General features: G+C 46.7%; 1 protein-coding gene and 2 pseudogenes across 1 annotated transcript; 1 reads left to right on the top strand and 2 right to left on the bottom strand.

The window, feature by feature from the left end:
* Positions 1-208486: 208486 nt before the first annotated feature.
* On the top strand, positions 208487-524264 carry LOC144807632 (protein mono-ADP-ribosyltransferase PARP12-like). Its single transcript, XM_078673255.1, has 12 exons — positions 208487-209105; positions 233663-233798; positions 250650-250917; positions 276431-276532; positions 290360-290480; positions 326019-326187; positions 371459-371579; positions 396529-396625; positions 402670-402745; positions 423069-423199; positions 471907-472058; positions 522112-524264. Exons 1-12 carry the CDS (start codon positions 208738-208740, stop codon positions 522420-522422), a joined length of 2052 nt encoding a protein of 683 aa, XP_078529381.1. The 5' UTR covers positions 208487-208737; the 3' UTR covers positions 522423-524264.
* Positions 493502-494306, bottom strand: LOC144824605 (putative C-mannosyltransferase DPY19L4 pseudogene; annotated as a pseudogene).
* On the bottom strand, positions 494408-512337 carry LOC144823903 (putative C-mannosyltransferase DPY19L4 pseudogene; annotated as a pseudogene).
* Positions 524265-576716: the final 52452 nt, after the last annotated feature.

Raw genomic sequence — 576716 nt, 5'->3', positions numbered from 1 at the left:
GTAGAAACCAGCAGAGCGTATTCATTTTGTTAATGATGACTGTATTACTTTATATTTCTCTATATCTAAGTTCTAGAGGGACTAGATGGGTAACTATTGTCTCAAGATAATAGATGAAGCAGAGGGAATTCAGGTCTATGACGAGGCAGATTTTTATCTACACATGTTATTTAATCATTAGGGGTTTATTTTTCATAGACAGGATCAAAGGTCATTATGAGAATTATCTTCCCAGTCTAATAGAAGTGCATTATTAAGTAATCAAAGAAACCACAGTATATATTCACCATCATTTAGTTGCAGCTATTCGAGAAACTTGAGTTGGGAATGAGGCACCTTCTCTTTGTTAGATGAGGACGGTATGTGATATCTGTTTAGTAAAGAGGTAGATCGTTTTGGGATTAAACAGTTCTTGTTACATATTTTAGTTTTTTTTAAAATAAAACCAGACCGGTTGCCAAATTTGACCCCTATTTCATTATAAAAAATATATCTTTATTGGAGGTTTTACCTGTAGGGTGGATTTGTTTGATCCTTATGGATCTTGGGTAGTCCATATATGCAAGAGGTTTTTCTTTCCGAATTATTTAGATACTCGAATTCTTTTTTATTTATGATACCTTTATTCAAAGCCTTTGTTGTTAGTTTATTTATGGTTCTAACTATTCTTTCCGTAGGATTCGAATGGATCCTTTTGTAAAAATTTGTATCATTAAGCATCTTTCGCATATTTTCCTCATATATGGTACAGTCCAAAAGGACTATCCCTCTCACGTATGATTAAAACAAGAATTACAGAACATAGGTCAGCAGTGAAAACAAAACGACTGGCAGCCCCACTTGTCAGTCATTTTGTGGAGTACAAACATAAACCGGAGGACATAAAATGGCGCGTCCTGGAGAAAATACATTTGCCAGAAAACCAAGGTGGTAATCAAATTCGAAAGAAACGTGAGGTCTTTTGGATCTTTACCCTTGGGACGTTTAACCGGGGTTTGAACCAAGATCTACCCTGGGAGAACGCAATAATCTAAGAAAAAAGTAATCGTTATCAAGCACTTTACCCACAACCTAAACTTCAAATAATTTTATTTGAACATTTAATTGTTGGTTAAAGTATCGGGACATTTACGTTTTAAATATTGAGACCCGCCCATCCCAATCTTTAGGTTAAACTGTGAATTAGGTAATATTCTTTTAAATTTTGACCCCGCCTTCATTTTTGGGATCACATTTAAAGGAATAGAAGAAGGACTTTTTGTTATCGTTCATTCAATCGCTTGAAGCCCTGACGGAAGGAGACGCGCCGGATCCCGCTATCTCAAACACGGTAAGAGCCGACTCGACTCTGTGCCATACCTGCTCCACTGCAGGTCAGCGGGCTCTATTTTGCACTGGAAGCCGCTTTAGTGAGGCTCCGCCCTGGGGATTTTAGCAGTTAGTTAACTATAGAATATTTACCATGGACAATATCCTCTTTTTTGTTATATCACCCCCAGATTCTTGAGCCATTACCACACTATAATCGGTATCGAGCATAGCACAATTGATACCTTTGCGGGAACACCACACGAAGATAAGACCCTGAAAAGCGACTAACACACGGACGTCTTCGTCTCCGCTCATCAAACCGGATTAAAGCTGCCAGGTAAACAAAACGTTAAGGGACTAGGGTGAAAAGCTCATGAGTATCTAGCTAGATCATCGACCAACCCTAAGGGAAAAATAACAAATAATTGTTACTCTTTCCCTTTCCCTTATTCTAGAATGATCCTGGAAGAATGTAACAATCAGTGTTTTTAACTTTGACCAAGAGTTCGTGTAAGACGCGGGACAGGGCGAAGTTGAACCACGTCCATACAAACCGTAGCTTCAGATAGATACGAAGCCATCAGCACGCTCTGTGTTATTTACAGCAACTATAGCTAATAAATAAGGTAAATCATGAAAGAATAGAGAATGATAAGCGTGAACATTACCCGAGACTGTTAAATAGCATAAGTAACGAAATAAATAGATTTGAGTCTGTGCTTGTCATATTTTCACAGGAACTTTCCCTTTTATGAATGAATAAGTACAGAAATTGGGTCGCGGCATTATTTAACGCTGAAGACTCATAAAAACTGAACAGAGGAGGAAGTGAGAAGCTTGCAGTGAATACTGCCATACCAGGTAAAACCTCCAATAAAGATATATTTTTTATAATGAAATAGGGGTCAAATTTGGCAACCGGTCTGGTTTTATTTTACAAAAAACTAAAATATGTAACAAGAACTGTTTAATCCCAAAACGATCTACCTCTTTACTAAACAGATATCACATACCGTCCTCATCTAACAAAGAGAAGGTGCCTCATTCCCAACTCAAGTTTCTCGAATAGCTGCAACTAAATGATGGTGAATATATACTGTGGTTTCTTTGATTACTTAATAATGCACTTCTATTAGACTGGGAAGATAATTCTCATAATGACCTTTGATCCTGTCTATGAAAAATAAACCCCTAATGATTAAATAACATGTGTAGATAAAAATCTGCCTCGTCATAGACCTGAATTCCCTCTGCTTCATCTATTATCTTGAGACAATAGTTACCCATCTAGTCCCTCTAGAACTTAGATATAGAGAAATATAAAGTAATACAGTCATCATTAACAAAATGAATACGCTCTGCTGGTTTCTACAATTCTGTATTATCATATATATGCAAATACAAGTCTGGCTAAGGAAATGAATTTATTTCTGATTCTTTTAGAACGGATGTATAATACTTTTTAATTATCAATGGACTGTTATGCACTATTGGAATGTAATGGTCACTTTCGGTTATTCAAAATAAGAATTGTTAACTGTAACCAAGAAAGTGTTAGCTAAATATTCATCTAAATATTGTTTTATTTTGTTTAGAAAAAAAGTGGCTGCATATTCTAAAAAGTCCTGATGAAGACAAAAGATTGTCGAAACGCGTTGACACAGCCCAAGTCCAACAAAAATTTAGAGAAACATCTCTGAAACTGAATCTTAACTGCTTTATTCTTTTTGATTTTGATTTTATCAATATATTATGGAATTGTTATTTAATATCGATGCATCAAATTTATAAACATCATACTCCATATATATTCAAGTGATATTCACTGATTCGTCTTTTTATAATGTTTTAAATGAATTTAAAATTAAAAATATATTTTTTGATAACAGTCTGTTGTACCTATTGTTCTTTTTGTGTATTTATCCTAATGTGTTCACACAAATATGTTGTGATTTAGCCAGTTCTTTGTAGCCTAAGTCTGCCTGGGTGTGTGCTTTTTCAAAATTATTGAATGCAATTGGTACCTTTTCTCCCTCATTAGAGGTTAGGTATGTGAATCCGCATCTCCCTGGGATGACTCGAATCACAAGATTGCGTGTGTTATCACGTGTTTCTAATTTTGTTTTAATTAGCATGTCTGTTTGTAAGGATCTCAAATTTCTGTGTGTGTTTGAGTCCAACAGGATCTTTTAAAGTCTGGTTTAATTAGATCATAAAGGGGTTTGACCCTTTCTGCGTAATTTGCAATGTATGTTCTTCCGAAATTTAGGAAACCTAGAATCGACTGTAAGTTTTTTAGTGTTCTAGGTGCTTGGAGTACGGCACATTTCTCTAGAAAATTGTCAGCCAGGCTTTTGCCTTCACTTGATAACTCATATCCTAAGAATAGGACCGTCAGATGGGCAATTCTGGACTTTTTAAAGTTGAATTTGTAACCCTCTGCAGCGAACCCAAGTATTATGGTGTTCACTCTTTTCAAGTGAGTCTCCAAGTCATCATCTGTTAAGTAAATGTCATCGACATAAGATAATGCTTCATCATCATATAGTTGTAGTAATTCTGTTACTCTCGCTGAGAATACCCCCGGGCTGTTCTTGTACCCCTGGGCTAACCGACAGAATTGTTTTTGAGTGCCATTTACTGAGAATTCAGTTAAATATCTGCTCTCTGGTGCTATGTTTTGACAAAAGAATCCATTGGAGATGTCCAAGGTTGTTTTGTATTTTTTGCGCACTATGTTATTCATTAGTGCAGCACTGTGTGAGTTTTGCACTGCAAAAGTTTTGCAACATGTGTTAAGGTGTCGGTAATCCAAAACTAGACGATATGAATTGTCTGGTTTGGAGACTGGAAACAAAGGATTGTTCATTTGTGAGGTGCAAGTTTCAATCACCCCCTGGTATTCTAGCTGATCTAATATTTCATTTACCTGTTTTTTAGCTTCTTGCTTAATTGGGTACTGCCTTTGTGCAGTTGGTTGTGATTTTAACTGGATTTTATGAGGAGGAGAATCCTCATCCCATCCTACATGATTTTTATATAAAGCAGGTGCTAAGGCCACTGCCCACTTTCTAGCAAGTGTATATTTTTTATGAATCGGGATTTGATTCGAGAAGGCAGGCATAATTACTTCTTCGCCATGAGGGCACTCCCTGACAAACTCTGGTGGCCAGTCTTTTTCAGCTAGAAGGATGTCATAACCCTTGGAGAGGTTATCCCAAAATAGTCCCCTTATTTTCCTAGTCTTATCTCCCTCTATACGTAATGTTATCTCGTATATCTTGTGGGGTTTGCTAACTCTGGTGTCTGCAGTTTCCACTTGAAGATATTCATTCGTGTCCACTGTCTCCAGATGATTTATAAGGACTTTGCGAGCTATGCTCACCTCTGCTGCGCTGTCTAGCATTGTCTGAGCCCACTCTCCGTTTTTCAGTTGTGTCCTCAGTAGTCTCGGCATTGTTAACTACCTTGATACTGGCTACCTTCTTTTTTGGAAATTGTAATTTCTTTTTTAGTTGAGCAGGTTCCTTGTCTTTGGACTTGGCGTGCTCTTCTCTTTGTTCTGATCGTCCTCTTCTTTCCGATTTCTGCGAGGAAGTCTGAAAAGATTGAGAGGGACGTGTATCAATGTCTTGATATCTATCAGGTTTTTTAATATTATCCCTATTTCTAAGGTTATATCTTTTCCCAGAGGGGTCACTCTGGGGTGACCTGTGTCTCTGGTTCGGAGATTTCTCCCTTCGCCTAGGAGACCTTCCTCTGGACTGGAATTTCTTTTCTTTAGGATTGGATTGTTTGTTTCCATCCCAGTTCTTTTTTGGTGAATTATTATTAAAAAATATTTTTTCAGGACTTTCAGTCAGTTGCGGTTTTACTGGTATTCCACCTAAACTATCTCTACCTAGTTCTTCATAGGATTTTTCTATGATTCTGGCAATTTCAGCTGGTTGGTCTGCTATATCTGTCTCTTTTAACCTCTGGCGGATCGCTACGTTTGCTGCTTCACCTTTTATGTTGGCTAATAATATAGCCGAGACCTGCTTGAAGTCTTTCAGTAATTTCATACCAAGAGTTAAAGCAGGTTCTGGACCGTATTCGTCTTGAATTTGTTTTAGCACATCTGGTATTACCGAAATGGACGGAACACCGTGCGTTTTTGTGTAGATGGAAGCAAAGACTGTACCCCAAGTGTCACAGTCCTCAATGTGTGGTGCGATTCCCATTGGGAGACATATAGTCAGAATCCTGTGTTTTTCTAGCGGGGTGGTGTCAGGAAACACCGCCTCTATTTGGGTAATTTTCTGTGCCAACCAGAATGGTATTTGCTCCCGTTTAGCCGGAACTTTACCTAAGCAGGATTGGATGTTCTGTGGTGTGATTTTATTTGTGTTCCCCTGGTGAGGGGTCAGCTGTGGAAGTTTAATCGCTGGCTGAATTGTTGAAGTCCGCATTACATACTGAACTAATTGTCTATGAATTTTTAGTAATTGTTTTAGCTGTATTAACAGCTCTCCTGTAGACATCCCTTCGATGTCTGGGTGTGGTGTGTATCCGGCTAAGACCGGCCACGTTGCTCCTGGTCTACCTAAAGGACCGAGCCTGGTGATGTGATTATTGTGTTTTAGGGCGCCATCAAATAAGAGCAAATGCTCTTGGAATATGAGTGGTACTTCCACCTCCTCGAAAGGAGTGTACTCATTAGGAGGTTCCTCTACTTTGTAATAGTGGAAGTACTTTGTTACAGCATTAGCTGCTGGAAAATGTATCCACGAATAATATACCTCTGTCTGCCGATAATCGTGTGCCTCAATTACGAATATGACTGTGCCACCTCTAGGTGTCAGTCCATTTTCTATAAGTTTTAAGGTTATAGATCTCCTTTTAATGACCGGAATGAGTGTTATATTTGGGTCTGCGTCTTGCATAGTAGCATCCGCTGTTGCGAGTTCAGTTGCTAATCTAACTGCCTCTCTTTCTTCATCACTGTCTCCCATTTTACCGACAGGATGGTTATTTTGTTTGTTTGCAGATCAGGTTTCTTTATGGAAACAGAGATTAGATGCACAATATTTTGGAACAGTGTATCCTTCAACGTTGACTATACCAAGAACCATACATAGGAGTTCCCTCCTGCGAGGTTTTGGAGGATATAACCTTTCACCCACTCCAGACGTCTTTGGAGTATAATGGGAAAAGGGGTCTGAGTGAGAAAGCACGACTGAGTTACTTTAAATGTCTTACGTTAGTTTTATCGCCCTTTCCAAACGCGTTGGGCGCCATGTAGTGTAGCTCCTATCTTCCCAATAGGCTCTGTGCATTGGAATAATACCTACAGCAGTAAAGGCCTAGACCAGACGTTAACTAGGTCTACTACTGTCGATACTAGACTTAATTTTTGGGTTTGCCAGCGTAGCTCAGAGTTCGCTAGAAACTTTCTCGAATGTTCAAGGAAGAATTAACTTCCCTGATTAGACAAGAAGGGATTTAGTTTCTGACAACCATAGAACATGACAACTTTGCTCTCCCCTAATCAAGAGTCAATCTCGAGAGTCGTGTGAGCACAAGGCAATTATTTTACTCAGTCAGTACGTGCATTCTTAGTCTCATCAGATTGTAGAGAAAAGGAAGAGACGGGCGTGTTCAATAAAAAGGTGTTATTTATTGATCAGTCTCTTTTCTCGTACAAGAGAAATGGATCGATATTATTGCAATACTTATAGTTAAGTAAAGTGCATACATTAAAAGCAATAGTATAAAATAATACTGTAAAAACATTGATATGGTTTCTGAGCCATATGATGTTTAGAATGATTAAAATATATTTACATACACATATACATTTGACTAAACGTACTCAACTGGTGTTTCTAAATACGCCTACCCCGTGTACCTGACCTAAGTCTAATGCGTGGGCGGGAATAGAAAGTTACAGTTTAAGTTAAGTTTGTTTTTGCCAAGTGAATAACTAAAGAATTCTCTTTGAGGGGTTATTCAGTTCTGTACCTGGAATTTAGGATGAATGAGGAATGGTATCTCTTTCTCTGCTCTCGATATTCCAGGCCGCCTGCGAGGGCTGCCCGAAAGCGCCGGTGCTGGGTCTCTCGGCTTGAGATAGCAGCGCGTCTCTCAGCGCGTCAGGAAGGCGGGGCTGCTGCCAGCGGGGTCTGCTCTGCTTGTGGGCTTCGGCAAGTATGGCTGCTCCGTCTCGTCACCACGCGTGTGTTTGCATAGGGCAAGATCGGTAATATTTATACCTTAAAGGTGCCGAGATTGACGTAAGGATGGACATAGATACGTCAATAAAGATGTCATACGACTTGCTCGTTAGCACATTCTTTACTAAAGTTCTCGGTGAAATCAAAACAATGGCCGCAGGGTTTTTCCCAGGTTGTCATAGGTTTGATTTGTTATGAGAACGTCGTATGCCTTATCAGGGGCTGGAGGAATGTCGCTTGTCTAATTAGATCTCAAGCGTTATGACCTAATCAGATAACACGTTCCTGTGCCGTAGTGTGACTGCGTCAGATAACGGTATCTGCATCATGGGGGCTTGTCTTGCCTCATGGGCTGACTGTTAGTTAACTTGATAGTTAGTTTAACCAGAATAGGGTCAGGAATAGGGGGATCGATTCAGAACCTATAGGAATACACGACAGTATTAGTACATTATTATTAATAAATTAATAAATATTTAATGATGTAACATGTGTAAATAATACCATTTAAAGATGTAATTTTAGATATGTGTTGTGTGCTTTGTAGAAATATAGGGTAGAAAGTCATTTAAGAAATAATAAATGTAAAAATTGATAGTTAATTTTTTATAAATATGTTAGTTATTATTCTATGTGTTATTTGTGTTATGCTTTTGAAATGTAAATAACATTGTATTTATAGGTTAAAATTAATTTGAGAATATAGTTTTGTATTTTAATTATAATAATATTAGTAGTTATTTATTATGTGTATTAAACACTGTAATAAAGATTTAATTTGATTTAAAAAAATAGATTTTTTTTATATTGACATTTATATTTTCTTGTTCTTTCATGTATTTTTTAATTATTCGATTTTTTTCAAGTTAGTCTGTTCTAATGTTGCACTGACTGGAGTGGGGATAGTACATTTTATCCCTCTGCAATCCAACACTTTCCCTAGTGTTGCAGTAACTGGAGTGGGAAAAGTAGAATTAAACCCTCTGCTATCCAACACTTACCCTACTGTTGTACTGACTGTAGAGGGAATAGTACATTTTACCCCTCCGCTATCCAACACTTTCCCTACTGTTGCTCTGACTCGAGTGGGAATAGTACATTTTACCCCTCCGCAACCCAGCACTTTCCCTACTGTTACACTCACTGGAGTGGGAATGGTAAATTTTAACCCCTCCACAATCCAAGCCTTTCCCTACTGTTGCACTGACTGGAGTGGGAATAGTAAACTTTCCCCCTCTGCGAATCAGCACTTTCCCTACTGTTACACTGATTGGAGTCATTGCATTCCCACTGACTGGAGAGGGAACAGTAAATGTTACCTCTCCACTATCCAACACTTTCCCTACTGTTTTTTCTGACTGGAGTTGGAATAGTATATTTTACCCCTCCACAATCCAGCACTTTCCCTACTGTTAGACTGACTGGAGTGGAATAGTAAATTTTAACCCCTCCACAATCCTACCCTTTCCATACTGTTGCCCTGACTGGAGTGGGGATAGTAAATTTTACCCCGCCACAATCCAACACTTTCCCCACTGTTACATTGACTGGAGTGGTAAAAGTACATTTTTCGTTTCTGCAATCCAACTCTTTCTCTGCTGTTGCAGTGACTGGAGTTGGAATAGTATATTTTAACCCGTCAACGATCCAACTCTTTCCCTACTGTTGCACTGACTGGAGTGGGAATATACATTTTACCCCTCCACAATCCAACTCTTTCCCTACTATTGCACTTATTGGAGTGGGAATAGTAAATTTTATGCTTAACAAAAAGCAAGAGGGGGTCCAAGGGAAATGTAAAGACCTGCAAGGATCAAGTCCCTAAACAGTTACTCAAAAAACAACAAGGAAATCCTTGGGTCAGGGATGCCTGGGCAAACAGAAAGAGGCACTAATGGTTATCTGGAGGAGCTTGAAGGGGAATCCCTTTACAGACGAAATCCCTCACTCACCAAAGGTGGCATGCTTCATCATCTGGGATTCTCTTCTTGTCCCGCCAAGGGCTACGATTCCTCTCTGAGAGGAAGGAGCTATGGGATCTTTTATTCCATAGGTAATAGCTCGATTCCACAACCCTTGTTCCCTTTTAAAAGGAGCACAAACCTCAAGGACCAGCTTGTCCACACCCACCCAGACTTAAGAGAACTGCCCTCCAGGAGACACTTTGGGGCTTTCCAGCAATGAAAGATCATTTTCCTTGAGGGCCTTTTGCAGCATGCCCGCATACCAGACACACCATCTCAATTGACATTTGCTCTGATAGACCTTGGGTACTATCCCACCACATGAACTGTAACAGTGAAAGGCTGATCTATTTGATCAGCTGCCCATGCGGACTTAGGTACGTGGGCATGACGACATGCAAGATCATGCACGAAAGCATCAACCGCTGTAGGAAACAGTCTACTAAGTTCCCAAATCATTTCCTTGAAAAAAATCACTCGCAAGATGGAATAAGCTGGACGGTGTTGGAACAACCCCATATCCCTCCCCACGTAACAGACATCACCAAATACCGGTTTCAATGAGAACAAAGATGGGTCCACAGATTACATAGTGACAGCATAGGGCTTAATGATGAGATCCCGTGGACATCATTATAAGGTGATGCCCTTCATTACAGTCACCTCCTCCTGCATTCGGTAGTGTCACATACTGTACATGCACTACTAGGGCCGTTGACATGGCAGTATACGGGTAGCACCCACCATCTTCACACTAGCCATCATCGCATCAACATAAAGGGTATTCCCTCAGAGAGACTTGAAGCACATTAACACACACATTCATGACAGGTTTGGATGTATCTTAAGTCACAAATACCAATAATGCAAATGATGTGGGTGGAACCTATTCAATGGGATAGACTCCTGCTTCACTAATAATGACTCCAGCGGCCAGGGTATATAACACTCTCTTTTTTCTCTAACACTGCCTCCCGTAGCTTAGACGCACGACGAATCAGGAATATCCGTATCTCTGGATATGTTTTGTCAAAGCACCTCACTCGATGATCATATAAGAGGGCAGGACATAATCACAACCATACCCCTATATACACTGCGATACACGCTGAACCATCATGTTCTACTATGTTTCGTCTCCAAAACAATATTTGGACAGAATATTATATTCTAAGGTTTATGTCTTTGAATTACACATATTGTAGTTCACTTCACTCTGAGCATGCGCTGTCTCCCCAGCAAACACCAACACGCCTCGGAGGCCCATAAACTACAATTCCCGTCAGCCCCGGGTGACGCATGTCGACGTATTGAAGTCACGCGTACCAGTACCAATTCCCGGCATGATATAAAACAAGCAGGTATTTGGCTATCCCCTACCTCCGGTTGCAGCTCGTGTACTGCCTGTGTACCGATGAAGAGGTAAGTGGGAAGCAGCTAAACGTAGGAAATATGTTGCCGATATTGTTGTGCATGCGTACCTTTAACATCAAGGGAGAGGGCTTTTCTAATAAGCAGCGTTATGCTCCAGCACCTCCGTACTAAGGCATTACTATTTTCTTCCATCCACAACCGTGAGGAGCTCACACTGCTCATTATGGCTGTAATGGTGTAATGGCTGTAATGGTGGGCATGCCGTTATCGCATGCGTAAATTGCACCTCCACCTACCTAGTACTATATTTCAGCTGCGAACTCCAGGGACCAGACAACATTAATTACCAGCTCTGGTACGCCACACGAAGGGAGCACCGATACTAACCCTGAGCAAAGCACTACGCTACACTTGCGTAGTTTGCAAAGTTTCCGCTACTTCGCACTACGTGAATTGCACGTAGCACAGTGCAAACACGCGTAGCTTGCTCCCAGTCCTCAACGTCAAGTTGGCGACCGCGAGCAAGCAAAATGACAACTCAACGAGACTTTTTCCTCGTTCGTGACCAGCAACAGCACGTTCCGGATCACGAGCTTGGAAAATAAACCTCCTGGCGAGATTCTCAATGCGGGGAGGTAAGTTTTCTTATTGCGAGTGGTTGCGTATTCTCACGACCACTCGCGATGAGAAACTACCAGTCCGAATTGAGAAAGTTGCCGCTTGAGTAAAAATCTACTCGAGCGACAGAAAACTACAGCTCGCACTGTGCAAGATGCCGTTTTCAATGATTGCACAGTGCCGGATTCCTGCCCGCACTGTGCAATCATCTTGCACATTGCGAACAGGCTACTACGCAGTTCGCAAAGTGCTACGCAAAGCTCGCGTGGTGCAAAGAGTACTTTGCGTAGCTTCGCGTAGTACTACTTCGCGAACTACGCCTAGCCCTACGATACGCGTATGTGACTTCCCCGTAACAATTGAGTTTAAGATTGAGGGTGTTTGAGAACTAGTACCATGGTTTTCAACCATTAGGAGGATCGAGCCTCTGCAGCGCAAGCTTTGGCACTTAACTTGGATTTATTCACAGTATAGGTGCGCGGACAACGCCTCTAGAGACTCCTCTTGCAGTCCTCTACGGCCCCTCCCCAGTTTTAGAATCAAACTTTTACTTTGTCAAGATTGCAACAATACTGCCATTTTTTTTAAAATATATTTTTATTGCAGATTTACAAACAAAACAGTGAATTGGGCGACCTTCCCGCCCCTGAGCATCAAAAGACACAATACCAGAACAAAATATCACACAGCCATTCAGCCCATATCCCGGAGGCTGGGCGGCGTACGTGTCCAGTCCTTATAAGATGTCCAGGAAGCCACCTCATAGAGGTGTTCAGTCAACGACACAATTTGGTATCTGCTTTTCCAGAAACTTCAAAACAAACCCCCTCCCTCGTACCCCCATCCGACTACAGCTTCTCACCAGTTAAGAGCAATACCATCAGCAACACAATCCGCACCTTGCAGTCATACTCCCTAATCTCCCTGTGTCAGGGCTCCTAATCCATGGGTCAACCGGAGCCCCGGTCTACGGGCGTTCTCCCTTCGTCCACATCCAAGTCTCTCTGTTGCCGGTGTCCCTCTACTTCCTGCAATGGACCCCTGCTAACCCTCCCATTGACCCTCCCCCCCAACCGCTGCTGATGTGGGCAATAAACACCTCCTAACTCAAGAATGTGCTACCTATGGGGCTACATATCCATTCCTTCATGTCCTATGGAGCCCTCTGCCCGGCCCATTCCTTAAACTTCCTCCCCTGTCAGGTGGTCCTTCAGGGCCTGCCCTATTGCCTCCCAGGCCCTCACCATCTCCAGACCCTTCTCATCTGCTGTCCGAGTGGCCTGCCTCAGCCTAACCACACCCTCGCATCTGGCCCATTTCTGCAGCTCATTCATCCACCTCCTGAATGAGGGGCCTTCCTTTGACTTCCAGTGCCAGGTGATCTCCCTCTGTGCCAGTATAAGCCCGAGGTCAATAAATTTACTCGTGAGTTTCGTTTTGGGCGTGTGGGGAAACCAAAGCAGCAGACATGCTGCCATGTCATATTCCACTTGTCGATCTGTAACTGCATTAAGGAGCTCCCCCACCTCCACCCAACACGACCCCAATTTCGGGCACCCCCACAGTAAATGGTCCAGCTCTACCTCCAGCGCCAAGCATCTCGGGCATGCCGCGTCCTGCACTTGGAAAAACCTCTGTAGTTTCCCCGGGGTCAAATAGGCCCTGTGGAGAATAAAAAAATGCACCTGCTGAAAGCGGGCATTTCTGCACCCCTTCCACGTCCTTCCCAGGATCTGGCCCCAGACCGTGTCTGGTATGGTCTTCCCTATGCTCTCTTCCCATTTCTCTTTCAGGGCCATAAGCGGCTCCAGCTCCTCCCGCAACATTCTAGAGTGGAGGCAAGTAACCGCCTTGATCGTACCCGCGGCCATCACCACATACTGACAGGCCAAAGTCGTGTCGGGCTCCGCCAATCCTCCTCTCCAGTGTTTCTGCATTGCTGCCACTATCGCCGCATGCAACAGGTAACTTCCATCAGGTAGTCCAAACTGCTCCTGAAGTGCTCCAAAGGGGACCAAGACCCCATCAGTATACAGGTCTCCTACCACCTGAAGGCCCAAATCCTCCCATTCCATTAAAGGAGACCAGTCTCCCCCATTTGGCAGCGCCGTCAGCATCCCCAGAGGGATCTCCGGCGCATAAGGGCGCGCTGCTTTCACTCTCTTTAAGCTCCTATGCCAGCACAGCTGCAATGTCCTTTCCTCCATAGTCAAGCCTCTCAACTCTAGTTTCTGCTGCATGATCATATACGATAAAATGTGTCTTTGAATGCCTGTTCCTCTAACTTGATCCGGTCCTCGGAATTCCTTAGCGACATGTTGGGTTAGCACCTGCAACTGTGCCGCCAGGTAGTACAGCTCAAAGTCAGGGACCGCCATCCCTCCTTCAAGCTTGGGTCTCATCAGTGTGTTCAGTGCCACCCTGCGCCTCCCATGGTCCCAGAGAAAGTCAATAATCATCGTCCTAAGTTCTTTAAAAAACCGTTGGGGGATCCACACCGGCAAGGTGCAAAAGTAGTAGAGCAGCCTGGGCATGGCCACCATCTTTAACAGTGCCACCCGGCCCTGTACCGAAAGTGGGAGAGACGCCCAGAAAGTCATGCAGCCCCTCAAGGCCCTAATGCAATGTCCCACATTACCTTCCAGCATATCTAGAGCCTCGTGGTATATGCGGACCCCTAAATAAGTGAAGCAATTACCTTCCCACACAACAGCCACTGTTAGTGGCGGGTAAGGCACATCCTTCCGCAATGGAAAAACACACGTTTTGTTCCAATTTACCTTAAGGCCCGACAGTTTCCCAAAGCTTGATAACATTGCAACTGCGCCTTCCAGCGCCACTCTCGTATCCTCCAAGTACAGCAACAAGTCGTCCGCATACAATGATATGTGGTGAAGTCCACCACCATTGCCAATCCCATTGTACATCCCCCCTATCCGCGCCTGGTCCGCCAGCGGCTCCATTGCCAATGCGAATAACAGTGGAGATAGCGAGCATCCCTGTCTTGTCCCTCTATGCACCCGATAATCAGAGGATATCACAGAACCCAGTTTCACCCTAGCCGTTGCAGAAGAGTAGAGAACTCTCGTCCAGCGGCCGAATCGTTCACCCAAGCCAAATTTCTCTAGTACTCTATCAAGGTACACCCATTCTAGGCTGTCGAAGGCTTTCTCGATATCAACCGTCAGCACTGCTGGTTTTTGCTCCGGTTCCAGTTGGCTCTCCAATATCCGCACCAAACGGCGAATATTATTGGAGGTATTCCTAGTGGGAATGAACCCCGCCTTGTCCGTGTGTATGAGAGTTGTCATGTGCGGCAACAGTCTAGTGGCCAAGATACGACTTAGGATTTTATAGTCCACCGTCAGCATAGACAACGGTCTATATGACGTAACATCTGTAGCCTCCCTGCCCGGTTTCAGCAGCGGGACCACAAGCGCCTCCCTCATTGATCGGGGCAGGCACCCCTTCGCCAGGGCTTCAGAATATACTCCCAGCAGCTTGGGTGCCAAGACATCTGTATACTTGGCATAGAATTCAATCGGTAGGCCATCAACACCCGGCGTCTTATTCCTAGCCATTTGTTTAATGGCTACCCTGATCTCCGAAATCGTGATGTCCCCTCCCAAGTCCTTCGCAGCAGCGTCATCCAGCGCCGGGAGTCGAACGCCCGCCAGGTAAGTCCCAATCTCAGAGGCGTCGGCCTCCAACTGACTTTCATATAAAGTCGAGTAATAATTCAAGAAGCACGACTGGATTTTGGTCTGCGAGTAGACCACCTCACCTGTCACCCCTCTTATACTCATGATTGGGCTCCCTCTAGGTTCTGGGTTAGCTAGTTTCGCTAGCAGCGTGCCCACCTTGTCCCCTTCCGCATGTACCTTGGCGGCATATAACTTATAATCATAGCACCTCAATCGTTCCGTCTCCGTTGCAACCAACTCCCTCGCTTCCTGCAGCCTGGATTGCAATTCTGGACGTTCAGGCCTTTGCCGTTCTAGGTCCCTCAATACACTCTCCGCTTTCTCCAAATCAGACAGGACTGTCATTCTCACATTCGAAAACTTCCCTATGCAGAGGCCCCTCACCACCACCTTCATAGCATCCCATTCTACTGATCTAGAAGTGGCCGTACCCTCATTCTCATCAAAATAATGCTCAATGCCCTGGCGGACAGTATCGCTAAACGCCTGGTCCTCCAGGGCGTCAGGCCGCAACCTCCATGTGGGGACCGCTGACCTCACTCGCTGCCATTGAACAGATACCAACAGGGGATTATGATCTGAGATGGTCCTAGCTAAATACTCCGTATATGTTACCATGGCGGCCAGCGGACCACTGCACAAAACAGAATCTATCCGCACATGTAAAGCGTGTAGTGCCGAGAAAAATGAGTAGTCCCTAGAATCAGGATGTTGTTCCCGCCACACATCAATAAGGCCCCACTTCTCTTGCCAATCCTTCCTGTATGCAGCTAGTCTGCGCACCGGGGAGTCTGCCAATGGTGGGTGTGATCTATCTAGCAGTACCTCTGTAATGGAGTTAAAGTCCCCCCCCCAGTATTAAGGGACCTGCCAGATAATGAGCCAACTAACCAGACAACCCTCCAAAAAAGCGAGTCTGATCCGTGTTGGGAGCGTACACACTGCATAAAACCACATCACGGCCGTACAACCTCCCCTCTACCACTACATATCGACCTTCAGGGTCCACCACATGGTTCGTGGCCTGAAAAGGGACTCCCGCTCTTACCCACACCAATGCTCCCCTTGCAAACACCGAATAGGATGTGCCAAATACCTGGCCATGCCATCTCCTCTGTAAGGCAATGCATTCCTGTTTGGTTAAATGGGTCTCTTGCAGCAGCGCTATCTGGATTCCCCGCCTCACCAGATAAGCATGCACCTTATAGCGCCTTGACATAGTCCGAAGACCACGGACATTCCATGTTAGACATTTCAAATTAGGTAACGTCCCCATGGAAGGCAACATTCAACCACCCTATCAGTACCTCCTGATCGCCCACATCATTGCAGCACAACCCCTCACCCGAAACCCCCTTACAAACACCCACAATAACTCCCACATCCCCCCCCCCCCAGAACAGGACCTAAGAACACATCATCAGTCCCCATCCAAACATCAAACATAACACCCAATCCTCTATTCTGCAGTAGCCACTACAGATGGCCTTAAGGGCAATGGGAGGGCGACCCAGGGCCAACCGGGGGCAGACCAAGCCCCCATCCCACGCCCATGATCCCATATAATAGATCAACACAGTACCTTCTGCCCTGCGGAGCACCAGGGTCAACAAACCCAACATAGTTAGTCAGCGTGGACCGCATCCGGAATCATCACTCATTAAAGAGCCCATCTGCCGTCTGGGGGGTGACTAGTGGTCCACCAGCGCCGTCTATGTCCGATATGTCACCTCCAGACTGCCTTTCTTCTCCGTCAGACTCTGACACCCTCAATTGCTCCTCTCGTTGCGAGCCCGTTATCACTGCAGTTGCTACCAGAGCCCCCTTCTTGTCCGCCGCTATTTGACTATCCTGCAGCGCCCTCTTAAGTCTGTTGCGCTTTCGGATGCGTTGCGATTTTCGTACCTGGGTAGGTTTCTGCCTCTCACTCTCTCCTCTACCTCTGCGGTCCGTCCCAGCTCTGTACGACTCAAGCCAGGTCCAAGCATTGTCGGGAGTCTGAAAAAAATGGGTTGAGCCGTCCAAAATCACTCGCAGCTTAGCAGGAAAGAGTAAGGAATACTGTAACCCCTCATCTCTTAGTTCTTTTTTCACAGCTAAATAAGAGGCTCTACGCTTTTGGACCTCCTGCGTGTAGTCCGGAAAGATCGTGACCGGGCTGTTATCCACCTGGAACGGACCTGTTGAACGTGCTCTTTGTATTAGCAGGTCCCTGTCCTTGAAATGTAGTACCTTTACCACCACCGGCCGCGGCGGGCGGCCCTGCAAAGGCGGCTGAGCTGGAACCCTATGTGCCCGTTCCAAAGAAAAGAAGGGGGATAGGCCCTCTGGGGCCACCACTGTCCTGAACCAATTCTCCATATAGGCAACCGCGTCACTCCCTTCAACTTTTTCCGGCAAACCTACGACCCTTACGTTGTTCCTCCTATTTCGGCTTTCGGAATCTTCCGCTCTCTTCTCCAGTGTCGTCAAGCGCATGAGTATATCGGTTAGCTTATGTTCCGCCGTCACCACCGCAAGCTTGAGTTCCTGGAGCAGTAGCTCATTTTCTTTCACCCTATCTGTTAACTTAGCGTGGTCCGCCCTCAAGAGGCCCAGGCCCGTGGCGACCTGTGCAATATCCTGATGTAAGGACTCCTTAGTGGCTGTGATAGCCTCCAGAATTCCATCCAATCTTTTGTTCAGTCTCTGCTCCTGCGCCGAACCCACTGGGTCTGGTTGAGCCTTATGGTCTGTCACCGGCTCGTTCGCCTGGCCTTGCCCCTGTTTAATTTTCAGTTCTCGACCTTTCGCGGTCATCTCCAGCGCCAAAATCGCCGTTTCCGGATGGGTCGCCCGTACCTCTGTCTACTGCCAGCCCGGCGTTCCTCCGAGTATATGCTTTGTTTAGCAGCTACCACTCCTGGAAAAGTAGTTGCCCGGAAGCCACCGCGCTCTCCCCCGCTCCGCCTTCAGATGGGCAAGCACCTGTCAATTGTTCCGTGTGCCCGTACCTCAGGCCATCTCCCTTACTCCGTACGCTGTCCCTCGCTCCAGCCCTGACCTCGCCACCACAGCACGCTGTGTATCGTTGGGACCCAGCAGCGGGTCGATAAGATCTTCCAGGCGCCCGCAAGTCAGGGGCTCCACCGCTAGCCTCAAAATGGCCGTTCCTGATCAGATGCCACCTCCGCCGGTGGGACAGCGAGCACCGCCCAAGGGTCCGCCACCAGTCTCCAGCAGGGAGTCAACGGCTCGTGAGCTTCCCCCTGTCTGGTAGGCCCCCCAGCGTGTCCACCGCACCCCCCAGACGCACTGTCCAAAGAAGCCCCGTGCCGTCGCACTGTAATTGTCATGCAACCGCGGGGGGTCCAATTGGGCACGCCCGCAGCATGTAGCGAGAGTCCGTTGCCGTTCAAGGAGCAGCGCCGTGCGGTTCCCGGGCCCCGTCCCCCTCCTTCGATCCAGGTGCCAGCAATGCTGATAGTCCGACCACGCCACGCCGGAGACTCGCCCCGTGGTGCCGATCTCGTGAGTGGGTGCCAGCCCGTGCCACTGCGTTCATCTGGGGCGGGTCCTTCAGCGCCGTCCCCCCAGTCAAGTGTGTATTCACCCCCGTGGGCCACTGCGCTACACAGGGGCGTGAGGATGTACCGGGGCCACGACACCAGTTTCAGGGTCGGCGTTCCTCCTCGGAGCTCCGCCGCAGCTTCCCGCTATCTGGTCCTCCTCACTAGCTGCCGCCGCAGGGCACACTCGGAAACAGAGGTCTCCCCCACACGGCCGCCATTTCAGGCATCAGGCGTCACACCAGCGATCGTCGTCCCTCGAGGCAGCGGGAGGTTCCACTTCTCCCCAGCCTCAGGTGTTGTCCCTTACGGGGCGTAGGCACTCCTCCGCTCGTCTCTCCAGCCGCAGTTCACCAAGGTTAGCTCCACATTCCACTTCGCCACTCCGCTTTCACTTTCCCCGGCCCGGGGCCGCCGCCATCTTGCCCACAGACCGCCGCACCGTCAGCCCCGAACTCGGTTCTCCACACGCCGTTCGGGTCTCCGCTTCTACAGAAGTGGGCCCCAACTGCGCCTCCGGTGCTCCGAGCAGAGTGCCAGCGCCGCAAGCGGCTCCTAGGCGAGGTTAAGCAGGAGAATTGCGGGATCAGGCGCGGAGCTACGGGCTCACGCCGCCATCCCCATTGGCGTCCAAGCCACGCCCCCTTGCAACAATACTTCCATTTGGGCACTTGTATGTGACATGGCCTCAGTAGATGGGGCAGTGACGCAAATGACTAAAAGAAGCAGGATCCTATCTTTCATTCTATAGGAGCGTCTAGCTAATGCAATTTGCTTTGGGGCACTTGTTTCTCAACTTGGTTGTACAAACGCGAGGAGTACGCCCGACGAGACTCCTTCTGTGCCACAGCGTCTCGTTGTACCAGTACTGACATGGCACCACCAATGCAGATTATCACACTAATGCATATTTTCTGCTTATGGCACCGACACCATGCACAAAGCACAGAACTTTAGTGCTGTGTACGCTTTCCTGCCCGTTTCTGTGGGCAGCCTTGCACCAATAATCTTGTCTATAATGTGCAGTATTTCAGCGGTAACCAGTATTTACACAACGCTAATGAGGGTGTATATATTGGTGCATCCTTTAGAGCCATTCACATGGGCTTAGTTAGATGTACTTATTCACAGTGTTGCTCACACACGCCCCAGACTTTATGCCATCGGATCTGAAGTTTGCTACAACTACTTGGCCTTCTAACTAACAAGCGTGTTTGTGTACGTGGTTTCTTTGTGAACAGTATTTCTTAAAACATTGTCTACAAAGAGTTGTGTCAATTCCATTTTTGATATGCTTGACACATCCACAGCCTTTCTTTAATAGCGGTGCCCGTCCCTGAGCTGTCGCCAGGTTGAGGTGAGGCTTCTTATCCGGAGACTACGGGTAAGGAAATATTGGCAGCAACTACAAGTTTGAGACACATTGTATATGTGGCGATAAATAGTATTCCACATGATTCTCACTATGTACTCACAAACATGTTTAGAGTCACTTATCTATTGGTTTCCTCTGGTTGCTTGTGTTTTTCTCTACAGGTACGACCAGTAAATCAGGCACTGAAAACAGCAGGATTACTGGTTTTGTATTTACTTCTTATCAATATTTTTTTCATCACAGATCACGTGCTATTTTCGCAGTAGCATTTTTTGAGGTCCTGACGAAAGCCATGACACCATTTTGGGTCTTAAAGGCTGAAACATGTAGACCTGTTTTCGACTGACACATGCAGTTATAAATCCATACTGCAGGTGCACTGTTTTTAATCCTGGCAACGAGAACGAGCTAATAAAGGCAACTTCATCACTCTCGTTAGCTAGTTTTAACATCACGACCCACACAGTTTGATAACTATTTGTTGCGCTGCACCCTTGCCTAAACCAGGCTTTGTTCTTCTCATCTGCAGGATTTAGTATATCCTAAACAGAGTAGTAATAAAACATCCCTGAGCTCCTTCCTCTCAGAGAGGAAGTCGTAGCCCTTGGCGGGACTAGGCGTTCCCGCCAAAAGGAGAATCCCAGATGATGAAGCATGCCACCTTTGATGGGTGAGGGATTTCGTCCTGAATCGGATTCCCCTTCAAGCTCCTCGAGATAACCTTTAGTGCCTCTTTTTGTTTGCCCAAGCATCCCGGGCCCAAGGATTTCTTTGTTGTTTTTGCCTTTTAGGAATCAATCTTTTTATTGAAAGGAAGAAATACTTGTGAAACACAGCTTTCTGACTACATCCAGTGGCCGGCAGAGCGAGCATTGTGAGCACTTACACAGCGTTTAAGCCACAACCTGGAGGCTAGCCGCGTGCATCTATAGCTAACAAGCTACTAGGAGCGTCATTCATTTTCCGACGAGTATAACAAGAAAATTTACAGAAAGGTATAACAATCAAGAACAAAGGAGAAAACAACTCCTTCCACCCAGCACCCCTCCCACCACCCCATCCTCCGCACAGGTGAAAGCCTCCCTAGGCGATATTAAGCATCAACAGTGAACTTTGGATGAGTCCCCTCTTCACTCCAGTGGGGGAGCGTCTGCAGATGATTGCTCCATTGGTAGAAGGTGTAGGACCTGCAGATACTTGGGGAACGTAACTTCCGTCATATCTTGTGACAATAGACTCACAAAAGGACCCTACAGAGTTGTGAAGTCTCTCCCCCGCCCCTCCGCTCCCAGAGACAGACGCACCATAGCTCATAGGTTCCATTAACGATGTAACCAGAACAGTAGCTCTGGGACTGCCACAGTGCTAGGATGACCTGCCTGGCCGCCAACAATGCTAGTGCTATTTGTCTACCCCTGAGGGATGTCAGTGGGAAGGCCTTAGGATGTGAGAGGCCAAGGAGAGTATACTCCAGGGCGCGGGGCAGTGAAATGTCAAACGCTGCATCTATGTTATCTAAGACCTCACCCTAATATCTTTGAAATTTCGGGCAATGCCAGAGTAAGTGCACAAGGGTACCAGTCATTGGGCACCCCCGCCAGCAATGGTCTGTCTTGCTTTTATCCCAGCTATGGATTTGTGCAGGTGTATAGTACCAATAAGAGAGAATCTTGAAGGAGTATTCAGCCCCCGCTACACTGTGTGTGGTGTGGTGTGCGCTATATAGGATACGTTCCCATTCCTTGGAGGAGAGCGGTCGACCCAATTCTATTTCACTCTGAACCTGTACTTTTGTGCGACGTCCGTTCGGCCCCTTCAAAAGCATGTTGTCCTCCTTACTCACCAGCCACTTCTCAAATGACGTAAGCAATCTTGACATTCGCACATAGTTAGCAGGCCCCGTGAACCAGTGTGTTAGTTGGCGATATGAATATGCATCAGCAGCGGGCAAATCATAATCCTGTCAGAGCTGCGGGAATGGGATCAACCCTTCTACATCTACGGGGGGAAGTCCGGATTATCCATAATGGGGGTCATCGGCAAGGGGAAAGAGGTCCTGCCCCTCTGTACCCCCACTCTGTCCCAAACCTTGAGTGTGGGCACCGTAACCGACGAAGAGTACAAGCCCTAGGCCCGGTGTTTACGGGGTAGCCATAGTTCTCCCCAGATGTTTTTGCCCGCCACAGACTGGTCCATAAAGTTCCACTGCTTCTCTGATAGCGGCCTATTCCATTCAACTAAATATCTAAGGCATGTGGCTTGGTAGTAGCGACCAATGAGTGGCAAGCCCAACCCAGCTTGCATTTTCGGGGGTGTCATCTGTGCAAGTGAAAGGCGTGGCCTCTTCCCCCCAGACAAACTTATTAATGAGGGCATGCAATTGTGTGAGTGATCGAGGTGGGGGCGCCATGGGTATCATTTGAAATACATAGAGAATGCGCGGGAGAATTGACATTTTCACTGCCGCTATGCGTCCAAACCATGCGAGGCACGGTTTTGACCAGGTGTCCAGCACCTTGGTCGTCTGTTCCAACAGTGTTGAATAGTTGAGCTTCACTGTACGGTAGCCAGCTGTAGACCCAGGTACTGTATATCACCCTGCGTCTAATAGAATGGGAATTGCTGTTCCATAGCAATCACTTCCTCAGGGGGTATGGCTACATTCAGGATAACGGATTTGTGCAGGTTTACTTTAAACTCCGACACTTCCCCAAAAGCCGCAATCTCATCCATCAGCACCGGCAGGGAGGTCTGCGGATGCATGATCAGATGTATTGGTTGATAAAATGTTCCTGTTTTACGTAAATCTTCTAGGGTTACTCGTAGTCCTTCTTATCTTCAGGGTAAGATCACGTCATCGGCATAAAAACTTATTTTGTGGATATCCGCCCCAAACTTCATACCTACAATGCATTTGCCCGCCCGGATACGCTGAGCAAAAGGCTCCATGTAAAGCGCAAATTTAATTTAATTTCATTTAATTTAATTGCGGGTTTATATAGCGCTAGGAATCGACTCCCGGAGGAGTATCTCCACGCTTCGACCGCTGGGGAACCCGTCCTGGCTCACCCTGAGAGATGGTCCCTGATGGGTATCTCTAAGGTGCGACCAAGCATCCCCGGCGGTCTGGGGGGGCCGTTGTGAAGATGAGGCAAGCTGATGCCCAGAGTTGCCGAGTGTGGTTTCTGACTAGAGTAGGCACCGAGGCGAGAATTATCGAGTCCGCTGACCCTGGTCCACGACCCTGCCGCGTCGGGAATCGAACCCTGGTCCCGGGCCGTTCTCTGCTTACGGGTCTGCCGCCTCTAACCAGTGAGCCACACTTCTCCACGAAACAGGAGTGGTGACAAGGGACACCCCTGTCTAGTCCCTCTGGAGATCGGGAAAAGCGAGGATCTACAGCCATTCGCGCATACAAAGGCTGATGGGGCCCAGTATATACACCAAATCCACTTAAGGAAGTTTTACCCAAGGCCAAAGTGGCGCAAGGTCTCGAACAGATAGCCCCAATCTACCAGATCAAAGACCTTCTCGGCGTCAATAGCTAACAGAAAGGCCTTCCGATCCGATCACCGCACACTATCTAACAGTTAAAAGAGCTGTTTGGTGTTATCTCCCCCCTGGCGAGTGGGGATAAAGACCGCTTGATCAGGATCTATTATTCCTGCCATTAGGGGCTTAAGGCAGGCTGCTAATACCCCTTCGAAAATCTTCGCATCGGTATTAAGGAGGGAGATGGGTCTGTATGATCCACACTCCTTCGCATCTTTGCCCGGTTTCGGGATAACGGCAATGGCCGCCTCAGACATGGAAGGGGTCACTTTCTCAGTCTCTAAAAACAAATTGAACAGTCTAGTTAAAAGGAGAGCCAGCTCCACGCAAAAGGCCTTGTAAAAGGAGGCTGTAAATCCGTTGGGCCAGGGGATTTGGCCACCTTCAATCGAGAAATAGCCGAAATCGCCTCTTCTATTCTGATCTCTGTGCAAATTCGCAAGTGGCTAGATAAGCTCGGGGATCGCGAGTTGGCGTGTCCTGACCAGTATAAAGGGCACTATAAGACTGGCTAAAAGCATCGACTATATTTTCATCTGTCGTGTGTTCCACCCCTTTGTGATCACGAATCACCGAGATATGCGAGGCTTGTGTTTTGGTACGAAGTCGATGAGCTAACATCTTGCCGTATTTGTCGCTGCTTAAAAAGAATTTACGACGCAGGCAGATAAGAGCATATTCGGCCTTATCTAGGTCTAGGTGCTTTAACATGCGCCTCCTATTTTCTAATTCTTTCCAGACTCTCGGAGCACTGGTGCACTTATGGATCGTTTCAAGTACTAGAACCTCTTTCTCAAGCTTCTCACGCTGCTCTTTGTTAAGCGAATAGTGTGGCGCTGAAATAGCAATAAATTCTTCTCGCGTGACTAGTTTCAGCGTCTCCCAAATGGAGGACAGGGGTGTAGTTGCGGTGTCGTTGTGTGTTAAGTAGTCTGTGATCGTCGCTCTAATGCGCTGCGTCATCTCCTCTGAATTTAGTAGGGACTCGCGAAGACGCCAGCTCAGGGGGAAGTTGCGCGGGCGCTGCACCGGGATGTGAACAGAGAGGGGTGCGTGATCTGAGAGAGAGAGGGCTTCTATCGCTGATGAGTGCAACAAAGGGAGCAGAGCTCCAGAGGCCAAGTAGTGGTCTAATCTTGAGTACGTTTTATGGGCTGCTGGTATAATCCCGCTCCCCGGGATGTTGATCGCGCCAAATATCGTGCAATCTGTTATCTCTTAACCATTCCTGCCCTTTAGCAGAAAGCTCTCTCGCCTGGACTGTGCACTGCCCTGACCTGTCTGTATCAGCATTCATGATCAGATTCAAATCCCCTCCCACTAGACTGGCTGCATCAGGTGTAGAAAGAATGTCAGTAAGTGCGGAGATGAGGAAGGGTTCCTTTTGTGTATTAGGGGCGTATAAGGAAGCAATAGTGAAATGAGTTTCCCCCCAGAGTACCCTGATGGCCAAAAGGCGGCCCTTCAGTTCAGCTGTTGTTGCCACCACCTTCCCGGAGAAGCGGGCTCCTAGCATAATGGCCACCACATTTCTCTTAGACGGTCCTGCAGACCAGAATTATTGGGGAAAGTGCCTATCGCGCATCCATTTGGTATCTTTTGAAAGGAGGTGAGTCTCCTGCAGGAGACAGATGTCGCCCTCGAGGCCTGCCAGGAGGGACAGCACTGCTAGTCTTTTCCTTGGGTTATTGAGGCCTTTAACATTCAGGCTAACTACTTTAAGGTCGCTTCCCCTCATATCGGTGCGGGGCCCTGGTGGTGGGCCGGTAAAGCAAACTGTAGCTTATGACTACATGGCGTGTGCTGTGACAGAATGGAGTTACAGAGGCAATATGAACAAACTGACCGGTGCAGAAGCCCAAAAATAAAACCTCACCAACCCACCCAAAAACAAACCCAAAAGCATGAAGCAATAGCCTAAAAACAGCAACGACTAAAGTCTGTCAAAGGAAGGAAAGCCCACTGGGGCATGGCACGGGGGATGAGTTGGGCTACCAGAGTCCAGCCCCATACCCATCCGCCAGCGGCCTAGGAGCCGGAGAGCAACACCATCCTCAGACCCCCTCCCAGGGCCCATTCTGGGTAACTCATGTAGGACCTCTTCGTTCCCTTAAGGCCCCCGCCAGGGCCTCGCAGGGTCTACCTCAGGCATCTGTGACCTTAGCAGGTTCAGTGATCACCGCCGCCCTCTCCTTGTTCATCTCCGCAAGATCAGGCTTCTGGATCACTCAGTTGCACGACGAGGTGTCGATTTCTGTTGTTGGGTTGCTGAATCCTTAGACGTGTCTGCGTTGAGCCCGAGCAAGTTCAAAGCCTCTGCCAGTGAGCGATTAGGTGCAGCTTCCCGTTAAACTTGAAAATAAGTCGAACGGGGTGACCCCACGAGTAGAGGATGCCACGCTCTCGTAGGAGTGAGGTAACTGCTCGAAAATCTCGCTGCTTGATGAGCGTGGAAAACGATAGGTCTTGATAAATTGCTGAAGTGCGCCCACGAAAGTTCAGGGGTTGCAGTTCTCGTGCTTTGCGGATAATACACTCTTTTAATTGAAAATCGTGGACGCACACAAGAATGTCCGGTGCCGGTGAGCTGGCCCCCCCGCGGAAGGCCCAACCTGTGAACCTGATCCATCTGAATGTTCCAGCACCTGTTGGAAGAGCTCAATCAATCAATCAAGCATTTGTATAGTGCGCTACTCACCCGGAGGGTCTCAAGGCGCTTGGGGGAGGGGGGTCTGCTACTGCTCGAACAGCCAGGTCTTGAGTTGCTTCCTGAAGGCGAGGTGGGCTTGGGTCAGGCGGAGGTGGATGGGGAGGGAGTTCCACGTCTTGGCAGCCAGGTAGGAGAAGGATCTTCCTCCCTTCGCGGCTCTTCAGATGCGGGGGACGGCGGCGAGGGCATGGCGGGTCGATCGTAGCTGGCGGGTGGGAGTGTAGAAGGTCAGGCGGTCGTTGAGGTAACTGGAGCCTTGGTTGTGGAGAGCTTTGTGTGCGTGGGTGAGGAGTCGGAACCTGATTCTCTTGCTGACGGGGAGCCAGTGCAGGTCTCTCAAGTGTCCGGAGATGTGGCTGTGACGGGGGATGTCCAGGATGAGTCGTGCTGAGGCGTTCTGGATCCGCTGGAGTCTCTTCTGTAGTTTGGCTGTCGTTCCGGCATAAAGGGTGTTACCGTAGTCCAGACGGCTGGTGACGAGGGCCTGGGTGACCGTCTTCCTGGTTTCGGTTGGGATCCACCGGAAGATCTTCCGTAGCATGCGTAGGATGTTGAAGCATGACGAGGAGACGGCGTTGACTTGTCTGGTCATCGAGAGGGAGGAGTCCAGGATGAAGCCCAGGTTGCGTGTGTGGTCCGTTGGTTTGGGTGCGCTGCTCAGGGCAGGGGGCCACCAGGAGTCGTCCCAGGCGGAGGGTGATGATCCCAGGATGAGGACTTCCGTCTTATCTGAGTTCAGTTTCAGGCGGCTGTTCATCATCCAATCGGCTACGTCTTTCATCCCTTCGTGTAGGTTGGTTCTGGTGGTTGCGGGGTCGTTGGTGAGGGAGAGGATCAGCTGGGTGTCGTCGGCGTAGGAGATGATGTTGAGGTTGTGTTGGCGTGCGATGGCCGCGAGGGGGCTCATGTAGATGTTGAACAGTGTGGGGCTGAGCGATGATCCTTGTGGTACGCCGCAGATGACTTTGGTGGCCTCTGATCTGAACGGGGGGAGGCGGACTCTCTGTGTTCTTCCGGCGAGGAAGGAGATGATCCACTCCAGTGCCTTCTGCTGGATTCCGATGTTGTTGAGGCGCTGCACTAGGGTGCGGTGGCAGATCATGTCGAACGCTGGGGAGAGGTCCAGGAGGATGAGGCCGCTGTTTCCTCGTTGTCGAGCAGGGCTCGGATGACGTCGGTGGGTGCGATGAGGGCGGTCTCGGTGCTGTGGTTGGCCCGGAAGCCGGACTGCGAGTGGTCGAGGGATCCGTTCGTCTCGAGGAAGGCGGCCAGCTGTCTGTTGACGGTCTTCTCGATGACTTTGGCAGGAAAAGGAAGGAGCGAGATGGGGCGGTAGTTTTTGAGGTCGGTGGGGTCCGCTGATGGTTTCTTCAGTAGGGCGCTGAGTTTGGCGTGCTTCCAGCTCTCTGGGAAGGTGGTGGTGTCGAAGGAGGCGTTGATGATGTCCCGGAGATGGGGTGCGATGATGGAGTCGGCCTTGTTGAAGACGTGGTGAGGGCAGGGGTCAATTGGTGATCCGGAGTGGATGGAGTTCATCGTGCGGATGGTGTCTTCAGTGTTGACCGGGGTCCAGGCGCAGAGGGTGGTGGTGGGGGGCGTTGGTGCGGTCATCGGGTGCGTTGGCTGTGTGCTGAAACTGTTGTGTATATCTGAGATCTTGCTGTGGAAGAACGAGGCGAGCGAGTTGCAGAGGTCTTGCGAGGGGGTGATGTCGTTGTTTCCGGCGCTAGGGTTCAAGAGCTCTTTGACGATGTTGAAGAGTTCCTTGCTGTTGTGGGCGTTGTTGTCTAGTCGTTCCTTGAATGCGGATTTTCTTGGTGGTGTGGATCAGCTGGTGGTGTTTTCGGGTGGCGTGCTTGAGGGTGGTCATGTTGTCTGTAGTCGGGTCTCTGCGCCAGGCTTTCTCGAGGGCTCGGCAGTTCTTCTTGGACCTCTTGAGTTCGTCGGTGAACCAGGATGCTTTCTTGCTGCCGGGTCTGGCGGGGGGGTCTTCAGTGGAGCGAGGTCGTCTGAGCAGTTGGTGATCCACCTTGTGAGGTTGTTGGCGGCTTGGTTGGGGTTCGTTGAGCTGGCAGGAGGGTTCTGGCTCAGGGATGTGGTGAGCTGGTCGGTGGTGATCTTGTTCCAGCTTCTGCAGGGAACCTGTTGCGGGTGGTGGTGGATCGTGGTCCTTCTAAAGCTGAAGTGGACGCAGCTGTGGTCTGTCCAGTGGGGTCCGGTGGCGTGGCTGAAGGAGATGTCTTTGCTGGAGGAGAAGACGGGGTCAAGCGTGTGGCCGGCATAGTGGGTGGGGGTGGTCACCAGTTGCTTGAGTCCGAGGTTGGCGAGGTTGTCCAGCAGGGTGGTGGTGTTGCTGTCGTTGTTGTTCTCCAGGTGGAAGTTGAGGTCCCCTAGGAGGATGTAGTCAGCGGAGGGGAGGGCGTGCGGGCTGATGAAGTTTGCGATGTCTTCGCTGAATTGTGCACGAGGTCCTGGGGGTCTGTAGATGAGGGTGCCTCTGAGGGTGGTCTTGGGGTCGGTGTGTATCTGGAAGTGCAGGTTTTCAGCGGTTGTGAGGGTATCGTCGGAGTTGGTCGTGATGCGGACGGTGTTCTTGTGGACGATGGCAATTCCTCCTCCTGTCTGGTTGACGCGGTCCCTCCAGGTGATCTTGTATCCGTCCGGGATGGCGATGGCGATGTCGGGCGCTGTGGAGGCGTTCATGCATGTTTCCGTGAGGAAGGCGACGTCTGGGGATGTGGAGTCCAGGAGGTTCCAGAGTTCGATGGCGTGTCTGTGGATGGAGCGGGTGTTGAGCAGGATGCACTTCAGGTGGTTGCTGCTGGGGGTCGACCTGGCGGGTGCAGTGCAGGTCCGGATGCAGGAGAACTTGCAGGATTGGCAGGTGAAAGGTCCGAGGGTGCGTCCTGGGGTGGCTCGGTGGCAGCCCGGGATCCGGCCAGTGTTGAGTGCGTTGAGGGAGGCGGCGTCGTAAGTCCGGCGGGTGGGCTGGCATCTGCGGGGGCTAGCGGTTCTGGCTCTGGGCGCGGTCCAGGTGCCGATGGGCGCAATCGGCGCGCCCGCTGCGCGTACGCATGCACTCTGCCATAATGGAGAGTGGGGGGGAGGGGCGAGGGAGGAGCAGCTGGGATGCGGGAGCGGGGTGGCGAGTGGGGGGGAGTGGTGCGGTGGTGCTGGAGGGGGTGGGGCCGCAGGGGAGCAGCGGCAGGGAGCGGTCACGCAGGACAAAACGGTACAGCACAAACTGGGAGAAAACGAATGCAGGCACTAAGAAAAAAACGAAGGCAGTACAATGAAAAATGAGTGAGGCACAGAAGGGCAGTCAAGGGCAGGGGGCCAAGGCAAACAGGGGCAAAACGGGCACAGAGGTACAGCACAAACTGGGTAAAAACGAAAGCAGGCACTAAGAAAACGAAGGCAGTACAATAAAGAACGAGTGAGGCACAGAAGGGCAGTCAAGGGCTTATCCACTTATGCTTGTAAGTCCATCCCCTCTTCCTTCCACGGCATGCCTCTGATTAGCACGTTGTTGATCTATTCTCTAGGTCTTCGGCATGGGCTTGCAGGTCCAAATGCTGTTCCTGGAGGTGCAGCATATCTTGCTGCAGCTGGTGGAGTTCCTCTCCCTGTCCGAGGTCATGCTCCTCCAGCATGGCCACTCTCTCCCCCAGACAATCTACATCTCTTCGCACTTCTCTGAGGTCTGCAGCCAATTGACCCTTGAGCTCCTGAATGTCCTCCTTGAGAGCAGAGAACAGCTCCAACATGAATGCTTTGGTTGCCGACGTTTCGTCTCCATCCTCAGGCCCCTGGTTCTTCTCACCGGTAGAAGCGGAGGAACCTTGTTGCTTCATGAGCATTTCTTTCAGCATCTTTTCCCTCCTAGCACGAGAAGTGGCCATAGCTGGTTCGTAGCGGTGGGGTCCCGCGCCGCAGTCACCAAAAAGCCGTTTTAGTACTGTCGTCAATGTGGGCCAACCCCTAGCCACCCCGTAGCCCGCCGCATGTATCAGGGGCAAATCCCTACAGCGTTTCACCGCCTCTGGAGCCCGACTTCAGGGGGAACCCCGAATGCCCCCGGTGTTCAAGGTCGCAGCGGACTGCAGGCACTTGTGTAGACCGTACTCTGCCTCAAAAAATTACGGTTCGCCACCGCTGCTCTTCAGCCATCAGAGATGTGTCGTGATGGTACACCCCCCTCAGGGTCGCTCCAGCATATGCCTCCTAACCTCAGCGTTGCCCTATGAGCAGCTGCAGGTTGCGTTAGTCTGGCATAGCACCAGGTGTTAAGCATATGCCCTGGCGGTCGTCTACAGGCTGCCCTGCTAATGTTGATGCTCTGGCCCGGTCAATTTATTCACCCCCGGGTCCCAGGCAGTGTTACATCCACGATCACAGTCTCAAAGGCCGCAAGTGCCAGGCAGTTCCGCTGTGGATGTATCCATTAGGCCGAGGGGATGCAGCGTGTGTTTCTGCCACTCCAGCCCCCGAAGGGCCCAGACCAGCAGCGACCGCTCCCAGGGACTAGGCACCCGGTCTCTGTCGTCAGGCCCAGCCAAAATGGCGGTACTAGGAGAGCTCACCAAACAGTTGCAGAGTTGCCAGCAATTAGACTCAGGGCAGCACTCCCCCCTCTATCGACAACCTTACTAGAGAGAGGGATTGAGTCCGCCGCTCACTGCTTCTTGCCAGGGAACTCCCTCCTCAACCCGGCCTCCACCCGCCAGTCACTGCACTTTTACTGCCGCCCAGCCGCACGGCAAGATGGCGGACACTCCCGTGCAGCCCCAGCGAGGCACCCACAGTGCTCCGGGTGGTGCTCGCTGCCGCTTCATCCTTTCCGCCACTGGCATCTGCTCTCAATATCTGTGCCAGCGGCCGCGTCTATCTAGAACGCACAGGAGGCGCTCCACGCACCACGCTGCCGGTAGACGCCACACAGAACTCCCGGATTGCCTCTGTCAGCCTCCGCTCACGGCTACGTCCTCAGGCCGGAGCCCAGCACCCTCCAGCTGCGCCAGTCACAGACCCGCCGCGGCACCGTTCAACGCAGATCCCGAGCCTCGGGATCGCTCAGCAGGTACGGTGCAGCGCTCGGGAACGGGCAGGTTTCGATGCATAGTTGCAGGCCCCGGGAAAAAGGTGCTAACTCAATGTAGCAGGAATAATAATCCACGAAGAAGGTGAGGTTTAAGATGAAGTTTATTTCATGTACTCCACCCCAGCGCAATGCATCCCGACAGCGAAGAGCCCAACGGTGACTGAAGGACGTTAAGGCTCTTCCACTGAACGGACATGCCGCACGGGGACATTGCATTTAAACCATAACAAACATAGCATGTTGGGCATCGCGCGGCGCTCCACGCGAAGCTAGAGAGCATCGCGTGGCACCTCGTGCGATTCACAATAAGCACGCCACTACACCACCTTCCCCCTTACAATAAAGCGAAACAAATACATTCACAATATTTAAAATCTCACAAAACCATCAAACTTCCTGGGAACTATAATGTTCCTGCCTCTAGAAGAACATCTAGAGACATTCTGCATATTGGAATGAACATTTGACTGAGACTGGGACCCAACAGCAGGAACAAGCCTCGTGTGAGCCACCGAGGTATCCAGCCAATGGCTCCAATCCAAATCCTCAACAGATTCCCTCCGCTTATCTCGTATGATCCCGGCCTGCTGATGAGAAAGTTTTACCAGATGACGCTTGTTCCACCAACCTTTGCCATCAACAAATGCAGCTCCCTTACTCACTTTAAGAACTTGAGTTGGTTCAAGGAACTTTGATTCCCCTTTCTTAACTCTGACAGGTTTCTTTATCAAAACCCAATTCCCTACCAAAACATCCACATTCCCGGGACTCACATTTTTATCAACATTTTTTTTCATTTGATTTTGTTTCTCTTCCACCTTTCTACGAATAATACCTAAGTCAATGTTCTCTACACCTGACAAGTTTTGTAACCAATAAGGAAACAAATTTGAATGAGCTTCTCTGCGCCTTAGGAGAGTAAAAGGAGATATGCCAGTAGTACAGTGTGGAGATGTATTATAATGCCAAACCTTATCTCTAATGAAATCTTCTACATTGAGGTTGCACGATAAAGCCGTTTGAATTCCTTCTTTAATTACTTTATTCCCTCTCTCGACCAGTCCGTTGGACGAGGGAGAATACAAAGCAACCTTCAATTGTTTGATCTCCAAATCATTCAGGAATTTGCACATTTTCTCAGAAGAGAAATGAGTGCCGTTATCAGTGACAATCATCCTCGGGGTACCTTCCACATTAAAAACTCTCCTTAAGAAATCGATTGTTGAATCAGATTCAGGATTCTTAACGAATTCGTGGTACATCCATTTTGAATAATAGTCAACTAATAAAATCACATATTTCTTTTCTTGATCCAAAATAGAATAGGGCCAAGAAAAATCTATACCCACTTTCTCCCAAGTGCTATGTGGAAACTTGGTTGGGTGTAAGGGAACTTTTAATGTTTGCCAATGTTTGTCCGATAACAAACATTCAGGGCAGGAATCAATTAATTTCCTAACCTGAACTTCCATAGAAGTCCACCAGTAATGATCCTTAATCCTCATGACCGTCTTGGTTACCCCCAAATGCCCCTGATGAGCCTTGTTGATAATTGTAGACCTTAAACCAAAAGGAGGAACAAAATTGTTTCCCTGTGAATAATTCCATTCTCAACAGATAGTTCCTCGGATACCTGAGCGAACCTACGTAACTCACCATCTAAACCTCTAGGCTCAGGCCAATGATGAGTTGAAAAATCAATGACTTTCTGCAAGATTGCGTCACTTTCAACAGCGGACTTCCAATCAGACTCAGTTAAAACCGTACTCAATTCACTCACCGCATCAACCACAGCAACACACTCAATATCTTCCCCTGAGACATCCTCATCATCATCCTTCACCATGGAGAGTCTAGAAAGCCAGTCGGCGCGGAAATTCTTCCCCCCTTGAATATGCTTTACCTCAAAATGGAACTCTTGTAATTTAGAAACAAGCCTCATCAACCTTGCAGACATACAGGAAGAGCCCACTTTATTGAAAATGTAAATCAGAGGCTTATGGTCTGTGACCAGTTCAAACCTCCTTCCCCAAATATACATCCTGAACTTTTGCACCGCCCAGGAGCAAGCTAACGCTTCTCGCTCGATAGTACTCTACTTTGTTTCAAAGGATTTAAGCGACCTAGAAGCGAAAGCAACAGTCTGCTCGTGTCCATTCACTCTTTGTGTAAGCACAGCCCCAAGTCCAGACATACTAGCGTCAACGGTAATGATTGAAACACAATCCTCTCTAAAAGCATGAAGAGCTTTAGCAGACACAATCATCTTTTTCACATCTTCAAAGACCTTATCCAAATCTTGAGACCAAACAAAACTACAACCTTTCCTTAACAGCATGCCTAGGGGTTCAACTAATTGGGAATAAGAAGGTACGAACCTAGCATAGTATTCGGCCAAACCAAGGAAAGACCGAAGGGAATCCTTATCAGTAGGATGTTTGGCATCCTCAATTGCTCGGATCACAGAAAACTTAGGTTTAATTCCCTCTTGAGAAACAGTGTGCCCCAAATATTCTAGTTCGCTAACTGCAAACTTACACTTGTCACTACGAACAGTCATATTCCTGGCCATCAAAATTGTGAGAACCTGTTTTAAAATTGAATTATGCTCATCTAAGGACTTTGCGAAAATTAAGATATCATCAAGATATGCCTGAACTCCCCTAACCTCATGAAAAAGAGAATCCATTTGTTTCTGAAAAACGCTTCCTGAAGACGCCAACCCAAACGGAAGGCGTAAAAACTTATATGCCCCAAATGGGGTAGTGAAAGTTGTCAATTCTTGAGACTCTTTTGATAAAGCGACTTGATGATAAGCCGATTTTAAGTCAATCAGCGAAAAACATTTGGCTCCCCCCAGATTTGCGAGAAGCTCATGTATCTTCGGCAGAGGATGGCAATCTATAATGATATTTTTGTTTAAAGTGCGCAAGTCCGCGCAAAGCCTAATTTCGCCGGACTTCTTGCGTGCGACCACAATGGGGGCCACCCACTGGGAAGAGTCAACAGGTTCTATTATCCCCTGAGCGCATAATTCTTTAAGTGATTTCTCTAGATCTCCACGTACACTCAGTGGAACGGATCTTACTCTATGTGTAACGGGTTAGGCACCTGAAATTAATCTTATCTTGTGCTCAAATCCTTTCACTGTGCCGATATTACCACTAAATACAGGTTTGAATTCGTCCAAAATCTGTTTTAGAGAAAAAGAAACAGAACCAGAGGGGTCACAATCAATACTAGATACGGGTAGTTCCCTGACCTTAATAGGGTTCTCATCCCCAGGAACTAGGTATAGACCCATGCGAGCGAGATCCTTCCACCCAAAGATGTTTTTCCCTTTTTCAGCAACATATATTTTTGTAACAGTTTCTCTACCCAGGCATTGCACTAAACCTGTAAAATATCCTAACATGTTGATATCTTTTTCGCCAAAGGCTTTTGGGTTTATGTCAGAATCTACCTTTCTTTTCCATAAATCGTAAAATGTTGAATCTCTCAAGATGGTAAATGGAGATCCAGAATCTGCCATCACCTGTAAAGGAACATAATCGATTATTGCAGAACACAAAGGGCCCTTAATATAGTTGATTTGACCATCACAATCTAAGGTGACAACAATGTTGCTAATAGAATTGCTGCAATATTCCACTTCTGAATCAACGCAATTTACATTAGGTGGTTTTCTCACATTCCTACAAACTCCTTGAAAATGCCCCACCTTTTTACAAATTACGCAACGTTTGTTAATAGCAGGACATCCTTGAAAATCCCAATGTGGGATTTGGAGCCACACCTATAATAGAACAAATTCAGTTTTTTCTGAGGAAATTTCACATTTTTGTTCTTATAACTTACTGCACAAATAGGTCTGTCATGGCAATAATCAGTAGGGTTGATCAGATTAATTCCAACCTTAGCAGCATCAGACATCACCTTGCCAGTAAGGGTAGAACGTTCAATACTTAAAGAAAGATCAATAACTTCAGTTAAAGAAGGGTTCTTGCAACTAAGAATTCGTTCTTTGATTTTTCTAGAAGAACAATTAAAAACTAATTGATCCCTGATATAATTGTCAGATAAAGGACTAAAGTCACAAGTTGTTGCTAAAACCCTAAGAGCATAAATATATTCTTCTACTTTTTCTTAATCTTTTTCTTTCCTAGCGTAGAAATTATGACGCTCCAACATAATGTTTGGTTCTTCGGCGATTTGCTTTTTTAAGCGAGCTACAGCTTCAAGATAAACGTTCCTTCGCTGATCCCCAGACTGAGAAGCCGGAGGAGGAATAGGTGTAACACTTTTAAAAATCATTCGTGCCGCTTGTCCAAGACAACCAAAAAGAATGGCAAACTTACGTTCCGGTGAGTAAGCTGCAGCATCTATTGCGACTCGGTGATTTTCAAAAAGAGCAAACCATTCTTTCCAAATAATATCAGGGCTCCCAGGTTTACTTAAGAAAGGAGGTGGTTGGGTAATTTGTTGCAACTGTAAATTGGCCCATAACTTAGTTAAAAAACGAATTTTGATAAATGCTAATACAAACATGTTACTCAAAAAAAATGTTAAATGCAGAATTATACCTTCATGCAATACTAAGATTTTACACAATATAACTAAATACATTTTAAATCCCTCAAAGTATCAAGCGTGCATATCGCTGCAGACACGCAGAATATCAAGGCAGAATTAAAATGTAAGCGTGCGTGTCGCTGTGTAAATACGCTGTTCATCAAAATAACAATTAAATAGAAGTGAGCGTATCGCTGTAGTAATGCGCTAATAATGCGTGCGCATCGCAGTAACCACACAAAATAATAAACAGTAGCGATGTAGGCATGCGCTAGCCAAGTGTGGAAATCGCAATATAAAAAGAAGGACGAGAAATGAATTAAGGCTCTGCTAATCCACAGAAGTCTTCAGCGAACGACAAGCGGCGCTCACTCGGTTAATTAAAGCGTGGGGGTCGCTGTGGAAACACCGAAGAGCATTGAATTTCGCTCGAAGCGTTGGTTGAAAATGGACCAATGGAAAATAAGTACTGTGGTCAAAGCAGACACTGAATCCTTCCAATGTGAGCCACAGGCTAACTTCAACGGCCAATCATCCAGCAGGTTAAAAATGGCCAATCATAAAGAAGTCGAAATGACGAGGTAATTGGGCTAAATGTCAAGCAATCACGCTTTACCATACATTCTTCACGTACCTCCTTGAAACAATATTTAAATCGATAGTCCTACCGGGATACTCTTTCCCTTGAGATCGACCGGATAATGATGTAGGTACGATGAAGTTGAAACGTAGAAAATTGAAGAAAATCCTTTGTGTGGGTGTGGGTGGAGTCTCCCGATCGTCGCCAAATGTAGCAGGAATAATAATCCACAAAGAAGGTGAGGTTTAAGATGAAGTTTATTTCATGTATATAACTCCACCCCAGCGCGATGCATCCCGACAGCGAAAAGCCCAACGGTGACTGAAGGACGTTAAGGCTCTTCCACTAACCGGACACGCCGCACGGGGACATTGCATTTAAACCATAACAAACATAGTATGCTGGGCATTGTGCGGCGCTCCACGCGAAGCTAGAGAGCATCGCGTGGCACCTCGCGCAATTCACAATAAGCACGCCACTACACTCAAAGCTATAATTGCGACGGTGTCGGAGGGACACAAATTTGCATCCTACCAAGCACCATCTTGGCCACACACCCCTTTTTTTGCCTTTTATAGTGTCTCTGACTAGAATGTCCTGGAAGAGGAAGTGGTTTCATGACCTGTAGTGCCATCTTGGATTGGGTAGTAGTATGGTAATAGTCAGTGACTTTAGAAGTAAGCCGCACCTTCTTGGAAAAGGAACCAAGCAGACCATGTCCAGCTATGTTCTAGTTGCCCCAGCCTCTAATTCCCATAGTGGCTTACTCCGACCAATGTCCATGGGCTATCTTGATGTGTGCATACCCGTACCCTGTTGTATGTTCTGGCACTTTAAGGTGAAAAGGTATGGCTCAAAAATGCCAGGGATCCCATGGTCTACAAATACTCTATTAAGTGTGTTTCCTCCAAAATGTGTTGGAAAAGTTGCAAACATTCCTAGGTGTAGTTGAGTGATTTAGTCAAATCTATGTCAAAGCGGTAGAACTGAGATTTGAACTCAATGAGAATGCTCAGCATAGGGTGGTTGAGCATAATAGTCATGATGGGTATATGAAGAGAAATCAATATTTTCTGTTTGATGGAAAGTTGTATCTTACAAGGAAAGTGGCGTATGACAGCGAGAGAGCAGAATAATAAAGAGTAAATTATTCAGAGGAGTAGAATAGGAAGGTAGACGCCAGGAATGCTAAAACCTTTGTGATATGTATGATTAGCACGGAAGATGGAAGGGATTATAGGTAAATAAGGATAGATGGGGCAAGATAAAGGTGAGAAGGGGTGATGGAGAGAGAAAAGTCCAGGACTGGATGTCAGAAGAGGGGTGTCTAATAAAGTTGAAAGAGAAGGATGTGAGTCAGGAAAATGTGGATGCAGAAAGAGTGCAGATGATCTCTTCAATCACTCACTAACATGGCCGGGATCAGCTATCAGGAAATATGTAGTAGATTAAGTAGATTCCTTCTTAAGTCTACTAGGACGAGATATACAAATATACACAGAGGTAATTGAGAATTGCACAGAACATACAGCTATCATGCATTCCACCAGCGTGAAGTACCCCGAGATGTTCAGAGGTGGCTGGAATCATTCAGAGCACAACTTCTTAAAAGGCTGCCCAGGTGAGGTGCATATGGAATATCAAGTCCACCGAGATAAGGTATACTAGGATATACAGTTTTGAAAAATTAAGAATCACACACAATCCTTATGCCACCAAATTAGATGATGTATCCAGAGATATTTAGAGGAATCTGGGAATTACTGTTATGAAGCATACAGTGATCTAGTGAGAGCACAGTCTCTGGAGAGGTTCCCCCAGAGTAGGAGTACTCAAAACCAATACCCAATGTGAAGCCCACTCAGATGAGCATATACAGACAGGTTAATGCAGTGCTGGAAATGGACAAAATATATTTTTGTGCAGGCGTGTATAGGGCTGTCAAAAGGGGGAGGAGATGAGAATGTCAGATTTCTAAACCACGGAGTAAGTGACAGTGATCATGTGGTTGTCGGTCACATATGTAGAACTTTCAAAAACTTTGTTTCCAAAAACAGACCGCAGGTAAAAACACAATAGTAAAATTGGTTAGGCTTACTTTATTTGTCAGAAGAAGACTACAGCTTAAGAAACTTTACAGAATTAAAGCATCTGATGTAAAAATCTAAGTCTATCAAGCAAGTTCCAGGATATGATACAGGGTGAATTTGTCTGGTTACTACATGATCTTTAACAAAAAGAGAGGGGCTCTATGTGACCCAAGGGAAAATGGAGCTCCAGTGTACTGTTGAGTAAAAAAAGTTTGTTTCCGTTGGGAAGACAATACGTCACAGGTTACAGGTTACACACATTCACTAGACTCTTTCATTCGTTCTTCACACTTATAACCAATATATTGAGGTTTTGGCAAACACTTAACAAGGAAAAAAACCACGTGAGGTCAAATAACGTACATTTATTTATAATTAAAACTATGAATCCATTTACAAATACATTAAAATTCATTAAAAACACAAAGAGACACCTAATGTGAAAGGTGGAGAAGAGAAAACGAGACAACACACTTTGTCTTGTTATATGGTCAATTCAAATCATTTGTTGGCAACAATGGGGAGGCTTTCCCTTCCTATACCCAATACTCTGTTGACAACTTAGAATTTTAACCCTTCTGTAATGCGTCGACGCGTTTCGGAAGCTTTAGATGATTATGGCTTCCTTCTTCAGGACAGTTTCAATATATTTCTCCACTGCCAAATTGTCACCTAATACATAAATAAAACATTCTTTACTAATCACGATTTAGTTGGATCTATACATAATCCAATTAGACATTTTTAAACCGAAATCCTTATTACATCGGTAATAATTTGTTAAAAAACATATTAAACACCATGATGTCTAAACAGTCAGTGTTTTCCCCTTTTTTTATAAAAAAAAATGTTTTCATCACCAATGCTTCCTGCTTTTTTCAAAACGTTTTTTCAAACCATGGTAATTGTTATGCCAACATGCCACTGATCTCACAACCACTCTTACTCAATCCATACGCACATCATTTTACCATTCCATGTAACTCACCAGTGTAATAACATCTTGGTGAATAAGTTTATAATTAAACTTATTATCCTTGCGGTGAGAGGATCTCCCCCACAACTGTAAGGCATAAATAGGTACAGCTTTTAAAAAAAACATGGCTACAGATAGGTGTGAATGACCTTTTATTAATAACTGGTTTGCAGTTACCTGTATTGATCTAAACTTAAGTTCTATTATTCACTTCAAAGGTCCTCCCGGAATAGTTCGTAGGTACCTGATAATAGATGGAGACGTATTATTTTATCTCCCTGTATTTGTTCAAAACTGGATTAGTATTCAATTGGCTAAAAATAATTACCTCAGTAGCTTCCTTATGTATCTCACTACCGAGTAATTATTTAGTCATTGCAGTTGTCGCCCTTTATTTCTGTAAAACATAAACATGATATGGCTGCTAAGTGTTTTTAAATCGCCATGAACCTATTTTGTATTCTTATCACTCGAGCATTTTTATGGCCGCTCACCTTATTTAAAACCAGCTTTTCAGTCCAATGTTTATCTTCATCGGCCCGGGTACTCCACGTTTATGGCTGCATGATTAATACAAAATGGGAAGTTAAGTTCACTATTTTATACCGACTAAACCGCTAACTTTTTGGTTATCGCTAAATATAGGATACAAGTTGTGTTCATATCCTTAAGAATGCTATTGCGTGCATACGGCACTGCTCTATTGCCGAGCAGTCTCTGTTTTCCGTAATAACCACTTAAGTTAAACTATTTTCTTTGCAGAGAGTGGTATTATTTAGAGTTTAAGTTTAACTCTAACCCTTCGTTTTAAGCTTAAATTGAACTCTCAGGGTGAGAAGGAAAAACAAAAAAAATATTTTTAGAAAATTGAGAAGGGTACATCTATGTATTGAGATTTAACTTGCTTTCTTCCCTTTCCAAAACATGATTATTGTTAAAATAATGAAAGGAAGATGAGCCCAGGATCATTTACTGATTTTGCCTCAAAACGTAGAAAACAACACATCTAAAAATTACACTTCTCAATTATTAGTTCTGAAAAGAAATACTTTGAAAACAGAAAGGTTTTTAGGCTGCCACATTCAACAAGACACACAATGATTCGAGTTTAATTTACCAGCAATGCAAAAAAGATATAGTGCAATTATATCATCATGTGACTAAGGCAAGTCCTGGTACTTTCAGTGAAGCACTTCAAATAGTCTTCAGCGACAAGACTAGTCGCTGGGAAAGGTATCTTGTGTCAGCCAATAATACACTGTGCCTGCGAGCTGATTTTCCAACGGACACCCAACTGACAACAGCTAGCTTAAAAACCTGCTAGAAAAGGAGGGAAATATCATTTCAAGGCACCAGGATATCGAAAGGATCAGAGCCATTTGTGGTGCAGATGGCCTTGTTCTCTCACACAAAGCTACTCTATGCCAACCATACTTGAAAGCAGATCTGGGCAGGCAACAAGCTCTTCAGAATCTTTCGAGGATCAGGCTACTAACTTTACCAACAAAGGACTACAGGGCACACTGGAAGACCACACCAACAGGAAGGAGTGGATGTTGCGTGTGCAAATATTACACAGAACCCGCAGAGCATGTCATCTGCTGTTGTCCATTTTTGTTAAGCCAGAGGCACCTATATCTAAGAACAATGTTCATCCAAAACAATGTAAGAACATGCAAGGAGGCTCTAATGTTTAGCTATACCACCACGGTGCCAATGGAGCTCACACGAGTTGGGAAGTTCTTTGACGTAGCTGGAAAGACTCTATGCCAAATGCAAGAACAAAAGACAATAGCAAAATAACACACTAGCTACACATCTCCTGCTGGTGTGCATTACAACTCTACTATCATTACTGTATCACTTTGCATTATGTCTTAACTTTTAGATGTACTTATAACATTGCACTGATTCACGACTTAAAAGCCATCAGCTGTTTTTCATAATCCTTTTGATTACTGTATCACTTTGCATATGACTTATCTTTTAGATGTATTAATAACATTGTACTGTTTTAGGATGTAAAAGCTATCAGCTGTTTTTATAATCCTTTTAGATTTCCTCTTTTTAACCCTACCAAACATTTTTGTTTCTTTTAAATTATGAACGTAATATGTATCGCATTTGTAAATGATTTTAGGTAATCATACAATAAAGAATTTTGATCTTTAAAAATCCTTTGAAAAAAAATATTTCACAATTTGTTTGTTCCTAAACTCACTCTCTCTCTCTCTCTCTCTCTATATATATATATATATATATATATATATATTACCTACTGGCGACCGCCAGTAGGTAGTTATAGTTAGGACCAAGTTTCCATAGGAAGAGCATTTTTTGTTTTGGTTATAACTTTGGCGTCGTTTGATGAATCTTCATGACATTTTCAAAACAAATTCTTTGAGCATATCAGCTCCTATGTTGAAAGTTTGAGGGTGATTCATCAAGGGGGTGGAGAAAAAAGGGGGGTCCCAAAACGTGTTTTCTCCATGCAATTTCCGTAGGAAACTTTAGACAAGGCTACAGGTCGAATGGGTGAACGGAATTACACCAAATTTGGCAGGGAGAAGGGTCTTGGTCTAGAAAGCATGCTTTTGTTTATTTGGTGTAAATCTGTTCAGTAGTTTTGGAGAAATATCGAAATTTACAGATATCTATATTTGGGAATTCTGCCATCTGATTGGCTGAGGCGTTACCAGCACGAACTTGCTGCTTATTGGTTGCGAGCGCTGCGAGCGGTTGCAACTAGGAAGTGTTGGCCGCCATTTTGTGATTTCGTTGAAATTAGTAAGGGGACAAAAGGGCAAAAAGAGTAGGAAAGAAGAGGATAGGAGCACTATTACCTCTGTGGGTGTCTGAAAGTGTGGTGTTGCTCAGAGTGACATGGTGCTGAGATGAGATGCTGCTACACTCTGGTATGAAACCGAGAGCCTAAACCGTGAGCTCATTACTGTAAAGTGATGTGCTCTGGTCTTTGTAGCATACGTGTGCGAGTAGTGTTAGTAGGCGTTTATACCATACAGGGATTGGGAAGCGAACTACTGCCTGCTACAGTGCGTTTATACTATCCCGGAAGTGAAGTACTCATGCCTACTGGTGTGAAGACTCGGGGATAAAACCAAGCTGACTGCTGTAAAGTGATGGGCTCAGGGCGCTATAGCATACTGGCTGCTGTAGTATAACTGTGCAAGTAGTGTTAGTATGCGTTTATACCATACACGGAGTGGGAAGCGAACTACTCACCCCTACTGATCTGAAGACTCAGGGATTAAACCGTGAGCCTAAATCGTGAGCCCAATGTTGTAAAGTGATGTGCTCTGGGCGGTGTAGCATACCTGTGGAAGTAGTGTTAGTTTGCGTTTATACAATACAGGGAGTGGGAAGCAAACTACTCACCCCTAGCGGTCTCAAGACTCCTGGATGAAACCATGAGCTCATTGCTATAGAGTCAGGTGCTGGAGAAGACGGTTGCCTTGCTGTCTGCTCCTGTTGGTGACTGTTTAAGCTGTCTTGTTTTCCTGCAATAAATCTACTTATTGGATCCACTGCTGTCTGCCTCTTCACTACATAAATTTGGCGACGAGTGGGAGAAGGTAAAAAGAATGCAGCACTCACCAATATTTTGAGCTTGCTTGCGTTGTGCTGAAGACCTGTTTTCTTCGTGAAGCTGTTTTTACTCATCCCAGGCTCATTGAACTATGTCATCCGACCTCTGGTAGGATTTATATTTTTAGAATTTGGGCATCCTCTGCCTCTTCAGTAGACTTTTGTCGCTGTACTACACATGTGCAAGTAGTGTTAGTATGCGTTTATACTAATTTTGTAGTCATGCATCATGGTACTAGGGAGCACAACCTCCCAGGCGCAGCTCATACAATGTCCCGGGTTGTGTATCTGCGGGACATTTATGTTTGCTATTAGAGGGCGGGTGCATGGCTTCCACCCTGTGATAGCAAATCCTTGTTTGCCTCGTTGAAGCGAGAGGAGGAAAACCTTGTATCGCTTTAATAGAGCGGATCCGGATGGTAAAAATGGAGAGAAAAAAATGAAGCGGGGTCTCACCAGTTCATTTAAATGAGCCTCCTGGTGGGTAATGTTCTGGGGCCAATTCTCTTATATTGCAGGGTCTCTACAGCACTGGAGACCTTAATCTCACATGTAAATTAGGCGTGGGAGGGCACAGAGACATTTCGCAGCCTAGGGGATCGCCACGTCCCCGGGTATTGTTTCCTAATTGTTCAGGGGGGCTTCGAGGCCAACTCAAGTCTGGGGATCGCCACTCTCCGGGGCTTTACTTAAATATGCAGGGTGGGCATTGCCAATCCCTGAAGCCTCGGTGGCCCTAGGCAGTGCCTTATTGGTTCTGTAATCACACGGGCAGTACTCATGGTGTTATAAAGTGATAAACTCATAGAACCCTTGCAGTTGTAGAATTATGCAGGCTTCATCTCTGTAATAGTCTGTTGGTTTATATTTGGTAGGTGTACCGCAAAATTACAAATGTTTTCTCTCATAACCTCCTATAAACAGCCGATTTTCACAATAAACTACAGACAAGTGTTGTCAGAAAAAGAAGACCCATACACTCACTTTTTGGTATTGGTAAAAAAAATAACCTTTGTTAAAACAACACAAATAAATGGAAACACAACTTTATTCGAACAAACAACTGTATAACATGAAATAAGTGGGTGGGACTCCTCCGGAAGCAGGGTACAAAAAAGATAAATTAAGTATGTGTGCCATGTCCAAGAGGAAAAGAAAAGTAGTCAGAATGAAAGGAAGATAGTGAGAATGGGGCAGAGAGAGAGTGGGTGGAAGGGAGAAGAGGAGGGAGAGTCAAAAGAACAGAGGGAGGAGGAGACAGAGCGTCGGCCTTCCACACCCAGCCCTCACTGTTTATCTCCCGTCACCGTGTGTCTAGGATGCTGGGGTCCGCGAGAAAGAAAGAGTGAGGTCCAGCAAGTCCTTAAAATGAAACAGATATGAATGAGGCCAGAGATTACATTATTATCTACGGCAACATCGCTTGCCTGCACCTGTGCACCCAGGCTGCTGCACCCCAGCCCCTTCCCTTGCACTGTGCTCAATTGCAGCTCCTGCGCACCGAGGCTTCACTGCTCACCTGCTACCACCGGTGTGTCCAACGACATGCCGGTGCGAGCTCCGACTCCGGGTTACCTTTGTCAGGGTGTCACAGCAGGTCTCCGGTAGGAGACGGTGTCTTGATACCACGATGGAACGGCGTCAGATGGCCCAGGGCATCGTCACGGGGTGAGCACCCACTCCGCCCATTTTGGTGTAAGCAACTCAGTGTCTGAATAGGGAGAAATAATGTAATGCTGGAAACGTCTTGAGGTAAATGAAGGTTTATTTCAAGCTTAATGGAGAACACCAGTTGAGTGCATCCTTCCTTCTTGAAGTACAATCTACCAACTACTAGTGGTAATCGTGGTTGAAAGAGCAGTTGGAGTGCACGAGAATAGACAAGGTTAAATAATAAAGTGTTATGCCAACGTTTACATACAAAGTAACAGAGCGCATGCTAGAAGCATAATGTGGGCGTGTAATGCAGTGACGTTAGCCTGTGTGCATGTACACTTAGCAGGGCCGGACTGGCTACCGGGCGGTTGTGTGTGCTGCCAAGCTGGGGGCTGATTTTGTTGATGGGGACCTGCGTGTGCTGAACAATATTTGTTTTGCTTTTTTTATTTCAAAACTCACGCAGGCCCCCTTCAACGAAATCAGCCCCCACTGCAGAGAAATCAGCCCCCAGTTCTGCAGCACACACAACCGCCCGGTAGCCAGTCCGGCCCTGACACTTAGTAATTGGCTCACTACAGTGTTCCAAAAGCCAACACCACATGTCTGAAGGGCAGCAGTGCCCGCTGGCCCAGGCCTACAGTACGGTCCAGCAGGTCCTTAAAATGAGACAGAGATGTGACTGAATGAGGTCAGAGATCACATCATTGCGCACAGCAACATCGCTTGTCCGCACCTGCGCACCCAGGCTGATGCACCCCACCCCTCTCGCAGCACAGCACACAATTGCAGCCCCTGTGCACCCAGGCCCCACTGCTCACCTGCTGTCATTGTTGTGTGTCCAAACACGACGGGCAGCAGTGTTCACAATTTATATGCAGTGTTGATTGCCAGGATGGTGTATACCTCATGGATCCCTTTTGTTTTATTGCGCATTTTGATATACGAGGTGGATGCGGCCATATCACCTGAGGCAGTGTGGAAGAACGGGGACATGTGGCGTCGTCGTTATCCTATTTATACGTACGCTAAGTGGGCTGGGCTTGCGTACGCTATGCCAGCGTAGGGTTGTGAATAATTATTCCGGGGACCTGGGCGTTGTTCAGTTTCTTCCTGGCCAGGAAGTGTACTTATGTGGGATTCCGTTGCAGTTTTGACATCGCAGAATGTGCAATTTACATTAATGTAGCATGTACCGGGAGGGCAGCAACTATCTCTAATGCGATGCTGTTTGAAAACATTGAATGGCCAACATCATTACATGTTATTGTCAAGGTTGTGGAAATGCGCAGACATGGATGTCAATGGTGTGCGGTATTATTGAAACTGTTGCTATCGCGAAGCGCACACATGTGAATGTGCTCAGATGGAGGGAGGATCAGCAGTGAGGCTACGTCATACATAGTGATAACGCTCATTACAGTCAAGAAATGCATGTCAAACGTAAATCTGAAAGTCTCACATATGACACACTACTATACTGGTAAAGCCTGACAACAGAGCATACTGCAATACAAATCTACACATTACTCTTTACTGGTTGTCACATGTGATCGAGATGCGCACTCTGCCCGTGGCTGATGATACCCCTTCGAGCCACCAATACCCAGGCCGAAAGGCAGCACAATAATGTGCACACACACACACACCAGAGGCATCGTGTAACACACATTTGTTTTTTGATGTAACGTTTCAGATGCATTGCCATCACACATGGAAGGCTAATGTACAGACCTTGAATATTGCTCAAGATGATCGTTGAAAGTTGTGTGTAGTATAAGATATGTGTACACAGCAAAAAAACTTTTCAAAAAAGCTCTCTAAGCGAAAGGGGTGTGTCTCATCAAATGCTGTAGAGAGAATGACCGAAATGGGTGGGTTCCTCCAACTGTTACAATGGGAAATGCTATGAACTAATCAAATGCTTTTTTTAAGGTCACATGGCAATTGTGCATCAAGCGCAACCTTAAATTGCAGGGAGTCCCCCCATTTGACTACATAATATTTACCATCCTCCTGGTGACCCTTTTCCATTTGTTGAGGAACTGTCTGACCTACTCTCACAATACTCGATTTCCAATTCCCAAAAAATTTTCATCGGAGACTTTAATATTCACTGGAACAATAAGACTGATTTCTCGGTTAACATCCTCAATGACCTCCTCGAGGTCACTGACTTGACTCAACTGTGCCATTCTCCAACACATTCCAAAGGGGCTACCCTTGACGGTATCATTACTAGTAAAGATCTGGCTTCCCTTTCTTACATTGTCCCTATTGACTGGTTGGACCATCATCTTATCCTCTTCGTAATTAACAGCGCTGTTCCTCCCCATTCCCCCAAAAAATCAAACATGAGAGATTAACCAGAATTCTTCACCTTATTCCTCCTGGCGAATTGGAGAATAAGATCAGAGCTAAACTTCAACTTCCACCTCCCTCACAAAATGTTAATGACCTGACCGAACACTACAACAAATCCATCATTGAGGTTCTTAACTTAATTGCTCCAGGCAAATTAAAATAAAAAAAAAACATCCCTGCCAAATCATGGTATATGCTGATCTCAATAATGAGCGACGCGCCCTTAGGATGACCGAACAGACGTGGAGACAACATCCATCCCCCTCAAACCTTGCCCTCCTCAGAGCTGCTAGGGTTAACTATAAAAAGCACTTCCTCAATGAAAAGGTCTCCTTCTTCCGCACACAACTCGACCGAGCTAAGAATAGACCTAGAGAACTATTTAGCATCATCAAAAATCAAACAGCCTCTGCCCCTCCGAAATTGAAGGCCTCGACCGAAATTTGCTGAGAAATTGCGAACTTCTTCTACGATAAAATCGCTAAGATCCTATCTCTAATCTACCTCTTCTTTCCAGGCCCTTGAAAAATGAGCCTTGTTACAACTGAACAAACACATTGACTCATTTACCCTTCTGGACACTTTCCAGTCTGGCTTCCCAAAAGGCTGCAGTACGGAAACTGCGATGCTCAACATTGTTGATGATATCCACCACTCCCTCGACAAGGGGGAGGCCTCCCTTCTCATTCTTCTTGACCTATCGGCTGCTTTCGATACTGTAAACTACTCTGCTTACTCAACGCCCTCAAGGATCGGTTTGGCTTCAATGGCCCTGTTCTCAACTGGTTTACCTCCTTCTTCCAGTTCAGAACCCAACAGATTAAAATCAGCAATTGTCTTTCTAAACCGAAACCAGTCTCCTTGGGTGTCCTCCAGGGCACTATCCTCTCTCCTTCTTTATTTAACCTCTTCATGGAACCCCTCACACTCATTCTCAAGCAAGCTGGAATCAACTATCACGTCTATGCTGATGATACCCAGCTCTACTATAAAATCAACTCCCATTCAGACATTCTTCACCTCAACGATGCTCTGACTAAGATTCAGCAATGGTTCCATCTCAATCACCTGAAACTCAACCCCAGAAAAACAGAAGTCATCCTCTTTGCTCCTAAAAATAATCGACTTCCAATATATCTTTGGATCTCTGATCTTAAAGCCCTTAACTGCTCCTTGTCCACCTCCAGCTCAGTTAAATCTCTCGGAATAAGTATTGATCAAAACATCGGCCTCTCTCCCCACATCAAAAATGCAGCGAAAGGCGCTCTCTTTTCTCTTCATCACCTCAAGAAAATCAAACCCTTCATTCCTGTTGACGACTTTAAATCGGTTGTCCAATCATTAGTACTCTCCAGATTGGACTATGGAAACGCTGTTCTCGCCGGAACTCCTAAAGTCCACCTAGCCCCAATCAAGTCGGTCCTCAATCTCGCGGCTAGGCTTATCTCTGATCGCAAGAGGTTTGATCACATCTCTCCTGTCCTCAAAGATCTCAAATGGCTCCCTATTGATGGCAGATCCCTTTGTAAGAATGCGTGCATTACACATAAATCCTTGCATCTTCAAACCCCACTGTATCTCTCTTAAAAACTCCATAAAGCGGGCTGTGCCAGAGAATTGAGGAGCACTAATTCTCTCATGCTGATACCTCCCTTGGTTAACAAGAAGTCAACCCAATCTTGCGCTTTCTCCGGAAACGCCCCTACTGTCTGGAACTCACTCCCCAAAGATCTTTGTTGCAACCCCTCCTACTTCAGCTTCAAAAAAGGCCTCAAACAACATCTTCTCCAGAAATTCTGGGGTCCTTAATCCCACCACCATACAGGGTCTCTCAACCCGCCCATGAGAGTACCACACTCCTCTCCACATTATAATCTACTTACGTCCTCACGCCTCTCCTCCACACAAATACTCCCACCCTCCTTCTATTAACTCTCATACAACCTCCACCTCCACCTACATGTGATGTACCTCCTTGGTTCCGCCCTACCCCCTCACTTTCCCCCCATCCTCCCTGGCTACCTACGCTTGCTCAATTCTCCAAATAATAGTGTTGGACTTCCTTTACTTTTGATCTACTTGTCCATGTATTTATTGTTCTTTGAATTCTGATTATGTGGTCTTTTACACCATACATTTCCAGACCTACCCCAGTCAAAGTGCACAGGTCATTTCCACCACAGTGCACAATTATGAAGTCAGGGTGTGGGAGATGCAAAAAGGATTTTAACAATGGCATCAATTGGTGACATCTCAATCCTCTTTGGCCAATCCACATAATATCCACATTTGGTAAATCAAGGTTGAGAAAGCATCTATTTGCTGCATACCTTTCACTCCAGAATATAAAACTGTGTCCTACAATCCACACACTAAGCATCTTGAAGGCAGATCTGGTTGTACTCAGATGGGCTCTGGAAATTAAATGGAAGTTTGAAAACTTGGAGTTTAGAAAAAAATGTGGATGAGATTGAGTGTACTTGAAAAACAAAGAAATGATTGGTGGTTTCTGATAATTTAACATTGAAAACTAGGGTGCATAATACTGGTTTTTAAAAGGAATAATACTATTGGTTTAGAAAAAGTCATTGAAAAGAACATTGCACAGGATAAGCTGGAATATTGAGAAGTCAAACACACTTGCTGCTTTGGTTTGCAACATTGAGTGATGAACTTTTCACCTTTGAGTACAGTTAGGTGTTCTATGGAGAGTTACCATGGTAACAGGCAGAGAGAGCAGTGGGGGAAGGTTGAAAGTGTTGAAATGTACAACCAATTAAAATGTTAGTTTGGTTTTGAATTTGTATGGGAAGAAATTTCATTGGTTATGTACAGGGATATGTGTGAAAAATTAGAGGGAATCAGGGCCATTTTGTGGTTGCAGTGTCTGAGGTACATTTCAGAGATTCTGCTTAAGAAAATCTGGTGTGTGATTGACACTGTTCTAAATCTTCAAAATCTTTGTCTCTCATTCCCCTTTCGTCACCCTCATACCCATTCTCTCACTGTTACTGCCTTTCACTCACCCTTAGTACTTTTCCCTCACTCCCATTCGTTTACTCCCTCACTCACTTTTTTTTTCATCCATGTTTCTCTCCCTGTCTCTTGCTATCCCATTCACTCTAACTGCCTCACTCCTTCTCAGTTCCTTGCTCTCCCTCGCTCTCATTCTGTCCCTCTCTCTCCCTGACCCTTAAACTCCTTTCCTCTCTCTTTTTTATCACACCTTCTCTCTTCCTTACTCATTTTCCCTCTCTCTTAATTTTGTTCCTTCTTTCACATTCATCTTCCCTCACCCTTATACTCCTTCCCTAACTGTCACTGCTGTTCACTCACCGTCACTCCCTTTCCCCCTCTCCACTTCCTCCTGTCTGTATTTCTCACCCTTTCACTTTCCCATTCCCTTTTCCTCACTCCCCCTCGCTCTCTTTCTCACACTCCATTCCTTACTCCCCTTCTCTCACTTCCCTTTACTAACTCCCTCCATCCCCTCACCTCACTACTCTGTCCCTCACTCCCCATCTCTCACTTTCCCTTACTCCCCTTTTGTCATCCTCATACCCCTTCCCTCACCTTCACTCCACTTCTCTTACCTTCACTCCCTTTACTTGGCTCTACTTCTCCCGTTCCATCTCTTACTTCCCTTCCTTGTCTCTGTTCCATGCTCCCCTTTTCTCATTGTTCCTCCCTCACTTTCCTTTCCTTACTGCCCTTTCTTAACTCTTTCTCTCCACTTACCTCACTCCCCTACCCTTAGTCCCATTGTTTCAGTCACTCTTTGACTCCCCTTTCCTCACTCATCACACTACCCTTTCCTCATTCATTCCATCAGTCCCTTCCTCCCCTACACTTAGTCATTTCAGTCATTCATTTATAATCTACACATTCATTCAAAAAATGTATGACACAGTATATAAGAGATATAGCTCTTCGTGGAGAAGTGAAGTGAGTTCTGAAAAGAACAGTTTTTTTGTCTTTTTTGTTTTGTATTTTGTTTGTAGTTTTTTAACAATTTTATATTTTTTGGGTATTTTTTAGAACAAAAATAAAAAACAGGTAACAAAAAACTGCTCAACAGGAACAAAAAATAATTAAATGAAAAAAATGATTTGCGGGAGCATTGGTGCTGGCTGATTCTCAGCTCCATTAAATTTAAACTTTGCTCACCATAGCAAAGAATTTCATTGCACATGTTGCAACGGAGGTGGACCTTGGGGAAAAGTGGCCTGATATTAATAGATGATGTAGAAGGACATACTCCTCCAGATGAAGTGCTGGGGACATCAGGTGGTAGTTGTGTCGCCAGGGCTCTTGTAGAAGCCTGTGCATATTGGTGAGGATGCGCATTCCTCACATGCCCCAACATGGTATGTATGCTAAATGAGTATTTTTTCTGAGGGTTTCCCCTCGACAGCACACTCCCACAGATGGTGCAGGATACTTTCGGCGCATTCACCTTTTTCTGCCCCTCATGAAAAGTGAAAAACTTCCATATGAAGGAATCCTTAGATTTCTTTGCAGGTGGTTGTTGTTGCTAGACATCTGAGTCAGAAGAGGAGGAATCCTGTGGCTGCTGTCTCTGTGCCATCTTTTCCAAAGAAATCCTGCAATAAACTCCAAAGCTGTAACAAAGCTGCAAAGGTCCTACTCCCAAGCAAGTGAAAGAGATAGTGGGGGAAGTGGGTGGGGTTTTTGAAGATTCTGGAACAGAAACTTCTATAAACCAATCAAAAGTGTTGTTTTGAAATCACATGACTTTACGTGCGCGCACGGGTGCCCGCACAGGTGGGTGCACGGTGCGCGACCCTCGTATATAAATGACGATTATCCAATTTTCGTAAAAGCTTAAAAACGTGAAAAGGAGGCAGGGAAGAGACTCCATGACCCCCTAGGCCTTCTCATGGGGTTCCTGAAGGACCCCGAAGGACAAAACAAACGTTAAAAAAAAAAACAAGTTGCAAGGTGCGCGCACGGGGGTCCCTGAAGGACCCCGAAGGGCAAAAAACCCATTTAAAAAAAACAAAAAAAAACGCGAGGTGCGTGCACGGTGCTCGCACCCCCGAGGCACAAGAGTGTGAGAAAACAATAGTGGAGAACGTAGAAAAGGGGCAGGGTAGAGACTCCCTGACCCCCTATGCTTTCTCAGGGGGTTCCTAAAGGACCCCGAAAGGCCCCAAAAACCTTTTTTTTTTTTAAATCATGAGGTGTGCGCACGGTGCACGCACGTTGGAAAAAACAATAATTGACAAATTCGACTGTTTATATTATGATTGAAGATGTAGACTATACAATTCAACTTTATACAAATCATAAAAACTAGCGGTGCCATTGCATATTATAGGATATAGTCAATGTATTACAATATACAAGGACAGTTTGTTGAAAAATAAATATATAAGAAAATTAAATATTGATACTGAAATTAGAATTTTTTAAAACCTTTGAAATTCACTGAAAAAACCATAGGTTTAACACACGTTATAGTTAGGAATTAGCATTGAAAAAACCTTAGAAATTCACTGAAAAAAACCATAGGTTTGACACACGTTATAGTTAGGAATTAGCATTGAAAAAACATTTGAAATTCACTGAAAAAACCATAGGTTTGACAAACGTTATAGTAAGGAATTAACATTTAAAAAATGTTAGAAATTCACTGAAAAAACCATAGGTTTTACACCAGTTATAGTTAGCTGTACATTTTACTCATACAAAACCATTGAAATTGGCCCGTTATAGTTAGTTGTACTCACTATAACTCGCGCACCCGCAATCCACTTGTGATGATGTCACATATTACATCATTCATGACATGGTCAGTGACATCACTGATGACATCACTGATGACATCTCAAATGACATCACTGATGACATCACTGATGACATCATCCATGTGACAATGAAATACACCTCATCACACACTAGTATAATATTTTTCACTCACTGTAAAATAGAAAGTGCCATATTTCAAACCATTGACACACCAATAGTATTTTCAAAACATCCACTCAGTGAATCAAAGAACTATACACACAATTAATCACTTACCTATAGATTCAGTGTTATATGCAGTGAATAATCACCAGGACACTATCAAATATACTTATACGCCTATTTCAACGTTACACACTAGCACACATTGTATTCACTTATAAAGACATCCTTCTGACTTATGCAAACAATTGATTATGTTTACATTTACTCACCTACACACTTATACAAACACCACTTCATCTATTTATACAGATAGTAACTCACACTTAGTGTGTTATAAAATCACTATTACAAGTATACAGTTATCCATATAGTGACTCATACAATCACTAAGTCTTAGGCACACTTAATTAGATATAACTGTCACATACACTGCCTTTTTTTTCAAGTTTAATGGAGATGTACCATTGAGAGAAATATTTCATCACCACCACACCCAGAAACATATACACTCACTGAAACAACTGTTATAACATGTAGTCTTAACCTCATATACCTACTGAATGAACTATTCACACATTTTCTGGCAATCACACACCCCTCACCAAACCACATAGACATTCATTTACCCATACAAATACTCAGTTAAGAAACCAATAACAAATATAGTCTTTAACATAGCAATTAAGACAAAGCAATAAAGAGTTTCACACAGTTTAGTAACTACACATTATAAATAGTGAGACTCTACAAATTAGTCAAGGAAACAATCAATGACACTGTTATTAAATCCACCATCCACTCATTTATATTTATATATCCACTCATTCTTCAATGCAAAGTAGTGTAGTTATAATAAAACATATTTAAATATCAAAGCAAACCACATTCACTGGATGATGTCATCAGTGATGTCATCAGTGATGTCATTTGAGATGTCATCAGTGATATCATCAGTGATGTCACTGACCATGTCATGAATGATGTAATATGTGACATCATCACAAGTGGATTGCGGGTGCGCGAGTTATAGTGAGTACAACTAACTATAACGGGGGAATTTCAATGGTTTTGTATGAGTAAAATGTACAGATAACTATAACTGGTTTTGAAGTATAAGGGTTTGGGAGTTAGGCGCAGCGGCGGCTCCTTCGTTATGGCGGAGGAGCGTCGCCGCACTGCTGAGAGCCAGCAGATGAAAAATAACTGAATAATAAAGCAATTTCATTATTATTTTATTTTTCACTGACTGAGCAGAGTCTGAGGGGAGCCATCCTCTACAAACAGCAGCATGGCGGAGGAGTGGTGGGCACTGCAAATGCGCATGCCAGCTTGGCCAGCTGTCTTGGGAAGGCCAAACCAACATGCGCACTTAGATTTCGCCAACCCGAGCTGTGTTGCACATCAGGGTGGAGAAGAGGCACAGGGTCCTTGTCCCTGAGCAAACATCAAATTAGCCCACACAGTCCAATTCCGTCGCTTCTCTCATGCTGAATACTAGCATTACCATCATGTGAGCAGCACCTGGATTGGGTGGAGAGTCTGGGAGCCTATGCAGTGTGGCCCATGGCTGCTGGGAACAGAGGAGCACCGAGGGGGCAGCTGGCAGCGGCAGATAAATACTTAATTTTTTAAAATAATTTCCCCCTGGGATGCCCCACCACATTATATATGAGTAAAGGATTAGGGCTATCAGTTTAATGGTACAGGACATAGCATATAGGCATTAGGGGGTAAGGGCATGGGTTTAAAGGTGTAGGGATAAGGGTTTAGGGTACAGAGTTAAGGATTTCGGATGTAGGATTAAGGGATTATGGTTTAGGGTTTGGGTATAGATTTGTATTAGGTATTGGGTTAGGGCACATGCTAAGTGTATAGGGTTAGGAGTATAGAGTTAAGAATATAAACTACAGGGTTGCGAATAAGGGTTAAGACTATAGGTTGAAGGTTTCTAAAGTGAAGGTTTAAGAGTTTGGAATATAAGGTTCCAGGAATAGCGGTTACGGCTATAGTGTTAAATGTATTGATACAGGGGTTATGTCAATGGCATTTGGGTTGATAGGTTAAAGATTAAAAGAATGGTGTCTAGGGTTAATGGGTTACGTTTAAGGGTTAGCAAGTGAAAGTACTGGTTTTCTTGCCAAAACTGTCTTCAAAAGAAGAAGCCAAACAAAAGGGCTTTATTTCCTATCACCCATCAGCACAGGATATCCTATCATCCACCTGTAAAGGAACTGAAATCACTGAATTTCCTAACATCTGGACAAGAAGTGCCATTACTGGTTTTCCTACCAACACCATCCTTAAAAAAGAAGCTAAGCAAGAGGACTTAATTTCCCTTCACTCATCAGCAGAGGAAGTGGCATCGTGCACCCTGCAATCCACTCCCCTCCAAGGACCTACTTAATGGCAACTTCAGTGTGACTGTGCGCAGTAGGCGTGAAAAATGCAACCCTGTGAGCACCTGGACAGTGCCCAGCGCCAGGAACCCTGGTCCGATCACTGCCCAGTGCTACTCCCCAGCACTCAATAGGTCGCTAGACTCTGGATCGCAAATCCCCCAACTGCTGCCACACCGGACACCACGGTGGAAGATTTCACTAGCACTCACTGCAGGTTTTCCAGCTGCCACCCACCCACACCCCATTGCAAATACTAACAACGCCCTCAACACCCCCTCCCAACACATGTGCCACACAGGCACCAACAACAACTACCCCCCTCATCCTATACAACAGCAAACATGCACGTCAATACCCACTCGAATGCATACTTCTCAATACACAATCAGTCAGCAAACACACAACTGAAATATGAGACCTGCTGAGAAGTGACTCACCTCGTCATCCTCTTTATCACAGAGACCTGGCTCAAGTCCTCATCGACTCCCAACATTACCAAAGTGATCCAAGCTTGCTACAAGATCACTTGACATGCCCACGTTCACAAGCTGGAAGGACTCACAATCATCCACAAAGAATCCATCAAATGCACAACATCCACAGAGAATGCTACTCCAGTCATGGAACACTTGCACTTCAAGGTACAATTCTCTGAAAACTTCACCTTGAACAGAACGCTTGCCTACCAACCACCCGAAGCATGAGCAACTTTTACCAACCTTATCACTTACCTTATCACCCCGCTCACCATTGACTCCAGAGCCTACATTCTCCACGGTGACCTCAACTTTCACCTGGAAGACTGAAACAACCCCTTCTCCACAGGACTCCTCGAAGGTTTGAGCAATATTGGACTTAACCAGCTCATCTCAAAACCAACATACACTTCAGTACAGACACTGGACCCCATCTTCATCACAAGCGACAGCATCAACTACAACTCCAATACTCCGCTCACATGGATCGACCACTCTGTAACGCACTTCCAAATCAACACACCTCAAGGCAACACCCCAACCAGGTTCAGCAATCCAAGCCTCTGATGAAGCAAAAACGCAGAAACTGACTGGCTCAGCACTCCCAGCACAGATCAACCTAGCCCACCTTGACAAAGGCAACACGATCTTCAACAACTGGATCAAGAGCAGTGTGGACTCCTTTTCACCCCTTAAGCCCAACAAGCATAGTAGATCAGACAAGTAGGCCAGCTAGTACACAGAAGACCTCCAAGACACTAAAAACCACACTGTAAACAGCTATATAGGAAATGGAGAGCTAGCCACAACACCACGACAGAACTACCTAAAAGGCTGCACTCAAATGCTACCACCAGCAAATAAGAGACACCAAGGAAAAAACAAAAGTGGACCGCATTGAAGGAATCTCCAAAAGCTGCAAGGAGCTCTTCTTGATTGGCAAGGATTTCACCGCACCACGAGCCACTACCAAAACATTGCTGCCTCCCAACAACTTCGTGACAACCCATCCAACTCCTTCCACAGCAAAAACTCAAACATCTACAGCTATTTTGCACACCAACCCAACCACAAAGAACTCATCACTAACCTACCCACTGCCAACCAAGACAGCCACCCCACTGAATGGACAACCCTCACTAGAAACGACACTGTGGCAATCATGCGGACCATCCAATCAGGAGCCCTAACGGACCCATGCCACCACCACATCTACATCTTAGGAACATCACAAATCAGTACCACTCTGGCCCACATCATCAACACCTCCATCACGTTGACCACTTTCCCGGATGAATGGAAACTTGCAGAAATTAACTCTCTCCTCAAGAAGCCCACAGCCGATCCAAATCAACTGTGCAACTTCTGTCCCATCTCCCTGCTCCCCTACCCAGCCAAAGTCATTTAGAAGGCCATCAAAAAGCAACTCACAACCCAACTCAAACTCCTCCATCTTCTAGCCAGCACTCAATCAAGATTTAGAAAGAACCACAACAACGAAGCAACACTCATCTCGGCAATCAACGACATTTGAATCATCCTGGACCGAGGAACAGCAGCCCTCATCCTATTCAACCTCTCCGCCGACTTTGACACTGTCTTCCACAACACCCTCATCAGAAGACTCCACAAGATTGGCATACAAAGATCAGCTCTCAAAAGGATCTGTTACTTCCTCACAAGAAGAACCCAAAGGGTCAGGCTTCCACCCTTCACATCAGATACCAAGTAGCTGATATGCAGAGTCCCACTGGTATCGTCCCTCAGCACCACCCTTTTCCACATATACATGACACCAGTTGCCAACATCCTCACAAGACATCACCGTCATATCCTACGCTGATGACACCCAACTTGGCCTGGGCGGGGTGACCAAAAACCTCTGTGGCACTATGCAGAGTTCCGCAAATGGTGGAGTGCGTTTCGTCATGCCGTTTGCATTGATTTTTAGCACCGGGTGTTTGTCCCGCGCTCTAAAATCAGCGCAAACAGCACCATGCAGAGGACAAGAGGGAGCTGCTTCTTTACTTGCTGCTCAAGTAGATTTTCTACCTGAGTGGCAGCTCTCTCAACGCAAACGGAAGGTTTCTCAATGTGAGCGGTCGCGACCATCTGCAACCGCCCGTGTTGAGAATTCTGACCGCCTGCATTGAGAAATCTCACCGGGTGGTGGATTTTCCTCACTCACCAATTTGACATCGGCGAGCAAGGAAAAAAACTCTGCTCAAAGTCTTTCAGACCTCTGCCTGCTCCGCAGAGCATGGAGTGCAGAAAACTCTGCAAACTCCGCGAAATGAGTGGAGTTCACCGCCCAGGCTTACAGTCAACCCATCCTTTACCTGACAGACAAGACAACCACAACAAGAACAGCAGCAGCTCCTCCACAATGGCTGAGGAGCATCGCCCCTCTGGCTTTTATTTTCCAGCTGCTGGCTGAGCCTGCGTATGCAGGGATGGGTGGGGCTGGGCCATGCGCGGGGGAGGAGAAGTGGTATATGCCTTCCTAAGTGCGCATGTCCGATTGGCCAGCTATCTTAGGCTAACCAAACTGACTTGTGGACTTGGGTTTCTTCAACCCAGCTGTATTACACAGCACAGACTCGTGTGCTTGAGTGAACGTTAATTCAGCCCACTCAGGTTAATTCGCAAGCTGCTCTCATGCTTGAGAGCAGTGTGGGGATTAGAATGGGAGTTTGCAATGCCAGGAACTGGAAGCAGAGTAGTGCGAGGTGGCCGGCAGCACAAGGTAAGTCTTTTATTATTATTTTGTATTATTAAACCCCGCCTCGTACTCCCCAGCACACAAACTCCACCTGCTCACCACTCTTTATCTGCATCAGGCGCCACTGAACCAAACTTCACTACCTGCATGACCATGGTAGCAGACTGAATGTGAACCAACTGCCTGAAGCTCAACTCCAACATGACGGAAGTACTGATCTTTAGCAACAAGACCTCCCCAAGCAACTCCACCTGGCGACTATTGGAGCTAAGACCAACACAAACACTCACCGACCACACAAGAAATCTAGGGATCATCCTAGATGATAAGCTCAACATGACGGCTGAAGTGAACGCAGTGTGCACCTCCTGCTTCCACATCTTACACATGCTGCTAAAGATCTTCATTTTTTTAAAAAATATTTTTATTCAAAAAAAATTTACAACGTTTATTCCCCTAACTCCTCCCCCCTCCATCCCCCGCACAGGACATGAAAAATGCAAAAAACAAATACAATCAAATTTTGTTTTTTCCACAACATTTCTATATCTCAGGTTACAAGAACTCTGCCTGGCAAATTATACTGGATAAGTTAGAGCATCAATCAAAACAGCTGGGAAGAGAGAAAAAAAAAAAAAAGAAACCCAAGAAGTGCGAACAACTAAACATAACCCCATGGATACAGCTTGATTAGTATTCCTGATTTTCATTACACACCCGACTTGAGGCCCTATGGAAATTCTATGTTTCCTGCCACCCTATTCTTCCAATCTGTTATTGGTTTCCAGATCTGCCGACTGAGGGATCTGCCCTTCTTCCCTTTTCTGGCGTATAACGCTTTTTCCATGTTGTATATATGTAAAAGCCTGGCCAACCATTGCTGCATAGTGGGGGGGTGCTTATCTCGCCATGCTGAAGCTATGCATAGACGAAATACTGCCATGGCTACAAACAAAAAGTTCTCAAACTGTGATTGCTCTCCAGTCCCGTCAAGTCCCATTAATATTACTTCGGATGTCATCGTTAACTTACAATTCAGCGATCGATCTAAAAACCCTTCGATTTCTTTTTTCAGAGGGACCAGGTTGGGGCATTCGCCGAACATGTGGACTATGTCTCCCTCCTGGCTATCACATCTTGGGCATGTTATCCCTTGTGTGCCCCCCCCACTGTGCAATTCTGGCTGGGGTGTAGTATAGCTTGTACAAGGTCTTATAGTGCTGGGCTTGCAATGAAGAAGAGCGGAGAACCTCCTGTCCCATCTGCAATGACTTCTCAAAGATCCCCTCAGTAATCCCTAGCGCATCAATCCATTTTGCTTCAAATTTACCCAGGTCATCTCCCCTGTGTGCTATAAGTTCAGCATAGAACCTTTTTATCGTACAGCCGTGTCCCCCTTCTATTACTTGTAATATTGTATTGTCTCCAAATCATAGAGGTCCTCCTCTCTTTCCAAGCCAATAAGCTTCTTATCTGTAAATATTTAAAAAACGTCCTTGTACTGAGCCCAAATTTTCTCTGTATCTCTGAGAATTGGCGCACTCCTAGCGGGCCTATCAAATCCCCCATTCTTTTCACTCCTAACCGTCCCCATTCCTTGAAAACAGTATCAGAAAAGATCTCTGGGGGTAATGTGGGGTCGTTCCCTAACCTAGTATATGCATGGTATCTACCCATGGTTGCCTCAGAACACCAGAAGTACCGTCATGCAAGCACTCATCACCAGCAGACTGGATTATGCTACTACTCTCTACACCGGAATCTCCAAATGACTCCTACACAGACTCTGGACCAAGACTCATACTCAACCTCCCACATTGCATCCATATCACACTGCACCTCAGGAAGCTTCACTGGCTCTTTGTTCACAAGCACAGCCAATTCAAACTTCTCACACACACGTGCAAAGCCCTACCCAATGTGGTAAATGAACTCCAATGGCCAAGTAGATAAAATCAGAAGGGTTCTTTATTTGAGATAAAGAGTAGAATAAGAGCGGACCCTTCACTGCAGCAGCAACCTGTAAACTGCCAAATAGTAGAATACAGAACATACAAGACACAGAATATGGAATACAGAATACCATACAAGTAAGTTCCCTAAAAGACTAGAAAGATAACTTGTAATGTACTGCACATCTTCTCCCTTTCTTTTTTTTAAAACAAATACAAAGAAAAGGGAAAAAAACAATTTAGCAAATAAAATCCTTCAAATAAGCAGGTGCTCGACGAGACCTTGCAGAACGTGCGCACAATAAATCATTCGGAACAGAAGAAGTATTGCACAAAGGGGCAGGAGCATCCCCACCACCAGAATTACTGAGCTCACTGTAGGGCAAGGACGCAACAGGGGTAGGAGCAGCTAGCAAATACCCACTGGTAGAAGGAATCAAAGTGCTAGGAGAATCACGACTATTACTTGAAGGAGAGGAGGGAGCATTACCTGGAGAAACAGACTTGATTTTCTTATAAAGAGCTACCCTCCTAAAATTCCAACACTCTCCATTGTTAAGTATGACACAATGATTAAGAACGTTTTTCACTTTGAAAGGACCCTTAAATTTTGATAAACCCTTTTGTACTCTCCCAGTTTTAACTTTGACCAAGTCTCCAATCGAAAAGGGAGCAGAATCAATTGTAACAGTAGGGGAAATGACATCACCTGGTTGAGCTTGTAGAGTGACAACATTTTTCATCCATGAGGGAAACAACTTCAAACTAGGATCACGCCCCCTCATTAGTTGAAAAGGAGATTGGTGTCCATGGGCTGAAGGAGTTGTGCGATAAGCCCACAACATCTCACTCACCATCTTTCTCACAATACCCCCATTGCTGGAAGTCATCTGAATAATACCTTTCACAACCTTGTTGGCTCTCTCACATACTGCATTGCCTTGTGGATTACATAAAGATGTACGGTAATGTGAAATGCCACAGTCCTTTAAGAATATCTGCATATCTCTAGAAGTGAGTTGAGTCCCATTGTCAGTAATTATGACTGAAGGTAATCCCTCATCTTTAAAAAGATTCCCTAAGAATCTGATTGTGTTTCCTGTAGTAATGTCGTTAGTGAAATGCACAACTGACCACTTTGAAAAAACATCCACAACAACCATAGCAAACCTATCCTTCTCATTGAGTTCACCCATTGGACCAATAAAGTCAAGGCAGATGGTGTGCCAAGGTAAATCAGGACTTTGTATAGGCGCATCAGAATTATATTTGGGTCCTGTCTTTAGACGTTTCTCACCTTCTCTGCACATAAGACAATTCTCAACCCATTCCACAACCTGGGCATCAATGCCTGGCCACCAAAAGTGATCCTTAATGCGATGTTGCGTAAGAGTCTGTCCCATATGGCCCTCATGTGCTAAGGCTAACACTTTATTCCTCAGACCAAAAGGAGGTATGAACTTCTCTCCTTTAAGCAATATGTTATTTACAAGTGAAAGTTCATCCAACACCTTAATGAAAGGCCTGACTGAGACGGAAACTGAACTCTCACGCCTAGGGCCTAGCTTGATGAGTTTAACTACCTCTTGTAGAATGTGGTCATCAGCCATTTCCTTTAACCAGTCACTAGCTGAAAAAACACCCTCACCAACGAAGACAGCATCTTCAACCGAGGCAACAGCCACATCATCCATACCCCGAGATAGCTCCGAGCCATAGAAAGTACGCCAATCTAAAGAGAACCTCGGAAGGCAATCTGCCTGAACGTTTTTCCATCCTTGGATATATTCCACTGAGTACTGAAACTCCTGAAGCTTAGCAGCAAGTTTCATAAGCCTCGCAGAACCCTTTCCAGCACCACCAGGAGAAAGAACTTTGATGAGAGGCTTATGATGATTTTCATTCCCCACAGATAGGTGCGAAAATACTCAACGGCCCAAGAAGCAGCCAACGCCTCCCTTTCGATGACTGAATAGTTCTTCTCGGACTCAGTGAGAGTCCTCGAGGTAAAAGCAACAGTGACTTCAGATGTACCCTTGATCTGCGAGAGCATAGCCCCTAAGCCAGTCGCACTGGCATCTACTGTGACAATGGACTTATTGTGGACATCAAAAGAAGACAATACCTTTGCATTACATATCTCATTCTTGATGTTGTCAAAGCATTCCTGCTGTTGGACATCCCAGGTGAAGCTAACGCCACATTTTAGCAAAGATCTAATACAGACAGTCTTATCTGAAAAGTTTTTGACGAACTTTGAATAGTATTCAATAAGTCCCATAAAGGAACGTAGTTGATCCTTATCCACTGGTTGAGGGGCAGAACGAATAGCCTCACATAAATCTCTTTTTGGCTTGATACCGAAAGGAGTGATGGTATATCCTAAGTAATCCACCCGATCCACTGAAAACAAACGCTTATCCCTACGCAAAGTAAGACCAGCAGTAGAAAACTTGTCAAGAACAACTTTGAGCGTGGAATTGTGTTGGTCTGCAGTTTTACCATAAATTAATATATCGTCCTGAAAATAAACAACATTTTCTACCCCCTCAAAAATGCTCGAGACCATGCGCTGGGAAACACTAGCAGCAGAATTAAGGCCAAACGGGAGTCGTTTGAATTGAAAAGTGCCCCACGGAGTAATGAAAGCTGTTAAACCCTTTGAATCTTTATGTAAATCAATCTGGTGGTAAGCGCTTCTAAGATCAAGTTTAGAAAAAAACTTAGCTCCCTTGAGTGTAGTGACAAGTTCTGCGATGTTTGGCAGAGGAAAGGTGTCAGCCACAACACATTGATTCAAAGACCTATGGTCCACACAGAGGCGGAGCTTGCCATCCGATTTTTTCATGACAACAATCGGCGAAACCCAAGGCCTCCACGGGTTCAATCACACCAGAAAGCAACATGTCATCAATTAAACGTTTTACCTCATCCCTGATGACAATAGGTATTCGTCTTACTTTATGTTGCACAGGAATTGAATCTTTTTTTAGAATAATCCTATGGGAATAACCTTTGAGACGACCCAAACTCTCACCAAAGACATGTTTGAAGTTTGAAATGATCGAGAGTAATTCATCATCTTCAACTACCATCACCTGTGGGTCGGCACGGGCATTGACAACGATGCAAAGGTCGTACTGGTGAACCCACCCTAAGATGGCAGGACCTGTCACAGAAACATACACCTTCCCTTGGATTTGCCTAGTGGAAAACCTGATATTTGCTTCAAAATATCCAAGAATGTCTAAGGGTTCTCCTTGGTAGCCACCAGGAGAAATGACTTTTATGAAGAAGTGGCCCCGTGCCCCACAACTCAACATAAACACTATTAGGAATAATAGGGTAGCGTGAACCAGTGTCCACCATTAAATAAACATCTTTATCATTAATGGTAAACAACGCTTTGGCCTATTTCTCCTTTTAGGTTCATCCTCATGAGAACAGTCATCAAGTCCCACAGTCAAAATCTTACTATTTTCATCAGTGACTCCGGAAATGTCACTCACACAAGACACAGAAGAGCGAGCTTTACCCCTACACACTCTTGCATAGTGTCCTAATTTACCACACTTCATGCATTCTTGCTTAGCAGCAAAACAACATTTCGAGTCAGACGTGTGACCAAGACTACCGCACCTGTTACATTGTTTTGCATTGAACGGTCTGTAAACATTTTGAGATTTCACCTGAACAGTTTTTTTGTTAAAGAACTTCTTGTTTTTAATTTCAAAGTATTTTTATTGAGTTTTAAAACAGAAAAAACAGGCAGGGCATAGCAATGAACAATCAGCAGGCAAAGTAGGCAAGCGAGACAGACAGACACGTCTTCTCTAATAAGCATTAGGTGAGCAGGATGATCATGCCCGGATGGAGAGGCGTTGCCCGGAAATCGAGAGAAGCCCCTAGTCGGAGCAACAAATAAATAAGCCAGCCCTGAAAACCCGCCTCCCCCCTAACACCCAACTCTAACGCCCTCCCCCCACCCCACCAGTACGCCATTCTTCCATAGTAATCGTGTGAGCTATAACTAATCGAAGTGCATCAAGGTATCTCGGGTCGCGTTTGGTCCACCATGCAGGCTGTAAGGCGTAGGATGCGAAGGTACTTCGGGCAGGTGATTTCATGGAATTCCCTGGAGAGCAACGTCAGGAGCGGTTGCCAAGTAGTTCGGAATGAGTCAGATGTATGTGTGAGCGTGGCCTGAATCCGTTCCATACCTAACGTGAACCACAACTTGTGTAGCCAGCCAGTGTGGGTGGGTGGACTAGTGGAGCCCCAGAGCGACAGGATGTGTTGTGACGCTGCCTGCATAGCGATGCCCATCTGTTTGCCGCAAACTGATCTCAGGGGGAATGTAAGCGCATTGGGGAGCCCTAGGAGTGTGTACGCTGGGAAGCGTGGGATCTCAGTGTTGAACGTGGAATCAATGTCGTCCAGGATGACTTTCCAGTACTCTTGCAAGGCGGGACATTCCCACAGGAGGTGAGTCAGTGTGCCCCGGCTGCCACATACTCTCCAACACAGCGCGCTTCGGGTCGGGTTGCCTTGATTGAGTCTCGCTGGGGTAAGGTGCCAGTAGATAGCCAATTTTATCGCCGATTCCCTGGCTTTGGTATTGCGGGTAGTGTGGGCGGCCCTGTAGTATATGTGGTTCCATTCTATGGGGGAGAGAGGTCTTCCAAGTTCGGCTTCCCATCGCCGCTGTCCAGCAGTTTTAGCAGGGTCGGCAGCAGGGGAGAGCATCCGATAAAGGTCTGAGATAAGATGTTTATCTGAGTCCTTGGACACAAGCCAGCGTTCGAACGTCGTCATTTGCCGGCCGACCAAAGGGGCAACCTCCGGCTGCAAGAGCCAGTGGCGGATTTGGAAATATTGAAACATGTGAGGTTTATCCACTCCATAGTCTCGCGAAATGTCGGCTAGAGAGAGGAACCCCTCCACGTCAAAGAGGTGCCCAGCCGATCGGCAAGGTGTGTCACGCCATTGCAGGAAAGCTCGAGTGTCCGTGCCGGGCGGGAATGCGGGGTTGTCAAAGAGCGGGGTAAGTGGGGATGGGAAGGTTGTGAGGCCCCTTTTGACCGCCACCATGTCCCAGGTCGCCATAGTGGTTCGGGTGATAGGGGAGCGGAGGAGATAACGCGGCCTGTGCTGGCGAGCAAGAAACGGTATCTTCCACAGGGAGGTCTGTGCCATGGCCCTGTCCTGAAAGAGCCATCTCTTCTCTGATTCGGGTCGGTACCACTCCACTAGATATCGAACTTGCGAGGCCTGGAAGTATTGCAACAGGTTTGGGATCCCGAGGCCGCCCTCGTCAACAGTCCTGTGAGCTACTCGTTGATGCAGCCTGGCGCGTTTCTTCTCCCACACAAATTGGTGAATATCGTGTTGGAGGTCAGCTAGCATTCCCGGTGGCGGGGACACCGGGAGGGTCTGAAAGATGTATAATATCTTGGGTAGGACCGACATCTTTAGCGCCGCGATCCTGCCAAGTAAGGAGAGGGGCTGCTTTGACCAACGCGCGAGATCGGCCCAGATCTGGGATGATAAAGTAGAGTAATTGTGATTGACCGTCGAGACCGTGGAGGAGGTCAGGGTAATCCCTAGGTACGGAAGCCGGGTGGTGGACCGCAATTGGCATCCGAAGGTAGGTGATGGGTTATTAGGAAGAGCATGGCTGCCAAGGGGCAGTATCAGGGACTTCCCCTGGTTAACCTTGAAACCTGATACCGCGCCGAACTGTTCCAGCTCCGCCAGAAACGCCGGTATGGAGCTAGATGGGCGGTCCAAAGCGGCGATTATGTCGTCCGCGTACAGTCCTACCACGTGGGGTTCGTTGCCGAAAGACATTCCCGTAATGTGGGGATTATCGCGGATTTTCTGCGCTAAAGGCTCCACGTATAGAGCAAATAAGAGGGGTGAGAGAGGGCATCCCTGGCGGGTACCTCTCTGTATCTCGAAGGGGTCTGACTTGAGGGCACCCAGCCGGACACGGGCCAAGGGACGGTGATAGCAGCTCGCGATCCAGGCCTGAAACCGGTCTCCCAGGTGATAGCGCCGTAGCACAGCACGTAAATAGGTCCAGTCGACACGGTCGAAAGCCTTCTCTGCATCGATGGCTAATAGGGCAGAGTCTGAAACCTGAAAATGAGCTTTGTCCACGAGGTGCAGGTGTCTTTTGGTGTTATCACTGCACTGGCGGTTTGGGACAAAGCCCGATTGGTCTGGTTCGAGGATGCCCGGGAGGCAGGGACCTAGGCGAGCCGCCAGTACCCCCGTGAACAGCTTCAGATCTAGATTGAGTAAGGAGATGGGGCGGAACGCGGAGCAATGCGTCGGGGGTTTGCCCGGCTTAGGCAGGACCACGATGTCGGCTGCAAGCATATCGGGCGGGATGGAGCTCGGGCCTTCAAAGGAATTAAACAGCCTGGCGAGGATAGGCGCCAGGACATGGCCAAAGGACTTATAAAAGCCCGACGAAAAGCCGTCAGGGCCCGGGGATTTAAGCGGACGGAGGCGCGCAATGGCAGCGAGGATCTCGTCGGTGCGAATGGGGGCATCTAGGGCTTCCACGCTCGCCGAACATAATGGCGTGATATCGGCAGATTGCAAATAAGTGTCAATGGCTGTTGGTGATGCCTTATCCGCGCTGTATAGAGAGGCGTAGAAAGAGCGAAAGGCTGAGGCTATCTGAGCGTCCTCAGTAACTGCATCGCCGGCGTCATCCAGTAGCGTCGTAATTTTGGAGCGTTGGAGTTTGGCTTTCAAGGCGCTGGCCAGGAGCCGGCCAGTGCGGTTGCCCCCCACGTAATACGTGTGACGGAGGCGAAGAGCGGCAAATTCTGCCCTGTCGGTGTCGAGGCTAGCCAACTGAGCCCGGGCAGCCTTAAGTTGGCGCCAAATTCTCGGGGCACCAGTGCGGCTGTGAACTCTCTCCTGCTCCGCAACTTTGTCGGAGAGGTCGCCCCTCTTTTCTTTGCGAAGTTTGGCGTCCGCAGCTGATATTGCTATCAGCTCCCCCCGAACGACCGCTTTCAAGGCTCCCCACAGGGACGACACTGACACACCAGGGGTGTCGTTGATGGCCAAGTAGTCTGATATGCATTTATGAAGCTGGTGGGCTACCGCCGGCTTCTGTAAGAGGGTTTCATTAAGCCTCCACGACCCCGGAGTGCGCGGCGACCTGGGCACGCTAAGCGTTAGTTCCACTGCCTTATGGTCGGAGAGGGCTGCCGGGACAATTGACACTGTAGCAATGTGGGGAATGAGGCCCGATGAGCCCAGGAAGTGATCTATGCGTGCGTAAGTGTGGTGTACGTGTGAGTAAAATGTGTACTGCGTTGTGAGTGGGTGTGCGTGTCTCCAAAGGTCCGAGATGTCTCTATCATGCAGCCAAATAATGCCCTTCTGTGAAATCGCCCGGTGTCTCCATAGCGGCGCCCCGATCTATCCTTGTCGGTATCCATGACGAGGTTGAGGTCCCCCCCCAGGAGCATGTGGGTGTGAGGTGCTTGAAGCGTTTCTGAGATTGCGGACAGTAAGAAGGGTTCCTGACCTGTGTTGGGGGAATAGATGGAGCCTATCGCGTAAGTGGTGTTGCCTATCTGGAAAGTATGAGCTAGAAGGCGTCCCTTAATTTCCCCTATTTTGGCCCCTACCTTGCCTTTGAAGCGCCGTGATATGAGTATAGCCACCCCAGCCTTCTTTGATGGGAGAGAGGAGAAGAATTGCTGTGGGAAAGCGCGGGAGCGCAGCCGGTGCCAGTCCTTAGCCAAGAGGTGGGTTTCTTGCAGCAGGCAGACATCGGCTTCAGAGTTCTCTAGGTAGGAGATGATAGCCCTGCGCTTGATCGGGTTGTTGAGTCCCTTGACATTAAGAAACAGGATTTTGAGTGTATCAGCCATCGCTAAGGCACGTGGGGGTGAACGGGCTCAGTAGTGCAAGACTCTGCGCAGTGATGGAGAACTTAGGCAATCCCTGGTGTTTGCAAATATCCCATGGCGTACTGGACCCCCCCAACAGTTCCCCCCCCCGAGGCCACCCTAACCCCAACAGAGTGGACCAGCCCAACCCTCCCCAAGTATTGAACCCCCATCCCCCAAATCCCCCGCCCCCTCCCCGAACGATCCCCCCAACAGAAACTGGTAAAAGTCTTGGGCCTAGTCGTGCAGGGCACAGGTCCGTAGAAAGTCAATGAAAGGGGTACCGTGGCTGCAGCCCAGTTGGCGGCTCCCCGGCCCAAACCCCAGTTAAGCCATGTGCGAGTGAGAGAACACCCCCAAAAAGGTCAATGTTCTACAGATCAGGTGCTGTGTTATCTGCCACTTCCTGTACTGCTGCTTCACGTTCCTGGGCGACTGTGGCCGGGTCTGGTTTCGGGATAGGTCTCGGCGTTCTCCTCCTGCGGACCGTCTGCCAGCCATCTCTCGTAGGGCGAGACGGGTCCTCCTGCGACCGGGACGGAGAGGCGTCTCTGGAGGGTGAGCCTTCCGGCATTTCGATCCCCAGTAGGGAACAGGTGTCTCGAAGCGATCTGAGCTGGTGAAGAGAGCCGTTCCATCTGAAGATCAGACGGAACGGGTGGCCCCAGGAGTAGGGTATCCCAGCATCTCGCAGGAAGTTCGTTGCGGGCCGGAAAGATTTGCACTTTTGTAGGGTGATGTTAGAAAGATCTTGAAAAAGGGCTACAGGGTCATCTCGAAATCTGATGGGTTGCGCTTTTCTGGCTTCACGAAGGATGCGTTCCTTCAGAGGAAAGTCCGGGAGGAACGCCAGAATGTCCGGAGGTGGTGCAGGTGCTCTGCATGCCATTGTGGTAAATAAATAATTAAATACCGGTTCTATTTTTCAGGATACTCATACAAACAGATAGCTCAATAAATAAGAGTCAGGATTCGAGGTATCTTGAGTTTGCAGGTTTTAATAAAGCATAAAGGACAGGAACAGGACAACCTGCACGGGAATAGGATGGCAGCTGCCGGGGGCAGGAACGGGATGGCTAGCAACTTTTAATAACAGTGCATAACATATATATACTAAAACAATTGCATTACATTCAATACAGTAGGCGTAGCAGTGGGCGTTTCTAGTAGCAGTCGCGAAAGATAAGGCAAGATAAGGCATAAAATAAGTGTAACAAGAGGCGTGTACAGGGCGTATACATAGACATGTGATGTGAACGTAACAGAAGTGTCATGAATGGGGCGGAAACATGGAGGGGGCTACCTCTACCTCATGGAGGAGCTGGGACCTCTAACCTAGTGGTGCGCGCAAACGGGCAATGACGTGTTACCAGGGAGAACTGGGGGCTATGACTTCTGTGCTAGAAGAGGAGACTAAAAGTCTGCGGAGTCGGAGCGACATGCACCTAAAACCTATCTGGTATCTGGTGTTTGGAGAACATGTTGATAGAATCCAAAAGTTATCAGGGCAAAGGCTACTTGACACTAAGGCTGGTGCATGCATTATTCTACATGTATTGCGTGTGCGAGGAATATTCTATGAATATTAATACAGTATTTCTCTTAAATGGAGACGGAAAGGCTAGACTATGACTGAATCTATTGATGTGATTCAGTAGCTTAGGAATGCAGAGAAGGAGGGCTGGACTGATAACTAGAAGCATAACATATTCTTGGCAGACTGGGAGGCAGAGCCAGGCCGGGCCGGGCACTGTGCGGCAGGAAGTAAGTGAAGGGTCAGGGATGCAGGTGGGGGCTGTATCGCTCCTCGAAGAGGGTTCAGGAGACAGGAGCTGAATCTGGTGTCCGGGCCCTTTTGAGGCCTAGAAACGGGGACTTTTTCTGAATTAACGTGCACACTGTGAAATGTGGCAACATAGGTTTACATAGGCCTAATACTCGTAGCTTTCACGAGAACTGGAAACTGGCATACTAGAGTTGGACACAACTAGAATTGCGTCTTTAATCGATCATAGGGGAATACATATGCATATTAATCATGCACATATAACATAGGATGGGGAACACGTAGGGACACAGAACATGGCAAAATTTACTTTTCCACATTCCCTCCTTGTGCCCTACGTTTCCATCAGGAAACATCAATATTCATGATACCATCTATCATTTCATACAGTATCATTTGCTCGTCTCGAATTGTCTTGGAACGGGACTTGGGACTAGGACTAGGAATACAAGAGGTAGCACAAATGCCGCAAATCGCAGGGCCACATTGTAAACAGAGGCAGCAACTGAATATGATCATTACTGCTATACCTAGGAATGACAATACTTTCCATCCCCAGGCAGAAATAATACTCCAGAGCCAACCGGACCATGTCCAGGTGCCTGGATTCTGGTGTAACTGATGGGCAATTTTATGAAGTCTGGTTATAGCTAAATAAACAGACGGCGCGTTATTAGGAATGAAAATGCAGCAACTAGATCCGATGACTCTACATGCTCCTCCTCTATCGGCCAGTATGACGTCAAGAACGAGACGATTTTGGAGCACGACAAATCTCATAGCAGATTGCTCTTCGGTTAAGTTACCTAGAGCAGAAGTAGTCTCATTCACTACTGCTTCAAGGGTTCTGGTTAACCTACGTATTAACTTACTATTCTGGATAGGTCCTATAAAGAAGAAGAAACCTCTATTGAAGTCTGTATACTGTTCTAAAGCAGTTTCAGTTTGATCGACAATTGGGGACTCGATCTCCCTTTTATGTCTAACGTGTACTAGATGTGTATTTCTATGATAATCAGATGGGGCTAGAAAAACTGGTGGCAGTAGGAAGGCAATGTAACATGTTCCATCCCAATCGAGGGGCAGACGAACATATGCGGTCTGACCACAAACAAAATAAGAATGACGTGAGGCTTTGAAAATAGATTTCCCACTGTCACTATACTTGACAATAGTAGCACAATCACTATGTCCTACATGTGCGGAACCATTCTTTCTGACACATAATTCGCCTTTGACTGGCAGTACTGAAATAGCAGGCAAATCTGGAGTAGTATCGGACTGAACATTCAGAACCATGAAATTCGAAGAATAATTACCTAAATCATATACTTCATTTTCTAGATCTAACCCTGTTCTATGGGAAAGACCTTGCTTGTCTGGAAAACATGTTCTATTCAGGAAGGACATATCAGTAGAGGATGACGTTAACGTGGACCATGCTCCACACGAACCATTATGTGAAAATGGGTAAGGAAAGAGTGGCAGAACTCCCTTCGGTGTCTGGAAAGGGGGGAGTCGACCACACACCCAACAATTAGTGGCATTGCTGGTCTGGTGTGAATAGTGTAACATTCTGATAAACGTGTTATTACGCATAGCAAGACGATAGGATAGCTCTTGAGGAGGCAGATCACTAAATGTGTGCTCTACTGTAGCATTGGAAATCATATGTACATGTGAAATTGGAAAACATAAATGTAATGCATAACTTGTGCAGGTAACCATAAGACTTAGAAACAATAAGAAACTTAGAATGACGATACATCTTATAGAGTTTTGACTAACTCTCTCACTATGGGGGTCTATCTCATACATGTCAGAAACCTGTCTAACCGTTTCACCCGAGAGGGACTTAGACAATTAAACTGGCTGACTTATTTTACTAGACCTGAGTTTCTTTTTATACTCCTGCTGCGGAGTTTTCTCTAACAGGGGAACTTTACGTTCAGAATCAAGTTCAGGGTCTGGTTTCAGGCAGTCGTTAGAATTTTGGCAGTCCTTTACAAATGTCTTTTTACGAATTCCATGGAATTTCTTTATATGGGACAGATGGACCCAGCCTTTTCTTCCTTCTAGCTTGGCCGCCGTCCTCGTTGTTAACAAGACAAGACGTGGCTCCTTCCAGCGGGGCTCCAGCGGGCTTGAACGATCAAAATTTCGCACCAAGACGAGGTCGCCTGGAATGACCTCATGCGGTTTCACCTCGGTATTGTCTGGAAATGCGGCGGCAACCTGTGAACGACAAGAGTGTAGGGCAGACATCAAGGAAGCTAGGTAATCTGTCAGCATATTACTGGAAACATCTGTAATACTGCGGGGTCTAGGTGTACCCCACATGTTTGGGGGGCGGCCGAATACGACCTCATACGGGGACAGACCTGATCTGGAATGTGCAACCATCCTCATAAAAAACAAAGCAACTGGCAGGGCAACTAGCCAGTCCACACCTTTCTCTTTACATATTTTTGCAAGGCGGATTTTCAACGTCTGATTATGTCTCTCTACGAGACCGGCTGCTTCAGGATGGCGCACACAATGGAACTTCCACTGGTACCCTAACAGAAGGGAAACATGTTTCATTAACTCAGATGAGAATGGCTGGCCGTTATCTGAATACACGACCCTAGGGAGTCCATAACGGGGAAAGAATTCACGGACCAACTGCCTGGCAGTGGTCGCGGCGGTGTAATCTGGGACTGGATATGCCTCTGTCCACCTGGACAAGGCGCATACAACTACGAGGACATACTTGAAACCTCGACATCGCTCCATCTGAATATAATCCATCTGGAGGACTTCAAAAGGGTGGTCAGGAGGTTGGAAACCACCTTGTTCCACCGGGACACTTTTACCTGGATTGAACTGGCAACATATCATACAGGTACGGACTTTCTGCTTGGCTGCAGCTCGTAAATGCTTGTTGAACCAAACGTTCTGGATACTGTCTAACATAGCCTTTTCTCCTAAATGTGCAGGACTATGTGCGGTATTAATAATGACTTGAACCATAGAGTCGGGGAGAAACCATGTGGCTTTTCCCTTCGTCAACCATCCCTGATCTGTCTGGACCCCTCCTTTTTCGGACCATTTCTTGATTTCTTCGGGAGTAGCATGTAACTGTATGTCTATGACATCTTGTGTAGGGTCCTTAACTGTCATACAAGTAGTCTGATCTGGAGTGTGTGTCAGTGTTATGTTAACTGGAATGTCTGGAGTCTGAGCTGTAAGCTTGGCTGTTCGATCGGCTAGATCGTTACCTTGGGAAATGATGTCAGTGACTTTCGTATGTGCTTTGCACTTCATGATAGCGATAGCTGTCGGTAAATGTATTGCATCTAACAGAGCTTGAATGAGGAGACCATGCTGAATCTTGGTTCCATGAGAAGTCATAAAACCTCTTTCTTGCCAGAGCACTCCAAAGTCGTGTACGACTCCGAATGCATAACGTGAATCTGTGTATATGTTTACTTTCAGGTTCTTGGCACGTATGCAGGCTTGGGTCAGAGCGACTAGCTCTGCTGCTTGAGCAGACAGGGTGTCAATACGGTGGGTCTCTATAACTTCGGTTTCAGTAGTCACTGCATAAGCGGCTACTAGTTCTCCTGTACTCGTTCTCATACATGAACCATCCACGTAAAGTGTAAGGTCGGGATTAGGTAATGCAATATCTGTCAGGTCTTGTCTTGGCTTGGTCATAGTGTTAACAACTTCCACACAGTCATGTGTGGCAGGATTTGAAGTAACTGACGGTAACAGTGTAGCAGGATTCAGAATGTTGCAGCGTCTGATTTCTATGTGTGGCTGGAACAGTGTCAGTTCATAACCTGTTAAACGTGCAATTGTCAAGTGCTGAGTCTGTGTTCGGTTTAAAAGAACTTCCACGGAGTGTGGGACTTGTACTGTCAGGGAGTGTCCTAATACTATGGAATCACTTTGTCTAATAGCTAGTGCTGTGGCTGCAACTGACTGAAGTTTGGGTGAACGTTGTAACGCTCGTTCATGTAGCTCGAGTAACGTTAGACGTCTGTGTTGAGGCGGGGTATGAGGAGAATCTCCCCCCGCGGCTCCTAAACTGAAATCGTCGGTGGGTACTGTACGGGCTGGGAGAGTGACTGATGTAGCGGGTACTTGTACTGTGGGCTGGACCGGGGGAACTGTAACAGGTGCTGTAACATTAACTGGACCCACGGGGCCAGCAACTGGAGGAACAGGAATTACATTATTTACGGGAGCTGGCGGAACAGGATTAGCATAATCTGGGACTGTGTCGTCCAAGTAGGACGAGAGAAAAATATCAGCTGCGGTCGGTTTGTGACGTAGCTTAATCGGAACTAATGGCGGCGGGAAACTACTGGATGCTTCCGGGGTTGCTTTTGGCAAGCCCTCGGCAAGAAGAGGATACATACCCTTAATAAGGGCATTTCTCTGTCTGTCTGACTGTTCGGCTTTAACTCGTTCACCTACTTCGATTAATTCCCTTTCTTGGGCTTTCTCTAGGGATTCCCTACTTAATTCTGTTTTTCTGAATTCTTTTTCGGTTCTTTTATGAGATTCCTTGCGCCATAACTCGATGGCATCTTTCTGTGACTGTCTGGCTTTCTTTTTCCATAATGCTTCTTCTACTCGCATGATGCACTCGGCATCCCATGTGCCTGATACAGGCCATCTATACTTCTCTTCGAGATGTCTGGTATAATCTGACCATAAGTCTAGATATATTATGGCACTTAAGCCATGCTTATGATACATAAAATGACCCGGACTGTCCCTAGGAGGGACAGGGACTGCTTCCTCGAGCAGCCCTTTTCTAGTCTTTAACTGACGTAATTTAGAGAATAGAGGCATGACTTAGACTGGAATCTAGACACAATACAATACACAATAAGCACAATAATAACTTGAAAAACAAATCACTCATACCACAACATTGAAAACACATTGAATGACATTAAAATAACAGTTCGGACAGAATATTACCTGGAATACTGAGAACAGAAACACATGAATTTCTCGAGAACGGAACTTACTAGAATTACTAGATGCACTGCTGAAACAGTACGAAACATACCGGTCCCATAAAGAGACACGTCAGGACCCGTATCCACCTAGGTGGACACTTCGTGTTGGATTTGCGTACCCAAACCCACGAACCAGAGACAAATTAATTGACCCTGTTTAGATACTACCCCAGCAACGGTACTCACCGGGCAGCAAGAACGGAAGGCCTCGGACTGGACTGGACTGCTACGACGACGGACTACGAACTTCGGACTTCAGTTACAGGTGGGCCTCCGGATACCTCGGACCTTGTACTCTCGGCTTGGGCTCTGGTCGGGACTCGCCGCGTTCCACACCGCCTCGTCTGGATGCTGGACCGCAACCTCCGTCTCCTCCGTGGGCCTGAGGGATACTTGAAGCAGAAATATCTGCCGCTGCGCAGGATGGTTCCGTCACGGCTGCAGAGGGTCAGGGGGCTTGCGTGGCTTCGCCGGCGCGTGGGGAAAGGGCAAGTCCCTGTTCGGGCGCCATTATGTGGTAAATAAATAATGAAATACCGGTTCTATTTTTCAGGATACTCATACAAACAGATAGCTCAATAAATAAGAGTCAGGATTCGAGGTATCTTGAGTTTGCAGGTTTTAATAAAGCATAAAGGACAGGAACAGGACAACCTGCACGGGAATAGGATGGCAGCTGCCGGGGGCAGGAACGGGATGGCTAGCAACTTTTAATAACAGTGCATAACATATATATACTAAAACAATTGCATTACATTCAATACAGTAGGCGTAGCAGTGGGCGTTTCTAGTAGCAGTCGCGAAAGATAAGGCAAGATAAGGCATAAAATAAGTGTAACAAGAGGCGTGTACAGGGCGTATACATAGACATGTGATGTGAACGTAACAGAAGTGTCATGAATGGGGCGGAAACATGGAGGGGGCTACCTCTACCTCATGGAGGAGCTGGGACCTCTAACCTAGTGGTGCGCGCAAACGGGCAATGACGTGTTACCAGGGAGAACTGGGGGCTATGACTTCTGTGCTAGAAGAGGAGACTAAAAGTCTGCGGAGTCGGAGCGACATGCACCTAAAACCTATCTGGTATCTGGTGTTTGGAGAACATGTTGATAGAATCCAAAAGTTATCAGGGCAAAGGCTACTTGACACTAAGGCTGGTGCATGCATTATTCTACATGTATTGCGTGTGCGAGGAATATTCTATGAATATTAATACAATATTTCTCTTAAATGGAGACGGAAAGGCTAGACTATGACTGAATCTATTGATGTGATTCAGTAGCTTAGGAATGCAGAGAAGGAGGGCTGGACTGATAACTAGAAGCATAACATATTCTTGGCAGACTGGGAGGCAGAGCCAGGCCGGGCCGGGCACTGTGCGGCAGGAAGTAAGTGAAGGGTCAGGGATGCAGGTGGGGGCTGTATCGCTCCTCGAAGAGGGTTCAGGAGACAGGAGCTGAATCTGGTGTCCGGGCCCTTTTGAGGCCTAGAAACGGGGACTTTTTCTGAATTAACGTGCACACTGTGAAATGTGGCAACATAGGTTTACATAGGCCTAATACTCGTAGCTTTCACGAGAACTGGAAACTGGCATACTAGAGTTGGACACAACTAGAATTGCGTCTTTAATCGATCATAGGGGAATACATATGCATATTAATCATGCACATATAACATAGGATGGGGAACACGTAGGGACACAGAACATGGCAAAATTTACTTTTCCACACCATGCCTACCCTGTGAGCCCTGTCAATGCGGATTTCAAAGTCGCTCGGCTCACCCAGGATGTCTCTGAACAGGTCTTGGAGGTAGTTGGTCACATTGTCCTTTTCAGCTTTCAACGGAACACCCCGGACCCGTATGTTATTCCACCTGGAGCGGTTCTCCAAGTCTTCGGAGTGCGATTGTAGATCCACCTGCTGATCCTGAAGTCGCAGGATTTCTTGCTGGAGTCTCTCCACCTCCCCACTGCGGGATTGATCAGCATCCTCCAGAGAGGCTACCCGCTCCCCTAGGCCATCAATGTCACGACGGAGTTCACGTTGTTCCCCTGCCAGGTCCTGTTTCAAAGTCTGAAAGTCTTCCCGCAGCGTGTTGAAAAGGGAGGCCAGGAAGGTTTTAGTGATTGGAGCGGAATCGTCGTCCGGCGCTTGGGGGCTCGCAAGGGGCTTCGGGGACGGCTGTGGTTGGCCCTTGTCCCCTTTCGACGCCGCTTTGTGCATGAGTTCCACCACATTCCGGTTCCCTTTGCGAGTAGAGTGCGTCATGATGTCCAGAAACGGGTAAGGGGTCCAGTCGACGGGTGTCTTCAGGGGCTGTCGAGTGATCGCCCAGCCACGGGCGCGAGGCCAATCGTGAGGGGCAGCAGGCGACGCAGAGCCGGTCCGGGGCCAATGCGAATGGTCAGACTCGGCGTCCCGGGAGGAGGGTCTGCAGGCCGTTCCAGGGGCGGCGAACTGGAGCAAGAGTCCTTCGTGGGGCGCTGCGAAGGCGATGCTCGGAGTGTGTAGTGGCTAGCAAGGCAGCGATGGTATAGGTGACCAGGTCATTCGGGCTGGGGCCCACGTGTTACGCCGAGAGAAGTTGTGCTCGGTGGAGGGAGGGCGGCGCGGACCCAGGAAGAGCGCCCGGACGCCAGGCCAAAGAGCAGCGCCCCGGTGCCAGCAGGAGGAAGGTCCCGCAGGTTGGACGTCGCGGAGAGGTCCCAGTGGCTGAGTGGGGGACCCCGGTGGACGGCAGGTGGCAGGCAGCAGGCAGGGAGCCTGAGTCAATGGCCCGGCACAGCGTCTGGCAGGACTGCGTCCCCGTCAGCAGCAGCCGGGGGTCTCCCGACAGGGAGTGCAGGGACCGGGGGGGGGGAGAGTGCTCAGTAGTCCAGGTAGCAGGGCGCGGCTCACCTTGTGCCTCCCGTCCAGGAGACCGTGTCCAATGCGGGGAGATGCGGCTGGGTGGAGTCCTCCGTCGCCGGTGCTCTCTCTCCGCCGGCAGGTTAGGGGGTGGGGAGGCTCCGGGGCGCGCCCGGTGGCAGGCTGTCGTCGCCTCGTGTGATGCTAGCTGTGGATGACGCGATGGGCGGTAATCACTCCGGCCGCCCAGCGGACCCACGCCGGGGTGCAGAGTAGTCAGAGGCCCCCAGCGGGGCTCGCAGTGATCGGAAGGGCCGGTGTGAGGAGGCTTCAGCGCAGTTGGGGCTCCCCCGCCGGGGGCCGGAGGTGCGAGGTGGAGTCCGGCGGGTCGTGGGGGGCGGGCGACCGGTGCCCTGCCCGGGGTAAGTCTTCGTGGGGGCGGCGGGAATGGTCTTGCGCCACCGCCCGGTAGGCCCGCGCCGGGGCCTAGATTGTTCAGAAGGCCTCCGCTGGATTGTCCAAGGCCCCGAGGGGGCGTGCTCCCCCGGGGGGGCAGCCGAAGAGGTGGGGGAAGACCAGTGGGTATGCGGGGCCGATGGTCAGTGTGCCGCGTAGGTCGAGCTTCCGCAGGGCCGCTAGGAGGAGGCCCGGGTGGTTGCCTGAAGGCCCGCGCCGGGGCCTGTAGTTGTCGGTCGGCCGCCGGCTGAGCTCGTTTTGTCCGGAGGGGGCCGGAAGTGCTGATCTTCCCGGCTATCCGCTGCCAGGCGTTCAGATCGCCCCTCCGTAGCTCGCTGCCCGCCTGTAGGGTTCTCCGGCCCATCGTCCGCAGCCGCTGAGGTGTGGTTGTGCGGCGGAAGGGCTCTAACCTTCGTCGCCGGCACACAGGCCGCGTCAGTGGCGGGAGAAGCGGGGCGCCAGCGGTCGTCGGCGCAGAGAAACCCGGCTGGCGATCCCTCAAGTGAGCAGGGTCGTTTTGCGCTGGGTCCGGGCAAGAATTCAAGGGGGTGGCTGCCAGAAAAACGTGCGATAGGGGCACCGGGCCGGGGAGCCTCGCGATTTACGTCCTATCAAGCCGCCATCTTGGCCACGCCCCTGAACTTCTTGTTTTTAACAACAGAAATGTCATCTTCTTCATCTTGAGGACCTCAGTAGAATTATGAAGAGATACTTCACTAACATCACTCGAAACCATCCTTTTTTCAAGCTCTTTCAAACATCCCTCAGATTGTTCTACGATCTTTGCCAAGTCAATAGCTGTTTGTAAATTCGGATTTTTGGCCGCCCACAACCGTTCCTGGATTTTTTTATTGTTGCACTGGACTATAAGTTGGTCTCTAATCAACTCATCCGTCATGTTACCAAACTTACACTTTACAGACATTTCGCGAAGTCTGGACACAAAGTCATCAATTGACTCACCCCTCTTTGACTCTTTGTGTAAAACTTATACCTATTCATAACTAGGTTTTCTTCTTTTGAATACCGCACTTCCAAGCGGGAAATAGCTACCCTATATTCATCTAGAGGAGCTTGCGCACTGGCTTGAAGAACCTGTGGTAAAAACTTAAACACACGCTGACCTTCTTTCCCAAGTGAGCTCAATAAAAGAGCCTTTTTGCGTTTTGCAGAATAATCTTGTGCATCTAATGCATCCAAGCAGTTATCAAACATTGGGAACCAATCTTCCCAAGAGATGGTAGGTTGACCTGGGCTTTGAAGAAAACTGAGTGGCAATATGACAGAACAATTTTGAGAAACAGCTTGGTCAGACATAATGAAACAATATGCACACTGAAACCAAATAGAGCTGAAGAAAAAACTGTGAATTAAAACAAATGAAGTCGTATTTGCAAAGACAACAATTAAGCAATGATGTTCTTCAAGCTTGATAACTCCCACAATGTACCTGAGATTGACGTGTATATCGTCGTAGACATACACTGACAAATTGAGGTCAAATGCATGTGAAACCGTAGACTGTAAAGTTCACAACTCGCCGATAAACTATGAGTGAAGTCGAGACGTGTGTAGCATAAGTCTCGTGGAAGAGAAAGAAGCGAAGCCGGGTACACAACTGGCATGTGTATCGCCGAATAAATCCACAAAGTTTAATACACAACAGACGAGTGCATCGTCGGAGAAGATTGCGTTGCTGGAGGTGATCTCGTCGGGTTTCCACAGCAACCCAAAATGGCTTCCTTACGGCTGCATTGCGCGGTGACGTGTCTTCTCCAGAATTGACGTTACGGCCTGAAGCACCACAAAGGAACTGGAGATGGAACTGCAAAGCGGTGATTGGATGGTAAAACAAGCGTTATCCAAGGATCCGCCAACTCCTCCAGGGTATTCTAATACGTCATCAGATCATTGCGGGGAGCGGCGAAGGCAGAGCAGGACAGCCAAACAGACACCGATGGCTTGAAGGGCAGAGTGAGGTAAGCGGGTAGAATAAAGTTACGAGAAGAATTCCAACATAAAATGAGAGACACTGTTGTCCGGTGACAATAATAAAATCCACACGTTTAAAAGTATGAAATGTATAAAAATGTCACCTTATGATCAATTTGTTGGAAAAAAATAAAATAAACTGCACGTGGTAGTCCAAGTATTATGACGAAGTTCTAAGCACTAGAAGAAAACGAGGTACTCACTCGGTCAAGAGAAGTAGACTTCTAAGCGCTTGAAAGAAGCGAGACACTCACTCTGCCAACGGAAACCACAGAATAAAGTCAGGAGAAACACCTCAGTTTAGTCCGCTCTTGGCTCCAAAAGGTTGCACGACTCTGATGGGTTCGAGTAGATGTCTCCAAAAAGTTGTAGTAAATGAACTCCAATGGCCAAGTAGATAAAATCAGAAGGGTTCTTTATTTGAGATAAAGAGTAGAATAGAGCGGACCCTTCACTGCAGCAGCAACCAGTAAACTGCCAAATAGTAGAATACAGAACATACAAGACACAGAATATGAAATACAGAATACCATACAAGTAAGTTCCAAAAAGACTAGAAAGATAACTTGTAATGTACTACACCCAACATAGGACCAGAATACCTGAACAGCGTTCTCCAACCCATCAGAGACCTATGCCCTGCCTCACGTTAACTCACACACATGCCCCGCATTTGCAGAACCAAGACATGGAAGGACCTCCCTCAACACATTAGAGTCTCCTTCTTGAGTTTCCCAAAAATCTGAAGACCTGGCTCTTTGTATAATCCCCTTGGAGACCACACATTTACACAACTGTCCAAGCGCCTCAATATTCTCTCAGGTGATTAGTGCACTGTAGAAATTGACATAATATACAATAACATAACAACACATTTGAGATACAAGGTTACTGTTTTGTGTTGCAGGATTAAGGGTTTTCGAAGTCAAGTAAAGTGTCTAGGATAAAGGGATTAGGTACTAGGAGTATATCGTTAACTCCATTGATTATATTTGTTTAGTGGCACATTTGTTTTGATGAGTGTCACAGTTATTGCAGCCTATTTGTAGGACAAAAATACAAAGTGTTGCTTTTCACAGTTACACTGCTCTTGATTTCAAGAGAGCAAACTTCTATTTCGTAGTAATGCAATCAGTAAGTGTTAAAAGCTAACTAATGCAAGTTCTCAGAAACGACTTTGAATGAAAAAGGTACAACCCAATCATTGCAATGTTAATGTTAATTATTTATTCCAAAGTGATTAACTGACCGAACAAAAATATGGAATCCAGCATTAGTCAGACAGCTAGGGTGGTTAGTGTGTTGCTCACTGCCGAGATGCGTGTGTAACATGTGTCAGACCAGCAGCAGAAGAATGCATTTATCTTGAAGGTCATATATGTTTAATTCTAGAAAGAAAGTTGAAGGGGTTAATATGTTTGTTGCAGAGATCCTTGTGCTACACGCAGACCACAAGTTCCAATCCAAGTAGCAATGCTCACTGAACCCCGTGCTCACTGCAAACATCTAAATGTGACCTTCAAGGCATAACTTTGAATCTATCCAAGTTTTAATGCACTCTTCCAGTTTCCAAGTGACTGCATTCTGAGTGTCACTGTAATGGATAAATGGGTGCAAACAGCAGTTGCATGTGATTTCGAACTACAAGTTGAACACAAATTGTGCTGTGTCCTAGGCTTTTGCTATGCAAATTCCTTCACGAGGAACTTGCATTGATAAAAGAGAGCAAAAACTGTATAACATGGTGGCTATGCCTGTCACAATAATCGTTCTCACATCTTACTGTCCATTCCTACTGGTGAAAAATGGGATGGCATCGGGTGTTGAACCCACTCAGGGTCCTACTATTGTTGTGCAGTAACGGCATTTCTGTGGGTGATTTAAGCACCCAGTTCTAGCACAGCAATTAGATGACACAACTGAGTACCATTAACAACTATGGCTAAATTGTAAAAAATAATACAATTTAGTTTATATTTTCCAACTTGTCAGTCGAAGTATATTTAGGCATAGAAACCAAAATATCTACATATTTTACATAATGTGTCCATTTAGAAGACATTATCCGTAGTTATCGCAAAAGCAGTGTAACATATCTTACAGCAAGTTTCTTATTCAGGTTATCTTATTATCAATTTTAAGATTTGACGCCTAATTCATCGACAAAATTCTGCAAAAAGTTAAATAATGTATTGAAAATAACTCCTCCTGTAGCTCATGTTATTCACGGTTCACTGATAGAATATCAAAGTAACAAACATCAATGTTCTAAATATCAAACAAAGCATATAGAATGCAAAAATATCGACTCCCTATACTTAAATAGGTAGGTACAAAAATGTTGATTCAAAAATATCGAAGTAAAAAATATAGATGTAAAAAAATAACGAATTAATAATATATATCAAATAAAATATATTAAATATATTAAATAATATTATTTTTAACAAACTAAATTCAAATTAATGAACATTTTAACTAAATATTATAAATAAACTTAAATTAAAAAAATATAAACAGAAACATAATATTTTATACATTTATATATATATTTAAATGTTATCTTTGTTTAATTTGTAAACTTTAAAATTATATAAAAATAATATATATATATCAATATTTTAAAATAAAAACATTCTATAATAATTTAAAACAGTAAATTATTTAAAAAATCAAAACATACAATAAATGCAACAGTAGGGAAAATGTTGGATAGCGAAGGGTAAAAAATACTACTCCAACTCCAGTGAGTACAACAGTAGGGTAAGTGATGGATAGCAGAGGGGTAAAAATTACTTTTGCCACTCCAGTGAGTGCAACAGTAGGGAAAGTGCTGGATACCGGAGGGGTAAAAATTACTATTCCCACACCAATTAGTTTAACAGTAGGGAAAGTGCTGGATAGCGAAGGAATAAAAATTACTATTCCCACCCCAGTGGGTGTCAACAGTAGGGAAAGTGCTGGATAGCTGAGGGGTAAAAAATTACTATTCCCACTCCAGTAAAAGAAGCAGGAGGGAAAGTATTGGATAGCGGAGAGGAAAAAATTACTATTCCCACACCAATGAGTACAACAGTAGGGTAAGTGATGGATAGCAGAGGGAGAGAGAGAGAGAGAGAGAGAGAGAGAAACTCTGTTTATTTAGACCATAGTCTTTAAACACCGAGATCTTATAAAATACCAACACTGTACATATCTATTGGTAACATAAGAATACACAAATAACGTTTAAAATCATACAGTTACTTTCTGGGCTGCTCTACTTAAAACATCTGTAGTAGAGGGTATACAACGGTTACCACGCATTTTTTACAACGCGGTACCGTTACCACGCTACTTTTACCATGCAAGTCGTTACCACGACTTGCGCTGGGGGGCGCTCCAGGATAGTAAATTGTTTAATTTACTATCCAACTCCTTCCCTAGAGTCCACGGGGACTGGAGTTGGAATAGTAAATTAAAAAATTTACTATCCAGCGCCCCTCCACGTAAGTCGTGGTAACGACTTGCGTGGTAAAAGTAGCGTTGTAACGGTATGCGTTGTAAAAGTACGCGTGGTACCGTCATACATCCGTAGTAGAGCGGTGGCTGCCGTCGCCCCTTGCAAACCTCTAAATTTCTAGTTTTTATAAAATCAATTAAGAAGATAAAAACCTCATAAAACCTTAATAAAACAGAAATAGCAAATCTCTTAAGGTTAAAAAGTTCTTTACATTCATCATTCTTCATTAGCAGCAATAGATTAGACAATTTGGAGTAAAATGACTTTGGTCTTAAGCCTTTAACTCCTGAGTGGGGGGTTTAAGAATAAATTCATCGCTGTCATTGGTTAAGTTTTTCCCTTGCAAACCGATTTACCCCTCTTATTTAATTTCCTAGTGCAATTGCAGTATCCAGATTTTCCATTTCTATCAATAATGCAATGGCTTGTGCTCGAGACCTTATTCCATATTTTATAAATAGTGGCCGTAGAAATAATTTTCTCGCTTCTAGCATCAGAAGGCAATCTACCAAAATTTGCAATATTTCACACTTTGTCCCCAGCCCACATTTGCATAGTCCATCGGGGTATAGCATTTCTGCCTTTAATCTCCCCTCCATTAGCCATGGGTTAATGCCAATTCGTATTTTCAAAATTTCGTATCTAAGTCCATGGTTTGGCAAGGTTTCTAGATACGGATACCATGCATCATTTTCCCACACTTTTATCATGCATTGGACTGACATTTTCTTTTTCAGGTATTCTAGGTCCTGCTTCCTTGATTGCTCCATACCTTGAGCTCTAAGTAGACTCTTGGAGAAGGCGACGTCAAAGGGATTCTGGTTTGCTCTCACATTTAAGCTCCCAGTTATCTCCTTAATTTTCCTTCTCGCTTCTATTGCCCATTTTAGGCTACTATGCCTGATTTTCTCACTGCACCAATGTGAAGACTTCTGTGCGCCCCCTTGGGATTGGCGTTTCCAGAATCTTGCCAGGGACATTTGGGCCTGGATATTCCATGCTATTGTTCCTGTCTCTATTCTTATTGCTTGTATCATAGCAGACTTGGGTAGGGACAGTAGCATTTTTAGGGCCTTGCCTTCCTCCCGATCCCACCCTCCTTTACCACTGAGATGTAGAACTTCTACTCCATACAGTACTTGGGGCGGGATCATAGCTTCATAAGCTTTTAGCAAAGGTTTGTGTGACATGGCCCCATAGTCTTTATTGAATTGTTTCAGGCCGCAAATGGAGGACGATGTTTTCGCTTTTTGGGCATCCAAATGTGTCCCCCCTTTTAAGGAGCTTTCAAACTATAGGCCTAGGTATTTATATTCCTTTACAGTTTCCAGTTTTGTTTGACCTAGATACCAGCTAAAGTTTTTGGGCTTTTTACCAAAAGTCAAAATCTTTGTTTTGTCCATGTTTACCACTAACAGTTTGGTCTTACAGTATTCACTAAAAGCATTTAATTTTCTCTGTAGCCCTAGCTCCGTCTGATCAATTATCACTAGATCATCTGCGTATAGCAGGCTTGCTACCTTCCTACCTTTCATTCTGGGGCTCGCACTTCTTTCCACTTCCAGTGCTGCTGGTAGGTCAGCTAAGAAAATTGAAAAGAGGAGAGGGGCCAGGACACAGCCCTGTCTTAGCCCGTTCCCATTGGCTATTTTCTTTGTCAATGCCCCTTGAGTGTCTTTAATCACTTGGGCCCAGTTTCCTCTATGCAATTCTTTTAGAATTGCAAGAAGGCCTGCTGGGATCTTATATTTAATCAAGCACTCCCACATCCTCCTACGATCCACCAAATCAAAGGGCGCCCGGAAGTCGACGAAGCAGCAGAACATTTTCCCCTCTTGTTCTAACGACTTCCGGGCAAGTGCCCAAAGGGCATAACAGTGGTCCACTGTAGAGTGCCCTTCTTTAAATCCCCCCTGTTCTACTGGGACAATTGAATTCACTTCTACCCAATTTTTTAGTTTACCTAGCACTATTTGTGCAAATATTTCCTCCCCGATGTCTAACAGGTTGATTAATCTGTAATTTTTTGCGGTGTGCATATCACCTTTCTTGTGTATGGGCCTTATTATTGCCACTTTCCAGTTATTTGGGAACCTCCCAGTGTCCAAAACAACTCGGGACATTTTAGCAAACAATTCAGCCCACCAATCTGTCTGGGTTTTAATTATCAGGGCAGGGAGGTTATCTGGGCCTGCTGCTCTTGTTAAATTCAGACTTTTTATCGTACTTTTAACTTCAGGGACCGAGGAATCAAGTTTTATATCTGCTACCAGAGCGCTCCAGTCTGTGTGCTGATTCTCTTCCCGGTTACTCCCAGGGCTATATAGGTCCTGCAGATAATCCTCCCAGGCTGCTTCTGCTACTATACAGTTCATTGTGGCTGTCTGGCGGTCCGCAGCAGACTGAACTAATTTCCAGAACTGGCGTAGGTTCCTTGCCTCAATTGCTTCAAGTAATTGTAACCAACAGGCTTCTTTATATTCTCTTTTTGCCCTCCTAATTAACATATTGTATTCTCTATTTAGACTTACAAGGTCGTTTCCACTACCCTGCCCGCCCTTTAAAAGTTGGCGGCGCGTCATTCTTCTCACTTCTCTTTTCTTTCCCAGGCATTCCTTGGTGAACCACCGTCCTTGTAACTCCGGCTTTGGGTGGATCTTTTTAACCTTTTTTTGATTGTTTCTCAGCCCCTCACTCAGGGTTTGGACCACATCCTCGATTTTTCCCATGTACCACTCTAACCCCTGGCAGCTTACTGTGTCCAGATCTAGATTCTGTTGTAACTTTACTAGCCTAGCCACATATTCTTCCGTAAGCCTTAGTGTACGTCGCCTGGGGTATTCCATCTGTTGTTCCGTAACTTGGGAACAGGACATTTGCTGTGCATCAGGGATTTCTAGAGATAAAATGTTATGGTCACTCCCTTCTCTATTTAAAATCCTAAACCCTGTGATTAGTTGGATAGCAGAGGGGTATAAATTACTATTCCCACTCCAGTAAAAGAAACAGTAGGGAAAGTATTGGATAGCGGAGAGGAAAAAATTACTATTCCCACTCCAATGAGTACAACAGTAGGGTAAGTGATGGATAGCAGAGGGGTAAAAATTACTATTCCCACTCCAGCGAGTGCAACAGTAGGGAAATTGCTGGATAGCGGAGGTGTCAGCGTCCGGCCACTCCTCGGATTCCGTGTGATGCCAAAAGGGGTCCACCTCCAGACTTCCCCAACTCTGGAATGATGCAACTCAGAGTAGTGAGGTAGTCAGGCGAGGGAAAATGTGAGTAAGGCTGGTACCAGTGGGAAGCGAGAGACCTGCAACAAAAAATACAGCTTTAATACATATCCTAGCAATACTACTACTCTCATATAATTCTCACTAGAATTCACTAATACCTTTCCACTGGCTGTGTACTCCTGTAGTGAAACTTCTAATAGGTAGGGACTCCAGCTTCAACTTAAAGTTTCCTATAACAATAAACCACAATGATTAACTCTTCATTCCGCTACAAGCACTTACTCACAAACTGAAAGTAGTTTAACATACATACCGATATTCACTCATCCAGTTACAACATAAGCACTGCTCCCAGAAAAGGGCTTTCTTCCCATCCAGGAATGAGATTAGAACGAACCCCAAACAAAGGTGCTCCGTCAGTTCGGAGTAGAAGGCAAGTGAATATATAAAATAATAAACTCAGGGACCATAGAATTGGTAGTAACTAACTCCACAGGAGTAACAGTAATTAACTCAACAACGCTTCCTTCAGCGCTGTAGTGGAGATGGATCAGCTCCGATTCAAGCACACAGTTAACAACCTACTTGCTCCAATTGAATTCAAAGGAAATTATAGGCTTACTGTAGGTGAAAGATTGTCTCCGGAAAGATAAGCGCTTCCACAGTGCTAGGGAAAATATACAGAACGCCAAATCCAAAGTCACTTCGGTAAGAGTCCCCCCTAGAGTTCCAGGCAGGCGAAATGGCGTTGAATGGATAAGCGTTTCCTTCAGCACGAACGATATCCACACAAGCTGATGCTTTCCAGCATCAACGATAATCGACACACCCCTTGTCACAGCCAGGCTATAGCTTATGAGGAATAGGGTTTGGGACTGCATATCCCAAAATGCTTGCAACTTTAGTCCTACTACTCTTTTCTCCGTTTTGCTATCTAAGCCCCTTTCTCCTTCACTCCGGTGCTTGTCACCTGAGTATTTTCATTCGGGACTTGTTGGAGGAGGAGTTTGTATATTGAGAAGCGTGTTCAGTCGGAATTGTTTGGAGTTTTGGCTGTTTGGATTGACACGCATTCGGCGGTTACACTACGGCGTGTCAGAGCCATTTGTGGTACAAGACTTTCCTTTTTTTTGGAGCAAGCGCTGAAGCGCGAACACGGCGGCTGCCGTGTTCATTAATCCATTTAGTATTTCCTGACCTTAATTTACTCTGCTTCTGGAGAGACTCGGAGTTCATCAAGGCAAAGTCCGAGGGGGGCTATTGTCGGAAGAGGGCGTTGTCTACGCTGTCAGCTGGAAGAGAAGTTGCATAGTTACAACGGAAGTAACATTTCACCGGCTTTCACAGAACTGCAGAAATGAAAAAAGAAAGTTTTTTTTTTTCTTCGATTCCACTGGGCAGTTTAAATTTCGTCTGCCAGCTAAGTACTGTTCGTTGACAATTTTGTACAGTACTTCTCCTGCTTCCTTGATCTGCTTCCCTGACCTGTGCTCTAGAACACCATGGCGTTCCTTGTTCTGGAGTTTCCTTCTGCCCTGTTGGCAGTTGGAGCTCTGGCCAGGCAGGGGATAGACCTGTCTACTCTTTACTGCAATAAAGCTGTTATTCTACTACATCCTACTTCAGACTATATGTACTTACATTACAACAATTGGCGACTTGGACACGGATGTCTTGCTTGGCCACAGCTTAGCAGAATTGCAGCGGAGGAAACAACAGAGAGGCAGCGATCTCATCAACCCGAACCCTGTGCGGCGTGCAGACGAGGCGAAGTGTGTCTACAACCCTTCATTACTCTACGACGAGACCAATCCCGAGATCTTCCCCAGTACCGTCGAATAAGGGTATGGCTGTGATTTAGAAGACTCGAAGGCCTCATGAAAGATCTCTGGAAGGAGTTCTCGCCCTCGGCGCCCACCCACTTACTTAGATGATTATATACATTGATTCTTTAGACGACTTCACATGTTTAATCTTTGCTATGCTGTATTAAGTTCATTGCTCTGTGTTTTATTTGCTAAGGGGGGTAGATATGTTGTACAGTACTTCTCCTGCTTCCTTGATCTGCTTCCCTGACCTGTGCTCTAGAACACCATGGCGTTCCTTGTTCTGGAGTTTCCTTCTGCCCTGTTGGCAGTTGGAGCTCTGGCCAGGCAGGGGATAGACCTGTCTACTCTGTACTGCAATAAAGCTGTTATTCTACTACATCCTACTTCAGACTATATGTACTTACATTACAACAACAATCCTTTACAGTTGGGTAAATCTTGGTGGAGTCTTTGCAGTAATCCGGACTTTACTAAGAAGTCAACACTTTTTGGTTCTTTATTTTTATTATTTCCTTCGTGCTTTCCTTGATTAAGGAGTTGGAGGCAGGTTACTATGTGAGTGTAGTGAATGCTTGAGTATTGGGATATTGATAGAGAGGAAGGCAGGGTAGGTTCCACTCATAGTATGTTCCTTTTTGTCTTATATGCAGGAATCCGAGAGCAAGCATAGAAGTGACGTTCCAACTTCTGCTTCATGATCTTCTTTGATTTCTCTGCCACAACTTTATTGTTTCCTTTGTTCCTTTTTACCCTTCCCCCCGCTGTGGTATATCTCTGGAGTGGTTTATACATAACTCAGAGAATACCAGAGAAGGGGTATTGGTAGCTTAGCATCGCTCCTGTTGTATCCAGCTGAAAGGTTAGTGGAACCTTCATTCTTGACACCCCTCTTCCGGTCAGGGAGCTTCTGAGCGGACCAAGACGCTTCCTTCAGCGCCCGAAGGGAAAACACACTAGAGAAGGCGTGAGCACGGCGCTTCCTCAGCGCAACACGGAAGGTCCGAAAAGTCACGCCTCACCGATCGATTCGAGAATCGAGGAGAGAGAGAGCCTCCACGCAGCCAGCGTGAGACTCGAAGCACGGACATCAAACAGCAAACGGCAGATTGCGCGCACCTCAGCCCATGCCTGACTGGGCATTATAGACGGTGCTCCTCCCCATCAGGCCTTCTGGGAGACGTAGTTCAGGGCGCATATCCTAGGCAATGTAGGCGCTTTGGTCACTGCAGGCTCCGGTCAGCGCCTGACAGGAGGGGTAAAAATTTCTATCCCCACGCCAATAGGTTTAACAGTAGGGAAAGTGCTGGATAGGGGAGGAATAAAAATTAATATTCCCATCCCACTGAGTGCAACAGTAGGGAAAGTGCTGGATAGCTGAGGGATAAACGTTACTATTCCCACTCCAGTAAACGAAACAGTAGGGAAAGTGTTGGATAGCGGAGAGGAAAAAATTACTATTCCCACTCCAGTAAAAGAAACAGTAGGGAAAGTGCTGGATAGCAGAGGGGGAAAAATTGCTATTCCCACTCCAAAGAGTGCAACAGTGGGGAAAGTGCTGGATAGCGGAGGGGGAAAAATGATTATTCCCACTCCAATGAGTACAACAGTAGGGTAAGTGATGGATAGCAGAGGGGTAAAAATTACTATTCCCACTCCAGTGAGTGCAACAGTAGGGAAAGTGCTGTACAGCGGAAGGGTAAAAATTACTATTCCCACTCCAGTGAGTGCATTAGTAGGGAAAGTGCAGGATAGCGGAGGTGGGAAAAATACTATTCCCACTCCAAAGAAAGCAACAGTAGGGATTGCAGAGAAACAATAATTACTAATAACATTTAAACAATAAAAAAATCATACAAATAAATAATCAATATTTAAAAAATATACATTTAAATATATTAAACATATAAAATTAACTCATATAATATAAATTACATATAACAAAAGCTACAAATATATACAAAAATTAAGAAATATATTTAAAAACAATAATTATTTAAAAGGAGCAAATATTAACAGAATTATGTAAAACATAAATGTATTTATTTTGTTTCCTACCCTAGAACAGCACACCAATTAAAAAAACACTTGAAACATTTTATTTAAATGTATTTCCATAATTAACATAATTAATAAACAAATTAAAAATATTATTAAAAAAACAAGAATAAACATTCATTAAATACACATGCGTTAACACTATAATTTGCACAATACACACCTAAAACTAATCACACAATTACCATATTTAATTTCTAATGAATTAATTTAAATTAATTATCTAATTAATGATGTATTAATTAAAAATAATTTACTTCCTATCCTTCGCACCATTTACCCCTATAAACACTACCACACACCTAAAACTAATTACACAATTACCAAAATTAATCACTAATTAAGTTTGTTAAATTAATCAACAACTAATTATGAAATCATCAATTAAAAATAAATTACTTCCCACCCTTCCCTTCATTTACACCTATACATACCACAACACACACCTGAAACTAATTACACAATTACTATAATTAATTACTTAAAATGAATTAACTAATTATTAAATCATCAATTAAAAATAAATTACTTCCCACCCTTCCCACCATTTACACCAATACATACCACAACACACACCTAAAATTAATTACACAATTACCAAAATTAATTAATTAAAAATGATTAACAACAAATTATTTATGAATTAAAAAAAAATATACACTTAACACTATAACATGTCAATTAAACAAATATTATTAAATAAAAAAATGTTCAATACATTCAATATAATGAAAATTACTTTCCACCCTATTCCCCTATAAACCCACAACCCGCTACGGTACTAAAAACGCAAAATTCAAATAAAAAATGAATTAATAACTACTAACAATTTTATACATTTAATAAAAGTACAAACAATTCTTATACAAAAAATACATCACACACACATCAAATATATACTAGATGCATAACATTAATAAAAAAATCGATAATTTAAACAACTATGAGGCCTATTAGGATGGCGGGCGGACCTGCGTCCGTCCGCCACCCCCGAGGTGGAGGGACCGTCCGCAGGGGCAGCGGCGGTCCCTCCGTTGGAATTAGGATGTGACCGCCACCCTGGCGGTCACATCCCGTATATGTGCTTTAAGCAGCACCCGCGGCAAAGAGAAATATGCATGCTGTGCATTTGCATGCACAAAGTGGCAGGCACCGCGCGGTGCCTGCCGCATTGTGCATGCAAATGCAGGGGGGTACCATAGGTACCCCCATGTGCACACCCCAACACCCTGGGGGTGCGCAACGGGCCCCCAAAAACAAAAGATCACATGCTTTTCCACGGCGGAAAAGCCGCCGTGGAAAAGCATGTTTCCGCCTGCATCGTAATATGGCTTGCAGACACCGCCACCATATTTGCGTACACCCACCGCGGATCAGTGGCGGACGGACTTGCCATCCGCCGCTGATCCCAACGCCATTGTAATGTGGCGGTTGGTGTTTTCCCTCGTCAAGGCGGTGAATCCGCATCATCCAGGCCGGCGGTGGCTTCCGCCGGCACGGAGGATGCGGATTCCACGCAATCCTAATCGGCCCCTATATTTTTACAAATGATATTAAACACTTCGATATTTTTGCAAATGATATTGAACACTTCGATATTTTAAATATCACCATTATTGATATTCTTGACCACGATATTTTTTCTGGCCATATTTTCACGTACGATATTTTTATCTCGATATTGGTGCAAGTCGATATTTATACATCGATATTAAGGGGGTCATTAGGATGACGGGCGGACTTAGTCCGCCCACCATCCTAACGTTATTGGGACCGCTCGCCATAAGGGCGGGGTTCGCCCCGTGGGGGGTATTAGGATGCACCTGCCACTGTGGTGGCGCGTCCTGCATTTTTAGCATTGTGGCGGGCGGTGCTCTCAGCACCGCCCGCCACAATGCTAAAAATGCACGTATGCATTTGCATAAACAAAGCGGCAGACACAGTGCGGTGCCTGCCGCTTTGTTTATGCAAATGCAGGGCGTGTGCACCCCCCACCTCTTCTTCACTCCGGGGGCCCGCAGGGGGCCCCCAAAGTGAAGACCGCATTCCTTGCCGCCACGGAAAGGCATCTGTTCAGGCCCATGATAATATGGCAGGCGGTATCTAAAAGACACCAACACCATATTAAACCTTTTCCGCCCTGGCTGCAAGGCGACCGGGGCGGAAAAGCGGCGGACGGTCTTTCCATCCGCCGCGGTCCCCCCCCCCGCCATAGTAATATGGCGGGGGTAAATGGGTGGCGGGCGGGTATGGATGTCTGAGGAGAGAAAGTGCTAAGTTTCTTTCTTTGATATTCGACTCCTGCTCTATAGCAGGATACTCAGAACAAGCATTTACAATGCAATGGTTTCGCCTTTGGAAAAGTTAGAGCTATTGGCATTGTAAATGACAAAATTTGTATTTATGTGTTGGTTTTTAAAACAGATAAATAAATGGCATTGTCATTTACATTGCCATTCGCTTAATGTCTCACAAATGTGAGACCTATTGTACCCTACGGACGAGCTCAGCAGACAGCAATTACTACCACACACACACACACACCCAGCCACACACACACCCAGAGCGCCACACACACACACACACCCAGAGCCACACACACCCCCAGAGTCACACACACACACCCCCAGAGCCACACACACACACACCACCAGAGCCACACACACACCCAGAGCCACACACACACACACACCCAGAGCCACACACACACACACACCCAGAGCCACACCCCCCCCCCAGAGCCACACACACCCCCCAGAGCCACACACACACACACACACCCAGAGCCACACACACACACACCCACACACCCCGAGAGCCACACACACACACACACACCCAGAGCCACACAAACACCTCCCGAGCCACCCCCCCAGAGCCACACACACACACCCCCAGAGACACACACACACACACACCCAGAGCCACACATACACACACAGCCACACAGAGCCACACACACACACACACACAGAGCCCCCCCACACACACACAGAGCCACACACACACACACAGAGCCACACATACATACACAGAGAGCCACATACACACAGCCACACACAGCCATACACACAGCCACAGAGAGCCACACACACACACACAGAGCCACACACACACAGAGCCACACACACACACAAACACACAGCCACAAAGAGCCACACACACACACACAGAGCCTTGCAGCCCCCGCAGTACAGAGCTGGGGGCTCTTTGGATTTAGCTAGTAGTTTAGCCACCTACAGGAGCTCCGCCAGGCCCCCGCTAAAACAGTAAACCCCAAAGACGAGCGTGTTTGGGGCATGTGGCGTCCCAGGTGCCCGCCTGCAATCGGCGCCCAGGGCACCCGGGCCAAGGGGTCAAGCAAGGGCCGGAAACATAGCCATCACTGAATTGTATAGATTGTTTTTTTGTTGTTGTTTTTTTTGCAATACAACACCAGTGATTCGAGTGGAAAATGGTAATTATAAAAGGCTTCATGCTAATTATTTAATCCCACATGTGCAAGCCAGGTAGTGGTACAATGCAAATGAGTGCCGGCCCAATTGCTCTGTCAGTGTGTTGCTGGCGGAAGTAACACGCATTGAAATGTGAAGATCGGAGCCCAGGACACCTAGCCTGAGCGTGAACAATAGGGGGCGAGGTTCAAGAGTTGCAACCTTGACCCGCGCGCTGGCACCAAATGCCGCACGGAGTTTTAATGGTGAATACCGGTCCCGCAAGAGGCCCCCCGCAGCTTGAGGACACATTGCGCATCACCAGTCAGTGTCGCTGCAGGGGGGAGAAGGAGAGCCACGTGCTCACCACCCTCCCCCTCACATGCCCCACTCGCCCTCCAACCCAGCACAACTCCCAGGTGGTGGCGGCGTCTTGGAGGGGCCGAGCCATTGTAATGCTGCACCCCCCCTCCCGCTACATGCTGTGTATGAGCAGCGGCTTGGACAGGCACCGCTCATAGGGCCTCGCTGATCTGGTGCGTGTCACCTGTGCGATTGGAGGGGACATGTTGGGTTAATTTAAGATTGAATTACCATGGCCTGTCAAAATTCAACAAAATGTAACATTGGCCCGTACGGGGATCGAACCCGAGACGTGTGTGTAATCGGCACCAAGCTCCAACCAACGGAGCTAACCGGCCCCGGGTACAGGCCGGCACTGTCGGGAAACTTTTCCACCCCCTCCTTGAGCAGCTGCTCTGAACGGGCGCTCTAGAAACATAGTGCCTCAGTCTGCTTCTGTCACCAAAGCCCGCTGTTTCCCATCCGCTTTGAGCCAATAGAAGGCCCAGAGGTCACTCTACGGACTATGTTTGGGACCCCGCTGCCGCGACTCCGAGCTGCACTGTGTGTGTGCAGATTGACGAGCGCCTGGCCTCTGAAGAAAGACCCAAACCACTTCATTATCGCTGGCAGGCGAGGTGTGGTTACTCCCTGTGCACGGCTAGAGAAATCCATGCCGACACCTACTATGGAGACAGTCTTTCCCACATGTGATATGCTTTAGTCATCTTGCAAGCAAAGGATAACATGGGGATGGCCCATTTGTAGCAAACTTGGACATCACATCAGTAGGGACACTATCCCGTCGCAGCATTGCTCGATAGCAGTGAAAACAAAGCAAATTCTTCGATAAAACCTGATGCAAGACAATCATTCAGCTGCAGGGATCTAGCCTAGTGGCAACTTCAAATATATCAGGTAATGTGTAGGATACATGGAAATATATGTTCTTCCTGGATGATTTGGAGTCACCTCCCAAAAACAAGCAACGGAGAGTGAAAGGGGAGGGGCGGCGGGAACGGGGACACGGGGAGGGGGGCGGAACGGACACACGGGTTGGGGGGCGGAACGGACACACGGGGAGGGGGGCGGAACGGACACACGGACAGCGGGAGGGGGGGTCGTTGCAATACAACACCAGTCATTGAAGTGGAAAATGGTGATTATAAAAGGCTTCATGTTAATTATTTAATCCCACATGTGCAAGCCAGGTAGTGGTACAATGCAAATGAGTGCCAGCCCAATTGCTCTGTCTGTGTGTTGCTGGCGGAAGTAACACGCATTGAAATGTGAAGATCGGAGCCCAGGACACCTAGCCTGAGCGTGAACAATAGGGGGCGAGGTTCAAGAGTTGCAACCTTGACCCGCGCGCTGGCACCAAATGCCGCACGGAGTTTTAATGGTGAATACCGGTGCCGCAAGAGGCCCCCCGCAGCTTGAGGACACATTGCGCATCACCAGTCAGTGTCGCTGCAGGGGGGAGAAGGAGAGCCACGTGCTCGCCACCCTCCCCCTCACATGCCCCACTCGCCCTCCAACCCAGCACAACTCCCAGGTGGTGGCGGCGTCTTGGAGGGGCCGAGCCATTGTAATGCTGCACCCCCCCTCCCGCTACATGCTGTGTATGAGCAGCGGCGTGGAAAGGCACCGCTCATAGGGCCTCGCTGATCTGGTGCATGTCACCTGTGCGATTGTAGGGGACATGTTGGGTTAATGTAAGATTGAATTACCATGGCCTGTCAAAATTCAACCAAATGTAACATTGGCCCGTACGGGGATCGAACCCGAGACGTGTGTGTAATCGGCACCAAGCTCCAACCAATGGAGCTAACCGGCCTCGAGTACAGGCCGGCACTGTCGGGAAACTTTTCCACCCCCTCCTTGAGCAGCTGCTCTGAACGGGCGCTCTAGAAACATAGTGCCTCAGTCTGCTTCTGTCACCAACGCCCGCTGTTTCCCATCCGCCTTGAGCCAATAGAAGGCCCAGAGGTCACTCTACGGGACCCCGCTGCCGCGACTCCGAGCTGCACTGTGTGTGTGCAGATTGACGAGCGCCTGGCCTCTGAAGAAAGACCCAAACCACTTCATTATCGCTGGCAGGCGAGGTGTGGTTACTCCCTGTGCACGGCTAGAGAAATACATGCCGACACCTACTATGGAGACAGTCTTTCCCACATGTGATATGCTTTAGTCACCATGCAAGCAAAGGATAACAGGGGATGGGCCATTTGTAGCAAACTTGGACATCACATCAGTAGGGACACTATCCCGTCGCAGCATTGCTCGATAGCAGTGAAAACAAAGCAAATTCTTCGATAAAACCTGATGCAAGACAATCATTCAGCTGCAGGGATCTAGCCTAGTGGCAACTTCAAATATATCAGGTAATGTGTAGGATACATGGAAATATATGTTCTTCCTGGATGATTTGGAGTCACCTCCCAAAAACAAGCAACGGAGAGTGAAAGGGGAGGGGGCGGGAGGGGGCACACGGCGAGGGGCGCGGAACGGACACACGGGGAGGGGGGCGGAACGGACAGCGGGAGGGGGGGTCGGGAACAGGATAAATATTAACAAGCACTCACCTGGGCTTCCTCCAGCAGCCGTGGTCGGCACGGAATGACAAAAACAAACCCAGACAAAAAAAAAAACGAAACTCCGCCCACCGCCGCGATGACGACATCGCAGAGGCGGAGAGCGAAAAAATCGCGGGAACGCCCCCGAATCTGGTCCGGCCTTGACGGACAGATCCGGCTCCCAATGGCTAGCCTCCATTTATGGAGCTAGCCAATGGGAGCCGGGGGACGTTCCTGAAGCACATATTGTAAACAATAGATTTCGCCTGCTCCGAAAAGCTGCGCAGAGCGCAGCCTTCGGCAGGCGAAACCTAAAAAGGAATCGGTTCATTTATTTAATGCAGAGTTTTATGACGTACTGGGTGCCTGTTTACGAGTATAATTGCTATTTATCACACATCATAAATAAGAGCACCACGGGCTATGCTAATTATCAACTGCGATGAATAGCATCCATTATGAGTTTCTCTGGAATACCATGCAGATTTTGGTGTTTACTACATCAAAAACGAATCATAGGGTTAATACCATGTGATGTGCTTTTCTGTTACGTTTCTGCAAGTTTGGCCTGGCAAAATTTAACTAAGGTTTAGGTATTTAATACATCCAATAATTATCAGATGTGTTAAATTCAGCCACACTTATAATTACGACCCCTTGTGTTAACAGTGGGTTACGCAGGAGCGGGAAAACAACAACCCACTCATAATCAGGCCATATGTGTCTCCTTTCAGATACTTCTTCAGAGTACTGCATTACCTTAAAGTGATGCATTCTAAGCTAAGCGAGCTCCTAGGGGAAAGAAGGGGAAAGAAGAGTCTTGAACAGATGCTAGGCATGCTCCTCTGCAGGCTGCAAAATGCCCCTATGTCAGTGCACAGGAGCAGAGACAATGAGGATGATTTGCACACTCCATTATATATCTGGAACTGGACTCCTACATGGTCCCACACTCATTGCTTCAAGAAGGCCAGGGGCTGCCAGGGCTCAGCCCTTGCAAAACTGGAAAAAACACAGGGCCTTCTGTTTCTATCCTTTGCCATCAGAAGAAAAGAAACTGCACTGCCTACTTAACTGTCACTATGTTGGAGGCCTTGTCCACAGTTTATCACAAATATATTTTAGAAAGCCAAGATTAAATGTGAAGTGTCAGGGGCCAAGTATGTTTGTGAAGGTAGTGCTGGCTGCCTGCCCACTGTGTTGTGTGTCCCATCTAGTTGTTTTTTTAAAACACACTTAACAACTAAATGTAGCCTCTTTCTGTGCACATCCAATGTTTGCTAATAAGGGGGTAAAGATAGACAGACATTGTGAGTCCTTTTTGCTGGTTCCTGTGATAGTAAGTTGTTACTGGACACCATCTGTTGTGGACACTGTTGTTTGTTGTTCCAGGGCCTAGAATAGTGTTTCATTTCAGTTTAATAACAAAGGGCCCGATGTAGGGCACCAAATACCGGTCGGAAACGGCCGATTTCGGCCGTAACCGACCGGTATTTGGCTTTTGAAATGTAGGGGGCCTTAAATTTACCGATTCGGTAAAATACAGAATCGGTAAATTTACCGAATCGGTAAATCTAGATGTACGTGGCACTGAAAACAGTGCCACAGTTCCTTAAGAATTCGTTATTTACCATGAAATACTATTTCATGATAAATAACGAATTCCTGTATACATGCACATCTGTGCATGTACACCTGTATGTGTGCAACATGGCACACAAGCCAGAATCAGGGGTGCAACAGGGTGTCAAAGTGACACCCTGTCCCCCTTGACAATTCGGTAATTTTACCGAATCGTTATTTACCGATTCGGTAATTGACATTGATTCCTATGGGCCTCAAGGCCCATAGGAATCAATGTCAATTACCGAATCGGTAAATACCGATTCGGTAATTACCGAATCATACCGATTCGGTAAAAATTACCTAATTTTTTCCTACATCTGATTTACCGAATCTAGAATACTGAATCGGTAAAATTCGGTATTCTAGAGTCGGTAAATCAGATTTACCTATATCGGACCCCTAGTCCTCACCTTTTTACAATTGACTCTATAAGGGTAGCAATAGAATGCAGGTGAGGTGCTGTTTAATTTTAATTTTACCTTGTCATCTTTTTATTGTTTATGGCCCAGGATAATGGAGCCACTATGTAAACATTTATATAAGTATGTTGTTGCTTATTGGGTTTGGATCTTCTTTGTCTACTAAGGCTGCATTATTAAATTTGTCAAGCGCAGAATTCTATTTTACATCCGTTAGACCAGGGCATTTGTTACACAGGGCAGACGTGTTGATGAGTCCGATTACAAGATGTGAGGAAATTGGGTCCATTTTATGGTGTGATTGTACAGTTTCACACTGAAATACACTCACAAACTGTGGAACAGAATTCCTTTTACCGGAATTGCTAACCTGATAATTGTTAGCATGATGTAGCTGCATACACGTATATTCATAGTTTATGTATCATTTAGGGGTCGATTCCGATCCGGTAAAATCCCCGTCCGTACGATTCGTATCCGGAGCCGTTTCCGTACGACTCGTACGGACGCCGTACGACCGGACGATTCCGATCCCGATCGTCCGACCTGCTCGCAATTCGTACGGTACACGTCGATTCGTACGGAAAAGCGCACGATCACCTACACACCGTACGGCGCATACCCCCCATGATCGCAGGGGTACGCGCCGTACCCCTGTGATCATGCGGGGTATGTGCCATACACCCAGCGTACATGGGGTACGTGCCGTACACCCAGCGTACATGGGTTACGGTGCGTACCCCATGTACGCTGGGTGTACGGCACGTACCCCGCATGATCACAGGGGTACGGCGCATAACCCTGCGATCATGCGGGGTACGTGCCGTACCCGGGGGGGGGGCGTTCCGTACCTGTTTCGGCACGAACTCTGCGTTTACGACTGTTTTCGGCTCCCGTAGGAAAAGGGTCGTCCGGTGCGTACCCGACACGAATCGTACTTGCTGGGTCGTAAAAACCAGCCGCGAACAGTAGTGATGTCACGTACAGCGGGTTCCGAGTGAGACTCGTACGGAGATTTGAGTCGTACGGAGTCCTGTACGACTCGTACGGAGTTCGGCTCCTGGTACGGATCGTACTTAGTCATACGTACGGGACGTTCACGGGTACGATTCGTACGGGGAAAAAACGCTCCGTACGACGATTCGGAGCGCATTTTACCGGATCGGAATCGACCCCTTAATGTTAGTAACAGAAAGTAGCTTTTGTTTCTAATATACAGGTTAAGTTGCGCAGTAGTTAGATAAACCACACTAACGCCATTTTGAATTTGTCGACTCTGGCCTGGGTAGTGATCACGTGTTGTTTTCCCTGTTACCGGGCAAGTCCTAATTAGTTGAGTTACAAGACAGCTGAATTCATGATGTTCTCTCTGCTCCAAGGCCCAAGGTCGCAACTGGCTTTAGAGGTGATAAGCACATTCTTGCCGGCGCCGGGCTGTTACTCCCATGTACCGAGCTGAAAGGGAGTTACCCTTTCTGACCTTCCGCATAATAGCAGAAACAGACTTCTGAGCAGGCTTTGTGTGCCATGTATGGTTCTTCCTTAAGATCTTGTATCTATTGGTAGGTTGCCAAATATGGTTATTTCATGTAATGTAGCTATGGTATAAAGGACTTGTCTCATATGTAAAGCATCAGTCTTCGCCGTGCACTGCTTGGGTGTGGACAAGGGGGCTCCTCTGCGCAGAGTCTTTTTGTTAATAAACAATTGCCTTTTCTTCACTGCCAACTGACTGGTTATTTGGTAATAGTTATTGGGCTATTGGTAAGTGTGGCCCTTCTCGATATTTTTCAAGTACTACAGTTGGTGACTCCGCCGGGACTCTGCGTTTGGGGTCGTCCTCCCGTAATACGGGGTGAAATAAGGACATTAGGGGGATTGCTCTGGTCGAGGGGGTGGACGGACTAACGATTTTGGCTGGACTCCGCTCTCGCGATCAGAGAGCCCCAGCTGCTAGTGACTCCTCGCTGGAGTCCTACGGGTGTAACTGATCCGAGTTGATCTTCAGGAGTGGGCAGTGGAGAACTCGCAATCCTATTTGAGTGCACCAGGTGAGTGTATTAGTTTATTGTTTATGGATTGTGCTGTTGAGCGATGTTTTGGAAACAGTTAACTAATTTTTGTGGTTTGGTGGTGGCGAACCACGAGGAGTTTTGGGGATCTGACGGGGCAGCATTGAGGTGGCATGGGCAGATGCTCCACGGACTTGTTTGGTGAATAATAGAGGTTGCAATCAGACGCCTTGGTGTGGCATTTCTTTAGTGCGTAGCCGGCTGGACTGCCCTCGGAAAAGCCCGTGGTTGTACCTGGGTGACTTCTGGACACATCTGAAGGGGCGCTAAGGTAGCAGGCTCAGTCAGAATAGTCCTGAAGGTGAACCAAGAAGATTGCGGGATGGTCTGTAGGCCGGTCTGTGGTTAATTCCTGTCTGATGACCTCTTGGTAGTCTCCGGACTGCCTGTTTTCTTTGTTACTGTTTGGTCCGGTGGCTGGAGATTCACAACTTCTCTATGAACGGGAGTCGACGGGCTCCGTTCTTTGGTAGTTTCATATTGATTGAGAATTGAAAAAGAAAAATGTTTTCCTTTTAAAGTGAAAGGTTGTGTGCTTAAACTTGTGTATATGGTTGGTGTGATGGATTAAAGAAGGCAAGTCGCATCTCCCTGAGGCGAAAAGCCGGGGAAAACAGCACAGATCGTTTTTAGAGATTTTAATTGTTTTAATTGCGGATTTGCACTTATTGCTAGTTGCACACATTGTTTTTGCACCTTACCTACACGCTCGAACCCTGGTCCCCACAGCCGATTAGGTGCTGCCGGGACACGCATTGGGCGGAGCGGAGCGGCCATATTTGAAGTATTTTGGCCGGCTGCACTAGCTTTTCTTTGAACCCGCCCCCCACCATTACTTAAGACACTGCTGCCCACATTGCCGGTTGATTAAAGAAGGCAAGTCGCATCTCCCTGAGGCGGAAAGCCGGGGAAAACAGCACAGATCGTTTTTAGAGATTTTAATTGTTTTAATTGCGGATTTGCACTGATTGCTAGTTGCACACATTGTTTTTGCCACATTACCTACACGCTCGAACCCTGGTCCCCGCAGCCGATTAGGTGCTGTCGGGACACGCATTGGGCGGAGTGGAGCGGCCATATTTGAAGTATTTTGGCCGGCTGCACTAGCTTTTCTTTGAACCCGCCCCCCACCATTACTTAAGACACTGCTGCCCACATTGCCGGTTGATTAAAGAAGGCAAGTCGCATCTCCCTGAGGCGGAAAGCCGGGGAAAACAGCACAGATCGTTTTTAGAGATTTTAATTGTTTTAATTGCGGATTTGCACTGATTGCTAGTTGCACACATTGTTTTTGCCACATAACCTACACGCTCGAACCCTGGTCCCCGCAGCCGATTAGGTGCTGCCGGTACACGCATTGGGTGGAGCGGAGTGGCCATATTTGAAGTATTTTGGCCGGCTGCACTAGCTTTTCTTTGAACCCGCTCTAACGGGCATAAAATGACAGTACACACCCGTGCACGCAGCGGACGGGCGTAGCGGGCGCGCCGGAAGCGCGCCTAAGGTAAGCCCGTCTGCGCCTGTCCCCGCCAGGCCCGCGCCTAGCGCTGGAAATTATGCCCAATTTCAGAGAATAGGCTACTCTAAATCGGAGTTGCTAATGCTGAACCAATCTCATTGTAATCACCGGGGAAGAGTAAACCCTGATGATTTTCATATTACCCTTAGCTGTTCCTTATGTGGTTTCCAGCCCCCTGCCACACCGTACACTCTGACCGACCCACCCGCGGAGATAAGGGATGACACTGTCTCATGCAATCAGAAGCAGGTTAATAACCACAGAAACGGATTAAAGTCACCGTCTAACAGAAATAGAGTTCTGAAATGTTTATTGCTGAATACCAGGTCTATGCCTAGGCATAGACTTGAAATTGAGGCTCTGGTTACTGACCATGTGGTTGATGTAATGTTCCTTATGGAAACCTGGGCGTCTGACGCCTCAGGTCCAGACTGGAACGTGGCTACTCCTCGAGGCTACAGTGTGGAATATGTAAATAGACCAGGCGCTGTTGGCGGAGGAGTGGCTATAATGCATAAGTCCCATCTAAAAGTATTTGCCCTCCCCCAACAGGACATAGAAGCCGAAGCCATGACGTTTAGAATTAAAGACAACAACTCCCTGATATTCGCAGGACTGCTTGTGTACCGCCCCCCTGGTTCTAGAGCTTCTTTCAGCAGAGCACTACACACGTTCTTAGAAACCACCTCGGATTCAGCCACATACACTATTCTGGGTGATTTTAATTACCACCTTGAGGCAAATAACGACTCGGACTCAGCCACACTACTTGATAATTTTCTTAGTTTTGGTATGAGTCAGTTAATCTCGACGCCCACGCATGTAGCAGAACACACCCTCGATGGAATCTTCACTAATAATATTCATATTAAAATTGTCTCGATTCTCCCGATATCCTGGTCTGACCACAGCGCTATCTTCTTCAATCTACAGCTGAATAACCCTGTAAATCACCGCAGAAATCTGACGCTCCCTGAAAAGATTCGCCCTTGAAAAAAGCTGGAACCTAACCTATTAGCCAACACACTTGCTAGAAATCCGCCGGATTTCGAATTTGGCAATAGTGAAATTGTAGCTATCAAATTTTATAACTGGATCAGCAATGCAGCTGATGAGCTGGCCCCACTAGAAACAAAAAAGCCCAGAAGACGCTTCACCACTGCACACTGGTATTCTACGGAGGTGAAAGCAATTAAAATTAAATGTCGGCGACTGGACCGGGTCTGGCGTTCAAACTACAGCCAGGAAAGCAAATTAGAATACACTAAAGCTCTGCAGGAGTACAAGTTGGCTATCGTTCATGCTAAATCAACCTACTTCACTAAGAAGATTTTAGACTCCTCAAATACCTCTAGGGAACTGTTTAAAACGGTCACCCACCTAGCAAAGAGTCCTCGGGATGTGATCTTTAGCCCTGATCAGAACTTTGTGAGTGGTATTGCCACCTTTTTCCAACTGAAAGTTCAGACAGTGTATGATGATCTTAGCACCCTAGTAGTAAATTCAACTACCACAAATATTGATAATTCCATTGGAACGGCCTCCTGCTACTCTAACTTCCCTCCGTTAGAGGAGAAGCAAGTCGGTGAGTTACTCACACAGATGAAATCTGGATCCCCCTTAGACCCTTGTCCCCCCTATGTACTGCATATGGTTCCTGATATCACTGCAGCTGTGCTAACATCTCTGTTAAATAAGATTATCAATCTAGGGGAATTTCCTGGCAGCTGGAAAAAACCTGTATCCAGCCTGTTCTTAAGAAGGACACTCTTGATCCCTCTGAATTTAAGCACTACCGTCCTATATCTTGTTTGCCCTTGCCTGCAAAAATTTTGGAAAAGGCCATGAATCAGGAAATAATGAGATATGTGGACGAGAATGAGCTGCTAGACCCATCACAGCACGGTTTTAGACCCTCTCATTCAACTGAATCCGCTCTCATCATGGCAACGGAAGAACTACGCAAGACCATGGATGAGGGTGGTCGAACGGCCCTGATTTTATTAGACCTCACAGAGGCCTTCGACACTGTGAACCACTCCGTCCTGTTAAATAGGCTAACTACTTTAGGTTTTTCGGGCCCTGCTTTGGCCTTAATAAAAAAAATTCTAAGCACCCGAATCCAACAAGTGCACTGGAATAGCCTGCAATCTGATGAATTCTCCCTTCCGGGAGGGGTTCCTCAAGGCTCGGCGCTCTCGCCCACGTTGTTCAACTTATATGTTACACCTCTAGCTGCCTTGATAAGATCTTATGGCTTGCGTTTAGTGTCCTATGCTGACGACACACAAATTGTAGTGTCGATTTCCCAATCAGTCGAAGCAACAGCGGAATGTTTCAGGAACTGCCTCATAGAGGTAAAAAATTGGATAAGCCACAACTATCTTAAACTAAACACGGATAAGACCGAGGTTATAGAGCTCGGTCACAAACCATCCGTTTGGAGTGATCTTTGGTGGCCTCCAGAGGCAGGGTCCTGTCCTAGCCCAGTAGACAAGGTCAGGAATCTTGGTTTCCTGCTGGATAAAGATCTCTCCTGCATGGCACAAATTAATCAGGTGACATCTGCCTGTTTTTACAATATCAAGGTGCTCAGGAAAATTCTACCTTATATTCCGCCCACGTTAAAAAAAAACGGTGATGGGAGCCCTTGTAATGTCCCGTGTGGACTATTGTAACTCACTTTATCTGGGATCTGGAGAAAAACAACTAACCAAACTGCAGGCAATTCAGAATGCCGCCGCCAGGGTTTTGTTGAATCTTCCAAAGCGCCACCCTACGTCTAAAGCCATACAGGAGCTCCATTGGCTCCCAGTCAGGCGCAGAGTACAGTTTAAGGCACTCTGCCTGGTTCACAGGTCCCTATATGGGAAGGGACCTGATGACCTCGCTAAACTCTTGTCTCGCTATGTACCTTCGCGAGCTCTGAGGTCAGCCAACTATGACCTAGTATGTCAGCCCAGAATTAGGAGAGCCCGATGGGGGGGGAAATCGTTCTCCTACCAAGCTGCAAAATTGTGGAACTCGTTGCCCCCCACACTTCGCTCACAAAAGTCGAAACCAAGTTTCAGGAAGGCTTTAAAAACCTGGCTTTTTTCCCTCCCCTAACTTGCGCTTGCCTGATTTTTCTGTACTACAGCGCCAAGACGCCGCGGCATTCAAGCGCTTTACAAACCCTTAAGTCAGTCAGTCAGTCAGTCAGTCAGTCAGTGTGACGTCGACGAAGATTGAGTGTGAATGAAACATGGCCATGTTCTGACTGTTTGTGACGAAGTGTGAACACTTAAAAATGTCGTGTTTTAGTAAAATATGTTTTGGATGTTGTTGTCGGCGGAAAAATACACGATTAGATGAAAGTCAGCCTGCCCCACCAGAAGGCATTTTATTTAGCAATCTATGGCATAAATATACCAAGGATAACAAAGAATTACAATGGTCCGTAACTGGGTCTTTTGATGAGAGGTAAATACAGTATTTACAGGATTGTTTGTTCTCTAAAAGAAGTCGGCAGAGAATGTTTGATTCTTTGCGATTATGGCAGAAGGAGGCAAAACGTCGCCGAATTAGAAAAGAAAATTTTTTAAAAATAAAGAATGGTCAGACCATAACTCAAAAGGCTATAGCGTATGATAAAGAACAAACTGAGAAAAAGATAGAATGTTTAGACAGACAGTTCCGATTACAGGCAGATAAAAGTTACACAGCTCGACCTGATGCGGAGGATGAAATAGAGGACTTATTGGATACTCGTCCTCCACCCCCTTATGCTCCGCAACGAGTGTATCCGGCGATACCTTTGGCCAGTGCCCCCGGTGCACCTGTTGTGTTAGCTACGGCCCCTGTGACTCCTGCCACTACTATGTCAACAGGAACTATTTTTACTCCTTCCTCTACGACACCTGCTATGGCTACTTTATTGACAGATGATTCATCGACCCCTGTCATGTCCCCAATGACATTGATCTCACCTTCGTCTCCTGCGGCTTGGCCTTCCCAGTCGGCCACTTCAACTCCTGCCAGGATGGATTCGACCCCCTCCCATGCTCCAGGGATGGGGGGGTGTTCGACGTTTATACACACGAGCTGTTGTAGGATGTAAGGAGAAGCAGATGGTGCTAGATCAGGCGTCCCAGTAGGTGCAGAATGCTATTTACACTATTGAGGACATTTGGGGAACTATGAAGGATTACGAACCGGTTATGCAGCAATATGCATTAGAAACTATGGCTAATCAGTTCATTTCTCTATGGGAACAATGTTTTGAGGATGGAGAGCCCCGCAGGTCCTATATGAAATAGTGGACCGGGCCCATAAGTTTGAACTAGGACAGGAACATGTATATGGGAACTTGGTCACCATTATGCGATATCGGCAAAGATTATTTACAAAATGTCCAACATGGGATTCTCAGCATCCCATGCGAGAAATCCATCCCATTTACCATCCCGAAATTCCAGAACTTAAGGATAATGCCAATCAGGTCATTCAGGCCTGTGTTGAATCCCGGTTTCAAGAACAGTGCTTATATACCCCTTGGAAGAGAAGTGAATTTCTCTCCCTAAAATCTAATTTACCGGATCAGCGTAAAAATCCCACCTCCTATTATAAAGAGCTTACTGAAGCGGCTTCTTCAGCTGTGATGACTTTGGCTGACATAGAATTATTTTTTGGACTGTTGGTTCCAGTTGATGTATGGCGCCAGGTACGTGACCAACCTCACGCTAATGAGTTAGGGGGAACGTGGGAGCAATTCAAGGTCTGGGATGGGGAACGGATACCTGGAGATAAACCTAGAGCTGAAATTTTGGCCCTGCCAGGTCAAATAATTACATATATGCCCACTTTAATCCCACCCCGGAAGGTGGATTGGGATAAACTGACTGCTTGTAAACAGAAAAAGGATGAAAGTGTATCAGATTTCTTTACTTGATTTTGAAGGTGTGTTTATTGATTTCAGTGGACAGGATTTATCGGTAGAAGGGGGGGTAAGATTGTTTGATAATCGTTTTGTGACTAATTTGTTGCCGGAAATATCAGCACGGCTCCAAGCTGCAGAAAGTACTTGGACCAGTTCTACTCCTTCAGTTATATTGAGTATGGCTCAATATTATGAGCATAGGGAGAATAAGAGTAAAGACAAATCCGATAAAAAGACTAAGGATCTTAAAATGTAGTGTAGTTCATATATTCCCAATAGGATCTGCGCATCGGAATAACATAAATAGCAGTTTAGACGTAGGACTGAGGTCATCTAGGTCTCTACTGACTATGTTAGACTTAATTAGTTTTGCCAGCTAGCTCAGAGGTCACTAGAAACTTTCTCGAGTGAACAGGAAGGGGTTAACTTTCCTGAATAGACAAGAAGGGATTAGTTTCTGACAACCGCATAAACATGACAACTTTGCTCCCTCAGAATAAAGAGCATACCTCTAGAGTTGTGTGAAAACAATAGACAGTTATTTCACTCAGTCAATCGTGCATGCTTAATTTCACCAGGAGTGCAGAGAAATAGAGAGACAGGCGTTTTCAATAAAAGGTGTTATTTATTGAGCAGTCTTCTTTGTCATGCAAGAGAAATGAGTTGCCACAATTGCAATACTTATCATAAAGTAAAGTGCGTACAGTAAAAGGAGTATTATGAAATAATACTGTAAAAGCATTGATATGGTTTCTTAGCCATATGACACTTTAAAACGGATAAAATATATACATACATAAAAAATTGACTAACTTACTCAACTGGTGCTTCTAAGATACGCCTACCCCGGTGTACCTGACCTAAGCCTAATACGTGGGAAGGAGTAAGTAAGTTGCAGTTTAAGTTAAGTTGGATTTTGCCAAGAATCTGAATCAAGAATTCTCTTAAGGGTTCAGTCAGCTCCGTACATTGGTAATAGAATGTAGGAGGTCTTGTATCTCTCTCTCAGGACTCGATCTCCCAGCAACCCGCAAGGGTGACTGGAAACACCGGAGCTGGACTTTCTCAGCAGGAGAAAAGACAGCGCCTCTCTCAGTGCATCAAATGGGAGGGTCGGCTTCCTTCGGCACTTGCATCAGCTGGGCGTCGGGCAAGTAGATAGCCGCTCTGCTCCAAACCACCGTGTGTTTGCTTACGGCAACTGTTGGTATATTTATACCTGAAAGGTGCTGAGTTTGACGTAAGGTTGGACATAAGACGTCACTAAGAAATAACGGTTCTTTCTGGACTCCAGGAGTTCTTGGGCAAATCAAAACAAAAGCAGGGGGATCTCCCGGGCTGCTGGAGGCTTGGTTTGTTTAAAGAACGCGTTGTACTTTCTAGGAGTTTATGAGAGTAGCCTTGCCGTATTTGGACTGCATGGGCTATGACTAGATATGGACATGATTCCTATGCCTTTATAAGGAAATGTTTTGTTATAACCATATAAGGGCATGAATCGGGGATATCTTGATTAGGGTCCTAGATAGATTCACAACACCCACTCCACGTATTAATGTCCATCATTACTTAAATACTAAGCAATACTAAACATATAACGATGCATGTGTTTTCCAACCCACCCCAAAATACATAAATTGCATTTGAAATGGTGTATGGTATATACACGACTGTACGTTTTTCAAGCAGTGTTATAATTCAGGAAATGCATATATAAATATTGGCTGAATGAATTGTGAAAATTACATTTATGAAATGGCTCTGAATACAGAAAAGAAGGTCTAGACCATTCCATCACATATTTATACAATACTGTACATGTGCTAGAGGTTGAGGTAAAATATTGTCTCTAGTATCTCTAAAAATAGAAGCTCTGTTCTTTAAGAATAGTTCTACTTTAAGCAGAGGACCATGTGCCAGAAAAGAGGTAAATATTTTGGAAGTGGAAAAAATAATTTCGCTTTCAGGGGAAAAAATAGTTCCAAATGTTTTCAGTAGTTTTGTTTATCAAAAAATAAAGGCCGAATTCAGAGTTCAGGGAACGCTGTGTGCTCGTTGTTTTAAAAGTTATTCTCGTTGTTCAGGGGAGAACATCATATAAGACAGGCTTGCGAAAAATTGGTCTACAACATCAGGTGAAAGTTCGACCAAATTCAGGTGAAATTGTGCATATGTGAGAATGATTGCTATCATGGATGTTTGGATCAGCAATGCTCACAGAAGGTTGTACCTGTTTGGTGCTGCTTTCCTCTCGTACTTCACCGCCACCTACTCGTAATGGTGAAGTCTCAACAAATGCCGTTATCAGAATAGGTAGCCGCAGGGGACAAAACGTTGCATGAGTCGTTACCGGACCTAGCAAAGTGTTGATATCCATTGGTACTGCTGATGGTAGTGTAAGACAGACGTCCAACACGCATTCTTCTCCGCATAGCAGACATCGAAGCACAGGTAAGATGCAATTCTGCCAGATGGGTCTGAATGAAAGAAACCATGTTGTATTCAGATCTCTTACCCGCGCTAATCCGAGGACTTTAGTGATTCCGTCTCGGTAGCGTATTGCTAGGATCGTCTCTTCCATTGTAGCTGGAGCTTTGTCTGTGGCTTGGCTTGCCATATCGGAGCAGAAGGATCAAAAATAAAATTCCTGCTACGAGTCTCAAAAGAAGAGGCAGGCCGCCGAAAAAGGAATGGACAAAATTCGGTAAAATGCCCAGAACTGTTTCAAAGGTTGCTAATAGTCCCGAAAGAATTGTCTTAAATACATGTGCGATGCCAGTGGTATCAGACATGTTTAAGATTTGACCTAACATTTCTACGAAATGCGCGGGGCAATTTGTCGATAATAGGGAATGTATCTCTGCCGCTGTCCTTGCAACTTGCAGATCATACGTCTCTTTGGACGTGGTTAAAGGCACCGTTGTCTGTAAAAGAATAAACTTCATTCTGCTTAAAGTATCAATTTGAATAGAAGAGATATTCAAAGAAGGCCATATTGCCGCCTCCATGTCTGGATTGCTGTTTGGATACAATACATGCATACAGCAAGTGACCATGGAAGTAACGCTCACGAGATAGGCTTTTCCTGGCACCATGCCACAACAGCTGTGGTCACTTATTAGAACGTAGCTGCCGTTGGAAAGCTGTCTGAAAAATGGCTCTATCTGTGTCGCAGGAGTGCCATGCAGGTGACATGAAAGGTTATTTGATGAACCTTCGCAGGCTCCATGTAAGTTAATACCTTGACACAGAAGTGTACCGCTTAGTGATTTTTTACAATTGTTACCACTAAGAAATAAAGTAAAGTCCACATTTGTAAAGCGCACAATCACCCGTAAGGGTCTCTAGGCGCTGGGGGCCGTTGGGAAGATTAAGCGAGCTATTGCCCAGAGTCACATGGTGCTGGGCTAACCTGCCGCCGGAGCCGGGGATCGAACCGTGGTCCCCAGATTCCAGCGTCAGTCGCCCTGGCCACGGCGCCACACCTCTTCCACGAAATACCTCCTTTTTTCCTTCATTATAACATTTGTGTGTATAAGGTAAATTCCATGTTGACTTGATGTATCCTTTACCCAACCTTTCATACAGGCCTGCTGGTATGTATTTTTGGCAATACTTAAACTGGAAAGTTGTTATCGGAATTGTAATTGTTCCGTGTATTATCCATTCAATGACAGGTCTCTCTGACATTGTCAATGGTAATCTCTCAAGTTTTTCAATGCTCAGAATCGTATAGTCTGCTCCTTTTTGTGCCAAACTGATTTGTTTATCAGTAAGGTTAAAGATAGAAAATAATGACGTTATGTTGATTAGACGCCATGGCACGTAGCCTGAACGCAGGTTTTGCAACGTCCAGCCAAGTTGTACAATAGAACGCAATTGGGACTGACCATGTTGTAACATTATCAAGTCTTGCTCTATTATATCAATAGCAGATGATACAATGCTGTCCAGTGAATATATTCTGGAGGACAGAGTCGTTAACCCATTGTCCACTACAGAAAGTGATTTTTCCAAATTTATACGATCAATTTCTCATATTTTTTCTGCAGTATCAATTTGTGTTACTTTCCAAGCTTCGTTGTAAGCAGCGTATATACCGGCGTATATGAAACGTTTTTGACGCTGTTTGCGTGGTCCCAGTATGAAATCACGCAAGTCAGCACCGTCTTTAAGTAAAGATAAGTGTTGCTTAATTTCAGCCAGTGTGGATTTTTGTAGCCATTCGAGGCATAGTTTCCCTACACTGTATGTTGTAACTATCCCTGGATGTTGTCTCTGGGAATATCTTGGGTCTGGCCTTGTCTGTTTGAACCTCTGTAATTTGTTCAGGAATCTATCTTGACAGTTATTTGTGTCTGTGGGCCAGATCAACCATTTTTTCCAATCAGTATTTGTTCTGTTTTGGTGTAAAATATGGGATACGTCTATCTCCTCATCTGTAGTGCTATTACTATCAGGTATGGGCTTTGGAATAGACGGTTTATTTAAACCTTTTATCTTGGCTAAACCAAGACAGGTTGTTTGCTGAATGGTGTCATTCAGGAATATTATCTGTTCTGGGATCATACAGGCTCTAAATAATGCTTCTAGACCTTGTACCTGCCAGTCTTTTGAACCCCAGATGGTTTTTGTTTCAATGTTGTTTTTCCAAAATCCAAAACCAAATGTAGACATTTTGTCATAAAAATTTTAAGAATAAATCAATTTAGTATTTGTCAACATTGTTTTCATTCCTGTCTTATTTAACATTTTAAAATAAAACGTTTCTGGATCACTGTTGTTAAACCCTGAGAAGTATTGGAATTTCTCATAAAATGTTTTCGAGCTGCCTTTTGGCGGAGTTGGACAATGTTCCCATTGATTATAATTGAAAACATTTCTAGGTTGAGCAGATTATGCAAATAGTGATGACCAAAATGATTATAGCAATACAATAATTTGATGAACCCTGTAAATAATCATGTTCTGTGAATTTAGCTGACATTACTAAATCTGACATCATATTATTAATATTTTGAAAGTCCCAATCATCAGAGAAAGTACTTGGTTTCACAAAGTCACTTAATGAAACCTTGAACTGATGTGGATATTTCAGGAGCTCAATCGGGCCATAGATTTCATAATCAGTTTTGTCCCATGCTACCCCACCGGGTATTGGATTGGCTGTGATGTTCACTGATGACAGTTCTCTTTTCTCAATGTGAGAGGATCTGTGAGGCTTTAGGACCAAGATGATGTTCTGACTTGCTGTGTCAATTGTACTATATTTTCCTTCAATGAATTTTTCCAAACATAGAACCATGATGAGCCAAAGTAGGAGGAAAAGTAGACCTAACACAATCCAAAATTCAATCCATGGTGAAATCAGTTATGTTTCTTTAAATTGATGAAAGAGTTCAGTCATTTTTCTTTGAAAGTTTTTGTTGCTGGCGTTTCTTCATGTTCAGTTGGATCATCAGAAAAGTAATCGAAATTGATGAAGTAGCCAGATGCAGTTCTGTCAATTGTTAGAATTGCTTCCGGATTCTCATTTGTCTTTGAATTTCTTTTGTCACATTAGTATGGTCTGAGGCTACATCGTTGTAGACAGGTGTTTCTTGACGAACTGTTGCAATTTGGGTTTCAAGTGGCACAAGTTCCATGGCTTTGTTGCATAGTCCTTTTTTATTTACCGCAGGTTTGTCAAAAGTGATTAGTCTTTCAGTTTGAACCTCTTGGATTGTAGCAAGGTTTGGTCTTCTGCTACTTCTTGGGAGTCTACTGGGCCTACTACTTATTATTGGCCACATGATTGTGGTTTTACCAGGTCGATTGATACAACTCTGTTCTCCTTTTTACCAGCAAGGCGCAGTAGTACTACTGATCTTGTTCCGCTGACAGCTAAGACAGGTACTGCTTTTCAGTAAGAAGGCCCAAATTCCTTCTTCACCGCGATCTTTTCTCTGACCAGATCCCCAATCTTTGGAATCCAGACAGGTCTTGCTGGGACAGGTGGTTTCTCTTCAGTGGCTGTTGGCTTTAACTTTATGTTACTTAGACTTCTTCTTGTTTCATTTAAGTCCTGTAAAACAGCCAAACGGTCTTTGATATCAAAGGATTTTTCATTCACCACTGAAGTCTGAAAATCTAAATCCTGGATGTGCATTCTAGTAAATGTAAATGTAAATGTAGTATATTTGTAAAGCGCACAGCTGCCCCAGCAACGGGGCGTCCCGGCGCTGTATAACTCTGGGGAACCCGTCCTGGCTTTCCCTGTGGGATGGTCCCTTGCTGGGAGTCCCCAAGGTGGAGCCAGGCGTCCCCGGAATTGGAGGGCCGTTGTGGAGATTAGGCAAGCTAATGCCCAGAGTTGCCGAGTGGAACCCCTGATTAGAGTAAGCACCGAAGCGAGAATTATCGAGTCCGCTGACCAAGGTCCACGACCCTGCCGCGTCGGGAATTGAACCCTGGTCCCAGGCTGACTTCTGCTCTCAGGCCTGCCGCCTCTAACCAGTGAGCCACACTACTCTACTACTAGTACCGACAATAGTTTGTATGGAGTGATACCTTTTAGAGAATTTCTTGGCAGATTGTTAAGACTATGTTGGACACTTGTTAAATGTTTGACCCACCCATCACCCGAACCTAATACCCTCACCGTTATAGATTGCTTTATGTCACGGTTTTTTCTTTCCACTACCGCATTTCCCTCAGGATGGAAGGGAGAAGAGTACCGCAATGCAATGCCCATGCTGGCCATGGCCTCTTTGTAAGCTCGAGACTAAACGCAGGACCCTGGTCAGAATGTAGCATGCCAATTGCGTATGTGCCGATAAAGACTCGCAAATCTTTTATAACAGTTCTGGCGTCAGCCGAGCGCTGGGGGCCTACATCTTAAGTGAATCTAGTCTTAATAATTTTGGGACCTTCTGGATTTTTGCGTATAGATAGCCTGATGCTTTCTAATAAGGGTATCTGGGCTGGTGTCTCGTCTGGTTCCCCACTGCAATCTCTATTGTAGTTCTGACAATTAGTCGCAAAGTTGTAAATTTGCACGCACATTCCCGGCCACCAGTATTGTGATTGTAATTCTATTACAGATGTCATGATCTCTTGGTGCCTCAGACCCTGTCCCATATGTGCTTCTTGAATCAAGTAAGCCCTCCGGTTTGTGTTTGGAATTACTCTATCCCCCACTCCAGGGATTTGAGCAAAAGGAACGGAGTTTGCATCAATTATGTATTTATTTCCGAGTGGATAATTTAGAGGTAACGCCGTATAGTTGCCTGTCATTGAGGCTTTTACTGCTAGTAGCGTTTCACCGTCTATTTGTTTTTTAGTACGCTTTTTTGTGACTACGGAAGCCGGTTGAACCGCTGCCGCTGTGGCTCTGTTAGCCAATGAATTCCCTGCAACGTGAACGCCATGACGTTGATGACTCAGTGTATGTATCACGTGAGTCTTTCGTAGTTCTTTATGCAAAAGAACTACTTGTTCCCATAGCTATTATGCTTTATTGTGGCACCTGTGTCATCTTTGTAACCGTTTTGAATCCAGGTCTGCATACTCTTATTGTAAGACTGGACGCAGTAATGCGAATCACACACTATTAGTGTGGGGAATTCGCGATCGGCATTTTCAAGCGCCATCTTTAAAGATCTTATTTCAGCTCGCTGAGCCGTACAGTTTCTGAGTGATTCAGTTTTGGTGATTATCGGTCTGAATTTACCAAAGCGCCAGCGACCTTTAACAATCGCGCACGCTGCATTGTAGGATTTTTTATCCACGTCGTAGTGTTGTGCAAATCTATCCATGTAGATTACACAGCTGTACTGTTCTAGAGGCAGAATTTCGATTGACAAAGGGTATTCTCGTTCGTATTCTAGATTTTCTAGTTTTTTCATTTTCGGGTCAAAATAGTGTTTCACGTCTTCTGCAGCAAGAGAATTTTCCCATTGTATCCATTTTGGATCTAATGCCACAGTTTTCAGATTGCGTGGACTTGTTAATGCCTCAAGCGCTGATTCTGCTGTTAAAACAGATATCCTTTTGCCTTGAGTTAGGGCTCTTTCTTTTGCTACAGAACTGAATCTCATTTCAGCTTGTGTGTACAAATGTGATTTGTAAGCTATTGGTACCGTTTCTCCCTCATTAGAGGTCAGGTACATGAATCCGCATCTTCCTGGGATGACTCGGATTACAAGGTTGCGTTCATTTTCGCGTGTTTGCAGTTTTGTTTTAGTTAACATGTCTGTTTGTAATGATCTTAAAATTTCTGTGTGTTTCTGAGTCCAATTGATTGGTTTGAAATCAGGTTTTATTAATTCATAGAGAGGTTTAACCCTCTCTGCATAATTTAGAATGTATGTTCTTCCGAAATTCAGGAAACCTAGTATTGATTGTAAGTTCTTCAGCGTTTTTGGTGCTTGGAGTACAGCACATTTCTCTAAGAAATTGTCTGCTAGGCTTTTGCCTTCACTTGATAATTTATATCCTAAAAACAGGACAGTTAGGTGAGCAATTCGTGACTTTTTAAAGTTGAATTTGTACCCTTCAGCTGCAAACACAAGTATTATGGTGTTCACTCTTTTCAAGTGAGTCTCCAGGTCATCATCTATTAGATAGATGTCATCGACATAAGATAATACCTCATCATCATATATTTGTAGTAACTCTGTTACCCTTGCTGAGAATAATCCTGGGCTATTCTTGAATCCCTGTGGGAGTCGACAGAATTGTTTTTGCGACCCCATTGTTGAGAAAGCGGTCAAATAGCTGCTTTCAGGTGCAATGTTTTGACAAAAGAATCCATTAGAGATATCTAATGTCGTTTTATATTTTTTGCGAACGATGTTATTCATTAGTGCTGCACTGTGTGAGTTCTGTACTGCAAATGTTTTGCAACAGGAGTTTAAGTGTCTGTAGTCCAAAACTAGACAATATGAATCGTCTGGCTTGGAGACAGGAAACAAAGGATTGTTCATTTGTGAGGTGCATGTTTCAATCACCCCCTGATATTCAAGTTGATCTAAGATCTCCCTGACTTGCTTTTTAGCTTCTTGCTTAACAGGATACTGCCTTTGTGCAGTCGGTTGACTTTTTAACTGGATTTTGTGGGGAGGAGAATCCTCATCCCATCCTACATGATTTTTATATAATGCAGGGGCTTGGGCCACTGCCCATTTTCTTGCAAATGTGTATTTTTTATGAATTGGAATATGATTTGAGAAGGCAGGCATAATCATTTCTTCGCCATGAGGGCACTCCCTGACAAACTCTGGTGGCCAGTCTTTTTCAGCTAACAGGATATCTTAGCCTTTAGATAAGTTATCCCAAAAGAGACCCCTTATTTTCCTAGTTTTGTCCCCCTCTATACGCAATGTTATCTCGTATAATTTATGGGGTTTGCTAACTCTGGTATCTGCAGTTTCCACCTGAATGTATTCATTCGTGTCCACTGTCTCCAGAAGATTCATCAGGATCTTGCGAACTATGGTTACTTCTGCTGCGCTGTCTAGCACTGTCTGGGCCCACTCTCCGTTTTTCAGTTGTGTCCTCAGTATCCTCGGCATGTTTTATTTTAATACTGGCTACCTTCTTTCTTGGAAATTATAATTTTTTACTTTGATGAGCAGGTTCCTTGTCTTTGGACTTGACGTGCTCTTCCTTGTGTTCTGACCGTCCTCTTCTTTCCGATTTCTGTGAGGAAGTCTGAAAAGATCGAGAGGGACGTGTATCAATATCTCGATATCTGTCAGGTTTTCTCAATTTATCCCTATCTCTAAGGTTGTATCTTTTCTCAGAGGGCTCCCTTTGGGGAGACTTGTTTCCTCGTTCTGGAGATCTATCTCTCCATTGAGGAGACCTTCCTCTGGGCTGAAAACGTTTTTCTCTGGGAGTGGATTGTTTATTACCATCCCAACTCTTTTTTGGAGTATTTAGATTATTTTTAAATAAAAGTTTTTTCAGGATTTTCAATTAGTTGTGGTTTTAGTGGTTTCCCACCCAAACTATCTCTACCTAGTTCTTCATAGGATTTTTCTATGATGCTGGCAAGTTCAAAAGGTTGTTCTGCTATATCTGTTTCTTTCAATTTCTGGCGATATTTTGTATCCTCAATTGCCAATTGAACTAATTCTCTATATGCCTTTGTTAATTCTTTTAGTTTAACTAAAAGTTCTTTGCTTGACATTTTGTTAATGTCGGGATCTGGTGTGTAGCTGGCTAGAACCGGCCATGTGGCTCCTGGTCTACCTAGTGGACCAAGCCTGGTGATGGGATTTTGATGTTCTAGGGCGCCATTAAACCAGAGCAGGTGCTCTTGGTAAGTTAGTGGGATTTTAACGTCCTCGAAAGGAGCGTATTTCTCTGGAGATTCCTCTATTTTGTAATAGTGGAATTCGTGTGTCACAGCGTTTGCTGCTGGAAAATGTATCCATGAATAGAATACCAGAGTCTGCCGATATTCATGGGCCTCCACCACAAATATGACTGTACCACCTCTCGATGATAGTCCATTTTCTATAAGTTTAATAGTTATAGTTTTTCCTACAGTAACCGGAATGATTATAACATTCGGGTCATTCTGTTGGAGAGTTGTGTCATTTAACAACAGTTGAGATGCTAAAACATCTCTTTCTTCGTCACCGTCCGGCATTTTACTGACAGAAAGTTTTTTGTTGCAGAGCAAGTTTCAAGGAAACAAAGATTAGGTGCACAATATTTTGGAACACTGTATCCTTCAACGTTGACTAAACCAAAAACTAATACATAGGAATCTCTTCCTACTAAGTTCCGGCGGATAATAACATTTTACCCACTCCAGACGTCTTTTGGAGTTTTTACGGGAAAAAGGGGTCTGTGTGAAAAAAAAGATACTCTAATGTCTTGCGTTAGATTATCGCCTTACCAAACGTTGGGCGCCATGTAGTGTAGTTCCTATATACCCCAATATGGTATACAACCTTTACAACTAAACTTTTACAACGAACTACCATTACAACGCAACTTTTACAATGCAAACTATTACAACGCATTGCTCTGGGGGGCGCTCTAGGATAGGGAATAGGTTAATTTACTATCCAATAGCCTTCCCTAGTGTCCACGGGGACTGGAGTTGGAATAGTAAATTAAACTATTCACTATCCAACACCCAAAAGCGCTATGCCTTGTAATGGTATGCGATGTAAAAACCGCGTTGTAAAGGTATGCGTGGTAAAAGTATGCGTTGTAACGTCATACATCCCCCCAATATATACCCCAATAGGCTCTGCGCATTGGAATAACATAAACAGCAGTTTAGACGTAGGACTGAGGTCATCTAGGTCTCTACTGACTATGTTAGACTTAATTAGTTTTGCCAGCTAGCTCAGAGGTCACTAGAAACTTTCTCAAGTGAACAGGAAGGGGTTAACTTTCCTGAATAGACAAGAAGGGAGTAGTTTCTGACAACCGCATAAACATGACAACTTTGCTCCCTCAGAATAAAGAGTATATCTCTAGAGTCATGTGAAAACTATAGACAGTTATTTCACTCAGTCAATCGTGCATGCTTAATTTCACCAGGAGTGCAGAGAAATAGACGGCGTTTTCAATAAAAGGTGTTATTTATTGAGCAGTCTTCTTTCCATTGCAAGAGAAATGAGTTGCCACAATTGCAATACTTATCATAAAGTAAAGTGCGTACAGTAAAAGGAGTATTATGAAATAATACTGTAAAAGCATTGATATGGTTTCTTAGCCATATGATACTTTAAAACGGATAAAATATATACATACATAAAAACATTGACTAACGTACTCAACTGGTGCTTCTAAGATACGTCTACCCCGGTGTACCTGACCTAAGCCTAATACGTGGGAAGGAGTGAGTAAGTTGCAGTTTAAGTTAAGTTGGTTTTTGCCAAGAAGCTGAATCAAAAATTCTCTTAAGGGTTTAGTCAGCTCCGTACCTTGGTAATAGAATGTAGGAGGTCTTGTATCTCTCTCTCAGGACTCGATCTCCCAGCAACCCGCAAGGGTGACTGGAAACACCGGAGCTGGACTTTCTCGGCAGGAGAAAAGACAGCGCCTCTCTCAGTGCGTCAAATGGGAGGGTCGGCTTCCTTCGGCACTCGCATCAGCTGGGCATCGGGCAAGTAGATAGCCGCTCTGCTCCAAACCACCGTGTGTTTGCTTAAGGCAACTGTTGGTATATTTATACTTGAAAGGTGCCGAGTTTGACGTAAGGGTGGACATAAGACGTCACTAAGAACTAACAGTTCTTTCTGGACTCCAGGAGTTCTTGTGCAAATCAAAACAAAAGCATGGGGATTTCCTGGGCTGCTGGAGGCTTGGTTTGTTTAAAGAACGCGTTGTACTTTCTAGGAGTTTATGGGAGTAGCCTTGCCGTATTTGGACTGCATGGGCTATGACTAGATATGGACATGATTCCTATGCCTTTATAAGGATATGTTTTGTTATAACCATATAAGGGCATGAATCAGGGATATCTTGATTAGGGTCTTAGATAGATTCACAACAAAAACCTGTGTATTATTATGGCATAAATATACCAAGGATAACGAAGAATTACAATGGCCTGTAACTGGGTCTTTTGATGAGAGGAAAATACAGTATTTACAGGATTGTTTGTTCTCTAAAAGAAGTCAGCAGAGAATGTTTGATTCTTTGCGATTATGGCAGAAGGAGGCAAGACGTCGCCGAATTAGAAAAGAAAAATTGTTAAAAATAAAGAATGGTCAGTCCATAACTCAAAAGGCTATAGCGTATGATAAAGAACAAACTGAGAAAAAGATAGAATGTTTAGACAGACAGTTCCGATTACAGGCAGATAAAAGTTACGCAGCTCGACCTGAGGCGGAGGATGAAATAGAGGACTTATTGGGTTCGCGTCCTCCACCCCCTTATGCTCCGCAACGAGTGTATCCTGCGATACCTTTGGCCAGTGCCCCCGGTGCACCTGTTGTGTTAGCTACGGCCCCTGTGACTCCTGCCACTCCTATGTCAACAGGAACTATTTTTACTCCTTCCTCTACGACACCTGCTATGGCTACTTTATTGACAGACGATTCATCGACCCCTGTCATGTCCCCAATGACATTGATCTCACCTTCGTCTCCTGCGGCTTGCCCTTCCCAGTCGGCCTCTTCAACTCCTGCCAGGATGGATTCGACCCCGTCCCATGCTCCCGGGATGGGGGGGGTTTGACGATTATATACACGAGCTGTTGTAGGATGTAAGGAGAAGCAGATGGTGCTAGATCAGGAGACCCAGTGGGTGCAGAATGCTATTTACACTATTGAGGATATTTGGGGAACTATGAAGGATTACAAACCGGTTATGCAGCAATATGCATTAGAAACTATGGCTAATCGGTTGATTTCTCTATGGGAACAATGTTTTGAGGATGGGAGAGCCCCGCAGGTCCTATATGATATAGTGGACCGGGCCCATAAGTTTGAACTAGGACAGGAACATGTATATGGGAACTTGGTCACCATTATGCGATATCGGCAAAGATTATTTACAAAATGTCCAACATGGGATTCTCAGCATCCCATGCGAGAAGTCCATCCTATTTACCATCCCGAAATTCCGGAACTTAAGGATAATGCCAATCAGGTAATTTAGGCCCGTGTTGAATCCCGGTTTCAAGAACAGTGCTTACATACCCCTTGGAAGAGAAGTGAAGTTCTCTCCATAAAATCTCATTTACCTGATCCGTGTAAAAATCGACCAGCCTATTATAAAGAGCTTACTGAAGCGGCTTCTTCAGCTTTGATGACTTTGGCTGACATAGAATTCTTTTTTGGACTGTTGGTTCCAGTTGATGTGTGGTGCCAGGTACGTGACCAACCTCACGCTAATGAGTTAGGGGGAACGTGGGAGCAATTCAAGGTCTGGGATCGGGAACGGAAACCTGGAGATAAACCTAGAGCTGAAATTTTGGCCCTGCCAGGTCGAATAATTACATATATGCACACTTTAATCCCACCCCGGAAGGTGGATTGGGATAAACTGACTGCTTGTAAACAGAAAAAGGATGAAAGTGTATCAGATTTCTTTACTCGATTTTGAAAGTGTGTTTATTGATTTCAGTGGACAGGATTTATCGGTAGAAGAAATGATTGTTTGTTAATCGTTTTGTGACTAATTTGTTGCCGGAAATATCAGCACGGCTCCAAGCTGCAGAAAGCACTTGGACCAGTTCTACTCCTTCAGTTATATTGAGTATGGCTCAATATTATGAGCATAGGGAGAATAAGAGTAAAGACAAATCCGATAAAAAGACTGAGGATCTTAAAACCCGTGTATTATTACAACAGGTGGCCCGGGGACGTGGCAGGAATGGAGGGGAGGAAGGGGTTTTCACAACTTCTCTATGAACGGGAGTTGACGGGCTCCGTTCTTTGGTAGTTTCATATTGATTGATAATTGAAAAAGAAAAATGTTTTCCTTTTAAAGTGAAAGGTTGTGTGCTTAACCCCTTCCATGCTCATGACGGAACGGTTCCGTCATGAGCGTCGGTTGAGCTGTGCTCATGACGGAACCGTTCCGTCATGGTTCCATAAGCCCAATGGAACGTTCAGCACAGCGCGAAAATTCGCGCCGCGCTGAAGCGGTTAAACTTGTGTGTATAGTTGGTGTGAAGTCGACGAAGATTGAGTGTGAATGAAACATGGCCATGTTCTGACTGTTTGTGACGAAGTGTGAACACTTAAAAATGTCGTGTTTTAGTAAAATATGTTTTGGATGTTGTTGTTGGCGGAAAAATACACGATTAGATGAAAGTCAGCCTGCCCCAACAGAAGGCATTTTATTTAGCAATCTATGGCATAAATATTCCAAGGATAACGAAGAATTACAATGGCCCGTAACTGGGTCTTTTGATGAGAGGAAAATACAGTATTTACAGGATTGTTTGTTCTCTAAAGGAAGTAGGCAGAGAATGTAGGATTCTTTGTGATTATGGCAGAAGGAGGCAAAACATCGCCGAATTAGAAAAGAAAAATTGTTAAAAATAAAGAATCTTCAGACCATAACTCAAAAGACTATAACGTATGATAAAGAACAAACTGAGAAAAAGATAGAATGTTTAGACAGACAGTTCCGATTATAGGCAGATAAAAGTTACACAGCTCGACCTGAGGCGGAGGATGAAATAGAGGACTTATTGGATATGCGTCCTCCACCCCCTTATGCTCTGCAACGAGTGTATCCTGCGATACCTTTGGCCAGTGCCCCCGGTGCACCGGTTGTGTTAGCTACGGCCCCTGTGACTCCTGCCACTACTATGTCAACAGGAACTATTTTTACTCCTTCCTCTACGACACCTGCATTTACCATCTCGAAATTCCGGAACTTAAGGATAATGCCAATCAGGTCATTCAGGCCCGTGTTGAATTCCGGTTTCACGAACAGTGGGTATATACCCCTTGGAAGAGAAGTGAAGTTCTCTCCCTAAAATCTCATTCACCTGATCCGTGTAAAAATCCCACCGCCTATTATAAAGAGCTTACTGAAGCGGCTTCTTCAGCTGTGATGACTTTGGCTGACATAGAATTCTTTTTTGGACTGTTGGTTTCAGTTGATGTGTGGCGCCAGGTACGTGACCAACCTCACGCTAATGAGTTAGAGGGAACGTGGGAGCAATTCAAGGTCTGGGATGGGAAACGGAAACCTGGAAAAAACCCTAGAGCTGAAATTTTGGCCCTGCCAGGTCGAATAATTACATATATGCACACTTTAATCCCACCCCGGAAGGTGGATTGGGATAAACTGACTGCTTGTAAACAGAAAAAGGATGAAAGTGTATCAGTTTTCTTTACTCGATTTTGAAGGTGTGTTTATTGATTTCAGTGGACAGGATTTATCGGTAGAAGATGGGGTAAGATTGTTTGTTAATCGTTTTGTGACTAATTTGTTGCCGGAAATATCAGCACGGCTCCAAGCTGCAGAAAGTACTTGGACCAGTTCTACTCCTTCAGTTATATTGAGTATGGCTCAATATTATGAGTATAGGGAGAATAAGAGTAAAGACAAATCCGATAAAAAGACTAAGGATCTTAAAACCCGTGTATTATTACAACAGGTGGCCCGGGGACGTGGCAGGAATGGAGGGGGAGGAAGGGGTTTTCACAACTTCTCTATGAACGGGAGTCGACGGGCTCCGTTCTTTGGTAGTTTCATATTGATTGAGAATTGAAAAAGAAAAATGTTTTCCTTTTAAAGTGAAAGGTTGTGTGCTTAAACTTGTGTGTATGGTTGGTGTGAAGTCGACGAAGATTGAGTGTGAATGAAACATGGCCATGTTCTGACTGTTTGTGACGAAGTGTGAACACTTAAAAATTTCGTGTTTTAGTAAAATATGTTTTGGATGTTGTTGTCGGCGGAAAAATACACGATTAGATGAAAGTCAGGCTGCCCCACCAGGAGGCATTTTATTTAGCAATCTATGGCATGAATATACCAAGGATAACGAAGAATTACAATGGCCCGTAACTGGGTCTTTTGATGAGAGGAAAATACAGTATTTACAGGATTGTTTGTTCTCCAAAAGAAGTCGGCAGAGAATGTATGATTCTTTGCGATTAAGGCAGAATTAGAAAAGAAAAATTGTTAAAAATAAAGAATGGTCAGACCATAACTCAAAAGGCTATAGCGTGTGATAAAGAACAAACTGAGAAAAAGATAGAATGTTGAGACAGACAGTTCCGATTACAGGCAGATAAAAGTTACACAGCTCGACCTGAGGCGGAGGATGAAATAGAGGACTTATTGGATACGCGTCCTCCACCCCCTTATGCTCCGCAATGAGTGTATCCTGCGATACCTTTGGCCAGTGCCCCCGGTGCACCTGTTGTGTTAGCTACGGCCCCGACTCCTGCCACTACTATGTCAACAGGAACTATTTTTACTCCTTCCTCTACGACACCTGCATTTACCATCTCGAAATTCCGGAACTTAAGGATAATGCCAATCAGGTCATTCAGGCCCGTGTTGAATCCCAGTTTCAAGAACAGTGGGTATACACCCCTTGGAAGAGAAGTGAAGTTCTCTCCCTAAAATCTCATTTACCTGATCCGCGTAAAAATCCCACCGCCTATTGTAAAGAGCTTATTGAAGCGACTTCTTCAGCTGTGATGACTTTGGCTGACATAGAATTATTTTTTGGACTGTTGGTTCCAGTTGATGTGTGGCGCCAGGTACGTGACCAACCTCACGCTAATGAGTTTGGGGGAACGTGGAAGCAATTCAAGGTGTGGGATGGGGAACGGAAACCTGGAAAAAAACCTAGAGCTGAAATTTTGGCCCTGCCAGGTCGAATAATTACATATATGCACACTTTAATCCCACCCCGGAAGGTGGATTGGGATAAACTGACTGCTTGTAAACAGAAAAAGGATGAAAGTGTATCAGTAGAAGGAGGGATAAGATTGTTTGTTGATCGTTTTGTGACTACATTGTTGCCAGAAATATCAGCACGGCTCCAAGCTGCAGAAAGTACTTGGACCATTACCCCCAGGTCCCTCCGTCCTCGACACCTTCATACTGAACAAGTGGAGATGACCATCTCCCGACAGAAAATAAAAACAAGAGGAATGCTGGGACACTAATACTGCCCCTCCCCCCGGGAGTACATAAGCAGTACTCACCCAGCAGAACTCCTGTTCTTTTTTTCTGTCTGTCGACAGTGTTGATGGTGTGCTGGTGCTGCTCCTGCTGGGCTTGAGTGGCGGTGCTTCTCTTCTCCCCCCGCCCTGCTGCCTGGCTGTGTGGGCGTGGGGTTCCCTGGACTGCCTCCTGGCCTGCCGGGCTTGCTTGGAGTCAGTCTTTCTCTGGAGCCGGTGTTTGGATTGGAGAGTTCCCGGCTTTGCTGTGTGCTGCCTGCACCTACCGGCCCTTTGTGGCTGGTGCTGGAGTTCCCGGTTGCTTCCGGGTCGCGGGCTGGGCTTCCCGAGCCTGGCCGGGGAGCCCTGCCTTGCTGGATGGGCTCCTGATGGACTGCTGCTCGGAGGTGCTGTGGGGGCCTTGTTCCTGGGGTTGGCCCCCACTCCTGGTGAGTCCCGATTTCGGGATCCCTTTTTTTCTTCTGCCTGGCGCTCGTGACCCGTTTTCTTTCTGTTAAAGAGGGTCCCTGATGTGACATTTGGAAATGCTTGTTCTTGTCACTTTCATGCGATGTGTTTGTTTCTTTCTCCTCATTTCGACGTGGATGTCTCTTTTGGAGCTGAGGGCAGCTGTGCTTTTTTGTGTTTCGTCCTGTATTTGCCAGCACGCATTCACGGCAGCTCCTGCACTGAATTATTTCAGTTTCAGTGTTGACAGTTCACGGAGTCCTGAACGCTTATTTCTTTTTTACTTTTCTTCAGCTCAGATCGGAACGCTTTACTTTACATTGCAGCTGGCTCCTGGCCTCGCTCCTATGGCTCTCTGAAATGCCCCGGAGGGTGAACTTCTGTGGGCTGCAGGGTCTCATGATGTGTGGGCTCCCCACGCTGTGCCGCTGGAAGCGCTGGGGTTTTTCCTGTTCCAATTCCTGGTGTCTCCTTTGGAGGGTTTATGACGGATGTCCGGGGCTGTGTTTTTTCCGTCCTTGTGGTGCTGTGGGCTCTGTGTGTGGGTCATTTCTTTTGGTCCTGTTACCTGCCCTCTGATCCGATGCTTTGTGGGGTATTGGCGCAATTCTTGCTGTGTGTTGGTCCTCCCTTTGCTGGCCCTCCTGAGTCATCTGCTGTGGGGTGGGGAGTTCGCCTCTCGGCTGGTGCAGTCCCCCTCCTGTCTTGTGTGCCGGGTTCGGGTCTCGGCGGTAACACGCTGCGTCCTGTGCTTCTGGGCGGGTCGCTTGCTATTCCCATGGCCTTGCGCATGTTCCTGTGCCCTCATGTGTCGCGCCTGGTGCCTTTGCTGCCCCTATGCCTCTCCTTTGCCTTGGGTGTCCTGGGAGCGGTGCCTCTGCTTTTCCCTGAGCTTTCTGTGCTCGGCAGGGGGGTGGGGGGGTGTTCAGGGATTTGCGACCCTGGTATGCCTTCTATTTTTTGCTTGCTTTTGTGGCATGCTTGTGTGGCATGGAGCGCTGGGGTGTCTTGTCCCTTTGCTGCTTGTGTATGTGTTTTTGTCACGTTTGCATTTCTGGTGGGGGCCTTGTTGTGTTGTTGGCCCCCGCTCTGGCTGTTTTCGCCCGCACTTTTTTCTTCTAGGTGCTGCAAGGCGCTGGGCTCCGTGGTTCTTCTTGTGCCTCTGGTGTCGCGGGCGCTCCTGCCCGTGGGTTCGAGTCCGAAAGGTGTCCTGCTGCTGTCTCTGGAGTACACGCTGCTTGCCTCCTGTGTGGCTTGTTCCTGGTCTGCGGCCTTGCTGCTGGCCCGTCCCGGGTCTTGCTGTTTTCGACTGGTGGGCGTTCCGGGGTCTGCTCCCTTTGGTGCTCTTCTTCTGGATGTGCCTGTGCTCTTGGCGGCTCTGTGGGTGTTCGCTCTTTCTGTTTGTGGCTTGCCTCGGGTTGGCGTGGGTTCCGGTCGCCTATGTGGTGGCTGGTTCCTTTTTTTCGCTGGCTCTGCCTTTGCTTGCTCCTGGGGTTCCCTGTGTTGTTGGGATTTTCCTGCGTGCTTGCTTGCTCCTTACTCTCTGCTGCGTGGCGTTCCTCTCTTCTTTGGCGACGGCCTGTGGGGGGTGCGTTCTGTTTCCCCCTCTGCTTCGGGATGCCTGCCCCGCCTAGTGGTGGGTCGGTGTTCCTGCTCCTCGGGCCGCTGCAGGGGTGGGGTCCTGTGGGCTCCCCTGGTTCCGGTTGGCCTGCCGTGCTGTTTTCCCTTTGTGGCCTTGCCTCAGCTGCAGGTTGGCTGTTGTGGCCTCTGCTCCGCTTGGGTGTCCTGGTTCTTCGCTTCCTGGCTTCTGTGTGGTTGGTCGCCTTTGGGGCTCCTGGTTCCTGGTCCTGTTCCTCCCGTCCCTTGGGCTGTGCCTGGTTCCGCTCATGGGTGCTTGCCTGTGTCTTGCCGGGGGCTCTTTGGGGTGGTCTGCCCCCTCTGCCTGCACTTGGGTGGCTTGTGCTGCCTTGGGATCGGCGGTTCTGCTTTGGCCCTGTCTGCTCCTGTTCTCGTCTGTTCCCCTGCTTGGTGCCTGTTTGTGGTGCCTGCCTGGGTCTTCCTGTTGGTGTGGGCTTCCCTTGCTCCCGCTTGGGGCTGCTGGTGTTGTCCGGGGGCTTTTTTCTGTGTGCTTGGCCTGGCTGCTTCTGCGCTGGCTCCCCCTGGGCTGGCTTTTGGCTGTCTGCCCCTCCTGTTTCTGCCGGGGTGCCTGCCTGGTTTGTTCCGGACTGGGGCCTATGGGCTGCTGCCAGTTCCTGTCATGCCTCCTGTTCTCCGGGTTGGTGTGCTGTCCCCGTGCTCCGCTGTCTGCTCTGTGTTATGCTTGGTCGGGCCGGGTTGGTCCCTGCCTGGCCTTCTGGGGCTGCTGGGGGCTGTTGGCTTCCGGGTCCGTCTCCTGTTGGGGGTGTTTGCTCCCTGAGTGGTTCTGGTCTCGTCTGGTTCCCTTGGTGGGTGCCTGGCTGAGGTTTTGGCTGGGGCGTGCCGCTCCTGCTTGTTGGGCTCCTTTTTGGGCTCTGCTTCCCTGCTGGTGTCCCTTTGGGTCCTGGCGGGGTGTTCTGCGTTGGGGCCGCTTCCTGGTGGTTCCTTCTGGGCCTTCTCCTGCTGTTGGTTCTCTACCCGGGCTTGTTTTCCCGGTGTTGTGGGCCTGTGTGGGGTTCTGTGGCTCCGGTTCTGCCGGCTTCTTGCTGGTTGTGTGTGGCTTCGGGCTGTGCCTTCTGGGTTTTCGGGCTGTGCTGCCCATTTTTGGCCTGCTCTGGGGGTTGTTGCCGGCCTTTTCCGGGTTCTTTCCTGGTTCTGTGGTCCTGGCTCGCTCCTTCCTCCCTTGCTTTCCCGGGCTTTGTTCCCGGTGTGGGTCTGTTTGGTTGCCCCTCCATCTGTGGTAGGGGTGCTGTTCTGTGGTGCTCGTGCCTCTGCGGGTCCCTCCCTCCTGGCTGCGGGTTGTCTGTGGTTTCCTGCTGCTTGGTCCTCTGCTCTTCTTCTGGGGTTTGTTTGGGCCTGCTGTTCCTCCTGCGTGGTCGGGTTGCTTGGCTCTGGTCCTGGCTTCCCGGTTCTGTTGGGGTTTGTTGGCCTCTTTTTTTGGGGTTTGCTTGGCTCCTCTCCGGCTTTGCTGGGTTGGGGCCTTGTGGTTGTGGTCTGGGTGCTGTGCTCCCTGGGCTTTCTTTTTCCCGCTGCTCCTGCCCTTGCTGCTTGCCTGGCCTGGGTTTGGGGTTCCTGGGTGGATCTGTGTCTTTTGGGCGCCTTCTTTGTGCTGCCCTCTGTGCCTCGTTGGCCGGCTGCTGGGGTTTCTCAGTTGCTCTGTGCTCCCCTCCTGCCTTGTGTTCCTTCCCTTTGGGGTTGGGGTTTTCTGGGCTTGTGGTCGCTTTCTCTGTTCCCGACCTGGTTGAGTTTTCTTTGTTCCTGGTTTCCGGTCTTGTTGGCCTCTCCTTGTTTGGTGGGCTTTCGGCTGGGTTCTGGGGTTCTTCCCCGTCCCTGAATTTTGGGTCGGGTTCTCGGTCCTGTTCGGCTCCTGGGTGCTTGTTGCTTCCTGGGCCTACTCGGCGGGGTTTCCTCCTCGGGTCTCTTGGGCTCGGGTCCTTCCTTTTTGGGAGTTTTGGCCGTGTTTCTGGCCTGTGCTTCTCCTTCCTTTTTGGGCTGGGTGCTTGTGCCTGCGCTCTGTTGGCCTTTTCTTCTTTGGCTTTCTTCCGGGTTGTCTCGTCTTCCTGGTGGGTCTGCCTGGCCCTGTGTGCCTTCCTGCTGGTTTTGGCCTGGGCGGTCTTCTCCGGTGGGTTGTTTTGGCTGGTCTTGATGTTCTGGTCCGGGTCCCGGTTGCCGGTTGCTCGGGTTGGCGGCCTCCTTTGTTTGGAGCCCTGGGTTTTTTCTTTCTCTCCGGCCCTTGTCCCTGCTGTCCTGTTCTGGGTTACGGGTCGGATGTTTTCTGCGGTCTTCCTTTCCTCCTTCTCGGTGCTCCCTTGGGTGGCTGCTTTTGTTGTGGTTTCCTGGGTGTGCTTGTGCGTGCGGAAGGCCGGGTTTCTGCTTTGGTATTCTCCACTTGTTCAGTATGAAGGTGTCGAGGACGGAGGGACCTGGGGGTAATGTCCTATTACTTACCGGTAATCTTCTTTACTCCGGGTCCCGTAGTCCTCGACACCTTCATACGCCCCTCCCTCCCTCCCGGGCGGCCGGCCTTCCTGTCTGGGCTTGTTAGTACAGGAGTTCTGCTGGGTGAGTACTGCTTATGTACTCCCGGGGGGGGGGGCAGTATTAGTGTCCCAGCATTCCTCTTGTTTTTATTTTCTGTCGGGAGATGGTCATCTCCACTTGTTCAGTATGAAGGTGTCGAGGACTACGGGACCCGGAGTAATGAAGATTACCGGTAAGTAATAGGACATTTCTACTCCTTCAGTTACATTGAGTATGGCTCAATATTATGAGCATAGGGAGAATAAGAGTAAAGACAAATCCGATAAAAAGACTAAGGATCTTAAAACCTGTGTATTATTACAACAGGTGGCCCGGGGACGTGGCAGGAATGTAGGGGGAGGAAGGGGTTTTGTTCCAAGAGGGGCAGGGACAGGACGGGGAGGAGGAGGTCCGGCTGTTGCTTTGGGCCAGAATCAGTGTGCTTATTGTAAGCAGGAAGGGCACTGGCTAGCTCAGTGTCCTTTCCTTTTAGCACAGAACGGAGCTGTGAGAGGCAGAGGTAGAGGAAGAGGGCGGGGAGGTGTTGATCGTGGTGACATGAAAAGAGACGAAGTGACACGAAGTGAGTCCAGAGGGAATTATTTTGATAATACCAAGGGGAGGCAGTATTAAAATGAAGATTATGGAACGGATGAATCAGATCGATATTTTTAGGAATAGGACAGCCACGGACAGAGAAGGGGCCAAGTGTCAGTACCCGTTGACCAAAAGGGGCCTTATGTTGAAGGACAAATAATGGGAATTTCTGAAAACTTTTTAGTGGACACAGGTGCAATGAATAGTTGGATTGCTCGTTCATTGTCCCAGGTACTGCTCTGTCCGGGCATAATAATGTTTCAGTTGGATTTTCTGGTATTCCAGTGGTAAGCTCCATTTCAAAGCCACTCTCATTCACGATAGGTCCAGTTACAGTAGATTCTCCATTTTTGTTGACAACGCAATGTGGGGAAAACTTATTGGGATTGGATCTGTTAAAAAAGATGCATGCTAAAATGTATTGTTCTCCAGATGGAGTATATTTGACGGTTCAATAACCAGAACAATGTACTAAACAGAAGTTCATGAAAAGCGAACAGCTCCCTCCGGAGCTGGCGGCCATTCCTTCTAATTTGTGGGCAACTGGTGATACTGATGTAGGCTTACTGAATATTCCACCAGTTTCCATTACGTTAAAATCAAATGCCCGGTTGCCTCGTATTCCACAGTATAAAATCTCCCCAGCAGGTGAAAAGGCATTAATGTCAATATTACAGGATTTGATAGACAAGGGCGTAGTGGAAGAGACAGCTTCTAACACATGTAACAGCCCCATATTACTGATTTTGAAGAAGGCTCCTATAGGGAGCAGTCCTGATTATGCTGATACGTACCGCTTTGTAATTGACCTCCTAGAGGTTAATAAGGTGGTGGTACCACAATATCCAGTAGTCTCGGATATTACAACGATACTTACTATGATTCCCCCCAATGCTAAATTTTTCTCAGTTATCGATTTAAAGAATGCTTTCTTTAGCATTCCTATACACCCCGAGAGCAGACATATATTCGGCTTTTCGTTATCAGGCCGCAGCATTAGATTTTGCCGGGCTCCTCAGGGCTATACAGAAAGCCCTAGCATTTATAGTCAGGCTTTGAAGGTAATTTTGGATGAATTGACCCTACCTCCAGGAAATGTTCTCCTCCAGTATGTCGATGATCTATTGGTGGCACGGAGGAGGGCTGCAAAGAGGCTACTGTTAAATTATTGTCCCATTTAGCAGCCCATGGAAATAAAGTATCTCTTTCTAAATTTCATTATTGTCAACAGGAGGTGACCTACCTTGGTCATCTACGGATGTATGACGATACAACGCATGCTATTACAACGCATGCCTTTACGACACAAGTTTTACGTAACGACTTGCGTTGGGGGGCCCTGGATAGTGAATAGTTTAATTTACTATTCCAACTCCAGTCCCCGTGGATAGTAGGGAAGGTGTTGGAAACTATTCCCTATCCTAGAGCGCCCCCCCCGCGCAATTCGTTGTAAAAGTTGCGTTGTAATGGTTGCGTCGTAAAGGCACTTCATTGTAAAAGTTGCGTTGTAAAGGATGTTCCCCTCATCTACTGTCGAAAGAGTGGAGGAAGTTGACTCCTGAACGTGTGTCTGCTATTTTTAACATGCCTGTTCCTCGTACTCAACGAGATGTTCGTGCATTTCTTGGCATAACCTCTTACTGTCGCCAGTGGATTCCTAATTTTTCTCTTCTTACCAAACCACTGTCATATTTGATTACGAAAGAAGTGCATGAACCCTTACCTTGGACGGATGAGTGTCAGAAAGCTTTTGACTCTTTGAAAACTGCTCTTTGTTCTGCACTTGTCTTAGGAACTCCTGACTACCGAAAACCTTTTGTACTTTACGTGCACAAGGTGGACGGTTGTTCGCTTTCAGTGTTAATGCAAGGATTTGGTGGTAAGCAAAGACCTTGTGCTTATTTTTCGGCAGTATTGGACCATGTCGCTAGAGCACTTCCTAGCTGTCTGAGGGCTACTGCCGCAGTGGCGGTGGCCATTAGGCAGTCGGAAGGACTCGTGCTAAATTCTGACCTCACAGTGATGGTACCGCACGCTGTGGACACGCTCTTGAATAAAACAAAGACACAGCACCTTACTAGTGCACGTCTTACTGGATATGAATTGACTCTGTTTGCTCCCCATATCACTATAAAAAGGTGTGCCACTCTGAACCCAGCCACGTTACTACCCCTCCCTTCGGATGAACCAAATAATGACATACATGATTGTATATTTCGGACAGAAGAAGAAACGAAGGGACGGGTGGACCTCACAGACACGCCCCTATCTGAACCCCAAAGGGAGCTGTATGTGGATGGCTCTTGTTTTAAGTTACCAGATGGCACGACGACAGCTGCGTACACAATTACCACTCTGCGTACTGTAGTTGAAACGTCTCGAGTTCCCTATCACTTTGCACAGGCAGCTGAGCTAAAAGCCCTGTTACGAGCATGTGAGCTAAGTGAGGGACTGGTGGTAAATATTTATACTGATAGCCAGTATGCCTTTGGCGTGGCTCATAGTTTTGGGAAGCTGTGGGCGGAAAGAGGAGTCTTCACTTCTCATGGCCAACGAATACAACATGGCCCTGTGATATTAAGGTTGTTAACTGCTTTGACCTTGCCACGGAAGGTAGCAATTGTTAAATGTAGTGCCCATAAAGCCATAGTGGATACTGTGGGAGAAGGAAATGCTTTCGCTGACCAAATTGCAAATGTCATGCACGCACCTGTTATGTCTCGGAAGTGCCCTGGATCCACGATGCTATTCACCCTGTTTTCCCCCTGTCACCCTCCGGGTGCCAGGAATTAACACTAACACCCAAAAAGTAACTAAGAGGAACACAGGGGAACAAAACAAGGGTAGGAGGGGTAAGAAAAGACAGACACTCCACAGTCTTCTTCCACGCTGGGGTATATGGTATCTTCTGTATAACACTGCAAGGATATATAATAAACAATTATGAGAAGAAACCCCTCCCTGTGTCTTTCTAGTAAAAGTAAGTAATGCGTGTCTAATGTACCTTGTGAACTGTGTAATGCTCTACGAATCCAAAGGAATATACATTTAACGAAAGGAACTCTGGTGAAGACTGGAACGGACTGTGTACGAAATGTCTGTACCCTTAAACACAACAATACTTATTACATGTCAGTATTCTCTATATGGACCAATAACTTCTTGACATAAAATGTACTGACACTCACCCTGCACACCTTCAAGGTGCGCCTCAATACTTTCACGAAATGCCCTCCACAGAGGGATATGACCATGCACGCTGCACCGAGCGTGAAAACTAAACGTAAACCCTCTATACTTCGAGGCAAATAGACCTAATACAACTGAAAGATAATACCGCACACCGCGATAAACAGAATACAAAAGGATAAGGCAAAGCAAAGACACTTCCGGAAGCAAACCGCTATACGGAAGAACGAATGAACCTACGAGTACTTGCACGCCGTGCACGCCGACCTTCTCCTAGCTCCTCGGACGCCGAAGTGAAACCCGGAACGGAATCAACACTCTCTAACTGAACGCGAAGCACTTCCTGTATGTCGGGGCGGGCTTATCACTAGAATACTACTCAGTTGCGCATGCGTGGTGTTAACGCATGCGCACTCTCCTCTCCAACGCTTCTTGCCAACCAAGCCAACCAACAGTAACCTGCCTGAACCACGGAACTGTTCTACTGCGCCTCGCCACTCGTATTGCAGGCATGACAGCAAAAGACACTGCTAAATCTAAAATGTCCCCGATGTATGTATATTCAGCCAGGTGGGCGGAGGAGTCTGATATATTTGATAATACCATGGAGAGTGTCCGAGAAATGCAGAAGGTAGCTACCCCTGCTGAAGTGGCCCGATGGGAGAATGAAGTAGGGAGGTTGGATGATAATGGTTGTTGGGTTGATTTAAGTGAGAAGCAGCGATGGATGCTTCCCAATGCTTTTGTTAATGCTGTAGTGACAATGGCCCATGGGACTGCACATATAGGAGCAAAGGGAATTTGTCATTTATTGGAACTAGTTTGGAATAATCCCATGGTAAACAGTCAAAATATCGAGTCCAAAATATTGATTGGACATAATATCGAGTTTTAAATATAGATTGGACAAAATATCGAATGGACAGAATATAGACAGCAAAAATATCGTTTTTAAGGTAAGTAATGTAATATCGAATGTTAAAAATATAGAAGTTAAAATATCGAAGTATATTATATAGGTTATTAAAATTATCGAATTTTTAATAATATCGAATTTTTTATAGTGTTTTTTTATGTTATTATATGTGTGAAAAGTGTGTATTTATGTCATAACTAATTGTAAAATAATGAATTTTGTGTTTTTTAATTTTTGCGTAATTTAATTCTGTAGCGGGTTGTGGGTTTATAGGGGAATAGGGTGGGAAGTAATTTAATTATAATTAATTAAATATGTACATTTATTTATTGGTATTAATTTTTTATTAATTGTTATTTAATTTTTATTTGGTAATTCATTAAATTTTAATTGGCAATTAATTTTAATTAATTGATTAATTGCTAATTATTTTAATTTTACTAATTTATTTTCTGTAGTGGGTTGTGGGTTTATAGGGGAATTGGGTGGGAAGTAATTTAATTATAAATAATTAAATATGTAAAATTAATTATTGGTATTTATTTAGAATTAATTGTTAATTAAGTTTTTATGTGTAATTAATAAAATTTGAATTGACAATTAGTTTAATTTAATTGAATAATTGCTAATTAGGTTAATTTTACTAATTTATTTTCTGTAGCGGGTTGTGGGTTTATAGGGGAATAGGGTGGGAAGTAATTTATTTATAATTAATTAAATAATTAATTTTTTTAATTGTATTTAATTAGAATTAATTGTTAATTCATTTTCAATTGTTAAATAATTATTTGTTAATTTGTAATTAATTTGTATTAATAGGTAACTTATTGTGATAATTAATGTTAATTAGTAATTTTAATAGGTTAATTATTATATTATATTAAATTGGTAATAACTTTTAATTAATGTTTTATAGATATTAATTTATATTTTTTTAAATAATATATGAAGTATTTACTTTCCCTACTGTTGCACTCTCGGGAGTGGGAATAGTAATTTTAACCCCTACGCTATCCAATGCTTTCCTTACTGTTGCACTCTTTGGAGTGGGAATAGTAATTTTTACCCCTACGCTATCCAATGCTTTCCCTACTGTTGCATTCTTTGGAGTGGGAATAGTAAGTTTTACCCCTACGCTATCCAACGCTTTCCCTACTGTTGCACTCACTGGAGTGGGAATAGTAATTTTTACCCCTACGCTATCCAACGCTTTCCCTACTGTTGCACTCACTGGAGTGGGAATAGTAATTTTTACCCCTACGCTATCCAACGCTTTCCCTACTGTTGCACCCACTGGAGTGGGAATAGTAATTTTTACGTCTACGCTATCCAACGCTTTCCCTACTGTTGCACTCATTGGAGTTGGAATAGTAATTTTTGCACCTACGCTATCCAACGCTTTCCCTACTGTTGCTCCCACTGGAGTGGGAATAGTAAATTTTACCCCTACTCTATCCAACGCTTTCCCTACTGTTGCACTCTTTGGAGTGGGAATAGTAATTTTAACCCCTACGCTATCCAACGCTTTCCCTACTGTTGCACTATTTGGAGTGGGAATAGTAATTTTTACCCCTACGCTAGCCAACGCTTTCCCTACTGTTGCAATCTTTGGAGTGGGAATAGTATTTTTTACCCCTACGCTATCCAACGTTTTCCCTACTGTTGCACCCACTGGCGTGGGAATAGTAATTTTTACCCCTACGCTATCCAACGCTTTCCCTACTGTTGCACCCACTGGAGTGGGAATAGTAAATTTTACCCCTACGCTATCCAACGCTTTCCCTACTCTTGCACTCTTTGGAGTGGGAATAGTAATTTTTACCCCTACGCTATCCAACGCTTTCCGTACTGTTGCACCCACTGGAGTGGGAATAGTAATTTTTACCCCTACGCTATCCAACGCTTTCCCTACTGTTGCACCCACTGGAGTGGGAATAGTAATTTTAACCCCTACGCTATCCAACGCTTTCCCTACTTTTGTACTCTTTGGAGTGGAAATAGTAATTTTTATCCCTACGCTATCCAACGCTTTCCCTGCTGTTGCACTCTCTGGAGTGGGAATAGTAATGTTTACACTTATGCTATTGTACTGTAATAATATTGGATATTATTTAATTATATTATGTTACTATATATATATATATATATATGTTTTAACAAATATGATGTAAAAATTTGTTTTAATAACTTTTATTAATTATTTAATTATTATAAGTTATAAGTTAATTTAAGTTTTTAAGTATATTTTAGTAATTAATTTTTAATATTAATTTAATTTAACATTGTTTTTAATAAATTCGATATTTTTATAAACTATATTGTAGTAAACGATATTTTTAACTCGATATTTTTGTACTTACCTGTTTGTAGATACAAACTCGATATTCTGTCTGTAGATATTTTGGCAACGATATTCTTGATAGTCGATATTATGTCCCTTGATATTATGTCAGTGATCCAATCCCAATATTTCTAAAATTGCCACCCATCTGGTTCAACACTGTATGGTTTGTCTACGACATAATCCTGGAGGAAGAGAACCTGTTCTTAGTGGGAATTTTGCACCACCCTCTTTACCTTTTGAGGTACTCCAAATGGATTATATTCAACTGGAGAGAGTGAATAATCTGAAGTACGTCTTGGTGGTGGTTTGTGCGTTCAGTAAGTGGGTGGAAGCTTAACCTAGCAAGGAAAATACTGCACTAGCAACTGCTAAAGCTCTAATCAAGGAATATTTTCCTAGCTACGGGGTCCCTCGGGTCATCTGGTCGGACAACGGGACCCATTTTAATGCTGAGCTTATCAGGCATATTTGTAACGGATTATACATAAAACAGAGATTTCATGCTGCTCGACATCCTCAGCCCGCTGGATTGGTCGAAAAATATAATGGGATTTTAAAGTTAACGATGGCTAAAATTCAGGAGAGTACTGGGTTGCGGTGGCCAGACACGTTGCCTTTGGCTTTAATGACCTTACGCATGGCCCCCATTCCCGTTCAGGTCCGTCCCCGTATGGGGTTATTTTTGGACGACCAGCTAATATATGGGGTGTTCCTCGTCCGAGAAGTTATAGAGAAATAGATTATCCAATGATGACAGATTATTTGTATGCATTGACTAAAGATCTTCGTTCTATCCACCAACAGGTATCTGATGTATTGCAGTCCCTGCCGGAGGGTTCGGGACATCGTTTGGAGCCCGGCCAGTGGGTAATGGTGAAGAATTATCAGCAAAAATCGAGCCTTGAGCCTAGGTGGACGGAACCAGTGCAAGTTTTACTGGCCACCCGAACAGCGGTGAAGGTGACTAGACGGAAGCACTGGATCCATGTTGCCCACGTTAAAAAGGTGCCTATTCCCCTTCCTTTTGATCGCCTGAATCCAAAAGGAATATTTACCCAAGAAAGGGAAAGAGCTCCTTGCGTGGTTCCTTTTTCCGACGCCCAGGAAATTGAAGGGCAAGGGGAGCCGAGGGCACGAGAGAGGCCGCATCACCAAGTGCGGAATTGGCCCCTGAATCTGTTGCTCCAGTTGGTGAACGAAAAGTTAATGGAACATTTGGCACCTTGGATGCTTCCTCATCTGTTTTGTTTAATGATCAAGGACTGCCAGGTCGGGCTCGATACAACCTGCGGTCCAAAAACCGACACGGTACCCCCAATAATTGCAGGAGATAGGGAAAGACTTTAGTAACAGGGGCTTGTTAGAGAATTTGGGGGTACTGAGTGAGACACTGGACTGAACCCGATGAGAGCTGGAACTTTGTGTTGCTCTGTTCAGAAAGAAAGACTGAGAAGCAAAGAAAGGGGCCCAGGTAGTAGTTGGAGAAAATAACCGACGAGAGGATTTGTTCTTTTGATGAACGATAGGAGCCTGCCTGTGAGGCTCTAGACGGACACAGGAAAGAAGCACTCTCTGGCAGGACGGACTGCATTTTTTAGAATAATTTGGACTTTAGTTAGAATGTATCCTTTTGGTTGATTTATTCCTGAGGAGGAGCGTCCCCTTGCTCCTCGATATATGCCCATTTATGTACCTGTGTTTTCATCATGGACAACCAGAGTGAAGGTTGCTTTCGTGATAACCATTGCAATGTTGTTTATCATAATAATGAGTGTCTTTTTATATTTAGAATTTCATCACCCCATGCATACTGTGATAGGGACTCCTACCCCGCCAATAGAGCACCACTTCTTTACGTTAGCCCCTTACAAAGAAAGACATCGTCAGACCTATGTTAAGAATGTATTTGTGGAAATTCTGCATCAGACTCACAGTGCTACCAATACGACAAATTGTTGGGTTTGCGGTCTATTACCCTCTGTAATGCATCGACATGATCTCTTTATCTCATTGCCATTATCCTATTTAGGAAGTTGTGAAGCCTGGTTTAAATTATTGAGTATGATGTACTTGCATTACACTGTAGATACCTCTCGATATACCGAGAGGGATTATGAGATGATTCTGAATTATATAGAAGTACACCAAGGCTTTGACCCACAGAAAAATAATGGGGAGGGGTCACTAGACCCCAAGGCTTGCATGAATATGTATACCGAATATGAGAATGTTACATGGTTGAAAACGGAGATACTGGATTTTGCTGAATTTAATTTCACCCAGTATTTCCAACACTTTCAGTATTGAAATGTTACCTATGACAAGCCAATCCTTGTGCCCATATTAAATAGCACCTCTGCATTTTGTGTACAAGGAAAAGGCCATATCCCAGTAGGAGACAGTCGGTGCAATTACACCTATCGATTACGTACCTTTAGGAGTCCATCATTGATAACACCCCCGAACGTTTACTTTGTCTGTGGAGAGAATGCCTATACTTGGCTACCCCGGGGGTGGATGGGCCGTTATCCTTCCTGTATCCACCTGTGTATATAGCTCCCTCAAATTATCATAAGGATCATCGGTTAGATGGACAAGGGACACTAATAAAACGTGATAAAAGAGAATTGGCATGTCTGAAGTAGATCAAAATGATACCCCATAGCAGCATTTTGTTGATATAGTAAAGGGAGTGTTTCCTATTTGGGGACCTATAATAACTAGTAAGGAGGTGGGGCGATTATCCAGAGTAAGTTGAAAGAGTCATTAAAACCTCTGTTGGTATATTGACAAATCTGACGGTAGAGCTTCAGACTATGAGACTTGTTTCTCTTCAAAATCGTATGGTGTTAGACGTCATCCTAGCAGATCGAGGAGGAGCTTGCCGCGTCATCGGAAGCTCCTGTTGTGTATACATCCCTGACTCTGCCCCCTCTGTCCATTTAGCCATTCAAAATTACACCGATTAGCAGCAGAAATACATGCTGATACAGGAGGTTGGTCCCTCTCCGGCTGGTTTTGGGGCCTACTGTCAGCCTGGGGATGGAAGATCTTAATGGTATTGGTAGGTATAGTGGGTGTCATTTTCACTTGTTGCCTATGTATACATTTTGGGCCTGCCTGTTGTTCCTATTGCGTCAGGAGAGTATCCTCTGCACTGGTACAGTCACCCTCGACGAAGGAAAAATCTCAGATGGTACAACAGGAAATTCGAGATTTGATGCAGATAGATGAGGGTATCTTTGAGGATTGATTTAGCTACATCACGCTAAAAGGGTGGTTCTTTGGAACAGAATTCCTTTTACTGGAATTGCTAACCTGATCATTGTTAGCATGATGTAGCTGCATACATGTATATTCATAGTTTATGTATCATTTGATGTTAGTAACGGAAAGTAGCTTTTGTTTCTAATATATAGGTTAAGTTGCACAGTAGTTAGAGAAACCACACTAACGCCATTTTGAATTTGTCGATTCAGGCCTGGGTAGTGATCACGTGTTGTTTTCCCTGTTACAGGGCAAGTCCTAATTAGTTGAGTTACAAGACAGCTGAATTCATGATGTTCTCTCTGCTCTAAGGCCCAAAGTCGCATCTGGATTTAGAGGTGATAAGCACATTCTTGCCGGCGCCAGGCTGTTACTCCCATGTACTGAGACGAAAGGGACTTACCCTTTCTGACCTTCCCCATAATAGCAGAAACAGACTTCTCAGAAGGCGTTGTGTGCCATATATGATTCTTCCTTAAGATCTTGTACCTATTGGTAGGTTGCCAAATATGGTTATTTCATGTAATGTAGCTATGGTATAAAGGACTTGTCTCATGTGTAAATCATCAATCTTCTCGGCACACTGATTGAGAGTCTTTTTGTTAATAAACAATTGCCTTTTCTTCACTGCCAACTGACTGGTTATTTGGTAATAGTTATTGGGCTATTGGTAAGTGTGGCCCTTCTCGATATTTTTCCAGTACTACACCAACCCCTTAGGGACCCTTAGGTTTCCTTTATCAAACCTTCAGCTCATCCCTGGGTAGCTGTGGCTCTGAGCAGCAAGGCTTACAGAAAGAAACAGGTGTAAAGCATTTAAACAGCCTGCAAATAATTGAAGAAGAAATTGACAAGACAATAAAGAAATCCGTCACCAATTTATAAAAATAGACTATATTTTTATGTATTTTTAGACACCCCTGTGAAACAGATCTACAGGAGGGTTACAGAGATATAGACTTTACAAGGTATATAGTAAATTAGTAAATCTAGGTCTTTTTCTATGCCACAAACAAGAAATTGTCAAATACAACGAATTTGAGCAAAAATTGGACAAGTTGTATGCCGTCAGTTAGTGTCACTTGGGGCAACCAACTCCAGTAGGGAGCCAGTCAGGGGGACCAACAAGGTCCTCAGAAACAGTTACCTCCACAGAAGAAGCAGTCTTCAGACAGTTCCAGGCACTTTATCCTGTATGCTGAAAGATATGCATGTATACTGTGTATGCAAAGCGGTAGACTGGAGTCGTACAGAAGAGACTCCTCGCTCCACAAAGGTGATGAGTAGGTCCTAGACACAGGGTCCTCTCCAGTCTGGCTAAAGTCCACTTCCAATCATCTGTTGTCGTGGTCTGAGCCAAATCGTTCTCCGGGCTGTAGCTTGCCTTCTGGGCGACCAGGCTGCACTTCAACAACTCTTCCAGGTCTAGGAGACTTGGGTGCAGCTTCTGAGCATCAGGTCCTTGTCCCTGATGCTGAATGGCGGTCAGGAGTGGCAATCCTGGTTTCTGGGCTACCATTTGCCGTTAGCAGGCTTCTCCAACTGTTGTGTCCCTGTGCTGCAAACAGGAGGTGAGTCGGCTGACACTTTGAGATCCTTGCCTTGGCTGTGCTCTGGAGACAACTCCCCCTTGAGCAGGACACAGCAGGTACAGTCCTTCTCCTTTGCTAGCCACCATGTACAGCAAGTGTTCCATGTCGGCGCAGCCTCTCTTTGCCAGGAACTAGGTGCAGCAGGGCAGTCCTTCTTCTGGTCCAGTCAAGATCTGAGTTCTGGGTGCCAGGGGTGTCCTATTTATGTACAGTAAATGGCCTCAGAGTAGGATATGGTTGGTAGCCAATGGGCTACGAGGTTCACGTCGTCCCAATGATCACATCCTGGAGAGTGTGGCATCTGGCTTTCCCAGAATGCATCATTTTGTCCACTCCCAAGATGGCAGAACCCTTCTCTCAGCCTCCAGAGGTCTCTAGCCCAACCCATAGGTGTGGCTACCAAGGGTGTTACACGCCCATGGTAAACCGGTTTGACTACATGTTTCCCCTTTTCTTTTCGGGTACCAGCTAGTCTGCCTAAACTATAGGGCTACCCCTTTCTCAAATGTTCCTCATTGGCTCCTCAAAGGCTGCCTCAGCTTTGAAGCCTACGTTTTGGGCCCACACCTGTGTGGCTTCCTGCAGGAGAGAGTTAATACCTCTTTCCAGTGCAGGCCCCTATCCTGTCCTTACCCGGGAGCTGTTAGCATGTCTCCAAAGGACGGCAGAGATCTGTCTCGGATTCAAGCTCTATTTGCACCGTTAAGTGCATAGGGGATTGAAGGCAACAAAGTGGCAACTGTGTAAATATTGCACAGTGTAACTTGTTACATTATTTTCACTTGAGAACCAAGTTGGGCTTAATGTAACGCGTTGTTTGATACCTTGGAGTAACAGGTTTGGTCGCACACTTCATGAGTTAGCGCAGCTGAGGAGTCAGCGTGTAACCCTGCACTCGCATACGGGGCAACCCAAGTCTTTCCACAGTAAAAACAACAGTTTCATATTTTTACTGTTAGAACATAAAAACCACATGTTCTACTTACGAAATGTGATGTACGTCTGCCTTGGGACACGTGAGATCTGCCATAGGAGTGACTTACGCATGTTTCAGGGGGACAGTGGATATTGCCATGGCATTTACTTGGCAAAGTTGGGTTAGCAGTTTGAAACAGCCCTTCCAGACTGAAAGGGCAGACTGTGAGACTCGTTTACTCTTGTCACCCCCAGGGTACCACAACCGGTGCAGCACTTGCTGAGGGTTGGGGGGATTTTTAACACAGACCCTGGGTACCATATACTAGGGACTTACAGGTAAGTTAGCCTATGCCAATTGGGTATAGCCAATGTAACATACATGTTTTGGGGTCAGGGCACTGGCACTAAGGTCTGCTTAGCAAGCCTCATTGCACTCTTAGAGTTGAAAAACCAGCATCATCTGTCGAGAAACCTGGGGGTGAGCATACAAATAGGGGCTTTTTTTGGGGGGGGAGGGGCTCTTTTTTTTTATTATTTGATTTTCTGGTTTTGTCAAAAAAAAATACACATACCTTACTACACAGTTACATTGCAGGAAGGTGCATCAGTACAACATATCACATAAGTACAAAAAAACTAAGAATTCTCAAAAGACATATATTAGGCATACATGGAGTTTCATGAATACAATTGCTTCTTAGATTAGTATGGCATCCCACGCGGTGTTATCATGTCTCTCTATAGATCAATGTCTCATATTAGGTCTACTCCTCGCTCATTGACCTTGCCATTGACCTTGCTAGCATAGTCTTGCCTCCTCCCATCAACCCAGCATCTGACTGAGTTCCTGTATCCTGTGACAATGCCTCAATGGCCGTAGTCTGCGGATCTGAGTTTGCGTTACTAGGTATGTTTAAGAGGTATGTTTTGTATGGCCCCCAATAATCCCTGGGACGACTTCTGGGAGGAAGCAGCCCACTATACGTGTCGGACTGCGTATTGCAGTACAGCATGTCTGCGTGCCATTTTTTAATCCGTGGAAGTGGGCCACCCGGCGCTTAGCTAGTAAGAGCCCAACAGCCACCAACAGGCGTACCTGCTTATCGATAAGAAGATACCACCCGAGAAGCTCCATCTTGGGGTCTGGTTCCCAATCTGCCCTAATAATGGTTCCCAACTCCTGGAACACTTTACCCCAGTATTGATAGATCCCCGGGCATTGCCAAGCTAAGTGCCAGAATCCAGCATCTCCCACTCCACATCTGTGGCAGCAAGAATTTTCTACCAATCCGTACCGCAACTGACACTCAGGGGTACAGTAAACTCTATGCAGAAACTTAAAATGGATGAGTCTATGCCTCCCATTTAGAGAGACCGATCGGGTACGGGTGCAGCAATACTGCACTCCTTGTCACTGAGGGGCGCACCCAGATCACGCTGCCACTCCAACCTAACTCTTAGAACTTCAGATTTGCACGTGTCTTGCAGGTTAGTGTACAATATAGTGATTAAAAGGTTCTTCCGTCTTAATAAGGTAGGTGAGTGCCTCCACAGTCTGCGGCTATGTAAATCATTGCCGAGAAGGGTGCGCCATTTGTGCCTAGCTCTAAATAAATTGAATAACGGTGCGCTCGTCGGCTGCCTGTCTTGCTGTTGTAACGCTTCCCAGGTTGCCAACACAGCATCTTTGAAGAAATCGCGCATAATGCTAATACCTATGGTTAGCAGTGCCTGCCTTGATCCAACCTCTTGGCCTAGCGGAAACCACAAACACCACTGCAGGGGCATTTCTTGAGGGTATAAGAAGGCACCTGCCTGCCTATATAATAATGTTTGCAAGGCTTGTGTAGTGACAGCTATAGAGTCAAAGACTTGCAGTTTCCGGGAAGCTGGTTGTGTGAGCGTTTGGAGCAGTGAGAGAGGTGCCACTTTGTTTCTTTCCAGGTATTAAAAGGGTGTGTCTTGTGGGCCATGTATCTTGTAGTGGGCAAATGTGTTATTCGCGGCTCTATAATACTTCTCCAAATCCGGAGCCCCCAGCCCGCCCAACTCGTATGGCAGAGTGAGTGACTCCCACCAAATGCGAGGCTGTTTGCCAGTCCATGCAAGACATATCAGCTGTGTACGCCGGCCTTTGAATAGATGTTTTGGCTGAGGAATAGGTATATTTTGGAATAGGAAGAGAAATCGTGAGAGGATCACCATTTTCATGAGATAAATTCTCCACATCAACGAGAGTGAAAGCTTAACCCATTTATCTATATTTTTGGTTAGCCGCTGAGTAGCCCTACCATACTTTTTCTGCATCACTACTACAGGGTCTGTATGGAATTGAATGCCCAAGTACCGAACCGCATCCTTGGTCCAGTGCAGCGGAAACTTCATGGTCGGCTTTGTGCTGTTGGGGGTCAGAAGTTAAAATTATGGATGTATCCCAATTTATTTGCAGCCCAGAGAAACCACCAAATTGAACCACCTCTCGCAGTATTGGGGAAAGGTTCACTTCTGGGTAGTAAATGTAGAGTAAGGTGTCATCTGAGTTGGCCGATAAATTTACGTGTATTCAGGGACCCTCAGCCCTCTGTGCGCGTGATATTCACGAATGGCACAAGCCTATGGTTTGGCAACTATCGCATACAATAAAGGGGACAGGGGGCAGCCCTGACGTGTTCCCCGGGTAAGTCAAATGATTGGGAAATCTCATCTCCTATCCTCATCTTAGCTGTGGGTAAAATGTATAATACTGCCACTAAACGGAGGACTGTATCTCCGACTCCTATCTTTTGTAGTACAGCGAACATAAAACCCCACTCCAAGGAGTCAAATGCCTTCTCGGCATCGAGAAATACTGCCCCTGCCTTGATGTAAGGATTCAAGATCTGTACAACACCAAACAGAGTTCTCAGTTTCTGAGACCAGTTACGACCAGGGACAAATCCTGCCTGTTCCGGCCGGACAATACCCGGCAACAGGAGTGCCAGTTTATCAGCCAAAATGTTTTCCTAGAGCTTGGCATCAACATTGAGCAGGGATAAGGGCCTGTAGGAGGAGCAAGTACTGGATGACTTTCCCGGTTTCAACAGGGTGACAATTATCGCTTCATGCATAGCGGGCGGCATGATGCCAGACTCTGCCATATCCTCGTATAACATTTTAAGGTAGGTGATCAACAGGTCTCAGAATTCCTCATAAAAGGCGACCGAGAGTCCATCCACCCCCGGAGCCTTTGCGGTTGCCATTCCCTGCAGTGCATCTCGTATCTCTTCAGATGTTAAGGGTGCCATCAAGTGTTCCCTGTGTTCAGTCACTAGCCATGGCATTTTGATATATGACAAATACTCCTTTAATGCAGACTTGTCTGTAGGGATTCAGGAAGTATATATTGTTTGGTAATAAGACCGAAAATGTGCAACTATATCTTCTGAGGTGCGTACCGGGTTCCCACTGTCATTAGTCATGGCCACCATTTTATCCAATTCCCTCTTAGGTCGCAATATCCCTGCCAAAGCTCGCCGTTGCATATTTCACCATATTTTTAACTTCATCATTGGCTTCAGCAATGAACTCAGACAATTTCTGTTTAAGGTCTGTGGTAGTTTGAGCGGCCCCAACTTCCGTCATATTCTGTTCAGGTGACCTATTTCCCGTTCCAGTGTCTCTAGTTTACCACGAATGAAGCTCAGTACACCCGCATGTTGGAGAACACTACCCCTCTAATGTAGACTTTAAATGTTTCCCACATCATGCCGAATGACGATAACGTCCCTATGTTGTCCGTGACAAAATTTACTATTGCTGTCGCTAATCCTTCTTTGAATACAGGGTCCAAGAGTGAAAAAGGTGTGAACCACCTTATGAATGGTGGGATTTGTGATACTCTGTATTGTAAAACAAGTTGGACAGGGGAGTGATAAGAATATGTTCATGGGAGGTGTGTACATGCCATAACGCTGGAGTCTAGACCCTCTGACACTAGCCAGTAATCTATTTGAGTGTGTTGTCACAGACAGAGGAATAATGTGTGTAACCCCTCAGGCTAGGCAACCTATATCTCCAAATATCTCTAAGGCCTTCTGTGTTCATTATATCTTGTATCGATACTGTGGCAGCTGCTGGTCGCCTGGGCGGGCCCTTGGATCTATCCACGTTAGGGTCTAATATGCAATTGAAGTCACCGCCCCACACCTGCGAGACCCCTTTTACACTGAGCTAGTCTAGTCGCTAATGAAGTATAGAAATGGAGATCATCGTAGTTTGGGCCATAAACACCCACCAGGAGGAACCTAAAGTCACTCCTTTTGCAAAGGGCTACCACATACCCGCCCGGCGAATCCCGTAGCAAGCCGGTCATCTCAACTCCCGCTTTCCTGTCAACCCATATCAAGACCCCTCTTGCATGGGATGTACAGTCCGCCGAATAACAGATCCCTTGTAATTTGCGATGTGCATCACCACTGCGCTCTGGAGTGATTTGCGCCTCTTGTAGAATTGTGATAGACACAGAATGACGTTTCAAATAGGCGCACACTTTCCTGACTTTCCTATTATCCTTTAAACCACGCACATTTCAGGTCATGAGTTGAAGGACCTGCACTGGCTCTCCTACCACAGCCATTTGTGATACCGACACATCTTTATTTATTTATTTATTTATATAGCGCCAGAATCGACCCTCGAAGGGGTATCTCTGCAGTTGGATGGGTGGCATGAGGAGGACTATCTGCTGAAAAATCAAAGACAAAAGAGAGTAGTCTTGAGCTGCTTCCTGAATTGAAGATCGTCAGAGCATTGCCTCAGATGTGGTGGAAGCTTGTTGCAATAGAGAGGGCCTAGATAGGACAGGGTCTTCCCACCCAAACTGGCCTACCTGATTCGAGGAACCACAAGAAAGGACTTGGATCCTGAGCGAAGGGACCTCAGAGGCATATACGGTATGAATTTGTCAGAAAGATAGATGGGACCGAGGTTGAGCAAAGCCTTATGGATGGTGTATCCTGGATAGCTTTCAGATCCTTACCGATTTCACTTTTAACATTCTGGTGCAAAGCATATCCTCAGGATCTCCCTCTGATCCCCTGCCTCAGAAAGTGTGGAAGACCTATGGTCAAATGAACTTTCCCTGGTTACGACAGATATGCAATCAGTCCCTGGAAGAAGGCACCGTCCCGGAAGGATGGAAGCAGGCGGTGGTGACGCCCCTGATTAAGAAGCCCTCTCTGGATCCGACAAATGCGGTAAATCTTTGACCAATTTCCCTCCTTCCCTTTCCAATCAAAATCTTGGAAAAGGTCATAAGCAGGTCTTTATCCAGCTTTTTGGAGGAATATCATCTATTGGACAAGGATCAGTTCGGATTCCGGCCCGGGCATGGGACGGAGTCAGCTCTGTGCACCATGATGGATAATCTACGGATGCGGGCCGACAACGGGAATGCCACTGTTTTAGTGCGTCTCGATATGTCTGCCGCGTTCGACACAGTGAGCCACCCAATCTTGTTAGAGAGACTTGAGAAAATAGGGGTTAAGGGACGGGCCTTGCAATGGCTGCGGTCCTATCTGACAGCGAGACAACAGACGGTAACCTTGGCACCATTCACATCCCCCAAATCACCTATAGTTTATGGGGTACCGCAGGGCTCTGCCATCAGCCTCATCCTCTTTATTTATTTATTTAGTGTGTTTTATATAGCGCACGGCTACCCCAACGGGGTGTCCCGGCGCTTCTGAGAGTGTATATGAATATTACTCCAGAGGGAATCAGCAAAAGAGAAGTGTTTTTAGGGCCTTACGGAAGGGGAACTCATCAGGAATAATCCTGATGGAAAGAGGTAATTCATTCCAGTGCGAGGCGGCACAGACCTGGAAGGTTTTCCCTCCAGAGCGAGTTTTATTGAATCTAGGAGTGATCAGGAGATTTTTGGTATCAGAGCGGAGAGCTCTCACATTTTTGTAGGGGCACAGACAAGACAACAGGTAGGCAGAGCCTTGACCTTTTATAGCCCTGTGGGCCAATGTGAGGGTTTTGAATTCAACTCTCTTCTGTATTGGCAGCCAATGAAGCGAGCGGCGATGGAAGGAAATGTGTTCTCTTAGGGAAATACCACAAACTAAACGAACTGCTGCATTTTGAACTGTCTGTAGTCGATGGCATAGCCCTGCGGCCAAACCGATGTACAGACCGTTGGCATAGTCCAAGTGAGAAGTAATCAGCGCTTGGACTATAGCTCTCCTGGTGTTATTGGGGAGGAAATTGATGAATTTTTTTACCATCCTAATTTTGGAGAAGCAAGCCGCTGATACTGTCTGTACTTGGTTTTGAAAAGAGAGGTTGGAATCCCATCTGACGCCCATGTGTTTTACAGATTCCTTAGGTGTAGCGGGGGCTTAAATCAAGTGGCCACCAAAGATTGGGGTCCAGGGGTGAAGGCTGATGGGAAAAAAAGGACCTTGGTTTTCTCGGCATTAAGTCGAAGGCAGTTGTTATCCATCCAGAGTGATATTTTTCGCAGGCAGTCTTTTAAAGGATCAAAGGTAGAATGGGAAAGTTTATCATAGGCGAACATAAGTTGAATATCGTCTGCGTATGAGGTGGCTTTAATTCCGGACTGGGCGATCATCTCGGCAAGCGGGGAAAAATAAACATTAAAAAGAAGGGGGCTTAAGGAGGAGCCCTGAGGGACTCCCCACTTAAGCGGCCAACTGTTGGACGTGTACAGGGGGTGAAGACCACCTGGGTCCTGTTAGTCAAAAAGGAGGATAGCCACCTCAAGGCCTGGCCTTGAATAACCTTGGAATGGAGCAGATCCAACAGGACAGAGTGGGAGACGGTGTTGAATGCTGCCGACAAGTCAAGCAGCACCAACACCGCCTTTTAGCCTCTATCAAGTTTCCAGCGGACAGCATCGGCCATCTCTATCAGAGCTGATTCTGTGCTGTAGCCATGTCTAAATCCGTGTTGTGAATCATGGAAGGCCCCATTAGATTCCAGGAAATTTGCAAGTTGTTTTTGTACTAGTTTTTCCAATACCTTGGCTGGAGACGGCAGCAGAGATATAGGTCTATAGTTTGCCGGCTCATTAGGATCAGCATTAGCCTTTTTCAGGATTGGAACTAGTCGTGCCTGCTTCCATGAGTCTGGAAAGATGCCAGTCTGGAGAGAGTCATTCCAAATACCGTTCAGGATAGGATTGAGTAGGGGAGCCAAGGCTTTATATTGTTTTGCCGGCCATGGGTCAGATGGCGAACCCGATTTGCATTTGGATAGTTCTGCCAGAGAGAGATCAAGGGAAATTTCTTCAAAGTTGGTAAAGGTCTTTGAAGGTACTATGTCAGGGATGGTGATTGGTGTGGACTTATGGAAAGGGTCAGGAGGATTTTTACTGGGGAAAGAATCATAGATAGTGGCAATTTTGTCCTCAAAATAGTCGGACAAGCGATTGCAAAGGGATTGAGATACAGGGGACTGGCGTTTGAGGGCCAGAGGATCGGTAAATGATCTCACAGTCTGAAAAATCTCCCTAGCAGAACCATGAGCTTTGTTAATTTTATCCTCAAGGTGTGCTCTTTTATGATCTATGATCTTTTTCCTGTACCTTTTAAGTGCTAGTTTATATTCTATTTTACTATCAGGAGAGTATGAGAGTCTCCAGCATCGTTCCAAGAGTTTGCAGGACGATTTACATTCACGTAGTTCTTCAGAGAACCACGGTGCTGAGGGGGCAGAGCGAAATGTTTTAATTGGCCTAATGGGGGAAATTGAGTCAATAGCCGAGGAGATCCAACTATTAAAATTGTTCAGCCTAGAGTCTAGATCAATGGCCTCCCTCTGGGCTGTGGTACCCAGGTGGGCTCCAAGACTGGCCGGAGACACATCACTCCAATTGCGCCCGAAGGTTTTAGCCTGAACACAAGGTCGTTTTTGATGGGATAAACAGATAGAAAACGGAATTAAAAAGTGGTCAGACCAAATCACTGGGTAAGGATGACCCATGATTAAGTCAGACAAATTAGAGCAAATCAGGTCGAGAGTATGTCCCGCCTTATGAGTGGGGTAACGGATCCATTGTTTTAGACCACCGTCCAAAAGTGTGGAGAGAAAGTTGGAACTTGTCAAATCCGAGGTGTCCTCCGCATGGAGATTAAAGTCTCCAAGAAGGGTGAAATTTGCATAACGCGAACTGGCCTGAAGAATATAGTCTAGTAGGTGTGGCAGGGAAAAGATCTTAGATTTAGGGGGTCGATAGACTAACAGGCCTGAAAGGGTAATATTAGCCGTAAAATGAATGCAAAAATGGAGGGCCTCAATAGAGTCTATTTGAGTATAGGGAAATGAGGAAATAGTCCATGTTGATCTATAGATTATGGCAATGCCGCCGCCACGGGTTCTGCTGTTTCTGTTCTCACAGAGAATGTTGTATCCTACAGGGATGGCAAGGGCTAGGGCGGGGTTGGAATCCTCTCCGAGCCAAGTTTCCGTCAGAAAAAGAATGTCCCAGTTATTGTCTGATAAGGAGGATACTATGTCAAGAGAATGTTTTACCAAGGAGCGACAATTAATGAGGCCTGACTTGATCCTGACATTTTTATTAATGGGAGTTGACCGCTTACGATTCATACTAAAGGGACTGCGGGAAACAGGAATGCCATCTGTCTGATCGGAATAGCAGGGCACACAAGGAAAGTTAGAGGTGGTCAAATCAGAGGGAAGGGAATGGGAAAAAACTCAATGGGAAGGTCGTAGATTAAATATTGTATTCCTATCATACCTATAAATATGAGGAACAACATGGTCTGTGGCCCTGACCACGGTCTGGTCGCGGACGGGCGCAGACGGGCAGGACTCTGGCACGACTCCGGCGCAAGTCCGGCGCATCCGCATTGCGCGTCCGCTGCGTGGAGTTATGCCTTTCCCTATTTATAGTCTCTGCTACAGAGCGAGAGTAGTCTTTCCCCAAACAAAGATGGCCGCACTACAATTCGGCCCGACCGGAACAGCACTGACTCAGCCCTGAGACGGCTGATGTAAGTCCGGGTCGTGGGGCGGTACGGGGAGGAGCGTAAAGCTCACCGTGCCTCCCAAGATCAAGCAAACGGTAGCTGGTGGTATATTAAGAGGTAAAAAACCGCTTTTAATGTCAGTGGATTTACAGAGAGCAGAGTAAATTATTTAAAAGCTTAATAATTAAGCAGATAATGCAGTGCAACTTGTTTTAAAAAGCAGTATATGACAGAATACAAAAAACACAACCTCTCGGCTTCCGCTTCAAGAGGGATTATAAACATAGCTGAGATGCGAGCCTTCAGCTGGGTGCCCTATTTATAGTCTCCGCTACAGAGCGAGAGTAGTCTTTCCCCAAACAAAGATGGCTGCACTACAATTCGGGCCGACCGGAACTGCACTGACTCAGCCCTGAGACGGCTGATGTAAGTCCGGGTCGTAGGGCGGTGCGGGGGAGGTGCGTAAAGCTCACCGTGCCTCTCAAGATCAGGCAAACGGTAGTTGGTGGTATATTAAGAGGTAAAAAAACGCTTTTAATGTCAGCGGATTTGCAGAGAGCAGAGTAAATTATTTAAAAGCTTAATAATTAAGCAGATAATGCAGTGCAACTTGTTTTAAAAAGCAGTATAGGACAGAATACAAAAAACACAACCTCTCGGCTTCCGCCTCAAGAGGGATTATAAACACAGCTGAGATGCGAGCCTTCAGCTGGGTGCCCTATTTATAGTCTCCGCTACAGAGCGAGAGTAGTCTTTCCCCAAACAAAGATGGCCGCACTACAATTCGGCCCAACCGGAACAGCACTGACTCAGCCCTGAGACGGCTGATGTAAGTCCGGGTCGTAGGGCGGTGCGGGGGAGGTGTGTAAAGCTCACCGTGCCTCTCAAGATCAAGCAAACGGTAGCTGGTGGTATATTAAGAGGTAAAAAACTGCTTTTAATGTCAGCGGATTTGCAGAGAGCAGAGTAAATTATTTAAAAGCTTAATAATTAAGCAGATAATGCAGTGCAACTTGTTTTAAAAAGCAGTATGTGACAGAATACAAAAACACAACCTCTCGGCTTCCACCTCAAGAGGGATTATAAACACAGCTGAGATCTTTAACATTTATTTGAAGCCGCTCTTCCCCATTAATAAATCGTTCGGGGTTAACTTGGTCAATTACACTGACGACACGCAACTGGCAGTTTCCTTGGAAGGAAAACAGGCAGTCTCAATGGATATGTTCCAAGAGTGCATGCGACAAACCGCAGACTGGCTGCGGAGGAATTCCCTGCAGTTCAATGGAGGGAAGACTGAGGTGTCATACTGCTCACTGGCGAAGCTGCCTACACATATACCGTTGGAGTTTAGACTCACTCCTGAGGAGGATCCGCTGACTCCGGCCAGTACGATACGCAATCTGGGGGTCCTGATCGATAAGGACCTCCAAATGTAGTCGCAGGCAAACTAGACAGCCAGTGTGTGCTTTGGTCTGTTGCGTTTGCTACGTCGGATACTTCCAATGCTACCGAAGGCTCTGCGTCCCCTGGTAGTAAGCAGTACAGTGTTGAGCAGACTGGACTATTGTAATTCCTTATATCTCGGGGCCCCTCAGTATATCTTTCAGGGTCTGCAGAGAGTCCAGTCAGCCGCGGCAAAACTGGTGCTGAATTTGCGACGTAATTCCTCATCTACCTACCCCCTGAGAGAATTACACTGGCTGCCAATTAAGGAAAGGGTCCTCTTTAAATCTTTATGCCTCGTTAACGGAGCCATACACGATTTGGGTCCAGTCCCATTACAGGAAAGATTTGCCTGTTATCTCCCTCGGAGGCAGCTTCGCTCCTCTGGTGCCACTTAGCTGGTGATTCCGAAATTCAAACTCTCTAGGTTGGGGGGCAGGGCTTTCAGTGTGGTCGGTGCTCATCTGTGGAATGAGCTACCACAGAGGATTAGACAGGCTGATTCTTTAATGGAATTCAGAAAGAGCCTAAAAACACGGCTATTTCCGATAGTTTGACCCCCTGTGCTCGCTCTCTTCGATTCTTTCACCTGATGGCTGTATGGTCCTATTCTGAGCGCCAGGATACCCATAGGGTGGCAGTAACGCTATACAAGAATACTTACAATACAATACAATGGTACAGCAGACTATAAACTTCACCCGTTCCCGTATTGGGAGCCAGTGCAGCTGGTTAAGAAGAGGATGGGAGGCTGTCCTGGGAGGGGCCTTAAGGACCAGACGAGCTGCAGTATTCTGGACTACCTGGAATCAGCCGTGGTCAGTAGTAGGAGTACCTGCCGGGCGGTGACGTGGGGAGGTGGAGGGGCAGGGTGGGGGGTAGTAAACTATGGATTATGGAGGTTTACACGTAAGTAAACATATAAATAAATAAAAAAAAATCGTTGAGCGCACTGCACCGCGTTTGGGGATGTAGTGCACGCAACGAAATTAGTTTTATTAATTTATATGCTTACTTACCTGTAAACCTCTGTAATCCATAGTTTACTACCCACCACCCTGCCCCTCCCCACGTCACCGCCCGGCAGGTACTCCCACTACCGACTGCAGCTGCCTGTAATCTGCTAAGTGAGAACTCATTAGCAGAGACCAACAGGCCATAGCAGTAGTCCAGACGGCTTAAAATGAGTGCCTGGGTCAGTGTCTTCCGAGTAGAGTCGGGAGCAATGGAAAGTCTAGGCGCAACAGACCCAGCATGTGGAAACAGGACCAGCTGTCTGAGCAGGTGCTCCTTCAAAGTAAGGGTCTGTTCCAGGTGAACGCCTAGATTCTTAACACAGGTTTTTGGAGCAGGGGAGTACCCAGATTGTCTGGCCACTATTTAGAGGTCCATAGGAAAGGGGCCTCTCCAAAGAGCATATTCTTCATCTTCCCCACATTGCATCGGAGGAAGATAATCCTCATCCAGTGTGAAATAGCTCTCATGCCTGAAGAGAAGGCCGACTGTACCGATGGAGTGAATTTATCTAAATGAAAGAGCAGCTGTGTATCGTTGGCGTAAGAGATGGGAATAAACCCACACGTCCTGAGAAGGTTGGCCAAGGGAGCCACATAGATATTAAACAGGATTGGGCTCAGGCAAGAGCCCTGGGGCACTCCCTTGGTCAGTTCTATAGGCACTGAACGATGCTGGGAAAGATTGATGGTCTGAGTGCGAGAAGATAGAAAGCTCGTCATCCACTGAAAAGATGAGTCTATAAGTCCGATCTCCTTTAATCTCCTGAGCAATAACTGATGTAAAACTGTGTCGAACATGGCGGATAGGTCCAACAGCACCAGAATCGTAGATTGGGCCCTGTCTAGGGTCATCCTGATGTTGATGAAAAAACTCCCCTCACCTATAGTATGTACTGTCTGTAACTGCTGCTGCATTTTTACATCAATGCGTGCCCCTTCTATTGCAACTAACATTCCCTCCCACGCCACGAGAACCCCCAACAGTCGCTGCTATCTGAACTACTCCTCCCCAATCCCTTAAAACAAAGAAGAACCCCCCAAAAAAAGTAAATGGTGTGATTCACTTGGGGGCAGATGTTACCATCTTGCCATTCTCCCTCCACCACCCTAATAATACTGATAATCAAATTTAACTGTGGTCAAGTGTCACTGTGAGGGGCTATGCCCTGTGGTATACGCATCAAGTGAGCCCATTGTCATATCAAGCAATCCAACATATTGCTCTGAACTAGTGTACAGTACCTCCTCAGTCCGTGCGTGCAAGTCTCAGCGGAGCTCACGAGTGACCCCCCTCAACATGTTATTGTGCACATGTTTTACATTCATAGTGTCTCTCTATACCATTTGTTATCCCTCATGGTGCTGTCACGACAGTCACTCCACCAAGTCCTGCTCTTCCAGAACCCTCAGGGAGCCCTCCATACGTGATTGAGCGGAGCTTGGAGAACTGTGCTGTTTCAAACGCTGTTCTTTGTCTTTGATGAAGCGTAGCACAGTTTTAGGATCTGTGAAGAACTGCATTTTACCGTCTATTTTGACCCTCAACTTTGCCGGGTACAGGATGCTATATTCCAGGTTTAGTTACGCAGTTTCTTTTTCGCCGGAATGAAGAGTCTTTGAGCTTCCTGCACTTGCATTGTAAAGTCCGGAAACAGGGATATTTCCATGCCTCTGTGACGTAGAGTTCCCAGCTCTTGAGCCTTACGCAACGCTGCATCACGGTCTCTGTAATTTGACAATCTAGCCATTATAGGCCGAGGAGCAGCTCCTGGTATCAGTCTGGGTGCCAAGGAACGATGCACACGTTCTACGACTAGTATGTCCGAGAAAGTGTTCCGAGCCAGCAGGTCTACGAGTAGCTTCTCTACAAACTGCTCCATATTTCCAACATTGGACAACTCAGCAACTCTTAGAATTTGAACATTGTTGCGTCTGGATCTCGCTTCGGGATCTTCTGCCTTGGATTGTAGAGCACACAAGATTTTATCCCTCTCTTTATCCATTTCTGCGTCTGCACGGATTACATCCTCCACATCTGAGATGTGCTGTTCAGCCGCATCGAGTCTGCCGCCATGTTTGTCCAGCCTCTCCGACATTCTGTCCATGCGTATTTTGCGGTCTAACTTGGAGAGACTCTGCTGGATAGTATAAAATGCCTATTTCATGTCTATATCTGCTCCCACATCCGGGTTGTCTGAAGCGAGATCATTTTTGACAGGCGTGGACTCTTTCGATCCAGGGGTTTTGCGGAGGTCGAATTGCAGCTTGGGCTGGAGTTTATCTGTTTTGCCCATGATGTACGGGCTGTCGCAGTGCGAATGTGCCTGTCATGGTATCGCAGTGGCGCAGATCAGTGTGCACTCAAGGGTCTGGCGCTGCTTGTGGATCAGGTACAGATCAGATGTCAAGGGCAGCCACCCACACTCTCGTATTGACACCCTCCAAACGTCTCTTGTGCTCAACAGTGGAGGGGGGATGTGATTATTTTATTGTTACCAATGATCACCCATTTTGAGGCCTCCTCCCGCCCTTGGGGGACTGAAGGTCGCACCGGAGCAACAGGTATTACTCTCTCCGCAATTACTCTCACCGCACTCTACTGCTCCTTCTACGGGTGCTCTTTGGACAGTCCAATGTTGAGGTTGTGCCTAATCTTAGCCTGCACACCTATGAGGGCCCACGCCCAGCAGTCTCAGCTGCCGGGCTTCGTGAAACTGGGCCTGCAGTAGCTCAGAACGCAGCAGCTAGTGTTCTAGAAAGCCACTTGGGCCTACACCCCCAATGTCTTAAGACCAGTGCGCCGCAGATCCTTCCCTCCGTGGCCACGGATGTTTATGTTTAGTTGCTTGTTGCTTGATGTGTCAGGAGCAGGCCGCTCGCCAAAGGAACAGAGCCCCCGCCCCATGATTTAGCTTACTGCAATCTCCAACATCTTTGAGGGAGTCCGCAGCACAGGCTTTCAATTGCCGACAGCACCCCGCTGATTCAGCCGCATCTCCCATTAGCCGGCAACGCTTGATCATGCGGTATCAGGCACACCGCCACCGGTCCCCGCTAGTTTCTTCTCGCCGTTCCGCGGGACTACACGTTTAGAGAGCACACACTCAGCAGGGCCGTGTTGATCCTCTGCCTACAGAACATACAAGACGCAGCAGCAAGACTTATCCTTGACCTCCCCCAAAGGACTCATATTACACCACACCTCAAGAAACTACACTGGCTCCCGATCCAGAAGAGAAGCCAGTTTGAGTTTTTGACCCAAGCTTACAAATCTCTGCACAATGAAGCACCAGCATACATCAACAAATGCAAAACCTTTCATCGACCGATCAGACACCTATGATCCGATGCCCTCTTCCTCGCAGACACCCCCATATCCGCCGTGGCAATAGCAGAGGACGCTCCTTCTCTCACCTAGCGGCCAAAGCTTGGAACGACCTTCCCCTACACCTCAGGTCCACCTCATTGCTCCGGGAATTCAGGAGGGCACTCAAGACCTGGCTGTTCGAATGAACAGATCTCAATGTAGCAGCTAGCAACTCCAGCGCCTCGAAACCCTCACAAGTGATTTGCCATGTTCCACAAATCCTTGATTGGTTGATGTATCCTCTTTCCAGTTGCAATGTTGATGTGATATTATCATTCTAGAGGTGTGTGGGAATTGTTTTCCTGAAAAGACATGCCTCCAGAATGTTCAACTTTTGAGCCAAAATGGCTGGCCATAAATACTTATTCTGCTTCACCCTCCTATGCAGGCACTGGAAATGGCCTCAGTCAGTTGGCCACCTGATGCATACTAGGGTGAAATGATGGTAGCTAGTTGTAATTGGTCAACAATTATTGGTGTGTTCATGTGATGGACCCATTGCCGCTGCGTAGAGAGCTTTGCTGTGGCATCACTCGTGCACAAACAAATTCTCCTCACCTTTAAATTCACCCAAACACTCATATTCCCTCTCCTGGGCTTCGCTGAGCTGGTGTGAAAATTAATGAGAGGTAAGATATACAATCTACACATGAAACAACAAGGATATGTAATACATATGTTTTGGGGTACATGGGTGGTATTGCAATGTAATCCTTATGTGTGTCCTGTGGAGCTGTCCTATCATCATGATGTGGCTCACAGCTGTTGTATGTGTTGATTGTGTTGTTGGCTAATGGGTTGTGCTGATACTTAGCTTTTGTTGTGGCCGCTGAAGACTTGACGTTGCTGGCCAGATGGATTCAGTGCACAGGAAAAAATAATTCTGGGCGTGTCTTCCCCTCTAAAATTACGACAACCCTGTCCTGAAGACGATCCCGACCCACGGGGATCGAAACGCAGTCGACATTACAGCGCAACTCTATGGCGCATTTTATACTTGGCTCTTGAAAAATGTTTAATCTATGACTAAAATTACCATAACCAATTCCTGCTGAGCCTCCACTGTATATATCTTTGTCACTTTGCGCCGCTCACGCTGTTCACGTTCAGCACTTGCACCATCACTTTTCACCAAATTGTATATATCACTATTCACCAAGTGCCTTCGGGTTGTCACATGATTTCCTCTGTTTAATGCTGCTTACCTGCAATTTCATGTGAAATACCCCTGATGAACTAGTGAATTACAAGCTCTTAAACTGCACGAGCCTCCTTGTTTCTTGTTCTTGTAATGCTGATTGCATACATTATTTGAACTGCCTTGAATTGATACCTGTTGGGAATTGTTTCTTATACACATTCTGTACCACTCGAACACACCTTTGACTGTCAATCAATGTCAGTCCTTCTTTCATTAATATGAGACACCTCATCTTGTGACTCAACTATGTTTCTATACTGTGTGCAAGAAAGAGGAGTTGTGTTTGGTTGTGCGCCAGTCATTGTTATCCTCTAGCAGCTGGCTTTTTATTAGTGCCAATTCACTCTTTGCATCTAATAGGCACTATGCTAACTGGCACAGTGCCTGCAGGCTCATTGGCTCTCTTTCTTCTCCTTTTCTTTTTTCAAAAGTTGGGTGAGCTGTATGTAGTGTTTATTGTGAAACTATTTTTGCACTTTGGGAACATAATGCATATACATTGATGAGATTGAATCACCCAACTTCTGTAAAGAAGGCTGGATGAGCTATATGCAATAATGCCAGATGTGCTGCTCTTCCTTGTAGTTTGGTAACAAACTGCACACCTATCCATGAAACTGATTCACCCAATTGATCTAAACATTTTTGCTCAACCTTCTATATTTTTCTCGATCTGATGGAAGAGTACGCTTTTCAGTCGCACAAGCCAATTCAACACTTCTGTGTGGACATGGCTAGTGGAGCTTGTTAGGCAACAAAGCAATGTGCAGCATTCCTCTGAGGTGTTTGCTCAGAATGCTCTCTTGTGGAGTGAAATAACAAGTGACAGATTCACACACAGCTTGCCACCATATATCAACCCTGGTCTGTTGTGAGACTTTGTCTGGATTTCCTGCGTGCGTTGTGCTCAAAACTTTAATCCTGCAGGTTGATGAGGAATGGGTTTATCTGTCACAAAGGCCCAATTGCACAGGGAGCCAGCACTTCATGATTTGGTGCAACGCAGCAAATGCAGCTTCCCAAATGAAGACACACACTCTCAGAGGTTCAAAGTATTCAGTTATGGGAGCACAATGAGCCGTGGAGCCCGTGTTAAAGCCCCTCATCTGTGCACAAACACTAGATTAATATTCATGAAAAAGACATGCCATGAGCACTCGGCAACAAGTCTGTCTCTATGTACAGGCCTTGTGGAGCAAACTGCAGCCCTTCCAGCAAATGCCTTACCCTGTAAAGCTTGCTGGAGTTTATTATAACTAGTGCTTAATTTGTGCCAGTGGGCGACACAGGCACTTATGACAGTCTGCCCCGTGATGGCGCTGTTTGTCTAAATTTGAACTGAGCACAAAACAGCTGTTAATAATATTAATAAGATTCATTGAAATGACTAATACCTGCTGCTCAAGCCATCGTATTGCTTTAGGTGGCATGGAATAGTCTGAACTGTTACCATTCTAGGAGTATGATGGTTAGTAGTTGCATTGGTACCGTCATTGACAGCGCAGGCAGGAGCAATGGGTGATGCAAGCTGCAGTGGGTTCCAGACAGGTGCCGTGCACTTATTATTTTTTTTACTATTTAAGCACCAATTATAACACCCCTTTAATGATTTCACTTTTGTACTTTGGTGTGTGAGAGTGTTACTGCTGTTACTCGCCGTCCAGCCAGAAGTATGTGTTCCAGCCAGCTCTGTTTTTTTTGTCTGAGTTATGGTTCCAGATTAGGGAGGTGTCAAGGTGGGCTGCTTTACAAACTGAGTCCTGACCAAGCACAGCTAACAGCTGTCCTGGTGACCTTTGCAGTAGCTGGAAAACCAAGAACACATTTCTTTGAACTGCGCTTCTTCCGAGTACAGAGGTGCACTGTGTGAATTTGAATTTGATATTATAGTAGTTGACACTCAGTATAGACATACAAACTAATAACAGTAAAAATAGAAAATAGTGATATGCATGGAGTGGGAAACAGCTGGCTTGTTCCGATGGCACCTTCATGTATGGTTTTTAGGGATCGGGCGGAGCTCCGAGATCCTAATGTTAAAGAAAAAAAAAAAAAGTTTCTTTAGGGCTCGGGAAAGACACATTCCTTAGTGCGCGTGTTTTTTTATTATTATCTGAATTGTGATTGGTCCTCGCGGTGATGTATTGTTAGTAGTCTTGATGCGATTGGGCAGATGTAATGTTAGGCGGCCATGTTGACATATTGTGTGTGGTTACGCGCACGGCAGACTATTAATCTTAATTAGGAGCTGTCAGAGTGCCCTTGTAATGCAATCCAGATGGTGGGAGCGCGTTCAATCAATCAATCAATCATCGCATTTATATAGCGCACTACTCACCCAGAGGGTCTCAAGGCGCTGGGGGAGGGGGGTCCGCTACTGCTCGAACAGCCAGGTCTTGAGCTGCTTCCTGAAGGTGAGGTGGTCCTGGGTCAGGAAGGTGGGTGGGGAGGGAGTTCCATGTCTTGGCGGCGAGGTAGGAGAAGGACCGTCCTCCTGTGGTGGCTCTACGGATGCGGGGGACGGCGGCGAGGGCGTGGCTGGTCGATCGAAGCTGGCGCTTGGGAGCGTAAAAGTTGAGGCGGCTGTTGAGGTATCCTGGGCCTTGGTTGTGTAGGGCTTTGTGTGCGTGGGTGAGGAGGCGGAAGGTGATTCTCTTGTTGACCGGGAGCCAGTGCAGGTCTCTCAGGTGACCGGAGATGTGGCTGCGACGGGGGATGTCCAGGATGAGTCGTGCTGAGTCGTTCTGGATCCGCTGGAGTCTCTTCTGTAGTTTGGCGGTGGTTCCGGCGTAGAGGGAGTTGCCGTAGTCCAGACGGCTGGTGACGAGGGCCTGGGTGACCGTCTTCCTGGTCTCGATGGGGATCCACCGGAAGATCTTGCGTAGCATGCGCATGATGTTGAAGCACGACAAGAAGACGGCGTTGACTTGTCTGGACATGGAGAGGGAGGAGTCCAGGATGAAGCCCAGGTTGCGTGCGTGGTCTGTTGGTTTGGGTGCGCTTCCTAGGGCGGGGGGCCACCAGGAGTCGTCCCAGGCGGCGGGTGAGGATCCCAGGATGAGGACTTCCGTCTTGTCCGAGTTCAGTTTCAGGCGGCTGTTCTTCATCCATTCGACTACCTCTTTCATCCCTTCGTGAAGGTTGGCTCTGACGTTGGCGGGGTCGTTGGTGAGGGAGAGGATCAGCTGGGTGTCGTCGGCGTAGGAGATTATGTTGAGGTTGTGCTGGCGTGCGATGTCTGCGAGGGGGCTCATGTAGACGTTGAAGAGGGTTGGACTGAGCGAGGAGCCTTGAGGTACGCCGCAGATGACTTCGGTGGCTTCGGATCTGAACGGAGGGAGGCGGACTCTCTGTGTCCTTCCGGCGAGGAAGGAGATGATCCACTCCAGTGCCTTCTCCTGGACTCCGACGTTGCTGAGGCGTTGTACTAGGGTACGGTGGCAGACAGTGTCGAAGGCTGCGGAGAGGTCGAGGAGGATGAGGGCCGCTGTTTCTCCGTTGTCGAGCAGCGCTCGGATGTCATCGGTGGCTGCGATCAGGGCAGTCTCGGTGCTGTGGTTGGCCCGGAAGCCAGACTGCGAGGGGTCGAGGGATCCGTTCGTCTCGAGGAAGGCGGCCAGCTGCTTGTTGACGGTCTTCTTGATGACTTTTGCAGGAAACGGGAGGAGCGAGATGGGGCGGTAGTTCTTGAGGTCGGTGGGGTCGGCCGATGGCTTCTTGAGTAGGGCGCTGAGTTCGGCGTGCTTCCAGCTCTCCGGGAAGGTAGCGGTGTTGAAGGAGGTGTTGATGATGTCCCGCAGGTGGGGTGCGATGACAGCGTCGGCATTGTTGAAGACGTGGTGAGGGCAGGGATCGGTCGGAGATCCGGAGTGGATGGAGTTCATCGTGCGGACGGTGTCTTCGGTGCTGATCGGAGTCCAGGCGTGGAGGGTGGTGGTGGGGGGCGGTGGTTCGGTCGTGGCGTTCGTTGGTTGAGTGCTGAAGCTGTTGTGTATGTCCGCGATCTTGTTGTGGACGTAGGAGGCGAGGGAGTTGCAGAGGTCTTGCGATGGGGTGATGTCGTTGTTTCGGCGTTGGGGTTGGAGAGCTCTTTGACGATGTTGAAGAGCTCCTTGCTGTTGTGTGCGTTGTTGTCCAGTCGTTCCTTGAATGCAGTTTTCTTGGTGGCGTGGATGAGTTGGTGGTGTTTTCGGGTGGCGAGCTTGAGGGCAGTCATGTTGTCCGGTGTAGGGTCTTTGCGCCAGGTTCTCTCGAGGGCTCGGCAGTTCTTCTTGGAGCTCTTGAGTTCGTCGGTGAACCATGGGGCTTTCTTGCAACCGGGTCTGCTGGGCGGGGTCCTCAGGGGGGCGAGCTCGTCTGCGCAGTCGCTGATCCACTTAGTGAGGTTGGTGGCCGCCTGGGTGGGGTTCGTTGTGCTGGTGGGAGGGTTCATGCTCAGGGAGGTTGCGAGCTGGTCGGCTGTGATCTTGTTCCAGCTTCTGCGTGCAACCTATTGCTGGTGGTGGTGGATCGTGGTCCTTCCGAAGCTGAAGTGGACGCAGCTGTGGTCTGTCCAGTGGAGTCCGGTAGCGTGGCTGAAGGCGATGTCCTTGCTGGATGAGAAGACGGGGTCGAGTGTGTGTCCGGCGCAGTGGGTGGGGGTGGTGACCAGCTGCTTGAGTCCCAGGTTGGCGAGGTTGTCCAGCAGGGTGGTGGTGTTGCGGTCGTTGTTGTTCTCCAGGTGGAAGTTGAGGTCCCCGAGGAGGATGTAGTCAGTGGAGCTGAGGGCGTGCGGGGTGATGAAGTCGGCGATGTCTTCGCTGAATTGTGTGCGTTGTCCTGGGGGTCTGTAGATGAGGGTGCCTCTGAGGGTGGTCTTGGGGTTGATGTGGGCCTGAAAGTGCAGGTGCTCGGTGGTTGCGAGGGTGTCGTCGGTGTTGGTCGTGATACGGATGGTATTCCTGTGGACGATGGCGATTCCTCCTCCGGTGTGGTGGATGCGGTCCCTTCGGATGATCTTGTAGCCGTCTGGGATGGCGATGGCGATGTCGGGTGCTGAGGAGGCGTTCATCCAGGTTTCCGTGAAGAAGGCGACGTCTGGGGCTGTGGTGTCGAGTAGGTTCCAGATCTCGATGGCGTGCCTGTGGACGGAGCGGGTGTTGAGTAGGATGCACTTTAGGTGGCTGCTGCTGTCGCTCGTCTTGGTCTTGGTTGGTGCTGGAGTGGTGCAGGTCCGGATGCAGGTGAATTTGCAGGAGTAGCAGCAGAAGGGTCCGTGGGTGCGTCTCGGGGTGGCTCGGTAGCAACCCGGGACTCGGCCGGCGTTGAGGGGGTTGAGGGTGGCGGCGTCGTACGTCCGGCGGGTGGGCTGGGGTCTGCGAGGGCCAGGGGTCCTGGCACTGGGCGCGGTCCAGGCGCGGACGGGCGCAGACGGGCTTACATTTGTCGCGCCTTCGGCGCACAATCGGCGCGCCCGCTGCGCGTCACCGCTGCGCGTTTGCCACTCTGCCATATGTGGAGAGTGGGGGGGGCGGAGCGAGGGAGGGTCAGCTGGGAGGCGGGAGCGGGGTGGCGAATGGGAAGGACGAGCGAGGGAAGGGGGTGGGGCCGCAGGGGGTGCAGCGGCGGGGAGGTGGCGGGAAACGCGGCAGGGACTGGGCACAGCAAACAAGGGGTGAACAACGGACGAAGGGTAACACGGCGGAAAAACTTTACACACACGGTGAAGAGAGCAAGTATGCAGAAGTGACAATACGCAGGGGGATGACGCGGCAGGGGCCAGGCAGAACAACAAGGGGGGAGGAGGGGGAGAGTCACAGAGAGCAAGGCGGCGTAAACACTGAGGTGAGATACAACACAACCAAAGGGGAGAGCAGGAGGAGAGTCACAGAGCAAAGCAGAGATACACGGAGGCAAAATGCGAGGTGAGATATAGCACAACAAAAGGGGAGAGCAGGAGGAGAGTCACAGAGCAAGGCAGAGATACACGGAGGCAAAATGCGAGGTTAGCAGGATTACAAAGTGCAAATGCGGCGGAAGTAGCTCCGGTGGTCGAGGGCCGAGTACAGCTGCGAGCAGTGGCGGCACTAGGCGGGAGCAGGCTCACTTACGGGGAGTGCGCACGGTGTGTGGGGTGACCGGCCCAGAGGGACGATGGTCACTGCTCACCACCGTGTTCACTCTTCCATTTATGGTCCAGTGGGAGAAAGGGACAGCTGGGAGGCGGGAGCGGGGTGGCGAATGGGAAGGACGAGCGAGGGAAGGGGGCGGGGAGGTGGCGGGAAACACGGCAGGGACTGGGCACAGCAAACAAGGGGTGAACAACGGACGAAGAGTAACACGGCGGAAAAAATTTACACACACGGTGAAGAGAGCAAGTATGCAGAAGTGACAATACGCAGGGGGATGACGCGGCAGGGGCCGGGCAGAACAACAAGGGGGGAGGAGGGGGAGAGTCACAGAGAGCAAGGCGGCGTAAACACTGAGGTGAGATACAACACAACCAAAGGGGAGAGCAGGAGGAGAGTCACAGAGCAAAGCAGAGATACACGGAGGCAAAATGCGAGGTGAGATATAGCACAACAAAAGGAGAGAGCAGGAGGAGAGTCACAGAGCAAGGCAGAGATACACGGAGGCAAAATGCGAGGTTAGCAGGATTACAAAGTGCAAATGCGGCGGAAGTAGCTCCGGCGGTCGAGGGCCGAGTACAGCTGCGAGCAGTGGCGGCACTAGGCGGGAGCAGGCTCACTTACGGGGAGTGCGCACGGTGTGTGGGGTGACCGGCCCAGAGGGACGATGGTCACTGCTCACCACCGTGTTCACTCTTCCATTTATGGTCCAGTGGGAGGGAGGGTCAGCTGGGAGGCGGGAGCGGGGTGGCGAATGGGAAGGACGAGCGAGGGAAGGGGGCGGGCCGCAGGGGGTGCAGCGGCGGGGAGGTGGCGGGAAACGCGGCAGGGACTGGGCACAGCAAACAAGGGGTCAACAACGGACGAAGGGTAACACGGCGGAAAAACTTTACACACACGGTGAAGAGAGCAAGTATGCAGAAGTGACAATACGCAGGGGGATGACGCGGCAGGGGCCGGGCAGAACAACAAGGGGGGAGGAGGGGGAGAGTCACAGAGAGCAAGGCGGCGTAAACACTGAGGTGAGATACAACACAACTAAAGGGGAGAGCAGGAGGAGAGTCACAGAGCAAAGCAGAGATACACGGAGGCAAAATGCGAGGTGAGATATAGCACAACAAAAGGGGAGAGCAGGAGGAGAGTCACAGAGCAAGGCAGAGATACACGGAGGCAAAATGCGAGGTTAGCAGGATTACAAAGTGCAAATGCGGCGGAAGTAGCTCCGGCGGTCGAGGGCCGAGTACAGCTGCGAGCAGTGGCGGCACTAGGCGGGAGCAGGCTCACTTACGGGGAGTGCGCACGGTGTGTGGGGTGACCGGCCCAGAGGGACGATGGTCACTGCTCACCACCGTGTTCACTCTTCCATTTATGGTCCAGTGGGAGGGAGGGTCAGCTGGGAGGCGGGAGCGGGGTGGCGAATGGGAAGGACGAGCGAGGGAAGGGGGCGGGGCCGCAGGGGGTGCAGCGGGGGGGAGGTGGCGGGAAACGCGGCAGGGACTGGGCACAACAAACAAGGGGTGAACAACGGACGAAGGGTAACACGGCGGAAAAACTTTACACACACGGTGAAGAGAGCAAGTATGCAGAAGTGACAATACGCAGGGGGATGACGCGGCAGGGGCCGGGCAGAACAACAAGGGGGGAGGAGGGGAGAGTCACAGAGAGCAAGGCGGCGTAAACACTGAGGTGAGATACAACACAACCAAAGGGGAGAGCAGGAGGAGAGTCACAGAGCAAAGCAGAGATACACGGAGGCAAAATGCGAGGTGAGATATAGCATAACAAAAGGGGAGAGCAGGAGGAGACTCACAGAGCAAGGCAGAGATACACGGAGGCAAAATGCGAGGTTAGCAGGATTACAAAGTGCAAATGCGGCGGAAGTAGCTCCGGCGGTCGAGGGCCGAGTACAGCTGCGAGCAGTGGCGGCACTAGGCGGGAGCAGGCTCACTTACGGGGAGTGCGCACGGTGTGTGGGGTCACCATTCTGCATTGCATGTATAGGGCGCGCGTTCGTCTGCAGCGTTTTTGGGGCTGAGAAATGTGGACGTTTATTGTATTGAACTTTTATGTGATTTATTATTGCTCTGAAAAATGTGTGTTTGCAAGGAAGTGTTCCCGATTACAAGGACATGGTGTTCGCTTATTTCCTTTGAAGCGCTGTCTGATATGTATTTCTCTTGAATAGCAACACGTACCACCACCACCAGTACTACCACCTAGTGTAGTAAGTGCAGAGTAGTGTGTGCAGAGTGCAGAGTAGTGAGTGCAGAGTAGTGAGTGCAGAGTAGTGAGTGCAGAGTGCAGAGTAGTGAGTGCAGAGTAGTGAGTGCAGAGTAGTGAGTGCAGAGTAGTGAGTGCAGAGTAGTGAGTGCAGAGTGCAGAGTGCAGAGTAGTGAGTGCAGAGTGCAGAGTGCAGAGTAGTGAGTGCAGAGTGCAGAGTGTAGAGTAGTGAGTGCAGAGTGTAGAGTAGTGAGTGCAGAGTAGTGAGTGCAGAGTGCAGAGTAGTGAGTGCAGAGTGTAGAGTAGTGAGTGCAGAGTAGTGAGTGCTGAGTGCAGAGTAGTGAGGGCAGAGTAGTGAGTGCAGAGTAGTGAGTGCAGAGTAGTGAGTGCAGAGTAGTGAGTGCAGAGTGCAGAGTAGTGAGTGCAGAGTAGTGAGTGCAGAGTAGTGAGTGCAGAGTGCAGAGTAGTGAGTGCAGAGTGGTGAGTGCAGAGTAGTGAGTGCAGAATAGTGAGTGCAGAGTAGTGAGTGCAGAGTAGTGAGTGCAGAGTAGTGAGTAGAGTAGTGAGTAGAGTAGTGAGCGTAGAGTAGTGAGTAGTGAGTAGAGTAGTGAGTAGAGTAGTGAGTAGTGAGTAGAGTAGTGAGTAGAGTAGTGAGTAGAGTAGTGAGTAGTGAGTGCAGAGTAGTGAGTAGTGAGTTGAGTAGTGAGTGCAGAGTAGTGAGTAGAGTAGTGAGTAGTGAATGCAGAGTAGTGAGTGCAAAGTAGTGAGTAGTGTAGTGAGTAGTGAGTAGAGTAGTGAGTAGAGTAGTGAGTAGTGAGTGCAGAGTAGTGAGTAGTGATTAGAGTAGTGAGTAGAGAGTAAAGTAGTGAGTAGTGAGTAGAGTAGTGAGTAGTGAGTAGAGTAGTGAGTAGTGAGTAGAGTAGTGAGTGCAGAGTAGTGAGTAGTGAGTAGAGTAGTGAGTGCAGAGTAGTGATTAGAGTAGTGAGTAGTGAGTAGAGTAGTGAGTAGAGTAGTGAGTAGTGAGTAGAGTAGTGAGTAGAGTGTAGTGAGTGCAGAGTAGTGAGTAGTGAGTGCAGAGTAGTGAGTAGAGTAGTGAGTAGAGAGTAAAGTAGTGAGTAGTGAGTAGAGTAGTGAGTAGTGAGTAGAGTAGTGAGTAGTGAGTGCAGAGTAGTGAGTAGTGAGTTGAGTAGTGAGTTCAGAGTAGTGAGTAGTGAGTAGAGTAGTGAGTAGTGAGTGCAGAGTAGTGAGTAGTGAGTGCAGAGTAGTGAGTAGTGTAGTGAGTAGTGAGTAGAGTAGTGAGTAGTGAGTAGAGTAGTGAGTAGAGTAGTGAGTAATGAGTGCAGAGTAGTGAGTAGTGATTAGAGTAGTGAGTAGAGAGCAGAGTAGTGAGTAGAGTAGTGAGTAGAGTAGTGAGTAGAGTAGTGAGTAGTGAGTAGAGTAGTGAGGTGAGTAGTGAGTAGTGAGTAGAGTAGTGAGTAGAGTAGTGAGTGCAGAGTAGTGAGTAGTGAGTAGAGTAGTGAGTGCAGAGTAGTGATTAGAGTAGTGAGTAGTGAGTAGAGTAGTGAGTAGAGTAGTGAGTAGAGTAGTGAGTAGAGTAGTGAGTAGTGTAGTGAGTAGAGAGTTGAGTAGTGAGTAGAGTAGTGAGGTGAGTAGTGAGTAGAGTAGTGAGTAGAGTAGTGAGTAGTGAGTAGAGTAGTGAGTAGAGTAGTGAGTGCAGAGTAGTGAGTAGTGAGTAGAGTAGTGAGTGCAGTGTAGTGATTAGAGTAGTGAGTAGTGAGTAGAGTAGTGAGTAGAGTAGTGAGTAGAGTAGTGTGTAGTGAGTAGAGTAGTGAGTAGAGTAGTGAGTAGAGTAGTGAGTAGTGAGTAGAGTAGTGAGTAGAGTAGTGAGTATAGTAGTGAGTAGAGTGTAGTGAGTGCAGGGTAGTGAGTAGTGAGTGCAGAGTAGTGAGTAGAGTAGTGAGTAGAGAGTAGAGTAGTGAGTAGTGAGTAGAGTAGTGAGTAGTGAGTACAGTAGTGAGTAGTGAGTGCAGAGTAGTGAGTAGTGAGTTGAGTAGTGAGTGCAGAGTAGTGAGTAGTGAGTAGAGTGGTGAGTAGTGAGTAGAGTAGTGAGTAGAGTAGAGTAGTGAGTAAAGTAGTGAGTAGAGAGTAGAGTAGTGAGTAGAGTAGTGAGTAGAGAGTAGAGTAGTGAGTAGAGTAGTGAGTAGAGTAGTGAGTAGAGTAGTGAGTAGAGTAGTGAGTGCAGAGTAGTGAGTAGTGAGTGCAGAGTAGTGAGTAGAGTAGTGAGTAGTGAGTAGAGTAGTGAGTAGTGAGTAGTGAGTAGGGAGTAGAGTAGTGAGTAGAGTAGTGAGTGCAGAGTAGTGAGTAGAGTAGTGAGTAGAGTAGTGAGTAGAGTAGTGAGTAGAGTAGTGAGTGCAGAGTAGTGAGTAGTGAGTAGAGTAGTGAGTGCAGAGTAGTGAGTAGAGTAGTGAGTAGTGAGTAGAGTAGTGAGTAGAGTAGTGAGTAGTGAGTAGAGTAGTGAGTAGAGTAGTGAGTAGAGTAGTGAGTAGAGTGTAGTGAGTGCAGAGTAGTGAGTAGTGAGTTGAGTAGTGAGTGCAGAGTAGTGAGTAGTGAGTTGAGTAGTGAGTGCAGAGTAGTGAGTAGTGAGTTGAGTAGTGAGTGCAGAGTAGTGCGTAGTGTAGTGAGTAGTGAGTGCAGAGTAGTGAGTAGTGAGTAGTGAGTGCAGAGTAGTGAGTAGTGTAGTGAGTAGAGTAGAGAGTAGAGTAGTGAGTAGTGAGTAGAGTAGTGAGTAGTGAGTAGAGTAGTGAGTAGTGAGTGCAGAGTAGTGAGTAGTGAGTTGAGTAGTGAGTGCAGAGTAGTGAGTAGTGAGTAGAGTGGTGAGTAGTGAGTAGAGTAGTGAGTAGAGTAGTGAGTAGAGTAGTGAGTAAAGTAGTGAGTAGAGAGTAGAGTAGTGAGTAGAGTAGTGAGTAGTGAGTGCAGAGTAGTGAGTAGAGTAGTGAGTAGAGTAGTGAGTAGAGTAGTGAGTAGTGAGTGCAGAGTAGTGAGTAGAGTAGTGAGTAGAGTAGTGAGTAGTGAGTGCAGAGTAGTGAGTAGTGATTAGAGTAGTGAGTAGAGAGTAGAGTAGTGAGTAGTGAGTAGAGTAGTGAGTAGAGTAGTGAGTGCAGAGTAGTGAGTAGAGTAGTGAGTAGTGAGTAGAGTAGTGAGTAGAGTAGTGAGTAGAGTAGTGAGTAGAGTAGTGAGTAGAGTGTAGTGAGTGCAGAGTAGAGTAGTGAGTAGTGAGTGCAGAGTAGTGAGTAGTGACTTGAGTAGTGAGTGCAGAGTAGTGAGTAGTGAGTAGAGTAGTGAGTAGTGAGTGCAGAGTAGTGAGTAGTGAGTAGTTAGTGCAGAGTAGTGAGTAGTGAGTAGAGTAGTGAGTAGAGTAGTGAGTAGTGAGTGCAGAGTAGTGAGTAGAGTAGTGAGTAGAGCAGTGAGTGCAGAGATGTGAGTGCAGAGTAGTGAGTAGTGAGTAGAGTAGTGAGTAGTGAGTAGAGTAGTGAATAGAGAGTAGAGTAGTAAGTAGAGAGTAGAGTAGTGAGTAGAGAGTAGAGTAGTGAGTAGAGTAGTGAGTAGTGAGAAGAGTAGTGAGTAGTGAGTAGAGTAGTGAGTAGAGTAGTGAGTAGAGAGTAGAGTAGTGAGTAGTGAGTAGAGTAGTGAGTAGTGAGTAGAGTAGTTAGTAGTGAGTAGAGTAGTGAGTGCAGAGTAGTGAGTAGAGTAGTGAGTAGAGTAGTGAGTAGAGTAGTGAGTGCAGAGATGTGAGTGCAGAGTAGTGAGTAGTGAGTAGAGTAGTGAGTAGTGAGTAGAGTAGTGAGTATTGAGTAGAGTAGTGAGTAGAGAGTAGAGTAGTGAGTAGAGAGTAGAGTAGTGAGTAGAGTAGTGAGTAGTGAGGCACTAGGCGGGAGCAGGCTCACTTACGGGGAGTGCGCACGGTGTGTGGGGTCACCATTCTGCATTGCATGTATAGGGCGCGCGTTCGTCTGCAGCGTTTTTGGGGCTGAGAAATGTGGACGTTTATTGTATTGAACTTTTATGTGATTTATTATTGCTCTGAAAAATGTGTGTTTGCAAGGAAGTGTTCCCGATTACAAGGACATGGTGTTCGATTATTTCCTTTGAAGCGCTGTCTGATATGTATTTCTCTTGAATAGCAACACGTACCACCACCACCAGTACTACCACCTAGTGTAGTAACTGCAGAGTAGTGTGTGCAGAGTGCAGAGTAGTGAGTGCAGAGTAGTGAGTGCAGAGTAGTGAGTGCAGAGTGCAGAGTAGTGAGTGCAGAGTAGTGAGTGCAGAGTAGTGAGTGTAGAGTAGTGAGTGCAGAGTGCAGAGTGCAGAGTAGTGAGTGCAGAGTGCAGAGTGCAGAGTAGTGAGTGCAGAGTGCAGAGTGTAGAGTAGTGAGTGCAGAGTGTAGAGTGTAGAGTAGTGAGTGTAGAGTGTAGAGTAGTGAGTGCAGAGTGTAGAGTAGTGAGTGCAGAGTAGTGAGTGCAGAGTGCAGAGTAGTGAGTGCAGAGTGCAGAGTAGTGAGTGCAGAGTGTAGAGTAGTGAGTGCAGAGTAGTGAGTGCTGAGTGCAGAGTAGTGAGGGCAGAGTAGTGAGTGCAGAGTAGTGAGTGAAGAGTAGTGAGTGCAGAGTAGTGAGTGCAGAGTGCAGAGTAGTGAGTGCAGAGTAGTGAGTGCAGAGTAGTGAGTGCAGAGTGCAGAGTAGTGAGTGCAGAGTGGTGAGTGCAGAGTAGTGAGTGCAGAATAGTGAGTGCAGAGTAGTGAGTGCAGAGTAGTGAGTGCAGAGTAGTGAGTAGAGTAGTGAGTAGAGTAGTGAGTAGTGAGCGTAGAGTAGTGAGTAGTGAGTAGAGTAGTGAGTAGAGTAGTGAGTAGTGAGTAGAGTAGTGAGTAGTGAGGCACTAGGCGGGAGCAGGCTCACTTACGGGGAGTGCGCACGGTGTGTGGGGTCACCATTCTGCATTGCATGTATAGGGCGCGCGTTCGTCTGCAGCGTTTTTGGGGCTGAGAAATGTGGACGTTTATTGTATTGAACTTTTATGTGATTTATTATTGCTCTGAAAAATGTGTGTTTGCAAGGAAGTGTTCCCGATTACAAGGACATGGTGTTCGATTATTTCCTTTGAAGCGCTGTCTGATATGTATTTCTCTTGAATAGCAACACGTACCACCACCACCAGTACTACCACCTAGTGTAGTAACTGCAGAGTAGTGTGTGCAGAGTGCAGAGTAGTGAGTGCAGAGTAGTGAGTGCAGAGTAGTGAGTGCAGAGTGCAGAGTAGTGAGTGCAGAGTAGTGAGTGCAGAGTAGTGAGTGTAGAGTAGTGAGTGCAGAGTGCAGAGTGCAGAGTAGTGAGTGCAGAGTGCAGAGTGCAGAGTAGTGAGTGCAGAGTGCAGAGTGTAGAGTAGTGAGTGCAGAGTGTAGAGTGTAGAGTAGTGAGTGTAGAGTGTAGAGTAGTGAGTGCAGAGTGTAGAGTAGTGAGTGCAGAGTAGTGAGTGCAGAGTGCAGAGTAGTGAGTGCAGAGTGCAGAGTAGTGAGTGCAGAGTGTAGAGTAGTGAGTGCAGAGTAGTGAGTGCTGAGTGCAGAGTAGTGAGGGCAGAGTAGTGAGTGCAGAGTAGTGAGTGCAGAGTAGTGAGTGCAGAGTAGTGAGTGCAGAGTGCAGAGTAGTGAGTGCAGAGTAGTGAGTGCAGAGTAGTGAGTGCAGAGTGCAGAGTAGTGAGTGCAGAGTGGTGAGTGCAGAGTAGTGAGTGCAGAATAGTGAGTGCAGAGTAGTGAGTGCAGAGTAGTGAGTGCAGAGTAGTGAGTAGAGTAGTGAGTAGAGTAGTGAGTAGTGAGCGTAGAGTAGTGAGTAGTGAGTAGAGTAGTGAGTAGAGTAGTGAGTAGTGAGTAGAGTAGTGAGTAGAGTAGTGAGTAGTGAGTGCAGAGTAGTGAGTAGTGAGTTGAGTAGTGAGTGCAGAGTAGTGAGTAGAGTAGTGAGTAGTGAATGCAGAGTAGTGAGTAGTGAGTAGTGAGTGCAAAGTAGTGAGTAGTGTAGTGAGTAGTGAGTAGAGTAGTGAGTAGAGTAGTGAGTAGTGAGTGCAGAGTAGTGAGTAGTGATTAGAGTAGTGAGTAGAGAGTAAAGTAGTGAGTAGTGAGTAGAGTAGTGAGTAGTGAGTAGAGTAGTGAGTAGAGTAGTGAGTGCAGAGTAGTGAGTACTGAGTAGAGTAGTGAGTGCAGAGTAGTGATTAGAGTAGTGAGTAGTGAGTAGAGTAGTGAGTAGAGTAGTGAGTAGTGAGTAGAGTAGTGAGTAGAGTAGTGAGTAGAGTGTAGTGAGTGCAGAGTAGTGAGTAGTGAGTGCAGAGTAGTGAGTAGAGTAGTGAGTAGAGAGTAAAGTAGTGAGTAGTGAGTAGAGTAGTGAGTAGTGAGTAGAGTAGTGAGTAGTGAGTGCAGAGTAGTGAGTAGTGAGTTGAGTAGTGAGTTCAGAGTAGTGAGTAGTGAGTAGAGTAGTGAGTAGTGAGTGCAGAGTAGTGAGTAGTGAGTGCAGAGTAGTGAGTAGTGTAGTGAGTAGTGAGTAGAGTAGTGAGTAGTGAGTCGAGTAGTGAGTAGAGTAGTGAGTAATGAGTGCAGAGTAGTGAGTAGTGATTAGAGTAGTGAGTAGAGAGTAGAGTAGTGAGTAGAGTAGTGAGTAGAGTAGTGAGTAGAGTAGTGAGTAGTGAGTAGAGTAGTGAGGTGAGTAGTGAGTAGTGAGTAGTGAGTAGAGTAGTGAGTAGAGTAGTGAGTGCAGAGTAGTGAGTAGTGAGTAGAGTAGTGAGTGCAGAGTAGTGATTAGAGTAGTGAGTAGTGAGTAGAGTAGTGAGTAGAGTAGTGAGTAGAGTAGTGAGTAGAGTAGTGAGTAGTGTAGTGAGTAGAGAGTTGAGTAGTGAGTAGAGTAGTGAGGTGAGTAGTGAGTAGAGTAGTGAGTAGAGTAGTGAGTAGTGAGTAGAGTAGTGAGTAGAGTAGTGAGTGCAGAGTAGTGAGTAGTGAGTAGAGTAGTGAGTGCAGTGTAGTGATTAGAGTAGTGAGTAGTGAGTAGAGTAGTGAGTAGAGTAGTGAGTAGAGTAGTGTGTAGTGAGTAGAGTAGTGAGTAGAGTAGTGAGTAGAGTAGTGAGTAGTGAGTAGAGTAGTGAGTAGAGTAGTGAGTATAGTAGTGCGTAGAGTGTAGTGAGTGCAGGGTAGTGAGTAGTGAGTGCAGAGTAGTGAGTAGAGTAGTGAGTAGAGAGTAGAGTAGTGAGTAGTGAGTAGAGTAGTGAGTAGTGAGTAGAGTAGTGAGTAGTGAGTGCAGAGTAGTGAGTAGTGAGTTGAGTAGTGAGTGCAGAGTAGTGAGTAGTGAGTAGAGTGGTGAGTAGTGAGTAGAGTAGTGAGTAGAGTAGTGAGTAGAGTAGTGAGTAAAGTAGTGAGTAGAGAGTAGAGTAGTGAGTAGAGTAGTGAGTAGAGAGTAGAGTAGTGAGTAGAGTAGTGAGTAGAGTAGTGAGTAGAGTAGTGAGTAGAGTAGTGAGTGCAGAGTAGTGAGTAGTGAGTGCAGAGTAGTGAGTAGAGTAGTGAGTAGTGAGTAGAGTAGTGAGTAGTGAATAGTGAGTAGGGAGTAGAGTAGTGAGTAGAGTAGTGAGTGCAGAGTAGTGAGTAGAGTAGTGAGTAGAGTAGTGAGTAGAGTAGTGAGTAGAGTAGTGAGTGCAGAGTAGTGAGTAGTGAGTAGAGTAGTGAGTGCAGAGTAGTGCGTAGTGTAGTGAGTAGTGAGTGCAGAGTAGTGAGTAGTGAGTAGTGAGTGCAGAGTAGTGAGTAGTGTAGTGAGTAGAGTAGAGAGTAGAGTAGTGAGTAGTGAGTAGAGTAGTGAGTAGTGAGTAGAGTAGTGAGTAGTGAGTGCAGAGTAGTGAGTAGTGAGTTGAGTAGTGAGTGCAGAGTAGTGAGTAGTGAGTAGAGTGGTGAGTAGTGAGTAGAGTAGTGAGTAGAGTAGTGAGTAGAGTAGTGAGTAAAGTAGTGAGTAGAGAGTAGAGTAGTGAGTAGAGTAGTGAGTAGTGAGTGCAGAGTAGTGAGTAGAGTAGTGAGTAGAGTAGTGAGTAGAGTAGTGAGTAGTGAGTGCAGAGTAGTGAGTAGAGTAGTGAGTAGAGTAGTGAGTAGTGAGTGCAGAGTAGTGAGTAGTGATTAGAGTAGTGAGTAGAGAGTAGAGTAGTGAGTAGTGAGTAGAGTAGTGAGTAGAGTAGTGAGTGCAGAGTAGTGAGTAGAGTAGTGAGTAGTGAGTAGAGTAGTGAGTAGAGTAGTGAGTAGAGTAGTGAGTAGAGTAGTGAGTAGAGTGTAGTGAGTGCAGAGTAGAGTAGTGAGTAGTGAGTGCAGAGTAGTGAGTAGTGACTTGAGTAGTGAGTGCAGAGTAGTGAGTAGTGAGTAGAGTAGTGAGTAGTGAGTGCAGAGTAGTGAGTAGTGAGTAGTTAGTGCAGAGTAGTGAGTAGTGAGTAGAGTAGTGAGTAGAGTAGTGAGTAGTGAGTGCAGAGTAGTGAGTAGAGTAGTGAGTAGAGCAGTGAGTGCAGAGATGTGAGTGCAGAGTAGTGAGTAGTGAGTAGAGTAGTGAGTAGTGAGTAGAGTAGTGAATAGAGAGTAGAGTAGTAAGTAGAGAGTAGAGTAGTGAGTAGAGAGTAGAGTAGTGAGTAGAGTAGTGAGTAGTGAGAAGAGTAGTGAGTAGTGAGTAGAGTAGTGAGTAGAGTAGTGAGTAGAGAGTAGAGTAGTGAGTAGTGAGTAGAGTAGTGAGTAGTGAGTAGAGTAGTTAGTAGTGAGTAGAGTAGTGAGTGCAGAGTAGTGAGTAGAGTAGTGAGTAGAGTAGTGAGTAGAGTAGTGAGTGCAGAGATGTGAGTGCAGAGTAGTGAGTAGTGAGTAGAGTAGTGAGTAGTGAGTAGAGTAGTGAGTATTGAGTAGAGTAGTGAGTAGAGAGTAGAGTAGTGAGTAGAGAGTAGAGTAGTGAGTAGAGTAGTGAGTAGTGAGGCACTAGGCGGGAGCAGGCTCACTTACGGGGAGTGCGCACGGTGTGTGGGGTCACCATTCTGCATTGCATGTATAGGGCGCGCGTTCGTCTGCAGCGTTTTTGGGGCTGAGAAATGTGGACGTTTATTGTATTGAACTTTTATGTGATTTATTATTGCTCTGAAAAATGTGTGTTTGCAAGGAAGTGTTCCCGATTACAAGGACATGGTGTTCGATTATTTCCTTTGAAGCGCTGTCTGATATGTATTTCTCTTGAATAGCAACACGTACCACCACCACCAGTACTACCACCTAGTGTAGTAACTGCAGAGTAGTGTGTGCAGAGTGCAGAGTAGTGAGTGCAGAGTAGTGAGTGCAGAGTAGTGAGTGCAGAGTGCAGAGTAGTGAGTGCAGAGTAGTGAGTGCAGAGTAGTGAGTGTAGAGTAGTGAGTGCAGAGTGCAGAGTGCAGAGTAGTGAGTGCAGAGTGCAGAGTGCAGAGTAGTGAGTGCAGAGTGCAGAGTGTAGAGTAGTGAGTGCAGAGTGTAGAGTGTAGAGTAGTGAGTGTAGAGTGTAGAGTAGTGAGTGCAGAGTGTAGAGTAGTGAGTGCAGAGTAGTGAGTGCAGAGTGCAGAGTAGTGAGTGCAGAGTGCAGAGTAGTGAGTGCAGAGTGTAGAGTAGTGAGTGCAGAGTAGTGAGTGCTGAGTGCAGAGTAGTGAGGGCAGAGTAGTGAGTGCAGAGTAGTGAGTGAAGAGTAGTGAGTGCAGAGTAGTGAGTGCAGAGTGCAGAGTAGTGAGTGCAGAGTAGTGAGTGCAGAGTAGTGAGTGCAGAGTGCAGAGTAGTGAGTGCAGAGTGGTGAGTGCAGAGTAGTGAGTGCAGAATAGTGAGTGCAGAGTAGTGAGTGCAGAGTAGTGAGTGCAGAGTAGTGAGTAGAGTAGTGAGTAGAGTAGTGAGTAGTGAGCGTAGAGTAGTGAGTAGTGAGTAGAGTAGTGAGTAGAGTAGTGAGTAGTGAGTAGAGTAGTGAGTAGTGAGGCACTAGGCGGGAGCAGGCTCACTTACGGGGAGTGCGCACGGTGTGTGGGGTCACCATTCTGCATTGCATGTATAGGGCGCGCGTTCGTCTGCAGCGTTTTTGGGGCTGAGAAATGTGGACGTTTATTGTATTGAACTTTTATGTGATTTATTATTGCTCTGAAAAATGTGTGTTTGCAAGGAAGTGTTCCCGATTACAAGGACATGGTGTTCGATTATTTCCTTTGAAGCGCTGTCTGATATGTATTTCTCTTGAATAGCAACACGTACCACCACCACCAGTACTACCACCTAGTGTAGTAACTGCAGAGTAGTGTGTGCAGAGTGCAGAGTAGTGAGTGCAGAGTAGTGAGTGCAGAGTAGTGAGTGCAGAGTGCAGAGTAGTGAGTGCAGAGTAGTGAGTGCAGAGTAGTGAGTGTAGAGTAGTGAGTGCAGAGTGCAGAGTGCAGAGTAGTGAGTGCAGAGTGCAGAGTGCAGAGTAGTGAGTGCAGAGTGCAGAGTGTAGAGTAGTGAGTGCAGAGTGTAGAGTGTAGAGTAGTGAGTGTAGAGTGTAGAGTAGTGAGTGCAGAGTGTAGAGTAGTGAGTGCAGAGTAGTGAGTGCAGAGTGCAGAGTAGTGAGTGCAGAGTGCAGAGTAGTGAGTGCAGAGTGTAGAGTAGTGAGTGCAGAGTAGTGAGTGCTGAGTGCAGAGTAGTGAGGGCAGAGTAGTGAGTGCAGAGTAGTGAGTGCAGAGTAGTGAGTGCAGAGTAGTGAGTGCAGAGTGCAGAGTAGTGAGTGCAGAGTAGTGAGTGCAGAGTAGTGAGTGCAGAGTGCAGAGTAGTGAGTGCAGAGTGGTGAGTGCAGAGTAGTGAGTGCAGAATAGTGAGTGCAGAGTAGTGAGTGCAGAGTAGTGAGTGCAGAGTAGTGAGTAGAGTAGTGAGTAGAGTAGTGAGTAGTGAGCGTAGAGTAGTGAGTAGTGAGTAGAGTAGTGAGTAGAGTAGTGAGTAGTGAGTAGAGTAGTGAGTAGAGTAGTGAGTAGTGAGTGCAGAGTAGTGAGTAGTGAGTTGAGTAGTGAGTGCAGAGTAGTGAGTAGAGTAGTGAGTAGTGAATGCAGAGTAGTGAGTAGTGAGTAGTGAGTGCAAAGTAGTGAGTAGTGTAGTGAGTAGTGAGTAGAGTAGTGAGTAGAGTAGTGAGTAGTGAGTGCAGAGTAGTGAGTAGTGATTAGAGTAGTGAGTAGAGAGTAAAGTAGTGAGTAGTGAGTAGAGTAGTGAGTAGTGAGTAGAGTAGTGAGTAGAGTAGTGAGTGCAGAGTAGTGAGTACTGAGTAGAGTAGTGAGTGCAGAGTAGTGATTAGAGTAGTGAGTAGTGAGTAGAGTAGTGAGTAGAGTAGTGAGTAGTGAGTAGAGTAGTGAGTAGAGTAGTGAGTAGAGTGTAGTGAGTGCAGAGTAGTGAGTAGTGAGTGCAGAGTAGTGAGTAGAGTAGTGAGTAGAGAGTAAAGTAGTGAGTAGTGAGTAGAGTAGTGAGTAGTGAGTAGAGTAGTGAGTAGTGAGTGCAGAGTAGTGAGTAGTGAGTTGAGTAGTGAGTTCAGAGTAGTGAGTAGTGAGTAGAGTAGTGAGTAGTGAGTGCAGAGTAGTGAGTAGTGAGTGCAGAGTAGTGAGTAGTGTAGTGAGTAGTGAGTAGAGTAGTGAGTAGTGAGTCGAGTAGTGAGTAGAGTAGTGAGTAATGAGTGCAGAGTAGTGAGTAGTGATTAGAGTAGTGAGTAGAGAGTAGAGTAGTGAGTAGAGTAGTGAGTAGAGTAGTGAGTAGAGTAGTGAGTAGTGAGTAGAGTAGTGAGGTGAGTAGTGAGTAGTGAGTAGTGAGTAGAGTAGTGAGTAGAGTAGTGAGTGCAGAGTAGTGAGTAGTGAGTAGAGTAGTGAGTGCAGAGTAGTGATTAGAGTAGTGAGTAGTGAGTAGAGTAGTGAGTAGAGTAGTGAGTAGAGTAGTGAGTAGAGTAGTGAGTAGTGTAGTGAGTAGAGAGTTGAGTAGTGAGTAGAGTAGTGAGGTGAGTAGTGAGTAGAGTAGTGAGTAGAGTAGTGAGTAGTGAGTAGAGTAGTGAGTAGAGTAGTGAGTGCAGAGTAGTGAGTAGTGAGTAGAGTAGTGAGTGCAGTGTAGTGATTAGAGTAGTGAGTAGTGAGTAGAGTAGTGAGTAGAGTAGTGAGTAGAGTAGTGTGTAGTGAGTAGAGTAGTGAGTAGAGTAGTGAGTAGAGTAGTGAGTAGTGAGTAGAGTAGTGAGTAGAGTAGTGAGTATAGTAGTGCGTAGAGTGTAGTGAGTGCAGGGTAGTGAGTAGTGAGTGCAGAGTAGTGAGTAGAGTAGTGAGTAGAGAGTAGAGTAGTGAGTAGTGAGTAGAGTAGTGAGTAGTGAGTAGAGTAGTGAGTAGTGAGTGCAGAGTAGTGAGTAGTGAGTTGAGTAGTGAGTGCAGAGTAGTGAGTAGTGAGTAGAGTGGTGAGTAGTGAGTAGAGTAGTGAGTAGAGTAGTGAGTAGAGTAGTGAGTAAAGTAGTGAGTAGAGAGTAGAGTAGTGAGTAGAGTAGTGAGTAGAGAGTAGAGTAGTGAGTAGAGTAGTGAGTAGAGTAGTGAGTAGAGTAGTGAGTAGAGTAGTGAGTGCAGAGTAGTGAGTAGTGAGTGCAGAGTAGTGAGTAGAGTAGTGAGTAGTGAGTAGAGTAGTGAGTAGTGAATAGTGAGTAGGGAGTAGAGTAGTGAGTAGAGTAGTGAGTGCAGAGTAGTGAGTAGAGTAGTGAGTAGAGTAGTGAGTAGAGTAGTGAGTAGAGTAGTGAGTGCAGAGTAGTGAGTAGTGAGTAGAGTAGTGAGTGCAGAGTAGTGAGTAGAGTAGTGAGTAGTGAGTAGAGTAGTGAGTAGAGTAGTGAGTAGTGAGTAGAGTAGTGAGTAGAGTAGTGAGTAGAGTAGTGAGTAGAGTGTAGTGAGTGCAGAGTAGTGAGTAGTGAGTTGAGTAGTGAGTGCAGAGTAGTGAGTAGTGAGTTGAGTAGTGAGTGCAGAGTAGTGAGTAGTGAGTTGAGTAGTGAGTGCAGAGTAGTGCGTAGTGTAGTGAGTAGTGAGTGCAGAGTAGTGAGTAGTGAGTAGTGAGTGCAGAGTAGTGAGTAGTGTAGTGAGTAGAGTAGTGAGTAGAGTAGTGAGTAGTGAGTAGAGTAGTGAGTAGAGTAGTGAGTAGTGAGTGCAGAGTAGTGAGTAGAGTAGTGAGTAGAGTAGTGAGTAGTGAGTGCAGAGTAGTGAGTAGTGATTAGAGTAGTGAGTAGAGAGTAGAGTAGTGAGTAGTGAGTAGAGTAGTGAGTAGAGTAGTGAGTGCAGAGTAGTGAGTAGTGAGTAGAGTAGTGAGTAGTGAGTAGAGTAGTGAGTAGAGTAGTGAGTAGAGTAGTGAGTAGAGTAGTGAGTAGAGTGTAGTGAGTGCAGAGTAGAGTAGTGAGTAGTGAGTGCAGAGTAGTGAGTAGTGACTTGAGTAGTGAGTGCAGAGTAGTGAGTAGTGAGTAGAGTAGTGAGTAGTGAGTGCAGAGTAGTGAGTAGTGAGTAGTTAGTGCAGAGTAGTGAGTAGTGAGTAGAGTAGTGAGTAGAGTAGTGAGTAGTGAGTGCAGAGTAGTGAGTAGAGTGGTGAGTAGAGTAGTGAGTAGAGCAGTGAGTGCAGAGATGTGAGTGCAGAGTAGTGAGTAGTGAGTAGAGTAGTGAGTAGTGAGTAGAGTAGTGAGTAGAGTAGTGAGTAGAGAGTAGAGTAGTGAGTAGTGAGTAGAGTAGTGAGTAGTGAGTAGAGTAGTTAGTAGTGAGTAGAGTAGTGAGTGCAGAGTAGTGAGTAGTGAGTAGTGAGTGCAGAGTAGTGAGTAGAGTAGTGAGTAGAGTAGTGAGTAGAGTAGTGAGTGCAGAGATGTGAGTGCAGAGTAGTGAGTAGTGAGTAGAGTAGTGAGTAGTGAGTAGAGTAGTGAGTATTGAGTAGAGTAGTGAGTAGAGAGTAGAGTAGTGAGTAGAGAGTAGGAGAGTGAGTAGAGTAGTGAGTAGTGAGTAGAGTAGTGAGTAGTGAGTAGAGAGTAGAGTAGTGAGTAGTGAGTAGAGTAGTGAGTAGAGTAGTGAGTAGTGAGAAGAGTAGTGAGTAGTGAGTAGAGTAGTGAGTAGAGTAGTGAGTAGAGAGTAGAGTAGTGAGTAGTGAGTAGAGTAGTGAGTAGTGAGTAGAGTAGTTAGTAGTGAGTAGAGTAGTGAGTGCAGAGTAGTGAGTAGTGAGTAGTGAGTGCAGAGTAGTGAGTAGAGTAGTGAGTAGAGTAGTGAGTAGAGTAGTGAGTGCAGAGATGTGAGTGCAGAGTAGTGAGTAGTGAGTAGAGTAGTGAGTAGTGAGTAGAGTAGTGAGTATTGAGTAGAGTAGTGAGTAGAGAGTAGAGTAGTGAGTAGTGAGTAGAGAGTAGAGTAGTGAGTAGTGAGTAGAGTAGTGAGTAGAGTAGTGAGTAGTGAGAAGAGTAGTGAGTAGTGAGAAGAGTAGTGAGTATTGAGTAGAGTAGTGAGTAGTGAGTAGAGTAGTGGGTAGTGAGTAGAGAGTAGAGTAGTGAGTAGTGAGTAGAGTAGTGAGTAGAGTAGTGAGTAGTGAGAAGAGTAGTGAGTAGTGAGTAGAGTAGTGAGTAGAGTAGTGAGTAGAGAGTAGAGTAGTGAGTAGTGAGTAGAGTAGTGAGTAGTGAGTAGAGTAGTTAGTAGTGAGTAGAGTAGTGAGTGCAGAGTAGTGAGTAGTGAGTAGTGAGAGCAGGGTAGTGAGTAGAGTAGTGAGTAGAGTAGTGAGTAGAGTAGTGAGTGCAGAGATGTGAGTGCAGAGTAGTGAGTAGTGAGTAGAGTAGTGAGTAGTGAGTAGAGTAGTGAGTATTGCGTAGAGTAGTGAGTAGAGAGTAGAGTAGTGAGTAGAGAGTAGAGTAGTGAGTAGAGTAGTGAGTAGTGAGTAGAGTAGTGAGTAGTGAGTAGAGAGTAGAGTAGTGAGTAGTGAATAGAGTAGTGAGTAGAGTAGTGAGTAGTGAGTGCAGAGTAGTGAGAAGAGTAGTGAGTAGAGTAGTGAGTAGAGTAGTGAGTGCAGAGTAGTGAGTAGTGAGTAGAGTAGTGAGTAGTGAGTAGAGTAGTGAGTAGAGAGTAGAGTAGTAATAGAGAGTAGAGTAGTGAGTAGAGAGTAGAGTAGTGAGTAGAGTAGTGAGTAGTGAGAAGAGTAGTGAGTAGTGAGTAGAGTAGTGAGTAGTGAGTAGAGTAGTGAGTAGAGAGTAGAGTAGTGAGTAGTGAGTAGAGTAGTGAGTAGTGAGTAGAGTAGTTAGTAGTGAGTAGAGTAGTGAGTGCAGAGTAGTGAGTAGTGAGTAGTGAGTGCAGAGTAGTGAGTAGAGTAGTGAGTAGAGTAGTGAGTAGAGTAGTGAGTGCAGAGATGTGAGTGCAGAGTAGTGAGTAGTGAGTAGAGTAGTGAGTAGTGAGTAGAGTAGTGAGTAGTGAGTAGAGTAGTGAGTAGAGAGTAGAGTAGTGAGTAGAGAGTAGAGTAGTGAGTAGAGTAGTGAGTAGTGAGTAGAGTAGTGAGTAGTGAGTAGAGTAGTGAGTAGAGAGTAGAGTAGTGAGTAGTGAGTAGAGTAGTGAGTAGAGTAGTGAGTAGTGTGTAGAGTAGTGAGTAGAGTAGTGAGTGCAGAGTAGTGAGTAGTGAGTAGAGTAGTGAGTAGAGTAGTGAGTAGTGAGTAGAGTAGTGAGTAGAGTAGTGAGTAGTGAGTAGTGAGTGCAGAGTAGTGAGTAGTGAGTAGAGTAGTGAGTAGAGGAGTTAGTAGTGAGTAGAGTAGTGAGTAGAGTAGTGAGTAGTGAGTAGTGAGTGCAGAGTAGTGAGTAGTGAGTAGTGAGTGCAGAGTAGTGAGTAGTGAGTAGAGTAGTGAGTAGAGTAGTGAGTAGTGAGTGCAGAGTAGTGAGTAGCGAGTAGAGTAGTGAGTAGAGTAGTGAGTAGTAAGTGCAGAGTAGTGAGTAGTGAGTAGTGAGTAGTGAGTAGAGTAGTGAGTAGTGAATAGTGAGTAGTGAGTAGAGTAGTGTAGTGAGTAGAGTAGTGAGTAGTGAGTGCAGAGTAGTGAGTAGAGTAGTGAGTAGAGTAGTGAGTAGTGAGTGCAGAGTAGTGAGTAGTGAGTGCAGAGTGAGTGTGCAGAGTAGTGAGTAGTGAGTGTGCAGAGTAGTGAGTAGTGAGTGCAGAGTAGTGAGTGCAGAGTAGTGAGTAGTGAGTGCAGAGTAGTGAGTGCAGAGTAGTGAGTGCAGAGTAGTGAGTAGTGAGTGCAGAGTAGTGAGTGCAGAGTAGTGAGTGCAGAGTAGTGAGTGCAAATTAGTGAGTGCAGAGATGTGAGTGCAGAGTAGTGAGTAGTGAGTAGAGTAGTGAGTAGAGTAGTGAGTAGAGTAGTGAGTAGAGTAGTGAGTAGAGTAGTGAGTAGTGAGTGCAGAGTAGTGAGTAGTGAGTAGAGTAGTGAGTAGTAAGTAGAGTAGTTAGTAGTGAGTGCAGAGTAGTGAGTAGTGAGTGCAGAGTAGTGAGTAGTGAGTGCAGAGTAGTGAGTGCAAATTAGTGAGTGCAGAGATGTGAGTGCAGAGTAGTGAGTAGTGAGTAGACTAGTGAGTAGAGTAGTGAGTAGAGTAATGAGTAGAGTAGTGAGTAGTGAGTGCAGAGAGGTGAGTGCAGAGTAGTGAGTAGTGAGTAGAGTAGTGAGTAGTGAGTAGTTAGTAGAGTAGTGAGTAGTGAGTAGAGTAGTGAGTAAAGTAGTGAGTGCAGAGTAGTGAGTAGAGAAGTGAGTAGTGAGTAGAGTAGTGAGTAGTGAGTAGAGTAGTGAGCAGTCAGTAGAGTAGTGAGTAGAAAGTAGTGAGTAGAGTAGTGAGTAGTGAGTAGAGTAGTGAGTAGAGTAGTGAGTAGAGTAGTGAGTAGTGAGTAGAGTAGAGTAGTGAGTAGAGTAGTGAGTAGAGTAGTGAGTAGTGAGTGCAGAGTAGTGAGTAGTGAGTAGAGTAGTGAGTAGAGTAGTGAGTAGTGAGTGCAGAGTAGTGAGTAGAGTAGTGAGTAGAGTAGTGAGTAGAGTAGTGAGTAGTGAGTGCAGAGTAGTGAGTAGAGTAGTGAGTAGAGTAGAGTAGTGAGTAGGACATCACAGGCAGCAGCAGTGCAAGCTTCTTACACTCACAAGGAGACCACAGGCAGCTGAGGTGCAATCTTCTCCCACTCACAAGAACGACATCACAGGCAGCAGCAGTGCAAGCTTCTTACACTCACAAGGAGACCACAGGCAGTAGAGGTGCAAGCTTCTCACACTCACAAGAAGGACATCACAGGCAGTAACGGTGCAATATTCTCACACTCACAAGGAGATCACTGGCAGTACACACCACATGCACACACTTGCTACCCGGCTCCCCTGGGGCGGCGCTGCGTGCCGATCTCGCTTCTGGGCCTTACGGCCTTGGGGGCGGGCTTAAGCCGGGAGCTCCATTTAGGCCGCGGCGGGGATGTGGTCCCGGCGCCAGGGGCGGATTGCTTTGCGGCTGGCCTGAGGGGCCGCTCTGGGTGCTGCTGACGCCGGCGCTGCCCGGCCTCGTGCCTGCGGCGCTACTGGCCTCTCCCTGCCCCCCGGAGCGCCTGTGAGAGGACAAACAACACACCGCCTGGCCTGACGGACCGCGAGGGTGCCCAGGCGAGCTGCTGCATGCTCGCCTGGCCCGCAGTACGCAGAGCACTCCCCATCGCTACCTGGAACTCGGACCAGGCTGAGGCTCGACCTGCCCCCACCGAGGGTGAAAATCCATTGCCCTGCACAACCCCATAGCCATATTGGAACACACTGGTGCGAAGGAGTGCGTAAATACAGGAGACACAGAGAGCTAGGCCAGGGGGCCCTGCAGCACGGCCACAATGGGAAAACGCGACCCAAATCAGCGAAAACTGAACTTTGCTGGAGCCTCCCTCCCCATCGCTAGAGGCCCGAACGGAGGCGACGGGGGGCGAAGACCAAGAGGATGCCACCTCCCTCATGACAGCCATGATGACGGAGATGAGGGCTGGTTTCAAGGCGCTAGATGGGCGATTTGACACTCTGGAGCGCCGCATGGCGGATATGGGCTCTAAGATCCAGGCGCACGACAGACGACTAGACCTAGTGGAATCCAGGATTTCTGATGTGGAAGACGGCGCGACGAAGTCCCTGAAAAGACTGGAGAGAGTGGAGAGAATCCTCAAGGAAGTCGCCATCAAAAATGAGGACCTCGAGGCCCGGGGACGAAGAAACAACGTGCGCATTACTGGCATGGCGGAGACGACACAAACTGGCCGGATGGACACATTTGTTGAACAATTGCTAATTGATCTATTTGGCCGGGACTCCTTCACTCAGGGATTTGTGGTAGAACGTGCCCACAGATCGCTAGGGCCCCGGCCCAGAACAGGTCTCCCGCCGCGCCCAATTATTGCTCGCCCCATGAACTTCAGAGACCGGGACACTGTCCTCCGGGCGGCGTGAGATCGTGGTGTGGTGACATGGCAGGGCAACACACTCTCCTTCTTTCCCGATTTCACTTTCACGGTCCAGGAAGCGCGCAAGAAGTTTAATGGGGTTAAAGCCACGCTCCGGAATCTAGGCCTTCGCTACGGAATGCTCTACCCAGCTAGACTTAAAGTGGACATTGATGGCAGGCCTCGCGTCTTTGAAACACCGACGGAAGCCCAGGAATTTTGCCAACGTTACAAGCGGCGAGACGTGAGCCCGTCCCAGTCAGGGGCGCAGCCGCCGGCCTCTCCAGTCAGAAATGCCTCCCAGGCCAGCGCTGATTTATTTGCCGAGACGGGCAATGGCTGAACATCATATCTAGACATTTGGGGCTGAAAGTCCACTCTCGTTGCCTCGCGGGCACCCAGACTGTTATGGTTACACAAGCTCCGATTCTCCAATATTGTTCACTCCCCGACCGGCGTGGCGTTGCCACACCCCATGGCGGATGCCACTGTTGTCTTACTACTCATACTCTTCTTGCAGCTGAGCTACAGTTTGTCAATGTACTTTGCAACCCTATGTTTTGTTTGGCTCGCTGCATGGTTCATGGGGATATGCCTCCCTGGGTTGTTTGGAGGCTGGGTGGGGGGAGGGGTTGGGGAAGGAATTTTGGTTAGTTTGATCTCATTCTAAACTCAGACAGCAGGCACACACCGCATTCCATCCCACGTTTCAGTAGACCTTGACACACCCTGGATTGGACATATAGGCACGTGCACTAATGGCTAGACAGCCCACGCAGGACGACTCGTCCCTCATTTCCCTGATATCATGGAATGTCAGGGGTCTAAACGACACGAGGAAGCGCAGACAGGTCTTCAACTATTTGGGCAGGCATAACGGTGACATTGTGTTTCTTCAAGAAACGCACCTGAGCCCTGCAGGGTCCCGGCTCCTGGCCAGAAGCTGGGATTCGCACCGCTTCTTCTCGGACTTTAGCAGATACTCACGGGGGGTGGCCATTTTGGTGCATAAACGAATACCCTTCATACTGCACTCCACGATAGGTGACCCGGGGGGTCGTTACTTGGTGGTGACAGGCTCCCTGTTTCATCAGACGGTTACCCTGCTAAATGTGTATGGCCCCAATACTGACACCCCTGCCTTCTTCCAAGACCTTCAGACGAAGCTAATCACGATAGCCGCTTGCCAGTTACTTGTCGGTGGGGATTTTAATTTACTCCTTAATCCCACGCGTGACGGGACCTCGGCTGCTGCAGACGCTAGGAAGCACTCCAGACCAGTCCTAGTTGACATATGTGATACCTATTCGCTCATAGACATCGAAGCTAGACTACACGGTGGGACCCCGGAGTACACACACCATTCCAGCTTCCATAACACTTGGACGAGACTGGATTACTGGCTGCTCTCCCCCGGGGTGGCTGAGTGGGTGACATCACACACTACGTTGCCGCGTACACTGTCGGACCACTCCCCGGTGGCGTTACGCCTGGGTATTCCACGACCAGGCGGCTTTGAGCGGCAATGGTGATTCCCCGGTAAGGCCCTCGCTGACACAGTGTTCACCGAAACAATCCGTACTGCCATCGTTGATTATTTTGAACTCAACACAGGGTCAGTAGAAACACATGCAACCTTGTGGGAGGGATTTAAGGCCACTATCAGGGGGGTATGCATTGCTACACATGTGGGAGTCCTGCGCTCTATTAGGTCCACACTTACCCGCATTGAGAATGATATCCGAACGTTGGAAGACGACCAGCTCCGGAACCCCTCTGAGACACTCGAGACGCGCCGCCTCTCCCTACTGCTGGAGTTTCGGGAAGAGGCTGATAGGGAGCTACACTTCCTAGCCACACAACACTCGGCACGGCAATATGGGGAGGGAGACAGACCCGGGAGGCTGCTTGCACACCTACTCCGCCCTCCGAGACAAGCGCAATACATAACGGGTATAACGGCCCCGGACGGAACACTGCTACACACCACCCCTGAAATCTGAAACACCTTCTTATCCTACTATACTGCACTCTATTCCTCGTCCATAGCCACTGACCTAAGTGATCAATGCTCTTACCTCGACGAAATTGCACTGGTTTTTCTGGAAAGACACATGCAAGAGTTCCTCGCCCACCTGATAACAGTCGACTCGGTGGTGGAAGCCATAGACGCCCTAAGAGGCTCAGCTGCTCCTGGTCTCGATGGCTTCTCGGCCGATTTTTACAAGGCTTACAAGGAGGAACTGGTGCCTGAGTTGATAGAGGTATACGCTGAAGCTCTAGAGACGGGGGTTTTACCCCCCACGTTTAGGGAAGCAGTAATCATATTGCTACCGAAGCCCGGAAAAGACCCGACCCTCTGTGGCTCCTACAGGCCTCTTTCGCTATTGAACACAGACTATAAAATCTTGGCGAAAATAGTGGCCACACGGCTGGCCCTCTTAATAGAATTCATCATATCCCCTGCCCAATCTGGATTCGTGCCACATCGATCCACATCGTTGAATCTGCGTACATTATTCGCAGTGATTCACCGGGTGGACCCCAGCACTCCGGCGTCCGCCGTGCTTTTAGACGCTGAAAAGGCGTTCGACTCCCTTGAATGGCCCTTTTTCCTATCGATTATGAGACGCATGGGCATGCCGGAGTGTTTTGTCTCCACAGTGGCGTTGCTATATACTAAGCCTACGGCTCGTATACGCCTGAATGGCACCATCACGGAGGCGTTCTCCCTATCCAGAGGCACGAGACAGGGGTGCCCATTGTCCCCCTTGTTATTCATATTGGCAATGGACCCACTGGTCCGTCACTTCCAGGAAAACCACATCTTTCGGGGCCTACAATTCCGCACGGGTCCTCTGCTTGCGTCGCTATATGCGGATGATTTAATTCTATATGTCCGTACACCTGCCGTAAACTTGATGCCGCTACTAGCGGAAATTACGCGGTTTGGCACTTACTTCGGGCTGCGCATGAACTGGTGCAAATCCCTCATTTTCCCGCTGACCGCCGTCACCACGCCCTGGGACTGTGAGTACCCACTGGAGTGGTGTGAGGATTCGGTTAAATACTTAGGTATACACGTCCATCTCAACACTGTGGACATTATTCGGCTCAACTATGGAAGAGCACTAGATTTTTTGGAAGATAACATTGACAAATGGCTCCGGCTGCCGCTATCTATGGTGGGACGCATTGCCATAGTGAAAATGGTGGTACTGCCCCGGTTTTTGGACTTATTTAATAACATTCCAATACCTCTGACTAAGATTTTTTTCACACAGCTCCGAACGTTGCTGCTACGGTTGCTATGGGGAAACAAAACCCCTCGAGTCGCGTGGCATGTTTTGACCCTGCCCTATGAGAGGGGTGGCCTGGGGGTGCCCGATTTTTATCTGTACTTTTTGGCAGCACAATGTTCCTACGCATATTCATAGTTCCACCCAGATGCGCGCATATTGTACTTGAAGCCAGAGGCTGACCTGGTGCTACCACACTCCTTGGCTACACTGCTCCCGAAGGGATTCCCACGCGACCGCCAAGATATCCAGACAGTATCCTCCACATGCTGGGCGTGGGAGAAACTCCGGAGGCTACTAAAACTAGATATACTCTACTCCCCACTCCTCCCTCTCCCTAATGCACACTGGCTCCCAATCACAGGTGAAACGGTGGTACGCACTACACTCTCCAAGTTCGGCTTAACTACAGTGGGTGACCTGTTCCCAGACGGACATGCCTTTAGTATGACGGAAGACCCCCGCTTCCTGGATCGCAACTTTATGGACTCCTTTGTACTGTCCCGACTGCGATCCTTGTTGAGGGCTACATTTCATACCTTCCCGCTGGCTCCGGAGGAGGCGCTGCCTCTGACTACTGTCATCCAACATCCCTCAGGGGCACACATGGTTACTAAACTTTACAGACTTAGCGTCGCAGCCACTCCCGCAGCGGATGCGAAGGTCCGCCTGGCATGGGAGAGGGATCTGGGGAAGCCGATCTCAGATGTGGAATGGGCTCAGTGCTGCGCTGTAACCAAAAGAGTGTCATTAAACAGCCGGCACAAACTCATTCATTTTAAATTCCTGAGGCGTTTGTACCACACCCCTGCTTTGGCCCATAGGATAGACCCCTCTCGCTCCCCTAATTGCCCAAAGTGTAAGGCTGTGGATGCTGATTTTGCACATTTATCATGGACCTGCCCCCGACTACATGACTATTGGCTTCAGATACACACCACATTTGGTAAAATACTAGGTGTCCCCCTGGTTCCAGCCCCCGAAATTGCTTTGTTGGGCTATGTGACGAACTTTCCGCAGGCAGTTCGTAGACTCGCAACGCTGGGCTTCTTGTTAGCTAAGAGAGAGGTGGCCTTGCTTTGGTGCTCCGGGAGAAGCCCGACGGTGAAATCCTGGCTAAAGAGCTTGGCCTCCTGCAATGTTAATTGTGTCGAATACTCCTCCACCATCCCTACATCATCTAGACCCTAGGACATATGGGGACCATACCGCAATTACATTGCTAAGCTCACAGCGGAGCGTCAGGCACAATTGGACAATCAACTATACCCAGAAGGAGTGGGCTAGCAAGTGATGTTGTCACACCTTATACGCTGTTACTGAGCACCAATTGTATATGTCGGGTGGGAATGTTATTGAGGCCGGGGCTATTTGGTGGCTGTGATCCGTTGCCGTGGACGACCCCCTTCCCTTTTGGTTTAACATTTGTTATTGGACCGAGGGCTGTCAAACTTGGTGTCTTGAACTGTAAGATGGTGTGTGCTTTTTCCATTGCTGATGGTTTATGTGTGATGCTTCTGAAAATGACAAATAAAGTTTTAATAAGTAATAACCCAATTTCTTACAAGAGGTATTGTAAAATCATTCAGTGGAGGCTCTTTTAAATATCGTTCATACCTCCAGGGTAATCATAATCAGGTCTTGTGTTTGCTTCTTGGCCACACCCATTGTAGAAGCCTTTCCACCCTGTTTTAATCCTACTTAAACCGCTACCCACACTAGGCCAGCACTTGGCAGCTTACTGTTATTCAGAACACAGACCCTTTGCAAGGTCTCAAGGTATATACAGCAGTGCTGATGATCACTCAAATCATGTTATCATTTAGAAATATCTGTTGAATTGCTTTTCCGCTACATTATGTTTGCTTTACTTTTATGTGTTATTATTGTACCAAGAGAATGTACAGGTGGTCCTCTTCAAGTTCCTGTCAATGTGTACAGCCTCTTAGTCAAGCAAATGTATAGACTCTTCTTGCAATGCAGCATTAGAGCAGCTAACTATCCACTTTTCATTGGGCTTTTTCCGCATTTGGATGGTGTGTTCTATTGTCTGCAGTGAGTTGGTGTTGCACACCAATCGTCCTGCCTTTTCTCACTTCCAGAATGAGCAAGGTATAATCTCATCAGCTGGATTTGAACTACCCGCAATACAGCACAAACTGCCGGCAAAGTAGCCCTATAGGAGCGGCAAACATGTACTTTTCCGCTGCAGCTATTTGTTTAAAGTGATTCTGAAAGAAAGGTCAATGGTAACCCTTCCCGGGCAAATGTCACTGTGTCACTGTGTTGTGGGCTTTGCAGGTTTTATAACTCAGTGCTTATTTCCAATATATTTAAGTAAAGTAGTCAAGCTGAGATTACTAGTCAGTTCTCCTAGTTACATGGCTAAAATGCATCCACTGGACCACATGTAGCAGTTGTATCAACTGTGCCCCGTCAATTGCCCACCTTGTTAGGGATTCTGTTGAGGTGATTTTTTTATATCCCTCACTACTTACATTGGGCAAACTTTTGAAGCTTCTGAAATATTTTCATATGATGGGGATAAAGCCAGAAGTGGATTGTGAGATATTGTCTTTGTGTCCAGGAGCAGTACGTGGTTAATGGGCGGTATTGTGGTGGATAGTGTTATTTACCATTGGTGTCCAGTGAGTGCTATTTCACTCCATTTACACAACTGAGTTATTAACATTGTAAACGTGTCTTGACAAAGGTGGAAATGGCAAGCAGATAATGCTTACTCCAGTGGTAGTAATGGGATTGGAACTCAAATGGAGCTCCACACAGTAATCAGGATTGATAAACTCAATATCTGGCTAAGTGATATCTATTAATAGGACTAATAAGACTTTAGGATTTAGAGGAGATGGTCATAGAATGAAATCTCAAAAGTACGCCACCACTCATAGTTACCCTTGCACTCCAACTGATGTCTTATGATGTCTCCACAGGCACAGGATGACAGATGGCTCCTTATCATCAGAACACCGGTTTTCGAGCCGTTACAATTAATTTAACAAATTGTTGCATTCTGCATAGCTGCCAGGTTTCCCGGGTCCAAATGTGATGTGCTGCTCCAGTCCATGCTTTTTTTTTTTATTCTGGAATGATTAGTCCTGTTTTGTTAAAGAATAAACATGGCTACAAGTCGTAGAATTCAAAGAAAAATGATGGACTGGAGTAGCTCATCACGAATGAATATGAACAAATTGCCAGAAGTAATTCTGGATAGGAGAGAACTGGCTTGAATCCATTAGGCAAATTGTACTAGTAGTTCTAAAATTGATTACTGGGGAAAGGAAAGCCCATGACTGGAATATTGGTGCCCTGGAGTCATCTGGCCATCTTACACATGCACAAAGCATTGCCAAATGAGTAAAATTTACTGCAAAGTAAAAATGGAAAGTTGAACATTGTATGACACATCGTACTGTTGGCTGCCCTATCTTTCCCACGCTCCTTGCACAATTCCTTCCAAGCCCTTCTCACAGAAGACTCCAATTCAGCCTATGCTTTAAGGGATTAGGCCCAGGACTTTAATTGGGCTGAGTCCTTCTGGGTCTCAGACCAAGCAGTCATTAAAAACAGGCATTGAAAGGGGTCCCTGTCGGGCCATTACATTTGCCTTTAAGTTTATAAGCAAAATCACAACAATTTATGATCAATGAATATAAAGACCGTTAAGCCAATGAATGTTAACAATGTTGTTTCTTTTTATATTTCACATATTTTACACAACCTTTCATTTCCTAAAAGTGTACTATTCCTGGTCCAATGTTTCTGTAGCTTTTTGTGTGCAGTATATTTTTCTTTTTGCGGTATTATATAGTGCAAGCTCAACCCGTAGGTAATGGAGGATTTTACATGAGCACCGGTTATGTTACACAATGACACAGGGGCGTAACACAGGCCTACGCAGCCCCCGTGATGCGGGGGGACCCAAGCTCCAGGAGGCCCCCTCAGCACAGCAATCTGGTCAGAGAGCTCCTGATTGAGCTTGGAGGGGGTCCCTCCACGTACCTTGCAGGGGGGCCCCTCAATTTTTGTTACGCCAGTGCAACAACACATTCACTTTTGGTAGGCACAGGGAGTTTAAGTGATTTGCCCAGAATCACAGGATGTAGAGCGGACACAAAGGCACAAACCTGGTTCACTATCCACAAAAAAGGGGAGAGGGTCAACTGTAAATACAACTCCACCACCCCAAACCCCCTAAGGCAACGTATACACACAAGAAGGGGTGGAGAGATCAAAGTACACATGTAACAACACGAAACAGAAAAAATACATCTGTTTTGAAAAACTGTCCTCACTCACACACCGAAGTGCGTGACCTGCTTCATCATCGGGTCTGCTTACAAAACACCCTGGTGTAGCCAAACTCAGGGCGGAGCATAGGGGAGGGGGTAAAAAATAATAAATGAGAGACCACAAGACACAACACCCTGTGACTGGGACTAGGGATACGACAAAGTGCAGTTAGTGGGAAAGTGCTTTAAAACTGGTTTGAGGATACCAATCAAACCTTTATTTATAGGTTCCACAACCAGGATTAAAAGAAATAGGATGGGTCGTGTTTAAAAGAGACAATTTAAGTTCTCAAAACACCCCTCCTGGTACTACTTGTGCCAACATGTTTCGACCGACTTACTGCGCCTCAAAGGTCACCCCGGTCTTCTTCAGGACGTATGTCGTTCCCAGTCCTGACACTGGCCCAACCGCAATTCGGTCGATGTGCCAAAGTAAACTATCTTTTATGTAACTCATGTAATCCTAAGTCCTTATGTTTTGCAACTGGTTCTTATGTAAAGCGCTCTGACACCTTCGGGTAAAGTTCGCTCTATAGAAAATCACATTTAATAAATAAATAAAATAAACCTCTGCCAGGACTTTCAAAACTGACCTCAAATCTCTACTCTTCCAAAGACACTTCCAGAATGCAGGCCGCCCGACTCGTCGCCGCAGGTGACCCTCATAAGAGGGCGGACACCGTAGTGCCACAAGATGGCAGGCGCACCAGCCTTCTGTTGTCCAGCGGCTGGGGCCGCTGCTGTGACGTCACGACCACTGGGGGAGGGGGTGCCTGGGGTATTTAGGCTTCCCCCCTCCCTCCGAGCGGCCTCTTTGTGCCCTTGCTGCCCTCGATGTTGGACCGTTGCCAGGACATTTAGGAGCAAAGGTGAGAGACCTTTCCCCCTTCGTGCTCGCTCCCCCCATTAGGGGGGTTGAGATGGGCCAGGCGGCCCGCTTAGTTTCGGGCCGCTGAAGCTGGGACATATTCTTGGCAGCTTTTTTCACTGTTTGCCCCCTTTTTGTGTATTTTGTTTTCGGGGGCCGGGCACCGGGCGGGCCTCCTTGCTTGGGGTAGCGTTTTCTTTAATTTGCCTGTTTAAGTAGTATGTTGCGTTATTTGTCTCCCGGTGTGCTTTTGAGTATCCTGTCCGGAACGCGTATGGGGCTGGGGCTGTGCGCGTGCCTCCGGCGCTGCAGATCGGGGCTATCCCGTGAGGGGAGGGGGCTCAGGGCTGAGCACACGCATTGCAGGTTTGTGGCCCCAGATTAGTGTTCCCAGGTAACCTTAGGTTGCAGCGCTCGCTCCTTTCGTTAGGCATCTTCAGGGTCTAGTGGGCATTAGCTAATTGTCGTATTATCGGGCTTTGGGTTCTAGTCCCGGCATCGGCCCTTGCACCCTGGGTGGCTATATTTTTTGCGAGAAGCATAGCGCGGCGTACAAAGCGGCGGCCTTTGGGCCGGTAGACTCTGGCCGAGCCCCGGCGTAGGCTTCCCATTTATTTGTTGCTGGCATTTTATAAACGTACCTGTGTTGCTTTTCCCTGCGAGGTACCTGGTCGCGGCGGAGACACCAACCTTAGCACTTGCGGGGGGGACGGCTGCCTTTTTTTCTGCTAACTGGGGGACACGCCTTACGCTAGGCTGGTCTGCCCGCGTGTGATTTCACTAGGTGGCCTCATCCTGTACCCCCCCTGGGCCCAGGAGCCTTCTGTCGCTTTTCGGTAGACCAGTTATGCACTCGGGAACAACTTTTAGCCGTGGGCGGCGGGGCTTGGCGGTGGCCATTTTTGAGGGCACCATCAAGTTCAAGTTCAAGTTCAGGCATTTATAAAGCGCACTACTCACCCAGAGGGTCTCAAGGCGCTAGGGGGAGGGGATCACTGTTTATCGAATAGCCAAGTTTTCAGTTCTTTTCTGAAGGAGGTGTGATTCTGAGTAATTGTGATTCTGACCGTCCTGCTTACAACAGACACGGCCGCTCCTCCACGCTGCTCCCCGACCTGCCTCCTCTAACAGACTGGTATCGTTGCTCTCCCCAGCTGCCTACACTCACCGCCATTATCGCTTAATTGCGCACAGCGCTGCATTTAATATAACTATCTCGCACTGTAGAAGCGCTTTATTTTGATAAAACCGCCGCGAGTAATTTAAAACATCCCGCTCTGAAGAACCACATTGCTGCACGCATCGCCGCATTTTGTGTAAAGCACCTCGCACTGCAAGACCAATTTGATTGCCAAGATCGCTGTTATTAATTTGGTCCACTTACACTGCAGGATCGTTTTCTCTGTACTTGTTTGTTCAGTGTGCCTCACAGCGCAGAACCACCTCTCCTACTAAGTGGCTGCTGATATTATTGTGCCATCGCTTTGTGTTGCCTTGACTGACTTAATTTAAGTGCCTTCTACACACTTTGCTTTACTTTGGCTGCTTCTCCGTCCGTCCCACGCTGCCGGCCATTTTGCTGCTGATGTTGTTGTTGTCTCGCCCTGCCTGAGTCTCCGCCCCGCTCCCACCTTCACAGCTGACCCTCCCTCCCACTGAGACTATCAGGCCCGCGCCGTGAAGATAGCGCTGTGACCGTCCTGCTTACAACAGACACGGCCGCTCCTCCACGCTGCTCCCCGACCTGCCTCCTCTAACAGACTGGTATCGTTGCTCTCCCCAGCTGCCTACACTCACCGCCATTATCGCTTAATTGCGCACAGCGCTGCATTTAATATAACTATCTCGCACTGTAGAAGCGCTTTATTTTGATAAAACCGCCGCGAGTAATTTAAAACATCCCGCTCTGAAGAACCACATTGCTGCACGCATCGCCGCATTTTGTGTAAAGCACCTCGCACTGCAAGACCAATTTGATTGCCAAGATCGCTGTTATTAATTTGGTCCACTTACACTGCAGGATCGTTTTCTCTGTACTTGTTTGTTCAGTGTGCCTCACAGCGCAGAACCACCTCTCCTACTAAGTGGCTGCTGATATTATTGTGCCATCGCTTTGTGTTGCCTTGACTGACTTAATTTAAGTGCCTTCTACACACTTTGCTTTACTTTGGCTGCTTCTCCGTCCGTCCCACGCTGCCGGCCATTTTGCTGCTGATGTTGTTGTTGTCTCGCCCTGCCTGAGTCTCCGCCCCGCTCCCGCCTTCACAGCTGACCCTCCCTCGCCCCTCCCCTTCCACTATCCACATATGACAGATGCATTTACGCGCAGCGTCCACGCGCTTCGGCCGCGCCGAAGGTGCGCCAAAGGTAAGCCCATCTACGCCCGTCCGCGCCTGGACCGCACCCAGCGCCAGACCCCCTGGTCCCCGCCGCTCCCAACCCTCTAGAGTCACATACGATGCCGCTACTCTCCTCGCCCTCAACCCCGGACGCACCCCACTCTGCTGCCAAGCTACCCCAGGACATACCCACGGCCCATTCTCCTGCCTCTCCTGTAAGTTCAACTGCGTCAGGACCCTCACCAAACACACTTCCTCCACACACAGCTCCGAACCCAACGACTTGAAATGCATCCTACTGAACACCCGCTCGGTCCACAGACACGCAACCGAACTCTGGGACCTAATCGACTCTACATCTCCTGACATCGCCTTCCTCACTGAAACATGGATGAATACATCTTCGGCCCCCGACATCGCCATAGCCATACCGGACACATACAAGATCATTCGAAAAGACCGCACCATTAACAAAACTGGAGGAGGCATAGCCATCGTCCATAGAAACACCATCAAAATTACAACCAGCTCTGACGACAATCTTGCAACCGCCGAACACCTCCACTTCCAGATCCACACCGACCCCAGGACCACACTCAGAGGAACCCTCATTTACAGGCCCCCAGGCACCCGATCTCAATTTAGTGACGACATCACTGACTTCATCAGCCCGCACGCCCTCGCATCCGAGAACTACATTCTCCTAGGAGACCTCAACTACCACCTTGACAACATTCTCGACAACAATACCACCACCCTTCTGGACAACCTGTCCAATCTCGGACTCAAACAACTTGTCGACACCCCCACTCACACAGCCGGACACACACTCGACCCTATCTTCACCTCCAGCAAGCACATCTCCTTCGATCACACTACAGCTCTCCACTGGACGGATCACAGCTGCGTTCACTTCAGCTACAAAACAACCCTGACCCACAACCGCCCACAACCCATTCCCCGAAGAAAATGGAAAAAAATCACCACCGACCAACTCCTCACATCACTCAGCCAAAACACTCCCACCCTAACAACGGACCCAGACCAAGCGGCCACAAACCTCAGGCAATGGATCACCAACAGTGCGGACGAACTAGCACCCCTGAAAAAACACCAGTTGAAATCATTCAGCAAAGGGGCTCCCTGGTTCAATGACGACCTTAAAAAGTCCAAGAAGACATGCCGCACCCTGGAGAAGAATTGGAGAAAAGAACCAACCTCAGACAACATGGCCTCCCTCAAGACAGCCACCCGCAAACACCACCAACTGATTCGATCAGCCAAGAAATCAGCATTTAAGGAACGTCTCGACAACAACTCTCATAGAATTCACCAACCCTCCCGCAGCATCCAACGACATCACTAACTCCCAAGACCTCTGCGATGCGCTATCCTCCTTCTTCTACAACAAAATCGCCGACATCCACAACAGCTTCACGAATACTCCCAATGACCAACTCACCCCACCCCCTTCTGTTCCCACCCCTCCAACTAACTACCTCAAGTCCTGGAACCCAATCACCATTGAAGATACCATTCGCCTCATGAACTCAATCCACTCTGGCTCACCCTCGGACCCCTGTCCCCACTACATCTTCAACAAAGCTGACTCCATCATCGCCCCCCAACTCCGCGATGTCATCAACTGCTCCTTCAACTCCGCCTCCTTTCCAGAAATATGGAAACACGCCGAACTCAGCGCCCTTCTGAAAAAACCAACAGCAGACCCCTCAGAACTGAAAAACTACCGACCCATTTCCCTCCTCCCTTTCCCGGCCAAAGTCATCGAGAAAGCCGTCAACAGCCAACTCGCAGCCTTCCTCGAATCCAACAACTCCCTGGATCCCTCACAAAACGGCTTCCGAGCCAAACACAGCACCGAAACCGCCCTCATTGCGGCGACCGACGACATCCGAGCACTCCTGGACAACGGTGAAACAGTGGCCCTCATTCTACTCGACCTCTCCGCCGCCTTCGACACTGTCTGTCACAACACCCTCATACAACGCCTCAGCAACATCGGCATACAAGGAAAAGCCTTGGACTGGATCATCTCGTTCCTAGCCGGAAGAACCCAGAGAGTCCGACTCCCCCCTTTCTACTCCGAGTCCACCGAAGTCATCTGCGGCGTACCTCAAGGCTCCTCACTCAGTCCCACCCTCTTCAACGTCTAGATGAGTCCCCTCGCCTCCATCGCACGTCAACACAACCTCAACATCATCTCCTACGCCGACGACACCCAGCTAATCCTTTCCCTCACCAAAGACCCCAACACCGCCAAAAACAACCTTCATGAAGGTATGAAAGAAGTAGCCGAATGGATGAAACAGAGCCGCTTAAAACTCAACTCAGACAAAACGGAGGTGCTCATCCTTGGATCCTCCCCCTCAGCTTGGGACGACTCCTGGTGGCCTTCCGCTTTGGGATCAGCGCCCACACCCACAGACCATGCACGTAACCTTGGCTTCATCCTAGACTCCTCTCTCTCAATGTCCAGACAAGTCAACGCTGTATCGTCCTCCTGCTTCAACGTCCTTCGCATTCTCAAAAAGATCTTCCGCTGGATCCCCCTCGAAACAAGAAAGACTGTCACCCATGCACTGGTCACAAGTCGACTGGACTATGGCAACACACTCTACGCCGGAATTACAACAAAACTGCAGAAAAAGCTCCAGCGCATTCAAAACGCATCAGCGAGACTCATATTAGACATCCCACGCCAAGAACACATCACCGGTCACTTAAAAAACCTCCACTGGCTTCCCGTCAACAAAAGAATCACCTTCCGCCTTCTTACCCACGCACACAAGGCCCTTTATAATCTAGGACCCGAATGCCTCAACACCCGACTGTCCTTCTACTATCCCACCCGCCAACTAAGATCATTCAATCAAGCCCTCGCCGCAGTCCCGCGCATCCGAAAAACCACCATGGGTGGCAGATCCTTCTCCTTCCTGGCTGCCAAGACCTGGAACTCACTCCCCACCCACCTCGTCCGGCCGCGTGGGTCAGGGCGCCCAAGCGGCCATTTTAGGGGGCAGCTGTCCACCCTGGCCATGGGGGAGGGGCGTGGGTGCGCGGCCATCTTGGGTTGCGTTGCCCATGCCCACCAAGATCGCTGGGACTGGCGCGGTACGGGGTCCCCGCCTCCGCAATGCTTCCTCTCCTCCTCCGTTGTGCCATGGTTTTTGTACCTGTTGTTCCCCTTTTTCCTCGCACCTCCCGTATCACCTTCGGCTGTGTCAGTGGTGTCGGGCTTGTAGGAGTTGCGCTGGATCGCGTACAGCCGGGGCTCTAGCGTGTTTCATCGGGGCGCTCGCTGGCCTGTTGGTGCGCCTCGCGCAGTTGTGGCCTTTATGATGGGGCGTGTTCCTTCGCTAGGGGGGCAGGGTCCCTTTTGTAGTCCCAGCGTGGGCACCTTCGGAGAGCCTTACTGTCTGCCTTTCACCCGTTTTCTAGGCGGTATCCCTCGTATCTTTGTACATTTTATAGCGTCTCTTTTCCCCGACGGGGGAGGTGATGAGCGGCCTTGGGCTGCGCTGCCCGGGATCGCCCCCGCCTACCCCTCCCCCCTCGCCTGGCATGCGGCGCACGGGAGATGATGCTGGCTCCCTCCGTGCGCCGCGCTGCTGCCGCAGGCGTCCACTAGTTCTGCGGCCTCGGGCCTGCTGATTCAGTCCCTCGTGGCGCCCCTCCTCCCGTGCACAGTGCTTGGGTGACACTCGCGACTGGCGAGTGGTAGCTTTTTCAGACTCCTGCATTATCGTACTTTAGCAATTTCCCCGGTCTGCTCCCCCCGGGGCTGTGAGCCGTCTGGTCCTGGGTCCTCGTTACCCGCAGGGCCTGCTTCGCCCGGGAGACAGGCTGGCCGTTTGTTGGAGCGCTGTTTCGAGCTCTGCTCGCCGCCCTACCGCCCGGGGTCTCTGGGTATTCTCCCTGTCCTGCATTTTGTCACTGCTTTTCCTTACACTGACCTGGGAGAGTGGGGGTGCACTCCTACCTGCCCCTGCCTGGGTTAGTATGTATTGCAGCGGCGGCTTAGCCTTGTGTCCTATTAACAGCGCTCCCCGGGCTGACATAGAGTCAATCCATGCCACTTATTTGCATCCTCCAGGCGCTTGGTTGTCTTCAAGCTTTGCAACATAACAGGTGTTGCAGTTAGGCAGTGGGTAGGTCGTAGTGTCACCAGGTTCACTGGGTGTTTCTGGTTTGAGAATATTTATGAGAACAAGCAGGGCTGTTACATGTTCAGTTATGTTGGCACTAACATGCGTGTACTTTCAGGAGAGTACGGATGCATCTGGCAAGGACGGGCTAAAAGAAGCTGGATGACGCTGGAAGCACAAGAAGAATAACTAATCAAAAGAGCTCATTGTAAATAAGGGAAGGAACGTTGTGACAATCTCTTTTATTTTTCAGATTTCACAGCAGAATTATCAACGCAAAGGACAACGAGGCCGCACAGGTGGCAACTGCGGGGACAGAGACAGGTATATGGGAACGACCAGTCTTTAGTGTGGACACGGAAGGGGGGCGCATACACCTGAAAGCAAGAGGGGACACGGCAGTGCGTTGTCTTTTAATTTGTCGCCTCTAAGTGCGCCAACTAACGTTACCCCTTTTTTACCTTCATAGCCCACTCTCACTCACGGAGTCTCTCCGAATCTATAGAATAATTTCATTCCACTTGTCGCACCTCTGTGATATCCCGTACGAGCGTTTTGAAGTGAAAATGGACAGCCAAAGTTCTCCTCCCCTCTTCCAAGAAAATTCCCAGGTGGAGGACTCGCTGCCAGGCACCTCCCAGGACGCAGTGTGGGCTGACTTTATGGAGCTGGCAAAGCTGAAAGGCCTTGCTTGGGCACAGAACTTGTTGAACACGCCTGAGCCGGAGGATTCTGGTTTCCTGGCTGAATCCCCTTCGTCCGACACCCAGAACAGTGCCGATACCGCTCCATCCAGGCCCAAGCGGATCAGAAAGCCCACTGTTAGGGATTTCCCCCTGGAATCTTTGCCGCTGACTCGAAGCAAATCGGTGGCAACCCCCCGTGAGGTCCCGTCACAGGGGGCAAGTGCTAGGCCACCGCCTCCGGTCCTCTCCAAGGACAATCAAGCGACCCAAGGTAATTTCGCCACCAGAGATGAGCTGACCAAAGTATTGGACACTTTGAACAATTTTATGGGACGTTTCCAAGGGGGGTTCGCTGCTGCTAGCCCTCCACAAGTTGGGGGTAGTAGCGTGGTTAGCGGGAGTCCTGTTCTGGCAGCCGCCACTGTTTGGTCTTCAGTGCAGGCTGCTAAGCAGGGGGATTCAGTACATGTTGCAACATCACCTGGGCTCCCTCAGTCTCGATTGGGGCAACTAGCGGGGCGCCGCTGGTGAGCTCCCCCGCCGCTCCTTCAGCGACCATTGCACAGGTTCCTATCACACCCTCTGCTGCCACAATCGCTCCTTCGGTGGTGCCTCCTGCTACCACCCCTTTGCTTGCTCCAGTGCCTGCCCCTGTCCCCACGATCTCCACTGCTCCGCTCCTTTCGGGGCGATGCTCTTTGGCTTGGCAGGTACCCCAAGCTGCCAAAGAGGGCATTTGGAAAAGGGATTTTATCGACATCTTTACCCATCTCATGTTAGGGCAGGAAGGCTTGGATGTTAGAAGGTTTGGGGCAAAAGAGGACGAGAAAAAGGTAAAGTACCAGCCTTGGCCTGAGAAGAACATTTCAAATTGGCTAGAAGCTTTCTCCATTCTAGCGGCTGTCATCATGGATCGTTTTCCTGAACAGGGCCCAGGCCTGGTACAGTATTCCAGGATCATCCACTCTGAGGCCTTGAAATGGGGTGGTAATGGTTGGTTAAACTATGATAGGGAGTTCAGAAGGAAAATGTCCCAGTGCCCAGAAATGAACTGGGACCAAAAGGAGGTGCAGCTATGGATGGAACACATGGGAGCACGGGGCCAGCTTGCAGTTGGTTCAACAAGCAGTTCTCCCAGTGGGCATTCTTCTACGGGGGGATCCTCCTTTTTTCGGGGTAAGGGTAAACATTCCTTTCGAGGAGGCCGTAGAGGAGGTGGGGCCAGAGGTGGCTTCAAGCGTTCTCCCCCCGGCACATGTCGCCTCTTCAACAATGGGTCTTGCTCCTGGGGGAAGACATGTAAATTCGTGCATGCATGCAACACCTGTGGGGGACCCCACCCTGCAACTTCAGCCTCTTGCAACTCCAAACAGAACTCCCAGCCAGCTAGCAAGGGGGGGCAGTAAGTTGAAGGCAGGCAGCAGGTATCCAGGTTTGGCTTCTCCTTGTACGCTCCCAGTCCCTCCCCTGCTGCAGTTTAGCGATCCTCCTGGGCGCACCCTTTCTCCAGGCGTACCTCCTCCTCTATCTAGTCCTTATCAGCTGGCGCCCCTGGGAGGGTCCCCTGTGATCCTTGAAAACATCACTCCTTTGCTCAGGCGTTATCCCTTAGAGGCAGACAGCCGGTTGCTTTTATTTGGTTTTCACGAAGGTTTTAGGATCCCGTTCACGGGGGCTCTGGGAAGCAGGGACGCTGACAACCTCAGATCTGCCAAGGAACAACCAGAAGTGGTGAGGGCGAAGGTAGAAAAAGAGAGATCCCTGAACAGAATAGGAGGTCCTTTCCTGCACCCACCTCTTGAGAATTTCGTTGTATCTCCCCTGGGGGTTGTACCCAAAAAGAATCAGGTGCCTTTAGACTTATCCACCATCTATCCTATCCTAAAGGGTCATCAGTCAACGACGGGCTAGAGGAGGAAGCATGCTCTGTGTCTTATGCCACGCTGGATGTAGCATTGGATCTAGTCAGGAGAGCGGGCGAGGGGCCTGGTTAGCCAAAGCAGACACTGAATCAGCTTTTAGGTTACTACCAGTCCACCCGAGCAGCTATCACCTGCTAGGTTTCAAGCTTGACGGCTTGTTTTACTTTGACAAATGCATGCCCATGGGTTGCGCTGTGTCCTGTGCATACTTCGAAGCTTTCAGTTGTTTCCTGCAATGGGCACTCCAAGACACGTACGGTGTAGAGGGGGTGACACATTACTTGGATGACTTTTTGTTTATCGGGAGTGACGGGACACAGCTGTGCTCACAGGCCCTGGCAGATTTTGTTCTCCTTACTGACCACATGGGGGTCCCCCTAGCCCCGGGTAAGACAGTGGGGCCAGCTCAAATCTTGACTTTCCTGGGAATAGAGATAGACACGATTGCAGGGGAGTCCAGATTACCAGAGGAGAAGGTGCGCGACCTGTCTATTAAGATTCAGGCGCTGGTAGGACTGGACAAAGCTTCCCTGGGCTGCATCCAGGGCATCCTAGGCCTGCTCAATTTTGCTGCCAGAATCATCCCAGCAGGTAGGGTCTTCGCCAGGAGACTAGCAAGGGCCACTGCGAATATATATTTATAAGAAACACCACATGGTGAAACTGAGCAAAGGGATTCAACATGATCTGGCCATGTGGGCTGAGTTTCTGCGCAATTTCAATGGGGCATTGATTTGAAGAGCACCCATGGCGGGTAGCCCTGACCTTGCCCTTTACACGGACTCCTCAGGCAGGCACGGCTTTGGGGCCATCTTAGACAGGGAGTGGTGCGCAGAGAAATGGCCCAACGCCTGGATTAAGAAGAAGGTCACCTCTAAGATCACAGTCCTTGAGCTCTTCCCTATTGTGGTGGCCTTCCACTTATGGCCTGCTATCCTGTCCGCCAAAAGGGTCCTGCTGTGGTCAGACAACTTAGCGGTGGTACAGGCCATCAACTCTCACTCTGCTTGTTGCCCCCTGGTTCTATGTCTGCTGCGCGAGCTGGTGCGTACTTGCCTTTATAACAATGTTGAATGCAGGGCGCATCACATTCAGGGTATCAAGAACATCGCTGCTGACGCTCTCTCTCGTTTTCAGTGGCAACGGTTCCGAGAAGCCTGGCCGAAAGCGAGAGAGGAAGCCACCCCCTTCCCAGCGCACCTCTGGTACCTTCTGAAGTGGTGAACAGGATGAGGGCCCTGGGGGAGATGTCTCTGGCGCCGAACACTAACAATAGATACATCTCTTGTGTTAAAAGATTTTGTGCCACTGTGGGGCCGTGGGAAGACTCTAGTGAGGCAGCAGAATTGAAAGTTCAGGCCTTCATCCTGTGGGCAAAGGATAACAATAAGAGCCATTCTTGGATTTCAGGCCACCTAGCAGCCATTAGTCACAAGGCCAAGTTGAAAGGACAGGCGGACCCTACCAGGGCATTTGTCATCAGGGCAGCTTTGAAAGGGTGGGCTAGAGGTGAACCCAAAGTACCCGACAACAGATCTCCTATTGATTTTTATAACACTCCAGAGAATGATCTTGTGTTTACCTCAGGTCACTTCATCCACCCACGAGTCTGCCTTGTTTGCAGCCGCTTTCAGTTTAGCATTCTTTGGTGCTTTTAGGATCTCTGAGCTGGTTGCCAAATCCAAGAATGACACGTCAGGTGTAGCATTGTCCCAACAGGATGTCTTGGTATTGGGGGACACTCTCAAAATAACCCTGCGCAAATCTAAAACTGATCAGAGGGGAAGGGGGATCGAACTTTGGTTACAAAGCCTAGGCTCGCCCCAGTTTTGCCCCGTGAGCCTCCTGACTGCCTACCTGACTATCCGTCCTCCCTGTGAGGGTTACCTCCTCTTACATTCACATGGGACACCGCTTACTAAATACCAAGTGGAACATATCTTGCACGCTTGCTTGATTTCGTCAGGTATCTCTACTGTAGGCAAAAAATTCAGCACCCACTCTTTCCGCATAGGTGCAGCCACAACTGCATCCTCGGAAGGGGTACGCGTAGAGGTCATCAAACAATTGGGGAGATGGTCCTCTGACTGTTACTAAAGGTACATCAGACCAGATAACAGCAGGTAGTGCTCTGCGAGCACTGGATATGTTTTAAGTTTTTATTCTGGGACGTGTAACACAACTGTGAATGTTGGGCCCTCTTGGCCCTGTCCCACGAACAGTGTTTGCAGTGTTTGTTTTGCAGTGTGGTGTTTTTACCAGTGTGTTTTATTGCATATTTGAATAAATAAGTTACATACAACACTTCTCTTTATTTACCAGGATCAACGGTCTGGGTGCTGGGCCACGAGGGGGTCTCCAAGGTGGCCCTGTGGGCAGAAAGCAGGAAGTGGAATCATGGGTTTAGTAAAACTCAGTTTGTATGGCGAGGAGTTGCTGGCTTGCGGTGGAGCGGGGTGCTGGGCTTACTAACTCAAGAATTACAAGGGAACGCCCACCCCCCAGACGTGCTTATCCTGTACCTGGGAGGGAATGACTTGCCTATCCTAGGTAAAAGGTTCCTTCTGAGGGACATGAAAGCGAACATTACCAAGATCAGCAATTTGTTAGGACCTTGCGAACTATGGTGGTCTGAGATCACACCACGCCGGGTTTGGCTAGGTGCTCGCTCTGGGCAAGCGATAGAAGTGGCGCGAAGGAAGGTTAATTGCGCAATGCGGAAGTTCGCAGAGCTGATGGGTTTTGGCTTCATTCGCCATGGGGAACTGCACGCCAAAGCCACTGGCTGCCTTGACGAAGAAGGAGTCCACCTTTCCAAAGTAGGCATGGAAGCCCTTCTCTCAGCAGGTTGTATCTAGGAGGTTAGCTCTGGTGGGGGGCCCTGGCTGTGACGGTCGCCACATCCAGGGCTGTGGAGGAGTTACAGGATGATCCAGAGGCGAAAGGTACTCAGGAGTACCTTATACAGAAGCACAAAGGGTGCTGAGACCCAATGTCCCTGGGAGATCTGGTCGGTGGACCCTGGGGGTGCGACGGCGCCCCGTTAGCCTACGGGCGGTTGGTTACCTGGACAACCGGGGGTCGCTTGAACGCTCCGCCCCTCGTAGGGGGGGGTGTGAGCTAGAGGGTGGACCAATGGTTCGCCGGACAGGTGAGGGGCTACCCTCTCACCACAACCGCTAAGCACCGTCTGGCCAAGGCCGCGGGCTACTTGGCCTATCAGGTGGCAAGCTGCGAGGGGCGGCTTGCCTTTGGATCATCTGTAAGATAACCCACCATGTTTTGGCATTTTATGCTAATAAACCTGCAGCTACTTTTTCCCAACAACAAGTTGTCTTGTCTACTTATTTATGATGTGCAAACTGTATTGTTGGTGGGATGGTGTGCGGGCCGATATTGGCACTATGCAGGCCGCCCGACTCGTCGCCGTAAGAGGGCGGACACCGTAGTGCCACAAGATGGCAGGCGCGCCAGCCTTCTGTTGTCCAGCGGCTGGGGCCGCTGCTGTGACGTCACGACCACTGGGGGAGGGGATGCTTGGGGTATTTAGGCTTCCCCCCTCCCTCCGAGCGGCCTCTTTGTGCCCTTGCGGCCCTCGATATTACCCTCCCTGCCGCTTACCCTACATCTCAGGAGGCGGGGGGGTGTATGCTTATAATACTTGTTATTTGTGTTGCAGGAGGAGTTATAGGATGATCCAGAGGCAAAAGGTACTCAGGAGTACCTTATGCAGAAGCACAAAGGGTGCTGAGGCCCAATATCCCTGGGAGATCTGTGCGGTGGACCCTGGGGGTGCGACGGCGGCCCGTTAGCCTATGGGCGGTTGGTTACCTGGACAACCGGGGTTCGCTTGAACGCTCCGCCCCTCGTAGGGGGGGGGGTGTGAGCTAGAGGGTGGACCAATGGTTCGCCGGACAGGTGAGGGGCTACCCTCTCACCACAACCGCTAAGCACCGTCTGGCCAAGGGCTACTTGGCCTATCAGGTGGCAAGCTGCGAGGGGCGGCTTGCCTTTGGATCATCTGTAAGATAACCCACCATGTTTTGGCATTTTATGCTAATAAACATGCAGCTACTATTTCCCAACAACAAGTTGTCTTGTCTACTTATTTATGATGTGCAAACTGTATTGTTGGTGGGATGGTGTGCGGTCCGATATTGGCACTATGAATACATCCCTTTTCATGTCCCTCAAGTCCGCTTTGCATTCTCCTGATGTTGTACAATGTTGTAAATATGTATTCTAGGTGCTGTGGCTGTACTAACCTAATCCTAATGTGTTAATTTTCTTTTTTTTTGTGTGATTGCCCCCTCTTATTTTATATCATTTTTTCAACTATCGCGTTTGTATCTGTAACGTGTATCTGTAACGTGTAAGTATGTAAATCTCCTCATGTAACGTACTTGGTTCTATTGTAAAGCGCTCTATCACCTTTGGTTAAAGTCCGCGCTATATAAAAATGCATTAAAGAAATAATCTGCGCCATGCATGGGAAGCGCTGTTTTAGTTTACATGTTTAAGCCACGCCCTAAATACATAGTTCACGCCTCTATGGAAAGACACCAAGTTTACAGTTCTTAGGCCACGCCCTCGCTTTTCCCATCCCACCTAAAGCTCAGACAAAAGTTCTTCCGTGTCTCTGGTTTTAGCCACGCCCCTCAGTTTAGTCGTGCTACCGGCTCTTCCTCTCTCATAGGCTCCGCTCTCCACTGAGCATCCTGCCGGTTTCGGTTTCGTTTTCCCGCTGGTCGCCGCTTTCTTCCACCTTAGCAACCGAGGGAGGAAAATAAGGACAGTGGGCGGAGTTGATGCTCGGTGCGATTGGGACTGAAAACATCGCTCTGGGGCACTCGATCCAGCCACGCCCCAGTAGGCCGCATAGACGCCGGGGTCTTGCGTGCTGCCATGTCCGCCCAGGTGTTACCGGGGGGCGGGCAAGTGAGGAAGCTTCTGCTGGTGTCTGGTGGTGCCCTGGAAGTGGGGGAACTGCGCTGCCTGCTGCAGTTGGACTCACGGGCGCTGACCGGCGTGCTGGAGGTGGGACAGCAGCGGGGCCAAGTGCTGCTGGTCACCCGCGAACAACCTCAGCTCTCCGGCCCTCGTCTCCTGGAGGGCCCTGGAAAGCAGCCGGCACCCGCCGGGGAGCAAGTGGCGCTGGCCTTGAGTGCCGTCCGGCTGTGCCGGGAGAGGCCCGGAAGTTGTGATGGAGTGTGCGGGAACCTTCATCTTTGTAGGTTTTTCGTCTTCGGCAACTGCAGGAACAATGTGAGCAGGTAAAGATGTTACCGATGGGGATATACTTAAGGAAAATGGCGCTACGACACATGGGTTATGGTGGTGTACGTGGCAAGGGTGGAACAGGTGGAGAGCAGGCGGCTTGCTCGTGAATGATCACTAAGGGAATATGCATGGCCAAAGATGGCAGTGGTAAAAAAAAAGCTCTGAATGGGAATAATCGGTGCTTTAAATCGAAAAAAATAAGTGCAGGTACTCATTAAAATGAGCTAGAGGTGTAATGCGGGGCTAGGGGCGGGGCTAAGGGTAAGACATGATGAAACTTAACTGCTATATTAGTTGCAGCACACAACTAAACACATGAGAAATGTGTTTCTATAAACAAAGCAGGTTAACTTATCACAAAAAATGAAAAAGAAATGAGATATGTTAACGTCCTTTTTTTTTTTTTTTTGCAATAGTTGCACCTTCTTAATGTCATACTGTTAATTGCTGTTCTTTGGCACAGTACTTTATATTTTTGAGCATGCGAGTAAAAGAAACTGAAAATACTACATCAAACCTCTTATGACACCAAGCAAATGAAGCTACTCATCATTACCCTCCCCAGAAAATGTCTTGTCTCTTCCATCAATCTATTCATTCATCCTTTCACCCTCCCCTTCACACCTCCCTCGCTCACATGCCCCTCTCTCTATCTCACACCCAAATGTGCTCTCTCTTCAATCCTCTTTCTCATGTTCACTCTGTATCTCTCGGTAGCCTCTGTAGCTGACATTGTCACCCTTGCGTCCCTCCCAGCTGCTTCTCTTTCTGTCTTTCACAGGCACCCCTCCCCTCTTGTTTTACGCACGCCAGGAGCCCTTCTCTGTTTCTTCCACATCTCTTTCGTTTTCATTTACACATCGGATTCTTTACCTGCTTCGCTTTCTTTTGCTGTCCACCCTCTCTCACCTCTCTGCTCGTCTGAGCAGACCCTGCTCCATGAAGCACATCACAGCGTGATGGCAAGCACCCGGACAATATTCAAGAGTGGAGAAGTGTGGCTCACTGGTTAGAGCGGCAGACTCTGAAGCAGAGATCAGGCCCGGGACCAGGGTTCAAGTCCCGACGCGGCAGGGTCTTGGGCTCAATGTCCGCGGACTCAATAATTCTCACATCGGCGCCTACTCTAATCATGGGTCCCACGCTGCAACTCTGGGCAATAGCTTGCTTAATATCCACAACGGCCCCTACAACACTGGGATGCCTGGCTTCACCTTGGGGGTGCCCAGGAGAGGCATCTCACAGGGAGAGCCAGGAAGGGTTCCACAGCGTTATACAGCGCCGGGACGCCCCGTTGGGGCAGCTGTGCGCTTTACAAAATACACTACATTTACATCTACATTTACACATTCAAAGGAAGCCCTGCTGAATAACTCAGCTAGGGCTCAGATCGACGAGACGGAAGCGGCGCCTTTGCTGCCAGAGGCACATTCCACTCCTGCTCCCCAGCACAGCCAGTGAGCCTACCTTTTTCATGAGTACCGGTACTCTCAAGGGCAGTAGAGAAGTGCCTGTACTCAGAGCGATAATTCTAAGAAGTGCCAGTACTCAGTACCGGCCCATTTAAAGCACTGGGAATAATGCATTGGGGTAACAGTCGCGCGAATTTGAAAGTCCGGTAACGAGTACTTGATTGTCCAGTGGACTCAGTTGCAATTAATATTGGGCATAACTGTCGCGATGCTTTAGGTAGGTAGTGTGTCTCTCTCTCTCTCATCTATCTTTATTTGGATGATTAATTAAAACCATTACACAATTCTCTATAAACAGACGATGTAAGCAAGCAAGCATTTAAAAAGTATTTGTATAGGTTAAAAAACATACCAATTTAAAATGTTAATGTTGGAACCTACAAGTTAGGCATGCACGGCCAAACATTTGCCTTGTTGAAAACGTGCTGGGCCCCTAAGGTGCAAAACGTGGTTCGATAATGTGCTATTTTAAAAGGGACCTCGCAAAGTCTCTGGAGAGCGGACTTGGAGGTGAACTGGGGAGCCACAGGTATTCTCTAGGACGATTATTTGGGTCTCTGGAAAGCATAAATAAAATAAAGCATGGAACTGTTTAGCTCCTCCCAGTCGCAGAGTTCACTATCGCATTGTTAGAGTAGGCGGAGAAGCATACGGTATATAATCTGCTGTTTTGACTGGGGGCATAAACTTTATTCGATCTCTAGGATCTTAACCCCTTCGCTGCAGGGGTTATTCCCCCGCTGTGCTGGGGGGAGGGAGGCGCGCACAGCGCCCCCATGCGCTCCGGTGCTCATGACGAGCTGAGCTCGTCACAGGTGCATTGGCTCCCGTGGAACGCTCAACACACCAGGGGAATTCTCCCCGCACCTGAGTGTTCCACGGGCCATGACGAGCTCAGTTCGTCATGAGCACCGGAGCGCCGTGGCTCATGACGAGCTCAGCTCATCATGAGCGTCGAAAAGGTTAAAAGCAGCTTGCAATACATAACAAAACAACAATAAATAGTTACACTTAGATTTATACATGGCTGCATGGTTAACACTTTTTAGGTCGAGCGACCTATCTCAATGCGCATTGAGCGGGAGCGAGATATATAGGGGCTTATCGAGAGTTTACCTAACTGGCGATTCCACTGGCGATTTGATGCTGTGCCCGTGCGCTTTTAGGTCAATGCGCAAGCGCATTGACCTAAAATGCGCGTGCACATCATCAAATCGCCAGTCAATCACCAGCAGCACTCCTCCCACACCTTTGAAGTGAAGCTTAGCTTCACTTCAAAGGCCCCTGCTGCTTCACACCCTCATGACGCTCTCCCCGCTCCGCCCCTCCCCTGCCCGCCGTGTCGCATTTCTCCTCCCCAAGATATCGGAGCGCTTTACATGAGCGCCAGTTGCATCATGGAGGGACACATTCATGTGTTTTTTTAGGCACGGGTAGAATAAGTGGTTTGCCCAGAATCACACTGATGTTGAGCCTCTAGCCAGACTCGAACCTGGATCCGCAGCTTCAAAGTCGGCCGATCTGGCCGTTAAGCCACACCCTCTTGAGGCATAGCCGGGCCACTCCTAGTAGTTGAGCACCGTATATTCAGCCCATGTATTTTTGCACGCCAGTGACCTTTTTAGGTCTCGCCTGTCGATGCGCATGCGCATCGAGCTTGCGAGCCTATTGCGGCTTATACAAGCTTTAACTAAGAAGCAAGGAATCGTGGCGATTCCTTGCAGTGCCCGTGACTTTTAAGCTCAATGCGCATGTGCATTGAGCTTAAAAGCGCGTGCACAGCCGCCCGCATTCCTCCGACACCTTTGAAGTGAAGCTTAGCTTCACTTCAAAGGCCCGGCTTCTTCACACCCACATGCCGCTCTGCCCCGCTCAGCCCCCTCCCCTGAGTCATCCTGCCTGCCCAGACTTCTCCTCCCCCCTAATTACATCCCGCTTTCACTTGTTTGTATTTACATCATGTTGATTTATGTGCAACATAAGTTTTATCACATTACTCGAGGCTTCGTGACGCTAAATGCGCTGACCAGCATTGCAATATTAGACCTTTCTTTTCTTTTTAGCTCCGGCCGACATATGCTGCGTGTTTTTTACAGCTACTTTACACGGCAGGGATGCACCTTCTTGTCGATGGCCCTCGGTCTGCCAACAGTTTGCCTCTTGCTTTGTTCGTACCGCACAAGTGGAAGGTTCAGTCTGATGAGTTTTTGCCCACTTGGCACAGCCACGAGTACAGTCTTTCTTATCGACGGCGCCACCATTTACAACTCATCAATAGCGCCTCAAGCTGCTCACTCTCCTTCTCCCCCACCCCCCACCCCATCCGACTTGTTTTTCTTTTAACTGTACCCCAACCGAAACGGACTCAGAAGGATGAAAGGCTTTTGCATGCGACTACCCAACTCATGCGAGCACTCCCCCAGTTCTTCCTGCGCCCCGCCGATTACCACCCCCCCCCCCGCATTCCTTCACTTCCATTGAACCACGCAGCCCGGGACACAATCCCCCTGCACCCATCCCCCTTTAGCCTCCTCCCGAGCCATGCGATCCTCCCCACGTCCCTCACTCATCCAAATTTGAACCCAACCCCGCTTACTGAAACTTCAGCTTCTCTCCCCACTCTCCACCACAAGCCCCCGCTAGCACATCGATCACGGGGGTGAAATATTCAGTTCACACTATTTATTTTGCTGATTTCTTCGTTTTCTTAGGTGCAAACCGCGTGCGCATTATAAACACTTTTTATTTGTCCTCTCTTTTGTGTGTTCTGTTACATTATATCTTTCCTTCCACTGTTATCTCCCTCGACTTACATGCGAAGCAAGCGCCCCTCACAAACAGGCTGTCTAGTCTCTCTTTAGTTTGCTGGCGCCATTCAATTCACACTATTTGTTTTTCTGCCATCTCCTTCTACTTACATGCAAAGCGAGTGCGTACTTCAAACACTTTGTATGGCCTCTGTTTAGTCTGCTGTCTACATTAAAATCACACTTGAATTTTAGGTTACCTTCATTTGCTAGTATACACATCGGGCGTGTATTACAAACAGTTGTATATTATATGTAGCTTTTGCAAGCACAAGTGATGTTGTTTACCTATATCTTAATGTCGATTAGAGCTGCTTATCATTAAAATATATAAAACCATTGATAGTATAAGGCATTTATTTTTTATATTTTTCTATGAATCGTCATGTGTAATATAAAACAAACTGATGTGTATAAACACATGCGCTCAGTGTTACAGTAGCGGACCATATTAATGCGATCTTCCTTGGTCTAATTTTTGCTGAGGCGGTTAAATAGGGTACTCTGTGGCAAAGGACCTTTGTTTTATATATCTTCCGCTTTTATTGTATCAGCATGGGGTCTGGCTTGTTAAAAGAACCATAACAAGAGCTGAGCCATACAAAGATGTTGCGCGTAAATCGGGGAACACTTGTCATGTAAACATACGAGAAAGATCATTCAAAATTAAAAAAGTTATTTATTTTTTAGCATTAGAATTTTATTTTGATGGACATTTATTGAAAGAAATTGTTTCAAATATGAAGCCTTCAAGAAAACCCCTGTACTCTAAAAACATTGCCACGCCACTCACCCACGCAACGCCACTCACCCACGCAACGCCACTCACCCACGCAACGCCACCCACCCACGCAACGCCACTCACCCACGCAACGCCACTCACCCACGCAACGCCACTCACCCACGCAACGCCACTCACCCACGCAACGCCACTCACCCACGCAACGCCACTCACCCACGCAACGCCACTCACCCACGCAACGCCACTCACCCACGCAACGCCACTCACCCACGCAACGCCACTCACCCACGCAACGCCACTCAGCCACGCAACGCCACTCAGCCACGCAACGCCACTCAGCCACGCAACGCCACTCACCCACGCAACGCCACTCAGCCACGCAACGCCACTCAGCCACGCAACGCCACTCAGCCACGCAACGCCACTCATCCATTTGCAAAACGAAAAATGTCAAACTCTTCTATTGCGAGACCTATTGCATTTTCAATGCTTGTTACTCTAGCTGCATGGGTTCGAATCCCACCTCAGCCACTTATTATCTTTTTTTGTTTTTGCAGTTTTTATACTGCTTGAACTCGACCCCAAGATATCGGAGCGCTTTACATGAGCACCAGTTGCATTATGGAAAGACACATTCATGTGTTTTTTTAGGCACGGGTAGAGTATTTTGTGGTCGCCTTTACATAGTGCATTACACAGTGAGTTACAGCCCTCAGTTCACGACAGGCAACACTGTTTCAAGCTGTTTTCATGCTTTCAAGCTTTATTACAAATCACAAAAAAGATGTTAATATTTCACTTCTGTTCTTGGATATAATCTTCACAAAAGTTATTTACAAAAGTTTAAGCTATTGCCATTAAAAATTAAATAAATTATTTAACAATTAATTTAACAAAAAAAATAAAAGCCATTGTTATTTGTAATATTAATACATCTAAGTCACGTAAATAAAAAACATGTTGCATTACAAATGCTATAGGTGTCACATTTGCGAAAGTTATAACTATTGGCATTGTAAATGACAGAGCTATTAATTTAGCTATTTTAACAAACACATAAATAAATAAAAAAATTAATTTATAAGACCAATAGCTCAAACTTTCCTAATGCGAGACCTATTGCATTTCCAATGCTTGTTATATAAAGTTGACTAGTTCCACGCCAAGCACAGCACAGTTTACGGGCCACCTGGGTGGTCCAGGCCACAGAGGGTGGTGCTTTTAACCTGATGCAGTTAGGCCGGGAGTTCGAAGAATGTTCAGTGATCTCCCAAACGCTTGCATATAAATCTCCCTGCCAGGATGGGGTGTTCAGTTGAAAGACAGGCCATCACAGCAGGTCTGCAGGATTGAATGCCCAGAGTCAGGCATTATGGTTCTAAAAGGTCCTGTCTTTCTTTCAAAAGGGCCGGGCAAGTGCAGGTGATATGCACAAGTGTTTCTTTACAAGAACGGCAGAGCCTGCAAAGATTGTTTAGCTGTTCTCTGTCTTTGGCTAGTAGGCAGTTCAGAGTCAGTGATTTAGCCCCCCCCCCCCCCCCCGTGAGAAGTTGGCCTGGTATATCAGGGGTGTGGAATTCAATAAAATATCCCTATTGGTAATGGCTCCACTTTGCATTTTAGGACCGTTTGTGTTACAGGTGCTAGCCTAAGCCCCACAAGAGGATTAGCATTTTTTAAAAATATATATATATTTTTTTATAAAGAATCCAATTGCAACCGCTGTTATAGGGTTAGCCAAGAACGGGAAGTAGTTGTTTATACATTAGTGCATATATAGCTAGCCCTTACTGCTTGTATTTTGAGAGCGAAAGAGACGTAAGAAGGAAAGTGGTGAAACAAAAGAGGAATAGGACAGGCACGTAGAGAGGTACTGTAGATGTACATTGGCATCAGCTGTACATACTGCATTACATCTGACACACTTTCAGGATGCTTGAGTCCGCATGCAGACCCTCCTGGGCTATGTTAGGGAACTACACTTTGGTTCGAGGGCCGGTCTGTTGTATGTGCAAACCAACTGTTTATGGGGGTTCATAAGAGTCTTGGTAAGTGTCCAGAGCTTCCCACATCCCCCTCGAGGATGCTTTCCAGGGTGAGTACTGTAGCGTAATATTGTCCGCTCCTCTGAGATGCGTAACCCAGTTGATCCATCCTTTGTAGCTAGTTTTGCTTGTCTTTCCAGTTGATTAGGACCATTTTCACAGCTGCTGTCAGTAAAAGGTCCATTAGGTCCTTATCTTGTTCAGTTCTCAAATTCGTGTGTATGAATGCCGAAGTGAGGGTGTAGAATTCCATCATTAATTCATCATTAATGAAATCAAAGATTTTCCACCAGAATACCTTGAGTGTTGGGCATTGGAAGATAAGGTGTGCTAGGTCCCCCTTCCATTTGTTACAGTTCCAGCAGAGTGAGTTCTCCCTGAGACCTAATGAGTATACTCGTGCTGGGGTCCAAAATGCCTTGTGAAGCAGCCAAAATTTATATTGGGCCCTTCAGCCCGTATCACAGTTAATGGCACACTCTCTAACCCGTTTACACTGCAACTACGAACCAGGCATGGATGTTCACTGTCGCCGGCGCTTTTCTTACTGGCCCTTGAACCCCTCATCCAGGACATAAAGCTAAAGACTAGCATAAAAGGGGTCGATATCAATGGAGTCGAACTAGCCGCTTACTCCAGACTATCAGGGTATGAACTAAACAAGGACAAATCTGAATGTAAACCGTTAAACATTCACTGCACGAGAGACATTCTAGAGGACTCTGGGTTGACCCGGCAGATGGGGCATATTAAATACCTAGGCATATGTTTCGGCAGTGACCTAATAAACACTCTTCACTACAATGAGAAGACCCTACTAGAAAAAATGAAGAAACGTTTGGACTCCTGGAGCCCAAAATTATCAAAATGATGATCACCACAATGATTAACTACTTGATAAGCATGCACCCACTCCTAATCACAGACGATTTCCACCGGAAAGTCGATATCATGCACACTAAATTCCTCTGGCGCGGAAAGAAGGCAAGGATAAGCATTAGGAAACTGAGATTGGAGAAAACCCAAGGAGGGGTAAACCTAGCAGACTTTAGGTTGTTCCAACTAGCCCTTCTAGCAAAACAGGGATCATACAGGGTTTCCCCGGTGACAGACTACATACCAGTATGACTTCAGGTAGAGAAAGCAATCCTGAACAGTCTGAGCCCACTGGCCCTCCTAATAACAAATACATAACCCCACTCATCCAAACCTATCTTTAAAAGCACAAACATCACACTTCTAAAAGTAGACAAGAAGATGGAGGTTAGCATCAAAGGGTCTATGACAGCAAGCAAAGGCCTTACCTCCGACACCTGGATGGAGAAAGGTATTTATTACCTGCACCAACTCTGACCTCAAATCAAGACACCACCTAAAAGACATAAAACTCGTACGTTTCTGAAAATAATAGCGGCCCTATTAAAGACGAAACTAACTCCACCCCAACCCTCAATCTTCCGATATGTATTAAACATTAACTAACTTGGACACCAAGTCTCGCAGCTCTACAAACTCTTACGCCCCAAAACCAACAAACTTAAAGATAAAACAATCACCTATTGGGATAAACAATCTAATAGCCCACTCAATGAACAGGAATGGGCAACACTGTGGTCCTTGCGTCGCATAAAAAGGATTAGCATTTTTACAAGGGACCAGGGTGGAAACACTGAGTAGTAGGAATTTTGTGGATAGACTGAGCTTCCTAAAGTGTCAGCCATAGAAATGTGAGTAACGTGATATAAACCATTAGGGACATTTGGACGATAGTTTGATAAGTGAATGGGATTAATGCATGTTACACTACCCTTGACACCTCTGGGTGTTCAGTTTTCAAAAATGTGAGGGGATATAAGTGTTCCTTCTGAGTCTATCTAGAACTCAAGAACAAATTCATACCGGTTGGTTTTGGAACTACCAGTATTAATAGAGTCAAAGTGTCAATATTAATAACAGTATCAAAATATTGAACCCATCACTTAATATTAGTGAGCCTTAAAGCCGGGTCAAGGCACCAACCCCCTTGCAGTTCATTCACATGCCTTTCATGTGCGCTTTCATACCGCCTGCCATGGACCCAACACACACAACACTCACATCAACAAAGCATTGCTATGCAAGGGCTCATCACATTCATACGCCGGCAGGACTGAAACTCCAACCATGCATTCCACCAGCCTACAGCCATACGTCCCGCCAGCCAACAGCCATACATTCTGCTATCCAACAGCCACACTTTCCACTAGCCAACAGTCACACATTCCAACAGCCACATAATCGCGATCACATGCATAGTGCCAGCTATGATTGGATTAGTGCCTTGACCACAGTTTTACTCCGACCATGGACATCTGCTTCTACCTACACAAGATCCCTATGAAAACAAACCTAGGTTATGGTTTGACTACCTGGTCATATCTATCTCACCTGCAGTCCTAATACTGCTAGGGTGGCAGGTGTACTTTAACTAAATCCTCACAGTAGAAGTCTGAGGCCCAGAAATATTTTTTTTCTTGCTCCTTCAGTGCACTCAATGCACTTAATCCAACAGCTTTCAGTGTATCGACGTAAGTTATGGGTGTCTAGGGATGCATTTGTGGCCCATTCCTCAGACTGTGTGATCAAATGTACCTTTGAAAATGAGACAAAAGTTTCTGGGGAAGACTACACTAAATTCTCTAAAGAACACTTCTATAGAAACTAAGGGTCTTAGGGTTTGGTGCACAGTGTACTCAATCAAATCATGGCCTGTCATGTCCACCGTTATGTGCAGTGCATTAACTGAAATGCACTAATTACACAGCGGACAGAAAGCTGCTATGTTTTGAAAGAGGATGAAGGTTGCAAACAGGCCACAAATATGCGTGACGAGTTCTAGGTACAGTGATCTGTATTTCATGCCTACCTACATGTCCTCCATATGACAACAAACCTAGGCTAACCTTTGGATACCTGTTCATATCTGTCTCTCAACTAGAGTCCTAATAACGCAAGGTTGCTATGTTCACATTTCCTAACATATCCCTATGGCATCCTGCTTACGTTCGGGAACGCTTGTCTTGTAACGCACCCAAAGCACTAAATCCATCTCCTTCTGCAGCAAAATGGTATCGCATGAAAATCATATAGCATCTACATGGCAGCCCTCTTCATACCAAATTACATACTAAAGGGAAAACCTTTAGCCTCCTTTTCATACTACTAGAACCACCCCTCTTGTATATAAAACATATACATAAAGATGTACAAGTCTACCACAAATGTGTTTCAACTACGTCCATTCAGAAAAGAAAATGCAATTAAATAAATAAAAACACCACCTTGGAACACACGCTTAGACAATCCACTGAATTTCAAAAATAGAGGTTTTTTTTAATGCTGCGCAAGTATTACTTCAAGCAAATGGTATCAACAGAGATTAGTTATTAGGTATTCAATCGAGTCATTGCAAAACTTGGTGTTTAGTGCCGTCACAACAAAGGTAACACATTTCCTATTTTGGGCATTAGAGAAACGTGGTGGTACTTTATCACAATTAAGTATGGTTAAGGCCAGCACAATGTTCGATCTTAAGTGCTTGATTTGTTTGAAGTATGTATCCCTCTCCATGTAGAAGTATATTTCTTAAGGGAATGAACCCACTGAAAAGTACACAGTAAATTGAACATGTGGCCACAAGATATTTGCAGTGTACCAGTGGGACTCATCAGCTCCTCAAATTAGTTCCTGCTAGCTGTGTAAGTTATCAACTTTTTGCACTGGAAATGCAAGAATACCATGCAACCAAAGTAGCTCCAACTAATTTAATACCAACATGTAAATGTAAATGTGCTGGATTTGTAAAGCGCACGGCTTCCCGTGAGCGTCCCGGCGCTTGCTTAGGGAACCCGTCCTGGTATTCCCCTGTGAGAAACACCGGCAGGGTGTCCACAAGGTGAAAGCCAGGCATCCCGCCGCGAGGGGCCGTAGTGGAGATTAAGCAGGCTATTGCCCAGAGTCGCAGAGTGTGACCCCGTGAGTTGAGTAGGCACCAGAGCGAGAAATGTCGAGTCTGTGGAATTTTTGAGCCCGAGACCCGCCGAGGCGGGGAATCGAACCCTGGTCCACGGTCGATCTCAGCTTCCGGGTCTGCCGCCTCTAACCACTGTGCCACGCTTCTCCACAATAGATTTTTGAAACTTAATAACCTGCCTGAAAATTGAATGTGTCCATCTGTAATGCAACTGGTGGTTATGTAAAGCACTCTGATACCTTCTGCCAAGTCTGCGCGATAGAACACTGCAAAAAAATAAAACCATAAAAAAGGCAGTGTTATGGGTGGGGTGTGGGAGGTGGTTGGGTGGTGGAAGACGGGCAAACAGTACAACAATTAAGCAGGCCAACAAAAAGAGTGCTCTCAAAGTATAAATGACCTGAAGAGTAAGAGCACCTGTAATGGGGACAGTCCTCATGGGAGGATAGAAAAGTGCAAAAGGAGGAACTACGAATCCTATTCACCAATGAAAAGCCAGCATATACAAAGGACAGTAAGAACAGCATGTCTCGAAGAGACTGCACATGCGCTGCCTAGGCGAAACCTAAACCGGCATTTGCAATGCAATAGGTCTCGCATTAGGAAAGTTTGAGCTATTGGTATTGTAAATGACACATTTTTATTAGGTTTTGACTGGCCATGCGCTTTGCGCATGTGCCAAAAAAACCTCTTGAGTTGTGTGTGTGGGTCGGGATACGCCCCCTCCTCCGATTGGCTAGCTCCATAAATGGAGGCTAGCCATTGGACGAGGGGCCTGTCCGTCAATGCCGGACCAGATTCGGGGGCGTTCCCGAGATTCTTTGGCTTTTGGCGACGTCACGCTACGTCAGCCAAAAGCCGAGAACGCCCCCGAATCTGGTCCGGCATTGCCGGTGTTCCTGCCTTCCTGCCTATTGGTGGGATTTTGATCCTAGGGGAAGCCGATCGTGGTCTAAGGGGAGCCGGTTGGCGCGTGTGCCACTGCTGAGGGGCACGGTGAACGAAGCGCCGTTTTGCGACGCGAGTCTCGGAGGTGGGCCGGTGAGTAAAGGTCGCGGCCCCCCCCCCCCCTTTTTAAAATGTGAAACCGGGCTCCCAGAATGCTGGCAAGAGGCGCATTCAAATTCGGCGAGGCTTAACGCTTGCCTGCCTCGCTGCACTGCCCGGCCGCTGATTTTAGAGTGCGGTCTTTCCATGTCTGGCACCTGCCGGTTCCCCTGCTTGTTGTGTTCCGGACAGCGACTTTGCGGTGAGTGCAGGGGTCAGTTTGCCCCGTCAGGGGCTTGTCTGGCGTCGGGTGCTGTTGCTTTCGTTCCCGTGTGGTTTCAGCGGCTGGTGAGTTTACAGTCGGCGATGGGGTGATACGATGCAGTCCGGGCGGGTGAATGTTAGGATGCAGAGGCACGCGGGGGTCTTGCGAGAATAGGAAATTGTGTTGTACAGTACCCTGCAGTCCGTGAGAAGTCACCTAATTCTTAATGTGTTTACAGCCCCCCCCCCCCGTTTGGTATGGTGAAGTGGAGAAGTGCATTGTGGGAATTTCAGGGAAGCAGTGTAGCGTCATAATGTTGTGAACGGGAGGTGCGCTGCATCGAGAATAGGCAATTGTGTTGTACAGTACCCTGTAGTCCGTAAGAAGTCACCTAATTCTTAATGTGTTTACAGCCCCCCCCGTTTGGTATGGTGAAGTGGAGAAGTGCATTGTGGGAATTTCAGGGAAGCAGTGTAGCGTCATAATGTTGTGAACGGGAGGTGCGCTGCATCGAGAATAGGAAATTGTGTTGTACAGTACCCTGCAGTCCGTGAGAAGTCACCTAATTCTTAATGTGTTTACAGCCCCCCCCCGTTTGGTATGGTGAAGTGGAGAAGTGCATTGTGGGAATTTCAGGGAAGCAGTGTAGCGTCATAATGTTGTGAACGGGAGGTGCGCTGCATCGAGAATAGGAAATTGTGTTGTACAGTACCCTGCAGTCCGTGAGAAGTCACCTTAATTCTTAATGTGTTTACAGCCCCCCCCCCCCCGGTTTGGTATGGTGAAGTGCATTGTGGGAATTTCAGGGAAGCAGTGTAGTGCCATAATGTTGTGAACGGGAGGTGCGCTGCATCATTGACAAGGTGTCTCTTGCTCGTACGAGTCTCCTTCTGGTGCGATACGTAGCTCGAATTCGTTTGGTGGGAACATTGCCTGTCTTTCAAGTTTCACACGATTGTATCGGCGGAGGGCATTTCATAAAAACATTGTTTTGTGTAATTTTTCACATCCAATCTTGCAAGGACGTGCATTTAATTTGCTAGTTGTATGTCTGCGGCATTAAGGAGATGCGCATGATGTTTCGTGGTGATCTTCATTTATCAATTTTCAAATGTCAGGGAGATAAATTATTCCTCCCGGCTGAGAACTTTGAGGGGCTTTGGTGGCGGCGTACATGTCTTGTTGTTGCGTCTTTACTGCACATGGGATGCTCGAGTGGTGAGTGGGGCTTTAACTTTGTCGATTAATCAGGCACGCGGTTTTTACAACCAAAGCTACCTGTGTGTGATTGTGTAAACACCATTATCAAATAAACCTCTCTGTCTGGCAGACGCAGCAGTGTCCTCTCGGAGCGCGCGGATGATTGTGATGGGCGGCAGCTGCGCAATGGTCAAACAGGCCTCGTGCACACAGAAATCCTGCTCCGCCTGGCGGCGTGATTGCAAGTGAGATTATGTCTTGAGTAATGCCGGCCTCGGGCGCTGTGGGGCCGGCCGTCTTTGGGATGATGTTGTAGTGATCGCTCGCCCGGTATGCAATTATCCTCTTCCAAAGTAAACACTGACTATAGGCCCTCATTAGAAGCACCTCACCATTCCGCAGCCTATACTCGCCCTTGTGGCTTGCTCTTGCACAAGAGATTTCGTTGCCATCTTGTGATCCCTCACCAAGGGCAGACACACCTCTACCCTCCAGAGTGAGGTGCTCTGTACGCCACAGGCAGCTTCGCATCCAAACCGCCCCGGGCATTATCCCTCAGCGTCTGGTCCCCCCAGTTATTGTTGTTTCCTGGGTGTGACCTCGATTTCTTTGGCAGAAGCGGTACTTGAAATCCGTGTGTGTTAAAAGCTGACAAAATGAGGGCGGGAAAAGAGAGCGCGAGAGAGGGGACATTCTACGCAGGGGCTACTAGCGAGCATGTTCCGTTATTTATAGTGGGGAATAATTGTTTTAAGTGATAATTGTGCATATTTTTCCTTCTTGAGCTCAATTACAGCCCTGAAGCAACAGAGCTTCATAACGCTAATGTAAAATCCGTCTGATGTTTTGCATATCACTAAGACTTCTGGAAGAACCGATCAGCTGTTGAATATTTATGTGCCCAGAGCCTGTCTCTACAGCATCTTATTTTTACAATTTGGCAAGCTTTGTTTTACGGTATGAATCAGCAGGTCAGCCCGCTCTTGAATATACCAAGCAGAGATTAGTTTTGGAAGCTTTGGTAATTCAACTTTTATGAAATGCGCCTCTTCTGGCGATCACCTTGTCTTTACCCTCATTCTCCCAACTCTACACACATTATTTCAAGCCTCGAGCTTGGATTGGTCATGCTGTGCCGCTGAGGCTGTTATACAGTGTGTTGTTTTTTCCATGATCTCCTCACTCGTGTGTTGGGCATAGCTTTAGATTCACTCAAAGACTGGCAGCTCCACCATCCCATGAGGTGCCGGGCAAAGACCAATCATTGCCTTATGGTTAGAAGCGCTTCAAACTGGGAGTTTCTTCCCGAACATACAGGGATAGCATGCTGATGCTCTACTGTGCATTCTCGCAATTAATGAAATCATGAACTGTGTTTTTATGGGGGATGGTGCGGTGATTGAGGTTTTGGAGGGTGGCGATTTTGGAGTGAGCGACGGGACCGTGTTGGCGCCTTAATTCACTCGCGCTGGTCTTTTGGATGGGCGAGTATCGTTGTGGCCGTTGGCACATAATGATTTCATCTCAGAGTACCACACCAGGGCCTGAATATTAGCCGACTTGCGTTATTCATTCTAATTTTAAGTAATTGGTCTTAAGTCCGAGGGGGTGCTTTCTGAAGGCTGGGAGGGGATGTCTGAGGCTGGGAGGTGCTGGCTGGGGGTGCTGTCAGAAGGCTGGGGGTGTTTTCTGAAGTCTAGCTGGTGTTTCCCAGAGAAACATATACATGATGCTTGTGAGACGGAAGGCTGTGCCCCATTGAAACAGTTACCAGCAGTCTCTGCCCTTGTGTCCTTGTATGGCGAAAAACTACTTTAATTATACCTGGGTCGGAAAATGCATAAAACCTCATGTGTGAAGGTGCCTTTAGTCCAGGCTTGTCAGTAGTGTTTGTGGGGCTTAAGTGAAAAAAAACAAATGTGTAAGTCCAAGTTATTCAGTTTATGCAAGGTGCCAATAGCACCTCAATGAGAGCTAAAATGATGCAGTGTGTGTGGGGGGGCTCGCAGTGTGTGGGGGGGGGGCTCGCAGTGTGTGGGGGGGGCTCGCAGTGTGTGGGGGGCTCTGTGTGGGTGTGTGTGGGGGGGCTCTGTGTGGGGGGGCTCTGTGTGGGTGTGTGTGTGGGGGGCTCTGTGTGGGTGTGTGTGGGGGGCTCTGTGTGGGTGTGTGTGTGGAGGGCTCTGTGTGTGTGTGTGTGTGTGTGGAGGGGGCTCTACGTGGGTGTTTGTGTGTGGCATTTGCGAGAGATTAAGCTATTGGCATTGTAAATGACAATGCCATTTATTTATGTTAAAAAAAAAATAGCAATGTCAAGAGCAATGCCAATAGCTCTAACTTTAACAAAGGCAAAACCATTGCATTGTAAATGCTTGTTTATGTTTTGTTTTTGAAAATAGCGAAATTAATAGCTTTGTCATTTACAATTCCAATAGTTATAACTTTCGCAAATGTGACACCTATAGCATTTGTAATGCAATATGTGTTGTATTTACGTGACTTACATGTCTTGATATTACAAATAACAATGGCTTTAATTTTTTTCTCAATAATTAATACTTAAATACAAGTTATTGTAATTTATAATGGCAATGGCAATAGCTTAAAGTTTTGTAAATAACTTTTGTGAAGATTATGTTCAGTGTATTTTATTGTGACGAAAATCCAAGAACAGAAGTGAAATATTAACATCTTTTTGTTACATTTGTAATAAAGCTTGAAACATTGAGAGAACATATTTGAACCAGGTGTTGTTGAATGGTTGCACAGATTGATGCTGTGGTAGCGCTGATTGATATTGTGATGGCGAACGAGTGATGCTGTGGCGTTCAGTGATGCTGTGGTAGCGCATAGTGATGTTGTGGTGCCCCTGAGTGATGCTGTATGCTATGTTTTGTTTTGCTATCCTATGTTTTGTTTTGTTATGCTGTGCTATGTTTTGCTATCCTATGCTTTGATTTGTTATGCTATGCTGTGTTTTGTTATGCTATGCTATGTTTTGTTATGCTATGCTTTGCTATGCTATGCTTTTCTATGCTATGTTTTGTTATGCTATGTTTTGTTATGCTATGTTTTGTTATGCTATGTTTTGTTATGCTATGTTTTGTTATGCTATGTTTTGTTATGCTATGTTTTGTTATGCTATGTTTTGTTATGCTATGTTTTGTTATGCTATGTTTTGTTATGCTATGTTTTTTTATGCTATGTTTTTTTATGCTATGTTTTGTTACGCTATGTTTTGTTACGCTATGCGTTGTTATGCTATTCTTTGTTATGCTAAGCTTTGTTTTGTTATGCTATGCATTGTTGTATTGTTATGCTATGCTATGTTTTGCTATGCTTTGCAATGCTATGTTTTGTTATGTATGCTGTTTTGTTGTGTTTTGCTATGTTTTGTTATGCTGTTTTGTTATGCTATTCTTTGTTTTATGTTATGTTATGTTATGTTATGCTATGTGTTGTTATGTTATGCTATGTTTTGTTATGCTATGTTTTGTTATGCTATGTTTTGTTATGCTATGTTTTGTTATACTATGCTAGGTATTGTTTTGCTATGCTTTGTTATGTTATGTTCAATCAATCAATCAATCAAAGCATTTGTATAGCGCGCTACTCACCCGGAGGGTCTCAAGGCGCTTGGGGAGGGGGGGTCCGCTACTGCTCGAACAGCCAGGTCTTGAGCTGCTTCCTGAAGGTGAGGTGGTCCTGGGTCAGGCGGAGGTGGGTCGGGAGGGAGTTCCAGGTCTTGGCGGCGAGGTAGGAGAAGGACCTTCCCCCTGTGGTGGCTCTTCGGATGCGGGGGACGGCGGCGAGGGCGTGGCCGGTCGATCGAAGCTGGCGTTTGGGAGCGTAGAAGTTGAGGCGGCTGTTGAGGTATCCTGGGCCTTGGTTGTGCAGGGCTTTGTGTGCGTGGGTGAGGAGACGGAAGGTGATTCTCTTGTTGACTGGGAGCCAGTGCAGGTCTCTCAGATGTCTGGAGATGTGGTTGCGACGGGGGATGTCCAGGATGAGTCGTGCTGAGGCGTTCTGGATCCGCTGGAGTCTCTTCCGGAGTTTGGCGGTGGTTCCGGCGTAGAGGGAGTTGCCGTAGTCCAGTCGGCTGGTGACGAGGGCCTGGGTGACCGTCTTCCTGGTCTCGGTGGGGATCCACCGGAAGATCTTGCATAGCATGCGTAGGATGTTAAAGCACGACGAGGAGACGGCGTTGACTTGTCTGGTCATGGATAGGGAGGAGTCCAGGATGAAGCCCAGGTTGCGTGCGTGGTCTGTTGGTTTGGGTGCGCTGCCTAGTGCGGGGGGCCACCAGGAGTCGTCCCAGGCGGAGGGTGAGGATCCCAGGATGAGGACTTCCGTCTTGTCCGAGTTCAGTTTCAGGCGGCTGTTCTTCATCCATTCGGCTACCTCTTTCATCCCTTCGTGTAGGTTGGCTCTAGCGGTGGCGGGGTCGTTGGTGAGGGAGAGGATCAGCTGGGTGTCGTCGGCATAGGAGATGATGAGGTTGTGCTGGCGTGCGATGGCTGCGAGGGGACTCGTGTAGACGTTGAAGAGGGTTGGGCTGAGTGAGGAGCCTTGAGGAACACCGCAGATGACTTCGGTGGCTTCTGATCTGAACGGGGGGAGGGGGACTCTCTGTGTCCTTCCGGAAAGGAAGGAGATGGTCCACTCCAGTGCCTTCTCCTGGATTCCGATGTTGCTGAGGCGCTGTACTAGGGTACGGTGGCAGACAGTATCGAAGGCCGCGGAGAGGTCTAGGAGGATGAGGTGTTTCTCCGTTGTCGAGCAGAGATCGGATGTCATCGGTGGCTGCGATCAGGGCGGTCTCGGTGCTGTGGTTGGCCCAGAAGCCAGACTGCGAGAGGTCGAGGGATCCGTTCGTCTCGAGGAAGGCGGCCAGCTGCATGTTGACGGTCTTCTGGATGACTTTAGCGGGGAACAGGAGCAGAGAGATGGGTCGGTAGTTCTTGAGGTCGGTGGGGTCGGCTGATGGCTTCTTTAGTAGGGCGCTGAGTTCGGCGGGCTTCCAGTTCTCCGGGAAGGTAGCGGTGTTGAAGGAGGTGTTGATGATGTCCTGCAGGTGGGGTGCGATGACAGCGTCGGCCTTGTTGAAGACGTGGTGAGGGCAAGGGTTGGTTGGAGATCTGGAGTGGATGGAGTTAATCGTGCGGACGGTGTCTTCTGTGCTGATCGGGGTCCAGGCGCGGAGGGTGGTGGTGGGGGGCGGTGGTTCGGTCGTGACGTGCGTCGGTTGAGTGCTGAAGCTGTTGTGTATGTCCGCGATCTTGTTGTGGAAGTAGGAGGCGAGGGAGTTGCAGAGGTCTTGCGAAGGGGTGATGTCGTTGCTTCCGGCGTTGGGGTTGGAGAGCTCTTTAACGATGTTGAAGAGTTCCTTGCTGTTGTGTGCGTTGTTTTCCAGTCGTTCCTTGAATGCAGTTTTCTTGGTGGTGTGGATCAGTTGGTGGTGTTTTCGGGTGGCGAGCTTGAGGGCAGTCATGTTGTCCGGTGTTGGGTCTCTGCGCCAGGCTTTCTCAAGGGCTCTGCAGTTCTTCTTCGAGTTCTTGAGTTCGTCGGTGAACCATGGGGCTTTCTTGCTGCCGGGTCTGCTAGGCGGGGCCCTCAGGGGGGTGAGGTCGTCTGCGCAGTCGCTGATCCACTTCGTGAGGTTGGTGGCCGCTTGGCTGGGGTTCGTAGCGCTGGTGGGTGGGTTCTTGCTCAGGGAGGTTGCGAGCTGGTCGGCTGTGATCTTGTTCCAGCTTCTGCGTGCAACCTGTTGCTGTTGGTGGTGGATCGTGGTCCTTTTGAAGCTGAAGTGGACGCAGCTGTGGTCCGTCCAGTGGAGTCCGGTGGCGTGGCTGAAGGCGATGTCCTTTCTGGAGGAGAAGACGGGGTCGAGTGTGTGTCCGGTGTAGTGGGTGGGGGTGGTCACCAGTTGCTTGAGTCCGAGGTTAGCGAGGTTGTCCAGCAGGGTGGTGGTGTTGCGGTCTTTGTTGTTCTCCTGGTGGAAGTTGAGGTCCCCGAGGAGGATATAGTCAGCGGAGGGGAGGGCATGCGGGCTGACGAAGTCGGCGATGTCTTCGCTGAATTGTGTGCGTGGTCCCGGGGGTCTGTAGATGAGCGTGCCTCTGAGGGTGGTCTTGGGGTTGATGTGGATCTGGAACTGCAGGTGCTCGGCGGGTGCGAGGGTGTCGTCGGTGTTGGTCGTGATGCGGATGGAGTTCCTGTGGATGATGGCGATGCCTCCTCCTGTCTGGTTGACGCGGTCCCTCCGGATGATCTTGTAGCCGTCCGGGATGGCGATGTCGGGCGCTGAGGAGTCGTTCATCCAGGTTTCCGTGAGGAAGGCGACGTCTGGGGTTGTGGTGTCGATCAGGTTCCAGAGCTCGACGGCGTGTCTGTGGACTGAGCGGGTGTTGAGCAGGATGCACTTCAGGTGGCTGCTGCTGTTGCTCGTCGAGGTCTTGGGCACTGCTGGAGTGGTGCAGGTCCGGATGCAGGTGAATTTGCAGGAGTTGCAGCAGAAGGGTCCGTGGGTGCATCTCGGGGTGGCTCGGCAGCAGCCCGGGAGTCTGCCGGCGTTGAGTGCGATGAGTTCGGTGGCGTCGTAGGACCGTCGGGTCGTCTTCCGTCGGTAAGGGCCAGGGGTCCGGGCCCTGGGCGCGGTCCAGGCGCGGACGGGCGCAGACGGGCTTACCTTTGGCGCGCCTTCGGCGCACAATCGGCGCGCCCGCTGCGCGTCACCGCTGCGCGTTCGCACGGTCGCCATATATGGCGAAGTGGGAGGCGGGAGCGGGGAGGGTACACAAAGGAAAGGGAGAGTGGCCGCTGGCACGGCGGCGGGAAGCGGGGAACGGGGCGGGGGGCACAGAGGAAACACGGGGAAATAAAAATAAATCACAGGCTCAGGGGGAACAAAAAGAACAACAGTGGACAAATGCAGCAACAGTAATAGTGCAGAAACAGTGGCAAAATTAGCGCGGCAGCACACAGGCAGGGAGAGCGATCCCGCTAGGGCAGCGGGGGCGGGGTAGAGGCGGCAGGCTGAGCGAGGCTGAGAGAGGCAGCGGGCAGGGGGGCACACGCAGCAGCTGGTGGCCGTGCGGCGCGGGGGGGTCCTGGGAGCAGGTTTGTTGTGTTTTGTTATGCTATGCTATGTTTTGTTTTGTTATGCTATGTTTTGTTTTGTTATGCTATGTTTTGGTTTGCTATCCTATGCTTTGTTTTGTTATGCTATGCTATGTTTTGCCATCTTATGCTTTTTTTGTTATGCTATGCTGTGTTTTGTTATGCTTTGCTATGTTTTGTTATGCATTGCTATGTTTTGTTATGCTATGCTGGTGAGTGTGTGTGAGGGTGAGTGAGGGTGAGTGTGTGAGGGTGAGGGTGTGTGAGGGGTATCTTTTCGTTTGAAAAACATCGGCAGAGGTGAAAAAAGGATCTCCCTGACAAGTTACCAACAACCCGTTACACCCAATCCATGGTGCCCTTTATCCACAGTTGCTCATTACAACTAAACCCTTTATCTGTTACCTCAGTACAATTGTTCCTTCATGGCAGCTCCATCAGTAGTCATTAAAGCAGGTGCCCGGTCATGCTAGCACATTGCTCCATTCTATGGTTGATCATCTGTCTGGGTCTCAGTCTTAGTTAGGATTTGCTCCTGATTCCTGTGCTTGGTACTCCAGCACTACCTTGCCATGGTCCAATGTGTCTCCTACTACTCATGTTGCACTACAGCTCAACTGGGCGCTGTGGGACCAGTTACCACTACCTTCGAGTTTCCCTATACACTACCTCTGAAATGTCCGTACCCTGTACTGGCTTCACCCTGGTGCACGTGTGTCCCACGAGCCTCTCGTACTTGGTCTCTCTGTGTTCTATGTCCGTGCCCTGCCCCGGCTGCACCCTGGTGCACAAGTGTCCCACGAGCCTCTCGAACCTGTTCTCTCTGTGTTCTACGTCCGTGCCCCGTCCCGGCTGCACCCTGGTGCACGAGTGTCCCACGAGCCTCTCGAACCTGTTCTCTCTGTGTTCTACATCCGTGCCCTGTCCCAGCTGCACCCTGGTGCACGAGTGTCCCACGAGCCTCTCGAACCTGTTCTCTCTGTGTTCTACAACCAGTGAATCTCCCTGCTGTTATTTCTTTTCACTTACCCGCCCACGCCTCGTTGCTCTTGCATCTTGTGCCCTGTCAGTCACGTACTCCGTTGCCCAGAATATTCTTGTGCACGGTCAGCCCGGGGTCCCCTCCGCCCTGTCTGTCACCTGCCCAGCGCTCTCTTAAATGGAGTCTTCAGAGCCTGGTTTCGTGTGACTCTCCTATTCCCCTATACTCCAGAATCCACTGTACCCGTTAACCCCGAGCCCAGGGGCCTCTCACACCTGGTTCAACAGCGCTTGATTGAAAAGGCCCCTTTAGTTAGAAAATGGCTGGTGATCGCGACCTCATTCGTGATCAATTAACCCCGAAGCGTCCATACCCTGTAACCCTTTTCCCACCCATACCTCTTTACATGATTCATTGAGTAACATTAAATAGTAACCGCTGTTTTCAGCCCTTAGAAACAGCATTAGTGCGCTATGACGCCGCGCAATACAAAAATACAATGATAAGGACTCCCGGTCTGCGACACGCCCCTTCCAGTGGACCTACAGAAGGGTCTGCAGAAGAGCAGCAAGGGGAGCTCGAGGGTGAGTCTGGTTTTTTTGTGCGGCCAGGTACACTGCTTAGCTCACCTGTGCACGAATAGAGAGTAACTCCTCCGCAGAACGTGCCAGAGCCTTCCCCTTCCAGCACACAACGGAGGAGCCGCTCCCCGGCCCGCACCCCCTTTCATCTCTTGCTGCTGGCCGCCGGGTACTGCACGTCCTGTCTACATGGCTGAGTATCCAGCAGCAACCACTGGGTCACTTGAGGGTAGCACAGGCCAGCGACTGCTACCCCGTCATCCACCCACCCACTGGCGCTCAGACCCCCGGCACAGGCACACTCGGACACAGCTTCAACCTAAGGAGACGAGAGCCCCTCCAACCAAACTTTACAAAGACACGGGGTCAAACGGGTCGGACTGGCCTATGGGCAATCAGGCAGTGCCCGATGGGCTGGCTTGATAGGTCATTGTGTAAGACGTTTTTTAGCTGTTTCTGGGCCTTTTTAAGAGCTTGGTGGTCCGGTTTTACTGTTCAGTTCCCTTACATTAAAAACAACAAGATTCTGGGGAAAGCGCCCGGTTTTCATTTTTGCAACCGGCGTGGTACTTACAAGTACTGGAAATGGTTTGGATGGCTCATTAGCTGGGTGTGCAGATTGCTTCTGAGACTCAAAATGTTAGACAATGAGATTGTGTGGTATGGCAGGTCTCAAAGCACTGGACAACAAGCAGCACTGAAAGCGCGAGTGGTGCGCATGATCCAGCTTCCGCTGAGACACACACAGCGCAACAAGAAGACGTGCGTGTGCACTGGCAAAAACGAAACCTGTGGTGGGGCAGGACTTCCGTCTTCTGAAGCACACGCCCACGGAGTACCTGGCCAGAGAAGCAGTGGAGACGCGGGGCTCCCATGCCCGAGGGAGAGCCCCGCGGAGGCTGAAGAAGTCCGGAGTGGCGTCGATGAGGTGAGTGGGGCTTAGTTGTAAGGGGTGGGGGAGGGGGTGTGTGTGTGTCTCTGTCTCTGTACGCCTGTGTGTGCGTGTGTGTGTGTGTGCGCGCGGGGGTGGGGGTTGTCTGTGTGTGCATGTGTGTGTGTGTGTGCGCGTGTGTGTGCGTGTGTGTGTGTGTGTGTGTGTGTGTGTCTGTCTGTGTGTGCGCTCGTGTGTGTCTGCTTACATGGAGCTAAAAGGGAGACAGGAGATGGTGAACGCGCGCGCGACCTGATCTGGTTGCTGAAGCTGCGCGTGCACATCTCTTGTCTCCCTTAGCTCCTTGTAAGCAGAACCGATGACAATAGGCCTCGCAGCGACATCGCTTCGCGATCATCGCACGTGCAAGACCTAAAAAGCAGCCCAGGGAGTTGATCACTCCTCCCTTTCCTCGGGGGCCCTATCAGTTATCCATGGAAGGAAAAAGAAGCAAATATAAGATTGACTGCCGGGAAGGCCCGCGCCGTACCAAATTCCCCAATTGCCAATGAGCCCTCCCAATGAAATAAATATATATCTTTTTTTAAAGTTAAAATCCTCGGTGTCTAGTGGTTCACTGCTCAGGGATTGGAAAGGAGAGACTCCTGCTTTTACACATTTTGTGATGCAGGGAATCTTCAAGGGCCTGGACAGCACAAAATGAAGGCCCCAGGTGGTGTTGGCCATGCCCAGGTGGCATCCACGAGTAGGAATCAGTTTAAAAAAGGCATCGCTGATATGGGGAGACTACCCTTTCCAGCGATGCCTCCCTCTTACTTAAAAGCATGCTGGTGGGGAGAAAATTACCCGGGCATGGAGGGTGCTGCCCTTGCTTCCCACGCTCTTCGTTGGGATCAGTGACTGTCAGCATGCCGTGTCATGCACTGACATCTCTGATGGGCAGGGTTGATGCTGAAGTGGTTTCTCATCAGATCCCACAGGGGCTAGCGTATGGCGAAGCCTCCAATAGGAGCACAAGAGCTTTCTCAGCAACCCCCGTGGAAGTCCTTAGTATTGCGGAGGCAGTGCTGAGAACATCAACGCGTCATTGTCTGCATTAAAGGAGTTAATGGCAGAATTTACTTTTACATTGCCAAAAGGAATACGATAAAGTTATGCCGATTTTGAGATTTGCTGAAGTAAATAAATATGCTTTTTATGCTGTAGCTCTGAAAAGAACGATGCAGTACAGATTCATGAATGCTAAGTGATCTAAATGAAATACTTTCTTGGTTTTAAGCAACATTGCTTCGACCTATTATAACCATGTTAACTTGTCATTTAAGTTCTACATTTGTTCTGTAATTTAAATTCTTTTAGCTTAGCTGCATTTGTTGTTTATTGGACACCACAGTGCAGTTTGTCATAAGGTTCTCAATTTTAAACTATTTGTCTGTGGCTGTGTTGAAGGAATCCATGTCGGTTCATCCATGACATCACGTTTGATCAAAACATCCGGGCCATAGAAATTCATGGGCTTCAGGGTCTGAGTGAGGACGAGTTGCGTCTACTTCTACTGCAAAATGACCCTCTCCTTTTGCCTGAGGTAAGCAGAACTCTTGTGCTTAGTAATTACTCCTATTGCCATGTCTGAATTATCTTAAAACGATTCACTGTGTCAGATGATGTGTGGTGCCCGGTATTTAAAAAAAAAAAAGGCTGCACATGACTTTTCTTTTATAGCGCAATTTATTTGGGAACTTTGCCTGCGATATAGTCAGCTGTTTCCCTATCCTTATGCAGATGAGTGGCTGTGCCCGTCTACTCAATCCCACTCGTATTCTACATTTTCACACAAGGTATTACGAGGTGGTCAAATAGATATGGGAAATGTTTTGTATGTTTATCACTGCAACTAAAATGATGTGTCTTATTATTGAACTCCCTATCTCTTAGGCTATTGCCTGTTTTCTTCCTGAAACTCTTCTTAAGCGCAGTTCTAGTTGAAAGTAATGATCGCACAATGTATTGGGATGGCAGAACAGGAAGAAACAGTGAGGATATTCAGTTGTCATGTGATTGCTGGGACTGGGCCCCTTTTAGTTATGTCAAGCAGTGTGTCCAGCAGAATGTCAGGACAGCCACTGTTTGGCCATAGTAAACCTTGTCTATGAGGATTTTTGCCCCACAAAGCTGTATGTCACTCTCCCAAAAATATTGAAAGCAGAATTTATACTACTATAATATTGAGGTAAATACACAAGTTCATTGACCATACTTAATTCCACACACCCGCCACCATGACAATATAAATATGTGTGTGTGTGTGTGTGTGTGTGTGTGTGTGTGTACACACACACACACACCTGCACACACATACACACTCAAGGTAAGTAGAAGAAGAAACTGGAACTGTTCTTTCCGCCACTCCCGCCACTTTTATGGACCTTGAGGATAGATATTGTCAAGGTACGTTTGTGCGTGTGTGTAGTTAAGTATAGTAAATCTGTACATAGCCATATATACTTAATTTCATGACCGTTTCTAATCTATATTCTGCTACAATATCTTTGTAGCATAATATTTACAACAAAATGTTGTGGCACTATACCCTGCTACACACCAAAATGCCCTGTTTCGGGTCATCAGTTTAAACACGTAACTGATCAGACTGGATCAGTGTAAATCTGCCTTTTTCGCATCTCTTCTTTGTTTAGACCGACATCTTTCCCCAAGCTTCCTCTGTAATGTCTGTGATTACTACCTTTATTCATTATTTTGTATTGCACTGAAATGTTTACTCCACATGATGTAGTAGTTTGTCATTGACTTGCTTAACTGCTGGTGATTCTGCGAACTTTCACCCCAAAACCTTTGAATAGGCAGTTTCTTTCAATTACTATGTCTTTTAGACAGTGTTATTCTCTCATCCACCCAGTCTCATTTCATATCAGCAAACCGGAGTGAATTTGCAATGCTGAGCTACTTGAAAAATGCCTAAATTTTACTGACTCGGCACAACATTATTCCAGTTTTTGTTAAAAATGTTAGTCGCCATTGATATGCTAGAGCACGTAGTCCTTTTATATAGTTGGCTTCCTGCGGTGGAGGGCTCGCTATTCATGTTAAACTGATTTTACGCAGGCACAGTTGCTGCCAGCCTTGCTTCTCGTAAGCAACGACTATAAGTACAAAGTGCGTGTTTACGCACCGCTTGCATGTTATCAAAACACATAAATAAAAGGCATTGCCATTTACAATGCCAATATCTCAAACTTTCGCAAATGCGAGACCTATTGCATTGCAAATGCTTGTTTTGTTCTCTTTTGTTTGTGGGAGTTGACGTACCTCCATTTAGTGTTCCTTTGTGACTTCGCTGTGCTTTCTCCTAAAGCTCCCACCTTTGGTTGCCATCTTCAAATTCTTTTCTTCCACTGTTGGGTCTGGATTGATATGGAAGAAGCTCCTAGTTTTGAAGAAAAGAATCTGTGAAAGACCAATGAAATAACAAGAAAATTAACAGGACATTGGATCGAGGTACCCGAGAGCATTGACTGGGGAAGGGACTATATCATCGATGACTGGAGAACAATGGGGGTGCCCGGTGCGTGGTGATGGAAAAAACACTGTTCAGGTTCTGCAAGAATTGCCATCACAAGTTCGCCCAGAAGGACCAACATCCAGTCTGCATCCTGTGCCTACCGGTAGATCACCATAGTGAGTACTGAAAATCATGTTCGGTGTTCACCCCAAAGACACTTGGGATAAGGCAGAGGCAGAGAAGAGCCAACTACAAAATGCAGAACCATCACTACGAGATCTGGGCCTCTCAAGCGAGGAAGAGAATAATGTCAAAGAAGGAGAGACGTAGACCGACGTCCAAGTGGTGGAGATCGAAAAGAAGTCTTCTAGAGAGTTACAGCCGCCGCCCTCTAAGAAACTAGAAGACTCTCAAAAAACAGATTCAAAGTCCTTGAAGGGTGCCTCGGCGTCTAAGCATTCGACGACTGCAGCCGCTTCACAAGCTAAACATACCGTGGGACCCTTTGAAAAGGACTCCTTAATGGGAAAGAGTCATCAAAAATATTCAAGATGTCAAAAGACGGTCAAGGAAAAGATGCATTGGGAGAGGTCAAAATCTGAAAGGCATGGTCCGCCGTCGACTTCATCCGCAAAAGAGCCTTCAATGTCGAAAAGAAAGACTGAAGCTCTTGACATCGAAACGCACACTTTCGAGATTGAAAAGAAAATGACGAGGCCGAAATGGCGAATATTTTACAAAGTAAGAAGGATTTTGACAAAGGCCTGAAACATTTTATAATACCCCCTAAAAGCTCAATGGCACTCGAGAAAACCGAGAATGGTACTCGAGAAAACTAGTGAAGACATAGAGCCCCCCTTAACACCTGAGCCTCAGGAGGAACAGGAAGAAGAGTTCTTTTTCGAGGAAGAGTAAGAGCAAACATGCATAGGGTCAGAGAGCTGTGAGTTTCAAGAGGTACAATGGCAAGACCTCACAACAGATTCACCAGAAGAGGCCGTCAACATGTATCCATCGAGGTCTCCTCAAAACTATATTGGGATATATATAATCAAGTCACTAAAAGAGCTGCAAACCTGGGCGCTGCCTCTTACCTCTGACGCCCACGCCTACGTCACCGTCACTGGAGGGTTCCACACACATCAGGCCACCAGGCGTCTCGGTCTCGGCTGCAACGGTCACAGCCTGGCGCCACCGACTGTAGGAGCCTCCTCCCCTGCCTTAGTGAGCTATACCATTATACACCTGTTCACGACATAGCGACATCTCGAAAGTAGAATTTTCAGTTCCTCTATTGCCTGTCCACACAGTACCTAACAGATATTGCTACTACTTGATTCTCCTTGTGGATATGGACTGTTGATCATATGGTGCAGATGCCGGAGACGCATTAATATACCTACACTAGCAAACACAAAAAATAAAAAATCTACAGACCTGCTTGTTTACCGTGCTGTGTATTATTCAATGTCTATATGTTCTACCTATACTACGCCGCCGGACCCCAGGGTTGCCGGCTAAATGGCTGCGTCATCTCGCCAGTATTTCATTTGATTGCCATCCTCCGCTGCCGGCCCCTGAGGGTTGTAGGCTATGTGCTGTGTGAAAAAAGAGTCTTGAACAATAAAGTTCTTTAAATATATTTTTTTTAAAAAGTCACTAAAAGAGCTGCAGAAACATAGGGAGTCCAGCTTGAGGAGGAAAAACCTCAATCATGCTTCTTATTAGAGACTCTACTGCCCACACAATCTAGAAAACCAATTCCTCCCGATGTTGCCAAGTGTGCTAGACTAGGGTAAAATCAAAGAGCCTGCCACATGCAGGGCAGTTACACGTAGAGGGGAAAACAGATACAAACACTCCTTCAAGGACCCAAATTACAATAAGGGTTTAGTGCGTGGAGATTCCATTATAACATCCATAAGCAAGATGCGAGCAAATGTGCCAAGTACAACTGGACCTCCCCCCCAGATTTTTCTTTTTTCTTTTTATTAACACAAGGCATCAAAACAATAAGAATAACAACAGTACATGGGGGAGACAGTCTCCCATATTGTTCATCATCCAACAAAAGGAGAGGGGGGGGGGAAGCGGGAAACATGGTAGATAATCATAAACAATCACGGAGAGGTAGGAACATCAATGGGCGCATCTACAGGTGGCACACAAATGTTCCCCCTATAACAGTTCCACAGCCCCCACTCAGGTGTCCACTTACGGGGCCGGCTCCTTGCAATATAAACAGTTTTTTCGCGGACCATGCACCAATCCATGTTCTCTATCCATTCTTCAACGGTCGGCCCTCTCTGACCCCACCGCTGTGCTATATTCCGTTTCGCAATCATATTACCTAAAGTTACCCATTTGGTATGTGCCACATTAAGATCCGTAGGTTCCCAAATATTCAGGAGGCATCTCCACGCTTCTGGCAACACAGCAACTCCCAGAACCTCCCGCATGACATCATGTACCCTACTCCAATACTCGGTCACAGAACGACACTCCCAAAACCTAACCAAAACCGCACCGATAGTAGAGATCCCAATCAGATCCCACCTATCAAAGCCCTTTGTATTCCAAAGCTTGCCCAACTTTTTGGAGTCAAAAAGCGGGGTAGCCTGCGTCAAGCGGTCCCTCCATCCCAAAAAAATGGTGGCATCAAGCCAAATCCGCACTGCATGCCTAGTCGGTCCTGTCAAACCACTCCCCACCGACCTGGCATACAGCGCACGACTATAGGAGCCCCCAGGGAGAAGCCATCTATCCATTGCATATCCAGGATCAGTAGGGGATCCATAAGTACAAAGGTTATTGGCTGCCAATTGTGAGGCCCAATAATATCGCCTGATATCAGGGAGTGCGATCCCGCCGTCATTCCACGGAAGCGTCAGTTTAGCCAATGCGATCCGGGGTCTACCACCCCATAACAAACTACGTTGTAATCCTTCGACCTCTCGAAAGTAGCTCGCTAGCACAACGTCTAATGTGTTTTGTAGGGCATAAAGAAAGCGGGGCAAAGACCTCATTTTAAAGCGAGTCGCCCGCCCAAGTAGGGAGAGAGGAAGTCTCTTCCAGCCGGCCACATCGCTGCGCAGTCGGACCAAGGGGGGGGAGGAGATTCCTAGCATAACGGACAGCGGAGTCCAAGGAGATAAATATCCCAAAATAGTTTAACCCATCCAGAGATATTTGGACTGGGCAATTTCGCGGGGGAAGCGGGGCCTCCCCACTAAGAACGAATAACTGCGATTTATCCCAATTTATAGAGAGCCCCGTGTTCCTTCCGAAGGAGGACAAGTCGTCAACCGCATCCAGGGATCTCCTAGGTGAGGCTAAATAAAGTAAAATATTGTCTGCATACAAAGAGATCCTATCCTCCCACTGTGGCGACCACCGGAGACCCCGAACCGAGGGCTCCCAGCGGATCCAGGCGGCCAACGGTTCCGTAGCCAGTGAGAACAGAAGAGGAGAAAGGGGGCAACCTTGCCGGGTGCCCCGTCCAAGACTAAATGGCAACGAGACCCGGTTATTCACGATTACTTGGGCAAGGGGTTCAGTATATAACAAGCGGATCCAGCGGATAAAATCAGAGCCGAAGCCAAATTTAGCAAGGGGAGCCCACAGGTAAGGCCATTCTATCGTATCAAAGGCCATTGTAGCATTGAGTGATGCTATTACAGTGGGTTCCATCAGAGTGTGAGCCCTACCGAGCACCCCATGCAATCGACGCAGATTAAGGGCCGTATTCCTATGGGGGATAAAACCCGATTGATCGGGGTGTATCAATCCACTGATCACCCTAATCAATCTGGCAGATAGGATCTTAGCAAGGATCTTGGGTTCCGCATTTAATAATGAAATAGGCCTATAGGAAGCACAGCAGGATTTCGGTTTACCTTCCTTATGAATAACCACTATAGAGGCCACCCTATGATCATAGGGTAGTATCCCCTTCTCCTGGGCTTCAATGAACATGTGCCGCAGGTAGGGAGCAATCCTATCGGGTCGAAGTTTGTAAAGCTCAATTGGGATCCCGTTAGGCCCCAACGCCTTACCGGAGTTTAAAGAGCGCACCGCCTGGGCCACCTCATCCGTTGTGAGGTTACTATCCATAAATTCCTGGTCTTCCCTAGACAAACACGGGAGCTGCAAGTCGCGGAGCATCAATTGGGGGTCCTCCTCCGGGAGGTCCGAGACCGATGTGCACACAGTGTGAAAATACTGAGCAAAGCTATCTACTATAGCCTGGGGATCAGTGAGATGGAGCCCGTCCTCTGTTACAAGCTGCGGCACAACCCGATCCGCTCTATCCTTCTTGTCCAGCTAAGCAATAAGCTTCCCAGCTTTATCCCCAACGTCATACAGCAGACCCTGCTGCTCTCTACTCATGGCCTTAGCGCTGTTCGTAACCAGCGTTCTATACTCTTGCTGTTTGAGACTAAGGACATGCTGCTTAGCCCGAGTCACCTCCCGCTCCAGCTCCCCCTCCAGGCCCATAATCTCAGCCTCCACCTCAACAATTTCTTTATTCCGGTCTTTCTTAGCTCCTGCTATCAGCGAAAGAGCCTGACCCCTAAGTACAGTCTTGAAAGCCTCCCAAAGCGTAATGGGCGAGGGCACCGATCCCTCATTTTCAAGGAAGTAGTTGTCTAATGCCTTGATCAGGTCCCCTCTAATTTTGGGATTACGTAAGTGCCAGGGATTAATGCGGGCCACTCTACCCTCAGAAAGGAAGGCCACACCGAAACAGAACCAAAGCGGGGAGTGATCGGATATTCCCCTAGCGAGGTGCGTCACCTCCAGCACGTAAGATGCATAAACAGCAGGGACAAGACAGTAATCCAATCTAGACATGCTACCATGAGCTCCAGAGTGAAAGGTATACTGTTTCTGATCCGGATGGAGCAGTCTCCAGCCATCAACCAAACCCATGGTCTCGAGGAAGTCAGGTAACCAGCCATGAGCGCGTCCCACATCCCGCGGGGGATGTCTGTCAAGGGCTCCAGAGACGACCGTGTTAAAGTCACCCCCCAATAGTAACAAACCACTCGGGGGATCTACCAGAGCCTTTCCCAAATCAACAAAAGTAAGGGCTTGCATGCCAGGGGGCACATACAGACAACAGTGACAGAACATGCCCCTCCCAGTGACCCGTTACACCAACATATCTGCCCCTATCATCCTCAAAGACAGAATCTATCACCAATGGGAGCGTTTTATGAGTCAGGGTACCTACTCCCCTAGAGCCAGGAGTAAAGCCCGCATGTGCCACTAATCTGTAGCCCATTCTATGCATCGCTTTACATGTATTTCCGACCAAGTGGGTTTCCTGTAGCAAAACCACATCAGGAGCATACCGTTTAAAGTACTGAAGAACCACACTACGCTTGATTTCATCACCCAACTCATTGACATTCCAACTCAATACCTTTAGTTCCCTACCCCCCATCATCAAAAACACAGATGGAGCGATCACCCCCCAACCACTGAGCACTTTCCAATTCAATGCCTTGAAAAACCATAAGAAACAATACAAAAAGAAAAGAAAAAAAAAAACACCGACCACCCCCCACCCTGCACCCCTGCTCATGGTGTATATCCACCCCCAACTCGCAGTGTGCCTGTCGCCCCATGGTCTAACTACCTACCTATCGAAAAGGAAACCCGAGGAGGAGTGTGACCCTCCGATTCCCTGCCTACCCCCATATATATCGTTGGACCTATGAAACCATCACTACAAGTAACATTTCTACGGACCGTTCTCAGCCATGGCCCACCCCCCAAAGCGGCCCAGCCCCACCTGCAATAATGTCAATAATTATTCTTGCTCCCGCGCGCCCTCATCTTCAGCACCACACTGTCGTCGCTGCTCATCCCAGGAGGAAAGACTCTCCAGCCAGTACGAGGCAATTCCGGGATTATCGAAGAAAAACGCCTTACCATCATGTTCAACACGTAACTTGGCATGGTACATCATGGTGTACTTCAGTCCCTTATTACGGAGTTTCTTTTTGACACCCATAAAAGTCTGCCGTTGTTTCTGTACCACCTGCGTAAAATCCGGGAAGAAACGAAGGGTGGAATTGTCATACTTCAGGGGGCCCCCGGATCTGGAGGCCTGCAGGATAGCGTCTCTGTCCCTGAAATTAAGCACCCTCGCAATCATCGGCCGGGCAGTGCTCCAGGTCGCGGTCTGCCTCCCGGAACCCTGTGCGCTCTTTGCACTGTAAAAAAGTTTCCCAGCCCTCTGGGTTTCAAGTGGTTGAGAATAATGTCTTCAACGAAAAGGCCCGTAGCCTGTCCCTCAGCTTTCTCGGGTACACCGATAATGCGCATGTTGTTTCTTTGGGCCCGCCCTTCATACTCATCCAACATATGACCTGCGGCTGCATTGGAGACTCTGAGATCCCGCACTTCTTGCTGCAATTGCGCCACAATGTCAGTAAGACTGGACGTCTTAATGTCTAGTGACTCCACCTTTTCACTAGTTTTGGTAAGGTCCGCCCGGATTAAGTTAACTTCTATAGTGACCGTGTCCAGTTTATGATCGAGGGACTCCATCTTTTGACTGAGAGTGGTTTTCACTCCGTCGATCGCGGTCATCACATCTTGCAACGTAAGTTCTGGTGTGGCAACAGACGCGTCAAGACCTCCATTTTGCGGCTTCCCGGCTCCGGAAGGCGACCCTCTGGGTTGCGTGTAGCGATCCAGCCCCTCTAGCTGTCTTTGACTGTTGTTTCTCTGACTCGGGTTTGGTCGCCATGTTGAAGATCAGGGGAGAGCTATTCCAGTAGAGGCTGTAATCCTGCGACCACGACAATAACAATTAGCAGAGCTGCGTGGGCGACACCGCATTTACCTCCGTCCGATCCTCGCCGCACCCGACCCCCCAAGCCAACCAGCAATCCAACGGGCGGTCAGTCTCTAGATCCCACCACAATCACGATGACAAGGAGCATCCAACCGGCTTCAGTATAATGGCTAGGTATTAGGCCTAAGCTCCACCAGTGACACTGCAGAGTTCACCCAGAGGTCTGCGGCACAGGAGTCCCACGCCGATCGCCCGCTCCTTCAGTCCTGCTCGTGCTAGCCTTCTCCAGCCACACTTCCACCCCTCCGGCCAGGGCGCCACACCTCAAGGCAGTACTACTCGCCCCAGACTTTGCCAAACGAACCGGGGGGCCTCCCGTCGCAGTGCAGCACTCACCATGGACCACCACAGAGTCTCACAAGCCAGCGAACACAGCGGACTCGACTGCGCAGACCCTCCGTCAGCACTGTATTCAACCTAACAGCGCAGGGGTTCTCACCTCCAATATAGTGCGCTTCAAAGTGTTTAATACCACCTTTCATGGTGTCGCATCGCTCACAGAGGCTGAGAATATGCCTTCTTCACCACGAAGATCCCCAACACCAGGCCCACTGTGTCACATGCAGGCGAGATAAGGTAAGATTGGAGCTGCCAAATGCTCACTGCAGATCTCTCGTGCTCCTCCAAGGAAGCCTCTCGCGCCCCTCCACGGGCTAGCGCCTCACACACCACAGGGGAGCAGTAGCTGGGGGGGCCCATCCCCCAAGATCCAATACAGGAGGCCGGGAAGTCCGCGTGGCCGAGCCGGTGACTTCCGGTTTCGGCCCCGATTTTGTTAAGTTCCAGCCGGGGTCGGCTGTTAACTCGAGACCCCGGCTTCTATTTAAACAGGCCGCAAACTGTCAGGCTCCCGATCTCGGCCTGAGCGCGGCCGTCCCGGACACAAGTTACAGCGTGCGGCGCCGCTTCACCTCCGCTGCCAGGAATGATGGTCCTGCAACAGGAGGAATGTCAGGATAGTGTCGAGGGGCAGCGAGGGTCTCGGGAGCCCTCAGCTTACGCGGCCATTTTGGACGCGTCCGTGGCTCCTCACCTCCCCCCAGATTAAGCAAGTAAAAGAAATGACCTAATGGGCAGAAAGGTCGAGAGAAGTGCAGCAAACCAATGGCACATTGCAAATTTAAATGCATTGCTCAACCGTCACGCTTGTCTGCACTGGGAGGAGATCTGATGAAGAAGTGTGGTGCAGCGGCCAGGGCGACTGACTCCAGAACCCAGGGACTCACGGTTCGATCCCCGGTGCTGGCGGCAGATCAGCCTAGCACCATGTGTCTCTGGGCAATAACTCGCTTAATCTTCCCGATGGCCCCCAGCGCCTTGACACCTTTGGGTAATTGTTTGCGCTTTACAAATACTGGACATTTACATGGTACATTTACATGAAGCACCTACCAGAACAATACCAAACAAGCATTTGCAATGCAATAGGTCTCGCATTTGCGAAATTTTAAGCTATTGGGATTGTAAATGACATTGCCTTTTATTTATCTGTTTTTAAAATCAACACATAGATAAAAGCTTTGTCATTTACAATGCCAGTAGCTGAAAGATTCGCAAATGCGAAACCTAATGCATTGCATATGCTTGTTTAAAGTTAGCGTGAAGCGCTCTGCCAGGAATGAATGGCAACAGTCAGGTGGTGGACCTAGGCAGGGTCGATTCTGAGTAATATTAGAGGACATTCAGAGACGGCGCTTCCGGGAGTGCAAAAACAAAGCAACAAGAAACAGCGGAGTGGCAGGCAAGTCAACTCTTGTACTTGCACGTCGGGTCGGCTAAGTACTGATAAGGTGTCATGTCTAGCTGAGACGTCCCATCTCACGCATCCCAAGTAACAATAGCACAAACAATTGTACACATTAACTATTATAAGGACAGGGTCGGCCACAATCGAAGGGAACGAGACAGAGGATGTGGCTTCCCGATGCCCAGAGTGTGCTGGATCCGCCATATCCCTTGTTTCCGACCGTAGTCATGGGCACACCAGTAACTGTTGGGTGCTGCAACTTTAACGATTATATCAGCACTGCTGCTCAGCCATGCTGGGGAGATCATCCAACCTGTAGGAAACAGCGCGGCCCACCGAGGATACTGGGTTCCACCCTTCATGTTGAGAGGTGCTGCCGGTACCTCATCTCTGGCACAGAACTTAACTGCTGGACATATCGTTTTCCATCCGCAGACGGGCTTCCCTACTATTTTGTGGTTTGCCACCCCTTTGCCTCCTCTACCCGTAAACCGGCCACAGGACCGAGCCAACAGAAACACCCGTGTGATCGGGAGCAGTGCTAGTGAGCGGACGGACATATGCCAACGAGGGCCAACAGGGCTGTACAGTGCGTCACGGGCATCGGTGCTGTGGCCCCATGCAGCACCCCCTCCCGTGCACTGTAACTCTGACACTAGGATGCTGCCGCCTTACATTTCACATTTTTAAGGGACGAGGAACCCTGTCTTTTCTGGCGGCGCCACCACTCTGACAATAAGAGTACTGAGCAGGAGACCTGAACAGCATTTCGTTTGTGAGGTGTCTCTGACAATACACTGCCCCCGGGTACATAAGCTGTGTGTCTTCTGGGATAGAGCGTGGGTTGTGTAATTAGTGGACTATGGGTGACGCGTGTTGCCTGCAGGTGTGTCGCCATATGCTATTTTTTTGTGCTGGTTTAACCGTACTGCAACCATAACTTTATTGATATTTAATTTCTCCAGAACGTGGGATTCACCACGAAACAGTTGAGTGCGAAGTATGTTTTTGTTCTCTGCTGGCAATGTTTTAAAAAAAAACGCAAATGCTGTAGTTTTCCATTAAGAGCAGGGGTGAACCTTTTAGGTTAGTGTGTTGAAAGTACTCATCGTCTGGTTTTAATTCAAAACACACAAGCCGCTCCAGAGGAGTGGCCATGTGTGAACAAGGAAAACAAGCAAACAAATCCCCCCCGGCCCTCACTTACCACATGTCGTCTACCTTCAGCCCCCAAGCCCGTTGGTACCATGCTGTGGTAAATGGGCCACAGAAACGCTGGAGCACGCACACCGCAAGTCGGCCTGGAGCGTGCCTCGGAAGAGACGCGGGAGGACAGGAGCGTGACGCCGTGAGCGTGCATGTTGGCCTTCCCTCACGTTCACAGACCGGTGTCTGCTCGTGCACAGGTCTGTCTCAAGGTCTGGCTCCCTTGGAGGCAAGCATGGCAGCTATAAGTCTCGTTGGCGGCAGCGCTTCGCGCTGCAACGCCAGCGAGACCTAAAAAGGGCAACACATTTGGTAGAAGAGAGAAAAACATAGCCAATACGTGATTGAAATCAGCCCTGGATGCAGCAGAGACATCAAGCTGGCAAATGATGATTGGTATCATGGAGAGAAGGCATGCATGGCTACGCATCTCAGGGTTCAAGCCAGAGGTACAAAACAACATTCTGATGGGGAACAGCTCTTTGGGAGCATAGGTGGCATGCTTAGAGGAAACACCCCCTCAAGAAGACCTGCAGGAAGGGGGAATCTACACCCCACAACCTCGCATCAAAGCTACCAACAAACTTACCAAGGAGTAAACCAATCACAACAGCAGAGACAACAAGGAAGGCAGACCTTTCGATGATGTCCTTGTGGAAGAGGCTATCAGCAAAGAGGGGGAGTTCCCCCTACAACCAAATGACTTGATGTCCAACACACTACACACCCCAGAAAGACATGGGGAGCTTGTCAACAAGGAAGACAAAACAGCTAAATTAAGATTTAAACCAACTGTTACTACTATATCCTACACTGGTTGGAGGCCGACTAAAACACTTCCTTCACAAATGTAAACAAATCACTTCAGACAAATGGATTCTAAATATAATACAATACGGTTACTGCATAGAACTAATCCGAACACCTCCAAACATAGGTCCAAGGAGGAAGGTACATTCCAAGGAAGAAGCAACACATCTATTCAAAGAGGTAGAAGAAATGTTGACAAACGAAGCAATAGAGTTGGTGCCAAACAAGGAAATAAATAAAGGAAACTACTCCACATCTTTCCTAGTTCCAAAGATAGACGGGACATCACATCCTATCTTGGATATAAAGTTTCTGAACAAATGTAGAAAAACTCAAAGGTTCAAAAGACAACCCTACAAGAGGTAATACCACAACATCAAGAGGGGGACTACCTGGCTACAATAGACTTAAAGATGCCTATTGTACATCTCGAGAACGTAAAGCAATCTTCAGGTTTGTGGTCAACAAAACACACTACTAATTCAAAGTGCTAGCATTCGGTATAAAATTGACACCAAGAGTATTCACAAAGTGCCTAGCAGCAGTATCTGCATACCTCAGAAGACCAAGAATACCCTTACCTTGATGACGGGTTAGTAATAGCAAACTTATACATAACCCACAAACAACATATGCAACAAGTGATAGATAGACACTCTACCAGCTAGGATTCTCCATTCACTGGGAGAATCCATAAAAATATTTACACTGCAAAAAGTATAGTTTCTTACCTGTTGGTGTAGTTTTGCAGCTTGAAGAATATTCTGGATTAACAAGCGAGCAAATCAGACTCCACCATTGAAGATAAAAAGAGGAAAGGAAGTAAAAAGAGGGCGAAAAAAAGGAAATCCGAATATGGCAACCAAAGGTGAGAGCTTCCGAGGAAGGCACAGAGATGTCTCCAGGGGACACCAAATGGAGGTACGTTGACACCCACGAAAAACAAGCATTTCCAATAGGTCTCACATTTACGCTAGTTTAAAATATTGGCATTGTAAATGACAATGCCTTTTATGTATGTTTTAAAAAACAAAAATAATAGGCCTTGTTTTGGTTTTTGAAACATAAATAAAACACATTATTTACCATGCCAGTAGCTTAAACTCAAGACCTATTGCATTGCAAATGCTTGTTTTTGTTAGGCACGGGAAGATTACGTGATTAACCCAGAATCACAAGATGTTGAGCGTCGTGCCGAGACTCGAACCCGGCTCCCCAGCTTTGAGGTCGACCGCTCTAACTGCAAGACTACATCCTCTTATGAGTCCTATGTATATTAAGGACATTGCATGCTTAGCAGAGCAACAGCCATGCAAATCTCGTGTCAGATGTACAGTTGGTGCTGACTTTTTAGCTCGCATCACTTTTGTGTCGATGGTTAGGTACCAAAATGCAAGGGGGGAGAACAGGATTAAGAACGGACATGGCACACCTTGATGCTCTGAAACATGATCTGGGCCACTGCAATTGTTATTCTGTGGCGTTTTCCGCAGAATTATGGTTTTGCCACATAATTCACCATCTGTGGCACACATTGCGAACTTCACCAATAAAAGTTTCTGGTTCAACTGATTATACGTTTTTTTAAGAATGACAGTGGCTGATTCTTTGCAAATGTTAACTGGTTACTTTTTATTTGCTGATTGCTTCATTCAGGTGTTAAACAGGAACTTCGTCCACGCAGTATTAATAATTGTTAAAATGACGAAAACAATGTACTACTTTGTCGCATGATGTGACTTTTCTTGCCGCATAATTTAACCAACGCTGCCATTTAACCAGAATTTCCAGTCCCTCATAATTCCAGTGGATCAGGAAAACTCATGCGAAAAGGCAGTGAGGGGGTCAGGGAGTGGGCAGACCTGCCCCCACCGGCGGGCTAACTCTGGTTGCCTCCTGCCCACATACAGGCGTGAATTTATCTTCTTTCAGTACACACCGAAATTGCACCCAGCGACGGGCGAGTAACAGTATTTAAGACTCATATACCCTCGTCCAGCGAACTTCTCAACCCGAAAAGCTTAGCTGTCAACCCTCTTCCCCCCCACCTAAAATGCGTGAAATAAAAAATGGAAGCATAGTAGCATGCAGCCAGAAAGACTCCAGTTAACAAGCATGCGCCGTTAATTGAAAACAGATGTCGGAACAGGCTTTAGGTCATGGGCGGATACTTGCACATGCCTTTGACCAATTGTGTGATGTCTTTCTCAGAAAGACACACGCATAGACCAATACAAAAATAGCCACAAGCACAAGCTTGTGAAAACTGCTGGTCAGCTCCAAGAGGCCGTATCATTAGGGCAGCGCATGCGTGCTGGCTCTAAGGCTCGACCTAAAAAAGAGTCGAAGGACAAAGTTAAACAATTCCGGACCCAACCACTAGGTGGCCGAATAATGCACGGCATGTGAATCCAGAAAATTCTTCAAGCTGCACAACTACTCCGTCAGTTGAGAAACTATATGTTTTTGGACAGAAATAGGTAGAATATTTAGGACAGGCTATTACAAAGCTTGCATTATTCCCAAGCCCAGTTTAGTAAGAACTGTAGAGGAACCACTGCACCCACAAATAGAGCGCAGGCTCTGTCTTTCCAAGGTTAGTGCAATAGTCTAAATCCAGTCCCAGTTTTGCTAATTTGGCTGATACTCTCACTAGAATGTTGAAGAAAAGAGTTTTGGTACATGGGGAAGACCACAAGATATGGCTAAGTTGAAAATGAGCTGACTAATGCTTCAATTGTGTGTTCCTGGTTTACCTGTATATGTGACTGCGGATGCCAGCGAGTATGGTGCGGGGATTTTATGTCATTTTGGTCAAGCTTCCTCATAGCTTTAGGAGGGTAATGTTAAATTTGGTCCGGTGAAGTTGGAAGAGGTTTTAGAGTCTGCTGTACATCTGTCCATTCGGAAGTGGTGGAATGTAGGAAAGGTGGCTCGGTTTAGACCCAGTGTTACTTAGAGTGCTAGGAAGAATGTGAGTGAGAAAGAAGGCTTCACCAGTCTACATCGGTCTTAATAAAAAGACAACTGCCTTCTGTGTGTCTTTGTTACCAAAACCTGCAATGCACTGCATTGCTTGTTCACTCAAAATGTATCAAACAACAGTTCTCTGTCCTGGTTTTGAAGAAATCGTTGGAGCATTTTGCTTACGAGGCTTGCCTTATTAAAACAATCGGTGCATAATTTGCTTTTGCGAAATTAAAGCAAATGTAGGCGCAAATACATAATCTGTCATTTCACACTACAGTTTAGAGCAAAATGATTCCTCATAAATTTAAACAAAAGCAGCACGAACAAGAGGTGCTTGTGTTCTTTTGTTCCCTTGCATTTGTGGTAAATGTTTACCACAAATTGTGCCATTTGCTTAAAGTCTTACAGCGAATGATATGAAATTACATGAAGTGGTGTTATTTTGGGAATTTTGCAGGCCTGCATAATTTAACTTTCACGTAGGTCAAATTTAAACATGCCACTAATTGTAAGGAAAAGACCGGAAGTATTTAAAAGATAAGGTGACTATATACTCAGAACCACGTTTATGGATCCTAAACATAGATTAACAACCAGCAATACCATGATAAGTTGACCAGCTGTCAAATCCTAGAATTTACTCGCCAGTGTTATATGCTTTCTATTCCTACCCTACATGCTGCTAGAGCCTACTCTCAAGCAGCATGTAGAATAGGAATAGAAACCTTAGAACACTCCCATTCCATTCTAAAAACAGATGCTATCTTTAACAGGTCAACACTCCAGTACAATACCCCTGGAACTTGGGTACTCTGTTGGTTGGGTTCTCTAGCCCTAAACCACTGATCCTCAACTACCTTTTGTACTGTTTTTCCTGTCATTAGCAGTCACACTCTTCGTCCCACTGGAATTATTCAGCATGCATGAGGTGCCTAGCAAACCTGTTTGTTATTGTTCAATGGCTGACAATTTTCATGTTGCTGTTTTTGTTTGTTTTATCAATACTTCTGTTAAATGTTGGCTTTTCATTGAACTGAATGTTATACTGCTTAAAATGTAAATAAAATGTGGTTCTATTAAAGCGCCCTCTTCTTTGAGGGCTTGATTTTTTTTCCATGTTTGCTTGTAATGACGACCTGTATCCTGGCTCCCAATCCATTATAAAGAAATGAGGAGCATACACTTATGTGCATACTGTAAATATGCATAATTTTTTCGCTTTGTTTAAAGGCAATAATATTTTTTATGTTGTTGCTTTCATCCCTTTGTGCAGAAGTGTGTGATTTGCCCTTTTTTCCTCTTGTCATTTCAGACATGTGTGCACTACAACCGGGGAGATGGCCCCTTTGGGGCCTGCACCTTTAAGAAGAGCTGCGCAAAGCTGCATGTCTGCCTTCATTTTTTACAGGGAAACTGTCGATTCGGCAACTTGTGCAAGCGGGCTCACAACCTGCTGGAAGCAGAGTCTGTTGAGAAGATGGAAAAGTGGGGTCTGAGTTCTGACCTTATTCCAAAGCTACCAGCCATATACAGGAATGCCTTTGATATTAGGAACAGCAGCTATTCCTCCCAGAGCACAGGTAAGCATCTTTTAACCTCTGAAGCTTTTTAGACATTTAAAGATGGAAGAATGTTTGGAGGAGACAATAAATGGTTACCCAAAACCTGTCCACATTAGTTGTAACTGAAAGGCTTGGAGAAAAACTTTGAAACAAAATCTAAACTACGGATTGGCTAATTTTAACGCTTAATGTGAATTAAACCTCCGTTATAAGGATGCATGTTGTGAGTAGGACTAAAGAACTAATGACACTCATTAAAGATCTAAAGCAGTCTCAACTTGGGTAAATTTTCCCTTCCATTTTTTAGGTCTTGCCTGGCGAAAGCAGCGCATGCCCTGCTGTCGCCATGGAGTGCACCGTTTGGAATCAATTCAGCCAAAGCTGAATTCATGCGCGTCCAAATGGACAAAGATGGCTAATCTCGCCGTCGCAAAGCTAAACATGCACGCGTATGGACAAAAAATGCACGCGCATGTGGACAGCCCAACACCATCTTTGTGCACACGTGCCCGCATTATTTTGTCCCTACACGTGTGTGCTTTCGCTTTCCAATTGCAGCCCTCCTCCCCATGCCGCCAATGATTGCAATTTGACGTATCTCGCGCTCGCTCACTGGGAATTTGGGCCGCCTGTAGCAGCGCGGTCCCGCTGCGCGCTCTCATCGCCACAGCAGATGCAGGAGCCACAAAGGGTAGAGACACTAAAGCGGCGCTCCTCTAAATGTGTCCGTCTCCATGACGACAGAACGTGCTCTTTAACAGATGCCGGGTACGTCTTGATAGGTGCCCACTTATTGCGTTATGTGATCTTGTGCCATGCTTCTCGCTAGTGGCATATCATCACATTTCCTATGAGTGCAAGCATTGTTGCCAGCTCCTAATACCGTCTACTAGGACCAGCTTATCAGACTGCCACCAATGCCATATTTATACATTGTCATAAATGCCATCTTTATGTGCTGCCCTCCAGTGCCATCTTATCACCCTGCCCATCAGCACGACTTCCTATTTTATCCGCATGTACCAAGTCCTCCCGTCAGAACCAGCTCCTAACGCTATTAGCCAGTGCCTCACTCTACATAGCAGTGCTAGCTCCCCAACCTAGACACCAGTGCCACCTACTCACTTGCTACTCTTGGCTCCGCTGACCTACGAGCGGACGCGAGACCTACCTGAGCGCTTCATGGCGCTTTGCTGAGCTGACGCGCGCTGTAATAACAATTCTGCGGTGTCCTTTTTAAAAATCCTTTTTGATATTTGCTTTACAGTTTATTTATTTAGCCCTTGTTCTTAATTCCTAACGCCACTTACTTGCACCATAATTGTGGTTTTCACCGCGTTTGCGGGTCCCGGTTCCTGTGGGCTGGTTGTGGGAGCACAGCGCTTCTGTGGCGGCCATATTGGGTGAGGGGCGCGGGCTGCACGTTCTAGTGGCTCAGGCGACGGCCTCTTCTTAAGGGAGGTAACCAGGGGGCTCGTTCTTGCTACTCTTGGCTCCGCTGACCTACGAGCGGACGCGAGACCTACCTGAGCGCTTCATGGCGCTTTGCTGAGCTGACGCGCGCTGTAATAACAATTCTGCGGCGTCCTTTTTAAAAATCCTTTTTGATATTTGCTTTACAGTTTATTTATTTAGCCCTTGTTCTTAATTCCTAACGCCACTTACTTGCACCATAATTGTGGTTTTCACCGCGTTTGCGGGTCCCGGTTCCTGTGGGCTGGTTGTGGGAGCACAGCGCTTCTGTGGCGGCCATATTGGGTGAGGGGCGCGGGCTGCACGTTCTAGTGGCTCAGGCGACGGCCTCTTCTTAAGGGAGTCATGCTTACGCGCAGCGGTCACGTGCAGCAGAATCGCCGGATCACCGCCGGAGTCACGCCAGAGTCCAGCCCGTCTGCGCCCGTCTGCGCCCGTCTGCGTCCCGGAGGCGAGCGGGGCGGCGGGTTGGGCCCAGCCACCGGGCGTTTATGCTCCTGGGCCCCCCCAGCTCCGATATACATCACGTGAGCTACGCTCACTACGCCACTCACAACCCTCTGCGGGTGATTGCTGTACTGTCTTCCCCGGTCGTTATAGGGGTAAGTGTTGCTGCCCTGGATGCGGATGGCGCCCTAGCCGTGCTATGTCATTGCCTCCTAATAAAAAGATCGACCATGCTGGGTATCCTTGCATGCTGCTCAATACTAGATCTGTGGGCAGACATGTGCAGGATATTTATGATCTCCTAGACATGGAAAAGCCTCTTTGTCTCATGTTAACTGAGACGTGGCTGGGGGAATTTTCAAATCCCGATGTGGCTTCTGCCATTCCTTCTGACTATAATGTTTTTAGGAAGGACAGACTCAAGGGTAGGGGTGGGGGAGTGGCTTTGGTGGTGAAGAAATGTGTGGCTTGCTCCATTCTGCCTGTAGATGACATCCGCGGCTCTGAGTCCCTTGCCTTCTCCATCACCTTGGCACCCCACCAATCCTTTAAAGGTCTATTAGTTTATAGACCACCCGGTCCATCTGGAACCTTCTTTGAAGAGTTCGAGTCTGTCCTATCAGGGTTGGCTCTGAAAACAGAACAGTGTATTGTCGCTGGAGATTTCAACTTCCGCATGGATGACATATCAGACACGGATACTACCAAATTTCTGGAGGCCACTGCCCCCTTGGGCCTGATCCCGTATCTTCAGGGACCAACTCATGACAAGGGACACACCCTTGATCAGGTCTTTTCGACATCTCCTTTGGAGGTTAAGGAGATTATTCCGGTGCTCTGGTCAGACCACAGGCTAGCCAAATTTTTGGTTAAAGGCACAGCGAGACCCGCCAATTCCGTATCCCAGCAACAGCGCTGTGCCCTTCGGGCTTACCATTGTGTGACCCCGGCGATGCTTGCTCAGGCTGCGCTGGATCACCCGTGCCCCTTTTCAGGAGACCTGGAGAAGGACCTCGAGTCTCTGCAGGCTTGGCTTTTGGACAGGCTAAATGACCTCGCCCCAGTGATGGCCCCCCACTTAACACCGAAACGGGTTTCGGCCCCTTGGTTCACTGCGGCATTGTCGACCGCTCGACAGTCTTATAAGGCGGCGGAAAGAGCTTGGCGCTCTCAATATGATCCCGAGGCAAGACTGTTCTATAAGACAGCGGTTAAGGCATATCAGCGGGACATTCGCCTTTGAAAAAAAGTCTATCTTGCTGGGAGAATAGAGGCCGCCTCCAACTCCTGTAAGGAGATTTTCTTCATAGTTAGAGAATTTACAGCCTCCCGTTCCAATGCTTCCCGAGGCATGCCCCACAAGTCCTGGCCTTCGGATCTTGCTAACTTTTTCACCAGCAAGATTAAGCTTAGCCAGGACTCTCTCCATCTGGCGGCACCCGTAGGGTCGATTAACATCGAGGATGGCTCGCGCCTTGCGGTTTTATCAGGCCCGATGCTGGCAGTTTTTCCCCCCATTTCAGCCTCTGCTTCCTTAGCGCTTATGGGCAATCTTAAGTCTGGGTCGCCCCTGGACCCCTGCCCGGTTAAGTTTTTAGCAAAAATGGCGGTAGCTTTAAACCCATGGGCCAATCCACTTTTGAACCTTTCGTTGAGCCAGGGTTTGGTTCCGCAAGCATGGAAGCAGGCAATGGTCATCCCCCTGCTGAAGAAGCCTGGCCTTGATCCTGAGGCACTGATCAATTACAGACCGATCTCTCTCTTGCCAGCTCTCATGAAAATTTTGGAGAAGCACATACATACGGTGCTCTCCAATTTTCTGGAAATGCACGAGATTCTGCACGCCACTCAATCCGGCTTCCGCCCAAACCTCAGCACAGAGACAGCACTCCTGGAGGTGTCGGAAGACATTAAAGGGGTACTGGACTCTGGGGGTAAGGCTATGCTGGTCATGTTGGACTTGTCGGCGGCCTTCGACACCATTCCCCATGAGGGCCTTCTCGCTAGACTCTATGAGATTGGCCTGAGGGGGACGGTGCTCAGCTGGTTTTCATCATTTCTAGCTGACCGCCGACAAACGGTCTGGGCCTCCCTGGACTCTGCCGTGATGCCGCCACTGGGAGTCCGTGTCCCGCAGGGCTCTATATTGAGCCCGACCCTCTTTAACATCTTTATGACCCCTTTGGCGGCATTGGCGCAGTCTTTTGGGGCCCGGATCGTGTCCTATGCCGACGACACACAGCTCCTCTTCTCTTGTAAGAGCGGAGGAGATTTTAACGGAGAGAGTATCCGGGATTGCCTTGAGGCTGTCTTTAGATGGTTTCATCTGAGCGGCCTCAAGTGCAATTCTGAGAAGTCTGAGGTACTCTTCTTCGGGTGTGCGTCGGATCCTGACTGGCAAACTTGGTGGCCTATCAACATGTTTCCAACATCCTGTCCATCTTTAGTTGCTAAGAACCTGGGGGTCAAGATGGACAAGGGCCTGACGATGAGATCCCAGGTCCTTGGGGTGGCGGGCACCTGCTTTGGCCTCCTCAAGGTGCTGAGGAAGTTTCTACCCCTTTTATCGGAAGAACATCGGAAACTGACTGTGCAGGCTTTGATCGGGTCCAGGCTGGATTATGCTAATGTCCTTTACCTGGGCCTGCCAGAGTATCTGCTGCAGCGGCTCCAGGTTGTGCAGAATGCTGCTGCGAGAGCCATTTATGGCTTAAATAGGCGAGCCAGTGCTGCGGGTCTTTTGCAGACCCTACACTGGCTGCCTATTCGCAAGCGGATCACCTTTAAAGCATTAACCCTGGCCTACAAAGCCCTCCATGCTGGGGGAGCGAAGTATCTCCAAAGGAGACTTGCCTTTTATCATCCTGCCCGCTCTCTCAGATCGGAGTCACTGTTTTTGGCGGTGGTGCCACGTGTAAAAAGAGCTCGTATTGGAGGCCGCTCCTTTGGACTACTGGCACCACAGCTGTGGAATTCTCTGCCGCTAACACTTCGGGGTGCCACCAGCCTACTTGCTTTCAGGAAAGGTCTAAAGACCTGGTTGTTTACTCTCTAGGTTTTCTTCTTCTTTTTTTCTTTATTGGGCCTTCCACTTTGTTTTTATTGCTGTGTTGTGGTATTTCGTCGTAGGTCTCATTACTAAAGCGCCGGGACACTCTTTTTGAGTAGCCGCGCGCTATACAAAAATAAATATAACATAACATAACATAACTTGCAGTGGCGTCACAAGGGGGGTGCGGGGGGTGCGGACCGCACCGGGTGACACCTCTCACATGGGGTGACACCATCTAGTTTATCGTTTTGTCAGAGTGATATGCAAGTTTGTGTTCATGTATGTTATGTCTCTATTTAATCTAATGGCATGCGCAGACCTCCCTCGCCTAAAAATGCTCGTCTCGCAGCAGCTAAGGCTTGCTGCTAGCTGCACCAGTCTCGAGCCTGCTCCGTGAGCTCCAGATCACACATAGGGTGTGCCGGCATCTCTGCTTACTGACTTCAGATAGCTCCATCGATCCTCAGCTGTCAATGACGCGCGCGGCAATCAGGTCAAGAGATCATGAACCATTCTCCTCAGTGCCATAAGGTCACTGAGGCAGATTGTTACAGTGTGTGTTAAAACGCACAATACGTGATAGAGTTGTGCAACAACTTTAAGATGGGCTGTGCAGCTAGCAAGATTGTTTATCCTTGCAGCTCAAGTGGAATAGCAGAGCATTTAAAAATGTTTTCAGCTTTATCATTTAATTTTTGCAGAACGTGGTCTTCAGAGTAAAAAAAGTGTTTTGTTCTCCCTTTTTAGGACACGCCTAGCTCTCCGGTTGCCTTATAACGAGGGAGATCGGCACATCCTCATTTTGATACTTGTGGTTTTGACTTATTTCTATTATAGACCTCTAAGAACAAGAACACAAAGGGGCAGATTTCTGAAGGCCTTGCGCCGCCGGTGCGTCACTTTTAACATGGGAAAAAGTGACGCACCGGCGGCGCAAGTCCTTCATAAATAAGGCACAAAGATTTTTAAAAAAAGATGGTTGGGTGCTTCGCTGCTTCTTTTTGTGTCAATAGATCGCGTGGATGACAGTGGAGGGGAGATGGTGCAGACAGAGGGAATGATGGTGCAGGCGGAGGGGAGATGGTGCAGGCAGGGGGTGAGATGGTGCAGGTGGAGGGGAGATGGTGCAGGCAGGGGGTGAGATGGTGCAGGCAGGGGGTGAGATGGTGCAGGCAGGGGGTGAGATGGTGCAGGCAGGGGGTGAGATGGTGCAGGCGGAGGGGAGATGGTGCAGGCGGAGGGGAGATGGTGCAGGCGGAGGGGAGATGGTGCAGGCGGAGGGGAGATGGTGCAGGCGGAGGGGAGATGGTGCAGGCGGAGGGAGAGATGGTGCAGGCAGGGGGTGAGATGGTGCAGGCGGAGGGTGAGATGGTGCAGGCGGGGGAGATAGTGTGGACAAAGGGAGAGATGGTGCAGGCAGAGGGGAGATGGTGCAGGCAGAGGGAGTGTGGACAAAGGGAGAGATGGTAAAGGCAGAGGGGAGATGGTGCAGGCAGAGGGAGAGATGGTGCAGGCAGAGGGAGAGATGGTGCAGGCAGAGGGAGAGATGGTGCAGGCAGAGGGAGAGATGGTGCAGGCAGAGGGAGAGATGGTGCAGGCAGAGGGAGAGATGGTGCAGGCGGGGGGAGAGATGGTGCAGGCAGAGGTAGAGATGGTGCAGGCAGAGGTAGAGATGGTGCAGGCAGAGGTAGAGATGGTGCAGGCAGAGGTAGAGATGGTGCAGGCAGAGGGAGAGATGGTGCAGGCAGAGGGAGAGATGGTGCAGGCGGAGGGGAGATGGTGTGCTCACAGGGAGCGATGTTGCAACCAGAGAGGAGATGGTGCAGGCAGAGGGGAGATGGGGCAGGCAGTGGGTGAGATGGTGTAGGCTGAGGGAAAGATGGTGCAGGCAGGGGGTGAAATGGTGCAGGCGGAGGGGAGATGGTGCGGACAGAGGGAGAGTTGGTGCAGGCAGAGGGGACATGGTGCAGGCAGAGGGTGAATTGGTCCATCCGGTAAATTGTGAGGGGGTGACACCATGAGTTACCCGCACCGGGTGACACCAACCCTAGTGACGCCACTGCTCACTTGGGCCACCAGTAGGCATCAGGGCAGCTCTGCAGAGCGCATTTCACACTGTATGCGATAGAAACCAGTCACCTTGTTCTAAGTTTCTGCTCATGTAGCCGCTCTTTTTGTCCCTGCTTCGTAGCGCTCACAAAGTCTTTCTTCTATGTCCACTCGTTGCCTCCAGAGACGCTCGAGCGGCGCGTGCCCCGTCACCATGGTAACCATGGGCCCACGTTCTATTTCCCTTTTTACTGGCTGCGGGCTGCAAATCATGGCGGCTGGGCGGGGTCAGGGGTTTCTAGGGGCCTATGGCAGGGCAACAGGGTGGGGACACAGGGTCCGGGGGACCAATGATAGCGGGCGGGGCGGTGTCCCGGAAGCCGTGCCCGCCGGACTTCGGGAGGCTAGCCTGGTAACTCGTGCACGGGGGCTTCGGGGACCAGGAGAGCAAGAGGAGCCGGGGTGGAGGTGAGGAGGAGGGTGCTGTACCAAGAGGGGAGGGTGGTCTGGTCTCCGTTACATCTCTTCTCTGCTCCTGCCCCCTGCAGTCGCTGATTTCTTCTCTTTGTGCAGCCAAGGTGGATCGTGTCGGGCCGAACCCTCCTTTTACATCCGCCCGGCCTGTTGTAACCACCACCACCGCCGCTCTCTCTTGTACTTAGTTTGTTCAGACAGCTGGAAAGCTCAGTTCTTGCTGTCCGCCGGCAAGGGGGGGGGGGGGAGACTTCACCTCGTCCGTGTCGCGTGGGCTCCACTGTATTAAGGGGAAGTGTCAACTTCTATTGTTTTTCTCCCACCGCTACCCGTCAGACCTGAAGCGCAGCCATCTTGCGTTTCCCTTCATGAGATGCGCTTCGGTGACTTCCTGCTGTTTCACTTTTCCATTGCCTTTCTCCAGGTCTATGATGCCTTTATTTATTTATTTATTTATTTATTTATTTATTTATTTATGTATTGCTGCCTTCATTCTGATCTTTGCTCGAGCATACATGGGCGTCCGGTGGGGGGGAGGCTAACCTGGCAAATGAAGGGGCGTGGCTAATGTTAATCCATAGGGGCGGGGCTAAAATGGCATTTGAAACTGGACAACAATCAGAGCACACAACCCTAAAATGACTCCCTGACCCCTTAAAACTCACACATTTCTGATCCCTAAAATTGTCCCCCTGGGAACCCAAAACCCATACCCACCATGAACCTTAAAATGATCCCCTTGGCACCCCAAAACCCATACCCACCCGGAACCCTAAAATTACCCCTGCCCCCCATAAACTCATACCTGCCCTGAATCCTAAAATTACCCCCTGATACCGCAAAACCCATATCCACTCTGTACCCTAAAGTTATCCCCCTGGAGTCCCTCCTTTAATCCATTTGTATTGGGCCTCTCGTCTCCCATCTGGCTTTGAGTCTGTCCAGGTCTTTTTGTCTGAGACGTTGCTTCTTTTGGCCATTCCATTCTATGGAAGCCTTGCATACAACGACAAGAGTTCCTATTATGCGACCATGAGACACGCATAGTATCAGCCTCATAAGAATGAAATCCTGAGGTGACCATGCTGAGAATAATTAAAGTGTCTTACCTGTTACAAGTAGGCAGGGCCACTGGAATTATGCGCAGGGGAAGGCTAAATTATGGGTCAGGGTTGACTTAAGAATGCAGCAAGAAAAGGTAAATTATGTGGCATACACATTTTGTGAGTATTATTTAATTATTTTGACTTCTTTACACTTCTTAACACTGTCTGGGCATAGAATGCTCCTTATTGGTACCAGTTTAACACCAAACTATAGCAATAAACAACAGAAGGGTAAATAATCAACCTTTGGAAAGGATCTTCCACTGTGCCCCAGAACTTGTTGCAGCTTTTTTAATAGGTTTTGTGCTAGATTTTTTTTTTCTTTTTAATCTGCAGATTATTTAGCAGATAATGGATTATTTGGCAAATCAACAAATATGAGAAAAACACAGCATCGGCACAATCGCATAATTCCAGTAGCCCGACCCATAGGTCCCTGCAGAAGGAATCATTCGATCATTAAACCATCAACATACATATGAATGTTGTATGAATTAATGTAACGATGCATAGAATGTTCTTTCATTTAGCCAAAGACAAGATAAAACTTTTCTTTTATTAACTTTTTCCATAAATGTATTTTTCATGTAATGCTGCAAGTTTTAATAGCCTCAAAGTGGGAAGAAAAAAAAGCATACCCCGAGTGAATCTGTATTCTAATTGTGTACACATTTGTACTCACTTTTCTGGGAAAAGGAAAATCCTTTGCAATACGTTTCTGTTACATCACTGTTTTCAGCTCCTAGGAACCTTGTGATGGGAGCCTGCAGCCTCTTTAGCGTGAGTGAAAGTGTTCACGATGTCTGTGATGTTCATTTATTTATCTAAGCAGCTACTATCTCTGCAGAATTTCTTACCACTCCTCAGGCCTGAAACTAACGTTTGTCAATGATATTAGTATTTAAATAAACAATGAGGTACAGCCCACGGGACTTCGTACCCCCGTGAAACATTAGCGTGAAAAACTTATTTTTCTGTGCTTAATGGCCTGGGGTGGGCCAGGGTATTTCTTGGGTGGTACATATCCGAAAAAGGGGGGTGTCCAGGTGCACTATATTTTCAATTCCAGTTAATCAATATAGTCTGTGTGCGTGCAGCCCGGAACCGTGGTCTGCCAAACAGCCACGTTTTAGAAACTTCATCAAAAGCTGGAGCGCAGTAACACTCATGATCGGGCACACAGCTTAACATCTGAATCAAAACAGATTTTCCACACGTTTATTCATTTTCCATTAATTTTATTAGTTTATTCTACAATTTTCACACTGGTTCCTCAATTTTTATCATGTCATATGAGATGCTGCGTGTTTTATTTCTAATACTGCAGATATGCCAATCCTGGCCTTTTTCTACAGTAAGAATATACACAAATATTCCTCGGTAGTAAGCTTAATTCCCAATGCATTTCGGGCTCATTATCGCCCTTCCTCAGGGGTACACTACAAAGTAAAAACATCGACATAAGAAAATATGTACAGACCATGATGTTGATAAAAAGTTAACAGTGCATCTGACAATACATACATAATTTTAAAATAGCCCCCTACATTGACGTTTTCCCTCTAATCGGGTGTCTACACGCTAAATATAAAGTACTCAGACCAACCTCTCCCTGTCCTTCCCATCATTAAACTCCACCAGTCGAAAGTAAACCACATTTTAGTTTTATACTCCCTGTTAAAAAATAATTCTTTCATCTTGGCCATTTTAACGGCCTGAATTCCTTGTTCTCTGTCTTCACGCAAACAAGTCAGCATTCTTTTTATAAGTCATCGCCCCACCCCTTCAAACCAACCAATTATATGAACCTACTCCATCCTCCTTACTACAACTCCCAAAATCCATTGTATTTTATGCTCCGTTAGCTGCATTTTAACACCTTGTTATTCTAGCGAGAACTCACTAACCTTTACCCCCATTACACAGAGCCAGCAAAGTTTTCTCCAAAAATTATTTGATTTCAGGTCCCGAAATGGGAAACTATTCCCCCTTCCCTCAACGAGGGTATTATTGGAATAGGCATCTCCCTGTGATGCGAGCAGTATAAATAAACGTCCATATCGGACTCCTCAAACTTTTGTGATCCTATTTTCTATAGTCCTTCCTCCATACGCAAATGGAAACTCAGTTTCACCAACTTGCTTTAAATCTTCACATTAGCCCTTTGTAATGTTCTCTCTTACTTTTCTTTATGAGAATGCTTAAGAATGTAGTTCAGGTTACCAGGTTACGCTAGTTGGAATGTAGAACTAGCATCTTATGAATAGATTGTGAGCAGCAGTTAGTTAGCAGCTGCAGGACTCAGATGTTGGGGATGTATGTCATTACATCGCATTCTAATGCCACGCATGCCATTACAACGTGGGTATTACTACGCAATGTCAATGACATCGCATTCCATTACATCGCATACTTTTACCACGAGTATGCCTTTACCACGCATGCCATTACAACGCGAAGGCATGCGTGGTAAAGCTTAACTTGTGGTAAAAGTATGCAAGGTAAGTGACAACCCCACCCCTACACCTACGCAACACACTACTCCCACCCCTACACTACCCCTAACCCAAAAACACTACCACCCTATACAACACACTACTCCCACCCCTACACTACCCTAAACCCTACTACGCTACCCACACTACTCCCACCCCTACACTACCCTAAACCCTAAAACACTACTACACTACCCACACTACTCCCACCCCCTACTCTGCCATAAACACTAAAACACTACTACGCTACCCACACTACTCCCACCCCTACACTACCCTAAACCCTAAAGCAATACTATGCTACCCACACTACTCCCACCCCTACACTACTCCAACCCTAAAACACTACTACGCTGCACACACTACTCCCACCCCTACACTACCCCAACCCTAAAACACTACTACGCTGCACACACTACTCCCACCCCTACACTACCCACACTACTACCACCCCTACACTACCCTAAACCCTAAAACACTACTACGCTACCCACACTACTCCCACCCCTAAACTACCCTAATACACTACAATAAACAAACACTACAACACTACACTAATCTAAAACCTAAATCACTACACTACATAAACATTACACTACCCTCCCTAATACACTACACTAAACAAACACGACAACACCACAACACACACTAAAACGTTTTTTAAAAAACACTGCATTTAAACTACCCTAAACCCTACAAAAGTAACCCCCACCCCATGTACAAACCCCCTTACCTCTCTCCTCTCCAGCGTCGCCGTCGGATCCTGCTTCCTCCTTCCTGCTTGCTTCACATCGTTGTGAGGAAACAGCCTAAGTTTCCTCACAACGACGTGGATAGCCGCCCCCGCGACCGCCATTACACATTACATTGCATGCGTTGTAAAAGCACATGCGATGTAATAGTATGCGTGGTTTTACCACGCGTTGTAACATCGCATGTGTTGTAATGCATGCGATGTAAAAGCAACGCGTGGTATAACCCGCGTTGTAATGGTTGTTCCCCGATGTTGGATGAGGTCTTTTGTACTCTTTCTACTTAATAAACCTGCTACTTGATTTACTAGTACTGGGAGCCTTCACTTCATTACATTTGGCGACGCTTGGAAGAAGATTTGAACCCTACATGTGCAAGATTTCTACTTTACACTGCAAAAGCCTCAACATATTGCGTTTACCTTATTTCAACTTCTGCTGTGTGACCTCATCAAGAACTTCAAGGTACAACTTGGACACATACGAGTTCTCCGTGTGATTTCTGCTGCCGTGACTCGCCTTTGCTAGTTTCTGCTCATCGTTTGTTCCCTGCTGCTACGGAGCTCTTCATCACTTCTCTGGCTTCTCCGCTGGGTCCGTGAGTAGAGACAACAGTTTTTGATATTTTAATTTTGAGGACTTGCCTCCAGGACATATCAAAATGGATGAGCGATTCTCTCCTAAAACTTAATGGGGAGAAAACAGAGATTTTACTACTGGGTGAGCCTTCCAAACTCCCCACTAGGCTTTTGTGGCCAACCTGTATGGAACACCCCCCTCCCCAAAAAAGGAAATAAAGAGTCTTGGTATATGGCTCGACCAGCCCCTTAGTTTCAAGACGCAAGCTAGGAAAACTGCTGGAACATGCCTAGGCCTTCTGCGCAGGGCACGCAAAATCCTCCCCCTGATTCCGCCCCAGTCCAAGAAACTTTTCATTCAGGGCCTTATCTCAAGATTGGACTATGGATACGCCCTGTTCCTGGGGGCCCCAAAACTGGTCACTAACAAGCTCCAACATGTCCAGAATGCAGCAGCTAGGCTCCTTAACGGGACAAAGCCAAGATGTTCAGCAAAACCCGCCCTCAAACTCTTACATTGGCTCCCAATCCAAGAAAGAATTATCTTTAAAACCCTCTGCATCTCTCATAAGATCTTCCACGGCAAAGGCCCCCCGATTTTGTCCTCTCTTATTATACCACACAAAGGCAATAGGCAGCTTAGATCCAACACCTTTTCCCTGGCCAGCGTCCCCAGAATAAAAAGGGCGCGCTCAGTGGGCCGTCTTTTCTCTTACAATGCCTCTAAGTTATGGAATGCCCTACCCCTCAATTCTCGTAGAGAAACTAACCTACTGGTCTTTCGTAGGCTACTGAAGACTTGGCTCTTCCCCTGAAAACTTTGCCTGGATCTAGCATAGCGAGTGACAGCGCTGGGACGCCCACGAGTAGCTACGCGCTTTAGAAATCCAATTCAAATCAAACCTCAATTTTAGGCGCAGCGCTGACACACACAGCTCACTCATTAATTTTATATACAGTGCTGATACACACACTTTGTTCACTCACATATGACAAAGTGTGTCAGCTCATCGTATTGCACCGCTGATACACACAGCTCTTTTATGGTTTATTATTATTTATTTACTCTTTATCACATTACTCTCTGTTGCTTTGTTATTTTTATTTTTATTCGCAATGCAAAACGTACCTGCTCCAACTTTCTTTTTGTCTTCTCCTGGTGAACCTACTCTTCCATGGATCAAGTGGAAAAAAGTTTTTTCCAATTATGCCAGAGTTTGTGGTACCTTACTCAGAAAAACATCTCTCTTAATTCATTGTCTAGGAGCAGAAGGACTAGAGGTTTATGAACATCTCCCCGATCTTCCTGAAACTGAGTCCTCCTCTCTTAATGAATATGAAATCGCAATAAAAAAGTTAGACTTACATTATTTGCCAAAACTGAGCACTTTTCTCGAGAGGTACCACTTTGGTTGACGAATGCAAAAAGGAGAAGAGTCTGTTGAACAATATATTACTGAACTTAGAAGACTAGCTTCAACATGCAATTTTGGTGCTTCCTTAGAAGAACGTTTACGTGATCAGATGATGTTAGCCTGCAATGTGGATAAGGCAAAAGACAATCTATGGCAAAAATACAATCCTTCTTTGCATGGGGTGATTACTATAGCGAAAACATATGAGCATTCCAAAGTGTGTTTAGACACTATACATCAAGCGTCTCAAGTTGGTAAGGAACATTCTTCTGTTATGAAAGTAAACTATAACAAGGTCAACAATGACAAGAAGGAAGAAGAGAAGAATTTGATTCAATCTTCATTCCAACATAGCACTTACAAAAGTTCTAAAAATCCAAAAAGTAATGTTGGTTTTCAATCCAGTTCCATGAGATATTTTTCTTGCAAATGTTTTAGGTGTGGTAATGCAGGTCATTTGGCAAATTTCAAGGATTGTCCGGGGTGGAAAGCATCTTGCTCCTCTTGTGGATGTAAAGGACATTTTACTAGATGCTGCAGATCGGGTACAAGTCAAAGGAATGTGAAGGAGGTAGATCTGTGTTATGATGATATTGAAGAAGTTAAAATTGATCAAATTAAAAAATCAGAGGGTGATTCTCCCATTGATGTGGTCATGGTCAATGATGCTCCGGTGAAAATGCTTTTAGATTCTGGAGCAAAAATTACCTTGATACCTAAAAACTTCTATGATTAATTTCTTTCAAAGACGATTATTTTATCAAAACCTGACATACGTCCCAGAGGTTATGGTGGCGAGGTCATACCTTTGTTGGGTTGGTTGTGGGGTACAATTGATTATAAAAGTAAGATCTATGTATCAATGAAAGGTGGCTCTATGCTGAGTTGGTTTCATCAACGGGATCTTCATATTTTTTTTAGACGCAAACCGAACACCTTCAATCTGTCTGGGAGATCTACCCTCTGTTAGTCAAGTTGGAAAGGATTCCAAATCCTGGGTCAACCGTTTCCCACAGGTTTTTAAGAAAGAACTGGGCTGTCTCAAGAACTATATGCATCAGATCAAAATTGTTGCAGATTATCAACCTAAGACATGAAAGGTCCGAGGTGTTCCTTTTGCAATGAGAGACAAAATGAAACTTGAACTAGATAAACTTAAAAAATTTTTTTATAGAGGAAGTTAAAGCTATTGAATGGCTTTCTCCCATAGTTATGGCCCGTAAAGCCAATGGAGAGGTCAGGTTATGTGTGGATTTTAGAGAACTAAATAAAGCAGTGGTCGTTGATCATTATCCACTCCCGAACATCAGCGAGATGTTATGCTCACTTGGTGGTGCCAAACATTTTTCTTCACTGGACTTGACCTCTGCCTACCACCAGGTGAGGCTGCAAGATTTGACTGCCTTTATAACGCTCCTCAGCACCTTTAAGTTTTTAAGAATGCCCTTTGGGCTGATTCAGCAGCATCCGTGTTCCAGAGAGTCATGGAAAATGTCCTTGAAGGTGTCGAAGGCGTACAAATATACCAAGATGATGTTTTGGTTTTTGGTTCCAATTCAATGGAGCATGATCACAGATTAAGTTCTGTCTTGAGAAAAATGAGTGATGCAGGTCTAACGTTAAGAGAGGACAAATGCAGGTTTTACGTTTCCGAGATTGAATATTTGGGTCATTAAATGGGATAAGCCCTAAGTCTGCTTCAGTAGAGTCCGTTTCAAAGCTTAACACGCCTGAAAATAAGGAAGAACTGGTAAAATTCTTGAGAATGACAGAATTTTATCATAAATTTGTTCAAAATTTTGCTAGTTCAATAAGCCATCTTAGGGATCTATTAAAAAAGGGGTGTGAATTCACTTGGTCGAATGAGTGCGACATTGAATTTAATCACTTAAAAACGTGTCTTAACAAAGCTCAAGATCTCAGCAGCTTTGATCCAAAGTACAAATTGTATTTGATGACGGATGCCAGCTCTAAAGGCTTAGGGGTGGTTTTGTTTCAGAAACCTGAAGGTTCTGAGAAAGTGGTGTTGTTTATTTCAAGGCCTTTAAGAGGAGCTGAGTGTAGTTACTCAGTGGTGGAGAGAGAAGCCTTGGCCATTTATTGGGCCATCCGGAAATTAAGAAAGTGTCTTTGGGGAGGTGATTTCGAAGTCTTAACGGTTTACAAACCTTTGAAGGAACTATTTGAGAAGAAAGGTATAGATTTTGTGTCACACCGAATTCGTAAATGGGTGGTTGCCTTGCAAGAGTTTAAGTTTGTTGTTTCATATTTGCCAGGTGTTAGTAACATCTTGGCAGATTGCTTGTCTAGATTGGCTGGGGTCCATGAAGAAACTCAAGAGGGTGATTATTTTGGTGGTGATGATTTTGATGATGGTGTGGATGTTTGCCTGATTAGTGAAGGTGTTATTTCTGAGAATGATTGGAGGGATGCTCACAAGAAAGATGTTGTCTTAAAAAAAGAGGTAGGGATGGTAGTGAATGGCTGGTGTGACAAGAAGGTGTGTGATCAGACACTGTTGGGCTATTGGCAAGTAAAAGATGAACTTACGGTTGTAGATGGAATACTCTTGAGGGAAGGCAGACTGATCCCTTCAAGTGTTTTATGGTCGAAATTACTAAGTCATGCCTATGCGAGTCATATGGGGATCGGAAAGACGAAAGAAAGGTTGAGGGAAGCTTATTGGTGGCCGGGCATGGATGTCTGGATTGAAATAGAAGTTTGGAATTGTCACGAATGTGTATCCCCTGACAAGATATTGGAAAGTGTAGAACACAACCCATGGTAATAAGAGAAGAATCGGAGGGACCGTGGATGGATGTGGCCATTGATATCATGGGTCCAATAAAACTGAGATCGAGGGACACTTATGTTTTAGTGTGCATAGACCTATATATTCCCGTTGGCCGGAGATTAAAGTTGTAAATTCAGTAGTTTCTTCATTTGTTGTTGAGTTTTTTTAGGTTTCGCACCTGCGAACCGATCGCTTCGCGATCGTCGCAGCGAAACCTATTGCAATCTTTTCTGCTTTCAAGGAGTGATGGGAGACAGGAGACAAGTGATGTGCACGCGCGCGTGAACGGATCAGGTCACGCGCGCTTCCTGTCTCCCATGGCTCCTTGGAAGCAGAAACGCATGCACGCACGCACACACACACACACACACACACACATACCCCGCCACCGCGCATACACACACATAGAGAACCCCCCCTCCCCCTGCCGCGCATACACACACGCATACCCGTTTCTGTCCTGTGAGCTCCTAGCCACCCCAAGGTCTCCGGAGCCACCTGTACCATATTCACATCCTCTACAAAAGCCTGTAATTCTTTCTGGGGTTCTTACTTGTCCTTCTCGGTACCGAAGATGGATGCAAGATACTCCGCCATCTTCTGTTGCTGCTCCGCACCACCGCCGCCGAAAACGCAACGACTTCCGGCCTCTGGTAGCCGTCACATAAGCTCGGCCTAGCTCCATTCGTGCAACGTCACGATGCGCGTCTCCGTCTACCAGGAAGTATCTTGCCGTACTGGTGCGCATGCGCAGTAAGAAGAGGCCGCGGAAGGAAGGAAGGGATCGGCTAACTGTGAGTGGGTCATGAAAGAAGAGGTTCTGTCCGTCCAGGCGTAGTCCGTTCTGCTACACGTCTCTCGCTTTCCGATTTTCGCTGTCTCATGAATTGTGCCTCTGTCAAAGGAATCTGGGTTGAAGCAGCAACCCAGCCTCTTTGGTCACATTGCTTAAGAACACAGCACAGCAGGCATGCTTTAGAGATTAAACAAGAAGACGTTCTGACAGCTAACGTCCCCAGTTTGCCACGCACACCTCTAGATAGAGGTTAATCCAATTTAAGATGAATGAGGAGACAGTTAATCCAGAGCAATTAGGCTTTAATTCTACAACATAATAGTAGACTTCCAATTATTTTCAAAGGAAACGTGGCATCAGTAGCATAAGTAAATCAAATCAATTCAAGCCAAAGGGACAATTGGAAAGAACCCCAATGTATTTCGGGCGTGCCCTTCGTCAGGGGATATTACATCTAAAAAATGAAATGGGAAACTACAGATATAACAGATATTCAAAGGTAAATATCATAGGATGGTTAAGATAACGGAGACAAGAAATGTGCCCACTCTACATGATGAAATCCGATTGTGGAGAATGACTATCAAAGGTTAAGAAAGCCACAGTCCAAACAATTGCCCACCTTCAACAGGCTGGTCTGTGGGGCGCTGCTATGGTGATGACGAAATCCTGGTCCACAGCTTGTCTGCAGGTCCCTTGAATCATTGCAAAGTTGTCAGACGACATGCTGTGCGTTGTTCACCTCCTTACACAAGACACCCATCTCCTTAGCGCTCACAGATCAACAAACCAAACCGCCCCTCCTCTAACCACAGCGCTTCACATATTCCTAAAAATGCCTGCCCCCAAGCCACAGCATAGCCCGCCTCCTCTGCTATTCCACCCACACTACGAGCTCCACCCTCCGCAAATGCATCGCAAGCCATTCACCACCCCTCCGAATATAACTGGCACTGACAGCCCATCTCTCACACATTATACCAGCCTCCTTTTGCACAGTGCGCATACTTCAACAACGCATCTCCCTCAAGCCACAGCCTCTCTTCGCTCCTACCGAGCCCTCCCACTTTCATTCCACGCCACTGTCTTTTCCAGCCTCTTTACCCTCTAACCGTGCCTCCTATAGTGCGAGACCCGCGGTACTACTCGCCCACATCGCATGTACTCGTCGGCCTAACAGCTGTGAGCCCGTGCCTGAGGTGCATCATCGGAGCTGTGTAAATAATAACTGCGTCAGCCCAGTGCTGAGGTGCATCATCAGAGTGTGAATAATAACTGCGTCAGCCCCGTGCTCAGGTGCATCATCAGAGCTGTGTGAATAATAACTGCGTCAGCCCCGTGCGTGAGTTGCATCATCAGAGCTGTGTGAATAATAACAGCTGTAAGCAACAGCATACTCTTGCACACACTCTCACTGCTCACCAATTCAAAGTTTGCTAAAAAATGTATGCAACGCATTGTCATACACAATGCCAATAACTCAAACTTTAATGCTGCGAAACCTATTGCATTGTAAATGCTTGTTGGAATCTCTTTTTGAAAGAGAAGGTTTTCCTAAGTCCCTTTTATCGGATAACTGTGTACAATTTCTTCTTCTATAGTAGAATAATTTTTGTCGGTAAGGGGAATTAAACACAAGAAGGCAGCCCTATACCATCCTGAGAGCAATGGGATTGTTGAAAGGTTTGTTAAGGTTTTGAAAGAAACGTTGCAGCTTGCTGTTGCGTCTGGTGCTCATTGGGAGACTGCCTTGAGGAGGAAAGTGAGGGAATACAGGTTCACTCCACATTCCTCTACGGGTGTTCCCCCGTTTCAGTTGTTCAAGAAAAGGATTCCTTCTGTAAAGGTTTGTCCCTCTTCGGTGTGTGCAAAGAGAATGATGGTTGATGAAAGTGCAATGTCTACTGGGAATTGGAAAGAAAGAGAGATTGGTCAAAGAAAAGAGGAAATGTTGGTTTGATGTGAGAAAAGCCGTGAAAAAAACAAAAGTTTCTATAGGTGATTGGGTAAAAATAAAGTCTCCTCGCTTAGGCAAAACACGATCAAAGTTCAGCAACCCCTTTAGGGTTATTAAGGTGTTCAAAAATTCTGTTCGCACCAGTGATCATAAAGTGTGGAATCTTAACAGAGTAGTTCAATGTCAAGGGGCAGATTCTCAAGTTTCTTCTCAAGATTCTGCTGTCAGGATGCCTGCTAGGCCATGTAGGTTTGTTAGAAGACCTGCTAGATATCAAGATTAGTTATATTATATGATGATATTTGTTTTCGTTCGTTTTGTTGTTGTTGTTTTTTTGTGTGTGTTATTAAGGGGGAGGTGATGTAATGTTCTCTCTTACTTTTCTTTATGAGAATCCTTAAGAATGTTGTTCAGGTTACCAGGTTACGCTAGTTGGAATGTAGAACTAGCATCTTATGAATAGATTGTGAGCAGTAATTAGTTAGCAGCTGTGGGACTCAGATGTTGGATGAGTTCTAAAGTACTCTTTCTACTTAATAAACCTGCTACTTGATTTACTACTGGGATCCTTCACTTCATTACACCCTTCCCTTCAAAACAACCAATGATAAGAGTCCACCTTGATAATACCTACTTCATCTATAATCCACTGCGGCACACTTCAGGCTCACACAAATTCCCCAATCATCATTTTGAACCATAATCCACTACTTCCGAGAAGAAACTACCCTGAGCAACTCACATAATTACCCCGCCCACCCGCAGATGTCATCTACCATGTCAATGTCAAAAGTATAACAAAATGATTATGAAAAAATGAAGTGCAGTTGTGTAATCAAAGCAGTAAAAAGATGTGATTTAAAACATGTAATTCATAATGTTCGAGGCATGTGGGCTGCTGAATTCATATCTATAGCATAGATCGCCGCCTAGTGTTGGGTCCGGATGATTGCACATTGTTGTCCTGGAAGAGTCTTCGAAGTATCACGAGATAGGTGGCTCCTCCCCTGGACTACAGTGCGCATGGGCAATTCAGCTGTACGCCCGATCAGAGGCGTTACTTCGCTCCAGCTTTTGATGATATTTCTTGGGTGGGTGGGTGGGTGGGTGGGCCTGCCCCACCTGGCCCATCCTCTAGATCCGGGCCTGGTGGCAAGTATGCTTTAGCAGCTCACACTGGCCATTGTCATTCTGTATGTGACAATCAGCCACAGACAGAATGACAATGGGCGGGAGGGGCTGCGAGGAGGAGTGTGAGGCGCCCCATCAGGGAGTTGAGGCCTCTGGCAGGGAACAGCTCTGCTCCCTGCAGGGCCCAGAATTATGGACAAAAGGCGTCTGTAAAAGCATGTGCTTCCGCAGTGGGGGCAAGGAGGGGCACTCCAGGGGGGGCAAGCGCCCCTCCTTGACCCCCTTGCGGACGCCCATGCGAGCATACTGGGGCGTGGGTGAAGAGCAGGATTTCATGCAGCATTTTGTGTGGGCTGCCGGAGCTCCGCATAGATGCGACTATCCATCCATGTTGCTCCACAACTCCATTCTTTCCTCCAAAAAAATGATCTAACACTAGGCTACAATTTCCCTACCTTTGGAAAGTTATTTGATTTAGTCAGTGGCGGCTGGTGACATTTGAAAGTGGGGGGGGGGGGGGGGGGGGCAGAAAATTGTCATACTGCACCGTAGCGAGTGAGCGTAGCAAGCGAGCCTGAACAACCTAAGGGGGGTTCGGGTATTTTTTTTTTTTTTTTAAAGTGGACAAATGGTGCATTTTCAAGCACATTTGAGAAAGCAGGAAGGTTACTAAAGAAATTGTGAAAGTGCAGTTATTACATTAATAAAGAGATGTCCTATAACATAGGTAGCTTATTCAGTATAGGTAGATGCTTATTCAATATAACCACAGATCTTCATAACAGACTTCGAGATACAATGCATTTCTCAGTACCTCATAGATGTTTTTTATTAAACAAACAACTAAACATCATGTGCATTTTGTGATCTGCATCAGGTACATGTTCTTTGCAACAGGCACATTAACCTTCTATGCTACCTTTCCATTAGTCAAAACTTCCACTAGGCAAAACACTGATCTCTCTCTAGCAAAAACATTAACCATCAGCTTTATCATGACATTTTTATTGTTTCTGTGAATAAAATCAATCTAGCCACTTTGCGAACACTCTGACTTGCTTTATTTCGTTTTTTATTTATTTTTCATAGTTTGAACCTTTTATTCCCAAAGCGCACTGTGAAAACAAAAATGTTGACTTCCCCCTTACTATTACAAGGAGACTGAGGCCTGTTGCTATATAACATTTTCGTAGAAACAGCTCTCTTTCATAAATGAGCTCTTTAAACTAATCTCAACTAAAATAAAATAAAATAAACCTCTTACTTCCCGCTGACACCACCCTGTTAAGAAACGTTCATACCGGATAACTATATCTTCCGATTGGAATACTTCTGAAGTGCCACACATAACCCCAGCTAATGACCTCCTTGTGAAGCTTAGAGTCCAAATTGAAGCTTCAAAAGGTCCAAAGATTCTGAAATGCACTTCCATACATTTAGACATTTTCCTCCCTAATTAATATCCCATCGCCCCAGTCTGTGAGTCAGAGTGCTGTGAGCTCAACCGTGGCAGAGCTGCCGCTGATTGGTGTAACACTGTACAGCAAAGCACAGACTGCTGGCCATTCCTGTATACATCAATAGTGCGCAGTATAGTGAAGCGCAGCAAAGCAAGTAAAACACCACAAAGTATAGTGTAGCAAAGCACACCACAGTCCAGCAAGTCTCAGAACTGTGGAGCAAACAGAAGACTGGTATAAAAAGCACAGTGCACAAAGTTACCGCACACTACAGTACAGAAAACTATAGCATACAACAGTGCAATACAGTGCAACATAGCACAAGACAAAAGCACAAATCCGGACATCCGATTCTATACGGGAAAACCCTTGGCACTCGATTAGAGCAGTAAACATCAAAGCAGAATGTAACATAACAGCAGTTAAACATCACAAGCAGCCCAGCAACTACTATCAACAAAACATAACATAACATGTGTATTTGTAAAGTGCACGTTCAGCACTACGGGTATCTTGGTGCTGAATAACAGATGTTTGTTGTTACCTAACTCAATGGTACTCATTTTATCGCCCTCAGATGGATGAAAGGCTGAGTGGCCCCACCGGGATTTGATTCTGTGACCACGAGGTCCCTGCAGTAGACACATTAGTCCACTGAACCACCAGACATGGCACTAGTTTTAGGGAAAGTCACTCCATAAACGCATGTTCGACATAAGATCATTTAGAAGCCTGAAGAACTAATACACATGAGCCAGAAATGCCAATGAATATTAATTGAGCTCATATCGCTCTTAAAGATGGAACTTGCTGCCCTTACATGCTCACATATTTTAAGCATGATGGCAATACTTAACCTAGAAATAAGTTCCATCCAATCCAGCATGCATCATGGAAACATTTCCATGTTACAGCACATGTTTAGATTGCTACAGGCTGCAAAGCATCAAATGTCTCAGACTGCCAAAAGTCAACTACTTACCAGCGAGTAGTTTACAGCCATGACATGATGTAACATCTCCGCACTACAACCACTCCACAAAAAAACACAAAACTTGTTTTTTGTCACAACGCTTTCCCACACAATGTAGCCGTCCACACATACCCGTACTCTGCATGCCCTGCAATCTAGGGTAACCTAGCATAAGTGCCACCAGCTTGTGCCATTCTTTGAATCCACGCCATATAAAATGAATAGAAACTGACAGTCAACAGTTCTTGACCAACAACTCAAATAACCAGTCAAGAGCAGCACATTTTCTTTAACAGACAGGTGGTAGCGCCGGAGGCCATATGTGGTAAAAGGACTGACTCTTCCACATTTACAAAGAAAGAATCTGAATTTCCCCCGAATTATTTTTCACAGGAATAAAGCCATCCAAACGCTACCCACAAATATCCCTCCCATTGCCCCCTTCCATCCAGCTCCAAAACCTCACCAGGAATGCGCTCCTCTCCAAGCTATAATAGGTTGCACTTCTTTCCCCGGGTAAACAAATGGTGCTAAATACAGTGCAATAATACAATAATTTTCTGCCCAGCACTTTCAAATGTCACCAGCCGCCACTGTGTGTCCCATTTGACAATCTCCCCTGCACTACTGAGCTGAAAATTAGAAAGGGCAAACAGCAGTCTGAGATGTAAAGTGTATTGATCATAACAAATCTGTTCTCTTCTCACACGGGAAACACGCTCTGTTGACCCCGCCAAACACTTACCAAGCTTTGCCCTGCTAAAATATTCACCATATTCAATATTCTTGCTCCAGCCAAATGTAATAACAAATATCTCAAAATCTCATTGATGAACTAGTGAGTTGATTATAACAATCAGAGAAAGATGCTTCCTGCTCATGATCGGAGAAGGAGAAACTCCGCCCTTTCCCTCTAAACTTGCATTCCTAAATCAATAAAGAAAATCTTACAGTTTCTGATGCTCCAGGGTTTACCGGGGTGTGTTCTCTTTCTACGCACAGGTGACCGCTGCACCACAAGACCCTGTATTCTCAGTACATGAAGCGCAGCTAAATGCATGGCACCCATTACTAATGAAGTTATGCAGTTTGGTTTGTCTTATCGTAAGGGCAACCGTCTATGGTGCACTCTTTGTAATTACGTACTAGGAGCTCAGCGCTTACAATATTTGCATCAAACAGTTAGTTTGAACATTTTAATAACAGCAAGATAAATATGCATATTTAGTATTACCACATAGGCGAATATACGATATGGTAGAATAGCATCTGCACGATCTCAGTTTTTCACATAATACAGTTTTCAATAAACAGTCAATGCATCATTATCACATACATAATACAGTTCAGTTATGGGCAACAGAAAAAATTAATTTCTAAAAAAATATTAGTATGTTTTTATCACACATTATGCACCTAGCAAGACAAGACAAAGGTGGTATAACCCAGAAGCCGTATCGTAATAATTCAGGAATCACAGGCCCTTCTTGACCACAATAAAGTTATGCCCAGTTTCCTGGGTCCAATTTTTTCCCCTTTGTCTGAATTCTGCTCTGTGATGCACAGGGTCAAGCCAGATGCACCTCTCATACTCCTTTCAGATACTAAGAGTGTTAAGAAACCTCTTTAGCACTAGACTGGGAAAATGTTAAACTAAAAAACTATAAACTGAGGTGTCAATTCCGCCCAGTCAGGATAACCATATCACAAAAATCTGCGTCCTGGAAGTCATTAAGGGCTATATTCAAATAAGCTAGCGTGCTTGGCTATCGCACCAAAGTGACTTCCACAGGACCGCCTTCAAGGCTGCCTCATGACTGATTCAATTTGGACATAAAAATTAGACAATATGCCAGACCCTGTCAGTGGCAGGGTGCTTACGTTCTCGTTTACGCTTCGCCCTAGTTTACTATACGTCAAATGCTTTAGACTATGTTTTTTAGGTTTGGATGTAGTCTCTTCCACTCTGTAATTGCTGCTTCAGGACAGACTTGCCTCTCCCCCCCGCTAATTTTGAGTGCAGCTGAAAGCAGGCGACAGTTCTTCTTTCCATATAGTTGTCACAAATATTGCTTTCATATAGATACCGACTTTACCAGCTTTGAGACTGTCCCTAAGAAAGCGAGTAAGCTTTAATTTAGATTGAGAGGCATGAAGTCTGTTTTGTGTTTCCAGAAGCACTGGCCTTGATCAAAGAGAATTCTGTCAGCCTTAATCATAGCCACACATTGTGAATTTTGCGACTTTATGGTCACATTTCTATTTTGGAATCAGTGTCAATTATGCAAACTGAGTTTTGAGTTCACTTTGTGTTATTACACCACTCGCCTAGACAGTAAAGCGAATGTATGATTTAGAAGAGCCTCTATGTTTGACAAGTGCCTTACTTTCTCTCATCGAGGCCTTTGCTTTTATACACAATATGGTAACTTTAAAACTGTTCTAATAAAATTTTTAATGTATGCTTGTTTGGTTGAACACTCAAGGGGTACTCTCCTTAACAGAAAAGTTTGATTGGCAATCCACATACCGTGTGCTGTCTGTAATAGTTACAGAATTGACACTCTCTTCCCCTACAGAGAGAGCTTTCGTTCCTAGTCCAATTACTCGTAGTAGCAGCGTTGATGAAGGAAGCGAAGAAATCTGCTTGTTCCACATAAGGAAGAGCTGTAGTTTTCAAGGTGAGTCATTGATCTCTGCACAAACGTGATTAGTTTCTTGGTCTTTCCTTTCACTTAATTATTTCTGAAGTTGATTGATTTGAGTGGGCTTCTATTTTACATTTGAACTGTTGGCATGCAAGAAATAAATTAAAATATGTCACAGTGATGTTACCCACTATGAAGATATGTTTAACACTGAGTCTCTATTGAAAAAGCATTATTTGAGTTGCCTATAACTTTTGATTCTGTGGACATATTTGTAGGAAAATTGTCTATTTACTTAGTCAATTAACTACGGTTAGGCATGCCAAGTTTCGTCAAGATATGTCCATGGGCAAATAAAGTTATTCTGGGGAGAAGACAGAAAAAGTAATTTTCCATTTAACTCTCAAAGGAATTTTGCTGAAAACGCGTTTACACCAAATTTGGCATGAACGTAGAAATTTACTCAGAGAGCATTCTTTTTTTAAAATGTTGTTTGTTTGTTAGATATTAAAAAGATGCTGAGCTAACATAAATGTTAAAGCTTTTGTCCGCGGCCTTTTTAAGTGCTTGATTCAACCAACGTTTTGACCCGGACTGTCAAGCCAGAACCAACTTGCGAGTTCCTACATTATTAGTAGTATGTGATATTCTAGTAATTTTCTATTGTGCAATTTTGCAAAATTCTGCAAAAATTAAATGAAATGACACCAAATGAAAAAAAATCAAATTAATGCTATATTTGAGCAAAAAATGCAGAAAAAAAGAAGTACTATGAACAACAGGCTTATGTTCGGTTCATTGTTCTCTTTCTCGAGTCTATCATGTTACCACGAACAAAGCATTATTAAACCATTTGGCCTTATGGCATAATTTTAGGAATTTCACTGTACAACACTCTACGCAACTCCCTCTACCCTAATTTACTCCACTCTTCTGTATGACACAGTACTCGAGTATACTCCACGCCACTCTGTGCCACTTGACGTTATAATAACACACTGTGCCACTCTACTCTACCACACCAGTGTACAACACACAACTCTACTCTGACACTTTACTCCTCCATATGCTCATTTTCCTGTGCCACCGTTTTCTGCATTGTGAATTTTAGTTGCATATCAAAGTTGCTAAGTGATTTATGAGCCTCTAAGATATTTACTCACTACGAGGTTGGATATTTAAGGAGTAAAGATTGTTCCGATACAGCAATCTCATTGCTCAATACATTCTTTTAAGATAGTGGGGATGGAAATTCTTCTTGATTCATTGCTTATTTGCAATCTGATGTGGTCTGTTTTTTTTTTTGTTTTGTCTGCTGTCTAAAAAAGAAAGTAAATGGGGACAGATAATCATGCTTGACTTGCAGTACAGGAAGCTAATGTGGAGCAGCAAAGTCAGTAAACCTGATGGTGTGGTGCATGAGTGCCATGAAGGATTTATCTGTAAGCGGTGTCTCATTCTGTGGGCTCCGGGAGATAGTGTATAATTTGCATGGCAATGACGTTGTCTCCCTATTATTTGCAGTTGCTTTTTGGGCTGTATACATTTAATTCTAGAAGTGGTAAGTAAGTAGTGTATAGTCTGCGTGGTAACTTAAGCATCTACAATGCGAGGCTTCGTGCCACCTTATTATGAGTCATTCAAGATACACCGATAGTCGGCGCTCCCAAAAAAAAACGTTGTGAGAAACACAATAGTGTGTTCTATCCAATTGCTTAGTGGTGGAATTGCATGACGATTTATAATGGAGATGTGTTTTCAGACTGAAGCATATGGAAAAAATATTGTTTACACATGTAACTCCAAAGCTTTTGGTGCCTAACCTATTTGGCATTCTCACTAGTATTTTCCTAATCATAATTACTTTACCAGTAAACGTAACTAGAAATTATTGTGACTATATTTTCGCCCATGACTCGGGCACTGTGCAATCAACTTGATGTGCAGTCTATCAGTGTGGCACATTTTTGGCCCATGATCATACGCAATAGGGGGACAGAATTGCATTAGTTTGATGGAGGATCTTCAAAGTTTTTCAAAGTATCCCTCTTTTTCATTTGAAATAGGACTGCCTTTGTGGTTGGCAAGGACCCAAATTCTGATTACTAAAGTAGCTAAATTGGTTAAGGTGGATTAGAAAGTGGGTGAACAGCCAGGTCACAGGGCAAGAGAGTATTTAGTTCTATACTTAGGCGTTCAGCCTGCAAAGGCAGTGTGTGGGTGACCGGGTAGAGGGCCCCTGAGGGTGGCACAATAAGTGCTGCAGCCCTCAGGGGTCTTCTCTGGTCACCATGCCCTGGGTACCTAGGGTACTATTTACTAGGGGATGACAGGTGGCCAGAGATGCCAATTGGGTCTTTTGTTTCAGCATAGTTTTAGGGAAGGAACACAGGCCCTGGGTACCTGGTTGGCAGGAACCCAGGGCACACTCAGTCAAAGCACATCAGCAGTTCAGAAACAAGCATTTACAACGCAATAGGTCTCGGGTTAATTAAGTTTGAGCTATTGGCATTGCTTAATATTGCAACACCAATTGCACCAAAAGTCTATAAATTGTAGGCCAAAAAAAGTGTATTTATTTTTGTAGCAGTGGTGGCATGCGGCGCTTTAGATGAATATGTTTGAAAGTAAAGTGCGCCATACTGCGATTGCTACAATAGTTATTTGTGGATGCGTTAACAATTGATGTGTGCACTGATGGCTGGTGGTGTGTGTGCCTGTGGAAATTGTGCACTGATGGCTGGTGGTGTGTGTGCCTGGTGGAAGTGTGCACTGCCGGCTGGTGATGTGTGTGCCTGGTAGAAGCGTGTACTGACGGTTGATGGTGTGTGTACCTGGTTAAAGTGTGCACTGACTGCTGGTGGTGTGTGTCTGATGAAAACGTGCACTGATAGCTGGTGGTGTTTGGGCCCGGTAAAAGCGTGCACTGATGGCTGGTGGTGTTTGTGCTCAGTGAAAGCGTGCACTGACGACTGATGGTGCCTGGTGAAAGTGTGCACTGACAGTGTGGTTGTGTGGTTGTGTGTGTGTGTTTGTGTGTGTGGTTGTGTGTGTGTGTGGTTGTGTGTGTGTGTGTGTGTGTGTGGTTGTGTGTGGTTGTGTGTGGTTGTGTGTGTGTGGCTGTGTGTGGTTGTGGCTGTGTGTGTGTGTGCGGCTGTGTGTGTGTGTGTGCGGCTGTGTGTGTGTGTGCGGCTGTGTGTGTGGCTGTGTGTGTGTGCGGCTGAGTGTGTGTGTGTGCGGCTGTGTGTGTGTGTGTGTGCGGCTGTGTGTGCAGCTGTGTGTGTGGCGTGTGTGTGTGTGGCGGCTGTGTGGCTGTGTGTGTGTGTGGCTGTGTGTGTGTGTGTGTGTGTGGCTGTGTGGGTGTGGTTGTGCGTCTCAAGCTGTGAATCCTTTTAAATAAAAGGAGAGGCACGTGCACTGGTGCAGTGTACGCTTCTGGGTATGCACACAGACACATACTCTCTCTCACTTATTATTATTATTATTAAAACTTATATAGCGCACAGCTACCCTAAGGCATCCCGGCGCTATGAACAGTGCATCAACCGTGAAACCATGAGATAGTTGGATCAACTCACGCAGGAAACAGATGTGTTTTCAGGCCCCTACGAAAGCGCAAGATGCAGGTTTCCGCACGAAGTTTTAGGGGCAGAGAGTTCCAAAGCGTTGCTGTGTTCACAGAAAAACGTCTCCCGCCCGTGCGCGATCTTTTTACTCTCTGGACATGGAGCAAGCATTTCTGGTCGGACCTCAGCGCTCTGTTCGCTTTATAAGGCGCTGCCAAATTCCTCAGGATAGATGGTCCGTTACCCTGAAGAATTTTGTGTGCAATGCAGAGTGCCTTAAACTTCACTCTCTCCCGCACCGGTAACCAGTGCAGAGCCTTAAGGGCGGGTCTAGCAGATTCTGTTCTGGGGATGCCCATAAGTAGTCTAGCCGCCGCGTTTTGCACCTGCTGAAGTTTGTTAAAAGTAGATTCAGGGGCGCCCAGAAAAAGACCATTACTATAGTCAAGGCGAGATGTTATCAAACCCTGAATCAACAACTTCCTCGATGGATGCGTGAGGAGCGGGAAGATTTTACGAGCGGCCCGCAGCAGGGCAAAACATACTCCCGCAGTTCTTTTAGCGTGAGTTCTGAAGGAGAGATCTTGCTCCAGCCAGACTCCCAGGCTCTTAATCTCATCTTTCATGGTGGGGAGGTCACCCATACAGCTTGGCCAGCATGTTAATGGCAATGGGGGAGCTTTGTTTCCAAGCAACATAATCTCTGTTTTAGAGCCGTTCAGCTTCAAAGCTGAGCTGCTCATCCAGGTGTAGACGTCCACCAGGCATGAGTGCAACAAGTCAGGGTTCTCCACCAGTTGGGGGAGGGCGACCACCAGCTGAGTATCATCAGCGTAGCTGATGATCTTGATGTTATAGGGGGCCACCACATCCTCCAGGGGGGCCATGTAGACATTAAATAATGTCGGGCTCAGGGACGAGCCCTGCGGCACCCCCCACTGGAGAGAGATGGATGGAGTCTTGTTGCTACCTTCCCAGACCTGGTAAGACCGGTCTTCGAGAAATGAACAAAGCCATTTCAAGGCGGCCCCTGCCACACCCACCTCTGACAGTCGCTGAGTCAACACCCGATGGTTCACGGTGTCGAACGCGGCACTCAGATCCAGGAGGATCACTGCCACTGATCCTCCCGAATCTAAGATGCGTCTGGATTCTTCAACGACTGCCAGGAGGGCCGTGTCAGTACCTTGACCGGGACGAAAACCGGTCTGCGAGTCTCGGAGCAGACCATTCGACTCTAAAAAGTTGGACAGTCGGTGATTTGCAAGCTTCTCAGCAATTTTGCTGAGGCCTGGCAACAGAGAGATGGGCCTGTAGTTGGCCAGCTCCGCCGTGTCAAGGTTAGATTTTTTTAACAGTGCCTTGACCACAGCTTTTTTCCAGCTGGGTGGCACCAGACCATGGGAAAAAGAGGCATTTATCAGGTCCGTAATGGGCCCTACCACAGCGGTTGCTGCTTGCTTTAAAATTTTAAAAGGAACTGGGTCCATAGGGGAGCCGCTTTTTATGGAGGCTATGGCTTTTAGCGTTTCAGCTTCTGAAACTGGGCCAAACATGTCTAGGGAAGTGGGTCGCTCTTTCCCCTGGGTTGGGGGGAACTCTTGTTGGGTCCCTTGAGGGTTCATAACCTGGGGTAGGGAGTTGAGTATTTTCACAATTTTAATGTGGAAAAAATCGGCCAACTCCTTGCACTTCTGAAGGTCATGAGTGGCTGCTGGTTCGGGGACTTTAAGGAGTTCTTGCACCACCTTAAAAGTTTCCCTGGAGGAATTAGAGGAAAGTTGTATTCGTTCCTCAAAAAATTGTGCTTTTGCCAAGCGGAGGGCTGCTTTATAGCCTCTCATCGCTGTCCAGTAGTCCTTGCGCTTGGCAGCATCAAATTTCTTCCTCCAAGCCCTTTCAAGTTTCTTACATCCTTTTTTAAGCAGGCGGAGCTCAGCCGTAAACCAAGGAGCAGAACCAATTCTTTTCTCCCTCTTCTGTATAGTTTTCATAGGAATGAGGGCATCGAGCGAGGCATTCAGCCATCTGTTAAGGTCAGCATCACCTTTGATCGGGTCTGACTCAGATGGAGGTTGTGAATTTGCCAGGTTGTGGGTCCAGTCACTGATCGATAGTCTGGACCATACGCGGTCCACCACAACCGCTTGATGTGTCGGTGTTGAGGGCAATTTGACTTGCCATTCCACCGAAACTAAAGAATGGTCTGACCATGGGAGTGGGAGGACTGGTCTGTCCTTAAGCCGGGGGATGTTAGAGAAGACTGGGTCCAATAAGTGGCCCTTCTCATGGATGGCTCCTGTATTAATTAACTGGAGCTCACAAGCAGTCAGATCACCTTTAAGATCTGTGGCAATTGTGTCTGCGGTGTCGTTAAAATGCAGATTCAAATCCCCTAGGACAATGAAAGTAGAAGTGGATGTGGCCAGCAGTGTTACTGTTTCCATCACAGAACTCACAAAGTTGCCCACACTGCCAGGGGGCCGGTAAATCAGCAGGCCTGCCAGTGTCACCGTAGGAGATATCTGTAGTGAAAAGTGACAACTCTCACAATCAGCCACAAGTCCCTTCCGAGCCCTACATTTAAAGTTGTGTCGGTAAATAATAGCAAGACCACCTCCTCGTCCCTCAGGTCTATCCAAATGAAATATAAGAAAGCCTGGTGGGAGGGCTAATACGATGTCGGCGTCGGAACTGGAAGTGATCCAAGTTTCTGACAGAAACAGGATATCCAGTTCCTGATCTTGGATGAGGGAATTAAGTTCCACTGCGTGACGCGGAAGTGACCTGCAATTGAGCAGACCCCAGAGTAGGGTGCTTTTACCTGAGTGAGGAGGAAATAGTGCGTCCAGTCCTCGTGGGGATGATGCTGGGGCACCATTGATGGTAACAGGGTGGTTTTCAATGGGCAGGATGCGTAATGCGAGTAGCTCCTCCCGAGAATAGGTACGCCGCAGTGGTAGTATATTTGGCATAATGCCAGGCCCGTCAGAGCCCGGACGAGCCCAGACGGGCAGGACTCTGGCTGGACTCCGGCGTGAGTCCGGCGACTCCACTGCGCGTCTCCGCTGCGCGTCGTCATGGCGAGCTTTAAGTAGGGCGTGAAGTCCTGTCTGCGAGGCTAGTGCGCTGGGCGAAATGGCGCCGCAATGAATCCCTGCCTCACCCAAGATGGCGGTGACAATCCCCGAGTGTGTTTGAGGGTCTAAGTGTGTCTCCGCTCCCAACAGCGGTGCTTGTAGCCTTTTAAATGCGGTAAGCACTATATGTGAGGGACAAAAATAAAATTAAACTATTAAAATATAAACAATTTTAAAAAGCGCGAAAAAGCGCTGCTAAATGTCCTGTAAGCGCGCCTGTGATCTCCGTGCAGCGCGGTTCGAGTGCCTTACTCTCACACATACCCATACGAACACACTCTCACATCACATACACACAAACACACCCACACAGACTGTGCTGGGGCAGGGCACAGGACATGCCGTTCTTGCCTTGAGACTCCATAGAGTTAGAGCGCATGTACCCCGGGAGGCACACACAACACAGGCGTGCATGCGCGCCTCGAGCTGGAATGCTTTTAAATAAAAGGAGAGGTGCATGCACTGGCGCATTGTGCAGTAGTGCAAGTGATTCCGATTGTTGTTGCTTTTGAACACTTCCCATAAACAAAACAAGCAATACACTCAACATGGGGGAGCAAAGATACTCTGTGCAGGCTCAAGAACCTGTGATTCTGGGCTTTCAGTGACTTTCAACCATGCTGAACAGCAGCTGTGCTGCTAGACAACATGGCTAAAAGACAGTCACATTGACCAGGCCTAGCCAATAGCTCAGGCTTTGCTGAGATCTATCAGCTTTGCCAATGGTTGTTAACTTTGTGGACTCTCCACACGTCCATGATATTGAATATATCCATGATGTTACATATTGATGATGCTGAGGCTCAAAAAGCAGGGAGGACAAGTTACCATTTTGTCTAATGAGGGGACCCGTGGCCCATTAGCCTCCCCCCCCCCCCCCATAGTATATTCAAAGCATTATCTTTTTCGGCACAGCGCTATAATGCCATCAATTATTTCTTGTTCATTGGTGGGATCATACACATTAATGGGCATGACAGTGTCTTGTGACACTCCCATGATGAATTCGTCTGCTGTTTTGGGTCTAAATGAAACATTTTGAAGCTTTAAGAAAACTAACCATCGTGACATACTGCTGCTTCTCTCAGGTATGTTCTAAAGGAGGCAAAATAATCATACTGTCCCCATCTAGAGGTGAAAATTGGGGTTTACCTGTGGTCCAAACATGTCTCATGCTAGAAGTCCATCTCAATTCCATGCCTTTGTAAGTAAGCCACTACCAGGTGGGACTTCTTTGGGTCATTAAACCCCCTAACATTCCACAATGGTAGTTTGAGGGGCGTTTCAAATAATGTCCAATCATGTGGTAGTATTGATGATACACTGTGCATTGGGCTGGTGTTTACCGGCTGCACTTGTAAGAAATATCGTTGCGTTATACAGTTTAACATTGACTCCATAATACAACAGTTATCCTACCCAACCACGCTGCATTCTCCAACTGTCATTGCACATTCCCATCTAAAAGTGGAAAATGTTAACGGAGCACACATTCCAGGCGATAAAACATATATGGGTGTGTCAGCCAGCCTCCGACCCATAATCTGCAATTTACAATCTTTTGAATTGCTTTAGACTAGTGACATGAGATTGTTCACATTATATAGCTTACATTTGTAGGTACTCTTACCGAAATGACACAAAAATCTCGACTGTAAGACAGGATCCATCAATTCCAGTCAAGGAATCCGGGAGTTGGGCAAGGATATTTGCTTTTTGTTTCCTCTAGCCAGTCTTGTCTACCCTGTGTCCCAGCCCCTGTAGTGTTGAAACTGGTGATCATTGGGCGATAAGATGACCTCCGTGCCAGGGACCTATGAGCCTGATCTCTTATCAACATATCTGAGAACTGGATACTAACAAAAGGGTCCAGGAACAGTGTTTTCCTGATCGCCTCAGGTACATGGCCCAAATGCAGAACTTGACAGCCGCTCTGTTGCCGCAAACAATACCCCCATCATCAGAATACTTCCATAACACACTGCATCCCTGATGGAATGTTTTAGCTGCAGGGCGAGTGTGCACCTGTTCACATTATGGTGGCCCCTGACGTATTTACTAGGCTGCAACTGAGGATGTGTTTGGCCAGGTTGGTGGTGGGGCCTAGCCACGGGGTGTCAGCGTTGCTGGAGACTTGCCCAGCTAGTCGAGCCTGGGGATGGCTTTGCACCTTGTATTTTTTTTAATATATCACTCCGTTCTACCAACCAATTCATTTCCAAGTGGCTCCAACTATGCAAGCCTTTAAAGGGGCTGCCCAACAAACCAGGGCATTTAGAACTGTAAATACCAGTCTTTCTTTCAGGAAGCTCAGTTCCACGGTAAAAAGTGAGTCCGACCACCCAAGACAGGCCAGATTGTCGAAACAGCTTGGATCAAGCTTGTTCGTTTACCTGAAGGCCCATGCACACTGACTTCCCAAGGTATCTTAAAAACCAGGGAGGTTGCAGAAAGTGTCTAATCAATACCGCCTTTAATTATTTTATTCACCAAATATAGATAGTCAGTTTGAGTGAATGTCACCGCCCCATAGCCGTTAAGTCCATGGGATGGATACAAGGGCCATAATAAACATGTATATATTGTGATGCCGGACGAACATTTTAAAACCCAGTTCAATTACATTCCACATCCTGAGATGGGTGTTAAAGTCTATGCATATTTCCCTCTGACATTAGAGATCATTATTTGGATAAAAGTTAGAATTAGCAGAAGTAGGTTTGGGTAGTGGTGGTCATGCTCCGTTCCTTGCAGTCGTTGGTAGCAGTCAGTTTTGTAGCTGCATACATACATTACATAGTGGCAGTCACCACTGTTTAGTTATTGTCCTGGAAAGGCACTCTGTGGTTTGCCTATAACTGTATCTGCACAAAATCTGGCACTCCCTAACCGCATGTAGCTAAGGTCCGGATTGCTAATTTTTGTGCAGGTCCGTGAAGGTGAAAAAGTTATTGGGGTGTAACAATACAATGTGTTTTCCACTTTAGTTCCCGTAGAAATGTTGTTACCTGTACAGCAAAAACTGACCGATGTAATGACCCTGAACTTGGCATAAATGTTGACTGCTACTCCAAGCGTGCTTTTCTTGCTTTCGTGTAAATTCATCCAGCAGTTGAAAATTAGTTTTAAAAATTTGAAATCTTTCCCCAACTGCAGCTGGCTCCGATAAGACCAGTCAAAACGAAACCCAAGAGCCACGTGCGTGAGCTTCTACCGTAGACAGCTCACGTCGCGCGGCTCTTAGGTTTCGGTTTCCAAGGCGCATGGCAGAGTCGGATTCTGACGCGCGCGACCCAATCCCAAGGCGCGCGTCGGAATCCGACTCTGCCATGCGTCTTAATGGTGCGCGCGGCCACCTCTTGTCTCCACTCGTTAGGTCTCGGCTAGAAGCTGACACTATCGCTATAGTCCTCTGCGAGAACGCGCTTCTAGCCGAGACCTAAAAAGTGGGGGTATACCAATGCAAGAAAGATGGCACTTTATCACAAATACTTTCTAACCTAGCATCTTGGATGCACAGATGTGTTAACAATCTTGCACATAACTACCTGTGTCTTACTATAATAAAGTTAATTTGTATTTTATGTTGTGTTTAATAACACTTCTGACATTTCTATGTGCTGTAAATACCTGTTTCCTTTCAAGGGATCTGCATCAATAGTTAAAAATAAAACCCACACCTTTTATGTAGGAAACATATAAAATAATTCTTTAGAGTTTAAGGAAAACTAGAAATGTCCAAATTTGGTTGCAGCGTAAAGAGACTACTTCAGCCCGAAAACTAGAACTTTGAATAGGTAGTGATCTTTTCCTACAACAAATCTTAGAAACCTTTTGTGTTTCTTAATAATCGGAATGTGGAAATAAACATCTTGTAAACCTATTGCAGACATCCAGTCCCCTTGATGTAATTGTAGTTAACTCCAAACCTTTCTTCCTTTATCCATTTTGTTTTTTGAAACCTTAAATATAGCATAGGTTTGTGTTCTTGCTTTAGTTTTTCAGGTCTCACCGAGGCAGTGCACATGCTGTCTCTTTGAGACATGCTGTATCCAGGAAACGGGCTTTAACCCCTTCGCCGCGGGGCTAATACCCCCGCGGTGCTGGGAGGAGAGGGGCCGCGCCACGGTGCACGGCGGCGCTGTGCTCATGATGAGCTGAGCTCGTCATGACCACGCCCGTTTACACAGAATGTTCAGCACAGCAGGGGAATTATCCCAGCGTGTAAGCGCCTTGGCGGTCATGACGAGCTCAGCTTGTCATGAGCACGCAAGGTGTTAAATAAAACACCCATCTTTTTCATTGGTTCCTGTTCTTTCATTAGAAATGCTGGCTTTTCATTAGTGAATGCACTTAGTAGTCCCTCCTTTTGGGATTTTGCATCCTCCCATGAGGACTGGCCCTTGTACATGTACTCCTAATATTCAGGCTAGTTATACTTGGAGAGAACTTTTTTTTTTTTTTTTTTTTTTTAAGTTGGCCTACCTCTTTGTTCTTTAACAGTTCTGATTACTTGTTCAATGAAACTTCTTTCATTTTATTTGCTTGCCTCCCCCCCTCACTGCTCCCACAACATTGCTGGCAGCCCCCCACCACCCCTCTGAGGCCACTGCTGTTTTGCTTGTTTAATTAATTTACACAGCATACCCCCACCCCTTTGACCACACACAAGATCGCTGCTCTGAATTCTTATGTTATTTTAAATTAGTTACTTTTATTTATGTACTGCCTATCCATGCTGCTTAACCTTGAGCCCACCGCAGACTTTAACACGGATCCACAGCTTCGCAGTCTGAGGCTCTCTCCACTGAGCCACATCCTGTGCCTTGGCATGTTGCAGGGTGCTGTACAGTATGTGGCCATAAGAGGGTCCAAAGGGAAACTTACTGGCAGCGTATGGTACTGCACACTCACAACACTGCTTGCACATCTTGGCAGGCTCTTTCTTTGCTTCTGCTCTTTTCATTACAGTTCCAGGATTTGAGTTTTATACGTTTTTTAGGGGAAAGTTTGTGGCATAACGGCTAGCGTTGCGACCTTGAAGCACAGGATCCAGGCTTAAGTCGCGGCGTCGGTTCAACTTCGTGTGATTCTGGCTAAATAACTAATCTGCCTTACTTTTTTGCTTTAATATTGTTGAAACACCAGAAAGAATTATTAAAACGGAGGCATGAAGCAGTAGCAAAATTGGAAAAAACATAAGAAAAGCCTCTTCAGGGCTCTCCCTGGCACAGCAGGAGAGCTGCTGCTATAATATTAACAGCACCACAGAGACTTGCCACATAATGCTTTGCAGGGCCTTTTATTTGAAAACTCATTTTGCCCATATCTTCGTGAATGGTCCTAGGATGACAGGACTACCACCAAACTGTTCAGCACCACATGCTCTAGTTTTTGAGATCTGGGTCCCCACCCTAGGTTCATCACATCCCCAGCTTTTCTTTACTCATTTAAACTCTTCCGTGGTTGGAGCTTTTACTCTACAGCTGAGGGGGATTCCCTTTAGGGTTCATATGTATTCGTTAAAAGTACATCGTTGACGCAGTTCTTATTTCCTTTGGAAAGAAATGTAAATCTTGGATCCAATAGATGTATGTCACGAACCATACATTTTAAGCTTAAGTTCTGCTATCCAACATCTGTGGATTTATGGCTAAAGTTTCACCAACATTACGACATGATACCCAAGCCGGAAGATCTGTTATGTATTTTTTTTAACTTCAGATATGTGCACCATGATATCGCACATCGGCTCACTTAGTGCACGTGTTGCTAAACACAATGAATTGTGTTATTTAAAATTCCAAATCTATTAATCGAAGAACTATTTTTCATAGCAATTTCTGTATTGTTTTTCACGTTTGCTTTATTTCTGTTTTAATCACGGTACAGCAGTATTATTTTTGATTTTTTTTTTTATAGAGTATCCATGAAATGCAAGCCTCAAGTAAAGTCACTGCTTCATATAAGGAATTAGAATGGTATAATGTGTAATTTTTTTTTCTTCTTCAGCCAGCATATTACTCTTGTCTCCTCTCACACATAACCAATTTCCCATTTTCTGGTTCTGCAGCACTGCGAGGTCATACGAATAGCATTAGCGCTTTGCAAATACCATCACTCCACAGCATACAAAAAACAAATGTAAAAAAAGCATTATCATTTTCAACGCCAAGAGCTCTAACTTTAACAAATGCGAGTATGATGGCATAGCAAATGCTTGTTTTTTTGTACTAGAACTTAACAGTTATAAATAACATTTTCTTTTTTGGTGGAAAGGAACTTCCTCCTCATGCTTTTGAACTACTGTGTTCACTTCCTTTCTAAGCACATTTGGATGGTGTTGTAAAGCTTTCTTTAGTGGTTTTGAGAGGTTTTTTAAGAGAAAAAGCGCAAACAAAAGGCTGGGCTTGGTGATCATGATCCAACTGCCAAGAGCTGGAAACATTAACTGCCATAACAGTCACCTCTGGGGCATGTTGAGACACTGGAGGAAGGGTGATTCCCTTAAAAGCAAAGGGCCAGTTTTCTGGCTTTGCTTGTACGCATTGCCCTGCATTCCCTTTTAAAAAAGGTTTGAAAGTGATATTTTAAGGTCGCATTAAGTGTTTTGACTAGTTTTCTGAAACTGAAGATGGCTTTTAAAAGAAAGAAAAATGAAATGTGTCCATTTCTAGCCTTTCTTAGGCTGCAAAGACAATAACTTTTAATAAATGTGTTTTTCTTTCTACAAAAAGGGCTGGTCTGTGTGTATGTATGTATAGATATTTGCAAAGTGCTCTGGGATGGCACTCCCGCCCCACATAGGCCGACACACTGAAGTATACAAAAAGGGATGCATGGTCACAGTCCAGTCCGAACTGCTAGGGCCAGTTTGACTCTTTTTAGAACTCATCAGCCAGGTATAGCTTGGTTCCAATGGCACAGTACAGAGTAAACAAACAAAAAATGATAAATGAGTGGTGTGCACACCCCACCTTTTAAAAAGAAGTTTTCACCAATAAAAAGTTGGTTTCATATGTTATTTTCAATAGTTTGATTGCTTTAGTTTTAATTCCTTGTTTTTGAAAAAACACTGATTTGGTGACCCACTGTGTTTGCTTTTTCCCTTTTCATAAATATTGAACACCTTATTATTACTACTTTTTTCATAGAGAAATGCACCAGAGTCCATTTCCATTTACCATACAGGTGGCAGATCTTTACTGAGGGTGCGTGGAAGGATATGAAGGACATGGAATCAACTGAAAAGATGTACTGTAATCCTAATGCAAGGTATATGTTCTATTCTTTTCCCTGCGGGGCCAGTATTTGATGTTATGCTACAAGCAGCCACGGCCCGTCCAGGTAAGAGCAGTGGGGCCTTGGGTGGGGGTGGGTAGAGAGAGGGGGGGGGGGTGATTTCGATGTTCAATGGCGAGTGAAAAATTAAATAATTTTCCATCGTCATTGTCTGTCGAAATACTCCCCACATGGCCTCCCCGCTCTTACCTGCCCAGGCTGCGGCTGGCTACAAGGTTTGGCAGTGGTTTTTTATAGTTCAATACTACCAACTGGTACGAACCCCTAATTGGTGTACTACCTTTTTCAGCTATACTTAAGTTACTTTTAATGTATTCACTCACAGCGGTCGACAGCTTAGATGCAGAAAAGTATTGCTGTTCATGGGAGAATTCTAATAGGATGAAAGCAAGTGACACTCACCTCATCATTCTGAACCCGCTGTTGTTGACCATTCAGAGTATGACAGCATCACAAAAAGTTTGAATACTTGTTTATCATCATAATGCCTTCTCATATGTCCCATTTTCGATTGTTTTATTCCACAACCCAGAGTTTGAGGGCATAGTTGCAGTGCTGCATGTTTCTGTATGTGTGTGTTTGTATACTACAGAGTCAAAATTTATGTCTCAGAAATTAAGGTTTTGATTGTGAATTTCTTAGAAAATTCTCCTTTTGCCTTGTTTGCCTCCCCCCTAACCACTCCCCAATCTTTCTAAAAGGATCTTCAAGGGCACTTTTACGGATGTTGCCAAATTTGATACTGAATGGTCAATGGGAATACTGAATGGTCAATGGGAATATCTGACATAATGGTGATCTTTTGTCATAAAAATGAGAAAAAGGAATAAAAGAAAGTGCATCACAGTTGGCATGTTTGCTGGCTTGCTAAATTTACATTCCGCAACATTTCCTTGTGAAGAGAAGGAAAACATTTGCAAATAATCATTGATAGCTCTCTGACAAGTTCCTTTCACTTATATTACTCTTGCATTTGCCTTGCTTTTGACCAGGGCAAAAGAAACAATTGATGGACTGAATGCTGGACAATGCAAACATTCACCCCCAGTCACAAGGATCTGGGTTTAATCCCTCATTCTTTTGTACAGCATTCCGTCCATCAATTGTTTCTTTTGCATTTGTCACCCTAAGTGGGAAGGGTATGCCCAGATGTGGGTCCCATGCTCACCACACCACTGAATTCAAGCTAGCCTGGCTGATGAAGGGTGATGCCCTGAAACCGGTCCCAGGATGCTTGTTTCCGTTCCACGGAGGGCCTGGCTTGGCAATTTGGGGGTTGACTGTTCCCACAAGGAACAGGGTCAAGACTGATTTGCATATGGTTGGGTCCAAGCTGGGGTGGTATGGTGAGCAAAATAATGATCGATTTAACCCAGATCCTTGTGACTGGGGGTGAATGTTAGCATTGTCCAGCATTCCGTCCCTCAATTTTTTCTTTTGCCTTTGCTTTTGACCAGGAGCACTTGGCTCTGAAAGGGGGAATGAAGGGGGAGCTCCAGTATAAACAAACGTTTTCTTGAGGGACCTTTTCAGCTCTCCATGATCTTTCTGAAGTGATACCTGATCATGGGTCACTTTTTTATTCAAGTTCTAGAATTTTTTACTGGTACATCTAGTTCCCATAAATTTTAAATCATAAGTTGCTATCCTCCGACAAGCAAGCCAAATGGTTGAATTGAGCCAACACATTGTAGTTTTATTTTTTGATAACTCATCAAGCAGACTGAACCAAATGAATGTTACAGGCTGAACTTGTCTATAGGATTTTGCCAACTTGTTTTCTCACCACCTCGGTACCTTCAGCATCCTTTTTAAAATCGTGCATTACCATCTGCAACAAGTGAGCTCGACTATAAACCGTTTTCAGACAGAAACTAGTTGCCTACCTTGTCATCTCCCACATTTCTGACTTGATGAGGCTGCATAATTTTTTAAGGCTGTGCTGGCATGGTCTTCTTTCTTCCCAGATAAGTCCAGCAGTAGCTGCTGACTGCTTCACCTACATTATAGATCTTGTTATGTCTGGCCTTTAAGAACATTTTATCGTACCAAAAAACCCATACATAATACACATACACAGAAGAACTTTTTGTTTGTTAAATTGTCCCTTACGTTTTGCTTCAGCCCGCTACAGCTTACTGCATGGTGCTATGGTGCAGTGGTTCAGGCCATTTTGCCCATTTGCTCCTTTCACTTTGAGGGATTGCGCAAAGCCTGTGCAACTTGTTCACATCAACCTAAAATGAGTTCTTTCTCTTTAGTGAAAAGGGCAGTTATGTGTTTTTAAAATTTTTATATTCATTAAAAAACGGCTATTTATTTTGCTTGCACTTTGGGTACCTGCTTAGTGTGGATTTATTTCGTTTTATTTTAAAGTTGCAGAGCCCTTAAGTAACATTGTAGCTGCCTGCAGTTTGAGTGATTTCTTTATATGGGGATTTTTTCTTACCTCCTATAATAATAATAATATTATTATTATTATTGTTATTATTATTATTATTATTATTATTATTATGTGTGGTTTTACCGAATGGCTTGTTATTTAAAATGGATCACTGGTAAATCGGCCACATCAGTGAATTGTCTTGCATTTTGTATTGCAATCAGATGGTCATGTATTAATTTTTTTTTTTCGAACTTTATTTGTGACATTTTATATCAACAATAACACAACCGAGGAAAAGAGAAACGAGCAAGGGGCGCAGAGCATGTATACATATGCAATATAAGCACACCAGTATATATCATACATATCAAGTTGTACAGTAAGTAGACATTTCCAAAAAGAGGAGACGAAAATTTTGAAATAAAAGGAGGGGAAGTGCCAGAGGGACAGATAATTGTGCATGGAAGTAAGTGAAAGAAGTGCATGCATATGGATCACGGTTCAATACATATGAGTAGCACCTAGCAGGCGCAAATGCAGACAAGCCTTCGGGAACATGACCTTCAGGGCGCAAGTTAATCTTCTCCAGCTTCATCCGCATTTGAGGCTAAAAGCAGCAGACAGTCTCTCAGTGGCTGCCATATATCCCTTGGTGTCGAGGCAGAGGGCTGCAGCGAAGCATATATTTCACTTGTGGTGTCACAGTACATCAAGTCTCGTATCCATGCATCGCCATTAGGGCTGGAGGTACCACACTAGTGTAGAGAAAACATACCCCATCAGGGCTCTCAAAGGGTCTAGGGTGAATGTAAGGCCTATCATACCCGATAATGTGGAATGGACTCCTTCCCAGAAAGGGAGTATTGGGACGCAGTTCCAAGCTAAGTGCATAAAATCAGCATGCTCCGCCGCATACCTATAACAGCGATGCGATCTGGTAGGGTGAACTCTGGCCAGTAGTGGGGGTGGGAGGATGGCTGCATAGGCCCAGTGCTTATATTTAAAATGTGACGACGGTTATTGAAAATCATCAGCATCTGCTCACAGCAGTTATACTATAGCTTGTCTGACACAGGGATCCCCAAATCCACCTCCCAGGCGGCACTCGCCATTTCCACCCCAAGGGCCCTCCGATAGATAGAAGTACGATAAAAATGGGAGATTAAATTAGAATGATCAGGGCCATAATTATCATAGTGAATGGGGGAAAGTCAACAGGTTCCTTAGAGCAAGAGTGAAGTGCAGTGCGAATAGTACTGTGCAGCCGGTGTAAAATAAATCTGTCCATATAGGACACTGCACATCCCTCAGCCAGCGAAGAAATAGACCGCAAATCAGCATCTGCTAATAGATCCCCCAAGGTATGAAGCGGAAATGTGGCTAGAGTACACTTGGTCAATGCCTTGCCAGTCAGTGGAAGTCTGGAATTATTGGGAAGGGGAATGTGGGGAAATATAGCACATCGAAACCCAGATTGCCCATAAAACTAGTCCAGGCCCAGTATGTTTTCGGAAGTGTCTGTATTTCAGTAGGGGTTCTGGGAAGACCCAGTGGTATAATAGTCATAAGGATTAGTGGGAGGGCCTGCATCCATTCCGACTTAAGATATTGGAGTCTGGCATCCGGATGATACCAAAAATATGCACAATGTGCTTGTTAAATGAGATATATTAAAGATAAAAATCTGTGACACCAAACCCACCACAATTGTAAGGCAGAGGCCATGTATGCCAACTAATTCTAGGGTGTTTACCCGCCTAAATCAGCTGTGTGAACATACTACTCAAGGTATCAAAGAAACTTAGTCAGTGCACTCGGAATATTAAGAAATACATATAAAAAACAGGGCAGCACCACCATTTTAATTATAGCTATCCTCCCCACCATAGATAAAGGGAGCCTGCACCAGCGCTCAATCTGCACAGAAAAATTACCAAAGGTGGGGCCATAATTAAGGCGGGTTACCTCCACGCCACTCCTGTGCAAGCAGACACAAAGATATCTTGTAGTATCCATGCACCACTGTAGGGGTAATTTGATATTACATGGGACTGTAGCATCTGTCAATGGAAATATCTCAGATTTACCCCAATTAATGTAGAGTCCGGAAAAAACTCAGAAGCAGATAATTTCCTGAATTAGAAGGGGAAGATTAGTTTCGGGATCCCTAACAAATAACATTGTCGTAAGCATACCGAGAAGTGAGAAGTGGAACTCTGTGAAAGCGCAGTCCAGATGTTCCTTAAAGAGGCTGCCCATGGGGTCCATCGCAATGATATAAAAGGTGAAAGTGGGCATCCTGACGGGTGAAAATGAAATGAAATATGTATTTGTACAGCACGATTGCTTCCCTGAGGCGTCCAAGCGCTAACGGCAAATATGATTTGCTCAACAGAAGAAAATCGCTAAGGAATTAAAGAGGGGCATTAAAAAGGAAAGTTTTCAGCTGTTTCCGAAAGGAGGACAGATTAGGATTGGACCTGAGTTGAAAGGGGAGTGAATTCCATAGCTTGGCGGCATTATGCGTGAACATCCTGCCGCCAGCTCTTGCCTTTTTAGGGCTCGGCTATAACACGCTGAAAGCGCGTTCTCGCCGAGAACTATAGTCGGCGTCTCAGCAGTCTGAGAACGCCGAAGTGAGACAAGACCTGGCCGCGCGCAGCGTTTCCCCATAGGATAACGTTGTGCGCGCGGCCAGGTCTTTTCTCCACAGCTTGTCAGAAAGGACCGGATCACGTCGCGCGCCTCTCTGGAATGCAGGGGGAGTCTGCAGAGAGGCGCGCGGCACTGAAAAGCGTCGAAGCTTGTTTTATTTTATACTTGTTTCTTGAATATAAAGTTTTACATCATATACAGAATGCCAAGTTTATTAGAAATCTTTTACAAGTACAAATTGTTTTAAATGCTCCCTGGCGAAGTTACCTACACCTGTGTGCTCAGTTATAGTGTGTTTTTTTAACCTTGCTGGATGCAATTCTGAGCAGTGTTTGACAGTAGAGAGCAGAATGTAATACGTTCCGTGTGGAACAGCTCACTGGTTGCGGCCTTGCTGCACAGATTTGTGTGTAACATAACGACGACAACAGGCTCGAATACCTCACAGAGATAATTCTGTATTTCAACATACTTCGGTAAATAAAATGAGAGCCATCCACATGGGTATAACAATGCCTATTATTGAGGTAGTCAATATTATAATAACGTTTTTGTCTCTCTGAAGCACCTCTCCACGTGGAGTGGGTCTGTGAACAACTTGAAGCCACTAAAAACTACTCAACTGTGTACCTAACTATGGACATCAACCACCTCTGCGCTGGGAAATCACATCACCAGAAACGCACTTCCTACAGCAAAAAGTTCGGCAGCACCACGGAGCACACACTGGACAGACAGAGCTTCAGTGCTGGCAGTGCAGGGATACACGTGAAAGTATGTATTAAATGACTAAAGGTACCCGACTGCACATTATACACTACCTTTAGAAGCGTGCTTGGGGTGAGTCCAGGGGCAGATTCACACAAAAATACACTTCCGTGGGCTTTTGTATACATTTGGAGTACATTTCAATTTTTTTGTTTTTGCTGTGAAATTCCCAGACTTCCAGGCGTTCTGCTTGTGATGCTACAGACACCATAGCTTTCCAGGAGTAATCACATGGGTACACTGTTACACACGTGTAAATGTACGCGAAATATTAATTTTCAGGCTAGAATATGTTGTTTCTCCACACAAAATCATATTTCGTCGTGAAGTAGCATTCCCCGCTACAATCATGGTGGTCAAACACGCTGCATTTGCCAGGAGGGTCCTGGATTTCTGTTGCCTGTCCGGCCTTCGCGGCATTACATTCTGATTAAAACACATGTGCCGTTTTGGAAAGGGGAGGGGGTGCGCATGCACATTAAAATACGAAATTGTAGCGTAGGCAAGATCTCATTTTGGCTGCGCAGCGCTACAGGACAGCGGGGCCGCGTGGTAAATGCTTCGAGACACCCGGTTGTGTTGTAAAATCATTCCCGTCTCCCAGCAGGTCAGGATGCAGAGAGGGGCCACTCGGCATCTGATGAGACCGTCCCTCACATGACCCCCCAGGTTCGTGGGTTTACTCTCTCAGCTGCATTGCATGTATGAGAGAGGGGTCCGTTAATGAAAAGAGGAGTCTGTTCTATTTTTGTATGTATAGCGCATACCTTCCAGCTGAGTCGCTTCTAGGTTCTATAACGGCCACGTCAGAGGGTGCTGGTGTTAAGGTACAAGCAAGGGCAAGTTTCTAGCAGTGCCTGTCTGTGTGCCAGAAAGGTGTTCAGAATACACAGCCATCCAATCTTTGGCCTCTCCACAGTGCACACAGACAACCACTAGGAGCCCAGGCTGGTTTTCGGTGTATGTCATTTGTGTTATTATATCTGGATGCAATAACAGAAACTCGGATGAATCATAATACCACTTAGACGCTACACTATAGGAATCCCTGAAATGTGCTTTACGTTTTTAAGCCACGCCTATAAGTACATAAAGCAAGCCCCCTTTAGAGACACTCCCGCACAATGTTTTCATCCCACCTAAAGCCCTGATGAGTAACCGTGTGCTACTCGAGGTGACTTCGGATTAGGACAGCTTGTTCCTGGCTGCCTTTTCCAGCTTCGGGGTTTGCTCGGATACCCCGATTACGAACGATTCCCAATATTCACAGCCAATGCAAAGCCAGGGGGTGGGATGGATGGGGTGGGTGTTTCCAAGACTGGAAGGCAGCTGGTCCTTGCCAGGGAATCTCGTATCCAGATCAATGTGACTCTTTAATGACTGGTACTGGTGCCTGGTAGGGCGCGGGTCACACCCCACAGCCTGTGCTTCCTGCGATACCCCAACACATCCCTGGAGGACCACAGTGACGTCACAAGGCACTGCCGGCGTATGGCACCCGCCTGGGCCCAAACAGCAGTCGAAATAGTAAACGCAAACATAGGTAGGAGGGAGGGCTGAGTCCCTGGTTGGGATTTGCTTGCCGTCTAACAATATTGTTTCAGTCGTACCCAAGGGGTGAGTTATGTTTACATTTAGCCACATTCACAGTCCAGACAATTTGCACCATTGTGATAACATTCTCTGACATCTGGAATACACCCTTGAGTGTTACTTAAGGATGCAAGAGTGTTGTTTGAAAGGCACAGGCCTCAAAATCTGAGGCTCTTCAACTAACATTTATCGAATAATCTTAAAGTATGGGGCCCTGTCCTTGGATAGGGACAGACCCATATAGTCTGGGATCAAGTATGCCTTGAAATACTATGTTCGAGGCATATGGGCTGCAGATGGTACATTTATGAATAGATCGCCATCTGGTGTTGGGCTCGGATGATTGCACTTTGTTTTTCTTCTGGAGAAGTCTTTGTCGTCATAGATGACTCCTCCTCTCGGTGTTAGTGCGCATGGGTATCGGCTCCATCCTTAGATTGTTTTTTTCCGCCATCGGGTTCGGATGAGGATCGAAGCGCTCCGGACCGACTTCAACAAAGAAGGTTACAACCGGCGCGTATCCCTTTCCAAATCGACGGTATTGTTATCGAACGCGACTTCACTCCATACTGGATACTAGTAGCACCCACGTGGGCAAGACAGCCGTGGTTCACCACGCTCCTGCAACTCTCACAAGTGCCACATCAAAAGCTACGAATTCTACCCATGCACCTTACACAGAACCATGGAGAAATAATGCACCCAGATCCAATTCAATTGAACTTAGCGATCTGGCTCCTGAAATCCTAGAATTTGGGTACTTAGATCTACCCCCAAATTGCATGGAGATAATTAAACAAGCGAGACGTCCAACCACCAGAGCATGCTATGCAGCTAAGTGGAAGAGGTTTGCTATACACTGTACTAATAACAATATAAACCCTCTGGACGTATCAACAAGGGAGATTATTTGCTACTTATTACACTTACAGCAATGTAATCTAGCGTACACATCTATCAGAGTACATCTAGCAGCTATAGCAGCGTACCTACAGAACAGGCAGCACTTATCACTGTTCAGAGTACCAGCAATAAAAGCATTCATGGAAGGCCTTAAAAGAGTCATTCCACCAAGATTACCACCTTCCCCAGTCTGGAACCTCAACGTAGTTCTCACCAGACTAATGGGGCCACCCTTCGAACCTATGCATAGGTGCGAAATACAATTCCTTACATGGAAGGTGGCTTTCCTTATAGCCATTACCTCACTCAGGAGAGTAAGTGAATTACAGGCATTGACAATACAAGAACCATTCCTACAGTTACACCAGAATAAAGTGGTTCTTAGAACAAACCCAAAGTTTTTGCCTAAAGTAATTTCAGCATTCCACATCAATCAGCCAGTGGAACTACCAGTCTTCTTTCCAAAGCCACAGACGGTGGCAGAAAGGGCTCTACATACACTAGATGTCAAAAGAGCCATTTTGTACTACATAGAAAGAACACAAAACTTCAGGAAAACTAAACAACTATTTGTAGCATTTTCCTCAACACATAAGGGCAATCCTATCTCTAAAGCAGGCATCGCAAGATGGATTGTAAGATGTATACAAATATGTTACATTAAAGCAAAGAGAACATTAACTGTTCCTCCTAGAGCTCATTCTACACGAAAACTAGGAGCATCTATGGCATTCTTAGGGAACATTCCCCTAGATGACATATGTAGAGCAGCAACTTGGTCTACACCACATACATTCACAAAGCACTACTGTGTTGATGTACAGGCTGCACAACAAGCCAGAATGGGCCAAGCTGTATTAAAAACTCTATTTCAAACAGTTGCGACAGACACTGGTGACCACCGCTAGGGAGGTAACTGCTTTACAATCTATTCATAAATGTACCATCTGCAGCCCATATGCCTCGAACGGAATATGCTACTTACCAGTATGCATCTGTTCTTGGCATAGAGGGCTGCAGAGTGGTACATGCCCTCCCTGCCTCCCCGGAAACCTGTGTCTGTCCCAACATTATCTTATTTAGATACACTTACATGGGCATATCTTTATGTACTATACTACACTACTCCATCTAACCCTACTATGGCAAAACAATCTAAGGATGGAGCCGATGCCCATGCGCACTAACACCGAGAGGAGGAGTCATCTATGACGACAAAGACTTCTCCAGAAGAAAAACAAAGTGCAATCATCCGAGCCCAACACCAGATGGCGATCTATTCATAAATGTACCACTCTGCAGCCCTCTATGCCAAGAACAGATGCATACTGGTAAGTAGCATATTCCATACATTTTGGGCCTCTCAAATAAATTTTGTGAACAGAAAGTCTTCACAAAGGTTTTTGCCGTGATCTAACTCATAAGCTCTGTGTCATGAACTGGCTCTGTCTGTCTGTGTGTGTGTGGCTCTGTCTGTGTGTGTGTGTGTGGCTCTGTCTGTGTGTGTGGCTCTGTCTGTGTGGGTAGCTTTTTTGTAGGTGGCTCTGTGTGTGTGTAGGTGGCTCTGTGTGTGTGTAGGTGGCTCTGTCTGTGTGTAGGTGGCTCTCTGTGTGTGTGTGTGTAGGTGGCTCTGTGTGTGTGTGGGTGGCTCTATGTGAATGACTCTGTGGGTGGCTCTGTGTGGGTGGCTCTGTATGTGTGTGGGTGGCTTTGTGTGTGTGGCTCTGTGTAGGTGCAAATGCAATAGGTCTCGCATTTGCGAGCGATTAAGCTATTGACATTGTAAATGACAATGCCATTTATTTATGTTTTAAAAACCAAAACATAAATAAAAAAAAATTCATGAGCAATGCCAATAGCTCTAACTTTAACAATGCCGAGACCATTGCTTTGTAAATGCTTGTTGATTCTTGGGACTACGGCCATAAACGCCTGGCTAGAGCGAAGATTTCTCCTGGGATGATACTGTGATGTTAGATCACGGATGATAGCTGGTCCTGTGTCCCAAAAGGCTTGGTGGGATATACACATAGCCTTGAAGGCAATTCTTTGTCGTATCGGTAGCCAATGCAGACTGCTCAGTCCAGCCTTGGCTGACTGTCTGCGCGGCAGCTGGAGCAGTGTGCGGGCCGCGCAGTTTTACACTATCTGTAACTTACGCAGTGTATATTCAGGGGCACCGAGATATAGGACGTTGCTAAAGTCCAAACGGGACTGAATCACACCCTGAATGGCCACCTGCTTTGCCTCCAAGGGCAGAAGGGGAAGAACTTTCCTCAACAACCTGAGGAGACCAAAGCAGGTGGCAGAACGTTTTGTGGCCTGGGTGTTAAACGATAGAGCTTTGTCCAGCCAGACCCCCAGGCTTTTTATATTATCCTTGGGGGCTGAGGGGTTGCCTAGGCATGGGGGCCACAGGGAATTGAAAGATGTGAGGTTATTGGGACCCAGGAGCATCAGCTCTGTTTTGTCCCCATTAAGTTTGAGGGAGGACAAGGTCATCCAACCCTTTACCTCCTCCAGGCACCTCTTCAGCCCCACTGATGGTAGGCGGCCATCCTCCTGCGCCAGAGAGACCACTAGCTGAGTGTCATCCGCGTAAGATATGATTTTTACACCAAACGGACGGACAACCTCAGCCAGCGGTCTCATATAGTTGTTAAAAAGCGCAGGGCTTAGGGAGGAGCCCTGCGGGACTCCACACCTCAGTGGCCTACTCGTAGATGCCGTATCTCCCTCAAAAATTTGAAAGGACCTGTTGCACAGGAATGATTTGAGCCAGACTCCGCCTGCTATTGCGACACTCGAAAGACGGCTAAGCAAGGTATCATGGCTAACCGTATCGAATGCCGCACTTAGATCAAGGAGGATCACTGCCACTGATCCCCCTTGATCCAAGATCTTTCTGGTTTCCTCGGTGACTGCCAGCAGAGCGGTCTCCGTCCCGTGTTTGGGGCGAAAGCCCGTCTGGGTGGCATCTAACAGCTGGTTATTCTCGAGAAAGTCCACCAGATGGTTATTGATGTGCTTCTCGAGAATTTTGCTCACCCAGGGGAGCAGGGAGATCGGACGATAGCTACTGAAGTCACCGGGGTCCAGATTGTTTTTTTTTAGCAGAGCACGGACCATGGCCCGCTTCCAGGCAGGAGGGACGGTACCGGAGATAATGGAGGCATTCAGGAGGTTCATGATGGTGAGTAGTACGACCTGAGCTGCCAGCATCATAACTTCTGGGGGTGCTGGATCGCATGGAGACCCAGATTTTACCTGGCGGGCTGTGGAGTCCAAAGAGTCGGGGGTCTAAAAGTGGAAAATGATCCAGGGTTGTCGGGGATTGGGCTGTGGTATCCCCCGGGTTTGTCTGTCCCTGAGCTGTGGGTTCTGGTGCAACGGAGGGAAAAGAGGAGTAGATTTGATTGACTTTGTGATGGAAATATTCTGCCAAGTCATCGCATTGGGCTGCAGTTTTACCCGAATGCATACCAGGGGAGGGAAGTTTAGTAAGGCTTTTCACTATTTGAAAAATTTCCTTCGGTTTGGACTTAGCTCGAAGGATTTTATCCGAAAAATAGGTAGACTGGGCAGATTTAACCTCGACCTTCTAGGATTTAATTGCCTCTCTGTATAGGGTTTTCTGATCCAGTGAGTATCCCATGCGCCACCGTCTTTCTAGTTTCCTGCAGTGGCGTTTCTTTTCCCTAAGGGCCTCCGAATACCAAGGTGCGGTTTTGTGAGAGCGTTTTGATGTGAGTTTACACAGGGGAAGGGTGGCCTCAAGGGCTTGTGCGATCCAATCTTCATATTCCTGATTGGCCACACATGGGTCCCCGTTGTAAGAGGGTTGGGCAGTCGCAAGTCTGTTAACCCAGGAATCAACTGGTAGTCGGGTCCAAATTCTAGTGTTTCCTGCGATGGGGCTAGGGAGAAATGGCTTGTATGTAGTCCAGATAAAAGGCACTAGTAGGTGGTCAGTCCAGGGGATGGAGATTGGTAACCCAACCACCAACTCTGTGCAGTTGCTGAACACTGGGTCCAATAAATGACCCTTAATGTGGGTTTGGTGCCTCGACTCGTTGAGCTAACTGTAGCGCCGCTAAATCATCTGCCAGCGCCACGGCGGTATGATCCAGGGTGGCGTCGAAGTGGAAGTTAAGGTCACCTAACACAGTATAATTCGAGGTAGTTGTGACCGGTTCAGCTACAATGGATGGAAGATACTTGTGAAACTGTTTAGAGGGTACCAGGGGACGGTATACAATAACGCCTGGGAAACAATTGTTAGGGGAGAATTCCAGGCTAAATGCTAGGCTCTCACATTCTGGAATTGATTCAGGGATTACTCGGCAATGATACTGCTCTTTATATATAATAGCTAGACCTCCTCCTCTCCCTTCAGGGCGGTCTTGCCGGATTATTTGATAGCCTGAGGGAAGGGCTGTCACAATGTCTGGATCAGAGTCTTTCGTAAGCCAGGTTTCTGTGAGGAAAACTGCATCTGGCATACGTTCTTCTAGCAAAAGAGCCATTTCCATCCTATGTTTTGGTAGGGATCTACAATTTAGCATGAACATATTATAGTCCCGTTTTGTGTCACGCAGTTGCATGGGTTTAAGAGTCTGACACCCCGGACAAATCACTGGTAATTCTATCGCCTGGTAAAGATGCGAACAGCCTTTCATCCCCATGGGCCTCATATTCAGGAGGTCTTCTGCACTGTAATACCTGCTATTTGGCGACTGGGATGTAGGGGGTAGGGCCCTGGGCCCGGTCCAGGCACGGACGGGCGCAGACGGGTTTGCCATTGGCGCGCCGCTGGCGCGCCCGCTGCGCGGACGGAAAGGCATTGGTTTTTTATACAGTATGGAGGAGGGTGGGAGGCGTCCTGCAACTGGACCCCAACCCTTCCTCCCAGCAAGATGGCGGCCACACCCTTTGACCCGCGGCGTCAGCGCCCTAGTCGACTGCGCCGGGGATGGAAGAACGGGTGCAATGAGCCTCGGTGCAACGTAATTCTCGCACTCGAGTGTCCCGTCAATTTGGTAAGTAATATCGGGCAGTTAAAATATATACAGTTTTTAAAATGAGTCTTTACCAGAGATACAGGGATAGATTGAGGAGCCCCCGGCTTCCGCCTCGGGTGCCCGAGTCGATGCAAGTGGGTCAGTCAAGGCACTGTTCAATATAAGGTGAGCTAGTGCAGCATTGTAAAGCAGTCTGATAGGTCCTGAAACCCCTGGGAATACCCAGTTTCCTCAGAGTAGCATGACGGAAAGACCACTCAAGGGAGTTAAACGCCTTCTCAGGGTCCAGCAGCACAGCAGCCGCCGAAGGTCTGGGGAAATCTAATTGATCATCGCAAATACTGTACAAAGGTTCACTGAGTTAGATCGATTGGGGATGAACCCTGACTGCAAGACAGATATTATGCTGTTCATTAACAGGGAGAGGCGTGTAGCTAGTACTGTAGTTAGAATTTTATTTTCATGATTTACATTTACATAAGCTTTATAGAAATCGCCTGTAAAGCCGTCCAACCCCAGGTACTACTCAGGGCGTCTATGGCTTGTGAAATCTCTTCACACGAGATAGGTGCAGCCAAAAACTGCTGGTGCCCACCGTCCAGTGATACCATGGCTACGATTAACAAATAATCTGCAAGTGCCTCTTCCACAGCGGCGCCATGAGACATGTAAAGATGAGTGTAGTATGCAGTAAATTAATTGAAAATGGTGGTACTGTCAGTGGTCATCCAGCTGCAGGGCCGTGACGTAAAAAGCCATGGTTTGTGGGACATAGAAGCCTGGCTAACTTACATTCAGGTCTCTCGCCCTCCTCATATACCTGAGCCCTGGCATATTTACTTAAATACGCAACCTTGCGAGCTGTGAGATCCTGAAATTCCTGCAGCAAAGTGGAGCTCACATGCAAGGGTGGGCCAGGGCTCGATGACCTGGTCTGCAGATCAAGATCTCGTAGTTTCTACTCTTTAGCATCCAGTTTCTCCCCCTTATGGAGCAAAGGACACCTGCATGCTTAGCAATACATATGCCCCTAATATATACCTTAAATACATCCCACAACAGAGTGTTTTGAGACTGTCCCAACATTTATTGCAAAATATTCAACAATGGCATTACGAACTTCCACACGGAAAACCTCATCATGCAATGCAAAAGCGGGAAAGCGCCATGATACCAGGGGATGTGTAGGGCCTTGGATATGCATGGTCATTAAGACAGGTGGTGATCTGATAATGTGCTTGGGTGTTGGGCGATTCGTGAGAGCATAAGCAGCAGTTCAGGGGAGAGATACCAATGGTCTATGCTTGGCCAAACACTGTGTGGGGTAGAGTAAAAGGTGTATTCTCTGCTTTGAGGATTCTGGGCTCTCCATGCATCTACAAGGTGAAAAGTTTGCAAAATATCGGTGAGCACCTGTAGTGTATGGGGCTTGGCCACAAGACCAGAACCTGTAGAGTAGAGAGAAGGACGAATTGTTAAGTTAAAGTCTCCGCCCATAAGAACATAAGCAGTGTGCAGGCTGGTAATGTCGGTGGAAAGCTCTTGAAAAAAAATCTGCAGCATCCACATTTGAAGCGTACACATTGACTTACAGCAGGGACCTAGCTGCCAAGGTGGCGGAGACCAGCAGATAACGACCATTCAGATCTGCTATCACCGCATGTGTGATAAATGGGACACTTCTATGTATTAAAATGCAAACACCTCTGGAGTTGGAGCTATAGCTAGCAAAACCACCATTGGCATAGCCAATAGGTCTCGCCTTTGGGACTTTATATGTGTTTAGTTATCCAGCACAATATCGTTGGTGCAACATCAAGTGTTGCATGGCTAAACACTTATAAGGTCCCAAAGACGAGACTTATTGGCTATGCCAGTGCTTGTTTTGAGTGAGTGGCTCGTGCAGGTATGCCACTGTGAGGTAGAGATGCTGCGAGTGCTCTTACAGGAGCCTCTGTGACATTGCGCTCTTCAAAATGTATCTTGGGTCTGGTGTAATACTTCTAGCCCCCATTCCTGCCTTCTCGCACCTAATGCATCCTTAAATGTCCCATGTACAGCCGGGGTTGACACGCCCCCCTGCCCTCCAGTGACACTTTACCAGTCGTGGGTGGTTGTGGACGTGGGTGGTGGTGGACGTGGGTGGTGGTGGACGTGGGTGGTGGTGGACGTGGGTGGTGGTGGACGTGGGTGGTGGTGGACGTGGGTGGTGGAGATGGTGGTGTTGTGCGTGGTGGTGGTGGACGTGGTGTTGGTGGACGTGGTGGTGGGCTTGTTGGTGATGGACGTGGTGGACGTGGTGGTGGTGGTGGACATGGTGGTGGACGTGGTGGTGGTGGTGGACGTGGTGGTGGTGGACGTGATGGTGGATGTGATGGTGGACGTGGTGGTGGTGGTGGACGTGGTGTTGGCAGTGGACGTGGTGTTGGCGGATGTGGTGTGGTGGACGACTATTGGGTAGGAGGGTGCTAGCAGAATGTGGAAGGAGAGGAGGATCTCGAAGGGGGCACATGGGAGAGCAGAAAGAGGCCAAATATTAGAAACAAAAAAACAGCCAGTAGATAAAACACAAAGCAGATTAACCGGGGTGGTCCCTTCTTATAGCGCATGTGAATGTTCCTTAGTACCCGTTTTTTAGTAAACAGGGGTACATGGGGAGATTAATTGATTAATCACGCATGATGATCGCTCTGTACAGCCCAGTACTGCATTTCAAATTTAAAGCGCAATGCTCTGTTAATAAAAGAAAATACGTTGTGCCTGCAGTGAGAGTGGCTGATGTAATGTAACTGGGTGTCTTGTAAAGGTCTCAACTACTCTTGAGTTCAGTTTGCACTGTATGAATTTGCTAAGCAAACAGCCAGCAGACCTTGCAGAGCAAGAGCCGATTATATCCGTTCATGTAGCGTACGCACAGCAATGAGCGCTCCGTACAGCCAATATCACATTTAAAATGTAAAGTGCATTACAGCGCAGTGCTCCGTTAATAAAAAAAAACTTGCAGTGCCTGCAGCGAGAGCCGCTCACAAAGAAAAGAAACAAGAAGTCTCTGCATGGTAACGGGGACCAGACACGCACAGCGTTTACTTTGGCTTAAAGGTGTGCATGTTTTGCATTGGGTTGTTTGCCACTCTTGCATATTTGGCGTTTACCTTATGGGAGCCAGCAGCGGCAGGGCGAAAATTGCTAACAGATGGCGCCGCTGCTTGCTCCCGCAAGGGAAACGCCAAACGTGCACGCGTTGCACTACAAAGCAATGCAAAACATGCACGCGTTTAGGCAAAAGTGGTGATAGATTGCAAGAGGTCCCCTCCTATGCAGCGCTCGCTCGCTGCGTAGGCGAGACCTTTAAATGAAGCTGGCTCTGTATATATCATACCAAAATGAGGTATAGTGTGCACAGAGTCCAGTGGAACCCCAAAGGTAGGCAGAGGTAAAAGTAGACCGCACCTTACTCTCTATTTGTGGTAGTGTGGGTGAGCAGTAAGGCTTTCTCATGGTAGTGTTGAGCATTTGTTGTACACACTCAAGCAGCAAATAATGTCACACACTCAAAGACTGAACTCAGACCAATTTGCTTGTATACAAAATATTATTTAGTTATTTTATTTCTAGAACCAAGTCCAGCCTGGTGCAGGTAAGTGAAATAAATGCTTAGATGTCAATCAATCAATCAATCAAACATATTTGTAAAGCGCACTACTCACCCGCTAGGGTCTCAAGGCGCTGGGAGGTGGGGGAGCCGCTACTGCTCGAACAGCCAGGTCTTGAGTTGTTTCCTGAAGGAGAGATGGTCCTAGGTCATCCATAGGTGGGTGGGGAGGGAGTTCCATGTCTTGGCCGCCAGGTAGGAGAAAGATCTTCCTCCGGCGGTGGCTCTGCGAATTCGTTGGACGGTGGCGAGGGCGAGGCTGGTGGATCGGAGCTGGCGGGTGGGTGTGTAGAATGTGAGGCGGCTGTTGAGGTATTTGGGGCCCATGTCGTGGAGAGCCTTGTGTGCGTGGGTGAGGAGTCTGAACGTGATCCTCTTGCTGACGGGGAGCCAGTGCAGGTCTTTCAGATGGGCAGAGATGTGGCTGTGACGGGGATGTCCAGGATGAGTCGTGCAGAAGCGTTCTGTATGCGCTGGAGTCTTATATGGAGTTTGGCTGTGGTTCCAGTGTAGAGGGTGTTCCCGAAGTCCCGTCGGCTGGTGACGAGGGCCTGGGTGACCGTCTTCCTGGTTTCAGTAGGAATCCACCGGAAGATCTTTCGGAGCATGCGCAGGGTGTTGAAACAGGATGACGAGACTGCGTTGACATGCTTGGTCATCGTGAGGGAGGAGTCCAGGACGAAGCCCAGGTTGCGTGCATGGGCCGTGGGCTTGGGGGCGGTGCCCAGTGCAGGGGGCCACCAGGAGTCGTCCCAGGCAGAGGGGGAAGGTCCCAGGATGAGGACATCCGTCTTGTCTGAGTAGAGTTTCAGACGGCTGCGCTTCATCCATTCTGCGACATCTTTTATTCCTTCCTGGAGGCTGGCTCTGGCGGTGGCAGGGTCGTTGGTGAGGGAGAGGATCAGCTGGGTGTCGTCAGCGTAGGAGATGATGTTTAGGTTGTGTTGTCATGCGATGGCTGCGAGGGGGCTCATGTAGACGTTGAAGAGGGTGGGGCTTAGCGAGGATCCTTTAGGAACGCCGCAGATGACTTCGGTGGCCGCGGATCGGAAGGGGGGGAGGCGGACTCTCTTGGTTCTTCCGGAGAGGAACGAGATGATCCACTCCAGGGCCGTTCCTTGGATTCCGGTGTTGCTGAGGCGCTGTATTAATGTGCGGTGGCATACGGTGTCGAAGGCTGCTGAGAGGTCCAGAAGGATGCTGTTTCCCTGTTGTCGAGCAGGGACCTGATGTCGTCGGTAGCTGCGATGAGGGCGGTTTCGGTGCTGTGGTTTGCTCGGAAACCGGACTGCGAGGGGTCATCGGATCCGTTTGTCGCGAGGAAGGCGGAGAGTTGTTTGTTGACGGTCTTCTCGATGACTTTGGCAGGAAAATGGAGGAGCGAGATGGGGCGTAAGTCCTTAAGATCCGTGGGGTCCGCGGTGGGTTTCTTTAGGAGGGCGCTGAGCTCGGCATGTTTCCAGCTCTCCGGGAAGGGGTGGCGGATGCGAAGGAGCTGTTAATGATGTCCCGGAGTTAGGGTGCGATGATGGAGTCGGCTTTGTTACGGATGAGGTGTGGACAGGGGTTGGTTGGGGAGCCGGAGTGGATGGTGTTCATCATGCGGGTGGTGTCTTCGGTGCTGACCGAGGTGCCGGTGCAGAGGGTGTGGGTGGGGGGGGCGGTGGTTCGGTTCGTGGTCTGTGCGCCGAAGCTGTTGTGTATGTCGGCTATCTTGCGGTGGAAGAACGAGGCGAGTGAATCGCAGAGGTCTTGCGGGGGTGTGATGTCGTTGTTGCAGGCGCTGGGGTTAGAGAGCTCTTTAACGATGCTGAAGAGTTCCTTGATGTTGTGGGTGTTGTTGTCTAGTCGTTCTCTGAATGTTGTCCTTTTGGTGGTTCGGATCAGCTGGTGGTGTTTGCGGATGGCGTTCGGCTGTCATGTTTTCTGTTGACTGGTCGTGGCGCCAGGCTTTTTCGAGGGTACGGCAGGATTTCTTGGAGTTTTTGAGGTCGTTGGTGAACCATGAGGCTTTCTTGCTGCTGGGTCTGCTGGGAGGATTCTTCAGCGGTGCAAGGTCATTGGCGCAGTTGGTGAGCGACTGTGTGAGGTTGCAGGTTGCTTCGTTGGGGTCCGTCGTGTTGGTGGGAGGGTTCTGGCTATGGGAGGTGGTGAGCTGGTCGGCGGTGATCTTGCTCCAGCTTCTTTGGGGAACCTGTTGCGGGTGATGGTGGGTCGTGGTTCTCCTCAAGTTGAAATGGATGCAGCAGTGATCTGTCCAGTGTAATCCGGTGGAGTGGCTGAAGGAGATGTGTTTGCTGGAGGAGAAGACGGGGTCAAGCGTGTGGCCGGCGTAGTGGGTGGGGGTTTTCACCAGTTGCTTGAGTCCGAGGTTGTCCAGCAGGGTGGTGGTGGTGTTGTCGTTGTTGTTTTCCAGGTGGAAGTTGAGGTCCCCTAAAAGGATGTAGTCTGAGGAGGTGAGGGCGTGCGGGCTTATGAAGTTTGCGATGGCTTCGCTGAATTGTGTGCGTGGTCCCGGGGGTCTGTAGATGAGAGTGCCTCTGAGGGTGGTTTTGGGGTCGGTGTGTATCTGGAAGTGAAGGTGCTCGGCGGCGGTGAGGGTGTCGTCGGAGTTGGTCGTGATGCGGATGGTGTTTCTGTGGATGATGGCGATGCCTCCTCCGGTTTGGTTGATGCGGTCCCTCCGGGTGATCTTGTAGACATCCGGGATGGCTATGGCGATGTCGGGGCTGAGGAGGCGTTCATCCAGGTTTCTGTGAGGAAGGCGACGTCTGGTGATGTTGTGTAGAGGAGGTTCCAGAGTTCGACGGCGTGCCTGTGGACGGAGCGGGTGTTGAGCAGGATGCATTTGAGGTGATTGTTGCTGGTGCCTGGCCTGGCGGGTGCGGTGCAGGTCCGGTGGCAGGTGAATTTGCAGGCTTGGCAGGTGAAGGGTCCGTGGGTGCGTGTCGGGGTGGCTCGGTGGCAGGTGGAGTTCCGGCTGGTGTTGAGTGCGTGGAGGGTGGCGGCGACGTAAGTCCGTCGGGTGGGCTGGTGACGTTGAGGGCCAGGGGTCCTGGCGCTGGGCGCGGTCCAGGCGCGGGCGGGCGTAGCCGGGCTTGCCTTGGGCGCGCCTTCGGCGCACTTTGCCACGCGGCCTCCATATGATGGCAGAGGGAGGGAGGAGCAGCTGGGAGGTGGGAGCGGGGTGGCCAATGGGAGTGAAGGGGGCGGGGCCGCAGGGTTCAGCGGCGGGGGAAGAACCGGGGAAAAAACGGAGGGAAAAGACGGCGGGAGAGGGACGACAGAGCACAGGGGTACAGAAGGCAAAAACACAAGGTGGCACTGGATGCCAAGCGCAGGGGTACAGAAAGGAAGAGGGAGCGAGCAGTCTGACGGCAAAAAAACGGCAACAGAGTTTCAACCCACATGGGGCTGCGTGGCGGATGGGGGGAGCGACCTGCCTGGTGACATATCACACTGAGACATATCCTAGCAAAAGGTAAGTAATTAACTTTTAGTACATATGCAGTTGTTCATTGTTCCATACAAACCAACTCCATACTTGGAACAATTTTCAAGGAATTCAGTCCATTATTTTTTTGGGGCGGAGTTTTCTATAGCGCGAACTTGACCTGGTAACGGGTATCAGAGCGCTTTAAATAGCACCAGTTGCGTTACATGAGGACACGCATTCAGACATGGCTATATGCAAATCAGTCTGACCCTGTGCCTCATGGGAACAGTCCAGCACAGTAAGTGTGGCAGGGTATGCTCAGACGTGAGTCCCTTGCTCACTTTGCCACTGGATTCAAGCAAGCTGGGCTGAAGACAGCTGGAATGCCAGAAACCGGTCCTCGGAAGCTTGTTTCCGGTCCAGGGAAGACATGGCTTGGCAGTTCGGGCTGGACTGTTCCCATGAGGCACAGGGTCAGACTGATTTGCATATAGCCATGTCTGAACTGGGGTGGCAGAGTGGGCTAAAGAACGGTGATGGATTAAACACAGATCTTTTGACTGGGTGTGAGTGTTTGATTGGTTCAGATGCTCCGTCCATCACCACCCCCTTTTGTACCGCTTTTGGCCGCCATAAGTGTGGCAGAGTATGCTCAGACGTGAGTCCCTTGCTCTCTTTGCCACTGGATTCAAGCAAGCCGGGCTGAAGACGGCTGGAATGCCAGAAACCGGTCCTCGGAAGCTTGTTTCCGGTCAGGGAAGACATGGCTTGGCAGTTCGGGCTGGACTGTTCCCATGAGGCACAGGGTCAGACTGTTTTGCATATAGCCATGTCTGAACTGGGGTGGCAGAGTGGGCTAAAGAACGGTGATGGATTAAACACAGATCTTTTGACTGGGTGTGAGTGTTTGATTGGTTCAGATGCTCCGTCCATCACCACCCCCTTTTGTACCGTGACAGGGACCCAGGGCACATCAAGTCAAAGTGCATCATTTGTCTGGCAAAAAAGAGGGTTGGTTACTGCAACAGAAAACCTGCTTCTTACAACATAGTCTGGAGATCAAGATCTCATAGTTTCCCCTCTACAGCAGTCAGCCCTCCCCCGTTATGGAGTGATGGACACCTGCATGCTTAGCAATACAGATGCCCCTAATGTATGCCGTACATACAGTGTTTCGATACTGTTCCAACTTTTATCGCAAAATATTCAACAATGGGATATAATAATAATAATAATAATAATCCACATTTGTAAAGCGCACAATCACCCGTAAGGGTCTCTAGGCGCTGGGGGCCGTCGGGAAGATTAAGCGAGCTATTGCCCAGAGTCACATGGTGCTGGGCTAACCTGCCGCCGGAGCCGGGGATCGAACCCTGATCCTCAGATTCCAGCGTCAGTCGCCCTGGCCGCGGCGCCACACCTTCACTTCTTCACTGAAAGCCTCATTGTGCAATGCAATAGCTAGAAAGCGCAAGGACATCAGAGGAGGCGTAGGGCATGGGATATGCAGGGTCATTAAGACCGGTGAGTGATCTGATAATGTGCTTGGGTGATTTGTGAGAGTGCAAGCAGTAGTTCAGAGGAGAGAGACCCATGGTCAGTGCGTGGCCAAACTCTGTGTGGGGCAGAGTAAAAGGTGTAGTCCCTGCTTTTGAGGAATCTGGGCTCTAAATGCATCTACAAGGTGAATAGATTGCAAAATATCGAAGAACACCTGTAGTACATAGGGCTTGGCCACAAGACCAGAAACCGTAAAGTCGAGAGAAGGACGAAGCATTAAGTTAAATTCTCTGCCCATTAGAACCTAAGCAGTGTGCAAGCGGGTAATGCAGGTTAAAAGCTCTTGAAAAAAATCTGAAGCAACCACATTCGGAGTGTACACATTGACTTGCAAAAGGGACCTAGCTGTAAAGGTGGTGGAGACCAGCAGATATCCACCATTCGGATCTGCTATCACCTCGCTTGTGATAAATGGCACACTTCTATGTATTAAAATGCAAACTCCTCTGGAGTAGGAGGTATAGGTAGCAAAAAAAAAATTATTCCCTCAGGGTGATGGGTAAGAGTTGGAGGGACTAGGGGCCTAAAGGGTTTCCTGTGTCTGGACAAATAAGTAAGAACCTGCCTCCCCTTGCAAGGATTAATGAGTTCCCCGACATTCCATGTCATACAGTCAAGGCCCAGTGCCCCCTCTTTCCTGACCATTGCCCCATATATGTTACTATGAGTGAATGTCTATGCACATGTGCAGGAATGAAAGCACATCTTGGTAAGTATATAAGCACAACTCCTGTAAGAAGATGGAAATATCAATACATCATCAGAACGACGGAGCACGCCTTCACCCTCACCAAATAGCGACATGATGTGAGAAGGTGGCTCTATATGTTCGAGGCATGTGGGCTGCTAAATTCATATCTTTTGCATAGATCGCCGCCTAGTGTTGGGTCCGGATGATCGCACATTGTTGTCCTGGAAGAGTCTTCGAAGTATCCTGAGATAGGTGGCTCCTCCCCTGGACTACAGTGCGCATGGGCATCGGCTCCATCCCCAAATTGTTTTTTTCCGCCATTGGGTTCGGATGCGGTCTCGACGTCTCTCTGTCGGAACCGAGAAAACTTACTTCTTTAAGGCCAAAAGGCCTTCGTTACCTACGTCGGTATTGTTTGCGTACGGTCTCGAGTTTCTCCCGTCTCTTCGAGTCGGAATCTGCGGAGTCGAGTTACTCTTCGGACATCGAGGCCTTCTCATCGCAGCAAGACCACGACTTTTTCAACATGGACCGGAGCCCGTTTAAATACTGCCCCGTCTGTGGGTCCAAATACCCACATATCGACGTGCACCCGGTCTGCAATAAATGCCTCTCGCCTGACCATAACGAGGAGAACTGCATGGCCTGCTCCAAGTTCAGGTCGAAGAAAACGCTCAAGCTTCGGCGCGCGGTGAGCCTCGAGGCCCGGCGGGCGGCCCCGGCACCCGATAACATCTTCGACGACCCAGAAGAAGAGGGCCTGAGCCATCATCTTCAAATTTCACCACCGGCGGCGGAGGTCGAGGCCGATCCCGAAGAAGACGACGGGGACATAGGCCAAAACCTAGAATACGTCGACGAGGTAGGGGACGACGAAGAAGTTTATGGGGCCGCGGAAGATAGCTCAGGGGATGAGCTATGCCCCGACAGTTACACAGATCAGGCTCAGGTCACGGGATCGCCACTCGGCCTTACCCAAGACCCTGCACCGCAAGCCACGGCCCCGCCTTCAGGCCCGGCCACGGACATACCTGCGGGCGCTACGCAGCACGTATCGCAACCGAAACTGAAACCATCTGAATCGACTGCGCCTAAAATGGCCGACGCCAAATCGAAACCGAAACTACCGGATTCGAGCGCAACTAAGATGGCGGACGTTCCATCTAAACCATCAAAGCCTGCTACCTCATCGGCTCCGTCGACCTCCGGCCCACCGAAGTCGAAGAAGACTGTCGACTCGACAGTGCCGAAGTCATCGGCGGGGGATGCGTCCTCAAAGAAGGTCGTCCGTCAAGGGTCGACCGGGGCGGCGCAGGCGAAGTCCACAAAAGTAGTCGACAAACATTCGGTGCCGACAGGGGCACCGTTAGACGGACGCATGGTCGAGGCGGAGTCTACAAAATCCCTCGGACCCAAGAGCGGAGGCTCGACTCATAGGTCCAAGGACTCCGTGTCTAAAGCTGCGGCATCGACGTCTAAGCCTCCAAAAGAGCCACAGAACGTCGGGGGCGACGGCCCGCTGGTGGCCTCCTTGTCGGCGCCAGGTGCCTCGGCGAGTGGCGCATCACAAATCGCTAGTTCACTGCAAAGGATTCGTGAGAAGGCTACTGCGACGTCGGCTTCCGCGCCGTCGCATCAGAAGTCGCTAAACATGCCTACAAAGCCTGCTGCCAAGCTTCTATACATTCTGCCACCAAAAGAGGCACCAAAAGCCTTTGCACCAAGGTCGGCGCCAAAGACATCGGAATCTTCAACGTCTGGTGGAAAATTGGCTCAGCAACACGACTCAGAGGGAGAATCTGAGCGTTATATCGACGCGGACACAGGCAAATTGACCCTTTATAAGAGGAAAATTACTTCCCAGCCAGTGGACTCCTATGTTATTCCACTGAAGAAGAAAAGGCCTGCACGGGACATTCCTGCCCTGGTTGAACCTATCCAGCCTCCGCCTAGGAGGAGTCCAACACCTTCCCCCGACCAATCAGGGGGAGAGGAGGGGGGACAAGATGACCAGTACAATTTCCCCATCAATGACCCTGATGCACAACAGGATTCCTATGATGACACTGGTGACCAGGGAAGCCAACAAGTGGGGCAGGACCCACAGCTTTTCAGTGCACGTGCATCCCCAACAGAGGATTCTGCAGGTTTTCATGCACTAATTGAGCGGGCAGCTGCTAATCATGACGTGGACATGCATGCTGACCCAGTGGAGGAAGATTTTCTGTTTGACACTTTTTCTGTCTCTGAAAAGACAGTTAAGACACTTCCTATGCTCAAAGGTGTCCTTAAACATGCTGCGGAGATCTTTAAGGAGCCTACCAGGGCGAGGGTGGTCAACCCATGCATCGAGAAGAAATACAGGCCGGCACCTGCAGACCCAGCATATATTCGGGGACAGTTGCCTCTTGACTCTCTTGTGGTCGCAAATGCCCGCAAACGGGCGAACTCCCAGACGACGGGTGAAGCTCCTCCCCCGGACAAGGAGTCAAAAGTGCTTGAGGCAGGGGGCAAGAGAGTGGCTGCGCAGGCTGCCAATTTCTGGTGTATAGCAAACACACAGGCGCTATTGGCACGTTATGATAGGGCGCATTACGACACCCTAGAGCAACTTTTTCAACACCTACCTACGCAGTTTCAGGAGGGTACCAAACTGCTCATAGAGGAGGGAAAACTCATCTCCAACGCAGCAATAAAGTGCGCACTTGATGCCGCAGACACAGCAGCTAGGGCTATTAACACTAGCGTCATGCTAAGACGACAAGCGTGGCTACGCATATCAGGGTTTAAACCAGACATTCAAACAACCATACTCAACCAGCCCGTCAATCCTGATAGACTGTTTGGTCCTGATGTTGACACCACCCTCGAAAAGATTAAGAAGGACAACGAGACGGCTAAGTCTATGGGGGCCCTTCAGTCACAACAGTTCAGGGGGAACACTTTTCGTCGCTCAGGTGCACGCGGTGTTACCCGGGGACAGATGGGTCAACAGTCACAATTCACTAAGGGCGGCGCACAGTCCTCGTACCCCAAGCAAAATAGAGGGGGTTATCGAGGAAACAGCACCAGGGGACGAGGCAGAGGAAACAACAACTCCCGTTCCTCTGCCGCAAACAAACAGTGACTCCCTGTCACTGCCCCCCGATCATTCAAGACCTGTCGGGGGGAGACTCCAGCAGTTCCTGCCAGTCTGGACAAACATCACCACAGACAGGTGGGTAAGACAACTTATCCAGTACGGTTATTGTCTAGAGTTGACATCCACTCCACCCAACATTCCACCAAGGCAACGTCCTATGTCCGCAGAGCACTTGCACTTATTGCAGCAGGAAGTAGTGGTGATGCTGCAAAAAGGCGCAATCGAGCTCGTGCCAGTGGAGGAGGAAGGCACAGGAGTCTATTCACTGTACTTCCTTATTCCAAAGAAAGACGGCTCCCTAAGGCCCATTCTGGACCTGCGCCCCCTCAACCTGTATATTCTGTCAGGGCATTTCCATATGCTTACACTCCAACAGATTCTTCCCTTGCTGAACCAAGGGGACTTTCTCGCAACCTTAGACCTCAAGGATGCCTATTTCCACATACCACTACACCCGTCCCACAGAAAATATCTCAGGTTCACCATCCATGGCAGGCATTATCAGTTCAAAGTCCTACCCTTCGGGGTGACCACCGCCCCCAGAGTGTTTACCAAGTGTCTGGCGACTGTGGCGGCGCACCTCAGGAGGCAGAACATACATGTCTTCCCCTACCTGGACGACTGGCTCGTTCAGGCGAAGTCGGAACAACAGTGCGCCGCGGACATGTCCGCAACCATTCACCTCCTTCACAGTCTGGGCTTCTCGTTGAACTACCCAAAGTCGCACCTTCAACCAGCACATGTGCGGCAGTTTCTGGGTGCAACAATAAATACCCTGACTGCTATGGCTCAGCCAAACAAGGTCAGGATAGACAGCATCCAGTCTCTGATCCAAATGTTCAGACCGCAACACTCCCTTCCAGCGAGAGTGTTCATGCAGTTGATAGGCATGATGGCCTCCTGCATCTTCATAGTCCCTCACGCAAGGTTGCATATGCGTCCGCTCCAAGAATGTTTAGCAAATCAGTGGACACAAGCTCGGGGACAACTGACAGACCTAGTGTTGGTTACCGGTCGGGCATACAACTCTCTGCATTGGTGGAATCCACACAACCTTTGCAAGGGCCGACCGTTCCAGGAGCCGGTGCCACAGATTATCCTAACAACGGACGCATCTCTCCAGGGATGGGGAGCTCATGTGCTCAATTACACAGTGCAGGGACTATGGACGACGTAGCAACAGAAGATGCACATCAACTATCTAGAACTGATGGCAATCTTCATGGCGCTCAAGTCCTTCAAGGTACATCTGTGCAACAAAGTCGTGTTAGTCCGGACAGACAACATGACAGCGATGTCCTACATTCAGAAACAGGGAGGCACCCACTCGCCACAGCTGTCTCATCTGGCTCAGAGCATGTGGAAGTGGGCCATTCAAAGGAACATTTTCCTCATGGCAGAGCACCTCCCGGGCAAGGACAATCAGATGGCGGATCTGCTCAGCAGATACAGCCACCAGATGCACGAGTGGGGGTTACATCCATCAGTACTCCGCCCGTACTTCCAGCAGTGGGGTCATCCAGCGATAGACCTGTTTGCCACAAAGGAAAACGCAAAATGCCAACACTTTGCCGCCAGGTTCCCTCACCCACAGTCGCAGGGGAATGCGATATGGATGAACTGGTCAGGCAGATTTGCGTACGCTTTTCCCCCAGCACCTCTCATACTGCTGGTGGCAAGAAAGCTAAGGCAACACTCGATGACACTCATCCTAGTTGCTCCAACGTGGGCACGCCAACCATGGTACACCACGTTTCTGGAACTCTCAGTGGTGCCGCATCAAAGGCTGCGCCTTACACCCAGGCTCTTGACGCAGAACCATGGCGACATTCAGCATCCAGATCCGCAACAGCTCAACCTGGCGATCTGGCTCCTGAAGTCCTAGAGTTTGGCTACCTTCATTTGCCTCCAGAATGCATGGACATCATCAAAGAGGCAAGGAAGCCCACTACCAGAGCATGCTATGCTGCAAAATGGAAGCGTTTTGTCATTTACTGTACGGCCAATAACATAAACCCGCTAGATGCATCTATTCCTAACATCATTTGCTATCTGTTACATCTTTACAAGTGCAATCTATCGTACGCTTCCATTCGGATACATCTATCCGCCATAGCGGCTTATCTTCAGAACAGGCAGCATCTCTCTGTTTTCAGGGTGCCTGCCATTAAAGCCTTCCTAGAGGGTCTGAAACGAGTCATTCCCCCAAGAACACCACCAGCTCCGGTGTGGAACCTCAACGTGGTCCTCACCAGGCTGATGGGCCCACCTTTTGAGCCACTGCACTCATGTGAACTCCAGTTCCTAACATGGAAAGTGGCTTTTCTCATTGCTATTACGTCACTAAGGCGTGTCAGTGAGCTGCAAGCGCTCACAGTCCAGGAGCCATTCATACAAATTCATCCAAACAGGGTGGTACTACGCACTAACCCCAAATTCCTTCCGAAGGTGGTGTCACAGTTTCATCTCAACCAAACTATTGACCTACCCGCATTCTTTCAAAATCCACAATCAGTAGCGGAAAGAATGCTCCATACCTTGGACGTTAGGAGGGCGTTGATGTACTAAATTGACAGGACACAACACTTTAGAAAAACAAAACAACTTTTTGTTGCCTTCTCACCACAGCACAAAGGCAACCCTATTTCCAAAGCAGGAATAGCCAGGTGGATTGTTAAGTGCATTCAAATCTGTTATCAAAAGGCAAAACGCACTTTAACAATACCCCCCAGAGCGCACTCCACACGCAAAATGGGGGCCTCCATGGCTTTCCTGGGAAACATTCCTTTGGAAGACATTTGCAGAGCAGCCACATGGGTTACACCGCACACGTTTCCAAACACTACTGTGTCGATGTGCATTCCAAGCAGCAAGCAGCTGTAGGACAGGCTGTTCTCAAAACACTTTTTCAGGTTTCTGCAGCTGGCACGGGCAACCGCCGTTAATGGAGGGACTGCTATGTATTCTATGCAAAAGATATGAATTTAGCAGCCCACATGCCTCGAACTGAATATGCTACTTACCAGTATGCATCTGTTCTTGGCATGTAGGGCTGCTAACATTCATATCGCCCACCCTCCTCCCCGGTGCCTGTCGCAGCTGCAGATACACTCTTGCATTCAATCATTAGCATGGACATCCTTTACACTTTTCACTCCATCTCTGCCACAATGGCTAAAAACAATCTGGGGATGGAGCCGATGCCCATGCGCACTGTAGTCCAGGGGAGGAGCCACCTATCTCAGGATACTTCGAAGACTCTTCCAGGACAACAATGTGCGATCATCCGGACCCAACACTAGGCGGCGATCTATGCAAAAGATATGAATGTTAGCAGCCCTACATGCCAAGAACAGATGCATACTGGTAAGTAGCATATTCAATACTGGACAATAAGGCAGTACAGTGTGTATAGAGTCCACAAACCCAAAAGGTTTAACAGAGGTTAAAGTCAGAACTGACCTTACTCTCAAAAGTGGTAGCTTGGTCGAGCAGTAGGGCAGTACCAGAGGGCAGTGTAAAGCATTTGTTGTACACACTCAGTCAGCAAAAGGTTTCACACACTCGAGAACTGAACTCCAGGCCAATTGTTATTATATCCTTAGATATAGTTGTTTTATTTTTAGAACCGACAGTTATAAAAATATACTGTTCGAGATACGAGTACTCTCATGTAAATACTTTGCAGAGGAGCAATAAGTTTGTATACACAATAATTACAGGATAGCTAATAAGTAATACAGTTCTGAAATACACTCTAGCATTGAGCTCAGTGGGCTTTTCATAGGAGAGTACAGTTGATTACTTTATGGATTACTTTGGTAGTTCCAGAACTAGGTCGTAGATTCAGTCCTGGGGCCTAAACTGAAACCAGATTAGCAAAAACGTTTTAGTTGCTGTGTTGGATTTTCCTGAATATAAAGCTGTTTTAAAAGTTCACACTTTTCAAGATGATTCTGACAATGTTACCCAATGGGAGGAAATTCAGGTTACAGATAAAGTACGATCGCGTTACTTTTGTAACCCAGCACTAGTCTCCTAGGGCCAGCACTGGGAGCTTAACTTAAAACAGGTAGTTAATTGCGTTTCAGTATTTCGGGCGATTATTGAAGAATATTTGCAATTTTCAAAAGTAGACACTTTGAAGAAATTTCATAGAAAAGCAGACAATGGGTTCCTATGGAGAAAAATACAGGTTACTAGTAAACCCGCTAGGGATTACTTTGGCGGTTCAGTACTGGGCTGAAAGGTACAGTACTGGCTTCTCTCCTGATCACAGGTGAGTATTTTCGAATTCGGACTTTGGCTGATTTTATAGGAATATTTTCAGTTTTTAAAACTTGACACTTAGAAAATGTTTGAGTCAAAAATGGGTCAATGTTATCCAATGACAGGTAAGTGAATTACCGACCTCCAGGTGAGTACTTGGTTGGTGAAGGTAAGGTTCTGGGCAGAGACTCAGGGGTCCCCCAGGATCAGGTAGGTACAGTTAGTACACCCCCAGCGGCACAGGGGCGGCCGGGTGCAGAGGTAGTTAGGCCCAATGTTAGTCAATGAGAGGCGGGGGGCCTCTGGTTGGTGGCGGCTGGCTAGCAGGCCATGCGGCTGTGGGAGCTGGGCTCCTGGGCACTCGGGCGGCTGGGTGCAGGGTGCTTTTGAGCCGTCGGGCGCTCAATGTTATCCAATGAGAATGTTGACAAAGGAACAAGGGCTGCAGACTCTGGGACGGTGACTCTCCGGGGGCGACCTGCACTTCGAGAGGTAAGTTGGGATGTTGGAGCACAGGTAGGTACCCCAAAGGGAGGCACAGGGGGCTGCAGGGCGCCCGGTGCAGGGGTGTCTTTGGGTGTCAGAAAAGCTTACCCTCGGCTGGTCGCGGTTGGGGTGGCCCCTGGTTCTGAGTCTGCAGGCGTCAGCTGGTTCGTCAAGGAGGGTCTTTGGGCACAGGACTTCGGGTCCCAGTCGCCTGGGGACGTCCTCGTGGTCTTTGTGTGGGTTGGCCCGGCCAGGGCTCGGCGGGTGCAGAGTGGGCTAGTCCGGAGCTTCCTGGTGGGCACCAGGTGGGTTGTTGCAGCAGAGCCTCTGCTGATTGGAGTCCCAATCGTCGAGAGGGTCATGGCAGGCAGGTCCTCTGGGTGTCCCAAGATTGCTGTCCGCGGAGGTCGCCGGGATTAGGCAGGAGCAAGTTCCAGGATCAACGGACCGGTAGGGCTGGGGCCAAGTCAGTTGTTGTTGTCCTGTTGTTATCCGCTGCGCGGCGAGTCTTCTTCTTGATCTTCTTTCTTCTTGTTGGTATCGGGATCTAAGGAAGGAAGGTTCAGAGAGCCCCTAAATATTGAATTATGGGGTGTTACAGGTAGGGCAAGGGCAGGGACCAATGGGTCTCTGTCCTGGGGTGAGTACACCCCCTAGCCTGCTCCTCTCCTGTGGGAGGGGGGCAGGAGCCTAGCTGGGATTGGGCAGGACTCCCCATCTACAAGATGTCCGGGGTCGTGCTTCACCTCGCCTCCTCCACCTGAGGGGTGGAGTTGGCACAGGTTGGCAAACCCCCCTTCCTGACGTAGTTTTTCCCGCCAGTCTTCCCGCCAGGGTGGGGGTAGGCCTGGTGGGGGCCCTGTTGCTGGGTACAGCAAATGGTCTGGGGAAGCTCTCAGAGTCGGTATGCCTTGAAGCTTCCCCCTGTGCATCCTGGGTGAGTAGACATAGCACCTCGCCCAGGATGTGCTTTGTTGCAGACCCAGGAGAGGGGGGGGGCTCTCCACCCAGGGGTCCAGCAACATGTCTGCTGTGTGGCATTCTCAGCAGCCACTCAGCCCAGACGTGGATTGTCGGTTCAGGTTTCTGGAGGGCATCTCTAAGATACCCTCTCGTGCATTTTACATTAAATCCCACACTAGCATCAGTGCGGGTTTAATGTGCTGAGAAGTTTGGTACCAAACTTGTCAGTCTTCAGTGAAGCCATTATGGTGCTGTGGAGTTTGTAAATGACAACCTCCCAGCACCAGATACTCTTAAATGGCAACACTGCACTTACAGTGCCCAGGAATGGCACAGGACTCATGCACCCGGGCCCTCACCTCTGGCATAGGGCACCCAGCTAGAGGGGTGACTGAAGTATGCCTGGGCAGTGGGTTCTGTGGGCATGGCACACAGGGATGTGTCACATTAGGGAGCAGAATGCACATCTTATTCATGCTTTTGTCCATATTTTAGTCATCATCGTTATTAATTTGCGTGCGTACTGTTGTGAGTGCAATGCCCAAAAGCACTCAATTATAACACATTGACATAGGGGCGACATCTCACCCCAACCAGTCGCACTGCTGTGTTGTACCTGCATTGGTAACATCATCATCGATATGCTCCTGTTTATATGCTTCTCTTTGCTTAAACGTTACATACACAGGGATGTGTGCCATGTCAACTTTTGCTTTAGTTCTCTACTTAGGCACTCCACCTGCAAAGGCAGTGTGTGGGTGCCAGGGTACAGGGTCCCTGAGGGTGGCACAATAAGTGCTGCAGCCCTCAGAGGTCTTCTCTTGTCACCATACCCTGGGTACCTAGGGTACCATTTACTAGGGGCTGACAGGTGGCGAGAGATGCCAATTGGGTGTTTTGTTTCAGCATAGCTTTTCTTTGTAGGGAAGGAACACAGGCCCTGGGTACCTGGTTGGCAGGGACCCAGGGCACACTCAGTCAAAGTACATCAGCAGTACAGAAAAAAGTGGGGGCATACCAAGGCAAGAAAGATGGCACTTTCTCACACATGACATAAAATCCAGTGAAACCCATAGCAACCCCTGTAGTAACAGAATGAATCAAACGGAGTACTCCTGAGGGAGTGGCAATGCTCAGAAGGAGAAATGTTGAATGAATAATGAGTGTAACACAGAGTACATCAGCCAATCCAGCTATTCAATCTACGCAAAGAGCGTATGGTGCCTCGATATTTTGTTATAAAGATGGGAGAAGTAGAGTGCTAGAGTTCAGCGTGTTCCAGTGCCAACAGAGCGCTCGTCTTTACGATGATGGAGCAGTCCGTGAGTCCACTGATGCCCGGCCGTGAGTCCACTGGTGCCCGGCCGGGTGAAGAACTGGAGGGTTGGTCTCCGGGTGGCATGGTCCCAATCCCACGCTGCTTGCAGAAAACGGCCGAAGATGTGCCATCTACCTAGATGCGCAAGCCAACTGGGTATAACATTGCATAGCGCAAGCTGTACTTCTGAAGTGTGCACTCGAAATCAGCAAATTTATGGCACTTCTCTTGCACCCATGGTGTAAAATTAAGGAAGATGGACACAGCCATGCTTTGATATTGCACCGACCCCCTTCTCTCTGGGAAGGCTAAGAGCCGTGACCCCGTCCCATTAATGGAGGTGTCGGGCAATGATGAGATGCGGTGGCACTCCCGGTAAAAGTCCTGGACCAAGGGTTCTGTGAGCTCTCTCAACTGTGAATGAAGCTGAAAAAGCCTCCTTTCTAAACAGTTCAGACAGGAGGCTCTCGACAAATGTGTCCATGCGCCAAATGCTAGTGGACTCTGCCACTCCAGCTATACGAATATTGTTTCGATGGGAGTGTGCCTCCAAATATTTGGTATTGGCATCCATCAGTTTGAGAAACTGTTCCGTCATCGCAAGGTGCTTGTTCACCCTGTTGCTGACGTCCTTGACATCGGATCTGCGCTGTTCATTGGCATCCAGTCTCGCCTCATGTTTGTCCATACATTCATGCATGCCATTCAGTTGGGTAGACAGAGCATCAAAGCCGGAGTCAATGGGCTTAAAACCAGCCCTCAATTCAGCAATAATTGCAGCAGTTCTCTCAAGTGTACGGACATCAGTTGTGGTCGTTATCAGGCACCCCTCTGCCGAATACTCCACCTCATTGCGGTGGGAATTTTTAGTCGAGCCAAAATTGAGCTTCCCTGTTTAGGATCGTTACACCCCACTTTACAGTAGGTAGGCCACAAACAGGGGGATCGGGGCTGCAGCGAGGTGCCTACGGATAACTCCACCCAAGAGGTCTTGAATTGGGTACACCCACTGGGACTCCACAGCAGAAGGACTCTGGAGCAAGGGTGGTCAGCAGTAGGTTCATTTATGGCCAGCAATGCTAGCAATGACAGGTGTCCGCATCCAACAAGGCAAAATGGGCTCAACAATAGCGAGCGTCCCTGGTTGCTAAGTGGGCAGTGCCTTCGCTTGAAGAATACTTGACGATTCCAGGCAGAAAATCTCAATTATCTAGGGCATTGGCCCACTAGCACTAATCATCAGAACATGTAGGCCCCATTGCAGAGAACGCCCCCACCGACTAGCTCCGGCACAAAATGTGGCACCAGTTGCAGGTGCCTGATCAAAAAATTCCTCCCAACTCGGGCAATTCTGTATGCCCGCAGGCAGCAAGGTGTAGGACCTCGCGCAAATATGAAATGAATATCAGGGCAGGGCCACTCACCACTCCTTGCATTCAACACACTGCAGGCCCAGTGCCCCACCTCCGCATCCCCATCTCTCCCGGGACTGGTGGGCACCATAGGCGGCAGACAGGTGAGCTCCGAGAGCCTCGATGTAAATCAGGCCCCGCTGCCCACACCATGCTTGCCCTTGTCACCGCGGGGCCTCTGAGGGCCATGTCAGGCCGCGACCGTCAGCGGGACCAGAGCCAGGCCCTCCTGGTGGGCAGATGAGTCCCCGCAGCGGCGACAAGTCCGCCGTGGTCCGAACACCATCATACTCCAGCCGCTGCAGAGGTGGAGCGGAGATGTGCAGCGGTAGGCAAAGCAATGCGGCAGTTGTTTGGGCCTTCATAGCCCAGCGGCCAGCTAGGTCCGCCTCGTGGCCATGCCCATATGATGGTCATGTGTAGATGACCACAGGTTTTCTTTTTGTATTTCTTTTATTGCAGTGTTTGCTTTAAGTAAAGAAAAATGAATTGGCTATTGCATAGCCAGACCTGTTGACTTTATCAATGCTTGCTTTTAACTGTTGTTAGCCAAGATCTTTTGATTTTACTAAAATGGTGCAATTATGCTTACTTGTAGGAGGTGTCATCCACCCCTCTTCAGCCATTGGTCTGTTGTCATTTTCATCCATACTACATGAGGCAGTAGGTCGGCTCACTTCATTTGCTAATTTCACTATGACTCTGGCAATCTTCTCTTTTCATCCACTAATTAAGGAGTTCCCTTCAGTGCCAGCAACCACTATAGCAATGTATGCTTTTTGGAGACCCCAAAAATATTTTTGCTTTGATCCTACATGTATTTTTTTAACTTTTTTTTTATTTATCGGCAAGGGCCTAGCCACTCTCCTAACAAAGTTTTACAAAGAATGTGGCAAAAAACAGGCTTTAGCAAAGCCGAAAAAATTAAAACAACAAGGCCTATTCTCTTTGCCAATGCTTGTTATTTACTCCTGCCTTGATCCGTTCTTGCAGAAACAGGATACACCTAGTGTGGAACATGTTCAAAGTGTATACTTTGAACATGATGTACTAGTTTGAGACCAATAACTGAAATAATATATATAAATAAGGAGAGGGTGATGCATTTTGACTGCTGCAAACTTGTCTAAACCAAATGGGTAGCCTTGTAATTTAGGGCTTTGCAACTGAGAAGCAATCTATTGAGCCATCAATTACTTTTTAGTGTCAGGACAAAACTAAGCAATGTCCAAATAAACACTTTTTTTTTGATTCAGTACAGGGATTCCTGGACTTGACTTCAAACAAATGACCATCCGATCTTCGAAGGTCCGTCGACTGTCTACTGTGTCCTCTGCTGCCAAACCTCCACATTTCATATTCACCACAGAGTGGCTATGGTATTGGAAAGACGAACTTGGTGGTTGGAATGAATATGGCCAAATGGTAAGAGACTGGAGCTTTAGGGTGGAGGACGAGGTTTCAATATTGGTAATGTGACAAAATATACTAACGTACAAATGCTGGACAAAAAGGGAAAATATGAGAAAATTGAAAGGATACAAAGGATTGATCAATGGAGTCTGGGCTAAACGGAGAGAAGGTGCAAATGGTACGTTTCCCATTCCTTTGAGGAATGTGGCGATAAAAAAAACACATTGTTGGGGTAATCCGAGCTAAGTCTTTCTCAGAGATTGGAGGGATTGGCAACGCTATGATATAGGAGGGAATAGAATAACTTGGGCACTGAGTAGTGTGTATTCAGAGAGCTTTTGGTAGAAGTAGCTATAGTCCGGCTCACAATTCTTTGTGGCAGCTGTATAAATACCAAAAGGGGATGGGCACGAGGCCTAGCATGATTTTTAGGGCTCGCCTAGGTAAGCTTGTGCTGTCTCTTCGATGCATGTTATATTCAGGAAATAGGCTTGAAGCTCCGCTCACTTTCCAGTAATATTTTTAATTGGCTCCTGTCACTGTCCTTTGTAAATGGTGGCTTTTCATTGGTCAATAGAATTAATTGCCCCTTCTTAGTACCGCCTATTTTATTCTTGTAACCTCCCATGATGACAGCCCCTGTTACATGTGTTACTCAGTAGGTTTTAATTACAGCCTCTGAGCTCTATTTTCTTAAATGGTTTTGTCCTGCCTCCTGTTGCATGCAAGACTCTCTCCGGAAATGCATTTTTATATGTAGGGAGCACGGCACGCCTCTGCAGGAATAATGGCTGGTGGCCGTGCCTTTCTTTTGTTATTGGCGGGGCCGAACGCTGCCGCGTTCTTTTCTTTGCATGTTTATCTTTTTTTTTTTTTTTACAATGGTGGAACAGTTTTCCTTGTGTCCTGCAAGGCTAGTCAAGCCTTGCTCAAGACTTATGTGGGAGGACGTTCTGACATCATACTTATGCAATAAATCGGTGAGACCACATGTTAGAGCTGCGTGTCTGAAATGCCACTGAAACCCGTTGCATGACCTCGTGGCTTTTTGAGGGCAGGGCACAACAAAGCAGAGAGCGTAGCCCTGCTGTGCCGATCGACAGAACAGTTATATCTGTGAAGATGGAACACATTGTGAGAAAGTGTCCTCTTTCTGCATGGTATGCATCCACTTTTTGCTGAATTGCTGATGTTCTTTGACTGAGTGTGCCCTGAGCTCGTACTAATCAGGTACCCAGGGCCTATGTTCCTTCCCTAAAATTGCATTGAAGCCTAAATCCAATTGGCATCCTTGGCCACAGGTGGGCCCCTGGTAAATGGTACCACAGGTAACCAGGGCACTGTGACCAGGGAATGCCCCTAAGGGCTGCAGCACATATTGTGCCACCCTTAGAGGCCCTGCATCTTTTCACCCACACACCGCCTTTGCAGGCTGCGTGTCTTGGTGCAGAACAAAAGTGAAGCATCGACATAGCACACATCCCTGTGTGCCATGCCTACAACCCACTGCCCTGGCCTAGATCAGCCAACCCTCCTGCTGGGTGTACTATGCCAGTGGTGAGGGTGCAGGAGCCCTGTACCCCTACAGTCTCTAAGTCCATTCTTAGACATTGTAAGTGCAGTGCTGCCTTTAAGAGTATATGGTGCTGGGAATTTGTCATTACGAACTCCACAGCACCATAATGGCTACATTGAAAACTGGGAAGTTTGGTATCAAACTTCTCAGCACATTAACCCCACACTGATGCCAGTGTGGGACTTAATGTAAAATGCACAGCAAAGGGCATCTTGGAGATGCCTCCTGAAACTCTACCAACTTCTAGTGTTCCGACTGAGACATGTTTCTGGACCACTTTGTCAAGAGCCTGCTGCTCTTGAGGGGCCTGAAACAATGCACATCCTGGGATTAGGTGCCAAGCCTCCTCCCCCAGGAGGGGCAGGGATCCCGAAGGGGAAGCTTCAAAGGCCTGCCACCTTTGCGAGCTTCCCAGGCCACTTGCTGCTCTCAGCAACTAGTCCCCACTGGTTCTGACCCCCACTTTGGAATGGGGATCCGGCGGGCAAAACAAGTGAGGTGTGCCCACCTCTGCCAACTCCACCCCTCAGGTGGGGGAGGGAAGGTGAAGCACAACTCTGAGTGCCCGCCACCTTATGGATGGGGGGGACCCAGCCAACCAGGGACATGCTCATTCCTCCCTCCCACTAGAGAGTGCCATATAAGGGGTGTAGCCACCCCAGGGAAGGGACCCATTGGTCCCTGCCCTTTACCTACCTGTAACACCCCTAAAGCTAGTATTTAGGGGCACCCCTGGACCTTGCTTCCTCAGATCCAGACAAGAAATAAGAAGAACCGAACAGCCGTGCAGCAGCCAACAGGAGGAAGACGCCCACTGACTTGGCCGCAGCCCTATTGGCCTGTCTTCCCCTCGAATCTGCTCCTGCGAAATCCCGTTGTATCCTGCAGCCAGCAACCTCAAAAACCCCGGCCTGTCTGCCTTCACTTACAAAGACTGCTTCTCCCGTGAACACCGGAATTGTGAGACTGCAACCTCTGGCAGCAGCCGGAAATTCCGAATCCCCCCTCACTCCCCCACGGCCCGAGCTCGATGCCGAAACAGACAAAGCCTGCTTCCGATGCTTCCAAGTTCACGAAACAGGCTTCGGCTCCAAAGACAATATCTTCAGTGCCGAAACCGACGCCAAAGGACTCAACATCAGCTCCTAAGGCTAATGACAAGCAACAAACCAGTTCGGAACTGAAAATTTGGCGCCGAAGGCTATGCCTCAAGAAGAGGAGCATTTCCAACCAGATCCTTTACAAAAAGTATCTACATTGATCCAGAAACAGGACATGTTTCCACTACACCACACAGGAAGAGGAAGTCAGATACAGCACCTACAACTCCAGTGCCTGTCAAGAAGAACGACTCTGCCACATCTCCTATGCACCCTTCTTCTCCTGTATCTTCTTCTCTCCTCTTCCTTTAAACATTTCACCTCAAAATTATCCTCCTCATTCTCCACCACTTACACCTCCTCAAGATGTTGATGACGATGAGTATAGCATGGGGGGAGGAAGAGACCCAGATGACCCTTTTCCCTACCCAGCAGGTTCCCCAGACTGGGAGTATCCAAACCCACAGGATGTATCAGATATTCCTGACCCACATACATATCCATCTAAACCTTCTCCTCCAGAGGACAATATTGGGTTTGGACACTTAATTAATAGGGCTGCCATCTATCACAATGTTACCATGCATTCAGATGAGGCAGAGGAGGATATTTTATATTAGACACTTTTGAACACTCCCAAAAATCTGTGCAAATACTGCCAATGATTAAAGGAGCCATTAAGCATGCACTAGAAGTGTTTAAAGATCATGTATGAGCTAGAATCATCAGGATAGAGAAAAAGTACAGAGCGGCTCCTGGGGACCCTGCCTACATTAAAGGACAGCTACCCTTCTGCTCCCTGGTAGTTTCAAACGCTAGGAAAAGAGCAAATTCCCAAACATCAGGGGAAGCTCCACCTCCTGATAAAGAATCAAAGATCATAGACGCTTCAGGGAAAAGAATAGCTGCCCAAGCTAGCAATACATGGCGCATCGCTAACACACAGGCCCTCCTCGCAAGATACGACAGGGCTCACTATGATCAGTTAGAGAAGCTCTTACAACATCTACCTGACCAATATCAGGCACAAGGAAATGACCTCATACAAGAGGGTAAGCTTATATCAAATGCCTCCATTAAATGCGCACTTGATGTAGCAGACACTGCTTCTGTAGTAGGGGATCTCTGTGTATAGTCATAATCTAGTGAATAGTCCCGCTCATGAGCGTGGACCCCCGGAGCAATCAAAAATAATCTCCTAAGCTGTCTAAAAATGCAGTCCAGCACAGACACTTAAGAGAGAATTTAAAGACATATAATGCAGCCTATATCCACAGGCTACACTGTCCAGTACTTCAACTAGACATTCCACCAAAACCACAAACAGCACAGCTTGCTAAGTTTTCTTCATAGAGAAAAACTTCCCCTTTTACCAACAAAGCCTCTTGAATGAGAGAGAGGAAGGGGAGGACAGACAAGCCCCATAGGCTGCCATTATGTGGCTCAAAAAGGGATACCGTGCCTTTAAGAAAACTTTCTAGAACTTTCCCAGTATCCCAGAATGCCCAGCAGGTCCCATTTACTTTCAGTTCTTTTTTCCGGCTCCTGGAGCATTGAGCTCTCCCTTTTTTGGGTTTATTGTAAGAATTTTGCAGTTTTAAAGTGTGCGAGTGTTTACACTCAACGTGTTTTGGTGCCCTCTTCCTTTTCTAGTATTCTGAGCACTCCTTTTTTTGTCAAAAATGCCAGCATTGTTTGATAAATGCCCGGAGTGCTCCAGGAAGAAGGCCAAGTCGGACCCACACCCTGTGTGTATCTTGTGCCTCCCTTCTACTCATTTACCTGAGAAGTGTGAGATTTGCCAGACCTTCTTCTCCAGGACCCTGAGAGACAGAAAGAAGATTAGGCTCCAAGGACTGGAAGAAAGAAGGATGCAGAGTCAAGGTGGGTCTGGGCAGGCTGGATCTCCTCTGCCCGTGCTGAGGCCTCTGGGGGGCTCCCCAGCGTCAAGAAGGCCAGAAAGCGTCGCCGTTCTCCGTCGACATCGATACCATCGACGACGGCGTCGAGAGGCATGACGGTGATCTGCTCCTCGTCTCCCCAGGGCTCTGGGTCGAGGCGACGTCCACGTTCGGCGTCGAGGGGAGTGTCGAGACCGCCGTCGAGGTCGCCGCCGAAGACGTGATCATCGGCGCCATCATCATCGAAGTCGTCGTTGACACTTCGACGTCGTAAGGATTCCAGCCGGTGTCGGCGCTCGCCGTCGAGGCGACACCGCCGTTCGCCCTCGACTCGGCGGTTGGCGTCGAGAAGGACACGTTCGACGTCAAGGCGCAGATCTTCAGCGTCGAGGAGGCGAAGCCCGTCGTCAAGGCATTGGTCGACGCCGAGACGGCCGGCGTCGAGGGGCCGTTCTTCGACGCCAAAAAGGCGCTCGGCGCCTAAGAGGAAGAAATCATCCTCCAGGAGGCGTTCTGGAGCCAGGAGTCCTTCCAGATCCTCAGGGGCACGACGGCGACGTCGGTCACCGACAGGGGGTGCTGCCTCTCGGTCGCCTACGCCCAGGAAGAAGATGAGGGAGTCACCGGGCTCGGTGTACTCTGTGGTGTACTCTACTCCCAAGCCGAAGTCACCTACTCCTCCTTCTCCACTGCCTAAGGAGCCGCCGCAGCGCACTCCTTCGCCACCACCTCCTCCTGTTCCTCCACATGCACCACCACGGCCTCCGAGGTCGGTCTCACTGACGCACCTCCCTACGCCGCCTAAGGCGGCACCTCGGCCGAGGTCCCCGGTCAGGCCACCACCGCAGGCCCCGCCGCAAGCACCCGCAAAACCGCAGGCGCCGCCGCAAGCACCCGCGAAACGTCCAAGGCCTAGAAGACCTAGATCTCGCTCCGGACGGAGAGGGAGATCCAGGATTCGCCGTCACTCATCGACAAGATCCAGACGACACCGTAGGAGGGGTCGGTCTAGGTACAGCACGGGTTCGTCCAGCGCAAGGGGCTATTCGCCATCTCTATCAGAATCCCCTCGGACGAGGGTATCCCCTGTGGACGACGTGGTCTCCTTTCAGGAAGTCTTGTTGAGGGGTGCGAACAAGCTGGACATCTAACTGACTGTGCCCATGCCTACGGCATCCGTAATATTTGAGACTCTCCACAAGAAGCACCTATCTAGGCCTCTGTTGCCATTGGTGCCTGGATTAGTGGAACCCGCCATGGAGCTCTTCCTCACTCCGGCGGTGGCGAAAGCAGCCCCTTCCAGGCTGCAAAAGAAATACAAGGCTCCTGATGCGGACCCGGCTTTCCTCCGATTGGATCCAGTTCCGGATTCCGTAATTGTGACGGCGGCGAGGAAGCAACACGCCACCACCCCGTCCTCAAATGTGCCTCCGGACAAGGAGAGTCGCTGGTTGGACTCAGCGGGCAGCAAGGTGTGCGGGACGGCCGCTACCTCCATGAAGGCCGCCAGTGCATCTGCGCTTTTGGGGTGCTATGATCGGGCGCTGTGGGAGTCCCTCCAGCAGTTCGCCGACCTCCTCCCACGGGAAAAGAAAGAGGATTTTATGGAGATTCTGAATGAGGGATTGCTGGTGTCGAACCAACTGATCAGTGCAGCTGCAGACTCGTCGCTCCTGGCAGCCCATGGGTACTACCATGGAGTTAATCGGAGGCGCCATGCGTGGTTCAGAATGACGCCACTGAAGCCTGAAGCCCAACAGAGGGTGGCTAACCTGCCCTTCTCGGGCGAAACCCTATTCGGGAAACACGCCGATGATGAGATGGCCCGCATGAAGGCGGAGGCTGAGACTCTGACTGCTGTGGGCTTAGAGAAGCCCAAGGACCAGAAGAAGAACTACCGCCCGTTCCAGAGACGGTACGGGGCAGAGGGTGAGGTCAACAGTCTGGACAACAGCAGCAGCAGTTCCAGAGGAAGCCCTTCCAGAAACGTCAGAGGGGCAGGGGCGGTCAGCAGTCTGCCACCGCGACCAAAGGCCCGGCCGGGTCTAGGCCCTGAGCGATTACTTCCCAGTCATCCGTTACCCACTCCGATGGGGGGAAGCGTTCAATATTTTTTGGCAGAGTGGAGAAAAATTACTCGGGACAAGTGGGTGCTGAGTATTGTTTGCAATGGATACAGTCTTCGGTTCACCAGCCCGCCTCCAGCAATTCCACCGGTTTGCCCGCAGTTTCAGCTGCGCAAGCTCCAGGCTGTTGCCCTGTTAAGGAAAAGGGCGATAGAAGACGTCCCTCTGTCTCAAAGGGGAAGAGGTCTGTACTGACGGTTCTTTCTGGTCCGCAAAAAGGACAAGAACGAGTTCAGGCCTATTCTGGATTTGCGACAAGCAAACAAGTGGATTCGCAGAGAAAAATTTAGCATGCTGTCTTTGCACCAGATTTACCCTCAACTGCTAAGGGGAGACTGGCTGTGCGCGATAGACCTACAGGATGCACACTTCCATGTGCCCATTGCACAGAAACACCGGAAGTTCCTGCGATTCCAAGTCGGCTCCAATCACTATCAATACACAGTGTTACCGTTCGGGCTGAAGTCTGCGCCCAGGACCTTTTCAAAATGCATGGCAGTGGTAGCGGCACACCTGAGAAAGAACAAGGTGTTTGTCTACCCGTACCTGGACGATTGGTTGATCAAGGCATCCTCCTTCTCGGAAGCTCAAGCACACTTCCAGAAGACGTCTGTTCTCCTGAACAAGCTGGGGTTGCACATCAACCTGTCCAAGTCTGTCCCGACTCCGGTCCAATGCCCATAGTACTTGGGAGCCTCCATCAATACGCTGTCGGCTAGCGTGTCTCCTTCGGAGGAAAGACGTTTATCACTCCTTCGGAAGGCTCAGTCTCTTATGACCGCTCCATCTACAACAGCGAGGACGGTGTCTTCTCTACTGGGGTCGATGGCCTCCTGTATCTTCCTCACGCCACAGGCACGGCTACACATGAGACCGCTGCAGGAGTGTCTGGAGGATCAGTGGGACTAGAGGAGAGGGAACTGGGACGACAAGATACGACTGTCTCTCCATGCTCTACAGTCTCTGAAATGGTGGTGTTCAACGGAGAAGCTTCTCAAAGGGGTTCCCTTCCACAAGGACATTCCCACTCAGACTATCGTGACCGATGCTTCTCTCCGCGGCTGGGGAGCGCATTCCGGGGAGTTACAGATCCAGGGTACGTGGTCCCAGACGGAGTCCACGTATCATATCAATTTTCTGGAACTCAGAGCTGTTCACTTGGCACTGAAGGCCCTTCATCCGTCCTTCCAGACGAACTCTCTGCTTGTACAGACGGACAATACGACCACGATGTATTACCTCAACAAGCAGGGGGGCTCAAGATCGCGCACCCTGTCGCAGGAGGCGCAGGCAATCTGGCACTGGCTTCTTGCCAGAGGACTGACGATAACGGCTACTCATCTACCAGGTGTGCAGAATGTTCAGGCGGACGCACTGAGCAGACTGATCCAGGAAAACCACGAATGGGGTCATAAACGACGAAGTGCTCGGAGAAGTCTTCGCCAGGTGGGGCACTCCAGACGTGGATCTGTTCGCCAACGCCGAAAACAGCAAATGCCGAAACTTCGCATCCAGGTACTACCAGCAGGGAACGCTGGGGAATGCGTTATGGATCAGCTGGTCGAACAGCTTTCTGTATGCTTTTCCACCCATTCCCCTGATTCCGGCGGTGCTCATCAATCTGGCCCAGTCCAGGGCGCGGAGGATTCTGATTGCCCCGGAATGGCCCAGGCAATGGTGGTTCACGGACCTGCTTCACCGGTCTCTCCTTCCTCACGTTCGGCTGCCGTGCCGGCAGGACCTTCTCACGAAGTTCGGGGGGCAGATGGTGCACCCCAACCTCTCGTCTGGTGGCATGGCTCCTGAGATAGTGCAATATGGCCATTTCAATCTCCCTGCAGATTGTATGGACATACTTAAGGAAGCTAAGAGACCTTCCACTAGGACTTCTTATGCGTACTAGTGGAAGAGATTTTGCATCTGGTGCAAGTCCAAGAACTATGATCCAACAACATGTAAGGAAGATGTCATCCTTCCATATCTTTTACATTCGGCGCAGTCTGGCCTTAATTTTCATTCCATTAAGGTTCATCTCGCTGCGGTGACTGCCTACAGGAAACGCCCTTCACAGACCTCCTTCTTCCAGATCCCTGTGATCAAATATTTTTTGGAGGCTTGAAGAAAGTGTTTCCTCCTGTCCGGCTTCTTTCGCCTTCATGGGAATTGAATGTGGTGCTGTCCAGATTGATGAAGGAACCTTTTGAAACTATTCATAAGGCTTCGTTGCAGCACCTGTCCTGGAAGGCGGCGTTCCTCGTGGCCATTACATCGGCCCGCAGGGTGAGTGAAATTCAGGCGTTGTGTTGCCAAGAACCTTATACTGTATTTCATGCTTCTAAGGTTGTGATGCGTACTCACCCTAAATTTCTTCCTAAGGTTATTTCTGATTTTCATGTTAACCAGACCATAACTTTACCTAAGTTTTTTTAGAATCCTTCCTCTCCAGCGGAAAGGACTTTACATTCCCTGGATGTCAGGAGGGTGTTGAAATTTTATCTGGATAAAACCAAAGATGTTCGTAGGTCAGACCAATTGTTTATCAATTATGGGTCAGTCAGGAAAGGTTTTGCTACCTCAAAACAGTCAATTTCGAGGTGGATTGTGTCCTGTATACCATTGTGTTATCAAAAGGCTAATAAGACCTTAGGGGGTAAACCTAAGGCTCATTCCACCAGGGGCAAAGTGGCCACGACTGCTTTGTTACGTAATGTTCCCATTGCAGAAATCTGCAAAGCGGCCACGTGGAAGTCGGTCCATACCTTTGCTAAGCATTACTGTCTGGACACTGATGCCAGGGCAGATGTTCAGGTTGGGCAGGCTTCGCTGCGAAATCTGTTCGCACAGTAGTGGTGTTGTACTTCCTTTTTTCTCCACCGCCGCTTTGGTGTGGGGATGGGCTTGCCATTCTATTCACTAGATTATGACTATACACAGAGATCCTCTACTACAGAAGGAGTAGTTTCTGTCCTGTAACTCCAGTTCTTTAGTAGGGGTATCTCTGTTATAGTCATAAGCGCCCACCCTCCTCCCCGGTGAAGATAGATGTTTATGTTTGGAATGCTACAGGTCTAGCGTTATACGCCTTCAAAAAGAACTGAAAGTAAATGGGACCTGCTGGGCATTCTGGGATACTGAGAAAGTTCTAGAAAGTTTTCTTAAAGGCACGGTATCCCTTTTTGAGCCACATAATGGCAGCCTATGGGGCTTGTCTGTCCTCCCCTTCCTCTCTATCATTCCAGAGGCTTTGTTGGTAAAAGGGGAAGTTTTTCTCTATGAAGAAAACTTGGTAAGCTGTGCTGTTTGTGGTTTTGGTGGAATGTCTTGTTGAAGTACTGGACAGTGTAGCCTGTGGATATAGGCTGCATTATATATCTTTAAATTCTCTCTTAAGTGTGTGTGCAGGACTGCATTTTTAGACAGGTTAAGAGATTATTTTTGATTGCTCCGGGGTCCACGCTCATGAGCGGGACTATTCACTAGATTATGACTATAATAGAGATACCCCTACTACAGAACTGTAGTTACAGGACAGAAACTACTCCATCCAGAGCAATAAACACTAGTGTCCTCCTTAGACGTCACGTGTGGCTACGCATTTCAGGATTTAAGCAAGTGCAAACTACTATCTTAAATCAACCATTCAACCAACAATTGTTTGGTCCAGCGGTAGACACAGCACTTGAAAAAATGAAGAAAGACACCGACATAGCGAAGTCTATGGGAGTTCTGCAGTCCACCCAAGCACGAGGCTCCTTTCGTCGCTCCTTCTACAGAGAAGGCTCCAAACAAGCTGGAGCAGACAATTCGGCTTCCTTTAAAACAAATACACAAACATCCTCCAATAGAGGATACTTTAGAGGAGGCTACAGAGGCAACAACAACAAGGGAAGAGGCAGAGGAAATAACAATAATCGAACCTATCCCAACACAAAACAGTGACTTCCTTCTGCTTCCCCAACAGCATTCCACTCCTGTAGGGGGCAGACTAACACAGTTCCTACCTGTCTGGAATTCCATCACAACAGACCAGTGGGTAAGATAAATTATCCAGTATGGTTACTGCCTAGAGCTTACGGCTACCCCTCCACATATACCACCCAGACAGCGTCCAATGTCCACAGAACATCTAACGCTTCTCCAACAAGAGGTTCTCTCATTGCTGCAAAACGATGCAATAGAGCTAGTTCCGTTGCAACATCAAGGAACAGGGGTTTACTCACTCTATTTCCTAATACACAAAAAGGATGGAACACTAAGATTAATTCTAGTCCTTAGGCCTCTCAATCTGTATATACACTCAGATAATTTTCACATGATCACTGTACAACAAGTGCTCCCATTGTTGCAACAAGGCGTTTTCCTAAACACACTCGACCTCAAAGACGCCTATTCAACATACCCATACATCCTTCTCACAGAAAGTATCTCAGATTTGTACTAGAAGGACAACACTATCAGTTCAAAGTCCTTCCATTCGGGGTCACAACTGCACCACAAGTGTTTACAAAGTGCCTAGCAGTAGTAGCAGAACATCTCAGAAGACAACATATACACGTCTTCCCATACTTAGACGATTGGCTCATAAAAGCCAAGTCATTCAATCAGTGTGTCCAACACACATCTCAAACAATTCAAACACTGCACGACTTGGGGTTTACAATTAACTACAAGAAGTCACATCTCCAGCCCTCTCATGTACATCAATACTTAGGGGCTACCATAAACACCAATACAGCTCTAGCTTATCCCAGTCCAGCCAGGATTCAGAGCATTCAAGCCTTAGTCACAAAGTTTCAAAACCAACACTCTATCCCAGCCAGAGTGTTCATGCAACTAATAGGCATGATGGCATCTTGCATTTTTATTGTACCATATGCAAGACTGCAAATGCGCCCATGCAGGAATGTCTAGCACATCAGTGGAACCAAGCTCAAGGACAACTTACAGAACTGGTGTTGGCGGACAGCCGCACACATCGATCTCTGCAGTGGTGGAACACCAAAAACTTGTCCAGAGGGCGGCCGTTCCTTGAACCTGTGCCACAGATAGTACTGACGCGGTACAAAAGGGGGTCGTGATGGACGGAGCATCTGAATCAATCAAACACTCACACCCAGTCAAAAGATCTGGGTTTAATCCATCACCATTCTTTAGCCCACTCTGCCACCCCAGTTCACACATGGCTATATGCAAATCAGTCTGACCCTGTGCCTCATGGGAACAGTTCAGCCCGAACTGCCAAGCCATGTCTTCCCGTGACTGGAAACAAGCTTCCGAGGACCGGTTTCTGGCATTCCAGCCATCTTCAGCCCGGCTTGCTTGAATCCAGTGGCAAAGTGAGCAAGGGACTCACGTCTGAGCATACCCTGCCACACTTATGGCGGCTAAAAGCGGTACAAAAGGGGGTGGTGATGGACGGAGCATCTGAATCAATCAAACACTCACACTCACACCCAGTCAAGGACTACTTACAGACCGGTGTTGGCGGACAGCCGCACACATCGCTCTCTGCAGTGGTGGACAACAGACATATCCCTCACAGGATGGGGAGCCCATCTGCTCCACCATACAACTCAGGGAAAATTGATCGCTCAACAAAAGGTGCTTCACATCAATCCTTCAAAGTACATGTACAGAACAAAGCTGTCTTGATCCGGATGGACAACATGACAGCCATGTACTATATTAAAAATCAAGGAGGCACACATTCCATTTTATTTATTTATTACTGCCATTTATAGAGCGCGTACAATTACCCTTGGGCGTCTCGGCGCTAAAAAGTGCATTGAGGTCTCACCTTGATCAGGAAGTACGGAAGAATGGATCACTGATTGAATAACCATGTTTTTAGTTTTTTTCTGAACTGGAGAAGTGTGGGACTTGCTTTTATATGGTTAGGTAAAGTGTTCCAGAGTCTAGGGGCTGCGATTGAAAAGCGGCGATCGCCCCAGGAAACTGTTCGGCTTCGTTGAACCACTAATTGGTTAAGAGAAGTGGATCTAAGAGTTCTGGATGGATTGTAGGGAATCAGTTGATGTTTGAAGTGACGAGGTCCTTGATCCTGTAAGGATTTATATACTGTACACAGAGATTTAAATTTTACCCGGTTGTGGATGGGCAGCCAATGGTAGCTTTTAAGCGTGTCTGAAATGGGTGCAAACTTGGTTTTTTTTGACAGAATGCGAGCGGCAGCATTCTGCACGGTCTGCAGTTTTTTGGTGACTCTGCTCTGAGCATTGAGCAGCAGACCGTTGCAGTAGTCTAGCGAAGTAAGCACTAAGGAGGTGACTAAAGTTTTTGCTGCTGAGTCTGGTAGATAAGGTGTGATTTTTCTTACCATTCTAAGCTTGAAATGAGCGTTAGCTGCCACCTTGTTTGCATGGGCCATAAAGTTAAGCTGGTCATCGAAAGTAACCCCTAGGTTTCTGACTGTGACCGAGGGGCTGGGGGGTGTGCCCAAGGCCGATGGCCACCACGCAGCCGACCACGCTGGGGAGAGATTACCAAAGATGACCACCTCCGTTTTATCGGAGTTGAGCTTTAGGCAATTCTTTGCCATCCACTCGCCGATAGCAATCATCCCACTTTGGAATCTCTCTGCCACCCTTTGTCCGTCGCCCTTTATAGCCAACACCAACTGAGTGTCGTCAGCGTATGAGGTTAGGCCCATCCCATGTGCTTTGATGACACTGGCAAGGTCCGACACATATATATTAAATAGTGTCGGACTTAGGGATGAGCCTTGAGGGACCCCACATGGCAACGACAGATCAGCCGACTGGAAAGGGCCCACTGTGACCGCCTGCGTTCTGTTGGCCAGGAAGGACGCAAGTAGGTCCCTGGCCATGAACGTAATGCCCATCCTCTCGACACGGTCGACCAAGATCTTGTGGTCAACCGTGTCGAAAGCAGCTGACAAGTCCAGGAGAATTAGCAGAGCAGTTCCTCCTTGATCACGGATGACTCTTATGTCATCAGCTGCTTTGATGAGAGCGGTTTCCGTTCCATGATGTTTGCGGAAATGGAACTGCGTATCATCTAGCAAATTGTTGTTTTCTAAGTAGGCTGATAGCTGCTGGTTCATAGCCTTTTCTATGACCTTAGCTAGAAAAGGGAGGCTTGCTATAGGGCGATAGTTTTTTAATTCTCCTTTGTCTAAACCAGGCTTCTTAAGCAGAGGCTTGATCAGGGTGTTTTTTAGTGAGTCGGGATAAGATCCAGATGCCAGGATTGTATTACAGACCATAGTAATAATTGGGATTACTGTATCCGATACCTTGGCAAGTACGGAAGTTGGGCAGGGATCCAAGGCGGATCCAGCTTTGATCGTTGTTACTATGCCCTTAATTTGGTCAGTGGTGAGGGGACTAAAGCAGGTCATGGTGGTTCTGGGAGTGGTCATGGGGGTAGTGGCTCTACTACTAACCTGGTCGGAGTTGAATACTTGATAAATGTTGTTAACTTTTGCAAAAAAGAATTCCGATAAAGCATCACATAGTGTTTGCGATGGGGGTGGGTTAAGATCCGGGGCATTGCCAGCAAGGGTTTTGGCATGCAACTGTCCCAGCTCGCACAGAACATTTGTAGATGGTCCATTCCACAAAAGATATATCGACTTGCAGAACACCTTCCAGGAGTTCACAATCAGATAGCAGATCTGTTAAGTTGACTGACACAACAGATTCACGAATGGGAACTACATCTGCAAGTTCTTCTACCATTCTTTCACAAGTGGGGTCATCCACACATAGATATGTTTGCCACACACGAAAATGCAAAATGCCCAACCTTTGCCGCCAGGTTTCCACAACCGCTGTCCAAGAGCAATGCGATATGGATGAACTGGTCAGGCAGATTTGCATAAGCTTTTCCGCCAATCCCACTAATACCACTAGTAGTACGCAAGCTGAGACAACAATCTCTCAAATTGATCCTGGTAGCTCCCACATGGGCACGCCAACCATGGTTCACCACACTGCTAGAACTCTCTCTAGTTCCACACCAAAGACTGTGTCTAACACCATCCATGCTAACGCAGAACCATGGAGACATCAAAGATCCAAGTCAACTGAATCTGGCGATCTGTCTCCTGAAGTCTTAGAGTTTGGTTACCTTAACCTGCCACCAGACTATATGAATATCATTAAAGAAGCCAGAAGACCTACTACTTGAATTTCTTATGCTGCAAAATGGAAGAGATTTGCCATTTACTGCACTAATAATCAAATTGATCCTCTAGATGCTTCCATCCAGAATATCATCTGTTACCTTCTCCATTTACAAAGATGTAATCTAGCATATGCATCTATACATTTACATTTTTCAGCAATTGCAGCATATCCACAAAGTAGACCACATCTGTTGTTATTTAGAGTACCTGCAATCAAAGCTTTTATGGAAGAATTAAAACAAATCATTCCTCCTAGGTTACCACCCTCTCCAGTGTGGAACCTAAACATTGTTCTTATCAGGCTCATGGGGCCCCCTTTGAACCTTTACATAAGTGTGAACTGCAATTCCTTACATGGAAAACAGCTTTCCTTATTGCTATCACCTCTCTTAGGAGAGTTAGTGAGATTCAAGCTTTCACTATACAAGAACCATTTTTACAATTACACCGTAACAAGGTGGTTCTACAGACTAATCCCAAATTCCTTCCTAAAGCAATTACTCCTTTTCATCTAAATCAATAAGTAGAGTTGCCAGTGTTTTTTCAAAACCCAGACTCTGTAGCACAAAGTTCTATAAGTAAAAAAGAGAGAGATGACCCTACTATTTCCAGGGAACCTGGTACTTTAGACAAATTGAGCCTATAGGGAAATCCCTGGAAACCAACTATGTGTGTCTTCACACCATCCTTTCATTCATTGTATTCATCAATCACACATTCATATCTCCTATTGAGCCAACCTCAATCCCAAGTATATTCTCAGACTAAAATGTGGTGCTTACAGTGTATTATTTGTATAAAATCTATTTTTATCTCAACGTTTAAAATTTCGGAAATACTCCAGAAAAGGTACACATAAACAAAAAATTAAACACTTTAGCACAATTTATACATTCCACTGCCTGTTGTCATAAAATAATACACAAACAGTTTAGAGAAAAAGCATAAAATATAATCCTTAAACACATGAATTACCCTACTTGAAGAACAGTTCTAATATGCTGATTGGATATTAATCTGATCCAATAGCCCTATGTATTTTACAAGGGACACTTAGTACAGGAATTGCCATGTATCTCAAAGTCCCTCGGCTTTTTTTAGATTCCTCGTTCTAACATAGGCGTTGACGCGTTTAGGTGGTTAAGACCAATAGATATGGGGGCCTCTTCTTCAGGACAGTATTTTATATGGGGTCACTTCTTTCATTTGATAGACTTCTGTACACATAAAAATGAAAAGACAATCAGCTATATGTAACCTTACATTTCAACATAGGTCATATGCCACTTTATTTCAAAAACTCCACTGTAGGTTATCATAGATTGCACCCTGGGTGTGGATTTCACAAAAGGAAGCCACATCTCTACTGCCTATATATAACAATTACCTCCTAACACATCTCTTATCACAGCAAGTAGATGTCCACATGAGATTCGAGTGAGCTATACAGAGTGCATTACATTTTAGTTTGGAATATTGCGGGAGTTCATACATTTTATCAGTCATACCACCCCCGCAATCATACACCACCCATTGTTCTCTTGTACCGACCAAAAGTACCTAGTAGTTTCATTAATGGGTACGGTCCTACTATAATCTTGTAGGTAGGTAGTTACTCCAAATTTAGAATTCTATTTCTAGTGCAAAAGAAAAATATATTTTTAATTTTTTTTATATGTCTATCATGCACATGTCTGCTCATATTCTAATCTCTCTGTATTGATTTATTGTTTATCTCTTTATTTACCTTTTCATTAAGCAATGAGATAAATATTCTTCCTTCACTTTTCCTTCTTAAATGGAGGTAGCTTTTAGCCGGAAATTCATACCTTGATAATATATAAAATCCACATAGATATATATCTGTTGCGGAGATATAATCAGAGAAGCTCTCATAAGTCACTCTCCCATCACATTGCCCCTACTTTGTGGCATACTTCTCTATCGCTTACCTTTTGTTAAAAGTGTATACTCCCGTGTAGGATATTGGGAGGCGGGAAATCCCCCTGTTGTTTCTGTCGGGTTGACTCTTGAATTATCTTTTCCTCGATAGATACTCTGAAATCCGTTAAATTAGCATGTAAACCGGCAGAGAGGAAATGGAGGCGGGGCTACAAGCATTCAGACAGGCTGCTTTGGAAGCTCAAAATTACCGAGTATAAGACCTTGATTCATAAATCCAAAGCAGAGTACTTCTGCTCCACGATTTGCAATGCTTCAAACAGTTCTAGGAGCATTTTTAACATTCTGAACAGCCTTACCAGTCCCGATTGTTCCAAGAACTCGATACCCCCTTCGCAGGAGCTCTGTGAGAACTTGGCTAAGTTCTTCAGAGAGAAAATTTAAATAATTATCAACAATCTCAAAATTCCCACTGATTCCAGCTGCTCCCATACTCAGGGAGATCAGGCCTTAGAGGGTGGGGATAATGGCCCCTGCCTGCTGATCAATTATCAGAGTTTCCGCCCCTTGGGGAGGAGGACTTCAGTAGGCTGGCACGGGGCATTTCCTCTAGCTCGCCCTTGGACCCGGTCCCGCATAAGATATGGAAAGAGTATGAGGTGGAATTATTTCCTACGCTTCGCCTGATTTGCAACCAGTCTTTGGCCAGCGGTATGGTACCCGCTCGCTGGAAACAAGCTCTGGTATCCCCACTGCTGAAAAAACCATCATTGGATCCAGAATGCTCTAAGAATTACAGACCAATCTCCTTGCTACCTTTTCCTGCAAAGATTGTCGAACGCAGGGTCAGTGTGGCACTTTCTAAACATCTGGAGCAATATCAGCAGCTTGAGGAACTGCAATTCGGCTTTCGCCCGGCCCATGGGACGGAGACAGCTCTGGTCACTGCCATGGATGAGCTTCAAATGCGTGCAGACAGAGGTCAGGCAGCAGCTCTGATTCTGCTCGACCTGTTTGCCGCATTTGATACCGTCAACCTTGTGACCCTCCTGAGTAGACTGCGCGAGGCCGGGGTGAAAGGCTGTGCCTTACGCTGGTTTCGGTCCTTTCTGGAGGATAGACAGCAGACTGTGTCCCTCCCCCCTTTCCAATCTGCGTTCTTCACTGTGCCGCACGGGGTCCCTCAGGGTTCGGCAATCAGCCCCATTCTGTTCAATCTTTATTTAAAACCCTTAATATCTTTGATCAAATCATATAAGATCAATACGATCAATTATGCGGACGACACTCAACTGATCCTCTCCTTTGAGGGTGAGGACTCGACACCGATGGAGGTGTTTCATGAGTCTCTGCGGGATATTGCCGGCTGACTACAGGACAACTCTCTCCCAATTTATTGCTGGCAAAACTGAGGTGCTTTTCCTTGCGGGGAACAGGGTCCCGTGTCCTTTTCCTGACAATTTCTAGCCTCCTGAAACACCGACTAAGGTTTTGCCAGTTAAAACTGTGCGTAACCTTGGCATTATGTTAGACAACAAGTTGACCATGGAGGCTCAGGTTGCGAATACCGTGTCTTGCTGCTTTGCCCTGATTAGGTCCCTTCGCAAGATTATGCCACTATTACCGACCCACGCTCGTGCTTTGGTGGCCAGATGTACAATCTTGAGTAGACTCGACTATTGTAACGCCCTCCTACTTGAGTCCCCCAGCTTTCTGTTAGATAGACTGCAAAGAATTTAATCAGCGGCTGCTAAAATGGCCTTGGGTTGGCCTAGAAGAGCGTCTGCATCGGCAGCTCTAGCTGAACTCCACTGGCTTCCCCTCAGGCAGAGAGTACAATTTAAGTCTCTCTGCCTTGTGTTTAAAGCCCTTCATGGACTAGGCCCTAGAGCATTGCAATCTAAATTTGCCTGGTACACCCCCTCCAGGGTGCTTGGTTCTTCCTCGGCCCGGCTGGTGAAAATTCCTAGATTCAAGAAAGTCAGGTCAGGAGGAAGATCCTTTAGGGTGGCTGCGGCCAAACTCTGGAACAGTCTACCTTGGGAGATTAGACAAGTTGACAAACTCCTCCCGTTTAGAAAATGTGTGAAGACCTGGCTTTTCCCCATTGCTTGAGTTCTTTAGTTCCTTCCTGACTCCCCTCTCCCTCACTTCTCATGGAGCATCAGCGCCAGGATGCCTGCAAGGCGACAGTGCGCTCTATAAGATTTATAAATAAAAAAAAATGGATCGAAAGTCTATAATCTGTGGACAATGTAAAAAATAATGAATCCAATCCCTCCTATTTATTTTGGTGGACTTATTTCTTTATTTTATTCCTTTTATACCTCACCCTGTAGTTCGTATTACTACTGATTTGTCCATCTATTTTCTCTGTTTTCACTCCTCGTGCTATTTGCCTTCGCGTTTATTTACTAAGGGATGTTTACATCGATTTAGTGATACATCCCTTTCTTTCACAATAATTTCCACTTATATCGTTGTCTACTACCGGCCCCACCCTCTTTCCTTTTTACATCTAGCTAACACCCTCGAATGTTGGTGTTGGTACCTCTAACGCCACCCACATATAGACTGGGATTCAGCGTTACCATGGATATGGAATTCTCTTTCCAACCATATTACACTTCTGCGTTTAAAACTTTTTATGTTGGTTTTTTGTCCCACTATTCTAATAACGCGCTGGGGTATTCACGATGATCGGTATCCAGCCCATAGGATATATTCCTTGTATTAGCTTCCTATTAATTCCCTATCTCTGCTCCCATTACACCAATCTCCTTACCTGTATAACGTGGACTGCCTATCTCCACTCCCTGTTTCGATGTATCGGCGAGGTTCCCCACCGGGTGTCCTATTTATGTTCCGGTTAATTAATTGATTCTACCCTCGTGAGATGGGTTTTGACCTCTTCCCGAGACCCATATTTTCTTGCGCATGTCTGGCGGCCATCACAGAAAAGGTTGCCAGTGATCTTTCACTACTATGGCATGACGCGAATGGGCAATACTCGCTTGCGCAGTGTCTGGCGGCCATATTTGAATGGGTTGCCCAAACTGGCCCCATTTACTTTAGGAGGATGCGTAAAGCATTCTTTATATATATTTTACAATGTATATGTGGGTTGCCCGTAAATGTAAGTTAATAAACGATATCTTTTCACATCATGTCTATCTCTTTCTTTTCTTTTTAACACTTTTTAAAAAAAAGATGCATCTTTGTCCTATGTTCTTTTTATGCCTAATCTATTAAAGGCTTTTGCTGTTCCTTTCTCCTGTTTGTGCTTAAAATTGAGTCCTGCCTATCACATATTTAGGTGGGACCATGAAACCGAGGTATTTTTATTAATACCGTATGGCAATCATCTGTAAACATTGAAAGCTTTAATCAATGGATCTCATCGTCCTAGCCTATTGAAATGATATATAGTCCTCCTTTCTTTGCATTTTCTATGTCAATAAATATATTTCCCCATATCAACGTATTCATGGGTATGTCAGAGAAATGTACTTCTACACTGCTCCCCGGTTTACTTCTATTTCCTGGTCCCACTGTGTTCTTTATCATAGTTCGTTTATGTTCTACGCTGGAGACATGCCTATTCTTAAACAGAATTATGAACTCTCAAAATTAAAATATAGTTTCCCAATCCTCTCTAGAGTTCACACCCTTTCTAATGGTATTGAATTTTACCATAAACCACTGTTCTTGTTGTTTTCTACATTTGGGACTGTTACCTATTCTCCTCTGTTCCATGATCTTCTCTAAGACAACTCATTTTATATTCTTTTACACTGTGATTTTTTTCTTTCCAGTGATTAACTAGTGGTGCATTCTCCTTGTTTGTGTTAATGGCTGATTTATGTTCGCATATTCTAAGTCTGACTTCTCTCCCCGTCTTACCTACGTAGCCCTGTCCACATGAACAGAGGATGAGGTAGACAATATTCTTACTCCTGCAGTTAAGAGTGCTGATGTCATGTTTGATGGAGTTTAAAGTAATGTCTTTGGTGAATAAACACAGGTCACATATACTACAGGTACCACATTTGGGGTTCCCCTTGGCTTTACTACCCGTGATGGTTTGTTGGGTTTCTATACTGTCTTCTCTATATGTGTGGACTAGACTGGTGCGACGGTTATTATTTTTCCTGTAGGCAAACGTGGGATTTAGCAGGAGCAGGTTCAAGGATCAACAGTCCTGTAGGGCTGGGGCAAGTCAGTTGGTGTTGTCCTCTTGTTAGCAGCTGCACAGCAGGTGGTCTTCTTCATGGTCTTCTTTCTGGTTTCGAAATACAGATCTGAGGAAGGAAGGTTCAGGGTGCCCCTAAATACTAAATTTAGGGGCGTCATAGGTAGGGTGAGGGCAGGTACCAATAGGTCCCTGTCCTGCAGTGGGTACACCCCCTAACCTGATCCTCTCCTGTGGGAGGGGGACAGGAGCCTATCTCTGATTGGGTAGGGCTCCCCATCTTCAAGATGGCGGGAGCCCGGAGTCATGCTTCACCTCACCTCGCCTCTCCCACTTGAGGGGTGGAGTTGGCACAGGCTGGCACAACCCCTTTCCTGACATAGGGTTTCCGGCCAGTCTTCCCGCCAGAGTGGGGGTCAGAACTGGTGGGGGCCAGTTGCTGAGTACAGCAAGTGGCCTGGAGAAGCTCACAAAGGCGACATGCCTTTGAAGCTTCCCCTGCCCATCCTAGGGGAGGAGACCTAGCACCTCGCCCAGGATGTGCATTGTTGCAATCCCAGGAGAGCAGGGGCTCTCCACCCGGGGCTCCAGCAGCATGTCTGCTTTGTGGCAGCCTAGGCAGCTTCTCCGACAAGACGTGGATTGTAGGTTAGGGTTCAGGGGGCATCTCTTAGATGCCCTCTGTAGTGCATTTTATATTGAATCCCACACTGGCATCAGTGTGGGTTTAATGTGCTGAGAAGTTTGGTATCAAACTTGTCAGTCTTCAGTGTAGCCATTATGGTGCTGTGGAGTTCGTAATGACAACCTCCCGGGACCATATACTCTTAATGGCAGCACTGCACTTACAGTGCCCTGGAATGGCCCTGGGTACTGTTGGGGCACAGGGCTCATGCACCTGTGCCCACACCACTGGCATAGGGTTCCCAGCTAGAGGGGTGACTGATGTATGCCAGGGCAGTGGGTTTGTGAGCATGGCACACAGGGATGTATGCCATGTTGACTCTTTGTTTAGTTCTGCACCAGGACACTCCGCCTTCAAAGGCAGTGTGTGTGTGTGTCACGGTACAGGGCCTCTAAGGGTGGCACAATAAGTGCTGCAGCCCTTAGGGGTCTTCTCTGGTCACAATGCCCTGGGTACATATGGTAGCATTTACCAGGGGCTTACATGTGGCCAGAGATGCCAATTGGGTTTTAGCTTCAATACAGCTTTAGGGAAGGAACACAGGCCCTGGGCTCCTGATTTGCAGGAGCCCAGGGCACACTCAGTCAAAGCACATCAGCAATTCAGCAAAAGGTGGGGGCATATCATGCAAGAAAGATGGCACTTTCTCACAACCCCAAACCACAAAGAGGACAAGAAGGGGGAAATGGAGGAATAAAACAAAAGAGGGCTCCAGGAGTACAGACCCGGGCCAAGACCAAGAACCAAAACAGCTAGGAATAGTGTCTTCTCATGCTGGAAGTGCAACTGCCAATAATTTGTCCGGTTGTAACATATCAATTGTGAATTTATCGAACCATGTCCTTACGCAAAATTTAATAAATGTGTTAATTGAAGGTTTGGATTTCTGTCTATCACATCACTGTAACATAACAAATACACATCGATCTGTTTAGGATTTTGAGACAACTTAAGCTTAAAAAATTATTTTTAGAAACAAAAACCACATTCACTCTCGACAGTGAACATAACTTTCAGCAGATACAAGATGTAGGACATACAGAACATTTAGACATTGCTTTCTCTTGGTAGCACAAGCACTGGTGATCCAGACAAACAACAACTGTTGGAGGACCTACACATATGCAAAGATATAACTTTAGAAACTGGGTGTAGACCTAAATCTTTACTTGCGCCCAAATTACTGGTGAATAATGTGATTGACACATTTAGCGAACTGGTGACAAAGGATTTTTATGAGCTAGGAAATATGGTCAGTGAAAGAAAACTTCACATAACCAAAAAAGAAAGACAAGCCTTGAAAGATCTTAGTAATAACAAGTCCTTGGTCCTAAAGAAAGCCGACAAGGGAATAAATATAGTTATCAATAGACAGGACTACGTGAATGAGATGAATCGCCATTTAGTGGATAACGTAGCATATACTAAACCAAAGGACAATCCCATGAACACAATCACCACACGGCTGAGAGGTTAGAGTTTTGCCTAACTACCCATTTAGAGTACAAATAAATACTTGGTCCAAATCTACAGCACCATGTAAAATCCATAAAGATAAGATAACACCTCCTGGTAGACCAATTATATCGGGAATTGGATCACCGACTGAAAAATTATCCAAGTTTATAGATGGATTTCTACAGCCCTTTGTGAAGAATTTTCCTTCTTATCAACAGGACACCAAACATTTTCTGAACAAACTGGAGAATGTACAATGGCCATCAAAAATGACATGAGTAACACTAGATGTCACTTCATTATATACATACTTTCCTAAAAATAGGGAATGGGAGGCAGTGTGATATTTCCTGTCCAAGAGATCAGCCTTACATATGGTGCATACTGATATGTTTATTGACATGATTGATTTGAGACTGGAAAACAATGTTATTTTCCATGAGGGACAATGGTTCCGACATGCTCGGAGAGTAGCGATGGGCTCATGCTTCTCACCTTCATATACAAACCTGTACATGTTTTTTTTAGCTGAGACACATACGGCATAAGGGTCCTCCACATTTAACCAAACATCGATGAACTGCTAATCTCCACAAGATCAAAATCATTGATGGACTTATGTACCGAACTCAACGTAAACTATTTCAATATGCACATGACATCCGAGTTCAACAAAAATACCATTTATTTTTGAGACATTGAAATGTACTCTAGAGACAATAAGGTACAATCTAAAATCTGTCGTAAGCCCACGGCATGTAACATATTGCTACATGCTGCCAGTGCCCACCCACCCATTCAATTGACATCAAAACGCTATGTAGAGATGTCAAGAATAAAAAGAAACTGCAGTAAATCTGAATCATGTGAAATTACATTAGCTCATCTCGTTAACAGGTTCCTACAAAGAGGCTATTCTAAGCAGGTTGTAACAGGTGTCGGGAACAAAATGACGAAAGTATCTCGAGCATATCTGATGAACTTGAAAAACAAACTAAATCAGCATTTACAATGCAATGGTCTCGTCTTTGTTAAAGTTAGAGCTATTGGCATTGCAAATGTCATTTAAAAAAAAAAAAAATTTAAACCGATAAATATATGGTATTGTCATTTACAATGGCAATAGGTAAGCATTAGAGAGTAGTAGAGAGTAATAGCTTAATCTCTCGCAAATGCGAGATCTATTGCATTTGCACCCACACACACACAACCACACACACACACACAAACACACAGAGCCCCACACACACAGAGCCCCCCACACACACAGAGCCCCCCACACACACAGAGCCCCCCACACACACAGAGCCCCCCACACACACAGAGCCCCCCACACACACACAGAGCCCCCACACACACAGAGCCCCCCACACACACAGAGCCCCCCACACACACAGAGCCCCCCACACACACAGAGCCCCCCACACTCACAGAGCCCCCCACACACACAGAGCCCCCCACACACACAGAGCCCCCCACACACACAGAGCCCCCCACACACACAGAGCCCCCCACACACACAGAGCCCCCCACACACACAGAGCCCCCCACACACACAGAGCCCCCCACACACAGAGCCCCCCACACACACAGAGCCCCCCACACACAGAGCCCCCCACACACACAGAGCCCCCCCCACACACAGAGCCCCACACACACAGAGCCCCACACACACAGAGCCCCCCACACACACAGAGCCCCCCCCACACACAGAGCCCCCCCCACACACAGAGCCCCCCCACACACAGAGCCCCCCCACACACAGAGCCCCCCCACACACAGAGCCCCCCCACACACAGAGCCCCCACACACACAGAGCCCCCACACACACAGAGCCCCCACACACACAGAGCCCCCACACACAGAGCCCCACACACACACAGAGCCCCACACACACACAGAGCCCCACACACACACAGAGCCCCACACACACACAGAGCCCCACACACACACAGAGCCCCACACACACACAGAGCCCCACACACACACAGAGCCCCACACACACACGGAGCCCCACACACACACGGAGCCCCACACACACACGGAGCCCCACACACACACGGAGCCCCACACACACACGGAGCCCCACACACACACGGAGCCCCACACACACACGGAGCCCCACACACACACGGAGCCCCCCACACACACGGAGCCCCCCACACACACGGAGCCCCCCACACACACAGAGCCCCCCACACACACAGAGCCCCCCACACACACAGAGCCCCCCACACACACAGAGCCCCCCACACACACAGAGCCCCCCACACACACAGAGCCCCCCACACACACAGAGCCCCCCACACACACAGAGCCCCCCACACACACAGAGCCCCCCACACACACAGAGCCCCCCACACACACACAGAGAGCCCTATACACACACACACAGAGCCCTATACACACACACACAGAGCCCTATACACACACACACAGAGCCCTATACACACACACAGAGCCCTATACACACACACACAGAGAGCCCTATACACACACACACAGAGAGCCCTATACACACACACACACAGAGCCCTATACACACACACAGCCCTATACACACACAGAGCCCCAAACACACACACAAAGCCCCACACACACAGAGCCCCACACACACAGAGCCCCACACACACAGAGCCCCACACACACAGAGCCCCACACACACAGAGCCCCACACACACAGAGCCCCACACACACAGAGCCCCACACACACAGAGCCCCACACACACAGAGCCCCACACACACAGAGCCCCACACACACAGAGCCCCACACACACAGAGCCCCACACACACAGAGCCCCACACACACAGAGCCCCACACACACAGAGCCCCACACACACAGAGCCCCACACACACAGAGCCCCACACACACAGAGCCCCACACACACAGAGCCCCACACACACAGAGCCACACACACACAGCCACACACACACACACACACACACACAGACACACACACACACACACAGCCACACACACACACACACACAGCCACACACACACACACAGCCACACACACACACACAGACAGACACAGACAGACAGACACACACACACACACACAGACACACACACACACACAGACACACACACAGACACACACACAGACACACACACACACAGACACACACACACACACACACACACACACCCACACAGCCACACACACACACAGAGCCACACACATTAAAAAAGCTAAAATCATGAGAAAATGGGTAATATAATTTGCATAGAGCCGTACACAGCCAATCAAAGCACTGCCCAATCACGAAATCTTGAATACTTTTTATAATTTATATTATTTTTCGGATCCTGTTAATCAAATAGCACATTACTCATTTCTGTAATACCTCAGCGCTTCTTCCCATTAACTTTTTCAATCAGAATACCCTAGATTTCAATACGAACGCGAGGCGCTGACAGTGCACTGCGGATACTGTCGACAAACAAAACTATGTTACTGCTCAGTGGTTGGGCATCAGTAACCTAGAAGCGGCAGATATGAATCACCACTCTGAATGATTCCACATTTCAACTAGTCTATAATTATAAGATGAATACCTTCGAGATGGATAATAGCAACACGCATTTTACGAACGCCAAAACAGTTTGAGGTGTACGCCGAAATAGGGTCAATGCTTTGCTATTAATATTCAACAGCGAGCACAATTAATTTTCATTGTCTTCTGCATTTCAAGTAGTATTAAGAAACTAGCGTATCAAATTTGCAACGTAAAAAGAAACATGTATTTATAACAAATCTGTTCAAGCAAACAGTAGGAAAGCAAATATTTTGTGCGGTACACTGTAAAAAAAATGGTATGGGAATTTGTAGTAAACAATTCCTTGAAATAAGAGCCCCGCCCACATTTCCTCGATATGTTTTACAAAGCAGGATCTGATGATCTGATCATGTGATCACACCACCAGGCATTGTATCACAGCGGCCAACATGGTTACGTGGGGGGACCGCTGCTTGCACGTGTTAGGTAGGGATTGTCTCGGAGGAGGGGGGCTCTCCAGACGAACGCAAAACACAGAATTCTATTATTTATGGATCCCAAAAGAGAAAGGGACCCAGTCCCGGTTTGTTCCATTTCTGTGTTCACAGGGCATCACAAAACGAATCTTCCACGAATGCAATCCACAGATGCAGAGCCTTGGAAGTCCGCCAGCCCCTGCCCCTGCAGACTGCTCATGTGAAGCGATCCTGACAAAGCCGCTCAAGGTCTGTTTACAAGAAACTGCTGAGCAGGCTGTGATCTAGTGGGGGTGTGACCCCCTCGGCAAATGACAGCCAACCATGCTGTCACTCAAATGGAAAAACACAACAATCGTATTCAACTCCCAAACACATGCTCGTGGTATTTGTCAAATATATCGGATAGGCATGCCATAAATGCATGCATGTTGATTATATTGTATTATAAAATACACAGAGACTAGTGTTTTTGAAAGAGGCAAGTTTGGAGTTAATATGAATCGTGTGTTTTGCAGACATTGGCAACTGCAGCAAAGATGAAGAACCTTTGTGGCTGGGTTAAGTGTCCCGGATTCCGCATGAAAACATTGTGTGCTCAGCACTTGGCATGCTGTGCATCAGCCTGGCACAGTGACATCGCCGTCCCTGGCATCCTGAGCTAGGCAAGGATAATAATAATGGCTGCTGTGGCGGTGGTGCCGGGGTTTGCATGCGAGAGGTTTGGGGGTGCACAATTTATGGGACGAGCAAGTCAGTGCAACTAAGGCACTTCAGCACAATCCAAGGCCTACCTATGTATTTCCGAGCCTGCTACCCGTCTGCACTTCGTCATGGGCAGTAGGCTTTATTTGTCAATACCATCCATCAGGCACAGCTTAACACACTTCCGTGTTGGCATTGCGAATAAATACATGAAGAAAACCGTAGTGGGTGTACAGCTATTTCCACTACTATAAAATATGTGAAAAAAATGGTTGATGTTACTTTTGTCCAGGGCTGATATCCGGGTTGGAAAATGCACAAAGTGCAATATAGGGAGGAAAAGGGGTTAAGCTCCCAAAGAGAAGGTGCACATGCCCCCTCGTGCGCAATGCATTCCAGTGGACTTTCACAGGCCCCCCTGCATGCTTGTGCAATGCTTTCTGAAGGGGGGTTAACTAAACGTGTTTGGTGATGCAGGGGTCAGCCCCGCCCCCCAGGAAGCGCCGTAGAGCCCCCGTCGTGCAGCGCTAGGGGCAGAGGGTGTCAAACTCACCGCCCTGGTTGCGGCCTCGGCTCAGGGAAGAAGGTGGGGTCGGAGCCGGAATCCTGACAGACTCGGACTTCCTCGGCGAAGAGACGGGTCACCCGTACTGAGCCCAGAGAGCTCCTCAGTCTCACGGTTGCCACGGACCCGGACTCAGGCAGAATGAGTGGGGCGGTGATAGTCACTCAGGCGAGAGCCACGGAACCCCGCCCACCGACGAACGACTGGACGTACAGCAGGCAGACCGTGCTGGGGCACGTGCACTCTCGGTGACATCGCAGAGCAGCTAATGAACAACAGGCAAGCCCGTCTCTCAGCCAATCTCAGAACCGTAGCGCTCAACAGTCAATGAACAATGAGGAGTTCCAAGAAACCCCCTTGACAAGCCTCATGAAGCGATAAGGAACAAGCGCCATTTGCTCCAAGCCCCGTCTTTTAAGCCCCGACATTTTCAGATTGGGGGCGTGTTTTGGACTAATGACGTCACGGAGAGAAAGGAACAAAAAAAACACGCGCCCCAATCCGAAAAAGACGGGGTTTAAATTGAAAGACAAACCTCTTCTCCAATGGCTGGCCGCCATTTGGGAAGCCAGCCAATGGAGAAGAGGGGCGGGTTCAAGCCCCACTACTAGAAACATAAAATCTCGCCAGCGAGACTGCGCAAGCGCAGCCTACGCTAGCCGAGACCTAAAAAGGGGCATACAATCAAATTTTTTTTTTTACACCTTACATTAGTTACAGCAATTCCATCTATAGGATATTACTAAGGCATTGGCACATACTTGGCATGGACAGAACACTTATGTGTGTCATTTCACCTAAACGGAAGTTGGTTCACTAAAGAGGAAAAACAATTAGGGACATAGCATACAGTAGTTATTTACAACCTATATGCGTGACAACCAAGACATGGCTACACTGTACGGCCAAAGGATTTTTCAAGTGCAGCACCTGCAATATGTGCAGTCTGGTATATTTCGGCAAACAAATATGACTTTATGGTGATGGTATGCATTTTTCTCCTTCGACACCTTTAATTAATGTGTGAGCATCCTAAATCTCGTTAACTAAAGTTTGCTAACTGCTAGCTGTTCCTTGAGGAAATATAACTTAATATCCCTCCGGGTTTCTCAACTTCCTTGGTGGAAACTTACATTGCCTTTACTCCCTTGTTTCTAATTTTGCTCATTTAAGAATAGCTATCTAACTTAGTCCAGATGCTACTATTCTGAAGCTTTTTAAGGATAAATGTTAAATTATGTCCAAGGTTAAATCATCTGGTTCACTTATACATTTATCGATTGTGGCAGTGGTTAGATGTATTCATCCATTACATTTTTCATTGGCATTTAGATGAAGACTAGTCAATTTTTTTGATCTAGTTTATGTTCGCTTCATAATAAATTTTTGGGACATATTGACTTCGTATTCAGTCATTTTATATGTTTAAGCTTTTTGCCCTATGATCAATGATTTTTTCTTTGGCCATCAAGACTTTCTTATACACTGTTTTTTCATTACGTTCCTATGAAATTGAGCCACATTTTACGTGCTTTACAATGTTTTTTCTTGTTGATAAGTACGTTTTAGCATATTGTGTGGGGTGATCCATTGCTTTAGAACAATACCTTTTCTATTTCTAGCGTATGTAATTAAGCAGGTAAAACTTAAAAAAAAGGGGGTGGGTTTTTGGTTCCCCTCCTTTCAACCTCCCATAACAAGTTTTGTTCACACGGTATGCCAGTACTTAAGCGGTCAAAGTTCCTGGGACCAGTGTTAACTTTACCATTTGTCAATCACGAAGCATAAGATACTATGATCTTGAGGCCATTTTGGGTTTCTTTACTTATGACGGTTGCTTGACAGGCTGTTATCTACATGTTGCGACCCTGTAGTGTAGTTCCTATCTTCCCAATAGGCTCTGCGCATTGGAATAATACCTACAGCAGTAAAGGCCTAGACCAGACGTTAACTAGGTCTACTACTGTCGATACTAGACTTAATTTTTGGGTTTGCCAGCTAAGCTCAGAGTTCGCTAGAAACTTTCTCGAATGTTCAGGAAAGAATTACCTCCCCTGATTAGACAAGAAGGGATTTAGTTTCTGACAACCATAGAACAATGCAACTTTGCTCTCCCCTAATCAAGAGTCAATCTCGAGAGTCGTGTGAGCACAAGGCAATTATTTTACTCAGTCAGTACGTGCATTCTTAGTCTCATCAGAATGTAGAGAAAAGGAAGAGACGGGCGTGTTCAATAAAAGGTGTTATTTATTGATCAGTCTCTTTTCTCATACATGAGAAATGGATCGATATTATTGCAATACTTATAGTTAAGTAAAGTGCATACATTAAAAGCAATAGTATAAAATAATACTGTAAAAACATTAATATGGTTTCTGAGCCATATGATGTTTAAAATGATTAAAATATATTTACATACACATATACATTTGACTAAACGTACTCAACTGGTGTTTCTAAATACGCCTACCCCGTGTACCTGACCTAAGTCTAATGCGTGGGCGGGAATAGAAAGTTACAGTTTAAGTTAAGTTTGTTTTTGCCAAGTGAATAACTAAAGAATTCTCTGTGAGGGGTTATTCAGTTCTGTACCTGGAATTTAGGATGAATGAGGGATGGTATCTCTTTCTCTGCTCTCGATATTCCAGGCCGCCTGCGAGGGCTGCCCGAAAGCGCCGGTGCTGGGTCTCTCGGCTTGAGATAGCAGCGCGTCTCTCAGCGCGTCAGGAAGGCGGGGCTGCTGCCAGCGGGGTCTGCTTCTGCTCTCGGCTTCGGCAAGTATGGCTGCTCCGTCTTGTCACCACGCGTGTGTTTGCATAGGGCAAGATCGGTAATATTTATACCTTAAAGGTGCCGAGATTGACGTAAGGATGGATATAGATACGTCAATAAAGATGTCATACGACTTGCTCGTTAGCACATTCTTTACTAAAGTTCTCGGTGAAATCAAAACAATGGCCGCAGGGTTTTTCCCAGGTTGTCATAGGTTTGATTTGTTATGAGAACGTCGTATGCCTTATCAGGGGCTGGAGGAATGTCGCTTGTCTAATTAGATCTCAAGCGTTATGACCTAATCAGATAACACGTTCCTGTGCCGTAGTGTGACTGCGTCAGATAACGGTATCTGCATCATGGGGGCTCGTCTTGCCTCATGGGCTGACTGTTAGTTAACTTGATAGTTAGTTTAACCAGAATAGGGTCAGGAATAGGGGGATCGATTCAGAACCTATAGGTATACACGACACCCACTCCACGCTAACTATGGTCATATTTACTAATCTATGCATAGTATAACATAGTACAACATACTATAGAGAATAGTGTATACCTTACCACCCCAAAATACATAAATGCATTTTGAAATTTTCAAATATACTGAAAAATTGCAGTCATATATATTGTATGCACTTAAGCTACGAATTAAATGCAAAAGTAAACACGCATTTGTATGCATTATTGCTAATTTGGTATTTGAGAAATACACATGAAATGGCTCTTAATATGGCTATACAGAAAGGAAGGTCGAGACCATTTCATCACATAATAAAATATTTGTGAACATACCAGCGGGCAGCTAAAGTCTAAATAAAGTATCTAAAAATAGAAATCTTAGTTCTCTAGGAATAGTTTCTTACTTTAAGCAGAAGATCAGTGTCCCGGAAAAAATATGGAAAAATATTTTAGGGGGTTGCTGAAAATTGCTGTCCGTGAACTGGATTGTAATTGTTCATGTGACTTTATTTTTAAAGTTGAAGGCCGAATTCAGGGAACGCCGTGTGCGAGTTTACTCAAAAGTCTCTATTTCTGTTCTGGAGAGAACATCATATCATTCAGGCTTTCGAAAAAACTGTCAACAGCTTCATGGGAAAGTTCCTCTAAGTCGGAAATAGGTGTAACCATGCATTCATGCGCATGATTGTCTCCATTGACATTCTGATTTGCATCACTGACAGAAGGTCGTACCTGTTCGATGCTGCTTTCATCTTGAACTTCACTACTCTTCAATCGTAGTGGTGAAGATTCCAGGAATGCCGTCATCAGGATTGGCAGCCTTTGAGGGCAGCACAAAGCGTGAACCTTGGTAGGAACCAACAGTGTATCTGCATCCACTGGCGCATCCGATTGTAGCGTCAGACAGGTGTCTAACACGCATTCTTCTCCGCATAGCAGACACCTTAGTACAGGTAAAACACACCTTTGCCACATTGGTCGAAATGATAGAAACCAAGTCATGTTCAGGTCTCTAAGCCGGGAGAGTCCCAGGATTTTTTATATCCGGTCCCGGTATCCAATGGCTAGGATCGTATCTTCCATTGTCGCGAGAGTTTGATCTGTGACATGGGTTGCCGTAACGAAAAATAAGGACTAGGAATAGGATTCCTGCAATTAGTCCCAGGATCAAGGGAAGTCCGCCAAAAATCGAATGGACGAAATCTGGAAAAATACCCAGTATGGCTTTGAATGGTGTTAATGCCATCGAAAATACTGTCTTAAATACCCCTGAGATCCCATTGGTATCAGAAATATTTAAGATTTCGCTCAGGATTTCCGCGAAATGTACGGGGGAATTAGTTGATAATAATGTATGTATCTCTGCAGTCGTCCTTGCGACTTGTAGATCATACGTTTCTTTTGATGACGTGAGCCTTGTAGGCGTCTGTAGAAGCACTGTTTTCATTCTGCTTAAAGTATCTATTCGAATAGAAGTAATTTTCAAATTGGGCCATGCCCTTGCCTCCCTGTCTGGAAAGGAGCTCGGAAACAATGAGCGTCCACAGCACTTGACCTTGGCCGTCGTAGTGACGAGATAAGGAGTCCCGGGCATAAGACTACAACATCTGCGGTCTACAATAAGAATGTAACTCCCATTATAGAGTCTTTGAAAGAATGGTTCTATTTCAGTTGCAGGTGCGCCTTGCTGGTGACATGAAAGGTTGTATGAATTCCCTTCACAGGCTCCGTGCAAACTAATACCGTTACACAGAAGTGTGCCGCTTAGTGACATAGCACAATTGTTGCCACTAAGAAACACTTTCTGTCCTTTATTACTGACACATGCATGCGAATAGGGCAGGTTCCATGTTGTTTTAAGGTACCCTTTACCCAATTTCTCGTACATGCCAGCCTGTATATATTTTTGGCAGTATTGAAACCTGAAGGTTGAGATAGGAATATTTATGATTCCGTGGATTATCCATTCACTGACAGGTCGTTCTGACATTGTCATTGGTAATCTTTCTAGTTTTTCAATGCTCAAGATTGTATAATCAGCACCCTTTTGCGCCATACCGATTTGTCTATCAGTAAGGTTAAAGATTTGGAATAGTGACGTTGTGTTGATTAAACGCCAAGGCACATAGCCTGAACGCAGATTTTGTAACGTCCAGCCAAGCTGTACAATAGAACGCAATTGTGACTGACCATGTTGTAATAACAGTAAGTCTTGCGATAATATATCGATTGCTGAAGACACAATGCTGTCCAAAGAAAAAATTCTGGAGGACAGAGTCATTAACCCATTGTCCACTACAGAAAGTGATTTTTCCAAATTAATACGGTCAATTTCCCGTATTCTCTCTGCTGTTTCAATTTGAGTAACCTTCCAGGCCTCATTGTATGCTGCATATACAGAGGCTGCTATGAAACGCTTTTGACGCTGTTTGCGTGGTCCCAGAATGAAATCACGCAAGTCAGCACCATCAGTAAGTAAAGTTAGGTGTTGCTTAATTTCAGGCAGTGTGGAAGTTTGAAGCCATTGAAGGCATAATTTGCCCACACTGTAGGTTGTTATTATCCCTGGGTGATGTCTTTGGGGATATCTTGGGTCTGGCCTGGTCATTTTGAACCCCTGTGTTTTATTCAGGAATCTGTCTTGACAGTTATTAGTATCTGTTGGCCAGATCAACCACTGTTTCCAATCAGGATGTGTTCTGTTTTGGTTTAATATATGGTTTACGTCTATCTCTTCATCTGTATCAGAGCTATTGCTAAACATTGTTGGCTTTGGAATAGACGGTTTATTTAAATCTTTGATTTTGGCTAAGCCAAGACAGGTGGTTTGTTGAACAGTGTCATTTAAAAATATCATTTGTTCTGGGATCATGCAGGCTCTAAACAAAGCTTCTATACCCTGTACTTGCCATTCTTTAGTACCCCAAACACTTTTCAAATCAACATTTTTGTCCCAATAATCAAATCCAAAAGTATTCATTTGTTCAAAGAATAAATCAATTTTGTGTTGGTTATCATGGTTTTGCTTCCTGTCTTGTTTGACAATTTAAAATAAAATGTTTCAGCATTACTTGTGTTAAAACCTTGAAAGTATGAATATTTGTCATAAACGGTTCTTGAGCTCCCTTTTGGAGGTGTAGCACAATGTTCCCATTGATTATAATTTAAAACATTTCTAGGTTGTGCAGATTTATGTAGAAAATGGTTACCATAGTGGTTATAGCAATACATACTATCATAATTTGTAGAACCTTGCAAATAATCATGTTTGGTAAATTTAGCAGACATTACTAAATCAGACATCATATTGTTAATGCTTTCGAAGTCCCAATCATCAGCAAATGAGTTTGGTTTTGCAAAGTCACTCAAGGAGATCTTAATTTGGTGTGGATATTTCAGGATCTCGACCGGACCATAAATTTCATAGTCAGTGTTATCCCAGGCTACCCCACCAGGTATCGGATTGGCTGTGAAGTTGGCTGAAGAAAGTTCTGAAGAAAGTTCTCTTTTCTCGACGTGTGAAGATGTGTGTGGTTTGAGGATCAAGTTGATGTTCTGACTTGCTGTGTCCATTTTAGCATATTTTCCCTCAATGAAGCGTCCCAAAGTAGATACCATGATGAGCCAAAGTATGAGGATAAATGCACCAAAACCCACCCAAAAATCAATCCATGGAGAAATCAGATATGTTTCTTTCAGTTGTTTCAAAAGTTCATTAGCTTTGTCTTTAAAGGATTTTGATGATGGCTGTGTCTTTGATTCACTGAAGCCGTCAGAGGAATCATCGAAGTTGATGAAGTAACCGGATGCAGTTCTGTCAATTGTTCCAATTGGTTCAGGATTTTTATTTCTTGCATTTTCACTTGGTACTTCATTATAGATTGGTGTGTCTCTGCTAAATGTTTTTATTTGGGTTTTCAGAGGTCTGAGTTCTATTGCATTGTTGCATAGTCCTTGTTGTTCTTCTGTAGGCGTTTCGAATGTGATGAGCCTCTTCGTTAGGACCTCTGTACTTGTAGCAAACCTTGGTGTTCTGCTACTTATTGGGAGCCCACTTGGCCTACTGTTTGTTATCGGCCACATGTTGTGGTTTTACCAGGTCGATGGATACAACTCGGTTCTCCTTTTTACCAGCAAGTGGCGGTAGTACAACTGATCTTGTCCCGTTGACAGACAGGACAGGAACTGCTTTTCTGTAAGAAGGCCCAAATTCCTTCTTTACCGCGATCTTCTCCCTGACTAGATCCCCGACTTTTGGAATCCAGACAGGTCTTGCTGGGACAGGTGGTGATTCTTCAGTGGTTGTTGGCTGTTGTTTCAACTGTATGTTGCTTAGGTCTTTTCTTGTTTTGTTTAAGTCCTGCAAAATAGCCAAACGGTCTTTGACATCAAAGGTTTTTTCTTTCACCACTGAAGTCTGACTATCAAGGTCAGAGATCAACATCCTAGTTCCAAATAATAATTCGTACGGACAGAATCCCTTCAGAGAATTTCTTGGCAAGTTATTTAGACTACGTTGGACACTTATTAGATGTTTGACCCACCCAGCTCCCGAACCTAATATCCTTTTCATTATAGATTGCTTTCCGCCTTGGTTTTTTCTTTAAACCATCCCGTACCCTCAGGAAGGAAGTGAGAAGATTCCCGCTGGGCTGTGCTCATTTGGCCATCTTTTACCCCCAGGCTGGTGTGCCTGATTGAAAACAATGGTCAAACGTAACATGCTCTTAGCGTATATGCCATTTAGACTCGCAAATCTTGTATAACAGTCCGGACGTCAGCCGAGTGCTGGTGATCTACATTATAAGTGGAAACTAGCCTGTATATGTTAATCGCAAGCCATTCTTTTTACTGGTAACATTATCTGCCTTGATACGACGAGGTATTAAACTGTTTCTCTCCCCACTGCGATCTCTGTTGCAGTTTGGGCAGTTTTTTACAAACATGGTGTAGTGCAGGCTCATGCCTGGCCACCAGTACCGTGATTGTAATTCTTCCAGAGAATCTTTTAATTTAAGGTGTCTGAGACCCTCGCCCATGTGTGCGTCTGCGATTAACAAGTTTCTCCTGTCCATGTTTGGAATCACCCTATCCCCCACTCCAGGGATTCGAGCAAAAGGGACGGAGTTTGCATCGATTATGTATGTATAATTGAGTGGATAGTTGATCGGTAGTGCTGAGCAGTCGCCTTTTGATGACGTTTTCACCGCCAGCAATGTTTCACCGTCAATGTATTTTAATGTACGCTTTTTTCGAACTACGGGAGCCGAGTTAGTGGCTGCCGCTGCGGCTGTTTCAGCCAATGAATTCCCTACAACGTGAACGCCATCACGCTGGTGACTCAGTGAGTGTGTCACGTGAGTCTTTGGTAGCTCTTTTTGTAAAAGAGCTATTTGTTCCCAGAGCAGTTTCTGCTTTATTGGTGCATCTGTGTCATCTTTGTAACCGTTTTGAATCCATGTCTGCAAATCCTTGTTGTATGATTTGACGCAGTAATATGAATCTGACACTATAAGTGTCGGGAATTCGCGATCCGCATTATCTAGCGCCATTTTCAAAGCTATTATTTCAGTTTGTTTTTCTGAATTAGTTTCTACCGAGTGTGATTTTGTTAATAGAGGTCTTAGTTTACCTCCGCGCCACACTTCTTTTGTAATCTCACATGTGGGGTTGTATGCCTGTTCTCCCCAAACGGAGGGTTGAGCATGTCCGTCTGTATAGATTACACAGGCGTAATGTCGTAGAGGCAGAATGTCGATTGGCAGAGGATATGTTTTTTTATATTCTAGATTTTCCATTTCTTCTAGTTCTGGATCAAAGAAGTAGTATACTTTGTCCGTTGTGATTGAATTTACCCATTGTAACCATTCTGGATCCAATGTTGTTGATGGTAAATTACACGGTGTTGTTAATGCCTCAAAGGATGATTCAGCTGTTCTGACTGTGATATGTCTACCGTCAGCTATGTCTTTTTCTTTAGCTATTGTGGTTTGAACTGCATGAACAATTTTTTCTTAGTTGCTGAATCTCTGTTCAGCTTTTGTGTACAAGTGTGATTTGAATGCAATTGGTACCTTTTCTCCCTCATTAGAGGTTAGGTATGTGAATCCGCATCTCCCTGGGATGACTCTGATCACAAGGTTGCGTGTATTATCACGTGTTTCTAATTTTGTTTTAATTAGCATGTCTGTTTGTAAGGATCTCAAAATTTCTGTGTGTTTGAGTCCAACAGGATCTTTTAAAGTCTGGTTTAATTAGCTCATAAAGGGGTTTGACCCTTTCTGCGTAATTTGCAATGTATGTTCTTCCGAAATTTAGGAAGCCTAGAATCGACTGTAAGTTTTTTAGTGTTCTAGGTGCTTGGAGTACGGCGCATTTCTCTAGGAAATTGTCAGCCAGGCTTTTGCCTTCACTTGATAATTCATATCCTAAGAACAGGACTGTCAGATGGGCAATTCTGGACTTTTTAAAGTTGAATTTGTAACCCTCTGCTGCGAACCCAAGTATTATGGTGTTCACTCTTTTCAAGTGAGTCTCCAAGTCATCATCTGTTAAGTAAATGTCATCGACATAAGATAATGCTTCATCATCATATAGTTGTAGTAATTCTGTTACTCTAGCTGAGAATACCCCCGGGCTGTTCTTATACCCCTGGGCTAACCGACAGAATTGTTTTTGAGTGCCATTTACTGAGAATGCAGTTAAATATCTGCTCTCTGGTGCTATGTTTTGACAAAAGAATCCATTGGAGATGTCCAAGGTTGTTTTGTATTTTTTGCGCACTATGTTATTCATTAGTGCAGCACTGTGTGTGTTTTGCACTGCAAAAGTTTTGCAACATGTGTTAAGGTGTCGGTAATCCAAAACTAGACGATATGAGTTGTCTGGTTTGGAGACCGGAAACAAAGGATTGTTCATTTGTGAGGTGCAAGTTTCAATCACCCCCTGGTATTCTAGCTGATCTAGTATATCATTTACCTGTTTTTTAGCTTCTTGCTTAATTGGGTACTGCCTTTGTGCAGTAGGTTGTGATTTTAACTGGATTTTGTGAGGAGGAGAATCCTCATCCCATCCTACATGATTTTTATATAAAGCAGGTGCTAAGGCCACTGCCCACTTTCTAGCAAGTGTATATTTTTTATGAATCGGAATTTGATTCGAGAAGGCAGGCATAATTACTTCTTCACCATGAGGGCACTCCCTGACAAACTCTGGTGGCCAGTCTTTTTCAGCTAGAAGGATATCATAGCCCTTGGAGAGATTATCCCAAAATAGTCCCCTTATTTTCCTAGTCTTATCTCCCTCTATACGTAATGTTATCTCGTATATCTTGTGGGGCTTGCTAACTCTGGTGTCTGCAGTTTCCACTTGAAGATATTCATTCGTGTCCACTGTCTCCAGATGATTCATAAGGACTTTGCGAGCTATGCTCACCTCTGCTGCGCTGTCTAGCATTGTCTGAGCCCACTCTCCGTTTTTCAGTTGTGTCCTCAGTATTCTCGGCATTGTTAACTACCTTGATACTGGCTACCTTCTTTTTTGGAAATTGTAATTTCTTTTTTAGTTGAGCAGGTTCCTTGTCTTTGGACTTGGCGTGCTCTTCTGGTCGTCCTCTTCTTTCCGATTTCTGCGAGGAAGTCTGAAAAGATTGAGAGGGACGTGTATCAATGTCTTGATATCTATCAGGTTTTTTAATATTATCCCTATTTCTAAGGTTATATCTATTCCCAGAGGGGTCACTCTGCGGTGACCTCTGTCTTTGGTTTGGAGATTTTTCCCTTCGCCTAGGAGACCTTCCTCTGGACTGGAATTTCTTTTCTTTAGGATTGGATTGTTTGTTTCCATCCCAGTTCTTTTTTGGTGAATTATTGTTAAAAAATATTTTTTCTGGACTTTCAGTCAGTTGCGGTTTTACTGGTATTCCACCTAGACTATCTCTGCCTAGTTCCTCATAGGATTTTTCTATGATTCTGGCTATTTCAGCTGGTTGGTCTGCTATATCTGTCTCTTTTAACCTTTGGCGGATCGCCACATTTGCTGCTTCACCTTTTATGTTGGCTAATAGTATAGCCGAGACCTGCTTGAAGTCTTTTAGTAATTTCATACCAAGAGTTAAAGCAGGTTCTGGACCGTATTCATCTTGAATTTGTTTTAGCACATCTGGTATTACCGAAATGGATGGAACACCGTGCGTTTTTGTGTAGATGGAAGCAAAGACTGTACCCCAAGTGTCACAGTCCTCTATGTGTGGTGCGATTCCCATTGGGAGACATATAGTCCGAATCCTGTGTTTTTCTAGCGGGGTGGTGTCAGGAAACACCGCCTCTATTTGGGTAATTTTTTGTGCCAACCAGAATGGTATTTGTTCCCGTTTAGCTGGAACTTTACCTAGGCAGGATTGGATGTTCTGTGGTGTAATTTTATTTGTGTTCCCCTGGTGAGGGGTCAGCTGTGGTAGTTTAATCGCTGGCTGAATTGTTGAAGTCCGCATTACATACTGAACTAATTGTCTATGAATTTGTATTAATTGTTTTAGCTGTATTAACAGCTCTGGTGCAGGCATTCTTTCGATGTCTGGATGTGGTGTGTATCCGGCTAGGACCGGCCACGTTGCTCCTGGTCTACCTAAAGGACCGAGCCTTGTAATGTGATTGTTATGTATTAGGGCGCCATCAAATAAGAGCAAATGCTCTTGGAATTTGAGTGGTACTTCCACCTCCTCGAAAGGAGTGTAAATGTCAGGTGGTACCTCAATTTTGTAATAGTGGAAGTACTTTGTTACAGCATTAGCTGCTGGAAAATGTATCCATGAATAATATACCTCTGTCTGCCGATATTCGTGTGCCTCAATTACGAATATGACTGTGCCACCTCTAGGTGTCAGTCCATTTTCTATAAGTTTTAAGGTTATAGATCTCCTTTTAATGACAGGAATGAGTGTTATATTCGGGTCTGCTGCTTGCATGGTAGCATCAGCATCTGCGAGTTCAGTTGCTAATCTAACTGCCTCTCTTTCTTCATCACTGTCTCCCATTTTACCGACAGGATGGTATTATGTTTATTTGCAGATCAGGTTTCTTATGGAAACAGAGATTAGATGCACAATATTTTGGAACAGTGTATCCTTCAACGTTGACTATACCAAGAACCATACATAGGAGTTCCCTCCTGCGAGGTTTTGGAGGATATAACCTTTCACCCACTCCAGACGTCTTTGGAGTATAATGGGAAAAGGGGTCTGAGTGAGAAAGCACGACTGAGTTACTCTAAATGTCTTACGTTAGTTTTATCGCCCTTTCCAAACGCGTTGGGCGCCATGTAGTGTAGTTCCTATATTCCCAATAGGCTCTGCGCATTGGAATAATACCTACAGCAGTAAAGGCCTAGACCAGACGTTAACTAGGTCTACTACTGTCGATACTAGACTTAATTTTTGGGTTTGCCAGCTAAGCTCAGAGTTCGCTAGAAACTTTCTCGAATGTTCAGGAAAGAATTACCTCCCCTGATTAGACAAGAAGGGATTTAGTTTCTGACAACCATAGAACAATGCAACTTTGCTCTCCCCTAATCAAGAGTCAATCTCGAGAGTCGTGTGAGCACAAGGCAATTATTTTACTCAGTCAGTACGTGCATTCTTAGTCTCATCAGAATGTAGAGAAAAGGAAGAGACGGGCGTGTTCAATAAAAGGTGTTATTTATTGATCAGTCTCTTTTCTCATACATGAGAAATGGATCGATATTATTGCAATACTTATAGTTAAGTAAAGTGCATACATTAAAAGCAATAGTATAAAATAATACTGTAAAAACATTAATATGGTTTCTGAGCCATATGATGTTTAAAATGATTAAAATATATTTACATACACATATACATTTGACTAAACGTACTCAACTGGTGTTTCTAAATACGCCTACCCCGTGTACCTGACCTAAGTCTAATGCGTGGGCGGGAATAGAAAGTTACAGTTTAAGTTAAGTTTGTTTTTGCCAAGTGAATAACTAAAGAATTCTCTGTGAGGGGTTATTCAGTTCTGTACCTGGAATTTAGGATGAATGAGGGATGGTATCTCTTTCTCTGCTCTCGATATTCCAGGCCGCCTGCGAGGGCTGCCCGAAAGCGCCGGTGCTGGGTCTCTCGGCTTGAGATAGCAGCGCGTCTCTCAGCGCGTCAGGAAGGCGGGGCTGCTGCCAGCGGGGTCTGCTTCTGCTCTCGGCTTCGGCAAGTATGGCTGCTCCGTCTTGTCACCACGCGTGTGTTTGCATAGGGCAAGATCGGTAATATTTATACCTTAAAGGTGCCAAGATTGACGTAAGGATGGACATAGATACGTCAATAAAGATGTCATACGACTTGCTCGTTAGCACATTCTTTACTAAAGTTCTCGGTGAAATCAAAACAATGGCCGCAGGGTTTTTCCCAGGTTGTCATAGGTTTGATTTGTTATGAGAACGTCTATGCCTTATCAGGGGCTGGAGGAATGTCGCTTGTCTAATTAGATCTCAAGCGTTATGACCTAATCAGATAACACGTTCCTGTGCCGTAGTGTGACTGCGTCAGATAACGGTATCTGCATCATGGGGGCTCGTCTTGCCTCATGGGCTGACTGTTAGTTAACTTGATAGTTAGTTTAACCAGAATAGGGTCAGGAATAGGGGGATCGATTCAGAACCTATAGGAATACACGACAACCCGGGGGCCATTGCGGATTTTATTATGGGTGTTTGTGACTTTAATCTAGATGTTCCTTGTGAGATTTCTATAATATTTTAAATGTCATTTAGATACAGAAATGTAATTGTTGCTTGCATGTTGCTTTACACTGATAATGCTTATATGTTATTACATGAATGCCCGAACGTTTAACGCACCAATTGTGGAATGTAGTCATCATGTGTTCTCACATGGATGCTGTTTTTCGAAAAACAAAACATTTACAAGCACCGTTACTCAATTGTGGACATTTCCTAAGGTGTTGCATAATAGTCAGTAGGTTTAAGGTTCTCCTTTACAGCTTTGATTACTTGGTATTTACATTGGGGCGCTGTTCTTCCTAATCTTAAATTGGAACTTTAAAGGCCAACAGATGGATACACTTTAAGTTTGGATTACCCATGCATGGCTCAGTTAGAATCTTAAGCGCATGGGTTTCATTTTTGGTGGGGTATCTTTTTTGCTGTGAGACCCATGTTCTGCACTTTTGTGCAGTTTTTGTCTCCTTTATTTCCATATGTATATACTATGGCATATACTTTTTGACATTAGATTACATATATATAATTCCCATATGTACCCCTCCTGTTTTTTTTTTTAATCCTGTTTCTACGGGTATTTCTTACTGGAGCCTGCTATGTTGCTAGCTTTCATAATATACATGGCGTGCACGTTTATCCACAGACCTCATTAAAGGGCTTATCAAAGTCTCCAATAATCTGTGGACTACATCCTCCTTTCATTACTCCAGCTCATTAGTAGGTATTGTTCCTCCCTTTGCCGTTATTCTTGGGTTATATAGCCAATTTAACTTTGGATCATCTTTTTTCTCCAAATTGTATCGGCGATTAAAAAAAATATATATTCATAATTATTCAACATCTATAATCATGGTGATTTGCCACCATTCATTTGTCATGTTATTTCTCTTCTATGCTTGTAGGTTTCTATACTAGTCTTTTTTTGAGACCTTGTCTCATCCGATGTTTTGTATTTGGATCCATTTTTGTAAATCTCTTAATAACTATTGGATCTTAACAATTGAACTTGTGGATTCATTCTCATCAATATTTTATACACTTTGGTTTACTGAACTTGGCAGCTCTGCCTTTCTGGGACTGTATTTCATGTGCGTTAGATACGCGAAAGATACAACATATTTATCAACATTTATCTGCTTTTGGAGAAGCACTAGCCTACTTATCAATTGGTGAAACAGGTATAAATCAATGGATCACATAAGTTCGGGGCTTGTTTATTGTTCCATGCAGGTGTGACTTAGTCATGAGATGGATTAACTCATGTTTTATATTATGTTACCCTTTTTCCTAGAGATTTATGGGGCTTTTTCGACGCATTTCAAGACTTATAGACTTGTGATTACTTCTTTATGAGTTCCAGTCATTCTGTATCTTTTTGGACATAGGTAATTTGATACATCCTTCTTTCTTATTATTATTCAAGTCCATATTGGCACCATTTACTCTTTAGCATTCGTACACTCACTTGGTTGATGGACCTTTTTGGCTTATGGATAAGGATTTGCATCTCTGTCTTTTCGGGTATTAATCTCCATTGCTTTCTCTACTACTTTATTGCTTATCAGTTTCATACTCCGTCTAGGTGGTGGTTTGTACACCTTGCACACAGGGTTTTTTGTTTTATCGACTTTTCTTTTTACTTTTCTTATTTGAGTATTATGTTCATGTTTTATAAGAAGGTTGTGTGGTATAAATCGCGATACACTAAATGTGCGACAGAATGGTTGTATCATTTACACACCAATTTTTCATTTTTCATAAGCAATTGTTTTTAATGAATGTTTACCTTCTTTCATGTACTGTTTTGTCAGCCTTGAAAAAGTCCCAATGTAGGTACGAAATGCGTGTCGGCTGATATTATCTTTAAAGCATCAGTTTCATCATATCTGTAGCTATTGTCAAAAAATTGTAGCTACAGCTGTGCTATTGTTTGCATTTTCTTATAAACTCATTAATAAGTAAAAATTATTTTCTTTACCTCCGTATTGGGAAGTTTCTTATGAATTCTTTAGATCTCCAATTTATATTATTTGGTATAAACGCTTGTTTTGTATAAACAGTCCCAATTAGTGTACCTGGACCAATGCGCTTAATAACGTATACACCATAAGGGTACCCACTATTTTCTGGTTTGTTGTATGTGGCCAAATATATATTACCTGAAATTGGACAGTCCTATTATACCATCCACTAGATGGAAACTGTTGTACATTACAGTTGTTTTCAGTTTATTATTTCTGTTCTCTGCTCATATTTCTTTCATACTGATGAGTGCGAAAAAAAGATAGGGAAGAGTCATCATGTCATGAGGTGACTTATTGCGGCTAGAGTTTTAATAATGCCTCTAAATGCTTTTGGGAAGCTATGACTGTAAAAAAGCTTCCAGGTTCAGTTTGGCGCCCGGATGCATAGGTGAAGAAACTGTTAGAAAATAAGTGTATCCACTATAAAATAAATGACTGAAAGATAAGGACCTAGTTTAATGTAATATCTCTGCTTGTCTAGACATTTTTAATATATTTTTATATATAATATATATTTATATATATTTTTGTTTAATATATATTCCTACTTTAAGCAGGTTATGTACTTCATCCACATCTGCTATAGTGAGCTTTTGCAAAGATCCTATCCACTGAACTAATAGGAGATCTAAGTTTACATTAGTCAGTGTGTATGTTGTGATAGTACTATTTTAGCATGTTAACCCCTTGCCACGTGTGCCAGGCAAGTTATTTCCTTGCAGCATACTATCTCACAGCAGTCGTAAAGGTTTCTATGAAGAAAACCTGTGACTTTTGTGCTGTACTAAATTTTATTTAATTGAAATTTGACCTGTGGGCTTAATTAGTCTGATAAATGCATTTATCTTCATTTTTCTGTGCCTTTATAACTCTCATTGAAACTCAAAACCTTTTTTCCCTTTGACTTGATAGGACCAATTGAATCATGCCTCGACGGTCAACAGTAGTGACCTGGAGAAAGCCTACCTATCTGATGGGTCCTCAACAGTTCAGTTCAAAGCTGGGAATCAGGAGTATGAGCTCAGTTTTAAAGGTACAGGGAAGTCCCTCAACTACACATCTCTGTTATGTGTAGTGAGGCGATCTCTTTCCAGATCTTTATTATAAACATTTAACAATGATTTGTGTCAAATTGGGTAACCTTGGAGCAGATTTAAATTGTTTCCTCTTCTAACTTGATAATATGGTTTCTTGGTTACTGTGTTTTGCTTGATCTTCCTATTTATCATATAGTCTGATATCAGTGCCATTTTTTCTCTGGGAGGACTTACTGAATCGTCTTGTCAAATGTTCTGTGTAGTACTGTCTGCTTTTCAATTGAGTTTGTTGACGATAATAACACTCCTCGTGCTTAGTTTTATTTACATTGCAGTCCCTTTTACACGTGTCATTACACTCTAGCTTTCATTAGCATTTAGGAGCACTATTTACTTAATTCATGTCTTGCTGAAGTGGGCACAACAGCGCTTAGCAGTGGCGCCCCTTCTTGTTTGTATTTCCAGCGTACCATACACGCTTTCACTTTAACAATGCGGTACAAAAGGGGGTGGTGATGGACGGAGCATCTGAACCAATCAAACACTCACACCCAGTCAAAAGATCTGGGTTTAATCCATCACCGTTCTTTAGCCCACTCTGCCACCCCAGTTCAGACATGGCCATATGCAAATCAGTCTGACCCTGTGCCTCATGGGAACAGTCTAGCCCGAGCTGCCAAGCCATGCCTTCCCTGGACCGTAAACAAGCTTCCTAGGACGGTTTGTACCGCTTTGGGAACGTTATTGTTCCCAAAATTAGGTCGCATTTGGACATTTACGATGATCTCTGTATTCATTCTAGTATCTCTAGTGGGGCTTGGTGCCAGGAGAGTGTCAAAGTGGTTCAGTGATTTATGTATGATATTGGTTGCATAGGTGTTCTTGTTTATTTTCAGTATGATATTGGTTGCATATGTGTACTTGCTTAATTTGTCAGAAAAACTCTTGTTAGTGGTTAAGGTTTAGCCATGGAATGTTATCATTGAGCCCAAGGTCATTGGTTCGTAAGCGATGGACCCATCTCTGCTCCTTTTCGAATAGCACCTTTTCTGCCTCGTGATTTTTAGTAGCAAGGGTTTCAAGAATGACCCATTTCAAGTCATTTACTGTGTGTTTGGCTTCTATGTAGTGATTGCTCATTTTTGTTGTGTTTTTTTGGCATTTGACATTGCTCCTGTGTTCAACTATTCTCTGTTTGACTTTGCGACAAGTCATTCCAATGTAACGAAGGTAACATGGACAGTTGAGCATGTAGATTGCATGGGTTGTATTGCAATTTGTGTGATACCTAATAGTCCATTTGAAATCAGGAAGAAGTTGTAAGGTTTTTGTTACCATGGTCAAACTGCATACAGAGCAGAAGCCGCAAGGGTAATGTCCCAACACTGGAGGATTGTTCCATAGTAGAGGTATTGCCTCTCCTCTTTATGGTGGAGGTGGTCTGGTATGAACCAAGATGTCTTTTAGGTTCCTCGTTCTCTTGTTAGCGAACCTCGATTTGGGCCAGCTGAGTGATCCTGATGTAAGGATTCTCCAGTTTTTGTTTATTATTTTCTTTACCTTTTTTGAGGCTGCGTTGTGGGTGGTTACACAGGTTGTTAAATCCTTTTATGGTCCCTTTGGAGTTGTCTAGGAGGCCTGCTCTGGGTTGGTTTATGGCCCTCTTTTTGCATTTACTGATGGTCCTCTTCGGGTAATCGCTGGGGCATACTCCACTGATAATTAATTGGTACCAGTTTTTTCAGTAAACACTTGACCAGACCGATAGACCCATATCATTTTTTCTAGAGTATTGATTTTATTCACTCTGAAATATGTCTTAACCATTTAAGAACAAAGAGAAATTCATTGCCATAATGGGACTGAGTGAGAATTTTGTTAATTTGTAAAAGAATTAAATTTTTTTAGTTACATCTTAATTCATGTACGTGTACAGCACTTGATTCTGGAGAATGCGCAATTGACGTTCTCCTTATAGGTTTGTTTGTCCTGCTTCTTTTCTTTAATTTACAGGTACTATCGGACCTTATAAGCGTCAGGTGAACACACCTTGACCTATCTTAGACCATGACAATGCAAGGTCTCTATCACCACTTTCTCTAGGTCCTGAAGAAAGCCCACCTGACCCGCTTGGGCATTTAACAGGGCTGAAACATGTCGACCTTTTTACGGACAATTGACAGTGCTGGAGACTCCTAATCACTCTTCCTACGCACAAAATTACTTTTAAAGTAGCCCGAACCCAGGCCCATTAAAAATTCTCACTTATCTGGCTATACGAGCTTTTTAACCAATTTTTCCTGTTATTCAACATCACTGATCACTACTACACTAACCAGTGGTTTACCTCTGGGTGGAGGAAGCATGAGGACTAACCCGATGATGAGGCTGTCACGTTTTTAAGAGATAGGCGGAGAATCAAGATATACCGCCACCCCAGCCTCTGTACGTGAATGAGGGTTTTTTATCGGTACATGATACGAAATCTAACTAACCTTGGTTACTCAGGACAAGTGATCCATTCCCCCATTGATTTTTGGACATCCTAAGATTGACCAGGGGTGCCTGGCTTCCAGAACTTTCCACCCCCACTTAAAGCTCCTGCACAAGGGAGAGACTGTTGGGAAGACACTGGACCTGGGAGCGATGATGGCAAAAGAATGCCCAGCTGGAAGAAGAAGTCACCTGATGCCCTGCAAGGATGAACTTTGGCTCCAGTTGACCCCGAGGACTTTGATGGCGCTCTGCAAAGCCTGTGGCACTAGTCCCCTTATATCCCCCAAGGAACAGTTGTAAGAATAGACCTGGGTAGATTCCCTGGGAAGTCTGTGAACTGGCCCTTGACTCTTCTTACAACGGTGCCCTTCAGTCCTTCAAGAAGCCAGTAGGCTCTGAGACCCGGGAAGTACAACATGGAGTTTGTTCTGCTGGCTGCCTATGAAGGGCCTGTGGTAGGAGAGAACTCCAGAATCCTAAGCAGAGGGCATTCCTGGCACAGGGAACATTCAAAATACTGCTCCCCACGAAAAGGGCCCTGAGGAAAATTCTACTGGTGTGTAGGGCTGGCCACCAGGAGCAGAATTCTCCTGGGAGGGCCAAGTCCTAGAGGGGGGGGAGAGGGTGCAAAGCAACATATTTACTTGTAATACATTTCCTTTGGTGATGGGGAGTATGTGGGGGTCCTCCTTTCAGGCCAACCATCTAGCCATAGGCCGGCTAATAAATAAAGTAGGGTCACCATCTGCCGGGACCAAAGGAGCATATAAGGACCAAGCATGTTGCCTGTACCTGTGTCTGTGTGGGATGGTTCATGGACCTGTTAGTGGGCGTCACCTGCGAGCGGTCTAGCGCTCCGGATGACCAGAGGGACGCTTACTTAAAGCTCCCCACTAAGCGCAGCGGGATCGCGCAGCGGGCGCGCCTTCGCTGCGCCTGAGTCGCGCCAGAGTCCTGCCCGTCTGCGCCCGTCTGCGCCCGTCTGCGCCCGTCTGCGCCCGTCAGCGCTAAGGCAGCGCGGGTCGCGGCAGGACTCTGGATAGGAGACTTCCCACCATGACTCGACCTACTATCAGGTAGCCAAGGGACGATCTGCTATCCATTCGGGATCGTATATCATACTGTGATCTTTCGCCTGTGGACCCGTTATGTGGTCCACATCGTTGTAGCTGCGGTGGTTGGGCATTAGACACTCCCTCTCTGATTCGATCGTTGGAGCGGCCACCTGTATGTAAAATAAAGGCAAGATCACTTGATCTGAACATTTGGAGTTTAAATGTCAGATCATTGGTAAAGCACCATCGGGAGATATACGATCTCCTTAAAGATGAATCTCCAGATGCGCTTTTCCCGACCGAAACCTGGTTGCAGGATTCGGATTCTTCCATACTGAATCTGGCTTTCCTCCCAGATTATGCCATCTTCACCCTTAATCGTGGCACCAGGGGGGGAGGCATTGCCCTGGCCGTTAAGTTGTGCTATCCATGCGAGTGGAAGACCGCTAAACTCCCAGGATGTGAAAGTGCTCTTTTTAAAATCTCGTTTAGTCACCGTTTCACATTTTCTGGTCTGTTAATCTATCGCCCTCTGGGTTGCGATTCTGCCTTTAGGGCCGCTCTCCCAGATTTAATTAGCACGGAGGTACTAGGGTGTGCCAATTTTAACGTTATTGGAGATCTCAATCTTCATTTGGACTGCCCCTCCTCGCCCTCCATTAAGAGCTTTCTGACCGATCTAGAGGCCTTACAGCTTTCCCAGCTGGTTACTTCCTCCACGCATAGAAATGGGCACATTCTTGACCCTTTCTTCTCTAATATGGAGGGAGTTAGGGTTACCTGCCCCACTCAGATGGTCTGGACAGATCCTATGCTGGTTAAAGTGATTTGCCCTATGTTAGAACCTCCTTTTACACCTCATGATAGATCAGTTCCTAAACGTCATTGGAACAAACTAAATCTGGAGGACTTTTACCATCTGTTAGAGGTGACACCGTTAGGCCCTCTCACTGATGTTGACCACGGATACGATTCCTTTTGTGAGTGGATCTCCCATGCTCTGGACTCGTTGATCCCTGTGTCATGGTCCAAGTGACGTCCAAAAGAGCCGAGCCCATGGTATGATGGTGCTTTGGCGTCTCTCAAAAGAACCTGCAGACAGGCTGAGAGACTATGGAGAAAATCGTTTGATCCTGTATTAAAAGCAAGTTACCTTGCTAAAACGAAAATCTACCACAGGGCGGTGTGTAGAACACGAGCAGCCTTCTAGTTTCAGAACAGTGTAAATCCTACGAAACTCATCTTTAAGGTATTAAAGGATCTGATGGCCAAGAGGACAACGACGGCGGAAATATGCTCAGATTCCCACTGTGAGGCTTTGGCCTCCTTTTTTCTTGAGAAAGTTCATGCTATTGATCGAACCTTCTCGATGGGCTCCTTAACCCCTGATCGGGTCACTTGTGTGTTGGGTGACAGCGAGTGCCTTACTATCTTGCCCTCCCTATCCTTGGAGGCTTTTGACTCGTTGAGCCTTAAAATCAAGTCAGGATCCCCGGTAGATCCGTTGAAACCGGCCCAGCTTAAGAATATGGCGCCGCTATGCCGAACTCCAGTGCTCTCATTGATCAATCTGTCACTTTCATCTGGGATTGTTCCCATTAGGTGGAAGCAGGCTGTAGTCACACCTATTTTGAAGAAGGCTACCCTTGACCCCCTTAAACCTGGGAACTACCGCCCCATCTCCTTGCTTCCTTGGGCTACGAAAGTCGCTGAGGCCCATGTGAACGGCATCCTGACAGACCATCTCACTAGGTCTAACATTCTTGACCCTACTCAGAATGGATTCCGTGCGGGCCACAGTACGGAGACGGCCCTACTTTCTATGGTCGAACACCTGCGGTCTGTGCTTGATGCGGGTCGGACGGCGGCACTACTGCTATTAGATCTTAGTGCCGCGTTCGACACGGTCTCGCACAGGATCCTGCTCCAGCGACTTGAGGAAGTGGGTGTCATGGGCTCCGCCCTATGCTGGTTTCGATCCTTTCTGACGGAAAGGTCATTCCAGGTTGCGATTCCGCCCGGCAAGTCTAAATCTTACCCGTTAACCCTGGGGTCCCACAGGGTTCATCGCTGAGTACCCCCTCTTTTCAATCTCTACGTGAGGCCGCTGGCTCATCAAGCAATGGGGCTTGACGATGGTCTCATATGCTGATAACACGCAGCTGGCGGTCACGCTGAGTGGGGACTCAGACATCGAGGCTCCCAGGTTTTGTGACGGGCTACGGGCAGTGGCTAACTGGATGAATTCCAACTGTCTCCAGTTAAATACCAAGAAGACTGAGGTTATGGTGGTCGGTAAGCAGGTGGCGTCGTGGGGTGACAAGTGGTGGCCCTCTGAACTAGGTGTGACCCCCCTCCCAGAATCGGTGATAAAAAATCTGGGGGTGTGGCTGGACCCGACCCTCGGTTTCATCTGTCATACCAAGAAGGTGGCAGCTTTTTGCTATGGCATCATCAGAGGGCTCAGACCTATTCTTAAATTTTTTGATGCATCAACCAGGCAACTGGTGGTTCAAGCATCAGTGCTGTCCCGGCTGGACTATGCCAATTCGCTGCTAGCCGGGATTAATCAGGCAGAACTCACCCGGCTGCAGCGAGTTGAAAATGCTGCAGCCAGAGTGATGATCGGTCTGCCAAGGAGGTGTTCGGTTTCCAAATCTCTGCACTCGCTTCATTGGCTCCCCATACCCCAAAGGATTAAATTCAAGGTTCTTTGCCTTGCGTTTAAAATCCTCAAAGGGATGTCTCCCCAAATCTTGGAGAATTTGCTGACACCGTATGTCCCCCCGCGCACCCTCAGATCTCTGGGTCAGAATCTGGTAGTGTTTCAGACTGGCCAGAGCGGGTGGTCGCTCATTCCGTGTGCTAGCGGCTAAGTGGTGGAATTCTCTCCCTCCACATATCCGGGCAATTGACGACCTTTTCCAGTTTAGACGGGCCGTTAAGACTCTTTTATTTGTTTAGTTTTTCTGATGTTCTTTTCGCCCTTCGGAGTTTTTAGTGTTGTGTTGTGTTTACCTCGTCAAAGCGCCAGGACGCCCCTTCGCTGGGGCAGCTGTGCGCGGTATAAATAAAAATAACATAACATAACATGCTGGCCTCTCATCTCCCTGTCTGGGCTCCTGGTGGGCTGGGTGAAGTGCACCATTCTGCCTACGGGTGGGGGGAAAAATAGAAACTGCTTTTGCCAGGCGGGAGCTGTGAGAAAGTGCCATCTTTCTTGCATGGTATGCCCCCCCCTTTTTTCTGAATTGCTAATGTGCTTTGACTGAGTGTGCCCTCGGCTCCTGCCACCCAGGTGCCCAGGGCCTGTGTTCCTTCCCTTAAACTGTGTTGAAACTGACACCCAATTGGCATCTCTGGCCACCTGTCAGCCCCTATTAAATCGTACCCCAGGTACCCAGGGCAAGGTAACCAGAGGAGACCCCTAAGGGCTGCAGCACTTATTGTGCCACCCTTAGGGGCCCTGTGCCCTGACACCCACAAGCTGCCTTTGCAGGCTGAGTGTCTAAGTACAGAACCAAACAAAGAGTCGACATGACACACATCCCTGTGTGCCATGCCCACAAGTTCACTGCCCTGGCATCTGTCAGTCACCCCTCTATCTGGGTGCCCTATTCCAGTGGTGTGGGAACAGGTGCATGAGCCCTGTGCCCCTACAGTACCCAGGGCCATTCCTGGGCACTGTCAGTGCAGTGCTGCCATTAAGAGTATATGGTGCTGGGATGTAGTCATTACGAACTCCACAGCACCATAAGGGCTTCACTGAACACTGAGAAGTTTGATATCAAACTTCTCAGCACATTAAACCGGCACTGATGCCAGTGTGGGATTTAATGTAAAATGCTTGACAGAGGGCATCTTAGAGATGCCCCCTGAAACCTAACCAACTCCCAGTGTCCTGACTGCGTGGCTACCGAGGCTGCCATCACCAGACATGTTTCTGGACCCTTGAGTCGAGAGCCTGCCGCTCTGGGGGCCTGAAACAATGCACATCCTGGGACGGGGTGCCATGCCTCCTCCCCCAGGATGGGCAGGGGAAGCTTCAAAGGCAATGCCACCTTTGTATTGTATTGTATTGTAATTGCATTTATATAGAGCTTACTACCCCTGACGAGGCGTCAAAGCGCTTTTTCGGCGGGTAGCACGCTACTCCGGGACCCATAGAGGATTAGTGTTGAATTAGTATAGTAAAACATGCAAGTACATTTTAAGTGGTGGATAGGTTAGTCAGTTATTTGGAATGATAGCAGAAGAATAGAGGACAAAGGTTTGTATTTATTTATCGCTCGCTTGTTGAGCATGATATTCAGAAGCCTATAAAGGATTAGTGGGGAATTAATATGGTGAAATATGAGGCAATTTCAGTGGTGGATATTAGTCTGTTACTTGGAGTGAGAAGGATAGCAGATGGATAAAAGGGGAAGAAAGATTTGCATTCATATAGCACTTGTTACCCCTGATGGGTGTTGAAGCACTTTTCTGGCGAGTAGCACGCCCCTCCCGAACCCATAAAGGATTAGTGTTGAAAATTAGTATAGTATAAATATGAAGTAATTTGACTAGTAGATATGTTATTCAGTTATTTGGGCAGTATATTAGTATAGCTGAATATGGCATTTGAGAAGTGAACATGTTAGTCTGGTAATTTTGATTGAAAAGGATAGTGGAGGAATAAAAGAGTGAAGGATTTTTTTTTTTTTGAGGGCTTCGCAGTAGGAGGAGGCTTTTGGATGAGTAAAAAGGAGTTTTGGAGGGAAGGAGTCAGAGGGGAGAGTTTAGAAAGGTTTGTTTTAGGGGATCGGTGTAGTAAAAAGAGGTGTCAGATGATGCAAGGAGGGGTAGAGCAGGAGAGAGTCTAGAAAGGGTTATTTTAGCGATCATAGTAGTGGTATGGGGTTTGGGATAAATGAGAGAGTGGATGTAGAGGATATATTGATAGATGTATAGGATGAGAGATAGGGTAGTGCATTAGAAGGAGTAGTAGAAAGAGTTTGAGATGAGTCAGAAGGTTGGGCTAGAAGATGTATAGAGCGAAGTATAGGCTGAGAAATAGGCTAGTGCATTGGAAATGCTAAATTAGAAGAAAGTGATAAATATATAGATCCATTAGTACATTGAAAGTATATAGATACATAAAGGAAGTAAGTATATTTAGATTAAATATATTGATAGAGGCACAGGATGAGAAATAGGGTAGTGCATTGGATATGCTTTTTCAGGTGAAAAGTAACAGACACACAGATCCAAGTACATGGAAGGTACATAGATGCACAATGGAAGTATGTACATGTAGACCAAAGATGATTTTTATTTGTTGATGAATTATTATTATTATTATTCTTTTTTTAAATTTTCTCTTAACATAATTATTTTACATGTTTTATAAAGTATTACACATAGATAGGTACATATTTATAGTGAAAACAAATGCTTATATACAGAGGGATTTGCTATAAATTTCTTTTTCTGTATGGTGCTTATGTGGGGAAGAGCCAGATCTTTAGTAGTTTTCTGAAGATAAGGTGGTTGTTGGAGGATCTTATGTTGGGGGGGTAAAGAGTTCCATAGTTTGGCTGCTTGAACAGAGAAGGATGTGCCACCCATGGTTTTTTACTTGTATGGTGGCATTTTGAGGCGAGATGCTCCTTTAGAGCGGAGGTTCCTTTGTTGAATGTGTTTGGTGATTTTATTCCTGATGAAGAGTGGTCCTATTCCATGTATTGCTTTGTGGGCAATACAAAGCAGCTTAAACGTGGATCTTCTGGCAACCGGTAACCAATGCAGGGCTTTCAAGGCAGGGGAGATGTGGTCTCGTGGTTTGATATGCCAGAGTAGTCTGGCAGCCGAGTTCTGAATCCGTTGTAGTCTTTTCATGGTCGTTAAAGGTGATCCGTGGTAGATGCTATTGGCGTAATCGAGTTTGGATAGAACAAGGGAGATGGTAGCTTGGACCTTGTGTGGAAATCCCAAATGAGGGAAAATTCATCGCAGCGTTTTTATAGTAGCAAAGCTTGATCTTGCTACTTTATCCACTTGGACATTCATAGACAGCTTGTAGTCCATGGTCATTCCGAGGTTTCTTACTTCCTTCGATACTTTAGGCAGTGATCCCAGTTCATCAGGCCATGCGGCAAGCGGGTTGTCATTTTTCCAATCACCACACGGGAGTATTTCAGTTTTTGAAGCATTCAATTTGAGATGGCTCCAAGTCATCCACTGATCCACAGCTCTGAGACAACTTAAAATTGGTGATTTTCCAATGTCTTTGGGGCATTCCAGTTGAAGGAGTATTTGCGTGTCATCTGCATAGTTGTAGCACGCGAGGTGAAATATATTGATAAGTACTGGTAAAGACTTCATGTAGATGTTGAAAAGCATGGGCGAGATGATAGAACCTTGAGGGACCCCTGCTTTTGTGGAGTACGGTTTGGATGAGAAAGGTTGGGTGTGGATGACATTAGTTCTGTTTCAAAGGTAGGACGTGATCCAGTCTAGAGCAGTTCCCTCTATGCCGGCTTCATAAAGTCTTTGTTTCAGAGTGTCATGGTCAACCGTGTCAAAGGCAGCTGAGAGGTCCAAGAGGAGTAGCGCAGCAACCCCGTTGCGGTCAACTGTATTCTTTAGGTCATCCCAGATGGCAAGGAGGGCAGATTCAGTGCCTCTTCCCGGACGGAATCCTGTTTGGAAATCTGAAAGTATGTCATTCTCTTCAATGAATTGTGACATCTGGGCGAACACTGCTCTTTCTATCAGTTTGCCCAGGAAAGGTCCATTTGTAATGGGTCTGTAGTTGTCAGGGTTCAGCAGGTCCAAGTTTGTTTTCTTCAGTAAAGGGCGTATGTATGACTTTTTGAGTTTTCTGGAAATATTCCAGTAGTTAAGGAATCGTTGATGATTCGTCTTACTGGAATGGCAGCAGAGGTTGTTAAAAGAATTGTCTTGAAAGTTTGTGGCGGACAGGGGTCAGAAGGGCTGCCGGCAGGCCTGCTTGCATTGACCAGGTCCATAAATTCATCGTGTGAGATGTGTTGGAAGGAACGGAGAGGCTTGATTAGAGCATTTTTGAATAGTTGTTTTGTACAAGGGTTAGTGCTGGTGCTTTATTTCTGTTGTAAGTACGAGTCCAACGTGTCTGCTTTGTCCGTGTAATGAATTGCCAGTTTGTCTGTGAAATCTTGATGAGTTCCTTCTAGGCAATTTGGTTTTCGAAATTCATTGAGTATTTTATAGAATTCTTTATTTGCACATTTAGCGTTTTGAATTCTGTCTGAATAATACCTTTTCTTAGCTTTTTTGATAGCCGACTTATATAATCTGTAAATTTTTTGTGGGTGAAGTTTGTCTTGTTTGGCGTTTGTTTTGAGCCAGGTACGTTGCAGCTTTCTAATTTGTTGTCTTATGTCTTTTATTTCTATGTTTCTCCAAGGCGCTTTTTTTCTTTTGTTCTGTTGTGTGGTTTTGAGTGGTATCAGGATGTCAAAATCTTCCTGTAGCCACTCATAAAGATTCTTCTGAACAGAAGTTATGGTTTTCCAGATTTATACTGGATGTTAGTTGTGTTTCCAAGTGTTACAAATTGAGTTTGTTCCACGGCCGATAGGTGGATGGATGTAAGGTAGTTTTAGGTGAGTCGCTTAGCGTTGTTTTATGTTGGAAAGCAAGCAAGTGGTGGCCTGACCATGTGACTGGAGTTATAGTTTGAAAGGTAACTAGTTCAGTATTAGCAAAGATGACATCTAGGATATGTCCAGCGGATTGGGGGCTATCTTAAGTAGGTTCAATGCGTCAGGGCCGGTGATTATTGATTTTGGATGGGTCATATTGGTTTTATCAAACCAAATGTTAAGGTCACCCAGAACGCATAGGTTGGAGTGTTTTGTTATCAGGTTTGAAACTGTGTCTAGAAGTGTGTCTGAGAATGTTGCCTTGCTAGGTGGAGGTCTGTAAAGGAGCAGGAAGTTACAGGTGGAAGACGGTGTAGGATTGCATCTTGCTAGAAGAGCCTCACAATTATTTATGGAGATGTTGTCAACTTTAGTGATTTATATTGTTTGCCTGAATACAACAGCTAGACCACCTCCTTTTTTGGCTATACGATTTTGGGTGATTTTTTGATAGCCTAGAGAAATGGCTTCATGCAGGACTGGAGCCTCTCCCAACTATGATTCGGTTATGAATAGTATGTCTGGTTTTGCATCGGTGAGAAGGTCGTAGATGTGATGCTTGTTTTTAGAGAGGGATCGAGCATTTATTAGTAAACAGTGTAGAGAGTGGCCTTTGGTGATAGTGGGACTTTGTTTTGTAGAAGAGTGATCAGTATTGTGTGGGTGTGTAGCAGGTGTGTTTTAAGTGCTGTTATTAGCTGTATTAGGATAGCAATCGTGTAGCTGTTCCTTATCGTGTTCCTCATCCAGCATGCTGAGAAGACATTTTGATGTGTCTGCATGTGTATGTGTTGCAGATGGTGTTTGAGAATGAGTTTGAGTGCTGTGTTGCTTTTGTGGTGTAACATTGTTGTGAGGTAGACTTGGGGAAGCAAAGTTGTGAGGTGTGGCATGTTGCTTATATTTTTTGCGTGTGTGAAAGGCGGAAGGTGTATGAGTCAGGGGAGGTGGTGCAGCATGTGGGTCATGTTGTAATGTTCTAAATTGTCCAATGGATGAGAGGCGGTTAGAAGAGAGGTGCTGTATTGCTGTATCCGTGTTAGGTGTGGTGGAAGAGTGAAAGCTTGGCATTGGAGTTTGTTCATTTGTGTGCTTTGAAAGGTGGGCATATGTATCTATTTTGTGATGGTAAGTATTATGAGGTGTTGCGCTCTGAAGATCATGTTGTGCTGGTGTGTGTGATATGTTTTGCTTTTGAGGTGTGGTGAAAAGGGGTGCTGATGTATATGTTTCATGCACCTGATTTGGTTGTGTAGTATTGTTTGTGAGAGGAGGTTGTGACATAGAGGGGGTGGTGATGTGTTTATGAGTAGAGTGTATGTTGTGTGTAGGAGGGAATGAAGTAGAGGTGAGAGTGTTTATCTTAGATTGTTTCAACAGTTACAAAGTGTGGTGGTGTGCAGTGTGTGTGTTGTGTGTTAGTGTTATTATGGTTGAAGGGAGAGGAGGGTGTTTGTTGGACAACTGATGGAAGGATCATTATATGTTTCCTAGTGATAAAAGGTGGACTGTTAGGTGTAATTACAGCAGGGAGAGTGTGTCTGAGTGGGATGTAGTTATGTATGGTGTTGATTGGCGTTGTGTTAGTGATAAGTGTATTGGTTAGTGATATAGGATATAATTGTGTACTGTTTGTGGGTGATGGTGGATATGTGTGGTAGTTGGGATAGTAGGGTGTGTAGATGTGGTGTGGTTGGGTTGGTGGTGCATGCTGGTACATTAATCTGTGCATAGTGTTTGTGCGTGGTGTATATTTGGTGTGAGTGTGTTGCTCTTTTTGTGGTTGTGGATGGTGTGGGCTGGGTATTGTTAAATGAGAAAAAGGGCAGCATTTCTGGCCCTAGTCCCGACCAGTCTCGAACAGGCTCAAACAGGCAACTACCCTTGTCCTCTCCGCCCTTGACAAGCTCAAACAGGCAACTACCCATGTCCTCTCCGCCCTTGACAGGCTCAAACAGGCAACTACCCTTGTCCTCTCCACCCTTAGCCTCGACGCCCGGACTGAGACGCCCTAAGCCTGGCTTTTTTTGTAGCCCTAGTAATCAGTTGACCTCTTCAGCCAATGGGAACCCTGGCCCTAACACTATCCAATCACAACACTAACATCTAGAAGCAATAGGAGACCAGGACCTTGCAGCCAATCTTAGCCCTAGTCCAAGCACCCAATCAGTTCAAAACCCCTGATCTCTACGTCCAATAAAGGCCTTAGCCCTACCACTAGTCCCAACTCAAGTCCAAGCAGTCAATGGTACAGGTAGCCCTAGTCCCTACTTCCAATAGAAAGCCTCACAGAAGCACCCTCTGATGTAGAATATCCCTGTTGGTGGGGGGGGGGGGAGGCAGGGGGGCTGGCCTTACTGGCTTGTGAACACAAAATGGTGGCTGGGGGTGCACTGTTTTAGCACACAGGTCTAAGCACAGAGCAAGGAGAAATTTGGAGGGAAAACAGATTTGACACCAAGGAATGAGAGGGACAAACTACAGAGGTTGGACTGCAAATCCCACAGTTCAACACACTAAATGGGGGCAATCATGGGCAGGGAAAACCACAACTTTAAAACACAACACAGGTGATAAAACTACAATTTCTAACTGTAACAACCACAGGCATTGACAGTAAACACAAAGTGAAAATCGTTTTTTAAACAGCTTTTTGTCTTGGGAAGAGACAGCACTAGGCTGTCTCCTTACCACTTCCTAGACTCTGCTCACTGCAATCTGGGGCACATGTAGGCTGCAACTCACAAGATGGAGGAGAATGATTTGGGGTGCACCCAGCAAGGCCTTAAGGGGCCTAGGCAGGTGTGAGAGGAGGGCTCAGACTTGCCTGGTAGCTGAATAGCCAATGGTCTGCGGTACCTTACTTTGGTCCAGTATATATAGAACCACTTTCTTACAGGAGCAAAGCGGGATATGTGCTGGCTCCCGCATGCCGCACAAGAGGTGTGCTATTGGGGGAAGCCAGCTGGAAGCGCTGGGCTTCCAGCACCCCTGCCCGTGGTCCCCAACGACCACCAAGGCCCTGGGTTGCACTAGTGGTGTGCTTAATCCCAGATGAGAAGTGATGGGTCCATGTAAAACGGGTGGTTTCACCACTACAATTATATACCATAAAAAAATACCTCCCGTGTAATATATTGAATTATATCTCATCATAAAGATGACCAAAAGATTAGTTAGTTGATAAAATTGATTGATTACATTCAATAATTCATTAAGCAATATGTATACATGTAGAGGAACATGCTACATACACTGACAACATTCAAGAAATAAATCACAAATGACAATAGTTGACATAAGTCTAAAATATGACCATAAATTCACAATGTCAGTAAAGCAAATCAGCACAGTATTGTCTCAAACGTACCCATTGACATTTTCTACACTAAATGTAGTACGGGGATAGTTTTCGATGAAACACAAATGAACCGTACATGATTTGCACAGAAATGGCCAATGAGGAGTAAGCAGTAGCGATAGTCGGAAAACAAGATCAAAGAAGTCCTTATTGGCTATTAGTGCCCGTTTCCAAATCGGACTTTATGCTTCTTTCCCAAGGCACAGATTGTCGACTTGTTTTAACCCTACACAACTACAGGGTCTCATCAGGACTTGGAACCGGTAAATCTTGCATATAGAACATATACATTTAAATGGGCATCGAAGACCTGTAATTGATCGCTATTTGAGGGGACAAATACTAAATAACTCTAGCCCTCGCCAATCGTTATGTAAAGATATAATTGAATGGGTTACAAGGTTTTTTTTTTCTGGGTGGGATTAGGACACTCAAAAGTAAGACAGAAAAGGTAAATGCTATGCTTTATGAAGTTATATAAAAGAGATGGTTGGTGTGCGCAAAGCGGGGGAGGTGATTTACCACCCCACCCCCCTTAAACCTCCGTACACCTATTAATATGTGCTTATGCTCTTTATTGTTGACCCAGACTGGGCAAGGGCTTCACAAGTGGCTTTCGAAAAAGGGGTTGCATGAAGCGCAGCAGTCCCTCAGAAAGGTTGATCATTTGTTTGTTTATTAAAACTTTCCTAGCGGATTGAATCCCTGAACACGGGAGAGGTTTGCCCAGTTTTCAAAGCGCTCCTGGAGCCTGTATTTTGGTCCAGACGCTCTGGAGGTCTGTAACCTCTGTTGGCTCGTATCTGATCTGATAGCAGAAAAGTCTAATAAAGTAAAAGATTATAAAACATGTTTTTTTTAAATAAAACTTTATTGAACATGTTGCTGACAATGCAAGGTGTTACTGTGGTACTACTCCCATTGACTTCAGTGGTCGGTCATAAAATGTATTACAGATTGGTACTGTCCCCAATTACTTATGTGTTCATTTGTGAATTATAACCTATGGCTGCTTTTACTGATGTGAGTAACACCATGGCAAAGCCGGTAGGGCTGCCTGATTGGTACTGTCCCCTTCTTTTGGCATGTTGTATCTATTATAAGTGGGTGTGTATTGTCAGTATAGGGTTTAGGAGCCACTAAGGGGGTAACGTAATATGAAGGTGTCACAAAAGATAGTTGCATGTATACATTTGTGATTTAATAGTGTGTGTGTAATAAAAGTACTTTTCCTTTTCAATAGAAAAGGCACTGATTGGATAATAATGTGAGTGTTGTTGTTGCTTATTATTGAGCTGGGTTACTAGCCTGCACCACCTTCCCTGAGTAGGTCTTGGACAGCACTGCTTCACTACCCTGAGAGAGTCAACTGCTACAGTTAGGCACTTGACTCCCAGTACAAAGACAATTTCTAACGTATTACTTTTGATGGATTCACATCCTTGGCAACGAAATACCCAATGTATTGCACACGCTCTCAGCAGAGACCATCTTCACCTCCAGAGAAGAGGTCCAAGCGCTCCTCTGGAAAGACGCAATAGAGACAGTCCTTCCACATTAACAGAGAATGTGAGTTTATTCCCTGTACGTCCTCGTTCCCAAAAAGTATGGCTCGCTCAAGCCTATCTTCTTAGGCTTAAGGCCTCTCCGCAAATGCATCCTGACTCTGCATGACGTCATACCTCTGCTCTGACAAGGCGATTATATGACGATGGTCGTCCTCAAACAATTACTTTACATACCCATTCACTCTGCACACCGCTTGTACTTTTGTTTTATGGTAAGTGGACTTCACTACCAATTCAGAGTAATGCCCTCAGGAGTCACTGTGGGCCCAAGGGTGTTCAGGAAGTGCCTAGCATTGGTGGCCGCCCACCTGCAAATGGAGGGCACTCTCATCTTTCCCTACCTCAACAATTGGCTGAACAAGAGTAGTGGCAGGCTTTAAAAGATCTAAGGAAGTTATCGGGTCAGTGCACCTATTGGAGTAAAATATGCCTTTTCGGTTACTCTGCGCTTCACCAGTGGTCCCCAAATGGGAGCCCTAGGTTTTTAAATACTTTTCTGTTAAAGTATATTCCACAGTTGCGGACATCAGGGAAGAGAATTAGGTTGGTGTTCTGTGAGCTATAAAGGAAAGTATGACTTCCTGGCGCTCTATGAAATTACTTATTTTGGCCAAGATTGCCTTATCTAAAATGATGATCCTGACGCAAGTGTTACAATGTTTTACCTACCTTTCAGTCTGGATATCTCAGACTCTATTTAATTAATTGTTTTTAGGATGGACAACACTACTGCCATGTTCTACCTACAGAAACACTGTTGGGCGCACTCCATCTCTAATCTTAAGCACAGGGGATTTGGCATTGAACAATCTGCTATGATATACAGCTTTTAATGGAACACCTTCCGGAGGTGGACCTGCTCAGTAAGATGCTTTAACAAGTCCACCAGTGAGAACTCCACCCCCAAGTCCTGCAAAGGTAATTTGTGCACTCAATACCCACAAATAGACTTATGCTCCACCCCAGAAATTGCAAAATACACAAACCTTGCCTCCAGATACCCAAGCCCACAGTCCATGGGCTTGGTTATCTTGGGCACTGTGGATAAATTGGCCAGGGATCTTTGCTTATGCTCTACTCCCACTACTCTTGTATATGGTGAGGAAAATCAGACAAACGTCTGTTATTTATCCTGACTCCCCCCTTGGCCAGACAACCATGGTATTCCATGTTTCTAGAGATGTCCGTCAACCCCCTTGGGATGTTACTCCTTATGCCGGATCCAAAATAGAGGCAGCTCAACGTAGAGATCTGGCACCTGAGATCTTAGAATTTGCCTATTTTAACCTTCTGCAGGAATGAATTACCATTCTGCAAGAAACGCAGAGGCCAACCACACAGGCCTGTCACTCCGCTAAGTAGACACAATGTTCGAGGCATTTGGGCTTCTGAATTCATATCTGTGCATAGATCGCCGCCTAGTGTTGGGTCCGGATGATTGCACATTGTTGTCCTGGAAGAGTCTCCAGGGCTCCTCCCCTGGACTACAGTGCGCATGGGCATCCCCTCCATCCTCAGATTGTTTTTTTCCGCCATTGGGTTCGGATGTACTTTTCTTTACTCAAGTTCGGAAACTTTTCTAAAGGCCAAAAGGCCTTCGGGGTCGTCGGTATTGTCATTTCGATCGGTGCTGAGTACTTTGTTCCAGTTCTTTCGAGCAGGACGTCGAAGAGAGCCGCGTGGCCTTTTCGACACCAGAGGCCTGATCGTCGATGGAACGGAGCCCGTTCAAACGATGCCCCCTTTGTAATTCTAAGTACCCACACATCGATGTACACCCGGTGTGCAACAAGTGCCTAACTCCGGAGCACAATGAGGCCAACTGCCTAGCTTGTGCTCAATTCAGGTCGAAGAAGACTCTTAGACTTTGACGCGCAGCGAGGCAGACTATGACGAGGCCAGCGCCCGACCCGGTGAATATCTTCGATAAAGAAGACGATGAGGTCGTCGAGACTGAGGATCCAGAACAGCAGTCGGATCCCGGTTCGGAGCATGACTCCAACTTTTATGAAGACGACGAAGAACTCGTCGATGATGAAAACGTCGTCGAGGTAAGGGACGACGCATCGGCCATCGGAGCCGTCAATGACGACTCGAGCGATGAACCAGGCCCAACAGTGAGTACGGGGCCCATAACAGACACGGAAAGACTTCCAAGGGCTCAGGTCGAGGCATCGCCAACAGGCCTTAGCCAAGATCATGACGAACATTCTATAGCCCCGCGTATCGGCCCGGCTAAGAATATATCACAAGAGCCATCGGTCGAACATTACCAGTCACTGGTTAAATCGAAACCGAAAGCCATGGAGTCGAGAACGAAACCGAAACTGCTAGAGACAGTCTTCGGATCGAAGAGTTCGGATCCATCGGATTCGACAAAGAAGAAAGGTGTCGACGACCCTGCGGGGTCACAACTAAGGGGTGTCGACCCGAAGATGGGTACGCTAAAGTCCATAACTAAAGTCAGGCACGTCGAACCGACGAGGTCGACGTCGACGGACAGCGACACAAATAAGGGACTCGAGTCTCTGAAGGTTCCAGTCGACAGGCCACAGTTCGTCAAAGGCCTCGAGCCGAAGTCCTAGGGCGGCTCGAAGGACCACGTCGAGTCGAGGCAGAAGACCGCGCCTCCAACTCAACAGGCGCCGAAGTCGACGCAAGGCCAAAAACATATTGGCGAAAAGACAAAATCGGTCGGACCAATGACGATGCCAGCCCCAAAGAAGGTCAGTTAGTCTACCAATACTATGCCACCGATAAAATTCGGACTGCCCCCAACTGCAAGGCCTAAAGCGCTCGATCCGAAAACAGGGATCGATACTTCCAAGAAGGTGTCGATGGGGAAACTGAGTCATTCTCTAGAAGAAGACGTTGTGTACCAAGAGCCCTCCTATCATGACCAGTCGAAGCTGCATATCGACTCCGACACTGGCAGACTTACTATTTATCAGAGGAAGATCAGGTCAGAAAATCCTCTTCAAACATATAAAATTCCACTCAAAAAGAAATGGGATTCTGCCACGTCACCGGTCCTTTTTGAGTCTGTAAAGTACCATGGCCAGGACACCTCTGCATACTCACCCACTCGCACTGATGAGGATATGGGGTATGACTACAATGAAGAATTTAATTACCCTGTGGACACGGATCAGGATGACCAGACTCAAGCCTGGGCAGACCCTGTCGACCAGAGGGACTCAGACTATTCCTGACACTCCTTCTTATCCTGTCAAGACCTTGCCAACAGAGGATACAGCTGCGTTTAACGCATTAATAGAAAGGGCAGCACACAATCATGATGTAGAAATGCATGCTGACCCAATTGAACAAGACTTCCTATTTGACACTTTCTCCTCTTCAGAGAAATCAGTCAAAACATTGCCAATGTTGAAAGGTGTCCTGAAACACGCAGGAGACATTTTCAAGGAAACCACAAGAGCAAGGGTCGTTACCCCAGAATCGAAAAGAAATACAGACCGGCACCTGTGGACCCTACATATATTAAGGGACAGCTGCCATTGGACTCTTTAGTGGTATCAAACGCTCGTAAGCGTGCCAACTCACAAACCACTGGGAATGCTCCTCCTCCAGACAAGGAGTCTAAGATATTAGAAGCTTCTGGAAAAAGGGTGGCTGCTCAAGCAGCTAATATATGGAGAATTTCTAATACACAAGCCCTATTAGCCAGATATGATAGGGCACAATTTGACATACTAGAGCAACTGTTGCAACATTTGCCTGATGCCTACAAAGAGGGAGCAGAAACACTAATACAAGAAGGAAAACTCATATCTAACGCATCCATTAAATGTGCGCTAGATGCAGCAGACACCGCAGCCAGGGCCATCAATACAAGTGTCATGCTCAGGAGACAGGCTTGGTTACGTATCTCTGGGTTCAAACCTGAGATTCAAACAACTTTATTAAATCAGCCCGTTAACCCTGACTATTTATTTGGTCCAGATGTGGACACAATATTAGAGAAGATTAAAAAGGACACAGAGACAGCCAAGTCTATGGGCGCCTTGCAGTCCCAACAATTCAGAGGAGGCTCCTTTCATCGCTCCGGTAACAGGGGAGCCGCACGAGGCCAGGCATCCCAGCAGACTCCATACAATAAAGGGAACACGCAGACCACCTATAATAAAAACAATAGAGGTGGATACCGTGGCAACAGCAACAAAGGCAGAGGACGAGGGAATAACAACACCAGATCCTCCGCCAATACTAAACAGTGACGCCTTGTCACTGCCCCCAGACCATGCAACACCGGTCGGGGGACGATTACAACAGTTCCTGCCAGTCTGGGAAAGCATTACCACAGACTGGTGGGTGAGACAACTTATCCAGTTCGGCTATTGTTTAGAGCTAATCTCCACTCCACCCAACATACCCCCAAGACACCATCCTATGTCCGCAGAGCACATACACTTATTGCAGCAAGAAGTCATCAGCATGCTGCAAAAAGGGGCCATAGAACTCGTACCTGTACAGCAACAGGCTACAGGGGTATACTCGCTGTATTTTTTAATCCCCAAAAAGGACGGGTCTCTCAGGCCAATTCTAGACCTCAGGCCCCTAAACCAATACATCTTGTCAGAACATTTTCACATGCTCACTTTACAGCAGGTTCTACCACTGCACAGCCAGGGAGATTTCCTCGCAACACTAGACCTAAAAGACGCATATTTCCACATACCGATACATCCGGCACACAGGAAATATCTCAGGTTTACCATACAGAATCAGCACTACCAGTTCAAGGTCCTGCCTTTTGGGGTGACGACAGCCCCCAGGGTGTTTACCAAGTGCCTAGCGACAGTAGCTGCGCACCTACGGAGGAACCATATTCACGTCTACCCCTATCTGGACGACTGGCTTATCCAAGCAAAGTCAGCCCAGCAATGTGCCAGCCACATGTCCCGCACTATTCACCTCCTACACAGCCTCGGATTCTCATTAAACTACCCAAAGTCTCATCTTCAACCCGCCCACGTACAAGAGTACCTGGAAGCAACAATAGCCACTCTGGCAGCAAAGGCCCAGCCAAACTCAGCAAGAATCAACAGCATTCAATTGCTGATTCAGAAATTCAGACCCCAACACTCGCTCACAGCAAGGGTGTTTATGCAGTTGATAGGCATGATGGCCTCCTGCATCTTCATAGTCCCTCACGCGAGACTACACATGCGTCCGCTTCAGGAGTGCCTAGCACGGCAGTGGAACCAGGCTCAAGGACAATTAAAAGACCTAGTGTTGGTGACCGGTCGCGCATACAACTCTCTGCATTGGTGGAACCCACAAAACCTTTGCAGGGGACGACCGTTCCAAGAGCCTGTACCACAAATAGTGCTGACGACGGACGCATCTCTCCTGGGATGGGGAGCGCATGTCCTCCATTACACAGTGCAGGGACAATGGACGACACGGCAAAAGAGAATGCACATCAACCTACTGGAACTGATGGCAATCTTTATGGCAATGAAGGCGTTCAAAGTACATTTGTGCAACAAAGTCGTGTTGATCCGCACGGACAACATGACTGCCATGTACTACATACAGAAGCAGGGGGGGACACACTCTCCGCAGTTGTCACAGCTAGCGCAAAGCATGTGGAAGTGGGCCATTCAGAGGAACATATTCCTCATGGCGGAACACCTCCCAGACAGGGACAACCAAATGGCGGATCTGCTCAGCAGACACAGCCACCAGATGCACGAGTGGGAGATACATCCCTCAGTGCTACAACAGTACTTCCAGCAGTGGGGTCACCCAGAGATAGACCTGTTCGCCACAAGGGAAAACGCAAAATGCCAAAGCTTCGCCGCCAGGTTTCCACACCCGCAGTCTCAGGGGAATGCTATATGGATGAACTGGTCGGGCATATTTGCGTACGCTTTTCCACCAGCCCCGCTCATACCACTAGTGCTATCATTATTATTATTATTATTATTATTATTATTAGTGACACGCAAACTACGACAACACTCAATGACCCTCATCCTAGTTGCTTCAATGTGGGCGAGGCAACCGTGGTACACCACGTTCCTAGAACTTTCCGTGGTGCCTCATCAAAGGCTGCAATTAACACCCAGTCGTTTAACGCAGAGCCATGGAGACATTCAGCGCCTAGATCGCAACAGTTGAACCTTGCGATCTGGCTCCTGAAGTCCTAGAGTTTGGTTACCTGAACTTGCCTCCTGACTGCATGAATATTATCAAGGAGGCAAGATCACCTACAACCAGAGCATGCTATGCGGCAAAGTGGAAACGATTTGTCATCTATTGCAACAATAATGACGTAAATCCGCTAGATGCATCAACTTAAAACATCATATGTTATCTGTTACATTTACACAGATGCAATCTAGCCAACAGTTCCATACGTATACATTTAGCTGCGGTGGCAGCTTATCTTCAAAACAGGCAGCACCTTTCACTCTTCAGAGTACCTGCTATTAAAGCTTTCATGGAGGGACTCAAGCGAGTGATTCCTCCAAGACACCCACCTTCACCTGTCTGGAACCTAAACGTAGTTCTAACCAGACTGATGAGACCACCTTTTGAACCTCTACACTCGTGTGAAATACAATTCCTAACGTGGAAAGTGGCTTTTTTAGTGGCGCTTACACCCCTTAGAAGAGTTAGTGAGCTGCAAACACTAACTATTTAGGAGCCATTCATCCAAATTCACGCAAATAGGGTAGTGCTACGTACAAACCCAAAATTTATGCCAAAGGTGGTATCCCAGTTTCACATCAATCAAACAATAGAACTGCCAGTGTTCTTCCCAAATCCAGATTCAGTGGCAGAAAGAGCTCTACATACACTGGACGTCAAAAGAGCTCTCTGTACTATACAGACAGGACAAAACATTTCAGGAAAACTAAGCAACTGTTTGTTGCCTTTTCACCACAACATAAAGACAACCCCATTCCCAAATCAGGTATAGCCAGATGGATTGTTGAGTGCATACAGATTTGTTATCAGAAAGCTAAACGCACATTAACAGTTCCCCCAAGAGCGCATTCAACACGCAAGTTAGGGGCATCCATCGCTTTCCTAGGAAACATTCCTCTAGAAGAAATATGTAGAGCAGCCACTTGGTCTACCATACATACATTTACCAAACACTACTGTGTAGATGTACATTCCAAGCAGCAAGCAGCTGTAGGACAAGCTGTTCTCAAGACTCTTTTTCAGACTGCTGCAGCTGGCACGGGCAACCACCGCTAAGGGGGAGACTGCTATCTATTCTATGCACAGATATGAATTCAGCAGCCCACATGCCTCGAACGGAATATGCTACTTACCAGTATGCATCTGTTCTTGGCATGTAGGGCTGCTGACATTCATATCGCCCGCCCTCCTCCCCGGTGCCTGTCGCAGCTTTAGCACTCAGAATTAATCTCTAGCATGGACATCACTTACTGTATCATACTCCATCTCTGCCACAATGGCGAAAAACAATCTGAGGATGGAGGGGATGCCCATGCGCACTGTAGTCCAGGGGAGGAGCCACCTATCTCGTGATACTTCGAAGACTCTTCCAGGACAACAATGTGCAATCATCCGGACCCAACACTAGGCGGCGATCTATGCACAGATATGAATGTCAGCAGCCCTACATGCCAAGAACAGATGCATACTGGTAAGTAGCATATTCCTTGTCCACTACTGTATCCTGAAACACCTGAAACCCTAAACTCTTAGTGTCCAGTGCATCATCTGCTATCTCCTACATCTGCGGTAGTCAGGTCTTACTAACACATCAATATACCTACACTTTTCTGCTGCGGCCTATATACAAAATCGGGAACATTTGGCCCTATTCAGGATTCCAGAAATCGGAGCTTTCATGGGGGGGTCTTAAGCGAGTATACCCCCTAGAATACTCCTGCCCCTGTAAAAAAATTGTTAACCCAATCCTCTGAGACCTCCTGGGGCCACCCTTTGCACTTTCACATTCATGCCCCCCTCTAGTTCCTTTCCTGGTAGGTATCTCTCCTTGTGGCCATTACTTCCCTCAGACGTAAGGGCGAAATGCAGGCGCTCACTATCCAGGTTCATAAAAACAGGATTGTTCTCAGAACCAGTCTCAATTTTTTCCCCAACATGGTCTCCCCTTTTCATCTCAAACTGTAAAGCTCAAATTCTTCTTTTTGCTGCCTGACTTCGTAGTAAGAAGAGCCTCACAACCACTAAACTTCTAAAGAGCGCTTACATTGATAGGACTAGTCCTTCATAAGTCTAATCAGCCTTTTGTCGCCTTCACAAAGGCTCACAGAGGCCACCTATCTCTAAAGCTGCACAGCCTGATGGAGTAAGTGCGTACTCATTTTGGTATTCACAGAAGGCACTTTCATCAATGAGTAAGTGCCTTCTGTGAATACCAAAATGAGTAAGTGCCTTCTGTGAATACCAAAATGAGTAAATGGTAGTAAGTTTAGGAATTTGTCTTAAGTTAGTTCTGTGAATCGTGCTCACAATGTTTAGCGAAGCAAGGCTTGGCTTTTCCACTGAGCCACGGTACCCCTAGCACCCAGAGACCCCTAGGGGTTCCAGTGCCGCGCTATACAAATGCTGATTTATCGATTGATTAAAAAGGTTACTTATCCTGTAAGTATCTGTACGTAGCATGTACTGTAATGGTCTTCAGTGGCAACAACCTAAAAAATATGTTTTTGTGTTGCTTATATATTAACTGTTTCTCTCTCACAGAGATGTACTTTTGACATGTCTGTTTCTGAGCGAATTCGAATTAATTTTTTTAATTTTTGTTACTCCACCATTTTTAGACATGGTTCAAAGAAACCTTCATTACAAAACTGAACGAGATGTTTGCAGGAGACCAAAATTTGTTTCTCAAGAGGAAGTAGAAAAAATTAAAACTAAGTAAGTCTTCCCTTCTTTGCTTATGAAGAATACATTCTAGAATACTAACAATGTATATTGAAAAGAAATATCATGTAAATAATCTAATAGAACACTTCACAACCTAGTTGTATGAAACAGCTTTTTACAATGTTGATGAAAATCAAAGTTTGAAGGGCATATAGTTCATGGTTAACCTAATCCTCCATTCCGTCCAAATGTTGTTGACTAGCAAAACCAATATTGTTTTCTATGTCAGTCAAGTGGAAATGCAAAACCTTTTTAACAGGATCTTAACTTGTAGTTTGTACAAATGGGGTGAATCTATGCAACTGCTGCAGAGAAAGACTCTCGAATTAAGATGTGTTGAAGGGAGTGTATTGAATAATTCCCCACCAGACTTCCATAACTGCTGGCAATTGACCCATTATCGTTAATAGAGAGAAGACCAAGTGAAAGCTTATCTAATCATGCCAGTTTTATTATCTAACAGAACAGATAATGCCATAATATTTTTCATTGAATATTTTAGAACATTAGTAAGTAAGCCAGTAATCAGCCATGTTAACTCTCAGTATTTTACATTTGTTTGTATTCAGGATCCATGAAAAACTAAATTTAAAGGTGAGATTGTCAGGGTGTAATAGCTTCATTACTGATGACTTTAGATTATTCTGCATCATGGACACAGCAACATTAGAACTCATCGACTATTCCCTCCTGACCACAGATGATGGCAATCCATGCATCCTGAAGTTGCTGGACCTCTCAGCTACTTTTGACACTATATATCATCCCACCCTCATCCATACTCTGTAGTCTTGCATAAAATTCACTGCAACGTTCTTCATTGGTACTACATATCCAACCGACACCAGTTCATTTACATTGTCACCACGAGGTCCCAGAAGAGTCTTTTCACATGCGGAGTCCACCAGTAATTCATGTGTGTCCCTTACCTTCAGCCTTCTCCTGAACACTCATTCCTTCTGACTTAAAAATCTTCACGTTTCGGCAAACATTTGTGGTCTCAAAATAACCTTCCAAAAGTTTCTGATACAAGGCTGGCTTGCTGAAACAAAAGATGCAGAATCAAAAACTCCAGCGTCGAGATTGCTCTGGTGCGATGCTATGCATGTTATTTTAAGAGTTTATAAGCACACAAATACATAAAAAGCTGTCCTGGCGCTGAGAGAAAAGACAATAAATCAACCTAGACCTACAAAAGCACAAAACTTACAAATGCATAAATCGGCTTGATCCTAACATTCCCATTTGAAAGAAGAATTCTAAACAGGACAACCAAGTTTTTAAAGCCTTTCTAAAATGCAAGTGAATAGTGGTTTTCTGCAGGCTAACGGGCAATGTGTTCCATAACCTCACCGTCCCCACCAAAAATGCCCTACCTCCTAAATGAGCATGTACACATTTCGGACTGCGAGGAAAAAGGTGTTCATTGGGCAAAAGGACCTCTTTGGATAGTACATCGTATTATGAATAGGGTGGTGTTATACAAAGAGATTTAAAAATAATCATTCTAGCCAGTGGAAGCAAGTGTAGCGCACACAGAGCAGAAAATTAGGCATTCCAGGGCAGGCCCAGGGCTAACTTGGCAACCATATTTTGCAAGTACACTGTAATTTATTCAATACAGCCCGAAGAGCACCCAAGCAAGGGAAATGAAAATAATTAAGCCAACTAAGAATAGTAGCCTGAACTTCTAGCCATCGAGCTACTGATGGCAGTGGCACAATTTTCCTGAGAAACCTCAAGAGGAAAAAGCAGGAAGAGGTCAAGTGATTAGCTTGCTTTATCAGCGTCAAATGTTCGTCCACATAGAATCCCAGATTTTTCATGGACTGAGCTGGGAGAAAGAGATCAGATCCATGAGGAGGCCAGCATGTTGAAGGAAACGATCTAGCCAACCTAAATGGAGCCACCCACAAAACATATCTTCAGATCATTGGAATGGAGCCAAGATGATACAGTCGAAATAAACTGTTAGAATGCTGGCAGATGGTTGTTTAATGTGTCTTCTATCCACGTTACTACCCACTGCTACAACTTCCTTGAGTAAGCCTTGACTGCTCTACTTCACTGCCCCTTGAAAGCAGAGTGCTAACACGTACTTTGTTATCCAAGTACATGTAAGTGTATTGGTAGCCCAGACACAAGTCTTAAACAGTATACCCACAGGGTATAACAACTGACTTGGAAGTACTAACTTGCGACCGACAAGGCCCCAAGAGCTCCAAGTGACAGGCCTTACAAATAGAACTTTTGCAATGTCTGGAAACATTTTCGTTTTAGTGACGGATCTTTATTAGCTCCTACATTTTTAGCAACTTTTCCTTTTGGTGTTGCATGCAGAAGCAGATATTTTATACACGTGAAAGGTTTTGCAAGCTGAAACAATGTTTATATCTTGCATAAAGTGACGGTGACATAAATAAGAGACAACCTATATATGTATTTTACAAAGAAGAAATGTAGTTTAGGAAATTATGGAACTTGATTTTGAAAGTCGTAACTAAGCCTTGTGTTCATTTAAGAATAGCTAATTGATTAAAAAATCCATTTGGTGTAAGCGTGGGGAAAAGTAAGTCTTGCAAACCTTCCCTGGCTAACAAATGAGTTCCATGAGTTTACATATGCATGTTATTCACATTGAAGGCAAATCCGCAAGTATCACTCATGGGAAATGTAGGGAAAGAGGTATGTTCTCTCCATGGTTCATTTATGGGTAAGTTTAGTAGTGCAGATAAGTGTGTGAACCATTACCGAGACAGGGTCTGGGCTCACTGGCAATAAGGACAAGCCTCACAATCAATAGTTACAAACCAACACGAGCACCAATATTGCCAAACTATTTAAACACTGGATCACAACAAATGATCGCTCGACTTACTGAAACCAAACAGTAACTCTCAGGGATTATTTTTACCCGGAATGGATCCAATACTTTTTTTATTTTGCATCAAAAGAACCATATAAATGAGCAGTTTTATCTTTTTGCACAAACAATTTTGACTGAACTTGACATAGAAAAAGACAATTATTAACAACTTCACCAACTCGCATTCAAACACTCATACAGGACAACACATTAATATATATACACACACAAAATTCTAAAGTTATACAAAAATATTTACAATTTCCTGTTATTTGAAAACATAGCATTGGAAAAAATGATTGAAATTTTTGATGTTTGATGATCCAATAAAATATTCCTAATGCTGAGTGGGGTGGTCTACGTGTTTCGATATCCCCTTATTATGGGGAAATCTCATCAGGACCAAGTGCCTGTAAATGAAGGAACAAAAACCAATCAGCCTGAGAAAACCCGTGCCTGTGACAAAACAGTGAAAGGGGGGAACGAGGGGAAGCTAATCCTACCTCTTTGGTGCTCGGTTTTCATGCGTTTAGGAGAAACTGTAACAAAAACAAAGCCTATTTAGCTTCTATGTACACAGGAACTTATACTTAATAAGACGACCGACACATGCGTGAATACTCACATAAATTGCCACATGTTTGGAATTGCCAGGGTTGATGGAAGTAGAAATCTGTAAAAATGGAGCGATTTTGTCAGAGCATTGCGCTTTGGGACGGGCTCTGTAACTATTAGGCGAGGGACTAGAAAGGCACTTACATGGTTCAGGCGAGTGTGGCGGCCGGACTGGGTTTCCGGATTTGACGGTGGTTCTTTCACCTTGAAGTCGCTAAAAGGAAACGGAGATTTGAGTCAGGTCCTTTTATCCGCATAGTCCTTCTCCCATTTACCAGGTGCTAGCGGTGCTGGCGTTTACCTTTAGAATTTGAGAACGCTGAATCAATCAGGGGTCCACACTGCTCGCTCTCTGTCATGGAATGACAGCGCTTGCATCAACTCGTCAGTATTGCTCCTCTCGCGTAAAGGGTTTAAACATACTTCCTGGTTGAGGGAATTCTGGGGGTTGTGGTTCGAATGCCCAGTCGTCATGGAAACCATGTGTTTGGCAAGTTTCAGTGTTAGCGGGATGCAGTTCCAAAGGACTTTGTACAGCCGACCTTCAGGGCTGTCGCGGCGGGGCTGTGAGTGCTCATGAACCATGCTGGATGCAGTATGGCTGGAGTATTTACAAGCGATAAATCTCCGAGAGTTCGTTAAGCCCATCGATTGCCGTATTAAACTTGACAATTAAAAGGGCTTCATGGCGCGATAACTTTTCTTCAATATCGCCGCCTCTGGAGTCTTTTTCGATCTTAGCAATCACTGTCCATTTTAAATCATCTAAGGTATGTCCGTGGTTTTTCCAATGGTTCACCAGTGGGGCGGTAGTTACATTCTTTTTAATCCGTGATTTATGTTGCGTTATTCGGCATCTCACCTCCTGGCTCGTTTTTCCGACATACAATTTGTCGCAGGGACATGTTATGCCATAAATGACATATCTTGATTTACAATTTGTAAATTTCTCGTGTTTCCAAAATTGGTGTTTATGTTGGAACAGATTGCCTTCCTCCGTACTTGCGCAGCAGATGCATGAACCACATTTATGATGGCCCTGAATTGGTGGCAGACCTAACATTGTGCCAATTGTTGATGTTTTCTTTTTCATAGCTGCTCTAACCAAATGGTTGGCTACACTTTGGTCCTTTTTGAAGGCAAAAAGTGGTTTTTCTTTTAGTGACTCGTCAATGTTTTCTACCAGGTGCCAGTTCTGTAAAATGCTTTTCTTCAACAAGTTGGAGTTTGGGCAAAATGTGGATACACAAACTATCCTATTCAGAGTTGGTTTTTCTTTCTTGACTAGAAGAGTGTCTCGTGGGATCCACCAGACTCTCTTCATTGTCCTTTTTAGAAGCTTTTTGGGGTACCCTCTACGAGCTAAATTGTCTGTCAAGTTGTTGGCATGAAACATGTATTCATCTTTAAAATGGCAGTTCCTTTTTATCCGAAGGTACTGCCCGAACGGGAGGTTTTCTTTTAGATTGCGTGGGTGGTTGCTGTTGAAATGTAACGCCTTGTTTCTGTCTGTTTGTTTTTTGAACAGAGTGGTGACCAAACCTTCGTCGGTGGGATACACCTCGACATCGAGGAATGACATCTTCACTTTAGAAAAGTTCATGCTGAACTTTATTTCTTCCGTTCTTGAGTTAAGCCACTCATGGAATTTCTTTAGATCTTCATCATTTCCTTTCCAAGTGAAGAAAATGTCGTCGATATATCGACTCCAGCTGGTGATTTTATCAGCGAATGGGTTCGAATGGTATACAAATCTTTCCTCATACAATGACATAAAAAGTACGGCCAATTCGGGAGCAAAGGGACAACCCATTGCTACTCCGCTTATCTGATAGAAAAAATCTCCGTTAAAGTTGAAATAATTCTTTCTTAAAGCTAATGATAAGTGTGTGAAGGCATTCAAAATGTTTGTGAATGCATGCAAGGTTATTACTCTCTACACGTTTTCCTCTTTTGATTCTATTCCCGTTACTGATTCCTAACCGTGACACTAGGGCCAAGACTACGGAAACGTTGCCGTACTTCACATAAATCCCACAGGTATATTAACATCTCTTCAAATATGCCGATCCTACTTTTGTGAATGAAGTTACATTTTTAGCATGGCAAAAGGTTTGTCAATGAAGGAAAATGTATTTCGAATATTTCTTAAATACTTTTGCTAGTGCTTCGTCACATCAGAACCTAAATGGACCAAATAATTAAGAGGCACATTACCACTTTAGATTAGCTTGCCTTGTTTATTTAGATACAGTATGAGAGACTGACTGATCCACAACAACAATTAATACATCTTTTCTACTAGATTGCAGATTTATGCATTATTGAGAGTACTTCTCCCTCTTCCTCCCTCCTTCTCTGTCTTTCTGTCTCTGAAGTCTGGAGTGGCAGGATGTTTTCAAGAATGCTGTATTCATGGAAAACTATTAGGACTATTGCCTACTATAGAATCAGCTTTTGGTCAGTGTCTGAGAAGAGTTAGGATATTGTTTGTTCATGAAAGTACCAATATGAATATTTTTGCATTTATCTTAAGTTTTGTTTTTTCGCACAGACGGTCAGAACCTCTACAAGAAGGGTCAATCCCATCATATTGGGATAAGTCGGTATTGACAGAGGTGGGATACAAGGTATGTGTAATAAGCTCTTAAAAAACACAGGCAGCGCTTTCCACTTCCAAGATTGTGCTATTTATGCTCATGAATGTTAATGTGTATTGTGTGTTTAGAAAAAGAAACATGAATAGTCTGTATCATAATGAAGACAAAAACAACACAGGCAGAATTTAGCAGTGGTGATTATAAGTTGGACAGCCTGTTAAGCCTAAAGACAGATGAAAGGCCTGTCATATTGAAGTAGAAAACGGACTACTGGATGGTTGTCTACTAAAGCAAAGAAAATATTAGAGAATTGATAGTGTACTGTACTGTCTACTCGTTGAAAAAAGAGTAGAGTGAAGATATGGGGCCTTTTTATGGTCTGGCTTTACAGCCCGGTAGTGAGCATCACTAGAGGGGCTTTGGCTCCGCCCATATGTTGAGAGGCAGGAGTACATGTTTTGATTGGGCAGAAGTTGTGTGCTTCCTCAACAAAGTGCTTACCCTCCATGTTGCTGTGGTTATTTTATGTATTTATCCAGGAGGCTGAGCTTGAACTTTCAGGTTCCACAAATGACATGGTAATGCTGTAAAAGTAGATACCTAGATAATGTGTAGTATTTGTCTTTCTCTGGCAGCAGCAGCTTATATGGGAGGAGGGTAGTCATTAACCTACATGGATATTTAGGTATGGGTTGACAGTGCAACAGTCATTTGACCTTTAAACCTACCTTTTAACTTGCTTTCACTCAAATACATATTCACTCCCATGCTATTTATTTGTTATGGTTGAAATTACCATACAACATTCCTTTAAAGCTAGACCTATGGGCATTGTCAATGCTTCTATAAAATTGTCTATTGACTATGGATTGTGGGGCAACACAATTCAAGACTGCTAGAATATGGAGTAAACTTCTTGCACTTGGGGAAAGAGTAAAGCTATCTCAAGTAAAATACTACATACTGGGGCAGTTGTTAAATGAGAATAGTCTCTCCCTCATTCAGTGCGTCACTCCCCCAACCTGTTAGGAAGTGTTTTTTTCCCAGTCATACAAGTTTAGCGTTCCTTCTCTTACATTTTCCCTATTAAACCACTGTGAAAGTTACTGCTAAATTGGCAACAGTGTTGGCAGACTCTGAAGAGACTCGCAATTTACAAATAGTGTGTAAACTATCCTCCGATGCATCAGAGCATGTTTGAAGTGTTCTGTTAACCACTGATCTGGGTATAATCACACAAAAGATCTGGGTATAATCCATCACCGTTCTTTTAGCCCACTCTGCCACCCCGGTTCAGACATGGCCATATGCAAATCAGTCTGAACTGCCAAGCCATGCCTTCCCTGGACCGGAAACAAGCTTCCTAGGACCGGTTTCTGGCATTTCAGCCGTCTTCAGCCAGGCTTGCTTGAATCCAGTGGCAAAGTGAGCAAGGGACTCACGTCTGAGCATACCCTGCCAACTTATGGCGAACAAAGCGGTACAAAAGGGGGGGAAGCTTGTTTCCGGTTCAGTTAAGGCATGGCTTGGCAGTTCGGGCTGGACTGTTCCCATGAGGCACAGGGTCAGACTGATTTGCATATGGCCATGTCTAAACTGGGGTGGCAGAGTGGGCTAAAGAACGGTGATGGATTAAACCCAGTTCTGTTGACTGGGTGTGAGTGTTTGATTGGTTCAGATGCTCCGTCCATCACCACCCCCTTTTGTACCTTTCTAAACCTGGCATGGAACAAAAATTGCTCATTTCTGGGCTGCCATCTGCATCATAATAAGAGTTATCACTGATTCACCATTCCCACATGACCCCGTGATATGCCTTCTGGCCTGCGTAAATGATATGCCTACTACATGTCGCCGTCTCGCGTCCGTGCTGCTTCTTCTAGCTAAACGAAGGGTGGCGATGCACTGGGGCAGGCGGCCAGCTCCAAATATTCAAGCATGGCTGGGTGATGTAGCTTACAGTCAGGAACAGCTATAAACATTTTGGGAGCTTATGCCATTTTGGGAGCCTAAAGACATATGGGGGCCCTTTACAACCTACCTGCAACTGCGTCCTAAAGCCAAACCTCACACTTAATTACTAGACTCTGCATGTGCACTGCAACTCTGATTGTTTTCCAAACTCCTTGCTACATCTATATGTTCTCACCACCAACGTACAGACTGGGCCAGCCAATATAGTTTGTAGGTCGAGCCTGGGCAGCGTATGGGCATGCTATATTCAGGTATGGACTTGAAGCTCTGCACACTCTATGTCCATATTTTTTATTGCCTTGTGTCACTGTCCTTTGTAAATTGGCTTTTCATTGATCAATAGGCTTAATAGTCCCTCCTTAGTACCTCCTTGTCTTTAAGCCCTCTCAGTGCTGGCTGAAGTCCAGTCGCCCCTTGGCTACTAGTCGCCCAGTATTGTGGTCACAGGCCAGTCCTTGCTGAGTCGATAATTTTTTTCTGAGTGTCCCAGCTGTATTCTAACGACACTCCCAGGTTCAATAAACACTGGTACAAATTTGTGCGTCTGGTCCCTGTCCCTTGTGCTGCATGGCGGTGGTTGGCGGTGGGTCGAAGACTTTGGGCTACCAACTTGCCCCAGCAAGATTCTTTAGCTATTGTGTCCCTGTGCTGCGAACAGGAGGCCACTCATCTGGCTCTTAGAGTCTCTGGGCTTTGGCTGGGTTCTGGCGATGGCTTCTCCTTGGGCAGGACACTTCAGCCACAGACCCTCTTCTTTGCTAGCCACCAGGAGCATACGGTGCAGTCCACTACAGTGCAGCCCCTCTTTGCTGGTTTCACAGGGCAATTCTTCCATGGTCCTTAACCCAGTCCAGTCGAGATCATCGGAGTTTGGGGTGCCAGGCCTGCCCTACTTATGCTCAGAAAATGCCCTCAGTGCAGGATGATGGTAGCCAATGGTAAGACACACAAAAAAGTTTAGATAGGGTCAGAGGCCAGAGTTTAAAGACCAACTGGAATATGCAGCCCCCAACTGACATGTAAACACAAAATATATACCAGCGTCTAGAGATAAGAAAAAGAAAGAATAATTCTTAACAAGATTCAAAAAATGTAATATAACAAAATAACATAAAATTTATGTGTATGGATTCCCATCATTCACCAAGCCTGGTGATTAGCTTCATCATTTGGGTATCCTTTTGTATAGAATGACATTCCTGCTCTAAAGATATCAGAGCTCTCGGATGTCAAAAGGTATGGTTACCAAGATGAGCAAGATAGAGTGTATGGGATCAAGTTTTAGGTGCAGTGCAAAATGTGAAGTGAAAAAATGTAAAATTGATGCGTGAACAGACTGTGAATTTTATTGATGTCTGTCACGATCAAAGGTTAAAAACAGGACTCAAGGACCAGTTTTAACAAATAGCTGTCCTCAACAGAAGTGGTCAACATGTTTCAGCACTCAACGGCAAAAGGTTAAACCATGTGCTTTCATCAGGACCTCTAAAGATAATAAAGCTACTGCTATTACAAAGTTACAAAAAGGATGTAGTGTGAGTCTGACGTCTCACAATCCAGAATTCCTCGTGGATTCAACAATGATCAGAAAAATAAAATGACACAATGCACAAATGAATCTTGAAAAAAGAATATCCTATTAGTTCTCTGATTATGCGTGATGGAAAGTATTGAACCATCACACACACACCCAATCAATGGGGCATAACTCCATCTTACCTTATTAGTATGGAGGACAAAACCTCACCCCACCTGGCAACAGCTCAGGATAAAGGAGGCACCACTCTAAAAGGAAAAGTACACCAAACTCAAATTTCTGTGGTGTAGCATGCCTTAACGTTAAAAACAGAAACAACTGCCACGGGCACGCGACACAACAAACCCGGCAAGTACAGCTACACACTCACTCTCATTAATTGACGTTACTAGTCGTAGTGTATATTGTCCGAATACATTACTTGCCAAAAGGCAAAACAGCCCTAAGCATCAACAGCAATCACCATCATACTCCCAGAGATGTTATTACCCCGCATTAAGTTCGAATCTGATCATGATACATAATCCATCGTATGATGTGCAAACCTGAATACGTGGACATTTTTATACAAACATGAGAGAGAACTACTGATAATATCTGAGCCCATACGACTATTAAACTTGATTAGACCCTGATTAGGTACTGGGTAAGTTGGAATAGGCGCCCAATGGTGGCCTGAGACTGGGAAAACGAACCATAGTAACCACCCATGTCTAACAGGATCGTAAGCGCATAAGAGCACACTCTTACCTCTCCGTCGGTACCTCTGACGGTCTTCAGAGCCGTCGGGGAGGTACCGAACGGGAAGTGGAAGGTTGTTAAATACACCTCTTTCACCCGAGTATCCAGACGCGGTCTTCCGGGTTCCCGGACGAAGTTCTGGAGTTCGCGAGGTCTCACGAGACTACGTCAAGAACTACCGGGTGACCTGGGATATGTAGTCTGCTCCGTTCGCGCTGATACGAAGGGTGTAGACTTAAAAAATATATATAGGCAATGTGCATGAAAGGCTATTGTGTGAACATATGTTAAATTTACCCAGTCGTGCTAAATTCTGATTAAGCATTCCTTACGAGTTGTTTCACATAGGCACGTTTACTTAGTGAAACCCATATGCAAGTCCCTAAGGTTTCAAGTGTAAACAATGTTCCAACAAGAGTCTCGCAAATTGCAGACGCAAGGTGCTAATCTAACATAGATCAGTTCCATGTTTGTAGAAACATGTAATGGTCAATCGACGACGAGAGTGCTCTCAATGCATACTAGATGTTATAAATGCTAATTGAAAGCTCGTCATTTATCATGGCACCAAGATGCTCATATCTAAAACCCAAATAGATTGCTGTCTATAACTGGGGAAAATACCCATAGGTATGTGGACACTTGTCGCCTGATATTATAGATATGCCACCAGGTATGAACGGACCATTGTGGCTGCAACTATGCATGTAACAGAGTCTAGTAAAGCTACATATGGGCTGTCTTGGTAATTGATTACTTTTCTAACCACAGGACTGGATCCTGAATTCAGTCCCGGGACCTCAGCTGTAATCAGTTAAGTGAAAGCGTTTTGGTTATAGTTGTAATTTTTAAAAAATATAAATGTATTTTCAAAGTTGACACAAACTTTTCAGTGAAAAACTAGCAATGTTATCCTATGGAAGGAAATTCAACTCACAGGTAAAGTCGGTTCTCGTTACTTTTGTAATCCAGTACTGGACTCCTAGGTTCAGCACTGGGACCTCTACCTAAGACGGGTAAGTATTTACGTTTCAGTAGTTGGTGCGATTTTTCTTTAAAAAAAATAAATCTTTTTTTAACAAAATGACAAAGAAAAACATATCAGCAGTTCTAATAAGTTACATCAGTACATTTCCATACATTCGAAATAATAAACACAGTATATAGGTAAAGGATCAAGGGGGCACTTGCGCCTCCACTTCCTCGGAACACATCGGAGGCACACAGATATCCCTGTGGTATTAATTCCAGACCTCCCAGACCTTCCCCCACTTTGCCGGACACCCCCTAGCTACATATACCGACCTCTCCCTAAACATGCACCAATCCAGATCCTCCCACTTCTCAAATTGAGGCGTCTGGCTGGCTCCCCACAACTGGGCGATATTCCGCTTGGCTATCATGCAGGCCAACGTAACCCATTGCTTCCTATATGCAGACAGATCCGTAGGTTCCCAAACGTTCAGAATACACCTGCGCGCCTCTGGCCGTATCTCCACACCCAGGATTTCGCGTAGCTTTTCGTGAATCTTCTCCCAGTATGCCTGCACCCCGGGACAATGCCACAGTATATGCATGAACGTTCCAAGCTCCCCGCACCCCATCCTACACTCTCCACCCTCCGAGCGACCCATATGGGCCAGTCCTCGTCATCCAACTCTATACCATCCTCACCCCAGTGCGTTCTTAAGAGGACCAGCGGATCCTCCATATGGTTAATAAGCTTCTTGTATATTAGTGAAATTGTTTGCGCAGGGAGGTTGCCGTCTAGGACTCGGTCCTCGAGAGGGGAGGCATCGGGAAACGATGTGTCCTTGGGGATATTTGCTAGTAGGGCATGTCTGATCTGGAGGAAACCGTAATGTTCACGATCATGAAGATGGTATTGCTGCTGAAGTGTGCTCAATGCGAGGACTGTGCCTTTCTCCCAAACATCTTGAATCTGCGTAATCCCAATGTGATCCCACTTGTCAAACCCCTTAGATTTCCATAAGCTCCCCAACTTCTCCGAGTTACACAGAGTGGTGGCCAGTGTGAGTCTCCCTTCCCACTTAAGGTGCCTGTTTACCGCGTACCACACCTGGAAGGCATGTGCCGTTGGTTCCGCGAGGGGAAACCAACGAGGTCCAGCATAGAGCGCTCTAGTAAAATAGACTCCAGGAACTTGCCAGCGGTCCATAGCATACCCTGGGTCCCCAGGGGGCCAGTATATTGCATGATTCACCCCAGCCAATTGGGAGGCCCAGTAGTATTTCTTTAGGTCTGGCAGGCCTATTCCCCCGTCGGACCGGGGGAGAGTGAGTTTGGAGAATGCTATACGGGGCCTGCCATCCCAAAGAAGCTGCCTCTGGAGGGCCTCTATCTCGCTGAAGTAAGGTGCGGGTACCAAATCTATAGCGTTCTGGAGCGCATACAAGAATCGGGGAAGGGCCATCATCCTAAAAAGCACTGCCCTACCTAGGAGTGAGAGTGGGAGCGCCTTCCAGCGTGCCACATCACCTTTAAATCTACTCAAGGGGGCCCGAGATTATTATTATATCGTAGTTTTGGATCAAGCGTGACGTACATGCCAAGGTATCTAAACCCGATCCGTTCGATCTGTATCGGGCAATTCTGTAGAAGAACCGGTGGGTCACCCCTAAGAACGAAGAGCACTGACTTTGAGCATTTTATAGCAAAGCCAGAGTTCCTCCCAAAAATGGCAAGCACGTCCAAAAAACATATAAGAGATCCCCTCGGATTGGTGAGGTAAAGCAGGATATCGTCAGCGTACAATGAAATTTTGTCCTCCCATTCCAATGTCCACCGTAAGCCGCGGATCGAACGGTCCCACCGAACCCTCACCGCCAAGGGCTCCAAGGCCAAGGCAAACACGAGCGGGGACAGGGTACAGCATTGTCTCGTGCCCCTGCCGAGGAGAAAGTCAGCAGACTTCTGATAATTCACGACCACCCTCGCCAGAGGCAGGGCATAGAGGAGGCGTACCCAACTCACGAACCCCGGACCAAACCCAAGCTTCCCCAACACTGCAAATAAATATGGCCACTCTACCCTGTCAAACGCCATGGTGGCATCCAAAGATACCAAAACTGCCGGCTCCTGGAGCGTCGGGGTCCTACCTAGCACCCTGTGTAACCGCCGCAAATTAAGGGCTGTATTACGGCGAGGCATGAAGCCGGACTGATCCGGATGTATCAAGGTAGTGATAACCTTTGCCAGTCTTGTCGCCAGCAACTTAGCCAATATTTTGGGCTCAGCGTTTAGCAACGAGATAGGTCTGTATGACGAGCATAATGTCTTGGGCTTCCCCGCTTTATGGATGACCACTACATTTGCCACCCATTGATCATATGGGAGTTGTCCCCCCTCTCTGCATTCTGTAAACATGGAGCGGAGAAGCCTATTGGAACTCAGTTTGTATAGTTCTATGGGAATCCCGTTTGGGCCCGTAGCCTTCCTGGAGTTCACTCCTCTGATTGCCTGCGCCACCTCGTCGTCTGTGAGTGGGGATTCTAAGTATTTCCGGTCTTTTATCATTGCGCTATTCTCCGCCTCTGTATATTCCCCAGCCGAGGTATATACCCTGTTATAGTGTTCCCCAAACCTGTCTGCAATGGCCTGCGGATCAGTAAGCGCGCAAGAATCCTCCCACTGTGTCTCTGGTACCAACCGCGATGCCCACTCACCCTTTTCCAGCCACGCTATCAGTTTACCGGCCTTATCTCCGTGCTCGTAAACCCTGCTTTGAATCTCGTAGTTCTGCGCTCTAGCCTTGTCCCTAGCGAGTCCTTTGTACTCATCCTGCCACAATTTAAGCCTATGTAACCCCTCCATGGTCACTGCCCTAAACACCTCCGCCTCCAATCTCGACACTTCCCCCTCAACCCTCTCCATCTCTGCCTGCCGCTCTTTTTTCTTCCCCGCTACCAAAGATAAGGCCTCACCCCGAACGACGGTCTTGTATACCTCCCACAGAGTCTGTGCCGAGTCCACTGTACCTGCATTCTCCTGAAAGTACCTTTCTGAGATTTTAACAACTTCTTTCTTGGTGTTGGGGTCCCTCATGTGCCAAGCACTAATAGGGGCAACCCTACGCACATCATACTGATCGAACTCCAGCCGGAGCCAAACCGGAGAGTGGTCCAAGATGCCCCTCCCCAGGTGGTGAGCCTCCCGGACAGCATTTGCCTGGGCGGCTGGCACCATTACGTAGTCTATACTAGACAGGCTACTGTGTGCGGCGGACACGTGTGTATAGTGCCTTCCACTTGGATTACGAACCCTCCAGCTGTCTACCAGGCCCGTAGTTTCTAAGAAGTCAGGGAGCCACCTCTGTGCTGGTCTCATGACTCGAGCCGGGTACCGGTCCACCTCCCCGTCCACCACCGCGTTAAAGTCCCCTCCTATCACAAGAAGGCCCAACGGAAGAGTCAGGAAGATAGAACCCAAATCTCGGAACGTGTCGGATTGGAGGCCAGGCGGGACATAAATGGAGACGAAGGTGACCGTTTTACCCTCCCACTGCCCCGATATGCCGATGTATCGGCCTCGCTGGTCACACCATGTGGCCTGAATCGTTAAGGGAAAGGATTTTTTAATCAAGACACCAACTCCTCTCGACCCAGTGGTGAATCCAGCATGCGCTACCAATTTATAACCCCCTATATGTAGGGCCATGCAGCGATTTCCAATGAGGTGTCTCCTGTAAGAGCACCACGTCTGGGGCGTGCCTTCTAACCAACTGGCTCACCATTCCCCTCTTAATGCTGTCTCCTAGGCTATTAACATTCCAACTAAGCACAGTCATCCCCGATCCCCGTCTAACATTAGAAATTTAACTGGTATGGAAGCAGTACATTTAAAGCATTGTCTCCTGATGTGAGAAAAAAATAAAAAAAAAATCACACAGTGCAAACGATTAAGCAAACCATCAAATAAACCCAAAATCGGCGTGGCCCCGACCGCCCGAAACCCTGCCAAACGCGATCATCGGGCGAGGCGGCGCACCAGGCCTAGGCCGACCCCCGGGGACCCTATGCGCCCGCTCAATCGTAAAGTAATTGCTAAAACCTTTGGGCTTGAGGTACTTAAGGGCAATGTCCTCGACGAACAGGTCCGGGCCGGGTTCCCCGCCTTCTCCGGGACCCGAGGATTCGAATATTATTTTGTCGCGCCCTCCCTTCAAAATCGTCCAACTTCTTGTCTGTCAGCGCCCGGGAGGCCTTGCGGTCACGCACCTCCTGCTGGAGAAGAGCGACATCGTCTATCAAACTAGCAGTCTTTATATCTTACGATTTTACTTTTTCGCTCGCCTTCTTAAGGTCCGCTCGGATGAGGTTTACCTCGATCGTGACCGTATCAAGCTTATTATCCAGTGATTCCATCTTCTGTCCCAGTGGACACCTTCGATAGCTGCCATCACGTCCAGCAGCGTCCGCTCCGCCGGTGTTCCTGAAGGGTCATCTGCCCCCGATTGGGATCGCTTTGAGTCTATAGGCAAGCCTTTAGATATGGTTTAGCGGTCCAGCCGATTGGATTGAACCTGTTTTGGTCCTCTAGAGGACCTAGGGAGATGCCTGTCGGTGTCCGGTTTGGCCGCCATTTGGGAAATCCTCAAAAAGAAAGCTCGCTCCCCAGCTCTTATGGGGGAATTCAACGACCCAGGCCGGGCCCACCACACTCGTCGCGGTCTCCACCGCACCACCGTAGGATGTCACTGACAGGTTTGGCCACTATATCCAAGCAGCCCAGAGGGGCAGGTCAACGAATGCGAGCCAGACTCGCCGCCAGCTACGCGGCCCTCACGACGGGCCAGACACACCGCGGCCCCAGATGTAAGCACTGTCCACACCGATGGGCCTACCAGCCGGAGATCCAATCAAACCCCTCCCTGGGGTTGCAAAAGTCAAACAGGGGCCCGCTCACACGGGCCGGTCACTGCAGGTAGCCCGGGTCCAATGGCGGCGGCAGCCAGACAACCGGTGCGATTTTTAATGAATATTTGTATTTTGCAAAAATCGACACTTAGAAGAAATTTCAAGGAAAAACAGTCAATGGTTTCCTATGGAACAAAATGCAGGTAACTGGTAAGTACAGTTAGGATTACTTTTGATGTTCAGTACTGAGCTAGAAAGTACAGCACTGGCTTCTCACCTGATCCCAAGTGAGTATTTCGGAAATCGTTATTCGACTGATTTTAGAGGAATATTTTAAAGTTTCAAAACTCCACACTTCGAATAAATTTCAGTGAAAACCAGTCAATGTTAGCCTATGGAAGGAAAGTGAGTTATCTGCTTTCAGGTGAGTACTCGACTGGTGAGGTTAAGGTTCTGGGCATAGACTCGGGGGTCTCCTAGGGTCAGAAAGGTACAGTGGTTACACCCTCAGCGGCACAGGGACAGCCGGGTGCAGAGAGAGTATACCCAATGCAATCCAGTGGAGAGTAGCGGTCCTTTGGTTGGTGGCTGCAAGCAGGCAGGCCACACGGCTGTAGGAGTTGAGCTCCTGGTCACTACTCAGGGCAAGTGGGGAAGTAGAGTAGGGTAGTAGTTGCACTTCCAGCGGCACTCGGGCGGCTGGGTGCAGGGTGCTTTTGAGCCATTGGGCGCTCAATGTTATCCCATGGGAAAGTTACAAAGTGAACAAAGGTTGCAGGCACGGGGACGGAGATTCTTCTGGTGCGACCACCACTTTGAGAGGTAAGTTGGGTTCTTGGAGAAGAGGTAAGTACCCCTAAGGAGGGCACAGGTGGCCATGGGGCGCCGGGTGCAGGGGTGTCTTTGGGTGTCGGGAAGTTTTTCCCTTTGCTGGTCGCGGTTGGAGGGGTCCCTGGTTCTGAGGCCGCAGGCGTCGTCTGGGGTCGTCAAGGAGGTTCTTTGGGCACCGGACTTCGGGTCCCAGTCGCCAGGGGGACGTCCTCGTGGTCTTGGATCACTCAGGCACGGGCCGGGCTCGGCGGGTGCAGAGTGGGCTGGATTCGCGGTTCCTGGCTGGCACCAGGGGTATTGCTGTTGGAGCAGAGCCTCAACTCATGGGAGTCCCAGTCTTTTAGAGGGTCAAGGCAGGCAGGTCCTCCGGGTTTTCCTAGGTTGCTGTCCGCAGGAGTGGCCGGGATTTAGCAGGGGCAGGTTCCATCATCGACCGGCCCGTAGGGCTGGGGCCAAGTCAGTTGGTGTCGTCCTGTTAGCAGCTGCACGGTGGGTCTTCTTTTTCTTGATCTTCTTCCTTGTTTTTTTCTCGGGATCTGAGGAAGGAAGGTTCAGGGAGCCCCTAAATACTAAATTTAGGGGTGTTACAGGTAGGGTAAGGGCAGGGACCAATGGGTCCCTGTCCTGGGGTGGGTACACCCCCTAGCCTGCTCCTCTCCTGTGGGAGGGGGGCAGAGGTCTAGCTGTAATTGGGCGGGGCTCCCCATCTTCAAGATGGCCGGGGCCCAGGGTCGTGCTTCACCTCGCCTCTCCCACCGGAGGGGTGGAGTTGGCACAGGTTGGCACAACCCCCTTCCTGACGTTTGGTTTCCCGCCAGTCTTCCCGCCAGAGTGGGGGGCAGAACCGGTGGGGGCCAGTTGCTGAGTACAGCAAGTAGTCTGGAGAAGCTCACAAGGGCGGAATGCCTTTGAAGCTCCCCCTGCCCATCCTGGGGGAGGATGCTTGGCACCTCGTCCCAGGATGTGCATTGTTACAGGCCCAGGAGAGCGAGGGCTCTCCACCCAGGGGTTCAGCAACATGTCTTCTGTGTGGCAGCCTATTCAGCCCCTCAGACAAGACGTCGATTGCAGGTTAGGTTTCAGGGGGCATCTCTAAGATGCCCTCTGTAGTGCATTTTACATTAAATCCCACACTTGCATCCTTGTGGGTTTAATGTGCTGAGAAGTTTGATATCAAACTTGTCAGTCTTCAGTGTAGCCATTATGGTGCTGTGGAGTTCGTATTGACAATCTCCCAGCACCACATACTCTTAATGGCATCACTGCACTTACAGTGCCCAGGAATGGCCCTGGGTACTGTAGGGGCACAGGGCCCATGCACCTGTGCCCACACCACTAGCATAGGGCACCCAGCTAGAGGGGAGACTGAAGTATGCCAGGGCAGTGGGTTTTGTGGGCATGGCACACAGGGATGTGTCTCATGTCAACTCTTTGTTTAGTTCTGTACTTAGACTCAGCCTGCAAAGGCAGTGTGTGGGTGTCAGGGTGAAGGGCTCCTAAGGGTGGCACAATAAGTGCTGCTGCCCTTAGGGGTCTTCTCTGTTCACCATGCCCTGGGTACCTAGGGTACCATTTACTAGGGGCTGACAGGTGGGCAGAGATGCCAATTGGGTTTGAGTTTCAACACAGTTTTTAGGGAAGGAACACAGGCCCTGGGCACCTGGTTGGCAGGAGCCCAGGCACAAACTCAGTCAAAGCACATCAGCAGTTCAACAAAAAGTGGGGGTATACCAATGCAAGAAAGATGGCACTTTCTCACACTGGGTAAGTAACATTATCCTTTCATGTTTTTACTATCAAAACATGTTCTACCCGCAGCTAATTTAAACCCTGCCTTAGCACTTGATAGGCCTGCCATAGGGGCGGCTTACACATATACCAGGAGGAAGCCTGGCTTTGCCGTTACTTTAAATGGTTCAAAAAATGACGTGATGGGAGTTTAGTATTACCTGTGACACAAACGGGTGGCACAACCTGTGCTTTAACCCCTGGGGTGACCATCTAACTTACCCTGGGTATCTTTTACTAGGTACTTACTGGTAATTTAGCTTAGCCAATTTGATATGAGACAATTTGACATACCTGCTTAAGTTGTAAGGGCATGGGTAGTAAAGCCTGGTTAGCAGGCCTCAGTGCACTTTCAGGGTTGAAAAACCAACAGCATCAATCCTCAAACTAGAGGGTGACCATACGAATAGAGGCATTTGCTTACACACTTCTCCCGGAAACATGTCTCCTAAAGGAATGCTCCACCTAAGCTGGCAGTGGGAGGGGCTTCCATTGGTGCACGTCATTCACATGTACTGTGGTGCCCCTATTGTGCACAGTGCCACTTCAAACAATTGTGGCACGATCACCACTCAATAAGACATCCTGCTCTGTCGGCCTTGCGTTCCAATCCAATAAGACCCTTGGGCACTGACGTGACTGGCGGCTTGCTCAGACCAAGATGGCACTGCGGCAGGATGACGCCCCTGACATTTTCGATGCAGATGTCGAAGAAGAAGCAGGCATCGCGGAGTCTGTAGGGGAACCAGCTAGCTTCAGTCTAGAGCCAATCTCTCTTTTGGACTCAGAGACCACCAGCCATCTCTACCAGGACAATGCCAGAAGACACCAACCGTGAGTACTGTGTCCCATCAGTCACACCATATTCTGATCACCACCCTTCAGGGAGGTAGTTGCCGACCCCACCACCAGCCCAGCAGCCTTTCAGACTGCCCTTGCATCCCAGCCATGGCCAGCACCGGAGCAGACTGTGCCACAAAAGACTCAGCCTTCCTCTGTGCTGGCTTCGCCTGCGATCCCTTCCAGTTTTATGGTTCCGGTGCAGCCTCGCCATTTGGAGCCGAAACACCCTTCAACTATTAGACTGACTTTGGAGTAGAAACAGCAATCAACAGCTAGAGCATCTTTGGATCCAAAACACCTATTGGTGCTGATGCACCTATCCAAGGTGCCTTCTTCAATGGGCACTGAGGACCTCAAGGCTTTTATTTTACAGTGCCTCCTGGAGGAATTGGGCAGTAGACTGACTTTTCATCCACCCTCAAATGGGTAGGATCATTGTCAAACCAGCAACGAAGGTGCAGGGCACTTTTCCTCTCAAAAAGAAGCTTACCATCAAGGAGCATCTTGCATTGGCGCTGCTACCTCCTCTCAAGCCCAAGAAACATTGAGATAGTGACCCAGACCCCTCCCTTCTCTAACTCTTCCTCTGCCTAAAGCACCTATCCCCCTCCACCACATGGGCCATCTCCACTAGCTTTGTCAGGGGGGTGGTCCTGACAATCCTCAAATGGGCAGGGTATCCCGATAAATCCTGCGGACCCATATGATGTCCTGTACGACTCAGAGCCCTGTGATGATGCTTGGGATGATAATGGGGTCGGCCTTAGAGGCGGCATTGACCCTGATCTCTACCCCTGAAAGTCTTCCCCTCCGGATGATACTACCTCGTACCACGATGCCATTTACAGTGGTGCCACCTTCCTTAAGGTGGACATACATACCATTTCTGAGGAGGATGGCTTCTTAGTGGAGACACGTTCACACACAGTATTAAACTCAATATCTGCCCATGTGCAAGGGCATGTTAAAATCCACCATCAGTGTTTAAAGACCTGTATAGGGCAGCGCAGTTGCACCCAGGTTTCATTAAAAAAGTATCCTTCTCAGATTCCCCTTATATTAGAGGGTAACTTCCCTCAGACTCTCTGCTTATGCACACCATCTGTAAGCAAGCAAATGCACAAATGTACGGCAGATGCCCCTCTGCCAGATAAGGAAATCAAAAAAATATATGCTGCGGACAAAGGAGTGGCCGCACAATCTGCCACCCATTGCGGCACGACCAAGCTCAGTGGGATGAGATAGGAGAACTCGTACATCATCTCCCAGGCCAATATAGACTAAGTGCTCAGAAGCTTGTGGCCAACGGCCAGACCATCACTAACACCACCATCAGGTGTGCCTTGAATGCGGCCGACACCACTGCCAGGGGTATTATTCCAGCGTCCTAATATGATGACATACCTGGCTCTATGTCTCTGGCTTTAAGTCAGACATCCAGCAGCATTTGATCGATATGCCCTTTGATGGGAGACACCTCTTTGGGCCTCAAGTTGATCGAAGACTAGAGAAAATAAAGAAAGACGCGGATACTGCCAAGGTGATGGGAACCCTCCAGACCCCATCACCAAGCCGATCCTTTAACCGAACACAGTTTTGGGGAGGCACCAAGACCACCTCTCCAGAGGCCTCTCACTCCTACCAGAGACAGCAGCAGTAAGACTCTCATGGTTATTCTAGGAATGCCTGCAGACAGAATAACTCAAAAAGTAGTGCAGCAAAGAGAGCCTCTCCCACCAAACACTCCCTCTCCTTTCCCTCCTTATCACACATCATCTGTTGGTCTGCATATAGAGGTTTCTCAGACAGTGGCAACCCATCCCCTCCGGCCAATGGGTTCTGCCCATGGTGCATCACGGATATTGCCTGGAACTCACTGTCCTACCAGCAAGCATCCCCCATCCCATAGACACTACCTCCCAGCCAACCCCCAGCACCTCCTAAAGGAAGAAGTAAACGAGCTACTGCTCATAAATGTTTTGGAACCTGTTCCACCACAGCAAAGCAGTATACTCCCTGTACTTTCTCATCCCCAAGAAAGACTAGTCCCTCAGGCTCTTCCTTGACCTCAAACCCCTCAACAAGAACTGTCTGAGCACTTCATGTGGTCACGCTCCAGGATATCATCCCATTGCTGCAGAAAGACCAACTTCATGACCTGAAGGGCGCCTATTTCCATATTCCATTCCACCCTGCTCATCACTGCTACCTCAGGTTGTTGAAAGCAGGCAACACTTTAAATTCAAAATTCTGCTCTTGGGTAATTACACCACCTAGTCTTTACTAAATACCTTGTAGTGGTAGCCATTCATCTCAGAAGGAGCAGCACTTACAAATCTCCATACCTCGACTGACTGATAGAGAGCACAAGCAGGGAACAATGTTTCGCCCATGGTCAGATCACCTTGGATCTCAATCTTTGTCACTATCAAGGTGGACAAATCCCACTTCCTAGGGACAGTACTAAATGTAGTCACCTGGAAATCTTATCCCAGCTCTTTCCAAGACTTTCCAGCACTTGCTGCCTCATATTCAGCCATAACACCAGTTTACAGTCAGGGAGGTGATGTGCCTCTTTGGCATGAGGGCCTCCATCATTGCCATTGTTACCCATGCATGATTACACATGAGTCCGCACCAGTAGTACCTAAGTGCTTAGTGGTCACATGCGGGGGAGTCTATGTGAGGACCAAGTGTTGATTGTCCAGCACTCATAGCACCCTGCAGTGGTGGTACAGCAACAACGTGTTGCAGGGCAGGCCCTTACTAGACCCAATCCCGCGGCTGACCATTGCCACTGACACCTCCCTCACGGGCTGAGGCATGTGTCTGCTAGATATGACTGTCCCGAGTCTATTGATATCCCTTCAACAGTCTTTCCATATCAACCACCTGGAACTGCTGCTACTCCAAATTTCTCAAGTTATTTGCTGCCACGTACTTCACAAAATAGTCCTTATCAGAACAGACAACATGATTGTCATGCATTATTTTCTGAAACAGGAGGGCACACGCTCTTCCCAACTCTCCAAGCTGGCACAGAGCAATCCACCACAGGGTTGACCTGCTAGCGGAGTACCTTCCGAATTGGGCAGCGAGTTTGGAGACCTGCTCATCAGGATGCAGCAACAAGTCCAAGAGTGGGAACTCACCCCCCAAGCCCTACTAATGTACTTCCAACTTTTAGGGTTAGATCTCTTCGCAACCATAGAAAACACCAAATGGCAACGATTCACCTCCAGGTTACAGCACCTGCAGTCCTTAGGCAATGCGCTGTGGACTAACTGATTAGGGCTACGCTTTTCCACTTCTTCCGTATGTGGTCCATAGGTTAAAACAGACCTCGCTTAACCTCATCCTTGTAGCTTCCATGTGGGCCAAGCAGCCGTGGTTCACAGCCCTACTCAAGTTGTCAGTAGTCCCACACGAAAATTTCCCAGGCAGATTCGACCTTCTCACTCAGTACCATGGTACACTCATGCATCCCAACCCCAAGCAGCTCAACCTAGCAATCTGGCTTCTGAGGTATTAGTGTTTGGACATTTCATTTTGCCAGCTGAGTGCATCTCCATAATCAAGGAGTCTCGGTGTTCCACCAACCGAGCCTGCAAAGTGGTAACTTGATGGAGGTTTGTACACGACTGCTCACCCAAACACATTTATCCACTTAAGTTGCATTACAAGACATTGTATGTCTTCTACATTCACAATGCTCAGGTCTGGGATACACCTCTATTTACTTTCATTAGGCTGCAGTGGCAACATACCTGTAGAACAGGGAACAATCTTCACTGTTCAGAATCCCTGTCATTAAAGCCTTTATGGAGGGACTGAAAAGGGTATCTCTCCTAGGTTACCTCCAGCCTCTCCATGTAGTTCTTATTAGATTCATGGGGCCTCCACTCGAGCCCCTTCACCCATGCCATCTCCAGTTTTTATTATGGAAGGTATTGTTTCTAGTCGTTATTACTTTCATTAGGCGAATCAGTGAGATTCCCAATCCCTCATCCTGGAAGAACCCTTTTTCAAGTTTCACTCACAGGTTGTCCTCTGTACTAACCCGAAGTTTTTGCCCAAAGTGGTCTTTCCCTTCCGCCTCAACCAAACCATTGAACTACCAATTTTCTTTCCACACCCAGATTCTGTAGCGGAAAGGACTCTTCATGGGCTCAATGTTAAAAGTGACCTCATGCTACCTCGATAGGACAAAAACCTGCACCTCACAGCACCTGTTTGTCATCTACACTAAGCCACACAAAGCTAGGGCTATTTTTAGAGCAGGAGTGGCACGCTGGCTAACCAGGTGTATTCAAACCTGCTATGCCAAAACCAAATGTCAACTCCGTTCCACGAAGGCCGCATTCTACGCACAGAAGGTTGCTTCTGTGGCTTTTATGGGAAGCATTCCATTAGCTAATATCTGTAAGGCATCAATCGGGTCCGCACCACACATGTACTAAGTGAATGTCCTAGCTCGTCAACACCTAAGTGGCCGGGCTGTACTACGTACACTTTTTCAATCTTCTACATCCTCTGGGTAGCCACTACTTTATGGGACAACTGCTTTACATTCTAATCAGAGCATGTGTATCTACAACTATACATACCAATTACAGAAAATGTTACCCTGTAAGCCTCTGTTCCTGGTATTTAATCCTGTAGATTCACAAGCGCTGACTCTCCTCCTTGGAAGCCTTCAACCCATGCAAATATATGTAAATATGTGTTCGAGGCATATGAGCTGTAGATCATATGCTGTGCATAGATCGCCATGTAGTGTTGGATCCCGATGTTTGCACTTTGTTTTTCTTCGAAGAAGTCTTTCCAGTCACAAGGTAAGTGACTCCTCCTTTCGGTGATAGTGTGCATGGGCATCGACTCCATTGTTGGATTGTTTTTTTTCACCATCGGGTTCGGATGTGAATTGTTGCGCCCCGGTTCGGCACCGTTCTTCGGGCCTCCTTCATACACACTTACATGGTTATCTTTTATCACTTTTTGTTCCATCTCCATCTTCACCCACCGTATGGGAAAACAATCTAACACCTCGTGACTCAAAAGACTTGTACGGAAAAAAGCTAGTTGTACACGTCCAAACCATCACTATATGGCAAGAGTATGCAGAACTTGTGAATATACAGCAGTTCATGCCATGAACAGATGGTTACAGGGTAAGTAACATTTTCCTTCTGTTTAGTGGTCAAGTATTTTCCACCTAACACACTACCTTTCTGTGTATTAGATGTTCAACCTCAATTAAATTTTTTAGAAGAAACCCATCTTTGTTTTCTCTAATGCATTTGAATATACCTTTTCTTGTGGCTAAATCTCTGTTTTTAATAGCAGACACCATTTGGAAGGCCTACAAAGACGATTTTCTGACAAGGCTGACACTGGTTTTGGTGTCAGGACTTGTGTGAATTTCCTACCTGGTTTTTATCACGATTGATGTACAGAAGCAGGTTGAAATATTATTAAGCCTTCTGTTTGCTATTGAGGGCTTCATGCCTGTCTTATTATCAGGGGTGCTGATGTTATACATTCAAACCATTAAAGAAAGACCTTAAGGTTCCCTGCATTTTGATCTTTTAAAATAAGTCCATGACCAAATGAACATGCATCATAGGCTGACCCTATGGTAGGCTTGGTTTAAGTTTAAGAATTTGAGTATTAGCTCTTCAAATCTACACCTGATGGCATTCTTGCCTTCCACTCCATGGTCTAAATAAAACGTGTAGAAATCTAAGTTTCTCTTTAAAAACAATTCCATAATGCCTTCTTTTGAAACCATTTATGCTTTTTTAACCATGCCCAGGCTGGACACTTCCAAATAGTCTTCTGTCATATTGTAATTAGCACTGTTGCTCTCCCTTGAGGACTTCAAAGCAATAGAGCAGGATGACCACCTCACGATGCCAACAAATCATCAAAATAAAAGCCTTCCAAGATCATCCGTGAAGGGATAATCATTTTCATGTTTGTGTGTAAAAGATATCCTGCAAGATTATAAAACAATGTTATTGAGAAGAAGTTATTTTGTGTGATTCTCAGATTCAGATTTATAGTTTTGAAAAAAGATTTAAAAAAGAAAATAACATTTTTCAATTTTATTCACTTTGCTATTCAAACAAACAAAAATCTATTATCATCTAAAAATGTTTATAGAACTCTCTACTTGGTTAAAGAAACATTCATTGCTTGCAATAGGAACACAAGTTTTAGTGCTTCCTTTGCAGTTCACTTTTACAATATTAAATACATTCCATGCAAATGCAAACAACATTTAGAGCTGGACAAAATAAGACCGCATTTTATAGCTTGGATTACGTCATAGTATAAATTACATATGTTATTTTTGTGAAAAGAAAAAAACTAAAGTACTCCTGGGTGAGCTCAAATAGACATAACTTTGGCATTGAAACTCTCAGATTGAGTGATATAAAGGAATCAAGCTTTCTTTTCATTCACATAATTGGGACAGATCTCAGATTAAACTAACACATTTTATTTCCAGTTTTCATGAAATGCTATCCATATCTAGATATAGCCTGCTAGGGTTGTCCCTCCCACCAGCCACAAATCTGCCTTTAATGTATACACTGACGGACAGGAAGAAATCTTTTTCATACGTACCCCAATATGCTGCCACTTCTAGGTAATCCAGACCATACAACGCAGTAGCTGGGGTTTGTAGCCATGATCTTGTTTTAATTGATGCATTTCATTAATGGGGCTGTGCAAATCACCTCTCTTTCTCTTACAGCTCGTCCGTTTGGCAGATTCTTCGGAAGAATACAAGAAAGTGCAGACTTTATTTCAGCGTACCCTGCTCAAGCCGGTCATCCTGAGTATTGAACGTATCCAAAACCAGTCCCTCTGGGAAGTATATCAGTGGTGAGTGTGAATGCACTTATTGTTTCACAATAGCTAGAAGAGATAAAATCTGTGAGATTGAAGTTTCTGCTAGAGTGTGCAGTGTTTCAGGGTGGCTGTGCATCAGAACAACAAAAAATAAATTGTTTGTGAAGTGTTGGTAATTTTATTCCAAGGGAGAAAGAAAAATAACCTCTGTATCCGCCTTTGTAAGGTTTTTGGGTGCTCCCAGAGATGGGACCAAAGCAATTAAGATATGTGGTCCAAAGGAGGAGTCACCTATCTCTTGACTTCCAAAGAACTTTACAGGACAAAAACAAACTGCAAACATCCGGGCCCAGCACTAGGTGGCGATCTATGTACAGTGTGTAACTCTGCAGCTCTACATGCCAAGAACAGATGCATACTGGTAAGTAGCATTTTCCATTCCTCAGCTTATGAATACACCATGTGCCAGACTGGAGCGTGAGATTTTTCTCACCAATTCCCTCTAACGCCATTAGGCGGTCTCATGTGGCTCCACTTTGAGTCTATCACACCTGGGAAATAACATCTGGCCAGAGTATAACTGCCATCTCCACGCGATGGCGCCAGTTTCGTTTTATCTGTGCTTTCTGAGTCGGTTTCAGAGCATGCTATGTCCATTTCTGTCACTGAGATAACATTTGCATCAACATTTCCAGGATTGCAAAGGCCATGTCTCCCATTGAAACAATGGTGTTTAAACCCTGTAAGGATTGCCATAAGCAGTTGTTGGTGACGGACCCTCACAAATTAGGTCTCTGGTGTCTTAGCTTCTATCACAACTGGAAGTTGTGCGACAGATGCACTCAAATAAACCCAAAGGCTATCCTGGACTGCAAGCTTAAACTCTCACCAAGCACCTTAGGAAGACTCGGTAAGCCCGAACCTGATCGAAGGCAAGGATTCGTTCTTGGTCCAGAGGCTGCTCCAACAGACATCTTTTTTTTTTTTTTTTTTAAATCTCTTTATTAGCATCAGATTGGTCCGTGCAAGCATACAATTACACAGTAAACTGTTTACAATGAAAACGTTAGCGGTCATTATTCAAAGGAAGCAAATGGAGGACTGGACCAATGACATTTACAAGCAGTGTAACACATTCTAAAGTCTCATTTTCACTTTTCCATATCTGAGGGAAAATTGCACACGCGGAATGATGATACAAAGAGATATAACCTTTTTCAAACAGAACGAAAATGAATGAGCCTTCGCGATAGAGAGAGCGGCGAGCAACACATCAATTGACAAGGAAAATGGAATTAGCATAGGCGCAGGCAGGCGAGGGTGGGTAAAACGACAAATGTAAGATTAGGGTGAAGCAACCATTTCAGCCGGGGCAAGGTATGCAAGGAAACAGAGGAGGGAAACATCTCGGCCCCAACCAGCATGCAATCCAAAACCAGCAGCTCATGCATACCCATTTCCGAGAGTGTGTACACGCCAAGTACTGTGGAACGCAATGTTTAGCGCACGCTAGGGTAACCAAAACCACCTAGCCCACCCCTTCCGGGACAATAGAGCTAGCAGCTTGGGAGTGTGCATCCCGTGTAATCTTGCTAAGATACTGTCGATATGGGCCCCAGATGTCGATCGGGCGTGAGGCTGTTGGGACCTGCGTGGAGTATTCTACGCTATTGGTATTGCATTGGGCAAGGCTGCGCATCCAAGACTTGGAATCAGGGATTCGCCTGGACCCCCAAAGTAAAGCAACTTCCCTCTTCGCCAGCAAGAAACCTATGGCAGCAAGCTTACGCGTGGTCCGGGGGAACTCAGCGACATAGCCAAGCAGTGCAATTTCCGGCTTGTGTTGCAATTCGCATTCTAAAATGTCGCCCAAGATGTGGTGCACCTGTAGCCAGTAGGTGTGCAGTTTCGGACAGGTCCATGTGAGGTGTGCAAAATCGGCATGTGGAGCTTTGCATTTAGGGCAGTGATGAGGCCTGTTCGGGTCAATTCTGTGGGCCAGCGCCGGTGTGAAGTATAGTCGCCTCAAAAATTTAAAATGTATTAGCTTATGTCTACTGTTGACAGACACCTCTTTAGTGGAGCGGCAACAGGCATCCCATTGGGCGTCCGTGATGGGGCCACCCAGATCAAGTTCCCATGCCGCACGAACTTTCACGTCCGAAGCAGGAAGGGCCGCCACACAGAGTCCATACAACCTGGAGACCATGTGGGCTCCTGTTTGTGACTGGAGTAGAAAAGTCAGTGCTGCCATGTCATCTGGCGGCAGTGGGAACGAGGGAAACTGTGCTCTAAGCATGGACCTCACCCTGGTCAGGACAAAGGAGTCCATGAACGTCCGGTCCGCAAATCGCGGATCCTCGGACACCGAAAAAACATGGCCGTCCGGGAACAGATCCCCTATTGTGGCGAGCTGGTATTTGGACAACGTTCTGCGGACCACTGCCTCCGCGGTGATGGGGAGCCAGTGTGGGTTTGGCAATGGAAGCGCCGGGGAGTACAGCACGTCTAACTGGAGCAGTCTACGCAACTGCAACCAGGCCCATGATGTAGTGGACACAGTTTGTATGTCAAGTGGGTCTCGGGGTACGCCTTTGCCTCAAATATGGGATCCGAGCGTCTGGATGGAACCAAGGATGTGCATAGGCGCACTGCGCGACTAGGTAATAAATATAAAAGTCTGGCACTCCAAAGCCACCCCGTTCATAAGGCAGCGTCAGGGTGCGCCAAGAAACTCGAGGATTTTTATCCCCCCACACTAAACGCAACAACAGAGAGCGTAGTTGGGTGAAAAAGACCTGAGTGAGCGGGATCGGTATGTTATTAAATAAGTACAAAAAACGGGGAAGTATAATCATTTTAATTATGGCGATACGGCCGGCCATCGAAAGAGGGAGGCGAATCCAACGTGCGAGATTATCCTCTAGAAAGTCTAACGCCTGTCCGTAATTGAGACGAATCATGGATACCGTGTCCAGATGTATGTGGATACCCAGATACTTCACCGAGTCAGTATTCCACTCAAGCGGGAACGGGCAGTCCCAGCGGGCAGTGGAGGGGGTGAGCGGAAAGATGTCAGATTCGTGCCAGTTAATACGAAGGCCGGAGTACTTCCCAAAGCGTTCCACCTCAAGCAGCAAGGGCGACAGGTTGGTCTCCGGAGACCTGACATATAGAATGGTATCATCTGCGTAGAGGGAGACGAGTAACGGACCCGTCCGGAACTGGAGCCCGCGGTGCAAGTGGCGCTCCTGAAAGTGTCGCACCAATGGGTCCATGGCCAAAATATATAATAGGGGGGACAGGGGGCGTCCCTGTCTAGTACCCCGGGAAAGAGGGAAGCTATCAGAAAGCGTGCCATTAAGTCGCAATCTTGCTCTGGGGGCAGTATAAAGCAGCTCAACCGTGGAGACAAACAAGGCCGGCATGCCCATCCGGTGCATGACGGACAAAAAGAACGACCATTCTAAGGAGTCAAAAGCCTTCTCGGCGTCCAAAAACACCGCAGCGGCCGGTGTATCCGGGTCGATCCTGTGAAGAACAGAGAACAGCGTCCGCAGATTAAAGGAGGTGGATCTATGGGGGACGAACCCGGACTGGGCTGGCGAAATGATAGATTCCATAAGTAAAGACAGTCGAGTGGCAAGGACTTTCGCCAAAATCTTATAGTCAAGATTCAGTAGAGAAAGGGGTCTGTAGGATCCGCACCTAGTGGGGTCCCGACCCGGTTTGGGAAGTAAAATGATAACTGCCTCCCGCAACGTGGGCGGCAGAATCCCTGTCTCAAGTGCCTCTGCATACACTTCGATCAGGCGAGGTACCAGTTCCTCCTTGTACTCCTTATAAAAGTCGGCCGAAAAACCATCCAGACCCGGCGCCGAAGAGCCCTTTAAAGCATCAATGGCTTCCACAACGCAGTCCGGGTCGATAGGCATCGCCAGAAATTCCTGCATATGTTTCTCTAGGAACACCATAGAGATTTCGTTAATATAGGGGCCAGGGTCGCGACAGTCAGCCGTCAGGCTTGAGGCGTACAATCCCTTGTAGTAGGAGAGGAAGGCATCACAAATGGCAGGGGTGGTCTGATGACGAATACCCAGATCGTCCACCATGTCAGAGATGTATGAAGCCTGGCGGGGGGGACGGAGCAAGTGGGCCAAGAGCTTGCCAGGCCTATCACCTTCACCATATTGTCTAGCTGAGTGTTGCGTGCAGAGATATGTCAGTTCCCTGTCTGCAGTGTCTCTGAACTCTTGCAGGAGTGCTAGTCTTCTCGCCTCTACCCCACCGTCTGCGTTAGTGAGCGTGTCCGTGTCTAGTGCGGCAAGTTCCGTCTCAATACGGGTCAGGGAGGCACGGATGTCGCGCAAAGCCCCTGCATGTTTGTTAATGCAAACCCCTCTAATAGTGGCCTTGAACCCCTCCCACAGTGTAGCCCACGTGTCCACAGAGCCCTCGTTGAACTCAAAATACTCCTCTATGGCAGTACGAATGTCTTCTTTAAAGACCGGATCAGATAACGCCTTGCCAGGGAATCGCCATTGCCTCTCATACCCTCCCAGTCAGGGGATCAGTAGGGTAAGCACTATGGGAGAGTGATCAGACAGCGTGCGTGGGAGTGTCGTATGGTCTCTCACCCAACCGGCCACCCCTGGGGAAAGGAGCCAGTAGTCTATTCTGGTACTGGTGTTGTGATACCCCGAGTGGTGGGTGAAGGTGGGTGTGCTAGAGTGCAAACGGGCCTCAATGTCAATCAGTGGGTAGTGGGCGCACATATCCGCCAGTACAGCGCGGGAACGGGGCTTACAATCCGGGGAAGAGGAGGTACTATCTCTGGTAGGGTTCATCAGCAGGTTAAAGTCCCCTCCCATTACCATCATATCAGTGTCCAGACGCAGCAGAACATCCTGGAGACCCTGGAAGAAAGCAGGGGAGTCCGAATTGGGGCCATATATTCCAACAAAGGTGACCTTGAAGCCCAGAAGCACCCCCAGAACTACAACATATCTGCCATCTACATCAGAGACACTGTCCGAGAGCACAAAAGGGACGCGTCTATGTATTAAGATCGCCACCCCCCTTGCATACCTGCTATAGCTAGAAAAAAACCTGTGCGTTCCCCAGCTTTTTGCAAAGGAGGAAGAATCAGCTCCCACTAAGTGTGTCTCCTGTAGGAATAGGACATCCACCCCATGTCGCGCTGCGTAGTTTAGAACTTGCCGTCTTTTCCTCGTGTCATTTAAACCCCGGACATTCCAAGACATGGAAATAAGTCTGGAAGGACCAGACCGCTGCCCTACCTTAGCCATTCAAACTCGATGGAAACATGATAAAACATGCGTGTGTAGCACCGCCGCCCCCTCCCGCAAAACAGGCATCATCCAAAGAGAAAAATAGTGCGTGTGCACAAACAACAGAACCACAGCGTAAACAAACCCATCCCAACCACCCACCACCCAGCCACTCCTTAAGCCCTAGGAGGCTAATCCCACCCATACGGAGATAACCTAAAGCAACAGACAATAACAGTAGTCCAACAATGTACCTGTAAAATAAAGACAACGTAAGAGAAAAGTACAATACGGCTCGCGCCATGGGGGTAGGCGACGCTCCGCCATGCGAGAACCACAATCGGGGCAACGTTCAATTCTCAGCAATTATGAAAAGCACTGCAAAAGAGGAAAAAAAAAACAAAATGAACTGCATGGTCAGATGCAGAACGCTGAGGTAAATAGCCTGTCCAGAGAAAAATGAGGTGGAGATGATTCAACCCTGTCCGGTTTCATTAAACAGGTCAGCACTAGCCTGCGAGTCAGTGTGTGGCGGAGATCGTTGTGCATCATCTGATTTTCGCGGCGACCCTCTGTTTTTGTAGGATCGACAAAATTCCTGTGCCTCTGCAGGGGAGTCAAAAATGCGAAACCTGCCATCCACGTCCACCCTGAGCCTGGCAGGATACAGCATTCCATAACGTAACCCCAGTTTGCGCAAAGCAGCCTTGACACCAGTGTACTTACGGCGCGCATCTTGGACCATGACCGTGAAGTCCGGGTAGAAAGAAAGCACGTCACCTTGCCACCTAACTTCGCCCGCCTCCCTGGCGGCCTTCAGCGCCGCGTCCCTGTCTCTGAAGTTCATGAGCCTGGCTATAATGGGTCGGGGAGGCAGGCCCGGATTGGGCCGGGGTCCCAGCGACCTGTGTGCGCGTTCTACTACGAAGCCAGTTGTAAACGTGTCTCGGCCAAAAAGTTCGATTAGGAGGTGTTCCACAAAAGTGTCAAAGCGCCCGATAGCTGTCGTCTCCGCCACACCAATTATTCGGATATTATTGCGCCTACTGCGCGCTTCTAAATCTTCGTTCTTAATTGCGACGTCTTTAAGGATCTTCTCCACACGTTCCAACCTTTTCAGCGTCGACGCAGCTCCGTCCTCGATGTCAGAAACTCTGGATTCCGCCAGGTCCAGGCGCCTATCATGCAGTTGGATCGTCGCGCCCATGTCTGCCATTTTCTTTTCGAGGGCATCAAAGCGAGAGTCCAAGGCCTTGAATCCAGCCCGCATCTCACCCATCATCTCAGCGACCATACCCGCGGTGTCCTTCGCCGCCGCCTGGGCACCGGTGTCCGCCTCAGCTGTCGGCGAGACCGCAGCCGTACGGAGGGGCGCCGAACTGAAGGTAAGTCTCTTCTGGGTAGCATCCTTCTTCACCATGTTGGAAGTAATGGCGGGCAAAACACCAGTGGCGCAGGACCCTATGACAACCACGGCAGCCAGATAGGCGAGCACAGCAACAGGGCCCCCCGACAGCAAGGCGGGCAAGACAGGACCAAATAATCAGGGGTACTCGCTGTTTCCCAGCACCAGGGCCGAGTCGCGCCGCCGGGGCGTCAGAATCAGCAAGGCAGACGCACGCAGGTTGTCAGGAAATTAATCCGGCTGGAGCAATGCGTCAGAGGCCCTGCGCAAGAAGTAGGGTCAGCAAACGGCCGTGGCGATCTCTGGGCAGCAGCCGGCAGGTCCAGGGTCCCGCAGAGACAGGTAGCCAATGATTGCGTAGTGTGGGGCCCAGGTAGTCGGGTCCTCGTGGTATCCGCAGCACAGATGGGCGATGTCGCGCAGGTCATGCAGCCAGCGCCGGCCTCGTAACGTTGCACAGACGTCTGATACACATGGCCAATCTCATCAGCAGGAGAGCAGGAGAGTGTGGAAGGCTAGGCACTGCAGGGGGACAGGCGCGGGTCTGGGGTGCACGGTAGCGGTGGGGGCAAAGATGACAGGCCCCCACCGAATGCAGCGAGGCGTAGCCGTCCGCAGAGCGCCCAGGAGCTCGCCGGCCACGCTCCCCGTCAATCACCCCCCAACCCCGGAGCCCGCCGCCAGTGCTCCCCGCCCGCCGCCGCACTTCCCGGGCAGCCCCCGAAAATCGAGGCCCCGGCTCCCAAGGCCGGACCAGGCCGCAAGTGCCGGTCGCGTACCGAGGGGCCGCACCTCTACCAACGGACACCACCGGGGCCGTGCAGCGGACCCGGGAGAGCTCAACAGCGGCCCCTAGGCCGAGGGGGACAACGAGGAGGCAATCAAGGAAACTCACCAGGCGCTCCGGTGCTGCGAAGTAACGGCCCGCGAGGCCCTGCCGGCCTCAGCACCCCTCAGCTGGTCCGCCCGTTCTCGCCGTCCCCCGTCCTCCAGACTAGGTAGGCTGCATCAGATGGCGTCAGGGATCATTTGCAGGCAGAAATCGACCCCAGTGCAGCGCCGGATCTCTTGCGAACGGCCCCATTCCTCTCTCGCCCGGCGGAGCTCTACAGTCAGGCGGCCATTCCGTTCGCCTGCGTAGCCACGCCCCCCTCTCCAACAGACATCTTCATCCCACTCCAGAGCTTCGGGTAAGTCAAAGAAGAAAAAACACAAGAAGTTCAAACATTTCTCCTTCTTTTCGCGCCACTCATCAGGAGGCATAGCAGCACGTCGGGGAAACCTCCAGATGTTGGTCGCCAACCATGAGTGCACCCATTTGGAGGTCCTGGAGCTTTCCGCAATGCAGCAGCAAATTCAAGCCTTCAAAAAGGCTATTATTAATCTATTTGTACCCTTCCTGTGAGAAATTGGGTTACTAGTTGTGGGGTGTTGCACAGAGCAGTCATGCTTAACTTGAAGGCAATGTGTAAAGTATTTATGCAAAGCTTTAAACAGTAATTAAGGGAAAACACAACACAAGAAAAATACCAATTTAAAGAACGAATTTTAATTTAAAACAAACAAGACCAAAATCCAATCAGTAGAACTGGAGTTACGCAAGTTTAAATCTTTCAGTGCATATAATACCAAAAAACACGATGCACCAACTGTGGACATCTGGTGGTGCCACACTGGGGCAAAGTCATAAGTTCACACTAACCACAATGGTGCACGGGTTGGCTACAGGGACCCAGCTAAAGCCCGCTGCATGAAAATACCTTAAGGCCTGGTCTGGCTCGACCAGATATCCACAGTTGGCTGTTTGTGCTTTTTTTCACTATATTTACTGAAATCTTTAAGCTCTCTCTGGTTCTACTGATTGGATTTTTGTCGTTTTATTTATTAAAATTCACAGTGTTTTTCGAAATAGGTGTGAGATTTTTCTTGTGTTGTATCTTCACTTTTACTGTGTGAAGTGCTGCTTAAATACTTTACACATTTCCTCTATGTTAAGACTGACAGCTCTATGCCAGGCTTCCAGAGTGTTGAGCACAGGTTAATTTTAGGTTTGCTTGTGCCTCACCCTGACGAAGATTGTGGTTGCTGCTTGAGTAGGGTTTTACCCCTCCTACCCCCCAACCAATAAACCCATTACTTACACTTGCAGTGTCCTGTGGCAAGCCTTCGGACCACATGGATTCAAGGAGTCCCCCAGTCAGGTTACCATCAGCTTATCATCCCTAACTGCGTCTTATGACCCTTCTACAGGGGAACGCCTGCTGTGACTTCTTCCCCAGCACTGAATACTGCACCTTGTTCTTTGTGTGGTAATGCCCGCAGTGACGCTGCCCATGCCAGAAGGTAAATCCGTAGTCCTTTCCGACTCTGAAGCGAATTCACCACTACCTTCATCTAAGTCGTGCTCAACTCTACCTCGCCCACAATCCCATTCTGATTCTGATACACTTGCACTGCCACATACCCTTCCACTCTGACTCGAAGCTACGTGATGATGGCGATGAAGAATTGTAGGAAGCGGACTCTGTATATACTATACCACAATGAGGTATAGTGTGCACAGAGTCCAGTGGAACCCCAAAGACAGGCAGAGGTAAAAGTAGATAGCACCATACTCTCTATTTGTGGTAGTGTGGGCGAGCAGTAAGGCTTTTTCAGAGGGTAGTGTTTTAAGCACTCTTTGTACACACTCAGGCAAGAAATGTCACACACTCAAAGACTGAACTCACACCAATTTGTTTGTATAAAAATATTTTTTACTTATATCTATTTTCTAGAACCAAGCAAGCCTGGCACAGGTAAGTGTAAAGCATATTTTTTCAAAGGCAAGTTGACCAATACAAGCATGTTGAAAGAAAATGACTGTTACAGGTTTGTAAATGCTTTGAATACAGTGGAAATCACTGTTAGATTACTTTTGAGATTACTTTATGGATTACTTTTTCTACTCAGTGTGATATGCCTAGATATCACACTGGGGCATTTCCTAGAGAAAAGGGGAGTAAAGCAGTTTTTAGATATTTGCAGTTTTTCAAGTTCTTATACAAAACCAACTCCACACTTGGAACAATTTTTACAAGAAAGCAGTCAATGCAGTCCTATGGGAGGAAATGAGGTTATCGGTTCCAAGGTAACTACTTGAGTTTGGGAGTTGGTGTTCTAGAGTTAGGACTAGGATTCTCACAGGGTCAAGGATGCACTCTCAAAGCACCCTCCACGGCACTAGGGCGGCCGGATGCAGAGTGCTGAGGCCCAATGTTATCCAATGTGGGATAGGGGGCCTTCGGTTGGTGGCCGCTCACGAACAGGCCACAAGGTTGTGGGAGCAAAGCTCCTGAGTTAGACTCGGGGCAAAGGGGATCCGAGTTAGCACCCAAAGTGCACACGCAGCGGCAGCTGGGTGCGGGGTGCTGTGTTGCCGTCGGATGCCCTGTTGTTTTCAATGGGGATTCTCCGGTTGCAACAAAGACTGCAGGCTTAGAATGAGGATCTTCTAGAGGTGACCACCGGTTGGAAAGGTAAGTTGGGATGCCTAGGGATGATGGGCCACCCAAGGCCGTGGGATGTCAGGTGCAGGCGTGTGTTTCAGGCGTAGGGTTTTCTTACCAGCTCCGGTCGTGGTCAGGGGGTTACTCCAGAAAGGGGCTGCAGGCATAGACTGGAGATTTGTGGCACATCAGAGATCACCACATCTCCGGTCAGGATCGCCAGAGAGACCTCCTTGTGGTGTTGGGCCACTCGGGCCGTGGGTGTTGGGTGCAGAGTGGTGCAGACTCTCCTATTTGGCCGGAGCCTGAGTCTGTGGGTGAGCAAATCCGGTGCTCACAGGAGTCAAAGTCTTTGTTTTGGAAGGCCGGGAAGGGCACGTCCTTCGGGTTATTGAGGGCTGCTGGCTGCAAGACACACAGATTTCGCTGGAGCAAGTTCGAGGTGCAGACAGGCTGGTAGGGCTGGGGCCAAGACAGTGGGGCTTCCTCCTCGTTTTAGTTCAGCACGGCTTCTTCTGGTAGGTTCTTGTCTGAGAGGGCAAGGTTCAAGGTTGCTCCTAAATACTAGGTTTAGGGGCGTTGCTGGTAAGTAAAGTGCGAGACCAATGGGTCCCTTCCTTGGGGTGGGTACACCCCTTATTATGACACCTTCCAGTGGAAGGGGGGCATATGCCTCACTCTGGTTGGCTGGGTCCCTCCATCTGCAAGATGGCGGGGACTGAGAGTTGTGCTTCACCTCGCCTCCCCCACCTGAGCGGTGAGGTAGACAAAGGTGGGGACAACTCCCTTCCTCACTTGGTTTTCCCTCTGATTCTCCCGCCCAAAGTGGGGGTCAGAACCGGTGGGGGCCAGTTTCTGGAAGCAGCAAAGGCCTGGGGTAGCTCACAAAGGCAGCAAGACTGTGAAGTTTCCCCTTCGTGGACCCTACACATCCTGTAAGAAGAGGCTTGGCACCTCGTCCCAGCATGTGTATTGTTTCAGGCCCCTGAGAGCACCAGGCTCTCGACCCACGGGTCCAGAAACATGTCTGGTGGTGGCAGCTGGCGAGTAGCCACTCGTTTTTCAGGGGTGTAGGAAGCTGACTCTGCATATACTATACCAACATGAGGTATATTGTGCACAGAGTCCAGTGGAACCCCATAGGTAGTCAGAGGTCAAAGTAGATGGCGCATTACTCTCTATATGTGTTAGTGTGGGCGAGCAGTAAGGCTTTATCAGAGGGTAGTGTTAAGCATTTATTGTACACACTCCGGCAAGAAATTATGTCACACACTCAGACTTACCTCAGACCAATTTGTTTGCATTAAAAATATTATTTAGTCATTTTATTTCTAGAACCAAGCCAAGCCTGGTGCTGGTAAGTACTTTTAAGTTACTTTACAGATTACTGTTCACGTTACTTTTTAGATTAGTTTTGCTAATCAGTGTGATATGCCTAGATATCACACTAAGACATTTCTGAGAAATGTGCAGTTTTTCAAGTTTCCATACAAACAAACTGCACACTTTAAACAATTTTCAAGAAAAGCAGCCAATGCAACCCTATGGGAGGAAATTGTGTAATTTGCTTATAGGTAAGTAGTTATTTGTGGGAGTTGGTATTCTGGGGTTAGAACCAGGCTACTTCCAGGGTCGAGGATGCACTTTCATAGCACCCTCTAGGGCGTCCCGTTGCATAGTGCTGAGGCCCAAAGTTATCCAATGGGGGATAGGGGGCCTCAGGTTGGTAACTGCTCACAAGCAGGCCACAAGGTTGTGGTAGTAAAGCTCCTGGTGTTAGGCTCAGGGTGCAGGGGGATCCGAGTTGGCACACAAGGTGCACCCGGTGGGGCGGCTGGCTGCAGGGTGCTGTTTTGGCGTCTGGTGCCCTGCTTTTTTCAATCGGAGTTGCTGGTTTGGGATTTTGGCTGCAGGCCTGGTCCAGGAAGACTTCCAGGAGGAACCAACAGATGGGCAAGAAAGTTGGAGGGCTCAGGACGTAGGTGCACCTCGGTTTCCCTTCTCCAGGGTGCAGGGTGTCTGGATGCAGGGTTGTCTTTTGAAGTTGGATTTCACCTTACCAGGCCAATCGTAGGCGACGTCGGGGATTCCTGGAAGGGTCAACCCATGGTGGACTCAGATTCTGGAGCTCTGGGGACCTCACTGGGAAAAGTGGGCCACTTGAACTCCAGTCGTAGGTGTTGGGTGCTGTGGTAGTTCACAGGAGATCTGGTCTTTGTTTAAGGCAGTCAGTCCTCCCAGGGGTTCTGGAGGTAGGTGACTGCACGACAAGGCGACATTTGGCGCAGGATCTCTAGAAACTGCAGCCGGGCCGGTAGGGCTGGGGACATGTCAGTTCTTCTCTGCAGTCTCCTCTGCTGGGCCTCTTCTTTTGTCCTTCTTCTTTGTAGGTTGCGGGTATCTGTCTTCTTGATTCAGGACTGTCTCCTAAATACTGTATGTTCAAGGCACATGAGCTGCAGATCTCACACTTCGCATTAGATCGCCATCTGGTGTTGGGCTCGGATGCTTGCACATTGTTGTTGTCTTGGAAGAAGTCTTTGTAGTCACGAGATAGGTGACTCCTCCCCTGGACGATAGTGCACATGGGCATCGACTCCATCCTTTGATTGTTTTTTTCTGCCATTGGGTTTGGATGCAACTTTTGTGCTCCGGTTTGAAAACCTTTTCGACGCAAGGAAAACTTCCATAAACTCTTCAACGTAACTTCAAACATCTTCCGCTTCGACCAACTTTCATCGGTTCGATTCTGGTCGTCTACACGGGCCGTTGGGCCTTCCCATCGAAGCCTACGGCTCATGGAAAGGACACCATTCAAGAAATGCCCAAAGTGTGGAGCAAAATTTCCGCACAGTGACCATCACAAGGTCTGCAACCTGTGCCTATCACCTGAACACGACAAGTCCAGTTGTCCAGCCTGCGCATCCTTTCGATCGAAGAAGACCATTCGAGATCTAAGAGCTCGTCGACACACCATGCAGAGATCCGCTCCGGAACCAGTGGACATCTTCGACGAAGGCCCAGATGTCCCATAAGAAGATTTCGAAGATCTCCAAATCGTGTCAGAGGCAGAAGACTCAGACGACCCCATCACTTCTGGTCAAAGAGTGAGTACTGCTGCCCCTACCCCGACCCGCCAACAAAACCAAAGGCAATGGTCAAGACATCGCCTGTGGCCACAGTCGTGACCGAAAACCCACTTCAGAAGCCCTGCCTCCGGGCTCGACTCGAAGAAAAAAGAGAAGTCTTCCGGTAGCTTGGGACCGAGCAAACCACATGTACCAATCCCACCGGCACCGAAACCAAAAGAACTCTCTGCTCCGAAATTGGTTCCGACGCCTGCCACCTCCAAAGACAAATCGGCCTCGAAAACATCAAAGTCCGTGGATAAACCGGATTTGAACGTTTACAAGCCTAAAAATCCCGCTTCGGCTCTGAAACCAAGAGCCTCGGAAACAAAACCTACGCCTAAGGACTCTATCACGACTCCTAAGGCCAAAGACAATAAAAGTCAACACCAACCCCGCTCGGAACCGAAAAAATCGTCGCCTATAGCCGGATCTTGTCAATCCTAAACAGAAAAAGATTCATATTGATCCAGAAACCGGACATGTCACCACTGAGCCATATAGGAAAAGGAAGTCAGACACAGCACCTGCTCCTTCAGTGCCTATAAAGAAGAAGGACTCTGCCACATCACCTATGCATCCCTCTTCTCCTATTCTTCCTTCTAATCCTTCTCCTTTCCTAAATCTATCACACCACCTCAGAATGAACCTTCTCCATCTCATACACCCACAGATGAGGATGATGATGAGGACTTGGGGGTGACCCAGATGACCCTTTCACGTATCCAACTGACCCACATGATTGGGAGTACCCGATCGCAACAGATATACGAGACATCCAAACCCACACACATACCCCTCAAAACTATCTCCCCCAGAGGATAATATTGGTTTTGGGCAGTTAATAAATAGGGATGCCATCAATCATGGCGTCAATGCACTCGGATGCAGCAGAGGAGAATTTTCTGTTGGATACATTTGAACAGTCCCAGAAGACAGTGCAAATATTGCCAATGATTAAGGGAGTCTTTAAACATGCCCCAGAAGAGTTTAAAGATCCCGTACGTGCCAGGATTCTTACCCTAGAATAGAAAAGGGGTATAAACCTGCCCCTGCTGACCCTGCTTACATTAAAGGACAGCTGCCTTTGGATTCTCTAGTAGTTTCCAAAGCTAGAAAGCACACCAACTCCCAAATCTCTGGGGAAGTACCACCCCCTGATAAAGAATCCAAATTGCTGGACGTTTCTGATACAAGGGTAGCTGCACAAGCGGCCAATCATTGGCACATAGTCAGCACGCAAGCACTGCTCCCAAGATTTGATAACGCTCACTACAATCAGTTAGAAACCCTACTACAACATTTGCCTGACCAATATAAAACACAAGCAAATGATCTCATTCAAGAGGGCAAGCTCATTTCAAATGCGTCAATAAAATGTGCACTTGACGCAGCAGACACTGCCTCTAGATCAATCAATACCAGTGTACTACTAAGTCGACATGTATGACTGCGCATCTCAGGCTTTAAGCAGGAAGTCCGGTATCCTCAACCAGCCGTTCAACCAACAACAACTTTTTGGCTCGGCTGTAGACACTGCACTTGAAAAAATGAAGAAAGACACAGAGACTGCTAAGTCCATTGGAGCTTCACACTCCACAAACACGTGGCTCCTTTCGTCGCTCCTTTTATAGAGGAGCCTCCAAAAACATTGGAGCTGACACCTCATCTTCATTTAAAGCCGCTACACAAACATCCCCTAATAGAGGATACTTTAGAGGCGGATACAGAGGAAACAACAATAAAGCAAGGGGTCGAGGGAATAACACTCGTACCTCCCCTAACACAAAACAGTGACTTCCCTCTGCTCCCCACAGGCCATCCCACTCCAGTCGGAGGGACATTATCACAGTTCCTACCTGTCTTGTATTCCATCACAACAGACAGGTGGGTAAGAGAAATTATCCAGTCTGGTTACTGCCTAGAACTTACAGCTACCCCCACACATTCCACCCAAGCAGCGTCCCATGTCCACAGAACATCTTACGCTCCTAAAACAAGAAGTTCTCTCCCTGCTTCAAAAGCACGCAATAGAGATTGTTCCTTTACAGCGAGTAAACCCCTGTTCGTTGATGTTGTATTTCCTAATATCCAAGAAAGATGGGACTCTAAGACCAATACTAGATCTCAGGCCCCTCAACCTATATATACACTCAGATCATTTTCATATGATCACTCTCTAACAAGTGCTCCCGCTACTGCAACAAAGCGACTTCCTTGCCACACTAGATCTCAAGGACGCCTACTTCCACATTCCCATACATCCTTCTCACAGGAAGTATCTAAGGTTTGTAGTGGATGGACAACATTACTAATTCAAACTCCTTCCATGTGGAGTCACCACGGCACCCAGAGTGTTCACAAAGTGCCTTGCAGTAGTAGCGGCACATCTCAGAAGACAACAGATCCATGTCTTCCCATATCTAGACGACTGGCTAATAAAAGCCAAGTCACTCAATCAGTGTGTTCAACACACTCATCAAACCATTCAAACATTGCACATCTTGGGGTTCACAATCAACTACACCAAGTCTCATCTCGAGCCCTCTCATATACACCAATATCTGGGGGCCACAATAAACACCTCCACAGCTCTAGCGTATTCCAATCCATCCAGGATAGCAAGCATACAAGCCCTCGTCACAAAATTTCAAGTCCAGCCAGAGTGTTCATGCAGCTCATCTTGCTTTTTTATTGTACCATATGCAAGACTTCAAATGCGTCCATTACAGGAATGTCTAGCACATCAGTGGAATCAGGCTCAAGGACAACTTGCAGATCTGGTGTTGATGGACTCTCAGGAGTGGTGGAACACCAAAAACGTATCCAAAAGGCGGCCGTTCCTCGAACCTGTTCCACAGATAGTACTTACAACAGATGCATCACTTACAGGATGGGGATCCCATCTCCTTGGACATACAACTCGGGGCAAGAGGACCACTCAAAAAAAAGTGCTACACATCAATCACCTAGAGCTACTAGCAATATTCCTAGCACTGAAATCTTTCCAAGTACATGTACAAAACAAAGCTGTTTTGATCCGGACGGACAACATGACAGCCATGTACTACATACAAAAGCAAGGAGGCACACATCCTCTGCAGCTGTCCCAGCTTGCACAAAACATTTGGAGATGGGCCATCCCACAGAATATATATCTACTGGCCGAACATCTTCCAGGAGTTCACAATCAGATTGCGGATCTGTTAAGTCGAGAAACGCAACAGAGTCACAAATGGGAACTACATCCCCCAAGTCCTTTTACCGTTTTTCCAAATATGGGGCCAACCAGACATAGATCTGTTCGCCACACACAACAACCCAAAATGCCCAACCTTCGCCGCCAGGTTCCCACACCCGTTGTCCAAGGCCAATGTGATATGGATGAACTGGTCAGGCATATTTGCGTATGCTTTTCCGCCACTCCCACTGATTCACTAGTGGTACGCGAGCTCCGTCAACAGTCTCTCAAACTAATCTTAGTAGCTCCCACATGGGCACGCCAACCATGGTTCACAACACTGCTGGAACTCTCACTGGTTCCACACCAAAAACTACGCCTGTACCCATCCCTGCTAACGCAGAACCATGGAGAGATCAGACATCCAGATTCAGGTCAGATGAATCTGGCGATCCGGCTCCTGAAGTCCTATAGTTCAGGTATATTAACCTACCACCGGACTGTATAAACATCATTAACCGCATGCGCGCTAGCGGTTTTCCCGCTGCGCGCTGCGTTTTTTCAAAAGCCGCGTTACATGACGAGCTCAGCTCGTCATGAGCGTACGAGCGTCTTAACTCATGACGAGCTGAGCTCGTCATGAGCGCGGAAGGGGTTAAAGAAGCCAGACGACCTACTACTAGAGCTTGCTATGCTGCAAAATGGAAAAAGATTTGCCATTTACTGCACCAATAACCATATTGATCCACTGGATGCCTCCATCCAGAATATCATTTGCTACCTACTGCACTTGCAAAGATGTAATCTAGTATATTCATCCATACGGTTACATCTAGCAGCACAACATTTGTCACTATTTAGAGTGCCTGCAATTAAACCCTTTATGTAGGGCCTAAAAAGAATCATTCCTCCTAGGTTACCACCCTCTCCAGTATGGAACCTAAATATTGTTTTCAGCAGGCTCATGGGACCCCCATTTGAATCTTTACACAAATGCGAACTGCAGTTCCTCACATGGAAAGTAGTTTCCCTTGTTGCCATTACTTCTCTTAGAAGAGTAAGTGAGATCCAGGCTTTAACCATACTAGAGTCATTCTTACAATTACATCGTAACAAGGTAGTTCTCAGAACAAACCCGAAATTCCTTCCTAAAGTCATCTCTCCATTTCATCTTAACCAATCAGTGGAGTTACCAGTGTTTTTTCAAAACCCAGACTCCGTAGCAGAAAGAGCTCTACATACCCTAGATGTCAAAAGAGCACTACTTTATTACATTGACAGAACAAAACCGTTTCGCAAAACAAAACAATTGGTTCGAGGCATATGAGCGGCAGATTACACACTGTGCATTAGATCGCCACCTAGTGTTGGGCCCGGATGTTTGCAGTTGTTTTTGTCCTGAAAAGTCTTTGGAAGTCACTGGATAGGTGACTCCTCCTTTGGACAATAGTGCGCATGGGCATCGGCTCCATCCTTAGATTGTTTTTTCCGCCATCGGACTCTAATGTGTTTCCTGCGCTCCTGTTTGGAACCGATTTTCCTTCGGCGCGCAATCCTCACCCAGTTCGACGGTATTGTCTCGATCATGCTTCCAGTCAACGCGACTCTTCACGACTTCAAAGTCTTCGATTCCGTTCATCGACGAAGGCCTTCGGGCCTATCTGGGCCTTACTCTTTGGCTCATGGAAAAGACGCCATTTAAGAAGTGTCCTCAATGTGGGTCAAAGTTTCCACACACCGATCTACATGAGGTGTGCAACCTTTGCCTCTCACCCGAGCACGAGGCCAGAGACTATTCCGCTTGTGCCTCCTTCCTCTCCAAAAAGACGATTCGGGACGGACAACCTCGAAGAACCATGGCTCGCTCAACTTCTTCGATCCCGGATGACATTTTCCAAGAGGGCGTCGACGTGCCAGAGCAACAGCAAGAACATGGCATCGACAGCGACTCCGAGGCCGACGACTCAGACGTCGAGGACATCACTCTGGCACAGAGTGTCGTATGTACACACGTCGACCCCGACCCCTCCTCGACACCCTCGAAAAAGGCTTCGGTCACATCCTCACCTTCGTGCCCGGATGCACACCGAGAGACTGCTTCACATGCCCCGCTTTGGGGCTCGGCAAAGAAGCCTAATAAGCCTGTAGGCAACTCAGGCTCGAGTCAGCCTATCCCCGGTGCCCGTACGCTACTGGTAAGCTACTAGCACCGAAAAAGAAGCCATCTTCTACCACCTCCACTGCTTCCAGATCTAAGCACTCGGCGCCGAAGACTGGCACCGGCTCCTCGGCACCAAAACCACACTCTGAGCCGAGCAAGAAATTGCCACCGAAAGCAACCGATTCCCATGCTTCGGAGCTGAAAAAACCGTTGGAGCCGAAAAAACACGGCCCACCGGACAAAGACACTACAAAGCCAAAAGATTCGATCAGTTTGGTCCTGAAAAAGCCTACGGAACCAAAAACATCGGCACCGAAGGATCTACCTCACACAGAGGAACTGTTCCATCCAGATCCCAGACAAAAGACTCTTGTTGAAGATCCCAAAACTGGTCGATTGACTCACAGTTCTAAAAAAACGACCATTGGAGAAGCCTGCACCAGCTCCTCATCCTAAGAAGAAGGACATTGCAACCTCTCCTCTAAGGATACCTTCTCCTCCTCCTCCCCCTCCCCCTCCTCCTTCTCCTCCTTCTCTACCTCCTCCTCCCATACCACATTACTCCCCTACACCATCCCCTACTCCAGTAGAAGATGATGATGACGGGTATAACACCTCTGATGACACAGGGGGTGGTGCAGATAATGAGACACTAGATAATCCTAGTCCTACTGGCTCTCCTGACCCTTGGGATGATTGTAGTACCCCAGACGTCCCTTATGTCCCACAAGATGACTTACACCCCTTTAGGCCCTCCCCACCAGAGGACACTATGGGATTTAACCAACTTGTCCATAGAGCCGCCCAATATCATGGGGTTAAGTTACATACTGACCCAGTAGAGGAGGATTTCCTTATGGATACCTTTGATACCACACAAAGATCCACCTCAATTTTACCCATGCTTAAAGGGGTTATTAAGCATGCACCAGAGGTCTTTAAAGATCCAGTCAGGGCTCGGATCATCAACCCCCGAATTTAAAAGAAGTATAAGGCTGCCCCCTCAGACCCAGCCTACATTAAAGGGCCTGCATCACTAGACTCTCTAGTAGGCTCCCATGCACACAAAAGAGCCAATTCCCAAACATCAGGCGAGGCTCCCCCACCAGATAAAGAGTCTAAACTTCTATACGCCTCAGGCAAAAGAAGAGCGTCACAAGCAGCAAACATTAGGCGTATTGCTAATACTCGGGCACTATTAGCAAGGTACGACAGGGCACATTATGACGAGTTAGAATTCATAATGCAACACCTTCCTGATAAGTACAAGAATAGGGCCAATGAGCTTATACAAGAGGGTAAAACTATCACCAACACCTCTATTCGTTGTGCCCTAGATGCAGCAGATACTGCTTCAAGGGCAATTAATACCAGTGTCCTTTTGCGTAGACATGCCTCGCTACGCATTTCAGGTTTCAAACCTGAAGTACAAAGTGCCATACTCAATCAACCCTTTGATGAGTAACATTTATTTGGACCTAATGTAGACGTATCCCTTGGAAAAATGAAAAAGGATACGCACACAGCTAAATCTATGGGAGCCTTGCAGTCGCAAGCTCCCAGACGTTCTTTTCGTCGCTCATCTTCAGATAGCCCCTCAACTTCTTACAAAACCCCTACCCAATCCACCTACAGTAGAGGCTATCAAAGAGGGGGTTACAGAGGCAACAACAATAAAGGCAGAGGCAAAACTAACGACTCCCGATCTGCCTCCACCCCTGCCCAATGACTTCCCTCTACTTCCCCCACCGCATTCCACTCCAGTTGGGGGAAGACTACAACAATTCCTTCCTGCCTGGAACGACATCACATCAGACAGGTGGGTGCAACAAATAATTCAAGCAGGTTACTGTCTCGAACTAACATCTACCCCCCAAACATACTACCCAAACAACGCCCAATGTCACAAGAACATTTGGTATTGCTCAGGCAGGCGGTAATATCCCTCCTACAAAAAAATGCAATAGAACCAGTTCCACTGTATCAACAAAACAAGGGAGTTTACTCCCTATACGTTCTTATCCCAAAAAAGGATGGCTTTCTAAGGCCTATTCTCGACCTCAGACCACTGAACCTGTACATACTATCAGACCACTTCCATATGATCACACTACAGCAGGTTCTTCCTCTCCTTTTACAAAACAACTTCTTTGCCTCTATAGATCCCAAGGACGCCTATTTCCACATTCCCATTCACACAGCACAGAGAAAGTACCTCAGATTTGTATTAGACGGGCAGCACTATCAATTCAAAGTACTCCCATTCGGGGTCACATCAGCACCAACAGTGTTTACCAAGTGCCTTGCAGTTGTGGCAGCGCACTTAAGAAGGCAGCACATTCACGTTTCCCATGTCTCGACGACTGGCTCATAAAAGCCAGCTCATACAGTCAGTGTGTACAACACACTCACAACACCATCCAGTTACTCCACGACATGGGGTTCACAGTAAACCACACCAAGTCCCACCTGCAACCGTCCCATGTACAACAACATCTAGATGCCACAGTAAACACCTCAACAGCCCTAGCTTATCCCTCTCCTGCCAGGATAACAAATATGCAAGCTCTTCTAACCAAATTCCAACCGCAATACTCTCTTCCAGCTCGAGTGTTCATGCAACTTATTGGGATGATGGCCTCTTGCATATTCATAGTGCCTCATGCAAGACAACAGATGCGTCCTCTTCAAGAGTGCCTAGCACGACAATGGAACCAAGCTCAAGGTCAATTAACAGACCTAGTGTTGGTAGACGGTTGAACACACCGCTCTCTGCAATGGTGGAACACCAAAACCATTTCCACGGGTCGACCGTTCCTAGAGCCAGTTCCCCAAATAGTCATGATAGTAGACTCATCGCTCTCAGGCTGGGGAGCCCACCTCCTGCAGCACACCATGCAGGGAAGGTGGACACTGCAACAAAAATTACTCCACATCAACCACCTGGAGTTACTAGCCATTTTTCTAGCCCTAAAATCATTCCAAAAGTACATATCGGGGAAAGCTGTCGTAGTCCGCATGGACAATATGACAGCCATGTACTACATAAACAAACAAGGAGGGGCACATTCCCTGCAACTCTCTCAGCGCAGCAGATATGGAGATGGGCTATACCTCTGAGCATCTTCCTTCTAGCCCAACATGTTCCAGGGGTACAAAACACCATAGCCGATCTGTTAAGTCGTCAGACACAACAAATCTACGAGTGGGAACTTCATCCACAAGTTCTTCAACCATTCTTTGAGATGTGGGGACAACCTCAGATAGACCTCTTAGCCACCCACGGAAACGCCAAATGCCTAAACTTCGCCGCAAGGTATCCACACCCGCTGTCTAAAGGCAATGCGATATGGATGAACTGGTCCGGCAAATTTGCGTACGCTTTTCCACCTCTCCCACTGCCTCCACTAATGGTGCGCAAACTTCAGCAACATTCCCTCACTCTCATTCTAGTTGCTCCAACTTGGGCCAGACAACCGTGGTACACCACACTACTGCAACTTTCTGTGGTACCGCACCAAAAGCTATACCTGTCTCCACGCTTCCTAACCCAGAACCATGGACAGATCAGACACCTGGATCCAGCTCAGCTCAACCTAGCGATCTTGCTCCTGAAGTCCTAGAGTTTGGTTATCTTAACCTTCCTCCTGACTGTATGAACGTTATTAAAGAAGCTAGACGTCCCACCACTAGGGCATGTTATGCAGCCAAGTGGAAGCGTTTTGTAATATACTGCCATAATAAAGACATCAATCCTCTAGATGTGTCTATTCAACACATCATAGGATACTTACTACACCTCCAAAGATGTAACTTAGTGCACACATCTATTAGACTGCATCTTGCTGCCATTGCAGTATACCTACAAAATAGACATAATCTATCACTTTTTAGAGTACCTGCCATAAAGGCTTTTATGGAGGGCCTCAAAAGAATAATTCCTCCCAGAGCACCACCTTTACCTGTGTGGAATTTAAACATTGTTCTCACACGGTTAATGGGACCTCCCTTTGAACTTTTACATAAATGTGAATTGCAATTGTTAACTTGGAAAGTTGCTTTCCTAGTAGCTATTACTTCTCTAAGAAGAGTTAGTGATCTACAAGCATTAACCATTCAAGTCCCTTTCTGCAAATGCATCATAATAAGGTTGTTCTCCGTACCAATCCTAAATTCCTTCCAAAAGTCATTTCGCCCTTCCATCTCAACCAATCTGTAGAGCTGCCAGTATTCTTCTCGCAGCCACAGACAGTCACAGAAAGAGCTCTTCGTACCCTAGTTGCCAAAAGAGCATTGCTTTACTACATTGAAAGAACACAATCCTTTCGTAAAAGTAAACAACTTTTTGTTTCTTTCTCACCACCATACAAAGGCAACCCCATATCAAAATCTGGGATAGCTAGATGGATTGTCAAATGTTTACAAATTTGCTACCACAAAGCTAAACGTACATTATCTGTTTCTCCTAAAGCCCACTCAACTAGAACGATAGGGGCTTCAATGGCATTTTTAGGGAACATTCCCCTACATGACATCTGCAAGGCATCCTCATGGTCTACACCGCACACATTCACAAAACACTATTGTGTAGATGTGCAAACCAAACAACAAGCTACTGTGGGCCAGGCTGTACTCAAAACACTGTTTCAAACTACTGCAACAGATACGGGTGGTCGCCGCTAAGAGTGGGTACTGCTATCTAATCTATGCACAGTGTAATCTGCAGCTCATATGCCTCGAATGGAAAATTCTACTTACCAGTATGCATCTGTTCTTGGCATGTAGAGCTATAGAGTTACACATGCCCACCCGCCTCCCCGGCTACCTTTATCTGTTCCAGTACTATCTTAATTAGATACAGCTTACGTGGGCATCCTTCCTGTTTCTTACAAAACTCCATCATTTCCCTGCTGGCGAAAAACAATCTAAGGATGGAGCCGATGCGCATGCGCGCTATTATCCAATGGAGGAGTCACCTATCCCGTGACTTCCAAAGACTTTTCAGGACAAAAACAACTGCAAATATCCGGTTCCAACACTAGGTGGCGATCTAATGCACAGTGTGTAACTCTGCAGCTCTACATGCCAAGAACAGATGCATACTGGTAAGTAGCATTTTCCTTCGTAGCCTTCTCCCCACCTCAAAAGGGTAATCCCATCTCCAAAGCTGGAATTGCAAGGTGGATAGTAAAATGTATCCAAATATGCTACCAAAAAGCTAAACGCACCTTAACAGTTCCCCCTGGAGCACATTCTACACACAAACTAGAGGCCTCTATGGCATTCTTAGGGAACATTCCCCTAGAAGACACTGAAGAGTGGACTTCACCTCGCCTCCCCCACCTGAGAGCTGGCGTTGGCAGAGGTGGGGACACCTTCTAGGCTGTGCTAATTTTTCCCGCCTGTTTTCCCACTGAATAGGAGGGGAGACAGAAAGGGGGCCTGCTCCTGATAGCAGGATGACCAACGTCAACCAACCTAGTCTTCTTTATCCGAGTTGTCTCCTCTCTCTCTGGACACTCAAGAATAGTGGGTGACCGGACCATGTCACTCTCGCCTTTTCTTTTATTGCTCTCTCCCCCTCCACTCCACTGCATATTTACTTCCCATGCTATTTTTGTTTCTGTGGTTTGCCTACTATGTAATGTATTATCCTTCTGCTGTTTACTATGTGTATGTATAGCGCTCTGATACTTACGGGTCAAGCTAGCGCTATATAAAACTTTAAATAAGCTCCCCTTCCACAGATGGCTCTTCCTGGTCTTGGTGACCACATCCGCCCAGGAGAGGCTTTGTTTCTGGGCTCAGGGAGCAAAGGCTCTCACCCCAGGGGTCCAGAAACATGTCTCGTGGTGGCAGGCTGATGTGTACTAGTCAGGGAACCCACCAGAGGCTGGTTGTTTTTTCAGGGGGCATCAGTGTGGGTTTAATGTGCTAAGAAGTTTAATACCAAACGTCCCAGTTTTCAGTAAAGCCATTGTGGTGCTGTGGAGGTCGTAATGGCAAACTCCCAGCACCATATACTCTTAATGGCATTACTGCACTTGCAATGTCTAAGAATTGGTCTAGACACTGTAGGGATACAGGGCTCATGCACTGGTACCCTCATCACTGGTATAGTGCACCCAGCTAGAGGGGTGGCTGACCTATGCCAGGGCAGTGGGTTGTAGGCATGGCACACAGGGATGAGTGCCATGCAAACTCTTCACTTTGTTCTGCACCAGACACCCAGCCTGCAATGGCAGTGTGTGTGTGTGTATGTGTAAAGGTACAGGGCCTCTAAAGGTGGCACAATAAGTGCTGCATCCCTTAGAGGCTTTCCCTGGCACAGTGCCCTTGGTACCTCTGGTACCTTTTATAAGGGACTGACATGTGGCAAAGAGTGCTAATTGGGTTTGGTATCAATGCAGTTTAGGCATAGAACATAGGCTCTGGGTATCTGGTTGACTGGAACCCAGAGCACACTCAGAGTACATCAACAGTTTGGTAAAAGTTGGAGTCAACCATGCAAAAAGAGGGCACTTTCTTACAAGAATCACAAGTATATGAAAATGAAAATGTTTTTCTGGGCCTCCTGGAGGCCAGTGGTATTGACGCCTTCCCAGATACTGGACTATATTCTCCACCATGCCTTTCTTTGGGGGAATCTGCCTCTTTTGCCATGGGCATTAGAAGGATGTCGCAAGTTCTTGACATCCAGCTTCCCTCAGTGGAGGTTAAAACAAATGTATTGACTGAGGTTCTGCAACCTGGGCAGACCTCTTCAGACCACTCCTTCCATTCAACAAGGACTTCACAGATACCCTCTTGAGCAAAGCCCAGAGCTTCCTCCCTGTCATTAGGCAACATCGTTCAGGCTCCGAGGGGCAATTAACTGTCAATCCCTTCTCCCCCTTGGATTTGCGGAATGCCTATTTCCACAACCCTATCCTGCAATCCCACAGATTTCATCCAGATGTCCGAGGATCCTGCAAAAGATCTGCAGTGGTGGTTACTGGACCGCAACTGGACTTGTAGCAGACCTCTCTCCCTACCGCACCCTGACCTTACAATTGTGACGGATGCATCATTGGTGGGTTGGAGAAGCAACCATGGAGAGGTGGAGATCAGAGGAATGTGGTCTTCGGCTGAAACCTTCCTCCACAGCAACCTGTTGGATTTGCAGGTGATTCTTTGGGCACTAAAGGCTTTCCTCCCATTTGTCATGGGGGAACAGATAAAAGTTCATACACCCAATACCACCGCCAAGCGGTACTGCAGCAGACAGGGCAGGATGAGGTTGTCAGTTTTGCAGCGTGAATCTTTCTGGATTCACTATGCTGTGCATTATTCCGCGGTCTTGTGGTTGGGTCCGGATTCGTAGTCTTTTCTTTTTTTTTTTTTTTTTTCTCTTAGCCCAGGTGGGCGTCGGCGTCACACCCCCTTGGGTGTATTTCCGGTGACGTCGGCATGCTTCCTGCGGAAGCTCCCACTCTTGGGCGCCATCTTCAGATTCTTTTTTTCCGCGGTCGGGTCTGGATCGTTCCCGTTTGGGCTCCAGACATTTTTGGAGAAAGAAGAAAGAAAATACAGAAAAGACGAGGAGAAGTCATCTGAAGACTCCAGGGGACTTCATCGACGAAAAGTCAGCAAGGAGAAGGCATTTTTTCATCGAGACCCTCGACGACTGTCGACGAACACGCGACCAGAGAGGCCCTGGACGCTCGATGATGGACAACACGCCGTTCAAGTTCTGCCGTAACTTCCACCACAAGTACGCGCAGAAGGACCAGCACCCGGTATGCAACCTTTGCCTACCGGTGAACCACGAAAGCGGAGACTGCAACGCCTGTTCCGCCTTCGCCCCGAAGACCCTTCGTGTGAGAGAGAGGCAGAGGGTAGCACACGCCGCCCTGCAGGGGAAGGCCCCGACTCCGTCACTCTACGAGCTGGGGATGTCCTCCGAGGAAGAAGACAACGCTGCCGCCGAAGACGACAGCTACACGGTCGTAGAGACCGATTACACGAAGACTTCTGACAAGGTAGGAGACTCTTCGGCCCCCAAGAACCCGAGAGACTCTGAGTCTAGAAAAATCGAGGGCAAGACCCCAAAAGCGCCGACGCCAAAAAAGGCGGCGTCTGCGACTACTCCCAGGCCCAGCGGATCCTCCGAGAAGGAGTCCCCGGCGCCGAGAGCTGCTGATCAGCAAAAAACTTCGAAAATCGTCCCCGAAAAGGATCGATCGACGCCGAGGGACAAAGACCCAAAACTGACGACGACGACCAGAGACCCAAAATCCGGGTCGACGTCGAAAACTTCGACACCGAGAGGCACGGCGACGAGCCATCCGCCGAAAAGAACGGCCGACCCATCCGACGCGGAACACGCGGCCGTGATGGAGAAGAAGAGAAGGCGCCTCGAGGCAGAAATGGAGAACATCATGCAGCGGAAGAAAGATTTCGACGCAAAGATGAAAGCCTTCACGATCCCTCACAAGACCAAGCCACCGGTGGTGGAGGCGGTCGAGGAGGAAGATGAGATCGCCGAAGTCGCCGAGGAACAAGACCAGGACGTCGAGGTGATCGACGACCAGGAGGAGTACGAGAATCCCTACGATAGTTACAACTATGGGGAGGAAGTGGAAGGCAGGACGGACACAGAGTCGGCACCCTCTGACCTACAGGAGGTAGATTACATCGATGTCGACACCGACAGCCCGGAGGAGGTGGTCGACACTTACCCCTCGAGGCCCTCGCCGCCGGACGACATCGGGGCCTACAACTCGGTGATACAATCTGCCGCAGCAGCTTTCAAGCTCAAGCTCGACGAAGAGAAGCAGAAAGCAGAAAGCAGACTTCCTTCTAGAAACATTGCTCCCAACACAAACGAGGAGCCAATTCCTTCCAATGCTCGAAAGCGTCTTGGCTCAGGGGAAGGAAGCATTCAGGGAGCCCGCAACATGCAAGGCAGTAACTCCCAGAACTGAGAAAAAGTACAAACATTCCACAAAGGACCCGGCCTACATTCAGGGCACGGTCTCCGCAGACTCCATTATCACGGCCACAGCAAGGAGGAGGGCTAACGTACCCACTACCTCGGGCCCGCCACCGGATAAGGAGAGCAAAAGGATGGATCTGGTGGGCAGAAGGATCGAACGGAATGCCGCGACCCACTGGCGCATGGCTAATTCCAACGCCCTGATAAACAGGCACATGGACCAGATCATGGAGGGGCTGGGGCAGTTGGTGAAGGACCTGCCCCAGGATGCCAGACAGAAGGCCGAAAAGCTGGTTGAAGAGGGGAAAAACGCGGCAAATTCTTGCCTTAAGACGGCCCTGGATGGGGCAGACACAGCCAGTAGGCTCATGATGATGGGTGTCACGGAAAGGAGGCACGCCTGGCTCAGGATCTCAGGTTTCAAACCGGAGGTGCAACACAGCATCCTGAACACACCGTTCAACGGCAACACGCTTTTCGGAACAACAGTTGATGAAACGCTCAGTCAACTGAAAAAAGATAACGAAACAGCAAGATCCATGGGAGCATTGCAGTTCAGAGGGAACAAGAGGGGCACCCCGTCACGGAGGCCCGGTGGGAGAGGCGGAAACCAGCCAGGTACATCACACCAGGCTTTCCAGCAAACGCACCAGGCAGACTCGCAGGCTCAGCATGGTCAGCAGAAGCAGTCCTGGCAGTACCAACAAAGAGGCCAGTCCTTTCGAGGGAGAAATGGACGGGGACAAAATAGGAGAGGGGGGCAGCAGCCCACCTCTAAGTGATTTACAAAAAACTCTGTGTGCCCGCCCACAAAAAAGATCCCAGGGGGCAGCACGTACAGATGGGTCAGGACAGACTAGACACCTACGACCACATGACACCAGTGGGAGGAAGATTAAGATTTTACCTCCGAGAGTGGAGAGAAATCACATCAACATTATCCAATTCGGATACTGCATAGAGTTGGAGGGGAGGCCAACAAGCAGAAAACCAAAAAGAAAAACACTAGCGAACAAGCAGCTGCAGTGTCTTCAGGAGGAGGCAAAGGAACTCCTGCGGAAGCAGGCCATAGAACGGGTACCCTTCAAGGAAAGAAACACAGGAATATACTCAACGTACTTCCTGGTACCAAAGGTAGACGAGACAATGAGACCCATTCTAGACTTACGGTTCCTGAACAAATTCATAAGAACGCAAAAATTCAAAATGACCTCCCTGCAAGAGGTACTCCCACAATTGCAGACCGGGGACTTCATGGTCACAATAGACCTCAAAGACGCCTACCTGCACATCCCAATGAACAGAAAGCACAAACACATGCTCAGGTTCACCATTGGAGAGAGCCACTACCAGTTCACGACACTGGCCTTCGGACTAAAATCAGCACCAAGAGTTTTCACAAAGTGCCTCGCAGCAGTCGCAGCGCACCTACGAAGGCAAGGTATACACGTATACCCTTACCTGGACGACTGGCTGGTGAAAGCAAACTCATACCAGAAATGCAAGCAGCACGCACATACAGTGACGAGCACGCTCATAAGCCTGGGGTTCTCCATCCATTGGAAGAAATCATCCATGGAGCCGGAACAGGTCAAAATCTAACTGGGAGCACAGATCAACACCTTACAGGGCAAGGTGTACCCCGGCGAGAAGAGGGCGAGGGCGCTGGTGAAGGAAACTCGCCTCTACCGGAAGGGACAAGCTCCGACAGTGAGGACTGCGAGCAAGATCATGGGCATGATGGCATCATGCATCCACCTGGTACCAAATGTACGACTCCACATGAGACCCATTCAAGAATGGCTACAGGAGCAATGGTCACAAGCTACAGGCGGTTGGGAGGTTGGGAGTGGTTCTAACGCACGCAGTGCAGAAGGAGATGGCATGGTAGACCATGGAGAACATAACAAGGGGAAAGCCTCGAACGCCCCCAACGCCAACAGTGACCATCACCACAGACGCATCCCTGAAGGGATGGGGAGCTCACATGGAGGAGCTCAAAGTGAGGGGACTGTGCACGACAACAGATGCGGCAAAGCACATCAATTACCTAGAACTGAAGACAATCTTCCTTGCACTGAAAGCCTTTCAAACAAGACTGTACAAACACAAGGTATTGATACAAACAGACAACACCACTGCGATGTTCTACATCAACAAGCAGGGGGGGCACACAGTCAGCACCGCTTTCAACGCTGGCGCAGGAGATATGGAGATGGGCCAACCCTCTCAAGATAGACCTGCTAGCCATACACCTACCAGGCAAGGACAACATACAAGCCGATTGGCTCAGCAGGCAGACATCGACATCCCACGAGTGGGAGCTCAATGCTCAGGAGACAAGGTACCTGTTCGACAGGTGGGGGACACCATCGGTGGACCTGTTTGCCACACGCCAGAATGCAAAATGCCAAAACTTCGCATCCAGGCAGCCCGAGGAGGGGTCACTGGGGAATGCCCTATGGATAGATTGGTCAAGGACATTTGCTTACGCCTTTCCCCCGATACCACTTATGCACAGAGTGCTGAGCAAGTGCAGAGCGAGCAACATGACACTGATACTGGTCGCACCACAGTGGGCGAGGCAGACATGGTACTCACAGATCATGGAGATGACACAGTGTGCACCCCACAGATTCAGCAGGAGGAAAGACCTACTCTCCATGCAGAACGGAGAGGTACTACATCCAGAGCCAGAGAGCATGAGCCTAGTAGCGTGGCTCCTGAGGACATAGAGTTCGCACATTTGAGACTACCAGAAAGCACCCTGAGGGTACTTCGGGAGGCACGAAGGCCCAGCACTCGAAAGTGCTACGTTGCGAAATGGAAAAGATTCACAATATGGTGCAGACAGGAAAGACTCCACAATAAAATGAAGAGGGACTCCACAGTGCTATGGTACCTGACGCACTTGCTGGAGAAGAACCGTAGCTCATCCTCTTTAAGAGTTCACTTGGCAGCGATAGTCGCCTACACAAGGGGAGAAACGTGCAGGAGCTTCTTCACATCACAAGTGGTGAAGAGATTCCTAGAAGGAGCGAAAAGGATCGCACCACCCAAGCGGGTGCCGCCACCTGCATGGAACTTGAACACAGTCCTAACGGAACTCATGAAAGAGCCCTTTGAACCACTTCACAAGGCCTCCCTAAAGATGCTAACTATGAAAACAGCCTTTCTGGTTGCAATAACGTCCTTACGCAGAGTAAGCGAGCTTCAAGCGCTGACGCTACAAGAACCCTACATACAAATACACAACGATAGAGTTGTGATGAGGACTGACCCACACTTCATGCCGAAGGTGGTATCCAAATTTCACATGAACCAGTCTATACAGATACCGAGTTTTTTCCAAAAACCAACAACTAGCGCAGAGCGAGCTCTGCACACCCTGGACGCCAGAAGGGCAGTCATGCACTACATTGAAAGGACAAAGGGACACAGGAAAACAAAACAGTTTTTTGTGTCATTCGCAAACAGCTTCATGGGGAAAGCAGTAACCAAAAAGACCATTGCACGATGGATCGCACAGACAATTCAACTCTGCCACAAGCGTGCAGGACAAGAACTGGCAGAGGGGACACGTGCCCACTCCACCAGGAAGAAGGGCGCTACAATAGCCTTCCTGGCTAACACACCCATAGAGGACATATGCCTGGCGGCAACATGGGCTTCGGCGCACACGTTCACGAAGCACTACTGTGTGGACATACAAATGAACAAGGAAGCTCAAGTTGGACAGAAGGTGCTACAGCACATATTCAACACCCAACGCTCATCTTCCACCCAGCCGCCACAGAGGTGAGAAACCGCTACAAAATCTATGCACAGCATAGTGAATCCAGAAAGATTCACGCTGCAAAACGAATAGTTTTCTTACCTGTCGGTGTAGTTTTGCAGCTTGAAGATCTTTCTGGATTCACTAGCGAACCCACCCACCTCCGCCAGAAAGATGAGGCTGGAGAGAGAAGAGGTGGTTAACTAAAGAAAGGACTTTGAAAGTACAAAGCGGTAAATACCAACTAAATAGAACATTGCCATTACTTCGGAAACGAAAGAAACACGGAAAAAAAGAACCCGAAGATGGCGCCCAAGAGTGGGAGCTTCCACAGGAAGCATGCCGACGTCACCGGAAATACACCCAAGGGGGTGTGACGCCGACGCCCACCTGGGCTAAGAAAAAAAGAAAAAAAAAACAAAGAAAAGACTACGAATCCGGACCCAACCACAAGACCGCGGAATAATGCACAGCATAGTGAATCCAGAAAGATCTTCAAGCTGCAAAACTACACCGACAGGTAAGAAAACTATTCGTTATGTGCTAAGAGGTTCTACAGCTATGGAGCTAGTTGAGTCGTCAGGGCATCTCCCTGGTCATACAACACCTGGAAGCATCTTTAATCGTCAGGTTGGATAAACTCAGTTGGTTGAGGCTCGATAGCTAGCTACATTAGACCATCCTCCCCAAGTAGTATGTCTTTATGACAACCAGGTGTCACTTTGTCAAACCAATCTATGCAAGAAGCTGGGAGAAGTTTGTTGTCTGGTGTGTTTCTAGGCATATTCAGCCGTAGAAGTCCAGTTATTTGACCTACCTTTTTCCCCCCTTTTATTGGTCCAGCAAGGCCTTCCTGTGGCGACAGTTGTAGACTATTTGTCTGCCGTTTTGGTCTTTCTATGGTTACCTAATCAGTCATCTCTCTTAAAAAAATAAATAAAAAAAAATCACCTTTAGTGATGTGTTTTTTAAAGGGGCTACCCACATTTGTTGCCGAAAACGTTTGTGATATCCCAGTGGAATCTGAATTTGGTTCTCACATTTCTAATGTGCACCCCATTTGAACCGATTCACAGTTGCCCTCTGAGGCTACTAACCCTTAAATCGGTGTTCCTCATAGTGATTATTTTAGCATGAGAGTACGCTACATGCACTTTCTGGCCAGCAACCATTTATCCCCTTCTTCCTGGAGAAGCTATGCGGGGTTCCTTCCCAATGTTACGCCATTCCACCTTGGAAAGGCTATCACCCTGCCTGAATATGGTTCATAAGCCCCCCCCCCCACAATACCAGTAATAGAATCCCTAGAACTATCCACTCTCCCAGCTCAACAAACAACCATTCATATATTACATTCTAGCAATGATCATCCCTGTCCCTTCCCTTCATCATGCATGCTCCTCAACTGTAGATCAGCAGTGCAACACGCTACAGATATCGCTGAGGTTATACTCCGTGAAGAAATAGATATCGCCTTACTCACTGAATCCTGGCTTAATGACCAATCTACCCCCATTCTAGAACTGCTTACTCCACCAGGATACATCATCATCAGACATGACAGACGGATGAGAACAGGTGGTGGACTAGCTATCATTCACAAAGAAGGAATACACCTTTCTGTAGTAAAACTGCAGAATACTTGTCTTAGAGTACCTTGGACTTGAACTTACCGTCAAAGGCTCCTCTCCCATCAAACTACACACCATCTACCACCCTACTGGTGATTGCGCCCTCTTCGCAGAAGTACTAACAGACCTAGTAATATGATTCTTTCTAACGGACATGAAGGGCTTGTTCTTGGGCGACTTCAATATCCACTGGAACAACCCAGAAGACCCCACAGTTGAGAACCTCTCTAACCTTCTTGAAATAAACGACCTTAAACAACTCTGCAATAAACCAACACCCATTAAAGGAGCCATTCTTGATGCAATTACCACCAAAAGTGAGCGTGTCTCACTTAGATTGATCTCACCCATTGACTGGTCTGACCACCACATCATATTATTTAATATCGATACACACTTCATATTCCAACCAGCTCTAACTGATAAACGTCAGCACTGGACCAGGAACATCAAAGAAGTCCCAATAACTGAACTGGTATCCAGTATTCGTGCCCAACAACAGCATCCCACTCTTACGGTTGATTACCTCATTGTACACTTTAATATAGCAATGACGAAGGTGTGAGATCAAGTGGCTAGACTCAAACTAAAACAGTTAAGATCGATCAAATCGAAATCTTAGTTCAGTGCTGATCTTCATAACTAGAGGCAACAACTTCTTGACAATGCATTTAGCTCTACATTAGAACCGCACGATTGTCATATAAGAAGCAAATCTTTAGAGAAAAAAAGCCTCTTTTTTTCGCTACTAATTTGACCATGCTAAGAATAGAACCAGGAAGCTCTTCAACATTGTTAACAGACAAAACACCCTCACAATCCTACACATAATAACAGCCACCAATGAATGCTGCTAGGAAATGGCCTACTTCCTTACTGATAGTCGCAGAAATTAATCACTACTTCATCCAAGTCACAAATCCGCCTTCCAGCTAATCTGCCCCACTATGCTCACTAATGACCAACTGGACCTAAAATATACTATGGACAACCATGATCTCACCCAACTGAAAAACTATGCCAATTGGTCTGACTTCAAACTCATGACAGAAAAAAAAGTCTTCAATATAATTGCAAACTTAAAACCTACTTCCCACACTACGGATCGCCTCTCTTCCACAATAGTACAAAATCTCAACCACATCATTGCCCCATTCTGGACAAAAATCTTTAACTCCTCTCTCGCCTCAGGCTGTACCTGACTCCCTCCAACTAGGACAAATCACACCCATAATCAAAAAACTAGGGAAAGACCCTAATGATCTCAACAACCTCAGACCCATCTCCAACCTCCCGTTCGTAGCCAAAACAATGGAGAAGGGCCTTCTCAACAACTTAACCAACATATAGGGGATTTCAACCTCCACGATATCTTCCAATCAGGATTCAGACAAGGCTTGTAGCACTGAAACTACCATGCTCAATATTTTAGATGATCTCCAAAGAGCCTTAGACGAAGGTGAAGCATATCTTCTCATCCTTATTGACTTATCAGCGGCTTTCAACACTGTAAATCACTCTGCTTTACTTGAGACACTTAATATGCACTCTGGTATTAATGGCACAGTACTAAAATGGTCCTTCAACACCGAACACTACACACATTTAAAATCAACTCCTATCTCTCCAAGCCCAAACGAGTCACTCTTAGTGTATCCCAATGCTCAATTCTCTCCCCTTCCCTCTTCAGTCTCTTCATGGAACCCCTAACAATCATACTGAAGCAAGCAGGGGTCAAATTTCACCTTTCGGCAGATGACATACAACTCTACTATAAAATCAAATCACCCAGTGACGTCCTACACCGCAATGCCACTCTAACCAAGATACAAACTTGGTTTAATTTGAATCACTTAACGCTGAGCCCGAACAAAACTAAATTAATACTGTCCTTCCCTAAAAGTAACCACCTACCAATCCAAGACTGGCTCAAGAACCTAGACGCCCTAAATTGCTCCTTCTCCCTAGTCCTTAGTCATCACGATGGACAAGAACTTGTCAATGAAAGATCACATTAAAAACTTACCAAAGGAGCGCTGTATTCACTAAAACAGCTCCAGAAAATTAAACCTTTCATTCCCCCTGACTATTTCAAGACAGTAGTACATTTTCTAGTCCTCTCTAAACTGGACTATGGGAACGCCATCTTAGCAGGGACGCCGAAAATTCACCTAGCCCGCCTAAGGTCCGTTCTAGACATGGCAGCCCGGCTCAAAACAGGTGTTTAACGGTTTGAACAAATCACACCAGCCCTCAAGTCCATCAGCTGGCTTCACATTGAAGAAAGGTGTATTTACAAGACTACCTGCATCCCACACAAAGCCCTTCACACACATACCCCCAACTATCTAGACAACAAACTTATGAAAGCAGGGAGAACCAGAACTCTGAGAAGCTCCAACTCACTTTTCATTTCTCCGAAGCTGAAAAGGAAAACAACCCAGACTTGCTCTTTTTTTGTAAATGCACCCACAATATGAAACACACTCACTAGAGACCTCCGTTGCAACCCCTCCATCTCCTTCTTCAAAAGGAATTCGAAACTCCTTCTCCTCAACAAATAGTTTACCACTCAAGCCAACTGAACTAGGCGTCAATATCTCACTCTCGTCATGACTCGACCGTTTGTGGTAGTTTGTCATTTGATTGTTTCAATTCTCTAATATGTCACTCACTCCTCTAATTTATGCTGTCTAACAAGTTATGCTTGCTATTTTATGCATTCTATTTTAAGCTACACATTATGCTATTTCTTCTTTTTACGTAGAGCGCTCTGATAACTTCGGGTCTAGCTAGCGCTACATGTAAGAAACTGGCTCTATATATACTACACCAAAATAAGGTATAGTGTGTATAGAGACCAAGTGACCCCAGGGGTAGGCAGAGGTTAAAGTTAGATAGAACCTTACTCTCTAAATGTGGTAGAGTGGTCGAGCAGTAAGGCAGTGTCAGAGGACCGTGTTAAGCATTTGATGTACACACTCAGTCAGCAAATGAATTCACGCTCTCAATAACTAAGCCTAATTGTAGTTGTATAAAATATATATACAGTCTTTTATTTTTAGAACCAAGCGAGCCTGGCACAGGTTAACATTACATACTTTTCAGTAATAAGTTACTGGATATAGAACAGTTTGAAAATGCAATAGAAATTGTACTTTGTTTGATTTACAGGGGATGCAGTAAGTTGCAACACTTAGCATATACAGTACATTGACATGGATAGGCTTTTTCAGTAAATTACAGGTAAGTTACTTTTTACGTTACTTTTCTAACTCAGTGCTGGATACCTAGATTCATCACTGGGATATTTCCTGCAAACAGGTAAGTAAACACGTTTGGTTATTCGCATGGTTTTTAAAGAATATTTTTAGATTTCAAAACTCCACACTTAAAAACTTTTTGGAGAAAAAGTGTCAATGTTATCCTATGGAGGGGAAATAGGTTTACGGTCCACAGGTAAGTAATCAACTGTGGAAGTTAAGGTTCTGGGGTTAGACTCAGGGGTACCCCAGGGTCAGTGATTCACTGTTGTTGCACCCTCAGTGGGGGCGGCTGAGTGCAGTGTTGAGGACCAATGTTATCCAATGGGAGATAGGGGGCCGCCGGTTGGTGGCTGCTGGCAAGCAGGTCCCTGGGTTGTGGGAGCAAAGCGCCTAGGGTTAAGGTCAGGGCAAATGGGTAAACAAAGTAGCACAAAAGGTGCACCCTCAGCTGTTTCAACGTCGGGCCCCTGTTGTTTTCTATGGAGAACCTCTGGTTTGCAAAAGCACTGTAGGCAGGGAGACGAAGGACTTCTGGGTACGACCACCACTTGGAGAGTGTTGGAATTAGGTAGCCTGGCCTAGGGCAAGACTAACATAACAGAGGCACAGTGTAAAGGTTGCAGACCACCCAAAAGTAACTCCACGCAATAGCACTCAAAAAGAAAACTCTACACCAAAATTATGTGAAAATACGTGCTGCTTTATAAAAATAATATGCTCTTTAGTTTCAACTTATACAGTGTAATACATTTCAGTTCTTCTCCAGAATAGCGATTATACCTTTGATTTAGAGAAGTAATTAGTACTCTTCCTTCTGTGGAGAAAATTACAGTTCAAAGCATACAGATGTCAAGGATTCAATATGGCTTCCTTTAGAGATTTAAAGATGTCCCAACAGAATTACACTAAGCAGTGTCACTTTGCATTACTAAACAGTGTCATCAATAGATCATCACATTAGTCTGCCAGGTCACTGATTACTCCCTCACCACAGGGCTAAGATCTCTCACCCCTTATCCACCCCTTAATGCAGGGCTAGAATGCACACGCACAGTTTAGTGCAGGAATTCCACACGTTCACTATTCACTACAACAATGGCTATAAGGATTTGAAGGGGTTTCCCTGTAATCAGAACAGTCAGTGCACTTTTCTCACTTCAGCCTAGGTTTCCCTCTGATGACTTGCTTAATATCTGCTTCCCTAGACTTTGTAGAGCGTTAAGTTGGGGAGCTGAAGTTAACCTCCCTCACACCTTCTCTGGCACAGTTTAAATGTAAGTTGACTGGTGATCAAGGCACCTAATTAGGCATTAGTACATGGGAGAATTTACCACACCAGCAAGGGCTCAGCCCTATTCTTCCTCACACCTCCCACTCCTCCTTACTGTATTTGAATTTCTGGTCCTGCCCCAGTCCACGGGGGGTAGGGCTCTCAGTCGGCACCACCGAACAACACCAGTGGCAGAAGCAGCCACCTATCCCCGCCCAGCCAGCCTTTTGATCTCAGCGCTGGGGTGGGGAGGTTCAATCGTGATGACCCTTCGCTTCCTCACACTTTCTGAATCGAGCGCTGGGCAGGCTGACATCCGCTCGATCAGCAGAGGCTAAAGGTTCCCGCTCCTCTCTAGGCCAGCTCCGCTGAGGTGATTTGTGGCGCGCCGCCTCTCACCAATCGGCACTCGCGCCTCACGGGGGCAGACCTTAGCTGCGCAGCTGCAGGGGGATTAGCGGCACCGCCGGCACCGCCTCCTTTCGTCGGGAGACACTCGCTCCTGCTCTTGCGCGGGGGGGGGGAACAGCGGCTTACTTCCTCTTCCGCCGCGCAGTTTGGATAACGAGCGACAGCGCTCTCCTGCCGACTGCACTCCTTCCCAGGTTCCTCACATCCTTCAGGACACCGACGCCTCAGGCTCCCGAGGATATCCAGACAACCCAGGCACCGCTCCTCTCAACCGGGTAGGTAAGGGCTTCAGCAGGAAGGCGGGGAGCCAATTAGTAACCCCAAGAGGGAACGAAGGGGTGAAGGTGGGACACAGCCGTCTGGGGAAAGGTCCAAAGTCCCTGGTTACTTGACTGGACCAGATCGATTTCAGGCCAATGGTAGGGTTCGGTCAGCAGCACAAGAGGGAACATCCACTGAAAGATGCTGTCAGTTAATGAAACCAACTAGCTTCTCCTAGCGGGTCCTCCTCCTCACACTGCAGCCTCTCTCCTCTCACACTGGACTACACAAAATGGCCTCCTGCTCCCTGCCCTTTTATAGCCTAGCCTCACAGAGTCCAGTAGGGTCCAGAAGGTTCGGGAAGACCTAATGTTATCCTATGGGGCTGACTATGGTGTGGCAGTTGGTGACAGTTAGGGCCCTCCATTTTGTGACAACATGAGGTTTCCTGACAGCACAGGCCTCTGGGCCTGAGGTAAAAGATTACAAGGGGGGGAAAGAACACCTATCCCCCTGGTCAGCACCTATAAAAAGTTAGTAGACAAAAAAAATTACCAAGGGTATGAGGGGCAAAAAGGGGACAAAATAAATGAAAATTAGGAGGGACATTGCCAAAAAGCCAGACAGGTCTAACACGCGTCCCCCCCAGCTGAAAGTGGGGAGAACTACCCAACCCCTTGGGAGTCCTCATCACTAAGGCGGAAATACCTGGAGAGACCGTCTGCATTGGCGTGGTCCACTCCAGGCCGATGTTCCACCCGAAAGTCCATTCCCTGTAGGGAGATGGACCACCTCAACAACTTGGGATTTTCCCCCTTCATCTGCATTAGCCAACGAAGGGGTCGGTGGTCAGTCTGAACCAGGAAGTGCGAGCCAAAGAGGTATGGCCGCAGCTTCTTCAGAGCCCACACCACCGCAAAAGCTTCCCTCTCAATTGCACTCCACTTCTGTTCCCGGGGAAGCAGTCTCCTGGATAAGAAGACTACAGGCTGATCCAGGCCCTCTTCATTTAGTTGCGATAACACTGCCCCAATGCCATGTTCGGATGCATCTGTTTGCACAATAAACTCCTTGGAGAAATTGGGAGCCTTCAGGACCGGTGCTTCGCACATTGCCTGCTTCAACTTTTCAAAGGCTTGCTGACAAGCCTTTGTCCAAACTACCCGTCGAGGTTGTTTCCTAGAGGTGAGCTCTGTGAGGGGCGCTACAATAGTGCCATACCCCTTCACAAAGCGACGGTAGTAACCTGTGAGGCCCAGGAAAGCTCGGACCTCAGTCTGTGTCTTGGGGGGTTCCCAGGCCATGATTGCCTCAATCTTCGCCTGTAGGGGTTGCACGGACCCCCTACCCACCAAGTGTCCAAGGTACACAACCGACCCCTGCCCAATCTGGCATTTGCTGGCTTTGATGGTCAATCCAGCTTGTTTCAGCGCCTGGAGAACTGCTTGCAAATGTTGCAAGTGGTCCTCCCAACTGCTACTGAAGACAGCAATGTCATCCAGGTAAGCAGCCGAGAAACCCTCCATTCCAGAGAGGACCTGGTTCACCAGTCGCTGAAATGTGGCAGGGGCGTTCTTGAGACCAAAGGGCATCACACAGAACTGGAAGTGTCCCTCGGGCGTGGAAAAGGCTGACCTTTCCCTTGCTCCATCTGTCAAGGAGATCTGCCAGTACCCTGAGGTGAGGTCAAAGGTACTGAGGTATTGGGCAGCTCCTAGCCGGTCAATTAACTCATCCGCCCTGGGGATTGGATGAGCATCAGTTTTGGTAACTGAGTTCAGTCCTCGGTAATCCACACAGAACCTCAGTTCTGGTGTGGTGCCCGGTGGGGCGGCTTTTGGGACTAGCACCACCGGACTGGACCAAGGGCTGCTGGACGGTTCTATCACTCCTAGCTCCAACATCTTGGCAACTTCGCCATGGATGCTAGCCTTCACCTTGTCCGACAGCCTATAGGTCTTGGATTTCACTGGGGGGCTGTCTCCTGTGTCCACATCATGGGTACACAGGTGGGTTCTTCCTGGGACAAGGGAAAACAGTGAAGAGTACTGCCCCAATACCTGTCGGCAGTCCTCTCGTTGCTCAGGAGTGAGAGACGGGGAGAGAATCACTCCCTCCACCGACCCATCCTTCTCTTGACATGAAAAGAGGTCTGGGAGAGGTTCGCTTTCTGCCTCCTCAGCACCATCAGTCACCATCATCAGGATGACCTCTGGCCTCTCATGGTGGGGTTTGAGGCGATTGGCATGCAGCACCCGGAGGGGCTGCCTCGGGGTCTTAAGATCCACCAAGTAAGTGGCCTTACCCTTTTTCTCCAACACCTCAAAGGGGCCTGTCCAACGATCCTGAAGGGCACTTAGCTCTCCAGGTTCCATCACCCAGACTTTCTGGCCAGGCTCCAACTCCACCGGGTGAGCATTCTGATCATACCATTCCTTCATGACTGCCTGACTGGCCTCCAAGTTGTCAGCAGCCTGCTTCCACAACTTGGCCATCTGGCTTCTGAAGGCCAACATGTAGCTCACCACATCCTGGGGAGGTTTTCTGGGAGACTTCTCCCATCCTTCCTTCACCAGGCTGAGAGGCCCACGCACCGGGTGCCCATACAACAATTCGAATGGGCTGAAGCCCACTCCTTTCTGTGGCACCTCTCTGTAGGAGAACAGTAAGCAAGGTAGGAGGATGTCCCACTTCCTCCGTAAACTCTCTGGCAGACTTCTTATCATGCCCTTCAGGGTCTTATTGAACCTCTCAACCAGTCCATTGGACTGGGGGTGATAAGGAGTGGTGAACCGGTAGGTCACCCCACACTCCTTCCACATGGTCCGCATGTAAGCAGACAGGAAGTTAGTCCCCCTGTCAGACACAACCTCCTTCGGGAATCCTACCCTAGTAAAGATTCCCATCAGGGCCCTAGCCACCACAGGTGCAGTAACAGTCCTCAGAGGGATGGCCTCTGGGTACCGTGTGGCATGATCCACCAGAACCAGGATGAACCTGTGACCAGCTGTTGTTGGTGGATCCAATGGCCCTACAATGTCGATGCCCACCCTTTCAAAGGGGGTGCTAACGACAGGAAGTGGTTCCAGGGGAGCCTTTAGCTTCACCCCTGTCTTCCCACTGGCCTGGCAGGATACACATGTCCTACAGTATGTGTTGGACGCCGCTTTCATCTGAGGCCAGTAAAAGTGGAGAACAAGCCGTGCAAAGGTCTTGTCCTGGCCTAAGTGTCCTGCCAGTGGTATCGCATGAGCCAATTCCAGCAGAAAGGCTCGGTACTGCTGCGGGACCACCAAGGCCCTTGATGAGCCAGGTAGAGGTACCTTGGGTTCACTGTAGAGGAGTCCATCCTCCCAGTAAAGATGGTAGTGTCCCGTAACATCACCTGCTGCCTGGGCTTCAGCCTGACGCCTCAGTCCCTCAAGGGTAGGGCACTCCCTCTGCCCCCTACAGAATTCCTCTCTGGTAGGACCTCCCTCCACATGCCATTCAGCAGGAATGGGTAAATCCTCCAGAGAGTCTACTCCCCCCTCCACGGACTCCTGGCCTACCACCGCAGGTGGCCGATCTGTCACATGGGGCGTGGAAGCCGAAGCAGGCTGTCTCTGTCTCCGCTTCTGTCCCTTTTTGGCAGCGGGTTGGGCCCTTGTTCCAGGCTCCAACCCAGGCGAACTCCCTCTCCGGGCAGTCGCAGACCGTGTGCTTACACAGGCCCAGTCAGGTGTACCCAGCATCGCAGAATGCGTCCGGTATTCCACCTCTCTCCAAGTGTTGTGCTCCATGTCATTCCCCAACAGACAATCAACTGGCACGGCAGGGCTTACGGCAACTCGAAGTGAACCTGCAACCCCTTCCCACTCAAAGGGAACCTCAGCCACTGGATAGTGGCCCATTCTGCCGTCAGCCATCGCGGCGGGGTGGAGTACATTAGGAACAACCTGCTCTGGAGACACCAGTTGACTTCTCACCATAGTCATACTGGCTCCTGTATCTCTCAGAGCCTCCCCTCTTTGGCCATTGATGGTAACCCATTGCCCATACTTGATAGTATTTGGGGGCACCTGGATCTTTGGCACCATCTCCCGCTCTCCCAGGGACACTAAGGTGACACCCGCCCACTCACCCCCCTTATCTAAGGGCAACTCCTCCCCGAGCGCTACACTAGCTACTCCCGGTGACTTTCCTCCGGTGGGAGGGGGTGGTCTCTTTGGGCATTTGACATCTCCTTTATAATGTCCAACACCACCGCATTCAAAACAGTGGAGAACCCTTGGCTGCTGGCTTTGGCCAGGATTAGGGTTTCTGGGCGGGTTTGCCCTCGGGGTGAAACCTGCTCCCTTACCTTGGAAATTATTTTGGGGACCTTTGGAGAACTCCTTCTTTTTATCTCCTCCCTCTTTCTTCTGGGGGGCGCCCTGTCCGGCTTTTTGAGAATCCCCTCCAGTCCCCTTGGAGGACACCCGGGTACTTGCCCAAGTGTCCGCCTCCTCTGCAAGCTTCCGGGGATCGGTCAGCTTGCTGTCCACCAGGTGTTGGCGCAACTCGGGAAAGCATTTCTCGAGGAGGTGTTCTTTCAAAAATAGATTGTACAGCCCCTCATAATCTTTTACCTCGCTGCCCTTGACCCAACCCTCTAAAGCTTTCTTGGCGTAGTCTAGAAAGTCTACCCAATTCTGGTTACTCATTTTGTGACTTCCCCTGAATTTTTGTCGGTACCGTTCAGGGGTAAGTCCAAACTTTTTCACCAGTGCCACCTTCATGACAGGGTAGTGGGTTTGCTCATCCTGCTCCAGAGCCAACAAGGTGTCTCTGCCAGCAGGTGGCATGTATTTATACAGCCCACCCCCCCAATGAGTTTCCAGGATCCCGTGAGCCCTTAAAGAAACCTCATAAGCGGCCAACCATTTGGCAATGTCATCACCTGGGGTGTAACTAGCAATGACATCTTTGGGTAGGTAGGGTCTAAATTCCCTGGTGTCTACTTTCTTTTCGCTGCCACCATTATCTGGAGTGGGAGGCCTTTGTATTAGGACCTGTAGGTCCATCTCCTTGAGGGTTCGCTCATGAGCTAACCTCCTTTCCTCCCTTTGCATATCCATCCTAGCTAACTCCAGCCTCATTCTCCTCTCCTCCCTTCTATCTTCTAGCTCGGCTTCGGTTAAACCCCTGTCTGAGACGCTGCTGCTTGCCCTTGAAGGTATCCTGGGACCTGTCAGAAGATTCCCTCTCCCCACTTGGTTCAGCGATGCAGCCTCAGTAACAGTGTCCCCTTCACCCACTTCAGTTTCTGGTTCTTCCCTCAAACGAGCTTCCACCCATGCCCTTATGCTTGTCAGCAATTCTCCTTTCTTGGCACCTTTGTTAAAAAATACCCCTTTCTGCTGACACCAATCCCTGAGTTGGGCCACAGTATTGGCTTCCAGCTCCTTAAGATTCACCTCCATCTTTGCCATGGAATGTAATTACTCGCAGGAGAAAACCACGAAGTGATCTGAGGTTAACCTCCACCCACCACCAGAAATAAATTTAGAAAAAACAAAAATGTAAATTAGGAGGGCCGCAAGGAGAAAACTCCTGGTGTAGGTTTAGTGTATTGCGTTGAATTACTAGTGAGTAGCTGCAACCAAGTCAGTAATCCCACCGCTAGGCACCAAATGTTGGAATTAGGTAGCCTGGCCTAGGGCAAGACTAACATAACAGAGGCACAGTGTAAAGGTTGCAGACCACCCAAAAGTAACTCCACGCAATAGCACTCAAAAAGAAAACTCTACACCAAAATTATGTGAAAATACGTGCTGCTTTATAAAAATAATATGCTCTTTAGTTTCAACTTATACAGTGTAATACATTTCAGTTCTTCTCCAGAATAGCGATTATACCTTTGATTTAGAGAAGTAATTAGTACTCTTCCTTCTGTGGAGAAAATTACAGTTCAAAGCATACAGATGTCAAGGATTCAATATGGCTTCCTTTAGAGATTTAAAGATGCCCCAACAGAATTACACTAAGCAGTGTCACTTTGCATTACTAAACAGTGTCATCAATAGATCATCACATTAGTCTGCCAGGTCACTGATTACTCCCTCACCACAGGGCTAAGATCTCTCACCCCTTATCCACCCCTTAATGCAGGGCTAGAATGCACACGCACAGTTTAGTGCAGGAATTCCACACGTTCACTATTCACTACAACAATGGCTATAAGGATTTGAAGGGGTTTCCCTGTAATCAGAACAGTCAGTGCACTTTTCTCACTTCAGCCTAGGTTTCCCTCTGATGACTTGCTTAATATCTGCTTCCCTAGACTTTGTAGAGCGTTAAGTTGGGGAGCTGAAGTTAACCTCCCTCACACCTTCTCTGGCACAGTTTAAATGTAAGTTGACTGGTGATCAAGGCACCTAATTAGGCATTAGTACATGGGAGAATTTACCACACCAGCAAGGGCTCAGCCCTATTCTTCCTCACACCTCCCACTCCTCCTTACTGTATTTGAATTTCTGGTCCTGCCCCAGTCCACGGGGGGTAGGGCTCTCAGTCGGCACCACCGAACAACACCAGTGGCAGAAGCAGCCACCTATCCCCGCCCAGCCAGCCTTTTGATCTCAGCGCTGGGGTGGGGAGGTTCAATCGTGATGACCCTTCGCTTCCTCACACTTTCTGAATCGAGCGCTGGGCAGGCTGACATCCGCTCGATCAGCGGAGGCTAAAGGTTCCCGCTCCTCTCTAGGCCAGCTCCGCTGAGGTGATTTGTGGCGCGCCGCCTCTCACCAATCGGCACTCGCGCCTCACGGGGGCAGACCTTAGCTGCGCAGCTGCAGGGGGATTAGCGGCACCGCCGGCACCGCCTCCTTTCGTCGGGAGACACTCGCTCCTGCTCTTGCGCGGGGGGGGGAACAGCGGCTTACTTCCTCTTCCGCCGCGCAGTTTGGATAACGAGCGACAGCGCTCTCCTGCCGACTGCACTCCTTCCCAGGTTCCTCACATCCTTCAGGACACCGACGCCTCAGGCTCCCGAGGATATCCAGACAACCCAGGCACCGCTCCTCTCAACCGGGTAGGTAAGGGCTTCAGCAGGAAGGCGGGGAGCCAATTAGTAACCCCAAGAGGGAACGAAGGGGTGAAGGTGGGACACAGCCGTCTGGGGAAAGGTCCAAAGTCCCTGGTTACTTGACTGGACCAGATCGATTTCAGGCCAATGGTAGGGTTCGGTCAGCAGCACAAGGGGGGACGTCCTCTGAAAGATGCTGTCAGTTAATGAAACCAACTAGCTTCTCCTAGCGCGTCCTCCTCCTCACACTGCAGCCTCTCTCCTCTCACACTGGACTACACAAAATGGCCTCCTGCTCCCTGCCCTTTTATAGCCTAGCCTCACAGAGTCCAGTAGGGTCCAGAAGGTTCTGGAAGACCTAATGTTATCCTATGGGGCTGACTATGGTGTGGCAGTTGGTGACAGTTAGGGCCCTCCATTTTGTGACAACATGAGGTTTCCTGACAGCACAGGCCTCTGGGCCTGAGGTAAAAGATTACAAGGGGGGGAAAGAACACCTATCCCCCTGGTCAGCACCTATAAAAAGTTAGTAGACAAAAAAAATTACCAAGGGTATGAGGGGCAAAAAGGGGACAAAATAAATAAAAATTAGGAGGGACATTGCCAAAAAGCCAGACAGGTCTAACAGAGAGGTAAGTTGGGAAGTTAAGGGTTGGTTAGGCACCGTCGGTTTGGGCACACAAGGCCATGGGGCGTCGGGTGCAGGGGTGCCTTTTTGGGTCAGATCTTCTTACCAGCTCCTGGTCGCGGTTAGGGGGGCCTTCTGGATTTAGGCTGCAGGCGTCGACTGGAGGCTTGAGGCAGGTCAGGGGTTGCCAGATCTCGGGTCAGGATCGCCAGATCTCGGGTCAGGATCGCTGGTGGGACCGCCTCGTGGTGTTTTTCCGCTCTGGCCGGGTTCGGCGGGTGCAGAGTGGGCTGGATTCGCGGTCTCCGGCTGCTGCCAGAGGTTGCAGTTGAACAAATCCGGTGTTCACAGGAGATGCATTCTTTGGAAGTGAAGGCAGGCAGGTCCTCTGTGGTTTTTGAGGTTGCTGGCTGCAGGACAAACCAGGATTTTGAGGGAGCAGGTTTGAGGGGAGACAGGCCGGTGAGGCTGGGGCCAAGTCAGTGGGCGTCTTCCTCTTGTTAGCACGGCTGTTCGTCCTTCTTCTTCTTTTCTTCTTGTTGTCAGGCTGGATCTGAGGAAGCAAGGTTCAGGGTGCCCCCTAAGTACTAGATTTAGGGGTGTTACTGGTAGGTAAGGGGAGGGACCCTTGGGTGGGTACACCCCCTATCGTGCCACCTTCTAGTGGGAGGGGGTGTAGGAGCCTGTCCCTGGTTGGCTAGGTCCCCCCCATCCGCAAGATGGCGGGGACTCGAGGTTGTGAGAGTTGTGCTTCATCTCGCTTCCCCCACCTGAGGGGTGGAGTTGGCAGTGGTGGGCACACCTCTCTTCCTCACTTGTTTTTCCCTCAGGTTCTCCTGCCCAAAGTGTGGGGGGGGGGGTAGAACCAGTTGCTGAAAGCAGCAAATGGTCTGGAGAGGCTCACAAAAGCGGAATGCCTTTGAAGCTTTTCCTTGGTCAACCTTGCCCATCCTGGGGGAGGAGGCTTGGCACCTCATCCCAGGATGTGCATTTTCAGGGCCCCCAGAGCAGCAAGCTATCGACCCAAGGGTCCAGAAACATGTCTGGTGGTGGCAGCCTAAGCAGCCACTCAGCCAGGTCACTAGGAGTTGGTCGAGTCTCAGGGGGCATCTCTAAGATGCTCTCTGTTGTGCATTTTACATTAAATCCCACACTGGCATCAATGTGGGTTTAATGTGCTGAGAAGTTTGATACCAAACTTCCCAGTTTTCAGTGTATCCATTATGGTGGTGTGGAGTTCGTAATGACGAGCTCCCAGCACCATATACTTTTGATGGCAGCACTGCACTTAAAATGTCTAAGACTGGACTTAGACACTGTAGGGGTACTGGGCTAATGCACATGTACCCTCACCACTGGCATAGGGCACCCAGCTAGAGGGATGACTGATCTATGCCAGGGCAGTGGGTTGTAGGTATGGCACACAGGAGTGCCATGTCGCCTCTTCACTTTGTTCTGCACCAAAACACGCAGCCTGCAAGGGGGGGGTGGTACAGATACAGGGCCTATAAGGGTGGCACAATAAGTGCTGTGGCCAGAGATGCCAATTGGCTTAGTTTTGGGGAAGGAACACAGGACCTGGGAACCTGATTGGCAGGGACTCCGGGCACCCCAAGTAAAAGTGCATCAGTAGTCTGGCAAAAAGTGGGGGGGGGTTACTGCAACAGAAATCCACTTTCCTACACTACATAAAACTAATTAAATGAATAATAGAACTTATAAACAAATGTTACTGGTCAACTTTTTTTTAACGGTGTCCAGCACATGTCCTTAAAAAGGCTTACCAGGTCACTTATACTGGCAGTATTGTAACTAACCAGCACATAGGCATATCTGCTCATGCAGATATGTCCACACATGTAATATAATGTACCCTGCCATAGGACTGTAAAGGCCTGTTGTAGAGATGAATTACAAATATTACATGCAGTGCTTGGGGACGCGGCACACAGATGTGAGACATGTTGTGTTTTCACTTTTTACAGCACCTTGTCATGCTGCCTGCAGTGGTGCTGGGCGCCTTAGAGTGGAACAAGATATGCTGCAACTCTTAAGGACCCTCTTTAGTACCTATGGCCTAGGTACCAGAGGTACCACTTACTAGGGACTTACAGTGGTGCTAAAGTCTTGGTCACTTGGCGTTCAATGACCAGCTGTCTTGTTTTGGGGAAAGAACACTCGCACTGGGGACTTGTTTAGCAGGAACCCTACTGCAACAAAAACCCAGTTTCCTACAATCCGCACTGTTTCCACTATATCGGTAAAACACTCATCTAGAATATCTTTGGAGAGTCTGCCATTTAAGGTTGAAACTACTGTGCTTTACTATGCATGTATTTGATATCTTTTGTAAGGACATCATGGAGAGCTAGCCATAAATTATAGCGCCTAGGTGCTTATAATAAATAGGAGGTACGTTTGTTGGTGGTTATTAGTGGTAAGAAAGTGAGCTGACCTTGCAATGCCAGACATTTGATGGCTGTGGGACCCTAAGCAGATATGTTGTCTGTTTTGGAGTTAATTTGCTCTGCTTTTATGTCAACTTGAAGGCCTCTGTGACCTGTAAAAATTGGATCGGCATTTGTAAAACAAATTCTTATGATGCGATCAACTGTTAAGAGCTAATCTGTTTGCACCACCAGTGTATTGGATGAACCCATGGGGCTTTGCAATCTTTACTTTTTCAGGGGATCTTCTTCCTCAAAAGTACCCAAATTGATGGTGTGAAGCGGTTTGTGGCCTAAGAGTAACAAAGTAGTAGTATGAATATTTGAGTTTGGTGAAAGATTTCCCATAGTCTTTTTGTGTTTTCTATACAGGCAGAAGGAGCAGATCAAGAAGAGCAACGATGGGAAAGTTGTAGACGAGAGACACCTGTTCCATGGCACCGATGAGAAGCTGGTAGAGTCAATCTGTCATGAGAACTTTGACTGGAGGATATGTGGTGCTCATGGTACAGCTTATGGGAAAGGTAATTGTAGTGATATACTGACTATTTACAGTATTCTGGAAAAATATCAATACAAATATTTTTAAAATGCACCAAAGGCGTTGAGTAATGACCGGAGTACATGAACCCATAGGTCCCGATTAACAGAACCTGTCGGTATGTGAAGTGCTGAGATGAGTGAAGTTGTTGTCCTGTGCTTCAGCCCATCCTTTTTACAGAAATTACCTTGTTATACTTTGGTTCCAAAGAGAAACATGTTGTTCGAGGCATGTGGGCTGCTGAATTCATAGCTTGTGCATAGATCGCCGCCTAGTGTTGGGTCCGGATGATTGCACATTGTTGTCCTGGAAGAGTCTTCAAAGTATCACGAGATAGGTGGCTCCTCCCCCGGACTACATTGCGCATGGGCATCCTCTCCATCCTCAGATTGTTTTTTTCCGCTATTGGGTTCGGATGTACTTTTCTGTACTCAAGTTCGGAAACTTTTCTACAGGGCCAAAACATGGTTATAGCGACAAGCCTATTGGTGTCTGCTCACTTTTGCCTAAGTCCAGGTAACGCACCGGAGCACATTATATGCTCGAGCCTTTCCAGAGCTGCTGCATTTCGTTACAGAAAATTACCTTTCAACTTTAAGTTAATGGTATAGTACGGAGTCCACAATATTGACATTACCATCCTGCCTACTGTGCACCTCCTTTAGTGCCTAGCAGTAGGTCATGACTATATATGTGAGGTGTAGGCGCTCCAGTTGCAGATTTTGACAATCCATCTATTCATTTTGAAAAGTGTTGGAATTTGCACCAGCCACAGCCCAGGTGCTTTCCAGACTGCACGAGAGGCATAGGCATGTGATGTGTGGAAGTCCATTTGTGAGTACGCATCAAGATAAAGAGGGAGAAAGACCAATATGGACTTCCATTTTTGTGAAGGTGATGAAAATAGGGCCATCCTAATAATTGCTTCAAGCTTAGTGTCATATGAGCTGCAGATTACACACTGTGCATAGATCACCACCTAGTGTTGGGCCCGGATGTTTGCACTTGTTTTTGTCCTGAAAAGTTCTTGGGAAGTCACGAGATAGGTGACTCCTCCTTTGGACCACATTGCCCAAGGGCATCGGCTCCATCCTCAGATTGTTTTCACGTGATCTCGATAATTTTGAAGTCTTCAATTCCGGTCATCAACGAAGGCCTTCGGGCCTACCTAGGCCTTATCTTCTGGCTCATGGAAAGGATACCATTCAAGAAGTGTCCTCGATGTGGGTCGAAGTTTCCCCACACCGATCTCCATGAGGTGTGCAACCTTTGCCTATCACCGGAGCACGAGGTAAGTGACTGTTCAGCTTGTGCCTCTTTCCGCTCCAAGAAGACAATTCGGGATCGACGAGCTCGAAGAACAATGGCACGCTTGTCAGCTTCGATCCCCAACGACATCTTTGAAGAGGGCGTCGACGTGCCAGAGCAGCAGCGGGCCGAAGAAAGCGCCAGCTACTCCGATGCCTAAGATTCAGACGTCGAGGACATCACTCCGGCTCAGCGGGTCGTAAGTACACACGGCCCGACCCTTCCTCGACTCCCTCCAAAAATGATTCGGTCACACCCTCACCTTCGGACCCGGGTGCTTACCGAGAGACTGCTTCCCACGCCCTGCCTTCGGGCTTGGCAAAGAAGTCTACTAAGCCTTCAGGCGGCTCGGGATCGAGTCAGCCTACTCCCGGTGCCGATACCTCACCGACACCAAAAAAGAAGCCATCTTCCTCATCCACGCCGACCGCTGCTTCGACACCCAAGCACTCTGTGCCTAAGAGTTGCACCGGCTCATCAACGACAAAACCGCACTCTGAGCCGAGCAAAAAATACCTAATGGCCCCGACTCCCATGCTTCGGAGCCGAAAAAGCCCCCGGAACCCAAAAAGCACGTTCTGGTCAAGGACACTACACAAGGTCATGGTTATAAGCCAAGAGACCCTAGAACAGCAACCGAGTCTGTGCCGAAAAAGCCTCCGGAACCGAGAACTTCGACACCGAAGGATCTGCCTTCCACACAAAACCTTTTTCACCAGATCCTACTCAAAAGACTCTCGTAAAGGATCCCAAAACTGGACAACTGGCTCTTAGTTCCAAGAAGAGACCACTAGAGGTGCCTGCACCTCCTCCGCCTAAGAAGAGAGACATTGCAACCTCTCCATTAAGGATTCTGTGAGAAAGTGGCTCTATATATACTGGACTAGAATGAAGTACAGTGTGTATAGAGTCCACCAACCCCAGAGGTATAACAGAGGTTAAAGTCAGAACTGACCTTACTCGCCAAAGTGGTAGCTTGGTCGAGCAGTAAAGCATTTGCTGTACACACTCAGTCAGTAAAAGGTTTCACACACTCAAGGACTGAACTCCAGGCCAATTGTTTTTATATCCACAGATATAGGTGTTTTATTTTTTAGAACCAACAGTTATAAAAATATACTTTTCTTGTTATGAGTTCTCTCATGTAATTACTTTGCAAAGGAGCAATAAAGTTTGTGCACACAATTAATACAGTATTGACAGTAAGCAACGCAATCTTAAAACACACTGTAGCATTGAGCTCAATGGGTTTTCCACATGTAAGTACAGTTGATTACTATATAGATTACTTTAGTAGTCCCAAGACTAGATCCTAGATTCAGTCCTGGGGTCTAAGCTGAAACCAGATTAGCAAAAACGTTTTAGTTACTGTAGGTAATTTTCATGAATATAAAGCTGTTTTAAAAGTTCACACTAAAACTTTTCAATGGAAATCTGACAATGTTATTCAATGGGAGAAAATTCAGGTTGCAGGTAAAGTACGATCGTGTTAATTTGGTAACCCAGCACTGGTCTGCTAGGGCCAGCACTGGGGTCTTAACTCAAAACAGGTAGGTAATTGCGTTTCAGTAATTTGTGTGATTTTTAAAGAATATTTAAAGTTTTCAAAAGTAGACACTTAGAAGAAATCTCATAGAAAAGCAGACAATGGGTTCCTATGGAGAAAATACAGATTACTAGTAAACCCGGTAAGGATTACTTTTGCGGTTCAGTACTGGGCTGACAGGTACAGTACTGGCTTCTCCCCTGATCACAGGTGAGTACTTCGGAATTCGGCTGATTTTATATGAATATTTTCAGTTTTCAAAACTCCACAGTTCGAAAATTTTCGAGTGAAAATTGGTCAATGTTATCCAATGGCAGGTAAGTGAGTTACCGGTTTCCAGGTGAGTTCTTGGTTGGTGAAGTTATGGTTCTGGGCATAGACTCAGGGGTCCCCCAGGGTTAGGTAAGTACAGTAGGTTCAGCCCCAGCAGCACAGGGCCGGCCGGGTGCTGAAGTAATTAGGACCAATGATATCCAATGAGGGAAAGGGGGTCTTCGGTTGGTGGCTGCTGGCTAGCAGGCCACGTGGCTGTGGGAGCTGGGCTCCTGATCACTTGCTCAGGGCAAGGGTAGGATAGGACAAAGGTGGCACAGCCAGCAGCACTCGGGCGACTGGGTGCAGGGTGCTTTTGAGCCGTCGGGCGCTCAATGTTATCCAATGGGAAAGGTAAAAAAGGAACAAAGGCTGCAGGCTCGGGGACGGAGACTCTCCAGGGGCGACCAGCACTTCGAGAGGTAAGTTGGGATCTTGGAGCACAAGTAGGTATCCAAAAGGGAGGCACAGGGGGCTGTAGGGCGCCGGGTGCAGGGGTGTCTTTGGGTGTCGTAAAAGCTTACCCTCAGCTGGTCGCGGTTGGTGTGGCCCCTGGTTCTGAGTCTGCAGGCGTCAGCTGGTTCGTCGAGGAGGGTCTTTGGGCACTGGACTTCGGGTCCCAGTCGCCGGGGGGACGTCCTCGTGGTCTTGGTTCGGCTGGTGCAGAGTGGGCTGGTCTGGAGCTTCCTGGCTGCCACCAGGGAGGTTGTTGCAGCAGAGCCTCTGCTGATGGGTGTCCCAATCTTCAAGAGAGTCAAGGCAGGCAGGTCCTCTTGGTGTCCCAAGGTTGCTGTCCGCAGGAGTCACCGGGTTTTAAGCAGGAGCAGGTTCCAGGATCAACAGGCCAGTAGGGTTGGGGCCAAGTCAGTTGTTATTGTCCTGTCGTTACCAGCTGCACGGCGGGTCTTTTTCTTCTTAATCTTCTTTCTTCTTTTTGGTATCAGAATCTGAGGAAGGAAGGTTCAGGGAGCCCCTAAATACTAAATTTAGGGGCGTTACAGGTAGGGCAAGGACAGGGGCCAATGGTTCCCTGTCCTGGGGTGAGTACACCCCCTAGCCAGTCGTACCACTGTGATCGAGGGAGACGGCAGACGCGGCTTGTGTTCGAAAACTGATGGGGTGTGGACAGTGAATATATATGTCTCCATTGGCCCTGTAATTATGAAACACGGAGGGATTTGACTGCTATCCTTCACAACAAGGCAACTCATGCCCTGTACTTTTTGTTGATGCTCAGAAAATTAAAGAATTGTAATAAAAAGGGATTCTTTGCTACAGCCACAAATAATAAGGCCACTAATGACACTCACAGCCGTATCTGAAAACGCTTAATATAAAAGGTTCTGAGCGAAAACTCTGAAAATACACGTAGGAATACCTTTCGCCCTGAAGAAGTCCTACGGACGAAACACGTTGGCTACGTTTCTTTTTTAACTGGAAGATTGTTAATAAAAGCAAGAAAAGAACCTCAAGTCCTACTGCAGTATTTCTTTGAAACACTGTATTTAATGTTATTGTGAAAGATATATTGTGTGGGGTGCTGTACCATTGTGTTGTTTTGGATGATATATATCCCTCCAGGCCTTCCCCCCCAGAGGGCACTATAGGCTTTAACCTACTTGTCCATAGGGCTGCCCAATACCATGGGGTTGACCTACACACAGACACTGTGGAGGAAGATTTCTTAATGGACACTTTTGACACCACGCAAAGGCCCACTTCTATTCTGCCAATGCTTAAGGGGGTCATTAAGCATGCACCAGAGGAATTTAAAGATCCTGTCAGGGCTCGAGTGCTCAACCCCCGGATTGAGAAAAAATACAAAGCTGCTTTTACAGATCCAGCCTATTTTTGAGGCCCAGAACCGCTAGACTCTCTTGTAGTCTCTAATGCACGAAAACGTGCTAATTCACAAACATCAGGTGAGGCCTTCCCACCAGATAAGGAGTCTAAACTACTTGACGCCTCTGGCAAACGAACGGCGTCACAGGCAGCAAACATATGGCACATCGCCAATACTAAAGAGCTGTTAGCAAGATATGACAAAGCACATTATGAGGAGCTAGAATCCATAATGCAGCATCTCCCAGACAAATATACAAATAGGGCCAATTAACTCATACAGGAAGGTAAAACTATCACCAATACCTCCATCCGTTGTGCCTTAGATGCCGCAGATACTGCTTCAAGAGCAGTTAATACCAGCGTCCTTTTGCGCATGCATGCCTGGCTACGTATTTCAGGTTTCAAACCTGAAGTCCAAAATTCCATCCTCAACCAGCCATTTGATGAGAAACACCTATTTGGCCCTGATGTCGATGTATCTTTAGTGAAGATGAAAAAAGGTACTGACACAGGTAAATCTATGGGAGCCTTGCAGTCGCAAGCTCCCAGATGTTCCTTTTGTCGCTCATCGTACAGAGGCAATACAAGAGGCTAATCCTCCGATAGCCCCTCCACTTCTTATAAGACCCCTAGGGGCAACCGAAGAGGGGGTTACAGGGGTAACAATAGCAAAGGCAGAGGCAAGACTAACAACTCCTGCTCTGCCTCCACCCTTACCCAATGACTTTCCTCCACTTCCCCCTCACCATTCCACTCCAGTGGGGGGGAAGACTACAACAATTCCTTCCTGTCTGGACCAACATCACATTAGATAGGTGGGTGCATCAAATTATTCAGTCCGGTTACTGTCTAGAACTAACATCTATCCCCCCAAACATACCACCCAAACAGCGTCCATTGTTACAAGAGCATCTATTACTGCTCAAGCAAGAAGTAATATCTCTACTAGAAAAAAGTGCAATAGAACCGGTTCCTCTGCACCAACAAAACAAGGCAGTTTACTCCCTATACTTTCTTATCCCAAAGAAGGACGGCTCTCTAAGGCCTATTCTAGACCTCAGACCCCTAAACATATACGTACAGTCAGACCATTTTCACATGGTCACACTCCAACAAGTCCTTCCTCTTCTTTTACAAAAACGCCTTCCTTGCTACTCTAGACCTCAAGGACGCATACTTCCACATTACCATTCACAAGGCTCACAGGAAGTATCTCTGATTTGTGGTAGACGGTCAGCACTATCAATTCAAAGTGCTTCCATTCGGAGTCACAGCAGCACCAAGAGTATTCACCAAGTGCCTAGCCGTAGTGGCAGCACACTTAAGAAGACAACACATCCACGTCTTCCCATACTTAGGCTACTGGCTCATAAAAGCCAGCTCCTACAACCAGTGTGTACAACACACTCATGCCACTATTCAACTGCTTCACAACTTTGGGTTCACAGTAAACCACACCCAAGTCCCATCTGCATCCGTCCAAAGTACAAAAATACCTCGGTGCCACAATAAACACCTCAACAGGGCTAGCTTATCCCTCTCCGGTAAGGATAGCAAGCATGCAAGCTCTTCTCACAAAGTTTCAGCCACAACACTCCCTTCCAGCACAAGTGTTCATGCAACTCAGGGATGATGGCCTCTCGCATTTTCATAGTGCCCTATGCAAGACTACAAATGCGTCCTCTCAAAGAGTGCTTAGCACACCAATGGAACCAGGCTCAAGGTCAATTGAGAGACCTAGTGTTTGTGGATGGTCGAACTCATCGCTCTCTGCGGTGGTGGAACACAAAAAACCTTTCCAAAGGGCGACCGTTCCTAGAGCCAGTTCCTCAGATAGTCTTGACAGCGGACACATCGCTCTCAAGCTAGGGAGCCTACCTACTGCATCACACAATGCAAGGCAGGTGGACACCACAACAAAAGTTACTTCATATTAACCACCTGGCGTTCCTAGCCATATTCCTGGCATTAAAAGCATTCCAATAGCAAATATCAAACAAGGCTGGGTTAGTCCGCACAGACAACATGACAGCCATGTATTACATACTGAAACAGGGCGGAACACACTCCCTGCAAGTCGCTCAGCTCACACAGGATATATGGCGGTGGGCTATACCTCAACAAATATTCCTCTTAGCCCAGCATGTTCCAAGAGTACAAAACACCATGGCAGATCTGTTAAGTCGTCAGACACAACAGATCCACGAGTGGGAACTTCATCCGCAAGTTCTTCAACCATTCTTTCAGACGTGGGGACAACCTCGGATAGACCTTTTTGCCACCCACTAACACGCCAAATGCCAAAGCTTTACCGCCAGATATCCACACCCACTGTCCAAACGCTTTTCCGCCTCCCCCACTCATGCCACTAGTAGTACGCAAACTACAGCAGCATTCTCTAACCCTCATCCTAGTTTTTCCAACGTGGGCCAGACAGCCGTGGTACACCACACTGCTACAACTGTCTATAGTACCGCACCAAAAACTATACCTATCTCCACGCCTTTTAACCTAGAACCGTGGACACCCGGACCCAGCTCAGCTCAACCTTGCGACCCGGCTCCTGAGGTCCTAGAATTTGGATATCTTAACCTTCCTCCTGACTGCATGAACGTCATAAAAGAAGCTATACGTCCAAACACTAGAGCATGCTATGCAGCAAAGTGGAAACGCTTTTGTTCGAGGCATGTGGGCTGCTGATTTTATATCTATGCATAGATCGCCGCCATAGATCGCCGCCTAGTGTTGGGTCCGGATGATTGCACATTGTTGTCCTGGAAGAGTCTTCGAAGTATCACGAGATAGGTGGCTCCTCCCCTGGACTACAGTGCGCATGGGCATCCCCTCCATGCTCAGATTGTTTTTTTCCGCCATTGGGTTTGGATGTACTTCTTAACTCACGTTCGGAATATACTCTTTTTCGAGGCCAAAAGGCCTTAGGGGCGTCGGTATTGTCTTTCGTTCGGTGCCTTTTACCTTTCCAGTTCTTTGAACTAGACTTCGGAAGACTTTTTGGGCTTTCGACACTAAAGGCCCCTCGACGATCGACGATGGAACGGAGTCCGTTCAAGCGCTGCCCCGTCTGCAACTCAAAATATCCACACATCGACGTGCACCCGGTGTGCAACAAATGTCTCTCACCGGACCACGACGAGGCCAGCTGCATGGCCTGTTCGAAGTTCAGGTCGAAGAAAACTCTCCGTCTTCGACGCGCGGCACGACAGTCGGCGCGAGAATCGGCGCCAGACCCGGAAAACATCTTCGGTGTTGACGATGAAGAACATGTACAAGAAGAGGATCCGGAGCACTCGGATCCTGCGTCTGAGCCGGACTCCACCTACAACGAGGACGAGGAAGAATTATACGTCCATGATGAAGACATCGTCGAGGTAGGAGACGACGTACAACCTATCGGAGCCGTCGACGACGACTCCAGCGAGGAGCTAGGCCCAACCGCAGTAGCGGGGCCCCATAAAGACTCTTCCGTGGCTCAGGTCGAGGCATCGCCGGAAGGCCTTAGCCAAGATCTTCAACACCGTTCTCTAGTCCCGCTTCATGGCCCGACTAAGAATATTTCCAAAGAGCCCTCGGTTCATCGGCCACGCTCAGTGGAGAAATCGAAACCGAAAGAAAAAGCCATCGGCTCGACGACTTCAGAACCTTCCAAGTCGAAAGGTGCGATCGACCCCTCGGGGTCGAAAGGGGGCGTCGAACCGAAGATCGGGTCGTCTACGCCTGTGTCTACAGTGAAGCACGCCACGCTCCCGTCGACGTCGACTTCCGGCTCCAAAGATGGCGGCTCTCCCGAACGACTCGAAACCATCGATCTGAAGTTGAAGAAGCCGCTGTTGGTCAAGGCCTTAGACCCAAAGCCAAAAGTCGGATCAAAAGACCCCTCCGCGTCGAAGCACAAGGGCGTTCCTGCAGCGCAACAACGGCTCGACTCGACGCAAGGCCTCAAACGCACTGAACCGTCGAAGTCGGTCGAATCGAAGACACCGCCTCCATCGAAGGCAGTCAGTCCGTCGCCGATACCTACGGCGCCAATAAAGTTCGGACTACCCCCGACAGCACGGCCTAAACTGTTCAACATTTAGAGGCTACCGGATCTTCCAAGTCGACGTCGGTTGCCGCAACCACTCAGCCTCGGACGGAAGACGTGGTGTTCCAGCCACCGTCCCACGACAACCAGTCGAAATTATACATCGACTCCGAATCGGGTCGACTCACCGTTTACAATCGTAAGATCAGGCCTGAAGCGCCTATGGAACATTATAGGATACCACTGAAGAAAAAGAGAGACTCTACCACCTCTCCTATACTTTTTGAGCCCATGCAATCATATGGTCAGGAATATGCCTACTCTCCCACAAATATCACTGTGGATGTGGAAGGAGGGGTCAATGAGGACCAGTTTAACTATCCCATTGATACTGATCAAGATGAGTCCCAGCCGTGGGCTGACACTGTGGTCCCTGCTGACCCACACACCACCCCTGATACTCTTTCATATGCTATCAAGCCTTCACCTACTGAAGATACTGCTGCGTTCAACGCGCTGATTGAGAGGGCAGCACATAACCATGACGTAGATATGCACGCTGACCCCGTGGAAGAAGACTTTCTTTTTGATACATTCTCCACATAAGAAAGGTCTATCAAAACTTTGCCTATGCTCAAAGGGGTGCTCAAACATGCAAGTGACATTTTTAAAGAGCCCACTAAAGCACGCGTGGTGAACCCAAGAATTGAGAGGAAGTACCGGCCTGCGCCCATGGACCCTACCTACATCAAGGGCCAACTCCCACTGGACTCCTTAGTGGTGGCTAATGCTCGCAAAAGAGCGAACTCTCAGACAACGGGTGATGCTCCTCCTCCGGACAAAGAATCCAAGATCTTGGAGGCCTCTGGAAAGCGTGTAGTGGCTCAAGCTGCTAATATTTGGAGGATCTCCAATACCCAAGCCCTGTTAGCAAGATATGACAGGGCACACTATGACATGTTAGAGCAGTTACTGCAACACCTGCCAGATGCTTATAAGGAGGGAGCAGAAATGCTTATACAAGAAGGGAAGTTAATCTCCAACGCGTCCATTAAGTGCGCGTTGGATGCAGCCGACACAGCAGCTAGGGCCATAAACACTAGCGTTATGCTCAGGAGGCATGCCTGGCTCCGCATCTCTGGATTTAAGTCGGAGATCCAAACTACCCTGCTCAATCAACCAGTAAACCCTGACTTCCTGTTTGGTCCGGAGGTAGAGAAGATTAAGAAGGACACTGACACTGCGAAATCCATGGGAGCTCTGCAGTCTCAGCAGTTCAGGGGCGGTTCCTTTCGTCGCTCCGGTAACAGGGGAGCTTCAAGAGGACAAGCGTCGCAACAAGCTCAATACACCAAGGGAGGCACACAAACCACCTATAACAAGAACAATAGGGGTGGATACCGTGGGAACAGCAGCAAGGGCAGAGGACGTGGAAATAATAATACCGGATCCTCCGCCGCTAACAATCAGTGATGCCTTGTCACTGCCCCCCGACCATATAACACCGGTCGGGGGGAGACTCCAGCAGTTCCTGCCAGTCTGGGAAAGCATTACCACGGACAGGTGGGTGAGACAACTTATACAACACGGTTATTGTCTAGAACTGACCTTCACTCCACCCAACATACCCCCAAGGCACCGTCCTATGTCCGCCGAGCACATGCACTTATTGCAGCAAGAAGTCATATCCATGCTGCAAAAAGGCGCCATAGAACTCGTGCCTTTAGAACAACAGGGTACAGGGGTGTACTCACTGTACTTCTTAATCCCAAAGAAAGACGGGTCTCTCCGGCCCTTTCTAGACCTCAGACCCCTAAACCAATACATCCTGTCAGAACACTTTCACATGCTCACGCTGCAGCAAGTTCTGCCGTTGCTCAGTCAATGAGATTTTCTAGCAACATTAAATCTGAAGGATGCCTATTTCCACGTTCCCATTCACCCCAGTCACAGGAAATATCTCAGGTTCACCATCAACAACCAGCATTACCAGTTCAAAGTCCTGCCTTTCGGGATCACTACAGCCCCCAGAGTGTTTACAAAGTGCTTAGCAACAGTAGGCGCGCATCTTCGGAGACAACACGTCCATGTCTATCCGTATCTGGACGACTGGCTTGTACAGGCAAAGTCAGCCCAGCAGTGTGCCGACCACATGTCCCGCACAATTCACCTCCTACACAGTCTGGGATTTTCGCTCAATTACCAGAAGTCCCATCTTCACCCCGCACACGTACGGCAGTACCTAGGCGCGGAAATCAACACACTAGCTGCCACAGCGCAACCAAATGCAGCGAGAGTCAACAGCATGCAACTGTTGATTCAAAAATTCAGGCCACAGCACTCGCTCCCAGCGCAGGTGTTCATGCAACTAATAGGCATGATGGCCTCCTGCATCTTCATAGTCCCCCACACGAGGCTACACATGCGTCCGCTTCAGGAATGCTTGGCGCACCAGTGGAACCAGGCTCAAGGACAGCTAAAAGACCTAGTGTTGGTGATCAGTCGTGCATACAACTCTCTCCATTGGTGGAACACACACAACCTTTGCAAGGGACGACCATTCCAAGAGCCTGTACCACAGATAGTGCTGACAACGGACGCATCTCTCCAGGGCTGGGGAGTGCATGTCCTCCACTATACAGTGCAGGGACTATGGACACCGCAACAGCAGAAGATGCACATCAACCTACTGGAACTGATGGCAATCTTCATGGCGATGAAGGCATTCAAGTTGCATCTCTGCAACAAAGTGGTGCTGGTCCGGACGGACAACATGACTGCGATGTATTACATCCAAAAGCAGGGAGGGACACACTCTCCACAGTTGTGGAGAAGTGTGGCTCACTGGTTAGAGGCGGCAGACCTGGAAGCAGAGGTCAGCCCAGGACCAGGGTTCAATTCCCGGCTCGGCGGGGTCTTGAGTGCTAAAATGTCCATGGACTCGACAATTCTCGCTCCGGTGCCTACTCGATTCACGGGTTCACACTCTGCGACTCTGGGCAATAGCTTGCTTAATCTCCACAACGGCCCCTCGCGGCGGGATGCCTGGCTTTCACCTTGCGGATACCCTGCCGGGGTTATCTCACAGGGGAATACCAGGACGGGTTCCCTAAGCAAGCGCTTAGAAACCGTTCGGTGATTTGCGCTATATAAATTCCTGTACATTTACATTTTTACATTCCTGTACATTTGTCCCATCTAGCCCAGAGCATGTGGAAGTGGGCCATTCAGAGGAACATGTTCCTCATGGCCGAACACCTCCCAGGCAAGGACAACCAGATGGCGGACCTGCTCAGCAGACACAGCCATCGGATGCACAAGTGGGAGATACATCCCTCAGTGCTCCAACCATATTTCCAGCAGTGGAGTCATCCAGAGATAGACCTCTTCGCCACACACGAAAACGCAAAATGCCGCACCTTCGCCGCCAGGTTCCCACACCCGCAGTCTCAGGTCAATGCGATATGGATGAACTGGTCGAACAAATTTGCGTACGCCTTTCCTCCAGCACCACTCATACCGCTGGTAGCACGCAAACTGAGGCCACACTCCATGACACTCATCCTGGTTGCTCCAACGTGGGCAAGGCAGGCGTGGTACACCACGTTACTAGAACTTTCCGTGGTTCCCCACCAGCGCCTAAGACTCACACCCAGTCTCCTCACTCAGAGCCATGGAGACATTCAGCACCCAGATCCGCAGCAGTTGAGCCTAGCAATATGGCTCCTGAGGTCATAGAGTTTGGCTACCTGAACCTGCCTCCTGACTGTATGGACATCATAAAGGAGGCTAGGCGACCTACCACCAGGGCCAGCTACGCGGCAAAATGGAAGCGTTTTGTTATCTATTGCTCCAATAATAACATAAATCCGCTTGATGCTTCCACGCAAAACATCATCTGTTACTTGCTGCACCTATACAGGTGTAATCTAGCGTATAGTTCCATCAGGATACATTTAGCTGCAATGGCGGCTTATCTTCAAAATAGACAGCACCTGTCCCTTTTCAGAGTTCCAGCCATTAAAGCTTTTATCGAGGTACTAAAAAGGGTCATTCCTCCAAGACACCCACCTTCACAGGTCTGGAACCTCAACATAGTCCTCACCAGGCTCATGGGCCCGCCATTTGAACCTCTTCACTCTTGTGAGATACAATTTCTCACATGGAAAGTGGCATTTCTGGTCGCAATTACGTCGCTACGACGAGTTAGCGAGCTGCAAGCCCTCACTATTCAGGAGCCTTTCATTCAAATTCATGCTAATAGGGTTGTGCTCCGCACCAACCCCAAGTTTATGCCCAAGGCAGTGTCACAGTTCCACATTAACCAAACTATCGAACTACCTGTATTCTTCCCAAATCCTGATTCAGTGGCAGACAGAGCACTACACACACTTGATGTTAAAAGGGCTCTCCTGTATTACATAGACAGGACTAAAGACTTCAGGAAGACTAAACAACTGTTTGTTGCCTTCTCTCCACAGCACAAGGGCAACCCAATTTCTAAATCAGGTATAGCCAGATGGATTGTTAAGTGCATCCAGATCTGTTATCAAAAGGCTAAACGCACGTTAACAGTTCCCCCAAGAGCGCATTCCACACGCAAATTAGGGGCATCCATGGCTTTCCTAGGTAACATTCCTCTAGAGGACATCTGTAGAGCAGCTACATGGACCACCATACACACATTCACCAAACACTACTGCGTGGATGTACACTCAAAACAGCAGGCTGCTGTAGGTCAGGCTGTTCTCAGAACTCTCTTTCAGACTGCTGCAGCTGGCACGGGCAACCGCCAATAAGGAGGGTACTACTATTTATTCTATGCATAGATATAAAATCAGCAGCCCACATGCCTCGAACGGAATATGCTACTTACCAGTATGCATCTGTTCTTGGCATGTAGGGCTGCTGATATTTATATCGCCCGCCCTCCTCCCCGGTGCCTGTCGCAGCTGTAGCACTCACACTTATTCTAAAGCATGGTCATCACTTACTATATCACACTCCATCTCTGCCACAATGGCGAAAAACAATCTGAGCATGGAGGGGATGCCCATGCTCACTGTAGTGCAGGGGAGGAGCCACCTAGCTCGTGATACTTCGAAGACTCTTCCAGGACAACAATGTGCAATCATCCGGACCCAACACTAGGCGGCGATCTATGGCGGCGATCTATGCATAGATATAAATATCAGCAGCCCTACATGCCAAGAACAGATGCATACTGGTAAGTAGCATATTCCTAATATATTGTCACAACAACAATATTAATCCCCTAGATGTGCCTGTTCAACACATCATAGGATACTTATTACACCTCCAAAGATGTAACTTAGCCTACTCGCCTATTAGACTGCATCTAGCTGCCATAGAAGCATATCTACAAAATAGACAGCATCTATCTCTGTTCAGAGTGCCTGCTATTAAAGCCTTTATGGAAGGCCTCGAGAATTATTCCTCCCAGAATACCACCTTCACCAGTGTGGAATTTGAACATTGTTCTCACACTGCTAATGGGACCTCCTTTCGAACCTTTACATGAATGTGAGCTACAATTTTTAACATTGAAGGTTGCGTTCCTAGTAGCTATTAATTCTCTACGGCGAGTTAGTGAACTACAAGCACTTACCAGTCAAGAACCTTTCCTGCAAATGCATCATAACAAGGTCGTTCTCCGTACTAATCCAAAATTCCTTACCAAAGTCATTTCTCCCTTCCACCTCAATCAATCTGTGGAACTGCCCATTTTCTTCTTGCAGCCACAAACAGTATCAGAAAGAGCTCTTCATACCCTAGCCGCATGCGTGCTGCGGTCATTTTTGCGCTGTGCAGCTTTTTTCCGATTTACCGCGTTACATGACGAGCTGAACTCGTCATGAGCATGCGAGCGGCGCAACTCATGACGAGCTCAGCTCGTCATGAGCATGGAAGGGGTTAAATGTCAAAAGAGCATTGTTATACTACATTGAGAGAACACAACCCTTTCGTAAGACCAAACAACTTTTTAGGTTTCGCCCTGGCGTTGCAACTGCGTAGCAGTTGCTCCGCCCAGGGCGAAATCTCATGATCCTACATATGGGTCTTTGGTCCCGCCTCTGTCTCCCATTGGCTAGCTCCATAAATGGAGGCTAGCCATTGGGAGACAGAGGCTGTCAATCACGCTTTCCCGTGAAAACGCGATTCGGGGGCGTTTCTCGGTCTTTTTTTAAGTCCCGCCCCTTTGTCCTGGGCCGCGCTGTCATTGGCTGCCGGCCCGGGACACCCCCGTGACGTCATTCCCCGGGCCGCGCTGTGATTGGCTGGCCGGCCCGGGACCTGACTTGTTTTGTATTTCTGTCGCCGTTGTGAATACTCTGCAATATTTCTAGTGCGGGTCGCTGCAGCTTTCCTGACGTAGCCTCCCGAGTCCTGTAGAAACAATAGGGGCACCCTCACTGCCAGTCCCAGCTGGGTGCCCCGATGCCACACTCTTCATTCATCCCATTGAGTGCCTGCCTGGTGGGGCTTGAGCCTCCCAATGGAATGGTTCCAGACTCTGCTTCTATTCTTCACGGGTGGGGGCCTTCGTGCGGCGCAACATGCTCTGCAGTGGCCCCACCCGCTTACTTCAGCCTCATCGGCCGCCAGGTAAGGCCGCAAGTCGGCGCTCCTCTGTGTTGTCTGCTCACTCTGCGGGGCATCGCCTTGCATCAACACCTGAAAAGCCCCGCACCTTCATTGCCGGCTGCCTCACCGTTACCTGCTGAGTGTCGGTCCTCTCCGCCGCAGCTTCCTCGCTACTTCTGCTGGCCCCTCAGGCTCACACACGCCGCTGGTCGCCTCTGTTCACGGGCACAAGAGCGGCCAGGCGGTTTCTTCGCCGGCTGCATTATCGGCCCTGTCAAGCACTGGGCCTCTCCACAGTAGCTTCCAGTCTCTGCTGCCAGACCACACACGCTTCATTTCTTACGCTGTTCAGTCCGTTGACTCGCAGCCTTTTCACCCACCACCTTCTGCCGCATTCACTCAGCGAGCTGGCGTCCCGGTCATCTCCTTCTTCAGGGTCAGCGTTCTGGCCATTTTCACCGGGAACGACACCGTCCCGTCGCACCTTATCCGCTCCTACTTAGATGACGGGTGGGTTTGCCTCACTGCATGATCCATTCAGTTTACGTTCTCATATGCCAGGGGTGTGCCTGTATTCTCGCTTTTCCCGTGATATTTGAAAGCGCCAAAAGATCAGTCTTTGGCTAAGGAGTGATTGGCACTGATTTAAAGAATAGCTAGGTATTGAGTTGATGGGCGTAATAAAAGCTGTTTGAGAAATCCTAGTTACTTTAGACAAAGGATAAACAAACCAGCCCCAGGACACTAAATGATAGGCAATGAGGAAACCCCTCAGCCCCCCCCTAATTATTATAATGCTGACCTGTTCCCCTTTACTAGACCACCTATAAGCATCTTACAGTACGAAAATGTCCGATCCTCTTTTCCACTGTGTGTCTGACCCCTCTACTCCCCTACGTTTCTCGTCTCTTATTTTATTTTCCAGTGTGTGTCTCTCCTTACTGGTGTCCCTATAATACTTACCAAGTATTGACATATCTCATCCTGTCGCAGGCTGCATGGCACCCCCTTTCGAGTGTTTCTAGACCCCCCCTCCGAGTATTGTAAGCTCTCGTCCCATCTCCCACTGTCAACCCCTCACTGTTGTCCCTATAACCCCCTCCTAGGACTTGTAATCTCTCATGTATCTCCCACCATTTTAACTAACATTTGCTTTCATGCCTTAGACTTTGCGAAGTGCTTTCTGTAAATGACCACACTTGATGCACAGAGCTTCGCCTGTCCATGTCTCTATCAAATGCCAAAATGTCAAAATTAGGACATTCCCTGTTGGTTCTCCGGTGTCACTCGCAAAGATAGTAGGTCTCTCCTGGATAAGACGAAGGTTCACCTATTCAATGCTCTTTTGCACTGGCAAAAAGGTGAATATTTGCGAGAAGGTGATTCTGTAAGGAGTATGCTGAAGAGGCTGCAGCAGCTCTGCGAGGACTTGCAGCACCCGGACAAGGTGGCGTTCTTTTAGCGGCTGTGTGGGGTTGGGGAAGCCATGACGTTTTTTAATATTCCGAGTACAGCATGCCCTCCACGCACCCCATGTCCGGCACCGCTATCCCACTCTCTGTGCTGCTGCTATCCTACGGCCGTCGGCAGATGAGTGCCCATGGGTGTTGTGTCCGTTTTAGTTTGGGGTGGCAGTTTTGCACCTTAGTTTGCGGGTGAGAGTGACAGGTGCGCGTAAAGAGGGTTGCTGTCAAAGGTGTCACTTGTTAAAGGATGTGGGGGTTATATTGGGGCAGGGGTGGGTGCTATCTTCAATCTATCCAATTTCACCACCAGTTGTAGTGGTGCATGGGATGGGTGTCCTTAAATTGCTGCTGAGAGTGACAGGCGATGCACCGAATTATCTACGTGAAGACCCAGTTTTATTTTGTGTTAAGCACTTGATTACAGTGCATGTGTTTTCAAGCCGACTCTCACAAGTACTTCTCGACATCTGCAGTTATGTTTGCTCTCCGTCGCCTTAGTGCTTCCCCCTGCTTCTCTTCATGTTGACCTTGCACGTCTGTATCTCCCCATTGCCTCTTCACACCGTGTCTTGCTTCCCCTCAGCCTCCTTCTCGCTCCCTGTTGTTCCTTCCCGCAACCTGCACTATCTTTGTTGCTTTACCCCCAACCCCCATATTGTGCCCCCCCGCTTAAAAGAATGTTCTTACATGTTTTCTTTTCTTTTTAGTTACTGATCTAACTTGGAACGGTAACCAAAAAGAAAAACAAGCATTTACAATGCAATGGTCTCGGTATTTTTAAAGTTAGAGCTATTTGCATTGCTCATGACATTATTTTTATTTATGTTTTTTTTAAAAACATAAATAAATGGCATTGTCATTTACAATGCCAATAGCAGGGCAGAAGAGCAAGCACAACGAACGAGGGGGCAGGACAGCAAGCACAAGCAACAAGCTATAAACAGACACAGAGAGGAGGAGAGAATCCCCAGGTACATGGAACACTTACCCAATCAACAATTGTGAGACTAAAGGTATATAGGAAGGCACACAAAGCACAAGTTACTAGAAGAAAGTATGTTGGGGAGCTCATGGGAGGTCAAATGAGAGCAGAAAGAGGTAAGGGGGCACTTGAAGACTGGAAGGGATCGTCGGAGCAGAAGTCATGTGGGGAGAACAGATGGCCAAGAAATAAAAGAGTGCAACAGAGAAAGGTAGGGCAGGGAGCAAGGAGAGAAAAGGCAAAAACATTAAAAATGTGACAGGTTAGGAGACCGTAATGATAAGGGGGTACAAATGAGGGCAGAGAAATGCACGCAAAGGGAAGGAAGTCAAGTTGTCATTTACAATGCCAATAGCTCTAACTTTTCCAAAGGCGAAAACGTTGCATTGTAAATGCTTGTTGTGTCTTTCTCACTACCACACAACGGCAACCCTATATCAAAATCCGGGTTAGCTAGATGGATTGTCAAATGCATTCAGATTTGCTACCACAAAGCTAAACATACATTCCCTGTTCCTCCTAAAGCCCACTCTACAAGGAAAATAGGGGCTTCAATGGCATTTTTAGGGAACATTCCCTTAGGTGACATCTGCAAAGCAGGTACATGGTCTACACCGCACACATTCACAAAACACTATTGTATAGATGTGCAAACTAAACAACAAGCTAATGTGGGCCAGGCTGTTCTCAGAACACTATTTCAAACTACTGCAACAGATACAGGTGGTTGCCGCTAAGAGTTGGTACTGCTATACAATCTATGCGCAGTGTGCAATCTGCAGATCATATGCCTCGAACGGAAAATGCTACTTACCAGTATGCATCTGTTCTCGGCATGTAGAGCTGCAGAGTTTCACAGGCCCACCCGTCTCCCCGGCTACCTTCATCTGTTCTAGTATTATCTTAATTAGATACAGCTTACATGGACATCCTTCCTTTTCTTGCAAAGCTCCGTCATTTCCCTAATGACGAAAAACAACCTGAGGATGGAGCCGATGCCCATGCGCAATGTGGTTCAAAGGAGGAGTCGCCTATCTCGTGACTTCCAAAGAACTTTTCAGGACATAAACAAGTGCAAACATCCGGGCCCCAACACGAGGTGGCGGCCTATGCACATTGTGTAACTCTGCAGCTCTACATGCCAAGAACAGATGTATACTGGTAAGTAGCATTTTCCTTACAGTATCCCCTCCCCAGCCCCAAATTACCCACCGGAAATAAGATAGAAATGTAAACAGCTCAGTCAGTACCTGTTAGATTCTTAGGAGATCACCCAAGAGGGTAATCAACTTCTAATTGAACATCTACACATAAAGCAGGTTCAGGTTGAAAAATATCTCCACCTAAAAAAAAAAACCATAAAAAAAACCTCTGTAAGAGAATTAGTAAAAACAATCCACAGTCCAAGTTCTTCACAGATGTATGAATTAGGTACACACTTGAAGAATCATTGACTCAAGATGTAAAACAGTAAAATATACAGCTATCCAGACTACAAGATCACAGGGACAACCATAGGAGAAATGGAAATAAACATTTTAGGAGGCAATTTTAGTGCATCTTAGAAACTATCTTATTCTAAAAGAATCAGAGGCTAATAAAATGTTAAATTAATTTGAACACCTCTAACACAACGGTTATTTCTTGCATATAAAGATTTGGAGGAAGTTGACCATAAAGAACAGTCAGAGTGGGGTGAGGCATTAAGAGTGACTGAAATAAATAAATAGCAGGTGGAATCTGATGTGGAAGATTTGTATGCGTATCAAAGTAAAACTTCCCCAAAAATCTCCTTGTACCATGTAATACCACCGATGTCCGTATGCCAGCTTGAGCTTACAATGCAAATGGAGAAGGGTGATTTTTTGGGATAAAAACTTTATGAACTGATGAGACTATCCAATTCCTCTCTATGTTAAAGGTATTTCTTAAGTTTACTACTGAGCACTTTAAGAATCCAGTCAGGACCACAACAGTCAATGCAGTGCAACAGGGTCGCATAGGCCACGCTGCATTTGTGCAGTTTTCAGGACATCTCACTGCTCTCACAGGCAAGTCAGATGAGAAACTGTTCTCGGAGTGCATTTTTTCAAGTAATGTGTTACCGTCAAATCAAGGCTAATGCAATTCTTAATATTTCAGAAGACACTTTGAAGTTACTTCATATAGCATTGTGAGAACAATGAGCGTCACTCCTCTTAGAATTTAATTCCGAGCCATCCCATCACACACAGTCACATCTCCATATTAAAGAAGGATTAAACACTGCTTGCCCACCAGTGGTGCAAAGCCAAATATGACTAGGCTTATATGACATTGAGAAATAGTTTTGCTTGAGAAATCTCCATGAACGTAAACATTTTCAAAGACAACATTCCTCAATACAACAGTTTGACCACAGCCTTTTATATGTACCTTTTATTTGAAGATGTGCCAAAATCCAGTGAGAATGACTATCACAAACATCCTGGAAAGACAAGCGCATGCAGGAGGACCATCCCCCATTCCTCAGTAGTTTTAGATGCATTCTTTTCTCTTTTAGTCCTGCTAGTGGAACATTGGTTTGCAGATGGAGAAGTCTCACCACATTTGGATGGTTGAGTGGATTCAGTGGAGGAGCTTTTGCCCGTAGGCTTCGAACTACTTTATGAAGATGTATAGCTTTCAGTGTAGCTATTACATACAACCCAAGAGACATTCAAGCTGGGTTTTAACCCCACGCGTGCGGCGCATTTTCCCGCTGTGCGCTGACTTTTGCGAAAACCCGCGGTTCATGACGAGCTCAGCTCGTCATGAGCGTACGAGAGGCGTAACTCATGACGAGCTGAACTCGTCATGAGCGTCGAAGGGGTTAAAGATTGAAAAGGAAGATGGATGACCTCTGATGGTAGCCCCTCTTTCAGTGCGGACTGGTATTTGCAGGCTCTGTTGTGAGGCGCAGCTGTGCTGTTCAGGTTCCCGGTTCTTGCAGAGTTTAGCCTGGCACGTCGCTCACTTCTTGGTGGATTATCATTACCAATGCTAGTTGTGCTCGGTTTCATGGGTACTACAACAGCTCTGTTTGAGTGCAGTCATAAACAGTATTGAACGATTACTAAACTCCAGTCACCTTGAAATTTGCCGGCATTAAAACGTCAAGGCGACCTTGCACAGTTCAGTGTGCAGTGATTGTCATTCAGTTCATCCAACATCAATCAAAAGTAACCATTGTGTACGTCACCAACAAACTGAAGGAAACCTTTTTTTTTTTTAAGATAAGCATCCTATGTAACCATATGCAGCAGCCATTTTCAGGCGAGGAAGGCTTTGTGTCTCAATACTATCTTATGACAAAACATCCATATTTCGAGTAGTCATAACTGTCACCGTCTGCTTCCATTACATGCCTATTAGCGATATCCAATAAATCCTTAACAAAGCAGCCTCTCGTCGTGGCCATCTCGCTGCAGATAGAATCTTATTAACCACATAATCAGCTTTATATGATGTCAGTATTTTGTATATATTCTCTGCATACCTCATGCATTATAGTTGAGAAACATTCTTTTTTCTTATCATAAGGTCTTCATCATTATACTCTGGCAGACCGGTTACAAAATATCCAGTGCACAGCTAAATCGCACTCATTAGAAAAGGTCTTCCAGCAAATATTGCAGTGACCAAGCCTAATTTATCCAGTTTATGAGGATAATAGTATCAGGTTTTTAAAAGTCCCCCTCTTGTGGATATCTCTATTACGCTTTAGGAGTAAACTCTCTATACAACATAGTGCCTATCAGTGAGGACAACATGAAGTCAGACGGACACCCTGTGCAAATGCATCAATTGATTTTGGTTGAATCCACTTGAATGTTATCCAAAGCTCTTGAGAAGACACCAAATGCAGCAAGAACGTACCCACAGGAATTTAATGCGACAGTTTCAGGCCTTTCTCCAATACGTCCATCCAGGATGCAGTGTTTATCTTTAAATTGCATGCCACATATTCTTGAAACAATGACCTGAGTAAGCGAAAGTAGACAAATTGTAAAAGCCACCTTGTAGAAGGGAAGCCGAGATTACTGTGTTTTTGATCCGTAAAAGGGACTCTTGTAAAGGAGGCTGAAGTGAAGCAACCAATTCATAAAGAATCTGTGGCATATTTACTTAAAACTTAAAGGAACTTCAACATTTTCCAATTTTCTTTATGCGGCGCAACTGCCTTTTTGAACACATAAGGCCACTGCTATCGTACACGCCATGTAAAAATACAACATTTCACCATTATTGCTAGTAAAGACGCCTCTCTTACGTATGTCTGTAAGCATTTAGCAAGCATTGAACCTGCTATGTGACTGTGCAGTGGAGAAACTAACAATTAATTCTAAAATTGTAGAAAATATCCCAATAAGAGAGAGAATAAATAGATTTTGTGTACTTCATAAACCTTGTCCTTTTGAGCCAATGATAGGCCATCGAGTAAGAATAATAAAACAGCCTGTACAAAAAGCACATAGTGACTGGATTCCCACATCATCATGAAACTGTACATCAAAGCGTTCACAAGAAGGTACCAAAGCCTCTCTGTCGATGGGTTAAAGTTGTTTTTCAAATATCCTATAAGAGCTGCAACTTGAAATGCTAAATATGGCAGAGCCCAATTTTCTCTCAAAGGAATTCAGTCAGGCAGTTGTGTAGTTTCTGCACTGTTGATACCAAGCCATGCGAGAAGTCTTGCATACCAGGACTTACTCAAAATCCGGCTCGTGACGAACAAAGAAGCTGTGTAAATTCCTTGCAGGATGAGTACAATGCCAAATGTCGAAATACACTAGATCAGATGGATTATGATTGTCAGAGATCCAATATGATGCTCTTGTAATTGGTTCTGAATATAGGGTCATTTGCTGCACCACATTTGTAGACTTCATTGATACAGTATTGTGAGAGTTCAAACACCCCTGGCTCAAACAAAGACACTCTGAGCATTTCTTTGAAGAAGGAGTTAACCATGGCACCTTCGTTGTGAAACGTGAGCTCCCTTTCAAGAGTCTGCCTCGTGGAATGGAGGAATTTCTCTGGGTAGGTTTGTACAAGGTAGAAGAAATACAGTTCAGTAAAACTTTATTTCAATCACTATAGATCAGAAAAATACATCACAAAACAAAGCACTTACAAGCACAAGTAACAACGTAAAACCTTCTAAAATACTCAATTGTCGATCCATTTCAGTAGCGGCACAATAAAAAGGAAAGAATTTAATTTGAAAACAGACTACAGAATGACACCATAAAAATGTTTTTCTTTTTAAAAACAGAAAAGAAAATACAATAGCTTTTATAATTATTAAACGACGTAGGTCTCATTCAAGTGGCACAATACTGTATAGAGGGACCCTCTAGTAAGTGGTAGTCTATAGACTACCAAGAGAACACTCGACATGCCTAATCCACATTGCCATTAGGAACCTGGCCATACAGAACACAACAACCATTAGGAACCTGGCCATACAGAACACAACAATACGAGATGTATCTAACTGCAGTATTATGTACGCCTCCAAGTACTTACTCCCAGGTTTCTGCAAAGTGGAACTAGCCATTTAGCTCGAGACTGACTATACAAGGGACAAAAAAGATGAACATGCTCCGGTGACTCCAGTTCACCTTGGCAACAAGTACAAGTTCGAGGCATGTTAGCTGTAGATCACATGCTTTGCATACACCTGCCATCTAGTGTTGGCTCCGGATGTTTGCAAGTTGTTTTTCTTCGAAGAAATCTTTCTCGTCACGAGGTAAGTTGACTCCTTCTTTCGGTGATAGTGCGGATGGGCATCAACTCCATTGTTAGATTTTTTTTTCCGCCATCGGTTCGGACGAGGATTGCTGCACTGCGACACGTCTCTCTGGTTCCCTTCGGTGTGCAATCCACATACCCTCGACAGTATTGTTTTCGATCACATAGTTCCATTCTCCATGTTTCGTATTAAATACTAAAACCTCTTTTCGATCGGGTAGCTCATGGAAGGCTGTTGGGCTTACCCGCGTCGGTCCGCCTTACAGTTGATTTAACGGACTAGATTCAAATTGTGTCCTCAGTGCCACACGAAGTTCCTGCCCACCGACTCACACTAAGTGTGGAACTTGTGCTTATCTCCTGAGCACAATGAACAGGATGGCAACGCGTGTAAATCTTTCCGCTCCACAACCATTGGGCTCGACGTTGCGACATACAAAGCTAGAACACCGGCTCCAATCCAGACCTCATTGGAGAAGATTCCGAACAAGAGACCGGTGATGCCATAGGAGCCAAGGAAAAACAATAGGAGCGTATCTCCGTCTCAGAGTCAGGCTCCGATGTGGATGAAGACATCCCTCAAGGTCAGCGTATCGTGAGTACCGATCCTCCCTTGCCCCAAAGTCCAAATCCGCACAAGAAAAAGGCTCCAGTCCCACCCCTGCCTTCGGGCCACGGTCAGCACCGAGAACATTTTTCCAACACCCAGCCTTCGGGTTCGGCATCGAAACACACAAAAAAGCCTTCCGGCTCCGAATTGAGTCGTCCACGTCCACCAATTGAGCCAAAACCTTCGGGGTGGAGGCCGAAACTCGGCACAGCCCCACCTCCTTCGACGCTGAAAACGTCTTCGGAACAGGACTCCTTGGGATCTAAGATACCAGCACCGAAAGCTTTGGCGCCGAAACATACAGATGCTCCTATACCATAGAAGGTGCACCGTTTCGATGTCCCGCCTTCAAAACTGGACCCGTAACAAAAGAAACTGTATATCAATCCCAAAACTGGACACATCGCGACCAAATTGCAACTTAAATGCAAACCTGAGTCTGACGAAGCTTATCGCTTTCCTTTAAAGAGGACGCATGTTGGTACTAACCCTTCTCCTCCTCTATCACCTCCTTCCCCTGAGACACAACACTTCTTAATAACCCCTAATAATTTATCACCACCATATTCACCTGATGATCAGAATGATGGGGATGGTGACAATGATCCTGCACCTGCAGACCCCTGGAGAGATTATAACACAGATTCTCCCACCGGTAACTATCCTGATCTTTACCCTGCTAAACCTTCTCCACCAGATGACAACGTAGGCTATATAGAACTATTAAGCAGAACTGCTTATTATCATGGGGCTCAGTTACACAAAGAATCACTAAAGGAGGATTTCATTTTCGAAACACTTAGCATACCCTTGAGCATGAGGATTGTGTGAGTGGATCTTTGGGAAGTACTAAGACATGTGGACGACATATTTAATTATTCTGTTTGGGCACGTATTCTCACCCCCTGGATAGGCAAACAATATAAATCTGCACCATCAGATCCAGTTTACATCAAAATCCAGTTACCCTTAGATTCTTTGGTGGTTTTTAATGCCCGTAAACGGGCCAATTCTCAAATGACAGGAGATGCTCCACCACCGGACAAAGAATCTAAATTGATAGGCGCATTGGGATGAAATGGAACAATTGCTCCAATTCCTGCCAGTTGAGCACAAGTCCAAAGCTCAAGACCTGGTGCAAGAAGGAAATCTCATCTCTAATAATTCCATCAGGTGCCCGTTAGATGCAGCTGACACTGCGGCTAGAGCCGTCTACACCAGCGTGCTATTAAGAAGGCATGCCTGGTTAAGAATTTCTGGGTTTAAACCAGATGTTCAAGCTTCTATTCTTAATACACCATTTGACAAACAACACCTAGTTGGACCCGTCCTTAGAAAAAATGAAAAAGGACACAGAAATGTCAAAATCTATGGGAGCCCTACAGTCCCCTTCTGGCTGTGGTTCCTTTCGGCGCTCCTATTGTGGAGGGTCCAAGAACCTCCTCAGACAAAACCTCTACATCATACAATGACAATAATCAGCCCGCTGCTTCCAAGGGTTTCTTCAGAGGGGGTTACAGAGGCAACAATGACTTGCCTACACTCCCCCGACCATTTAACACTAGTCGGGGCGTCTTTCACAATTCCTACCTGCCTGGCAAATGATAACTACAGACACATGGGTGCTAGGAATTATCCGTTCTGGTTATTTTCTGAGGTTTACCAACAATCCTCTAAACATTCCTCCACGTTCACACAAAATGTCACCAGACACTTACACCTCCTCAAACAAGAGATCTAGTCCCTCCTCTTAAAGGGAGCCATAGAGCCCGTACCACTACAATACCATGGGTCGGGCGTATACTCCCTTTACTTTCTCATACCCAAAAAGGACGGTTCTCTCAGATCGATCTTAGACCTCAGAGAATTAAATTCTTACACGCAATCAGATCATTTTCACATGGTGACGCTTCAACAAGTGCTCCCACTTTTACTGCAGGGCGACTTTGTCTACTCTTGACTTAAGACGCGTTTTTCCACATTCCAATACATCCCGCTCATCGTACATTTCTAAGATTGGTGGTAGCGGGGCAGCATTACCAGTTCAAAGTGCTCCTGTTTGGAGTCACCACTGCTCCCAGAGTCTTTACGAAGTGTCTGGCAGTAGTCGCTGCTCACCTACGAAGACAGCACATTCATGTCTTCCCGTACTTGGACGACTGGCTCATCAAAGCCAGTACGTACTTACTGTCTCCAGCACGCTCACATGACACTACAGTTACTGCACCAACTGGGGTTTATAATCAATGTGTTGAAATTGCATCCTAAACCTTCCAACACTCAAAGCTATCTAGGAGCCACTTTAGATACTCAAAGTGCTTGTCTTCCCCAATGCAGCCAGAATTCACAATATTCAGACTCTAGTTCTCCAGTTTCAGCCCACTCACACACTTCCAGCTCAAATGTATATGCAGCTGCTGGGAATGATAGCCTCTTGCATCACAATTGGTCCTCATGCCAGGCTTCACATGCATCCCCTTCAGGAATACTTAGCAAGTCGGTGGAACCAATCGCAGGGTCTTTTGACCAATGTAGTGTTGGTAAACGTCCATACTCATCACTTTCTGCAGTGGTGGAACCCACAACATTTATCAAAAGGACAGCCCTTCATAGACCCAGTTCCACAGACAATTCTAACAGCAGATGCATCGCTCACTAGTTGGTGGGCTCATCTCCAAGATCACACAGTTCAAGGCCAGTAGAGTCAAGAGCAAAAGGCTCTCCACATAAATCATCTAGAGCTGCTAGCAGTGTTTCTAGCACTCAAAGCATTTCAGGCTCACATTGTCGACAAAGCTGTCCTAGTTCTTACCGACAACATGACAGCTATGTATTATATACAAAAACAGGAGGGGGACACACACTCTCCAACTGTCACACCTCGCTCAAGCCATTTGGAAGTGGGCCATTCAGCACAAAGTCTATCTCCTAGCAGAACACCTCCCAGGAGTACACAATCACATTGCCGACCTTCTCAGCAGACAGAGGCAGCAAATCCACGAGTGGGAACTTCACCAGCAAGTTCTTCTCCCATACTTTCAAAGTTGGGGGTTCCCTCAAATAGATCTTTTTGCTACACACCAAAACGCAAAATGCCCAAGCTTTGCCTCAAGATATCCACACCCGCTCTCAAAAGGCAATGCAGTATGGATAAACTGGTCAGGGATATTTGCCTACGCTGTTCTGCCTCTCCCACTCACTCATTAGTGGTTCAGAAACCCAGGCAAACATCCCTCACACTAATTCTAGTAGCTCCCACATAGGCCCGTCAACCTTGGTTCATGACCCTGTTGGAGTGATCACTGGTTCAACATCAAAAGTTGCATCTCGCATCCAGTTTCTTCACACAGAGCCATGGAGAAATTAGACACCCAGATCCCAAAGAACTCAACTTAGCAATGTGGCTCCTAAAATCATAGAGTTTGGTTATCTGAGTCTTCCACCAGACTGCATGAACATCATCAGTGAGGCCAGAAGGCCTACTACAAGAGCTTGTTATGCAGCTAAATGTAAATGTTGTGTTATCTATTGTAATAACATCAATCCTCTTGATGCCTCCATAAAAAACATTGTGTTCAAGGCATATGTGCTGCAGATCTTACACTGTGCATTAGATCGCCACCCGGTGTTGGGCTCGGATGATTGCATGTTGTTGCCGTCTTTGTAGTCAGAAGTCTTTGTAGTCACGAGATACGCGACTCCTCCCTTGGACGATAGTGCGCATGGGCATCGTCTCCATCCTTAGATTGTTTTTTTCCGCCACTGGGTTCGGATGCAACTTTTCCGCTCCGGTTTGAAAATCGACTTTTCGAAGACTTCGACGCGCAAAACTTTCTAAAAACCAACTTTAATTTCAATATACATAGACTCGAACTCATCACTTCGATTCCGGTCGTCGACGCGGACTGTCGAGCCTATCCACGCGGTGAGACCTACACCTCATGGAAAGGACCATTCAAAAAATGCCCCGGGTGTGGAGCAAAATTTCCACACAGCGACCATCACGAGGTGTTTTAATCATGTTTATCACCTGAACACGACGAGTCGAGCTGCACAGCTTGTGCGTCCTTTCGATACAAGAAGACCATTCGAGATCGGAGTGCCCGTCGACGTGACATGCAGAGATCAGCTCCAGAACCGGTGGATATCTTCGAAGGTCCTTGTGTCCCCGAGAAAGATTCCGATGATCTCCAGATCGTATCTGAGGCAGATGACTCCGATGACTCATACCATCAGGTCAACGCGTGAGTACAACTGCCCCTACCCCAGCCCAACCACCTAAACCAAAGGCGAAGGTCAAAACTCCGCCTTCGGGCCCAGTCGAGACCGAGACATTGCTTCGAAAGCCACGCCATCGAGCCTGGCTCCGAAGAAAATATTGCCTTCCGGTAGCTCTTTACCGAGCAAACCGCACATGCCGATACGACCAGCTCCCTCGGCACCGAAACCAAAAGAAGTCCCGGTTCCGAAAAAGACCCAGAAACCGTTGACTCCTAACGACAATACGGCACCGGAACCAATAAAACCTGCTTCCACCCCAAACAAGTATGGTCTCAAATTCTTAAGGGCCCAAACCACAGCAAAGGCCTCCATCTCAATAACTGACCAACGTTTCTCTCTAGGGGTCAGCCTTCTGCTAATGAAAGCAATGGGCTTGTCTTGACCATCTACATTAAGTTGTGAAAGCACAGCTCCCACCCCCAACTCAGAAGCATCTGTTTGGACAATAAACTCTTTGGAGTAGTCCGGACTCTTTAAGATAGGTGCAGAGCACATGGCCTTCTTCAGATCATCAAATGCCTTTTGACAGCTAACTGTCCATTGAACCTTTTTTGGCATCTTCTTTGAAGTCAAGTCATTGAGTGGTGTCACAATGGACCCATAATTCTTGACAAATTTTCTGAAGAACCCAGACAGGCCCAAGAAAGCTCTGACCTGTGTCTGGGTGGTTGGAGGGGCCCAGTCCTGTATGGTCTGGATCTTACTCTCCAGTGGTTGAACCTGACCCCCACCTACAAGGTGGCCCAGGTACATAATCTTACTCTGCCCTATCTGGCACTTTGTGGCCTTGATAGTTAGGCCTGCCTTTTGCAGGGCCTCTAAAACCTTCTTCAGGTGGATCAGGTGATCCTCCCAGGTGGAGCTGAAGACCGCAATATCATCCAGATAAGCTGCACAAAAGTCATCCAACCCAGCAAGGACTTGGTTCACCAACCTTTGGAAAGTGGCAGGTGCATTCTTCAGACCAAAGGGCATTACCACAAATTGATAATGACCTCCTGGGGTTGAGAAAGCAGTTTTGGCCTTGGCATCCTCAGCTAACCTGATTTGCCAATAGCCAGCTGTCAAATCAAACGTGCTCAGAAACTTGGCAGAAGCCAATCTATCAATGAGCTCATCTTCTCTTGGAATGCGGTGAGCATCTGTCCTAGTGACAGCATTGCGACCTCTATAGTCCACACAGAACCTCATCTCTCTCTTACCATCTTGGGTGTGAGGTTTTGGTACAAGGACTACTGGGCTGGCCCAGGGGCTCTCTGATGGCTCAATTACTCCCAACTCCAGCATTTTCTGCACCTCAGTCTTTATACAGTCCCTGACATGGTCAGGTTGCCTGTAGATCTTACTCTTCACAGGCAGACTGTCACCAGTGTCCACCTCATGGGTGCACCAGTTAGTCTGACTAGGTGTTAATGAAAACCTATGTCTATGGGCCTGTAGAACTTGTCTGCAGTCCCATTGCTGCTGGTCAGTGAGGCTGCCTGCCAAGTCCACTCCATCAACTGAACCATCATCAGGGTTCTGAGTCAACAGGTCTGGGAGAGGGTCACTCTCTTCCTCCTGTTCCCCATCTGTAGCCATGAGCAAGCCCATGTCTGCCCTGTCCACATATGCCTTCAATCTATTGACATGGAGCACCCTGTGGGGGCTCCTAGGGGTGCCAAGGTCCACCAAGTAGGTGACCTCTCCCTTTTTCTCAATAATGGTGTGAGGTCCAGACCATTTGTCTTGGAGGGCTGCTGGGACCATTGGCTCCAACACCCACACCTTCTGTCCTGGCTGGTACTCAGTCAGCACAGCCTTTTGGTCATGCCAAGCTTTCTGAAGTTTTTGGCTAGCCTCAAGGTTTTTGGAAGCCTTCTCCATATACTCAGCCATCCTGGAGCGGAGACCAAGTACATAGTCCATTATGTCTTGCTTAGGCTTTTTGAGGGGTAACTCCCATCCTTCCCTCACAAGAAACAGGGGTCCCCTTACAGGATGCCCAAACAAAAGGGCTGTAGCCAAGCCCCTTTTGTGGGACCTCTCTGTAAGCAAACAGAAGGCAGGGTAAAATGATGTCCCATCTTCGCCTGAGCTTTTCAGGTAACCCTTTTATCATCCCTTTTAGGGTCTTGTTGAACCTTTCAACAAGCCCATTGCACTGTGGATGGTCGGGTGTAGTGAATTTGTAATTAACACCACACTCCTTCCACATAGCAGTCAAATATCCTGACATGAAGTTTGCACCTCTGTCAGACACAACCGCCTTTGGAAACCCCACTCTGGAGAAAACTCCAAGTAGGGCCCTTGCCACAACAGGTGCTGTTGTGGTCCTCAGGGGAATAGCTTCTAGATACCTGGTGGCATGATCCACTACCACCAGTATAAATCTGTGCCCAGATGCTGTTTGGGGGTCCATTGGGCCAACAATGTCTATACCCACTCTTTCAAAGGGTACCCCCACCACAGGTAGTGGTATGAGGGGGGCCTTTGTTGTGCCACCTGATTTGCCACTGGCTTGGCAGGTAACACAGGAGCGACAAAACTCCTTGGCATCCTCTGACATATGGGGCCAGTGAAAGTGAGGGACAAGCCTGTCCCAAGTCTTGTTCTGGCCTAGATGTCCTGCTAAGGGAATATCATGGGCCAAGGTTAGAAGGAAGCCCCTAAATTGCAGAGGTATGACCAACCTCCTGGAAGCACCAGGCTTGGGGCCTCTAGCCTCTGAATAAAGGAGCCCATCATCCCAATACACTTTATGAGTACCTTGAGCATTCCCAGCAGCCTCAGCAGCAGTCTGCTGTCTGAGGGGTTCAAGAGAAGGACAAGCTAGTTGAGCCTGCCCCAGATCTGCCCTTGAGGGTCCCCCTGTCCCAAGAAACTCAACCTGATCCGGTTCAAGCTCTTCTAGGACAGTTCCCTCTTGGATCACAGAATCATCCTCCTGGGAGGGCTGATCCTCAACCTGAGGCAGGGGGGGAAGGCACTGCCTTAACCCTCTTGCTCATTCTCTTGGGTTGTGTCTGGTCTATAGTTTCAAGATCCAGCACAGGTTCAGGTAAGCACTTGTTGGCCTGTGACCTGGTCACAGCAAGGACATGTGCTGAAATACCTAGCATTTCTGCATGAGTCCTATACTCCCCTTCTGACCATACTGAGTTTTCTAGATCATTGCCCAAAAGACATTCAACTGGGAGGTCTGCACTTAACACAACTCTTTTTAGGCTAGTTACCCCTCCCCAGGAGAAATTAAAAACTGCCATCTATGTGTAGTAGTGACATTGCTAGCATTGGTCACTAGGTAATTATCACCCAGTACAATCTGTCCAGGGTTCACAAAGTTAGGTGTCACCATAGTGACACTGGCACATGTGTCCCTGTAAGCTTGAGCCACTTTATCATTTATCAAAGGTGTCTGTCTGTCCTTGCCCAAAGTATTGGGACTCACAGTAGTGGACATAGCCTTGTCCACATCACAGATCAGGACAGCCTGAGTAGGAATCCTGACTAGGCCAGGATCCACCTCAGTACCCATGTTTAACCCCACTATAGCCTTGGGAACTACCACTGCTGACTGTACTAGGGGGTGCAGGTGCCTTAGGGGCTGCAGTGGTAGGGGCTGTACCTTTCTTGGTGCACTCACTAAACCAGTGAGAGGCAGTTTTACAGTAGTTACACCAAGGTTTCTTAGGACCTTCTTTCTTTTTCTTAGAGTTTTGGGACCCCCCCCTCAGACCCCCCCCCTCCTTAGAAGTATTTTGGGGGCCTGAAGAAGACTTCTGGTCTTTTTGCTTTTGATCTCCGCCCTTTTGATCTGCCTTTTTCTGGTCACCACCTTGGTTCTGGGGTCTCTGCTTAACCCTGGTTCTGACCCATTTGTCTGCCTTCTTTCCCAATTCTTAGGGAGAGGTCAGATCTAAGTCAATCAGGTGTTGGTGCAACAACTGGTTCTGACAATTATTAAGGATTTGTTCTCTCATTATTAAATTATACAATCATGTATAGTCCTTAACTTTACTTCCCAGTAACCAACCTTCCAGAGCCTTAGTGTCACAATCAACAAAGTCAGTCCAGTCCTGAGTCTGTGTCTTCTTGGTATCTCTGAACATTAACCTGTACTGTTCAGTGGTTAAGCCAAACCCATCAATTAGAGCATTCTTCAGGACAGTGTAGTTTTTAGCATCCTCATAACTAACAGTGAGGAGTTTGTCTCTTCCTTTTTCTGAAAAGGAGAGCCATAAGATTGCTGCCCCCTGATTTTGGGGGACCTGCTGTACCATGCAGGCCCTCTCCAAAGCAGTTATCCACTTGTGGATGTCATCCCCATCTTTGTAGGGGGGCACAATCTTGCTCAGGTTTCTATGATTATAGGACCTGTCTTTATCCTTAGGGATATTGCTGCCACCAGTGGAATCTAATCCACTTAACTTTTGCTCCCTTGCTAAAGCAAGTTTAGATTGGGCCAGGGCTGTTTCCTCCTTTGCTATTTGAAGGTGGACAGCTCTTATCCTAGCATCATGTTCTCTTCTCTGGTGGGAAGTCATTCCCCTTTGAGAACCCCTTGAGGCATTAGAGAGGAGAGACTCCCTGGAAGGAGACCGGTCCATTCTATTGCCTGGGAGAAGTCTACTATTAGGTCTGGAAAGGTGAAACTCCTCTCCATTCCCATGTAAACTTAGGTTAGCCTGGCTAAGCCTCCTGACTTGGACCTGGCTATCATCTCCATCTGAATCTTCCTCCACTTCCTCACCATCGTCTGGGGTTATGGAGTCATCTTCTGTGGAGGGGACACCTTCACCTGTATTATTTAAGGGACCTGGTTTAGAGGCCTTCTCAAGATCAGCAGCCTCTAGGACTTCTATCAGGTGTTGATGGTAGGGTTGGAACCCTGTTTCAACTTCCTGGAGGTACACAATGACCTAATCTCTCGGAAGTTGAGCATCTCATATCTGGAGGGTGCCTTGGGAAGGTCACTTACCACAGGTAGAGAACCAGAGGGTTCACCTGTGCCAGACATGTCTAGTGAGGTGTGGTGTGTGCACCTACCTACACTGAGTGTTTACCTACTAGAACCTCTCTAGGAGTTGTAGTCAGGGTGTGCTAGGCCTTTTCCTCTACAACAACTAAGTTCAGTAGAACTTCAGTATTTTAAGCTTTGTTATATGTACCTATGGTACCTAATGTGATCTTTCAAATGATATCAAAGATTACAATTGGTAAAACAACAGCAAGCTCAAATCCCAACCGCTGCACACCAATGTAAGAAGTTGGCCTGGTATATGATGTTCACTATTCTAGTGAGCACCTTGCACCAGTCCAAACAACCCTTATGGTGATGGTTGTAAAGTCAACCTTATAGACCAGCTATCCTAGTGGTAGCATGGACAAAAGCAGTCTTAGGCTAAACTCAAGAGGGCATGTGAAGCCAGCTGTTTTACCATATGCAAACCTTTTAATACCAAATGAAAGGACACCACACAGGTTATATATTCAAAATATATATGTATTTATTTCTAAATAGATACCCATAACTCTTTATAAGCACAGGAGCACAAGTGTATAACAAGTTACTTAATATAACATACAAAAGTTGCACAAATATGGATAGGCCTTGGTGGCCCGTAAAACCATATACTAAAATAGTGATATAAGAACCAGGTCACGAACAATGGTAAGGCCTAGGGAATCGCTGGGGCTACACTGGACTAACAGCAGTTAGGACGTAGGAGGCCCACGGGATGCAGGTGCAGTGTCTAAATGCACACGCGTGCACCTATAGAAGTCAATGGGTGCGTAAAGTTAGAAAGTTGCAGTTTTGGAAGTCTTCCGACTGGACTAGAACTTTGCAGATGCGTCCCTTACAAGAATGTCTAGCACAACAGTGGAATCGGGCTCAAGGGAAACTAACAGACCTGGTATTTGTAGACAGCGCACACATCGCTCTTTGCAGTGGTGGAACACCAAAAACTTGACAAAAGGGCGACCGTTCCTCGACCCTGTTCCACAAATAGTACTCACAGCAGCTGCATCTCTCACAGGATGGGGACCCCATCTCCTACATCATACAACTCAAGGGCAATGGACCACTCAACAAAGACTGTTCCATTTCAACCACCTAGAGCTGCTAGCAATATTCTTAGCACTCAAAACATTTGAAGCACAAGTAAAAGCCAAGGCTGTCTTAATCCGGACGGACAACATGACAGCTATGTATTATATACAAAAACAGGGGGGGGGGCACACTCTCTACGACTGTCCCAGCTCGCACAGAACATTTGGAGATGGGCCATTCCACAAAACATATACCTGTTAGCAGAGCACTTTCCAGGAGTTCACAATCAGATAGCAGATCTGTTGAGTCGGCAGACACAACAGATTCACGAACGGGAACTACATCAGCAAGTTCTTCAACCATTCTTTCACAAGTGGGGTCATCCAGACATAGATCTGTTCGCCACACACAAGAACGCAAAATGCCCAACCTTCGCCGCCAGGTTCCCACACCAGCTATCCAAGGGCAATGCGATATGGATGAATTGGTCAGGCAGATTTGCATGCGCAATACCATTAGTAGTATGCAAGCTCAGACAACAGTCTCTCAAATTAATCCTGGTACCTCCCACATGGGCACGCCAAACGTGGCTTACCACACTGCTGGAACTCTCTCTAGTTCTACATCAAAAGTTACGCCTCACACCATCCATGCTAATGCAGAATCATGGAGAAATCGGACATCCAGACCCAAATCAACTGAATCTGGCGATCTGGCTCCTGAAGTCTTAGAGTTTGGTTATCTTAACCTACCTCCAGACTGTATGAACATCATTAAAGAGGCCAGGAGACCTACTACCAGAGCTTGTTATGCAGCTAAATGGAAGAGATTTGCAATTTATTGCAACAATAACCAAATAGATCCCCTGGATGCTTCCATCCAGAATATCATTTGCTACCTTTTAGATTTACAAAGATGTACCTTAGCATATTCATCCATACGCTTGCACCTTGCAGCAATTGCGGCCTATTTACAGAACAGACAACATCTGTCTCTTTTTAGAGTACCAGCTATTAAAGCATTTATGGAAGGATTAAAAAGAATCATTCCTCCTAGGTTACCACCTTCTCCAGTGTGGAACCTAAACATTGTTCTTACAAGACTTATGGGACCACCTTTTGAACCTTAACACAAATGTGAACTGCAATTTCTCACATGGAAAACAGCTTTCCTTATTGCTATTACCTCTTAGAAGAGTAAGTAAGATGCAAGCTTTCACAATACAAGAACCATTTTTACAACCACATCGTAACAAGGTGGTTCTAAGAACTAATCCTAAATTCCTACCGAAAGTCATTACTCCTTTTCATTTAAACCAATCGGTAGAGTTACCTGTGTTTTTGCAAAACCCTGACTCTATAGCAGAAAGAGCTTTACACACACTTGATGTTAAAAGAGCTCTTCTGTACTATATAGATAGAACTAAATCTTTTCGAAAAACAAAACAATTGTTTGTATCTTTCTCTCCACCTCATAAAGGCAACCCCATCTCTAAGGGTGGAATGGCAAGGTGGATTGTAAAATGTATACAAATATGCTATCAAAAAGCAAAACATTTCCTCCTAGAGCGCACTCCACACGCACACTAGGAGCCTCTATGGCTTTCCTAGGGAACATCTCCCTAGAAGACATATGCAAGGCAGCGACATGGTCTTCAACACACACCTTCACCAAACACTACTGTGTTGATGTGCAAACCAAGCAGCAAGCTGCAGTAGGCCAAGCTGTCCTCAAAACTCTCTTTCAAACTACTGCAACAGATACAGGTCACCACCGCTACAGGAGACACTGCTGCACAATCGATGCAAAAGTGTCGTATCTGCAGCTCATATGCCTCGAACGGAAAATGCTACTTACCAGTATGCATCTGTTCTTGGCATGTAGAGCTGCAGAGTACTACACGCCCTCCCGCCTCCCCGGGACCTGTATCTGTTCCAGTCTCATCTTACTTAGATGCATACGCATGGACATCTCTTTTCTTTACTTCTACTAGCTCCATTATTTCCCATCATGGCGAAAAACAATCTAAGGATGGAGCCGATGCCCATGCGCACTATTGTCCAAGGGAGGAGTCACCTATCTCGTGACTACAAAAGACTTCTTCCACGACGACAACAACATGCAATCATCCGAGCTCAACACCAGGTGGCGATCTAATGCAAAAGTGTTGTACTCTGCAGCTCTACATGCCAAGAACAGATGCATACTGGTAAGTAGCATTTTCCTTTTCACAACTAGGAGACCACTCGCACAGATCAGTCTAGAAGCATAGTTTCTGTCAACTCTTCTCAAGTTTTCCACTGCGAAATTGAAACCAGCTTTTAGTATTTAGGGCAGAGTTTGGAGTTTTCACAGTCTTAAAACTGATACCTCCTTAGAGCAGAGACCTGAAGTTAATGTATGCATCTTATCGGGTATCGCCAGCACCATTGCTGCAGACTCTTATGCGGCCTCGATGGCGAACCGAGAATTCCCAACTATGGGTGCGGTCCAGGTGCCTTTTTACAGGCTTTAGGAGGATGTCAGTTCCCTCTGGTGTGCTACCTGGCCCCATGGGACCTTATGGAGCTCCACCCGGTATCTCGCCACCGTTGGCAGGGTGCTTCCCTGGCACCATGCATGTTTCTTCCAATGCCTCCTGGTTTCTGCTCTATCACAGAGCACTTGATCAAGTTGCGATTTCTGACATCTTTACTGGCACCAGCACTGTACTGCTTCAAAAGACTGCTGTCTCTGTTGCCATCACCGCTGCCTCCTTCTCCTCTGCAACTCCTAGAAAAGGATAAATACAAGGGAAAGGGATCCCATTACCCTCACTAATGCAAGACAATCCATATTCTTTTTGGGAAGGATTCATATACCAAACACTTGCCTTTTCCGATGTCTCTGTTTTGCTGCCTGTGTAGAATACCAGTGGGCTGGATACCTCTCCCTATATTGATATAGGCGCAGCACTGGCAGAGGCTTCCTCCTTCCACGCTAGTTTAAGTAAGATGGCTAACATGTTGGAACTTCATCTCCCTTCAGTGGAGTACACAACAAACATCCTTAGGCGGAATTACTTCTCCTGTTCATTGAGACTCTGGTTGAAGGAGTATTGCAACTGTGATCGAAGCCCACATCATGTACTTATGTGAACCAGAACATAGCATGTTGCTATTATATGGCCCTTAGAGACCGAGCCGTTTTGTAACATTACCCTTCACCAAAGCTTCTGGGAGTCCAGGCCTCTCCCACTCCAGACTGAACCCCGTAGCTTTTCCTACCCCACTCCCCAGACAAAGAGTCAAAACATCTGGAAGCAGGGGAGAAGAAAGCTTTTTCCACTGAGTTTGGTGCTACATTACATAAATGCCAGAGAACAACAAAGGGTCTTGACTCTACTCAGTAAGGCTGAGCCAATATAACCAAAACCAACACATAATGCCAATACTGATCACAACTTTACATAATACTCCAGCATAGGACCGTTGAAACTGAATCAAAGGTACCAAACCCACGTTTTTGAATTCTTAATTTTATTTGCAATTTTTTTTTATTAATTTCGAATAATGCAGAAACTTTAACTGTTTCACTCAAATTTGAAGTTTAGAAAAACACTTAAAACAAATACATCTAATCACCATAGGAGGGAAAACAGCGCTATGAGCCAAACAGAAACAGTATGCTACAATCTTAGGAAGGCACACAAAATAATATCAATAATAGCTTCCACAGTGAACAAGAAATTATTTACAGTGCACCAACAACCAACTTATTTTCAACACGTTTGTTTGACATAAAACAACGCTAGGTTGACGCGTTTTGAACCCAACCAAACTTCAGGACCAAGAAATCTAAAGAAAGAGAGAAACACATTCTCTTACTAGTCAAGTCAAATGATGTAAGCAAACTGTATCAATAAAACACCGCCAACGGTTTTCAACCGGCTTACCAAAGTCAAAGAGCCTACTGTGCTCTGCGGATTATAAAGAAACCAGTGTGTCTGTAAATACAAAATAAAATAAAAGCAAGCATAAACTTAACAGCACTGGCGTCATCACTCATAGGGCTAGATAGCCACATCTGTTGCTGTCTAAATGGACTCACAATATGGTGTCTCGTGAGTAGCTTCTAAGTACGCCCTCCACACACGTCCTCGAGTTCCTTCGTTGATGACTAGCAATGTTTTGTTCTCAACCCTCCTGTTCGTGAGCGATTCTGGAGGAATAAGAGGGGGTGTATACGTATTTACAGACCCCTAGTCAGGGTCCAAAGATGAACTTTTGCGCAAATCACGCAAGGTCACATACCGAAACACTTGTCTCAGGAGGAACTTTCTAACCGTTGGACTTTGTTATTCTTCCGACCAACGAACGTCAGAGGAATGAAGCCCTTTGTCTGCGAAGGCAATAAGAAATCGACTAAGCCACTGTGCATCGCTATGGTTTAGTGTAACAGCACAACGTAGGAGTAGTTAAACGATCTTACAAACGCTTATAAAACCCACGCGCACAGCGACATACCTGCAAACTTGTAAGCTCATCGGTCGTTCTCTCCCGTTTACTTCCGGACGCGTCAGATTTTGACGCGTTGACGATTACTATCCCTAGGAGTTCTGGGAGTGCTAAGACTCATGGGACGTGTTTTTATCGTGGCTTCTGAGGAATATGAGCAAGACCCACATTTATGATGTCCACTCACTGGTGCCAGGCCCACATACTCCCAAAGAGTCGATTTTGAAGGCTTGGGTAGCTCCACAGGTACCACATGGTTAGCAATACTTTTCTCTTTCTTGTAGGCAAATAGAGGAACCTGTGACAGGGCTTTATCTAAATTTTTGACCAAATGCCAATTTTGATTAATGATTTTTTTTCAATTGGTTAGAATTAGGACAAAATGTAGACACGCACACAAGTCTGTCCATCTGAGGTCTTACTTTTTTCTCTAGAAGTGTTTCACGTGGTATCCACCACGCTTTCTTCATAGCATTTCTCAGCAATCTTTTAGGATACCCTCTGTCAATGAGTCGGTTAAAAAGATTGTTAGTATGCAAAAAATACTCATCCTTGAAAGAGCAATTGCGGTGGATTCTTAGAAATTGTCCGAAGGGCAAGTTTTGTTTCAGGCTCCTTGGATGGTTACTTGTATAATGTGGGGCCCGATTTCTGTCCGTCGGCTTTCTAAAAAGAGTTGTAGTCAATTTACCTTCTGAGGGATAAACCTCCACGTCTAAAAACGTAATTCGATGTTTAGGAGAGTTGAGGCTAAATTTGATGTCTTCTGTCCTAGCATTCAACCAATTGCAGAAGTCACTCAGTTTTTCTTGTGACCTAGTCCATACCAAGAAGATATTGTCTATGTAACACATCCAGTTAGAAATACAGTCTTGAAAGGGGTTATTGTTGTAGATGAATTTTTCTTCATACATCCCCATGAATAGCACGGCCAACTCGGGAGCAAATGGACAGCCCATGGCGACTCCCTTTATCTGGTAGAAAAAATCGCTACCAAAGCTGAAATAATTTTTCTGCAATGCAAACTTTGCCAATTGGGTGATAAAACTTGTTGGCACCCTAGTTGGGTTAGTTCTTGTTTCTAAAAAATATGTAAGCAGCTGATTAGCCTCCTCCTGTGGAATCTGAGTATACAACGATACTACGTCCAAGGTTACCATGATGTCTTTTTTCTCAACAAATTCAACTGATGATATCCTGTTGATGAAAGCTGTATTATCTTGCAGATGGGCCGGGATGTCATTGACAAAGGCTTCAAAAAGTAATCTATGTATTTAGAGATAGGTTCAATCAGGGATTCACAGCCCGACACTATGGCCTCCCTGGTGGACTAGTCTCATTTTTATGGACTTTGGTAAGGATATAAAAGACAGGAACCCTTGGATGTTTATTTTGCAAAAATGCGTACTCCTTTGGGCCCAGAATACCTTGCTCCAAACCAATTTTAAGGATCTCAAAGAGTTGACCTTGGAGTTCCAAAGTGGGATTTTTGGCAACTTTCTTATAACAACTCACGTCATTAAGTTGTCTAATGACTTCATCCGTATATTTAACGGTGTCCCACACGACTACTGAACCCCCTTTATCCACTTGTTTGACAACTAGAGATGTATCATTTTTCAAACAGGCAATGGCTTCTTTTTGAACCTTCGAAATGTTGTATTTGACGTACTTCCTGTTTTTTTTGTGTCGGAAATCGCCGACAGCACCGTTTTTTCGAAAATCCGCACCTCCTTAGGGATTTTATTGGATTGGGCAGAACACAGATTTCTTCCGAAATTCTGTAACCTCAAGGGAACTTGGGAGTAGGTCTTCTGTAAAGAAAGTTTTTAAACCAAATTTACGGCAAAACTCCATTGCCTCTATTTTTATTTTGACAAAATCCGTCGGTCTCGATGGTACATCCGAAAGACCTTTCTCCAATATCGATGTTTCAGCTCGAGTTAATGTGCAACCTGACAGGTTGAAGATAGGAGACAGCCTTAGTTCTTGTAATACTGTCTCCTGGTGGTCATTTCCCATGGTTGGTTGTCGTACCGATTGCCTCCTCTTTGTCTCTGTTGGCCTCGCCCTAAATAAGGTGGTGGATTTTGCTGCTGAGGCTGATTACCTACATAAATGCAGCATGCTTATCGGGTCAATACTTTCATGCTGTTTGGGATATGGCAGCAATAGTTTTTCCTAATTTGCTGTAAGACCTCTAAAACTATTTTACAAAGGGAATATGCGGTGGACAGGACGCCTCCGACCAAAACATCAAAGTGGGCATGGATATGGCATACTGCAACGCAATAGCAATGAGTTTGTGTTGCTTTGAAACAGGCATGCCTGTCTGCGCTTCACATGGTTCTCAGCTGATGTGGAAAACACAGTGATAGATATGTCTTTCATTAGAGAAATACTCTTGGCCAGAAATTGGACATATTTTAAAGAGGGCAGAGCCACAGCAAGATCTCTAGGGGTACAAGCTTTCAGAGATTTTCATTCCTTTTGGAAGTCTAGGCCTTTTGGCAGACGATTCCAGACCAAACTGTGTCAGTCAGCCCTGGTCAGTCCTCAGCAGCGCAACCTCTTTGTCACGCAATAGAAAGGCCATGACAAAGGACGCCACACCACCAGGGAAGGAATATATTCCTTAACTACGCATGCTTTACATCGCAAGCCATTACAATGCAAACTATTACATCGCAAGTCGTTTCAACTACTTGCTGAAGGGGGCGCGCTGACTTAGGTATAATATAGTTTACTATTCCTACTCCAGTTTGTGCAACAGCAGGGAAGCAGGGAAGGTGTTGGATCCAACACCAGCGCGCCACCTACAGCAAGTCGTTGAAATTACTTGTTATGTAATGGTTCGCGTTGTCACAATGCGGTCGTTGTAACGACCGCGTGGTAATGGCATGCGATGTAAAGCATGTGATCTAAAGGCTGTTTCCCCCAGGGAAGCAGTAATAGTTTGGCTGTGAAGGAGCATGTGTTGGTGGCGAGAGTATGGGCATCCTCTTTTCTGCAAGTGTGGGAGGCCAAATCTTCAGACCAGTGGATTCTGCTGATTGTGGAAAAGGGCATACCCCACTTTCCAACAGTCATTTTCCTGTATCCCCTCCACCAGCATTCCTTACATCTGAAGGCCATCTATGGTTCCGGCAACAGTAGTAGTAGGTCTGTTGCAGAAGAGAGCAGTGGGGTGGTGGGCCACTCCCTCTCATCAAGTGCTTCAAAAGTGCAAGCACCGACAAGCAAAAAAGTTCACATCAGTTTGTTAACGCCCTACTGCTGTTTTCAATGCTGCCATTGTCACCACTATATTACTATAGCATTCTTGTTCTGTGAGCACCCTACCCGTACTTGCATCATCATTAGGAACTTGAGCCTTTTTTCCCTGGCTTCAATATCCGCTTCTGACATGAACTTCTGATTGAGATGGTTTGTTGATGCTTCATCTCCAGCTTTCTTCCTATATGGCACGCTACAAGGAGAAAATCGCCAAATTGCCTTTCCTGCTGATCTTGTGTGGGCCACTGCAGGGAAAGTGCTCACTGATGGTCATCCATGCTGTTCTTATCCGGGTTTTACGTAGAGTGAATCATTGCGTTGGAGCCAACGGAGGCATGTACAAGAATGGACGGCTGTCCGAGGGGCACAGTGTCACTGGGGGAACACAACACAGAGAGTACAAGTACTAGAGACACTTTGTTTAAAAACGCTTTGCATGTTCGACTGCTGTCGTTTTTCATGACTGAAGAACATGGCAAAAATGAGCACTGACATAAACTATCTATATCCATGGTTTCTTTAGCAGCTTATATCACCAGCAGAGGACTGATCACTGTAAACATGGATCTGAAAGTAACAGGTTAGTATTAGATTCCTTACCTTAGAATATCCCCAGGCGTCAGACTGGATCCGGAAATTTTTGCGTAGCAGTACCCTTGCGCGTCGGTATGCGTCGTCTGCGGCTCCGCGTCCGTTGTCGGCGTTGTGGGCGCCGTGATGATGTCGCCGGAGTACTTAGACGCCGCCTCCCGACAAGAAGTCGAAGAGACGTCATCGCTCTTCCGACTCCCCCCTCCCCTCCCCCTGAGTCTGGGACTGGTCCTCCTGTGGGACACGGTCGCGGACGTGCTGCCAGAATGCCCGATGGCGGTACGAGCTAAACTCGGCCAGGCCCTTGTGGAAGGCCGGGATGCGGCACGGTATTCCATCCGGTGTGGGCTGGTTACCACCGACTCACTGGGCAGGGCGATGGCAACGACGGGGGTCGGGACCAATGGCGAGGCCAGTCCACACCTTCCCCTGCAGCATCCGCCTCGAAACCTTCCTAGTCCGTGCTTTCAGGCCCATGTGACGCCAGTGGGGGGCAGGGTTCGCCATCACCTCATCCACAGGCGCACTGTCACGTCGGACAGGTGGGTGCTGCAAATCGTCTGAAGGTGCTACTCCCTCCCCTTCGAGGCGACCCCTCCAGCCATGCCACCGCAATACCACCACGTATCGGGGGATCATTTGCGACTTCTGCAGGAGGAATTTACGGCCCTCTTGGCCAAGGGGGCCATTGAGCGCGTTCCTGGGCCAGAAGTAGGGTGTGGCTGCTACTCCCACTACTTTCTGGTACCCAAGAAGGGCAAAGGGGGCCTACGCCCTATCTTGGATCTACGGAACGTCAACGGCTTCCTCCGGAAGGAGAAGTTCAAAATGCTGACACTGGCTCAGGTTTTAGCTGTCCTGGACCCAGGAGACTGGATGGTAGCGTTGGACTTGCAGGACGCCTATTTCCACATCCCCGTCCTGCCGGCCCACCGGCGCTACCTGCGGTTCACGGTTGGCCACGAGCACTTTCAGTTTACCGTGCTCCCCTTCGGCCTTACCAGCGCCCCACTGGTGTTCACGAAGGTGATGGCGGTGGTCGCAGCTCATCTGCGCAGGTTAGGGGTTTTAAGTCTTCCCCTACCTCGACGACTGGTTGTTGAAGGCGGGCTCGCCCCAGACAGTTGTCAGCCACCTCCAGACGACGGCAGACCTCCTCCACCAGCTGGGGTTTTCCATCAATGTGCCGAAGTCACACCTGTGCCCCTCTCAGAAGCTCCTCTTTATCGGAGCGGTTCTCGACTCGGCGCAGTTTCGGGTTTATCCTCCCGAACAGCGGGTTCGGGATATTCAGGCTCTGATTCCACTCTTTCAGCCTTTATCCCGGGTCTCGGTCAGGTTGACGCTGCGGCTTCTGGGGCTGATGGCCTCCTGCATGTTTCTGGTGCATCACGCCCGGTTGCGGATCCGGGCTCTGCAATGGGACCTGGTTTCAGTGGGCCCAGCATCAGGGCAACCTGTCCGACCATGTCCTGATCTCGGAGGGCACTGCCAGACAGCTACAGTGGTGGCTCACGGACCACGATTGGGTCAGCGGCAGATCCCTCTCCCTTCCCCAACCGGAGCACGTGGTGGTGACGGACGTGTCCCTCAAGGGCTGGGGAGGCCACATGGGAGAGGCGGAGAATAGAGGCCTCTTGTCTCCGGTGGAGTCCCGGCTCCATATCAACCTTTTGGAGCTGCGGGCGATTCGTCTAGCACTGAAGGCATTCCTCCCCTCTGTCCGGGGGAGTGTAGTGCAGGTGTTCACGGACAACACCACCGCCATGTGGTACTGCAACAAACAGGGCAGGGTGGGGTCGTGGACCCTATGCCAGGATGCTCTGCACCTCTGGCAGTGGCTGGAACATCAAGGCGTGACCCTGGTGGTTCAACACCTGGCAGGTTCTCTGAACGCCAGGGCGGACGAACTCAGCCGTCGGTGCATGATGGATCACGAGTGGCGTCTGAACTCAGACGTGGCGCAAGGCCTCTTTCTGCAATGGGGAGAGCCTTGGTTAGATCTATTCGCCACAGAAGAGAACGCGCAATGTCATCAGTTCTGCTTGTTGGAATTTCCAAGGCGGCACTCGCTCGGAGACGCCTTTCGTCGCAAGTGAAGTTGCGGTCTGTTATACGCCTTTCCGCCTATACCACTTCTGCCCAGAGTGCTGAAGAAGATCAAACGCGACTGGGCCCAAGTCATCCTTGTGGCTCCGGACTGGGCACGAAGGTACTGGTATCCCGAGCTACTCAGTATGTCAGTCGATCCCCCGGTTAGTCTGCCTCTTCAGGAGGACCTTCTGTCGCAGCAGCAGGGGACGGTCCTCCACCCGAACCTGTCCAGTCTCCACCTCCATGCTTGGAGATTGAGCGGCGACAGTTGAGGCCATTTGACTTGCCTCCTGAAGTCTGTACTGTTATTCTGGCAGCCAGGCGTCCCTCCACAAAGTCGGTATACGCCTGTAGGTGGAACAAATTTGTGGCATGGTGCACAGCAAAGGCTGTGAATCCTAACTCTGCCCCTCTTTCTGAGCTTCTTCTCTTCCTTCTTTCTCTTGCCCAGCAGGGCTCTGCTCTGGGCACTATCTAGGGCTACCTTTCTGCCCTTTCAGCCTTTCTAAGGCTGCCTGATCAACCTTCTTTGTTCAAGTCCCCATTTGTATCTCGTTTTCTGAAGGGCATCACGCACATGTTCCCTCCTGTTCAGTTTGTGATGCCGCAGTGGGACTTGAACCTTGTCCTTACCTTTCTGATGTGTGCTCCCTTTGAGCCACTTCACAACTGTCCTCTCCGCCTTCTTACTCTGAAGACTGCTTTCCTGGTTGCCATCACCTCTGCCAGGAGAGTGAGTGAGCTCCAGGCTCTTTCTTCCAAATCCCCCTTTTCTTTCTGTCCATCCGGACAAGGTTGTGTTGCGGACTAAACCCTCTTTCCTGCCCAAGGTTGTCACGGGCTTCCATATCGGGCCGTCTATCACCGTCTGGACCCAAAACGTGGGATTTCGTTCTATCTAGATCGCACACGCCAGTTCCGGGTGGATGACCAACTCTTTGTTGGTTACATGGGCGCTAAGAAGGGGCGGACGGTGCACAAGAGGACCATCTCTCGGTGGGTCGTCTTGTGTATCAAGGCTTGTTACTCCTTGGCGGAAAAGGAGCCTCCTGTTGGGCTGAGGGCCCATTCCACTCGGGCCATGGTGGCTACTACTGCCCTGGGCCGGGGAGTCCCCTTGCAGGACATCTGTCAGGCAGCTATGTGGGCCTCGCTGCACACGTTCGCAAGACACTACTGCCTGGACAGCCAAGTCCGGAGGGATGGCTTCTTTGGCCGTTCCGTCCTCCATGACTTTCTGGTGTGATTATTGGTTCGCAGACCCACCACCGGGGTTGGTATTGCTGGGGTATCTATTCTAAGGTCAGGAATCTAATACTAAAGTGGAGGAGTGTGGCTCACTGATTAGAGCGGCAGACCCTGATGCAGAGGTCTGGCCCGGGACCAGGGTTAAATTCCCGACGCGGCCGGGTCCTGAGCCCAAAAATGTCCACGGACTCGATAATTCTCGCCTCGGTGCCTATTCTAATCATGGGGTCCCACGCTGCAACTCTGGGCAATAGTTGCTTAATCTCCACTACGGCGGCCCACCCGCTGCGGGATGCCTGGCTTTCACCCTGGGGATACCCAGTAGGGGTTATCTCACAGGGAAAAACCAGGACGGGTTCCCAAGGCAAGCGCCTTGATGCCTTCGGGTGATACGTGCGCTATATAAGTCGCAATACATTTATATTTACATTTACAACCTGTTTCTTTCAGATGAACAAGTTACTTACCTTTGGTAACGATATATCTGTAAGAAACAGTAGTTAGTATTAAATTCCTTACCGCCCCGCCCATCCTCCCCGTTCTGCGAACCGATAACTAGGGTTAAGGTCATCCCCTTTCAGGGCCCTAGTTTCAATGGCACCAGTGTTGGTTTTTAACATGGCTCTGCGTTTCTGGCGCGGAAAAGCTGTGTCTAAGAACTGACGTCAACGCGCTGAGGCGGCGTCTAAGTACTCGGACGACGTCTTCACGGCGCCCACGACGCCGACGACGGACGCGGAGCCGAGACGACGCCTACCGACGCGCAAGGGTACTGCTACGCAAAAATTTCCGGATCCAGTCTGACGCCTGAGGATATTCTAAGGTAAGGAATCTAATACTAACTACTGTTTCTTACAGATATATCGTTACCGAAGGTAAGTAACTTGTTCTTTACCGCACATGCCATTACAATGTGGTCGTTGCAACAACTGCAATGTTACAAGGCATGCCATTACAGCGCAAGTCGAAACAACGACTTGCTGTAGGGTGCAGAAGGTGTTTCATTTAAAATCCAACACCTTTCCTACTGTTGCCTCAAACTGGAGTTGTAATAGTAAATTATACTAATCCAGCGCCACCCCTAGAGCAAGCCGTTCTTCAGCTCTGTGTTGTAATGGTATGTGAGGTAACAACGCGGTTGTTGTAACAACCGCGTTGTAATGGCATGCATGGTAAACGCATGCGAACTAACGTGGCACATTCCTTATCACACCTTTAACTAAAGCCACTGAAATATGCACTGAAGACTTTCAAAGCACACAAATGTATTTGCCCTTTTACACTGCTACGTCCAGCATGCTGGGGTACCTCTGTATGGAGAAATGAATGTAGAATAGAAAACAAGCTGTGTTGGAATGGAGCTTCGCCCTGCATGGTGACTGGCATGCACCCCTGCCTTAAGTGCCCCAGCAGCATGGATATCTAGATCCACTGTCATCCTGGTAGTGGTGCACTAACTGCTACCTTCATAATGGTAGAGGGCTACTACCCTAACCGGATGTTGGATAACATTAGAGAGGTTGTGGCACCATACAGAGAATATCACCAATACTTCTAACTGCTGCAACCAGGACTAGGGACCAAGACATGCTAGTCTTCCTGCTCGTCGAGTGGCTGATACCTAAGCAGTCAAGATCACTTGTGCTGAGCCTGGAACACCAGCCTTCTGCCTGCCTGCCAAGGCCAGTGGATCCTGTGGGGAGGAGAGTGCCTGAGAGGAGTGAGGCTCAGGGGTCGTTGAGTCAACTCAGCGAGCAAAGTATGAGCCTCCTGGTCTGGTGCAAGAAAGTGTGTCTATTCTTGCGGAAGCTAGGGCCATCTCCCTTGTGAGAGCTGAGATCAGCAACCCCTGTGTGCCAGGAGTAGGGGCCACCATGAAGCTAAAGCTGTTACCCTGGATGCCAGTGACTCCTGTGGGCCAGGTAGGGGCCACCGTAAAGCTAGGGCCATCGCCTGTCACAGAGTTGAAGTGTGAAACCTCCGCGTGGCTGAGAGGCACCATAAATAAAAAAAACATCTTCCATGTGCAAGCTGAAGTTTTTGACCCCTTTGTGCCAAGAGGGGCTACCGTGAAAGCTAGAGCTGCAAGCTGAAGTCGACAACCCCATTTTGCTTGAATTTAGCACCTAGCACAGCTTATATTAACTCTTAAAGACACACTAAGCGTGGGTCACATCTGGAAGTCTCCTCCATTTTTGAATGGGGAATAACTAACCCCACTAGAAGTGAAAGAAGGACTCTGGGATTCCGCCTGACTTTAATAGACAGTGGGAATTATTTAGTGCGTTGTTTCTATGCTTGGTTTCCATTAAAATACTCCTTTTTTCATAAAAGCAGATATTTGACTGGACAGTCGGCTTATACCGTTCCTTTTTTTTTTCTTCATATAGAGTTTTATATAGCGCGAACTAGACCCGAGACATCGGGTATCAGAGCGCTTTTTCATGAGCACCAGTTTCATTACAGAAAAACACATTCCTTTTTGTTAATAATTTGTCCAGAATCACAAGATATTGAGCGTTGTTGCCAAGCCTCGAACCGGGTTCCCCAGCTTCGAGGTCGACTGCTCTAACCATAAGGCTACATCCTCTTATACTTGGAGGTGTGAGGTCTGACAAGCTGTTTTCTAACGGAATCAGAATGAGCCGTTGTTTCTCTCATGGGACCACCATTCTGGTGGAGATAGAAAATATCAAATAAGAAATGTAAGTGCTAGAGCCAAAATGCCAAGGACAGAAATGTCGACTGGCAAGTCTAGGTTTGCTATGCATAACCCCACATACATGTACTTTGATGATATACATATCTTCAAAGTGTTAGGTAGGTGTTAATAATAGTAAATCTATACTTGCATTCACTTACCTCCTCAATATTGTCATCCTCGATATTTTGGCCACACTTAAATTTCTATTCCCTATTCGATATTCCCGACTAAAACCACTGTTCCCCTTGATGCTGAAATCTAGGAGGTAAATGCATCTCAGACAATTATTGGACGGTCACCATATCACAAAGGACCACCATCACTTTATTGATAATTTTTCTGGTTAATTGCAAACAGTGGTTACATGCGTTTTGGTTATATTAATGTTTTTGTTTTGAATTTTATGGAAATGTATTTGATTTTTTTTTATATTTGCATAAATTTAGGTTTTGCACCAGAGTCTCTTGCTTTATTTGTGATAACTTAAGTATTGTTTACTTTTGTCAGCTTAAATTACCCTTTCGGTTTATTATTTCATGTTTAGAGTTTCTGGATGGTGACAAGAAATACAAATTTAAAAAGCTCAATTTGCATCCTTTATGACGGGAGTTAACTGGAATTTCGTATCACTGGTTTACTCGCTGTTTGTAACGTAAAGTATGTTGTGTTTTCATGCGAACCAGTAATATAGAATTTTTCAAAACCTTTCTTTGTCTGAAACCAGAGCTAAGTGGAAACATATTGTCAAAATAAAAGTTAACAGATTTTCTGTCTTGAACACATAGCAGAAACAAAAAATTCTCCTTTTCTATCACTGCAGGAAGTTACTTTGCGAGGGATGCCTCATATTCTCACAAGTACAGCAAGCTCACCAACACGGACACCCGAATAATGTTTGTTGCCCGGGTCCTGGTGGGTGACTTCGTCAGGGGAGATGCTAGCTACCTCCGCCCACCTAACAAAATCTCTCAGACGACCAGCACCTACAACAGCTGTGTGGACAGCGAGTCCAATCCTTCCATCTTTGTGGTGTTTGAGAGGCACCAAATATATCCAGAGTACCTGATCAAGTATACGGATAAGCCCTCTGCATTAAATAACTGGGGTAGTATGCGGAGTGGCCTCAACTGATAAGCTTGCAGAGGGATGAATTCCTTTGAATGCAGCTCTTCGAGGTTGCAACACACCAGTGATGCAGCATGTTACTCCGCAAGCTTGGAAATTTGCTGTCAGGGAAACAATTAGTCCTGTAGGTACCTTGCAGTCTTTGAAAAGAATCTTGTTACAAAATATTCTAACCTGTGAAGAGAAAGCAACGATTTGATTTCTGAACACCTAATTCATCTGATAAATTTCTGCAATATTTAGAAAAGTCTTTTAAAAAATATCTTCAATAGCTATGTATTTCTCCACCTCAAAGTTATAAGGTGTTGCATAGCCAGAACGCTTTCACCGAGCAACTGCTCTCATGCCTTTGAAAAGCCTTCACTTTTAGCAATGTTGAAGAGTTTATCCCCAATATAAACTACCATAAACTACCATTATTTTTAGCATTTGCAGTGGGTAATCATTAGATAGATAATTTCAGTAGTTATCACCACAACTGTTGATCTCTAAACTAGTTAGAACTGCTCTTCACAAAAACCTGTCCAGTTCTTGTGAACATTTAACTTAAAAATGTAGCCCATCTTCACTGCAGAGTTGATCTAACACTCCAAATAGAGCTAGAAAGCTGGTTAAACACTGAGATATGAGATTTTAGTTTTTACTACAATTCTTCTTTCAGTGAAGATGTCGATGTGGTTTTTATTTTTATTTTGTGTTTTTTGTGCACTGTATTTACCCAGATCTGCTTCCTGGATCTTGCTTACAATTATCTACATTAAACGTTTGCTTTCTCAAAGGGGATGTCAGCCAGATAGATGATCCCAAGAGCTCAACCTGGCTTTTAAATTTTTTATTTTGGTTTGACCTCCGCACTGTTCTGGCCTGGGATCCACCAGATGGCTCTCATACGTTGAAGTAGTGAGAATGAAAAAGATACACACTTGTGGGCTGTGGCATGTTTTAATTGCTATTAATTGGGATATAACTGCCTTCTCTGGTCAGCTATTTCAGATTACTCATTTGTTTTATACTCCTGAGCCTTCCCATATCAAATTTTGAGGCCAGTGACACATGCAATTAAGGTAGTATGTACTACATTTTTTAAGTTCACATGTGACGTTGAGCCTGACTTTTGGATTGAAATTTCAGACTATCATGAAATCACTCAAAGAGTAGGACTTCCAGCCTCATATTGTTTACTGTCTTCCTTCATCTTTGTTCCGTCTTTCTTAGACTTAACCAGAGACAACCGCAAAGATCCCTGGAGCCATCCAAATTCAAATCGAGATCAAAAGCAGTCACTTTAATAATGGGAGCAACAAGTTGTGCCATCTTTTATACATTATGAATCCTGTTTTCTTGGTCTTTTAAAAGGACATCTGAATCTCTCTTTATAGTATGGTTGAAATAGGCAAATTGAACCTGTGTTTTCCATAAACTACCTCATTAGTAGGGGTAATTTTGACTTCTCGAGGAGAGCATGATGGATCACAAGGTTTAGATGTTCTTTAGAACAATTATGTTCTCGAAGTTTGCAGTTTTTTAAAGTGCTATGAGAGATTGGGCATAAGACAAAACCGCTATATTGCACATAACATGTAATAAGTGTGTGCATATTTGCACAGTTACATAAGGTTTAATATTTTGAGTAAAACTGTTGGAAAAACATTTGTTTCCCAATAGATTTGTCAGGAAAGCAGAGCTACTAATGACACCAAAATACCTATAAATCTGAAAGACTGTATGTGGGGAATATATCCACCTCCATTAGGTGATACTGTAAAGAATCTATTTGTGCTGGAGTGTGATGCTGAAAAAATCCAAATTTATCTTGATAAATTGTTAATAAAGTAATTTAACTGAAAATTACTGCACCTCATTTTTGTCTAGTTGCTTATTGGGAGGTGAGAATGTGCACACATTGTAAAGAAGTGTAAACTAATGGAAATGCTCACAGACTGTAACTGGCACTGTTTAGTTTCAAGATCAGAACTTTCATTTTTTTTTCTTTCTTTAATTTCTATTTTAGCAGGAAGCAAACCACCATTTCCAAGTGAAACTGTGATAAATACTGCAATTTTTTCCAGTAGTGGCTTTGGAAAAGCATCTCGGTACTATGAGGTTTTGGGGTGTTAAGACTGATTGCAGTCAGTATGGCCCATGATGGGGTTGACCCTCTAAATAGCCTCCATCTTTACAATCTACTTTCAGCCATCAGGTTAAGAAGCATCTGCACAATTATGACTCAGAAACTTTTTAAGATATCAACAGGACACTGCTTTTCCAGAATTTGCAGTGTTGAGAAAACAACACCAACTTCAGAAGACTTGTGACTTCAGAACTTGCCTCAAACCATCGAAATTCGAAATCTGAATTGATCATGTAAATATGTATTTTTTTTCACGTGTAGTCGGATATTGCTGTGCCATTTGTGGACAGAATACTTTTTATTACGTTTGGTCCGCAATGTCACAGATGTTGTTTCAGTATTGTGTCTTTTGGGCCAGAACAACAGTTTGTGTCATGTTTGAAAACCGTTAACTCAGAAAACACATTTTTTAAATTACATCATGTGGTGGTGTACATTCTTTGATCTTATTTGTTTGTAGAAATAATAGTGACAGCTTGTTGCGAGACAAAATATTTGTCTTGGAGAAAGGGCAGAATGGCTACTCGAAACTCTTCTTTGTCAAATGACAGACTAAGACTGTAAGATCTATATTATCGGGTTAGAAGACCTTCCATGGCCAGTAGGTTCACAAGTAATCCATGTGCCCTTTCTACTATGAAGTGGTATGAAAAGGAGTGCACAAACAGAGCCATCAGAAGACCCTCCACAAATTTTTCCATATTTACCATCTGTTTATTTTCATCTGTGCCAATGAGATGTACTTAATTTAATTTGAAATGCCATTCCAAATCCTCCTCCTTAGCTAGAAGCTGTAGCATCTGCAGTTCCAGTGCCCTGAGGGACCCAGAAGTAGAGGTACCTGCATCCGTGCGACAGATCATTTGCTCTTGCTCTGCTTGTCTGAATTTATCACCTTCATGATCACAATATACAGTCATACCTATATATATATATATATATATATATATTTACAGCTTTGCACTGCACTGTTTTCAGCTTTGCCGATTTCAGCTATAAAAACATCATTTTATGTACTTATCCAGTGATTAAGCCTGTTGAACATCCCCTGCGGTTTCCTGTCTTCTAACCTTACTGGGAATCTACTTCTCCATCCTGCCTTGAAATGAGGATGTACACCATATGCCTGTAGGAGAACACTACATCCCTTGCTAAAGTAGAACAAATATAGGTGCTGGTTAGCACGAACAAGAAACCACCAGTCAGCAGTAATAGACTAAAAGGATAAAAGTTTTAACAGGGCTATTCACAAAGGTAACCTACACTTGTTTGTAATTTACACATATAATTGACTTTTGCACTCTTACTGTTGGCTATTCATAAAATCTAAGTGTAAAGTTACTCAAAAGAGATAACGCAACATGGCACACACCCTTTGTGCCGTATTCCCAGACACTGCAGGAAATATATGCAAGTCACCTCTACAGCAGGCCTTATAGCCCTAAGGCAGGGTGCATTATATTACATGTGAGAACATATCTGCATGAGCAGATATACCCATGTGCTGTCTTGCCCAATTGCTAGATAGTGCAAGTGAATAGGAAAGCCATCTTGAGTGCATGTACTGGGCACTGGTCATTAGGAATTCCCCAGCTACATATTTGCTTCACTGAAACTTATGGCATTTGGTATCAAACAGCTTGCCTTAAGAAATCCATACCGATGCCTGTAGTGGATTATTGCAACATGCACCCAGAGGGCACCTTAGAGGTGCCCCTTGAAAACCTACCGACCTCTAGTGCACTGGCTGATTGGTGTAGGCAGCCTGCCACCAAAAAGTGGGTTCTGACCCCCTGCAGGTGAGAGCCCATGCTCTCTGAGGTCCAAAGCCATGCCTACTCCGGATAGATGTATTGTCACCTTCACCAAGCAGGATGACCAAGTAATCAGCATATCAATGCAGCAGGCTTCCAAGGCCTCTGCCTACTTTAAGTGACTCGGCTTCCCCCAAACAGGGGCAATGCCACCCCCTGCCCAGGGCCCACTTGGCACCAGGACAGGCATGAAAATTAGCTAGTCAGTAGGCATGTTCACTATCAGGCTAATTACACTCCAAAGGTGGGCTACCTGAAGTGAATGCAAAAAAGAGAATGCCACCATCTTGATTTTTGTTGAGATTATATATACTGGGTCAGTGGAATGCCTACTCTCCACAGAAAGTGATCTTACATGGGCTGTAGACACCCCAAAGGCAAGTAGACCTTTGACTAACTCATAACACTCCCCTTAACACCCCTAAAGTGAGTATTTAGGTGGCACCCCTGATACCAGGAACTCCGATTCTACGAACACAAGAAGAAGAGCACAAAGAAAAGTGAAGAAAGTGAGAACTGAGGACCAGCTGCAGACTTTTTGGCACCAAACCCTGCCTGCATCTGCCCCCACAATTGCGATAGACGACTTGTCATGTGGCTGTACATCTCCCAGAAACCCCGGTAGGCTGCCTGCACTTCACAATTTGCCAGCAATCTCCCTTGGAGTAGAGGAGCTACTCGCCTGCAGGCACCCGTCACCACCCCCTCCATTCCCACCGACACAGCAGCCACAGAGGAAGAGGTAGTCGTGCTCCAGGAGGTCAGACCCATCTCCCTACCAAGTGAGATGCCTGGATCAACTGGAGACGCGCAGCACCAATACCCAGGATACTGAATCCCTTGCAGCAACCAAAGCCTGTTTGAGTCCAATCCAATTGTCCTTATTTTTGTCCCCCCAGCTGACGAGACAGACAACTGTGAGCACCCGTGACGCACAAGCCCAGCCGACCTAACCACTACACCAGAGCGCCCCATCCCGGGTTCCCGAGAACCAGCTGTACTTCCGTGCTCCCAGGGCCCTCACTAACTGAGCCCCCGTTGGGTTCTCCCAGACTTGTCCCCAAGTCGCCCTCCTCAGTCGGTTTCTAGGTGCCACCCCCCTCTCCTTTGGTGTAGCGCTCAAAGCTACCAACCCGACCAGCACCTCTGCACCCGGACGCTCCAGGGCAGGTAAAGACTAACTGCTGGTGGTTCTTTAGACCATAGCTCCTTACCACCTTAAGTCCTAAAGGGGATCCCCGGAAACCTATTGCAAGTAACTGTATGCAGTATATGCCTTTTTCCCATAGGAAAGCATTGCTGCGTAAAGACTCATTTAAATGAACATTTTACTTACCTTTAAAAATCAAAAAGTCGAAAGTTCTTACTTGATCCCAAATTTCTTGGGGTTGAAAATTATATAAAAATACGTGTTATTTTTCTAGAGTGGTTCTCTTTTATTGGCTCGGAGTACAGCAAATGCTTAGCACTACCCTCTGATAAGCCTGAACTGCTCGCCCACTCTACTATAAAAGAGAGCAATTTGTATTTGTTACTTGTGCCTCTGTAAACCAATAAGGGTTGCCTGTAGTCTCTGCACAATGTAACTCGTTTTGGTACACTATATAAAGAGCCAGCTTCCAACAAAATAATATTAATTTACCTAAAATTGTTTAAAATAGTAAAAAAGTATAAATTAATATAATTTCATTTTAAAAAAACATACATATTATTTAAATATAAAGTATTTTAACCATCTTTTTCGAATTTATAAATGAATGTAACATTGATTTGTATTAAAAATTAAAGTACTTTTATTCTATACATTACTTTTAATTAATAATTATTAGAAATAATATATATATTCACAGAAAAAACTATAGGTTTCAGGGGTGTTCTAGTTAGCTGGACATTTCATTCGTATAAAACCATAAAAATTCCTGCGTTATAGTTAGTTGTACTAACTATAACTCGCGTGCCCGCAATCCACTGCTCATGATGTCACATATTACATAATTCATGACATGGTCAGTGACATCACTGATGACATCTCGAATTAACTATAACACCCCTAAAACCTGTGGTTTTTTCAGTGAATTTTTAAGGTTTTTTAAATGCGAATTCCTAGCTGTAACATGTCTAAAACCTGTGTTTTTTTTCAATGAATTTTAAAGGTTTTGTAAATGACAATTTTTAAATGTTTACATTCTTAAATTTATTTTTGTGATACTGATTTACTAAATTTTTTAAAACTATTTTTAGATATTTTATTTTTAAATTACATTATACATTACATTACAAAATATACTTTCTCAGAATGAATTACTTTAGTTTAAATACTTTGCAAATAGGCAATAGAGTTTTAAGTACAGTAGTTACAGTTGTTGCAATAGACAACACAATTTCAAACACAATGCAACATTGAGCTGAATGGAAATTTCTAGTTAAATGCCATTAGTTACGTATGGATTACTTTTCTATCCAAAGGACTGGATCCTACATTCAGTTCTGGGACATCTCCTGTGAACAGTTGAGTAAAAGCGCTTTGGTTATAGTAGTGATTTTTAAAGGGAATATTATTGTATTTTAAAAGTTGACACTTTACATAGAATCACCAATGTTATCCTACGGGAGGAAATTCACTTAGCAGGTAAGTAGTGTTATCGTTACTTTTTCTTACTCAGTGGTGGGTCCTGGATCCAGCACTGGTGCTGACAATGGATTCCTATGGAAGGAAATAGAAGTTACTGGTAATTATGGTTATAATTACTTTTCAGGATCAGTACTGGGCCTATGGAAGGAATTCAAGTTACTGGTAAGTATGGTTAGAATTACTTTTCAGGATCAGTACTGGGCTCAAAGATGCAGCACTGAGGTCTCTCCTGATAACAGGTGAGTAAATCGGAATTAGTCGTTTGGCCGATTTTAGGTGAATATTTTGGTTCTATGGCATTGTTTAATAATTTAAAGACTGAAGAGAATTGAATTGTAAATATTTTTTCGTGCGCTGTGAATGTATAGGATGAGTGCTTGGAAAGGTTGAATGAGAGATTGATTATGTAAACCAGAAATTTGTAAAATTTTATGTTTTTATTTTGATTTTTTGGTTCCAATCATGATGTAAAAGTAGAAAATTGCACTAATGTTTGTTTTGATAGAAAATAATTAAAAGAAAAGATTGATTCAGACAGAGTTAGTAGTCTGGTACACATGTTATTGGATTTCCAATATGGTGATACGAATTGAGATATAATAAGACAACAGTATTGGCAGTTGTTTAGTTAAATATTGGTCAGAGGCTTGGCCTTACTGTTGGGAACCCAAACCCAGTGGTGTTATTCGTTGTCATAGCAGACGGCTGTCTGCGAGGTTGCCTTGGTAGCGGCGACTATTGGAGTTGGTATTTGTTGAGTGGACTTGCGGTTTTTGGTCCTGCGACGTGGGAAATAATTGGTATTGTTGCGACATATTTAGTTTGTATGAGTGTGGTGAGTTATAGAATATCTGAAAATGAAACTTTTGCGTATAGCGAAGAACATATAAAAAAGCTTCTAGCTGCTCCTCCACTTTTTGCCTCTGCCTCTTTGAGCATTTCAGCACAAAATCAAAATGAGACTGAGAAACTGGTCAGATTAAAGGAAAAACAAATAAGAACAGACCTTCATGGACATTTCTTATTGCAGCATCTTAGAGTGGGAACAATACTGGGAGGCCTCCAAATAAAAAATTTACCAGTAATATTCACTGAAGATCCTATCTATAAAAAAGGATACAGCTACATACAGACCAAGTGCAGTAGATACCTAATGGTCCTAACTGTAGAAACTGCACAACGGTGATCAAAACTTGAAGAAATTGAAAGTTTAGAAAGTGCCATCTCAGCTAATCAACTGATAACTGATTCTAAGGCCCTACTTGAAAAAGTAAAAAAGGAAATATCAGAATTCAAAGACTACATGATTAATCAAAAAGGAAATCAATTTGAAAAAGATAAAAAAATATTCAATCTTGAAAAAGTCTATCCTTATCTGCAGTCAGATTTTTATTCCAGACCGGAGTCACGAAAACATCTCCAAGAATTCCAAGGAAGGTCGGCAAATAATGTTATAACTTTTTCAGATACTTCGCAAGTAGTAGCGAGGGTGAGAATACCGAACCCTGAAGAAATCCGAATAGGAGAGGATCCTTCCAACAACAGCAGGTGCTTTTTTTAGGGAGAGGCCAACAAAAAGCACTGGGACGAATAAGGTTCAACCTTCAACCATGGGAAATGTCCACCCGCCGACACAACTACAAAAATTGACAGTGTCCCCAATATATAACCTCCCAAACAAGATCATAACAAAAGAAGACGAAAGTGTGTTACAAAAAGGTCTATCATTTGTACCGTCAAAACATACGGATTTTGTCTGACTAAAGACGGAGGCAATTGAATTCTGCCGTAAGATTAGGCTTAAAACATTTTTTTCAGACAATCCCGTTGAGACAACGATGGAGACAACGGGCCTTAGGAATAAATCGTTTTTTGTCCACCAACAAATAAAATACCAAAAGAAGTATTAATTTTCGAAAGAACTATTCTAACAGCAATAACGGAAATGGAAAAGAAAAAAAGATGGATCAAATATAATACAACTAAATTGGAAACAAAGGCCTTGAACAATCTTAAAAAAGACACATCGGTGATAATAAAACAGCCTGACAAAGGAGGTTCAATAGTTGTATAGGACAGGTCGAATTATATTTCAGAAGTCATGAGAAAATTTGACGATACAAAATGTTATAAAAAAATCAGTAAAGACCCTACACTTGAGTTAAAAAAAACAACTGTACTCGATCCTGGAAGAAGGCAAAACTCAAGGTTTCATTGGGAAAAAGGAATTTGAATATTTAAAGATCAAAATTCCACGGACTCCCCTATTCTATGTACTTCCAAAAGTACATAAGAATGAGACTACACCTCCTGGGAGGCCGATAGTCTCTGGATGCGAGTCGCTCATGGAGCCTATTTCCAAATTTGTGGATTTTTTCCTCAAACCTTTTTTACCTAAAGTGAAGTCCTTCTTGAGAGATACCACTTAACAAACTGGCAACAATAGAATTCAAAGAGAATGTTCACTTTCTTGTGACTCTGGATGTGGTGTCTTTGTACACCCAGATCCCTCAAGATGAAGGATTATATGTGATTGAGTCCTTCCTTGAAAGCCGCGAAAGACCACAAAAGGTACCAACGGATTTTATTTTGAAATTGGCGAGCTTCGCATTTACAATGCAATAGGTCTCGCAGCATTAAAGTTTGAGCTATTGGCATTGTGTATGACAATGCGTTGCATAAAATGTTTAGCAAACTTTGAATTGGTGCGCAGTGAGTGTGTGTGCAAGAGTATGCTGTTGCTCACAGCTATTATTCACACAGCTCTGATGATGCACCTCACGCACGGGGCTGACGCAGTTATTATTCACACAGCTCTGATGATGCACCTCAGGCACGGGCTGACGCAGTTATTAATCACACAGCTCTGATGATGCACCTCAGGCAGGTGCTCACAGCTGTTATTATTCACACAACTCTGATGATGCACCTCAGGCACGGGGCTGACGCAGTTACTATTCACACAGCTCTGAAGATGCACCTCAGGCACGGGGCTGACGCTGTTATTATTTACACAGCTCTGATGATGCACCTCAGGTACGGGCTCACAGCTGTTATTATTCACACAGCTCTGATGATGCACCTCACGCACGGGGCTGACACAGTTATTATTCACACAGCTCTGATGATGCACCTCAGCACGGGGCTGCCGGCAGTTATTATTCACACAGCCCTGATGATGCACCTCAGGCACGGGGCTCACAGCTGTTATTATTTACACAGCTCTTATGATGCACCTCAGGCACAGGGCTGACGCAGTTATTATTCACATAGCTCTGATGGACCTCAGCACGCGGCTCACAGCTGTTATTTTTCACACACCTCTGATGATGCACCTCAGGCACGGGCTCACAGCTGTTATTATTCACACAGCTCTGATGATGCACCTCACGCACGGGGCTGAAAATACATCACTATTCAGGTTCAGAACGAGGATGGAACACCCCAAATGTTTAGGGAGTAGGTGAAGGGTTTTCTCCAGAGCCAAAACATTTTCCCCATGGAGAGCAACAAAAGAAGAAAAGTTAGGATGTGCAAATGTACAGGAGAATAAAGAGCTGTGTTTATACTCGTAATTCAAGCCACTTGCATGTTTAACTTGCCCTTCCACGTGCACACGGCTTTGTAAATTTGACCCGCTGAGTTTGCTGCTGAGCCCCTTTGTTCCGGTCTTCAGCCCCTCCTGGTGTCGAACTGATAGTGCTTAAGTGGCAATATCTTCTCACTGCTGCAGCTAAAGCATTAGACTCTGTGTATTGTAAGGGAACAAGATTAAAATAACTCAAACAAAGGTCGCCATGAAGCTGCCAGTGTGCCAGCTTACATTGTATGCATGAAGAGTAACTATTCCGGCTCGTGGCTGTACAGTAGTTGACAACATTAATAATATCACGTGAGCTCAGAGGATAAATATATGTTTGAGGCATGTGGGCTGCTGAATTTATATCTGGGCAAAGGAAAAGGTTTGGGTCCTGTATCTGAACTGGCTTGGACCACTCCAATATACTCAACAAACAAAATAGCCAGACAGATTTGTTTTTTTAATTTTTGATACCACCCAGCCGATCAGTTCTGGAGGATCATCTATTTTATTTTAGTATTTTTATATTTTAGGAAACCATTTTACCATTTGATTTGTATATGTCATCAAACAGACAGCGAACAGTGAAAAAATACATACAGACAAGTAAAGTGTGCATAGATATACAAGTGCTGTACAAGTGCTCAAAATCAATATAATCAATGCAATCAGTTCATATAAGCAACACCAAAAACAAATCAATCAAATACCTAACGATAAATTCGCATTAGGAACCAGTCCTTCGTATTAGGTACAAGAAGACCGGCGAAAAAACAACTCAAAAACACTGCCTGCCTGTCTTACTAAACCAGGGATAGGGAAGTAGGTTTTCGGGTTGCAGAACTAGGGATCACAGAATGTATGGATTTGAATGGCCCTAGTGGCACCCTTCTTCTTTTTCCCGGGCTTGGGGTCAACACGTTTCGAACCACTATTTTAGTATGGGTTCTCCTCAGGACACGGACTGGATGGAGCCGAAACTGAATGTGACAGTTGATTGTCACTCATGTATCGTTGCAGTGAAGTGGATGGCCTCACGGGTCCCCAAACTCTTTTTATCGAGGTGCGTCATTTGTCCAAATGGTTGTTCGTTAGCGGATGACAGCACAAGCCTATTTTGTTTCGGGCGACCAGCGCCGTGGCTCGGGAAACTCCAATGCACGACCAAATGCTTCTTAAGTCGTTAATAATTTTCGACACAAACTTGCTAAATCGTAGAGGCGATCTGCTCTGTTTACTCGTGGGCGGCGTTTGGCAAACGCCGCCCGCGAGTGTTTGATGACATATACAAATCAAATGGTAAAATGTTTTCCTAAAGTATAAAAATACTAAAATAAAATAGATGATCCTCCAGAACTGATCGGCTGGGTGGTATCAAAAATTCAAAAAACAAATCTGTCTGGCTATTTTTTTTTGTTTGTTGAATTTATATCTGTGCATAGATCGCCGCTTAGTGTTGGGTCCGGATGATTGCACATTGTTGTCCTGGAAGAGTCTTCGAAGTATCACGAGATAGGTGGCTCCTCCCCTGGACTACAGTGCGCATGGGCATCCTCTCCATCCTCAGATTGTTTTTTTCCGCCATTGGGTTCGGATGTACTTTCTTAACTCACGTTCGGAATATATGTAAAAACTTTTTCAAAAGGCCTTCGGGGCATCGGTATTGTCTTTCGTTCGGTGCCTCTTACTTGTTCCAGTTCTTCGAGCCGGATGTCGAAGGCCGCTTGCCTTTTCGACACCAAAGGCCCCATCCACGATCGACGATGGAACGGAGTCCGTTCAAACGATGTCCCGTTTGCAACTCCAAATACCCTCACATCGATGTGCACCCGGTGTGCAATAAATGTCTATCACCGGACCACGACAAGGCCAGCTGCATGGCCTGTTCTTGATTCAGATCGAAGAAAACTCTTCGGCTTCGACGCGCCGCAAGACAGTCGGCACAGGAGTGAGCGCCCGAACCGGAGAACATCTTCGAGGCTGACGACGAAGAGGGTGTACAAGAAGAGGATCCTGATCAACAGTCTGATCCCGCGTCGGAGCAGAACTCAAACTATGATGAGGACGAAGAGGAAATCTACGTCCATGATGAAGACATCGTCGAGGTAGGAGACAACGCACAAGCCATCGGAGCCGTCGGCGACGACCCAAGCGATGAGCAAGGCCCAACCGCAGTAGCGGGGCCCAATAAAGACTCTGTACCTTCCAAGGCTCAGGTCGAGGCATCGCCAGAAGGCCTTAGCCAAGATCTTCATCCACGTTCTATATCTTCATCCACGTTCTATAGCCCCGCTTCCAGGCCCGGCTAAGAACATTTCGAAAGAGCCATCGGTCGATCAACCACAATCAGTGGAAAAATCAAAACCGAAACCTAAAGACACTAAATCGAAACCGAAACTGGTGAAAACAGTCATTGGCTCGACGACTTCGGAACCAATCAAGTCAAAAAGTGTCATCGACCCCTCGGGGTCGCAAGGGGGTGTCGACCCGAAGATCGGAGCGACTAAGCCCGTCTCTACAGTCAAGCACGTCACGCTCACGTCGTCGACGTCCAGGTCCAAAGATGGCGACGCTACCAGAGGACTCAAGACTCAAAAGACCCTCGATCCGAAGCTTCGGAAGCCACTAATGGTCAAGGCCTTAGAGTCAAAAACAAAAATCGACCCGAAAGAACATATCACGTCGAAGCAAAGGAGCGTACCTGCTGCGCGCCAACAGCTCGAGTCGACGCCTGGCCATAAACAACATGCTGAACACTCGAAGTCGGTCGGGTCGAAAACAACGCCTCCCTCGAAGAAGGTCAGTCCGTCTTCAATGCTTACGGCGCCCATAAAGTACGGACTGCCTCCAACCGCACGACCTAAGGCGGTCCAACTCCAAAAGGGCACCGACACATCCAAATCATTGTCGGTAGCCTCAAAAAATCAGCCCATGGAGGAGGACGTTCTGTTCCAGCCGCCATCCTATGAAAATCAGTCGAAACTATTCATCGACTCCGATTCAGGAAGACTCACGATTTATAAACGGAAAATCATTCCAGAATATCCTATGGAGTCATACAAAATACCACTCAAAAAGAAGAGGGCCTCTGCCACCTCACCTGCTCTTTTTGAACCTATACAGTCCTTTGGACAGGATTGTGCCTATTCTCCCACACATGCCACGGAGGATGTAGAGGAAGGGTACATTGAAGAACAGTTTAATTATCCTATTGACACAGATCAAGAGGAGTCCCACCCATGGACCGACCGGTTTTGACCCTAATGAGCCACACACGACGCCTGACACTGTCCTATGCGGTCAAGACATCACCTAATGAGGATACTGCTGCGTTTAACGCATTGATTGAGAGGGCAGCCCTTCACCATGATGTGGATATGCACGCTGACCCAGTAGAGGAAGACTTTCTGTTTGATACCTTCTCGACTTCAGAAAGATCAGTGAAGACATTGCCTATGCTTAAAGGTGTGCTCAAACACGCTGGTGATATCTTTAAAGAACCAACAAAGGCAAGGGTTGTGAACCCCAGGATTGAAAAAAGTACCGGCCTGCGCCTGTAGACCTTACGTATATCAAAGGCCAACTCCCGTTGGACTCCTTGGTGGTGGCTAATGCTCCTAAGAGAGCGAACTCTCAGACAAGTGGTGATGCTCCTCCGGACAAAGAATCCAAGATCTTGGAAGCTTCTGGCAAACGTGTAGCAGCTCAAGCGGCTATAATTTGGAGAATCTCAAATACACAGGCCTTATTAGCCAGATATGATAGGGCTCATTACGACACGTTTGAGCAGCTACTGCAACACCTGCCTGATGCGTATAAGGAGGGAGCAGAACTGCTGATACAGGAGGGGAAGCTAATCTCAAATGCATCCATTAAATGTGCGTTAGATGCAGCTGACACAGCAGCTAGGGCCATCAACACTAGTGTGATGCTCAGAAGGCATGCCTGGCTACGCATATCTGGTTTCAAGTCAGAAATCCAAACAACTCTGCTTAATCAGCCAGTTAACCCTGACTTTCTATTTGGTCCTGATGTAGACACGACCCTAGAAAAAAATAAAAAAGACACGGAAACTGCCAAGTCCATGGGAGCTCTACAGTCACAACAGTTCAGGGGCGGTTCCTTTCGTCGCTCCGGTAACAGGGGAGCTTCTAGGGGACAAGCATCGCAGCAAGCCCAATACAATAAAGGAGGCACACAAACCACCTATAACAAGAGCAATAGGGGTGGATACCGTGGGAACAGCACCAAAGGCGGAGGACGGGGAAATAATAATGCCATATCCTCCGCCACCAATAAACAGTGACGTCTTGTCACTGCCCCCGGACCATATAACACTGGTCGGGGGAAGACTTCAGCAGTTCCTGCCAGTCTGGGAAGGCATTACCACAGACAGGTGGGTGAGACAGCTTATACAATACGGATATTGTCTAGAACTAACCTCCACTCCACCCAACATACCCCCAAGGCACCGTCCTATGTCCGCAGAGCACATGCACTTATTGCAGCAAGAAGTCATCTCCATGCTGCAAAAAAGGGGCCATAGAACTCGTGCCTTTAGAACAACAGGGTACAGGGGTGTACTCTCTGTACTTCTTAATCCCAAAAAAGGACGGGTCTCTCAGGCCCATTCTAGACCCCTGAACCAATACATCCTGTCAGAACATTTTCACATGCTCACTTAGCAGCAAGTTCTACCATTGCTCAGTCAGGGGGATTTCCTGGCAACCCTAGATCTGAAGGATGCATATTTCCACATTCCCATTCACCCCATTCACAGGAAAAATCTCCGGTTCACCATACACAACCAGCATTACCAGTTCAAGGTCCTGCCTTTCGGGGTCACTACAGCCCCAGAGAGTTTAGCGACAGTAGCTGCGCACCTTCGGAGACAACACATCCATGTCTATCCTTATCTTGACGACTGGCTTATCCAAGCAAAGTCGGCCCAGCAATGTGCCAGCCACATATCCCGCACAATTCACCTCCTACACAGTCTAGGATTTTCACTGAATTACCAGAAATCTCATCTTCAACCCGCACATCTACAACAGTACTTGGGCGCAGAAATAAACACTCTGACAGCAACAGCACGGCCAAACTCAGCAAGAGTCAACAGCATGCAAGTGATGATTCAAAAATTCAGGCCCCAACACTCACTCCCAGCGCAAATGTTTATGCAGCTGATAGGCATGATGGCGTCCTGCATCTTTATAGTCCCACACGCGAGGCTGCACATGCGTCCGCTTCAGGAGTGCTTGGCGCGACAGTGGAACCAGGCTCAGGGACAACTAAAAGACCTAGTGTTGGTGACCGGTAGTGCATACAACTCTGCATTGGTGGAACACACAAAACCTTTGCAGGGGACGACCGTTCCAAGAGCCTGTGCCACAGATAGTGCTGACGGCGGACGCATCTCTCCAGGGCTGGGGAGCGCATGTCCTCCATTACACAGTGCAGGGCCTATGGACGACGCAGCAGCAAAAGATGCACATCAACCTACTGGAACTGATGGCAATCTTCATGGCAATGAAGGCGTTCAAATTGCATTTGTGCAACAAAGTCGTGCAGATCCGGACGGACAACATAACTGCAATGTATTCCATCCAGAAGCAGGGAGGGACACACTCTCCACAATTGTCACACCTAGCACAGAGCATGTGGAAGTGGGCCATTCAAAGGAACATGTTCCTCATGGCGGAACACCTCCCAGGCAAGGACAACCAGATGGCGGACCTGCTCAGCAGGCACAGCCATCAAATGCACGAGTGGGAGATCCATCCCTCAGTGCTACAACCGTATTTCCAGCAGTGGGGTCATCCAGAGATAGACCTATTCGCCACACAAGAAAACGCAAAATACCAAACCTTCGCCGCCAGGTTCCCACACCCGCAGTCTCAGGGCAATGCGATATGGATGAACTGGTCAAACAGATTTGCGTACGCTTTTCCTCCAGCACCGCTCATACCACTGGTAGCGCGCAAACTGCGGCAGCACTCCATGACGCTCATCCTAGTTGCTCCGACGTGGGCAAGGCAAGCATGGTACACCATGTTCCTAGAACTTTCAGTGGTGCCCCACCAGCGACTGCGACTCACACCCAGTCTCCTCACTCAGAGCCATGGAGACATTCAGCACCCAGATCCGCAACAGTTGAGCTTTGCAATATGGCTCCTGAGGTCATAGAGTTTGGCTACCTGAACCTGCCCCCTGACTGTATGGACATCATCAAGGAAGCTAGGCGGCCTACAACCAGGGCGTGCTATGCGGCAAAATGGAAGCGTTTTGTCATTTATTGTTCCAATAATACCATAAATCCGCTAGATGCATCAACACAAAACATCATAGGTTATTTATTGCACCTATACAGATGCAATCTGGCCTATAGTTCCATCAGGATACATTTAGCTGCAATGGCAGCTTATCTTCAGAACAGACAGCACCTTTCCCTTTTCAAAGTGCCTGCCATTAAAGCTTTTATGGAGGGACTCAAAAGGGTAATTCCACCAAGACACCCACCTTCGCCTGTCTGGAATCTAAACATAGTTCTCACCAGACTAATGGGTCCACCCTTTGAACCTCTTCACTCTTGTGAAATACAATTTCTGACATGAAAAGTGGCTTTTCTAGTAGCGATCACATCGCTAAGAAGGGTTAGTGAGCTGCAAGCCCTCACTATTCAGGAGCCTTTCATTCAGATTCATGCTAATAGGGTGGTGCTGCGTACCAACCCTAAATTTATGCCTAAGGTGGTGTCACAGTTCCACATTAACCAAACCATTGAACTGCCAGTATTCTTCTTCTTCTGATTCAGTGGCAGACAGAGCACTGCACACACTGGATGTTAAGAGAGCTCTCCTGTATTACATAGACAGGACTAAGGATTTCAGGAAAACTAGCAACTGTTTGCTGCCTTCTCTCCACAGCACAAAGGCAACCCAATTTCAAAATCAGGTATAGCGAGATGGATTGTTAAGTGCATACAGATCTGTTATCAAAAGGCTAAACGCACATTAACAGTTCCCCCAAGAGCGTATTCCACACGCAAGTTAGGGGCATCCATGGCTTTCCTAGGTAACATTCCTCTAGAGGATATATGTAGAGCAGCCACATGGACCACCATACACACATTCACCAAACACTACTGCGTGGATGTACACTCCAAACAGCAAGCTGCTGTAGGTCAGGCTGTTCTCCGAACTCTTTTTCAGACTGCTGTAGCTGGCACGGGCAACCGCCGCTAAGGAGGATACTGCTATTTATTCTATGCACAGATATAAATTCAGCAGCCCACATGCCTCGAACGGAATATGCTACTTACCAGTATGCATCTGTTCTTGGCATGTCGGGCTGCTGACATTTATATCGCCCGCCCTCCTCCCCAGTGCCTGTCGCAGCTGTAGCACTCAGAATAATTCTCAGGCATGGTCATCACTTACTGTATCATACTCCATCTCTGCCACAATGGCGAAAAACAATCTGAGGATGGAAAGGATGCCCATGCACACTGTAGTCCAGGGGAGGAGCCACCTATCTCGTGATACTTCGAAGACTCTTCCAGGACAACAATGTGCAATCATCCGGACCCAACACTAGGCGGCGATCTATGCACAGATATAAATGTCAGCAGCCCTACATGCCAAGAACAGATGAATACTAGTAAGTAGCATATTCCTTTCCTTAAAAAAGCTAAAATGGGAAACCACGGGACTCCAATCCCCTCAATTTACGAGCCACCATTATATTCTGAAGCCCCTTCTGAAATTATATGTTTGCCTCGAGGGGAATTAATTCCGTTTACTCCGTAATGAGGTTGTTTAGATGCAGCTGAACCATGATAAGCAGAGGAATGACCAAGGAATCTCCAGGCTGTGCTTTCTAAAAAAAAAAGAAGACGTGCGCGTGACAAACTACCGTTGGGCGGGACTTGCGTTTTGTACTGGAAGCTCGCGCCCACGGAGTGGCTAGCCAGGAGAGGAGCAGTGGTGACGCGGTGGCGGCTGAAGTCCGGAGTAGCGGTAAGTGGGCCTTAGTTGTAGGAGGGGGTCTCGGTGCACGTGTGTGTGTGTGTGCGCGCGCGCGACGGCGGGGGGGGCTCGGTGCACGTGTGTGTGTGCGTGCGCGTGCGTACGTGAGTGTGTATGTGTACAGGGGGTGTGTGTCTCTGTATGTATGTGTGCGTGCGTTCATGGTCGCTCGTGTGTGTGTCTTTGTGTGTGTTGGAGCTTCCCAGGAGATGGCCACAGCAAGCGCGTTCCCCGCTCCGATCGCCATGCTCGTGGCCAGGTCCTGTCTCCTTGAAAGCTGCGTCGCTAGCAATAGGTCTCTGGCGAGACCGCGCTTTCGCGCGGTTAACGCCACGAGACCTAAAAAACTACTTTAACTTTGATGGAGAGTTCTATTATCAAGTAGGCGGAGTCGCCATGGGCTGCCCCTTCGCACCAGAGCTAGCCGTATTGTTTATGGCCAAGTACGAAGAAATGTACATTTATCACAACAATCCATTTGAAGAATTCAATGGCAATTGGAGTCGTTACATTAACGACATTTTTATGGTTTGGACTGGCAACGAAGAAGATCTAATCAAATTCCACGAATGGCTAAGTAACTGTACACAAGAAATACAGTGTAGTCTAAACTACTCAAAGAGCAGAATGCCTTTTTAGGTCTCGCCTGTCGATGCGCATGCGCATCGAGCTTGCGAGCCTATTGCGGCCTAAACAAGCTTTAACTAAGAAGCAAGGAATCGTGGCGATTCCTTGCAGTGCCCGTGACTTTTAAGCTCAATGCGCATGTGCATTGAGCTTAAAAGCGCGTGCACAGCCGCCCGCATTCCTCCGACACCTTTGAAGTGAAGCTTAGCTTCACTTCAAAGGCCCGGCTTCTTCACACCCACATGCCGCTCTGCCCCGCTCCGCCCCCTCCCCTGAGTCATCCTGCCTGCCCAGACTTCTCCTCCCCCCTAATTACATCCCGCTTTCACTTGTTTTTTGTTCCGACTCGACGTGCACAGCTACCCTCCCCCCGCCCCCTCCCGCCACGCAATGCCGAGAGCTTCTTTGGAGCTGCAAACAATCTTGTCATCTGTTTTGTTTTGATGGGTCCCCGTCTAGGCTGGCGTTTCTAAAAGGCTGACTTGGTTTGTTTTCCTTCGGTTAATAAACAAAATAAAAGTAGAACTACCTCCATGCTGCTTATGCTGCCTCTTAAATAAGGTCTAGCTGCTAGGGCTTCTGCTTTCAGCCTCTACCCTCTTCTAAATAGTGCCTCTTAGAGCGTGTCATACGGGCTCGCTCCCTCTGACAGCATTCCTTGCATCTCTTAAAGGGGCAGAGACAGCTAGCGTCTTGCAACCCGATTCGTTCCGCGGACGGGACTCCAGCGGAGCTAAATAACTCCCTAGTGCCAGTTCAATTCACAGTTGCGTCACATCATTCATCACATCATTCATAGAAAGACTTGTCTTGGAAAACAAATGCGTCATATCATTCACAGAAAGACATGTTTGGGAGAAAAAAATGAACCATTTCTAAAAGTTTACCAACTGCTTTGCTTGTGGCATGCCCAGTTAAGTTTCAACGGAAAAGAGAGCGAGTGCGTGTGAACTGAGCTTCCGAACGCGCGCTAGTGATCGTATTCTCGAGTCATTTATTTATTTATTTTTGCGGCTTTATGAAGCGTGAGCATTGCCAAAAGGCGTTAACATGCTTTACAAAGAAGAGAAATAAATTATAATGAGTGATAATAGATGAGCGATAAGGAGGTGTCGAAAATGAATCTAAGGCAATAATCAGTTTTACATTTAAAAGTAGTTAAATATATGGGTGCAGATTTCATTGAAACTTAAATGAACTGTTGGTTCTAATCGCAATTCACCTATCAGCAAAACAATAAATGGTAGATGGCGATAACAAGATGACAATTTGAGGGAAGTTAAGCATTTTAATGTAATCTCTTCAATCAAGCCACTTCGTCTAATTCATGACATTGCTGATTTAGGTCAATGACGACTTAACGTCATTTTTTTTTTCTCCCCCAAAAGATATTTCACAAATCAGCAGCGAGTTGTTAGGGGTACAAAGGAAATCTTCACACTCTTTTTATACACTTCACTTTTGTGCTAGAAATGCCTGGATTTGACAGACACCTTCCATGGTTTCGTGTAGTGTTTGCTGTAGTGTTATATTATGTTGTTATATATTTATACAGCGGGATCACCAATTCCTTGGCGTCTTGGCGCTCTGTTCAAACCCCAGTCTGCAGCTGTGATTCATCCATCACAGTTTCTGCATTGCAGATTTTGTTGCACGGCCACATTGCTGTGGATAGGTGATTTGGCATAATAAAATCATGTTTTAAAAATATTATTTTATTCTGTGCCAATTGATTGTAGTTTGCACTCGCCACAGGCAGCACAGTCACACACCCAATGCCACTCACACATGCAACGCCACTCACACACGCAACGCCACTCACACACGCAACGCCACTCACACACGCAACTCATCCACGCAACCCCACTCATCCACGCAACCCCACTCATCCACGCAACGCCACTCACACACGCAACGCCACTCACACACGCAACGCCACTCACACACGCAACGCCACTCACACACGCAACGCCACTCACACACGCAACGCCACTCATCCACGCAACGCCACTCATCCACGCAACGCCACTCATCCACGCAACGCCACTCATCCACGCAACGCCACTCACACACGCAACGCCACTCATCGACGCAACGCCACTCACACATGCAACGCCACTCACACACACAACGCCACTCACACACGCAACGCCACTCACACACGCAACGCCACTCACACACGCAACGCCACTCACACACGCAACGCCACTCATCCACGCAACGCCACTCATCCACGCAACGCCACTCATCCACGCAACGCCACTCATCCACGCAACGCCACTCATCCACGCAACGCCACTCATCCACGCAACGCCACTCATCCACGCAACGCCACTCATCCACGCAACGCCACTCATCCATTTGCAAAACGAAAAAAGTTAAACTCTTCTATTGCGAGACCTATTGCATTTTCAATGCTTGTTTAGATGTGGAGGTCTATCCATCGGAAGGAGTGCTAGTAACAACTCTTTTTAAGAAACAAACGGACCGGAACAAGGCCCTCCATTTTTCCAGCAATCACCCTCAGGACTTAAAAGAGAATTTGCCATTTGGGCAATATCTTCGAATTGGACGTAATTGTTATTTCAAAGATGAATACCAATTACATGCTATGAGATTGACAGAAAATCTAAAAGAACGGGGGTACCCGAAGAAACCACTAAAAAGGGCCATGAAGCGTGCTTGGTGGACCCCTCGGGAATGCCTTTTGAAAAAAAGATCAAAAAAGGAAATGGATAGAATTGTATGCGTTTCCACGTTTTGTCCTAATTCTAACATGTTGAAAAAGGTGATAACCCAAAATTGGCATTTGGTAAAAAATCTAAATGAGACACTAAATAGTGTTCCGTTGTTTGCCTTTAAAAAGGACCGCAGTATTGGGAATCAGATAGTGCGTGCTGCACAAGCCCAAAAGAATCCAGTGTCAGTTAGATCTTTTGTGGGACTTCCACCCATACAGGGTCACCACAAATGCGGGACCTGTATATGCTGCTCCACGACAGTGGAAGGATGTATCTTCGAGCATAATAACATCTACTGGAAGCATGAGACGTTCACAAATTGTAAATCACAGTACGTCTTGTATGGGATAAAATGTCCCTGCAACATGTTATATATTGGAAAAACCAACCAAGAAATAAGAGCACGAATTACTCAACATAAATCAAGAATCAAAAATAACATCCAAACGGCCGCGTTGGTGAACCACTGGCGCCTTAACAATCACACAGAAAAAGACCTGGCCTGGACGATCATTTCAAAAGTGGAGACTGACCTAAGCGGTGGTGACCTCGATGCTAAATTATCCAGAAGAGAAGCCATGCTAATTGTCAAATACAATACCGCAGTTGATGGGCTCAATGAATTGTCGGAAATTTACAAACTGAACTAAAAGTACCCCTCCCACAAGTTTTTTCTGTTGGCAGTATGTCTGGCCGACTAAGGGAATCAATATCCACGTCTGTTTGCAATTTTGATCAGCACTGCATGCTAAAATATAAGATCATTGAGTGGAATCCAGAAGTAGACTGAGATGGGACAATCTAATAAAAAGAACTGTTCAAAAAATGGAAGCATTTACAATAGAAGTAAGTGTTAAAAAAATGGAAGGATCTACAATAGAAGGAACCGTTCAAAAAATTGGAAGCATCAACAACAGAAGAATAAGAAAGTTTGACAATATATAGTGAAAAGAACGAAAGGATCGTGGAGTAATCAGTCAGTTCCTCCCCTCCCCCTTCCACGGGTCACGCAACATTTAAAATAAGAAAAACAAAGGTGACCCCCCTGGGAATAAGTGTCTATGTGAATCAACGGTCATCGCAATTACTTCAACCCCCAGAAACCATTGTGCTGGCAAAATCAAATCTGATCACAAGGGAACGTGTGAATTGGCACTCTCCCGCCATTGTTAGACTTGTGGATGACAACCGGGCATGAATTGAGATGACTATTCGACTCATGACATTCGTCTCGGCATTTCTGCTGTATATGAACAAGAGATCACATTTCCTATGGACCCCGTGTTGAGAACTACAGATCCCGTGAATCCCTGTACCAGGAAGACAACGTAAATAAACCATGCGGTACGCGTTGAGAACTACAGATCCCGTGATTCCCTGTACCAGGAAAACAACATAAACAATCCATGCGGTACGTGCGTTGTTAGAGACTGCCACCATTAAGCACGCCGACTTATGCTGCTGGATTCGATGTTAGGCGCTTAGAGGTAATTGACTCTTTTCTACTGCCCGCCGATAGATCTTCTTTATTATTTCACTCGAGAGTGGTGATTACTAACAACACTGCCTCTCGCTTCTTCGCCACAGGCCCGCCCTCGAGTGCGCACTCGTGTATTGAAGTTAATAAAAGGATCTGTGGAGAATCATTGAAATGACTGAAACACGAGTAGGTTCAAAAGATTCTTTATAACACATGTCGCGCTTTTGATTAGCGTTTTAGCTAATGAATGCTGATTTGCTCTATATGTCCCATATGTGAAGTCATTTAAGTCTGGAATAAGACGGTTGTCTAAGAGATAGATGTAAGTAGTGCTTGCTTTTATTTTGTAAGAGCAAATAGAAGAAAATGAAAAAATCTTGTTCTATTGGTGATGTCGGTTGTCTACTTATTATTTTTTGGCACAGTGTCCCGCGTCAGATGATCATAAGGCTTTGAGTTGAAAAAGGTAAGAGCTATGTGAGGAGTCATTGAGGTGAGGAGCATCTAGACCAAATGCTGGAGGTTAAAACTGTTTGTTTTTTCTTTACTGCTATTGGGTCCTGATTAAGAGTTCAAAACGCGTAGACTAATTTTGTATAGCCATAAGAATGCTGAACAATAAGCTTTAATTAGACACAACAATACAAAGTGTTAAAATTTGGTTCTATGGCATTATTTAAGAATTTAAAGACTGAAGAGAATGTAATTGTAAATATGTTTTCGTGCGCTGTAAAAGTATAGGATGTGTGATTGAGTGCTTGAAAAGGTTAAATGAGAGATTGAATGTGTAAACCAGAAATTTGTAAAATTGAATGTTTTTATTGTGATTTTTTGGTTGCAATCATGATGTAAAGTTGTAAAAAATTGCACAAATGTTTGTTTCGATAAAAAATAATTAAAAGATTGATTCAGACAGAGTTAGTAGTCTGGTACACATGTTGTTGGATTTTCAATATGGTGATACAAATTGAGATATAATAAGACAACAGTATTGGCAGTTGTTTACTTAAATATCGGTTCTACCGAGGCACAAGATGGCTGCCAACACTGCCTGATTTTTGACAGTTGTCAGCCAATTAGTATTCAGCTCGAGCACGGCAGGGTGCTTGTAGGCTGCGCTTAGGGTACGCGGACTATCCGCGGATCCTCCGCACCCATAGATATATATGTACTTTTAAATGTCATTTTCTCAGGAACTACTGAACTGATTTACACCAAATAAGCAAAAGGCACAAGTCTGAACCAGGGACTACCTCTTTGCCAAATTTGGTGTAATTCCGTTCAGCAGTTCGGGCTGTAGCTGTGGCTAAAGGTCCTATGGGAAATTGCATGGGGAAAACGCGTTTTGGGCACCCCCCTTTTTTTTCTCGGCCCCCGCTTGATGAATCATCATGAAACTTTCAGGATAGGAGCGAACCAGAGCTGGCCAAAAGTTTAGAAAATTTTGCGCAGATTCGTCAATCGGCGCCAAAGTTATTCCAAATAGAATGTTGCGGATTTCCTATGGATAATAGGTCTTAACTATAACTATCTACTGGCGACCACCAGTAAATATACACCAATCTGTATTGCAGATTGAGTTGATGTATAACTGTCTGGATGGATGATTTAGTAGCTGTCTGACTGTCTGTTTAAGTGAGTAATTAAAAGTGTCTCACTTAATACATGGATTAGTAACTAAACTATGTGAATATGTGCATCACTCTCTGTTGTATAACATGCTGCATCAGTTGGTCACTAACTACATAAGTATGTATATTAGTTATTGATTAGTTGAGTGAGTATTTGTTTGGGACACTGAGTTTGTGTGTGGTTGGATGGGGTGTGTGTAACTGCATAGATGTGTGAATAGTTGATTGAATAGGTGTATAAGTTTAAGAGTGCATGTGGAAACAGTTGTTTGGGTGACTGGGTGTATTTATTTGTGTGTTGGTGAGCGAATATATGTTTTAGTTGTACATCTTCAACAAAGTAAAAAAATAAAAGCCATTGTATGTGAGAGTTGGTGTATATAAATAAGTATATGTAAGATTCCATAATTGTGAGAGTAACTATATGAATGAGTGTATAATTGCAATGGGGATTTTTTAACATATTAACTATGATTTACTATGTGTTTGAATACATGAGGTGTTGTGTGTATAATTGTGTAAGTGAGTAAATGTAAGTGTGATTAATTTTTTTCATGAGTGAGTAGGATGACTCCATAACCGACTAAGATGACTGCTGATGTGTCAATGTCTATATATGTGTATAAGTACATTTGATATTGTTCTATTAATTAGTGACTGCATGTATAAGTGATTCTGTTGTTGAATGGGTAGTTGTGTGTGTGTAGACTTGGGAATCAGTGAGAGGGTATGTAGTAACTGGTATTGGTGGTCAATGGTTTCAAATATGGTACTCTGTATTTTACAGTGAGTGATGTAAGGTTTATAGTAGTGTATGATGAGGTGTATCAGATTGTCACATGGATGATGTCATCAGTGATATCACTAACCATGTCATGAATGATGTAATATGTGACATCATCAGCAGTGCATTGCGGGTGCGCGAGTTATTGTTAGCAGAACTAAATATAACAGAGGAATTTCTATGGTTTTGTACGAGTGAAATGTCCAGCTAATTATAACACCCCTGAACCCTATGGTTTTTTTTTTTGAATTTCTAAGGGTTTTTAAATGCTAATTTCTAACTAACGTCTCTGAAACCTATGGTTTTTTTAAGTGAATTTCAAAGGTTTTTTAAATGCTAATTTTTAAGTGTAATAGTAGTTATACCTATTTTTAGGTTTCGTAACCTGGCGAGGGGCGAAGCCCCTCCCAGATCGAAATCTGTTGTTTTTAATAGTGAGGTTAGGACAGCCTCTGTTTCCAATTGGCTAGCTCCATAAATGGAGGCTAGCCATTGGGAGGCAGAGGCTGTCAATCGCGTTTTCTCTCGAAAATGCGATTCGGGGGCGTTTCTGGTGCTTTTTTTAAGCCCCGCCCCTTTGTCCCAGGCCGCGCTGCCATTGGCTGCCGGCCCGGGACACCCCCGTGACGTCATTCCCGGGCCGCGCTGTGATTGGCTGCCGGCCGGGAAACCCCCGTGACGTCAGCCAATCACAGCGCGGCCCGGGACCTGACTTGTTATAATTTTCGAGGCCTGGAAGAGGGGTGATGTTATGTAGCCGTAAAGTCAGTGTTTTGCACCGCACCGATGGAATTTGCATATGTCATTTAGAATAATAAACAGGTCTGCTGGATTGCTCCTTCGAACAGCCACACGAGGGCCTCGGCTCCCTAATAACGGCTTGGTTTACCGTCTTTGTCCCGTTTGTACAAGAAGGTCCCTGGGAATATTCGGCATATATAATACATGACAGAACAACCCGTGCGGAGTCTGTTTAGAAAAGAGATACAGGGTGACGCGAGAGGAAAATGACGTCATCGACATGCCCCGTCCAGGATCCTCATTGGCTTTTCGTGCGCCAGTAAAAGCGTCCCATTGAAAAATGGACGCCATGTTCTTAGATTTCTGTCCTTGTATGTCGATACCTGATGTTAATGAAGTCCTTCCTTTACTCTTCCTTGGTCGTGCCTCTAGCCCTTCGAACTCGTATCGATGGCTCTTCCTGATGACATCACATCCGTTGCAGCGGCTTGCTTCTGTTTGGACGGCGCTTTCGTTGGAGGCGGTGGAGGCTCGGGAAGGAAGAATGATACTCGGGGCCTGGAGGGGTGGACCACGGGAGGCCGGGGACCGGGCCTAGCCTGAGCAGGAGGCCGACGTCAACCAAGTGTACGTGACAAAGGGAGTCAGAGACGGCCTCAGCGGAGTAAAGAGTAGCGTAGGTACCGGGCATTCAAAGGGAGGAAGAAGAGTCCGTGGGACGAGCAGGCCACTGGAGAAGGTGAACGGTCTGCAATTTTGGGTCTCCACAAGGAGCTGTTTAAAGGAGACGGGTAGAAGCTAACGGTGATAGAATAATTAGAAGAATTTAAAAACACGCGTTTCGTGTGTGACCAGGGTTATGGGTAGTGAATTTGTTGACAGAAGGTGTTTTAAGTGTAGATATATTGTGGAATCTGTTTAATAGAGAATTGGAGCATAGCAGGATCTATCCGAAGAACGGATAAATATGCAGTGATCACTAAGTTCGATGAGGTTTAGTCTTTTTGGGACTGTAACATTGATTAAAAAGAGTAAACAATTTATAACTTGCTCCATAGAATCCTACTTAGGATCACTTACTAATTTACGCCCAAGCGATACTTGCGCTTTAAATTCACGTTTATTGAAAGCTGAATACTCATGAGTTTTTTCTTTTTTCTACAATTAATGTTTGGGGAGCATGTGATTACAACATTTTAAAGAAAGAAATGATATCGGTCAGTTTAATGGTTATTTCTGCATTTTAAGGACCTGTATTTAGTTTGCTGATCTGTATCAAACATCAAAGGAATTCTAGCTGTGATGAGAGCTAAGGACTTCATTAAGATGCGACCTACAGTGATGATTTGGAATGTGTCCGTAAAATATAGTAATTGGTCCTCTTTTCCACCGTAACACCATAAATCCCTTTAATTACATCGTAAATCTTCTGTCATTGATGTATTACTACACAGTGCATACTCGTTGAAGCTGTGGGGTGTGCATATATAAGGTGACTACTCACTGAGAGAAACTGTAGTCCAGACAAGTACTTCATCATGGTTTTAAAGTAGGGAAAAGACTTCGAGAAATATCCGTAGTGTTAACATAACCAAAACTAGATACATCCTTGTTTTTTAGTACACAAACCAATGTCATAATAACGTTCATTTAAACTTATTTTATTATGTCGCTTAAGTCATTTTTATATGATGACCTAGCCACAAGGGCAGTGGAGCGCTTCTAAAAAAAACTGGCACAGTATGAGACTGAATAGAAATGAGTGCAAGTCAGATTGGATAGTCCGGTACGTTTTGAGCCGGTGTTTCATTAATGTTCTGGAACAATTGCGGTTGCTGTTAAAGCTTAGGTATACTTCTAATGTGTTTATGACCTCAAGTAAGATGTACTTTATTCTTAAGCAGTTGGGGTGCCGAAGGCTGAGGGATTTGTCTATGATGCATTTAATTTTGAAGTGAGTAAACATTTCTAAGGGTAGCCAGTAAATGTCTGCTTGAATCGGTGTGGTATTCTAATTGCTTGCCGTCTGAAACAGCAGTAAGCATAGCCATGGTTCATTCGTAAAGTCCAGGCTGTGTAGCAATTCTGCTGTCTAGATGGTAAAGTGCTTTGGGCAGTGGCACCATAGCGGGAGATATAACAAATGTTGGAGAGGCCGCTCCAAGCTATTCTTCAACGTGGGAATTTTTGAAGTGCAGGCGGAGGAATTTAGTTTTTGTAGTGTTTAATATAAAATAGAAGATCCAGTCATGGGGTTGTCTATGAAAATTTTCAGGCTTACAGTTTGAGCAATTTTAACTTTTGTGATACAGGCGTGTATCGTCTGCAGATTGCTCCCGGTAATCGTTGTACTTTGCAACACTGAGCCTTGTGTTTGCATGTAGTGATTTAAAGACGGTGTGTGAAATAAAAGTGCCATAGGGTTCTGAGCATTTAATTGGAAAGGAGAACGATGTGATTGAGCCAATTTTTATTTACAAATTTGATTCTAGTTGATAAGAACCAGGTGAACTATTTCAGCACTTGAACGTTAATTCCCTAAGTGGATACTAAGATTTTGAGTAGGGTCTTCAAGTTGTTTCTGGAAGATGCTGAAAGGTCTAGTAGCACTATTGTTTGGGAATCCCCTTCATCAACTGTTAGACTATAATCCACATTTGTAAATGGCGCTCACGAGGTGCAACCTACACCCAGGGCAACTGGGATTGTGCGGCTGTGACGATTTTCGCATAGTTAAAGATTTGCCGCATAAACCATAATTTGCTGGTGTAAAACAAATATTTGTAGCTCAAACAGTTCAAAAGTTACTAAAAGCACTGCGCCACATGTTGTGGAAGGCACTGGGCAAACTTTAAGTGGTCACCCTTCTGTGGCTTATTGGTATATTTGGAGTTAAACTCATACTAAAGAGGTGCAACTAATGCCCAGACAGTGGTACATTTTTAAAAATTACAAAATGATGAACTAATACTGTCACAAAATGTGTTGCGCTATTCACCTTTTTCTTGCTGCATAATCTAATTAACCCTGCCTATACCTCGACAGTATTATCAAGTGTAAAAATATGGAGTAAAACTATCACAAAAATTGCCGCCCAATTAGGCTTTTCTTGCCCAATAATTTAGTCAACCCAGCCGCCGCATAATTTTAGTTTTCCTCCTTGGTTGTGGATGATGCCTCATTTGGCATCACAATCGTTGTCCGGTATGAACGTTGGATTTAGAATCCATTAGCAAAATAGTGTGGTTAAACATCCAGCAGAGCAGGTGCAAATAAGCCCACCTGTTAACTTCTTACCGAAATTAGACTCCCTTACAGGTATGGTAATACAATATTGTGTTTCGTCTAAGAGTACTTTAATAAAAGCTTTACAATTAAGAGCGAGAGACTGCAATCGGACAAAAAGGTGTGATTTCACGTGCCCCATCAAGTGCACGAGCAAAGAGAAATTAAGTGGAGATTGTGTTGCTATGGCACTGGTGCATTTTACTACCACATGGGAGGAATAGGCATCTCAATTTTGAGACTCGAGAAGCACTTCGAACATTATTTTTTAGCTCATTGAAATACAGTCAAGACATTTGTAATCTTCGCTGTTTTAACGTCTTTGAAATCGGACCCACGGTCTTGTGTGTTAATTCATGTCCCCCTGTGGCAAAAACAGCATATATAAATAAGTCTGTTCGTGTCTTTTTGCAGACACAGCAGCTGAAGTGTATCATTTGAGCCTGTGGATGTTCACAAACAGTTAATTGGTTGTTTCGTTAGTCAAATCAAGTAGCCTTTTCCAGGAGTTCTTTTAAACATAACTGAGATTTCCTACAACCCAGTCGGTTATTATTATCCTTTCATTGACACACTCCAAATGTATCCTCTAGCAAACCATGTTTGAGAAAAAAAAGGGGGGGGGGAGAGGGAGTCATCAAAGTAACAGCTGCCACCCACTAGCTTACCAACTGTTTTATTTATGGCTGTCCTTGGCGACATCTAAAGAATGTTTCCACCCCCAAAGCTTTTGGGCGTGCCAAATTGTGAAGATTTTTATTCGGGACTGGTGGGTTTGTTCCCGGGAATTAATTGCATCTAACTTAGAGAAAAAGACGAGCTCAAATTCCGATTCTGCGGTGATCTTAACGGTACTTGAAAAAAAAAAGTTAATGTCTTGTTGCAAAATTAGATGAAATATTTGTCGGGAAAATGACATGACGCTTCCTGGAGAAAAATAAAACAATTATGTGGGCTATGAGGTTATCCAGTGTAATGTATTGTAGAAAAATAAGCTTTCCATGTGATTTAACTACATCCCTCAGACCTAGCTTTCAGTGACCTTCGTTTATAGAATTTAGTGTGCATTTAGACTGTGGCAGCAAGGACCTTTTTGAGCATCCTTAATTGTAATGGAAAAGTAGTTTCTGCACAGTGGCAAATGTGCTTATGACGTGTGTAGAGCCCTCATCTGTTTGGTTTGTCATTGCCCTGTCTTTAAAGGAACATTCAGTCGCTTTAATAAATATGGTGCCTATATGAATCCCACTTACTAAACACTGACTGTCAAGCCAATTAAAGATCAGGGACCGCTCGAGAAAAGTTTATTCAAATTCGAGGTAATGGCCATTCTGCTTACATGAGGGCCAGAGAATAACCGAGCTGTATTTCCAAATTATGCAAATGTTTATACAGTGAAGTAGGAAAACAAGTTTTCGGTTGTGCTGTCTGTGAGCAAAAATTGGGAAAATATTATCACTGGATTGAACCTACTGCTTCACGCCTTTTTGCATTACCAGCTGTCAGAAATGTGCAGCTGTTGAGGGTCATCAAGGCTTTCATCCTTCGCAGGTGGAACAGTTGGCACCATTTAGTTATATATTTTGTGAATGATATCCGTAATCCAGTTTGTGGCTGTGCACGGTAAAAGGCATATCATGTCATCATTCACTGCAATGTGGCAAGGTTCGAGTGAAAGTTCTGTGGTTGCATCTTTAAGTTACCCGTTTAGAATGCTCTGGTTTGAAGCATATAACCAACTGTGCAACAACCCAGTAGGGCAGTGCCGTAGATGAGCATTGGCATCTTGGAGAAGTACTACTGGTAGTTTAAACAAGCATTTACAATGCAATAGTCTCGGCATTATTAAAGGTAGAGCTATTGGCATTGCTCATGACATTTTTTTTCATATAGTTTTAAAAAAAACATAAATATATGGTATTGTCATTTACAATGGCAATAGGTGAGCATTAGAGAGTATTCGCGGACACAGAGACACACACACACACAGAGCCCCACACAAACCCTGGTATTTTGGATTAGAGTCCGGGTTCACACTCCCGAACCTCCCAGCCACCTCCTGTCTCATAACCTGACAATACTGCTGTGTCCCTTCTATACACCGAGACCCCAACACTTTACTCCTGCTCCCCTGCCTGTGTCATGTACAGAACACAGGCATCTCCCTCCAGCACGTGCATGGACAAGTTACTCACGACCCCTTCCACAGCGCTCATTAGCTGATCTTACTGATGTGTGCCCCTATACACCGAGACCCCATCACCTTGCTCCTGCACCACTGCCTGTGACGTACAACACAGAGACATCTCTCCGCAGCACGTGCATGGACCCAGGGAGTCGACTGGGAGCTTGTTATTAAAAAACATTTGCAACCATTAATGACAAATGCAGTGTGTTTTTCAGTCACTTTATTTGCGTTCCTTTCAGTGCTACATTTTGGGTCATTTCTGCCTCCCAAGAGGAAGGACTTTAAACAAGCATTTACAATGCAACGGTTTCGCCTTTGGAAAAGTTAGAGCTATTAGCAATGTAAATGACAATGCCATTTATTTATCTGTTTTCAAAACCAACACATAAATACAAATTTTGTCATTTACAATGCCAATAGCTCAAACGTTTCCAAAGGCGAAACCGTTGCATTGTAAATGCTTGTTTGGTACTGATTTTCTACAGTTTAACTGTTTATTTATACATATTTTATTCATTAAATAACATTATATATTTTTCTGAAAACTGCAAAAAAAAATGTTTTTTTTAATTCAAACTGAAATATTAATTTTTTTTTATTTGTTTATTTTAATATATTTATATTATTTACTTTTTTTTAAAAAATTTATATCAGAGTCGCGCACCCAAAGCGTACACATCACGGTGGGTGCGCGGATTCTAGCCGCCATTTTAGAAAAGTCGTGAAGGATCCGCGTACGGTGTGCGGCGGCTGCTTGTTTTTCAGTTGCATCATATACAGTTAATATTACATGATGTGCGCGATTGGTATGCGACCAGTCCGCGACTCCTGCTCCTGCGCATTCAAGACACATGCGCATTACGGTACGCGGCGCTTGCGCGGTGGCGGGTACCACGTGACATCATATACGTGCTGGGGCGCACTGGGTGCGCGACTCCCGCAAAATTTGTTTATTTTCTAAAATGATATGTATGTGTCTTTAATATACATATTAGGGCAAGAGATTATCTAAGATATTCATAAAATTCTTGTTGGAGCATCTTTAGAGAGACCTCTCTTTTTCTACAAGAACCCTTTATGCTTGTTTTTTTGGTGTTTTTCAAAAAATTTGTGACCGAGTCCTGTCAAGAGGCAGTGAAAAAAAAAGACTCTTGTGGCACTGCTTCTATGTACAAGCATCTCCGGACCACACATCCTCTCAATCTTGCTCGGGAGGAAATGAGGCGAACTGCTTTTAACCCCTCACCTGCTGTGGCAAGTATGTCTGGAGTGTCCTCAGGAACACCTGCAATGGACATTAGGCCAGAATTCGCCTTTCTCGAGCAACACTGCGTGAAGTGTAAGAAACTTGTATGCTTCGGTGAGCAGTCGGTGGATGCAATTTGTGCTGCGCAACGCAACCATCGTTGTTAATTTTTTTAGGACTCGCCTAGAGATGCAGCGCGAATGCGCTGCCATCGCTTTACGAGGCTTGCAGTATATACTATAGTGAGTAAGCTTCATGGAAGCTCCGCCCACTCTCCGGCCCATCTTCTTCATTGGCTTAGGTTATAAATGCTGCCTATTGATTGGTTTTAAGCTTGTTAGTCCCTCCCCTTGACAGCCATGTCAGTCATTTGTATCCTTCCACGGCTATTGGCCCCTTTACTTCTGTGTTGCAGTGTAACTATTTTCTTCTGTGCCGCCCCCCTCCCGTAGTCTGTGTGTTCTCGTCCTCCTCCTCCCTCTCTGGTTAATACCTTGTTGCTCCCTCCCCTCCGCCCGCACACATGCTTGTTTCCAACACTGCCCGCACTCTAACAAATACTTGTTTCCAACACTGTCAAAAGAGTGGAACAGGCTTACATGTGTTAAACCACATCATTCGTACATCTCTGCAGTTGCATAACAGTGGATTTGTACGTGTTTCACTCCAAATTGATGAAGAAACGAGTTCAGCCAATCTAATCTAGTCATTCATTTTCCATGATGATGCGGTTCCTCCTGACCAATAAAGTAACGAGTTGCACAGGAGTCTTTCAGTGGAACGTTACGATGCAGGAAAAATAGTTGAGCACGAAAAGAAAATGGAGCGAGCGTGTCAAAATAAAAACCTTTTAGAAGCATTTTATGTTATTTACTCAAACAAATTAAAATTAATTAGTTAGAAAATCAATTTCGATATTCACTGTGACTTATTTGGTCATATATGTAAAAAAAACTGCATATTTTTCGGACTTGTGTTTGACAACTCTACTCAAAGCGAGAAAGCGGTTGTCAAAATCTAATACATTGATTAAAAAAATGCAATTGATATTTTACATTAATACTCAGTCGTTTGCTTAAATTGAGGTTGCTTTCGCATACCTGACTCCATTCCAAGATGGTGGACGCATTCACGTTGGTCGGAAAGTCATCAGGTAGTAGGAACTTTGTTACACTTCCTGTTGAGGTACTAGCGCTGCCGGCTGCTACCAGATGGGGGTTACATTAGAGGTTTTCCGGGTGAGTTCGACACAGGACTGTAGGTGAGTAGTACTAAACCCCAAAGATTTATAGGACAGCTGTAGTGCCAGCTTTCAATATCCATTATGGCAGCACCACAGTTGTGGGTATGGCGTATATAAGCTGTAGATATTTTATAGGACTCATCAGTAGCAGACATCTCGAATTTGAGCTGAAACGTAAATGAGAAGTGGTCGCTAGCTTAGACAATGTTAACTGATACTTTGCACTGTTGACGGTGATATTTGTAAAGGGATTTCAACCCAATGCATTCTATAACGTGGTCTTTAAGGGTGGCCATGAGTCCTGTATTGTTCAGGCAAGGGAGTCCACAGGTTGCGGGGGTGGGGGTGGGGTGGGATCGCATCACTTAATGATTAGGCCCCTTCACAGGGCTTTTTAGTGGGCCGGGTCCTGCCGAGACTAATCCCTATCTGGCTCTCCGTTTTTGCCCTCACTCTCAGGAGGAAACCAATCCTAATTCTTCAGCACTTAATAGCATAGCCTCATCTCCATGAGTCCCAATCTAAGGAAGTAACATGGCGCAATTGCTGCTATTTGTGGATTAGAGTGCAGCAGTAGCCAGAGTTCAGTGTTTTGGGAGTGAGTGACTAAACTTGCGTACGTGTGCGCGTGACACTTGCAGACTGAGATTTACTACCACAGTTTAGCTCTGTTACTAATCTGTGCGCTTTCCAGGCGCTCAACGCCCATGGGGCCCACAGGGCTTCCCCTCTCCCCCTTCCCTCCCCTGCCTGCCCCCTGCTTGCCTTTTCTATGCTGTGATAAGTGAATTTCACTTATTTATCTTTAATCAGCAGTATTAATATAATGCATCTGTACCTTTGGTGTGATGGAGATAGGTGGGAAGCAGGCAGCACCACAGGGATCATCTGGGTATTGGATAGTACTGCTTTTATTGAGAGCTGAAGTATAGAGCAGGACAAAAGTACAAAATCAAGGTCCGTATATTTTTAGGATATGTTCGTTTTTGTGCTCCTTGCACTAGGATTGCAATTATAACTGGAGAAATGTTTATCTCACCCCGTATATATGGGGTGCAATAAAGGTTGCACCCTAGTTTAATTTTGGCAGATCAAACCTGTTGGAATTTATCCGGGGAAAATGCGCAGCATTTCTAGGAACATGTAGCTTTTAGTGCGATAAACACAAACATCCATGTGTGCTTCTCCCAAATGTCGGATTAGGCATAAATCGCACCATATGGGTTCCAAAAACAGTAGTGTTAGGTTTTATTGAATTTGATTATTACTTCTGACACGAGACACTTGTAACCGGCCCTTTGCTTCAGGTATTCTTCACTTAAGAAATGCAGATAGAGATATGCGCAATTATTTGATTTCTACGTGATACAACCTTTCGGATGTAGACCAAGAGTGGCGACTGAGCTGGCACATTCTTTACTAACAGCTTTGTCGACCTTACACTCCATTACAGCTGTTAGGTGTTCACTTTATTCCTTCTGCACTTTGACATATTAGTAAGATTCTGGCTGGAGGAGGTGTGGCGCAGCGGCCAGAGAGACTGACTCCGGCACCGGCGGCAGCTCAGCCTCACGTGACTCTGGACAATATCTCACTTAATCTTCCCGATGGCTCCCAGCGCCTTGAGATCCGTAGGGGTGATACATTCGCTCTTTCCAAATCTGTAATCTAATGGTATTGAATGGCTGTGCAGTCAGTATTATTTTGAATCGTGTACTGTCTTACAGTGTGACTCATGATTGTATTAATGTTACTGACAATGTTATGTACTTTTCAGCCTTCTTCCCACTAGCTCCCAGAACTCCAGCAGTATCTTGTTCTCCCCCGCCAACTATGATTCCCGCCCCACTTTTCGTCGTACCATCTTTTTTTAGATGATTACTTTGCGGTAATTGTTGGGGCTCATACAGCCTCACCCTCTAGTCTCACTGAGCTAAGCATCAGCTTCTCATTAAATAAATAAATGTGTTCTCTTTTTAGAAGTTCCAACAAAGAGTCCAACGTTCCAATGGGCAGGCGTTTTATAAAACATTTGTCTTTCTCTTTCACACATAATTTACTCTTGTTTTGTGTTTGGCACTAGATGTATTCTGCAACACTTCCTCCCGTGCAGGTTTCTTGAATGGCATTCTTCTTTAAAACTGAATCAAACTCATGTAAAAATAGACACCCTTTGTATCTTCTGCTGCAAATACCGATATGCCTGGGTAACTCTATGCAAACTCCATGGATTCTTCAAAACACCTGGATTATTAATTTTTCTAATTGAAATTGAGCACAGTAATGTTTTTGCGGGAAACATTAAATAGTATCCCATATTTCTTACAGGTACTCCTCATTACTCTTAGTGCTAGAGTTTTTGTACCAGTTATTACTTTGAGGTAATCCACCTGAAATGCTGCTACTCAAACCCTCCGTCTCCCCATTATGGGTACCATAAAGGACTTAGCCTATCCAGCACACTCCTGTCTGACCAAAACTAGAGCAAACAAAGGCCGGAAGTCATGAGAAGGATTGGTTGGGTGGGTGATAATGACTGGTATTAATATTTCAATACTAATGGTAGTAATAATAATTTCTTTTTGTATGCATTGCTTCTGTGATGTAACAAAACTTGAGGCCCCCCCCCTGAAAAGTACAAGCTTCCCTCCCTCTGGAGTCAGTCAAGAGCTCTGAGGCCAGGGTACTGTGCTGAGGGGGCCCCCTGGAGCTCTGACCCCCACACCACAGAGCCTGTGGGGTCCAATTTTACACCACTGCATTGCTTAAGTTAAAGTCACACATATGTCATAGCAACACACGTGAAATCACCTCATCTGGCAGTCTAGAAGATTTTGGCAATACAAAGGCTGGAAACAAAAAGGTAGTGAAATCAGTAGAATTTGAAGTCAGCTACAGTTGAAAATTGTAAAATACTGCTATTGAGGGTATATGTTTTCATGTTCTGTTGACGGCTTTCAGAAGGAGAGGAAGGAAGGATTGTAGGCCTAAACTTCTTGGTTGACAGAGGTAGTTGTGTTTACAGGGAAAGGTACCATCATAGAGTTGAGATGTGGAACCTGAGTCTGTAAAAAGCACAGAGATTGGATAAGTCATGGGTTAGGTGGAGATGTGCTTGGTGCACTGTCCACTCGGATGTTGCTAAGGAGATAATTGTACCTTGCACAGTTCTTCATTTTACACGAGTCTCCTCCACATATGGCAGAACAGGAAGAAGATCATTCCTATCATCTGAAGAGGCTCTCAGGTTATACTTTAGAACACACCATGTGAGAGCATCCAAATATATGTATGCCTTGTCTTTGGTGGCCCTAACTTCATGTTCGTTCCACTGCTTACCCGCAATTTATAATATGCTGCAAGTGGTGTTAACTTCAAAAGAATTACAATTCTAAGAAGCCATCCACAGCCAAATAGAATTTTTATTGGTATTGCAGTGAAATGAAATGTTTTAGATATTTTCCCTCATGGTCAGATGAGGCTTTCTGGTATATCCAGCAGAGTGTTTACAATTTAGACTGTTCAAGCAGTCACCTAACTGTGAAATCATTGGCCCACACTGTGTATCGACTAAACGTTGTATCTGCTCTCTGCGGGAACAGAATTAATGGCCTTTTTAGGATCATCAGCAACCAGTGGGGAGGCTAGGTTCGAGGCATGTGGGCTGCTGAATTCATATCTTAGCATAAATCCCCGCCTAGTGTTGGGTCCGGATGTTTGCACCTTGTTGTCGTGGAAGAGTCTTCGAAGTATCACGAGATAGGTGACTCCTCCCCTGGACTACAGTGCGCATGGGCATCTTCTCCATCCTCAGATTGTTTTTCTCCGCCATTGGGTTCGGATGCTATTCCTCACCTCCAACTTCGGAACCGAAGGTTTTCAACTTTCTAAGGCCAAAAGGCCTTCTACTTCGACGGTATTGTTCTCGTTCGGTACCCCTTGACTCGATAATACTTTCCATCTCGATCCGGTCGTCGACGCGGGACGTTGGGCCTTTTCGACGCCACGTGGACCTCCTGCCGATGGAAAGGACCCCGTTTAAAAAAATGCCCACAATGTCACTCCAAAATCCCACATACTGACGAACATACAGTATGCAACAAGTGCCTGTCGCCGGAGCACAACGAGGAAAACTGTCCAGCTTGTGCTCAGTTCCGGTCGAAAAAAACTATCCGGAACCGAAGGGCCGCTGAACAAGAGATGCAGCGGCGGGCACTGGAACCGGAGAACATTTTCGCGACGAACATAAACTCCCAGAAGTGGCGGACTCCGACCTAGAAATAGTCACTGTAGAGGACCAGTCGGACTCCGATGACCAGATCACACCGTGGCAAACCGTGAGTACCAAAGCCCCGACCCCGCTTCCAACTCAAGACAAGGCTCTGGTCGAGGCATCGCCTAAAGGCCTTAGCAGAGACCGACAGACTCCTTCAGAGGCCCCGCCTTCCGGCTTGGCTCCGGAACCATACCCAAGCCTTCTGATACCCCAGGTACGAGCCACACTCTTCCCAAGAAGGCCATCAAAACCTAAAAGGGTCGTCGATCCGGAAAAAAAACTTCGACCCGAAAAAGGCAGTCGACCCGAAAAAAGGTGTCGATGTAAAGAAAGCAGATCAGACAAAAAAGCCAGTTGACCCGAAGAAGGCCGTCGAGTCTACAAACATCCTCGAGCCGAAAAAGGTTGTCGAGCCCAAAAAGCACGTAGAATCTAAAAAAGCTATAGAACCGGTCGATCCGAAAAAGGTAGTCGAACCAAAGAAGGCCGCCGAGCCAAAAAAGGCAGTACAGCCAACAAAAGACGTCTAACCAAAAACAGTCGAGCCGAAAAAAGCTCCACAGCCGAAGGCCCTCGAGCCGAAGACTCACCATAAACAAGTGACAAAGCCAAAAACATTGGCACCAAAGCCACGGACAGTTGAGGAAGAACTTTTCCATCCCGATCCTGTGAGGGAAGAACAATTTAAACTGTATATAGACCCTGAAACTGGACACGTAACAGTTTACAAAAGGAAGAAAAGACCACTGGACACTGACACTTCGTCTCCTGTTCCTCCAAAGAAAAAAGACTTTGGAACATCTCCTTCAAGGCCTTTTACTCCTCCTCCTTTTATTCCTGGCATGCCTTATGTGCCTTACTCTCCTACACCTTCAGGTTATGATGAGACCGTAAACATGGGGGAAGATCCTCAGGATTCTTTTGTAGAACCCGAAGATCAGGATATCCAAGATAACACATGGAGTGACCATAATGATCCCTATGATACATGTGATCCACAACCCATCCCTGACACCTCTCCATATCCTACAAAGCCGTCTCCTACTGACGACACCATTGTTTTTAACCAGCTAGTGGATAGGGCAGCTAAGTATCATGGTGTAGACATGCACATTGACCCAATAGAAGAGGATTTCCTATTTGACACATGTCCAACATCTGAGAAAAGTTTACGTACACTTACTATGTTAAAAGGGGTACTAAAGCACGCGCCGGACATATTTAAAGATCTTGCCAGAGCGCGTGTCCTCAATCCCAGAATTGAGAAAAAGTATAAATCACCCCCTACAGACCCTTCTTATATTAAGTCTCCGTTACCATTAGACTCACTAGTTGTGTCAAATGCCAGAAAACGAGCTAATTCGCAAACGACTGGAGATGCTCCCCTCCTGACAAAGAGTCAAAGATATTAGAAGCCTCAGGTAAAAGAGTGGCCTCCCAGGCAGCAAATACCTGGAGAATTGCCAACCACACACAGGCTCTCTTACCACGTTAGGATAGAGCACACTATGACCAACTGGAGGGTTTACTACAACACCTGCCAGAACCTTTTGAGGGTAAAGCAAACGACCTAATACAGGAAGGCAAATTTATCACTAATGCTTCCATTAAATGTGCCCTTGACGCAGCGGACACAGCCGCCAGGTCGATCAACACTAGCGTATTACTACGCCGGCATGCGTGGCTACGCATTTCCGGCTTTTAAAATGAAGTGCAATCAACCATCCTCAACCAGCCCATTAACTAAGATTTCTTGTTTGGCCCTGCAGTAGATACCATCTTAGAAAAGATGAAAAAAGATATGAATACCTCCAAGTCCATGGGTGCACTTCAGTTTCAACAATCTAGAAGTTACTTTTGTCGCTCCTCCTTTCGAGGCTCAGGTAGAGGCAACACAGCACAAACTTCCTCCTCATTCTTTCCCAAAGCACCTTTAATAAGAGTGCCAACAGAGGAGGTTACAGAGGCAATAACAACAAGGGCAGAGGACGGGGTGGTGGTAACACACAAGCCTCCGCCACCATCTAACAGTGACTCGCTCACACTCCCTCCAGACCATTTAACACCAGTCGGAGGCAGGTTAACACAATTCCTACGAGTCTGGAACGCTATCACTACAGACAGGTAGGTGAGACAAATTATCCAGTATGGTTACTGCCTGGAACTCACTTCTACACCACCCAACATACCGCCCAAAGTCCAAGGAACACATTACGCTGTTACAACAAGAGGTGCTCTCCATGCTCCAATAGAGCCAGTCCCATTGCAACATCAAGGGACAGGAGTATACTCTCTATACTTCCTCATTCCCAAAAAAGATGGCTCACTCAGACCAATACTAGACCTCAGACCGTTGAACCAATATATACTCTCAGATCATTTCCATATGATCACTCTACAAGTACTCCCACTACTCCAGCAAGGCGACTTCCTCGCCACACTAGATCTCAAAGACGCATACTTTCACATTCCTGTACATCCAGCTCACAGGAAATACCTCAGGTTCACAATAGAAAATCAGCAATATCAGTTCAAAGTTCTCCCCTTTGGAGTAACTACGGCACCAAGGGTGTTCACAAAATGCCTAGCTGTAGTAGCAGCACACCTATGTGTTCCCCTACCTCGACGAATTGGCTCATAAAGGCCAACTCATACGCTCAATGTGCCAACCACATCTCTCACACGCTACAGCTACTGCACGATCTTGAATTTTCCATAAACTACCCAAAGTCACACCTGCAACCCTCCCACATACAGCAATATCTGGGAGCAACAATCAACACCACAGTAGCAAGAACATATACAAACGAAAACAGGATAGCCAACATACAATCTCTCATCCACAAATTTCAGCCACAACACTCTCTGCAAGCTTGAGTGTTCATGCAGCTCATAGGCATGATGGCCTCCTGCATATTCATCGTCCCTCACGCTCTGCTGCACATGCGCCCCTTACAACAATGCCAAGCACGCCAGTGGAACCAGGTTCACGGACAATTACAAGACCTAGTGTTGGTAGACAGTCGCACTTACCGCTCTCTGCAGCGGTGGAACTCACAAAACCTTTCCAAGGGGCGACTGTTCCAAGAGCCAGTTCCACAGGTAGTATTTACAGCGGACGCATCAATGACAGGTTGGGGAGCCCATCTCCTTCAATATACAGTCCAGGGTCTCTGGACAGTCAAACAGAAGACACTACATATCACCTACTTAGAGTTACTAGCAGTATTCCTAGCAATGAGGGCTTTTCAGAAATACTTGACCAACAAGGCTGTGTTAATCTGGACGGACAACATGACAGCCATGTACTACATTCAAAAACAGGGAGGGACACACTCTCTACAATTGTCACACCTGGCACAGAGCATATGGAAGTGGGCAATTCTCCAGAACATCTACCTCCTGGCAGAACACCTCCCAGGAATAGACAACCAGACAGCAGACCTACTGAGCAGACACTATCAGCAAATACACGAATGGGAGATTCATCCTCAAGTTCTCCACCCATTCTTCCAAAAGTGGGGACATCCAAAAATAGATCTATTTGCCACAAAAGAAAACTCAAAATGCCAGTCCTTTGCCGCCAGGTTCCCACACCCGTTGCCACAGGGCAATGCGATAAGGATGAACTGGTCAGGCAGATTTGCATACGCTATTCCACCAACCCCACTGATTCCATTGGTGGCACGCAAACTAAGGCAACAGTCACTCGCAATGATCCTAGTTGCTCCCACATGGCCAAGACAACCATGGTACTCAACACTCCTGGAACTATCTGTAGTCCCCCACCAACACACAGAACCATGGAGAAATCAGACACCCCGATCCCAATCAGATGAACCTAGCGATCTGGCTCCTGAGGTTCGGATATCTTAACTTGCCGCCCGACTGCATGAACATTATCAAGGAATTAAGACGTCCCACTACCAGAGCATGCTACGCCGCAAAATGGAAAAGATTTGTAATCTATTGTAATAATAATCAAATCAATCCATTGGATGCCTCCATCCAAAACATAATTTGTTACCTGCTACATCTTCAAAGATGTAACCAAGCATACTCGTCAATAAGGCTACACCTTGCTGCTATAGCAGCATATCTTCAAAACAGACAACACGTCTCCCTGTTTAGAATACCACCTATCAAAGCTTTTATGGAAGGACTTAAAAGAATTATCCCTCCAAAGCATCCACCTTCTCCAGTCTGGAACCTAAACATAGTACTTACCAGACTCATGGAACCTCCCTTCGAACCACTTCATTCATGTGAACTACAATTCTTAACATGGAAGGTGGCTTTTTTAATTGTCATCACCTCCCTTAGGCGAGTAAGTGAACTACAGGCACTAACCATTCAGGAACCTTTCATGCAGATACACCACAATAAGGTAGTACTCCGTACAAACCCTAAATTTATGCCAAAAGTCATTTCCACTTTTCACATCAATCAGTCCATAGAATTACCAGTTTTCTTTCCAAACCCGCAATCAGTAGCTGAAAGAGCTCGACACACACTAGATGTTAAGAGAGCTCTGCTATATTATGTTGACAGAACAAAATCATTCAGAAAGTCAAAACAACTATTTGTTGCCTTTTCACCACAACATAAGGGTAATCCCATTTCCAAAACAGGAATTGCCAGATGGATCGTTAAATGCATTCAAATATGCTATCAAAAAGCAAACTTTAACAGTTCCCCCAAGAGCACACTCAACGCGCAAAATGGGGGCATCCATGGCTTTCCTAGGAAATATTCCCTTAGAAGACCTATGTAAGGCAGCTACATGGTCTACCATACACACTTTCACTAAACACTACTGTGTTGACGTGCAGGCTAAGCAACAAGCTGCGGTAGGACAGGTTCTTAAAACTCTTTCAAACCACTACAGCTGGTACAGGTAACCACCGCTAGAGGAGAAACTGCTATACAGTCTATGCTAAGATATGAATTCAGCAGCCCACATGCCTCGAACGGAAAATGCTACTTACGCATCTGTTCTTGGCATGTAGGGCTGCTGACATTCATATCACCCACCCTCCTCCCCGGTGCCCATCACAGCTGCAGAATTACATTCTTAACATACATTTACATGGTCATCTCTTACTATTCTATACTCCATCTTTGCCACAATGGCGAAAAACAATCTGAGGATGGAGAAGATGCCCATGCGCACTGTAGTCCAGGGGAGGAGCCACCTATCTCGTGATACTTCAAAGACTCTTCCAGGACACCAAGGTGCAAACATCCGGACCCAACACTAGGCGGCGATATATGCTAAGATATGAATGTCAGCAGCCCTACATGCCAAGAACAGATGCATACTGGAAAGTAGCATTTTCCTTTCTGTCTGGGACAAACTGTACATGAACATGTCTTATAAGAACTCAAGCAATTCGTTCTAAATTACAGCCTTCGTTACACTGGCTTTCACCCAACTCGGTTTACATTAACATTAGGAATTGTCTTTGACTGCACATGATCAATCAGTCTTCAGGATTTACTGACCGTAGCATCGTTTCCAGCAATGTAAAATTTTTCTACAACTGACCACATCAGTCTAGGGTTCATCTTGGCACAGGGTGCAATGATTTTGTCATTTTGTTTGGATGTCACAAAATGCTTACCATGTGGTTTTATTTTACCCGAGGGGTTGAAGATATCCTTAAAGTTCAGCGGAGGGATGGTATGCAGCATCCTAGTGGATATAGCAAGACACCAAAGGCCCTTCAATTCCTGGTTGGGTCACATTAACATAATTAAGACAAATGTTCTCCTCCAATACCTGTATCTGTTCCAGTTTCTTCAACTCCTTTTCAAATTTATGAACTTAGGGACTCATAACAAGGCATATTTAGATTCGTTTGAACGTTTTAGTAGGCACGGGGAGATTACATGATTTGCCCAGAATCACAGGATGTATTTCTCTCTTCACTCTAACACACAATTATCTCTCCATCTTTAACTACTTACCTTTTAAACACTCTCTCTCTGTCACTCTCTAACTCTTTTTCACACTCTATCTTATTCTCTCTATCTTCACTCTACCTCTCATTTATATGTGCAAATAACTCTAACTATCTCTATATACCATCTCTCTCTCGCTTTCTATCAGTTTTGCGTGCTAGCTCACATAAGTAAAACACATTTCCATTACAACTCCAATAGCTGTGACTCTAAAAAATGTGAGACCTATTGCACTGCTGCTTCCTGCTTTAATATGAACAGTACAACCCTATGCTGGTTCCGCACAGTCAGCTGATCTTCAAAAATCGATTGCATGTTGTGGATTTTTGTGCTGGCATAGTCTGAGGAACATCTTCAAGCCTTGACATAGAATGGGAATTCTGATCTATTCTAACTAGTAAGAGCCTGCTTAGTCTCCTTTTGGTGACGGTTTAGTCATTTGTCCCCATCATTACAAAATATAGGGATAAATGCATAGTTTTGTAGCATGACAAAGACTCAACCGTGGCAGACTAAACGTTTTAAACCTCTGCTGTGCTATTTGCTTCTCAATTGTACTACCCTGTGAGCTGGTCCATTCAACAACAGTTTTGCTTCAAACGATGCGCTGCGTGGCCGAAAACTGTTGGTGAATAGCAGATCTCGTGGTTAATAATATTTCGGTCAATTCCTTTCCTATAGGTTCCTGTAGCACTATTCTTCTGGTTGTTCGCCATTTGGCGCATCAATTGTATAGAGCCTAAGATCTGTCCTGTCTGTTTGTTGCAGAGATACATTTCCCCAGAAAACCTTCCACCCTTTAACTTTACCAGCCATAGGCAAGAAAAATAATAAACACAAACTATTCCGTGACCTTTGACAATTGAGAGCCAGTCATAAGAAACTAGGTCAGCATTCTGGGTTGCTGCGCAGGCCAAGTTCTGAGTCCTAGCAAGGACATCAAATTCATAATAAAATCACCACAGGACTTGGATTGGGCATTCTCACCTCCTTTTTGCACTCCTTCACCTACCACATCAACTTATGTACTAGGCTGTGCTTTTTCCTTTATAATCTACATGTATGTATATACTATTTCTTTATTGCAGACCTAGCCAAAAGGATTGTATGACTAAACAACTACTGCCTGAACCACGACTTCCTGAACAACGAAAGTTTAACAACGACCTATTCTGAACCACTACTTATTTTTTAACGACTTCCTGAACAACGAAAATCCTTTAAATGGCTACTAATTTCTGAGACTATTTTCTTTAAAATAAACAAGTTAATTCTGTGTCTTTCTTCGTATAATTGCAAATAGCATCTTGCAGTTCCAGCATAGTAATTAGCTGTATTTTGATAATATTTGATCGATATATACGGTCCTACAAGGAATGCTTGGTAATTACTATTATTGAATGGCAAATGTTCTTTTCAATTAAATAAGTTAAGTACCGGACAAATCTAGTATGACACAGGACCCTTGCGCTTAGATTACAAAATATCCGATGAGGTGTACATCAATTCTATGATAGGTGCCACTAATCTCATTATCTAAAGTAGAAATAGCAATGAGATAGAGGCGCCTAATAGAGATGGAGTCACATAGGGCTCTCACTATCAATAAAACTTGATTGACAATGGCATTAAATCAGTCTGCGCATAGTCAGCCTACAGGTGTATTAGAATGTTAGAATACACATTTAAACGATTGTATGACTAAACATTTTCGCATCTAAATGAGAAAGGCTTGACCACGTTGAACAACAAGCCAACACTGCCATCTACTGGCTAAAACAGGTAACTATATTCTAAACCAATTGCATCAACAGCAGTCTTTGTTCCGACCTTCGTGGATCAGCCCTTCGTTGTTCCGTCGTTGTTCCGACCTTCGTGGATCAGCCCTCTTCGTTGTTAACTCTTCGTGGTTAAGGTAAGTCGTTATACAAACATCGTGGTTAAGGATGTTTCCCAGCCAAAAGGCAGCGGAGCGCTGCACATGGTCATCTCTGATATTGAGCCTCTAAGTCTAAACATCTCCAGGGTTGCTGTTGCTCTGCACTTAAGAAACTCAGTGATGCAGATGTTTCAGTTATTGGTCATCCGTATCCTACAAGCCCTTTTCACTCCACCTGCTATAGGGCTACTTTGATTTGTGTGCTTGCCATCAATTTACCCCATAGTTTGTCACTCTATTTGCAGTTTTTCAAAAATATTTTGTTTAGATCAAATGGATTAAATTAATTCTGCCAGAGAACATTCTGCATAATTTCGATAAACGTGTCAGAATATTTAGAATCATTTGCCATATAATTCTAGTTGAATTTTTCTGGGAACTGTATCTATTTAATATTCTTGATAGAAAACGACGAGCAGAGGTCAGTAAAATACCAGAATCAGTTTAGCATTCTCCTGATTCCAGTCCATAGAAATTTTCTTCCACTAGCATCCGTAGACAATAATATTTTTTCTCATTTTGTATTTTCAGTGCTATGACCCCCGAAGGCCCTGATTTTATATTAAAAACAGAGCTTTAGACTATACCATTTCCAGCTGAAAGGCAATATTTCTCTCCCTCTGTGCTCCCATACCTGGCGTATCACGCAGTTTGCTGCTTACTTTCCACCATAGATGTTTCAGGCTAGTGTGCTGCATAGCTAAATACATATTGGGTTCCACATGCGAGACCAATTGCATTGCAAATGCTTGTTTTGTTGTTGTTTTTGGAATAAGTAATTCCAAAAGTTTCCTGTTTTATTCTTTCTTTTTTTGTTCATTTTTTTTTAAAAAACACTAAAAAAAATACAAAATTGATTAAAAAAATACAAAAGGAAAAAAAAGTTATCAGAACTTCCTTATCTGGTTAAAGAAAGAACTATAATTGCAAGGTAATGTGTGAAAGTTTGGTTGAATATATGTATACAGTATTGACTGAAAGAATGCATTAGTAGTGTATGGTGAATTTATAGGTGAAGATTTATGAGGAAGTACTGCAGCGTGACACTGCAAGCTCTTTAGCTGCACTTCACTGTGGCACTTCCGTAGCACTGGGATGTGACATATGTACGTGAATATGTTGCAACTCTGTGCTTCCCTCTGCACTGCTGCACAAACTGCAGCCATGCGGTGACACAGGCACCCTTGCAACATGGTGCAAGGATGTCTGTGTCATGCCGAGATTGTTTTTGTGCAGGAAGGGACACTTTCCTGCACAAAAATAATCAGTAAAGGCATTTTCCTCTTTCAAAGTATGCTGTGGAATGCAGCATGCATTGAAAAAGGAAAAAATGAGTAGAAATTAAAACAATTCTCCTCGTTGCGCCTTGCTACACCAACTCTAGGATGGCGCAGCATTCACACACATCTCCAGATTTACGATTTCTCATAAATCTGGAGATATGTCTTGTTCTATGGGTGTTGCGTGGGAACACCCACAGCAACACCTATGGAACGCCCCTTCAACGCAAAGTTCTGTGTATGAAGGGGGCGTATTTACAGGAAGAGGAAAAACCATGCAGAGTGGCTTTTCCTCTCCTTGTAAATATGATGGAGTGCCTGGCACCATCACTACTTTACAAAAAGTGACGTACTGGTGGCGCAGGGTGCTTGTAAATCTGCTCCATAAGTGCTAACGGCTTTTGGCAGACTGATACAATAAGAACATAATTCTGGATGGGTGATTAAAGAATTGCATGAGACTGACAGGAGGTATCCTACGCTGCATGGGTACTACTCCAGTATTTAATGGAGTGGACCAATAGTATGGATCTGCTTAGAGATTTGTAGGGATTATGCATATAATATTTTATGTGTACATGTGTTGGTGTCTAGGTCATTTTATAAGAATACCACTAGTAACTGGAATGATGACATTGCTGCAAACAGAGTGAACACCTAATTTATAAGTGCTTACGTATTGGTGGAGTGATAGGATAAGTAGATAGTGGTAGATGGGTGATTAAAGAAGTGCATGGGACAGACTGGACGATTCTTACACTGCGTGAGTACTAACTGGGTATTTAGAAGAGTGTATCAATAGTATGTAGCTAGTTCGAGGTCTGCTTGGATAGTGCACAAAATATTATTGCTGTACTTGTGTTAGTAGCTAGGCCATTCCATAAGTTCATGGCTAGTAACTAGAATAATTACGGTATTACAGAGTGTATAGTGAATTTATAAGTGCTTAGGTATTGGTGGAGTAATAGGATAAGTGGATAGTGCTGGTTGGGTGATTGGAGAAATGCATGGGGCAGACATGAGGATTCCTACACTGCATAGGTATTAACTGGGTATTTAGAAGAGAATATCAATAGTTTGTAGCTGGTTAGAGGTGTGCATGCTTAGTGTACAAAATATTGTACCTGCACTTGTGTTAGTGACTACACCATTCCTTAATTATACGACTAATAACTGGAGTAATTTCAGTGTTGCAAAGCAAGTACGTGCTGAATTTATAGGTGCTTAGGTATTGGTGGAGTGATAGGATACGTAGATAGTGCTGGATGGGTGAATGGAGAAGTGCATGGGATAGACAGAAGGATTCCTAGACTGCATAGGTACTAACTGGGTATTTAAAAGACCGTATCAATAGTATGTAGCTTGTTAGAGGTCTGCATGCATAGTGCACAGAATATTGTAGCTGTACTAGCATTGGTGTGTCTATGGTTTCGAGAATGGTAGTCTGTATTTTAGAGTGTGAGGAGGTGCATCAGATGATCACGTGGATGATGTCATCAGTGATATCATTTGAGATGTCATCAGTGATGTCACTGACCATGTCATGAGTGATGTAATATGTGACGTCATCAGCAATGCATTGTGGGGGCGCGAGTTATAATTAGCACAGCTAACTATAACGGCCGTGAATTTGTGGTTTTTTTCAGTGAATTTCTGAGGTTTTTAAATGCTAATTTCTAACTATATTGTCCCTGAAACTTGTGTTTTCAACTATTGAACGGATTTACACCATTTAACAAAAAAAGGGCTCTTTCTGAACCAAGGGCTACCTTTTTGCCAAATTTGGTGTAATTCCGTTCAGCAGTTCGGGCTGTAGCCGTGTTTCTAGTTTCCTATGTTAGATTGCATGGAGAAAACATGTTTTGGGCCCCCCCCTATTTTCTCGGCCCCTGCTTGCCGAATCACCCAGAAACTTTCGAGATAGGAGCGGGCCGAAGCAGGCCATAAGTTTTGAAAATTTTGCGAAGATTCGTCAATCTGCGCCAAAATTATTGGGAATAGAATGTTGCGATTTTCCTATGGTAACTAGGTCCTAACTATAACTACCTACTGGTGGCGACCGCCAGTAGGTAATATATACACTTATGTGTTTTACTTTAGGTGGAAATTTTTACATTTAATCTTCATAAAAATAATATTCCTAGCATGCGTGGCTGTAGATACACATGCTCTGCATACTCCTGCAATCTGTTGTCAGACTCTGACAGTTGTAACTTGATTTTCTTTGAAGAAGTCTTTCTAGTCACTAAGTCTCGGTGCCGACTCCTCTTGTCGTGAGCGGAACCACCACCATTGTTTTTTTCCGCAATCAGATTTGGACATGTATCAAAGCTGCTCCTAGCCTTGCCGTGTGACACTGACCGTCGCAGTTCCGGAGCTCATTGCCTTCCCTTTTCTTTCCTTCACTGTGAAGACTTTCCAACTTGTCTGCCATTCCTTCAACCTTTTGGGCTCAAACCACCCATGACATTGTCCTTGAACAACCAGGCCTCCCAGCCCTCAGGGCACCCCTGCACTTTAAGACCATGCATCCACCTTACTCCCGAGAATGAGGATGCACAGAAGATAATGGAATGGACACCTTTCAAGAGATGCACTCAGTGTCACTCAAAGTACCCCAGGCCAACCTTCACACCTTCTGTAATGTGTCTCCCTCTTTCCAGAGAAAAAACTAACCCTAACCATGTCCCTATTAGGGCTTGCCCTCCAGATGAAGCCTCTTCATACTTTAGGATTATCGATTGTGCGGCCGCCTTTCACTAGGTGAATATGTTTATCACCCTGGAGGATGATAACCTCCTGGTGGAGACGCACTCGGAAAAAAGAGAGCTCCCTCCAATATTTGTTCTTGCTCAAGGGGTTGATAAAAGCTGCCCCTGAGATCATTAAGGTACCGATGAAATCCTGAATAGTAACACCAAGGATTGAAAAGAAGTTCAAGCTGCCCTCCTCGCACTGAACCCCAGAAGGAACTACAACTGCCAGCTGTCTACGCCGAACACCAGCCACGGCCAGTTCTCCTGCTGACAAACTTTCACCATCCTCTGCAACCCTACGGCTGCCCCCTCACACCGGACACCAGACCCCCTGAAGCCCTGAGGTACATCCTCCTCAATGTGCGCTCCCTGCACGGACATGCTGTATAGATCTTGGACCTCCTCAACGCCCTCTCGCCAGACGTTGCAGGTAGGACAGCTCCATCTGGCCAGGAGTAGAACTCTCCATCGCACACAAGAGCTCCCTCCGACTCACCAACTCCAGACTCCCCGTACACCACCGAACACCTCCACTTCTAGATCCAGACCTGCCCCAGAACAACCCTACGTGGCACCCTCGCCTATGGACCCCACAGACCACGAACCGCATTCACCACCACCATCGCCGAACTCATTGCCCCCCACGCCATCGCCTCCATGGACTACATACTCATCGGAGACCTCAACTTCCACTTCAAAAACCTCAGCGACCCCAACTCCTCCACCCTCCTGGACAACCTGGCCAACCTCGGACTGAAACAACTGTTAACCACCCCCACCCATAAGCCAGGACACACCCTTGACTCCATCTTCCAGGGAGTAACAACATCCACTTCAGCCACACCACGCACCCCCCCTGGACGGACCACCACTGCGTACACTTTCACATCGACAAACCCACTGCCCCCAAACCTGCAACTCGCCCTCTGCGAAGTAGCTGGAGCAAGGTCACTGAGGAGCACCTAAACTCCACCCTCATCCGCAATGCCCCCCTCAACCTCGACAGATTCCAACTCCGCAGTCAAAGAAATTAACAGATGGATCACCAACTGTGCAGACACTCATACCCCCCTCTGCAACCCAGACAGACAGCATCCCAGAGAGGCCACCTGGTTCACCGCCGACCTCCAAGAATCCAGACACACCTGCAGTCATCTCAAGAAAAATTGGAGAAACAGCAAAACTCCAGAAGACCACACCACATACAAGAATGCCATGACAGAATACCACCAACTCCTCAGATCTACCAAAAGGACCTTCATCCAAAACAAAATCCACGCCAATACCAGCAACTCCAAGGAACTCTTCAGCATCATCCGGGAATTCACCAAGCCCTCCAACAAAGTCACGGACATCACACCCTCTCAGGACCTCTGCAACAAACTCTGCTCCTACTTCCACTTGAAAATAAGGTCCCTCTATGACAACTTCAACGAACTGACTCCGGACACTGAATCCACTCCACACCCCAGCAACAACTTTCAGCCCACCATCTCCTCCTGGACCCCAGTCACCACCGAAGACACCGCATCGACCATGAAAGTCATTCACTCTCGAGCCCCCTCAGACCCCTGCCCCCTGCACATCTTCCTCAGAGCCTCCGCCGCCATCGCACCTTAGCTACGACGCACCATAAACGCCACCTTCAAAGCCAGCACGTTCCCCGATGACTGGAAATGTGCATAAGTAAAACACCCCCTCAAGAAGCCTTCAGCAGACCCGACGGACCTCAAGAACATCCAGCCCATCTCTCTCCTCCCTTTCGCGGCCAAAGTCACAGAGAAGATCGTCAACGTCCAACTATCGAAATTCATCAAAGAGAACTCCATCATCGACCCCTCCCAATCCGGATTCTGCAGCAACCAAAGCACGAGACCGCCCTACTCGCCACCAGACGACCTCCGCACCCTCCTCAACCAAGGTCACACTGCAGCCCTGATCCTACTCGACCTCTCTGCAGCCTTCAACACTGTCTCTCACCCCACTCTCACCACCAGAATCCACAACGCCAGACTACAGGGAACCGCCCTCGACTGGCTCCACTACTTCCTCACGGGTGGAACCCAAAGAATTAGACGTCCGCCCTTCCTTTCCGAACCCACGGAGATCAACTGCGGAGTACCCCAAGGATTATCGCTCAGCCCCACGCTCTTCAATATCTACATGGCCCCCCTCGCTGCTATCATCACACAGCATGGACTTCCAGAAAGGAATGAAGAAAGTTGCATCCTGGATGAGCAGCAGCTGCCTGAAGCTTAACTCAGAGTAGACAGAACCTCGTCCTCAGCCCCTCCTCCTCTTCATGAGACAATACCTGGTGGCCCACCTCCCTCGGCAACCCCCACGGACCACGCCCAGAACCGCAGCATCATACTCGACTCCTCCCTAACCATGACCCAACAGATCAGCGCTGTCGCCGCCACCTGCTTCAACACCCTCCTCATCCTTCACAAGATCTTGAAATGGATCCTCCCGAATCAAGAAAGACCATCACCCACACACTCGTGATCAGCAGACTGGACTACAGAAATGCCCTCTATGGCGGTATCAACAAACCCCTGTTCCGCAAGCTCCAGACCATACAAAACAGCACAGCCAGACTCCTTGGCATCCCTCGACTTGAACAGATCACCCAACACCTGTGAGACCTCCACTGGCTCCCTGTCGAGAAGAGAGTAACCTTCAAAATACTCACCTATGCCTACGAATGCCTCCACAACACTGGAACCCAATATCTCAATTAAAGAATCTCCTTCCATGCACCCAAGAGAATCCTCCGATCCGCCAACCTCGCCTTTGCCAAAACCCCGTGCATCCACAGAGCCAGAACGGGTCGAAGAACCTTTTCCTACATTGCAGCAAAGACCTTGATTGAGCTCCTGATCAACATCAGATGTGCCCCCCACTCTACACATCTTCAGGAAGACCCTCAAGACGTGGCTCTTTGACTGACTGGATCTGCACCTCCCCACCCCCTTTAGCGCTTTGGGACCCTTACGGGTGAGTAGCACGCTTCACAACTCCCTGATTGATTGATTGAAGCTGCCATCCTTGGATCCACTGGAGATTAGGGGTCACTTCCCACCGGTCCCTGGTTGTTTCCACCTCCAGGAAAAGAGCGGCAGCCCAGGCCACAGGCAACTTCCCTCCTCCTGTCAAGTAGAGTAAGCTATAATCTCTCCCCCCTCTGAGCACGTCTTCCCACCCTAGCGCCAAGAAACCGTTGGTGAAGGAGCGCTATACAAATCCTTTTTATCATATCATCATCATCATCATCATCATAATGGAAAGGACATCTTTCAAGAGATGACCTCAGTGCCACTCAAAGTACCCAAGGCTGACCTTCACACTAAGTATGGGCTGAAAATCCGTTCCGCTCGCGGAATTTGCGAATTTTAGGCACTTTCGCGGTCCGCGAATCGTGCAAAATTGTCAAAGAATTTGCAATTCGCAAGCTGACCGATTTTTTTGCTTGGTCACGCCTCAGAAATACAATCTTGCACACGCGGCGTTGACTTACTGTGATTCTGAGTTCGCCGAGTTGTTTTCCTCCCGGTTTGCGTGCGCTGCGCCATTTTGGATCTGGCTGCGTGATCGCGCAAGACATTTCAACCGCGAGTACGTCATAGCGGCCCGCCATCTTGCACTGCGAGAGTTTCAGAATGCGACCACGTCATATGGGCCCGCGATCACGCATTGCGAGAGTAAACAATTGCGAACACGTAGATGCGACGCGCAGCTGACTTCCGGCGGGAGATTTGAACAGCTCGCTTTCCCGAACTTGCCAAAGTTGCAATTCTGCACAAGAAATCAATCGCTGGCAGCATAAACCTTCTGAAAATGATGATTTGGATCAGAATAACTCCTCAGATTGACATTTGGCGGCACTTTTTTGTGCAAGGAGTCAATTTTTGGGGGGAGTGGGAGGAAGGAAG

Source organism: Lissotriton helveticus, chromosome 1_1 (assembly GCF_964261635.1).
Source record: "Lissotriton helveticus chromosome 1_1, aLisHel1.1, whole genome shotgun sequence".
Classification (NCBI taxonomy): Eukaryota; Metazoa; Chordata; class Amphibia; order Caudata; family Salamandridae; genus Lissotriton; species Lissotriton helveticus.
The sequence above is the reverse complement of the archived record's forward strand: the minus strand, read 5'-3'. Positions and strand labels throughout refer to the sequence as shown.

What these genes read in the sequence shown, in the direction of transcription:
- LOC144807632 (XM_078673255.1), top strand. Translation starts at nt 208,738, where the DNA reads ATGTCCGCCCAGGTGTTACCGGGGGGCGGGCAAGTGAGGAAGCTTCTG. An exon ending in CTATTCCTCCCAGAGCACAG is followed by an intron (nt 250,918 to 276,430) that starts GTAAGCATCTTT and finishes CTTCCCCTACAG; the next exon opens with AGAGAGCTTTCGTTCCTAGT. An exon ending in GGAATGAATATGGCCAAATG is followed by an intron (nt 326,188 to 371,458) that starts GTAAGAGACTGG and finishes TTGACTTGATAG; the next exon opens with GACCAATTGAATCATGCCTC.